Source organism: Zootoca vivipara, chromosome 14 (genome assembly GCF_963506605.1).
Source record: "Zootoca vivipara chromosome 14, rZooViv1.1, whole genome shotgun sequence".
Taxonomy (NCBI): domain Eukaryota; kingdom Metazoa; phylum Chordata; class Lepidosauria; order Squamata; family Lacertidae; genus Zootoca; species Zootoca vivipara.
The window spans coordinates 48,131,081-48,598,506 of record NC_083289.1 but is presented as its reverse complement, the minus strand read 5'-3'; the positions used below and the strand labels follow the sequence as shown (position 1 = coordinate 48,598,506).

The following is a 467,426-nucleotide window of genomic DNA, read 5'->3' as shown; positions in this document are numbered from 1 at the left end:
AGTAATGGAAAGTGGATTAATCCGTTCCAGACGGGTCCGTGGAGTACTTAAACTGAAAGTATTCAAACCGAGGCGTACTTAAACCGAGGTATGACTGTACAAAGAAGGTACCCGGTGGGCCTCTGTGAGACAGTGTTTCATAACCCAGAGTGCCAGCTCCAACAAGGCTGACACTATTTTTATTTCTTTGATGAGAAATTTGGTATCACATCAGAAGACCCACGGCCAATCATTTTAAAGTGGAGGGAGGTCTTGGAGCACCCACATAATTACTTTTGTGGGCCAGATATAGGCCATGGATCAGCCACCCCCTGCTCTGATCACTACACCACACTGTCCCACAGCTTCTTTGGTGACCAAATCTATTTGTTCCCACGAAGGCCTGAAGAGGAATTGCCTTGAGGGTGAAGCACGACTCAGGAGACTCTTGAGCTTCGTTAGGAAGTAACTTATCGCACCTTCCAAGCTCGCAAGCGGATGAAGATGCAGAGGAGGAAAGTGAGAGATGTTACCTTCTTGATGCTTCATTTCATCTGAACATGAGGCGAGTCATGTGAGACAAACAGAAGCCTCTTAATTAAGGCCACCTTCCTATTTGCAAGGAGATGGTATTAATAGCCTCTGAGGAGCCAACAAGAAGGAATCACCCAGAAATTGCTGCGTTTATCAGTGAGATTGGCCACCCCACTTACCCTTGGTGAAATTCACACCTAAGTCCTCCTAACCGGAGAGTCGTTGTCACAAACTTTCTCTTTCAGAGCGGCTCTTTGTAATTCAGGACTGATAAACAGGTGCCTTTTGTCTGGGCCGGGAATGTTCAGGGGCATTATTCTCTTACAAGTATTTTGTTTTTTGTTTTTTGCATTATACGTGTAAGGGAGAGACTGTATAGAGAACCTCCCCCTTGCATCAGAAGCAGCTCCTCCCCTAGCAGCGATGGCGCTGAGGAAACCAGTCAGGAAGTGGAGAGAGAGGTCCAGGGCTCTGGCAGCACGGGAGAGCCCTGGCTACACAGGAGGGAGGAGAAGAGAGAGGGGGAAAGGGGGGAGAAGGAAAACATGGAGCGTAGACCCTTTCCTCCGGTTCCGGAATTACGCAGGAGAAGGAGGGGAAGGAGGTTTGCTGTCCCAAGACTCTTATGTTGGAGGAAGTCACGGGGCGGTTCAGTGCCGGATTCTGCATCGGACTGAGCAGACATGTTTTACACACCTGTCTCACTGTAAATAGACTGCACTGAATAAAACTGCTAAAAGACAAGCATGCGGAGCGTCGTTACTCTAGAGTAGTCGCAAGAACCTCTGGCAATACGGTGGGGTAGTTTCTGCATAAACTCACACACACCCCTCTCACCAGCCAAACAAGACAGCGTGCAAGCTTCCGTGTTCTGCAGAAGTCTTCACCAGGCTGATGAGCACCAGAGCCCTGGAAAGGAACATGTGCCACTCCTGACACCCCAATTTTGCGGACGAAAATACTGGAGGGTATGTAACCCGTAGGAAAACACTGCATTGGAAAACCGAATTAAATAGCGGTGGCTATCTTTGCATGCCATTAAATAGCGGTGGCTATCTTTGCATGCCCAACACATTTCTCTGCCAGGCCCCTTGATCATTGGTGTCCTGCATCGCACCTCTAACACGACGCTGTCAGTTCCCCCAATGAAGCTATCGTCGCCAGCCGTGGGCCTAATTTTAGCAGCCTCTGATGAGGCACAAAGGGCCCTTCCACCTCGCAGCGTTACAGCTTTGCCTGCGTTAACAAGGCCCTTCAGAGGGCAACTCATTGCCTGTTCTGCTCACACAGCGGGCTGCTGGGATTCTGAAGAATGCACAGATGTGGAAAGATGAGAAGGCATTTCCCCCCCATTGTGATGAAGAGGTCGAATCATTCTGTTTGTGTAAACCCGCCAGGATTCTGCAGATGGGGACTGCTTGGTCAATGCCCCTCCAGAGCACAGCTGGCTCTCTCTGCATGTTGAGAGGCAAAGAGTTGTTTTTCTTGGAAGCGAGTGTTGTCTCTAATTAGGGACCCGTACATCTTGCCATCTGGGGCACATTATTCCCCTCTCTGGGCAAGAGGATCCCTGCAAGAAGGGAACGGAGCATTCCTAGAAACCCAGCATCTCAAGGAGGCCCATGAAAAGTACACACCTCCCTTTCTCAGAGTCTTGAGTTTTTAATATCGGACAGGGAACAACTGGCGGTTCCTATGGCGATGGTTCAAACAGGGGCATAGCGAGGTGCCGCGACACCCAGAGCGGCAAATTGCCATGCACCCGGGTGGGCGCGCCGCCGCTATGTAACGACGCATGCGTCACTACGTAACGACGCATGCGCCATTACGTGGCGGGGTATCGCCGCCCCCCTGCGCCTCCAAAGCCGCGCGCCTCCAGCTACAAAACTCCAGGTAAAAAGCCCGCTCAGCGCAGTGCACCCACTGCGCTGAGCAGGCTTTTTACCTGGAGTTTGTAGCTGGAGCAAGGTGCGCGGTTTTGGAGGCACCGATCACAGGGCGGGGGCGCGGCCCCAAGTGACACCCCCTCCAGGGCGGTGCCTGGGGCGTACCGCCCCCCACCCCCGCTTGCTCCACTGCTGGGTGCAAATGTGCCTGGAGAGAGGGAGGGGCAATCAGCCCACAACCAATCACCTCTCCTGGAAAGGTCACATGGACTGGGAAGCTTACCTTCCAAGTCCCGGACTGCAGAATCCGGGACCGGCAGCCATGTGACACCGGAAGTTGCGTCGACGTAACTTCCGGTGTCGCTTTGCCCTTCTATGGGCACCAAAAATGGCTGCTGCCGGCTTCAAAAGTCGCTTGTACGCATGTCAGGAAGTGCGTCGACGCAACTTCCGGTGTCGCTCCGCCCATCTATGGGCACCAAAAATGGCCACCGCCGACACCGGAAGTCGTGTCTATGCACTTCCGGACATGCGTAGATGCGACTTTTGAAGCCGGTGACGGCCATTTTTGGTGCCCATAGAAGGGCAAATTGGAAATATAGAAAATGGCCGCCGGCAGGAGAAAATAACGGAGAAAAATGGGAGATGAAGTGATACGGGGGACCACCGGGAAAAGGTAAGTAAAATCGGGTTTTCCCGGAGAAAACGGGGTACTTGGCAGCTAGGCTGGGAAGTCGGCTGCATTTTGGATGTGGTGCAGCATCTTCTCTTGGGGCTGTTTGCTTAGACCCAATGCTCACCCTGCAGAGGAGGAAAAAGTAGTCAGAGAAAAGGTTCTCTCCCTCTCTCGTAACACTGGAAAATACCCTGAGAATCTGGAAGCAGCCTCCACCCCTTCATTCCCCCACCATCAGTGGCATTCCAACCAGCACCAGGCAGTTGTATCTGAGGGCTGCCATTTTAATTTCCCACAATGCCCCAGGGCAATGCTAAGTCGAGGGCATTGTGGGAAATTAGAATGGCGTTCTCTGAACTGCCGTTTGGCTCGGATTGGAGCGGTGTTGCTGCTCAGCACTGTAGTTAGGACTAGAATAATAGAGCTCTAGAGTTAAAATCCGGAAAGATGTCAACAGTGTCATTTTTTCCATTTCCCTCAAAAAGAGCAAAACTGTCCATTTTGGCTCAATAACTTTGGGCAAAACTAAAAATAAAAAGCACAAAAAACTCAACAACTTCGTAACTTTTCTGTCCGGATTTTCACTTTTTGAAATACAGCAACCCTAGTTGAAAGGCACCCTCAGGGGTCATCTAGTCCAACCCCCTGCCATGCAGGAATTGCAGCTTATTGGCAGAAGAAGGAACCTGCTTTGCCAGTGGCACTTGGTGGTGATCAGGGCTTCCAATGCTGCTTGCAACTGCTATAGATTCAGGGCAGGTGTATTGCTTGGTTTTCCATCAGTACATGGGCTACAGTTTCCTGCTGAAACCCTGTAACTTTTCATATCACAAACATTTGGGCTGTGTGTTTTGGGCTCTTTCCCTCCACTGTGGTGCCAGAATGTCTCTCCAGATGCCAGCAATACAGCAACACTGCAGAAACATCGCTGGACCACTCCTAAAGCAAAACATTGTGTGGACGGTCCAGCGTGAATCCATCGCTAATGCCCTGTCGTTGGTTCGATGGCATGTTACGGAATACTCCTGCAATAATAACAACAACAACCTTAAAAACCAGCCTGGAGGGGGCCTGGATCAAACAAATTGGTCGCCTTTGCAGTCAATAACTCCAGTGGAGATGGACTCGGTGGTGCCTATTTAAAGACCTCACACCAGGAGCCCTCAGGTGGTAGAGCTGGGGGTGAAGGAAAGGCAGCTGGGCCTAATACCCTCTCCTGGCTGCAGGGAGCCTTCTCTGCTTCTGAGAGAGATGCCTCCAGCTGGGCAAAGGCAAGCAAGGGAGCAGCAGGAGGAAAGTGTGGGTAACATTTGGCTTGGTGCTGCTGCTACTGCAGAGGGAGAGCTGTGATGGCCTTCGGCTCTTGCAGCAGCCAGTCAGGAGGTTTGGGGGAAATAAGGGGTCATCCAGGGCCAGATGAACTACATCCAAGAGTATTAAAAGAACTGGCAGAGGTGATTTCAGAACCACTGGCAGTAATCTTTGAGAATTCCTGGAGAACAGGCAACAAAAAGGGCTTTTATGGGTATGTCCGTAGCAAAAAGAAGAACAAGGAAACAGTGGGGTCACTTAGAGGAGAAGATGGTGAAATGCGAACAGGGGACAGAGAAAGGGCAGAACTCCTCAATGCCTTCTTTGCCTCAGTCTTCTCCCAAAAAGAAAATAATGCCCGACCTGAAGAATATGGAGCAGATGATTCAGCAAGGGAAACACAGCTCAGAATAAGTAAGGAGGTAGTACAAGAATACTTGGCTAGTTTGGATGTATTCAAGTCTCCAGGGCCAGATGAACTACAGTACATCCAAGAGTATTAAAAGAACTGGCAGAGATGATTTCAGAACCACTGGCAGTAATCTTTGAGAATTCCTGGAGAACAGGCAAAGTCCCAGCAGACTGGAGGAAGGCAAATGTTGTCCCTATTTTCAAAAGGGGGGAAAGAGAGGACCCAAATAATTACCGCCCAGTCAGCCTGACATCAATACCAGGAAAGATTCTAGAGCAGATCATTAAGCAAACGGTCTGTGAGCACCTAGAAAGGAATGCTGTGGTCGCTAAAAGTCAGCGTGGGTATCTGAAAAATAAGTCATGTCAGACTAATCTGATCTCATTTTTTGACAGAATTGCAAGCCTGGTAGATGAAGGGAACGCTGTGGATGTAGCCTATCTTGATTTCAGCAAGGCCTTTGACAAGGTGCCCCATGCTATTCTTGTAAAGAAGCTGGTAAAATGTGGGCTAGACAATGCTACCATTCAGTGGATTTGTAGCTGGCTTACTGACCGAACCCAAAGGGTGCTCATCAATGGCTCCTCCTCATCCTGGAGAGTAGTGACTAGTGGGGTGCCACAGGGTTCTGTCTTGGGCCCAGTCTTGTTCAACATCTTTATCAATGACTTGGATGATGGGCTTGAGGGCATCCTGAGCAAGTTTGCAGATGACACCAAATTGGGAGGGGTGGCTAATACCCCAGAGGACAGGATCACACTTCAAAATGACCTTAACAGATTAGACAACTGGGCCAAAGCAAACAAGATGAATTTTAAATGTAAAGTACTACACTTGGGCAAAAAAATAATAATGAAAGGCACGAATACAGGATGGGTGACACCTGACTTGAGAGCAGTACATGTGAAAAGGATCTAGGAGTCTTGGTAGACCACAAACTTGACATGAGTCAGCGCTGTGTTGCAGCAGCTAAAAAAGCCAATGCAATTCTGGGTTGCATCAATAGGAGTATAGCATCTAGATCAAGGGAAGTAATAGTACCACTGTCTTCTGCTCTGGTCAGACCTCACCTGGAGTACTGTGTCCAGTTCTGGGCGCCACAATTCAAGAAGGATACTGACAAGCTGGAACGTGTCCAGAAGAGGGCAACGAAAATGGTCAAAGGCCATATGAAAGGATGTCATATGGAGGAGGGAGAAAGATTGTTTTCTGCTGCTCCAGAGAAGTGGACACGGAGCAATGGATTCAAACTACAAGAAAGAAGATTCCACCTAAACATTAGAAAGAACTTCCTGACAGTAAGAGCTGTTAGGCAGTGGAATTTGCTACCAAGGAGTGTGGTGGAGTCTCCTTCTTTGGAGGTCTTTAAGCAGAGGCTTGACAGGCATATGTCAATAATGCTTTGATGGTGTTTCCTGCTCAGCAGGGGGTTGGACTGTGGTCTCTTCCAACTCTACGATTCTATGATTCTAAATGCGGTCCCTCTTAAACAACACATGCTCTCTCTCTTTTTCTTTACCAGCAACAGAAGACAACTGTGCCTGGGAAATCAGTGCCCCCCAATTGTTCGATTTTAATTTTCCAGATTGCCTTTGGGGAATATCTTCCTACATTTTGTTCATGTGAAATCCTCAAACGGACATTTTTTAGGTCCTGTGGGATGCTCTCCCCAGCGAGGTCCACCTGGTGCCTTTGCTGACATCCTTTGGGTGCCAGGCATGAGAAATTTACCACCCCACCCGCAAGGTCTTTGATAGACTGAGCTGAGTTTGTTTTATTTCTGGCGTGCTTTCAAAACTTCCTATCGCTGTGGACGGAGGCTGCTTATAGGTTTGTATGTTGTTTAGTCGTTTAGTCGTGTCCGACTCTTCGTGACCCCATGGACCATAGCACGCCAGGCACTCCTGTCTTGCACTGCTTCCCGCAGTTTGGTCAAACTCATGTTCGTAGCTTCGAGAACACTGTCCAACCATCTCGTCCTCTGTCGTCCCCTTCTCCTAGTGCCCTCCATCTTTCCCAGCATCAGGGTCTTTTCCAAGGATTCTTCTCTTCTCATGAGGTGGCCAAAGTATTGGAGCCTCAGCTTCACGATCTGTCCTTCCAGTGAGCACTCAGGGCTGATTTCCTTCAGAATGGATACGTTTGATCTTCTTGCAGTCCATGGGACTCTCAAGAGTCTCCTCCAGCACCATAATTCAAAAGCATGAATTCTTCGGCGATCAGCCTTCTTGATGGTCCAGCTCTCACTTCCATACATCACTACTGGGAAAACCATAGCTTTAACTATAGGTTTGTATATAGCGCACGAAATGTAAACGTTTCATATGTCGTCGGCCCCCAACATACCTGTATTTATGAATATGTTTGTAAATGCAAGTCCCTTGGACATTTTAAAAGCTACATTAGAAAATAAATAAGTTAGTAATTTTTAAAACAATTACACTAAAATCTCATATTAAGATTGCTAGGATTTACTGCCTTGCTGGAACAAAAGTGGTGTCAGGAGGCGCCGAAAACAGTATGAAAGGCACAAATACAGGGTGGGTGACACCTGGCTTGAGAGCAGTACATGTGAAAAGGATCTAGGAGTCTTGGTAGACCACAAACTTGAAATGAAGCAGCTAAAAAAGCCAATGCAATTCTGGGCTGCATCAATAGGAGTATAGCATCTAGATCAAGGGAAGTAATAGTACCACTGTATTCTGCTCTGGTCAGACCTCACCTGGAATACTGTGTCCAGTTCTGGGCACCACAGTTCAAGAAGGATACTGGCAAGCTGGAACGTGTCCAGAAGAGGGCAACCAAAATGGTCAAAGGCCTGGAAACGATGCCTTATGAGGAACGGCTTAGGGAGCTGGCTATGTTTAGCCTGGAGAAGAGAAGGTTAAGGGGTGATATGATAGCCATGTTCAAATATATAAAAGGATGTCATATAAAGGAGGGAGAAAGGTTGTTTTCTGCTGCTCCAGAGAAGCGGACACGGAGCAATGGATTCAAACTACAAGAAAGAAAATTCCACCTAAACATTAGGAAGAACTTCCTGACAGTAAGAGCTGTTCGGCAGTGGAATTTGCTGCCAAGGAGTGTGGTGGAGTCTCCTTCTTTGGAGGTCTTTAAGCAGAGGCTTGACGGCCATATGTCAGGAATGCTTTGATGGTGTTTCCTGCTTGGCAGGGGGTTGGACTGGATGGCCCTTGTGGTCTCTTCCAACTCTATGATTCTATGATTCTATGATTCTATGATTCTATGAAAACAGTATGGTGGAAGTCCCTGCCTGGGAGTTCCAAAGCGAAGGTGCTGCCATACTAATAGAATCATAGAATCGTATAGTTGGGCAAGACCAAGAGGGTCTTCTAATCCCACCCCCTGCAGCACAGGAATCCTTTGCACAATGTGGGGCTCGAACCCACAACCTTGAGATTAAGAGTCTCCTGCTCTACCAACTGAGCTCTTATTTATTGCAAGTGTGGAGTGAACATTACGTGACACTTGTAAAAGTGTCATATTTGCAGATCTAAGGGGCCAAGCGGGAACCTATGGGGTGCAATGATCCTCGAAGTGAACTGTTCCCAAACCTTCGAGGACTATGTGCTATATGGCAATAGTAACATATGCATATAATAGAAACATTCCAGGCATTCTGGAAACTAAGCCTTATGAGGAGCGGCTGAAGGAGCTGGGTGTGTTTAGCCTGGATAAGAGGAGACTGAGATGAGATATGACAGCCATCTTCAAATACCTCAAGGGCTGTTCCATGGAAGATGCACAAGCTTGTTGTTCCTGCTCCGGAGGGTAGAACCTGAATCAATGGCTTCAAGTTACAAGAAAGGAGATTCTGGCTAAGCATCAGGGAAAAAAAACCTTTCTGACAGTAATAGCTGTTCGACTGTGAAACAGTCTCCCTCAGGAGGTGGTGGACTCTCCTTCCTTGGAGGTGTTTAAGCAAAAGTTGGGTGGCCATCTGTCATGGATTCTCTAGCTGAGATTCCTGCATTGCAGCGGGGTGGGCTAGATGACTCTCAGGGTCCCTTCCAGCTCTACGATTCTATAATTCCATGAATTTGGCCTGGCAACATCTCCTGAATATTACTTGCTGGGATTCCCAAGTGAGCTGTTGCACTGAGCTTCTGCATCCAGGCTTCCCATAGGAGCATCTGGTTGGCCCTTGTGGGAACAGGGTGCTGTACTCATCGGCACACTGGCCTGACCCAGCAACGCTCAACTCACATTTTCTCCCAACCTTTCCCCCCCCCTCTACCCCTTTGATGCACAGCAATGATAAGAGGCACCTCCTAACCCTCCTTGTCTTCTGCCTGGGGCAGGTGATGCCTTTTGTGAACTCTGAAGCCGCCATCCTGCTCGGTCACTAGGCTGCTGTGGCCTTACCTTGACTTTTTCGAAGCCATCTACAGCCACAAAGAATAGCCTGTTCTTCGACTCCCTCAAGGCCAGAGTACTCATAGCTTTGCATTCTTTCTGCTGCTATGGCTGCGCTGCGAAAAGCTAGGCATTACAGAAAGAAAAGAATCTGAAGCTCGGGAGCCCCAACAAGCCGCGAGAGCTTCAAGGGCAGATGGATGGAAACTTTCAAAGAGCTCCCTGCAATATTCAATTGTACTCACTTACTCCCTTTGGATAGGGGCAGTATTGTTGTTGCGACTTCCATTAGATCTGAATACCAGCTGCTGGTGGGTCCCGACCCACAGCTGAAGACCAGTGCGCTAGGCCCCTGCTGCTCTTCATGGTGGCCCACAGATTGGTGTCAGTCCATGAGGCATCGGTTGCTGGTGAGCGGCGACTGCGTCACAGCCAAGGTTGGGTACCATTCCCCGGCACATTGGTGAAGTGGGTAGGAATTGCCAGTCCACAACATCAAACAGTTTGAGAAACTCTGTTCTATGCTACATTGTGAAGCTCTGGCAGCTTTGTGAAAGTGAAAAACAAAAGAGTCCACCCCATCCCTCAGCCAGAGAAACTTCTTCCCCATCCATCTCGGAAGCAACTCTGCCAGCTGAGCTGTGGCCAGTGGATATGAGAGAAAGGACCCTTCTTGCAGAGCGGCTCCCTCCCCAGAGAGACCCGCCTGGCCCCTTCTGTAACATCTTCTACACACCAACTAAAATACCCTTTTCTTTCATTTCCCTCCTGGTATTTTAAACTGGGGAGATGGAGCAAACTTGTTTTCTCCTGCTCCAGCGTGTAGGACCCGTACCAACGGATTCAAGTTACAAGAAAGGTGATTCAAACTAAACATCAGGAAGAACTTTCTGACAGTAAGAGCTGTTCAACTGTGGAACAGACTCCTACGAGAGGTGGTGGGCTCTCCTTCCTTGGAGGTATTTAAACAGAGGTTGGATGGTCATCTGTCATGGATGTTTTGGTTGAGGTTCCTGCATTGCAGGGGGTTGGACTAGATGACCCTCGGGATCCTTTCCAACTCTACAATTTTAATAGTAGTTTTAATAGATTTTAATACTGTTTAGCTCTGTGGATTTTATCCTACTGCTCTTGGTTTTAAATGGATTGAGCTCCACACTTTTATTCCTTTAGTCTGTTGCTTTGAATCGACTGTTTTTGACTGTTGTTGTTGCAGGGTTTCTTCGCCTCCTTGCTGTTGAAATGTTACTTTGTTTTATGGTGCAAGCTGCACGGGGAACATTTGTTATGGAGAGCACTTTTTTATGAAAGAAAAAGGAAAAAGAAAGAACTGCAAGTGAATAAATGCCTATTGCAAATTCACTTCCGGCATTCTCATAATGGTTTCCCTCTTAAATCTTTCCCTTACACACCACACCACACACACACACACACACACACACACACACACACACACCCCTTGTGCAGGTCCTGGTACAGCATTGCCACATGGAGGTGGCAACCATAACAGAGGCTGGAAGCAGACTCAGGGCTGCCCAGGCAAGATTTGTGCTACATGAAGGTCAGGACCATGGACAACAACCACAGCATTTCAGGACCTTGGACAGCAATTCTGCAGGTAAGGGGGACTAAGTTGCCTCAGCACTGGCAGACCTTTATAAGGTAGCCTGCAGCATTTGGTCTGCAGCTGGTGAGTCAGGAGTCGGGACCCACTCCTAGCTTGATGTAAGATGAGTCACAAGAGTAGCAGCTCTGCCGTACAAATTTAAGGTAAAGAAATAAGAAGTGGGTCCCCAGTTGCATGTTTGGGTGAAAGATTAGTCCCAGGTTTCAAGAAACAGGTAGGTAGCCGTGTTGGTCTGAGTCGAAGCAAAATAAAAAAATTCCTTCAGTAGCACCTTAAAGACCAACTAAGTTTTTATTTTGGTATGAGCTTTCGTGTGCATGCACACTTCTTCAGATACACTTCAGATACACTTCAGATTACTGGGCTAGAGGATCTAGAAGGGAACTAAACAGGAAGGCTTCAGGCTTTTTTAAAAATGTAAATGTAAAGATTGTTTTAAGCTCGTTATAAACCATATCCTGGTATTTTGGGGCGTGTTTGCACCTTCCTACTGGGCATAATTGGCGATGAGATTCTCAGGAAGGCACACAACTTGTTTCTCTATGCAACAGCTACGGTCAGAATAGTACACGCTGGAAAGAAAGCGAAATCCCAGCTAAGGAACAATGGCTATACATAAATTGATAGAATTTGGAGAAGTTGCCAGCATGACAGCCAAAATAAGAAATTTGGATGGAATTCCGATGAAAGGACTAATGGGAAAGCTTTGGGAAGTACTTTATATATATATATATATACTAGAATTAATCTACAAGTAGGGGTAATCACATGAGCAGCAGTCAACTATAATTAAGGAATAAAATGGACGAAAGAAAGGTGGATAAATAAAAGGACATGCAGCAAACTTTGGGCTTATTATGAATGTCGTGGAATACTAGGTTGGGAAGTTTGTAAATAAATTTTCTAGGTGGAGGAAACATGATGCGTAAATGGAAAAATGAAAAACGTATAATTAATTAAATAATAATAATAGAAGGGGGCTAAAAAACTTCACAGAGGATATATCTATCAATGACCATTAGCCATGGTAACCATACGAAACCTTCACGTTTAAGGGGCAGTATATTTCCAACAGTAGTGGACCTTGTGGTCTCAAATATCGGTGGCACCCTGTGCCTCCCAATTTGCCTCCCAAGACTCTGCGCTCAGGGTGACTGAACCAGTCGTGCTCCACCTCTGCTTCCAGGTACCAGTTTTTTAGGCAACCACAGTGGAAGAGAGAAATTGCCTTCATGCCAGCACCTGAACATCCATGGGGGATTTCCTGAGGGTGGGCGATATATCATTTTAACTGATGCCATGAGCCAGTTTGGGGATGCCCAAGAGGAGCAGAAAGGCAAGATATAAATATTTTTGTAATTACATTTTGTCCAGCCATTGTGGGATATCAGGTGACGCTCTGTAGTCATACAAAAGCCACAGCTTTCTACAGACCTTCCCCCCCCTTCCCACCTCTCTCTCTCTCTCTATCCAAGCAAGCAAAAGGCAAGAGCACAGCTCAAAGGGCTGCGATCCTGAAGAGCAAAAACACTTGAGGAGGGCACAGGGTGGAGCTGGGGAGGGCATGTGGCCTGGGAAGAGACCCTCAGGAGAAATGGAGAAGCATGGAAGCCAAACTTGGCCCATGAGCCATGAGTTCCCTTCCCCGGGAAAAGAGCGATCCTTAAAGAGTTCACCTTTTTTTCGGACTCGCAAAAGTCAGGAAGTAGATGGGACCACATATGGATTACAAAGGACTTGTGTCCAAAAGTGATGAAAAGCGAGATATGCCCCAGAACTTATTCAGACCACAACGCTGTATTAATGGAGTTAAAGCAATATCTGCAAGGTTCGTTTAGGTGGAGAATGAATGATGCTCTGTTGAGAAATGAACAAATAAATAATAAGGCCCAGAAGACATTGAAGGACTATTTTGAATTAAATCTAAATAAAGGATCGGATATACGAGTAGTTTGGGATGCTAGTAAAGCGGTAATGAGAGGATTCCTGATTCAACAGAACGCAATTTGGAAAAAGGAAAGGAATGAGAAAAAGGAAAATATACTGGTAAAATTGAAAGAGAAAGAAAAAAAACTGAGATCAAATCCTAAAAGTCAGGAAACCCAAAAAGAGATAAAAGCTTTGCAAGTACAGTATTCCCAACTAATAAATGAAGAAATTGAATGGAAAATTAAAAGAATGAGACAAAGATCATTTGAATCAGCCAATAAATGTGGGAAATTGTTAGCCTGGCAATTGAAGAAAAGGCAAAAAGAGAGCACAATTATAAAGATTATAGAGGAAGGAAGAAATATAGAGAACCCTGCAGAGATAAGAAAATGCTTCACAAAATACTATAAACAACTTTATAAAAGAGATAAAGAAGATAAAGAGGATATAGAGAAATTTATAAACAAAAATGGACTACAAAAGATTCCAGAACAAAAAAAAAATCTACTGAATCAATTGATTTCTAGACAAGAGGTTGAAACAGCAATTCAAGAGCTGAAAAATGATAAGGCCCCGGGACCGGATGGATTGACCTCCAAATATTATAAAACATTAAAAAACTGGTTGATACAGCCACTAATGGAGGTCGCAAATGAGATTCTGGGGGGGGGGGCACCAGAGACATGGAAAGATGCATTTATCTCTCTGATACCTAAACCAGATGTGGAGAGAACTCAGGTAAAGAATTATAGACCAATCTCATTATTAAATGTGGACTACAAAATATATGCCAGCATTTTGGCAGCAAGATTGAAAAGGGTGTTGAAAGACTTTATACATAAGGACCAGGCAGGATTCCTGCCTGGGAGACATATGAAGGACAATATAAGGAATATAATAGACATTCTGGAGAGATTGGAAATGAAAATAAATACTAAAGCACTGTTAATTTTTGTCGATGCAGAGAAAGCCTTTGATAACATCTCTTGGACTTTTATGAAACAAAATTTAGTCAAAATGGAGGTTGGCCAGAACTTTGTGAATGGCATTAATGGTATTTATTCTGAGCAAAAAGCAAAAATTATTGTAAATAATGTGGTATCAGAAGAGATAAGAATTGAAAAAGGAACAAGGCAAGGGTGCCCACTATCCCCCCTCTTATTCATCTCTGTTTTAGAGGTCCTACTGAATATGATAAGGAGCGACGAAGGTGTTAAAGGTATTACAGTAGGTACAAAGCAATGTAAGTTAAAAGCCTTTGCAGACGATTTAGTATTAACTGTCCAGTACCCTGAGTATAGTGCAGTAAAAGCACTGCAGATAATACAAGAGTTTGGCAAGGTGGCAGGTTTCAAGTTAAATAAAGAAAAAACTAAGGTTTTGGAAAAAAATCTGACGACGCAAGAAAGACAAATGGTTGAGGACTGTACAGGACTGAAATGTGTGAAAAAGGTGAAATACTTGGGAGTAAATATGACTGCAAGAAATCTGAACTTGTTCAAAGATAATTATGAGAAGTTATGGAACGAAATTAAAAGAGATTTAGAGATATGGTCAAGGTTGAAATTGTCCTTAATGGGCCGAATAGCAACTGTTAAAATGAATGTACTGCCAAGAATGTTGTTTCTATTTCAGGCCCTTCCGATTGTAGATAAGTTGAAATCTTTTCAGGAGTGGCAAAAGACATTGTCTAAATTTGTCTGGCAGGGGAAGAAGCCCAGAATTAAATACAAACTTTTGACAGATGTAAAAGAAAGAGGAGGATTCTCACTGCCAGACTTAAAGATTTATTTCGAAGCAGCAGCCTTTTGCTGGTTGAAGGAATGGTTCTTACTAGACAATGATAATGTGCTGGATTTGGAGGGTCATGATAATGCATTTGGTTGGCATGCATATTTATGGTATGATAAGGTAAAGGCACACAAAGGCTTCAAAAATCATATAATTAGGAAATCATTGTTTAATGTTTGGATCAGATATAAAGACTTGTTGGAAAAGAAAACTCCTAGGTGGATTTCGCCGCTTGAGGCGAAGAAACCTAAAAGGACAAATATGGATGAGAATAGGCTGAAGTATAAAGACATTCTGATCGAAGTGGAAAATCAATTTAAGTTAAAGCCATATGAGCAATTGAAGGACAAGTTAAGTGATTGGTTTCAGTATGTACAGATAAATGAAGCATATAAAATAGATAAAAAAATAGGATTTCAAGCAGAAAAATCGAAATTAGAAACAGAATTAATATAGGCAAACAGTAAGAATTTGTCCAGGATGTACAATCTACTGTTAGAGTGGCATCTGAAAGATGAGCAAACAAAATCGGTTATGATTGATTGGACCAAAGATTTGGGCCATAATGTTATGATGTCAGATTGGGAAAATCTGTGGAAGAAGGGTATGAAATTTACGGCATGCACTGTTTTGAAAGAGAACCTAATGAAAATGATGTACAGATGGTATTTGACTCCGGTAAAACTAGCGAAAATGTATCATAAAGGTGATAACAAATGCTGGAAATGTAAAGAGGAAGTAGGCTCATTCTATCATATGTGGTGGACATGCCCTAAGATAAAAGGCTTCTGGGAAATGATTTATAATGAAATGAAAAAGATATACAAAAATACATTTTTGAAAAAACCAGAGGCCTTTTTACTTGGAATAGTGGGGGAAGAAATCCCCAAAAAAGATGTTAACTTGTTTATGTATGCCACCACAGCTGCGAGGATTTTAATTGCCAAATATTGGAAAAAAGAGGAACTGCCCTCTCTACAGGAATGGCAAATGAAAATGTTGGACTTTATGGAACTGGCAGAATTAACAGGAAGACTCCGAGACCAAGCAGAGGAAAGGATGGAGGAGGATTGGAGGAAATTTAAATTATATTTAGGGAATTATTTTTGAGAGTTGAAAGTTTGAATATCTAGGGAAATACAGAAGTTAAGGCAATAGGGAGAAAAGTGGAGAGTAAAAAAAAATTAAGAAAAATACAGGATGATGAAAATTAAAAGTAAGGAAATAGAAACTGTTATAGCTGAATTTAAAAGGAAAATCAGATAGAGGGGAGTTGGGGAAGCAAAAGAGACAATGAGTTAAAAAGATAATATAAGATGATGTATGTGTTTTTTTTTCTTTTTCTGTTTGTATTGTTGTGTTTTTGTTTTCTATAAAAAGCTTTTTAATAAAAAATATTTATAAAAAAGGAAAGAAAAGAGCGATCCTCTTCACCTTTCATAGTTCTGGAACCAACCAGGGCCAGTGCGTCCATTTAGGCTAACTAGGCAGTTGCCTAGGGTGCGAAAATGGAGGGGGCGCTGGCCAGCCTGCCCCACAAAACCCCCGCACCACCACCGCTCTCCCACGGCGTGCGCTCGTGCTCCTCCCGCCTATGGAGGGGACGCTGTGAGCTCCTCAGCAGCTGCAGCGAGCGAGCGGTGGCGGTGGTAGCGCCCGTAGCTGAAGCCTTCAGCTATGGACGTTGCTGCTGCCTCCACCACTCACTCGCTGCAGCAACTGAGGAGCTCACAGCATCCCCTCCATAGGCAGGAGGAGCACGAGCCAAAAGGACACAGGGGCGTCAGCGGCGTTGTGTGTGCGTCATGACGCATGCATCATAATGCATGTGCCCGGGGGGACGCCAGAAGGTGATTTTGCCTAGGGCGCAAAAAGCCCTAGCACTGGCCCTGGAACCAACCCTCAACTCCAGCCTAAAGCGCATACTCCAGTTTTAAGAATTCAGTACACTTCTCCTTTTCTCTCTCCTTCCATCTTCATTTTTCTCAGGGGCGTGGTGGATAGAGCATCTTGGAGTCAGAGATCCCGGCAGTAGGACAAACCAGAGCCAATGACGGATCCAACTAATTCCAGTTTGGTCCGTCTCTCTTCCTCCCTGCTGAATTTTACAAGGGGCAACACAGAGACTCGGGAAGAGGAAGCTGGCAGCCAGGGTCACCTCCTGACCTGGTTGCAGGCGCGTAGCAAGGGAGGGGTGAAGGGGGCGGGCCCCCGGCCCCTGCCCCTCGCCTCCTCCGCCCGAGCAGGAAGAAGCAGAGCGCCGGCCGAGCAGAGCAGCAGCGCCAACCCGGACAGACTGCGCATGTGCTGTTCTGGCTCGTCCTGGCGCACGCATCGTGATGTCAGGATGCACGCACGCTGCGGAGCAACACCCTGCCCCCAGGGGGTGCCGACCCGGGCAGCCAAGCGGCACTGTTCGCCACTGCCTGGTTGCAAGCATACAGGCGGGGTGGGGGGGGGGCTGGCTGGCTGGCTGGCTGAGGACAGACTGAGCTTGGAGGCCCACTTGTCCAAAATGGACCCGCCTCCTCTGACTGCAACTAGTTTAACAGTCAGTTTGTCTCCCTAAAGCAGGCATCCCCAAACTGCGGCCCTCCAGATGTTTTGGCCTACAACTCCCATGATCCCTAGCTAACAGGACCAGTGGTCGGGGAAGATGGGAATTGTAGTCCAAAACATCTGGAGGGCCGAAGTTTGGGGATGCCTGCCCTAAAGAAACCCTGAGAATTGCAGTTGCATTTGTACAGTTGGCAGAGGGATTGTGTATCCTTTAACTGTCATGGCACTGTGAGGAATTAACTCTATATTATGAAAAGTACACTTACAAGTTACAGGAAGGCATGTCCACCAGTCCTGTGTCTCTCAGCTATTCCCAGGTGTGCACCTGATGGACGAGGCAGTTGCCACAACAGAGGCTCTATTCCCCCCCCCCTTTTAAAAAAGTTTTTATTTATACTTTTCAAGTTTATACATTTCATTAGTTTTACAATCCATTTAACATTTAAAAATTTGACTTCCTTCCCCCTCCTTTCTGTGGTTCCTTAAATTTATTTATTTCTATTATCTTCTGCATATCCAAATTCATTTAATTTGCTCATTTAATTTGCTCATTTAATCATTTAATTATATACTCTTGTGAAACTGCAGGTTATTACATTAATCCTGCCACTGTTATTATCTGTTTAAATTCATCTGTAAATATTCAACAAAATATTCAACAAACAAAATATCCATTCTTTTATATATCTAAAAAAGTTTGTTATCTTGATTTCTTATTCTTCTGGTAAGTTTCTCCATTTCTGCATATTCCGTAAGTTTTTGTATCCATTCTTCCTTTGCTGGGACTTCTGCTTTCTCCCCACGTTTGGGCAAGTAGAATTCTTGCTGCTGCAGCAGCATACATAAATAAAATTTCTCTACAATTTAGGTAGTTCTGTCCCTAAAATTCCCAAAAGAAAAGCTTCGGGGTTGGTTTTTTAAAAAAATAAAAATAATTTTGAACATCCTTTTCAATTCATTGTATATCATTTCCCAGTAAGCTTTAACCTTACTACAAGACCACCACATATGATAAAAAGAAGAGAGGCTCTATCCCTTCCCCACCTGAGCTGCACGCAAGCAAGCAAAGACTATGCCTGAGTGCAACCTGCTTCTGCTCCTCCCTCTTCAATCCTCTCCTGGTCCTGGGAGATAGTGGACCCGGAGAGGTGCGACAGGAGGAGGAGGAGGTGTGGAAGTCCTTGACTCTCCACCTGCCTGACCACACTCTCCCTCCTCCTGCTCCTGGACTTCAATCCTGCAGCTTCTCCTGCCTCTGACTCTCGTCTCCTGGCTGTTATAGGTTCCCCCAGGTCTCTGATGCCGTCTCCCAAATCTGTTTCCAACTCCCCTTCTCCCAGTGCCCACTCCTCAGTTTCCAGCCACCACTCCTCCATGTCCAGCCCAGAGGTGGAGCTAGCTGCTCCGACACTTGGATCGGGGTCGGGGCCATGGGGGTGGGGCAAGCATCCCAGGGTGGCACCGCCCGCGGTGAGTGTCCCGGGGGCAAGACACCCATGGAGGTGGGGCAAGCCACCCATGGCAGGCTGCTTCCTGGGCAGGGGTGGGAGGGAGCCATGCCCTTTTGCCAGCACCCTTCCTCCCTTCCCTCTTCCTTTAGACAGCTCAGGGGAGGCTCCTCCCTAGAAGCAGCCTGGGAGCGAGGGGCAACGGTGCGCCAAGCCTCCCCCGAGCTGTCAAGACAAAGGGGGAAGGGGGGAAGGCCTCTGGCAAGGTGGCGCAGCTCTGCCCCTTCCCCCGATGGTTCATGGGAGGGCTGCGCACCGAATGTCACCCCCCTCAGTGATGACACCCGGGGCGGCCCACCCCCACTGGCCCCTTCCTCCGCCCCTGGTCCAGCCAGCCCCTGACATTAACATAATTTTGAACATATCCACATTAAACTACAATTCCTGGAATTTTTTTTAAAAAACTGAGCGCACAGCTGCAAGGGTATAAGACCTCATTAAAACAGTTCAGAAGGAGAAGAGCCTTATGACGGGTGCATTTATATTGTCATGCGCTGTTCCAAAAATCTCTGAAAGGTTACCAAACTCCAGATTCGGTTGCATAATCATTCTTCCCCAGTGAACAGGAACGTATTATCTCAATTTATTCATATCCATGATGTCCCAGGTCTTAATCAGCCATTGCAATTCTACCACAACGTGTTTTGTCTTCCAGCTCCTTGCTAACCCTTTCTTGGGTGCTGTCAGAAGGTTCAGAATCGAAGCCTTGCCTTCAGTCGAGGCAGGCGAATCCCTTTTAATGTGGAGTAAGGGACCCAGGTGGCGCTGTGGTCAAACCACTGAGCCTAGGGCTTGCTGATCAGAAGGTCGGCGGTTCGAATCCCTGTGACGGGGTGAGCTCCCGTTGTTTGGTCCCAGCTCCTGCCCACCTAGCAGTTCGAAAGCACGTCAAAATGCAAGTAGATAAATAGGAACCGCTATAGCGGGAAGGTAAACGGCGTTTCCATGTGCTGCTCTGGTTCGCCAGAAGCGGCTTTGTCATGCTGGCCACATGACCTGGAAGCTATACGCCGGCTCCCTCGGCCAATAACGCGAGATGAGCGCGCAACCCCAGAGTCGGTCACGACTGGAACTAATGGTCAGGGGTCCCTTTACCTTTACCTTTAAGGGGGGTGCAGTGCCGGATTTATATATAAGCTAGACAAGCTATAGCTTAGGGCCCCACTCTCTTGGGGACCCCCCAAAAAATTAAAGGAAAAAAATGCATGTACATTTCCAAAATATAAGATAAAAACCAAATAAAATAAAACCTACATACAGCAACAGTGTTTTGTGTTGTGTAGGCTCCTTGGATATAAGTACTGGGCCCTGCCTGCTAACTTGCTCCCTAGTTTGCTCATTTCTATATATAGGGTGCCTACATTCTGCATGGACTGGTTGCAGGGCAACATGTGCAAATGGCTTTAGATGCCTATTAGGTCCGTCAATTACTATATAGCATATATTCGACACAAAAAACAGCGGCAATTGGTTGTTGACAAAGGACAGCTGGACATATACAGGGCCCCATTACCTTCAGTAGCTCAGGGCCTCATCAAACCGAAATCCAGCTCTGGCTGCTGCACAATCCTATACAGGGGTAACAGCCAGGCTTTGTGTTTTAAAAGATATGGAGCAGCTGCTGCTTTTTTGTTCCAGAACCCCAAACCCTCCAAGTGTCTCTTTTCCCCAGGCACGTCCCTTCAGAGGCAGAGCTACTTACCCTGGCCTCTGGAGTGGTCTGGAGCGGGGCTAGCCGGCCCACATTGCGGGGCTAGCCGCTAGCTGACCGCCGCCCATGGGGCGAGCGTTGGGGGGGGTGCTGCTAGCCACCCATGGTAGCATCGTCCCTAGTGGTCTGCCGCCTACACAGCAAGTGTGGGGGTGGCGGCACGGCAATGTCACCCGCCCTCAAGGCCGATACCTGGTGTGGACCGCACCCCCCGCACCCCCCTTCCCCCGCCAATGCATCCCTTATTTGGAGAAACCGTCCTGGTTTCTGATTTGATCCCGGAATGTCTCACTTTTCCTTAGGATGTCCCTATTTTCATTGGAGAAATGTGGGAGGGTATGGCGTTATCCAACCCGCAGGCCGCCTGAAGGCAATCCCGTATAGGGAAGTTGTTGTTGTTGTTTTTAAAATGTTTAATGTTTTATTATGTTTTTATATATGTTGGAAGCCGTTCCGAGTGGCTGGGGCAATGCAGCGAGAGATGTGGGGTATAAAAAGTAAAATTATTATGGAATGGGACGTCCCTACAGTATTTTCATCGGAGAAATGTCGGAGGGTATGACAGCCCAGGTGTGTCACCGGTTCCCTGCAGCGCTTCTGGGGAACATATTCAGCCTCCAACATCTTAGAATCGAGTCTGCAAGCTATTTGTGACTACAACATCCAGGTTTGTTTTTATCTTCTTTTTGTTGTCCTTTATTTTTCCTCCAGCCCTGTCACTGAGCTCTGGAACAAAGGAATCTGCCTTGTACTTACTGATAGTCAGACCGTAGCAACATCTAGCTTAGTATTGCCTGCACTGGCCTGCAGCAGCTCTCTGGGGTTTCAAATTTCAGACATGGAGATGTCAGGGCTTAACCTGGGACCTTTTGCATGCAAAGCACATGTTCTACGCCTGAGCTGTGGCCCTGCCATAGAAGATCAGTGGCCACGCTCCATGCTTCCTCTACTCTTCACCTCTTACAGAGAAGACCCATCAGAGAGCGCTTAACTGGAGGTTTCTTGGGGGAAACGTTTACGGAACTGAAAGTGGGGGGAAAGAAGGAAATACAACGGAAGATTTTACAAATCAGGTTGGGTTGGTGGAGAGATGGACCCAGGAGAATGGAACATTATTCCAATAGCTTGCCATGTGTTCGGTCTTATGCTGAATCATCTCTCGGTTGGCACACGGTTCTGGCATGTGAAGGATAGGGAAACGAAGAGACAAAGGTGTGTATTTATTGTTTCTGCAGGGAATAACACCAATCAGTGTTCGCCAGGGTGGCTGAGCCGGAGCTGGAACGCCTCCGGAAAGCCTTCCTGAGTTGGAACATGAGAAGCTTCCCAGCAACCTTTCCCAGAAGCCTTTGCAAGAGAATCCGCTTCGAGGCTGAAGGCTGAGAGCTTCAGGCCAGTAGAGAAATTCTGCAAGCACCACGTGGGCCGCCGCCACGCATGCTGTTTCTTTGATTAAAAAATGCATTTGGCAAGGATCTGCATTTGGCGGAGGAGCAAACAAATTCATAACTCAGCGGCCTTGCAGAAACTCTGCTGTGAAAGCAGAAAAATTTGGAGCACAATTCCTGTCCGCCCCCGCCGCTTAAAAAACACACACTTACCTGGGGTTTAACATTGGCAAGATTTCCTACTCCAAGGGGAATTTTAGCCGGATCAGATTCTCCTTCCAGTGTAACACTATTGTGGGGATAAAATTGATATAATAGACTGAGCAACTGTATCAGGAGTGGCAAGCAGCGTTCTTCTTTAATTCCGTAAATAGGGGACGCTGTCCCTAATAGAGATCAATGTACTTCAAAGTTCTGCACTGGTCACCTCAAAGAGGGTATTGTAGAGTTGGAAAAGGTTCAGAGAAAGGCAACCAAAATGATCTAGGGGGTGTAGCAATTCCCCTGCCTCGGCCCAGTATACCTGAAGGAGCGTCTCCACCCCCATCGTTCAGCCCGGACACTGAGGTCCAGCTTCGAGGGCCTTCTGGCGGTTCCCTCCCTGCGATAAGCGAGGTTACAGGGAACCAGGCAGAGGGCCTTCTCGGTGGTGGCGCCTGCCCAGTGGAACGCCCTCCAATCAGATGTCAAGGAAATAAACAACTGTCTGACTTTTAGAAGACATCTGAAGGCAGCCCTGTTTAGGGAAGTTTTTAATGTTTGATGTTCTATTGTGCTTTTAATTCTGTTCTGTGCTTTTAATTCTAATTCTGATGTTCTATTGTGCTTTTAATTATTCTGTGAGGTCAGCTCCCTTTACAAATCACAGTTCCCTGGGATTCTTTGGAAGAAACCATGGCTGTTAAAGTACTATGGGAATGGTGCGGATGTGGGTAGAATCAAAATGTACTGAATTTGCAGCTGTAAGTTGGAGTGATGGCCACAAGTTTATTGGATACCCTTTTAAAATATGGAGGAAAGGCTATCGGGCACCTTAGCTTAATTAAGCAGAACCTCAATGTTCAGAGGAAGCAGTATATCACAAAATATTAGCTGATAAAGAGGATTGCAATGCAGAGAGGATTGTTGGTTTCCTGGAGGTAGCTGACTGACCCCTGTCGTGTTGGAAACAAGCAGGTTGCTGGACCAGGTGGATACAACTTCCATCAGCCTCTGCTAGCGTAGGCAATGACCAGGGATGATGGGAGTTGTAGTAGTCCAACAATTATAACAACCTGTGGTGGTCTTATAGTAAGGTTAAAGCTTACTGGGGAATGATATACAATGAATTGAAAAGGATGTTCAAAATAACTTTTTGAAAAGGAGAGCAAGAGACAACACAACAGAGCAGTACAAATTTTTGTGTGGCATGGAGAAAGCAGATAGAGAAGTGTTTTTCTCTTCCTTTCCATAACAGCAGAACTTCCGGACATCCAATGAAATGGAAATGAAATGGAATGTTGGAATATTCGTGGCAGAGGAAAGGAAACCGTTCTGCATGCAGCGGCTTGCAGGTTTCTGACAGGCACCTGGTTGGCCAGTGTGAGAACAGGATGCTACGCTAGCTGGGCTGTTGGCCTGAGCCGGCTACAGGCTCTTCTAACCAGAGCAGCACACGGAAACGCCGTTTACCTTCCCGCCGTTTACCTTCCCGCCGTGCTACCTTGACGTGCTTTCGAACTGCTAGGTGGGCGGGAGCTGGGACCGAGCAACGGGAGCTCACCCCGTCGCGGGGATTCGAACCGCCGACCTTCTGATCGGCAAGCCCTAGGCTCTGTGGTTTAACCCACAGCGCCACCCGCAACTTGGTAGGCTTGCCTAAACAAGTGTGTTTTTTCACAGGCGCAGGGAAAAAAGAGAGTACAATGAAGACACCCTCTTGATCTCAATGGTCGGGGAGTTCCGAAGTGCAGACGCCGATCGAGTTCTTACGAATGCGGAATGAGCGTTACGTGGCGCCAAAAGAATAGTGCCAATTCCGCCAATCAAAATGGTCTGCTGTAAAGCAATGGTTATGTTCCCTGCCAGGACCCAACTGAATTTTCCAGGCAGTGAATGCAAAGGAATAAGACAGGACACCACCTATATTTGGGGAGCAAGAGTGGGGCTCCCATTTTGCAGTATATTCTTCGCTTGCCCCTTCGTCCTGCTGGTGTGGAAACTACAAGCCGTGGCATAGGAAGGGGCGTGCGGTGGGTGCGGGTCACCCTGGGTGTCATCACTGTGGGGGGCTGTGACAAAATGGGGAAAATACGTGTTTTTAAAATAAATTTAAAAATTGGGCTCACAGCACTTTTGGGGGGGATAAACTAACTCCCAGACCCACCGCACCCCCCCTCCTATGCCACTGACTACGAGCGAGGACTGTGTGTGCAAGTCTTTAACCTTGTTGATCTCTGTCTGGAACAGCCCTTCAAAGCTCTTTAATTCAAGAGGACTGAAAGTGAGGCACATTATGTTCAGGCAACCAGACTCGGCGGAGGGTCAGAGCACCCAGAAATGACCTGAGAACTGATCACCCTCTGTCTGCTTCAAAAGCCTGTAGCTATTTATGTATCTGGTGCCGAAGGACGGCCAAGTGCTCCCTCTAGTGGCTGATGTCTTAAACAGCTCATTGACGCCGGCATATCTTTCTTGCTGTATTTGCTACGCCTGTGATGGAGCTGAGTGATAACAGGTGGGCAGAGAGCAGAAAGCAGAACACCAAGGTGCCATGACTCTGGATGAAGATGTGAGGGGGGGGGGGGACATGCAAAATGTACCAATGGCGGAGGGAGCGGTTGCAAAACAATGTCTTTTCCAAGGAGGCTGTGAGGTGCGAGCAGAGCTTCAGTCTCTGCCACAGGCTGCACAGAGCCACACTGAGGTCCTTGTTAGCCCCAGAGCACCACTTTGTAGGTAGCGCCACCTAGAGGATGTGCTGTGGAGACCAGAACATGCTGCAGAGACAAACCTCAGCAGTCCCCTAGACTTGACGCTGCCAACGAGGGATGGATGAATCTGCTCTCGGCCGCAGAAAATGGCTTATGAGGAGACTTCACCCGTTGCAATCACATGGAGAAAGATGCTTGCAGAGTAAGAAAAGAAGATGTTTATTGCAGGAAGTACATAACCTGGAGAGAACAGTTTCCATTTCTAACTTCACTAACTAATCTAGGCAAGACAAAAGCAGCCTTTTTTGCTCCTGTCTTCTCAGAAGATAGATTCTCTTATCTTGAGGCCTAAGAGCAAAGTGTGATAGCTTGCAGTCAAACATAACTATGCATGAGTTCTAGCTAGTGCATGAAGGGGTTAAAGCCAGAGAGGTCTGTTCCTAGACTCAGCTAGGTCAAGCCCTCTCTTCTCCGATGAGGGAGGAAGTGGAGCCTTGTCTTCCTGTCCCCCCTCTCTCTGGGCCATGTAACCCGCCAGGGAAGACATGTCTAAGCTCTGCTCCAAGCTTAGAGCACATGTTTGAAGCCATCTTTCCGTATTTTCAACCCAAGAATATTCTGCCTGTGTTCTCCTTGCTGCTGCTTCGATAAATGCACCAATCTGACCTTTGGATTTGTAAGTAAAGCATTTTCTTAACTTACTTAGCTGTGTGTGGTCTCTTCGTTGCAAGACGGGTAGAAAGAAGTGAAAGCTTTATGCAACTAAATGGGATAAAAGGGTCTGACAACCTATACCTGTATTCTTAATGCTATAACGCTGCTTGACTTTTGTGATGTCTAACTCTGGTACTGGGGGCTCTTTCCTGCTGGAGGGGGAGTCTATCCCCAAGGTTTAAATCCGGGCACCCAGACAATTCTTTTGTTATTCATCCCTCATATGTGGGTCACAGGGGTTCAGATTTTCCTCCCCCTCGAAGTGGGAGGAGGAGGAGGAGGAAGAAGAAGAAGTTGCAAACATGGTGCAATCTGAGGCATATCAGTCTAAACCAGGCATAGGCAAACTCGGCCCTCCAGATATGGATGATTTCGTGGATGATTTGTTTTTAATCTTTGAATCATCGGAAAGCATAACCGGATTTTTTTCGTGGTGCAACACGATACACTCTAGCATTAAATATACTACACATTTTCACACACAACAAATAACTTTCCTTGATACTATTGTATTCAGGGATAGTGTGAATAAGTTAGCTGTAAGATCCTTTAAAAACCCCACGGATAAACCTTCATATGTACATTATAAGTCATATCACCCGATGAGTTTGAAACAGAACTTACCATATGGCCAATTTCTAAGAATTAAACGAAACTCTACTTTCTCACATGACTACCACAGAGATAGCAATAACATGGCGCAAGATTTTCTATCCAGGGGATATCCACAGAAAATAGTCAAATCGGCACAATCTAGAGCATTCTATAAACCTAGAAACAGTCTGTTTGAGAAACATACAAGACAGGAAAACCAGCCGATTGCATATGCACTGGATTTCACTCCTTTGGCTTATTCCATCAGTAGAATCATTAAAAAACATTTGCATTTGGTAAAAGATCTACCGGGATGTGCCAGAATTCCACAGATAGGCTATCGTAGAACGAGGAATCTTAAAGATATGTTGGTACACATGGCCATTTCCGATGCGCGCCAGACCCAGAGCAGTATACGGGGCCACTTTAAATGTGGAAGGTGTGCCGCCTGTGAATTAACGCAAGAAATTAAGGAATTTACAATACCTGGTTCTTGCAAACCTGTCCGGTTGGAGTCTTTTACTAATTGTAACTCTCGAGGAGTTATGTATGCCCTACAATGGAATTGTAAATTATGGTACATAGGGAGTACTATTAGACCGGTGAAGGCGAGAATCTTGGAGCATAAAAATCGAATCCTTAATAGAGTTTTGGAGGCGCCACTTATGTCCCATTTTATTGAGCAAAACCATAGAGCTACGGACTTTAAATGGTTTGTTATTTATAAGCACAAACACTCTGGAATAAATGCTGAGGTTTTGGAAAGGAAACTACACCAAAAAGAGGCATTCTGGATACATAGATTCGGATCATTAGCACCCGCGGGGTTAAATCTCCAAGCAGAATTCAGTGCCTTTCTATAAATGAGGAATTTCAAGGATTTGGTGGGGAACTTTTTTATCCTATTCATGAGATTATTAACAGTTGTATATCTTTAAGAGTTGCTGGTGTTGTACTTCTAGCAAGGAGTGGTTGATTTGAAATGATTTACTGATCGAACCTTGTATTTAACCTTGGAAGTAACTGTTGCATTTTCATCAATCTTTGAGGATTGTGAGCTTCGGTAGTCTTGTTAAGCATTTGCACATGAACCTTTGGTGAGTATTTTAAACATTTCTGTACAATGTTTTAAAAAAATGTATAAGTATGTATGGTGCATCATATAAATTTATACAAATTTATTACTTAAGAAAGAGTCCGCCCCCTGAGGAAACCATTCCTGTGAAACGGGAAAGAAGCTGGCCACCCGTCGGATGAGATAAGAACGCATGGGAAGAGATAAGAACGCATGATACATCATAGCACTTTACTATCGGACTTGATTATTGCACTTTATACTGGACCTTTAAGACCTCGAGCGTGAGATTTTGTACACATTTTTGAAACTTCTTGTATATGTGAAGGTTGTTGGTGCATATACATTATGACATCTGAAGCATGCCTCCCAGGGACAAAAACCGCCTTTACAGTATAGTTTTGTTCCCTCCATCAGCGGCCCCTCTGCCCAGGCAGCGTGGGAGTGTGCTGTTGTCTTGGTACCACATGTTTGCTCTCGTTTCTTTAATCTTTCAGGAATGTTGTGTCACCATCTAATACTTCTCTCTTGAGGTGGAGAACAGCGGTGCTGCTCACTCAGCAGATAAATAACCTCACACATTGCCAGGATCCCAAAAAGCAGATGGAACCAGGGGGCAAGGTGACGTCAGGCTCTGCCGTGTGATCGGATGGGCAAGAGGGCAGCAGCTGGCGCAGGTGGATGCATAATCATTTGGGAAAGAGGAGGGAGAAGCAGCTTCCCCGTTATTAATAATTTGCAGAGTCTGAGAATGGTTTAGCAGGAGGCTGGACTGGCGAAGCTTCACTAGAGCAAAGTCAAAATGGGAAGGGAGGAAAGGAAGACGTAAATAATATCTGTACTGCATGGTATTTGTCTGTGTATGACGCAAGCATATTTTCAAAAGATTAATGTGTTGTTTTGGGGTGTGGGGGTGTTAAGGGAGGGGTAGTACCTCTGGTGGGGGTCATGTCCTGCGCCTTCTTGCCAACTTTGGTCCCAACCCTGCACTCAGCTCATCATTTTCAAGATTCTTCTTCTTCGGCGATCACTCGTAGCCGAGAAAGATTGTCTTCCATAAACACAGTTTTAACTACGCGTCCGTAAGTGACTGTGGAGGCCAATTCTGGATCCACATGTCCTTCCACAGTGGGGACATTGGTTTCCGGGTGGGGGTTGATCACGGTGTGGATTTGCCAAGCGTGCCTTCCTCTTAGCACGTTTCTCCCTTGCGTGCTGAGATCGAGTTTCTTCAAAGCCCATTACACCTTTGGTAAATGCTGTTCTCCAACTGGAGCCCTCGCAGGTCAGTGTTTCCCAGTTGTTGGTGTTTATACTACTTTTTTTTTATTTGCCTTGAGACAGTCTTGAAACCTCTTTTGTAGACCACCAGCATTAAGCTTTCCATTTTTAAGTTCGGAATAGAGTAGTTGCTTTGGAAGACGATCATCAGGCATCCGTACAACATGACCAGTCCAACGAAGTTGATGTTGAAGAATCATTGCTTCAACACTGGTGATCTTTGCTCCTTCCAGCACACTGATATTAGTTTGCTTGTCTTCACAAGTGATGTGTAAAATTTTTCGGAGACACCGTTGATGGAATCTTACGAGGAGTTGGAGATGGCGTTTATAAGTGATCCATGTTTCACAGGCATATAGTAAGGTTGGCACTACAATAGCTTTGTAAACAAGCACTTTGGTTTCCCTGCAGATGTTCCAGTCCTCAAACACTCTACACTTCAATCAGGAGAAAGCTGCCCTTGCAGAGCTCAGGCGATGCTGGATTTCGGCATCAAAGTTGGCCCTTGTGGAAAGGAAACTGCCTAGGTAGGAGAAGTGATCAACATTTTCCAATGTTACATCACTGAGTTGGATTTGTGGCGCTGCAGAGGGGTTATTTTGTACTTGTTGGTGCAGCACTTTGGTTTTTTGGATGTTGAGTGATAGGCCAAGCTTTTCGTAAGCTTCTGCAAAGATATTTAGGATGGTTTGGAGCTCATCCTCTGAGCGTGCACACACTACGTTGTCATCAGCATACTGAAGCTCTAAGATGGATGTTACGGTAACCTTACTTTTTGCTTTCAGCCTGTTCAGATTGAAGAGCTTTCCATCTGTTCGATATATGATTTCTACTCCTGTGGGGAGTTTCCCTTTGACAAAGTGTAGGATCATGCCAATGGAAATAATGAATAGAGTTGGGGCAATAACACAACCCTGTTTAACACCTGATCCCACTGTGAATGGTTCACTTTGAGAGCCATTGTTATCTGCGACTGTTGCTGTCATATTGTCATGGAGGAGCTGAATGATGTTTACAAATTTATCTGGGCAGCCAATTTTCAGAAGGACAGTTTTCAAGATAACCCTCATTCCAAGTCTGGCAAGTCTGGGATTATAATCGGCAATCAGATAATGTTAATATTTGTTACTTGGACTTTGTTTATTTAACCCATGTACTCATTCTATGTGTCTTCTTTAAAGCTTCATCTTTTAATTTTTTGTCTGTTGTTGAAACCCTTCTCTCTGTTTTCTTTAAAAACTTTACCAAGAAAAGCGAGATGCTACCCACAACAACAGATTGGCAAATACAGATGTTAAATTATATAAGATTGGCAAAACTGACCGATTCAATAAGAGACATACCTGTGCAAAAAGTTACAAAAGAGTGGAGTGTGTACAAAAAATATCTTAAAATATACTATCCAAATAACTCTCTACTCATGGATATCAAATGATGTTTGAGAAAATTAGAAATGATTGGAATGGATAAGAAAAGGAAAAAAGGATACTGTTAGTAAGAACCTGTGAAAGACAAGATAGATAAAAATGTATAACAAAAGTGATGGGAAGTATCTGTGTACAAAGGTAATGAGTGTATATATTCTGTATCTTTTCTTTTTTTCCTAGAGGACAGACTTGGTTTGAATGTTTTTTTAGATAAGGCTTTATAGCTTTTTTCTTCTTTTTCTTTTTTTTCCTTTTCTTTTTTTCTGAATTTGTAACTTTGTGTATTCTTATTATGTATATTTGTGTTTTTATTCATCGTGCTTTTAAACAATAAAATTAAACTTTCTATTGAAAAATAAAAACTTTACCAAGAAACCCCACACTTTTACCCTCTTTGGCGTTGTCCTGCCATTGACCTGCTCCTGCTGCTCTCTTAGAAGAGGCCAATATGTCGTAATCCTTGTTGAAATTAACAGCCGGGCTATTCTGGTAGGAGATGCTCCAGATGACATTTACGGGTCCTTTGCTGACAAAGGTCTCGGCACGCCGTGTTCCAGTGATTCTCTGAAAAGCTGCCTATGGCAGGAGGGAACAGCTGCTGCAACCCACTCAAAGATCTCTTCGCCCAGGTACAGCTTCTCCTCCGAGACAGAGGCTGCGCTCCATGCTCATTGTCCCACAGCCCCAGCGCACATTCCTGACAGCGGAGGCTTGTGGCCGTCTTGCGGGCTCTGCAATTGCCTGATGGGGTCAGAATGTTCCAAAGGGGCAAAGTGTGCTGCAGAAAAGAGCCACACACTGGACTCTGCTTTCCATGGAGTTGCCTCAAATGATTAATTTATTTCCCTCTTACTCATCAAGCTCCCCTTAAGTTCTGTGAAAAAGCTAAGAATCTGGAGGGCACCTTAACTTCCTGAATTCCCCACCCACCTCTGGAAGTTCTCCCGACCTGAGATACTTTCCAGGCTCAATTGGGCAGGATGATTGAATTGGCTGAAAGTACTGAATCCCCGCAACGGGGCGAGCTCCCGTTGCTCGGCCCCAGCTCCTGCCAACCTAGCAGTTCGAAAGCACGTCAAAGTGCAAGTAGATAAGTAGGTACTGCTCCGGCGGGAAGGCAAACGGCGTTTCTGTGTGCTGCTCTGGTTCGCCAGAAACGGCTTTGTCATGCTGGCCACATGACCCGGAAGCTGTCTGCGGACAAACGCCGGCTCCCTCGGCCTATAGAGCAAGATGAGCGCCACAACCCCAGAGTCGTCCGCGACTGGACCTAATGGTCAGAGGTACCTTTACCTTACTGAAACTTTGGTATGCAGATAATGGCTTGTGAATGTGCTCAGGGAGTAGACTTTACCTGTTGCAAACACACACATGAGAGAGGAGAGAGAGAGAGAGAGAGAGAGAGAGAGAGAGAGAGAGAGAGAGAGAGAGAGAGAGAGAGAGAGAGATGTGCAGATCCCCCAACTGTCCCACTTTAAACGGGACATCCCAGATCGCAGAAGCCAATCCTGGCTTCTGTTTCGATCATGGAATTTCCCGTTTTGTGGTCCAGCACTAAGACTCTCACTCTGGTGATTATTAGCAGGACATTCACTGCCTTCCCTGGTTCTGATTTAAAGGAGAGGTAGAGCTGGGTATCATCAGCATACTGGTGAACACTCAGCCCAAACCCCCTGATGATTTATCCCAGTGGCTTCATATAGATGATAAAAAAGTGTGGGGGAGAGGATGGAGCCCTGAGCCTCCTCACAAGTGAGCACCCAGGGGTCCAAACCCTTATCCCCCAATGCCACTTTCTGGACACAGCCCAAGAGGAAGGAGTGGAACCACTGCATAACAGGGACTCCCAGTTCCCCCAACCCCCCCGAGATGGTCCAGAATGATACCGTGGTTAATGGTATCAAAAGCAGCTGAGAGATGCAGCAGAACCAGGAAACAGCTTCTACCTCTGTCCCTAGCCCATGGGAGATCATCAGCTAGCATGACCAAGGCGGTTTCACTGAGCTAGGACCCTTCCCGCTTAAGGAAGGCTATCAGCCATCTCCTGGTATTGCTGCTCGCTGGAATTGACAAATACTGGGCGTTTTTCTCCCAGAAAAAATGGAATACAAATTTCAGCACTAAGCTTTGGCAAAAGCTAGAGAGAGCTTCATCCGTCACATGACTCATTCCAGAGTCAGCAAAGCCTCTGCTGTCTCCGGCGCAATGAGCTTCTGGAGTTATTTTTAGCGAGCACCTGATCCTCAATATAGACATAAACCCTTCTAAAAATAGCCTCATTAAGGGAGTGAGAAACGGAGTTTAGTCCCTCCCCCTCCTGCAACCCCCCCCAACACTTGGGCACCGTTGGTGCCCCCCCTTAATTTAGGACCCATAAACCGGCTTCGGACAGCAGACAGGCCTAGAGATCCTCTGGATCATGACAAACGGATCAACATTACCAAACAGGTTGGACAGTTTTGTAGCTGAAGTCAATGGAGAAGAGTGAAAACTGAACTTAAGCATTTCATTCCTGGGTGCAGAAGTGGAAGGAAGCACGAACATGGGACACTTCTAAGCCTTATGGACCTGTCAGACGGGGGGAATCCAAGAGGTCCCCCATCCAACTTTTGTCCTTAAACCAGGCCAACGCAGGACATTTTGTTTCCAGAACGTAAGGCCTGTGCTAGGGACGCAGGTGGCGCTGTGGTCTAAACCGCTGAGCCTAGGGCTTACCGATCAGAAGGTCGGCGGTTCGAATCCTCGTGACAGGGTGAGCTCCTGTTGCTCTGCCCCAGCTCCTGCCAACCCAGCAGTTCGAAAGCAAGTAGATAAATAGTACCTGCTGCGGTGGGAAGGTAAACAGCGTTTCTGTGTGCTCTCGTTTCCGTTGCGCCAGAAATGGTTTAGTCATGCTGGCCACATGACCTGGAAAGCTGTCTGTGGACAAATGCCAGCTCCCTTGGCCTGAAAGCGAGATGAGCGCCGCAACCCTACAACTGGATTTAACCGTCCAGGGGTCCTTTGCTGTTGTTGTTTAGTCGTTTAGTTGCGTCCGACTCTTCGTGACCCCATGGACCATAGCACGCCAGGCACTCCTGTCTTCTACTGCCTCCCGCAGTTTGGTCAGACGTATGTTGGTAGCTTCGAGAACACTGTCCAACCATCTTATCCTCTGCCGTCCCCTTCTCCTAGTGCCCTCAATCTTTCCCAACATCAGGGTCTTTTCCAGGGAGTCTTCTCTTCTCATGAGGTGGCCAAAGTATTGGAGCCTCAGCTTCAGCATCTGTCCTTCCAGTGAGCACTCAGGGCTGATTTCCTTCAGAATTGATAGGTTTGATCTTCTTGCAGTCCATGGGACTCTCAAGAGTCTCCTCCAGCACCATAATTCAAAAGCATAAATTCTTCGGTGATCAGCCTTCTTGATGGTCCAGCTCTCACTTCCATACATCACTACTGGGAAAACCATAGCTTTAACTATACGGACCTTTGTCAGCAAGGTCCTTTACCTTGTCCTTTTTCTTATTCTTTTTTTTTTCTCTTTTCTTTTTGCAGCACTGGAGTCTCGCTTTCTTCTCTGCCTTCTTCTTCCAAGCACAGTTTTCTAAAAACACTCTTGCCACCTCTCTCACACACCTATGCCACAGCACTTGGCTTAGTTTTAATTAACCAAACCTTGCTTCCTGAATTCATGAGTTTGCTCCTATTCCAGCTCTTCACTGACTGGAGATTATGGTGAACCTTTCAAAAATGGAAGGACGACAAGATACCAACAAAGGAAGAATGGCAAGTTAAAGCAGTCTTTTAATGTTTAATCAATTATTTTATTTTATTTTTCTGTTGGAAGCCACCCAGAGTAGCTGGGGAAACCCAGCCAGATGGGCGGGGTATAAATAATAAATTATTATTATTATTATTATTATTATTATTATTATTATCTTATGGAATATGCAGAATATGCAGGAAGACTTCAGAGACAGTGACAACAGAGACTTTAAAAAGAACTGGGAACTGTGTATGTTGTATATACAGAAATTGTAAAGAATTGGACTCATGAGCAGGGTTTGAGTAAACGCTAACAATTAAGAAAACAAAGTAAAGGCTAAGAAACAACAATACGGAAAATAATTAAGTGCAAGATGCAATTTGAAAGAAAATTTGGTATAAAAATGATAAGAATATAAGAGCATTTAGTAAAAAGATCATGAAAAGTAAGATAAAAATTTAGCAGAAAGCAGGTAAAGGTAAAGGGACCCCTGACCGTTAGGTCCAGTCACAAACGACTCTGGGATTGTGTCGCTCATCTTGCTTTACCGGTGAGGGAGCTGGCGTACAGCTTCCGGGTCATGTGGCCAGCATGACTAAGCTGCTTCTGGCTAACCAGAGCAGCGCAAGGAAATGCCGTTTACCTTCCTGCCGGAGCGGTACCTATTTATCTACTTGCACTTTGACATGCTTTGGAACTGCTAGGTTGGCAGGAGCAGGGACCAAGCTCCCGTCGCGGGGATTCGAACCGCCAACCTTCTGATTGGCAAGCCCCTAGGCTCTGTGGTTTAGACCACAGCGCCACCCGCGTCCTAAGCAGAAAGTAGCATGTACTTAAAGAACCAGAAGTGGAAGTTGAGGGAAGTCATGGCGTTGGGGGGGGAGCCTCACTTTCTTTCATTTTGTCTTTTTTATATAATAAATGTGTTGAATATTAAACTGTAAAATCTAATAAAAATTATTTTTAAAAAGGAGATTATGCGAGCCTGCCCCTTTGCAAAATTCATAACAATATTACAAATCAAAATCTTTGCTTGTGAGCTGCAATGGACCATTGGCAAAATGGGATGTTCTGCGCACCCTCGACACCTGCCATTGGCTCCCACCCAAGGGCCAATCGGCGAGGCTATATGCCACATCAGCCCCTCCCTCCTAAAGCGCCCCATGGAACACCTAACTCTAGGGAGAAGAGCAGGCAGCTGTCGGCAGCTGACAAGATCCTACCTTGGGTAAGGGCTTGGCCTGGGAACAGCACAAATGACGCCTTGGATCGCTGACAAAACACCAGATCCGCAAACTGGCTTTTAATCTCGCCCAGCAGAGGATGGATATGTCACACACACCCCAAAATGAAATAATACACAGCTCTGTTTTGGACACGATGAGCTGTGAAAAAGCTTCTCTGCACCAGCTGTTGCCTCTGTGGCTCCAGCAAGGATGGCCAAATCTGTCAAGAGTGGTTACTCTCGGTTTCTCATTTTTCCAGTCTAAAGTTCTGTTCTCTGCATTTCTACATCAGTCTGTGATTAAAAGAACAGAACAGAAGCCACCAGCATCGTCTGAAGAATTTCTCCTAATGTAGGCATTTATTTATTATTTTGCAAAGCAATTTCCCTTATTATGAGGCATTTTTGCACGACAGTTTCACTAATATGCACATTTTCTTTGCATTTCACCTTAATACGTGCTTCTTCTTCTTTTTTACTCATTACCTGCGTGGAGAACTGCACTGCAGAATTTGAAGGAAGGCTGCATTTTGTTTTGTAAGTCACTTCAAAATGTCCGGATTAGGCAGGTTGACCTCTGCACGTGAACCAAATAAAATCTCTGCCCTCACCCCCGTCATCCTTTGCCATTGCACAACTTGCAATGTTTTTTTGGATTCTGAATCTTCAGCCACACTTGCCACCCTCTCATCTCACACCAGTATGGAGCGCCACACCCAGTGAGAACCACAGACTTAGAGGCTCGCCTTTCCTTTATTTTTAATGAACGCAGAAAACTCAAGGGGAGCCTCTGAAACACCACCTTATTCCTGCCCTCAGTTCCCTGCTTTCCGTTGGACACAATGCCAAACCCTGATCTATACTGCCACCTAATGCATCCAAGTGCCTATGGCACCCTTAAGGTGAGTTTAACATTGAACTGATGCTATCCTTTCCCCATCGCTACAGTCTTGTGACCAAGCTATTTCCGTGCTCGGTTTGCAGGATGCAGAACAAAGGCTAGCGGTCAGGAAAGTGGAAAGGGCACATGGAAAAGGGCACGTGGTCTGGATCTGTGCCCGGGCTCAGGCCCCTCTTCACAAGCACTGCAAGCTGGAAATGGTTCAGAATATTCATTTATGTTGTTGATTGATTGCATTTCTAAACGACCTTTTTCCGCAAGGAGATAAGGTGGCACGCACGATTCCTCGTGCCAGTACCTTCATTTAATCCTTGCAGCAACCCTATAAGGTCAGTGAGGCTGAGAGGCAGTGATTGACCCCCAAGGTCACCCAGTGAGCCTCATGGCTGAGAGGGGACTAGGAGCCCCTACACGGCCAGGGCCGGCCCTACGGCCAGGCTGGGTGGCGCAGGGCACCATGGTGCCGGCCCGCCAGGAGGGCGCCGCGAGCTGCGCCCACCCGCTGGCCGGCCGGTCCGCCGGTTCGCCGCGCAGCTGCGCCCACAGCCCACAGCCCACAGCCCACAGCCTGTGCCTGCCCGCCCGCCGTGCAGCAGTGCCTGTAGCAGCCGCGCTGCGTGCTGCGCCCACCCACCCACTGCGCTGGGAAATGGGGTGGGGGGCGCCGGAGGGATCCGTCGCTCCACGGCGCCAGGGGCGCTTAAGACGGTCCTGTACACGGCACTGACTCTCTCTACATACGTGGATAAAGGTAAAGTGACCCCGACCACTAGGTCCAGTCATGACTGACTCTGGGGTTGCGGCGCTCATCTCGCTTTATTGGCCGAGGGAGCCGACATACAGCTTCCGGGTCATGTGGCCAGCATGACTAAGCTGCTTCTGGCCAACCAGAGCAGCACACAGAAACGCCGTTTACCTTCCCGCCAGAGCGGTCCCTATTTATCTACTTGCACTTTGACGTGCTTTCGAACTGCTAGGTTGGCAGGAGCTGGGACCGAGCAACGGGAGCTCACCCGGTTGCAGGGATTCGAACCGCTGACCTTCTGATTGGCAAGCCCTAGGCTCTGTGGCTTAACCCACAGCGCCACCCGTTTCCCTTCATACATGGATGGCTCCTGCTTAATCACAGTGGCCACCTCCAAATCAGGGATGGGAGAAATTCGATGCAGTCCGTATTTAAAGGCGAACCTGCAGATTCTGCAACTTGCGAAACAATCTGTGAAACCAAAGCCATAGGCATCCTCCAAAGTTCGCAGTTCTCCAGATCTGACAGTGTAGTTCTCCAGCCAAGTAGCATGCGCCAAATGTGCACATACAAGGGTAAAATACATCCTATCAGGGGAAATTGCTTTGCAAAAAATGTGTGTATTCGTGTGCATTAGAAGAAAATTACTGGTAAATTTTCATGATGGCTTTAAAAATAATTTTAAAAGTTTAAAAGTACCTTTCCAAAAAAAAAAAAAAACCCATCCGAGTCCTTTTTGTTGGGGATAATTCAGAGGGAAATTCCCAGGTGTCACAAAAGACTATTTATGTATGCTACTACTGTGGCCCAAAATGGAAAAGGAGCGAGAAGGAAGAATGGCAAGTCAAACTGATGGAATATGTGCAGCTCACAGATTTAACTTATAGAATAAGAGAACAAGAAGAATGTACGTTTAAAGAAGACTGGAAAGTGTTTACTGAATATATGGGTGAAAACTGTGTTTATTTAGAAACGCTGGTAGCATTAAGATGAATTCAACAGTGCAAATAAGTTTTATGTAACAGTGGGTTTACTGAATGGTTTAGTTCATGTAAAATATGCAGGGATGGGTGGTATGCAAAATGAACCACAGAAAGAGAAGAAGGGAAGTCATTGATTTAAGGTTAGGGTTAGGGTTAGGGTTAGGGTTATTGGAGCTGAGGCTCCAATACTTTGGCCACCTCATGAGACGAGAAGACTCGCTGGAAAAGACCCTGATGCTGGGAAAGATTGAGGGCACTAGGAGAAGGGGACGACAGAGGACGAGATGGTTGGACAGTGTCCTCAAAGCTACTAAACTGCGGGAGGCAGTGGAAGACAGGAGTGCCTGGCGTGCTCTGATCCATGGGGTCACGAAGAGTCGGGCATGACTAAACAACTAAACAACAACAACAACATATATATATGGAGGACGAGATGGTTGGACAGTGTCCTCAAAGCTACTAAACTGCGGGAGGCAGTGGAAGACAGGAGTGCCTGGCATGCTCTGATCCATGGGGTCACGAAGAGTCGGGCATGACTAAACGACTAAACAACAACAACAACAACATATATATGTTGTTGTTGTTGTTGTTGTTGTTGTTGTTGTTGTTGTTGTTGTTGTTTAGTCGTTTAGTCGTGTCCGACTCTTCGTGACGCCATGGACCATAGCACGCCAGGCACTCCTGTCTTGCACTGCCTCCCGTAGTTTGGTCAAACTCATGTTCGTAGCTTCGAGAACACTGTCCAACCATCTTGTCCTCTGACGTCCCCTTCTCCTAGTGCCCTCAATCTTTCCCAACATCAGGGTCTTTTCCAAGGATTCTTCTCTTCTCATGAGGTGGCCAAAGTATTGGAGCCTCAGCTTCACGATCTGTCCTTCCAGGGAGCACTCAGGGCTGATTTCCTTAAGAATGGATAGGTTTGATCTTCTTGCAGTCCATGGGACTCTCAAGAGTCTCCTCCAGCACCATAATTCAAAAGCATCAATTCTTCGGCAATCAGCCTTCTTTATGGTCCAGCTCTCACTTCCATACATCACTACTGGGAAAACTATAGCTTTAACTATACGGACCTTTGTCGGCAAGGTGATGACTCTGCTTTTTAAGATGCTGTCTAGGTTTGTCATTGCTTTTCTCCCAAGAAGCAGGCGTCTTTTAATTTCGTGACTGCTGTCACCATCTGCAGTGATCAAGGAGCCCAAGAAGGTAAAATCTCTCACTGCCTCCATTTCTTCCCCTTCTATTTGCCAGGAGGTGATGGGACCACTGGCCATGATCTTGGTTTTTTTGATGTTGAGCTTCAGACCATATTTTGCGCTCTCCTCTTTCACCCTCATTAAAAGGTTCTTTAATTCCCCCTCGCTTTCTGCCATCAAGGTTGTGTCATCTGCATATCTGAGGTTGTTGATATTTCTTCCAGCAATCTTAATTCCGGCTTGGGATTCATCTAGTCCAGCCTTTCGCGTGATGAATTCTGCATATAAGTTAAATAAGCAGGGAGACAATATACAACCTTGTCGTACTCCTTTCCCAATTTTGAACCAATCAGTTGTTCCATATCCAGTTCTAACTGTAGCTTCTTGTCCCACATAGAGATTTCTCAGGAGACAGATGAGGTGATCAGGCACTCCCATTTCTTTAAGAACTTGCCATAGTTTGCTGTGGTCGACACAGTCAAAGGCTTTTGCATAGTCAATGAAGCAGAAGTAGGCGTTTTTCTGGAACTCTCTAGCTTTCTCCATAATCCAGCGCATGTTTGCTATTTGGTCTCTGGTTCCTCTGCCCTTTCGAAATCCAGCTTGCACTTCTGGGAGTTCTCGGTCCACATACTGCCTAAGCCTGCCTTGTAGAATTTTGAGCATAACCTTGCTAGCGTGTGAAATGAGCGCAATTGTGCGGTAGTTGGAGCATTCTTTGGCACTGCCCTTCTTTGGAATTGGGATGTAGACTGATCTTCTCCAATCCTCTGGCCATTGCTGAGTTTTCCAAACATGCTGGCATATTGGGTGTAGCACCTTAATATATATATATATATATATATATATATATATATATATATATATAACCAGGGAGGGGGGTGAGAAACTGAACTTGTTTGATTCACCTGTAGACCCTGCTGAACTGCAAGTCCCTTCAGCCCCTGTCAACCTGGTCAAGAGCCAGGAAAGATGAGAGTTGTAGTCCAACAACACCTAGTGGACCAGAGGCATCAATGAGTCTTAACTTCCAACATCCACATGGAAGAGAAATGGTGCACATTTGCATAATTGACCCCGATTGCAGAACCCGCCTTTTCTTGGTGCGGAATGTTTCTAAAATTTAGAGCAGCGTGCACTGGGCTCAGTGCAGTGGCGGAGCTACATGCCTCTGGCGCCAGGAGCGGAGAACAGGTGGGGGCGGGGCTGGCGCACATCCCGGGGCCATGGCATGGTGCACCGCCCGCAGGGGTGTGGCGTGTGTCCCGGGGGCATGACACACGTCCTGGAGGGTGTGTGGTGCACAGCGTGTGTCCTGACGGGCACCCCGCCAGGGATGGCACCTGGGGCAGACTGCTCCCCCTGCCCCCCCTTCGTCCACCAGTGGCTCAGTGATGTGAAATATAAACACCCGAGTGATCTGAACAGCACAGTCGTGTCATTTCAGGCAGGGACAAGGAAGCCAGGCCCCTCCAGGTGTCACTAGGCTACAGCTCCCATCCCCTATGACCATTGTCAGTGCTGGTTGGGGTTGATGGGATTTGGAGTCTGGAGCACACAGGTGCCCCCCCCCCCGGTGCTCTAGCAGTGCCAACTGTGTCCTGAGCAGTGAGCCAGTGTGGTGTAGTGGTTAAGAGCGGTAGACTCGTAATCTGGGGAACCGGGTTCGCTTCCCTGCTCCTCCACATGCAGCTGCTGGGTGACCTTGGGCTAGTCACGCTTCTCTGAAGTCTCTCAGCCCCACTCACCTCACAGAGGGTTTGTTGTGGGGGAGGAAGGGAAAGGAGAATGTTAGCTGCTTTGAGACTTCTTCGGGTAGTGATAAAGCAGGATATCAAATCCAAACTCTTCTTCTTCTTCTTCTTCTTCTTCTTCTTCTTCTTCTTCTTCTTCTTCTTCTTCTTCTTCTTCTTCTTCTTCTTCGCACACCCAGCTCAAGGAGGACAAACAGCCAGAAGTTTAATTTAATTCTTTATTGACAAAGCACATGCTTATAGCAGTAAGTTCTGACGACCAAGCAGCTGGCACATCTCCTCCCTAGGATTGTACTCTGAGCTGGACTGTTGGATCAACAGCATAGCCCTGCCTCCACCCAGCAGTGAGTAAGACTGTACAAATTGGAATTTACTCTTTATTTGCAAAAGTAGGATTGACACAGGAGTGCCAGGCCTAAAGAGCGCAGCAACTCATCTCTAGCAGGTCTTGCCCCCATGAAGCAGTTGCTGAGACTAAAGGTCCCTGCCTCCCCACAGCTGCCTAAGTCCCCTCCTCTCCAGGGGTTCCCCCCCCCCCAGCAAATGGATACTGTGTCTGAGTGTAGGCAACCTCTCCTCCATCCTTTTCATGTCTCTTCTGGTTCTGGGAGACCAGAGGGAAGGGGAGCTTGTCTCAGCAGGAGGGGGAGACACCCTGACTTCTTCACCATCCAGACTCCTGCCTGTATCTTGGCCTCCCTCCTCTCCTGCTTCAGCTTCTGCCTCTGATTCTGGACTTCTCTCTGCCACAGACTCTCCCCGCTCACTTAGCCCTGTTACCTCTTCAGCTTCTGACAACTCCTCCTCCCCGTCTTCACCCTCGGATCACTCATCATTGTCCCACCACCACTCCCTGGGCACTGAACCTTCTTCCCGTGGAGATCCCCCAGCTGGTTCCTCCCAGCCCAAGGAGAACAGACGACCAGTAGTCTAATTCTTTATTGACAAAGCATTGACTTATGGTAGCTTCTGAGGTGTGCAGAACATGCACACATGGCACACACGCCGGGTTCCACTCAACCTTGGGGGGGTGGCTGTTGTAGCCGCAGGAAGGCCCAGCGGGGCCTGCTACGGCTGCATGTAGGCACCACAAGGCCCGTCGTGGCCACAGGTAGGCCCAGTGGGGCTCGTTGCAGCTGTGGGAATGCCCAACAGGGCCCACTGCAGGCTGCAGATGGCGCCTGGCACAAGTTTCTGGTGACTACGTAGCTGGCATCCCCTCCTGAGAATTGTGCTCTGGACTGTTGGACTGTTGAAGCAACAGCGTGGTCACATCTATGCCCAAACTTAAGTCCCCTCCTCTGATGGGGTAAAAGGTAAAGGTAAAGGGACCCCTAACCATTAGGTCCAGTCGTGACCGACTCTGGGGTTGCGCGCTCATGATTGACCGAGGGAGCCGGCGTACAGCTTCCGGGTCATGTGGCCAGCATGACAAAGCCGCTTCTGACAAACCAGAGCAGCACATGGAAACGCCGTTTACCTTCCCGCTGTAGCGGTTCCTATTTATCTACTTGCATTTTGACATGCTTTCGAACTGCTAGGTTGGCAGGAGCTGGGACCAAGCAACGGGAGCTCACCCCGTCACAGGGATTCGAACCACCGACCTTCTGATCAGCAAGCTCTAGGCTCAGTGGTTTAACCCACAGCGCCACCTGGGTCCCATTCTGATGGGGTACACAGAAGCAACTGGCGTCTTCCCCTACACCGACGTTGTTGCTGTGCCTGCTTCTTCAAACCCCTCCTGGTCCTCGGAAACAGCGGAGGACAAGATGGAGGGTTTTCTATTGCCCCCCTGCTCAGGCACTGTCTCTTTCTCCACTCCTGGTGCACCCTTCCCTTCCTCCTGCCTTGCAGGCGGCACAAAACCCCATAAATTGCCGCCCACCTCCCTGAATCAGCCTCTTGGCCCCGCTGCCTCTGCCACACACCTTGGAGCCCTGGCGGTCCCTGACAGTCTGTGACTTCGGAGAGGATGAAGCTCACCTGCAGCAGACATGCCCATCCATTCATCCATGCGAACTCTGAAGAACAATGTGGTTCCCACAGCCTGTCATTTCTCGCAGCCAGGGAGGTTGGTTGCGACCTGCCGATAATGTAGCTCAGGACCAGAGGGTCCATTTTATTTTCTAACCTGAACAAACGCAAGCAGCTTTTTAAATCGTCGCGGAGCGATTTTATTGCAGAATCCACAGGCTCCCCACCTCTGCTTTTCAGAAGCTCGGAAGCTCAGGGAGGCATGCTGTGATAGACAGCACTTCCCCATCTCTGTTGAGCTTGCGGGGAGCGGGGAATTCAGCTCAGAGTCAGGGAGACGCTGGCTTTAACTCGGCGACAGTGGGCAGTGTCAGAAATAGCTCTGGCTTTCATCAAATGGAGCCTTTTGTGGAGATGGAAGGAACCCACATCCTGAGTTTGGTGCAGTTCCCAGCTCTGTTAGGGCATCGTTTCCGAAGCAAACTCCTGGGCCCCGAAGCCTCTGTCCTGCGTTTGCGTGGGTGGGTGGGAGGGAGCCTTGCTGGCAAAGTGGGTGACATTCAACAAGGACTAGCCGCAATTTGCTGACTGGTTCAGCGCCACTCCAACCCAGGACCTCGGGCAGAGATGCTATTAAAATGCAAATCTGGTTTTTCAAACAATCCAATACCTTATGCTAATTCAAGCGCATTATCCTAGACCTGCTTCACTTTGGGTCTTTTCAAATGGACTTAAAACGGCAGTTGACAACTCTCTCTAGTTTCTGCCGCCCCTGCTATTATCTGAGTGCTTAAATTACCAGCCAGGCGAGAGGAGATACCCATATGGGGCTTCTCACCTTTCCCTGGAGGACCCTTACCTACAATTTTTTTAAAAAGGCATGGTTTGCTACTCCCTTAAGCTCCCTCCCTAAAACGGGGAGGGGGTTGAATCAGGGAGTAGGGCTTGCAGATTTCGTTAGAGACCTTTGTCTCCCTGTTCCCAGCCCCATTGTTCCCTCCTCCTCTGTTTGGTAGGGCTGAGCCCTGCGTGGGAACCAGCAGCGCTTAGACAAAGGGTGCATTCAGACATGGGGGGATTTTTGAGCTAGTTTCCCCAGTTATACTGCTAGTCTTTCTGCAGGGGCGCCCCTCCCTTTGCCCCAGTGTGTAACTACCGGTATATTCCATCCTGCACACCTTGGATTTCTGGTTATGGGCTGGCACACTGCACAGATGGTGCTGGAACCTGACCCACCCCTTCCCATGGAGAAAGCAGGATCAGAACACAAACCCAAAGCTGTGCCAGTGACCTGTGGGGCCACAGGAGAGCATCAAACCGTGCCTCATAGTCTCCACGTGGCAGGCATCCGCTGGCTGCCTCATTAGGCGCAATTGCAGCGCCAAATAACTTTGCTGCACATACCCTACATCGCTGCCGATCCCTGTGCTGTGTTAAAAGCACAAGGCCAAGTGAAGCACCAGCACTCAGGAATCTGGCCTGGCCTGGATCCAGACAGCTCTGCCATCTGCAGAGGCCTTTGTGCCAGTCCAGCTACAGAGGCTGGATGATGCAGTGAGCTGCGAGGCCTACAGCAGATTGGCCCGGATGCCAAGGAACCTGGGTGCCAGCCCTCTGCTTTTCCAGCTCCTACTGCAACGCGCAGGGCCAGCTGTTCCCCAAGGAGAGCAGGAATTCCCTGCCGGATAGAGGTGGCGCAGCACTGGAAGTCACCGTCAGGATTTGCGGTCAAGGGGTAGTTTAGCCAAGTTCGGAAAACGGCTTCTCTGAGAGATTAACTCAGCCTTTGCCAAGCTGGCGCCGTCCGGATATTTTGGGCTGCAACTGCCATCAGCCCCAGGCTGGCTTAACTCACCATAGGAGCCTGCTTAGGGGTAATGTCAAATACGCTAACTTCATTGAAACTTGGCTCCCCATTGTTGAGATTGTCGATAAAGGAGGGGCGGGCCTCAAGTCTCCTGGCACCCACAGATCTAAGGCTGACAGATCCCCAGGTCTGACCTGAACTCTGCAGGTTTGCCTTGCCCCTCCAATGGGAGGGCTTGAGCAGGGGTAGGCAACCTAAGGGCCAGGGGCCGGATGCGCCCAATCGCCTTCTCAATCCAGCCTGCGAACGGTCCGGGAATCAGCCTGTTTTTACATGAGTAGAATATGTTGTTTTATTTAAAATGCATCTCTGGGTTATTTGTGGGGCCTGCCTGGTGTTTTTACATGATTAGAATGTGTGCTTTTATTTAAAAAGCATCTCTGGGTTATTTGTGGGGCATAGGAATTCGTTCATTTTTGTTTCCAAAATATAGTCTGGCCCCCCACATGGTCTGAGGGACGGTGGACTGGCCCACGGCTGGAAAAGGTTGCTGACCCCTGGGCTTGAGTCTCCAGGTGGACGAGAGTGTCGTGTGTGTGTGTGTGTGCGTGCGCGCACGGAAAGAAAATGAAACTGAACGTATACAGAATTGACTGGCAATTGCACCATTAACACTGGCCGTTCACAAGAGCAATTCACAACAAGCATGGCAACAAGATAGATAGATAGATAGATAGATAGATAGATAGATAGATAGATAGATAGATAGATAGATGATAGATGATAGATGATAGATAGATAGATAGATAGATGATAGATAGATAGATAGATGCTTTATTGTCATTGTACATAGTACAACAAAATTGAATGCCATCCCATAAAAAACAAAACAAAAACACAATTACAGCCACACACACACACACATACATACACACACACCCATCACAATTCCCCAAGATCATATTATTTAGTTACAGCATTTAAGATGGTTATAGCTCTTGGATAGAAACTGTTTTTTAATCTATTCATTCTTGATTTAATTGTTCTGTATCTCTTGCCCAAAGGCAAACCCGTGCAGAAAGACTATATCCAGGATGAGATGAACCTTGTAAAATATTATTTGCTTTTTTAAGGCAACGGGAATTGTATCATTCTTCCAGAGATGGGAGAGGATGACCGATAATCTTTTGGGCTGTAGTTATGACCTTCTGGAGCACTTTCCTTTCCATGACTGTGCAGCTGGAAAACCAAGCACAGATACAGTATGTAGGAATGCTCTCTATGGCGCCTCGGTAGAAGCACACCAGAAGAAGTCTCTCACTCAGCTTGTTCTTTTTTTAAAAGTCTGAGGAAATATATTCTCTGCTGGGCCTTCTTCACCAGAGCAGTGGTATTTGCACTCCAGGTCATACCCTGCTCGATGGTAACACCCAAGAACTTAAATACAGCCACCCTCTCCACCCGGTCCCCACCAATATACAGGGGCTGAATGTCCGTCTTTTTCTTCCTGTAGTCCACCACCAGTTCCTTGGTCTTGACAGTATTAAGGACCAGATTATTATCTCCACACCAAACACCGAGCTGCTCCACCTCAACTGCCTTGAGCGAAGGTTTCTATCTTAATTTCCAACCAGTGAGTGACGCATTTGCTCATTTGTTAGAATTCTTGTTGCTTTTATTTGAATGGCATGCTTCCAGCAGCTGGAATTAATGTTTAATGCACCACACTGCCCTATGACATCAGTGGGGGTGCCCCTCGGTCTCAGGTTTGGGCCCTGGAACCTCAGGGCCTGGGGTGCTCCTATCCTGGCAACCCTAGTCATGCATTCAGCCAGAAGAGTGGGCGCTGCGCAGTGGCAAGGTAAGTTGGACCAAAAAAATGTGTGTCTTTCGGTCCAGTGCTCGGGGCATCCGGGATTGAGATCAGAAACCAATGCGGCTTCTGTCAATCCAGGATGACCTGCTTAAAAGGGACAATATCTTCTTATGCCCATATGTCTGGTGCATGTGCTGCCCAGGTGGGCTACATAGTGTGACCCCCCCAAAAAAACAATGACCCCTCCCCAAGCATTATTTCAATGTATATCATTGTCTAGGTAAAGTCCTCAACCCGAACAGGAAGCCTTTGTAGTCTTTCTGGTTGAAAAGAGCAATGAACACCTTGCAGGGGCATATGCTCTCCAGTGCCCTCTAGTGTACAGGTGTGGGACCTGCAACCCCAGTTTTAGGGTTTCCATGCCTTCCAGAGAGGGCTGATGCTTCCATAGCTGGGGTTGATGTTTTATGGTGTTTTTATATTTTGCTGGGAGCCGCCCAGAATGGCTGAGGCAACCCAGTCAGATGGGAAGGGTTGTTGTGTTGTTGTTGTTGAGGATGAGGATGATGATGATGATGATGATGATGATGATGATGATGATGTTACAAGCTCACCTGACAGCAGGGGTGGGTTAAGGGCAGCAGTACTGCAGACTTTCAGTGATCTGAACAGTAGATCTCATTCTGCCACTGGTCATATGCCTGCAGGCCACACTGACTGGAGACCAGTTTTTGGTTATGGGTTTGCTTTCGTTTTATTATTTATTTAGTGTTCACATTTCGTATTTTTGTGCTGTGATCTTTGGATGAAGGGCAGTATACAAATTTAATTAATAATGCTGCTGTAGATGGTGATACAGTGGAACCTCAGTTTATGAATTTTCGGTTTATGAACGCTGCGGACCCATCTGGAACGGATTAATTCATTTTCCATTACTTTCAATGGGAAAGTTCGCTTCAGTTTATGAACGCTTCAGTTTATGAACAGACTTCCGGAACCAATTACACCCATGCTTCAGTTTATGAACATTTCAGTTTAAGTACTCCGCGGACCCGTCTGGAATGGATTAATCCACTTTCCATTACTTTCAATGGGAATGTTTGCTTCAGTTTATGAACGCTTCAGTTTAAGTACTCCGTGGACTGTCTGGAACGGATTAATCCACTTTCCATTACTTTCAATGGGAAAGTTCGCTTCAGTTTATGAACACTTCAGTTTATGAACAGACTTCCAGAACCAATTGTGTTCATAAACCGAGGTACCACTGTAGTAAAGAATTGCTGTTATAAATAAAAAAATTCCTTCAGTAGCACCTTTAAGACCAACTAAGTTTTTATTTTGGTATGATAAAAACTTAGTTGGTCTTTAAGGTGCTACTGAAGGAATTTTTTTATTTTACTTCGACTCAGACCAACACGGCTACCTACCTGTTATAAAGAATGGTTGTTCTAAGAATCAGTCCCCACCCACACCCACCCCGCTGCCCCTTGATTTCATATACCGTCTTTCCCCCTTTTTAAGACGTAGGCATAATATAAGCCATAGCAGGATTTCTAAGCAATTGCGCGATACAAGCCATACCCCGAAAATAAGACATACTGATAGACCCTTCACCCACTAGCAATAACCCCCCTCCCGCCAGCCAACTCCCCCCCCTAAAAATCTCTCCCCATTTTGCTGTCGTTCCACAGACACGTATTTCCTTTAAAAGCTTGTAAAAATGCACCGAACAGCCGTAGCTGCTGGCTGCCAAAGCCTCGTGATTTCCCTTTCCCGTTTCTGAGAGCATTTTTTTAAATAAAAGGATCCAAAAATATTTTTTTAGCCAAGCTGTGTAAGCTCTACTTGGTGAAGGGGAGAAAAGTGGGGTGGGGAGGAGATGAAGGCACGAGGAAGAAAAGAGGGGCGATTGAAGAATGCAAAGGCTGTTTTCCCTTTTAGGGAGAGACCTCCGTGCGCGCGTCTGTCTCTCTCTCTCCCCCCCCCCGTCTCTCTCTCTCTCTCTCTCTCTCTCTCTCTCTCTCTCACACACACACACACACACACACACACACACAGCCCACCTCTCGCTTCCCCCCACCTTTCCCTAAATTCCCTTCCATTCAATGCATGTTGATTTCCTCTTAACGGGAATCTCCCATGTCTGATTGTTGTTTCCTTGCTTTTACCGAAGGCATAAGGCAGCCTTTTAAAAAGCCTGCTGCAGTTTTCTTTCTACCTTATGCTGCTTGGTTGTCTGTGGAGCTGCCCCTTTAAGGATTTGTAAGTAGTTTGGATCGCAGTCCTTGCCTTGGGGACTTTTTTTTATTTATTAAGGACTTTTTCCTTTGCTGTTTGCGAGCTGCTAAACGGAGGCTGCTCTACACAAAAGTTAAACTGCCGGTCCTAACAACACGTGCTTCCTCACCTCGCTGGCTCAATTGCTTCTCAATTGCTACCATTTACCAAGTCAGCAATCTTAATTGCTGCTTAGCTGGCTTCTTTGTTCTCAGCAGGTAGCTTCTTTGCTATCAGTGATAGCACTACAAAGTTCTGGTTACAGGTAGGTAGCCGTGTTGGTCTGGGTCTAAGTAAAATAAAAAAATTCCTTCAGTAGCACCTTAAAGACTCATACCAAAATAAAACTTAGTTGGTCTTTAAGGTGCTACTGAAGGATTTTTTTTATTTTAGCACTACAAAGTGTTACATTGTTGGAACTTAAGTCTTGGGCAGCTGGCTAGTAGAGATCCTTATTTGCTTTACTATAGGCTACTGCTAGGACTGTATCACACAGATAGATTCCATTATACTGGTTTAGATTTAAGAAGCTCCAGTGTAGCAGATTGCTATTAAGTGAGTCCCCACATCAGAGGAGAGAGAGAGCAGCCCTTTGCGAACATCCCAGGGCTGGGGAGAGAGGGCTGGGCCAGGGACGCACACCTCCCTTCCCTCAGACTCATAATAAAAATACGAGTAAGACATCCCACCAAAAATAAGCCACCCTGTGGTTTTTTGAGAAAAAAAAGTAATAAGACGGTGTCTTAAAAAGGGGGAAACACGGTATGCCACCTGATTGGGGACCAGTTCTTGTTCCTTTAACGTTTCTAGTCCATAAGGAAGAATACTCGTTTCAGGATTTCATGGCAGATAAGGGGCTCTGCATGTGGTTCAAAGAAGATGAAAGGAGCTCCGTCATACGAATGGAAACCTAAAGCCATTTGTGCCGAGGGGGCCTCTCTATTATTAGAGATGTCTTTTTGTAATTCTGTACATCACAGACAGGAGGGAAAAGAAAGTCTGCGAGATCAGGACAGGACGCCTTTGTGGTTATTGCTCCTGGGGCTTGCATCTACCCCCCAAGTCCAGGGGGGGTATCTGGGGGGGGCATGTTAATCTGAGATATTCTCCTCCCCACCATCGCACTAGATACAGCTCCCTGCTTTCCCCTCGGTTTCGCTTTGCCTGGCTTATCAGCTGTGACTTTCCCAACAGCAATTGATGGAAAACATTTTATCGTCTTCCCAGGCAACAGGATCCTTGAAGTGGTTCTGATTTCTGTTACTATGGTGACACGGCTGGGGCTTATTAGAGACGACTTTGTTGTTTGTTTGTTGCTTCGTGTTGTTGTCGAGATGCTAAACAAAATTAGCAAGCGACGAGAAACACTAGCCCGGTGGCTAGCAGGGGAAGGGATTCTTGACGCCTTTTGCTAGCCGCGTCTAGCTCATGGGCTGCTCTGCAATAAAAGGCTCAGAGCCCTCCTGAAACCCCACCACCAGACATCTCTCTCTCTCCCCCCCCCATTGGAGAAAGGGGATCAGAGGGGGCAAGAAGAGGTTGACAGCAGCTGGCAGCATCAAATTGCTGTGGGACTCTTTTCCTGAACTGGAAGCAATTGTGTTTAAGGCAAGGGTAGAATCAAAGAGTTGGAAGAGACCACAAGGGCCATCCAGTCCAACCCCCAGTCAAGCAGGAAACACCATCAAAGCATTCCTGACAGATGGCTGTCAAGCCTTTGCTTAAAGACCTCCAAAGAAGGAGACTCCACCACACTCCTTGGTAGCAAATTCCACTGCCGAACAGCTCTTACTGTCAGGAAGTTCTTCCTAATGTTAAGGTGGAATCTTCTTTCTTGTAGTTTGAATCCATTGCTCCGTGTCCGCTTCTCTGGAGCAGCAGAAAACAACCTTTCTCCCTCCTCTATATGACATCATTTTATATATTTGAACATGGCTATCATATCACCCCTCAACCTTCTCTTCTCCAGGCTAAACATACCCAGCTCCCTAAGCCGTTCCTCATAAGGCATTGTTTCCAGGCCTTTGACCATTTTGGTTGCCCTCTTCTGGACATGTTCCAGAACCCTGTGGCACCCCACTAGTCACTACTCTCCAGGATGAAGAGGAGCCATTGATGAGCACCCTTTGGGTTCAGTCAGTCAGCCAGTTACAAATCCACTGAATGGTAGCATTGTCTAGCCCACATTTTACCAGCTTCTTTACAAGAATATCATGGGGCACCTTGTCAAAGGCCTTGCTGAAATCAAGATAGGCTACATCCACAGCATTCCCTTCATCTACCAGGCTTGTAATTCTGTCAAAAAATGAGATCAGATTAGTCTGACATGACTTATTTTTCAGGAACCCATGCTGACTTTTAGTGATCACAGCGTTCCTTTCTAGGTGCTCACAGACCATTTACTTAATGATCTGCTCTAGAATCTTTCCTGGTATTGATGTCAGGCTGACTGGGCAGTAATTGTTTGGGTCCTCTCTTTTCCCCTTTTTGAAAATAGGGACAACATTTGCCCTCCTCCAGTCAGCTGGAACTTCGACTGTTCTCCAGAAATTTTCAAAAATTGTTGCCAGTGGTTCTGAAATCACCTCTGCCAGTTCTTTTAATACTCTTGGATGTAGTTCATCTGGCCCTGGAGACTTGAATACATCCAAACTAGCCAAGTATTCTTGTACTACCTCCTTACTTATACTGGACTGTGTTTCCCCTGCTGAATCGTCTGCTCCATATTCTTCAGGTCGGGTGTTGTTTTCTTTTTTGGAGAAGACTGAGGCAAAGAAGGCATTGAGGAGTTCTGCCTTTTCTCTGTCCCCAGTTCGCATTTCACCATCTTCTCCTCTAAGTGACCCCACTGTTTCCTTGTTCTTCTTTTTGCTACGGACATACCCGTAAAAGCCCTTTTTGTTGCTTTTAACCTCTCTAGCTAGCCTGACAACCCCTTGGCCTGGCAGTAGACAACCCCTTGGTCTGGCAGTCTGGGCAGATGAGACCATGGGGCCAAGGGTTAGCTACTTCTGCCGTAGGGATGCAGGTGGCACTGTGGTCTAAACCACTGAGCCTCTTGGGCTTGCTGATCAGAAGGTTGGCAGTTCTAATCCCTGCGGTGGGGTGAGCTCCTGTTGCTCTGCCCCAGCTCCTGCCAACCTAGTAGTTTGAAAGCACACCAGTGCAAGTAGATAAATAGGTACCGCTGTGACGGGAAGGTAAACGCCGTTTCCGTGTGCTCTGGTTTCCGTCACGGTATCCCGTTGTGCCAGAAGCGGTTTAGTCATGCTGGCCACATGACCCGGAAAGCTGTCTGTGGACAAACGCCGGCTCCCTCGGCCTGAAAGCAGAGATGAGCGCCGCAACCCCATAGTTGCCTTTGACTGGACTTAACCGTCCAGGGGTGCTCTAACTTTACCTTTTTTACTCCTGCAGTCTCATCTCGCCACCTGCCTTGCACACACACCCCAGCTGTCACGGTCCGGTCGGCGGGCGTCAGGACCAGAGGCAAGATGGTGGTGAAGAAGCAGGGTCGAAGGCAGAGGCGAAGGTCCACGGGGCACGAAGCAAGGCGAAGGCAAAGCGAGGGTCCAGGAGCAAGAAGCAAGGCGAAGGTCCACGGGGCACGAAGCAGGGCGAAGGCAAAGCGAGGGTCCAGGAACAAGAAGCAAGGCGAAGGTCCACGGGGCAAGAGCAAGGCGAAGCAAGAGTCCAAGGAGCAAGGAGCAAGGTGAAGGATCCAGGAACAAGAAGCAAGGCGAAGGTCCACGGGGCAGGAGCAAGGCGAAGGCGAAGCAATGGTCCAAGGAGCAAGGAGCAAGACGAAGGATCCAGGAACAAGAAGCAAGGCGAAGGTCCACGGGGCAGGAGCAAGGCGAAGGCGAAGCGATGGTCCAAGGAGCAAGGAGCAAGGCGAAGGATCCAGGAACGAGAAGCAAGGCAAAGGTCCACGGGGCAGGAGCAAGGCGAAGGCGAGGCAGGGGTCCAAGAAGCACGGCAGCAACAAGGCAAGGGTCCAAGGAACAGGAGGCCAGATGCAACCAGGCAGGGATAGCGTTGCTGTGGCAAAAAGCTGAAGGGAAATGCTGGGCTTTTATCCCTCCCAGCTCCTGCCACCAGGTGCAGTGAGATCTCAAGTGGCCTCACCTGGGTGATTACTCCTTGCCTCTCTAGCACAAGCTGAGGACTTCACCTGTGTGGCCATGCCTTGCTTCTCCAGCACAAGTTGAGGCATGCCCCAGTCCTGCAAAGCACTACAGGCCCCAGAGCCTGACTCCTGCCCATACTCCTGACACCAGCAAATTGTTCTGGCAGGATCAAGGAAGGCAGAATAGAACTAGACACAAACAGAATCAGCATAACTGCATTGGTTGCCGATTAGTTTCTGGGCCCAATTCAAAGTGCTATAAAGGCTCAAGACCTCAAGACCTTAAGGACCACCTCTCCCTATATGAACCGACCCGGACCCTGTGCCCTCTACGTCCCCAAGAGGTTTGGAGGGTGGCAACAAGAGCACAGGCCTTTTCTGTGGTGGTTCCCTGACTGTGGAGTGCTCTCCCCACTGAGGCTCACCTAGAGCCAGTGTGGTGTAGTGGTTAAGAGCGGTAGACTTGTAATCTGGGGAACTGGGTTCACGTCTCTGCTCCTCCACCTGCAGCTGCTGGGTGACCTTGGGCTAGTCACACTTCTTTGAAGTCTCTCAGCCCCACCCACCTCACAGGGTGTCTGTTGTGGGGGAGGAGGGGAAAGGAGATTGTTAGCCGCTTTGAGACTCCTTCGGGTAGTGATAAAGCGGGATATCAAATCCAAACTCTCCTTCTTCTTCTTCTTCTTCTTCTTCTTCTTCTTCTTCTTCTTCTTCTTCTTCTTCTTCTTCTTCTTCTTCTTCTTCTTCTTCTTCTTCTTCTTCTTCTGTGTCTTTAGACACTAGGCAAAAAACATCCATCTTTACCCAGGTCCATGGCTATTAGATAATCTACAGTCTGTGAAAGTGTGGGGTAGAGGGCTGTTTTTATTATGAATATTTTACTATTAGGCTGTCTGTCGGAATGCTTTTTACTACGTGTTAGCACTGATGTTTTGTAATGTGTCTCTAACATTGTTTATCGCCCTGAGGTCTTTAGATAAAGGGTGCTTCATCATCATCATCGATTGAGGACTATTGTGGGGGAGGCTTTTCAGCCTAGCACCTCGATGAAGATGCTAATTGTCCCTCCCACCCTACCAACGGACAGGTCATTTGATGAGCAGGGGGAGGGGTGATGACCGAGCTGAACATTTGAGGAACAGGGAGCCAGAATATTTTGCAATACAGAAAATGCACCCTACCCCCGTCTCCTGCTCCTCTTCAGTCTGCCCACCTCCACCTCGCAAGCCTGCCCTAGTGAGTGGGGTAAAAGGAGGCTGGTGAGGAGCAGGGGGTGGAGGGTGCCCAGCAGAGGAGGAGGCAACTATCTGGAGCCTGCAACTGCCTCACCTGGACTTACTGTTGTGCTGGCCCTGCAAGGTTGTATATGCCATTGCATACACAGCAGGTTTAAAATTGCCTTGTCACCTTCCCCAGCAGCCAACGAATCTCAGTCCCAGCCACTGGCTGAACTTCTGTGATGTCACGGAACTTCGCGGAAAAACCAACAAACAAGCTGCAAACGTTTGGGGCCATTGACAAACGGTCCGTTCTTCATCCGTAAACTGCATCTGCAAGCCACGCTTCCTCTTGACCTTCTAAGAGTGTCCCATTATTAACTTTTTTAATAGTAGCTGATCTATCCTGGATCTATCCTGGATAATGAAACCTTTTGATTAGATTATAAAACACCTTTCTAATGCTTTTGTGTGCCTTGGCATGAATTATGCACTTACAAAACTTATCATCTGCTGATACTGTAGGTTATTATACGACTTGCCCTTTCCTAATTCTTCGGTTACTATGGACTATGAATCAGTGTCCTGATTAATAACAAAAAACGCCTTTATTGCTCAAATCATTCCTTGAGTAGAAATTGCTTGTCTGCGGGTCCCCCCCCCTTAAACAGATTTTGAACGGCATAGTACCAACATCCAAGGTGAAAACAGTCAGCTGCCTTTTATTTTTATCCCGGCAATCCAACCGCATCATCATAATTATATTATCTTTTATTCTTCTAGACCTGTCCTCCTTCTCAAGCCATTTAAAACAGGGGTGAGGAACCTCAGGTGCAGCTTTCCGGGGCCTGCCTTCCAGGGGGTGTCTGGGACCAGAGGCAAAAAGTGAACATAGCAATGGATGGGATGTTAAGCCAGGGTGGCGTAGTGGTTAAGAGCAGTAGACTCCTAATCTGGGAAACCGGGTTCGCGTCTCCGCTCCTCCACATGCAGCTGCTGGGTGACCTTGGGCTAGTCACACTTCTCTGAAGTCTCTCAGCCCCACTCACCTCACAGAGTGTTTGTTGTGGGGGAGGAAGGAAAAGGAGAATGTTAGCCGCTTTGAGACTCCTTCCGGTAGTGATAAAGCGGGATATCAAATCCAAACTACTACTACTCCTTCTCCTCCTCCTCCTCCTCCTCCTCTTCTTCTTCTTCTTCTTCTTCTTCTTCTTCTTCTTCTTCTTCTTCTTCTTCTTCTTCTTCTTCTTCCAATGGGCTATGCTCCAGCCAGCCTGGGAAGGAGGTGTGGCCTGTGGGCAAGCCAGAGGCATACCTTCCAACTGTCTCAATTGGTCAGACCACACCTGGAACACTCCATCCAATATTCTGGGCATGAGCAATTTAAGAAGGATGTAGACAAGCTGGAACATGTTGCAGAGGAGGGCAACCAAGATGATCAAGGGTCTGGGAACTAAGCCATGAGGAGCGGTTGAAGGAGCTGGATATGTTTAGCCTGGAAAAGAGGAGACTGGGAGGAGATATGATAGTCCAACTATCTCACAGGGAACAAGCTTCTTTTATCCTGCTCTGGAGGGTACCAATGGCTTCAGGTTACAAGAATGGAGAGTCCGAGATGTTTGACAGTGGAACAGACAGTCTCCCTTGGGAGGTTGTAGGGTCTCTTCCTTGGAGGTTTCTAAGCAGAGGTTGGGTGGCCATCTGTCGTGGATGCTTTAGTTGAGATTCCTGCAATGCGGATGGTTGGAATCGATGGCCCTTGGGGGCCTTTCCAACTCTACTATTTTCTAGGGACAGTTCCAGAATTACGAAAGCCATCGCAGCTTCTGATTTGATCCTGGAATGTCCTATTTCCCTGGCCGATGCCAACGCCACCAAGCTTGGGGAGGAGAATGAGCCACCTGTTCCATTCTGTGAATTCTCGTTTGGAACTAAGGCTGTCTCACGCACTACCCAACCACTACCCAAAAGCAGCGCTGGAATAATTCAACCTTCACTTGTTGTGAAAGTGGAGGCCTTGTGTCCTTCTCTGGAGGGAGGCTGCTCTAGAGTATGGTTACCAGATTTTTTTCAATGAATCCGGGGACACTTTTTCTTCTTTTCTTTTTTTTGAAGCTGAGTAGCAACAGGGAGTCAGAAGTGAGGATGGAGAGGCAAAAGACCCGGGGCCCAAGCACACTTGCATATTCTGAGCCTTCCCTGATGATCTGCCCCCTTCCCCCCCTTTTTTTAAAAAATAATTTTTATTAAAATTTTCCAAGAAAACAAACGAGCAAAAGAAAAAAGTAAGTTTTCCAAGTAAAAAAAACCACCTAATTACATTTCATTTTGAGTAACAGGTAGGTAGCCGTGTTGGTCTGAGTCGAAGCAAAATAAAAAAAATTCCTTCAGTAGCACCTTAAAGACCAACTAAGTTTATATTTTGGTAGGAGCTTTCGTGTGCATGTATCTGAAGAAGTGTGCATGCACACGAAAGCTCATACCAAAATATAAACTTAGTTGGTCTTTAAGGTGCTACTGAGGGAATTTTTTTATTTTATTTCATTTTGAGTTTACAAAGCCCATCTCACAACAAAAACATAACAAGAACATAAACAAATATCCCGAATTCCACTTCTTAGGGATATCTTTCTGAATTAGAATGTATTCGGTCTTTGTTCCACCGAACTCGGCTTCCCCTTCCCCCTACTTTGGTTTTATTTATCAAATTCTTACATCTCGCGCTCTTCTAAATCCAAACTTAATTTGTTTAAATATGATTTGTCAACATCCAAATAATCTCTATTATTACTGATGCAGGTCTTACCACATTCCTGTGAGTGGTTTTAAAGTTTTACAATGCGTATTAAGATATTCCGAGAATTTACTCCATTCCTTTTGGGTTTTCTGGTCTTTTTGTTCTCTTAAAGGTAAAGGGACCCCTGACCATTAGGTCCAGTCGTGACCGACTCTGGGGTTGCGCGCTCATCTCGCATTATTGGCCGAGGGAGCCGGCGTATAGCTTCCAGGTCATGTGGCCAGCATGACAAAGCCGCTTCTGGCAAACCAGAGCAGCACATGGAAACACTGTTTACCTTCCCGCTGTAGCGGTTCCTATTTATCTACTTGCATTTTGACGTGCTTTCGAACTGCTAGGTTGGCAGGAGCTGGGACCGAGGAACGGGAGCTCACCCCGTCGCAGGGATTCGAACCGCCGACCTTCTGATCAGCAAGCCCTAGGCTCAGTGGTTTAACCACAGCGCCACCTGGGTCCCTTACATTTGTTCTCTTACCCTTCCAGTTAACTTAGCCAAATCTATATACTCTATCATTTTGCATCTCCAATCTTCAACTGATGGAATCTCTGGTGTCTTCCATTGCCGTGCCAGTAACATTCTGGCCGCTGTGGTGGCATACATAAATATTCTTATATCATCCTTTTTTATTTCATTTCCAATTAAACTCAACAAGAATAGCTCTGGCTTCTTCGGGAATGTATATTTTAACAGCTTTTTCAATTCGTTAAAAATTAACTCCCAAAATGGTTTAACTTTCCTACAGAGCCCCCTTCCCCCTTTGTTTTGACAGATCAGGGGAGGCTCGGGAGTCACGGCCGGGCGTTGCCCAGGAGGAGCGCAAGGCGCACGGTTTCTCTGCAGGCAAGGTGCAAAGCCCTTCTTTCGCACCCTGTGAAGCATAAATGTGCAGAGTTGTTTTTAAAAAACTGGGCAATGGCCAGTTTTTCCCAGGATGCTAGGCATACAGTCTAGGGCATAGGGAGGGAGGAGACACCATTTCCCCAACGTGTTCTTTCCTCTCTGTTCCCACACCCCCTGGTTTTTGTTTTAGGAGGGGGGGGAACCACAGCAGGTTGAATGACCTTCAGACAGATGTAGAACTCTGCTGCTGACATGTCTCCTGTTCACAGGCATCAGAGGCGATCAACACGGCCGTTGCTCCCAGGACCAGGCCTACTCATCTTCCTGCCTGTGGCAAAAGAGTGGACACACCCCAGGGCATTTTGGGAAATGGGGCAGTGCCCCACCAAGCTCAGACTGTCCGCACCTGCCTGCCTTCTGACTTCCAACCAGTTCAGGGGGTGGCCATGCCTGTTAGCTTCCTTCTCCGTCCCAGGACTCAGCCTTAAAGGACTCAGCAAGGAAGAGGAGGACGGGGAGAACAACACTAGAATCAGTTGGTTCTCTCCGTCGTTGCCTCTGGCGACCCCTATTGCTGGCCTCCCCACCTTCTGCCCTATCCATCCCAATGGGCACTGAGTCTGGATAGCTCAGTTCGTTAGAGTGTGGTGTTGATAATGCCAAGGTTGCAGGTTTGATCCCTGCATGTTCCTGCGTTGCAGGGGGTTGGACTAGATGATCCCTGGGGTCCCTTCCAGCTCTACAGTTATATGATTCTAGGGTGCCGGAAAAGATGGGAAACCGGTCTGACCCAGCAGCAGTCTCCTAATGTTCTCAACTCTGCAACGCGAAGGCCGTCATCCCGAGGGTGCTTCTTTGAACACAGTCGGATTTACTTCTGAGTAGACACACGCAGTATCCGTCTGCGGGTCTCAGCGGGAGGCGCCTCGTATCTGACTTGCTTCTAACAGCTGTGCTCGCTCGGGGTTCTCATTCATCTTTCCTTTTTTTGAAGCCAGACAGGAAAGCAGATGGCGGCTGATGGCAGGGAGGTACCTGCTGGTGTCTCGACTTGACTCGCCCGATGAAGCTGACAGCTAGAGATGGCAGGAAAATGTTAGCAGTGCCTAAGGAAAACGCTTGGGCAGAGTGAGGAGCCCGTCCTGGTGGCCTGATCCTGACCTTGTGGGAACTGCGTTGGAGCCTTATCTCCAGAGGAATCGCTCACACACTTTGTGGAATCGTGGACTTCCCAGGTTTTTAAGCATGTGTTCCAACTTACCCCAAGCAGGGCAAACGTGGTCATTCAGCAAGGAGAAAAATTCAAGGTCAATCGTGACATCTCTCTTTAGGTAGGGTTGGGGATGCCACCAGCCTAAAACCCTGGAGAGCTGCTGCCAGTCAGTGCCAGAGATGGAGCAACGGTGTGACTCAGTATAAAGTAGCTTTGTATGGGCTCTTCTCACCTGACGTGGTCCTGATCTCCTGACCCCAAATGTGTCCCAGTTTTGCCCTTAGAGGGATGATGTTATGAAGATGCCCTCACTAGAGTTGGGATTCTGAAGAGCTCGGCTTCCTCGCATTTCTTCGAACAGGGGGTGGGAAGACTTCAAGCTTCCAAGATCTTTGTTGTCTCTCTGCAACCAGAACCCCTGTGTCTAACAGCTGGAGTCAACGATCCACAGTCAAAGTCGGCGTGCTTCTGAACAGGTAAAGGTAAAAGGTAAAGGGCCCCTGGACGGTTAAGTCCAGTCAAAGGCACCTAAGGGGTTGCAGCGCTCATCTCGCTTTCAGGCCGAGGGAGCCAGCGTTTGTCCACAGACAGCTTTCTGGGTCATGTGGCCAGCGTGACTAAACCGCTTCTGGCGCAACAGGACACAGTGACGTTTACCTTCCTGCCGCAGCGGTACCTATTTATCTACTGGCTTTCGAACTGCTAGGTTGGCAGGAGCTGGGACAGAGCAACGGGAACTGACCACCATCGCGGGGATTCGAACCGCCGACCTTCTGATTGGCAAGCCTAAGAGGCTCAGTGGTTTAGACCACAGCACCACACGTGTCCCGGTTGCTGGAAAACAAAGGAGGGGATCCCCTCCGGATTGCGGGCAGCATGCAGCGGAGAGGATTCACCTCGGAGGATGACTGGCTCCGGCATGGATTTTCCGGCGACTGGTGATGACCTTCAGATGTCTTCTAAAAGTCTGGTAGTTGTTTTTCTCTTTGACATCTGGTGGGAGGGCGTTCCACAGGGCAGGTGCCACTACCAAGAAGGCCCTCGGCCTGTTTCCCTGTAACTTGGCCTCTCGCAGTGAGGGAACCACCAGAAGGCCCTCAGTCCTGGACCTCAGTGTCCAGGCAGAAAGATGTGTGTGTGTGTGTGTGGAGACACTCCTTCAGGTATACTGGACCGAGATCTTTTAGGGCAGGCACCCCCAAACTGAGGCCCTCCAGATGGCCTACAACTCCCATGATCCCTAGCTAACAGGACCAGTGGTCGGGGAAGTAGGAATTGTAGTCCAAAACATCTGGAGGGCTGAAGTTTGGGGATGCCTGTTTTAGGGCTTTAAAGGTCAGCATTAACACTTTGAATTGTGCTTGGAAACATACTGGGAGCCAATTTAGGTCTTTCAAGACCGGTGTTATGTGGTCTCGGTGGCCTCTCCCAGTCACCAGTCTAGCTGCCACATTCTGGATTAGTTGTCGTTTCTGGGTCACCTTCAAAGGTAGCCCCACATAGAGCGCATTGCAGTAGACCAAGCGAGAGATAACTAGAGCATGCACCACTCTGGCGAGACAGTCCGCGGGCAGATAGGGTCTCAGCCTGCGTACCAGATGGAGCTGGTAGACAGCTGCCCTGGACACATAATTGACAGCTGTGTGTCCAAAATGACTCCCCGGCTGCGCACCTGGTCCTTCAGGGCACAGTCACCCCATCCAGGACCAGGGAGTCCTCCACACCTGCCCGCCTCCTGTCTTGTCAGGATTCAACATCAATCTGTTAGCCGCCTTCCATGCTCCAAACGCCTCCAGACACTCACACAGGACCTTCACCGCCTTCACTGGTTCTGATTTGAAAGAGAGGTAGAGCTGGTTATCATTCGCATATCTCCTCTAAGTCTCCACTTACATACCCAGCTCCTTCAACCGCTCCTCATCAGGCTTGGAAACCTGCCCTGAACTCAAAACGCCGCAACCTTTCTCCGGAGGGGAGTCTGAGCAACCTTTTCCCTGCCCCCACACATAGGGGGCGGGGAGCAGAGAAGCGCCGCGAGCCCCCCAGCAGGTGGCACTGTTGCCCTTGGCAAGGCCACCTGGCTCTCCCCACCACCCCCACCAACCCCCACCCCGGGGGGAAATTGGAGCGTGCGTTTCCGACAGCATCCAGTTATGCCTCTGAACTTTCTTCTCTCCCCCCCGCCAGCCCCCTCCCTCCCTCTTTCTCCCTCGGTCTCTTCCTGTGCAGTGTGGGATTTCACTTCCCCGCCGCGCTATGGCAAGGACGGGCTCTGCTGAAGAAGCAGCAGCAGCAGGCAGAGCCGCCGAGGATCAGGGCCCGGCCCGGGGGCGCAGCCTCCGCCGCTGCGCTTAAGCTGGCGAGCTGACGGGGCTGCACCGGACTCGCCTTCCCCGTTCGCACGACCCCCCACGCACCCACTCACCCCGCAAAAACCCCTCGCACCCCATCCCCACCTTTCAGCCTTCCCCGTTGCTCCTCGATTTCTCTTGCGCACCCGAGCCTCCGGATCGCGGGCAGCGCGCAGCGGACGGGATCCGCCTCGGAGGGATGGCTGGCTCCGGCACGGATTTCCCCGGCGACTGGCGGCGGAGGCGGCAGCAGGAGCAGGCGGGTCCCTGCGCGCACTGAGGGCGGCGGGGAAGGCGACGCGAGGTAAGAGCCGCGGTGCCCGCGACCCACGTCTTGTCCTCCGGGGCTCGTCCTCCTGCTGGACCCGTTTGCTGCGCGCGTTTGGAGGATCGCGCGGTGCAAAGGGAGAGGGGAAATCAGCCTTCCGGGGTCAGGAGGTGCAGACACGCACGCATAGACCCGCAGACCCAGACATACGCGCGCATTTTTCGCATTCTTGCTTGCAACGCGTGCTTGCGCGGGGAGTGGCGTTTGCGCGTTACGGAGCGCGGGGATCGGGGAGGTCGGAGGCGGGTTTGCGGTGTGTGAGGGGGGGCCGCGCTGGAACGATGGACGCGGAAGGGAACGAGGCGGTCGTGGGAACGCGTACACGGAGCGGAATGAAGAGAGGGAGATGCGGGGAGGATGGCTTGGCCTGCCTTGGCTTTTCTCTCGCATTCCCCCAACCCACAAAGTACCCAGTGAAAGATCCGTTCAGGATCCAGTGTAGGGCCAAATCGCGTGGGTTAGGACGGAAATAAAATAACCGCACCTCTTTTTGCACTAGCGTGGCCCACCTACGCTGGTGGGCTGCAACCTAGGTGGTCGCAGGAGGAGGGGTGTGTGTGTTGTAACATATGGTGGGATTATTCTTGGTGGTACGTGCCCTATTTGAATTACGCTGGAGTTGGACTCTCAAGAGTCCGGGACACCCTCCTCAAGTCCTGCACCTTAAGAGCACAGGAATCTGCCTCAGACTCCCTTAGCTTTGTTGACACTGGCTGGCAGGGGCTTCCCCTTGGCCAGGGGTTGAACCCGGGACCTTTTCCTGCCAGGCCTGTCTTCTGGTGGTCCCCAAGCGTAGAAGAGGGCCCTTCCCCCAGAGAGCAGCCGCTGCTGGGGAGAGGGCAGAAAAGGAATGCAGAAAAGCGAAAATATCATCAGGGGCTGGGCCTAGCAGCAGCCCAGAGGCTTGGTGAGTGTGCTGCTTTGTTTTGCTTCCCCTCCAGGAAGAGAAAAAGCTGTTTTTTGCAGAAGGAAGAAAACCTCCAAGTGGAGAGGGAGAGAAAGGAAGGAAGGAAGGGGGAGTCCAGACAAGCAGCTGGTTTCTTGGCTTTGTGTGTTTGCGTGGGGTGCCAAGGGCTTTCCGTCCCAGATCGTCCTCTGCTGCAGATGAGTCCGGGGACCCAGGAGCCAACCAGTGCCAGGGGGGACGTGGCTCGCTCCCTGGGCACTGGCTGGGGTCCTAGCCGAAACGCCATCCCTTCAGAGGGGGTGCCCCCAGAGGCCTTGGCTCCCTTGCCCTTGGCTGCCCAGGTCGATGGGGCCGGGTGGGAACGGTGTTCGGTTTCTCAGGCAGGGCTTTGTGAGCAAGAGGAGGCTGGAAAGGAAGCTTGCTTTCCCAATCGCAAAAAAACCAACCCCACAAACCCGCTCAGGGGCCTAAGGAGGAAGAGGGGCCTCTCGGAATGACAGGCGAGATGTGATTTCGGACTTGCGGGTGAGGCCTGCAGCTGGAGAGCCTTGTTTTGAAAGAGGCTTCGCAGACTTCCTTGCAACGGTGCAATCGGAAGGGCGCCCCATGGCTCGGCCTGGGCCCCGGAAGGTGTTTCCCGAATCCGTTGCTCTGCCCCAGAATGGGGGCGGATGGCGTCAGCGGTGTTGTGGTCTGGGGAGCACAGTGCCCCACTAGGCAGGCTGTTGTGCAGATGCTGAAAGCTTCTGTTTATTTATTTATTCCCCTTTCCCAGAAGGATGAGTTCACTCCCAGGCAGCGTTTGATTATGGTTTCTTTTTAATTTTAATTTTAGGAACTGTTTTTAACGTTGCTGCCTAGTGCTATGGCATTGTGGTGAGCCTCAGCGATTTATAAACATCCATCATCGTCACGGCAAGCGAGGAAATAGCGATGATAAAGATAGCACGTCTTATGTATTTTATTTTTCAGTATTTCTGTACCACCAGCTAACCAAAAGCTCTCTGGATGGCTTAGCAGCGCGCAAAAAAAAGTTAATGCCATAATTTTTTAAAATAAAATTTAACATGCATATAGTGTTTAGGGAAGAAGCTCAAAATAGCTTCCCATTATCTAACTGCTCACAACAGTCCTGTAAGGTAGATCAGATTATCCTCACATGGCAGATAAGGGTGGGGATGTTGCCTCAGGCTTCCCTGAGTTCTCAGATGAGGCAAGATTTTTGAAGAGAGGATAGTATGACGGATTTGAACTCGGAGCAACAGAAGGAATGAGAGATCATTGTATTTTTGTCACGGGATTAGAGATAGAAGATTGGGTGCAGCAAAGGGAGAAATAAAAAACACTGGAAAACAGGATGGGAAGTTGGCAAAACAAAAGAAAAAATAATATGTTTTGGGAGTGTATATGTGAAACTTTGAAAATTTAACAAAATATAACTGGAAAAAGAGATTTTTTAAAGAGGGGATGCCCCAATTCACATAGTTTAGCATACAACTGCCTTTTGTTCCTCTGGTGATAAACTGCCCTGTGTCTTCTGAGCACATGCAAAGTGTAGTTGCTTCAGCCCTGTGGGGGCCGCTGTGCATCTTCCCTTTGTGAAAAGCCCATGTGTCATGATTGCACATGCATACGCTTCAGTGTGGGTGTGCATGAACTGCAAAGATACTGGCTATGTATATGCAACTCCTGCGTTGCGACAAATCTACGTGCTTATTTTGAAAGTTGCATTTGACCTGGCCATGCTTCCTGCGTAGGAAATATATCTCCCATTAAGTGAAAGCAGGTAAACGCGGTCCACACCCACTGGCCTCGAGTCAGGACTACTTTGGGTCAAGGTCCACCCAAACCTGCTTTCCTCTGCCAGTGCAAGACCAGGCAGTCAGATGCTTCTGGGAACTTGTAGGTGAGCCCAACAAGTGAGCCTGTTCCCCTGTATCTTTTACTCTGAGGTATACTGCTTCTGGACCTGGAGGTTCCTTAATTAGCCGGGCAAATAGGCACGACATAGGCTTCTCCCTCTCCATGTAACTGACTGGTTCTTATTTAAAGTCATCTCGCTAGACCAAGGGTAGGAAACTTGTTGCCTTGTGAAGTGGTTAGGCTGCAATTCCCGCCATCCCCGAACATTGGCCGGGCTGGCTGGGGCGCAGTGTTCGAAATTAGCCAGGCGCCAGGCGCATTTTGCACCTGGATTTCGACCACTTGCGATGCCTGGACGGCGCCTGACACCTCTACCATCTGGACATGCATGCCTGGCCTTGGGTCTGGACTGTTTTCACACACTAACACCCCATCCTGTAGAATTCTATCGGTTATATTTTATCTGCACAATCGGAACGAATTTCAAGAACCAAAATGCTTTTTCCGTGCAGCCTGGGCAAGAGCAGGCGCCATTAAGAAAGAGAGGTAGGAATAGTCCAATTTATATGCAAGGCGGTCCCTGGATCAAGTGACTTTTCTTCTTTAGGCTCTCAAAGTTTTTGCTAGGCGAAAGCTCCCTGGATAGCTCAGTTGGTCGGAGCGTCGTGCTGATAATGCCAGGGTTGCAGGTTCCATACCTGAATGGGATAGCGGCATATTCCCGCATTGCAGGGGGTTGGACCAGAGGAGCCTCGGAGTCCAACTATGCAATTCTATTAAGTCCTATTCCTGACCATTGTCATTGCTGGCTGGGGCAGATGGGAGCTGAAGTCTGGAGCGCCCCAGGTTTGCCATCCCTGCGCCGGCAGTGGCACCTGCATGTGTGGCGAGGCCTCAGTTCCCCTCTAGTGGACGTGCGCATAACTTCATGTGCGCGAGCCCCAAAGAGCAATGTGCTGTACGCAGCCTGTCATTTCTCACCCTGCAGCCGGGAAGGTCGATTTCAATCTGCCGATAACGAAGCATGGGACAAGAACATTCATTTTTTGGTGTACCTTTTAACCCAAAGAAAGAGGAGCCGCTTTGAAAATCAGTGCAGGACAGTGTTATTGCAGAGCAGAGTCCATGAATACGGCCTGCCATGGTTGGAGGAGAGCCTTTGGGAAAGCGCAGCAGAGAGGCCCTGGGTATGAGAAGAGCGACGCTACAAGGCTATCCCTGTTTTATCTTGGGAATGCAGTCCTGAACTTGGAATTGCTGAGCCAGGGGATAATTATGTGTCGCAACAAACGTGAGCAGTGTTTATTCTTAAAGTGGAAAGCCACGTGGGGAGGTGGAATTTGAAGCGAGAAGCAGTTGTGTATGAGTGCCTGTGCTTAATCCTTCCCCACCTGCCATTTCTCCGTTCCAAATCACCAGGGGCATCGAAAGATGCCGGGTATGGGCCAAGGGGACAAAAAAAATTGCTTCCCATCTGCCAGTCAGTGCCATTTTCTGTGTACAGACGCAGGTTTAGAACTTGAATGGTGGCACAAGGCGAGTCTTCTAATTTCCGATCTGTATTGCCCCAGATAAGCGCAATTAATCTGCCCTCCCACCCCAAATCATCCCAGATCAGTTCCTACTCAATTCATTTGTCCCCAATTAATTTCCCAACAGATCCTGCTCCAAATCAATTCAATTCCTTTTCAATTAGTCCCATTCATTAAGCCCAAATCATCTCTAGATAAAGTCCTCTTAAATTAATTTATTCCCCCAACTTAATGTCCTACCCAGAAACTGAGATCATCCTCGCTTTTTGGTTTCCTCTGAATTCATTGCACACCAAGAAACATTTGGGGCACACACACACACAAAAATTCTGGTGCCCATGGACGTACCCCTAGCAACGCCCACTTAATCAACTTCCCCAAATCATGTTTTCGCCTAGTCGCCTTCCTTAAGGAGGGGTTGTAGGTCAGTGCAAGGGGTCAAACAGCAGGGGATGGGGAAGACCCTTCTCTGCCTGAGACACTAGGAAGCTGCTGCCAGTCAGGGTAGATGGTACAGGGCTAGACGCGGGTGGTGCTGTTGCCTAAACCACCATGCCTCTTGGGCTTGCCGATCAGAAGGTCAGCGGTTCGAATCCCCATGACGGTGGTGTGTTCCCGTTGTTCTGTCCCAGCTCCTGCCAAATAGCAGTTCAAAAGCAAATAGATAAATAGGTACCACTGTGGCGGGAAGGTAAACGGTGTTTCCATGCGCTGTGGTTTCCGCCACAGTGTCCCATTATGCCAGAAGCGGTTTAGTCATGTTGGCCACATCACCCAGAAAGCTGTGGACAAACGCCGGCTCCCTCGGCCTGAAAGCAAGATGAGTGCCGCAACCCCATAGTTGCTTTGACTGGACTTAACCGTCCAGGGGTCCTTGACATTGACCTTACAGGGCAAGATGAACAAATAGTTTCACCTGTTCCAGCCCCCTAATGGTCCACCTACACTGTGGAACTCCCTGGCCCTTGATATTAAGCAAGCACCTTCACTGCCTGCTGAAAACATTTTTCTTTAGACAAACCTACCCAGATATCTAGAACTGACCTGTGCTCGGATCTGTGTTTAGCTTATCACTGATTCTGAATGCTTTAAAAAAGTTGCTTAAAAGCTTTCTGAGAGTAAGAGCTGTTCAACCGTAGAACAGTCTCCCTCGGGGGGAGGTGGTGGACTCCCCTTCCTGCAGAGGTTGGGTGGCCTTCCTGCAGAGGTTTCCAAGCAGAGGTTGGGTGGCAGTCTGTCATGGATGCTTTAGTTGAGACTCCGGCATTGCAGGGGGTTGGACTAGATGACATTTGGGGGTCCCTTCCAACTCTACGATTCTATGAACTGTTTTTGCTGGTAACCTTACCACTTTATTTTTTCCAGTAAACCTCTTTGAGGCTTTGTTTTTGTTTTTTGTTTTGCTTGCAAATTGCAATGAAGCAATTGCCTCCGATGGCGCTGTTCATTCCAGGTCCCTTCTGTCTGCCGCTCACTGCCCTCGTCCTCCCTTTCAGGTTGCCTGACCTATGTAGGCAGGCTGCACCAGCGGGGAGAGAGAGGAGGTCACCAGACATCTTCCCTCTCCCTGCAGGCGCTGCGCACCCTGCATGCAAGCAGCAAGGCATCGGGTTCTCTCAGCAGGGCACGACAGAGCAGCCTGATCTTGCTCCGGAAGAGACCTAGAAGTGCCAGGCTGCATCGCAAAAGGTGGCGAGGCGGAGAGCGGGCAGGCTTTTAGCACCGTCTATGCAACGCACAATAACAGCGCTGATGCTGCCGTTGAAAAGCAATAAGACGGCGGACCATCACTCGGTTGTCATCATACATGCTTCCCATACAGAGGGTCCCAGATTCAGCCCTGAGCATCTGTAATTAAAAAATATCCAGGGCTAGGAGAGCTGCTGGCACGTTCGTGAAAGCCATTGCCAATTAAGAGTAGGGAATTCTGGGCTTGGCGGAATAAAGATCTGATTCAATATACGGTTGCAATAACATAACATAACATAACATAACATAAAACATAAGAACATAACATAACATAACTCACCCAAACGTGCAGCAGCAGGGTATTTCATCATGCAATATACAAATCAAACAAAAAAAAATACACAGTTGTACCTTGGAAGTCGAACGAAATCCGTTCCGGAAGTCCGTTCTACTTCCAAAATGTTCGGAAGCCAAAGCGCGGCTTCTGATTGGCTGCAGGAAGCTCCTGCAGCCAATCGGAAGCCGCAGAATCCCCGTAAGACATTTGGCTTCCAAAGAACGTTCACAAACCGAAACAGTCACTTCCGGGTATGCGGGGAGACAAAACGTTCGAGAACTAAGCTGTTCGAAAACCAAGGTACGACTGTATAGAATAAGAGACAGAAATGATGCGCCGATATAAATCGAGACATTTGTATTACCCGTGCTGGCGTGGATGGTGAATACTGAGCAACTTAAGTGCAAACTAGCCTAGGAAATAAAAATCCTACTAGGTGATGTAAAAGTGTTTCGGGTCCTCCAGCCTCCTGGAGACACTCACCAGCCTTAGCGGTGGTGACTCTTAATCTCAGGATCCTGGGTTCAAGCCCCACGTTGGGCAGAAGATTCCTGCCCAGATGACCCTTGTGCTTCCCTTCCAACTCTCTGATTCTAGGACTGGTGGAGCCCATGCCATTCAGAGCTCTGGAGCCCACAGATTCTAGCTTGGCCCCCTTCCTGCTTGCTGCTGAGTTCTGCAAGGGGCAATGCCAGAACAAGGAAAAGGGGGGGGGAGCTGGCAGTCAGTGCTACCCCCTAGACTGGATGCAATTCAGAAAGCAACAGTGTGATGCAGTGTGCATCAGTGTGATGCAGTGTGAAGTCAACAGTGTGATGCGGCAGCTAAAAAAGCCAATGCAATTCTGGGCTGCATCAATAGGAGTATAGCATCTAGATCAAGGGAAGTAATAGTACCACTGTATTCTGCTCTGGTCAGACCTCACCTGGAGTACTGTGTCCAGTTCTGGGCACCACAGTTCAAGAAGGATACAGACAAGCTGGAACGTGTCCAGAAGAGGGCAACCAAAATGGTCAAAGGCCTGGAAACGATGCCTCATGAGGAACGGCTTAGGGAGCTGGGTATGTTTAGCCTGGAGAAGAGAAGGTTAAGGGGTGATATGATAGCCATGTTCAAATATATTAAAGGATGTCATATAGAGGAGGGAGAAAGGTGGTTTTCTGCTGCTCCAGAGAAGCGGACACGGAGCAATGGATTCAAACTTCAAGAAAGAAGATTCCACCTAAACATTAGGAAGAACTTCCTGACAGTAAGAGCTGTTCGACAGTGGAATTTGCTACCAAGGAGTGTGGTAGAGTCTCCTTCCTTGGAGGTCTTTAAGCAGAGGCTTGACAGGCATATGTCAAGAATGCTTTGATGGTGTTTCCTGCTTGGCAGGGGGTTGGACTGGATGGCCCTTGTGGTCTCTTCCAACTCTATGATTCTATGATTCAAAGCAGGAAAGTGGCTGAAGGCCAGGCTGAGATTGGCTGGGCTGTCTTTGCCCTCATAGATCACCCTTCCGCAGCCTAGTGTCCTCCTCCAGATCTTGTTGAACTCCCAACTCCCATCACTCCTGATCCCTTGGCCATCTTAGGAGCTGGAATCCAGCAACATCGCAGGGGTACCATGTTGGCTATTCCTTTCCACCCTGGGTGGGAAGCATGCGAGCAGATGTCTGGCCTTCTTTAATGCCCTACTAAGGTTCCTTGCAGACATGAGCGTCTTATCTCAAGAAAGAAAGCACTTAGATCCTATCTGATTATACCCACGTGTTGCCAGACCTAGATGTCCTCAAGAGCTCCCATTCTAGAGTTGCCATTTTGCATTGCTAAGCATTGCCTTGTTTTCTTACTTCCCCCTACTCTGTTGAGCTCACATTGATGTCTTCGGCCTGAGTTTTACAGAAGGTCCACCCATGTGTAGCACAGGCAGTTGCAACAAGGCCAAGGTACCTGCCTAAGGGTCTTCGCTTGGTGGTCTTCATTGATTACATAGCTGGTTTAATTGCTTTGAGAATCATGGAGTCTGCCTGGCAAACTCTTCCCGGGGAGGGCAGGTGGTGGTGGAGGTAGAAAGGCAGTTGATGGCTGCAGAAAATCTCTTGCCCAATTTTAATTCCTGCTGGTTGTGTCTGTGCGCCTGTTTCTCCTGTGTTTTCTAAGTTGATGACTTCTGCAGATTTCCGTTTGGCTGGTTCCCGCAGGGTGTCTGGTTTTACCTTGTTTTCAGCTATTTGCGTTAACTCAAGGCCCTGGATGTTTCTCCGCATGTTCTTTCACTTGCAGGTCTGTGCATCATAGGGTTTGTAGCCTTACTAAGCGCAGTCGTCCTTGTTATGCTTCCTAGCTGGCTGTCGCGCTGCATGATGGGTTTTGCAGTATAGAAGTCACACTGTCATTTTACTGTTCTCAGCTATGCGTATCTTTTGTTCTCGTTTGCACCCTGTATTGTAGGACTTGAGATGGCAAGAACTGGCTAAAGAAAACACTGGGGACATGTAGATGGATAGGAATAAGACTGTGAAAACGCTGCTAAATGATAATAATAATAATAATAATAATAATAATAATAATAATAATAATAATAATAAAAACAATAATGCAGATTTTTGTGAGAATATCCAGTGCCTCTCAACATGACAACAATGAACATTTCCTAGCCTGCTGTGGTTGTTTTCAACAGATTTTTCTCTTTTTTAAGCTGACTGTGTTACAACTGCCAGATTCAGCAGGATTCAGCAAGGCAGGAATCATGATACTCAACCTTAATTCTGCACTTTGCTAATTGAAATCCACGTCTAATTGTGAAATTCCTTGTTCGCCTAATGCAGCAATTTTCAAACTCTATACCTTTGGCAAACCCCTTCCCACGCTTGTGTTCGCTTTACTGGTGGTTTGTTCATCATCCTATATATGATTCTATATTTGCGATGGCTCTATTGTTTGAAAGCCGCTTTGCGATTCATTTGAAGGGAAAGCGGCAAAGAAATATAATAAATCAACTCAAAACCATGTCAACATCTCTGCTGAGGAGACGTCTCCCTTTCATGCCCCCCCCCTCATGCTTTCTAAGCTGCATTTATTTGTTTGGGAGATCTATACTCCGTCTTTCGATCAAAGGATCTCCAAGGTGGCTTGCAGAAGATTCGAACGTGACATAGGTCTGGAGGAAGCTATTGTGTGGGTGGGACAGTGGATGTTTTAATAGAACCTTATCCCAGGGGCAAAGAACCAACCCCACCCCTCAGTCCTAACCAGCCCTCCCTGGTGGCTATTTTTCTTTTAATGTCTATGCTAATTGCTTCCATGCAATTACTCTCTGGCCTCGAGAGTGCACCCTGGCATGCGCCTCCTCCAGTGCAAGGGTGGATCAATAGCTGTGGACCGGCTACCTGCGATGGAAGCAAGCCTGCCGTTGTTGACCTTGCTCTGGAGGAGCAGATTTCAAGGAATCCTAAGGTCCCCGGAACACAGCTGAAAAAACGCTCAAGCCAAGCGAGTGTGTCTGTTTTCCAGCTTTCAGATGTTAGGCTGTACGACTCCTTCGGCATCCTTAAACGAAAGAGACAAGCCGTTCTCCAGATATCTCCTGGTGAAAATCAATTGCCAGCTGAAACAACACCAGTGAATCTCTTCTTTTAATTGCTTTTGTCGACGTCGAAACAAGCCAACCGGCTAAGTTTAAGGCCCCGATCGGACCCTGCCAGTCAGCCATTTTGTTTGCACGGAAGCAGACCCATTTCGATGTGGGGAGGCCCCGACTCTCGGAGACTGCAAGTCCCAGCAGGCCATGTGCCATCTTGATTTCGGCAGCTGCTGAAGCTGCTCAAATCAAGATGGCACATGGCCTGCTGGGAGTTGTAGTCTACGCAGCCCAGGCCGACCCACGTTAGCAGCCACCACCGTCATGAAACGGCTTTCCGTCGGGCGGGCTGGGTTGTTTTCTGCCGGAAGACATTGCTTTTGTCGGTGCAGAGGCCTCTTCGGTTTGTGCCACTTTGCCAAATAGGCCAGGGCCTGTGACCTGGACTGCATCCATTTCAGGTTCAGCTCTCCAAGGCTTGGGCTCTGAGAGCTCTTGCTCAGAGCAGAAGTGGTTCCCAGAGCCTTTATGACACCTGTACCCTTCTTTTTTTTGAAGGGGGAAAAAACCCCACACATCTCTGCACAGCAAAACACGGCAGATTGCAGAATATCAGACAGACTGGGGCGAAGGGGAGGCTTTTAAAAAGTAAAAGTAAAAAGGCCAAGCCGGGTTTTATTCTCCCTTTGAGACAAGCTGAGGAAATCTATACCAAAGGCATGAAAGGGCAATAAAGACAGACTCCCCCCCCCTGCTTTTGCTCTCCCCACACACCCCGAGCAAAATTAATTGACTGGATCTCGCCCTTCGTTTGGAAGCCGGTGAGCAGGAACTTGGTGCCATGCTCCAGAGCTAAAGGAGAGAGCTGCTTTTCCTCCACTTCCGAGGGCTGGAGAATTAATGCAAAACCCAGCCAGTCCGCAGGAAGGATCTTTCTGCCAAATGAGAAATCCCGTTGGTTCTTGTGCCTTCGGTGTGAGAGCAGCTGCGTTGCATGCAGAAAGTTGCAGGTTCAAGCCCCTACTCCAAGTTGTTGTTGTTTAGTCGTTTAGCCGTGTCCGACTCTTCGTGACCCCAGGGACCAGAGCACGCCAGGCACTCCTGTCTTGCACTGCCTCCCACAGTTTGGTCAAACTCATGTTCGTAGCTTCGAGAACACTGTCCAACCATCTCGTCCTCTGTCGTCCCCTTCTCCTTGTGCCCTCCATCTTTCCCAACATCAGGGTCTTTTCCAGGGAGTCTTCTCTTCTCATGAGGTGGCCAAAGTATTGGAGCCTCAGCTTCACGATCGGTCCTTCCAGTGAGCACTCAGGGCTGATTTCCTTCAGAATGGATAGGTTTGATCTTCTTGCAGTCCATGGGACTCTCAAGAGTCTCCTCCAGCACCATAATTCAAAAGCATGAATTCTTTGGCGATCAGCCTTCTTGATGGTCCAGCTCTCACTTCCATACATCACTACTGGGAAAACCATAGCTTTAACTATATGGACCTTTGTCTGCAAGGTGATGTCTCTGCTTTTAAAGATGCTGTCTAGGTTTGTCATTGCTTTTCTCCCAAGAAGCCGGCGTCTTTTAATTTCATGACTGCTGTCACCATCTGCAGTGATCATGGAACCCAAGAAAGTAAAATCTCTGCCTCCATTTCTTCCCCTTCTATTTGCCAGGAGGTGATGGGACCAGTGGCCATGATCTTAGTTTTTTTGATGTTGAGCTTCAGGCCATATTTTGCGCTCTCCTTTTTCACCCTCATTAAAAGGTTCTTTAATTCCTCCTCACTTTCTGCCATCAAGGTTGTGTCATCTGCATATCTGAGGTTGTTGATATTTCTTCCGGCAATCTTAATTCCGGCTTGGGATTCATCTAGTCCAGCCTTTCGCACGATGTATTCTGCATATAAGTTAAATAAGCAGGGAGACAATATACAACCTTGTCGTACTCCTTTCCCAATTTTGAACCAGTCAGTTGTTCCATATCCAGTTCTAACTGTAGCTTCTTGTCCCACTCCAAGTAGGATCGCATAAAAGCCTTGTTACCCCTTCATCTTCTGACACCTCCTCTTCTCCCCCTCCACTCTCTGACCTCTCATTGTTGTCCCACCACCACTCCCCGGACTCTGTCTTCTCCCCTTGGGGGGTGTGTGTGTTCCCAGCTGGTTCCTCCCACCATTCCTGTGCGTCCAGCCAGTCTACGGCAGTGGGCATCATTGCCTCCTGGTGCAGTGAGTTCCAAAGATTCACTGCATTTTGGGAATGGGCTGCTTTCTTTTATCTGTCCTTTTATCTTCCAACATTCAGCTTCCAGGAGTTCTAGTGCGATGAGAGAGGAGCCTTCCCCCAGGTCCTGATCCCCTCCCACTCCTCCGGGTCTCCTCCCCTGGGTTGGGCTCCTCCAGTTCCCCAGTCTTTTCCCACCCCTCCTTCCCCTCTGGCTTTCCCCTCCTGCCAGGACGTTTCCATGGGACCCATGGCAAACTGGACTGGGAGGAAAGGGTCTCAAGGTGCCACACTCATGTGAATTGCCAGTTGGTCATGGTTAGGGCTTCCAGGAATGGTTAGTTAACTTCCTGATAACTTCGGAAGTTGTGTTGCATTTGTCCCTCTAGACCAGGCATCCCCAAACTTCGGCCCTCCAGATGTTTTGGACTACAATTCCCATCATCCCTGGCCACTGGTCCTGTTAGCTAGGGATCATGGGAGTTGTAGGCCAAAACATCTGGAGGGCCACAGTTTGGGGGTGCCTGCTCTAGACTCTCCAACTCTAGAGTTCTGATTCTAGGAAGTCTTTCCCATGACCTGCTACCTTGACCCTTCCAACTGGGGATGCCAGGATTGACCCTGAGAATTTTAGCATAACAAGGATGTGCCCCTTCCACCAAGTTATGGACCTTCCTGAAGGTATGGCAGATGGGGGCAAGGGCACCCAGTTACCATGAGCAGAGTGGCAAAGAGATGCGCTCATTGGAGTCTCGTTGGTGCTCCTGGATTTGGCATTTGAGCGTATGGAACTGCGTTGCCCTGAGTCAGGCTGCTGCTTCATCTAGCTCAGTCTTCTTCTTTGCAATCACTCGTAACCGAGTAAGATTGTCTTCCATAAGCACAGTTTTAACAGTAGGTCCGTAAGTGACTTTGGCGGCCAATTCTGGATCCACACGATCTTCCACAGTGGGGACATAGGTTTCTGGGCGGGAGTTGATCATGGTGAGGGTTTGCCAAGCATGCCTTCCTCTTAGCACGTCTCTCCCTTGTGTCCTGAGTTTGAGCGTCTTCAAACCCCAGGACACCTTTGGTAAAGGCTGTTCTCCAATAAGAGCACTCGCAGGCCAGTGTTTCCCAATTGTTGGTGTTTATACTACATTTTTTAAGATTTGCCTTGAGACAGTCTTGAAACCTCTTTTGTCAACCACCAGCATTACGCTTTCCATTTTTAAGTTTGTGATGGAGTAGTTGCTTTGGAAGGCAATAATCCAGCATCCGCACAACATGACCATTCCAACGAAGTTGATGTTGAAGATCATTGCTTCGACACTGGTGATCTTTGCTTCTTCCAGTACACTGGCAGTAGATCACCTGACTTGCCAAATGATGTGTAGAATTTTTCGGAGACACCGTTGATGGAATCTTTCGAGGAGCTGGAGGTGGCGTTTATAAGTGGTCCATGTTTCACAAGCATACAGTAGCGTTCACACTAAGGATCCAGCCACACTTCTGGTTGCCCAGTGCCTTAAAAAACCACAGGTCTGAGAAGCTTTCTGCTTGTCTCACGCTTTTGGGGCGCTGGTCCGAGTGATTTTCCATTTCCCCCTGCTTTTCACCTTCAAATTGGAGCAGGCATCAATTCCCAGCAAACCCAACTGATGTTCCAGCATTGGGAGCAGGTATTCCCATGGGGAAACGGCGGGGCAAGCCCCTAACTGGCAATGGCTTTCCAGGGTTTCGAATGGGTGGGTGGGTGCCTCTCCCAGCCCTACGCCGAGAATTGAACCTGCAGCATTCTGCAGAGCTGCGACGCTTCCCCAGAGATGAGGAACCTGTCTTATGACAAACATGGGCCATTGGTCCACTGATTGGCAGAAGTTCTCAGGGACCGAGGTCTTTCCCCAGCCCTACCTGGGAATGTGGGCGGATTGAACCTGGTACCTAATACAGGCTCTGCCTTCTTCTCTTCGCTTTCATTCCTGCCTCACGATTCTGCCTTCAAGTGTTCCTTTGGTCTATGAAAGGAGGAAAGGGGAGGGAGGGAGGGAGGGGGGAAGAGGTACCAGGGGGCCGAGGCGATGTCAGAAGGACTCCTCTCTCCGGGCAGCTGGTGCGAAGAGAAGGATGCGACAGAGCCCTCCCGGGGCCCAGAGGGAGAGATGGGGATTAAATAGCAAGAGAGCTGTGAGGCTAAAGTAGCTCAAGGCAAAAGATCAGGATGGAGCGAAGGAAGGCAGGGAAGCGGGAGGGGGAGAGACGGAGGGAAGCCACCAAACACACAATTCCTTGCTTTTCGACATCTCTCCAAGATGCAGCTAAGCTATACAAATCTAGCCAGCGTTGAGCCCTTATCTTCCAGGAGCAGAAACAATTGGCCTGCAGGAAGGAGAAGGGGAAGGCATTGGAGGAAGTGGGAGAGAGAGAGAGAGAGAGAGAGAAGCAATCTGTTTGATTGACAAACAAAACGGGGGAGGGGGTTGGAAACACCCCCACACACAAACAAGAAGGAAGAAAGGAGGAGGAGGCAGCAGCTGTCTGGCTGCCACTTTGGCGTCGACACCTCCCTCCCGCTCGCTGCTCCTGCTGCCAGTGAGATGTTCTGACTGGCTGAGTTCAATGTCAGCCGCTCGGCAGCAAATGCCATTGACAAACCTTCTGCCTCCAGCTGCGGCGGAGCTGGAACGAGCCCCAGATTATACCGCAAAGCCACCGGGGGAGAGCTGGGGCAGCAAATGCAGCATCTCGGCGCTGCCTGAGCTCTCTCTCTCTCTCCCCATCTCCAATCTTTAGGGTTCTGCCTCTCCCCCCAGGCTTCTGCTCTTAATTTGGAGACTCGGTTGTATCCCTTAAGCGTTTCCTCTTCCCACCCAACTGGCCTGGCCAAGCCGGGAAGGAGGTGGCTGCGCACGCCTGCTGATCTCGTGATCTGGACAAATGTTCCACCTGCCAACGGTAGGGCCGGGGCAAAATGCCGGGAAGGATGTTTTCTTTCCGTGACATTCTGCCCCGTTTTGCCCCGGGTGGACTGCAAGCCCGGCTAATGATGTCCCTCCTTCTACTACCAGCTTTCTCCCCGTGTCTACTCATGGGCTGTTCTTGCAATTGGGGTACAAACCTTGCCTCTGCCACAAATTCACCCCATCAATCTACTCCAGCCGGGTGCCCACTCCGCCCGGGTGTTTTGGGCCACAGCTCCCATGTGCCCTGAACAGTGCAGCCTTCCAAGGGAGACAGCAGGGTGGGAGGGCAACTGTGTGGAGGGACCTTGTCAGAGCTGCCAAGTACCCCGTTTTCCCCGGGAAACCCCTGTATTTTCTTATTGTTTTCCGCTGGTCTCCCGAATGGATTTATATCCCGTAAATCCCCTGGAAAGCAGCTCCTGCCGGCGGCCATGTTTCTGGTGCCGCTCTGCCCAGGTATGGGCACCGGAAATCAGGCAGCGCCGGCATCGGAAGTCGCTTCTACGCATGGTGCCGCTCTGCCCATTTCCAAAATGGCAGCGGCACCAGAAGTCACTTCTACGCATGTCCGGAAGCCGCGTAGAAGCGACTTCCGGTGCAGCGCCGCTGCTGGTCCCGGATTTTTCAATCTGGAACTTGGCAGCTATGGACCTTGTGCAACCCATCTCTTCGTCCCTCTTCTGCCTGCAACATGGGGAACCGTCCCCTTAGCCTACCTCGCAGGCTTGTTGTAAGAGTTACCGAGATGACATCATGCAGTGACATCATGTGCTGGGCACTCAGAAGTGCTAATTTCAATAAGTCATATTATGGCACCACCAGCCCCGCATGGAGGCCCTCAGTGCAATACTGGCTGCTTCATCTTGCCTTTCAGAGCTGCCAGTTCCAGCCTGCAGAGCACACTGCTCTCCTCAGCCTCTTGCACAGCCCCTTTTATATGCTCTGCCTCTGCCACAGTGGTGCAGTTTTCCCAGGGTCCTAGCTTCCCCCCTCCTCCCATTCTATCTTGCTAACTCTTGTAAGAACGGGTCTCGTTCCAAGCCTAGCCCTGAGGTCATTTGGTAGAGTTCACACCGCACATTGAAAGCGCCCTGAAACTGCTTTAAACAGTCATGGCTCCCCACCCACCCAACAAGAGCTGTGGTTTGTAAGGGTGCGAAGATTTGTCAGGAGGCTCCCCTGCTCCCAACACAGAGCTGCAAATCCCAGAGTTCCCTGGGAAGAAGGATTGCACATTAAACCGCTTGTGGGGAGCAGGAGAGACATGAATAAGAGATTCCCATTCCCGTCGCAGAGCTACAGTCTCCAGAGTGGTGACCTAAATGTTATTATCTGCCTGACCAGGGTTGGTAACAGGATGCTAGACTTGATGGAAACCTTTGTTCTGATTCTACTTATTTTGCAAGAAGCTATCTTTAGTTGAGGGCTCATCCGGGTTTCATTTTGTGCTATATGAGTCGAGAGTGAATTCCATGCTCTTTATTCAGATTGTAGTAGCAAAAGAAGAAGGGCTCTTTCCCCAAAACGTCTGCTATATATACATTATTTACACAATGGGCCTTGCGTGATTGGCTACATCAGGGCTGCTCCTGTAGGCCAATCAGGTTGCTGATTCACTTCCACCTGGAGCTGGATTGGGTGGCTCCTGTGGAACAATCAGACTGCTGCATTCTGGATCCTATTGTTCTAGGATTCAGCTCAGTACATAACAATTTACATGCTTTGAAGCTAAGTGCCTGGGTGCTTTTTTTTTTTTTTGCATGTGCTTTCCCCTGCAAAATACCCAATCTTTACCACTGAATTGGAGCAAACAGCAGTCCATGGAAAGCCCAATTACTGTTTGTTCCGATTCCGCGTTAAAGAGCATCTTTTCCCGGGAAAGACGAATGTGGGGGAGCACTCAGATATGGAGCTTGAAAGCATGGAGATGCCTAGAACGTCTGGGGCAAGAAAACCCCCAGAGTGCCATTCTTCTCCCTCACATAACACCAGAACTTGTGGACATCTGATGAAACTGAATATTGGAAGATTCGGGGCAGATAAAAGGCAGTACTTGGTCACACAGCACTGTTAAACTGTGGAACTCACTCCCACAAGAGGAGTAAAGGCCACCAACTGGGATGGCTTTAGAATTGGATTGGACAATTCTAGACATAGTCCAGAGTTTTTCTTCAGGTCCTATCATCTTTCGCCTTTTTAGAATTGGATTGGACAAATTAATGGAGGAGAAGGCTTTCTAGTAGCCGTGATTGCTGTGCTCTGCTTCCACAGTTGGGGGCAGTACTAATAATAATAATAATAATAATAATAATAATAATAATAATAATAATAATAATAATAATTGTACCCCGCTCAACTGACTGGGTTGCCCCAGCCACTCTGGGTGGCTTCCAAGAAATATAAAAGCATAATAAAGCATCAAACATTAAAAACTTCCCTATACTGTATAGGGAAGTAGGGCTTCTGAGTAGCAGTTGCTGGAAAGCCCAGGTGGGGAGAATGCTCTTGTTATGCTCAGGTATAGAATTGTTGAAGGGACCCTGAGGGCCAACTAGTCCAACCCCCTGCAATGCAGGGATCTCAACACACGGTCTCCCATCCAATTTGGAACCATACCGAACCCTGCTTAGCTTTGCAAATGTGCTAGCAGTTTTATCGCAGCACCACCGGGAGGCCCTGTTTGCAGGTTTCCTGCAGTATCAGGTCGGCCTCTGCAAGAACAGGGTGATGGACCAGATGATCTTATATACAAGGCCCTCCCAAGTGTCCCCATTTTCCAGGGACAGTCCCAGATTTACAGAAGCCGCCCCAGTTTCTGATTTGATCCCAGAATGACCCGCTTGTCCTTTGGACGTCCCTATTTTCATCAGAGAAATGTTGGAGAGTATGGAGTTATGTGACCCCTGAGCCAAGGAGAGAAGCAACTATACAGCCTTTAGAAGACATTTGAAGGCAGCCCTGTATAGGGAAGTTTTTAAATGTTTAATGTTTTATTATGTTTTTATATATGTTGGAAGCTGCTCAGAGTGGCTGGGGCAACCCAGTCAGATGGGCAGGGTATAAATAATGTTGTTGTTGTTGTTGTATAAATAATAAAGTTGTTGTTGTTGTTGTTGTTGTTAAATAGGATGTCCCTGTTTTCATTGGAGAAATGTTGGAGGGTATGATAAACAAAACAGCCGAGTATGCATTGCTACATCCTCTGCTAAACAACCTGGATCCAGAGGGATTTTTCCAAGATGGAGTCTTGTCTTCCTCCCTTCCCCACTTGCCGGTTTTGCCTCCCGTATCAAAGCCAGGAGAGGGGAGGGCGGCCCCTCCAGAATTCCTTCATTGCCCCTTTTTGTTGACCTCTTGTCCTCCCCCTGCCCTCTCTCAGTTCCCATCAAGGAAATGGTGGCTGGTTGCCTGGTGGTGCTTAGCCAAGCCAATCGGAGAAAGGCCACTGCTGGCCTTTTCATCCTTTGTGGAGCACCATCGCCATCCGACAGGGAGGCTCGCTGCGAGCTGTATAATGAGTGAACTTTAAAGGCAACCTTGTCCAGAACGGACAACCCCTGTCAGTTAAAAGGGGGCTGCTTAACCAACCCGCCTTGGAACTGAGTTCCCAAGAGCGACAACTCCAAATGAGTGGCTTTGGAGGAAAGCAGAGACCACCACTCTCTGCCACACACACACACACCCGGGGTCGGAAGAAAGAGCTGTGGAAGGAGGCGGCTGCGAAAAGCAAGGAGACATAAAAAGAAGAGGAGGAGAAGCAAACACTCGGCTGGCATATACTGGTAAACATTTCGCAGATAGAACTTGGGGCAAATCTTCTAAGAAGAGATGCTGGGGATTTCAAGGTCTGCAAATCCAGAGACCGCCTAACTTAACCCAACCCAACCACTTCTGTCCAGATAAGAACTTCACTCTGCACTGGATTTTGCCTTTCCCAAAGGTTATGTCTCTTAGCAATTTATAAACACCTCCAAAATACAGCGGCACCTCGAGTTACAAACACCTCGGGTTACAAACACTTCGGGTTACAGACTCCGCTAACCCAGAAGGATGAGAACAGAAATCGTGCGCCGGTGGCGGCAGCGGCAGCGGAAGGCCCCATTAGGTAAAGTGGTCCCTCAGATTAAGAACGGTTTCAGGTTAAGAATGGACCTCTGGAATGAATTAAGTTCGTAACCAGAGGTACCACTGTATATTTTAAAAGGTGCGTTTGAGAGAGAAATATAACAACAACAATTAACAGAGCCCCCCCCCCCAAATGTGGAAGTCATTGCCATTATAAGAGAACAAGGGAGGCGTTCATGGTGAATTCCAGCACCTCTTTTTCTACAAAAATCGCACTCACTATTTATTATTTTATTATTTGTACCCCGCCCATCTGACTAGGTTGCCCCAGCCACTCTGGACAGCTTCCAACATATAGAAAAACACAATTAAACATGAAACATTGAAAAACCTCCCTGTACAGGGCTGCCTTCAGATGTCTTTTGAAGGTTTTATAGTTACTTATTTCCTTGACATCAGCTGGGAGGGCGTTCTACAGGGCAGGTGCCACTACCGAGAAGGCCCTCTGCCTGGTTCCCTGTAGCTTCACTTATCACAGTGAGGGATCTGCCAGAAGGCCCTCGGAGGTGGACTTCAGTGTCAGGACTGGACAATGGTGGCCAAGGCCATTTACACTGTACTGTATTTTTAAAAATACAGTGCGAATAATAGTGTAGAATTGGGACAGGGTGGACTTGGTTGATGATTGCATAGGAATGCGATATTGACTGGAAGCAGACCAGCCTTAAATTTGTCTTGTCCCATCCTTTTCACCAAGGAGGTCCAGGTAGCAGACATGGTTCTCCCTATCCTCATTTAATCACCACAACAACCCTGTGAGGTAGGTTAGGCTGAGAGGAAGTGACTGGCTTCCACAGTCACCCAGTGAGCTTTGTCGCCGAGTGAGGGATTTGAACCCAGGTCTCCCGGGTCCTAGTCTGATGCTTTAATACTAATTTATAATAATAATAATAATTTATTATTTATACCCCGTTCTTCTGGCTGGGTTTCCCCAGCCACTCTAGGCGGCTTCCAACAAAATATTGACCAGTGTTCAGGGATTATGGGAATTGTAGTCTCAAAACATCTGGAGGGCCAAGGTTGAGGAAGCCTGCGTCAGATGGTTGTTCCACAGGGCAGGTGCCACTGCCGAGAGGGCCCTCTGCCTAGTTCCCTGTAACTTTGCTTCTCGCTGTGAGGGAACCACCAGAAGGCCCTCGGAGCTGGACCTCAGTGCCCAGGCTGAACGATGGGGGTGGAGATGCTCCTTCAGGTATACTGGGCTGAGGCCGTTTAGGGCTGTAAAGGTCAGCACCAACACTACAAATTGTGCTTGGAAACATACTGGGAGCCAATGTAGGTCTTTCAAGACTGATGTTATGTGGTCTCGGCGCCTCTCCCAGTCACCAGTCTGGCTGTCACATTCTGGATTAATTGTAGTTTCCGGGTCACCTTCGAAGGTAGCCCCATGTAGAGTGCATTGGAGTAGTCTAAGCGGGAGATAACCAGAGCATGCACCACTCTGGCGAGACGGTCCGTGGGCACCTCTACACCACACTCACCTTTCCCAACCTAGCTGAGGCCGATGGAGATTGTAGTTCAAAACATCTGGAAGGCATTGAGGAAGGTTGGGAAAGGCTGGTTTGTCCAGATGTGTTTTTGTTGTTTATTCATTTAGTCGTGTCCGACTCTTCGTGACCCCATGGACCAGAGCACGCCAGGCACTCCTGTCTTCCACTGCTTCCCACAGATTGGTCAGACTCGTGTTCGTAGCTTCGAGAACACTGTCCAACCATCTTGTCCTCTGTCGCCCCCTTTTCCTTGTGCCCTTCATCTTTCCCAACCCAACACCAGGGTCTTTTCCAGGGAGTCTTCTCTTCTCATGAGGTGGCCAAAGTATTGGAGCCTCAGCTTCAGGATCTGTCCTTCCAGTGAGCATTCAGGGCTGATTCCCTGTGTTTTTAACACCCTCCAATTTTCCAAGCTCATCTCCATGACATGGCTGATGACTCTTTGTTGTGTGGCTCTGTGCTGGGGTGGCCCATTTTGGGTGTTGTGGACTACATCTCCCATCATCCAGGACGGTTCTGACTGGGGCTGATGGGAGCTGGAGTCCAACGCAACTAGGAAGGCAGCATGTCGAGCTCAAGACAACAACCTGGTTGTATCCAAGGGAGGCAGGAACTAGGTGGTCTCTAGGGCTCCCTTGCTTTTTCTTATATTTATTCTCTCTCCTATCCCATCTAAAAGCCTGACCTACAGTGGAAGGAGCTGCACCAAACCAAACCAAAGCTCTTCTAAGGTCTTTGCTGTCTGGTCTTAGTTGAGTACACAGCTGGTTTAATGGCATTCTGAATAGTCATACCTCATGTTACGTCCGCTGCGGGTTACGTCTTTTCGGGTTGCTCTCCGTGCTGCACCCGGAAGTATCAGAACGGGTTACTTCTGGGTTCGGCATGTGCGCATGCACAGAAGCGCTAAATCATGCTTTGCGCATGCGCGGAAGCGCTGGATCACAACCCGCACGTGCGCAGACGCGGATTGCAAACACTGCAGGTTGCAAATGTGCATCCCGCACAGATCACGTTCGCAACCCAAGCGTCCACTATAGTGGGGTGAGATTGGCAGAATCTCGCAGGTGATGGTTGGTGGTAGAAGAAGACAAGCAGTAGACTGCCGTAGGAAATCTCTTACCCAGTTTTGATTTCTGCCGGCTCTGGTTGTACTTCTCTTTCTCCCATGTTTTTGTCGGTTAATGGCTTTAGCATATTTCTGTTTCGAAATTTGTCTGGTTCCCACTGTGCGCCTGTTCTCCCCATGTTTTCCGTCGTTGGCCTTAAACCAAGAATGTCTTTTGTGCATGCTCTTTCGCTTGCAGGGGAATGCATCATAGGACTTGTAGTCTTACTGAGCACAGCCATTCTCGTTACGCTTTCTCGCTGGCTTGTCACCTGCATCGTGGCTTTTGCAGTATTAAAACAGCACAAACACCAGCTTTAATTTCTTCTGGTTCTGGTTGTAAGTCTGTTTCTCCTGTGTTTTCTCAACTGATGACCTTAGCAGATTTCTGTTTTAAAATTCAGCTCGTTCCCGCTGTGTGTCTGGTTCCCCTTGCTTTCAGTTACTTGTCTTAAGCCCCTGGATGTTTTTTTGTCTGTGATCTTTAACTTTCAGGCCAATGCATCATAGGATTTGCAGAACAGTCATTCTTCTCATGCTTTATCACTGGCTGTCACACTGCATCATGGGTTTTGTGGTATTAAAACTGCGCAGACAATAATTCCCGCTGGTTCTGGTTGTTCCTCTGTTCCTTCCGTGTTTCCTCAGTTGCTGGCTTCAGCAGATTTCTGTTTTGAAATCCTTCCAGTTCCCACTGTCTGCTGTATTCATAGGTAGCATCCCAGGCAGAGGTCCTTCCCGCTACCTTCCGCTACCTTCCACTTGAACTTTGGACCTGGAAGTGTCAAAATTTGAACTCAGGACCCTCTGCCTGCAAGACAGGTGCTCTGCCACTGATCTACAGCTCCCTCCCTGATTCGTTTATTCTGTGATGGGCTTTCCTTCAGCAATTTCACATCCAGGACGACAAACGTTCTTTGGGTTAAAAGTATGTTTGAAAATTGTAATTGGCCTGTGATGCGTTGCCAGCAGTTCAAAATTCACCTCGGCAGCTGCAAGAGGATTTGAAATGGCAGGCTGCGTACTGAACGGCTCCTTCTTGTCCGTGCACATGCATTTAGCAATGTGCGTGCTAGGGAGAGAAGATGCATCCCTTCCCCCCCATGGAAATTTAACTTCCCTGGAGTAGAATCTGGACAACACTAAACAACTCTCCCTAACAACTCATGCATCCCCTAAAAGGAAGGAAGAAAACAGAAACATGGGCCATGATATGCCAGGCTGGGGAACCAGAAAGCCAGGAATTCCTTGCAAATAGAAACAGGCAGAGGTCATGTGGCGACTCTTGCAACAGGAGAAAATGGGACATGAGTTTAGGGGTCAAAGTGCATACCGGTAGTTAAACTGTGGAACTCCCTGCCACAGGAGGCAGTGATGGCCACCTACTTGGATGGCTTTAAAAGAGGATTGGACAGATTCATGGAAGAGAGGGCTGTTGATGGGTACCACCAGCCACAGGAAGGGAGAGCGCTCTCGTGTTCCAGCGGAGAAAGCTGTCGATCCTCTTGAAGCCTTGTTCTTGCTGCGAAATGGGAAGGGCTATTGTTTCGTATGGTATTACACAATTCATAGATGATTCATAGAATTGTAGAGCTGGAAGGGGCCCGGAGGATCGTAATCCAGGCATCCCCAAACTGCGGCCCTCCAGATGTTTTGGCCTACAACTCCCATGATCCCTAGCTAACAGGACCAGTGGTCGGGGAAGATGGGAATTGTAGTCCAAAACACCTGGAGGGCCGAAGTTTGGGGATGCCTGGTCTAGTCCAAACACACACACACACACTGCAGGAATATATGGGGATCAAACCTGCGACCTTGATGTGCTCAGCACTATGCACCAACCAACTGAGCCACACTGGGTATTGCGTTAATGTATTTTTATGCTGTAAACAGCCCTGGGACCCTGGGAGAAAGGCTGGTCTATAAATTTGATATAAATAAATAAATAAACGGTGAGATTGCAGGCAGCTGCCATGATTAAATTCCGCTTGTTTTACGGGTGAAACTTGGAAAATAAGAATATCGCCGAAAAGTGCATTTATTTCAGTGACGCAGCTTAAAAGGTGAAACCGATATATGAGATAGATGCATGACATGCAAAGCAAGATATGTCAAGCCTTGATTTGTTGCAATTGTAATTATTTGTCGTTCGGCGGGTCAATTACAAATGGAATGTAATTAATGAAATGTAATAGCGGTGTTTATTTTTGTTTAGTTTGTATTATTGAAAACTATTTGTTTTATCGCTGTGGGATTTCCAAAAGAAAGCATTTGTAAAAATTTAAATTAAAAATAATAATAAGTTGCATTGCTGAAATAAATGCACTTTTTTCGACGATATTCTAAATTTCCGAGTTTCACCTGTATTGGTATGTGGATAGTTGTTTCAAGTTGTTCTAGGTACACCCCTTAGGTATTACTTGATAAAGCTGTCTATAAATTCTTCTAAAATATAAAATAAATATCCGGTCAGACCATTCATTGGCCCGTCTTCCTCAGGGTTGTCGGCGCTAAGGATGGGTTTGGAAAAGGAATTTGAAGCCAGAAAGTGTTTGGTTGTCCCCAAGATTGCTATGGGATGGTCATACATATTCCAACTTCTGAGAGGGGAAGTTGCCGATCAACACTGCCATTGCGAAGGGAAGTGGAGGATAATGTGAGAGGAAAGAGGGAGGGTAGTATTTCAGTGGTGAAAGATCAGCTTTGCTTGCAGAAGGTTGCAGGTTCGAGCCCTGGAATTTCCAGGAAGGACTGTGTGGGAGCCCCCCCCCCCGGTCTGAATCTCTGGAGACCCACTGTCATCAATACAGACAAATACTGACCTAGACGGAACAATGGTCAGCCTTTGTATAAGGCAGCTTCCTTCCAAAGTTCCTACGTTTGGGTGATAAAAAACCCAATATTATTAAAAAACCCAATATTTTGTGGGATGTTTTGTGAAACTTTCTGATTTCGTTCATTGTCCTAGCTGTCAATGTTCTATCGATCAATCCTCTCTGCTGCACGCAATGAGTTTGCATTTCGAAGATTGTTTACAGTGTGTGTCTGTGAGTGTGGATCTCCCATAGCAGAAAAGAGAGCGCAATTTGTTCCCCAATTGCAAGGGAAAGCTGAGAAGTACCTATATGGGCACCATTGTTTAAAGAAACATAGATCAATTGGGAAAGACTTGGGGTAATGGAATGGCTTGCAATCTGTTGTGTTTTTTGTGCTCCGGATAGTTTTAAGTTTGTTCCGTTTTCCCTCTCACCAAGGAAGAATGCGGACCAGACACCATGGGAGAATTTAGATGCGAAGAACATCTAGAATTGGCAGTGTGGGTATTTGCGAAGGCAAGGCAGAGGAGAGCTGTTTATGAACTCTTAAGAAAGGCTTCCTTCAAATATAAGCTTGCTTTGGAGCGACACAATGCACATTCACACAGACATAACATCATGTTATGACTTGCATGTGTGGATGAGCAATCCCACTCAAACCCCATGGAGATCTTTCAAATGGCATTATCATCTCATCAGGGAGCACAGTTCAGTTATACCTCATACCAGCAAGTCGCCTAGCAATGGCTTTCCGGGGTTTGAGGTAGAAAACAGGCCTTCCCGCCACCTGTTAACTGATCTTCCTAATTGGATATTCTGGGGATTGATCCTGAGACCTTTTGCATGCAGAACATGTGCTCTGCTGCCAAGCTACAGCCCCTTGCACCATACCAGAACACTTACGAGTTCAAACGTATTTTATCCTGAAACACACATTTTGTGTGTGTGTGAAGAAATCAATTGCACAATTCGGAGAAGTGTAAAACCTGAAAGATAATTATGTTCCGATCCATGTTTTCATCTGAGAGGCGTGAATTAGGGCCACATTCCCACTATACGTTTAAAGCAGGATCATTACCACTTTGAACAGAAAGAATCTGGGAAGTGCCGTTTGTTAAGGGAGCTGAGGTTTATTAGGAGGCCCCCTATTGCCCTCACAAAATTTACGGTTCCCAGAGTTCCTTGGCAAGAAAGGTTGGTGGTTAAGCCACTCGGGGAATTGTAGCTCTTTGATGGAAATAGGGGTCTCCTAACATCTCTGAGCAAGGGACCCAGGTGGCGCTGTGGTTAAACCACTGAGCCTAGGGCTTGCTGATCAGAAGGTCGGCGGTTCGAATCCCTGTGACGGGGTGAGCTCCCGTTGCTACGGTCCCAACTCCTGCCAACCTTGCAGTTCGAAAGCATGTCAAAATGCAAGTAGATAAATAGGAACCGCTACAGCGGGAAGGTAAACGGCGTTTCCATGTGCTGCTCTGGTTCGGCAGAAGCGGCTTTGTCATGCTGGCCACATGACCTGGAAGCTATACGCCGGCTCCCTCGGCCAATAATGCGAGATGAGCGCGCAACCCCAGAGTCGGTCACGACTGGACCTAATGGTCAGGGGTCCCTTTACCTTTAACATCTCTGAGCACCCTTCCCAAACTACAGCTCCCAGAATTCTTTGGGGGAAGCCATGTCAGTTTAAAGTGGTACAACAGTAGGTGCCGATGTGGCCTAGCTCAGTTTCCTTAAATATGTGCACCTAGCACAATTCTCCTCCGTCCTCGCATAGGTATCGCTTCTGCCTGCGGCAAGGAGCAACGCAGCCTCGTGCAAAACATAAATGCCTCTGCCACCAATTGACGTGCCAAACTTTTCACAATCTCCAGCTGATGCTCAGTGCGCCTCCTTCGACGCGCTTCTTCCTCGAGCGATTCCGCTGCCAGCTTCCTTGGCTGCGGTTCAAGTGCCTCTAGAAAGGCTCGTGCATTCAGCTACCCTGCTGAGGGCTCTGGCACATAAACTCTGGCGGTTCTGGGAAAGGGAGGGCAGCGGTGGAAGCCTCAGGCAGAGCCCGGCTTGCTTTCTCCTGTCTCCCCCAGCTACCGGGCCCTGGCAGTTCAGATGGGCATCCTGTTGGCCAGCCAGGACACCGGACAATCGGCGCAGCTGTTGAGGCCTCTGGCGGGTGGGCAAAGCCAGGGAGATGCCTTCCCTCTGAACCGCCGGGCACTGGAAGCTCGGACAGAAATCCCGCTGTCTGTGCTTGGGAGGCAAAGTGGTAGCAGAGTAAATATGGAAGTTGTCGCTTCCCTTAGCCACTGGCAAGCTGGCACCTCCTGCCTGTTATGCAATTTCCTCTGCTGTGTGGTCTCCTTCCCACATTGCAAAAGGGGGAGAAAGAAGAAGACGACAAAGGCCTCTTCTCTCTTTCCCCTTTACGCCTCCTCCCCGCCCCCCGCAATAACATAAACTCGCCCGGCACGTTTACGACTCCTGAGCAAAAAGGGACATGGTTAGAATTCCCATCTCCCTCCATGCGCGGCCCATGGAATGATTCTCTTCCCCCTGAAAAAATAAGCCGGCTTCCTCCCCCGCCCGATGCCGCCCACCTCCACCGAAAGGTGCAGCAGGGACGCTTTAAATGCCGAGCAGAGGCAGGCCGTTAATCATATCCCCTTAACAGGTTTATTTGCTCATTAAACATTTAAGACTTGTTTCGCTTTATCAATAGCGCGGAGGCGTGAAGGCCCCGGTGCAAAGATTTATGCCGGGCACAATAGGATTGGTTGGGTGTCGTCGTCCCCCCCCCTTGTCTTCTCAAACTGCCGGCCTAAGAGAGATCATTTAGAATTTTCCTCTCCGACAGAAACTGGAGAGATTTCGCCTTCCCCCGTCTTTGCAGCCCCCTCTGTGCCCAGCTACAGTTCCCTTCTCCAGCGCATGAATTAAGGGCTGGGATCTTTCCAAGCTGGAGCTGAGGATTCAAAGCCCTCGTTTGCTCAAGCTTTCTGGCACGGGGAGAGCATCTGCCAGCCCTCCTGTTTCCAACCACCCTCTTGCCTTCCTGCAGGTGTTAAGAGCGCGAGGAAGCCTCTTCTGCCAATCGCAGAGCAGGCCGCAGGCTGGTGGAGGTCTCTCTCTCTCCGCGAGGCGGCCTCCCCTTTAACAGCCTGCCAAAGCCGACGGGGGCGACAAGCCCCGGCATGTGGCGCTCCGCCGGGATCCCTCCTCAGATGGAGAAAAAAATTAAAAGGAGAGTCTCGTGTCGGGACCTGCCGTCAACCAAGCTCCCGCTTGGCATCCAACGGCTGCCGCAGCCTGCTCTTCGTTTGACGGGTGGCTCTTGAGTGCCAGCGGAGCTGCAAGGTGGAGGCTTATTTCTCTCAAACAGAGGGCGAGGCGGGGTGAAACAGCCCTGCGTGCTGGATCAGGCCCAAAGAGTAGTAATTTTATTCTTTTTATGCCGCCCAACACATATAAAAATATAATGAAACCTCAGACATTAAAAACCTCCCTGTACAGGGCTGCCTTCAGATATCTTCTAAAAGTCAGGTATTTGTTTATTTCCTTGACATCTGACAGGAGGGCGTTCCACAGGGTGGGTGCCGCCACTGAGAAGGCCCTCTGTCCAGACTGTGTCCAGACTGAACGATGGGGGTGGAGACGCTCCTTCAGGTATTTTGGGCCGAAGACATATTGTCCTAAAGTAGGGAACATCAAGTCTGCGGACCAGAGGTCTGTCTCGCCCTCGGATCTCTTCCCAGGACACTCTTCTCAACGGATATCAGGGGACCACCGGGTGCCAGCGCGGAGCCCAGCGGAGCGACGCCGGGTCTCCAGGAGGCGGGTGGGTCAGAAGGTGGTGTTGAGGCTCCTGAGGTGGAGAGGGGCTCTGGGGATGCTGACAGCTCACAGGAGCACTGGGGAAGGTCAGAAGTGTCGGACCTGAGTGCTGTGGAAGGGGAGGCATCAGAGGCCAGGGAACCTGCTCGACAGTTCAGTTCAGGGGGAGAAGGGAATGTTCCCGCCCCTTCACCCCAGGAGCGAAGGGGGGACAAGTGCAGGGAACAGAGGCGGAGACTAATGGCTCCTATGTTGGCGCCAATCTAGACATGCACCACTTCCGGATTCTGACTCAGACTGAACGGTCATGGGCATAATTGCTCTGCTTTGTACATAAATAAAACTCTGTAAAAACCAGTTACGGAGTTTGGAGCCTCTTACTCGTGAGAAGTCATTCAGCGCCCTTACAGCAGCCCAGGTCTTTCACTGTTTCCGCCACACTGGAGCAAGTCCTTGAATTCTGATGGTGACTCTTGCTTGCCTGAGTGGAAGACAGTTAGGGCTGTGTGAGTGTGTGTCAAAAGCAGCCTACTGTACGTCCATTTTGTCAGCATATTTTGTCCCTTGGCCTGGCCTCCATCGGCACGTGGCCCTCAGAAGGTCGCTTCGAAGGGAATGCGGCCCCGAGGCTGCAAAAGGTTCCTTGCTCCTGGTCTAGCCCAACACAATGCCAAACCATACGACTCCAGGAAGCTCACAAGCAGGCTGGAAGGCAGTAGCGCTCTCCTGCTGTTTCAACAACAACAACAACAACAACAACAACATCTCGATTTCCACTGGCAATTGCCTTTGAACCTGGACGCTCTACAGAGCCCATTATGGCTCTGGGCTGCAACACCGCTTACTGTAGATGGAGCTGTGTGAAGGAACTCTCCTCCAATAAAATAAAAAAGCCTGAGATAGAGTAGACCTCTGAGCCACTTATGAACAAAGCTGCTGCTGTCAAAGGCCAGACTAGGACAAGGGAGATGGCAGATCCCAACCTAGTTAGAATTTGATCGGGAAACGGAGGGCCCCATTTCTACCATGACTTTTGGAACCCGGAAGATTCCGGCTCCGTTCCAAAATCTGCACATGAGCTAAGGCCTAGTGCGGCCTGCACATGGGTCTCCAGCAGAGGCTAGGCCTGGCCAAGGACGAGGTTGATAGCAGCCCTGATTCTGCATTTTTTTTCCAAGTCGAGGCTGTGTGCGTCCCAAGGACAAGCCCCGGCCATGCTGGGTGGGCTTCTCTGAAATACCTAGTGTGGATTGCTGAAATCCATTGCGGAACCTGTAGCCCGTTCTTCGTAGAAGCATGCATGGTGCAGAGAAAATGGATAAGGAAAAGCTTTTCTCCTCTCGTTACGCTAGAACCCGTGGACACCCTACGAAGCTGAATGCTGGAAGATTCAGGGCAAACAAAATAACGTACTTCTTTACGCAGTGCATGGTTAAACTATGGAACTCCCTCCCACAGTAGGAAGTGATGGCCACCAACTTGGGTGGCTGTGGAAGACGACAGGACAAATAGATGAAGGATGTGGCTATGAATAGCTTCTATGGCTATGCTTTGCCTCTACGGTTTGAGCCACTAATGGTTATTGTAAGGGGGAGAAAGTACAGAGAACCTCCCCCTTGCATCAGAAGTAGCTCCTCCCCAAGCAGCGATGGAAGCGAGGGCTCGGAGGAGGCTAGTCAGGAAGTGGAGAGAGAGGGCCAGGGCTCCAGCAACACGAGAGAGCCCCGGCTACACAGGAGGGAGGAAAGAGAAGGGGAGAAGGGAGAAAATGAAAGCATGGAGCGTAGACCCTTTCCTCCGGTTCCGGAATTACGCAGGAGAAAGAAAGGGAGGAGATTCACTGTCCCGAGACTCCTATGTTGGAGAAGATCACGTGGGGGGGGGGCAGTGCCGGATTCTGCATCGGAATGAGCAGACATGTTTTACACACCTGTCTCACTGTAAATAGACTGCACTAATAAAAACTGTTTAAAGACAAGCATGCGGAGTGTCGTTACTCTAGAGTAGTCGCAAGAACCTCTGACAGTTATGAATGCCAGTTGCTGGAAAACACAGTGTGTGGGGAGTGTTCTTGTGCTCAAATCCTGCTTCTGGGTTTCCTACAAGCATCTATCTGGTTGGTAGGATTGCTACCGTGTTTCTCCGAAAATAAGCCATACCCTGAAAATAAGCCATACCCCAAAAATAAGCCATAGTGATAGGCAGTTTACCCTTGTAGGTTAAACTGTACCATACTTAATAAAAAGAATAAGACATCCCCTGAAAATAAGCCACCGTGTGTTTTTTTGAGGAAAAATAAATATAAGACGGTGTCTTATTTTGGGAGTAACACGGTAGACCTTCAGGTCTGATCTGAAGTCTCCAGGTTTGCCTGTCGCCTTTATTTTTAAAAAAGCATTAAGAAGACTGTGCATGCGGGTTGCAGGTTTCAGCAGGAGCAGGCTGAGCATTACAGCACTGACACCCTGGGGGGATTTCCCCTCCATCAGTCGCCTCTCCCAATTAACTTCCGTCTCCAGGGCCTGCGCCCATGATATCGCATGGGGCTGCTTCTAGGTCTCAGGTTTGTGCCCTGAAATCTCAGGGTCTGGGGTGCTCCTGAGCTGGCAACCCTGCTGGTTGGCCACCGTGAGAACAGGACGCTGGGCTAGACGAGCTGTTGGCCTGATCCGGCAGGGTTCTTACTGGATCCTTCCAATACCTTTTTGCCCTGAGCAGCCTGAAACTCTAGTGTGCCTGCCTCTCGCCTTTGCAAGAGAAGACAAAAAACAACAACAACAGCAACAACAACCAGTTACCTAGCTCCCTGCCACTTTTTAGCAAAGCGGCTCTGCCAAAGTGGCAGTGCGGGCTGGGGGAGAGAGAGAGAGAGAGAGAGAGAGAGAGAGAGAGAGAGAGAGAGAGAGAGAGAGGCGGGGAGGAAGAGAAAGCAGTAATCTCTCTGCACCGGGAGAGCTGGCTGCTACCTCTGCGATCTCGGCCAATAATGACAAAGAAGCCCGGCTGGTGCCAGAGATAGAGAGAGAGCCGAGCCCCCCAAGCGCTACGGCAAAGTCACAGCTATGGGGTAAGCGATGCCGCGGGAGGGATACTGCCTTCCAAGAACCTGAGTGATAGCAACAAGGAGTCATTGATTGCCTTCGAAACCTCCTCTCCACCTCTCACTCTTTGGCGTGCAATCTCTCTCTTCTTCTTCTTCTCTCTCTCTCTCCCTCTCTCTCCCTCTCCCAAGGCTGTATTTCATCTTCCCCCCACCCACCCCTTTCCCTTCCTCCCTCTCTCCGCCTCTCCTCCGTCCTTCCCCCTTCGTTTGCCATTGAAACGGCTTACAATAAAACCCCAGTGCCTGAAGGAACGTGTCTGCTCAGATGTTCTCGACAGCACAATAGGCAGAGACCTGCAAATGCTACAAGCTGCTAGCCGGCCTTTCAGAAAAGCAACGGAGGAAGCCTCCCCCTCCCTTAGCTGCTGGCTTTCCTGTTGCCCACCCCTGCTGCTCTCCTGGCTAATTGTAATTGCAGGTCTCTCCCCACCCCCACCCCCTGTTAAAAAGAAAGAAACAAGAGCAAATTGAAAGGAGCAGGCCGCTGCAAGCCCACCAACCCCTGGCCAGTGTCCATCCTTCTCCCAGGATACAGGTGGGGAGATGCTGGCTTGGTCCTCCAGGTCTCCCAGTTTTTAGAAACCCAGGTGTTGGTTCTTTAAAGAACACAAACACATAACGAGTGCACTTTTACGTAGGTATGCAATACCCCAGAGCTTCCATGTTCATCTCATTTGCATTTTACAGATGTTATTTTGTGGGGGGGGGATAACTGGGTGCAGGCAAGAGAGGTCGTGTCCCAGCACCAGGCTCTGCCCTGGCCTTCACAGGTTCCTTTTCTGCATCTGAAATGGCTCTTAAGCATTTGCAGAGTTGCAAGGTCAAGGCTCCCGGCTGCACAGATAGGGCCCTGAAAGCACACACACACAGGCTGGTTTCCTACGTTGAAAACAAACGCATAAGGAAGGGGGTGGGGAATTTGATTCAGTACACATTAAAGGTGGAGCCTGCCTGGTTCGTAATTTCCGAAACGGTGCATGAACTGAAACACGGTGCGCCCCCCCCTTCCGAAATTTGTACTTCTCCGAATTTTGCAGCATGAAATTCTTCAGCCAAACGACGGGTAGGAAATGGGTACAGGGTGAAATGTGCATTGAAATGCACCTGCAGAGAGAAAATGAGATAGGAAAAATGCATAGTATTGGGGAAAATTGCTATGCAGAAGAAGAAGAAGTGTATGTCTGGGAAAATTCACGCTAAAAGGTTGGTGAATTTTCATGGCGGAGGGGGGAAGATTAGCAAACTGATGCAAAGATTTGGAGAACTGGGCTTAAGACTGGGGGGAAATGAGAAGACAAAATGGATAGATTTGCCCATTCCTAGTCGTGTGATTGACGCCAGTAAAGAGCTCATACTGCTGCATCCTGTTTATTATGAAAAGGTGAAGGATAGCATTCATCAACCCTCTTTAGAACTTCCTGGGAGTGCATTTGTTCCTGAGCCCCGCAGTCAAAAACGACTAACTGCCCAAAGGTTTGTGCTCCATACTGTGAAGCCTTGACTATGTGGTCAACTTTACTTAAATAACTGGACAGCTGTTAAGAACGACAGCCAGCTTCCTCCACCCTCCCTGCTATGCTGGCGGCCTGAAGAGCGGAGTGGCCATCCCAGCCATGGTTTGCCCATCCTGACCGATGAAGCAGCGGCCATTTTGATTTCCAAGGGCATTGGTGCAACTGTCTCGAACTCTTCTTGCACAGCGCCTCCGCATCTGAGCGAAGCTAATTCCTGGAGGAATGTGGCACGCCGCTTTTGCGGAGAGAGCTTAGCGCGCAAAGGCACACCCGTAAACTTCGTGATGTGGCTGAGTTTGACAATGTGGGAAGTTCTTTGTCAGAGGTGCCATTTGTTTCACCTTTCTCGTGCCGTGCTCTCGGAGTTGAGCATGTCGAAAGGGACGCAGAAGCCCATAATATTCTGCGAGTTGGTTAACAGTTGCCCATATTCCTTGAATATTGGGGAAATCTAGGGAGCCCAACCCTCATGTGCAGATGAAGAAAGGCAAAGGTGGCGTTTTCTGCTCTGGAGAGGCTGCCGAATTGTCTGTTTGACCTCATCAGGAGGTTTGGGGGCCGGATCCTTTGCCTTGTACATCTCTCTCTCTCTCTCTCTCTCTCTCTCTCTCTCTCTCTCTCTCTCTCTCTCTCTCTCCTACAGGGGTTTCCCCCAGCATCAAAGCTCCCTTCCAGTTCTTATGCTAATGAGGTGCATTAATGCTTAATGACTGTGAACAGGGTTGGTTAATTGCACCTATCTGTGCAGGAGGCACATTGACGTGGAAGAGGGAACGGCCGGGCGAAGCAGCTGCGTGCCCTCCTGGACAGTCTTAATTACACGGGAAACTAATGTGATCTAAACTGCCAGGACGGCGATTAGCTGAATGAGGCAGGTGGCGTACCGGGCTGAAGACTCGGGAGCACGGGGGGGGGGGGGCAGGGGGCGTCGGGGGGGGGAGGGAGAGGGAGGTGAAGCCAGATTCCCAAGCTTGCCAGCCAAGAGGAGAAAGTGGCAATCTCCACTCGCCCACAGCTTTCTCGTCGGGTGGGGACAGGCACAGCACAGCAGATTAATTTAATTAATTTATTGCAGTTAGTTTGGCAAAGGCATTATCCGCCGTCTGGAGCAGAATACTGAACAGCCCCATTAATGCGCCGCCAGTAAATCCTTTGCGGGAAGAAGAAGCGAGACACAAGGCTTCCTCTCCCCCCCCCCACTTTTGCGGTGTTATCTCTCCAGCGCCGTTTGAAAACGCGGCTGATTGTCTGAGCTACAAAGGGCTCTTTCGCCTGCCCCCCTCCCTTTCCCTGACTGCCTCCCCTCTGTTGTGCTAATGCAAAACCATCCCGGCTTGGCATTCGTCTGCCATTAATGCCTCTACATGCGCTGCCCCAAGTTGCAAAACTGGAACGTGCGGCGGAGGCTGCCCCCCCCCCCGTTCAGCCGGCAAAAAGCCAGCTCTGCAACCGGGAGACCCTCCGAGCGCAAGTCTGTTAAGTAGGGGGATGCAACACGCAGGTATGGTGCTACCTGTCATCGCTTGCCATCTGCCGCTAATTAATGACGCTCGCTAGCTTGCGGTTATTTGTTTGGCTTTGATGCGCTGGAAAGGGAAGGTGGCTCTCTTGTCACTAAAAAAAAATTGGTTTTTTTGGGAAGCCAGCACCTTTTGTGGCAGGAATGAAGGGGTACCTGCAACCAGGTACTCCTGGGTCATCGGCTGATGTCTGGGCTTGACAAGATTACCGTATTGGCCCAAATATAAGTCGCACCTGCAAATAAGCCCCATCTTTAAAATTGAAGGGGCAAAAGAAAAAAAGACGACACCCGGGCTGCTTCCTGGGAGGGGGGGCCCTTCCCCCTTCTCCCCTTCTTTCTGGTGGCTAGGGGGAGGCTTGGGAGCGGCCGGCGGGCTGCACATCGTTGCCCTGCGCTCCCGGGCTGCTCTCTGGGGAGGGGGAGCTGCGGCGTAAGGTCTTGAATGTAAGCCACACTTTAACTTTTCAGGGTCTGAATTTTTTTTTGGGGGGGAGTGCTGCTTATATTCGGGCCAGTATGGTACTAAAACATGAAGCAAAGGCAGGTGAACAGAGAGTGCAGTGCCCTCGAAAAGCATTAGGGACTAGATGCACCAAATAGTACTAGCCTCTAATTCCAGTACGTTTCCAAGCACAATTCATAGTGTTGGTACTGACCTTTAAAGCCCTAAACGGCCTCGGTCCAGTATACCTGAAGGAGTGTCTCCAACCCCATCATTCAGCCCGGACACTGAGGTCCAGCACATAGGGCCTTCTGGCGGTTCCCTCCCTGCGAGAAGCAAAGTTACAGGGAACCAGACAGAGGGCCTTCTTGGTAGTGGCACCCGCCATGTGGAACATCCTCCCATCAGATGTCACGGAAATAAACAACTATCTAACTTTTAGAAGACATCTGAAGGCAGCCCTGTTTAGGGAAGTTTTTAATGTCTGAGATTTTAATGTATTTTTAATCTTTTGTTGGAAGCCGCCCAGAGTGGCTGGGGAAACCCAGCCAGATGGGTGGGGTACAAATAAATTATTATTATTATTATTATTATTATTATTATTATTATTATTATTCCAATCGCCGACTTGCACCTTGAATGAGGTTGGCATAAGGACATAAGAAGAGGCTGTTGGATCAGGCCAGTGGCCCATCTAGTCCTGCATCCTGTTCTCACAGTGGCCAACCAAATGCCTATGGGAAACCAGCGAGCAGGATTTGAGCACAAGAGCAACTCTCCCCTCCTGTGGTTTCCAAAAACTTGGATCCAGAAGCCTGCCTCCTGGGGGGGGAGGGGGTTCCATAGTTTCACTATGCGCTGTGTGAAAAAAGACTTCCTCTAAGCATCAGTCAGGTTCCAGGTTCGAAGCGAGTCGTTTGTATGCCGAAGATTCAAAGGCGCAAGTTATAGGTGTATAGTTAAAAACGGGCAGGGACCAGGACGAACACTTAGCCAGCAGTTCCTAAGGCAGTGGTTCCCAACAGGTGGGGGTCCGCGAGCTATGCCAGAGGGGTCCGCAAGATGCTATTAGAATAAAAAATATATTAAATATATTTCGTATGATAACAGATTTTTTGTTTTGGCCGCTTCCTGCATGAGCAGAGTCTAGCGCAAAACTAGAATTAGATAGAGGCAGTAGTTCTGCTGTATGCCGTTAGGTGGCGCTTTACAAACACTACTGTTTTGCAAAGAGGCAGCGCACGCATTCTACTAACGCTCACCTCCCCAAGATGCTTTGCACGCGTCGGCTTCATTTGTGCGCTACTGTGCAGGTACCCTGTCTTCTCCATTCCCCTCCCTCCTCCCTGGCGTGTGCTGCCTCTTTGCAAAACAGTAGTGTTTGTAAACAAAGCGTTGTTTTTCACGGAAGCTACAGTTCGCGTAGTTAAAAATGAACCGTTGGTTAAAAAGTGGTTCGTTAAAACGACAAAGGCCTACAGATGAAGAGGAAGATAATGCATTTGATGTTCAAGCAAGTAAGTCAGTGACTCTCGAACCGATCTTGTCAGTGTCCATTGAACCTAAATCGTAACTGTAAAAAACGTATAAATATAAAATATAAAAAGACTCTTAATTTGGCTCTCACTTTTTAATTTTAGGATTAGGAATTAATGGGGGCCCTTGTCACAATAGCGGCTCGATGAGGGGTCCTCGAGAAAAATTTGTTGGGAACCCCTGTCCTAAGGCATTGTCTCCGCACCAGATTCAAGTTACTCTTGCTAAGGGGAAAGCTCTGAGGTTGGGGCCTTATCACAGAATCATAGAATTGCAGAGCTGGAAAGGGGTCACAGGGGTCATCTAGTTCAACACCCCTGCAAGGCAGGAATCTTTTCCCCAATGTGGCTTCTTGATCCTCAGTGCCTTGCTTATGCCTTCACTTCCTCCCAGATACTAGGACAAGCACTAAGTCAAGGTGAATAGATGCAACCGAAGACAGCAGGGCCCTTGCAAATTAAGCAGTGGAGTGGAAGAGTTTGCCAGGTGGGCTGAGATGCTCTTCTGCGCAAATTTTCCTCTTCCGCATTGCCGTTACAGGCCCAGTTCTTCCTCTGCCAACCAGTTAACCATGAATGTAACTTGTTTCATCATCTTCCTTACTCCATCCTATCCATCCTTTCTTTTTCCCGAAGCACCCTCTCTATCCCAAATCTTGCCCCGGTTAAAACAACAGTACGATAAATTGAAACATGGAACAGCCACAGGATTTCTATCAGAAGAGGTGGCTGAAAAATCAGATTCAGGAATGGGTGAATCCTCAGGTTTGGCTAGTGATTGATAAAACTACTAAACCCCAGTCCCAGAGCAGGAGGGAAAAAAGCTTGTTCCCTCTTTCACTTGACAGCCCTTGAGATATTTGAAGACAGCTATCATATCTCCTCTCAGTCTCCTCTTTTCCAGGCTAAACATCTCCAGCTCCTTCAACCACTCCTCATAAGGCTTGGTTTCTTGACCTTTGATCCTCTTGGTCACCCTCCTCTGCCCGCCTTCCAGCTTGTCAACATCCTTCTTAAATTGTGGTGCCCAGAACTGGACGCAGTGCCCCAGGTGTGGTCTGACCAAGGCAGAACAGAGCAGAACTATTGCTTCCCTTGGTCCGGGCACTATACTTCTGCTGATGCAGCCTAGAATAGCTGTAGCTTATCTAGAGAAAGGGGAGAAATATCTGAGAAAGTAAAAAAGCACAGAGGGGAAGGGGAGGGGCCAAGGGTGCAGAAGGAGAGTGGTTTGAGCAGGGGGCGAGGACCCTCCTGGCACCTCATGCCCAAGGCCCCCCCAGAAACCTGTAGATGCTAAGCTCTCAGCCAGCATCAGGACCACAGCAGTCAGCCCAGATGCCCAAGAGATGCAGAGGCAGCCAGTAACAATCAATTACAGATGTATCGATCAGATGTCAAGGTTAACAGAAAGCAGTGCTGACAATCTGCTTAAAAGTGTTTCTTGCAGCGAGCCAATGGGAAGCTGCCTTTTCGGTTGTTGTCGTGGGCCATGTGACCCTGCAGGGTGACCTCTCCTTGCCCTTACTCTGCATCAACTGGACGGGAGGGCCAGAGCTTACAAAACCCGGTTCTGGCTTTTGCAATCCAAGAGCATTTTTATTACAGCGTCTGGGAAGTTTTGAGAGGCTGCTGCAGCGACGGCCACACACGTGGAAGTGGTAAACATTAGTTATCGCTGCAGAAGCAGGATATTTGACTCTGCTTTTTTTTAAAAAAAAAGGGGTCAGGGTGGGGAATCCACCCAAATCCTATCTATCTAGTGCTAAAGCTTGTCGCTATTCACCATTGGCTCCTCTCTCTCAGTAACTTAATTCCTTTTAAAAAAATAAATAATAATTTTTATTAGAATTTTTTAACACAACAAGAAAACACTACAATAACAACAATAAAAAAGAAGAAAAACAACAATGACAACATTAAAAGAAAAATAAACACACAAATTCAAATTACTTATTCCTTTTTCCTTCACATTATATATGAGGACACCCTCGGGTTCCCGTCCACTGCGGTTCTTTGGCCAGTTAAACTTTTTCGCAATTTCTAAACCATTTTATTCACTTTTTCTAGCCTTATTTTACTCCTTTGCACTTAACATATTCATACAACCCACAGTTTCTTTTTAACCTAAATCTAATCTTGAAATGTTACTTTTACATATTTTTTTAAATATAGCCTAAAATCTTTCCATTCTTCTTCTGTCGCTTCTTCTCCCCGGTTGCGGATTCTTCCGGTCCTCTCAGCCAGTTCCATAAACTCCATCATCTTCATCTGCCAGTCATCGACTGTTGGTAGTCAGTAACTCAATTCCGTCACATCCTAGTGTGACCAAGAGACAGAACACAAGGCTGTCTGAAGAGGCAGGGCTGTGCCACCGGAGCAGGCATTTGTCTATGGCCAGGGCACCAGTGTCAAGAGTTTAGGCCTGGTGCCTATCAATAGCGACGCATCCCTTTCTCCTATATAAAACCAGCTATTGCTGTCGACACCCAAGGAGAAAAATAAACTGCCATATTTGTGGGGGCATGTAGTAGTGAGAACAAAGCACCACCCCTCCTTCTCCTCCTCCATGCCCAACTCTGAAGTCTTACCGCCGACAAACATTTCCTCGGGTACGCCACCACGGAGCCAAATACTTTTTTCTGTCTAATGTCACATTTATTAGCCAGAACATCGGCTGCAAATGACGGGTGTTAATCATATTCAGGATTTGGAGATCAAGTTGAAAGGAGCTTGAGGGATCTTTTTAAAAAAGGAAGAGGAGAAAAACAGTAAAACTGTCAGTAAATAGCTGGGTTGTCTTGAGACTGAGGAAGTTGGTGAGGGGGTTTATCTGCCCATACTTGAAAATTATTTCTTCTCCCCCTCTCTCTTTTCTTCTTCCTTTCAAAAAGAAAAGCATCCAGTAACCTTCCTTTTCCTTGCTTGGTATTCTTGGTAGCTCTGCCAAGCCCCAAAACCGCACGAATCGAGAGGCAGGCTCTGAAGGTTTTTTTATAATTAAATTAATTCCTTCCCTTCCCTATCTCTGCCTCATCTCCCCGCCCATCCTTCTCTCCCTGCCAGCCGTCCCCGGCCTCTTGTCTCTCGCTAGCTGCGTCCCCAGCTAATGACTTCTAAGCACAGTGACGCTTCCACACGGACCGCTTATAACTGGAGCAGATTACATGCCACTACATAAATTGGCCACGAAGGCTGGCGGATCCCCACAAGTCGGCCTTCCCATCGGATGTCACCCTCCCTAGGTGCTGCCTCCGCCGCTTCCTTTAATGGTGCTCTAATGGGCTACGGATTCATTACGGCTCTTCTGAGATGGTTGCTTTTATTCTTCCAACGCCGCCGCTTAGCGGATCCTCTTACCTGCTCATTTCCAGCTCCAGTCTGCAGCTATTAGCTGGGAGGGTGTGCTGTCCTGCATGCCTCTCCTGCTCGCCTGCAAACATAGCAAGGGCTCCCCTTGGGTGGGGGGTGGGGAGGAGGACCCCCCCCCAGGTCACCAGATTTCCTGCCCTGTTCCTCCTCCGTGCGGTTTATGACTTTTACACATGCCCTTAATCTCCCCTTTGAGCGGCCATTTGGACTAGAGTTGTGCGCAAATGACCTCTCAGTTCTCTGCCTTGTTTGTGGGCTGAGAAATTGCGGAAATTTCACTGAATTTCTCCAGGGGGAGGAAAACTTTTCCAGGAGGAGGAGGACGATCCCAGGTTCTTCCTACGTCCATAGCAGCGCCAGCTTTGTTGACCTCCTGGCGCCCGCCTTGCATCCTTTACAGTGACCCTGGGCGGATCAAGTCAGAGCCAAAAAATGAGGCTTGCTGTTGACCTGTGGTGGCCTGGGACTCGGGCTCAGAGCCAGAGGAATCGCAGCCTGCACCGAACCCTCCACCTGGGACATCGGCTGAACCAAGTTTGGGGCCTGTCTCCTGAGGAGCCTCCGTCCGCTCAACCTCCTCTGCAACAAGCATCAGCTGAGCTGAGTCTGGGACCTGAGCCTGCCTTGGTTCCAGATGCAGAGGATACCTCCTTGCCATCAGCCGGGTCGTCACCAGCAGCTGGCCCACTGCCGGCTGGGGCTGAGGCGGCTCCTGTGTCCAGTAACTCACTGCATAGCTGCCAAGTTATCCCTTTTTTAAGGGAAATCCCCTTATGCTGAATAGGCTTCCTCGTGAGAAAAGGGAAAACTTGGCAGCTATGACTCACTGGCATCTCCCTAGCTGCAGAGACTCAGGGCTGATAGAAGGAGAGACTTGAGTACTCGCAGGAGGAGTGCTCGCCTCCAGGCGAGGCGAGGGAGTGAGTCGCCAGGGGATCGGGGCCGTCCGTTACCCCGTTCAAGATAAAAGGCGGCCAAACCCCGCCCCGGGTTGCGGGAGCAACATTGTTGGGTGCTAGACCCTGCCAGTGTTCCTGCCTTTGACCTGCCTTGCTTTCCTGCCTCATTTCCCTGCCTGTGATTGGGGTTGCCAGACTCAATAGTGAACAGGACTTCTGTGCCTTTAATAGCCCATCTCTCTTTTGAGTCTGGAAACCTTAAAGAGAAAGCAGCAGACCCTTTGTTTAATGTCCAAGCAAAGGGTCTGCTGGTTTCTCTTTAAAGTTTCCAGACTCAAAAGAGAGCAGGGCAATTAAAGGCACAGAAGTCCTGTCCACTATTGAGTCTGGCAACCCTACCTGTGATCCTGACCTGCTTTAGTTCCTGGCCTATATCCCTGTTCCTGACCTCACCTGATGCCCTGCCCTGCCCTGCTCCCAGCTTCGGCTTCTTCAGACTGTCTTTACCCTGAGCCTACGAACCACAAACCAGTCTTGGACTTCCCCTCTTGGGTAACCCCTGAGACCAGCACATAACCCTAAATTTAAACTTAAATTCTAAAGGGGTGCACGGGTTTTGCGGCACGGGATTAGCACAACCCTCTTTGACCATTTAAAAATAACAGGGTTGGACTAGATGACCCTTGGGGCCCTTCCAACTCTACGATTCTATGTTTTGTTGGCTTTTGTTTGCTTCTGGGCCCAGTTCAAGGTGCTGGTACGTACTGTTAAAGCCCCAGATGGCTCGGGGACCCCAAAAACTCAAGGAGTAGCCCTTCCCCCTTTCAACCTGGCCTTGCTTTTAAGATAGTCTCCAGCTGCCTCCTTTGGTAGGCTCACAAAAGGGTAGTGCACAATTGTGTCAAATACATAGTGATAATATGATAATTTTGCAGCCCCCCCCCTTTAAGCTTCATTCTGTGTCTTCATTGCAGCTGTTCAGATGCTGGTTGTTGGCATTTAATCCTGCAGCACTTGCCAAAGTTATTCCTCATTGGGTGGGGTCCCAACAAATGTTACCGGCCACCCCGGTGCCTTCAGAACTGTGCGTGGGATTCCAGGGGTCTTGGACCCTCAACCAGTCTCTCTGCTCCTTTGGAGAACTGAGCATGCGACAGAGACTGCCATAGCTTTAAGAAATGTGGTTTACTCACATATTTACGGGCGCAGCCATTTTAGGTGTGTCCAATATGTGTGCGACCGTGACTGCATGCATCACGCCGAAGCTGGGAGTGACCCGAAAATGTCACAAAAAGGGGGTGGAACGGCGGGGTGTTCGCAGGCTTTTTCAATGGTGTTTCAAATACACATGATTTCACTTAAGCATGTGTTGCCTCGGAATGTGACCCCCGCATGAATGGGGAATTGACTGTACGCCTTCAGTTTGCACGGAGGGAGTCCGGATCTTACAACATGGTCATCTCAAGAAGGGCTTGATCCCCACAGCATGGCAGCCATGGAGTCCGAGGCAACTCTCCCAGGCCAGGCTTCAGCCAGCCTGCCCAAGGTGGAGCTCAATCTTTGTTCACCCTTCTTCTTTCCAGCAAACCTTGCTCAAGGCACTCTTTTCCTGACACGTCTCTCTCACACACCCCATCACCTTGGCAACTTCTGTCTGCGCAGGCCCACGATTGCTCTTGGACAGGCCATCAACACCTTTTCTCATGTTAACGCCTCTATCTCAGGTAAGGCTCTGGCTTGGAAAGGAAGCTTAGTGTGATTTTTTTCTACTGGCCTGCAATCTTCCCTTCAGCTCTCCAAATAATCACAGTCGTACAATTGGTTAATTTCTAGGGTCTAGGGCAGTTCCCCCCCAAAAAAAATCACAACAATAATTTTTCAGATTCTCTCCCCACTCCTCCAGGCTTCTTTCTGTGTCTTCCTTGAAGCTGTTCAGATGCCTGTTGTTGGCGTTTAATCCATCAGCACTTAGAATCACAGCATCATAGAATCTTAGAGTTGGAAGGGACCCAAGGGTCATCTAGTCCAACCCCCTGCAATGCAGGAATCTCAGCTAGAGCATCCATGACAGATGGATGGAGGTTTAAAAACCTCCAAGGAAGGAGAGTACACCACCTCTCGTGGGAGTCTGTTCCACTGCCGAACATTTCTTGCTGTCAGAAAGTTTTTCCGAATGCGTAGGTGGGATCTCCTTTCTTGCAACTTGAAGCCATGGGTTCGAGTCCTACACTCCAGAGCAGGAGAAAACAAGCTTGTTCCCTCTTTCACTTGACAGCCCTTGAGATATTTAAAGATGGCTATCCTATCTCCTCTCTGTCTCCTCTTTTCCAGGCTAAACACACCCAGCTTCTTCAAGCGCTTCTCATAAGGCTTAGTTTCCAGACCCTTGATCATCTTGGTTGCCTTCCTCTGCACCCATTCCAGCTTGTCAACATCCTCCTTAAATTGCGGTGCCCAGAATCGGACTCAGTATTCCAAGTGTGATCTGACTAAGGCAGAACAGACTGGTAGTATTACTTCTCTTGATCTGGACACTAGACTTCTGTTGATGCAGCCTAGAATAGCGTTAGGTTTTTTTGCTGCTGCATCACACTGTGGACTCATGTTCAGCTTGTGGTCCACCAAGAGCCCTAGATTCTTTCCACATGTACTGCTAATAAGCCAGGTGTCCCCCATCCTATATTTGTGCATCTGGTTCTTCCTGCCTAAATGCTGAACCTTATATTTGTCCCTATTGAAATGCATTTTGTTAGTTTGCACCCAGCTCTCCAATTTGTTAAGGTCATATTGAATCCCAATTCTGTCTTCTGTAGCATTAGCTACCCCTGCCAGTTTGGTGTCATCTGCAAATTTGATGAGCATCCCCTCAAGTCCTTCATCCAAGTCATTTGATCCAAGAACAACAATGGGCCCAGGACAGAACCCTGTGGCACCCCACTTGTCACTTTTTTCCGGGATGACGAGGAACCATTAAGGAGTACTCTTTGCGTTCGGTCAGTCAACCAGCTACAAATCCACCTCGCAGTTACCTCCTTCAACCCACATTTTACCAGCTTCCTCGCGAGAATATCATGGGAGACTCTATTAAAAGCCTTACTGAAATCAAGATACACTTATGTCCACAGCATTTCCCTGATCCACCAAGTCTGTAATTCCATCAGAAAAAGAAATCAGATTGGTCTGGCATGACTACTTTTTAAGAAACCCATGCTGGGTCTTAGTAATCACAGCATCCTTTTCTAAATGCTCACAGACCGACTGTTGAATTATCTGTTCTAGGACCTTCTCTGGTATCAAATGCCAAGTAGTTACCTGGGTCTTCTTCCCCCCCCCCCTCTTTTTGAAGATAGGGACAAACTTTGCCTGCCTCCAGTCTGTAGGAACCTCACCTGTTCTCCAACAATTCTCAAAGAGACAAAGGCTCTGAAATTACATCCACAAGCTCCTTTGGTACCCTTGGGTGCAGCACATCAGGTCCTGGAGATTTGAATTCATTTAAAGTAGCTAGGTGTTCCCTTCCTGCCTCTTTTCCTAAATTGGGTTGCAGCTCCCTCTTTACATCATTTATTGAATTGGACTTGCGTCTGTCGTAAAAGGTGCCTGGCAAATTTCTAACACTGCAGAGGATTTTTGCCAGCTGTACATGGATTGGATGCCCATCAGTCATGGATGCTTTAGTTTAGATTCCTGCATTGCAGAGGGTCAGACTGGATGACGCTTGGTGGGTCCCTTCCAACTCTACACATCGGTGATTTGAGGATTGAATCTGGGGCCTTCTGCATGCAGCTGCTCCACTGCTGAGCTTAGGAGTGCTAGCTTGGCCCCGCAGCCGCGGGGGCCCGGGTCCTGGGTGCCATGCAGCGTCCATGGCCCTGGCACTGAAATTTGTGGGTGCCCTTCGTGGGGAATTTTGTGGGTGCTGGGGTACCCAGGGCTCAAGGGAGTTGACACCTACAGCTGAGCATATGGCCCTTCCGTTAAGACCTCGGACGGTACCTTCCTCCCAAGACCGTGTCCCCTCCCCATGCCCCGGCGCCCCGCCCAGTCTCCACTCTGCAAATTGAGTCAGTTTCTCTTCCCTTGGGGGTGGGGGTGTCCAGGCGGGCAGACCTGCTTGAGCGCCACTAATAAATGCTCCTGGAAATTTAAACACACACGAGTCCCACGTGACATTTAGGCTGTCTGAACGGCAGCGGTTGCGCATCAAAGACTCTTCTGAAGAGAGAGGCAGGGACAGGGAGAAAAGGAACATTTGCTGTATTATTATTTTTTCTTCTTTGTTACCAAGCAACAAAGGGCTTTGGGGAGAGACCCGGCCTCTACGTAGGGTCAGTGCTTCCAACCAAGGGGGCATGCATTGAAAGAGAGGCAGCCTTTTTCCTGCATAAATGTCTTTGTCGCCCAGTCTGTGAAAATACAGCAGCTGAGAGTTGTCCTTCCCCTCTCCTTCTTTGGAAAGATGAAGAGGGTTGTTGTTGTTGTTAGTACAATTACCGTATTTTTCCGTGTATTAGACTCCCCAATGTATAAGACAACCCCTTATTTTAAACTTCAAAAATTTAGGGGAAAATATAGTCTTATACATGGAAAATACGGCAATTTATTAATCACCTGCTAAACCACTGTCTCAAGGCGATTCACATGTAAGCTTACGCTGTACGCTGGCTTTCTCGGCCTGTAAAGCGAGATGAGTGCCGCAACCCCAGAGTCGTCCGCAACTGGACCTAACGGTCAGGGGTCCCTTTACCCTTTACCTTTAGGAACACATTGAACTTGGCTTGGTAGCATACCTGCCAAGTTCCTGCCGGAAAAATAAGGGATCGGACTGGATGTAGCAGACCGGAAGTAGCGCTGCCGCCATTTTGGAACTGGACGGAGCATGCTCAGAAGCGACTTTTGATGCTGCTCTGCCCAGTTCCAAAATGGCCACCGCGCCAAGAGTCTAGCTGCAGCCATTTTGGAAATGGGCAGAGCAGCATCAAAAGTCGCTTCTGAGCATGTTCCGCCCAGTTCCAAAATGGCCGTCGCGCCAGAAAACGTTTCTGCGCATGTCCAGAGACTCCAGACATGCACAGAAGGAGCCTCCCCCGGGCATTAAGTAAACCGGGGGGAAAAAAATCATTTTTTTTTCCAGCTGGGAACAGCTGGAAAAACGGGGGTTAACCGGGGAATACGGGAGACTTGGCAGCTATGCTTGGTAGCCCGTGCGAATGTGGGTGCCCCTGTAGCAAAAGTTTCACACCTGACTTCCTAATTGCACCCGTGGAGGACCCACAGATAAGTTTTCCAATGCAGTTTTATCTTGGAGGAGAGGGATCTCGGCTATGCTCTTCCTCCACAGCTAAATACTTTGATGCTTCTGAATGCCAGTTACCAGAGAGGAGAGTTCTGTTGTGCCCGGGTATCTGGTTGGGCACTATGAGAAAAGAATGCTGGACTGAGTGTGCCGCTAGCCTGATACAGGGCATTTCTTATGTCCTTATCCACCCAAAAGGACCAGTATTTGCTGTTGTTGCTGCTTGCATTTGTGTTGTGTTTCCTTCTGCACTGAGATGAGGAACACAACCACAACAACGTAAATCGAGCAATTTACAAAACGACGTACATTTCTCAAGCCGCGCAATTTCGCCGCAGCAGACAGCAAAGCGAATAACTCGAGCTTTTTTGGAGGAAGACGAACCGCAGGAGTGCGGAAACAGCGCAGCATGGGCGCAAAGGAAAATGGTGGTTTTTTCCCGGGAACCGTTGAAGGTTTGGCCTCTGCCACGGCGGCTCGATTTCTGAAAAACCAACCGACCCAGAGATGCTTAGTCACGTTTGGGGGAGGCGATGTCCGCGACCGAGCCTCGGCAGGGGAAAAGAGCTTTCAGCCCTCAACCCCTTGCACAAATTGAGCGTGACGGGCGAGATCCAGCGCTGTGCACAGAGGCTCGTCCTCCTGCAAGGTCGCTGCTAATACGGGAAGGTTTTTGGGGGGGAGAGAAAAGCCCGGAAGATGCAGAACGGTCCCCGAGGTACATCTGCCGGGAGGCTAGGGGTCGGTGGGTTCTTTTCTTTTGTTAAAAAGAAATTATTGGCTGGCTCCTTGATGAGGTTGGAAACGAGAGGAGGAAGGATCTATGCTTGGACGCCTGGGGCCATTTAGCTTCAGTACATCACGCTAAAGAGAAGGTGGCTTCTGCCAGGAGATTGCTCTGCCGCTGGAGTTTTATTGCTGTCATTGCTGGTGTGTATCCTTCAGCACCTCTCCAATCGCTTCTCTCCCTCTCTCCTCCCTCCCTCCTTAAAAAACTCCCCAATAGGCCTTCCTCCTTCCTTTGATGGATCCGGTCCTGTCTGCCGTGTGCTTGAATTTGCAGCGCCTTCCTAATTGCTCAGCGCACCGTGTGTGGAATAAAATAGGCAGATCCCTTGCATCTCCCCTTCTGCTGCAAGGAGCGGGGACACAGTCCTCCTTTCGACTGAGACCAGAATGGCTTTGAAAAACAGGGGCGCGATTGGGGCCAGATCTGTCGTCCCTCGTTGCTCCCTTTCCCCCCCCCCTCAATGTGTTTTTTCATACATACACCCACAATTGTCTGTTAACAGTCTTTTAAAATGAGCTTTCGGGGTGTCGCTTTTGCTAAGATGTTCTTCACTGGATGCAGAGAGCTCAGGTTTCCCTTCCTGATGCAGCTTTTTTTCTTTTGCAAAAGCAATTTTTTTGGTGAAGGGGAACTGTAGTTTTTGTGTGTGTTTTTTCATTTCTTGCCATATCTTGCATCTGTGGACTTCGGAGTGCTTTGCAGTTTTTGTTTTTTTAAAAAATTATAACAGCAATGTGTTAACCTCCTAAACCACCACCACCCCAGCCCCCCAGCCAAAAAACAATCAGAACCCCAACAGCAAAACAAGGAAGATCACATTTGAAACAGTACACAAATCTGGCGGCTTAGGCTGCAATCCTAAATATCTACACTTTCTTGGGAGACTTAGAATCATAGAATCGTAGAGTTGGAAGAGACCACAAGGGCCATCCAGTCCAACCCCCTGCCAAGCAGGAAACACCATCAACGCATTCTTGACATACGCCTGTCAAGCCTCTGCTTAAAGACCTCCAAAGAAGGAGACTCCACCACACTCCTTGGTAACAAATTCCACTGTCGAACAGCTCTTACTGTCAGGAAGTTCTTCCTAATGTTTAGGTGGAATCTTCTTTTAACTTAACTAGGCTTTATTGTGAGTACCGGTAGACACATACAGGTTGGCATTGTTAAAGGCCTAGATAGAAGAAGACACATTTGGCTGGTGTCCAAATGGCCTCACTCTCAGTGCCAGGTGAGATTCTCTAGAATAGGGGTTGGGAAACCTTTAATAGTCCGAGGGGTGCCTTGCCTTGCGGGTAATGTTCAGAGGGAAGGGCCACAAGGCAGGAGGAGGCGGATGGGGCCAGAGGCAAAAAGAAGGAATGGGAAGAGATGCTGTCCTGACATCAAGGCCATCGGTTACAGTCCAGCCATGCAAAAAAAAAAAAAAAAGGGTACGGTACTTTTATACATCCAAACTCACATCTTTCTTTCCAGGCAAGGAAGAGGCATCATCATAGCTCAGCTAGACAATGGGAGAACAAGAAAAGGCCTGTGAAGGACATCCCGTGGCTGGTGGGGAATAATAGACTCAAAGAATTGTAGAGTTGGAAGGGACACTGAGGGTCATCTAGTCCAACCCCATGCAATGCTTTATTTTTATTTTAACCAATGCGCCGCTCGAACCTACAACCCAGATAATAATAATAATAATAATAATAATAATAATAATAATAATAATGCCCTATTTATTTATACCCTGCCCACCTGGCTGGGCCTCCCCAGCCAATCTGGGCGGCTTCCAACAGAACATTAAAATACAGTAATCTATTAAACTTTAAAAGCTTCCCTAAACCAGTGTTTCTCAACCTTTTTTGGGCCACGGCACACTATGTTCTATGAAAAAAATCACGCGGCACACCAACTCTGTGCCGCCCTATATTTAGTTTAGTTTGTCTATAGCCCCTACTTTTTACCCAAACGGGCCCCATCCACCACCCAGCTGAAGTTCCCAAGCTGCTTGAAACCCACAAACGTTACAATCCGTCCCTAGTCTAACATTTACTCGCAAGTAAACCTCGCGCTCAGTTCGGTGGGCCTCAGTCCCCGCCGCCCAAGCAAGCATCAGCATTCAACCTGGCGACGCAAAGCTAGGCATTTCTACTCGGAAGGAAGCGCCGCTGAGTTTTAGTGGGGCTTGCTACCTGGCTAGTGGCTGCAACCGGATTGCAGTTTAAATCGGATTTGCGTGTGCAAGCCGGTTCCGCGGAGGCCATTGGGACGTTTCTTCTCAAATAATTGGGATTCGGCACATCTTAGGACACATTTACACGGGAGGAAGAAAATCCCAAGGGAAGCTGGCGTGACCTCAGCCTGTAATTTGCCGCGACGTGCGGCGACGAGAAGGGCGGTTTGCATTGTCACGTGCGGGCGCTCGCCTCGTGTCGTGACCCGGCCGGCTTCCTTTCCGGCGGGTCGGCGACGTGACAATGCAAATCGCCCTTCTCGTCGTGGCACACCAGCCAGCGTCTCGCGGCACACTGGTTGAGAAACGCTGCCCTAAACAGTGAGAGCTGGACCATAAAGAAGGCTGATCGCCGAAGGATTGATGCTTTGGAATTTTGGTGCTGGAGGAGACTCTTGAGAGTCCCATGGACTGCAAGAAGATCAAACCTATCCATTCTGAAGGAAATCAGCCCTGAGTGCTCACTGGAAGGACAGATCCTGAAGCTGAGGCTCCAAGACTTTGGCCACCTCATGAGAAGAGAAGACTCCCTGGAAAAGACCCTGATGCTGGGAAAGATGGGGGGTACTAGGAGAAGGGGACGACAGACTATGAGATGGTTGGACAGTGTTCTCGAAGCTGCGAACATGAGTTTGACCAAACTGCGGGAGGCAGGGGAAGACAGGAGTGCCTGGCATGGTCTGGTCCATGGGGTCACGAAGAGTCAGACATGACTAAACGACTAAACAACAACAGGCCTGCCTTCAGATTTCTCCTAAAAGTCTGGTAGTTGTTTTTCTCTTTGACATCTCGTGAGAGGGCGTTCCACAGGGTGGGTGCCACTACCGAGAAGGCCCTCTGCCAGGTTCCCTGTAACTTGGCTTCTCGCAGTGGGACGGAGGTGTCAGGGCTCAATGATGTGGGAGAGCCCTTGCACCGCCTTGACCAAGAGGTGGAGGGGAACAAGCAGCCCCTTCTGGCGCCCGAATTAAGGTGCGCCACTAAACATAAGGTCAGGAGGAGGCGTTTCGGGGTGCCCAAGCTCTTATGCTGGTCACGCAACAGGAAACGTCCACTCCCGGATTCTGCGAGTGACTGAGAGGTCATGTTTTCTGCTATCTCTGCACTGTAAATACTATGCACAATAAAACTTTCAAAGACAGAGCGGACATGGGCGTCTTTACTCGAGAGTAGCTGCAACAGCACCCTTACAGCTCCCTAGATCATCCCATGGGCTCGCTATATAATCCCATGGGAATGTCACCGTGTCATGATGTTCTGTTGTTCCCTGGGCATTCTGGGTAATAATAATAATAATAATAATAATTTATTATTTATACCCCGCCCATCTGGCTGGTTTTCCCCAGCCACTCTGGGTGGTTCCCTTATTAAACAGAATAAAACTTCAAACATTAAAAACTTCCCTAAACAGGGCCGCCTTCGGTTGTCTTCTAAAAGTAAAATAGTTGCTTATTGCCTTGACATCTGCTGGGAGGGCGTTCCACAGGGCGGCTGCCACTACCGATAAGGCCCTCTGCCTGGTTTCCTGTAACCTCACTTCTTGCAGTGAGGGAACCGCCAGAAGGCCCTCGGTGCTGGATCTCAGTGTCCGGGGAGAACGATGGGGGTGGAGACGCTCCTTCAGGTATACAGGACCGAGGCCGTTTAGGGCTTTAAAGGTCAGTACCAACACTTTGAATTGTGCTCGGAAACGTACTGGGAGCCACTGTAGATCTCCTAGGACCGGTGTTATGTGGTCCCGGCGGCCACTCCCAGTCACTAGTCTAGCTGCCGCATTCTGGATTAATTGCAGTTTCCGGGTCACCTTCAAACGTAGCCCCACATAGAGCACATTCCAGTAGCCAAGCGGGAGATAACTAGAGCGTGCACCACTCTGGCCAGACAGTCTGCGGGCAGGTAGGGTCTCAGCCTGCGTACCAGATGGGTTGGCAAAGATGGCCGCTCCCATGCGCCCCATTGACGTGCGTGGGCTTTCAGACTGTGAGCAAGAACTTTAAGGCCCTGTGCGGCACACGGTTTTGTCATTTTGCACTCTTCAGCTGAATGACCCATCGCTAACATGGTGTATGGCAGCCTTCCCCAACTCGGTACCCTCCAATGTCTGGAGCTGCAACATCCCATGTGACACTGAAGGCCTGATTCTGACATGGTGTGCTAGGGTTGTATCTGCAGGGTGCCCTCCTCTCCTGCAGAGCACACAGTGGTTGGTGTGGAAGTATCTGCCATCTGCAGCCAAACCACAAAGGCATGATTGCTAGACAAGCAGGAGCAATGGCACCATGGAGTTTCAGAACCAGTATAGAGGGGACTCTTTGATGTCTAGGGTTGCCCTATTCCCAAAAGTTTCTTTTTTCTTTTTTCTTTTTCTCAAGGATATAAAGTTGTTGAGCTTTTCTTGGAACATCTCCCCTCAAAATCTAAGCTTTGGCCTTTATTCAAAATTTTAAATGTTAAATATTAACTCTCCCCCACCCCCATGCCATACGATTGGGTTCCCCCCGGACATTTTGCCAATTTGCCGAAAATCCACCTGGATGCCATTTTCCGGCTAAAAACCCGGACATATGGCAGCCCTATGGATGTCATATCCCAGACCCTCCAAGCACCCCTATTTTCCAGGGACAGCCCCAAATTCACAGAAGCGGTTTCTGGTTTGATCCCAGCATCTCCTTAGGACACCCCTATTTTTATCAGAGATATGTTGGAGGGTGTGGAGTTACGCGACCCTCAAGCCAAGGAGATAAGTAACTACAGTATACAACCTTTAGAAGACATCTGAAGGCAGCCTTGTATAGGGAAGTTTTTAAAATGTTTTATTATGTTTTTATATATGTTGGAAGCCGCCCAGAGTGGCTGGGGAAATCCAGTCAGATGAGCAGGGTATAAATAATAAGATTTATTATTATTATTATTATTATTATTATTATTATTATTATTATTTCTCCTGTCACTGCATACTCTTCTTCCTACCTGCAATGGGGCAGGATGCCTGTAAGCTCTCATCCAAAATGGCTGCTGTTCTTTCTCTCTCTCTCAAGAAAAAAATGGGGTGTCCCGTTTTTTCCAGGGCACTTGCAAGGTATGGTGGGACATGCCACCCCCCCCCTTTGAGAACCACTGGGCTAGTCAGCGAACGCAATACTGAGCCAGATGGGCTAATGGGCTAACTCAGTACCCCTATGCTCCTGCAGGTTGGTGGGGGCGGCGGGTAGGCAAAGAATAAAAATAACTATTAAAAGTCGGTTTTCAGGTAGGAGGAATGGGTTTAAAGGCATGTCCCAAATCTGTCAGAAATGCAAGGGATGCAGCTTCAGCCGAGGTCCTAATAATGTTCTGGCCTTGGCAAGTAGCCAGAGAGGTGTCCAAGCCGGGCCGAGGCTAATGCCCGTCACATCTCTGCCGATGCCCAAGCCGGAACAGATGGCAGAGAGAAGAGCAACAGGCCTGTTGTCATGGCAAAAGTACTCAGATAGGAGAGAGAGGTCGAGGGGAGGAGGAGGAGGGTGGCTTAGTGGCTGGCTGTGACTCGGACGCCGGAGAGAGCGTTCTGCTTCTCCCTCCCAGGGGCCTACGAATACATTGCCGCCAACGTCCCCGGTACAACGGCAAGCAATCCTGTGCCTGCCTCCCTTGGGGCTGTTGGGGATCAGCGGGTGTCTCCGAAGGCTGTGAGGTGGGGCTGCAGAACGAAGAACAGATGTGATTCCTTTTGCGGAGCGATTTGCTTGTGGTGAGCCATTTCGCTCTTGCCGCTTAAGCCGGTAGAGGAGGCGCCCAGGGGCAGAGAGTTGTTGCCAGAATCCATCCGAGGGTTGTTGTTGTTTAGTCGTTTAGTCGTGTCCGACTCTTAGTGACCCCATGGACCAGAGCACGCCAGGCACTCCTGTCTTGCACTGCCTCCCGCAGTTGGGTCAAACTCATGTTCGTAGCTTCGAGAACACTGTCCAACCATCTCGTCCTCTGTTGTCCCCTTCTCCTAGTGCCCTCCATCTTTCTCAACATCAGGGTCTTTTCCAAGGATTCTTCTCTTCTCATGAGGTGGCCAAAGTATTGGAGCCTCAGCTTCAGGATCTGTCCTTCCAGTGAGCACTCAGGGCTGATTTCCTTCAGAATGGATAGGTTTGATCTTCTTGCAGTCCATGGGACTCTCAAGAGTCTCCTCCAGCACCATAATTCAAAAGCATCAATTCTTCGGTGATCAGCCTTCTTTATGGTCCAGCTCTCACTTCCATACATCACTACTGGGAAAACCATAGCTTTAACTATACGGACCTTTGTAGGCAAGGTGAATTTGCACACGTGAATTCTTTCAAACGCATTCAGAATGGCCTAGCACCGGAGAATGCGCTCTCTATGCCTTGCCCCGAAAGATCATTATCTCCTTATATGAACCTGCCCAGGTGCAGAGATCCTCAGCTGAACACCTTCTCTCGCTCCCATCACTATCAGAGGCGCAGTTGGCGGTGACATGAGAGAGAGCCTTCTCCGTGGCTGCCCCCAGATTGCGGGATTCCCTCCCAAGAGAGGCTAGACTGGCCTCCTCCTTGTTGTCCTTCTGCCTTTACTAGTTCCTCTGTCTTCAGAGGCTCAGGGTGGGTGGCCTAGTAGAGGGTCTTCTCTGTGGTGGCTCCTAAGCTGTGGAACTCCATTCCTAGAGAGGGCGTGCATTGGACCTTCATTGTACAGCTTCTGGCGAGTGCTGAACACGCACCTTTTTGCCCTGGCTTTTAAGGACCTGTCTTCTTTTGGTGGTTGTCGGTTGCGTCACACTGTTCTTAGTATTGCATTTTGATGTTGTGATCTGCCCTGGGACCTAAGGGTGAAGCGGGGTTAATCAATGATCATGATGATGCCATACCCTCCAACATGCTGGGTCCCCAAACCGGGATGCGCATCTTCCCGGCTGTGCTCCTATGCGAGTCACATGACCCATGTGAGATCACGGAGCCCCGAAGGTGCAAGCACAGCACCCAAAAACATGTATTTTGGGGTGCCTCGCAAAATCGCGCCCCCCCCAAAAAGCGCTTTGCACAAACTCAAAATGCTATCATTTAGGTCATCCACATTCAGAGTACATTTAAGGCCAATTTCTTATCCCAATGAACTTTCAGGAATGTATAATTCATTAAGGGTGCTGAGAACTTTAGTTCTGCAAAGGGCAAACTACAGTTCCCACGATTCTTTGGTGGAATCCACGAAGTGGTTGTGACCTACAAGATCCCCCCCCCCCCCCGAAGTAAGTAGGTAAATAGATACCGGTATGGGGAAAGCAAAACGTTACTTGGAAAAGGATCTGAAATATTTTCCTGGAACCTTGATTTTTGTTGTTGTTGTTGTTCTGGATTTGATGCTTTAAAGTGTTGTAAACCGCTCTGAGATCGCCACCCCCACCCCCGCCTTTAAAATATGCATAAAGCGGTATAGAAGCCCTCCAGAAAACAGAGGCAGCCCTGGTAAACAGAGGACAGTTGGTTCATGAATGCAAAGCGATTCCTGGTCGCATGGAGTGGCCGTGATGTGCAAGAGGCGAAAGCACCCTCCCTTCCCCCCCCCATGAACCGAGCATGCACCCCGCTGCGCTCCCCAGAACCTCCTGCAATGCGCAGCAGCCTCGTGACGTATGCGCCTTGGCAAAGAAATTGACGTGCCAAGGGTTCCCCAGAGGGGCAGGGTTTGAAAGCCACTACATGAGATCTGGCAGGGGCCGCTCGGAGACGTTTGGGGGGGGGGGCTTTTGCATGGATCTTTGTCAGCTCTTCCTAGCAGTGAGAGCTGCGAGGCTCTCCAGCGAGAGAGACCTTCGTAAGTCAGGGAGAGGGAGAAATGGGGGAAAGGTGCTTCAGAGGGGTCTGGTGGGCGTATTGAACCAGAATGAGGAAGCTGCGAGTGGAGAGGCGCTGTGTTTTAGTCAAATGCAAAATGCATTTATTAGGAAGCATAGCCGTTGCCGAAAAGAATGAGCTTTAGAGATCTCGGGAAAGAGGGGAAATGAAATAGATTTAGATGGTTGGTCCAACAGAGAGGCCAGGTCATTCCCCCCCAAACTCTGATCCTACTTTTTCATGCACCCCTAATGCTGGGGAACCTCTTCCCAGAGCCCCATCTTTCTCCGTTGATAGATTCTAGGCCAGGCATAGGTAACCTTGGCTCTCCAGATGTTTTGGAACTACAACTCCCATGATCCCTAGCTAACAGGGCCAGTGGTCAGGGATCATGGGAGTTGTAGTCCCAAAACACCTGGAGAGCCAAGGTTGCCTATGCCTGCTCTAGGCTTTCTCCCATGCTCTCCCGTTCTCCCATCCCTGTGGAAATCCTTCCTCCCATCTTTTCCACAAAGCTTTTAATAGAATTGTAGAGTTGGAAGGGACCCCGAGGATCATCTAGCCCAACCCCCACACTAAAGCCAGATTCTCTTAGAAAATCCAAAGAAAGAACTCTGGTCATCTTAAAACCACATCTACATGTGGTGTGTGGACGTTTTCTGTCTGTCCCGGTGCCCCCTCCGATGTGTGGAAAGTCAGTCTGTGAGGGTTGGAGGCTGGCAGTGCTGGAAAGAGCGAATTATGGAAAACCCGAGGATCGATGCAGAAACCTCACATTTTAAAAACCGTATGCCAAAGATTCCCTCTTTCATAACACTGGAATCCGTGGGGATCCAATGAAGCAGAATGCTGGAAGAATCGGGGACAGGTAAAAAAGCACAGTGTTAATCTACGGAACTCACTGCCACTGGAGGCAACGACGGCCACCGACTTAGATGGCCTTGAAGTGGGTTAGACAAATTCATGGAAGAGAGGGCTGTTGAAGGCAACTAGCCCTAGCAGTTACTTTCTCTCCTGAATACCAGTTGCTGGAAACTCCAGGAAGGAAGAATGATCTTTGGGCTCAGAGCCTGCTTGTGGGTTTCCCACGGGCATCTGTTTGGCCACTGTGAGAACAGGAAGCTGGACTAGATGGGCCACTGGCCTGATCCAACAAGCTTGTCTTAGTTTTTAGGCATGGACTTCAAAGTGACAAGCCAATTGCAGAAACTCTGGATTTTGTAGGCAAGCATGGACGGCCCCTCACTGTGTGGTAGGCGTGCATTTTGTCGTTCATGAAGCAAGCCATGTTCTTGGCTGAGGGAGGAGGCAGTGAGGTGTTGGAAGGCCAGTGAGCAAGCCACGAGAGGGGAAGGAGGTTTCCGCTGCTCCTGGCTCGGGAACGTTCCTGGCTGGCCTCTCCCAACATCTTTTTAAAATAAAGGCTGGTTTTCATCTGCAAGCTTCATGATGGCTTCTGAGAGAAAAAGCAGGGTGGGACGAGGTTTAGGTGGGAAGGAGCAGCAACCTGCATGGGAATATGTTTTTCGGTAATACGCAACCCCAACACCTCAATTGCCCCCCCCCCCGTCTTCCTCGAGCAGGGAGGTGCAAATCCCCCCCCCCCGCCCCATTCCCCTGGTTCCATTAGGCCCACATCTAAAGCCTTTCCCTTCGCTTGGCTGCGGAATAAAAGGAATTCTAATAGACGGCCGGGAAGGATCCGCCATTAACCCTTTCCATGGAAACAAGGGGACGAGGGCTGCACTCGAGATTCGCCCAGGTCACCACAGGAGGGCTGGGGAAGAAAAGGGAGGCTTTTTTGTTGTTGCAGAAATGAGAAACCTTTGGGAAAGAGGGGTGGAGGAAAGGACAATTGCTTTCCTTTCTCTTCCTCTCCTGCCTGCGGAGGAGCAGAGGTGTTGGGGGGGGGGTCCGTCCTCCTGCAGAACAGGAGGCTGGCCTGAGTGGAAGGGCCATCATCCGTGGTGGTGCAGGTGTGCGTAGAGCCACCTAATAATAATAATAATAATTTATAGCCCGCCCATCTGGCTGGTTTTCCCCAGCCACTCTGGGCGGTTCCCAACAGAATATTAAACAAAATAAAACTTCAAAAATTAAAAACTTCCCTAAACAGGGCTGCCTTCAGATGTCTTCTAAAAGTCAGATAGTTGTTTATTTCCTTGACATCTGATGGGAGGGTGTTCCACAGAGCAGGTGCCACCACCGAGAAGGCCCTCCGCCTGGTTCCCTGTAACCTCACTTCTCGCAGTGAGGGAACCGCCAGAAGGCCCTCAGCACTGGACCTCAGTGTCTGGGCTAAACGATTGTGCTCGGAAACGTACTGGGAGCCAATGTAGGTCTTTCAGATGGGGGCCTGCGTTTGCCTCCCGCCATGTAGTGCTTTTCTCATGAGCAAGGCCGCATCTGCACTATAATTTTGAAGCACTAACAGGCTAACAGTCATGGCTCCCCGCCACCCACCCAAAGGATTCTGGGAACTGTCGCTTCGTTAAGGGTGTTGGGAGTTGTAACGACACCCCTGCTCCCTTCACGGAGCTACAATTCCCAGAGTTCCCTGGGAAGAAGGAACGGCGGTGGCGGCTGTTGTTGTTTCCTAAACAGATTCGGGTATTGGCAAATTACTTATAATGGCATTTATGACGGCAACGTGCTCCAGCTTCCGCCTGTCCAAAATGGCCGCTGGAATGGTTGCTAAACGTTGGGAATTGCGGCTCTGTGGAGCGGCGAGGGGTCAGCACTAAGCACCCTCAACGAGCGACAGTTCCCAGGAATCTTTGGGAGAAGACATGACTGCTCAAAGCGGTTTCGTAGGGCTTTAAATGTATAGTGCAGACGTGGCTGTACAGTGGTACCTCTACTTACGAATTTAATGTGTTCCGATCACACATTTGTAAGTCGAAAAAATGTGTAAGTCGAATCCCATAGGAATGCATTGGGAGAAAAAAATTGTAAGTCGAAGCAACCCTATCTAAAAATTCGTAAGTAGAAAAAATCCTATCTAAACCGCATCCAAGATGGCGGACGTAGCTCCGTTCGTAAGTAGAAAATTTCGTAAGTAGAGTTATTTGTAAGTAGAGGTACCACTGTACTTCATTTTTTGCTTCCTCCCATTCCGGGTCAAGGTGCCTATAACCCAAAGCCAGCCAAGTAATTTGAACAGCTGAGGCAGGTATCTCATGAGTTCCTCGCCTCCTCTCCAGCAGTAAAAAAAAAATGCCCCAATAATAAATTAAGTAGTCAGCAATTTGCTGCCCTTTCGTGGCAGCCAAAATCAGTTGCCTGAGGCGCCTGCCTCAGTTTGCCTAATGGTAGAGCCGGCCCTGGCCAGATCCCATCTTTCCTTAGCCTGCCTGCAACCATTTTTAATTTTTTAAAAACATTGGGCTGCATTTGCCTCTACTTTCCTCTGGGAAGCTTAAGGCAGCCTTGGGATTTATATGAAGGGCGGGGTATAAATAAACGACAGTAAAACCGAAGTCCTTCTCTCTGTAACCCCTTGTAATCCTTGCAAGAGCCCTGTGAGGGAGGAGGGGGGGAAAACATAGGCCACCCAGTGAGCTGTGTGGCTGAATGGAGATTTGAACTCGGGACTCCTCAGCGCTAGCCTGACACTTCAACCAGTACTCCATGCTCCTTGAGGACCATACCCCTCGACATTCCACACAGAAGGAGATCTGGGGCATGTTTGTAACACACCCCTCAGCCAAGGATTGCGGCCCAGCCTTTGCCCAACTTGTTCCTTATAGCTGAAGGCTTTCTTCCAAGCATTCTCTGCTGTGATAATTTCCCCTCTGTGGCCCAACCCTCCCACCATTGATTTGAAAAGCCCAGAGAGCTGCAACCCTTCGGTTAACGACCTGCTTGAAAAAACGTAATTGTCTTGCAGTCAGAATCTACTTCAGCAGCTGCGGCGGGTGTGAATGGCAGGTTGCTCTAGGCATGGCATTTAAGGGTTTATGGATCATGTGTTTACCTGCATGTGCAGCAGACGCAAGGCCGATCCATTGCAATGCACACCCCGTCAGAAGGAGGGCTCAATTTCAATGGTGGAACGCAACAGCGTCCAACTTCAATTCCCAGCATCTTCAGGTAGGACTAGGATTTGCAAGTACAGTGGTGCCTCACTAGACGAAATTAATTCGTTCCACGGGTCTTTTCATATAGCGAAAAATTCGTCTAGCGAATCCCATAGGAATGCCTTGAATTTTTTTGAATTTTTTTTTGCCCATAGGAACGCATTACTTGAATTTCAATGCATTCCTATGGGAAACCGCGATTCGCTAGACGAATTTTCCATAAAACACATTCATCAAGCGAGGCAACCTCCGCTTGAAAAATCCTTTCGTTAAGCGGAAATTTCGTTAAGCAGGGCATTTGTTAAGCGAGGCACCACTGTAAGTGTTTTTGTTGGTCAGAAAACGTTGTTTGGCAGTCATGCAAATGTTATAGATTATTTCTGCATTGCAGGGGGTTGGACTAGATGATCCTCAGGATCCCTTCCAACTCTACAGTTCTATGATTCTATGAAACCCTATGCCAATCAATGCAAACAATGATGTGCCAGCTGAAACAATGGGCTGACTTGCTAGGCTAGGCTCCATTTAATTTACTCCTTTATTCGTAACAATGAGGACTGGTGTCTTACTTTAGTTTTAGGCATGGAGCCACAACTCCATGGCATACATCATGCTTTGCCTGCAGAGTGTCCCAGGTTCAATCCCCGACATATCCAAACAGGGCTTGAAAAGACTGTCTGGAACCTGGGACAGCTGCTGCCAGTCAGGGGTGGCAACACTGAATTAGATCCGTGGCCTGACTCAGTAGAAGGCAGCTTCTTAAGTTCTGAGATTTGCCCTGGAGAGAGTTGGGTGTTGAAGAATGGCTGCAAGGCAGTAGAAACGAGGAAGCTAACCAAGGACAAAGCAGTTCCCACAGGAGGCAAAATCGGGGTGGAGATTTGCCTGGGGCTGGTTAATACAGCAGCATAAACAGGAAAAGTCATGAGTTGTCCAGACTCCCAACTTCCATCAGCTCCTGCCAGCATGGCCAATAATCAGGAATAATGGGAGTTGTATTCCAGCCAGATCCAGCCACAGGGTCCCCGATCTTTGGTAGAAACTTATCTTTGGAACAAATGCAACTGCATTGGGGGTGGGGTGGGGGGTCACCACTTAACTGGCTTCTGAAGTCTCCAGTCAGCTGCTGAAAAGGGCGTGAGAAAGTTTCCCTTTCCACGTACACAGGTGGTACACCCAACTGTCTTCTCCCGTAGCTGACTGTTGTCCCACTGTGAGTCTATAAGTGGCCGCTGTAGAAATCCAGGCGGTTGGACTTCCCCTTTGAGATGTCAGTATACCGTTTGGTGTAGAAGAAGTAGTGCTTATTCCCTTAGAGCAGTGTTTCTCAACCTTGGGTCCCCAGCTGTTGCTGGTCTACAATTCCCATCATCCCTAGCTAGCAAGACCAGTAGTCAAGAGTGATGGGAGATGTAGGTCCAACAACAGCTGGGGACGCAAGGTTGAGAAACACTGCCTTAGGGCAATTTTCTTCTAGGCCAAGAGTGGGGAACTTTGGGCTCCCCAGAATGGTCAGTGTTGATGGGAGTTGCAAGTCAGCAACATCTGGGTTGGCCAAAGCATCCCAGCTCTAGGCCAAAGTTGTCCACTCCCTACTAGTGGACCTCCAGATCTCACTGGACTCCAAACTCCCACCTGCGTCAGGTAGCACTGCCAGTGGCAGAGATTATTGTAGTCCAGGAACACCAGGCCAGAGAAGTCTGGTGTCCTCTTGATCCTGGAATTCCTTCCTTCCTTCCTTCCTTCCTTCCTTCCTTCCTTCCTTCCTTCCTTCCTTCCTTCCTTCCTTCCTTCCTTCCTTCCTTCCTCCCTCCCTCCCTCCCTCCCTCCCTCCCTCCCTCCCTCCCTCCCTCCCTTCCTTCCTCCCTTCCTTCCACTAAAACTCAGGCAAGCTGGGCTCCAATGTTGTTCAAAACAGCGGTGCTGGGAGAAGGGGGTCTAAACCTTCCTGCCATGGCATTTCCATGATCGGACTCCCACCCACCCAAACTGCTAGGACCCCAAGCAGAAAAAGGTGCCGATATTGTGCCTACAAACCCCCACCTCCGCTGCTGATAGTGGCAGGAGCTCACAGCAGCTTCAGCGGGTGGGTGGGTGAGTGATTCTGATCGGAAAGTCAGCGCAGGGAGATAGTATCAACCCATCACCAGCAACCACTTTTCTCATTGAGACTGGAGCCTCCCCTGACTGCTTTTTGATTGTATGCATGTGGGGAGGAGAAGGTGGGGGGACCACCAGTGCCAGGAGATCCAATAAGGAATCTCCTGTATCTCATCTATCTGAACCAGGGATGGGGAATCTCAGGCCTGATGGCTGATTGTAGCCCTCCGCCCTCCCTTCTCTCCTGCCCTTGGGGTTCTGCCAAGACCACATCTTTCGCCAGCCTTTCTCAAGGGCTTTTGTCTGGCTGGGCTGTGTCAAAATAATGCGTCCTGATTGCCTGGATGGGGGATGCAGAGGTGTATGTGTGGATATATAGAAACTTAGGGCCTTTGGATAGCAGCTAGCCAGCTGTTCCATTTGTTGCTTCACCCACTTTTGCCTGTAGCCACACTTATTTTTGTATTTGGCCCCGACCACAACTGGTATGTCCCCCCCCCCCTCCACGCCCCCGGCAAGCTGGAAAAGTGGCCTCACCTGTGAGCTTAAGATATTAGGTCCCTTTCCTTCCTCTCCCTTGAGTTCTAAATCTGGCTGGCTCCAAGTTTTGCAGAACATTTTGCAGTCCTCACCATCACCTCTCTGGGGTGCACCCGACTTGCCGCACGACTACTGTAGGAAGCGGGATTGGTTGCCTTTGACCACGAGGGGAAGTAGGAAGACTCTGGGTTCATAGACTCATAGAATTGTAAAGCTGGAAGGGACCTGAGGATCATCTAATCCAACCCCCTGCAGTGCAGGAATATGCAGCTGTCCCATACAGGGACCGAATCTGCGACCTTGGCATCATCAGCACCATGTTCTAACCAACAGAGCTTTTGCACCTAAGCTTGATGGTTTTGCTGTTCTCCTGTTTTGAAACCTGACACTGCTCCTGTTTCCATGTTCTCAGCCCACATGGCTCATGTGCCAGACATCTGATGGCTGAGATCTCCAGTTCCTATAGAACTGGAATCGGGATACCTGCAGCAGCCCACCCGCCCACCCCCTGCTTTCATTCCTTGGTTTCTTTGTTTGGATTGTAGTCTCTTGTCCCACGGATTGCATCATTTTTATTTGCGTTACTCTGAAAAGCACCTCGTGCTTTGTTGCTGTAGCAAACCATCATTATTACATTAAATCATTAGAGTCGTGTGGTATAGTGACTATAGAGGCCACTTGCGCTCGGGTGACCACATGTTTGGGTGATTGCAATGCGCTCAGCCTTTGAAAACAGCCTGCAGCTAGGGCAGAATTGTAGCAACCATCATGTTGCCTGAAGGTCCTGCACTGGCAACATGAACTACTAGCTTGCAGATTCGAGGATCTGGTAATAATTGATAAAGCCCAAAATGGCTCAGGGACCAACTATCCACAGGAGGTAAAAGTAAAGGGACCCCCGACCATTAGGTCCAGTCGTGACCGACTCTGGGGTTGCGGCGCTCATCTCGCATTATTGGCGGAGGGAGCCAGCGTACAGCTTCCAGGTCATGTGGCCAGCATGACTAAGCCGCTTCTGGCAAACCAGAGCAGTGCACGGAAACGGATTCGAACCGCCGACCTTCTGATCGGCAAGCCCTAGGCTTAGTGGTTTAACCCACAGCGCCAACTCCCACCCAAAACCAGCTGACCCATTCCATAAGATGATGATAATATTTTTTTATTTATATGCTGCCTATCTGAGTAGGTTGCCCCAATCACTCTGGGCGGCTTCCAGCAAAATATAAAAAAACACACGATAAAACATCAAACATTAAAAACTTCCCTTCAGATTTCTTCTAAAAGTCAGATAGCTGTTTATATGCTTGACATCTGACGGGAGGGCGTTCCACAAGGCAGGCACCACTACCGAGAAGGCCCTCTGCCTCATTCCCTGTAACTTCACTTCTTGCAGTGATGGGACCGCCAGAAGGCCTTCAGAGCTGGACCTCAGTGACCAGAACAAGAAGGGATGCTCTGCTCATGATTCTCTCAAGCAGAGCCAGCCCACTGATGAGGTGGGGTGAAGCACCTGCCTCAGGCGGCGGAAGTTCAAGAGGCAGTGCCCTGCCGCTGCCGGAACACCACCTCCTCACCAGCGGGAAGAAGGCTTTCCCGTGCTCAACATTGCTGGTCATCACCCCTGGGGCAGAGGAGATGAGTGGCAATGCCTTGTGGAACACCCTGGCTCTCAACTAAGTTTGGCGAGGGCGGGCATGCCAGTGGTGGCAGAAGTGGGGGTACAGGGTGTGGGGGCAGGAGGGGACAGGGAGTGGAACATTCCTTGCCTCAGGAGTCGAAACAGGCCATGCCACCCGTGCTCTCAAGGATCACTGCGACTTGCATTTTCCGTGGTCTCCGCCTCAAGTTGACATCTGTCCCTTTTGCTGTTGGGATTTAGACATCAGTTGAATATATTTTCGTTTACCCAGGGAGGCACCGATTTGTCTATTCCGTTTTCTCTCGCTTTCTTTCCAATCTTCTTCTGGAGAGCCAGTGTGGTGTAGTGGTTAAGAGTGGTAGACTCGTAATCTGGGGAACCGGGTTCGCGTCTCCACTCCTCCACATGCAGCTGCTGGGTGACCTTGGGCTAGTCACACTTCTCTGAAGTCTCTCAGCCTCACTCACCTCACAGAGTGTTTGTTGTGGGGGAGGAAGGGAAAGGAGAATGTTAGCTGCTTTGAGACTCCTTCGGGTAGTGATAAAGCGGGGTATCAAATCCAAACTCTTCTTCTTCTTCTTCTTCATCACAATTCCACACCAACTTGTGATTTTTGTTCAAAAGCCCTCGCAAAAATATTGTCAGTATTTGAGTTTATATTTATCCCGATATACACATTTGGTATTCAATTTTGCCTACCATGCACATTTCCCGCAAGCTGTGCTCCTTAATATCATGCGTTTTTGCATAATATTGCCACAATGCACCTTAAAAACTTCCCAGAACAGGGCTGCCTTCGAATGTCTTCAAAAAGTTGCGTAGTTATTTATCTCCTTGACATCTGATGTGAGGGCATTCCACAGGGCGGGTGTGCCACTACCGAGAAGGCCTTGTGCCTGGTTCCCTGTAACCTCACTTCTTGCAGTGAGGGAAAAACCAGAAGGCCCTTGGAGCTGGACCTCAGTGTCTGGGCTGAACAATGGGGGTGAAGGCTCTCCTTCGGGTACATGGGACCATGTATGGTTGAGGAACTGCAAATGAGGCCGGCTTGTCTTAAAATGCAAAGTGAATTTGAGAGCTGATGGGTTTCAGTGGCTAGAGATTTGGGCTAGGTCCTCTAAAACCTGGGTTTAAATCCCCACTCATTTATTAAGCTCGCTGGGTGATCCTGGGCCAGTTGCTGTCTCGTAGCCTAACCTACCTCATGGGGTTGGGGAGAGGGAATAAAAAGTCTGCTTGAGATCCTTGAGATCCTTGGAGTAAAGCCAGCTTGGATGGCTTTAAATTAGGACAAGAAAAACTCACAGAGGATAATGCTATCAATGGCTACTAGTAGTGATGGCTAAGCTTTGCCTCCACAGTCAGAGGCAGAAATGCTTCTGGATGCCAGTTGCTGGAAGCCATAGGGGGAGAGAGTGTTGCTCTTGTGCTTGAATCCTGCTTGCGCATTTCCCACAGGCATCACTTTGGCCACTGTGAGAACAGGATGCTGTCCTATATAGGCTACTGGTCTGATTCAGCACACTCTTCTTATGCTGTTGGATGGGACAGAACTCAAATAAATGGATAAATTTTAGTGATTGTTATTTTATAAATACAGTACTGTGATTTTGCATGTGTGCTTATTTACCGGACATTTTGCTGTTTATCTCGAGCTGTACGCACCCTGTGCTCCTAGGAGGACGGGTGATTAATAAATGTAAAAAACAAACAGAAGGGCTGATGAGGGTTGGAGAGAGAGCCGGGTTCCAATTCCTTCTCACCAGGGGTGTAGCTAGCCGCTCTGGCACCCAGATCCGGCCATGAGGGCAATGCTACCCCCAGGGACGTGGCATGCATTCTGGGGGCGCGGCACGCGTTTGGAGGGTTGGGCGTGCATTTTGGGGTCGGAATGGGCAGCCGCGATGGCCCCCCTGGGATTGCGCTGCCCGGGGCACCCCGCCCCCACCGCCCCTATCTTCCTACGCTACTGCATGGGGGTGGAGGGAGATCCGCAGGGGGGAGCGTGGGAGATCCACACACAGGGGCAGCGGGGCGACCCGCGGGCGGCAAGGCGATCTGCCCAGGGGGGCAGTGCAGTGAGCTGCCCACGGAGTCCGCCTGGCGGATGCAAGCCCCACACTGCCGTTTTGGGCAGCCCAGGCCCCCGACCCACTGCGTCACTCCCAGGAGAGAAGCGTGGCTCGGGCGTGCTGCAGGCCAGGCCCTGCGGTAAGTGCCCCTGCTTCTTACTCAGTGACCATGTGCCAAGCACTTTCTCTCACCCTATTGCAGCCTTCCCCAGCCTGGTACACTCTGGATGTTTTTGGACTACAACTCCCACCTCTCCAACACAGAACACCTATGTTCCGGCTGTGGCTGATGGGATTTGTAGTCTTTCAAATGTCTGGCTAGGGTGCCAGGTTGGGGAAAGCCTGCCTTGAGGTACCTCGCAGTGTTGTTGTACGACTAGAAACAGGAAGGTGGGATCATCAGTTTCTTTGCAGGAAGGCTAAGGCTCAGAAACAATTACTTTGATTGTTGCACAAAAGTTAGAAGCCGGGCAGATTTTGTGGGAGGCTGGTGGGAAAGCTGGGTGCACTGCCAGTGAACAGACGGACCCTGTTCTGGCAGCTGCCACTTACTTTTTGGGGCGCCAGAGAGAACTGGGCACCTGGGTTTCTGTACTCTGGATCACCCCCCCCCCGTAAAAAAACGATGTGAGGAGGGCACTCCCCTCTGCTCTGTGTGGTTCATGGTAGAAAATGGCAGGAATGGTTGAAGGCTATTCCTTCTCGGTCGGTAGAGCATGAGACTCTTAGGGTTCGAGCCCCACACTGGACCAAAGATTCCTGCATTGCGGGGGGGGGGGGGGTTGCGCACGAGATGGCCCCGGGGGTCCCTTCCAGCTCTATGCTTTTAACCTCTGTCGTTCAATCCTTCCTGATGCCCAGCAGCCACCCAAGGGAAATCAGGTGCCCTCGGCTCTCATTTGCCAGCGGGCTGCGCGCATGACTTCACCACCACCACGCAGGGACACCCCCCCCAAAAAAAGCTCCCCTCTCCTCCGCCTGCTGTGTCAATCTCTGCCTGGGCTGCAGCTGCGCGCAGTTAGGAGAGTCTCCCGGTGTGGAGGGACGAGGAATCCTCCCTCTCTCCCCCCCCCAGGCCCCTTCCCTCCCCCGTTTTGGTCCTCCCTCTCTCCCCCATAGCAACCCCCCTCCCCGACGCACACTCCCACGCAGCTCCCACCTCCCTAAGCCAGACCTCTCTCATTCAAGCTTTCACACACCGCTCTGCTCATTCAACCGCCGTGGCTTTGTTGTGCATGCGTGGGATTACATTTCAGGAGGAGGGATGGCTGTGGCCAAATTAGACTGATGGAGGGCAACCCCCCCCCCCAAAAAAACCCCCACCTTCCTCCTCCTCTTTCTTTTCCTTTTGCCTCCCTTTCCTTACTGCGGAGGGTGTTTCTCTCTCTCTCTTTCTCTCTCCCATTTCATATTTTAAATCTGTAGCTTTTCTTGACCCTGCGTGATGGCGCTTTTATGCTTCGTAGGCTGCCTCTGTTTCTGATTGCTATTCCTGGCACACACACACGCGCGCGCGCGCACACACGCACACGGATCACAAACATCACACACCGGCGACAAGGCTGCCACCCACCCACAACAGAAAACAAGAAGGTGGGGGGGGGGGAGAGAGAGAGAGAGAGAGAGAGAGAGAGAGAGAGAGAGAGAGAGAGAGAGAGAGAGAGAGAGAGAGAGAGAGAGAGAGAGAGAGAGAGAGAGAGAATCTTCTACCGCTGGTCCCTCAATCTCCTTGGACATCCTGATGTCTTTATAGTGCCACCGAGAGCGAGAGAACCTGAAACCACTCCCTCCGTATCCTCTCCCCTCCTTCCCCCCCACCTCTCCCTCATCTCCATCAGCACAACCTCCCCCCACCCTTTTAGCAGCCTGCAGCCAACCAATCAGCCCCCCCCCCCGACACACACACACATACACACAGCCGTGCGTGCCCTCCCTCCCTCTTCCACACACATGTTCACCATTCCTACCCCTGACATTAAATTTTCAAACTGCAGGCTACGGGGGCCGTTCCTAATTACCTCCTATCCCCTAGTGGTCTATGAATAATGACTACTGAAGGAGCTCAAAGAGGTTGCTAAGAAGAGAGAGAGAGAGAGAAAGGGGGAACAAAAAAATAAAAACAACAAAAAAGAATTGTGCTATATACATATTTTTCTCCCCATATTTTTCCCCTCCTCCTTAAGGATCTAAATCTGTGACCACTCTGCTCTGGGAGGACGGCAAGGGAAAAGAGCGAGGGAGCGCCAAAGAGGAGACGGAAGAGAAGAGGAGAGCTTGCAGGTAGGGCGAAAGGAGATCTCTCTTTGGGGTGCTTTCATGTCTCCTTGGTGGGGGGGCTGCTGCACGCTGGTCTCTCATTCATCAGCTCCCTTCGCCTTCTTTCCCACCCAGCCCCTGCCCCCTGCCCTCCCTCTCTCCTTGGTTTTATGTTTCTTGCTTACGCCATTTGCGCTTTGGAGATATTGGGGGGGGGGGGCGGGGGAGCGCTTCAGAGACAGCCGCGTTGGTCTTTCGGCTTTGGCAGAGTTGGTGAGTGTGTATATTGTCTCCCTTCCAAGTGGATTGTTTGAAAAGGGCTTCTGGATTTCCTTGCAGAATTCCGAGCAAGCTGCATTCCTTCCTTCCTTCCTTCTTTCCTTTCATGTGTTCGTTTGTTCTTTCTAAATCTGGTTGGACGCACAAGTGCAGGTGTGGAAAAGAAGTTTGGTTTTTTTGGGAGGGGATGCTGCTTCTTTTTTATGCAGGGGTGGGGGAGATGTTTGGTGTCTCTGGAGAGTGGCATTTAAAAAAAAAAAAAAAGTTCAAAGAATGCTAAATTGGTGGCAAGGCTGAGATTGAAGGTTATTTTGGATGATGCCTTCGTAGGTCTCGGTAAAGTTGTCGGATGGAGACCCAGCATCCCATTATCTCTCGCCAGTGTTTCCATGCGCGGCTTTGATCGATGTGTTTCCCCATTGGTTCCTTTTCCCAGAGAATCGGTCTCTCCTCTGAGTCCTCTGAGCTAGGAAGACCATAAATTGTAGCTAGCATTTGTACTGTACAGCTGTGATGGTTCATTTGGAAATCCCCCCAGGGCCGGGGGGGGGGCATGCTGAGAGAGAGAGAGAGAGAGAGAGAGAGAGATTTTCTAGAGGTCTCCCTGGGGTTCTCTTTTTCCCATGACAAATGTCTTGCCCCCTCCCGACACAAACCGCCCACTGACACGATTATTATTATTTAATAAATAAATGGGCTCTCCAGAGCCTCAAGGAAGCGTCGCCAACCTACAAAAGAGCCTCTGTGATCTTCCCGTCCTTTTTCTTTTTCTGCTGCTGTTGCTGTTGCAGAAAATGAAAAGGAAGAAACTGGGAATGTATGCAGAGTGTTGAAGTATTGTTGCAGAAGGAGAGCTGGGAATCGGCTACAGCCAAACTGCCAGCCAGCCTATGACTTAGCAGCAGGATGCCGTCCTCCACCCCCTGCCATTGAAGAGCTACTCAGAGCAGGCAATTGTGTGCGTTTGGCGCAGGTGTGGTGGCCGAGATCCACAAAAAGCCTCGACTCCAGAGCAACCCCATTAAAACCAACAAAGCGAGGCGACCCGGATGGGAGCAGATAGGTTCGTTGCACCTGTGTCACTGTGTGTGCAGATGGGCACATCAGTGCGCTTGGAATTCGCCGTGCAAATATTGAACCTTTTGAAAAACAAAAACAAAGAAAGCACAAATGTAAATCCATCTATGGAAAGGCATAGAAAACGCACCGTTCAGAGAGGCAGCACGGATAAGGTGTGGGGCGAAACTTTGTGGCATGCACAAATCGTCGCAATGGTGGGTTTGTGACAAAGGAGGCAGGTGGGCAGGTTTCAAAATGAGGAGAGGAAGGCAAAGCTGCAGTGTTTGGCGTAGTGGACAGACTGCTGTTTGTAGGCCGGCTGTGTGCAGTTAGGTGGGGGGGAAGAGGCTCTTTGCTCTAGGTTTAGCCCAACAACAGCCTCTTTTTAATAGCAGTCAGAGAGATGCCTCCAGGAAGCCCACAAGGCAGGGAACTCACAAGTGGCCTTTCTTGGTTGTTTTGACCCCAGTCCCTGGGGTTCAGAGATAGACTGCCTCTGAACATGGCAGTTCTATCTCTTGCTATCAAGGTTAATAGCTGCCTCCTGCTCTTGTGTTTCAGATTGCATGTGGTTATTCTTCAGGGAGTATATAATTTCTGAGTGCTGCAAGGCATGGAAAAAGTAAAGTCCACAAACGCTCTGTTTGTTTTTGGTTTGTTTGAGGGGTGGGTTTGTTTTCGTCTTTTGCAATTTAATTGTGGATATACTGGCCTTTGGACCTTAAAATTGAACCTACCCTTTCTCATACACTTAAACCCAAAACAGCCTCTGACTTTAGACCAGGGGCCGAAAAGATGCAAATCTATCTCTTGCTAAATCCCTGCCAAGCCACAAAACAGGATGTCACAATATTTAATATTATACAGTTAGATAGGTTTAAAAATCTTGCTGATATCTCTTACTTCAGGAAGCTCATGGTTAATGTACTTACATACTGGGTCAGTCCATGTTTAGCTTCACAACGACCCTGTGAGGTAGGTTAGGCTGAAAGAGCAAGAAACAGACAGGCCCAAGGCTACCCAACGGAGTTTCACGGAGTGGGGGATCTGAACCCAAGGAGCGCATTCGGTTTGCTATGGCTGCTACAATGGCTTTGGCAAAAAAAGAAGAAAACCTTTTTGTAGCCCTACCTAGAGCAGCTAGAGGATCGAACCTGTGACCTTCCGCATGCAAGAAACATGCTCTACCACTGAGCTACAGCCATTCCCTGACGTATTGTAACTGCATATGTTGATGGTGTTCGTCATCCATAGCTCTGCGAGGCTGTTGAGCATTACAGGCTCCCGATTCCACCCTTGTAGCTAAACCGGAATCATCAAATGGGCCTCCCATGTTGCTGTTTCCTCAAACTGCCCTGAACTTGGGGTCCATTTGACCCCCAATACCTGATGAGTAAAAAGCTGCTCGGGGAGGGTTCCCCCCCCAACCCGCTCTCCCCGTTTATTTATTTTAATGACGTTGTTTGTTGTTGTTTCTTAGGGAAGCATAAGTCCAGAACGGCAGGGGAGGCGGGGAGAGGACTGTGGGGGCGGAGAGTCAATTTAAATTGGGCTTAATGGATTCCCAAGGCAGCTTTTCGAGATGAAAGTCAAAATAAGACCGAATCTCAGCAGACCCGTCTCTTGCATTAAAGATGCGTCTTAGCTCCTCTTCCCTCCCCCTTCCTCCTTTTCTTCTTTTTAAAGGGGGAAGAGGGAGGGGGGAAGATTTCTGTGTTATGTGCACAGACGACAGAGTGGAGTTTTCTAGTCTTATAATGAGGACCCTAATTGAAGAGCGTAACCCTCGTGGGATCTGCGTTCACTGACGGCTGTGGCTTTCTGTCTGGGGCGGAGCAGGCCAGTGGTCAGTGTGCAAGATTCAAAAGGTATGAGGGTTTAAACAGTGCTATCTCTATTGCTGTTATTTAACGCACATCTATCCCGGCTCTCTCCCAAACTGGGATTCAAGGCAGCTGGTTTAAAATTTAAAAATGCAAGCTAACGGAAACAGGCTAGTGAACAAACCATAATTCAAAGGCATCAGAGCACATTTAAAACCCAGTTTGCCCTGACAGCAGGACAGCGAGTCTGCACCTTAGTTTCCAAAGGCATATCTGAACGGGAGAGTCTTAGGTGGCTGGTGGAAGGATCGCAGAGAGGGAACTGGTCTAGCATCTCTTGGGAGGGAATCCCACCTTCTGGGGGCAGCCAAAAAAAAGCTGTCACCACCAAGCATGCCTCTCATGTTGATGAGACTTAGAAAAGGCCTTAAATGGCAGTACCTGAAGGACCACCTCTACCCATATAAACCGACCCAGACTCTGTGTTCATCACCTGAGGCCCTTCTTCATGGGCCTCCTCCCCGTGAAGTCTGGAGGGCGGCAACACAAGGACGGGGACTTCTGTGCAGTGGCTCCCCGTTTGTGGAATGCTGCCCCCAGGGAGGCTCGCCTGGTCATAGCTGCCAAGTTATCCCTTTTTTTAAGGGATTTTCCCTTATGCTGAATAGGCTTCCTCGCGAGAAAAGGGGAAACTTGGCAGCTATGCGCCTGGTGCCTTCCATATGGGCAGGTTTGTGTAGGGAGTTACGATCTTTCAGGTAGTCTTAGTGCCCTTAGTGTCCTTTTGGCACTAGGGATATATCTCAGACACATTATGAAATGATGCAGGCAGGCAAGAAACAACAACAACAACAAGTGTGCTCTGCATATGCAGACCAGAAATTGCTTGCTTTGCCTTAACAATGTAAGAAGCCCCCTCTGGCCTCTCAGTCCTCCACTTCATAGCCTCTCTTTTGATACACACCCAGTTCTGCTGGATCGGTGAGATCCTGCAGGAGGCATTTGGTTCCTCGGGGGGGGGGGGGCTGGCAGCTTCCTCTGGAAGGTGGGACCGGGGCTCAGGAGGAGATGCAAACCCTTAGGGATGTTGGGGAGATGGGAGCCCCAGAGGGAGAGTTGCAGAGGGTGGACCCAAGCACTCAAGAGGAGGAGGCTCCAAGAGCCACAGCGCCGGTCCCTCAACTGAGCAGCTCTAGCGGAGAGGGTGCGCCACCAGCACCCTCACCCCAACAGAGGAGGGGGGGAAAGAGGAGGGACCAACGGAGGAGGTTCAGGGTACCCTGGGGGTTATGCTGGCGGAAATCACAAAAGGAGGCGCTTCCGGATTCTGAATTGGATTAGGACGGTCATGCTTTTTGATGCTCTGTCTTGTACATATGTATATAAGAAAACCCTGTAAAAACCAAGCACAGGGTTTGGAGCTGCTTACTCGTGAGGAAGCTATCTACATCATTACAGAAGGTGCCTGTGAGGGTCCTGGGTCTGGCTGTACAGGAGATTTCTTTGGGGTCTCCTGTCCGTTAGTCTCAGTGGTCTCTCCAGTCCTCAGCAGCAGGTGCAGAGTCCTGAATCTGTCCCTGCTCCTTGTCCCTGCTCCTTAGGTGGTAACTCTGTACCCCCCCCCCACTCCATGTCTGGATTGCTGCTGGATTCTGGGGTCACAACATCCAAGTTGGGGGAGCCCGCTTTAGCATTAAGACTAAAACCTGGTTGTTATTTTGGGGTGGGGACATCTGGAAAGGCCCTTGTGTGACCAGATAGCTGCCGTATCTATTCCCTGAGAAGAGACGGGGCAATTCCCGGGGCAATTACCAACCCCTCTTTTTCCAATAAGGCAGAGAAGAATCCCAGCATCCAGTGGGTTCACAATTCTCTGAAATGTCTTATTGAAAACGTTTGTACCCTGCCTTTTCGGCATGCGGGCCTAGCGGAGGCAGCCCACAACAAAACAATAATTGAAATTCAGAAGGAAACACAGATGAAAAACGTAACCAAACAGATAGCATCGGAACCAGGCAGCCGGGAAAGGACAAAAACAAGGAGATACACAATAAATAGCCAGGCAGTGGAAACAACAACCCAGGAACGACATAAGCAGCCTCCAGCCCCCCCCCCCCCCGCCCCCCCAACCTCGGACATAACAAGAGGCCTCAAAAGGTGCTCTGGAAAAGAATCACCTTTAAAAAACAGCTTGGGTGGCCTGTTCCCAGGCAACCGTTAGCTGTAACCCAGACAGCAGGGGAGATCAGAGAAGGACTCTGGAAAATGTTGAAGCAGGTAATGCCAGTAAACATGAGCCAGTGGTGTGATGTAGCAGTTAAAAAAGCCAACGCACTCTGGACTTGCATTAACGGGAGTGTAACTACTACTACTACTACTTATTTATACTCCGCCCATCTGGCTGGGTTTCCCTAGCCACATTAAAAGCTTCCCTGTACAGGGCTGCCTTCAGATGTCTTCTAAAAGTTGTATAGTTCTTTATCTTCTTGACATCTTATGTGAGGGTGTTCCACAGGGCTGGTGCCACCACCAAGAAGGCCCTCTGCCTGGTTCCCTGTAACCTCACTTCTCGCAGCGAGGGAACCGCCAGAAGGCCCTCGGAGCTGGACCTCCGTGTCCGGGCTGAGTGATGGGGGTGGAGACGCTCCTTCAGGTACCGGTACTATTGATACATTACATTCACAGGTAGGGCTGGATGATACCGGTATATCAATATTGTACACAAGTACTGTATACTGGACCAAGGCCGTTTAGGGCTTTAAAGGTCAGCACCAACACTTTGAATTGTGCTCAGAAACAAAGTGGTAGCTGCACTCTGCTCTGTGCTGTTCCGACCACAACTGGAGTGCTGTGCCTAGTTCAGGGCGCTACATTTTTAGAAGGACGCTGGCAAACTGGAGCACCGTCCGGAGGAGGAACATTCTGTAAACCAAATCCTACAAGGGATGGTTGTAAGAGCTGGGTGTGCTTAGCCTGGGGAAGAGAAGATTATGGAGAAGACTATGGAGGGTAGCAGAAGACGGGCAGCGAGGGGTGCTGTAGCGCAGTCTCATTTTACCTTGCAGAACCTCAGGGATTGGAGTCGATGGCCTTCGAGGTCCCTTCCACTTCTGTGGCCCAATGATTTTATACGGGAGAAGGCAGTTGTTGAGGCACCCTGGGCTCTGGCGGATTGCAGGGTAGCCGGAGAACGAGAACAGACGCTCCGATTCCTCACTGTTTACCAGCAACAGTCCCTATTTTCGGAGCCCTGTACTCTATTTTTGCCTTTGTAAGAAGGCCTTGTTAACACTGTGTTGTACTCATTAGAGTGAGTTGCTAGAGCTCTCATTCTTCGAGATTCAGCACCCTCCCCAGGGTTACGTTTCGGAAGAGAGGGGTGTTTCTTGAACTTGGTGCGTGTCCCCCAAGAGATCTGAAGAAGCCAGGAAAATTAAGAAGTGGCTCAGAGGTCCAGTCTGCATGCAGCATACAACTCAACGCTTTGAAACCAAAATCCGGGACGCCATCTTCCCAGACGCCATCTTCCTGGTTTTTTTATCGCGATGGCACAGTGGCCATTTTAGTTGCTGTGATCTTGCACGATTTCACGCTGCGCTTTCCCCCATAAACCCTATTTTGGGGGGGCACAGCGCCCCAAAACGTGCATTTTGGAGTGGCACGTGAGATTGTGCCCCCCAATGTTTTCTGAGGGGGGAATTGTTTCACGAAATTTTGCGAAATCGCAGCAGCCCAAATGGCCGCTGTTCTCTCGCAATAAAAAAGGGATGTCTCAGTTTTTTCGTGATACTTGTAGGGTATGCATGTGGAGGGCCTCAGATTGCACCCCTGTCAGCATCTCCAGGTACAGGATAGGGAAGGCCCTTGCTTGACAGTTTGGAGAGCTGCTGCCAGTCAGAGTAGACGGCACTGAGCTAGATGGACTGCTGTGGTAAAAGGCAGCTTCTTTAAAAGCAACTCTTCATTCAGGACCCGTGGCCAGTTAGTGAAGACAGTATTGAGCTAGATGTGCTGCTGACTTTGGTGTAAAGCAGCTCCCTGTGTTCCTATTTGCATCCGGAGGAAGTTCCATGCTTATGGTGCCACCACTGAAAAGGCCCCGTCTCTTGTATGATCGGTGGAGAGAGCAGGACCTCCGAGGCCACTGTTAATCAACAACAGGTTTGTAAAGGAGAAGACAGCTTCTGAGAACTTCTTTCTTCCACTCCGTCTTCTTGTGGCAATGCAGGGTGGCTGGTCAGATTTTGCTTGTCCAGCAGGGTTGTGTGGATGCTGAGATTATGTCAGTGCAAAGAAAAAGCAATGATGGTCCTGGGTACAGAGATCATCTACCTTCTTGATAACCACAGCCCTCCTCCTCCTCCTCCTCCTCCTTTTTTAAAGCACAAGTTTCTAGCCCACATGGATGGCTGGGACGATACGTGGACAAAACCAGCTGAAACTTTGAAACCTCGAGTAAGGCCTGGAAAAGATTTGTTGACAAGAGCAACTCCAGCACCGTTCCCCCTTTTTTGTGAGGGGCAAAACTGGAATGAACTATGTGAAATAAGCAACAATGGAAATGTATCGTGTTTGCATCCTTTCTACAAATTGCAGAAATGGGTTTTCCTGGGTCTGAGCAATTGTGTCGTTTTAATGCAGAGCTCTAGCTGTGACCTTTCCAAGTTGAGACCGTCTCCCTGTCCCTCCCCTCCCATCCCCTCGCCTGCTGTAATTAAAACTTGGCCAAGAAGACCCTTAGCCATCCTATGAGGCAGAGGACTTTGCAGGACTTTGAGGATTAATTTGGATAAGGCACCATCCATCAGTCCCCTTAAATAAGAAGGGGCAGGGGGGGTTAGATGCAAAAAGCGAGGGACTGCCCCAGAATCCTTTGGTGAGATCACTCATGCAAGTGAGTCAAGCTGCATTATTTATTGATTTGGTCAGGCTATTGACCACTTAATATTATAATAAAACATTTGAAAGCAGTTTATAATAAGGGGTTGCCATCCTCTGCTAACACCTTCTCAGAGCAGTACCATTGAAGTTAATGGTCACAGCTGATTTAATTTAATTAATTACCCTGAATAGGACAATTCCTTTCATGGAGCTTGTGGGAACACTGCAAGATAGCTCAGTTGGCTAGAGCGTTGTGCTGACAACACCAAGGTTGCAGGTTTGATCCCCGTATGGGACAGCTGCATATTCCTGCATTGCAGGGGGTTGGACGAGATGATTATCAGGGTCCTTTCCAACTCTGTGATCCTATGAAATAAAGGTTGAATCTAGACACTTGGAATGCCAGGTGAAGGGTAGGCGGCTGAGAGGAGAATTGTTCGAAACTAGCCAGGTGCGTTTTGCTACTAGCGCGGGTCCTATTGCAACTTCATGGATATTTCCAGGCGTCTTAAAACCTCTTCCTTAGTCCGTAAAGGTAAAGGGGCCCCTGATCATCAGGTCCAGTTGCGGCGCTCATCTCGCTCTATAGGCCGAGGGAGCCGGCATTTGTCCGCAGACAGCTTCCGGGTCACGTGGCCAGCATGACAAAGCCGCTTCTGGCGAACCAGAGCAGCGCACGGAAATGCCGTTTACCTTCCCGCCGGAGCGGTCCCTATTTATCTACTTGCACTTTGATGTGCTTTCGAACTGCTAGGTGGGCAGGAGCGGGGATCAAACAACGGGAGCTCACCCCGTTGCAGGGATTCGAACCGCCGACCTTCTGATCAGCAAGCCCTAGACTCTGTGGTTTAACCCACAGCGCCACCTGGGTCCTTAGTCCATAGTTAATACCATTTCCATTTTCCTTGTCTGTGTTCCTCCTTCTTGCATACTGGGACGGGCATGCTGTTGTAACAGCAACCTGCAGGCAAGCAATGTAGTTGAGAACGTAGCGTCATGGAATCTGTTGGAAGGAACAATCATTCCGTTGTGGTGACCTTCCGTAACCCAGGTGCCATTTGGCGCCCAGCTTATATACCTGAGTTTCTAACCCTGGAGAGGAGGGGAGAGATACCAGCAATGAGCCGTGACTCTGTACTGGGCCCATAAGACGCAGGGTACAGAGGCACCAGCTTATGGGCAGGGATTCCTCCTCCACTGGCCACAACCACCAACCAGGGGCTACTTTCCCTCTCCTTCCCCTTCGCAGCAGAACGGGATGGAGCCGGCCACTGAAGTCAATACACTCTTGTATGGGGGACACCTGCCTTGAGAGCAGTGCATGTGAAAAGGATCTAGGAGTCTTGGTAGACCACAAACTTGACATGAGTCAACAGTGTGATGCAGCAGCTAAAAAAGCCAATGCAATTCTGGGCTGCATCAATAGGAGTATAGCATCTAGATCATGGGAAGTAATAGTGCCACTGTCTTCTGCTCTGGTCAGACCTCACCTGGAGTACTGTGTCCAGTTCTGGGCAGCACAGTTCAAGAAGGATACTGACAAGTTGGAACGTGTCCAGAAGAGGGCAACCAAAATGGTCAAAGGCCTGGAAACGATGCCTTATGAGGAACGGCTTAGGGAGCTGGGTATGTTTAGCCTGGAGAAGAGAAGGTTAAGGGGTGATATGATAGCCATGTTCAAATATATAAAAGGATGTAATATAGAGGAGGGAGAAAGGTTGTTTTCTGCTGCTCCGGAGAAGCAGACACGGAGCAATGGATTCAAACCACAAGAAAGAAGATTCCACCTAAACATTAGGAAGAACTTCCTGACAGTAAGAGCTGTTCAGCAATGGAATTTGCTGCCAAGGCATGTGGTGGAGTCTCCTTCTTTGGAGGTCTTTAAGCGGAGGCTTGACGGCCATATGTCAGGAATGCTTTGATGGTGTTTCCTGCTTGGCAGGGGGTTGGACTGGATGGCCCTTGTGGCCTCTTCCAACTCTATGATTCTAACTTGTCTCTGCACTCAGCCTCCTCTGCCGCTTTTGAACATTGGGGGAACCCTCCCCCAAAATATGGGGGGGCGGGCGAAAGGGCTCGGCCCCTAGGAGATGGTGCCCCTGGCCAAGTGTTGGCTCTGATCCGGCTAAGAAAGAAAAAAAGGAAAGGAAAGGACTAGCCTGTGATCCGAGCCTTTTACCGCCCCTTTAGAGGAATGTGTACTGACAATGACAATGAAGGTACAGGCTGCATGTGATTGATTCTCCCGCCCCCAAACCATTACAAGGCATCAGGAGAACCTACAGTGGTAGAGAGGGGTTTAATTTCAGGCTCCGCTGCACTGCATAAGAATGGGGCTTGGCGCCTTTCATCCGGAGATCCCAGGATGTGGCAGGACCTGATCCATGCAGAGCCTATCGGCAGAGCTGGCCATTCTGTAGGGGGACAAGGGGCTTGCTCCAAGCCAGCTGTTTTGAGGAAGGAGGCCACATCATGGGGGGAAAGACCTGCTCAAGGGGGTCTCCTTGCCTTCCTTCCCAGTAACCTGTCCTCCCCACCCCTCCCAGGAAAAGTCACCCCTATGAAATAGCCCTGTACCGTCAGCCTCCAAAGCAATCCATTGATTGAATTTACAGGCAGGTGCCTTTTCGAAATATCGGAACCATTGTCACTTAAAATCTAATAGCCACAAAGCCTCCCTTTAGGAAGAGCTGTAGCTGAGTGCACCCAGAAGGCGACAGATTCGATCCCTGGTTTGGCCAGTTAGGACTGAGAATGTCGCTTGTCCTGGAGAGCCTCTGCCAGTCCGTGTGGACAACATAGGCTTGGTATAAGGCCCCCATCTGCACTAGGCATTTAAAACATACTTCCAACATGTTGGGTCCCAAAACCTGGACATGCGTCTTCCCATCCAAGACCATGGAGCTCAAAAGAAACACTTTTAGGGGGGCAGGGGGAACAAGATCACAGCACCCAAAATGGTGACGCTACAAGGTATAATTTTAAAGCAGTAACATGCCACTTTAAACAGTCCTATTTCCCACCCCAAAGAATCCTGGGAAGTGTAGTTTGCTAAGGGTGCTGAGAGTTTCTTGGAGACCCCGACTCCCCTCATCACAGAGCTGCGGTTCCCATAGTGGCGTAACAGTCGCTCCCCAGGGAACTCTGGGAATTGTAGCTGTTTGAGGGGGCCATAGCCAACCGCGGCCTCCAGGGCTTAGGCCAGGCATCCCCAATCTGCGGCCCTCCAGATGTTTTGACCTACAACTCCCATGATCCTTAGCTAGCAGGACCAGTGGTTGGGGAAGATGGGAATTGTAGTCCAAAACATCTGGAGGGCCGAAGTTTGGGGATGCCTGGCTTAGGCGGTGAGGTGTCTTTCCCAGCCCTCTTATCCTACCTGAAATCCTTTTAACTGAGGTGCCGCTGGCTGAACATAGAACTGCAGAGTTGGGAGAGACCCCCAAGGGTCATCTAGTCCAACCCCCTGCAATGCTGGAATGACAGCTAAAGAATTCCCGTCAGGTGGCCCACTCAACCTCCACTTGAAAACTTCCGATGAATCTCCCCCTTTTTTGCCATTTGAATCTACTGGTTTGGGCCCTGCCCTGCAGAGCCGCTGAAAACAAGCTTGCTCCATCTTCCATGTGGCAGCCCTCTTGACGGCTATCACATCACAGGAGAGCTTTCTGCATGCAGAGCTGGTCTCTGCCACTTAGCTAGTCTCCCTCCCCTGTCAGGGAGTGATGGCCAGCCTTTCCCCTCTATTCTAGGAGGGGGGGGAACCCCTCCAATTCCCCTGTAAATGATCATCATTAAAATCCTCCTGCCTCCGATTTATTTTGCTTTCCATCTGGCTCGGCCTCTTCCAGAAGCAAGCAGGACGAGGAGAGGGAGAGAGAGACACAGACACAGGCGCTATCTATCTCTTTCTGCTGCACACCAAAGGGAAATGAGCGAGGGCAAGGAAGAGGGGGAGGGTTTTTTCCCGCGGCAGGCAATCCATCAATCCTCGGTTGTCAGACAGGGGCCTTTGGAGTTCTCTGCGCCAGGGAAAAAAGAGGTCGAGAGAGGGAGGCTGGGCTTCTGCTTTACGGCATACTTGAACTTCTTGCAGGCCAGCCTTTCAGAGCGCCGCTGGGTTTTGGCAGCCAGAGCTGCCTGGGAAACGTCAGCCCAACTGTGTGGTTATTAGTAGGGCCAGCATTTCCAGAGAGGACCCCTTTCCCCAATGCTCAGGATGTGGGCGAAGTTTGGAAACAGCAACAACATCACCATCCTCTTGCTGTTTTAAAAAAAACAAGGAGCTTTTAACTCAACGTGCACATGGACCCTCCACCTGGTTTCTCATCCCAGCCCCTGAATAGTTATCGTCCTGGCTGTGCCAGCAGAAGCCGTACCACTCCATTTCCTCATTACACAGGCAGCTTTCAACTCACCTTGCGCTCCAACTGCCTGCCCTGTTTCTGGTCCCTGTCCCTGAATAATCACTGTCCTGATGGGAGCCTTTGGGAGATACCCTGTTAAAATCTTGCTAGTGTGCATTGCTCACACTGTTGTTCTCTGGGGCTCAGCTCCCTTGCTAGGGTCAGTTCCATCTCAGAATGGGGGACCAACTCACCTTGCTGTGTTAAAAATTGTGACTTAAATGGGCTACCTCTGACCCCATTATTAGATTAATAAAGTGCGTTTTGCAAGTGTTGGATGGCTAAACGGTTTCTGGATAGCATATTCCAGTAAATATAATGCATGGGAGGCACTTAAAAACCCTGGCAGTGCATGGTATTTGTTTCTGCATTTATATCTCTTGTTAGCTAGCTCTCTATCTATCTAATCTACAGTATCTATCAATCATATATCTATCTATCTATCTATCTATCTGGGATGGATGGATGATGGGGAACCTGTGGCACTTCATTTGATGTTGGACTACATTTCCCAGCAACCACAGCAAGTCTGGCCAATGGTCAGAGATAATGGGAGATGGAGTCCACCACATCTGAAGGGTCGCAGGTATTCAATACGTGTGTGTGTGTGTGTGTGTGTGTGTGTGTGTGTGTGTGTGTGTTACTTTTCAGGGGCTGCTAAAAACGTTATTGTACCGGAACTCTATCCAAATACGTATTTTAGTTTATTCTACTGGTATTTTCTTTATTAAAAGACCAGTTTTTAACTTGGTATTTTATTGACAATCTGAATGCTTGTTTTGATTTTAAAAGACTGCTTAGAGGTTCTGGATGTACATTACAAGCAGCATATCAGTTTTGTTAAGTGAAACAAAAATGTGTGTGTGTATGCACGATGGGGAATATCTGCCCCTAAATATATTGTGTGTGCGTGTGTGCATGTATGTATAGAAAGTATAGGTAAAGGTAAAGGGACCCGTGACCATTAGGTCCAGTCGTGACCGACTCTGGGGTTGCGCGCTCATCTCGCATTATTGGCCGAGGGAGCCGGCGTATAGCTTCCAGGTCATGTGGGCAGCATGACAAAGCCGCTTCTGGCAAACCAGAGCAGCACATGGAAACGCCGTTTACCTTCCCGCTGTAGCGGTTCCTATTTATCTACTTGCATTTTGATGTGCTTTCGAACTGCTAGGTTGGCAGGAGCTAGGACCAAGCAACGGGAGCTCACCCCGTCACAGGGATTCGAACCGCTGACCTTCTGATCAGCAAGCCCTAGGCTCAGTGGTTTAACCCACAGTGCCACCTGGGTCCCTATAGAAAGTATATGTTTGTGCATATATAGTATGGTATTTATATATAGTGCGTGTAAAATATATATTATACAAACAGACACACACACACACACACACACACACACACACACACACACACATATGATATCTCCATCCCAGTGTTCTAGTGTGACTGACATGAGTATACCCAAATTATCAGCTCACCCCCTGCATGTAACATACTGTTTTAGCTGACAAGTGCAGCTGTTCCTGTAACCTTTCAATATAATGACAAAGAGGTATTTTTTTGGGGGGGGGTCCCAGGAGAAAAGTGCCCCCCCCCTACCCACACAAGCACCATAATTTGGTCTGTGTGGAACTATGGAATGCCAATATTCTTTGCTGTGAAAGCAGTGGTGTCCGTTTATAGATCTCTGTGCCTGTAGCCTTCCTCGTCTGCCCTCCGTCCTCCCGTGAGCCTCTCTGGGTTGCTCAGTTTAAGGTTGCCAGTTGTCAGCCTAGAGATGCTTCCGGTCCTCCGAAGTCTAAGAACGTAAGGAAAAGCCTGAGGGATCTCACCAAAGGTCTGTCTTGCCCGACGTCCTGTTCCCCAGTTGTCTTCTGCCCATTCCTCCATGCCTCGTCGCCAATGCTCTTTGCCCTATCACCAGGAGGTGAATAGTAGGCCTGTTTGCTAACAGTGAGAAGGGGTGCAGGGGGCAGGAGGAATGAGTTCATGCAGGGCTGGAGCATAGAGAGGCCCGCAAAGCACCCTTTCCCCCCTTCTGTGTGATTTGTGCTGCTGCTGATAGTCAGGATGGCGTCTGTGCTAGCCTGCTTTCAATACCCTTTGGGCCTGCTAGTTCCTGGGAAGCACAGGAGGGGAGAACATCACAGGAGGCAGGGACGGCCACCAACTTTGGGTGGCTTTTAAAGAGGAGTAGACAAATCCGTGCAGGAGAGGGCTGACAATTCCTACTAGCCACAGGAAGTGAGAGCGCTCTTGTGCTCGGATCCTGCTTGCAGGCTGAAATATACTCGGAGTCGAGAGTGAATTTCATGCTCTTTATTCAGCTTGTAGTCGCAAAGGAGACGAAGAGAAGAATGGCTCTTTCCCCAAAACGTCTGCTTATATACATTATCTACACAATGGGCCTTGCATGATTGGCTACTTCAGGGCTGCTCCTGGTTGGCCAATCAGGTTGCGGGTTGACTTCTGCCAGCAGCCTGATTGGCTGCTCCTGCAGACCAATCAGGTTGCTGATTCACTTCCACCTGGAGCTGGATTGGGTGGCTCCTGCGGACCAATCAGCAGCAGTACATAACACAGGTTTTCCATAGGCATCTGGTTGGCCACTGTGAGGACAGGGTGCTGGGCTAAATGAGAGCTGTCAGAACAGGACCCAGTTCACCCAGAAAGTGTGGTAAAACGGGAACTGATATTTTCTCTGCACACTGGAGCTTGCCATCTACTGTGTGTGTGTCCGTCTCATCTGGTCTGTGTTGCTGAGCATGTGTAGAGAACCTCATATGCATACACAGAAAATTACCTTTTAAAAAATTACCTTTTTTTAAAGGGTTTGACAAATTCTTCACAGAGGATAGGTCTACCTATAGACATATTATTAAAAAATGAATATTTAACGTCAAAAAATTGAGTTTGCTTCTCCACCTCTTTCCTCGCATCTCCTTTTCCTTTTGTATTGCGTGTTTTAGATTGTCAGCCTGCTGATAGGGACAGTCTTGTTTTAACCAATTGCATGTAAGCCGGACTGGGAGACTGCCCAGCTGTTTCTGGCATACAAATACTCGAAACAAATAAATATTAACCATGACAGCTAAATAGAATAAATAGATCCTCCATCTCCAGAGGCAGTATACCTTTGAGCACGGATGCTAGGAAGTATCAACAGAGGAAGGCCATCAGCGTTGTGCTTCTTGCCTGTGAGCTGCCCAGAGGGGGGACATCTAGCTGGTCACTGTAGTGTAGGAGAAGCAGGTCATTGGAGTCGATGGGCCTTTGGTTTGCATCCCCCGAGCCTACCTTTTTATTCGTGATAAAAAAATTCCTTCAGTAGCACCTTAAAGACCAATTAAGTTTTAATTTTGGTATGAGCTTTCGTGTGCATGCACACTTCTTCAGGTGTTGTGTTGCTGGGAATTGTCTCTGGTTTTCTAGCTCCTTTCCTTCCTTGTTGGTAGAGGACCTTTAAAAATAGGCAGGCCAGCACATAACCCTGATTACAGTGGTACCTCGGTTTAAGTACACAATTGGTTCCAGAAGTCTGTACTTAACATGAAGCGAACTTTCCCATTGAAAGTAATGGAAAGTGGATTAATCCGTTCCAGACGGGTCCACGGAGTACTTAAACTGAGAGTACTCAAACCGAAGTGTACTTAAACTGACATATGACTATAGGATTCATGTTTTGGGATGGGTAGTAGCGGCTGTAGCAAACAAGTCCAAGCTGAAATCAAAGCCTGGCCGTGATGATGGCAGTTCTGTTACCTATTTTAGGTGCAAAGGGGATGTTGGATTGTGGGACCAGATTGCAGGATGCATTGCGCTCTTGGCTCTGGTGGGAACCAGCAAATGCAGTCTGGTACATTCTTAGAGAAGGGGAAGTTGAGATGCATTGTAGGTGTGTGGGGAGTGAGGGGCTGTATCTCAATGTACAGTCGTACCTTGGATCTCAAACAAATCGGCTCCCAAACAATCGAAACCCAGAAGTGACTGTTCCGGTTTTCGAACAATTTTCGGAAGCCAAACGTCCAGCGTGGTTTCCGATTGGCTGCAGGATGCTTCTGTGGCCATTCGGAAGCCATGCCTTGGTTTTCGAACGGCTATAGGAGTCGAATAGACTCCTGGCACACATTCTGTTCGAGAACCAAGGTACGACTGTATGTGGAACAAGATTGGAGAGTTGTGCCTTCCTGTATCACCTGGAAACAAACACAACTTCTGGGGGGAAAACTGTGGCCCCTGGCTTAGCACCACGTCCAAACACAACCAATAGCCGCCAGCTTCATACGTCCGTGATTCTCAAATTGTGTTTATGCACAATTTTGAAACATGACCCACCATGTTGGATGTGTCCACTGCTCGCTGCTTCTTGGGGCGGCATTGATTTCCCACCCCCATGCTCAAAATATGAGCAGCAGAATCACAAGGGGAGAAAGGTGTACTCAGGTTTAGCAAAAGGGAAACCTGACGATTTTGATTTCTCTCAGGGCTCATCCACGCTTCCTCTCGTGCCCCTGCTTTCCCCTGAGGAAAACCGCTCTTTGGCGCTCAGTTGGAACCCATGAAGAGAGCCCAGCCCACTAAACAAAACTCCAGCCCAAGGTCTGTTCAGCTGCCTCAGCTTTTGAAGCTGGAGTCAGTCCGGGCCCCACTGTCCCAGGCCAGGTGGGAAAAGGCCAGCAAGGCACAGAGAAGGTCTTCTAGGACTCACAGCCAAGATGGCAGGCTGGTGCCTTGACATTTAGAATCACAGAATTGTAGAGTTGGAAGGGACCCCGGGGGTCATCTAATCCAACCCCCTGCAATGCAGGAATCTCAGCTAGAGCATCCATGGCAGATGGCCATCCAATCACTGCTTGAAAACCTCCAAGGAAGGAGAGCCCACAACCTCCCAAGGGAATCCGTTCTATTGTCAAACAGCTCTTGCCGTCCAAAATTTCTTCCTGATATTTAGTCGGAATTTCCTTTCTGGTAACTTGAAGCCATTGGTTCACGTCCTGCCCTCTGGAGCAGGAGAAAACAAGCTTGCTCCCTCTTCCATGTGGCACCCCTTGAGATATTTGAATTTAGTGTCTAAAACCAAGAGTTTGCATCGAGCCCAGAAACACATTGGCACCACTTAATATGCGAAGGTGGCATAATATGGACCAGGGTTAGCAAATGTTGTGCCCTCCAGTGTTGCTGGGTGCGTCTACAACTAACCCTGGTCCCAGCCACCATGACTAGTGGTGGGGAAGATGAGCGTTGTAGTCCAGCAACATATGGGCATTGCCAAATTGGCTCCCCCTAGTATCATGGAATTGTAGAGTTGGAAGGACCCCCAAGGGTCATCTAGTCCAACCCCTTGCTCCTGGTGTCAATCAGTTATCAGTGTTTCTGGATTGTCTTCAAGAGAGCCCCGTGCAGAGTGCATTGCTGTAGCCCAGACGTGAGGTGACCCTCCCCCTAAGTATCAGAAATCTGGGGGGCTGTAGCTTAAGAGAAATCGGAGATGTGATCCAGTCAAAGGCTGGATCCTCATAGCTTGGCTGGCAGGGGCTGGGAGATTGCGCAAATGCAACACTTCATGTCCTCTGGGAGCAGGAACAAATGAAACCCTGGATAGATATCATTATTCCTCTCTCCCTCTCTCTCTCTCTCTCTCTCTCTCTCTCTCTCTCTCTCTCTCTCTCTCTCTCTCTCTCTCTCTCTCTCTCCTTCTCTGTTGGCAAGGCAAAGATGTTGCAGAGGCATTGCCAGCTGTGGGAGGCGTAGACAAGAAGATGATGAGAGAGGAGGGGTGGGGAGGGAAGATGGTTCAAGGCAAGAAGGAACCAGGGGTATCGGGAGGAACAGAGAGATTGATGAGGAGGTGAGGACTCTGGAGCAAGAGAACCCTCCAGTCGGCAAGGGAGATAAGGCTTGCAGAGTCATCCACAGCCGTGAGAACCTGTAGGGTATGCTTGCTTTTCCAAGAGGGGTGGCAAATCTCTGCAGCAATTGAGGGTGGGGGGGGAGTGAGCTCCGATGGCATTGAGCCCCCCTCTCCATCTTCTTCTCTTCCCCCTCCCCCTTCTGAGTCTGAGCCCAGACATTGGCGCTATGAGGACCAAGGATCATTAGCTGGAAATGAGCAGATGAGCCGCTTTCTTAAAAGGATTGTCTGATTCCTCTATTGATCCGCTTGATTTAGAAGGTGGAGCAGGTCAGAGGGTCATAAATTATCATTTGGAAGCAAGGGGGGTGGCAGCCAGCGGCAAGGAGGAAAGGAAGGCGGTGCCTGCGATTTAGCTGCAGGGGTGAGGGATCCATCTGGGAAGTTCGGAGGCAGCGGCTTTGTCCAATTCAAGCCTGACAGGGACTGGGAAACCTAGAATCATAGAATAGAATCATAGAATCATAGAGTTGGAAGAGACCACGAGGGCCATCCAGTCTAACCCCCTGCCAAGCAGGAAACACCATCAAAGCATTCTTGACATATGCCTGTCAAGCCTCTGCTTAAAGACCTCCAAAGAAGGAGACTCCACCACACTTCTTGGCAGCAAATTCCACTGTCGAACAGCTCTTACTGTCAGGAAGTTCTTCCTAATGTTTAGGTGGAATCTTCTTTCTTGTAGTTTGAATCCATTGCTCCGTGTCCGTTTCTCTGGAGCAGCAGAAAACAACCTTTCACCCTCCTCTATATGACATCCTTTTATATATTTGAACATGGCTATCATATCACCCCTTAACCTTTTATTCTTCAGGCTAAACATACCCAGCTCCCTAAGCCGTTCCTCATAAGGCATCGTTTCCAGGCCTTTGACCATTTTGGTTGCCCTCTTCTGGACACGTTCCAGCTTGTCAGTATCCTTCTTGAACTGTGGTGCCCAGAACTGGACACAGTACTCCAGGTGAGGTCTGACCAGAGCAGAATACAGTGGTACTATTACTTCCCTTGATCTAGATGCTACACTCCTATTGATGCAGCCCAGAATTGCATTGGCTTTTTTAGCTGCTGCATCACACTGTTGACTCATGTCTAGTTTGTGGTCTACCAGGACTCCTAGATCCTTTTCACATGTAGCTCGGCAAAGTTATCCCCATGGGAGCCAAAGAAAGCTTTGCTGGGCTAGGCAGACAGTGCTGGGCTAGGCAGACAAAGATTTGGACCCGCTATGGGATTATATACCAGGTCAGATTAACAAGATACCCATCATCAAATCTCTGAAGGCCTTTCATATAGATCAAGGGTGGGGAACTCAGATGTGGCCCTCCAAGTCCTTCTATCTGGCCTTCAGAATCCTCCCCGGGCAATAGACCCCAGTAGCCCCACCTCCTGCCCTCCTTGAGAGTTTTTGCCTGGCTAGAAGGTGCCTCTTGCTTGTCTGGATGGAGAATAGAGAGACATGTGTAGAAACTAGCCCACCATAGAGAGGTTATATTTACATGTTGCTCCTCCCACTTTTGCCACTTTTGCAAATCGCCCTTCTCGTCGCCGCACGTCACGGCACACCAGCCAGCGTCTCGCGGCACATTAGTGTGCCGCGGAACAGCGGTTGAGAAACGCTGATTTAAAGTGTTGGTGCTTACCTTTAAAGCCCTAAATGGCCTCGGTCCAGTATACCTGAAGGAGCGTCTCCACCCCCATCATTCTGCCCAGACACTGAGGTCCAGCACCGAGGGCCTTCTGGCAGTTCCCTCGTTGCGAGAAGCCAAGTTGCAGGGAACTAGGCAGAGGGCCTTCTCGGTGGTGGCGCCTGCCCTGTGGAACGCCCTCCCAACAGATGTCAAAGAGGAAAACAACTACCAGACTTTTAGAAGACATCTGAAGGCAGCCCTGTTCAGGGAGGCTTTTAATGTTTAATAGATTACTGTGTTTTATTTTTCTGTTGGAAGCTGCCCAGAGTGGCTGGGGAAACCCAGCCAGATGGGGCGGGGTATAAATAATAAATTATTATTATTAGTCAGACATTTTCAAACAGAAGCTGCACAGCTGCCTCTAAGGGATGTGGCCGCAGTCAATTTCCTGCACTGGCATGGGGTTTGGCTAAACCAGTGTTTTTCTCAAACTCAGGTCTCCAACTGCTGTTGGACTACAACTCCCATCATCTCTAGCTAGCAGGACCAGTGGACAGGGATCATGGGAGATGTAGTCCACCCAAGTTTGAGACACACTGGACTAGACGATGACTGCGGTCCTTCCAGCTCTATGATTCCATGTTTCAATGTATGCTCAATACAAAAGGTCTCTAAGGCAAAGGTGGGGGAACCAGTGGCTCTCTAGATATTGTTTGACTCCAACTCCCATCAGCCCCAGCTAGCCTGGGCAATCAGAGACAATGGGAGTTGTAGTCTAGCACTACCTGCAAGAGACATTTGTGTGCACTTTCTTGTGCAGTTTGTCTCTGGGCAGCCCAGGACCAAAGCCTTCTGAGCAGCAGTTGACATGATAAACATTATCGAAGGCACCATCCCTCAGGATTCCCCCTGGATGATTTTAGCACATCAGCCACAGCGACCCTCTGGAACGCCCCCTCCGGAGACATTTTGCAGCTTGCGAAGCGGGGAGGGGTGCATTTTTGCCCCCTTTCCCCATCCCGTCTCGAAACCTGGAGCCCTGCCTGCAATTATTTCTCTCCCTTAATTGAAAATTTTGGCCTCCGTGATTTGCTGGAGCTGGCAAGGGATGGGCGCGAACGAACGAACGAACGTGACACCATCGGAGCACCGTGTAATGGGCCAAGAGGGAGCCACGATTTATGGATTCCACAGGTTGGCAAATGATCTCATAACTCACGCGAGGGCACAGCCGCAGCGGGATCAGTCAGCAGACGCTTTCCCCCACTGCCACCGCCCGCCTGCTGCTTCGAGGCTATGGGGGGCGGGGGCGGGAGAGAGCCGGGGCGGGGTAGGATTTCCTCCCCTGCCGGCGCTGATGGCTTCTTGACATGCCATCCTTTCATGAGAATTATTACTCTTATTACAAACGCGCCCTCTTCAAAACGTTTCGGAGCAGGTTCTATATATCTGTGCCTATCTACCCTTGGCAAGGAGGGCCAATTAAGTAGAATTACAATCAGGAGTGGGCTCACGACGCCACCTTTGAGGCATCCCGCAGTCAGCCCGTCTCTGGGAAGGACTGATAAGGTGCAATCAAGACATATAAATGAGGTGCTGGCGTTGGAGAAGGGGGCGCCCACCACGGCAGCCACCGGTGGGTCTGCTTGCTGCCTGCTGAAAGGCCACGGGTTCCCAGGGGTAGCATCCATGCAGTGTGGCTGCAGGACATAGTCTCTCCCAGGAAGTAGCGGGGAGAAACCAAGTGGCTGGCATCGTTGCCAAGGCCCCCACTGGAACTCTCCAGTCATGTCATTCATAATGGCAGTCATGCTTGGTCAGTGCCCATCTTTAATCAAACGCTTGACACTTGGGATGAGAAGGAAAATATGCCCGAGGCAAAACAGGGGAGGCTGACCCACCCGGTTTCCAGTGACATGAAAATACATCAAATTGGAGAGTTGGAAGGGACCACGAGGGTCATCCAGTCCAGCCCCCCTGCAATGCAGGAATCTTGCCCAATGTGGGGCTCGAACCCACAACTCTCAGATTCAGAGCCTCGTGCTCTTCTGACTGAGCTATCCCAGGTCCACAGCAGTTTCCTGGCAGGATCAGAGCAAGGTCCATGTGTACACTAGCACCCCTCTTTCTGTTGCAGGGGTGGGGGAACCTGCCGCCCTCTTCCAGGAGTGTTATTGGCACTCCAGTCTCTATCGAACCTTGCCAGAATGGGTGATAAACAGAGGTGGGTGGCAGCTAGAGGGCCACAGCTCCCTGGTCTAATAGCCTTTATTTGGGAATCATAGAATCATAGAGTTGGAAGAGACCTCCAAAGAAGGAGACTCCACCACACTCCTTGGTAGCAAATTCCACTGTCGAACAGCTCTTACTGTCAGGAAGTTCTTCCTAATGTTTAGGTGGAATCTTCTTTCTTGAAGTTTGAATCCATTGCTCTGTGTCCGCTTGCAAGCAGGACATGCCTGGCAGCCCCCCTCCACTCTGCCATCTGTCCCAGCATCTTATACTCAAAGGTACTATGCTACTGGACATTCATGGTAGTTCGGGGGGGGGCAGACTGCAGGAGATATTCTGCTTATCAGTAGATCCCCGGAATATATTAACTGAAACCAGTTGAAAGGGTCTCTCCAGATGCTTTTTTAAATGCATATCTGTTGTGCAGCATGCCATTGATGCATTTTTTTAATTTCATAAATTTATATACCACTTCATTGTTTAAATAAACAACAACAACACTCAGAGCGGCTTACAAATGATTCGTGCTGGGTTTATACTGAACCGTCCACACATCCTCCTCCTTCACCAGTTGTTCTGCAATGCTTCCCCAATGTTGCTGCATCACTGCTGTCTTTTGGGGTGCGGGGCACCCCCCTGGGACGGTGCAGGAGAAAGCCGACCTGGACCTGGAATATTTGTGATACAAAAAGCTGCAGGATTTCAGCAGCCCGTTACAGGACGTGGAAACAGAGCTGCATGTCCACCATGGGATTTTTTCAAGCGCAAACAGGACAACCTACAACTACCCTGATACCGTTGCTCACACAAAGGATCACGACTGCAGTCGACCATCTGGTTTGGCCTTGAGCGAGGCCCACCCATTGGGCAGGGAAAGGCAAGACATTTCCATTTTCCATCCATGGCCAGATGATCACTGGGAGACAGAGACAGAGGTCGTTGCGATGCTGGACACCTCAAACCCCACTGCAGACGGTTGGGATGTGCAGGAAGAACCAAATAAGCTCCTCCTCCTCCTCTTCTTCTTCTTCTTCTTCTTCTTCTTCTTCTTCTTCTTCTTCTTCTTCTTCTTCTTCTTCTTCTTCTTCTTCTTCCTCTTCCTCCTCCTCCTCCTCCTCCTCCTCCTCCTCCTCCTCCTCCTCCTCCTCCTCCTCCTCCTCCTCCCCTTCTTCTTCTTCTTCTTCTTCTTCTTCTTCTTCTTCTTCTTCTTCTTCTTCTTCTTCTTCCAACTTCATCAGCATTTCCTGTCTCACAGCGGAAGAGCCGCGTATGGCAAAGGCGGCAGGCTAAAAATAGGCTCGGCAAACTCATAGCTGTGTCGCCAGCTGCAAAGGTGAAGTCAGCACATCCCAGTACGACAGAGGGGGAACCTTTTTCCAGAGCGAGGGCCGAGGGCCAAGTTCCTTTCTGAGCAGCCTTCTGAGGGCCGCATGCTCGTAGAGGCAGGGACCAGAGGCAAACGTGGGCAGAGCAATGGGTGTAAATTTTACCTGAGTACAGAAAGGTTATTTCTACAAACACACACACAAACATCCCTCTGCAAAGCGCCTCTCAGCCTAAGCTACCTCATTGCAGGGTTGTTGTGGGGGATTAAATGAGGAAGAGGAAGGGAGGGTGTGATGTTTTTGTTGTTCTTGTTTCAATTTATATACCACCTTTTATCAAAAAATCCCAGGGCGGTGTACAACATTCAGAACACATTTAACAGAGCATCATAATAAATAGCATGCAATAAAATAATCATAATAACAGTCACCGTCGTTCCCCCACAGCTTTAATAGGCCATAGATTATTTAATGGCCAACAGCCTGGGTAAAGGGGAGGGTTTTTTCGCTGGCACCTGAAGGCATGTAAGGATTGCACCAGGAAAGCCTTTCTGGGTATAAAAGCAATAAACAAATTGCAACTCTCTGAGGGGGGATTAGGGCTTTCCTGACAATTCTCAGCGCCCTTTCCGAACTACAGTTTCCACAATTGTATTTTTTTGGGGGGGAGAGCCATGACTGTTTAAAGTGGCATGGTACTGCTTTAAATGTATGTTGCACTGAGCTCCACAGCCGCGTGTGGGGATTTGAACTCTGGTCTCTCCCAGCTCCTAGTCCGACGCTCCAATCACTGTGCCACCCTGGCTCTCTGGAGCCTGAGGCCATAGCCAAGGAGAGAGCACCCAGCCACAAACTGGTGCCGGCCGGCCGGGGTGGTAGCAAGAGTGGCCTTCCTGGACTGGCAGCTGGAAGGAGCTTCTCCCCGGCCGCCTCTCAGGAAGGCATTAAGATCAGGAGCACGTACGGCACGACTCTTGTCTAACGGCACTGTGAGCGGACGCTGATTTGTAGCGGGGCCGAGGAGTGGGGAGGTGGCGTGGGGAGGGGGAAGGAGGAGTCGAAGCAGCAGTGGCGAGGAGGGGGCAGGACCGAACAGGTCAGCTTCGGGGGTGCCACAGAAAGGGAGATTGGGTGCAAATGAAAACCCGGTATCTCATTTGCACTACATTTGCTTAGTGTGTGGCATCAAGGGATGCCGGGAGGGCTAAGGTTCATTTACATTGTCCAGGCAAGCCGAGGGGAGAGGATTATAGTGGGGGGGGGGGCTAGGGTTGAAGAGGGAAGTGCATAGGAAGGAATGAGGCCTTTTGATCCCCCCATCAAACATGAGTCCAAAGGAACACTGTTCTCACATACACCTCAGCACCATGCAATTGAAGCACTGCGGTACCACTTTAAACAGTCATTGGTTCCCCCCAAAAAAGAGAATTATGGGAAGTGCGGTTTGTTAAGAGTGCTAAGAGGTGTTAGGACAGAGGTCAGCAACCTAAGGCTCGTAGGCCAGTGAGCTTCCTGGAACTCGCCCGCGGCCATTCCTTGGATCAGTGTGGGGATTCCATGCTTTTTTCCCCCCGGTGCCATTTCTTTTCTCGCCACAGAGACCGACTTCTGGGTCAGAAGAGCTTCTTCCCGCCAGAAATAGCTCGAGCACATGCACGGGTGGGCACGCTCCGGCCCACCGAGAGGTCTGCCGAGGAGTGGACCGGACCGGCCTCAAAAAACGTTGCCGACCCCTGTGTTAGGAGATCCCTCTTTAGAAATTGGGAAGAGCCACAGAGCACCTGCTTTTCTCTGGCTCAGTCCCTGTTTTCTCCACTCTGGGCAGGGAATGTCCCCTGCCTGAATTGCTGCTGCCAGTCAGTGCGGGCAATACTGAGCCAGGTGGATCCATGGTCCGACTCAGTATAAGACTCCATTTGCACATGGCGTTTAAAGTAGCTGCCCAGAGTGGCTCGGGCAACCCAGCCAGCTAGGCGGGGTATAAACAATAAAATAATTATAATTATAATTATAATTACTATCACTTGTTAGCATCCATCTGTCTTGAGAGACAATTAAGTTGTGCCTCCAGGGGTGAAGTAAACTGCTGTGTTAGCGGCACCCAAATGACCTCCCTGGGGCACAAGCTTGTGTCTCCAGTGTGTCTGGAGGTCAGGGCCGGCTCTAGGTAGACCCCCGGTGGCGCGGTGCGTCAGGGCGCCGCACGGAAACCATGCTGCGCCCTGCGAGGGTAGGGGCGCCGGAGCGATCTCCGCCCCTCAGCGCCAGGGCGGCCGACCTGCCCGAGACTGCCCTGCTGGAGGTCATACGTTGCCCAGAGGAAAAGACCCCCCCCCCTCAAAGGCCTCGCTGATGGAAAGGAAAGGAAAGCAGATCAAGGTGATTGGCACCAGCTGGGCCGCAGGTGTTGCCGGGAGGAGGCGTACAAGGCACCACCCAACAGTCTTAGGGACTCCACTCCAGATTTGTGTAGCATTACCAAACCACTTTCAACAGCCATGAATCCTGGGAGTTGTAGTTTGTTAAGGGTGCTGAGAGTCGTTAGGAGGCCTCCCAGACCTACAGTGGTTTAATAGTCAGTCCCTCTTCACAGGGAACTCCATGAACTGCGAATAGGGGCCGCAAAACAGCGCTCAGCACCCTTCACAAATGACATCACCCAGAATTAGTTGGGGGAAGCCACGACTGTTGAAAGTGGCATCGTGGTGCTTTTGACGACGTAGGGCAGGCACCCCCAAACTTTGGCCCTCCAGATGTTTTGGACTACAATTCCCATCTCCCCCAACCACTGGTCCTGTTAGCTAGGGATCATGGGAGTTGTAGGCCAAAACATCTGGAGGGCCGCAGTTTGGGGGTGCCTGACGTAGGGCTTGGATGTGGCCACAGCTCCTTCCAATTCCCCACGTGGGCAGGGCAAATAGGTCTGCAGCGGGGAGCCTGCTGTCCACCGCTGGCTCCTTGCTCGACTCAGAATCCTGTGAAGGAAGTTGACAGAGGCCTTCCCACTGCAGATGTTTTTTCCTAAAATATGAGAAACTAGAAACAGCCACACGGCAACAGGAGCAGGGCTTAAGATGTTGCTCTTTTGTGCTTGCATTGCCCCTTTGCTGACTGAATAGGGCTTTATTTATTTGTAAATACATTTGCCACTTTACCGTTTGTTGGAATACTGGAAAAAATGGCATTTTAGTATAAACCACTTTTAAAAAACGCATACCTCAGTTGATTAGAGTGTCGTACTGATAATGCCAAGGTTGTGGGTTTGAGTCCCGTACAGATGCATATTCCTGCATTGTAATAATAATAATTTATTATTTATACCCCGCCCATTTGGCTGGGTTTCCCCAGCCACTCCGGGCGGCTTCCAACAGAAGAATAAAATAACCGATTAAAGATTAAAAGCCTCTCTAAACAGGGCTGCCTTCAGATGTCTTCTAAAAATCTGGTAGCTGTTTTTCTCTTTGACATCTGATGGGAGGACGTTCCACAGGGCAGGTGCCACTACCGAGAAGGCCCTCTGCCTGGTTCCCTGTAGCTTTGCTTCTCGCAGTGAGGGAACCGCCAGAAGGCCCTCGGCGCTGGACCTCAGTGTCCGGGCAGAATGATGGGGGTGGAGACACTCCTTCAGGTATACTGGACCGAGGCCGTTTAGTGGCGCCCGTCCTGTGGAACGCCCTCCCATCGGAGGTCAAGGCGATAAACAACTACCGGACATTTAGAAAACACCTAAAGGCAGCCCTATTTATGGAAGTTTTTAATCTGTGATATTTTAATGTATTTTGGTATTGTTGGAAGCCGCCCAGAGTGGCGGGGGAAACCCAGCCAGATGGACGGGGTAATAATAATAATAATAATAATAATAATAATAATAATAATAATAATAAAGGTCAGCACCAACACTTTGAATTGTGCTCGGAAACGTACTGGGAGCCAATATAGATCTTATGTGGTCTCGGTGGCTGCTCCCAGTCACCAGTCTAGCTGCCGCATTCTGGATTAGTTGTAGTTTCTGGGTCACCTTCAAAGGTAGCCCCACGTAGAGCGCATTGCAGTAGTCCAAGTGGGAGAGAACCAGAGCATATACCACTCTGGCGAGACAGTCCGTGGGCAGGTGGGGTCTCAGCCTGCATACCAGATGGAGCTGATAAACAGCTGCCCTGGGCACAGAATTGACCTGCGCCTCCATGGACAGCTGTGAGTCCAAAATGACTCCCAGGCTGCGCACCTGGTCCTTCAGGGGCACATTTACCCCATTCAGGACCAGGGAACCCTCCACACCTGCCCGCCTCCTGTCCCCCACAAACAGTACTTCTGCCCTGTCAGGATTCAACCTCCATCCATCCTCCATCCATCCTCCATCCTCCTTGTGGGTTGGACAAGATGGTTCTCGGTGTCCCTTCCAACTCTATAATACTGTGATTTTCAGGGTGACATATAAGGGGCGTTACTCCTTTTTATCCATGCAGGAACCCTGTGAGTTTGGTCAGGTTGAAGAAACGTGGCTGGCTCAGTCTGCCTTCACACGGCAATTTATCCCATTTCCCTGTTAATTTCCCTGCCATATCTGAGCTTTCACACGACGTAAAAAAAACCCGCTTCTGGAAAACTAATGGATTGCCGTGCATGTTCATCACTCACTTCTGTTTTATTTGATTCCAGGTGTGTGTGTTTTTTTTGGGGGGGGGTCAGTTTGCAGCCTCCTTAACCCGGAAAATCATGGGAATAAAGTGATGAGATTTGGGGTGATGCACCAGCATGCGGTTCTTTCCTGCTGTTTTTATGGGGGGAACTTGGATTACAGCTCCCATCATCCTTGACTTTTGGCCATTCTGGCAGGGGTTGATCAGAGTTTGGGTCAAAACCATCTGGAGGGCACCAAGTTTACGGGGGGGGATCCCTCTTCTAGACTCTACTGTAAGCTATGAGATAAAGGTAAAGGGACTCCTGACCAGTAGGTCCAGTCGCGGACAACTCTGGGGTTGCGGCGTTCATCTCGCTTTACTGGCCAAGGCAGCCGGCGTACAGCTTCCGGGTCATGTGGCCAGCATGACTAAGCCGCTTCTGGCAAACCAGAGCAGTGCACGGAAACGCCTTCCCGCCAGAGCAGTACCTATTTATCTACTTGCACTGGCATGCTTTTGAACTGCTAGGTTGGCAGGAGCTGGGACCGAACAACGGGAGCTCACCCCATCGTGGGGATTCGAACCGCTGACCTTCTGATTGGCAAGCCCTAGGCTCTGTGGTTTAGACCACAGCGCCACCCGCATCCCTAAACTAGGAGATAAGAATCCTCAAAAATAGCATTGGGGAAGCTTTTGCCTCCCAGACTCCCAACACCCACCACCCCCAACTGGCATGACCAAACCAATGGCCAGGGATGATGGGAGTTAGAGTCCAACAACACCTGTATGGCCACAGCTCCCCCAGCTCTGCTGTAAAAGCAGAGTCAGTTCACTTTTCTCCTCCTCCTCCCTCTTCAGCACTGCTGTTTTTAACTCAGAATCAATGAATCAAAACTCGTACGATGAATTAACAGAGTTTTTGCTAATCAGGTGGCAGCCCCCAATATTCAATCCACTCCATTGACTTCTCCCATCCAAAGCCCTTTAGAAAGAAATACACATTTGCAGAAATCCATCAGCCGCAGGATGTTCAGGCCCAGTTTCTTTCCTTCCAGTCCTGATATTGAAAGGGATCTTTTTCTCTCTCCTCGTATCCTCCTGGGTCCCACAACTTTCTGAGGTGGAAAGAATTTGACTGCTTCAGGTTTTTGTTCTCCAACCCTTTCGTTCCCAGAATCAAAGCAGAGGTGGTTGGCGATTCTGCTATTCCTGTCCTGTTCACAGCTCTGCAGATTCTGGAGGGGAGGTCCACAGCAGAGACCTCTTACTTGTTTTAAACTAATTTAGAGTTCACCAATGTGGCACACATGGGCTCAGCGGGACCCTAGTAACTAGGGCCATCTAGTCCAACCCCCTGCAATTCAGGAGTCGCAGCTAAAGAATCACTGACAGATGACCATCCAACCTCTGTTTAAAAACCTCTAAGGAAGGAGAACTTCCAAGGGAGTCCATTCCACCGTCGAACGGCTTTTACCATCAAAAAGTTCTTCCTAATGTTTAGTTGGAACCTCCTTTCTTGAACCCACTGGTTAGCATCATGCATTCCACATTTTACCCACTTCTCCACAAGCATTTCATGGGGAACTACGTCAAAAGCCTAACTGGAATCAAGATATACTACATCCACAGCATTCCCCTGATCCACCAGACTTGTAACTCAATCAAAAAAGAAAGAAAGAAGATTAGACCTGTTCTTGGGAAACCCATGCTGGCTTTTAGTAACTGCAGCATCCTTATCTAATGCTATCTCTAATTTCCCCTTATATCGCCATATGCCAGAGGTGTCTAAATTGTGGCCCCCCAGAAAGAGGTGGATTTAGGCCACAGGGCACCACAACTATAACTAAGTGCACACGTAGAAGGGAAGGTGAGAGGCGGGGGGAGGGGGGATGAAAGTTTGGCCTTGCAAAGGGTGCTGCTGAATTTGAAAGACCAAAGTCCCTCTCGGCTGCCAATCTCAATACAGTGGTACCTCGCCTTACAAACGACTCGACAACCGGATTTTTTGACTTACGAATGGGGGTAATGGCCGCACGCTTACCAATGTCTTGACACCCCCCCAAAAAAAAAAACTGCGGCGGTTTTAGATAGGGATTTTTCGACTTACGAATTTTTCCATTTTCAATGCATTCCTATGGGAAATCGAGTTTCCAATGGCGTTTTTCGACTTACGGATTTTTCAACTTACGAAGGTGCCTTCAGAATGGATTAAATTCGTAAGTTGAGGCACCACTGTATTGCTCTCCCAACTCTCATCATCCCAGGCCAACAAGGTCAATGGTCGGGGGGGTGGGGTGGGGTGGCGGCATTGAAGAACAACAGGGAAGCCACAGATTTCACCACCTCTGCTCTAGGTAAAAGAACTGGAGATGTATACCGGAAGGAAGGAGGATTTTGGAGGAAAAATCTAGAACAGCCCAGAGGGTCCCAGCTCCCCCTTTGCCACCCTCTGCCCTTGCTTGGAGGCCTTGCTTTTGTCGCAGGCACGAGGGAGCCTGCGATGTGTGGCGTGCATCAAAGCTCACCGATTGTTTCTTTGCGCGGGGATTGTGCATGAGTCCCATTAAGCCCTGCCGATACATAGAGGGAGAGAGTGTGGCACTGTTATTACCGAGAGCAGAGAAAAGAACAAGCTTTTAGACGCATCTTTCCAAACCTGAGAGGCTGAGGCTGATGGTTGCCAAGAAAGAGACAGACATTAAAGGGAAGGAGGGAAATTAGATTCCTCGGGTTACCTTAGTTACCCACTTTCTAATGACTCCAGCTTCTGGGCCCCATCACCTCACGCGTATAAGGATTCTCTGGAGATTGCCCCCTTAATAAGAGAGAGTCCCTTGTTCGCGGTTTTTCGGAGGAGGAGGATGAAGCTGCCTCCTTGGAGGAGGTGGGGTGGGGGGGGACGCTCCAGGAGTCTTTTTAATACTCTCTTTTTGTGCGACGGCTGGGGGGTAATCTATATCTCTCTGTCAGTAATTGCCTCTCCTTATACCTGTCTTTCTTCCGGTAATTGCCTGCGCAGGCCTTGCGAAGGTTTCGGGGTGATATTTCGGAGGAGATGCTGTCAGCGTTTACCTGGAAACCAACAATTATGGAGAGCAACGAGGAAGGCGTTGCCCTTCGGGGTTGTAAAGCAAAGATTGTTTGAAGGAACAGGGTAGGGTGGGGGGAATCGCTTAATGGGAGCAGCCTGTGGCAAGCTCATTGATTCCCCACTTCTCCTAGTTTGCCATTTGCTCGCCTGCGTGAAGGATGTTCTCCATAGAGGAGGGCAGGAGCTAAGAGTAGGGGGGGGGTCTCTCCTGTTCCCTTAGTACAGTGTTTCCCAACCAGTGTGCCTCCAAATGTTTTGGGACTACAACTCCCATCATTCCTGACCACTGGTCTTGCTAGCTAGGGATGATGGGAGTTGTAGTCCCAAAACATCTGGAGGCACACTGGTTGGGAAACACTGCCTTAGTATCTCACTAGTTCACTGCCCACAACCCCAGTTTTCTCTTGAGATTCGTGTTAGAACTGGACTGTGCGCAATTTCACTGCACATCCCCCTAGTCAACATATTTATTTATGTTTAAAAGAGGCAATGGGGGAAAGAAAGAAAGAATTCCCACTTCATCCAAAAATGAATTTTATTCTTGTGTTTATTTCATGAGCCACTGAGCCTAGGGCTTGCCGATCAAAAGGTCGGCGGTTCGAATCCCCACGACGGGGTGAGCTCCCGTTTCTCGGACCCAGCTTCTGTCAACCTAGCAGTTCGAAAGCATGTCGAAGTGCAAGTAGATAAATAGGTACCGCTCCAGCGGGAAGGTAAACGCCGCTGCTCTGGTTCACACGAAGTGGCTTAGTCATGCTGGCTACATGACCTGGAAGCTGTGTGCCGGCTCCCTCGGCCAGTAGAGCGAGATGAGCGCCAGAGTCGTTTGCGACTGGACCTAACGGTCAGGGGTCCCTTTACCTTTTTATATACCTGAGCCCCTTCATGGATCAATGCCTTGTCGTGGCGAAGGGGCTTGAATAACTCAGAGAAGCTATGAGCTATGCCATGCAGGGCCACCCAAGATGGACAGGTCATAGTGGAGAGTTTTGACTAAACGTGATCCACCTGGAGAAGGAACTGGCAAGCCACTCCAGTATCCCTGCCAAGAAAACTCCATGGACAAAGACAACAGGCATATAAAAGTTATGACGCTGGAAGATGAGCCCCTCAGGTCGGAAGGCGTCCAACATGCTACTGAGGAAGAGCGGAGGACAAGTACAAGTAGATTCAGAGCTGATGAAGCGGCTGGGCCAAAGCCGAAAGGACGCTCAGTTGCGGATATGCCTGGAAGCGAAAGGAAAGTCCGATGCTGTAAAGAAAAATATTGCATAGGAACCTGGAATGTAAGAACCATGAGTGGAGGTAAGCTGGATGTGGTCAAAAATGAGATGACAAGAATAAATATCGACATCCTGGGCATCAGTGAACTAAAATGGAAGGGAATGGGCGAATTCAGTTCGGGTGACTATCATATCTACTACTGTGGGCAAGAATCCTGTAGCAGAAATGGAGTGGCCCTCATAGTCAACAAAAGAGTGGCAAAAGCTGTAATGGGATGCAATCTCAAAAATGACAGAATGATCTCGATACGAATCCAAGGCAGACCTTTTAACATCACAGTAATCCAAGTTTATGCACCAACTACCGGTGCTGAAGAAAGTGAAATTGACCAATTCTATGAAGACCTACAACAACTTCTAGAAATGACACCAAAGAAGGATGTTCTTCTCATTACAGGGGATTGGAATGCTAAAGTAGGGAATCAAGAGATAAAAGGAACAACTGGCAAGTTTGGCCTTGGAGTTCAAAATGAAGCAGGGCAAAGGCTAATAGAGTTCTGTCAAGAGAACAAGCTGGTCATCACAAACACTCTCTTCCAACAACACAAGAGACGACTCTACACATGGATATCACCAAATGGGCAGCATCGAAATCAGATTGATTATATTCTCTGCAGCCAAAGATGGAGAAGCTCTATACAGTCAGCAAAAACAAGACCTGGAGCTGACTGTAACTCAGATCATCAGCTTCTTATAGCAAAATTCCAGCTTAAACTGAAGAAAGTAGGAAAAACCACTGGGCCAGTAAGATACAATCTGAATCAAATCCCTTATGAATACACAGTGGAAGTGAGGAACAGGTTTAAGGATTTAGATTTGGTGGACAGAGTGCCTGAAGAACTATGGATGGAGGCTCGTAACATTATACAGGAGGCAGCAACGAAAACCATCCCAAGGAAAAGGAAATGCAAGAAAGCAAAATGGCTATCCAACGAGGCCTTACAAATAGCGGAGGAGAGGAGGCAAGCAAAATGCAAGGGAGATAGGGAAAGATACAGGAAACTGAATGCAGATTTCCAAAAAACAGCAAGGAGAGACAAGAGGGTCTTCTTAAATGAGCAATGCAAAGAAATAGAGGAAAACAATAGAATGGGGAAAACCAGAGATCTGTTCAAGAAAATTGGAGATATGAAAGGAACATTTCGTACAAAGATTACCATAATCAAGGACAAAAGTGGTAAGGACCTAACAGAAGCAGAAGACATCAAGAAGAGGTGGCAAGAATACACAGAGGAATTATACCAGAAAGATATGGAGGTCTCATACACCCCAGGTAGTGTGGTTGCTGACCTTGAGCCAGACATCTTGGAGAGTGAAGTCAAATGGGCCTTAGAAAGCATTGCTAATAACAAGGCCAGTGGAAGTGATGATATTCCAGCTGAACTATTTAAAATTTTAAAAGATGATGCTGTTAAGGTGCTACACCCAATATGCCAGCAAGTTTGGAAAACTCAGCAATGGCCAGAGGATTGGAAAAGATCAGTCTACATCCCAATTCCAAAGAAGGGCAGTGCCAAAGAATGCTCTAACTACCGCACAATTGCGCTCATTTCACACGCTAGCAAGGTTATGCTTAAAATTCTACAAGGCAGGCTTAGGCAGTATGTGGACCGAGAACTCCCAGAAGTGCAAGCTGGATTTCGAAAGGGCAGAGGAACCAGAGACCAAATAGCAAACATGCGCTGGATTATGGAGAAAGCTAGAGAGTTCCAGAAAAACGTCTACTTCTGCTTCATTGACTATGCAAAAGCCTTTGACTGTGTCGACCACAGCAAACTATGGCAAGTTCTTAAAGAAATGGGAGTGCCTGATCACCTCATCTGTCTCCTGAGAAATCTCTATGTGGGACAAGAAGCTACAGTTAGAACTGGATATGGAACAACTGATTGGTTCAAAATTGGGAAAGGAGTACGACAAGGTTGTATATTGTCTCCCTGCTTATTTAACTTATATGCAGAATTCATCATGCGAAAGGCTGGACTAGATGAATCCCAAGCCGGAATTAAGATTGCCGGAAGAAATATCAACAACCTCAGATATGCAGATGACACAACCTTGATGGCAGAAAGCGAGGAGGAATTAAAGAACCTTTTAATGAGGGTGAAAGAGGAGAGCGCAAAATATGGTCTGAAGCTCAACATCAAAAAAACCAAGATCATGGCCACTGGTCCCATCACCTCCTGGCAAATAGAAGGGGAAGAAATGGAGGCAGTGAGAGATTTTACTTTCTTGGGCTCCTTGATCACTGCAGATGGTGACAGCAGTCATGAAATTAAAAGACGCCTGCTTCTTGGGAGAAAAGCAATGACAAACCTAGACAGCATCTTAAAAAGCAGAGACATCACTTTGCCGACAAAGGTCCGTATAGTTAAAGCTATGGTTTTCCCAGTAGTGATGTATGGAAGTGAGAGCTGGACCATAAAGAAGGCTGATCGTCGAAGAATTGATGCTTTTGAATTATGGTGCTGGAGAAGACTCTTGAGAGTCCCATGGACTGCTAGAAGATCAAACCTATCCATTCTTAAGGAAATCAGCCCTGAGTGCTCCCTGGAAGGACAGATCGTGAAGCTGAGGCTCCAATACTTTGGCCACCTCATGAGAAGAGAAGAATCCTTGGAAAAGACCCTGATGTTGGGAAAGATTGAGGGCACTAGGAGAAGGGGATGACAGAGGACAAGATGGTTGGACAGTGTTCTCGAAGCTACGAACATGAGTTTGACCAAACTGCGGGAGGCAGTGCAAGACAGGAGTGCCTGGCGTGCTATGGTCCATGGGGTCACGAAGAGTCGGACACGACTAAACGACTAAACAACAACAACAACATACCTGAAAAGCAGTTTACAAAAAGAAAGACGAAACAAATAATCGGGGTGGGGTGGGGTTGACGTTCAAAAAGCAATTCTGAAAAAAAATTTAATTTTTTTTTTTATAAAAATCAGTGGTAAGATGAAATCCAGATTCAAATAAGATGAAATCCAGATTCAACCACAGGTCTGCATTCTGCATGTCTGGGTAGGCTTGTCAAAACAAAAACGTTTTTAGCAGGCTCTGAAAAGAGTACAGCGAAGGTGCCTGTGTTCAGTCCATGTTTCCTGATAAATCACTGCCCATGTTTCTGTGCATGCGGGCATGGAAAGAGAAGGGGGTTTTGTGTGTGTGTTTTTCCACTTTAGCGCACCAAAAAAACAAAAAACAAATATCCATCAACGTAAGGCAAAAAGAGCATTAACACATCAAATAATAATCTCAAAACCTTAAAATAAAAATGGTCTTTCTCTATAGACTTGACTTCCCATCTACAATACTCCTTACTTCACTTTCTCATCTGTTGTACACTGCCATCACATAACAAGTTAAATTAAAGTTTCATAAACTTTAGTCTATCTTAAGTTTTACATCATACTTAGAGCTGCTACTGAAGTTATTTGAATGCTGCAAATGACTTTAAGCTACTATTATTATATTCCAGATAAATTTTGAAGACTTCCCATTTTGATATAAATACCTGTTTTGGTTTATTTTATTTTTCTGACAAGCTATCTAATTCCCCATATTCAGCCAGTTTTTGTATCCATTCTAATCTTGATGGAACTTTATCACTCTTCCAATTTGCCACAATGAACACCCTTGCTGCGACCATACCCTATAGGAAAATCCCTCTTACCTTTTTGGGGGCATGGAAAGATAAGTTTGCCCGCTGTGATTTAAATCTGTGGAATTGTTGAGTTGTAGAGTCGGAAGGGAACCCGAGGATCATCTAGTCCAACCCTCTTGCAATGCAGGAATCTTTTGCGCAATGTGGGGTTCGAAACCACGACCCTGAGATTAAGAGTCTCACCTTGGTGCTGAATAGGAGAGAAATGTGAAAGGATTGGTACCATAGGAACCTGCTTTACCCCATTTTGGTGATCTGTCCTTCTAGCGGCTAGCCCAATACAGTCTGCTCTGACTGGCAGTGCCTCCCCAAGGTCCCCCTTCCTCCGCTGGCTGATCCTGTTTTGACTGGAGATGTCGGGGATTGAACCGGGGACCTTCTGCACGCACAGCAGGCTCTCTACCACCTGAGCCATGGTATGCCACCCTCATCTCTGCCTCCTCTCTAGCACAGGTGCATTGAAATGTGCGCCCATGAGATACTGAATCCCCCTGCTGTGCCCACCCTGTGGCTGACAGAACTTCATCCTGAGCTGCTGATAATGTGTAATAGGACAATTAAAGTGTCCTTTCGTAGTATATCTTTAACCAGAGAAACCAGAGCTCTCTTTGCTTTTAAATCAGGGCAGGAGAGGCTACTGCAGATGAAGAATGCAAAAAGTGTAGCAAGGAGGAAGGAGACAGGGGGAGGCGTGGAGGTGCTCAGGAAGCCCCGGGGTGCTACAAGCACCCCTCTTTTCACAGCTGCTAAATATCCGAGTCATATGCTTAGGAGAGTAGTATAGTATTGCACAGGGATCACAGGTAAGCTGCCACAGGTAAGCCACCACAAGTTCTACCCCTGTTTCTCCAAAAATAAGCCATACCCCCAAAATAAGCCATAGTGATAGGCAGTTTAACCTTGTAGGGTAAACTGTACCATACTTAATTAAAAAAAATAAGACATCCCCTGAAAATAAGCCACCGTGTTTGTTTTTTTATAGGAAAAATAAATATAAGACGGTGTTTTATTTTTGGAGAAACACGGCATAACCCGAATGTTGCAAGGAGCAGAAGTGATGCAAACACTGTCTTAAGCCCCTGGGTTTATGGCAGGGGTAGTGTCTAATCCAGCCCCCCTAAAGCAGTGGTTCTCGATCATTTTCGGGCCACCGCTTCCTTAGTTCTATAAACTCATCCCCTACCCTACCCTGTAAAAAGCATGATTCAGAACATCGGTTTGCACAACCCACCAAGGAAGACAATCGCATTCAAAACGGGAAGCAATTAATTCAAATTTCAATTAAAACTATTTAGTTTAATTAACTCAACAAAACTGAGGAACTTGATCCAGTCTGACAGTCATTTATACTTCTTGCCACCCGCTTGACTCTTGGCATCCCTAGGTAAAGCCACCCACCACCCACCCCCCTGGGGATAGTGCCGCCCACTTTGTGATCCACTGGCCTGAGGCAGGCCTTTCTTCCCTTCTCCAAGCAAGGCGCAGGTGATTTTTGTGGTGGTGGTGGCAGCAAGAAGGAATACTTTTTTAAAAAAATAAAGCTAAATGGCAGCCCTTGCCCAGTGCCCTGACAGGGATAAAGGGCTCATCAGGGCTGGGGAATAATTTCCTCTCCTCGGCTGACCTGGATGAGGGAGTTTGTGCATAAGAGACCCACTTGCCTGCAAGTCACCTGGGGTAGCCACCTGCATGCAAGCCTCCAAAGGCTTGGCCAAGGATGAATGTGGCCTGAAAGCATTAGCCATTAAGCCCACTGTATTTAATTCAAGGAGATAAGGAGAAGTTCTCAAGTCAGGCCAACGATTCCACCTTGCCCCGCTTTCTCCTTATGCGAGGCAGCTGGCCAGATGCTGCCAGGGAGCTGGAAGGGTGACGATGAAGGTGACAGCCTGTGGCTGTCAGTGTGGTGTAGTGGTTAAGAGCGGTAGACTCGTAATCTGGGGGACCGGGTTCGCTTCCCCGCTCCTCCACATGCAGCCCCACTCACCTCACAGAGTGTTTGTTGTGGGGGAGGAAGGGAAAGGAGAATGTTAGCCGCTTTGAGACTCCTTCGGGTAGTGATGAAGCAGGATACCTCCTCCTCCTCCTCCTCCTCCTCCTCCTCCTCCTCCTCCTCCTCCTCTTCTTTGTGCCTGGTGTTCTGAGATAGACTGCCTCTAGCCATGAAGGTTCCAGTTGGGTATCTTGGCCTGCTCCATGGAAATATTGGGGGGTGGGGGTGGTACGCTGAGCCAGAGGGTTGGCCCAATGCTGTCTGCTCTAGGGATGGGGAACCAAGGACCAAATGCAGCCCTGTGGACTTCCTTTATTTGTCCCCTGGGTCTCCTCAGGCCACATGCCCTCCTGAGCCTCGTCCCTGACCGGCCTTGCTTCACACCCTTCTTGGGTGTTTGTGCCCTGCTGGAAAGCGTCACTGAACTCTGATCACGCTTCTCTCTCGCCCGGATGAAGGGTAGGAATGGGAGGGAGTGTGTGTTTTACAAAGGTAAAACGCACCCTAGTTGCTCCATCCACTTTTGCCTTTGGAGCGTGTCCAGCTCCAGGGAGAGGCATGGTCTGGCATAGGCCCAGGCCCAAAGTCTGCCAGAGGGACCCAGCACCCCAACAATAGGTAATAAGGTAAAGGACCCCTGGATGATTAAGTCCAGTCAAATTCAACTATGGGGTGCAGTGCTCATCTCCGCTTTCAGGCCGAGGGAGCCGGCGTTTGTCCACAGACAGCTTTTCTGGGTTTGTGGCCAGCATGACTAAACCGCTTCTGGTGCAAAGGAACACCGTGGCGAGTGCCAGAGTGCACGGAAACACTGTTTACCTTCCTGCTCCAGCAGTACCTATTTGCTCGCGCTGGTGTGCTTTCGAACTGCTAGGTTGGCAGGAGCTGGGCAGAGCAATGGGAGCTCACCCCGTCACGTACTATTGTTGGGGACACCACCCGCGTCCCCAACAACAACACCCCTATTCTCAGTATTAATGGGAGCAGATCTGAAGTAGTGCAAGAGACTTCTTCTCGCATGCCCAGCCTCACCAGCATACCAATCAGGTCCCACACACTGAAGAGGCACATTTTAAGAACCTAGGATGGCTGGATCAAGCCAATGGCCCATCTAGTCCAGGCGTCCTTGTTCTCCCAGTGCCCACCCAGATGCCTGTGGAAAACCAGGAAGCAGGATCTGAGCACAAGAGCACTCTTCCTTCTCGTGGCTTCCAGCAACTGACATTCAGAAGCTTTATGGCATCTGACCTTCGAAGCAGGGCAGAGCCTTCTCAGTGGGCTTCTCCTCCATGAATTTTTTCAGTCCTCTGTTAAAGCCATCCGAGTCGGTGGCCATCACTAACCTCCTGCAGGATTGGGTTTCCATAGATCAACTATGGGCTGCGGGAAGAAGTCCTTTAGTTAACCTGCCCTGAATCTTCCAATGTTCAGCTTCATTGGGCATCCATGAAATCTGGGTGATTCATGCAACTTACAGTCTGCAGACGCAGAGCATGCATGATGTTCCAGTTGTTGTTGTTTATCCAACAAAACGCTGCATCTTTCTTTCTCCGCAGTGTGAAACATCCCTTGCAAGGGGGTTGGTGCAGCAGTCCCAAGCCTTAGGTCTTTTGAACTGGGCACCAGATCTCCTCTATCCCTTCCATCATCATCATTTATTACAGGGCTGCTCTGTGCCAACTGCAGTTACAGAGACACAGCCGCCACCCACCACCTTAATTTGCTCAGGGACCCAGATTTCCACTTACACATATAATTTAGCACGTGCAAATCTTATGGAAATGTGTGCCCCGAGTCTTTTTAAGCACCCACCAGTACCCCCAAGCCCACCTCATCCATGCCTCGCAGACTCGGCGTGGCTTTTTCAGCGGTTGTGGTCTTTGTTCCTTCTAGCAAGGCATCCTATCGCAGTGACCTATCGCGGAGCGTTTAATAAGGACGGGTAATCAGTTTGGGAACAGCTCCCCTGGGAGCCCAAAACCTGTCTATCCAAACTAATTAGCAAACAACTCTCCGCCAGCCAATGGGTTTGCGGAAATTAGAATCTGGGGGGGGGGGAGGTGGCTAAATGGCGCAGTAATTTATTCCCCTGCGAATAATTTGGCCGGCGTTGCTTGAAACCCCCCCCTGGCCATTTTTATTTTTATTTTATTTTTTGAGCGTAAGCCTGTTTTCCAGCCCACGTTTCTTCCCATCCCTCCCACTCACCTTCGCCTCCTTGGAGATGGGAGGGAAAGCGATTGTAGCCAGAAGCCTTTCCAGCTTTCTGAAGGTGGTAGGGTTTAGAAGTCGTCAGGTTTTTTTATATATATATTTTTAAAAAAACAAAACCTGTGCAATTGAACTTCTAGCTAATACCTTTCATTCCTAGGAGCAGAAATAAGAGGGGAGCTTGCAAACAAAATTAATACATTTTCTAATTTCTCTTCTCTTCCCCCCCCCCTTCTCTTCTTCATAGTCTACTTCCCAGAGATTTAGCATTTTCAAAGTGTTCCGTCAAGGTAAAAAAAAAAACAACCCCACGTATGACAATGGGGAAGTGCTGCCTTTCTAGCCCACGGCCAGTGCAGTTTTAAAATGAGGTCCCAGGTAGTCATGGTTACCTTTCCTCTTTGGGGAGAGAGATGGAGATGGCTCCCCCCCCCCCCCCGGTCTTCAGCCTTTGCCTTTGTGTTATCAGACAGTTCAGACAGAACAGTAATCGGTGTTCACACATGCAGCCAGGGATGCAGTAGAAGAGGGAGACCAGCCAAGGCGAGAAGCAGGGTGCAGCCCCCCCCCCCCCGGGATTCCACGCAGCTCCTGGGTTGAACACAGAGAGCAAAGGTTTTTAAAGAGAGTCTGAAGTGGATCGCCGGGAGCATCGCTTCGGGGCGTGTTAAGCCCAGAGGTAGCCAGGGTAGTGCTCTTGGGATGTTGCTAGACCCCCATCGATCCCAGCCTTACGAAGAGGCTGCTGAATCAGGCCACTGGGCTACCTAGCCCCGCATCCTAGCTCACAGGGGCCAACCAGATGCCTGTGGGAAACCCGCAAGCAGGATCCGAGCACAAGAGCAACTCTCCCCATCTGTGGTCTCCAGCAGCTGGCACTCAGAAGCCTTTCAGCCTCCAACTGTGGAAGCAGAGCAGAGCCATTGTGACTGGGAGCCATTGATAGCCGTTATCCTCCATGGATTTGCCTTATCCTGTTTTTAAACCTTCTAAGTGGGCGGCAGAGGCACCATCTTCTCGAGATGATAGAGGGGGCCTGACATCGCACAAGTGTGACATCACAAGGAGCTATGGGGCAGAGTCAAACTTCCTCTGAATATTGAAGGGGCTCATCCGCTAAAAAAAACATGGGGGGGGGACTGTATAAGAGCTGGCACATATGGCTGGTGGTAGTTGGAGGGTTTATTTTGCCCATATTTTGCCCCTGCTTCTGTTTTATTTCAGAACAGCACACAAATTTGCCAGACCTGTTTACAGGAAGGCAAAGTCAGGATAAGCGTAAAGCGGCTCAGACTGTGATCGCTCATTTAAACTGCTATCCGTGCTGTTTCTCCCCAATCGTCAGCCTCGTTTCCCTCCTCTGAAAAGGGCATAACTAGGTGATCCTGTCCTACAGCAATTGTCTGGCATGCAGGAATAAATCCAAGCTCAGATCGAACTCAGACTGGTGGAAGCTCAGAGGTTCCTACCATGCCATTGTCATGTATTTGCAAGGATCTGTTTCCTGCAGACATACAGGTTGATCGGGTATTGAGACAAGGAGGCAGGCATGAGGGCAGAAGTAACACTAGCCTTATCCTTCTAGATAAACACTCTTTGCCAAACCCCCAAAACTCTCCCTTTGTGGTACAACCTTTTCCCATCGATCGGACGAGTCGTAACCTCCGGCTTGCAGTGTGGCTTTGTTAGGGGGTGGCTCTGGGCTTGTGTGTGTCTTTAGTCCTGGGTCTTTTGCTCTGCGGCCCAGATCTCCTCCTTTTCCACCCCAGCTGCCTTTTTGCTCTGCTTACGGGTTGGCTGGGTGCATTACAAACCGTGGTGCCAGAAAAACCCAGCCAACTGCCATCTTAATTTGCCCGGAGGCCCGTGTGGCCCAGTCTCTTAATTACCTGCTGCCCTGCCGATGGGCATGACTCAAGCTACATTCCAAAGCAGCTTCAAACAAAGAGGGGCCTAATTTGCCCATCGGGGTCTGTTGCCATAGAAACATACGCACACAGGAGGACCATTGGCCCATCTGGCTTCAGTCACTGGCAGTAGAAGCTCTCCAAGGTTCCAGACAAAGGTCTTTTACCTTGTGCTTTTTTTCAGCCGGAGAGCGCCGGAGCAGCTCTCAGGTGGGTGCCATTGCGGGCTAGTGCGCCCCCTCCACCTGCTTCTTGCCTTTTACATACTTTTGAGAAGCCCCAAATGAACATTTCAAGTCAAAACAGAAGCTAGCCAGCGTCTGCGAGACCACTTTTTTTTTAAGATCTATGGCTCCACCTAACTCCTAGCCACTCCTAACCGTGACTGGTCCAGCTATGGGGCGGGGCCAATTCATATGTCCTTTTCTTCAATCCATCTCCCATGTAGCGGCAGTGGGCTTTTAGCTTTCCAGCCAGGCCTCTACCATTGCGCATGTGCGCACAGGGGCCCTTCCGAGCTGCCCTAACCATCCGCCTGAATCTAAGAATCTTTGCAGATGACACCAAATTGGGAGCGGTGGCTAATACCCCAGAGGACAGGATCACACTTCAAAATGACCTTAACAGATTAGACAACTGGGCCAAAGCAAACAAGATGAATTTTAACAAGGAGAAATGTAAGGTACTACACTTGGGCAAAAAAAATGAAAGGCACAAATACAGGATGGGTAGTGGAGCCTCCATCTTTGGAGGTCTTTAAGCAGAGGCTTGACAGGCATATGTCAAGAATGCTTTGATGGTGTTTCCTGCTTGGCAGGGGGTTGGACTGGATGGCCCTTGTGGTCTCTTCCAACTCTATGATTCTATGATTCCAGCACCTGAAGGGCACGGCGTTGGCGATCCCTGCTTTTCACACTGACCTGAGAGTGGGTGCCACTGATTTCAGCAGGCTTTTCTCCTGGAGTAGGCAAGCATTAAGATCACGCTGTAAAAACTAGCCGTTGCACTCCCCTCCTGTTGAGATCAGTGGGAGCTAAGCCTGATCCGGCAGAGGCTCTTTCGCAAGTCGGTATCCCGCAAGTCTGCAGCACTAAGCAGTACAGCGCCATTTCGCCCAGGATCCAATTACGGGGAGGAAATAAAAACGTTTCAACGACAGAGAGCTCGAGATTCCTGCGGGAAAGCTTTGCTGCGTTGGCACAGAGACCCCCCCCCCCCGCTCTAGCTTGCTGTCCCCTCTCCTCGCGCCCCCATTTCATAACAAAACAAAAAGACTCGGAGGTGGAGTGAGGGGGGGGACTGGAGGATGCAATCCTTCCTTCCCTCCCACGTCTGCTCATTCCATAAGCAGTGATCCTCCAGGAAAAGAGCTTTTGATCTTTCATCAATCACAGTCCAAATGCAGAGACATGCGCACGACGCAACACCAGACCTTGAGGTGCCTTGTTATTTCTTTTCTTTTCTTTCTTTTTTAATTTCAAGAGGCTTAAAGCCACCTGGTGGAACTTGTTTGGTCTCTGGGAGGAAAGGGGGGGGGGAAGAAAAATCTTTTATGGCTCTCTGCATAGGGGCTGTATGGAGAGAAAAACAAACAGAAGCTGGAATCTACATTTCTGCTGCCCTGTAGGACTGGCCGACTGTTGCAGGCTGCAAAACGCCCCTGGAATTTCTACGGCCGTACCTTGGATCTCGAATGCCTTGGCTCCCGAACAAATCGACTCCCGAACTATTGAAACCCAGAAGTGAGCGTTCTGGTTTTTGAACGGGTTTTGGAAGCCAAATGTCCGACGGGGCTTCTGCAGCTTCCGATTGGCTGCAGGAGCATCCTTCCAGCCAATCGGAAGCCGCGCTTTGGTCTTTGAACGTTTTGGAAGTCGAACAGACTTCCGGAACGGATTCCGTTCAACTTCCAAGGTATGACTGTACAGTACTGCTCTTCTGAGCCATGGTTCAGGCCGCTATGATAAACCGGATGTCCTTTTCGGATCGGCCTGCTCTGGTCGCCGAGGGATTGGGGGAGCAGGGATCTGAAACCCAGAGGAGGCACTGCCAGTCCGTGTAGGCAATACTGAATTAGATGGACCAATGGACTGACTCGGTATAAGGGAGCTTGAGGAGGGATGTAGCTCAGTGGCAGTGCATCGACTTAGCATGCAGAGGGTTCCAGTCTCTATCCCCAGCATCTCCAAGTATAAGGTGGGAAAGACCAGTGCTTTTCTCTCTCTCTCGAAATATAGGTGCCAAAACTCACCATGAAGTTGCTACAGTGACTCGGGGCAGCCCTCAACAAATGCCGGTTTAACAAGAGCTGCATTCAATGCCCGCGGAAGTGCTAAAAACTATGGCAAGCTGTCTTGTGAGCTGGTTTGGGGGTTGCCCTCAGTTCTGGTGGAGGTCAAATAAATGCGCCCCACCTCCCTCGTTCTCTTAGAATCATAGAACCTTAGAGTTGGAAGAGACCACAAGGGCCATCCAGTCCAACCCCCTGCCAAGCAGGAAACACCATCAAAGCATTCTTGACATATGCCTGTCAAGCCTCTGCTTAAAGGCCTCCAAAGAAGGAGAGTCCACCACACTCCTTGGTAGCAAATTCCACTGCCGAACAGCTCTTACTGTCAGGAAGTTCTTCCTAATGTTTAGGTGGAATCTTCTTTCTTGAAGTTTGAATCCATTACTCCGTGTCTGCTTCTCTGGAGCAGCAGAAAACAACCTTTCTCCCTCCTCTATATGACATCCTTTTATATATTTGAACATGGCTATCATATCACCCCTTAACCTTCTCTTCTCCAGGCTAAACATACCCAGCTCCCTAAGCAGTTCCTCATAAGGCATCGTTTCCAGGCCTTTGACCATTTTGGTTGCCCTCTTCTGGACACGTTCCAGCATGTCAGTATCCTTCTTGAACTGTGGTGCCCAGAACTGGACACAGTATTCCAGGTGAGGTCTGACCAGAGCAGAATACAGTGGTACTATTACTTCCCGTGATCTAGATGCTATACTCCTATTGGTGCAGCCCAGAATTGCATTGGCTTTTTTAGCTGCTGCATCACACTGTTGACTCATGTCAAGTTTGTGGTCTACCAAGACTCCTAGATTCTTTTCACATGTACTGCTCTCAAGCCAGGTGTCAACTGCCAGCGACTGACATTTGAAGGGCAGCTGGTACGGTATATAGGATTGCAAACTTAGCCTGGATCTAACCCACCATGTGGAGAATAATGACCATAGACCACTAAATTCAGAACCTGCGATCAAGTGATAAGTACAAGTTTCATTTAAAAAAAAAATTAAAAAGAGGCAAGTTGCTAGTTCTTATGGAGGGAGGGCTTGTGGGCACCCCCCTCCCCTCCACACACAGAAACACAAACCACTTCCTTGCCCTTTGAGATATATTTCCTTCTGCCCTCTCTTTCATCCCTTCTCTGCACAAGCGGTAGAATTCAATTCAAAATTCTTTGCAGGAGCCAAAGAAACAAATACTCAGGAGAGGGGGGGATGGGAATCCCAAAAATGAGTGAAATGCGAATGCCCACATTGCGTTTGCAGAATTCAATCTGATTCCTGAGAGGCAGTGTGTCATAGTAGTCAGAGCGTCCGACTAGGACCTGGGAGAGACCAGGGTTCGAATCCCCACTCAGCCAGGAAACTCACTGGGTGTGGCCTTGAGCCAGTTCCCTGCCGCTGAGCCTAAAAACTACCTCACAGGGTTGTTGTGAGGATTAAATGGGGCCGCAGCAGAGAAGTCTTTGAGCTCCTTGGGAGGGAAAGGTGGGAGACAAAGGCAATAAACAGAATTCGAGAAACGTGCTTGTGTGCTTTTTGCACCTGCCTTTATTTTAAATGCAGGATTCTGGTGCCCCGTCACTCCTGGGAGGTCTCCACATGCCCCTGGCACCGCAGGATAGGAAATAAAAAGAACATCAATAATATTATTAATCCCCCTGCCTTTAAAGTCTGCTCGAGACCTGCTGCCTGGTAGCGCTCTTTCTCTCTCTCTCTTTCTCACTCCCTCTTTCTCTCTGTCTCTCTCCCGTCAGCGTGATAAGCAGCTCCAAACAATTACTGCCTTGTAACGGGAGCACCAGACGGGGCTGCCTTTCCTCAGCCAGCACAAAATAATTTGCAAAATTAAGCGGATGACTGGAGAAGACAGCTCTTGCTGAGCGAGGATGGGCTCTTAGCCGCAATGGCTCCCGAATCTGCAGCTCCCCAGAGCTGCCCATTGCAGCGTGTCAGGAAGCTGCTGCACGTTGAGCTTTCTGCACCTGGCTTTCCGTTTACATTTTTCGCCAGGGCTGGGCTCAGCGGTAGGACTTTGTAGAGAAAAAGAAATTGCTGCTTTATTGACTCTCCTGAGCAGGGGCTGCAAACAGCTGTCCAGGTGTGGGGAGCCAGAGGGAGGTCAGTTGAAGGAGGGGGCGGGGAGAGATTCCTTTCAAATGAAACCCAGAAGGTGGCATTTAGAATCGTAGAGTTGGAAAGGGACCTTGGGGGACATCTGAAGGCAGCCCTGTATTGGGATGCTTTTAATGTGTGGTGTGCTGTTGTTGTTGGTTATTGTGTATTTGTATATTATGTTGGAAGCTGCCAAGAGTGACTGGGGCAACCCAGTCAGTGGAGATGGGTACAAAACAACAACAACAACAACAACAACAACAACAACAACAACAACAACAACAACAACAATAATTTATTTATTATTTATTATTTATACCCCGCCCATCTGGCTGGGTTTTCCCAGCCACTCTGGGCGGCTTCCAACAGAAAAATAAAATACAATAATCTATTAAACATTAAAAGCCTCCCTAAACAGGGCTGCCTTCAGATGTCCTCTAAAAGTCTGGTAGTTGTTTTTCTTTTTGACAGCTGTTGGGAGGGCGTTCCACAGGGTGGGTGCCACAACCGAGAAGGCCCTCTGCCTAGTTCCCTGCAACTTGGCTTCTCGCAATGAGGGAACCGCCAGAAGGCCCTCGGTGCTGGACCTCAGTGTCCGGGCAGAACGATGGAGGTGGAGACGCTCCTTCAGGTATACTGGACCGAGGCCGTTGAGGGCTTTAAAGGTCAGCACCAACACTTTGAATTGTGCTCGGAAACGTACTGGGAGCCAATGTAGGTCTTTCAAGACCAGTGTTACGTGGTCTTGGCGGCCACTCCCAGTCACCAGTCTAGCTGCCGCATTCTGGATTACTTGTAGTTTCCGAGTCACCTTCAATATTACGGTGGTATTATTATTATTATTATTATTATTATTATTATTATTATTATTATTATTATCCTACCCCCTGCAATGCAGGAATCTCAAAGATCATCCATAACAGATGGCCATCTAACATCTGCTTCAAAAACATTCAATGAAGAAGAGTCAGGTGCCACCTACACAGGGCCGTGGGGGTCCGAGCATCCACACATTTTCAATGAAGGGATTGGGTCGCCCCAAAGTTCTACTCCATGTCGCCTGCCCGATGTGTGAGTGATGTCACCACACCGTGGGTGCATGCTGCAGGGTGTGCCGACACGCAGGGGCGTAGGAAGAGGGGGGCGATGGGAGCGTGCCACCCTCGGTGGTACGATCCCGGTAGGGTGCCATCGTGGCTGTCCCACCCCCCAGAACGCGTGCCCCACCCCTGCAGGCAGCACGCCACGCCTCCAGAATGCATGCCACACCCATGCGGACGGCACACTCCGCCCCTGGGACGCACACCAGCCCCGGCCCCGCCTGCTCTCCGCCCCCGGTGCCGGAGCATGAAGAAGAAGAAAAATAAGAGTTTGGATTTGATATCCCGCTTTATCACTACCCTAAGGAGTCTCAAAGCGGCCAACATTCTCCTTTTCCTTCCTCCCCCACAACAAACACTCTGTGAGGCTGAGAGACGTCAGAGAAGTGTGACTAGCCCAAGGTCACCCAGCAGCTGCATGTGGAGGAGCAGAGACGAGAACCCGGTTCCCCAGATTACGAGTCTACCACTCTTAACCACTACACCACACTGGCTCTCAAGCTCCACCACATGAAGCTCCAACACTGCCGACACGTCACCCTCCGACCACCCTCTGTCATAGGGGCAAGGCAACGAGCCTGAGTGGGGGTCTGTTCTTGTGTTGAACCGCTCTTACTGTCAGAAAGTTCTTCCTGATCTGGAGTCGGAATTTCCTTAAGGCTGAAGAGCTGTGCAAATAAAAATGGGCGTGGGGTAGTGGTGGCAAGCACAGTCATTAGGGAGCTGCCGTAAAATAGGTGTGGTTATTTGCCCGTCTTTTATGTCTGTCCTACCTGCACCCATCTTCACCAGCCTGGGTGCAGAAGTTTGGGGCTACGATTCTCATCGTGGAGTGGCCTCAAACGAGGCAGATAGCACCAGTCTGGGGGAGGCGAGTCTACATCAGTGGTTCCCAATTCTTTTCAGGGCACCACCCCCTTGATTCCATAAGCTCATCGCTAGCGCCCCCTACCCTGTAAAAAGCGTGGCTCAGAATAGCGCTCTGCACAACCCACCAAAGGAAGGTAATAACACAATAAAATTCAAAACAGTAACCATTAATTGCATGTTTATTCAAAATCCAATTAAAACTATTCAGTTGAATTAATTTGATGAAAGGTTTGAACTCGATCCAACACTACGCTACCCGCTTTTCAAAGTCTGATTGTCATTTACACCTCCAGTGGCCCCCCCTTGCCTCTTAGCGCCCCTCCCTAGGTAATCCACCGCCCCTCCCCAGGGGGTTGTATCAAACACTCTGGGTACCACTGATCTACACTCAGGATGGACAAATCTGACCAATTTGGTTTCTCCCAGTTAATCACCCCACTCCCACCCCCGGTCCTAAATTAGTTCATTCTGTTTCCGCATCCGGCTGCGATTTTTAAAAATAGCAATCCACTCGCATCTTCATGTACCTTTCTCCTGATACACGCAACTTTATACAGCTAGACTGCGGCAGCTAGACTGGTGACTGGGAGCGGCCGCCGAGACCACATAACACCGGTCTTGAAAGATCTACATTGGCTCCCAGTACGTTTCTGAGCACAATTTAAAGTGTTGGTGCTTACCTTTAAAGCCCTAAATGGCCTCAGTCCAGTATACCTGAAGGAGCGTCTCCACCTCCATCATTCTGCCCGGACACTGAGGTCCAGCACCGAGGGCCTTCTGGCGGTCCCCTCGTTGCGAGAAGCTAAGTTGCAGGGAACTAGGCAGAGGGCCTTCTCGGTGGTGGCGCCTACCCTGTGGAACGCCCTCCCAACAGATGTCAAAAAGGAAAACAACTACCAGACTTTTAGAAGACATCTGAAGGCAGCCCTGTTCAGGGAGGCTTTTAATGTTTAATAGATTATTGTGTTTTATTTTTCTGTTGGAAGCCGCCCAGAGTGGCTGGGGAAACCCAGCCAGATGGGTGGGGTATGAATAATAAATTATTATGATTATTATAGTTTTGAGACACACACTTTCTATCTCTCTGTATCTCTGTGTGTGGTCCGGACTGGTCCGGAGGAGTGGGCAGAGAAGTGATCAGAAGGACTGGCGCCCCCAGTGCTCTCTCAAAAGCCAAGTGTTCCTGGGAAAGTTTGGCTGCCCCCGTTGAAAGTAGCGCTTTCCCTGCACATTCTGAAAACTCGCGCAGCTGGGATATGGCCGCAATTGCACATCCTTGCACTGTGATGCTGGTGGCCAGATGTGGACGACACCCCCCTCCGCTGCCTCCAAACAAACACCTCGACTCTGCAACCTCCGTAAAGTCCCGCAAAGCTTCCAGGGCCTTCCCCTGCTGTGCCTCCCAACCATGCATCACATCCTCCCCTCCAGCTATTCCCACGCTCCAAGGAATGCAATTGGTCTCTATTCGGACAGATGCTCGCGTGCATTTGAAACCTATGGACAGGGAAAGTCAGAAGCATCTCCAGGAGCTAAAGGCCCATTGCTGCCCCACATCCTACATTTCCCCCAGTTTAAATTACAGCAGTAGCTACAGTAGCCAGAAATCTCACCCAGTAATATCTGATTTATTCCTCCAATGGGCTATTGGAGTTTCAAGGATTTGTGTTTAGTAATATGATGCAGGTTGCCGCAGCATCACTGCTATGGTCCAAATCTAAGCCCTGCTTTTTAGTCCAGATCAAAACTTTGGGATGTCTGGTGGTGAACCTTCTGTATTCCAGTTGGTTTGGACCAGAATTGGTCTCTTCTGCTTCTTCTTCCTAGAATCATAGAGGCATAGAGTTGGAAGAGACTACAAAGTCCAACCCCCTGCCAAGCAGGAAACACCATCAAAGCATTCCTGACAGATGGCTGTCAAGCCTCTGCTTAAATACCTCCAAAGAAGGAGACTCCACCACACTCCTTGGCAGCAAGTTCCACTGTTGAACAGCTCTTACTGTCAGGAAGTTCTTCCTAATGTTTAGGTGGAATCTTCTTTCTTGTAGTTTGAATCCATTGCTCTGTGTCCGCTTCTCTGGAGCAGCAGAAAACAACCTTTCACCCTCTTCTATATGACATCCTTTTATATATTTGAACATGGCCTCTTCTTCTTCCTCTTCTTCTTCTGATAGCCACCTTAAAATATCTAAAGGGCTGTCACATGGAGGATGTAGCAAGCTTGTTTTCTCCTCCGGAGGGTAGGACCGGAACCAATGGCTTCAAGTTACAAGGAAGGAAATTCCGACTAAACATCAGGAAGAACTTTCTAACAGTAAGAGCTGTTTGACAGGGGAACGGTCTGCCTCGGAAGGTGGTGGACTCTCCTTCCTTTTAAAGCAGAGGTTGGATGGCCATCTGTCATGGATGCTTTAGCTGAGATTCCTGCATTGCAGGGGGTTGGACTTGATGACTCTTGGGGTCCAACTCTACAATTCTTGATTCTTGTTATTACATTTATATCCCACCTTTCCTCCAAGGAGCTCCAGTTCTGATCCTCCCCATGTTATCTTCATAACAACCCTGTGAAGTAGGTTGGGGTGAGAGATGATTCCACTGTAGTTCGACTTCCAGGGCAGGTGTGTTTGGCTTCTTTATTCATCTAGTTGTCCATAACTCACCAAATTTACACAATTAAATATGTAAATTACGTTGTGGTTAGTAGGTTATTCCGCTTCATTCATTGAAGTGCCAAAAAAACACAATGCAAGAGGAGGGAGGACAATCGTGTTATCAATGCCGGTCGTATTTGCCGGACTTATTTTTGTTCTGGACATGGGCCGAATGAATGGAAACTGGCAATTTTTTGCTCCTGTGAATTCTGACTCAGCCCCGGTTGCTGTTCACACTGGGGGAAACGGGAAAGGTGGCTTAAAGAGCCCTTGACTAGTTTCTTGGCTTCTGCTGGAGAAAAGAGGCAGTGGTCTAACGAGTCCTTTGCCCCTGCTTGGGAGCAAGGGGAGACACAGTTTAATAAAGATGCCTTTGCTTATATGTCGGCTTGCATTAAGAAGCCCTTTCCCCGTCTTGCAGCTCAAGCGGCTTAAAGGAGGCACTGGCTTAAAGAGCCCTTTGCCTACGAATTGGTTTACATGGGAGAAAGGGGACAGAGTCCCAAAGAACCTTTTGCCTCTGTCTCATCTTGTGTCGGAGAAAGATGGTGGTAGCTTACAGAGCCCTTTGTCTGTGTCTCAGTTTGGGGAAAGGAGGGTCACGTGACTTAAAGAGCCCTTTTGCCTGTGTCTCAGCTTTTGTGGGAGAACGATAGTGGTGGTTTAAGGAGGTTTTTTGTTTTTGTTTTTTAAAGGGACGCGGGTGGCGCTGTGGGTTAAACCACAGAGCCTAGGGCTTGCCGATCAGAAGGCCGGCGGTTCGAATCCCCGCGACGGGGTGAGCTCCCATTTCTCGGTCCCAGCTCCTGCCAACCTAGCAGTTCGAAAGCACGTCCAAGTGCAAGTAGATAAATAGGTACCGCTCCAAGTGGGAAGGTAAACGGCGTTTCCGTGCACTGCTCTGGTTTGCCAGAAGTGGCTTTGTCATGACCTGGAAGCTGTACGCTGGCTCCCTCGGCCAATAACACGAGATGAGCACCGCAACCCCAGAGTCGGTCACGACTGGACCTAATGGTCAGGGGTCCCTTTACCTTTAAAGAGTTCTTTGCCTGTGTCTTGAGTGTCTTGCAAGAAAGGGGGACAGTGGCTCCCAGAGCCCTTTGCCTGTGTCTTAGCAAGTGTGGGAGAATTGGGGCAGCTGCTGATGTGTTTACTTCATCTAGAAACTTCTGTACTCCACTTCTCCACAACCTATAGGCTTCTCAGAGCCCTTTAACCTCTACACTGACTTGCATGGGAGCAAGAGGTTGCTTTGACGTGCTCTTGGCATTTTGGCTTGCATGGAATAAGGCAAGCGATGACTTCGGAGCCTCTTTGGGATCCAGGGGGCCAAGTGGCGATCCTCTGGGGGCCAGGGTTTGGACAGCCGATTTGATGCTGAAACGGCGCAGCGGAGAGTCACGGAGGGAGCTTTCTGCCAGATTGCTCCTATGCAGAACCCATAAAGGGAGCTATTAATGGCAGGCTGCGCATGAGCCGCCCCGCGGGTGTGATGGGAACTTTCCAAAGCTGCAGGTAACTAAACAGCCGTTGAGCCAGCCAGCCAGCCAACCAGCCAGCTTGTGTCTGTATGTTTGCGCCTGTGAGAGGCAGGGAGAGGAGGGGAGGAGAAGGAATGTCAGCTCTAGTAGCCCCTTGCTGGGAGCATCATGGATTCTGACACATTCCACCCACAGAGGCAGAAGCCAGCAACAAGCTCCCCCCCCCCCCCCGCAATACCTCCTCCTCCCTGGGTTTCACGCATCCAATTTACCTGGCTTCCCAGAGCCTCCCTGGAGTGTCAGCTTGCTGCGTACTTACAGCAGCTGACAGGGGCGGGGCGGACAGGCAGGGGACCTGCTTTGGCGGGAGGCAGCAGGCAGCTGTGCCTGGCTGCTGAATGAGCAGCCCTAAGCAGTCGTGATGGAAGTGCCAGCTCAGGCGAAAGAAGCTGGAGGAAAGAGGGCTGGCGGGGAAGGGAGGTGGGGGAGGGCAGATCTGGGGGGTCTGGGCTGGCCCATTAGGGCAAATGGGGCACAGCCCCAGCGAGGGGTGTACATAGGGGCTGCCAAGTTTGGCCCCTGCCAAGGGCGCAGGCCATGGGCGGCTCAAAAACCCTTTCTCCATACTGTGGCCCATCCACTTGCACCCTGGGCAGTTCCTCTGCCGTTCTGGGCAGCTGGGCGAGGCAGGGAGATGGATCTGGTCACCGGCGTGGGCTGTTGAAGCAGCCTTGCGGGGCTCCCTACCCAGCCGACAAAAAGCAAACTTTTTGAGATTCTGGTCCATGGTCTCTCCTGGCTTTGGAAATGCCGATACATCTCCTTGCCAAGGGTGCAAGGAAGCTGGCCCCACCAAGCTCAGCCTCAGTCTCATCATCATCACCATCATCTCACCGTCTGTTTATTTGTATGCCGCTTTTTAACTAAATTGTGCCCAGAGTGGCTCACAGCACATCCAGTGGACAAGTATAACGCTGCTTGGTCCCAGCTCCTGCCAACCTAGCAGTTCGAAAGCACATCAGAGTGCAAGTAGATAAATAGGTACCGCTACAGCGGGAAGGTAAACGGTGTTTCCGTGCGCTGCTCTGGTTTGCCAGAAGCGGCTTTGTCATGCTGGCCACATGACCTGGAAGCTGTACGCCGGCTCCCTTGGCCAATAATGCGAGATGAGCGCGCAACCCCAGAGTCGGTCACGACTGGACCTAATGGTCAGGGGTCCCTTTACCTTTGCCTTTATATACATGTGCAGGTGTGCTGGGTCCCATCCCACATTGGGGGCGCCCGACCTGTGTGTGGCGCTATGCACGTCGTGCGCACGACATCGCACAGCTTAACAGGCTCCGTTGCGCACTCCCGCAGCTGCGACGAGCTCCGTTGGGCCTCTGTGCGTTGTGTGACATCACACATACAACGCAATTCGTCGCCTGGCCGGGCACACACAGTGACAATTTTGTGGGTGCCTCAGCACCCAGGGCCCACTAGAGATGGCACTTATGTATGTGGTGTGTGTGTGTGTGTGTGTGTGTTAGAAACAATTAGAAATAATATCATCAATAAATAAATACCCCCAACCCCAAGTTTATTAAAAAACTAAAAATAAACCAACCTAATTTTAGCAGCTTAAAACTAAACAGGAGAGAGAGTCATAGAATTGTAGAGCTGGAAGGGACCCCAAGGGTCATCTAGTCCAGCCGCCTACAATGTAGGAATCACGGCTAAAAGAATCCTCGGCAGGCAGCCACCCAACCTCTGCTTGAAAGCCTCCCATGAAGGAGAGTCCTATTGCCTCTCATGGAAGTCCATTCCACTGTTGAACAGCTCTTACTGTCAGAAAATTCTTCCTGATGCTGAGTTAGAATGCCTAACACAGAAACAAAAATAGTAGCATACAAAATGTCCGGGTCTGGGGTCCTCACCCTGGGCTGTGCTTGCTTGGCTCTGGCCTGTGCCTGTCCTTTCAGCGGGGGGCAGGATGGCAGCCCCCCTCTCCCCAATATTTTATTGAAGTTGGCACCACAGGATCGAAGTGTGGCTCTTTTAAAATAAAAAGAAGTCTGGGGCAGGTGGATGAAACAGTTTTGCTGGTGTGTGAGCTTTCATCACCTGCAGATTATGGAGCTTGGAAGAAGCAGGTGACTTTGTGCTGCAGGTGAAGAAACCGCTAGGATATCCTTTTTCTATATACTGCATCTGCCTTCACTCGATAATTCAGCTACACATTGCAGAAGGGGTAGGGAATCTTAGGACAGGAGGGGGAATGTGGCCCCCAGGGCCTCTCTGTCTGGCCCTTGGTCTCCTTCATGCTCTTGCCAGGCTGGGATGTGCCTTTGAACTCTGGTCCTGCCAGGAAGGAGAGAAGTGTGTGAGCTCCTGCAGATACTGGTCTGCACACAGGTAAAAATCAGCACTTGCGGCTCTGCTCACTTTTGCCTCTGGCCCTGCCTTTTACTGGCATGCGGCCCCCAGAAGATTACCCTGAAAAAAGTTTGCCAGCCTTCTTCCCCTGCATCTCAGATTTCCCTGAGCGTTGCCCGCCTGCTTCAGAGCCAGCCAACCTTCACAGCCGTAGGAAAGGCTCAGAAGCTTGCTTTTTAAAAGCCAAGCACTAGCTCAGTCGGTAGAACATGAGATTCTTAATCTCAAGATTGTGGGTTCGAGCCCCACGTTGGGCAAACGATTCCTGCATTGCAGGGGGTTGGACTAGATGACCGTCGTGGTCCCTTCCAACTCTATGATTCTATGAAACTCTAGAAGCCTGGCTGTTTTCAACGTTCGTGCAGAAAGACCATTGAGAAGGCCAGCAAACTCAGGTCTCTGTAGCAGAGTCTGCATGGCCATGTGATCCCTCGGTTTAATATCTGCTGTGTCCATCTTCCCCAAAATCCTGGAATGTGGTTGGGGTGGGAGTGAATCCTCTCTGCTTGAGAACAACAGGCAACTAGCTGCTCTATCCTGGTCCAAACCCCTGGTCCATCTAGTTCAGGATTGTTGGCCCTGCCTGGCAGTGGGCTCTCCTAGGTTTCGAGCAGAGGACGCTTGTGGACATCCCATGAAGCTGAACACTGGAAGGTTCAGGACAGATAAAAGAAAGTCCTTCATGCAGCGCATAGTTAACCTGCGGAACTCACACCCACAGGAGGCACCAATGTAGATGACTTTAAAAGAAGCTTGCAGGCAGGGACTGTTTCGCATGTGATGCACAGCTGCTGGCGCACGGGTCCTTTTGGACCCAGAAGAGGGCAAAATGGAGGCGGGGTTCAGGGAGGGTTTATGCACACTCCACAGATGGGGGGGGGACAAGAACGGAACTCCCATGCAAGAGGGTCACCACCTGTAGACAGATTCGTGGAAGAGAAAGCTGTTGTTGGCTACTGCTACAGTTGGAGCTAGTAATGCTTCTGAATACAAGTTGCTGGAAAACCTAGGAGGGGAGAGTTGCTCTTGTGTTAGAATCCCGCCTGCTGGCTTCCCTACAAGCATCTGCTTGGCCGGCCTCTGTTGAGAACAGGATGCTGAACAAGAAGGGCCAGTGGCTTAATCCAGCTGTAGCCTCTCCTTAGGTTCTTTCCCGGACGCCCCTGAGATTGGACGCAGCACCACATGTTCTCTGCCTCTGACCTTGTGGCTCATTCCTTAAATGTAGGAGCCTGGTCTTCTATGGGAACATTAGACAGCCACCAAGTTGCAATGGATTCAAACTACAAGAAAGAAGATTCCACCTAAACATTAGGAAGAACTTCCTGACAGTAAGAGCTGTTCGGCAGTGGAATTTGCTACCAAGGAGTGTGGTGGAGTCTCCTTCTTTGGAGGTCTTTAAGCAGAGGCTTGACAGGCATATGTCAAGAATGCTTTGATGGTGTTTCCTGCTTGGCAGGGGGTTGGACTGGATGGCCCTTGTGGTCTCTTCCAACTCTATGATTCTATGATTCTAAGTTGCTGAGCTATTGCCCCTCCTCAAACTGCTAGATCTCCCTAACATAGCTGCCAAGTTTTCCCTTTTCTCGCGAGGAAGCCTATTCAGCATGAGGGAATTTCCCTTTAAAAAAGGGAGAACTTGGCAGCTATGCTCCCTAACCGCCACAACGCACGGAAACGCCGTAATTTTGAGTGTAGGAAAAGTTAACAGCAGATCTCTTGCACCAAATAATGTAGCCATGGTATTTGGGGGGCGGGGAGCATCACATGGACTTCTGTTGTGCTTGTGGCAATCTGGCCTAAACAGGCTGCGTGGTGTAGTGGTTAGAGTGCCAGGGTAGAGCCTGGGAGGCCAGGGTTCAAATCCTGGGTGACCTTGGAAGTCGGCCACCGTCTCTCTCAGCCTAGCCTACCTGAGCCAGGTTGTTGTGAGGATGGAAATGGAGAGGGGTGTGTGGAGAACCTTGTAGGCTACCTTGAGATGCTTGGAGGAAAATGCTTGGAGATGCTTGGAGGAAATGTCATCAAGAGGCGTAGTAGATGTAGTAACAATGAATAAGATTGCAGACGCTCGCCCCCTTACCCGGAGGAACACTTCTGCTTGGCCACAGCACCTTTTTCCCCCTGCCCCCCCCCCGCCCCACATCCTTTGCAGAGCTTTTGCGATTTCAAAAGAGGCTTGGCCCTCTTGATAAACAAAGGCAGGGGGTAGGGGGGGCTGGCATGCTAATGCACTCCTGCCCCCCCTCCAGCCCACCCGCCCGTCCCGCCACCACCATCTCCCCTCCCTCTGGGAAAGGCCTTTGCGGATATAAGCAAACCTTGATTAAAAGCGGACTGACAGCCAGCGGCAGGCGTTGGAGCAGCCGCCACGCAGCTCTTCAAGTCTAAAGGGAGCCAATCCCGCCTCTGCCTCTGCTCTCAGATGTCCCTGATCCTTTAATCAATCACAGCCGAGGAAGGGAAGAGCAAACACCGAGCCCTCGGTGGAAGGGAGAGAGGTATGTGCCCGCATTCATTGCCACTGCTGCAAAGCAGAAGCAGAGGCGATAAGAGGGAGGGGCCCACATTCCCTTGGAAGAAGCAGCTGGGCGGGTGGGGAAGGCTGTGGTCAGGCATTGTGCCAACCGGGGGGGCCCCGCTTCCCTCCCCCCGCCCATCCAGTTCTCGGCACACCTTGGGCGCATCTGCACCGTGCGCATCAAAAGCACAATCAGTGCGCCTTTCAAGCATGTGGCTTTTCCCGGAGGATCCTGGGAGCTGTCGTTTGTTCAGGGCGCTGGGAAATTACGGCTCCGCAAGGGGGAAGCGACAGCTCCCAAGGTTATTTAGGGAAGTCGTGTGATTTAAAGGTGTGTTGAACATCCTTTGGGGGGGGAGGCTGCCCCCGGCAACCTGCGTACAATGTGACTCTGGTCTGGGGCTCTCTCTCACACGCACCCCGCTGTGTTAGAATCGGGAAGCACAAGTGCGATTCCGCGATCGACGTGTGGGTGCGGAATCTCTGGTCAAGTGCGGAATGGGCCAGTCCACCTGCCAAGGTAGCCATGGGGTACCTGGAAAATGCGTTAGGGAGTTTCTCAGAGAGAGTGTCCAGAGGTGACGTGGGGTGGGTGTTTCCGGGTTCCACATAGCGCCTTGTCCCTTCCCTAAAAGACAAGCGTAAGATTTTCAGAGAAAAACCATCAAAGGTTTTGCAAGTGATCCCAGGAAGTGAAAGCCTGCCTTGGCAACTCGCGTTATGTTCCAGCAAGTTGTATACCTCCAATTGGTTCATTTGCAATTTATAACCATCTACCTACCTACCTACCTACCTACCTACATGGGTCAGCAAACTTTTTCAGTAGGGGGCCGGTCCACTGTCCCTCAGACCTTGTGGGGGGCCGAACTATATTTTTTTTGGGGGGGGGGATATGAACGAATTTCTATGCCCCACAAATAACCCAGAGGTGCATTTAAAATGTTGTTGTTGTTGTTTAGTCGTTTAGTCGTGTCCGACTCTTCGTGACCCCATGGACCAGAGCACGCCAGGCACTCCTGTCTTGCACTGCCTCCCGCAGTTTGGTCAAACTCATGTTGGTAGCTTCGAGAGCACTGTCCAACCATCTCATCTTCTGTCGTCCCCTTCTCCTTGTGCCCTCAATCTTTCCCAACATCAGGGTCTTTTCCAGGGAGTCTTCTCTTCTCATGATGTGGCCAAAGTATTGGAGCCTCAGCTTCACGATCTGTCCTTCCAGTGAGCACTCAGGGCTGATTTCCTTCAGAATGGATAGATTTGATCTTCTCGCAGTCCATGGGACTCTCAAGAGTCTCCTCCAGCACCATAATTCAAAAGCATGAATTCTTTGGCGATCAGCCTTCTTTATGGTCCAGCTCTCACTTCCATACATCACTACTGGGAAAACCATAGCTTTAACTATACGGACCTTTGTAGGCAAGGTGATGTCTCTGCTTTTTAAGATGCTGTCTAGGTTTGTCATTGCTTTTCTCCCAAGAAGCAGGCGTCTTTTAATTTCGTGACTGCTGTTACCATCTGCAGTGATCAAGGAGCCCAAGAAAGTAAAATCTCTCACTGCCTCCATTATGTAAAAACACACTGATTCCCGGACCGTCCGTGGGCCGGATTGAGAAGGCGATTGGGCCTTAGGTTGCCTACCCCTGCTATAATAGATGTTTATTTTTTTAGGGGGGGAAAGGGGGGGAGTTTTGTTTTGACATGGTCTTTAGCTTGCTAGGCTGGTTGGACAACTTTGAGGAAACCAGCCAGAGGAGGTCAGCGGGGAATGTACACAGATCATGTTGGGAGTTGGAGGCACTGCTGCTGGGCTGGCCCCAGGGAGGCAAGGGGGGAGCTCAGGAAACAGTGGCAGGATTGGGCTCCCTCCCAGATGAGGCAAAGGTCAAAGGGGCTGTTGAGCAGCCGAAAGACCCATGAGGAAGGAAAGAGCCAGACAGGCAATGGGCCCGCAGGGAAATTGTCCAGAAATCGTGGACATCCCGAGAAGCTGAATGTTGGGAGATTCCAGATAGGTAAAAGAAAGCACTTCTTCACTCAGAGTTAAACTGTGGAACTCCCTCCCACAGGAGGCAGGAATGGCCACCAACTTGGGCAGCTTTAAAAGAGGACTGGACAAATGCAGGGAGGAGAGGGCCATCAATGGCTACTATACATCATGGCTATGCTCTGGCATTTCCAGGGAAATATTCCCTGCCTAAAATCCTGGCGATCCGCTGCCGGTTAGTGTAGACGACACTAAGCTAGGTGAAAAAAGGGTCTTAATGTTTCAGCACAGGCTTCTAGAACTGTCATTCTTAAAGGGTTCTGCTCCCTCGCCAGGATCTCTGATAGTACATCTTGAAGCGGGAAGCCATCTGTAGTGTCAAACAATGCGTGCGCATGGGCACATAGGGGCCGTGCAGTGTGCGACCTGCTACTTCACACATCCGGCGGCTGCTCTGAGGCATGTTTTGAACTGTCAGTGACCTATTTTAAGATTCCTTCCCCCCCACCCCCCACAAACCCTTGTATATGTTTAACCAAACGAGCTTTTAAATAGGTGGGTGGAAGGAAGGAAGGAAGGATCATAGGAAATTGCCTTCTACTGATTCAGACTGTTGTATCCATTCTAGGCCAAACTTGGGTCTCCAGCTGTTGTTGGACTACAACTCCCATCATCCTTAGCTAGCAGGACCCAGTGGTCAGGGATGATGGGAGTTGGTAGTCCAAAAGCAGCTGGAGACCCAAGTTGGGAAAACCCTGACTGGCAATGACTCTCCAGAGACTTCAGAGATTGAAACCAGGACCTTCTACATGCAAAGCAGATGTCCTACCACTGAGCTTTGGTCTTCCCCAAAGCTTGGTCCATAATTTTAGGACCATCAGAAGCTGTCTTATATCCAAGTGGCACCACTGGTTTATCTAGCTCAGTACTGCCTACACCAGGCATCCCCAAACTGTGGCCCTCCAGATGTTTTGGCCTACAACTCCCATGATCCCTAGCTAACAGGACCAGTGGTCAGGGATGATGGGAATTGTAGTCCAAAACATCTGAAGGGCCGAAGTTTGGGGATGCCTGGCCTACACTGAATGGCAGCGACTCTCCAACTATCCCACCTTCTACCTGGAGATGCCAGAGTTTGAATCTGGGGCCTTCGGCAAACCAAGCAGATGCTCTTTCACTGAGCCACAGGTGTGTTGTGAGCAGAAAGGAGGTCAGGAAGTGATTTGGGAAGGAGAATTGTGCTGTTTCCAGCATGCCCCTGTTTTGGTCTACAAAGAGCTAGCAATTCATTTTCGTTATTGTGAGGGACAAGGGATACAGGGAAGTCCCTCCCATCTTAAGTTCCAGCCCATCCCCAAGCGCTGGAGAGAGCAAGGAGAGCTCTGCCTCCAGCGGAGAGTCAGGAAGTAGTGTCCGAGGCTCAGGCAAGGTTGCGGAGCCCATGCCCCAGGTGGGACAGGAAGATGGGAGCAGGGGGGGAAGGCCAATTCCCCCAACTCCGGAATTGCGACGCAAACGTAGGGGGAAGAGGTTGGGTCTTCCAAAGCTTCTATGCTGGAGGAAAACGCGCCAATCGCCATTCGGAGGTTCTGACACCTCACCTTAAGGATGTATATTAACCGCTCTGACCACTGTAAATAATCAGCACTTAATAAAAGCCAAAAAGACCATGCTGGAGTCGTTACTCTAGAGTAGCCACATCAGGCCCTCTGACAGTTGTTAATTATGTTTTATTAAATTTTCAAAAGTTTAACATAGGCACTTCAATACATGGTAATTTTTAATTTTGTTTTGTTGACATCCCGTCCCCTTTTCCGTGGTGTTTTTATTTCTCCCCCTCTGCTGCTACTTATCTTCTATCTCTCATACCATAAAACAATACTGTATGGTGGAACCTTGGTTCTCGAACTTAATCCATTCTGGGAGTCCGTTCGACTCCTGAAACCGTTCGAAAACCAAGACGTGGCTTCCGATTGGCTGCAGGAGCTTCCTGCACTTAATTGGAAGCTGTGTCGGATGTTCGGCTTCCGAAAAATGTTTGCAAACCGGAACACTCACTTCCAGGTTTTGCGGCATCCGGGAGCCAATTTGTTTGGGAGCCAAGCCGTTTGGATACCAAGGTCTCGAATTCCTTCTGTTGCTCATAGTTCAAATCCTGCTCGCAAGTTTCATCCATTTTGCCAATGCAACATACTCAATCACCTTGGTTGTCCATTCTCCTTTGGCGGGAACTTCTTCTTCTGAGCTGGCAATTCTTTAGGTTTCTGGCCTTCTGAGTTGCCCCCCTTTCCGTCGTCCCCCCCTTTCCGTTCGTAGGATGTCAAAAGCAGGGCTGGGACATCTTTGCAAATGAATTTCTCATTAGATCACCCGCCTTCCCCAAGACTGACAGGGTGCCTTGCAAATGGAGCTGCTGTCAAGAACTGGCGTTCTCTGCAGATTAGAGTTCAGAAAGCCTGCTGTGGGAGTGTTTTGGTTGCTGGCCACCCTCTGTGGGGGGACAGATGGCCAGGTCAAATGACACCCTTTATCAGATTTAATAGCAGTTGCTGAAGGGGTGGCGGGCGGGACAGCAGGGGAGGGCAGGAGCTTAGTCACATGCTTGGAATGCAGAAGGTACCACGTTGAGTCCACAAAATCTCCAGGTAGGACTGGGGCTCCAGGTGGACTCCTTGCAAAATGTTGGAGAGCTGTTGCCAGGTATTGAACTCAGCTAGTCTGGCTCAACAGTAGGAATGGGTGGGTTCCTTTCTCTCAGTTCCTCGTTTTAAGTGTACATCATTTCTATATACAACTGTAAAAAATTTTTGGGGAGAACCCTCTGTGAACATTCTTGCAGCTTTTTTCCTGCGCATTTCTCCTGTTGAACGCATTTTCGTACACATTTTCACGTGTGCAGTTTGGCAAGCAAGTTGCCAAATGCACAGAATGCATTTTAATCTCTTTGGTTCACTGAGATATGCAATCATTTGCATGCATTCTGTGCGCATGGTTGCCAAACTGCACCCCTCACAAAATTCAGAAAGCGCAAATTTCAAAGGAGAGCTGTGTTTCAGTTTGTGGGTTGGGGCAAGAAGTGCAAATTTTTAAAGCTTGTGTGGAAATGTGAACCAAGCACATTTCTTCTCCATCCCCAAAGGCAACTTCCTATGTTCCTGTTTAATTTGGTCCCCATATTCGGCACCTGGAATCCTGAGGACTAGAATCTTACTTTTTAGAGAGGGCAGCAAAGATTCAAATGTGGCATCTGCCGGTCAGTGCTTACAAAATTAAGTTATGTGCCTGCCTATATTGCTTTCATTCTCTGCTTGTAGGCTTCCCAGAGACTGTGGGATGGTGGATTAGGTGGAACCATATATCTATATCCATATCTATCTTTGGTAGGGTAGTTCTATAGATGTGGTTAGCCATGTTAATCCAAAATGGAGCTTCAATGTTCAGGAGAAGTCTACCAGATACCCAGGACAGACTATTGCATTTGTGCCCAGCTTCCTGGAGGCATCTGTTCCGCTGTTGTGGGATGCTAAACCAGGTGGGACTTGGTGTGATCTACCAGGTTCCTTCTTATATTCAAGTTTGTAGGCCTCATCATTCTCACAACCAGCAGGTAAGCCGGCCAGCTGCAGACCGATGCTCCATAGGGGAAAACAATCCCCTGCACATAGAAAGCTAGGTATTAGCAAGAGGGGTTCCCAAGAAACTAGTTTTCTGCATTCACAAGCTTCTTTTACTCTCCCAGCCAAGGAATCTTCTTCGCCCATTGCCTTTCAGAATCAGGTTAATGTCTAGTCTGAGATTTGAGCAGCTTCTGTGGAGATCTGCCTTTCTTTGTTATGCTTGTTTCAGGTTGTGTGTTGCAAAGGGAGAGTTGAATGACAGGGAAGAGGGCTCTCAGGTTTTGCCAACAGGGTCGTAAAAACAAATCTGGCCCTGATCCTGCGACACTGCAAGCAACCTGGTATTATGATGCAGAATCCAAGCTTTTGTGTGTTCTTTTTAAAAGAGTAATTCCTAATCCTCATTGCTGCGAAAGGAAGGTTGGAACTTTGCGGGCAACATCTGTCGAAGATTCGGGGCAGATTACAAGTGTACACCTAAATATATAAAATATATGTGTGTGAGTAGATAGGCACATAGACCAGGGGTCCCCAAACTAAGGGCCGGATGCGGCCCAATCGCCTTCTAAATCCGGCCTGCGGACGGTCCAGGAACCAGCATGTTTTCACATGGGTAGAATGTGTCCTTTTATTTAAAATGCATCTCTGGGTTATTTGTGGGGCATAGGAATTTGTTCATATTTTTTCCCCAAAAATATAGTCCGGCCCCCCACAAGGTCTGAGGGACAGTGGACTGGCCCCCTGCTGAAAAAGTTTGCTGACCACTGACATAGACAGACAGACAGACAGACAGACAGGCAGAGTGCCTATATGTATGGGACCAACTCCATAGCCAATACAGTTGTACCTCGACTTACGAACGACTCGACAACCAAATTTTTCGACTTACGAATGGGGGTAATGGTCGCACGCTTACGAATGTCTCGACATCCGGAAAAAAACCGTGGCGGTTTTAGATAGGGATTTTTCAACTTACGAATTTTTAGATAGGGTTGCTTCGACTTACAATTTTTTTCGTTTTCAATGCATTCCTATGGGAAATCGCATTTCCAATTGCTTTTTTCGACTTATGAATTTTTTGACTTACGAAGATGCCTTCGGAACGGATTAAATTCTTACGTCGAGGCACCACTGTATAGAGAGGGTGGCCAGGATGGTGAGGGGGTGTGTAAAGCCACACCCTATGAATAAAGGTTGAAGTAGCCGGGTCTGTTTAGCCTGGAGAAGGGAGGATTAAGGAGGAGACACAATAGCTGCCTTCAGTATCTGGAGGGCTACCAAGCAGATGATGGAACGGACTTCTCCGTTCCTCTGGAGGGGAGACTTATAATCAATGGGTGGAAATGCACTATGGTCAATGATGGAAATAAATCGATTCATTCATTCATTCAATGGGTGGAAATTTTAGGGAAGCAGATTCCAATTACACATTAGGATGGACTTCCTAACCGTTAAAGCTTCATTCACTTGGAAGGATTTAAGCAGAGCCTAGGCAGCAATCTGTCCTAGGGATGCTGTCATATCAACTCTGTAATTCACTGGCCAGACAGAATTGGTTCCAGATTCGCATGGAGTCTAAATGCCCTGCTTCTGCCCAACTAACACAGACGGGTTCTTACTGATAAGGAAGAAAGAGATCTTTATTTACACAAGCTCAGCAGCAGATGCAAAGCTCAGGAGTCATGATTCAGGAGTTGAGTAAAAAAGTAAGAAGTTCAGAATTGGGCTCCAAGTCCTCGTGAAAATTCACCAGTATTTTTTGTGCAAATTTCGCTTTAAAGACACATTTCCGTGTGCGATTTCGCCTGTGACATGTGCGATTTTGCACAGCAACTTCCCCTTAATATATAAGATTTTTCGCATGCTATTCTCAGCAGCATATGCATTTTAATGCAAAAAGTTGCTAGAGTGCACTCATTTCTGGGCTTCCTATTTGACCTCCAAGGTCAAAGTGCGAGAAGTGAGGTTACAGGGAACCAGTGGCAGTGGCACCCGTCCTGTGGAACACCCTCCCTTCAGATGTCAAGGACATAAAGAACTACACAACTTTTAGAAGACATCTGAAGGCAGACCTGTATTGGGAGGTTTTTAATGTTTGCCGTTTTATGATGTTTTAGATTTTGCTAGAAGCCTCCCAGAGTGGCTGGGGGATCCCAGCCAGATGGGCGGGGTATAAATAATAAAATTACTATTATTCTTATTCTTATTCTATATTGCAAAATTCGGAGGCATGGAAATTTCAGAGGATAGCTGTGTTCTGCTTTGTGAATTGCTTTGCAGCGTGATTTGGTAAGATCGGCCTTTAGATGGAAACTGAAACCCGTCCCTAACCAGGCACCATCCATTGTACCATACGGTTTCCAGGGGCACGGGAGCATTGCCAGGAAGTCTTTGCACTGAGCATTTCCTGAAAAACAGCAGCATTTGCCTTTGCGGCGTCCATGGTTAGCATTCGCCTCCATTTCCACGCTAAGCTTAGCCCGCTCTGCAGGCTGGCACCTGGTGTGCCATTAGCCCTGCCACACGCACCAAAATCCTCTGATTAATTGGCGGAGAGGCGGCTCTGCTCCCGCTAAAGCTGCCTGGGAGCCATGAAGGAAACAAAGGAGGCCGGAAAGGGATTCCCCACATGGAACTCAACCCTCTTCCACTCCCAAGGCATCGCACCAGCAACTGTCCAGTCACGCTGTGGCAGGGATATTAATTGCAAGGTGCATTTGCACAGGGACGCCTTGGGTTGCTCAGTGACACAGTGGCCCTTTTCGGACATTAACGCATGCGTGTGAGTGGGTGGGCTGAATTGCATAGCAGGCTCGATCTCCTGGGTTACGTGCACACCAGATCATTTAAGCACACCCTCCACCCTGGCCTGCAAAAATCCTGGGAGCTCTAGTTTCTTAAGGGTGCTGGGAATTGTAGGTCCTGGAAGGGTCCACTGCAGTTACCAAAATTCTTTGGTGCTTCAATTCTGCTTTAAGGGCCCAGTGTGTATGCAGCACGTGAGTCGTAATACAAGGGAGGGGTTACCAACACAGCGCCCGTGGGCACGATGGTGCCATCAGACTTTTTCCTCAGCTCCTGCCAAGGCCCCCTGGCCCTCCCTTTTTATTTTTAACTAGCTGGCCCGGCCACGCGTTGCTGTGGGTTTTTGTGTTAAATGAACCCTTTTCTGTTAAATGGACCTTCAGAGTCTCCCTTTAGCATCCCCTGACCTGCCCTGTCCCAACCCTGACTCCTCTACTGTAAGTTTCAAAAATAAGACTCCCCCCCACGCGTGTTCCTGAAAATGTCCCCACCCCCACTGCTTTGGCTGACTCAGGGTCCTACCTTCCCCCCCATGGCTATGTGTTTTCCCCCTCCCTTTGTTGTGCCACATCCCTGTGAGCCCCCTCCCCCCTTGTTGTGCCTCATCCCTGTGATTCCCCCACCCTGTGAAAGGCCCATATTCTGTTTGTTTTTGCCTGTGGCCTACTGGGCAATGTTGCGGCCTACTCAGTTTTCCCTGTCCCAACCCCCCCCCCCCGCTTTGGCTGACTCAGGGTTCTTCCTCCCCCCCCATGGCTATGTGTTCCCCCCTCGCTTTGTTGTGCCTCATCCGTGTGACCCCACCCCCATTGTGAAAGCCCCATATTCTGTTTGTTTTTGCCTGTGGCCTACTGGGCAATGGCGAGGCCTACTCATTTTTCCCTGCTGGGCAATGCTGCAGCCTACTCAGTTTTCCCTGTTCCAACCCACCCCCCACCCCACCCCCGCTTTGGCTGACTCAGGGTTCTTCCTTCCCCCCCCCATGGCTATGTGTTCCCCCCTCGCTTTGTTGTGCCTCATCCCTGTGCCCCCCCCCATTGTGAAAGCCCCATATTCTGTTTGTTTTTGCCTGTGGCCTACTGAATGGTGCAGCCTACTCAGTTTTCTCTGCTTGGCAATGCTGCGGCCTATTGAAAAAGCTGAGCCTTGTTGCTGCAAAAGGACTGTTTTCAGTTAGTTGGTGTGGAATTTTGTGGTGTCATCTGGCGGCGCAGCTTTGGAGGCAGCAGCGTGCAATCTGCCTTTCTATTGGATGCTGCTGGAGTCTTCAGAGCTTCTGGTGGTGGTGTCTAATTTGGGCGCCACTTTTTGTGTTAAATCATTATTTTAGGTGTGAAAGGTATGGTTTTTTGGGAAAACAATTATGCCAGATCCCTCCCTGATGGGCATGGAACGTTGTGGCCAAATTTGTTACATTACGGTTCAGCAGTTATGGAGAAAGGCTGAGACCTCTGTGTGCACAATGCCTACATTTATATATTGGCATTTGGGGGCTTTGAGTTAGAGGTGTTTGGTTGGAAGTTTGCTTGGGGTGGGACGTTCTCGCCTGCTGGAAGCCACAGGAGAGGAGAGGGCTCTTGTGTTCGAATCCTGCTTGCAGGTTTCCCCAAAGAAGCATCTGTTTGGCCACTGGGAGAAGAGGATACTGGACTAGATGGGCCCTCGGCCTGATTCAGCAGGCTCTTATGGTCTTACGGTCTCTTCTCAGCAATAAATAAATAAATGGGGCAGTCTTATTCCTTTGAACCAGTTTGCATGGGCTGCCTGTGCCTCCTTCCACCTCCTCTCTTAGCATCCTCCACCAATTTATTTGAACAAGGGTGGAAGGGGATGCATGGGGGGGGGTGGACTCGATGGCCTATGGGATCCTTCCCAGCTCCACAGTTCTACGATAACAGCTGCAAGAGTGACAACGGCCACAGTCAGTGGAGGCTGGTGGCCCTGCCCCACCAACTTCAGCCAGCCCCCACCTTCTTATAGGCCAGTGGGCAGCCTTGCATGCCAGCATCCTCCTCCTCTTCCTTAATCTCTGGGTTGCCTTTGTAGAACTCATCAGGGAGGAGGATGGGGGCAGAAGCATAATGAGTTGGTTCCACCTGTCGCCGGGTCTGGCACCACCTACTGTTCAACTCCTTGCTTTCTGCTCTACCAGCTGCGATGGGTGCACAGGAGCTAACTCCTAGGGGCTGAGGTCTCTTCGCCTCCCTCCAAAAAATTTTTTTTGGGGGGGCCAGACTCCCACAAAGCTGATGGGCATTGCCATTCAAACGGTGTGCTGCATCTTGGCATCAGTTATGCTTATCAACACGCCTGCCCCCCCAAAAAAAACCTTTATTTAAGTTGGCACTCACTTAGGTGCCCTGATGGTGAGGCTGCTGCTGTGAGACAGGGGTGCCAACTTGAATAAAATCTGGGGGGGGCAGGTAAGCTCCGCCCCACATAAGCGATCACATGATGCAGTGCACAGACACCATTTGAATGGCCAAGTCTGTCAACTTGAGGGGGGAGGGCCTCAGGTATTTCATTTGGGGGGCTGGAGGAACCTTGGCTCCTATGCTGTGAGATAGGATAATATCACAAACCGCTGTGAGCATCACTCTATGGGGAGGACCCCTGCTTTTTGAAAATGAGGGTAACAAGAGCAAGGGAAGGCATCGCAAAGGCTATACAGTGGTGCCCCGACTTACAAATTTAATCCGTTCCAAAGGCACCTTTGTAAGTCGAAAAATTCGTAAGTCGAAAAACGCCATTGGAAACGCAATTTCCCATAGGAATGCATTGAAAACGGAAAAATTCGTAAGTCGAAGCAACCCTATCTAGAAATTCGTAAGTCGAAAAATCCCTATCTAAAACTGCCGTGGTTTTTTTCCGGATGTCGAGACATTTGTAAGCACGCGGCCATTACCCCATTCGTAAGTTGAAAAATTCAGTTGTCGATTCGTTCGTAAGTCGAGGTACCACTGTATGTATTGTACTTAATGAGTGATTCAGCAAAAAGGAGCAAACCAACTCCTTGTGTGTAATAATAATAATAATAATTTATTATTTATACCCCGCCCATCTGGCCGGGTTCCCCCAGCCACTCTGGGCGGCTTCCAACAAAACAGAAATTCTAAAATACAGAAATCCATCAAACATTAAAAGTGTAGACTTGGGTCCATATGCATCTAAGTATCCCAACGTATCCAGGGCAGTTGTCTACCAGCTCCATCTGGTATGCAGGCTGCCCGCTACCTGCCGCAGACTGTCTCGCCAGAACGGCGCATGCTCTGGTTATCTCCCGCTTAGACTACTGCAGTGCGCTCTACGTAGGACTACCTTTGAAGGTGCCTCAGAAACTACAACTAATCCAGAATGCGGCAGCTAGACTTGTGACTGGGAGCGGCCGCCGAGACCATAAAACACTGGTCCTGAAAGACCTACATTGGCTCCCAGTACGTTTCCAAGCACAATTCAAAGTGTTGGTGCTGACCTTGAAAGCCCTAAATGGCCTCGGCCCAGTATACCTGAAGGAGCGTCTCCACCCCCCATCGTTCTGCCCGGTCACGGAGGTCCAGCGGCAAGGGCCTTCTGGCAGTTCCCTCACTGCGAGAAGCCAAGTTAGAGGGCCTTCTTGGTAGTGGTGCCTGCCCTGTGGAACGCCCTCCCAGCAGATGTCAAAGAGATAAACAACTACCTGACATTTAGAAAACATCTGAAGGCAGCCCTGTTAAGGGAAATTTTCGATACGTGACATTTTAATGTATTTTAATCTTTGTTGGAAGCCGCCCAGGTGCCAGCCTGCAGATGGGCGGGGTATAAATAATAAATTATTATTATTATTATTATTATTATTATTATTATTATTAACCAGGGTGAAGAGCTGCGCCTTCCTCATTCACCAGAATCTGTATAGTAAAGGTGCCAGACACACCTCTGAGGGGAGGGAGTTAAACAACTTAGGGGCCACCTCAGAGAAGGCCATCTCCTGGGCTTCTGAGCTTCCTCTGGCATCCTCTGAACTTCTGAGGGTGGTGCCTCGTTCTCCCTTTAGAACAGGCATCCCCAAACTTTGGCCCTCCAGATGTTTTGGACTACAATTCCCATCTCCCCCGACCACTGGTCCTGTTAGCTAGGGATCATGGGAGTTGTAGGCCAAAACATCTGGAGGGCCAAAGTTTGGGGGTGCCTGCTTTAGAACATAAGAAGAGGCTGCTGGATCAGGCCGAGGGCCCATCTAGTCCAGCATCCTGTTCTCACAGTGGCCAACCAGATGCCTCTTTGGGGAAACCTGCAATCAGGATCCGAGCACAAGAGGAAGTCTTCCCTCCTGTGGTTTTCAGCACCTGGTACAGTGGAACCTCGGTTTATGAACACCTCGGTTTACGAATTTTCGGTTTACGAGCGCCGCGTTCCCATCTGGAACAGATTAATTCATTTCCCATTACTTTCAATGGGAAAGTTCACTTCAGTTTATGAACACTTCAGTTTAAGTACTCCGCGGACCGTCTGGAACGGATTAATCCACTTTCCATTACTTGCTTTCTTTTTTAAAAGCAGTTTATTAAGTTTTCCAAACAAACACATTAAAGACCATAAACAAAACAAACATTCAACAACAAATACAACACACACAATTATCTTTTTAACAATTCTTACCAAATCTCTCATTCCCAATGCTCTGCCGAGCTTGACTTCCCTCCCTCCCCTCATTTGGTTTTCTTTTCAACTCTTATCTCGCAGTTCCTTTATTCCAACCATTTAAAGTCAATTCGTAGGATTTATTTCAGTCCTGCAAGTGTCTTTAAACTTCTACAGTTCTTTTCCATAGAGTCCACAAATTTACTCCAGTCTCTTTGGAACCTTGTTTCCCCCTGTTTCCGGATCCTGCTAGTCAGTCTTGCTAATTCCGCATAGTCTATCATTTTTGTCTGCCACTCTTCAATCGTCGGTAAATCCTGAGTTTTCCATTTTTGGGCTAACAAAGTCCTAGCCGCGGTTGTCGCATACAAAACACTTTCCATTACTTTCAATGGGAAAGTTCGCTTCAGTTTATGAACGCTTCAGTTTATGAGCAGACTTCCGGAACCAATTGTATTCATAAACCGAGGTACCACTGTATTCAGAAGCATGGCTGCCTCTAAGCCACCATGGCTGGTAGCCACCAATAGCCCTCTCCTCCATGAATTCATTGAATCCTCTTTTAAAGGCATCCGAGTTGCAACTTGAGGACAATGGGGCTGATCTTTCTTCACTGGGTGGGGTTGCGAGGGTTGCCAGATAGTGCATCTCTTAAAGCATCGTAAAAAACAACCCTGTTTGTTCCTTCAAAATCCGGCAGGAAGGGAGCCCCATGCTTTGATGGCACCAAAGGTGGTGGTGGGGGGAGAGGATTAATGTTCTTGGCAGTGCAAAACGGGGTGTTAGCTGCTGTTATTCCATTAGGCTGCATCTTGGGGAATGGAGGGGTGGGGGGACTAGGATAAGGCAGTCTGAAAACGCCAAAGAATCTGAAACTGTGCGCACACACAAAAAGGGGATGACAAATGGAAACAAGGGAACGTTAAGGGAGGGCGTCGCGCGAGCGTTAATTGAATTGGAGATGGCGACTAGGAGCAGCCAAATAATCAAGTTGGTTTGGGTTTATGGTTTGCGGCATCCCGTCCCCAGCCGTACCGAAGGCTATTAGCAAAGGATTTTTTTCCTCCTTTGCAGAATATCCTCCTCATTAATGCAAGAGAAGCATTTGTCACTTGTGGGCAAAGATTCCCGTAGAAGTCCCCTTGGACGCACGCCACCCACCACGGCCTGTGCATATGCAGATCAGGCACGGCTCAGGATACTTTCCCTAATTAAGACATCACGAGGTCCGTCCGTCCGTTCGTTCAGCCTGGTGCACCTGGGGGATTTCAAATTTTGGCACTTAGAAAGAGGAATGGTGGGTGGAAATGTCCTTAGGAGCCCAGGAGGAGAGCGTGGGTCACTCGTTCTCCAGAGATGTTCTCTCCTTCCTCCATGGAGGTCTCACAAGACTTCCCAGATGCTTTCTTTTAGCAGCGACTAACCTTCTCGTCTTTATTTTATACATTTAAGGCATTTATAGTCCGCCCTTTTAGCCAAATAAGCTCTTCGGAGCAGCTTACAAAAGAACGGATCTTGAAAGCACAAGGTCCAGATTCAGGATTTATTCATTGTTGTGGGTGAGCAAGGAGGGTCTTGCATGGGTAAACAGTAGCAGGCGCAGAAAGGGATGAGTTCCCTCCTCGATAGCTGACTTCAGGGATGGATTCCCGCGGCCCAAAGCTCGGCCTGAAAAGGAACAGGGCTTTTTGAGAGCACCAACCCAGCACCTTAAAAGCCTTGTGGGGCATTTTGCTTGGGTGGCCATACATGCTACTTCATTGAGGACAGTCCTCTCTCTGAAGGAGTCCTCTTTTGGAAAGACCGTCAAAGCTAGTTTGGAGTCTTAGTTGCCGACCATTGTGATCATAAGAGCCCTTCCACCTCTGCCACATTCACACCTTCCATTTGAAGTGCTGTGATACCACTTTAAACAGTCATGGCTTCCACCAAAGCATTCTGGGAGCTGTAATTTGTTACGGGTGCCGAGAATGGTGTCCCCTATTTTCCTCGCAGGGCTACAATTCCCAGAGTTCCCTGGGAAGAGGGATTGTTAAACCACTCTGGGAATTGTAGCTCGCAAGGGGGATAGGGGTCTCCTAACAACCCTCAGCACCATTAAGAAACTACATATCCCAGAATTCTTTGTGGGACGCCAGGACAGTTTAAAGTGGCCTCATAGTGCTTTAAATACATGATGTGAAGAATGTGGCCATACTCTCATGCTACAATGCCGGTTCTCCTCCTTTGCCCCCCATGCTTTTAGATTCTCTCCTCTTCCTTCTCCTCCTCGTCTTCATCTCCTTTTGGAAGGCTACGAATCATATCGCTTAAAATGTAAAAGCATCAGAAATCCCTAAACCTTCACCTGTCATTAAGCATGACAGTCAGCCCTACCTTGGAATGTTTTGCATAGCAACTGTTTCCAAGACACCCCACACCTGCAAGTGTGACATTCCCAACAGATTGCCATCTTACCCAGCATGTTCACTGGATGATGGAGACTTAGGCAAAGCCCGGCGAGAGCAGCACCTGGGTACCAGATTGTGGAGTGGGGGAACAGTCGCAGGAACTCGGTGGAGGGTGAGCCAAAGTAGCCCGGATAGCTTTGTTGTTGTTGTTGTTTAGTCGTTTAGTCGTGTCCGACTCTTCATGACCCCATGGACCATAGCACGCCAGGCACTCCTGTCTTGCACTGCCTCCTGCAGTTTGGTCAAACTCATGTTGGTAGCTTCGAGAACACCGGATAGCTTATTCCGGTACAATTGAGCACTCTGAAGGCTCAACCAGGGTCCTCATTGCCAAGTGAGCTGGCCAGTTGGTGGTGTGTGCTTTCAATCCTTCAAACCCTGTAGCATAGTGGAAAGAAATATGCCCTGCAGGCACATCTTCTGGTCCATGTTCTATCCCTGGAACAAGAATTCAGGAGCACTAGCTGGTTTCATGCTGTTTTTCTGTTGTGTGGGGAGGCCCTCTTTCAGATGTGGCCATTAGAGGCCCTGGCTTGGTCTGTCAGGTGGAGGCGTAGCACACCAATGTGGTTTCTTTCCTTGCCTGACGCCTGTTGCATCTTGGCGATTCTCTGGGGTGGATTGTCCACAGAAACCATGGTTAGGCAAAGCTTTAGACATCATGCTGCAGTTAAAACAAGACAGCAACCAACCATGGCTTTGCAGCATGGTTTGTTGCCAGAAAACAAACCATGAGCCGCTTCTTTTGTTGTTGTTGTTTAGTCGTTTAGTCATGTCCTACTCTTCGTGACCCCATGGACGAGAGCACGCCAGGCACTCCTGTCTTCCACTGCCTCCCGCAGTTTGGTCAAACTCATGTTCGTAGCTTCGAGAACACTGTCCAACCATCTCATCCTCTGCTGTCCCCTTCTCCTAGCGCCCTCCATCTTTCCCAACATCAGGGTCTTTTCCAAGGATTCTTCTCTTCTCATGAGGTGGCCAAAGTATTGGAGCCTCAGCTTCACGATCTGTCCTTCCAGTGAGCACTCAGGGCTGATTTCCTTCAGAATGGAGAGGTTTTGATGGATAGGTAGCCGCTTCTTAGGCTGGGCCAAAAAACATGACGTAGTGTTTTATGCAAACCAGGCTGACATAAAGACTGATAGATTATTTGTGGCAGAACCTGGAGTTTACCAGCTTTTCCGGAACATGAATTTGCTGGCTGGCAATCGTGCAGAAAATCTGCAAGTCTCCTGGCATCGACTTCCTGCTAAGCTCCCATTACTCCGAGAGGGGAGGGGGGGATTCGATCTCTTCCCCCATCGTGGCCACGGCTTATCTCTTGTAAAAGCCTGCTGGGCACCAGGCACCCCTCCCCACACAATTCTCTCCCCCCCCCCCCGCCCAACAGCATCTGGCATTTGACACATGCCATGACCACGACCCGTCAAGGTCGGGAGGTCAGAGGAGTTCAGCTCAAATCCCATCACTGCGCTCTTGTGTTCGATTGGCAGAATGAGGAAGCCATGCTGGAAGCAGTGGGGTGGAGGGGGGTGTTCTGGAGTCTCCCTTCCTCACCCGCTGTGCCCACGGCCACCACTGCCTCCACTCGAAAGACATCTCCAAGCAGCCTTGATTTATCCCTTCATAAGGGAAACAGCAGCACAGCTTATTGTGTTCATTGGAGAGCCTTGCCCGCCTGCGCCTCTTTATCTTCTCTCCCCCCCCCCCGCCCCAACATCCTTTCCTTCCACTCCTCTAGGGATCGGCAGCAATTTTTCCTCCTCTGAAGAAGCTTGCAAGAGGATGAGTCTGGGAAGCCAATCTAATTGGCAGCCGAGTAATGTCCCCGGGGAGACGTGTACTTTGGTCATATCTAAGTACATTCTAGCCCGGCATTTAAAGGCACAACTGGATCTCAGGCTTGGCCAGGGAAAATGAAATACCGGAGTCTTTAAGCTCCTTATCTATTACTAGCAGATTAACTCCTTAAATCGTCCTTTTTGGAAGTCCCCCTGTTCCGAAATTATCACCCGGTCTCGTCTGGTGCCTCTCCTCCTTTTGACTTTCTCTTTAGGACAAAAGCAAGGGGGGAAAGGAGTCCTATATACATAGCGGACCAGAAGTGGCTGAGGAGAAGCCATGGGGCAGGGGCGTGAGGCCCATGATTTGAGTGGGAAAGGACCTGCTTTTCAGCCTTCCCCACCTCCTAAGCATCTGCAGTGTGGAGGACTCAGCTGGGCTGGGAGGAGACCTCGGAGGCCGGTCGCAGCGTTGAGGGGAAAGCACAGCTGAGCTAAATGTGACTTGGTCTAAGGCAGCTTATTATGATTAGCACCAGCAATAGGAGACGTGGCGCAACTCGAAATATGAAAAGGATTCTCATCGTTCCCCCACTGCCTGAGCCAAGAAATGGGGAGGGGGTGGCGGCCAGGTGCAGGGCCTATTCAGTTGTGCCACTCCTCCTCTGAAATCCCCTCCCTCTGCAAAGTTTGCCTGGCACCGTATTTGTGATATTTTTCACCACTAGTAGAAAAGCTTTAATTTGCCCAGGACTTTGAGCCAGGGTGTTGCTAGGGCACGGCTCAGGGAGGCTGAGCCCCTGTTCGTTTTTGGACAGGCTCCCAGATCTCCTGCCCCATCCCACCCACTCTCTGTTGAAGAGCATTAGCTCAGTGCTAGAGCACCTGGTTTGCATGCAGAAGGTCCCCGGTTCCATCCCCAATGGCATATCCAAGTAGGGTTGGGCATTTCCCCTGCCTGAAGCCCTGGAGAGCTGCTGCCAGTCAGTGTAGACCAGGCATAGGCAGCCTTGGCTCTCCAGATGTTTTGGAACTACAACTCCCATGATCCCTGACCACTGGCCCTGTTACCTAGGGATCGTGGAGTTGTAGTTCCAAAACATCTGGAGAGCCAAGGCTGCCTATGCCTGGTGTAGACAGTACTGAGCTGGGTGGACCAATGGTCTGATTTGGTAATATATTTTTACTTTGCTTACAGGGTGGCTGCAGTAGCGGCCAGTGATTTGGCAGCATACCTCCCGCAACCAGCATCTCTGCAGTTTACCTGGGCAGGGCTGGCAAGGTTGAGACTGCATGGAGAAGCAATGTGGTGTAGTGGTTAGAGCAGGCATCCCCAAACTGTGGCCCTCCAGATTTTTTTGGCCTACAACTCCCATGATCCCTAACTAACAGGACCAGTGGTCAGGGATGATGGGAATTGTAGTCCAAAACATCTGGAGGGTCGAAGTTTGGGGATGCCTGGGTTAGAGTGTTGGACTAGGACCTGGGAGACCAGGGTTAAGCTCCCCACTCAGCCACGGAACATAGTTGTTAGGAGTGTGAGCAGTGAGCCATCAGGTCTTCTGTTCTAATTTCTCTTTGGGTACAATCACACGGTGTCCTGCCTGGGCTCTGCTCTTCAAGCCTCAGGTCTTCCTGCCTCTTCTTGAATAAGGATGCACGCCAAGTGAGGGATATAACTGTCCTTGTTCAGGCCATGTTCACACCACACCTTTAAAACCCTGTGAGGCCCCCTTGAACAGTCATGGCTTCCTCCAAAGAATCCTGGGAGTTATAGTTCATGAAGGGTGCTGAGAGTTGTTAGGAGGACCCGCTTATTCCCCTCCCAGAGCTACGGTTCCCAGAGTTCCCTAGTAAGAGGGGCTGGCTGTTAAATCGGCCCCCATTTCTCATGTGATTTTGGTGCTTCACCTCGGGAGCTTCCGTAGCCTGAGGTGGTGGCTTCACCTCACCAAATGGCTGGACCGGCCCTGCTAACAACTCTCTGCAACCTTGACAAACTACTGCTCCCATAATCCTTTGGGAGGAAGCCATGACCGTTTCAAGTGGTATCATAGTTCTTCAAACATATAGGCAATATGATCAGACATCAGCCGCAAGACTTCGCAGCAGCAATTCTCCCAAATCCCCAAACTCCCACCCAGTCGCCCATGAAAACGTTTCTCTCCCTCGCAACCCGCTTTCAATTAATCCATCTTCTGAAGGGAGGGAGGGGGCTGCCCTTTGCAGGGTGGGGACGACGGCAGGGAGCAGCAACTATGGCGCACCCCCATCCCCATGGGCTGGGCTGTCATTTATGGCTCCCTCATGGAGTTAATTTGCTTGCTCCGCAAGCGGAGGCTGGAACTGGAGCGCCGCAGCGGAATAAGTGGCTCCCCCACTGGGCCTGTTAGCGTGAAAGAGGTGCGGGCAGCGCTCCCCGCGGATCCCGACAAGTGTTCCCTTGGAGCTGCTGTGCCACCTCGCCCCATGACGAGCTGGAGGAGATGGCAACGTGTCCCTCACACCAAGGGCTCATGAAGGGAGATGCTCTGCGACGGTGGCTTCCGCCGGTGGCTAGGCCTCCGCTCGCCTTCTCCCCTTGCCCTCCTCTCTTTTTTGCTGCGTCTGGTTTCCCCCACTTCCTATTTTTCCACGCAGGAGTTCTCTTGAGTCACTTTTGACCGAGGGCCCCCCGCGGTTGCTGCGTAACGTGAAATGCATCTCTACGGCAGGGTGGATTTAGCGTTTTGAGTTTTTGTTTTCTGTTTCCTCCCCGGTGGGCGAACGTGTGTGACTTTCTCGGCGGCAGGACGAGGGCCTGCGTCGCAGAGGCTGAAACCGCTTCTTGAAATGTGTGGGTGTGCTTTCATTTTGCCTCTCCCCATCTCCTGAAAGGGGGGCAAAGGAGGCTGTGGGAAGCAGCGGAGGCTCGGCTGGTGCTGGGCAGCATTGTTCCCGGGAGCGCCGGAGCATTACGCTTCATTACTGGGCTTTCTGCTCCTCTCGGAGAGACGAGGGCTCTCCTTGGCAGCGGTACAGATGGATATACCTCTGGCACACAGGCCTGTCTGTAGGCCGTCCGTCGCCAGAGCTCAACCTCTAAGCTGGCAAGGAGAATGGGGGCGGGGAGAGGAGGAGGTGGAGACAAGTCTGCAAAGGCAGGAAGAGGATTTCTGCAGGAGATTATTAAAAAGGGGGGGGCGTCTCTGGAATGCAAAGACCCAGCAAAACACACTAGGAGCAGCTGGCAATCAGTCATACATCCCAGCTGTTCATATCTGGTTTTTTGGTCCTGGTTCCTGGCAGTTTGTCCCTTTGGGCAATGCTTGCTAAAATTTTGCTAGCACTTGGATCCTTCAGGGTCCAGCTTCCTCCATAGATCCTCTGGAATAGGCATCTTCGAACTTTTCAGGACCCACTTTCATCCTGAACATGCATTTGGGGACGCAAAACTTTTTTATGTGCTTTTTTCTGAGGTGGGCACCATTGCAGGCCGGTGCTCCCCTCCATCCGCTTCTTGCCTTTACGTCCGTCTGAGAAGCCCCAAACAAACATTTCAAGTGTAAACAGAAGCTGGCCAGCATGCGTGAGTCTACACTTTTTTAAAAATCTATGACTCCACCTTGTTCCTAGCCATGATTGGTCCAGCTACAGGGCGGGGCCAATTCGTATTTCCTTTTCTTCAATCCATCTCCCGTGTAATGGTGGCGGACTTTAAGCTTTCCAGCCAGGCCTCTACTGTTATATACATACTGTTATGTACTGAGCTGAATCCTAGAACAATAGGATTCAGAATCAGCGGGAGCTACCCAATCCAACTCCAGGTGGAAGTGAATCCGCAACCTGATTGGCCTGCTGGAGCAGCCAATCAGGCGGCTGGCAGAAGTGAATCTGCTACCTGATTGGCCTGTAGGAGCAGCCAATCAGGCTGCAGGCAGAAGTCAATCCACAATATAATTGGCCCACAGGTGTAGCCCTGAAGTAGCCAATCACGCAAGGCCCATTGTGTAAATAATGTATATAAGCAGATGGTTTGGGGAAAAGAGCCATTCGTCTTCTCTTCTCCTCCTTGATGACTATGAGCTGAATAAAGAGCATGAAATTCACTCTTGACTCCGAGTATATTTCACTGGCGACGAAGGTGGGATCCTGCTGAGCTGACCGCCACCACGCACTGCACCGCAGCACCGCCACCTGCTGCACCGCTGCATCACACCGTGCATCCAGGCTTCAGCTCCAGGACCCAAGGAACCCAGAATGGCAACCGACAGCAGCTTCTCGCCATTCAAACCAGCATCAGGAGACTGGGAAGGGTACGCCGCCCGTTTCAACTTCCTCCTGCAAGCGAAAGAAGTCACCAACGATGCCATGAAGAGGGCAACATTCTTCAGCGTCTGTGGAGAGGAGACGTTTGAAATCGCCCGGGCTCTCCTTGCACCTAGAGATGTCGCTACCGTCTCTTACAAAACAATAATGGAACGGCTGAAGGAGCACTTCTCACCACAGCCCTCGGTGGTAGCTTGCCGAAATGCCTTCTACGCAAAGCGGCAAGCCCCGGGGGAAACCATAACTGGGTTTGTGACCTCCCTCCGCCAAGCCGCCCGGTTATGCAACTTCTCAGAATTGGAGAACATGCTTCGTGACCGCCTCGTCGGTGGCCTGAGGGACGAGATGTTGCAACGACGCCTCTACGCCAAAAAAGACCTCACGTTCCAGAGTGCTCTGGAGGAAGCCCTGGCAACCGAAGCCGCCGAGAGGTCAACGCAAGACCTCACCGACGAATCCGAATCTGACAGGGAGGAAGTACACCGAGTACAGCGGCGCACTCAAGCAGCACACACACCACAGCAGCCTCGACGAGAAGGAGGGAACTGTGCAAGCTGCGGGGAGAACCACGAGAGGAGGACCTGTCGTTTCCGCAACGCAGAGTGCAGGCAGTGCAGAAAATTGGGACACATCGCCCGGGTGTGTCGGGCTCGACTCACCCGTCGACAAGCATCAGATGACCGACCCAGGAGCCCCAGGTCACACGGCACCATGCACCAAGGCAACTCGACGGAGATCACGGACTACCAGGTATTCCAGTTGCCCCATCCCAGCACAGAGAAAATTTATATAGAGGTACAGATAGAGGGAGCCCCATGCCGCATGGAGCTGGACACGGGTTCAACTCTATCCATAATCTCGGCCCGAACATTAAGGGAACTGTGCCCTAATGGGGGTCCCAAACTAAGGCCGGCCCCATTCACCCTCCGGGACTTCCAGAAACGTAAGGTCCCTACTATGGGGGTGGGGACCTTCAGGGTGCAATATCGAGGGCGAAAGCAACAATTGGACTTGCTGGTAGTTAAGGGCCCCTACGTTAGCTTACTGGGACTGGCATGGTTTGGACCTCTGGGGCTAGCCGTTACCGGGGTGAACCGCACTAGCTTACAAGTGGACGTGGACGCCATATGCAAAGAGTTTCCAGGGGTTTTCGATGGGGCATTGGGACGATATACAGGACCCCCCATTGCCCTACAGCTAGACCCCGCTGTACGACCCATCAGGCACAAGGCCCGCCGGGTCCCGTTCGCCCTGAAACCCCGCATAGACGAGGAATTGGACCGGCTCGTGGAGCAAGGAGTGCTGGAGCCGGTGCCCAACGCCCCCTGGGAAACTCCAATTGTCACACCCGTCAAGCCTAACGGTTCGGTCCGCATCTGTGCAGACTACAAATGCACCATAAACAAGGCTCTCACGGCCCATGCATACCCAGTGCCAGTGGTCAGCCATGTCCTCGCCACCCTGGCTGGGTCAAAAATCTTTGGCAAACTGGACTTGGCCCAAGCGTATCAACAGTTGCCTGTGGACGAAGCCACAGCAGAGGCTCAGACGATTGTGACGCACAGAGGGGCATTCAGAGTTAAGCGGCTGCAATTTGGCGTTAGCGTGGCACCAGGCATATTCCAGAATCTAATGGACTCTCTCCTTAAAGGGATTCCTGGCGTCACCCCCTTCTTCGATGATGTACTGATCGCCGGGCCCACACCAGAGGAATTTGAGGACCGCCTCCGCTCCGTCCTGCACCGTTTCCAGACGGCGGGCCTCAAGGTGAAGCGGGAAAAGTGTTTACTGGGAGTGCCGCAGGTGGACTTTCTGGGATTTAAGGTGGACGCAGAAGGGGTCCATCCAACCGGTGACAAGGTACGGGCCATTTGTGAGGCCCCAGCGCCCAAGAGCAAGCCCGAACTTCAGTCATTCTTGGGACTATTGAACTTTTACCATGCCTTCCTTCCCCATAAGGCAGCGGTAGCGGAGCCCCTACACAGACTCCTAGATAAAAGGGCCCCTTGGGTGTGGGGCCAGCGACAAAGGGCCGCATTCCAGGCAGTCAAGGACTTGCTCGTCTCGAACTCGGTCTTAGCACACTTCGACGAGAGGCTGCCAGTGGTGCTGGCATGCGACGCCTCTCCCTATGGCATCGGCGCTGTCCTGGGACACCAACTCCCGGATGGAAGAGAGGTGCCGGTGGCATACTTCTCCCAGACGCTTGCTGCAGCCGAACGAAACTACTCACAGATTGACAAGGAGGGTCTGGCAATCGTGAAGGGCGTAAAAAAATTCCATGATTTCTTGTACGGGCGGCCCTTTACCATAGTGACTGACCACAAGCCGTTGCTTGGCCTGTTTGCCCCTGAGAAGCAGACCCCCCAAGTGTTGTCTCCACGTGTCCTCAGGTGGTCAATTTTCCTTGCCGGCTACCAGTATGCACTAATCCACCGCCCTGGGAAGGCGATGGGCCACGCAGATGCCCTCAGCAGGCTACCACTACCAGAAACAGGCCCCGACCCAGCGCCTGCGCAAGAGGTTATGACCCTGGAGCTGCTTCCCGACCGACCCATTCAGGCACAAGAAGTTGCGCACCATTCCACAAAAGATAGGGTCATCTCCCGGGTCCTGGACTGGGTGTGGCGAGGATGGCCCAGCAGCAGCCCCGGGCCAGAATTCGCTGGCTACACAAACCGCAAACATGAACTGTCGGCCCACAAGGGGTGCCTGTTATGGGGAAGCAGGGTTGTTGTTCCCCAGCCCCTCCGCAAAAGGGTCCTCACAGCCCTACACGAGACACACCCAGGGGTAGTGAGGATGAAGGCCCTTGCCAGGAGTTATGTGTGGTGGCCGGGGATTGACAGAGAGATAGAGGCCTGGGTCCAACACTGCCAGACCTGCCAAGAATCCCGCCCGGATCCCCCAAGGGCCCCAGTCCAGCCCTGGGAGTCCGCCCGACATCCATGGTCACGCTTGCACGTGGACTTCGCTGGCCCCTTCCAGGGAAAAACATTCTTCATAGTGGTGGATTCCTACACCAAATGGCTGGAGGTCGCACTGGTACCATCCACTTCTACGGCGGCAGCCATCCGGGTACTCCGTAAGCTGTTTGCGACCCACGGGCTCCCTGACACCCTCGTCTCGGACAATGGAACCGCATTCACGTCAGAGGAGTTCCAGACCTTCACAGCGCAGAACGCCATCCGCCACATCCGCTCAGCACCATTCCACCCTGCCACCAATGGCCAAGCGGAGCGCATGGTGCGGACCACCAAGGACAGCCTCCACCGCATGACACAAGGGGACTGGGAATACCGCCTTGCCGCATTTCTTCTAGCACAGCACAGCACCCCAAGCACAACGACGGGCCGGAGCCCAGCTGAATTACTAATGGGCCGGCGCCTTGCAACTAGACTGGACCGACTTCACCCCGACAGAGCTCAGGATGAGGTAGTGGTGGGGAAAGGCAGGAACCCCCGGACATTTGTGGCCCAGGACCCAGTGTATGCAAAGAATTTTGGGGCAGGCCCAGCATGGGTACCCGCCACAGTCACCAAGGTGACCGGTCCCGTGTCGTACGAGGTACTAACGGAAGGGGGGCAATGTTGGCGCCGCCACTGTGACCAGCTACGGCGACGATTCCCAGGAGGAACCCGGGAGGAGAGCGGGACAGAGGGGTCCCAAGGGGACAGCAGGGCAGTGAGGCCTGTAGAGCGAGAGGGGTGGGCAGGGGAAGCAGAAGCAGTAGGCACAGAGGGGCGCCCCGAGGCTGGAAGGACACCGGAACCAGAGCTACAACCTAGTGGTTCAGTGGCGCCAGACCAGACAGCCCTGGCACAGCCAGCAGCCTCGGAACACGAGCCAGAACCAGAACCCCTGTCCAAGGAACACCCCAGGCCACAACGCACACGGAGGCGGCCAGCAGACCTTGGGGACTACGAATGCAACTTCCCAGGCAGGACTGGAACTTAGAGGGGAGGGGTGTTATGTACTGAGCTGAATCCTAGAACAATAGGATTCAGAATCAGCGGGAGCTACCCAATCCAACTCCAGGTGGAAGTGAATCCGCAACCTGATTGGCCTGCTGGAGCAGCCAATCAGGCGGCTGGCAGAAGTGAATCTGCTACCTGATTGGCCTGTAGGAGCAGCCAATCAGGCTGCAGGCAGAAGTCAATCCACAATATAATTGGCCCACAGGTGTAGCCCTGAAGTAGCCAATCACGCAAGGCCCATTGTGTAAATAATGTATATAAGCAGATGGTTTGGGGAAAAGAGCCATTCGTCTTCTCTTCTCCTCCTTGATGACTATGAGCTGAATAAAGAGCATGAAATTCACTCTTGACTCCGAGTATATTTCACATACGTATTTGCATGAGGGCCCTTCTGAGCTGCCCTGGCCATCCCTCTGAATCTAAAAGAATGAGGGAGGCAGGGTGCATTTAGTTGACCTGAACCAGAACCAAGGACAACCCCCCCCCCCAACAACAAAAACCAGCTATGGAGATAGCTTGCCGTAATTTTTAGCACCTCTGCAGGTGGTGAAAGCGGCTGTTGTCAAACCAGCAACTGTTCAGGGCTGCCCCAAGTCCTTCGGCGACTTAATTGTCACAACTTCATGGTGAGTTCTGTTGCCTATTTTTCTTGGGGGGGGGGAAACCCACTGCTTTTACCATATATTTGCACGGTGTTAGTGCTCCTGTTGTGGCCCACCTTGGACAAGGCCCCGACCCACCAACTGAAGTCCAGTGCTCTAGAACAGGGTTTCCCAAACTTGGGTTTCCAGCTGTTTCTGGACTACAACTCCCATCATCCCTAGCTAGCAGGACCAGTGGTCAGGGATGATGGGAATTGTAGTCCAAAAACAGCTGGAAACCCAAGCTTGGGAAACCCTGCTCTAGAACAACCTCCCCAAACTTGACAGCCTCCCGATATTCCTGGACTCCATCAACCCCAGCCAGCGTTTCCAGTGATCAGCGATGACGGGGGCTTTATTTCAGCAACAATTGTAGGACGCTGCATTTATTTTATTCTGACAATTTATATACCACTTAATTGCAATTGTCTCTAAGTACTGGGAGGAGTTGGGGAACTGGTCTGAACTGGAGGTGATGGACCTTGGGGTCATAGTAGAGAGCTCAATGAAGATGTCGTCCCAGTGCTTGATGGCCATGAAAAAGGCAATTCCCATGCTGGTGTTCATTAGGAAAGGAATTTAAATAAAACTGGCAATATCATACTGCCATTGTAAAAATATTTGGTGCGACCCAGTGGCGTAGCATGGGGGGCCCACAAGGACACTTGCTCCAGGCGCAAAATTGTTAGGGTTGCAATATTTCAGCGCCTGGTGCTGTCTCAATATAGCTGTGTGGCTTCCATTGCTGGGCTCCATGGAAAACAGCTTCTCCATGAGAACCAGGAAGTGACCTCTCCAGACAACAAAACGACCCTTCTTCTTTTTATCTCTGTGGCTGTGATCTCTTGGGTGAAACAGGCACTGTTAGGCAATTGAATTCACATGCATACTCCGTCTGTTTCCCTCCCTCCCACTACCCCCTCCATGCGGCCCCGGGCACTGGCAACCCACGTTATGCCACTGGTGCAACCGCATTTGGAGAGTACTGTGTGCAGTTCTGCTCATCTCCCCTCAGAAAGGATGTTGTAGGGATGGAAAGGGTTCCGGAAAAGGGCCACCAAAATGATCCCAGGGGCTGGAGCTATGAAGGAAGGCTGTTGCGTTCGGGACTTTTTAGTTTAGAGAAAAGGAGAGAGGAGGTGATGTGCTGACGTTTATAAAATCATTCATGGCATGGAGAAAGCAGATAGAGAAAAGCTTTTCTTCCTCTCGCATAACCCTAGAACTTGTGGGCATCTGCATGTTGGAAGATTCTGGACAGATAAAAGGAAAAGTTATTCTTTACGCAGTGCATAGTCAGACTTTGAAACTTGCTCCTCTGGGAGACAGTGACGGCCACCAACTTGGTGGCCTTAAAAGAGGCTCAGACAGATTCTCGGAAAGGGCTATCAATGGCTACTGGCCATGAAGGCTATGCTTTGCCTCCACAGTTGCCTCTGTTGTTGGAGAGCAAAGGGGGGAGGGGGGAGCTCTTGTGCTCAAGTCCTGCTGGCTTGTTTCGCACAGGCATCTGGTTGGCCACTGTGAGAACGTGATGCTGGACTGGATGGGCCACTGGCCTGATCCAGTGGGCTGTTTGTACATTCTTATGGGACAACTGGTTTTAAATTTAAAATCCTATGTGTATGTGTGTGTGCAAAACAGGATGCACCATAAATGCACAAACACCATACATTCCAGTGTGGTCCAAGGGCTGCGTGCGACCCTCGAAGTCTTTTTTCACAGCCCTTGGGAAAATTTGATGCCCCCCAGCCCTCACGCTGCCTTCCCAAAGCTGGGTGAGTAATATAATAATAATAATAATAATAATAATAATAATAATAATAATAATAATAATAATAATTTATTATTTATACCCCAACCATATACCTGGGTTTCCCCAGCCACTCTGGGCGGCTCCCAACAGAATACAGTATTAAAAATGCGACCAGACATTTAAAACCTTCCCTAAGCAGGGCTGCCTTCAGATGTCTTCTAAAAGTCAGATAGTTGTTTATTTCCTTGACATCTGGTGGGAGGGCGTTCCACAGGGCAGGTGCCACCACCGAGAAGGCCCTCTGCCTGGTTCCCTGTAGGAATAGGACATTTGCCCCTCCCCTCGAAGAATCCCGAGGACTGCTATTTACCCCTTACAGAACTACAGTTCCTTAAACCCTTAACAAACTACCATTCCCAGAACGCTGCAGGGTATGTCTGTGTGCTTTAAATGTCTGGCGGATACCCAGCCCTCGTCTTTTGCGCACATGTATATAAATGCAAACACTTGGACACTAAGGAGCAGCACTGTGCGCAGCCTGACATATCGCACAGCTGCAGAGGTCTGTTTCTGAACCACTGGCTACAGATTGTGGGAGAATTATATTTTACCAGTATACCTTTGCGCTTCTGAGCAAGCCACCTTCTCGGCTCTTAGCTAAGCCAGCGAAGGAACTGGCTGCTGCAGAGAGGAAGAGGATAAAGCAGGCAGAGTCAAACCATCAGCCGTGTATAACCGTGGGATGAGGTTTGGGCTCTAAGCCCCGTGGGATGAGGAAAGGGCTATTAGGAGGCACATCCCTGTATGCGATTGGGTTGACGTGTCTTAGAGCAGGGTTGGGCCCCTTCTTTCCATCAAGGGCCACATTCCCTCTGTGGTAATCTGTTGGGGGCTACATAAAAATGGTGGGTGGAGCCAGAACTGCAGGTGAGCTCATCTACCCCTTTTTCTCCATCTTTCTGCCATCTCTCTCTCTCTCTCTCTCTCTCTCTCTCTCTCTCTCTCTCTTTCTGCCACTCATCTCCCTCCCTCTTTCTCCCAACAGCCTAATTTGGTGTGCAGAGGGAGGGCTGCTGTGGAACAATCTGGTGCCACAAAATGCCATGAGGTTCTGGAACTGGGATTCAAATAAACCCTCTAGGTACCAATCGGCTGCAAATAACTATAGGCACTACAGCACCCTTAGACCCCCCTCTCTGTGTGTGCATACCGACCCCTCCTGATTTTTTGAAGTTGAGTACTTTTTTACTTTTTACTTTGCTTGGGAGACATTGTTGTTTTGGAAGTTATAGCCGGCCTTTTTGTCTCTGTTTTATTAGTTTGTATAGCTGTTTATCCTGTTTTGGAAGTGGGAGTCCTGAACGCCGCCCATTTTTCATCTTTGAATGGGTATTTTGTGGTGCCTACTGGAATTTCTTACATTTCCAAATGTAACCCTGGGCCACAAAAGATTGGATGACCTCGCTCTGTTCCATCTGCTTGGCCTGCCTATAAAGTTGAGATATTTTGAAACGATGACACCAAGATGCTGCGTTGAGCTAGGCTGGAATTAAGGACAGCCCTTTTAAAAGGAGCACGCCATGTGCTTGAGAACAGAAGTGGAACCATAGAATTGCAGAGTTGGAAGGGACCCCGAGGGTCGAGTCCAACCGCCTGCAGTGCAGGAATCGTTTGGCCAACATGGGGCTTGAACCTGCAACCCTGAGGTTAAGAGCCTCATGCTCTTCTGTTTTCAGATGTTATTCTCTGAGAAAGGGCTGCAGCTCGCAGTCACACTTTGCGAGCCAGTGTGGTGTAGTGGTTAAGAGCGGTAGACTCGTAATCTGGTGAACCATCTCCGCTCCTCCACCTGCAGCTGCTGGGTGACCTTGGGCGAGTCACACTTCTCTGAAGTCTCTCAGCCTCACTCACCTCACAGAGTGTTTGTTGTGGGGGAGGAAGGGAAAGGAGAATGTTAGCCGCTTTGAGACTCCTTCGGGTAGTGATAAAGCAGGATATCAAATCCAAACTCCTCCCCCTCCTCTTCTTTGCATTCAGATGGTTCCCGGTTACATCCATGGCATCTCCAGGTGGGGCAGGAATATCCCCTAGAAAGCCTCTGGCAATCAATGTTGGCAATGCTGAACTAGATGTACCAGTATACAGTGTACTCAGTATAAGGCTGCTGCCGATGTTATTCTTTCCCCAGATACTACTACTACTACTACTACTACTAATAATAATAATAATAATTTATTTGTACCCCGCCCATCTGGTGGGCCTCCTCAGCCATGCCGGGCAGCTCCCAACAGAATTAAAAACACAATAAAACATCAAACATTAGAAACTTCCCTAAACAGGGCAGCCTTCAGGTGTCTTCTAAAAGTCAGATAGTTGTTTATTTCCTTGACATCTGATGGGAGAGCACCACCACCGAGAAGGCCCTCTGCCTGGTTCCCTGTAACCTCACTTCTCACAGTGAGGGAACTGCCAGAAGGCCCTCGGAGCTGGACCTCAGTGTCCGGGCAGAATAATGGGGGTGGAGACGCTCCTTCAGGTATACTGGACCGAGGCCATTTAGGGCTTTAAAGGTCAGCAGCAACACTTTGAATTGTGCTTGGAAACATACTGGGAGCCAATGTAGGTCTTTCAGGACCGGTGTTTTATGGTCTCGGCGGCCGCTCCCAGTCACAAGTCTAGCTGCCGCATTCTGGATTAGTTGTAGTTTCTGGGTCACCTTCAAAGGTAGCCCCATGTAGAGCGCATTGGAGTAGTCTAAGCGGGAGATAACCAGAGAATGCACCGCTCTGCCGAGACAGTCTGCGGGCAGGTAGCAGGCAGCCTGCATACCAGATGGAGCTGGTAGACAGCTGCCTTGGATACAGAATTGACCTGCGCCTCCATGGACAGCTGTGAGTCCAAAATGACTCCTAGGCTGCGTACCCAGTTCTTCAGGGGCACAGTTACCCCATTCAGGACCAGGGAGTTCCCCACACCAGCCCGCCCCTGCCCCCCTAAACAGTGCTTCTGTCTTGTCAGGATTCAACCTCAATCTGTTAGCCACCATCCACCCTCCAACCGCCTCCAGACACTCACGCCTCCAAACACTCACTCGCCCGAAGTGAGCTCATTGCAGCAGAGCACTCCTGGGGAAATGGCATTCAGATCACAACCTAGACACTTGGATTCCTGTCCTCTTGCCTGAGTCTAAGCAAAGTTGCTCAGAGTTTCTCAAGGGAGATTTTGCCTGGGGGGGGGGGGGAGTTCAGCTCCATAACATTGACCAACATCCTGTTACTGCAATCTCTGAATGGAGAGGAGAAAAAGGAGCCTAAGGTTCAGGATTGTGCTTCCTGAGCATCTCAATTGCCAGGATTTTTTTTGTTTAAGGATCAAGTGCATAGCCCTCAGGGCTGCCAAGATCTGCTCAGTTTTCCGCTCGTCGGGAGCAATTCTTCAGCAAAATCATTCGAAAAGCAGAATAAATTGCTCTTCCCTGTGACCAGCAGAAGCACAATAAATTGTGCAAAATAAGAGAAATCATTCACATGTGCACAATTTGCATAATTTACATAGGGTGGAGAATACAGCTTTGCATCGTGCAGAGCTTTAGTTCCGTGTGATATCTTTTTGAGCACGGTGTACACCCAAGCCTTGCATTATCCGGAGAAGATTTAAAGGCTGCTGCTTTGGCAATCACACCTGGCCTCCCTTCTCCATTTGTCTGAGCTACGGGTATGTCTTTGGCAGCTGCTGTTCCATTCACAGAAGAGGTGAAACGTCTCTTGATGAAATGGTTGCAGAGTGTTGGAGCGGGTGGAGGCGGGAACAGGGTAGGGGCCAGCCCCCGGAGCGATGTGTTGGAGAAGAATGCTTTGCGATGGATTAAATCATCTGGAACTTGGATCGATCTCACAAATACAGTGTGGGTTAAGTCGCCCACAGATGTTTTACAGGGTTGTGTATTGTTCTCTTCTCTCTCTTTTTCCCCCATTTGAAAAATGTACCCACAAAGAGAGGAGATTAAGAAAGGAATGAGGGAAGAGGCGAGCCCTTTGTGGCTTTGAAAAATCTCTGCTATGAACATGCACACCCTTCCAACCAAATTGCACAGCACAAAACAAAGCAAGCTCCCCCCCCCCCCCTCGGAACATGCATTTCTCTCAAGCAACACTCAGACTGACAGATGCATGGCGCTGCTTTTATACATTTCTGGTGACAGAAGAGTGTGTGCGTTAATTTCTTTCCCGATTTATAACCCAGCCCTCTAGTTTAGGGTGAAGTGAAGCCAGGCAGAGCGGAGGGGCAAGTTTTAAAGCAATTTCTTCACATTTGGGAGAATTTTTTTCTTTTCCTCTCCATGGGGTTCTGCGGGTACACACCAAAAGCTATCTGCAGAAATTGCTGAATGGTTAGCCCCTATAACACCACTTGCATTTTTTGGGAAATGTTCCTGCTAGTGTGTGTGTGTGTGTGTGTGTGTGTGTGTGTGTGTGTGTGGCAAAGTGCCAATTATCTGGTGCCTTTGATGTCACCAAGAAACCAAGAAATCTCGTATCCCTGGAGAAGTTTGCCTACTGTTCTTTTTAAAATGTTTTAAAATGTTTGTGTTTAGATGCCGCTAGTAGCCAATGACTGCTAATAAGCTACCAGACTAAGTTCAAGGTGCTGGTTTTGGTTCATAAAGCCCTATGCAGCTTGGGACCAGGATACCTGAAAGATTGTCTCACGCTTTATATACTCAACCTATCAGTGCACTCTGCAGGTGAGAACATCCTGCAGATGCCACCTTATCAGGAGATCTGTTCCTCCTATTGTAGGAACTGTGTCTTTAGTGTGGTGGAACCTGTCCTTTGGAATCCCATCCCCTTGATAGGCACCTTCTCTTAAGCCCTCGCTGAGGACCTTCCTCTTTTCAACAAGCCTTTTAAGTTGAGCTCTTTGCATCCGCATTGGAATTGTTGTTAATTGTCGTTAAGATGTGTTGTTTGCTGCCCTGAGCTCCTTTGGGAGAAAGGGTGGGATATAAATTTAATTAATAAATGCATAAAACAAGAAACTGCCTTATACTGATTCAGACCATAGATCCATTTATTTCAGTGTCATCTACACTGGTCGGCACATTTCTCTCCAGGGAGTTCCCAGCCCTCCCTGGAGTTGCCAGAGACTGAACCTGGAGCCTTTTGCATGCAAAAGAGATGCTGAAATATTGACCTACAAAAAAGGATGAATGTGTTGATTTATTTATTTTTAAGCAAAAGACCTTGTCTGAATACTCCTGTGTGTGTGTGTGTGAATATGGGGTGGGTTTGGGACTTGGAGAGTAACATCGATGGTTGACATGGCATTCGACCCGCTAGAATGTGCATCCACCATGCAAATTGTGAAACTAGGAGGAAGAGCTCCTTGTGGCGTCTCGTTAAATCTTACGTCTGCCTGGGCTTGATTAGTGGCTTCACACTTTCTGCTGTAGCCACGTCTGCTGTGGATACCCTGGTGTTTTTGCCAGTGTTCCCTGCGACAAATCCTCAAAGCATGAATGATGGACACGCAGCCATAAGTACCCGTGTGTGGTCATCGGGGAGTCGTAGATCTGAGAAAAAGACACAGCAGCAGTGGCAACAGGAAGCGAAACATCCAGAGCTCATTTTCACCACTGGGAGAGCAGAGCTCCGGGAGCACGCAAGCTTCACATTGGAGGCAGGCAAAATCAGAAAATGGTGAGGCATTGTGGCGGGATGGGGGCAGGGAGTGGGGAAGCCTCACTGTCAATCACTCTGTTTGGTTCATGCTAAATATAATGCTAACTATCGTGGCTTTCAAACAGAAAACAATCTTCTCTGAATGTGCCCTATGAGGAACGGCTTAGGGAGCTGGGTATGTTTAGCCTGGAGAAGAGAAGGTTAAGGGGTGATATGATAGCCATGTTCAAATATATGAAAGGATGTCATATGGACGAGGGAGAAAGATTGTTTTCTGCTGCTCCAGAGAAGCAGACACGGAGCAATGGATTCAAACTACAAGAAAGAAGATTCCACCTAAACATTAGGAAGAACTTCCTGACAGTAAGAGCTGTTCGACAGTGGAATTTGCTGCCAAGGAATGTGGTGGAGTCTCCTTCTTTGGAGGTCTTTAAGCAGAGGCTTGACAGGCATATGTCAGGAATGCTTTGATGGTGTTTCCTGCTTGGCAGGGGGTTGGACTGGATGGCCCTTGTGGTCTCTTCCAACTATGATTCTATGATTCTGTGTGATGTTACTCAAATTCAGAGAGAGAGAGAGAGAGAGAGAGAGAGAGGCATTTGTGTGTGTTTGCCTATGTGGTTTGAGACTGAGCCCAAAGTTTGTGCCGTTGGTATTTAAAACAAATAAAAAATGCTCAGCTTGTTTGGGCAGGACTAGATGCACAGCCACACACAGCTTGCTGCTGACAACGGTCGCTCTGGGTCCAGTTCTGACTCCTCTCCCCACGTATGTGATTTACTGGGTCCCACTCTTCTCGTGATGGGTTGAAAGATCAATAGTAGGTAGAAGCCTGAGCCAATGAATTCTAGTTTTGTCCCCTTCCTCCTCTTCCTCCTCCCTGGTAGCCACGGGCAGCCCTTGGACTGAATGTAAATAAGAAGGCAGCAGGTGGGAGATGGCAGAGGGCAGGCTGAGGTCGGTGGGACAGTGCCCCATCTGTCCTCATGGACCATCCTCCATTACCTGAAACATCTGATTTGATGCCACGAGGTTGAGACTTTTCCATGTCTCCGATTGCGTCATGTTGCACATTTCAGGAGCTAAAGTTCTGAGGAGACAAGGGGTAAGTGGTTTGCCATTTTGGATGGTGCACTACACTTTGGGTGGAAGGACCAGAATCCTGTAACTGAGCCACATGCTTTATTGGCAGAGGGTTCCAGGTTCTATCTCTGGCACCTCCAGTTAAAGAAGATCAGGTATCAGGTCGTGGCAGGATTTACTGAGCAGTTCCATCACCATACAGCTGAGTTTGCTGGGGGTGACGGCAGTTGTAGTACAAAACATTTGGAGAACACTATCCGTATATTCCGGCGTATAAAACAACTGGGCATATAAGCCGACCGCCCCAACTTTTCCAGTTAAAATATAGAGTTTGGGATATACTCGCCGTATAAGAAATACGACCGGCGTATAAGACGACCCCCGACTTTAGAGAAGATTTTCCTGGGTTAAAAAGTAGTCTTATACGCAGGAATATACAGTAGGTTGGCGAAGGCAGGAGTAGACAACACTGGGCTGCATGTACAAAGAGTCTGATCTGATATTGTGTATCTTCCTCTAGCCTTTTTGGGTCCAGGCCCAGTTCTGACCTTTGGTGTTTAGCCCAAGGATAGCCAATTGCTGTTGGTAGACTGTAACGTCCACCCAACCAGAATGACCAATGGGTCACTGGTATAGATGTGTGAATCTGTCCATTTCAGTTTTTCTTTTTCTCTTTTTCTTTTTTCGCAATCTTAAATTCATTTCCCCACTAGTTTGCGACTTTTTAAAATAGAAAACAAGTCCTCACGAAGATTCAGCAGCATTTGAAGCACATTTCTCTTAATAGGCAAATCTTCATATGCAATTTTGCCTGACAAATGTGGTTTTGCAAAGCAATTTGCCCTGCTATAATGCATATTCTGTCTGCTATTTTCAACTCATTTGTGCACTTACAAGCTCGCTTTAACTCCGGTCTATGCATTTTTGCACACATTCCTTGTCCGGAGAACCCCCATTGCAAAATTCAGAGAAGTGTGAAGTTTGAAGGATGGCCGCGTTTCGATTTGCAAATTGTTTTGGGAAGTGCAGATTGGGTAGGATCACCTAGAAATGGAAAGCGAACCCAATTTCTCCTCCATCCCTAGTCAGAGATGGTGGGAGGTTGGAGGCTAACATCTGGCGGTCACAATGCTCGCCTCTCCTGGTTTAGAGTATAATCTAATGGAGCTGGGGGAGGCGATATGATTGGAGTAAATCGACTGAATGGAGGAGCAAAAGATGGAGGAACGGAGGCGTGAGGCAGAGTGGGGTTAGACTGAATGGAGGCTTTGAGCCCGTGTCGGTCTGAGTCCCACTGGTGTAAAATCAGGAGCTAAGCCTCTCTGTTCCATGAGCTCGCCTAATGATACACCCATGTGATAGATGGCAGCGTCAGCCCTCTTTTGAATTCCAGCAGGGGCCCATTTTGAAAGCGCGGCGAGACGTGTTGGGCGAAATTGATTGAAATAAAGTAAAAAGGACGCAGAGGGGAAATGGAGAATGTTCAGAGGTAAATCCATTTATGCCCAGAGGGGTTACGGTCTGAGCGCTATGTTATAAATACACTCCGGGGTGGTCCGCTCGCCCCACGGATACGTGGAGGAGGGGGGTGTCAAAGGTGGAGGAGGTTATTCAGGTGATATTTAATAACGCTGTTGGGAATTATGGACATAAATCACGGGGCACAGCTGTGAAGAGGGGGGCGGGAGGGAGGAGCTCCCCCCACCGCACACTGGCACGGTTTGTGTGGAGTGGGGGCTAACAAGGGAGCGGAAAATAATCAGGGGCTTGACAGGAGATACGAAACACCAGGCCGAGAGCAGGAGCCGGGTGACAGGCGGAAATTAAGAGAGTGAAATGGCGATAAGGCGTAAACATGGGGGTTGGAGGTCTTGGTGCCGTCGTCGTCCCCCCTTCTCGTACCGTGATCCTCAGGATCAAGAGGGCTGGGGGGAGCTTTTCATTTCAGAGAGGGCAATTTATTGAGGGGGGGCGGAGATGGGAACAGGGACAGGAAACACAGCCGCTGCACTCCAGACCTCCCTGGCGTTGGAAGAATTCCTTGCTTCCTGCTCCGGAAAGGAAAACATTCACACACCAGTGTTTGAAAAGCAGGACGCAGGGGTGGAAGAGAGCAAGGAAAGAGGGATGGATGGATGCACACTGAGACACTTAGAGGGAGGGAGAGCTTGCAACACGCTTTCTTTTTCATTATCCCCCGTGAAGAGGGATTGAGCGATAAAGCACTCTGGGAATCATAGCTCTGCGAAGGAAACAGGGTTCTCCTGACAACTCTCGACACCCTTAGCAAACTACAGCTCCCAGGGTCCTTTGGGGGAAGCCATGGCTGTTCAAAGTGGCATTGTAGCATTGTAAATGTATGGTGTGACTTTGGCCTGAGTGCGTGGAGTGTCCTCACGCAGGCGAGGACCAGGCAACCATCTAATGTATACAATCCTCTCTTGCCGCCGCCTTTGTGGCCTTATTTCACACACCAGGCTTGGCCGATGCTGTCTTATCGGTTCCTTTGCCTCTGCTCCCACTGCTCCCAAATAACAAGGCTGTGTTTTTGTTTGTGTGGTTCCAACAAGGCGACTGGCCTTGCCCTGGTTGGCAGTAGTACTAGGAAAATGCTATTTCAGAACCCCCTTAGCTGCCTCTGCCCAGGAGCAAGGGGAGGGGGCTCTGATCATTTGCGTAAGAACGAAGTGGCTGTTCTCTCAAGCAATCAGGGTGGCATTTGCCGGTATTAGCTAACTGAGAAAAAAGCACTTTGGATCTCACCAACCTATGTCTGATATTGGAGGAGCACTTTATGAAAAGGTCTTCAGCACCTTTGTGTTCTAAATATCTTGAAAACCTTTTGCAAGCGTTGTATGAATTTGGAGGCTGCCTCTGTTTAGGCAACTATTGCAAAGCCTCCGTTTTGTATCTCGGCAAACTGTGCTGCTGAATAAACTTTGCAGATGAAACGTTCAGCCCCAGATGGATCCAATTGGCAGGGTCGGCTGTGGTCTGGGTTCGATTGTGTGCTGACACGTGAGTGCATTTGAAACTTGAGGAAGAAGGTGAGCCAGTGGCTCTGTTGGTCTTGGAAATCCTGTTGTGCTGAAAGCCTTTCATTGATCCATTTGAAATACGCAGGCTTGTGCGTTTCCTAATTATTAAAAGGGCCCATATGTCTGTGGTCCTAGCTGCAAAGAGTATCTGGCTGGTTGCTTCCAAGGGACAAATACAGCAGCTTGGGCTGCTGGCAGGGTCACTGGAACTGGGCTTTGCAGGATCAGGTCTTGGGCATCGCAAGGTAGGAAGGGGCCTGTACAGGTGAAGCTGGCCAAAGCAAGAGGCACCGCACCGTTATCATAAATAGGAGGTTATAAAAAAATAGTGCTGATTTGCATAAAAATTGCATTTGGCTATTTCTTTGTATGCACGCATACCCTCCAAGTGTCCCGCCTTTCCAGGGACAGTCCCGGAATCACGAAAGCCACCCCAGCTTCTGATTTGATCCTGGAATGCCGGTATTTCCCCTGCCAGTGTTGCCGCCACCTAGCTTGGGGATGAGCATGAGTTGGTGCTTGTCTTGAGCGGTGGCAGCGGCAGTGGCGACTCTGAGGGACCACCCTGCAACCTCTCCATGGCCTCTCCATGACCACTGCTGCTGGCCTCCTCCCTTGGGCAGCTCTTAGCGCCTGCTGGAGAGCAGGTGAGGAGGGGGAGATGCTGCCACCACCAAGGCCCAGCCCTGCATGGCACATAGGCTCTGAGGGGCAGGCAGGGGGCAGGGCCTCCCTGGGCGGGAAGAAAGGGGGGGAGCAGAGGAGTCTTGGGTTTTTTTTTATGCTTTGTGCATCTGCGTCTAATCTTGCCCCTTTCTAAAACTTATTTATTGGTGTGTGTTTTCATTTTGGTCGATCTACCAAAGAATAACATATAATAAAATAAAATAGGGATTAAGGGGTTTTCTCAGGCCGGCAGAGGACAAGTTTTCTGTATGGTTTTGCTGTAGTGGTCGTGGGACTTGCCCTTCTTTTGATAGGAAATGCTCTGCGGAGGAGACGGGGCAAACAATGGGGGGGGGGTGTTGAGGAGGATCCGTTGTGGGGTGTGTGAGCAATGTCCCTGTTTCCATCTAAGGAATGTTGGAGGGTATAACTCAGGCATCGGCAACGTTTTCTGCCCGTGGGCCAGAGGATTCCCATGGACTATCGTCCGTGGGCCGGACATGGGTCGCACAGGCGCAGAAGCGATTTCCGGTGCCCATGTCCCAAACACTGGAAATGGCTTCTGCGCATGTCCGCGGCTGCGCAGAAGCGATTTCTGGCGCTGCGGACATTTTGGAAATGGGCAACCAGCACCGGAAATCGCTTCTGCGCAGACATGCACAGAAGCGATTTCCGGTGCTGGCTGCCCATTTCCAAAATGTCCGCAGCGCCAGAAATCGCTTCTGCTGATGCGTAGACGCGATTTCCGGTGCCACTCAGCGAGTCCCTGCGCCGCGCTGCGCCGGTTTACCACAGTGTGCTGGGAACTTGCCGAGCGGGCGGCTCGGTTCACGGGCCTCTATGGGCTGTATCCGGCCCATGGGCCGGAGGTTGCCGATGCCTGGTATATCACATGCAGATTTAGGAAAAAGCACACTCTTAAACAGGTGGGTTACAGCTGTTGCCAGGTGCTGTGGATGGGCAAGTTCAGTGCCTTTGTCCCTGTCGTTTTTCATCTTTAAACTGAACTGTCCTCTGATGGTTCTTCAGACGTGGAAGGCTGTCCTCTGTCAAGTAGGGCTGCCCAGAGAGAGGCGAGGAATGCAACATGGGCAGGACTGCAGAGGAGCAGGAAGGAAAGCCACATCAGATCCAGACAGGAAGTAAGGCACGCTCCAGGTCAGAGCAGGAAGGGGTCACAGGAAGTGGAAGTCTGGCAGCCTTAGAAGGGCAGGCAAGCAGAGGGGGCTTGTGGGAAGTGAGCCCCCTTGAACTGGGTGGCATGGAAGGATTAACGAGCAGGGCTGTGGAAGCCGGAGAGTAAGAACTCTCTTTGTTAGAGAACTAAATAAGCATGCTTCAGTCCCTCATGAGGACATAGGGAGAGCCTGCCGGATCAGGCCGGTGGCCCACCATCCTGTCCTCATGGTGGCCAACTAGATGCCTGCGGGAAACCCACAAGCAGGATCCGAGCACAAAGAGCCCTCTCACTTCCTCCGGCTTCCAGCCACTGGTATCCAGAAGCACACAATCTCCAGCCATGCATTTATTGATCCTTCATCAATCAAAATAATTGTGTAGTGTAACCTTAAGGGGGGGGGGAAGCACATGCACACAATTTCAAACTGGTTTTGTTTTTTGGTTTTTGCTAGCTGAATTGAAATGTACCGGTAAGGATACGCAGGAAGGCTTTCCATCCTAGGAACAGCATGGCTTGGGCCGAAACGATGTCCCTCTCCTCTGACAGCTCTCCCAGGAGCACCTCTGCCCATATGGACTTTTGGGAACACTAGTAGCTGTCTTCATAGAATCTTAGAATTGTAGAGTTGGAAGGGACCCTGAGGGTCATCGCGTCCAACCCGCTGCAATGCAGGGATCTCAACACACCGTCCCCCATCCAATTCGAAACCATTCCAGACTCTGCTTGGCTTTGCAAATGTGCTGGCAGTTTTATTGCTGTTGAGTTGGGACCATTGGTTCCTCTAGCTCAGTATTGTGAGCACTGGCAGCAGCTCTCCAGGGGTTTGTTGAGTCTCACCTGAAGAGGCCAGGGATTGAAATTGAGGCCTCCTGACTGCAAAGCAGACCTTCTACCACTGAGCTACGTCTCTTCCCATGCTGTAAGATCAGACTCTGGAGGCCCTGTTCGCTGCCCTAGAAGGTAGGGGCTAGGGCTGGCTGATATATATCGCTATGTCATCCAAAACCGGTTTGAAGTCCATATCGTGATATCGGTTTCATAATTTTTGACCTGGCAAAAGTTGTGTGTGTGTGCGCTATGCAAAAATCACGATGCGGGAAAAACTGTGAAGCCAGCCAATGCCTCTACATAGCTCCATCCTTATTTCAGACATTGTAATATAACAGTATACAGTGGTGCCTCGCTAGACAAAATTAATTCGTTCCACGGGTCTTTTCTTATAGCGAAAAATTCGTCTAGCGAATCCCATAGGAATGCATTGAATTTTTTTTTATTTATTTTTTTGCCCATAGGAACGCATTAATTGAATTTCAATGCATTCCTATGGGAAACCGCGATTCGCTAGACGAAGTTTTCGTAAAACGCATTCGTCTAGCGAGGCAAGCTCCGCACAAAAAATCCTTTCGTTAAGCGGAAATTTCGTTAAGCAGAGCATTCGTTAAGCGAGGCACCACTGTAATATAACAGTATATTGTAATGTTTAGCTGGTGATATATCATGATGTTGAAAATATTACCCAACCTGAGTAGGAAAGATGGCGGTCTACTTCCTTCCCCACTTTTAAGTAGGTCCTAGAGCAGGCATCCCCAAACTTTGGCCCTCCAGATGTTTGGGACTACAATTCCCATCATCCCTGACCACTGGTCCTGTTAGCTAGGGATCATGGGAGTTGTAGGCCAAAACATCTGGAGTGCCACAGTTTGGGGATGCCTGTCCTAGAGACTTGACCATCTCATAAGGATAACCGGGAATAATACGTGCTACTTCTCACAGGTCTTGCTCTGTTTCTTGATGTTTCGAAACTGCTTTGTAATATTTTATTACTGATTTATGGGGCTGGAGGACTTGACATGCTAGGAAACCTTCCCTCTTTAAATGTGGGGTATGTATGTGGTACCTATATAACACAACCTTGCCTCCAGACTCGGTTTTCTAAAAACCACTCTTGTTCTTTTCCTATGAAGAGCTTGGCTTCTGGGTCAGGCCAATGACCCATCTAGTCCAGCATCCTGTTCTCACAGTGGCCAACCAGATGTCCGTAGGCAGCCCGTAAGCAGGATCTGAGCACAACAGCCACTCTCCCCATAGGTGGTTCCCAGCAACTAGAATGCATAGCCATGGCTGGTATCCATTTGGGGTGCAATGGAGCCAATCCTGGCTACAATTCTTGTCCTCCATGAATGTGTCTAATCCTCTTTGGAAGCCTTTCATAAACTTGGGGAGGGGAGTTTCCTGTTTGTTTGTTTTTGGGGGGGAAGGAGCTGAAAGGTCTTGTGTAGCCTGGAAATCGGCAGCCAAGGCGAGCCTACCTTATCAGATGTCCTTGCATCTGGCTGTCCGCATTGCTCTTGGGACCTCCCAGTGTAATCTCAGTCCCATTTCCTGTCTCCTGACCCTCCCTCTGTCTCTCCACTGCACACCTCACCTCCACAGAGGTTGGCAATGATTCAAAGAAGAAGGGAGGCAGAGAGCAATCACAGGAGCCATCACAGGCGGGACTTCCCTTTGTTGAAGATGTTGCTGTTCGTTCCACACTTGTTTAAAACCACCACCACCCCAAAAAAAACCAACCCTCGCCCAGTTCTGTGGTTTGTTGGCCGAGTCTGACCAAATCTGTTGGTCAGATTTCCTTTTAACATTCCCCCCCTGTTAATTTCTCAGTTCGTAGATACAGTTCAGCTCTGTGAAAATGTTGAGACAAGAATACGAGAACTTAAGATGAACATAGCTGGTTCAGGCAAGAGTCCGGCACCTTGTTCTACCCATGGCCAACCAGATGCCTGTGAGAAACTCACAAGCAGGATCAGAGCACATCAGCAAATTCCCCTAATGGCGATCGCCAGCAGCTAATATCGGAGCCATGCCACATTCAAAACCGGATGTAGTACACAGGTGTTACAAGTAGTAGCCATTGATAGCATTAATAATAATAATAATAATAATAATAATAATAATAATAATAATGGAAAACCAAAGGGTGGACGTAGTAATTGCACATTTAAAAAGTTGTGCACCAGAGTACAAGGTGTTCTGGTATGGCTTTCAAGCTGACCGATCAACCACAGAAACACTGGATTTTTGGGGCAAGTGTGGATGGGGCCTAACTGGCAGCGGTTTCCCGGGGTCTCCAGCATCTGTCTCTCCCATTCCCTCCTGTCGAATGCTTTTTCTTTGGAGATGCCAGGGGCTGAACTTGGGTGCTTTTGCATGCCCCGCACTGGGTCCATGTAGCTACCATTGAACTGCGACCCCTTCTCATCAGGAGGAAATACCAGCCAGCATGTCCTTGCAATGACATGGTTCCGCTTGGTACCAAATTGGTGGCTTCTTCCGAACGACTCCTGCCCCTTTGCCAGCTACAATGTGGGTAAGCACCTTTCCTTTCCAGCCCTGGACCTTTTTAACCCCCCCCCCCCACAATGAGACATAGGATCATTGCTCCTCACACCTTGAAAAGTCCCCCCCCCCTGCTTTTGAGTCGCTTGGGAAGATGGAGGGTGATAACTGGGAAGGTGGAGATCAGAACAGCCAGTTATGAACTTCCGAATCGAAATATCACTTTCCGTCTCTCTCTCTCTCTCTCTCTCTTCCATAGTTCGCAGTGATTTCAGCTCAATAATTCCCTCTTGAAAGCACATTGTCCTTTTAACCTCCCTCCCCACCCCCATTAAAAAAGAAGGAAGAAGAAGAAGAAAAGGCAGCCCAGGAATAAATATTTCACTGAGGGCTGCTGCTGAATGAGGCAAGCCCCCCCCCCTCCGCCCGCCCCTTGCCTTTTTCCCGGAGAGAGCTGTGAAAGGCCGCCTGGGTGAACTCCTGCTACAACCTCACCCCGGCCTCCTTCCCAGACAGCCGCCCCTCACAGCCCGGCAGGCAGAGGGGGAAGGGAGGGAGCGGAGGGGCCATTATTTACAATGGCTAATGGCTTGGAGACGTGAGGAGGAGGAGGGACTCCGCGGGGACCAAAGTGGGGGGGACTTCAAAGATGGAGTTGGAGGAGGCATGAGAAAAGACAGCACAGCGAGACACAATAGATTGGCCTTCGCTCCCCGTGGCCAAGGCCTCCTGCCTGCTCCGGAGAGAAAATTGCAAGAGAGTGGCATCTTACATTATACTTTTATGTTTTCCATTTTCTTTTTTTAAAAACCCTGGCTTTCCACGAAAGAGCTAAAGGCACTGCAAATGTTTCCCTTACTTTATCCTCAGCACCAGGCTTGGGAGGTCGGTAAGGCTGCGAAAGAGCAACTGGTCCAAGGTCACACAATGAGCTTCCTAGGAAGCTGCATCTGTCTCTCTCAGGTGTGAAACTGTAGCTCGGGAGTGGGCAGCCTTTATTCTGCCCAGTAATGGCCCTAACGGTAGGGCCGGCCCAGTCTCATCCGATTGGGGCATTCCATTTTCTCCTACTTTGTGCCTTAGCTGCCCCCTTCTCATGTCTTTTCCCCACCAAGCTTGACAGAATCTCTCCCGGCTCTAAACGTGGTAGTTCCCGCACTGAATTGTGCTGGTTGCAGAAATATTCACAACTTAATCAGAAGCAGCATCTCTTTCCAGGTCAAGCCACTTTGGAATGAAAGTCTTCTCCGCTGGGTGTTCAGCGATGTTGATCTGTGGCTTAAGAAAGCAATAGCTGGTGCGTTCTGACTCGAGATTTCCTTTGCAGTCTGCACTTCTCCCTCTGCATCCCCATTTGCAAGAGTAAAGTCGGGACCAGCGGAGGCTGACCCATATGGGCAAATGTGGTGCTCCCCCACCAACCTCTATCTGCCCTGAGTGAGCCCCCACCTGCCTACCTTCTGACTTAGATTCAGCCAGGGTGTGGCTCTGCTTGTCATTGGCTTTGGCGCCACCTCCTGTTGACCTCCCTGCCTTTCACCCTACCAGTTCTGATGGTCACTGGCTGGTGTGGGGCCATAGCTGCCAAGTTTTCCCTTTTCTCGCGAGGAAGCCTATTCAGCATAAGGGAAAATCCCTTTAAAAAGGGGATAACTTGGCAGCTATGTGTGGGGCTGGCGGTAATACGGCCAAAATCAAAAGGTGTCTGGAGTGAGTGGAACTCTGCCTCTGTGGATTGGGTTCCGTTGTCAGTCACAAGTTCATCTGGAGTGCTGAAGCAGACCATCACGTCCTTCAGTTGTGCAACAACACCGTGGGAATTAATGGTTAGGAAAGAGGAGTATCTCAGTATAACGGGGCAAAATAAAAAAAATTCCTTCAGTAGCACCTTAAAGACCAACTAAGTTTTATTTTGGTATGAGCTTTCGTGTGCATGCACACTTCTTCAGAAGTCAGACCCTTATGTATATACAGAGGGTGGGAGGGGTGGGAATGGGTGATGGGCTGATGGGAGTGGTAAACCTGTAGATGGCTGTTAACGACTGCTGATGACTGCAATTGGTCCTGCGGGGGGGGGAGCAAGGGCTGAGGCGCTAAAGAAAGCTTGATCATGCATAATGAGATAAGAATCCAATGTCTTTGTTCATCCCAGGTGGCTCCATGGTTTTGAGCTTGGTAATGAGTTCCAATTCAGCAACTTCTCTTTCCAGTCTGTTCCTGAAATTCTTCTGTAATAAAACAGCTGCTTTGAGATCTATAACGGGGTTGACCTCCCAATTCATACAGATCAGCTGCTAGCCTTTCCCAAGGTTTATTAGGTACGGGTGTTGTGCTTCATCTTGATTTGGCCTACGTCTTCTGCGGCATTCTTAGAATCTGGCTACTGGGCTGTTTAAGATGCTGGTTTTGGTTTACAAAGCCCTATACAACTTGGGATCAGGGATACCTGAAAGATCGTCTCACCCTTTCTATATCTGATTGATATTTGTATCTGCCTCCTGCAGATACCATCATATCAGGAGGGCTGCTCTGCACAACACAGAAATCAGGCCTTTTACTTTATTGCATTGAATGTGTCACATTTTAATGCATTTATATCTCAGCTCTCCTCCAAAGAGCTCAGTGGTATACATAATTCTCCTCCCCGTTTTCTCCTCACAACAACCCTGTTAGGTAGGTAAGGCTGAGAGTGACTGACTGGCCCAAGATCACTCAGTGAGCTTGATGGCTACCCACCCCTGTTATCTTTTCAGTGTTTGCTGAGGACCTTCCACTTCCGACAAGCCTTTTAAGTTCAGATCTTTCCTAGTCTGCTTCTGTTCTAGAATGGTTCTAAGAAGTTTTAAAATACTTTTTTCGCTTTTTTCTCACTTGTTGTTTGCCTTCCTTTGGAGGGAAGGGCAGATTATACATTCAATGAAATTAATAATAATCAATAATTATTAGAAAACTTCCCTATACAGGGCTGCCCTCAGATGTCTTCTGAAGGTTGTATAGTTACTTATCTCTTTGGCTCGGGGGGGTCGCATAACTCCATCCCTTCCAACATTCCAGGATCAAATCAGAAACGGGGACGTCCTCTGTAAATCTGGGACTCTCCCTGGAAAATAGGGACACTTGGAGCGTCTGAGGTAGGCCTTTATTGTCTAGAATCCTAAGCACCAAATCTCTTGTTAAGGTGCTCCTCTTTTATAACAACAGGCTCTCGAATAAGATGCTATCGAATAACCTCAGTTTATGCGGGCTTCTGAGATCTTTTGGGTAGATCCAGGCCTTTTTGTAAACCACATTCCTCCTGGGGCTGAAATGAGCATCACACTTGGCCAGAAGACTATTGCAGAGTTGTGCTTGTTGCCATGGTCCTCTTCAGAGGAGGTAAAGGTTTTAGAAACATTACTGGCTTCATTCCCCGTGGCATGAAGGAGAGAACCTTCTTGCAGGATTCCTTCCTCTTCACTGAGCCTCGTAGTCAGGTGAAAAAGCAAGCAGATTTTTTCTTTCCATTCAAACCTTGCTGCAGGATGATTAAAGCTGAAGTAGGGAGAGGGGGGAATTTCAGATCAGCTCACATTTAAAGGTGACTTTGTAGAGTTTGCACTTTCCGAAACAGTGAATGGGAACCAAAACGTTGAAATCCGTACATCTCCGAATTTTACAATGCAGCTCTCCAGCCCAGCAATGTGTACAAAAATGTGTATACTCCTGCAGAGTGTGCATAGAAATTGATATCCTAGTGAAAAAAAGAATGTGGGTGGGGGGATACCATAATCTTTTCAGTGCTTTCGTCTTCTTGGGGTCTCATTCTGGCCCTGGACTCTTACCTTGGCAACTAGAAGACCACATTCCAACCTCACCAACGCCAGAGGTTTCTAAACATAAGTATCTCTCCATTCTCCAAAGGAAGCAGGAGGCAGGATGGCAGTTGACAGACACATTCCAAATGCACCTCGGGGAGGACATGGGACATGGGGAGGGGGCATGACTAAGGCAGAGTCCTGGTGTGGAGATTCCCCTTGCCTGTTAGAGATAGAGAGAATCATTTGATTATTTAACATGTGAGCAAGCAAGGGTGGGCATGCAGGTGGCCAGCCCGAGGGGGCCATTAGGGCTGATAGCTTTTCAAACCATTGCCCTCCCCACCCCCTCTCTGCATATATCCCAAAAGGCCTCCTCTTGCCCTTTTACACTACCTGGCGCTGTGGGTTAAACCACAGAACCTAGGGCTTGCCGATCAGGTGGGCGGTTCGAATCCCCGCGACGGGGTGAGCTCCCGTTGCTCAGTCCCTGCTCCTGCCCACCTAGCAGTTCAAAAGCACGTCAAAGTGCAAGTAGATAATTAGGTACCGCTACAGCGGGAAGGTAAACGCCGTTTTCATGCACTACTCCGGTTCGCCAGAAGCGGCTTAGTCATGCTGGCCACATGACCTGGAAGCTGTACACCGGCTCCCTCGGCCAGTAAAGCGAGATGAGCGCCGCAACCCCAGAATCGTTTGCGACTGGACCTAATGATCAGGGGTCTCTTTACCTTTACCTTACCATTACAACACAGGGCTAAGGGGGAAACCCGACAAATTTGAAGAGGAGTCCCTATGATGGTTGAGTGGCGCCTTGTACTGTTGCAGCCAAGCTAGTGCCAAACGTCTTGGTCTGCTTTCCTTTGGACCACATCGCCAAAGCCGGTGGCAACAAAGTCTTGTCGTCTGGGCAGCCCAGGACCTCCGTACACACTGCTCAGGCTTGCACCCGGGGGAGGTCGCTTTTGTGTTGCAATTTGACTTCACCCCCAGAGGTGCACTCCATTGTCCCTCGAGACAGACGGGGTGCCAGCAATGGGTGGGAATCTTTGGGAATTCCTCCTTTCCTCTCTCTCCCCCCCCCCCCCCGCCCGTATACCCTGGGAGCACACAGAAAAGCTTCAGCCAAACCCAGCAGGGATCCCCGCTCTGCCCATCCCTCTTGCTCACCCCGTCCGCCTTTGCGCGCGCACCGTTTTGGCGCCACCCCAGCTCCATTTATCATCATCTGTGGTCAAGTGAAGTGTGCAAGGAACAGCTGCTGCACTCTGCTGATTTCCGAGGGAGCGTGTGCAGCTGGGAGGGGCGATGGGGGAAGATGAATGAGGAGGGCCGAGAGAGGGAAAACGACTCTGCCAGCTCCTCCTTTTTTCTCCTGCAAGAGGTGGAGGAGAAAAAAGAGTCGGAGAGAAACAGAGAATTCAAATGCAGCCACTGACTCCCCCCTCCCCTTTTCATTCCCCCCAGGTCCCTGTGCACGTCAGGCCTGACTGTTGTGTACACTGTCTGTACACTGCAGTGCTGGAATCTTTTTTTTTTTTACCAGATCCCGATTCTCTCTCTGTGTCTCCTTCCTCCTTTCCCTCTTTTAATTCCCCTGGTGCTAATAAATTCTAATTGGGGGGGGGTCTGGAAAGGGTGGGAAGTGACATGCCCCACAAGTATTGCTGCACATGGTTGGAGAGCCAGCGATGTGGGAAGAGAGAGAGGCTTTGTTGCTGGCTAACACAATAGCCACCTCTGCAGCAGAACCACCAATGGGTATGTAGGCAGAAAGGGGAGAGACAGATAATCGGGAAGAGGGAGGGGGCGAATCATTTCGATTTCGATTTCTCTTCCTTTCTCATTCCCCCCGCCCCAATCTTTTATGTTCAGTTGTCCACATTTCTGCATCAATTGGAGATTCTTCAAAATAAAATAAAAAAGTCATCTTGAAAATTCACCAGGATTTTAGCGTTAATTCTCCCAGTGTTTTGTGTATGCAGTTTGGCCAGACATTATGCACTTCTGCATGTGATGTTCAGCAGTAGCTGCATTTTTCAGCACATGTTACCCTAACAGATGTGTGGTCGTACGCGTTGCTTGGCTGGAGAGCTGCATTGCAAAATTCATAGCGTTTCATTGTTGTTTTGCAAAGTGGAAATTAAGTTCTCCTTTAAATGCAACTTTATTGTTGTTATTATTATTTATTAAATTTATTAGTCACTTGCTTTGCCATAGCAGCTCAAAGCAACATACAGTATTTTAAGCAAAAAAGAGAGAGAGAGAGAGAGGAATACATACAGATATACTATGCATATATATCACCATTTATATAAATAAATACTTTGGCCTTTAAAATGTGTTTGTGGGAGGAGGGGGTTATTGGTTTGTTTTTATTATGTATTTTGCATTCTCAATTTGTGTTTTAATGTTGCGAACATGTCCTGCGATCTTTGGATGAAGGGCTGCACACAAATCTAATAATAAAATATATTTAAACCAGCATTCTTTTTTAAAAAAACCAATCTAAAATATGGGGTGTTTTTTGTTTGTTTGTTTGTTTGTTTAAACTAGATTAAAACATCCCACCCTCTCAAAAAGGCCATAGATAGTTAAATGCCAAAGACCTGATACAGTGGTACCTCGATTTACGAACGACTCGACAACCGAATTTTTCGACTTACGAATGGGGGAAATGGCCGTGCGCTTACTATTTTTTCGACATCCGAACGGAAACCGCAGCGGTTTTAGATAGGGTTTATTCAACTTACGAATTTTTAGATGGGGTTGCTTCGACTTACGAATTTTTCCGTTCCCAGTGCATTCCTATGGGAAATCGCGTTTCCAATGGCACTTTTCGACTTACGAATTTTTCGACCTACGAAGGTGCCTTCGGAATGGATTAAATTCGTAGGTCGAGGCACCACTGTAGTTAAAAGCCAAAGACCGGGTCACTTCATATGGAGAGAGGTGGTATTGTGGCCCTGAGCCGTTTACAGCAAAGGTTTTCAACCTTTCCGAGTCCATGGCTCCCTTAATCAACTACATTCTTCCTGTGGCACCCCTGTGGGGCTCAGTTATGTCACCCCTTGCCTGCAGAGCTGGCGGCCCCTCACCCTTTTTCGAACACCCTCCCTTGTGGAGTGCTCCCTCAGCCTCCTCTCCTCTCTCCTCTTCTTGGGAGTCCTCTGGGCATCCCGTCTCTGAACTGCCCCCCACCACCACCCCAAAGAAAGGTGCTTCCTAGAGCAGGGGTAGGCAACCTAAGGCCCGTGGGCCGGATGCGGCCCAATCGCCTTCTCAATCCAGCCTGCGGACGGTCCGGGAATCAGCGTGTTTTTACATGAGTAGAATGTGTCCTTTTATTTAAAATGCATCTCTGGGTTATTTGTGGGGCATAGGAATTCATTCATTCCCCCACCAAAAAATATATATAGTCCGGCCCACCACATGGTCTGAGAGAGAGAGTGGACCGGCCCACAACTGAAAAAGGTTGCTGACCCTTGTCCTAGAGCAGGCACGTCCAACAGGTAGATTGTGATCTACCAGTAGATCACTGGATGTCTGTGGTAGATCACTGCTAGATCACTGGCACCCCTAAAAAAAGCTCACCCAAAATTTTCCTCCTCCCTAAAAAAAAAGCTGAACTATGGCCTAAAGCCCTAAACAAAAATGGGCCTCCCTCCCTCCTAAAAGAAGCTCAACAAGTTTGACCTAACCCCCCCAAAACAGGGCTTCCCTTCCTTAAAAAAAACTCAACAGCTTTGACCTGAACCCCCCAAAAGGGGGTAGATCACTCCCAGTTTTTAACTTTGTGAGTAGATCAGAGTCTCTTAGGAGTTAGCCACCCTTGTCCTAGAGACACCATTCCTGCAGAGCTTGTAACCAGGGCTGCTGCAATAAACAGCTATTCAAGCCTTTGGGAGGCAGAGATGCAAGAGGGCATCAGAGGATGGAGGGAAGGAAAGAGAGACAGAGGCCAGTATTGCCTGCGGCATCCCTGACCATCTTTCAAGGCACCCAAGGGTGCCATGGCAGACTGGTTGAAAACCAGTGGTTTAAGGCTTTCTACGTCAGAACTTTGAATTAAGCCCAGAAACTGGTGGGTAGCCATTGCAGTCAAGCCAGCAACTCCGATTTTTCCTCCGTCCTTAATTGTGGCAGTGTGTGCCCTCCATCCTCTGCCCCGCCACCTCAAGTGCTTTGACCTGGCTGGAATGTCTTCCTGAACAATGATAATTCTTGCCTGCCCAGAGGATGGAGAGAGAAGAGCCCAGCTGATGGATCAGACCAGTGGCCCAGCTAGTCCAGCATCCTGCTCTCAGAGTTAAGGGGTGATATGATAGCCATGTTCAAATATATGAAAAGATGTCATATGGAGGAGGGAGAAAGATTGTTTTCTGCTGCTCCAGAGAAGCGGACACGGAGCAATGGATTCAAATTTCAAGAAAGAAGATTCCACCTAAACATTAGGAAGAACTTCCTGACAGTAAGAGCTGTTCAGCAGTGGAATTTGCTACCAAGGAGTGTGGTGGAGTCTCCTTCTCTGGAGGTCTTTAAGCAGAGGCTTGACAGGCATATGTCAAGAATGCTTCGATGGTGTTTCCTGCTTGGCAGGGGGTTGGACTGGATGGCCCTTGTGGTTTCTTCCAACTCTACGATTCTATGATTCTATGAGTGGGCATCCACAAGGGGTGCCTGAGCTGTGTTCGAAACTCCCATTGTTCTAGGCGCATTTTGCGACAGGGTATTTCATTAGAGCGAGCTGTTTCTGAGCTTCGGATTATAACTGCAGAGTGGAAGGAAAGGAGGACCTTTTTCTTTTCCCCCACTTCCAGCTGCTCTTTGAAGACCCTCTTAAGAATATTAGGGGGGTGGGCATCAGAAGGACTAGATAGAACATGTGAAATAGGAACATAATATTTTAACTGCAGTTCATTCATTTTCAGCTTTGTATTCTTGTTATATTAAAAAATGTACGTTGTTGCGCCCATAACCTAGGTTTAAGGCACCGTTTAGCTCCTAGCTTTCATGTCTCAGTTTCTAACCCTGCGCCTGAGCCCTCTCCCCTCCTGCATTTTCCAGCAACTGGTATTCAGAAGCATTACTGACTGTGGAGGCTGAGCAGAACCATCACGGCTAGTAGGCATTGATAGAGGTTTGTGCTCCTGTGTGCCGGAAGCTCTTGCTTTTTCCTGGCTGGAATGTAGATTACAGCACCAAAGTTCAGAGTCGTTTTTAAGCAGAGGTTGGGTAGCCATCCGTCATGGATGCTTTAGCTAAGATTCCTGCATTGCAGGGGGTTGGACTCGATGACCCTTGGGGTGACTTCCAGTTCTACGATCCTCGCTCCGCCCACTTCTGCCTCTGGCCCTACCCACCTCTGGCATGTGCCTCTCCCCCAGAAGGTTGCTGACAGGGGGACGTGGCTCCTGGACTAACCCATTTCTCTCGCCCCTGATTCAGAGACGTTCTGTAATCCCTGGACGTATGCAGCATGCTTCTGAATCACTTTTAAAGCCCCCTTCCCTAGAATCCTGAGAACTTACCTCACAGAGTGTTTGTTGTAGGGGAGGAAGGGAAAGGAGAATGTTAGCTGCTTTGAGACACCTCAAAGTGATAAAGCAGGATATCAAATCCAAATCCAAAAACTGTAGTTAGTGAAGGGCGCTGGGAACTGTAGCTCTGCAAGGGGAGAACTACAGTTCCTGGGTGCCTTTGCAAGGGAAACTTACTTTAAATGTTCTAGTTCTAGTTACAGGTAGGTAGCCGTGTTGGTCTGATGTAGTCGAAACAAAACAAAAAAAATTCCTTCCAGTAGCACCTTAGTACCAACTAAGTTTGTCATTGGTATGAGCTTTCGTGTGCATGCAAAAGCTCATACCAATGACAAACTTAGTTGGTCTCTAAGGTGCTACTGGAAGGAATTTTTTTTATTTTGTTACTTTAAATGTGTGCAACCATAGTCGATGCACTCAACCCGGTCTCAGAGCCATTTTCTGGGGCGTTGGGGGGTTGTTGTGGTTTTCCCCCTTGCCAACCCCTCCTTTCTGGCTCCCCATATCTTCGCCTCCCACCACACCCTTGCATCTCCCCCATCCCCAGCCTTCCCCCTTCCTAATGATAAAATCATATGAAGCCGTTTGCAGCGTGGCAGTCGGCCAGAGAGGGTTTCTTTAAACTCCAGGAGCTCACAATTAGGCACCACCACAGCTGACACGCTGACAGGCTCACGCTCTCAGAGTCGGTGGTGTGGGGAGGGTGGGGGGGGGAAGAGCAGAGCACAGAGGAGGAAGAGGTGGAGGTGGCAGGCAGCCTCTGCCATATTCTCACGTCCCCCACCCGCTCCCCAGTCGAAGCACTGTTTGGAATTTAATTTAGGAATGAGTGCGAAATCTGGCTGATGCGTCAGGGAAGGAGAAGTCTGCCTCCCTCCCTCCCTCCGCCTGGCCTGCCTCTTGCACTTGTTAGCAGACATCTGTACACAAAGCGTTTCCGTGACTGGGGCCAGAAGCATGCTCCCCCCCCCCAGGAAGGCATCCTCTGTTAATGTTTCCCTGCGCACAGTCGCAAGCGGTTTTAAGAACATAGGAACGTGACACGCTGGCAGAGTCAGACCATTGGTGCATAGAATCACAGTTGGAAGGGACCCCAGGCACCCTGGGGTGCCTGGAATGGTAGCCAGGTGCGCCATGGGCAGCACCGGCCCCAACCCGCCCTCCTTCCTCTGATGCCCTCTCATGTCTCCGCGTCCAGAGACATGAGCAGCTGTTCGTTTCAGCAGCCCTGGCTACAGGTTCTCCAGGCAAATGGTGTCTCTGGGCCTGGCCAAGGGGAGTGCTGGTTGGCTGGAGCTGAAGCAAGCGGTCGAGGATTCCTGAGGAGAGGGGGCAGGAGAGGAGGCCCAGGGAATCCTCCGCAAGGCCCAGGGTGTTCAAAGAAGGGGTGAGGGGCTGCCGGCTCTGCAGGCAAGGAGTGACCTAACCGAGCTCCTGAGACTCGGAGCACATTTCCCCACAGGGGAGCCACAGAAAGGATGTAGTTGGTCAAGGGAGCCGTGGGCTCAAAAAGGTTGAAAGCCTCTGCCATACGGGGATCAGAAGCAGCCCAGTAGTGCCCACACTGACTGGCAGCAGCTCTCCATGATTCCAGGCAGGAATCTTATCCCAGCCCTACCTGGAAGTGCCAGGGATTGAACCGGGAACCTTCTGCACACAAAGCAGATGCTCTGCCACTGAGCTACAGCCTGTCCCCTAATGGAAGGCTATTATGGGCTCCACATATAGCAGCCCAGGCTGTCTCTCAGTCTAGGCCAGTATTGTCTGCTCTGACTGGCAGCTGCTCTCCAGGGTCTCAGTAGGGGTGAAAGGATATGTCCATTTCTGCTTCTCTTGGTTCTTTCCTTTTTCCAGTTCTCTGCATTTTGCAGCGACCCTCATTTTTAAAATTTCAATCCTCCTGAAAACTTGTCAGCCTCGCACCCCACTGTGTTGCATCAGTTTGGCCCTTGGATTTCACCCTTGCTGAGGACAGGGACCTGTCTTCTCTTTGCGTCTACTGTCCTGTTAGAGTACCTTGCGCTGCACCTTTACAGAAAGGGTGAGACTCCTGGGATAGCTCAGTTGGTAGAGCACGAGGCTTTTAATCTTGGGGTCGTGGGTTCGAGCCCCACGTTGGGCAAAAGATTCCTGCATTGCAGGGGGTTGCACTAAATGACCCGGGGGGGGGTCCCCTTCCAACTCTACAATGCTGTGATTCTACCATTGGTCCATCTGGCTCAGTATTGCCTGCACTGGCTGGCAGCAGCTCTCCAGGGTTTCCGGCAGGGGCTTCTTCCCTGCAGATGCCACATTGGATTGGACCTGGGGTGCAAAGCAGGTGTTCTAACGCTGGGCTGCAGCCCTTCCCCGTCAGAAGAGCAGTGTTGAGGGGGAAAGCCTGAGCTGTGTTGGTGGTAGAAGCTGCCGTAACCTGGTTTCAGGGTGGTCAGAGGCTGGAATGCTGGCAGGGGTGGATGGCGTGTGGATGGCTTTGCAGCTGGCACATCAGAGCGGCCTGTGGTTAGCAAGAGCTTTGCATTCTGGAGCAGCATCTTTGGAGAGAGGGAGACACACACACACACACACACACAGAGAGGGAGAGAGAGAGAGAGGGAGAGGGAGAGAGAGAGAGAGAGAACTGATTGCGGAGGGATGGCTCTGGCGCCACTGTATTAACGGTGAGATCTCCAGGCAGATCACTGGCAGCCAATGGCACATATTATTTTTAGTTTACAAGGCCCTGTTGAAATCCCATCCGAAAGAGCAGCAAGCAGCTGGAGAAAAGACAGCAAGATTGCCAATTTGCAGGATGGCGGTTTGTTGGTGCTGTCGGGTTCCGCTTCTCGTTTCTTTGCTGTTGCAAATCTCGACACCTGGGAGAGCATCTTCAAAGCTCAATTGCTAAAGCTGGAGCAGTCGGACAGTAACCTGGTTTCTCTGTGTGGCCTCCCTTGTCCAAAAGGAGGTGGGAAGTCCAGATTAAAGGGGAGGAAACGCAATCTGGGTGCAGCTAACGCACCTCCAAAATCAGGAGCCATTCACCCGAAGTTCATTCAGGGCATCGCTCAGAAAAGAGAGGTCCCGTATTTTTTTCATGACCCAGCGTTGAAGCTGGAGTGTGTGGCGAGGTGGCAGGGGCATAAGCAGGTTGAATGCAGAAGCTCATGAGCCCATAACTAGATGGTTGCCCAGGCAAAAGATCCAAGTATTTTAAAGCAGGCCAAGTAACAAAGAACCAATAGGCTACCTGGAAGCAGAGCCATGCTTGGAAACCTACAGCTCCATGTTCCTTGGCAGGAAACAGCATCTGGGGAGCATGGGATTTGAATTCCCCTGCCTCCCGACTCAGTTCAGGAGGCATGGGAAGCCACACATCCCATGCTCCCCAGCAGGAAATGCCACCCTTGAGCATTAAAAAAGGTAAAGGGGCCCCTGACCATCAGGTCCAGTCGTGTCTGACTCTGGGGTTGCGGCGCTCATCTCGCTCTATAGGCCAAGGGAGCCAGCGTTTGTCCGCAGACAGCTTCCGGGTCATGTGGCCAGCATGACAAAGCCGCTTCTGGCGAACCAGAGCAGCGCGCGGAAACGCTGTTTACCTTCCTGCCGGAGCGATACCTATTTATCTACTTGCACTTTTTTGATGTGCTTTTGAACTGCTAGGTGGGCAGGAGCTGGGACCGAGCAACAGGAGCTCATCCCGTTGCAGGGATTCGAACCGCCGACCTTCTGATCAGCAAGCCCTAGGCTCAGTGGTTTAACCCACAGTGCCGCATTACTTCTGATTAAGGAGAAGCTTTATCCCATCCCTAGTAAACCCTTCCCATTGCGAATTACCCCCTCCCCACTTTGCAAAGGTGAGATTTGTATGTTTTATTATTATTATTTATTCATTCATTTATTTATTACTTATACCCCACCCATCTGGCTGGGTTTCCCCAACCACTCTGGGCAGCTTCCAACAGGAGATTAAAAATACATTAAAACATTAGCCATTAAAGAAAAAACTTCCCTAAACAGGGCTGCCTTCAGATGTCTTCTAAACATCTTCTTATTCCTTTGACATCTGATGGGAGGGCTTTCCACAGGGCGGGAGCCACTACCGAGAAGGCCCTCTGCCTGGTTCCCTGTAACATTGCTACTCGCAGTGAGGGAGCCGCCAGAAGGCCCTCGGAGCTGGACCTCAATGTCCAGAGAGAACAGCGGGGGTGGAGACGCTCCTTCAGGTCTACTGGGCCGAGGCCATTTAGGGCTTTAAAGGTCAGCACCAACACTTTGAATTGTGCTCGGAAACGTACTGGGAGCCAATGTTTGGGCAGTGTGTGTGTGTGTGTGTTTGGTAACAGGGAAGGAAGGCTGGCTAACAGTGGTTGGCAAATCCCATTTCAAACTGGGCCCAAATTTGGCCAAGTTTGCGCCTAGCACAAAATGGAAGTGAAGTTCTTCAAACTCGGGTGGGAGTTGGAAACAGCCATGCTTCTGAATACCAGTTGCTTGAAACCACAAGGAGTGGAGAGGGCTCTTGTGCTCAGATCCTGCTTGTGGGCTTTCCACAGACATCAAGTTGGCCACTGTGAGAATGGGATGCTGGACTAGATGGGCCATTGGCCTGATCCATTGGCGGGCTCTTCTCTTGTCCTTCTTTTGGATCTGTGACATCATCTCCTCCGTAGAGGCATCTTCTTGAGCAACGAGATACCCACTGAGTGACATGGCATGTACATCCATGGCTGATCTGAAATTCAGCCCCGCATGTTTCGGGTCATGGGCGGATTCAGAACACATGTTGTCATGCAACCCCTGAAGAAAGGCCTCTCGGTCGTTAAGATTTACTTGTCAGGAAGGTTGGGGAAAGGAAAGGGCAGCATATACAGCACAGAGATCTCTTTTCCTCTGCCACAAGTAGCAGCCCTGTGGCTGAAAGCTGAGATGTGTGTGTCTCACCCCAGAACTTTTTTAATTTTAAACCCACATGTTTTCTGCCTTGCATTAAAGCTGAATGCCTGTGCTAACATTTCTGAAAGATGCTCTCTCCTCCTCCTGGGCAATCGGCTCCAAGACAGGAGCTGGGGGGGGAGGGGCAGCCCCTGGGATTTTTCTTTTCTATTCCAGGTGGCCAAGCAGCTCTAGGGCTCAATTCCCTCCCCCCCCCAAAAAAAATAATGTCCCCCTTCAGCCAAACTCACTTGTGAGCCAGGAAACGCAGGACCCCTAAAGGAAGTCCTAGCAGGCCTTTGAATCCGCCTCTGGAGTTGAAACTTTGAGAAACGTTTCCATAACCCCTGGTAATTATTTGAAGGCATTCTCCAGCCAGCCAAGCTGCGAAGCCAGCTGGGGAAAGACCTGGCAAGGTTCAGCAGACTAACTGCCGTCATTAACTACAGTGGTACCTCGCAAGACGAATGCCCTGCAAGACGAATTTTCCGCAAGACGAATGTGTCTTGCGATCTGATGGTGACTTGCAAGACGAATTCGTTTTGCGAAAAATTCATCTTGCGAATCGCGCTTTCCCATAGGAATGCACTGAAATTTAATTAATGCGTTCCTATGGGCAAAAAAAGAAATTTCGATGCATTCCTATGGGAAACCGTGATTCGCGAGACTAATTTTTCTCAAAAACGAATTGACTCGCAGAACGAATTAACTTCGTCTTGCGAGGCACCTCTGTACAGGGGGGGGGGGTTGGACCATAGGTAGGAAGTTGGGAACCTCATGTTCAGGAGCCAGTAGACCTCCAGGCTTCTGCACCCGACTTTCAGGGCTCAAACCATCACCCTAGGCCATGCTACTCACCGTTCCTTTACTCCCCAAAGCTCGGAGGGAGCCCTGGGAGTTTGCTTTCCCTCCCTCTGAAAGTTGGCCTGAATTTTCATGGACACACAACAAATTAGCATATGCAAATGGTACGCCAATCTGTGGCATGGGCCTGCACCCAAGGGCCTTTTTAAGAGCCCAGCACCCGCTCTCCACATTTCTTATTCTCTTTCTGTCTCTCTCCTGTCGGCCAGTCTTCAGACTCCATAAGAGAGCAGGGCTATCGATTTCCGTTGCGAATGCAATCGGGAGATAGGCTAGCAATTTCCCGGTAATTGTGGGAGTGGAGAGAGAGATGAGCTGCAGGAAGGAGCTTGTGCCTGGGGTGGGGGTGGGGGTGGCGGCAGTAGCAGCAGCAGTCGGCTTTCGTGCGCAAATCAACTGGAGCCCGAGGGCTTCCCACCTCTGGAGGAAAGATTTTAACCTCTCTGCCATAGACAGTTGACTTGGTGCTGTTAAAAGATTGGCTAGGGAGCAGCCGAAAGGTAAGCACGTCTGCTCAGGACCCAGCTGCGGCAAGGCCAAGGACTGAGCCACAGGGCCAGTAGGAGGCAGGGGGAGGGAGGGAAACATCTGAACAGGATACTTGCTGCAGACGAGCCTCAGGGGATGACCTTCTGGACCCCAACCAGTGATGGGGGGGGGGTCAGGCAGCTCATGTGAAAGCAGGGATGAGAGATAGAATCATAGAGTTTGAAGAGACCACAAGGGCCATCCAGTCCAACCCCCTGCCAAGCAGGATACCATCCCCTGTCCGGCTCCTTTCTTTTGCGCATCTCTCTGTCTTCTGTTCTTCTTGAATTCTGGTTTGGCAAAGAGAATTCTGTGCCGGAACGGGAGCATGGCTGTATCTGCCATAACTCTGGGTTGTTTTGCATCTGTTCCCTGTCACGTCACTGATCCATATACAGTGGTACCTCGGTTTTCGAACGTAATCCGTTCCAGAAGACCGTTTGTGTTCCAAAACGTTCAAAACCCGAAAATTCAATACGGAAGCCTCAATACGGAAGCCGCGTGGCATGTTCTACTTCCGAGGCGTGCTCGAAAACTGAAGCGTTTACGTCCAGGTTTGCGGCGTTCGAAAACCAAAATGTTCAAAAACGGAGACGTCCGAAAACCGAGGTATCACTGTATGTGCATTGCTAAAACGTTGCAAAAGCAATAAATGTGCATCATCTCATTGAGATTCCTCCCCGTGCAGAGCAGGTCCGCCTGTGCGCTCCTTTGCCTGGGTTCAGAAAAAATGCAATCTGGGTTTTTCAATGGTGTGTTACCATCACATCAAGTCGTATGCATCGTCACCCTGACATTCCTCTTCAGGCAGTGTTTCGCTGGTGTGCCCTTGCGCATGGGTGGAATGGCACAGAAAAAGCATCTTGGCTGAAATGGTTCGTACAGTCACGCTGAACAACAAGACTCTACTGCACCCCCACATCGCAAGTTTGTTCTGGGGTCACAGGGCATGCTGTGTTTCATGCAGAGCTCTGTCCTCCAATCGAGGGGGAGGAACAGCCAGGGGCTGCCTCCCTTCCGCCTCAGGTGGTTGCCTCACCTTGCCTAACAGTAGAGCCGGGTCTTGCCTCTTATCTCCTTTCACCCTGTACCAATTTCACCAAAAAGCCTCTGAACGCCTGTTTTTAATCCACTGTGCCCCTAGTCTCTTCAGTGTGGAATAAATTCAGCAGCTTTATGTATGCATTAGGGTCCCCCCCCCCTTTTCATCACTGAGCTTTTTCCTTGCTTCGGATTTTACCATTGGATTTTTGTTATTCTTTGTGGATTATATATTGATTTGTGAGTGGGGACTTGAGCCCTGGTCTCTCCTAGGGGACCAAAGCTCTGGTGGATTGCGTGGATGAGACCAACTTCTCTCTTAGGTCCTGTCTTAGCTACAGGGCTGAGCTTCATAGCTCAGTTGGTTAGAGTGTGCTGCTGATAATGCCAAGGTTGCAGGTTTGATCTCTGAACAGGACAGGTGCATTTCCCTGCATTGCGGGGGGGGGGGGTTGGACTAGATGATCCTTAGGGTCCCTTCCAACTCTACGATTCTATGATTCTATCCTACGGCACTCTGATAAGCAGTAGTTGTACGCACACAGGGAGAATGCAAGCGGCGCCGTCTCGAGAGTGTATAAACAGGGCGTGCTTGCCTCGAAAAACAGACAGCATGTGACTGTCAGAAATGGCATGCTAATTCCTACCCAGAGGCAGAAGCATCACGTATGACTTGGCAAAATTGTGCTCCGGGTTGACGGGTCCCCCCCAGTTCCCTGCCGCTCTGCCCTTTACCTCCAAGGGTTAGTTGCTCTCCCAGGTGGGGAAAGAGGAGGGTTGCTGGTTGCCTGGCAACTGCCTCACATGCTCCCTGACCCAAAAGTGATGCTCAGCATGGAAGTGACATAATGCACAAGGGGAGGAGGATGCTGCCTGCCTCAAACTCCCCTGCCAAGACAGCTTTCAAAGGAATCGGGCCTTCTAAACTGTGGTCTCTTAGCGAGCTATGTCAGGCTTGGCCTTTCTCCCAGAAGAATCTGGGGTGGGGTGGGGGAAATCCCCCGTGGTTCTTTCACGCTCCTCCACTCCCAGTTATTTTATTTGGGGTTGTTTCTTCTTCTTCTTCTTCTTCTTCTTCTTCTTCTTCTTCTTCTTCTTCTTCTTCTTCTTCTTCTTCTTCTTCTTCTTCTTCTTCTTCTTCTTCCTTTCCGAGAAAGGCAAGATTGGATGGAGAACAATGCTCTCGTCTCCACTCCGCAAGAGCCTGGGTGACGGTAAAGCAGGGATGCCGTGTGAACTTCCGAGGCATTGCCGTCTTTGAAAAGTTGCCCTGGCCCCCGTCAACAAAGCCCGGGAGAGGCTGGACACTGGCAGAATAGCATCAAGCGACCCCCACGCTGACAGAGAGAGAAAGAGAGAGACTGGTCTTCCCATCCAGTGGCCAGAGGCCATCTCCATGGTGACGGCTGTGGTTATCTCTAGATGAGTTGCGGGAGGGCAGAAGGCCTGCACTGTTTTCCAGCTAGCCCAGGCTGCAGCAATTGTATCCTCTCTTGCCCTGCAGCCGCCCAAACTCCCTGCGTCTTCCCAGTCTCCCGAATCCCAGTGCCGGGTTCACACATCACAAGAAGCCAGGGCTACAGGCCAGCTTGAAACCGTGGCTTCCAGATAAATCGCAACAAGCCAGCAGCCCTGACCTATTGCAACGGGCAAACAAGGCCATTGCAACGAGACCAGATTTCAGAATGCTCCTGGATCAACCGCAGCTTTGCAGATTGTGTCTCAGGCAGACTGGATCCAGTTCTACGGAGACATGAATCCACTGGATTTTTTATTTCTCTTTAAGCGGCATCTAGAGCCACAGCTCAGCGAACTTACTCAGATAGTGGTAAATTAGGCAGGCCTGGTGTCAGCAGCTGGCATCCGAGGGCAACCGTCGAGACCCCAAGGCCACAGCAGGGCACATCATCACTGACGCCCACCCTGCTGGGTCTGCGGGCCGCCACTGTAATTTCCCAGAATGCCCCGAGGCAACACTACGTTGGGCATGCTGGGGCATTGTGGGAAATTAAAATGGCAGTTCCCGGCCATGCCCAGGTCTTCGTCAAAGTTGGGACCTTCCCTCTTTGGTAGACTCCAGATTCTAACATGTTGATTCCTGATTTACACAGAATCTTAATTTAGAGGTTTATTTTGGGCTTTACACAAGAAGATCTTTCATGGGATTCCCTCCACATATATACACCCACTTTGCACATTTCAGAATTTGACCAGATAGAGACGCCTGGAATACTGTTTTTGGCTCCCAGGGTTGAAGTTCCTCACACCTGTTCCTGGGAGCTATAGTTTCTTAAGGGTGCTGAGAGCAGTTTGAAGACCCTTATTCCCCTCCCACAGATGCAGTTCTCAGAGTGGTTTATCAATCCCTCTGGGATTTGTAGCTCTGCGAGGGGAATAGGGGGAACAGGGGGTCTCCTAACAACTCTCAACTCCCTTAAGAAACTGCAACTCCCAGGGGAACTTTGGGGGAAGCCATAGCTGTTTAAAGAGATATTGCAGTGATTTAAATGTTGTTATTATTATTAATCATAATTAAAGTTAATAGTAACTTTATATTGTGATTTACAACCAAACACACAGACCAAAAAAACCCACATAGATACATTAAAACCAAGAAGAAAAAGAAATACATTCACAGAATAGTAGAGTTGAAAGGGACCGCGAGGGTCATCTAGTCCCTATGCAGGAATCTCAACTAAAGCAACTAAAGCATCTATTACAGATGGCCATCCAACCTCTGCTTAAAAACCTACATGGAAGGAGAGTCTGTTCCGCTATCAAACGGCTCTTACTGTTCGAAAGTTATTCTTGATGTTTTAGTCAGAAACTCCTTTCTTGTAACTTGAAGCCATTGGTTCAGGTCCTGCCCTCCGATATAAGGGGTGGGGGGGACAAGCTTGCTCCATCTTCCATGTGACATTACAAAGGCCACAGACTTTTAAGGCCAAAAGCCTGGTTATAGAGCAGTGATGGGCAACCTTTTGAGCTTAGTGTGTCAAAATTCGCCAAAAAACCGAGCATAACTCGGGTGGTGTGTCACTTTGAGAAAAAAAACCATGATTTCGCGATATTTGTAGTTTAAATAACAAAAATGTATAATTGTAATATATAACTGTATTTAATAAACCAAAAAATAATTATTTAACTAAACCAAACCAAAAACCCCTTATTTATCACAAAGTGCCCAGAGTTGTTGAGCTTCTTGGGGGGAGCTGCTGACCAAAGTTTTGGAGGGTTTTTTTTGGGGGGGGTGCAAAAGTTGCTTTGCTTTTTCTGGGCGGTGCCCCAAAGCTGCTGCACTTTTTTGGGAGGAAAGAGAACAGAAATAAATGACGAATAATACCTTCGCTGGAACTAATATGCAGCACCGACATAGTCTGCCAAAGCGCCAAAAAACCAGCACAGAACGGGTTAAAAACGAACGCTGTTACACCCAATCATAGTCTACCAAAGCGCCAGAAAAAAACAGCACAGAAAGGGTTAAAAAACCAATCTCTCTGACTACCAGCAACAACAACAACAAAGGATCCAGGTTTTAACGGGCGGAGACAAGTTGTAGCGGAGACAAGCTGTAGGAGGAGCGGGAGAACAAATGGGGGGGGGGAAACCAACAACAACAGCACGAATGGGCCGATAGGGCGCGTGCAAGCAGTGAGGGCTCTGCGTGTCACGTCTGACACGCATGTCATAGGTTCGCCATCACTGTTATAGAGGAAAGTTTTTGCCTGGCTCCTAAAATATATATAATGATGGTGCCAGGTGAGCCTTCCTGGGGAGTGTGTTCTACAAATGGGGAGCCACTGCAGAAAAGGCATTCTCATGTTGCCACCCTCTAGACCTTCCGTGAAGGGGGTACATGCAGAAGGGCCATAGATGCTGGCCGCAGGGTTCATATGGGGAGACGCAATCCTTGAGGTACTGGGGTCCTGAGCCTAAATATATGGTGTGAATGTTGCCACTGTCCCTTTTGAGCTCGCTTCTCGAATGTGGAGCACCAGCCAATGAGAAAAATATGCTTGTGAGTAAAAGCTTGAAAGGATGGGCAGGTTGCCTCCGATCGATAGGTAAAGCTGAGCCTTGCCTCCACATAAGCACCTCTCGCTGCTTCTTGGGCCTCAACAGCTCCTTAGGATTGACAGGTCATGATGTTGCAGCGGCCGCACAAGCCACAACTAATGGAATCTTCTTTCTACACAACTCCTAAAGATGTCACAGCCCTGCCAAGATGCATAGCAACCCTGTTCCCCCTTGGCTTCCTGGCCCACACCCTCCAAACATTTTCCAGCTTCCTCCCACCTCTCCCTGTCCCTATATCGGGTCTGAGCCTTATCGTATCTCCCTAAACCTTTACAGTATTTCCTTTCTTCCCGGGACCATTTCTCAGTGCTCTGCCTTACTAGGTAGGGCCTGTGTGAGCTTTTGATCCCAGCCAACTTCCCCTTCCCCCATAGTAGCAAATACTCTAATGGCTTTGTTCCCTAAGTAGCTGGAGAGTGTTCATGAATGACTTTCTGTAACGTGACACCAGCTCAACCAATCGGTGTCTGAGACTTTGCCACAAAAAGCACAATGGGATGCAGATAAAAAAGCAAGTTGCAGGTTTAGGCTGCTCTGGAGCACCTCAACAAAATGACAAATTGTCCGCTGGCCTCCACATCTCTTCCCCCTCTGAATATGTTTATGGAGACTCAATAGCAGTAGCTCCCCGCTTGTGGAATGCTCTTCCCACGGAGACTCGCCTGGCGCCTTCATTATACACCTTTAGGTGCCAGGCAAAAACGTTCCTCTTTAACCATGTGTTGGGGAGGCAAGGATTGTTTTTATTATGTATTCTGTGTTTTTATGTTGTGAATGGCCCTAAAACCAGCAGTTATAAGGCGGTAGAATCATAGAATCATAGAGTTGGAAGAGACCACAAGGGCCATCCAGTCCAACCCCCTGCCAAGCAGGAAACACCATCAAAGCAATCTTGACATATGCCTGTCAAGCCTCTGCTTAAAGACCTCCAAAGAAGGAGACTTCACCACACTCCTTGGCAGCAAATTCCACTGCCGAACAGCTCTTACTGTCAGAAAGTTCTTCCTAATGTTTAGGTGGAATCTTCTTTCTTGAAGTTTGAATCCATTGCTCCGTGCCCGCTTCTCTGGAGCAGCAGAAAACAATCTTTCTCCCTCCTCCATATGACATCCTTTCATATATTTGAACATGGCTATCATATCACCCCTTAACCTTCTCTTCTCCAGGCTAAACATACCCAGCTCCCTAAGCCGTTCCTCATAAGGCATCGTTTCCAGGCCTTTGACCATTTTGGTTGCCCTTTTCTGGGCACGTTCCAGCTTGTCAGTATCCTTCTTGAACTGTGGTGCCCAGAACTGGACACAGTACTCCAGGTGAGGTCTGACCAGAGCAGGTATACAAATTGAATTGTAAAATAATAATAATAATAATAATAATAATAATAGGGGGAGAGAGGGGCAGAGAGGAGTGCGCTTTCTCCCAAAGAGCCCAGTGTGACAGCTGCAACAAAGCAAAAACTATGGTTCCTCTTAGCAAACTGTCCCCACCTCAACCCTCCTTTGCTCATTCACCTCCATCTGTTCCATCGCTCCTCGGCCATGATTGGTCCAGCTCTTTGAAAAAGCGGGGAGAGGCGAAATGTGGGGCTCTTTAAAGCGAGCCCCGTCACGTCCTTCCCTCACACTGCACGGGCCACAGGGCCCCACTACCCCCCTCCTTGTGCTGAGCTTTGGGGCTCTCCTCTCCGAGAGGGTCTGCCTTTGATTTCATAGCCCGCCTTTGTTCCCCGAGCCTCTTTTCGCACGCACATCCTTTCCTCCGCCCTCCCGACTCTCGGCTGGGACACGGAGCGTGGAGGAAGGGCTTTCTTCCCCCTCCCGTGCCAGGTTGCTGGCTTGCGAGGCTCTGCTGTATTTTTAATTGAACTGTCTTTCCGGGGAGATACATGCCTGACTCCGCGTTCCAACCGCTTGGTGTGTGTTGGGAGATCCAGCTGTAAGGCAGGGTTTGCAGCTCGGAGGAGGAGAGGGAGGCTGGGAACTGATGGATGGACCAGAGGAATAGGGTGTGTGTGTGTGTGTGTGTGTAGGTTTCGATTATCTGTGCTACTTCCATTGCAGTTATAAGGATAACTCCAGAGAGGCTGCCTTGTTTTAAGGCTGTCGTCGCAACACCAAACAGCAGCACCGTGGCACTTTCAGAGGGGAGCAGATTTATTGCAGCATAGCGCACATCATCAGGGAGCTTATGCCATAATAAACGTGCCAGTTCCACAAAGTGCCACAGCACTCTGGCTTGTTCAGATTTCTAGCTTTCCTTCCTTCCTTCCTTCCTTCCTTCCTTCCTTCCCTCCCTTTTGCAAATAAATAAGGAAACGGATGTCAAAATACCAATGATCACCATAGGACACTCGACAGGAAGGGAAAGCAATCTGGGACTAATAAAGGAAGAAAACCTAATTTCTGCAGATATGCAGGCCAGGCAGGGGGAAAGTGCAGCTGGCCCCCTCCTAGACCCATGGCAAAGTTTTGCACCTGCCGGGCTTTTGGCAACAGGCCAGCAGTAGCAACCCCCCCCTCCTCCCAAAAAAGGACCAAAAACACCCTTTGGGAAAGGCCCCCAGCTCGGTAGCAGAGTACAGGCTTTCCATGCAAAAGGTCCCAGGTTCTGTGTCCAGGTAGGGGAGAGTACTGCTTCCTCGGAACATACAAAGATTGTTCTGGATCAGGACCAATCCAGTCCAGCATCCTGTTCTCACATTGGCCAACCAGATGTCATAATGGGAAACCCACAAGCCAGGACCCAAGCCCTCTCCTCTCCTCTGGTTCCTGGCAGCCAATATTCAGAAGCATTTGCTGCCTCCAGCCGTAGAGACAGAGGACATCCATCATGGCTAGTAGTGATTGACAGCCTTCTCCTCTGTAAATTTGCCAGCGCTTTTGCGGCCATCCAAGTTGGCAGCCACCACCTCTTCCTGCAGGAGTGAGTTCCATAGTTTAACGACGCGCTGCATGAAGAAGTCTTTACTTTTATCTGTCCTGAATCTTTCTACATTCAACTTCGCTGGCTGTCCATGAGTTTGAGGGAGAGAGAACAACCCTGTGTGTGATACCCCGGAAAGCTGCTGCCTGTCCGTGCCAACAGTACAGACCTAGATGGACCAGTGGCCTGATTCGGTATATGGCAGCCTCTTGAGTTCTTAGGCAGCAGGCAAAAGGGCATCACAGCCTTTCCTAAGGAGATGCGGATTTTTATCTATGAGTGCAGTCAGCAGTTCTTAGGCAATGGCAAATTTTGTGGGGGTTGAGCTGCTTTGTGGGTGAATGTACACTTGTGGTCTGTGTTGACAGCAATGAGGCTGTGTGTGGGCTACAAGCCCTGGCAAGCAGCCATACAATCCAGGAGTGTGTGTTTACACGTCTGTGTCATGGAGAGCACGTATAGTGAAGCGTTCCTGTGTGTGCAAGCAGAGAGGGTGTTTGCATCCTGGCTCCCACCCAGACCACGATGACAGAGGCCCTTGCTTGAAAGTAAGGGAGGATCACAGAGTTGGAAGGAACCCTGAGTGTCATCTAGTCCAACCCCCCGCAATGCAAGAATCTCAGCGAAAGCATGATGGTTAGCCACACAACCTCTGTTTAGAGGTATTTACTGGGGGGGGGGGAGACTCAGCAGCAGCTGGTGATTTCCTGCAGATGCTCTACTCAGGCTAGAGGCCAGGGAAGGTGAGGCCAGCCAGGCGAGAAGCAGAGGTCCAAGTCTTAAGGAGTCAATGTGCAATTCATTGGAGGTTTTTAAGCAGATGTTGGAGGGCCAACCTGTCATGGGTGCTTTAGTTGAGATTCCTGCATCGCAGGCCGTTGGGCTAGATGACCCTCGGGGTCCCTTCCCACTCTAAAATTCTGTTATTCTATGAATCCCAAGATCGGGGCAAGGAGATCCGAACTTCACAGTGGCAACAACATTGTCCCAATGGGATGGCACACCCACCCACCAAGCTTTTAAAGACTGGGCAAAGCACATTCTTTTCCAAGACTCTCTTGCCGGGCAGGATTGTAGATGTACCTGTTTCTTCTGACAGGAGTGCCTCTGGGCCCTGGGCCACCTTCCTTTTCTGACTCTGCTTGGTCTATCCCTAGCGGTGGGCTGACACCCTTCCCAGATTCTGTTGCTGCTCTCCTTTCCCCAGGAGGGAAGGAGCGTCCTGCTTCTTCAACCAAGGCAGCCAGATCCTGGCAGGGAGCCTACGGTATAGCTGCCTCCTCCAGCCTCTATTCCCCAGCCTCAGCTCCTCCTCCACACCAACCTCCTCTTCCCTCCTGTTCGTCCATCCCTGCGATACCTCAGGACTCGCAGCATTTTGCATGTCAGTGCTCAATTGGCTGCTGCCCATCTGCTCCACAGTCTGGGTGTCAAGGGCGACATACCTGTGTGCTGTGTGCAAATGTTCGTGCAGGTGCGGGCACATCTTTTGCGGCAGGCGGGCGTCGCTCGCATCTAGCCTGCGGGCTTCAGCAAAGCTAGAGAATGACTGGTCGGATTCCAACCCAGCCAGCTACGTTCTCTTCCCCCAGTCAGGGTGTGCGTGTGCATATGGAAAAGAAAAGAAAATATTCCGAGAAGTGGCAAGGAAAAAGGGTGGGAGCATCATTATAATGTGTGATTTTAAAAATGTTTTTATATATGTTGGTGGGACCCAGGTGGCGCTGTGGTTAAACCACTGAGCCTAGGGCTTGCTGATCAGAAGGTCGGCGGTTCGAATCCCTGTGACGGGGTGAGCTCCCGTTGCTTGGTCCCAGCTCCTGCCCACCTAGCAGTTCGAAAGCACGTCAAAATGCAAGTAGATAAATAGGAACCACTACAGCGGGAAGGTAAACGGCGTTTCCATGTGCTGCTCTGGTTCGCCAGAAGCGGCTTTGTCATGCTGGCCACATGACCTGGAAGCTATACGCCGGCTCCCTCGGCCAATAATGCGAGATGAGCGCGCAACCCCAGAGTCGGTCACGACTGGACCTAATGGTCAGGGGTCCCTTTACCTTTACCTTTATATATGTTGGAAGCCACCCAGAGTGGCTGGGGCAAGCCAGCCAGACGGGTGGGGTACAAATAATAAAATTGCTGCAATTATTATTATTATTATTATTATTATTATTATTATTATTATTATTAAAAAATAAGAAGAGCCTGCTGGATCAGGCCAATGGCCCATCTACTCCAGCTTCCTCTTCTCACAATAACCAACCAGATGCTTGCGGGAAGCCTGCAAGCAGGATCTGAGCCCAAGAACAACCTCCTTCGCTGTAATTCCCGGCAGCTGAGATTCAGGAACATTGCTGCCTCTGACCAATGAAGCAGAGCCGAGCCATTGTAGCTCACAGCCACTGAGAGCCTTATCGTCCATGAATTTGCTTAATCCTCTTCTGAAGCCACGTAGGTTGGTGGCCACCACTGCCTCTTGCGGCAGCGAGTTCCAAAGTTTAACTATGTGTCACATAATGAAGTACTTCCTTTTCTTTCCCATGGATCTTCCAACCCTTCAGCTTCATTGGATATCCTCGAGTTCTCATGTTTTGGAGAAAGGGAGAAGGATTTTTCTCTGCCCACTTTCTCCATGCCATGTATAATTTTACAAACCTATATCTGTGCTGCCTCTTACTCAGCTTTTCTCTAAACTTGTTGTTGTTTAGTCGTTTAGTCGTGTCCGACTCTTCGTGACCCCATGGACCATAGCACGCCAGGCACTCCTGTCTTCCACTGCCTCCCGCAGTTTGGTCAGACTCATGTTAGTAGCTTCGAGAACACTGTCCAACCATCTTGTCCTCTGTCGTCCCCTTCTCCTAGTGCCCTCCATCTTTCCCAACATCAGGGTCTTTTCCAGGGAGTCTTCTCATGAGGTGGCCAAAGTATTGGAGCCTCAGCTTCACGATCTATCCTTCCAGTGAGCACTCAGGGCTGATTTCCTTAAGAATGGATAGGATTGATCTTCTTGCAGTCCATGGGACTCTCAAGAGTCTCCTCCAGCACCATAATTCAAAGGCATCAATTCTTCGTCGATCAGCCTTCTTTATGGTCCAGCTCTCACTTCCATACGTCACTACTGTGAAAACCATAGCTTTAACTATACGGACCTTTGTCGGCAAGGTAATGTCTCTGCTTTTTAAGATGCTGTTTAGGTTTGTCATTGCTTTTCTCCCAAGAAGCAGGCGTCTTTTAATTTCGTGACTGCTGTCACCATCTGCAGTGATCAAGGAGCCCAAGAAACTAAAGAGTCCCAAATGCTGCAAGCTTTCTTCATGGGAGAGTCACTCCATCCCCTTGACTGTTTTGGTCGCCCTTCTCTGAACTGTGGATCTCTGACACATGAACAAGGCCACTGGCCATGCAGATCTGCTTTGGGCGTGTGTGCGGGGGCAGCGCAGGGGTGCAATCTAACCGCCTCCCACCTTAAAATATTCCCCCTCAAAAGTCAAACACCTGAAGCGGCTAATAAAAAAAGCAATTAAAATACATTAAAAAACCAGCAACGGCTACACAAAGAAGCACAGCCACACCGAAGGATAGCTCAAGTCTGTAGAGCATGAGATTCTTAATTTCAGGATCATGGGTTCAAGCCCCACATTGGGTGAAAGATTCTCGTATTGCTGGGCGTTAAACTAGGTATCCTTGTGGCCCCTTCCAATTTTATGATTCTGTGATCAGTTTTTTGGGGGGGTGGGGTGGATACCAGCATCGTTGCAACAGCAGAACAGACCAGCCCTCTTAATTCTTCCCAACCATGCAAAAGAAAAAGACAAAAAAAAATGTTTCAGTAGTGCCTCAAAAGGTCAATAGCAAGGAGGTCAAGAGAAAACCCCAGGGGGGGGAGAGCGTTTGAAAGCCAGAGTGCAAAGGTCAGGAAGGATCTGTTCTGTGCACTTTCTTCCCACCCCTTGAAGGTGTGGGGACACAGAGCAGGCCTTCCCGTGTGCAGGCAGGTTTTTACGGGAGGAGACAATCTGCACATGCTCAAACCATCAGGCATGCACAGAATTGCCCTGTGTATGTTGTCTGTGCGCCGGTACGGACATGACTTCCAGCAGATTGCAATGGAGCACAGGGGAGGAGGAAGAACAGTGACGCGGTTCAGATTGTGTTGGGGGGAGGTATTAAATATAGCCCACTGGCCGGGTTATAACAGCATCTTTGGGTGATGTAGCAAAGCGAGCAGAATCGAGTCGCCTTGGATCTGTAGAGTTGGTGGGAGAAGACCACGTCTCACTCCTGAGCCAAGACGTGCTCAATGCAAAACCTGCATCTTGTCAACATCCCCAGCTGAAAACACACAAAAGCAGGTGCTCTCGCTGTTCGGCGGCGCAGCGCAGAACTGCAGAAACCCAGGATGGTTTTATCACTGCTGTTCTCCGCTGCCTTCCTAATAGACGTCAGTTGTAAAGAGCAGACAGATTCCAGATGGGAGCTGCAGCAATTGCAGAGCGGTGCTTGGGAGATATTGTGTCCGTGCGCCGGGGGGGGGGGAGTAGGGGGAAGGGTGAGGAGGAGCATCCAAGCCAGAGAGCTGAGGAACTGCAGGATTGAAGGGGCAGATCCTGGGCCTTGCGACCAGATTATAGGAGCCAGAAATATCAGAATATAATCTCTCTGCTGTTTTAACAACAAAAATGTTTGGAGCAGGGATGCAAAAATACAGCTACCCAAACTAAGGATGGATGAATCTGTCAATTCCGTCTTCTCCTTTTTCCAATCTGATAAGCACATTTTTGTAAGAAATTCCCCCACATTTTTTGTATGCTTTTTTCCCACTAAAATATGCATTTTTATGGGCAATTCCCCCTACCAGGAGCAATTTTGGCCACTTTAGTTGGAGAGGTGCACAATTTGAAGGATAGTTGCGTTTCGATTCACATAGTGGGTTCAAGAAGTGCAAATTAGGCTGTGTCTCATCGAAATGCAAACAACAACAAATTTCTCCCCCCATCCGCCCACCCCCGCCATCCGTAGCCAGGGCACCACTGCCGACTTCGACCGACCCTACTGTGCTTGCTGGTGCATGCAAAGCCTAGTTGCATCTTCTCTTTACCAACCTCAGCTGTGCCGCTGAAAATAATTCCGGTGCGCTAGCCTGGGACTTGGGGAGGGATCTAGATAATTGGCTTCCTCTAGGCACACCTGAAGCTGGGTGGCTGCTCCCCTCCCAATCGCCTTGCCCAGGTCCTCGAACGGACTGCGTCACTTCTAAGTGGAGTGTCTCAAATGTTCCCTGTGCACGAAATGGTCCCTGCTACGAGAAAATCAGCTCAGCGTGCAGGCGGTGGCCTTTGTCCCTGATGTGCTATGCTTGTTCCTTCGGGGTGTTTGCTTTTTATAACCGGGGGAGCATTCAGGAAAGGGGTGTAGCATGAAATGGTATGGATTGTTCCACCACCTCCTGCTGTTGTGAGTCCACACACACACACACACAAACATTCTTTTGAGGCTGACCGCTTTACATTTTGCCAAATTTTCTCCCCGGTTTTTTGCGGAGTGGGTTACAAGAGAGACTCCATTCTCTCCTCATCCCTTCTTTAAAGTCAGAACGTTGCACCCAGACCGGAATAATGTTTTTTACAGCGGCGAAAGAACAGTTGTTTGTTGTTGTTGTTGTTGTTTACTATCTATCCATCTAGCTATCTGTAGAGGTTACTGGATACTGTCTATCCATTATGTATGTACACACCCACGTACATATATAATTTTAAGCATTCGCCTCATGTGTTTGTTTGTTTGTTTAGTTGCTTTTAAAGCACAGCCAACAGGGGGAGACGGGCTGGGGGAGATACAAGGTGGAAAGGTGGAAAGCAGGGAAGAAGAAAATCCATTTGTTTGAATCCCCCTTGTCTCTCTCTCTCTCTCTCCCCGCTCTGCACAGATAACAAGGCCCAGCCATGCAGTCCTTCCGCGAAAGGTGTGGTTTCCATGGCAACCAGCAGAACTACCAGCCGGCATCTTCACAAGATTCATCACGCCTGGAGAATTACAGGCATCAAAGCCAGGCCGGGCCGCACTGCGAGCGTCAGAGGATGGTGGCAAAGGAGTACTACGGCCAGCAGCAGCAGCCGCCACCGCCACCGCCGCAGCCCCCCCTGCCTTACCAGGGGTACGGGGAGAACAGCACCGTGGAGAAATACCACCGGGGGAATAAGCAGCTACGCAGCCAGCAACTCCCAGGCCGGCCGGCGTCCTTCCCAAATTACGCTGTCCAAGAGAACAGTCCCTATCCGGCCCGTTATTCCGGAGAGGAAAGCCTGCAGGCCTGGGGGTCACCGCAGCAACAGCCACCTCCACCCCCACAACCCTTGCCAGGAGGGGTGGCTAAATATGAGGAGAACTTGTTGAAAAAGACAGCCGCCTCCTCTAGCAGCAGGCAGTACCACGAGCAGGCCCCTCAGCTCCCGTTCCGAACTCATTCCCTGCACCTCCAGCAGCAGCAGCAGCAGCAGCAACAGCAGCAACAGCAGCCGCCCACCTTGACCTACCCCAAGCTCCCGAGGCAGAAAATCCAGAATGACGTGGCCTCCCCCATGCCCTTCCCGCAGGGCGCCCACTTCAGCCAGCATTCCCAGTCGTTCCCGGCCTCCTCGACGTACACGTCCGTCCAGAGCGGGAGCCAGGCCGCACATTCCTACAAAAGCTGCAACGCTCCCTCGGCGGCACCGCAGCATGAAAGGACTCTGGGCAACGTCTCCAGCCTGCCCTCTGGGCAGCGGGTCCAGGGCCTACATGGCTACCAGCCTAACCGAATCAGCTACGACCAGCAGCAGCAGCAACAACAACAACAGCAGCAGCAGTCCATGCAAGGAAGACACCATGCCCAGGAAGCCCTTCACTATCAGAACCTCGCAAAATACCAACATTATAACCAGCCGGGACAGAGCTACTGCCAAGCCGACGCCCCTGTGCGGACTCCAGACCAGTATTACCAAACTTTCAGCCCCAGTTCCAGCCATTCCCCAGCTCGTTCGGTTGGTAGGTCTCCCTCGTACAGTTCGACGCCTTCCCCGTTGATGCCCAACTTGGAGAACTTCCAATACAGCCAGCAGTCTCTGAGCGCGGGGAGCTTCCCAGCCAGCCTCGCCGACCACAGCCATTTTATGCCTTTGTTGAACCCTTCGCCCACCGACGGGGCGAGCCCAGATGCTCAGCCGCCCGCAAACTGCAAGAGCATGCCGAAGGAGAAGATCCCCGAGAACCTCTTGTCGGATCTCAGCCTGCAGAGCCTCACGGCGCTCACCTCCCAAGTCGAAAACATTTCCAACACCGTCCAGCAGCTTCTCCTCTCCAAGTCCACGGGGATGCCCCAGAAGAAAGGCCTAAAGAACCCGCCGAGGACCCCGGAGCAGCTCAAGGGCCAGCACTGCAGCCCCGAAGGCAACAATTACTCCGCCGAGCAGGCGGGGACTCCCCTTTCAGACCCCCTGAGCACCCCGCAGTCGGTCCACGCTGAAACCCAGGATGGGGATTACCTGAGTGGATCTGAGGAGCAGCTGGAAAGGAGCTTCCTCTATTGCAACCAGAGCCGCAGCCCGGCTCGCGTCAACAGCAACTCCAAGGCAAAGCCTGAGTCCGTATCCACGTGCTCGGTGACTTCCCCGGACGACATGTCCACCAAGTCAGACGACTCATTCCAAAGCATCCACACCAGCTTGCCGCTGGAGAGCTTCACCAAGTTTGTGACCAACGAGAGGGACTGCCCGAGACTGCTCCTCAGCGCCCTTTCTCAGGAGGAGCTCGCCTCTGAGATCATCGGTTTGCAAGATGCTATCAACGAGAAAGCAGACAAAGGCTGGGCCAGCCCCCCTGCTCCAAACAAAGACCCCGACAAATCCCCTTTCCACTTAGAGAACCACAGAACCTGCCTGGATTCCATAGTCAAAAGTCCATGGTCCAACCAGGGGGACTCAAATGCCCTCGCCGAGCCCTTGAAGTTGGACAAAGCTCTGGGGGGGAATAACGGGAAGAATTTCACCGAGGAAGTCTACAACAACTCCCAGGTGGCGTTTACAACAGCAGAGACGAAAAATACCCTGAAAACGACCAGCTCTGTGGGCTACAATTCCAAACCCAACATCTCGGCTGCCACTTCCAGCTCCGAGGCCACGAGCTTCAGCTGCTACTCAAATGCCACGGCCAATTCGGTGGGTTCTGAAAACGCCATGGAGAACTTCGATTGGCCGGACGAAAACCTCAGCGACACGTGGAAAGAGCTGGGGTCGAGCCTCCAAGGGTCAGACATTTCCAAGAGTTTGTTCTCCGGCAAACTGAGCGAGACGTCTGAGGAGAAAAAAACTGCTTGCTGCCTGAGTCTCTGCGATGCTGAGCAGGCGCCCCAACAAGCAGAGGGCTTCGATCAGCCGCAGGAGGCAAGCAAGGGAGAGAATCTGACTTACGACGAGGCCACCAGAGCAGACAGTGAGCGATGGCTGGAAGACACCACTAGGCAGTCCTGCTCAGGAGGAGACTTCAGTGAACTTCCCATGATGTCCTCTCCAGACCTGAAAGAATCCGATTTGGAACCGGAAGAGTACTCCTCTTTGTGTGAACTAGCGGCTTCCGAACAAAAGTCTTTGACCTATGATGCTTTTACACCTAAGGCAGCGGAGAACGCCCCGGCCCTCTCCCTGCAAGACACGCCAGGTTCAGCAGAAGAAATGGCAAACGCGGCCGAGAAAGAGAACGCCACTCCTCCTTCGCACTTATCTGATCAATCTGTTATCCTCTTGGGCCCGGCTGTTGGCACGGAGACAAAAGTGAAAAGTTGGTTCGAATCTTCCCTGCACCACTTGAAGCCTGAGGAGGAGGAGGTGGTGGGGAGTGAAAACGCCTTTCCAGATGATAAGGCAGAGACGCTGGCAGCTTCGCTAGTGACTAACCAAGCCTCTCTTGAGCAGGTGCCAATAACCTCAGAGCCAACATCTAGGGGCAAGAGCCTCCGCAGTAAGAAGGTCCACTGCAGGCTGTCGGGAGGCGAGGAACCCGTCCAACCCATGTCAAGCCCATGCACGGGCAACCAGGCAGCTGGCATGGTGGCCAGCAAATGCCCAGGTCCAAACAACCTGATTGAAATGCCAAGTAAGAGTGCCCATGGCCAAACTCCCCGGTTTCCAGCAGAAGGCTTGCCAGCAAGGATGTGTACCCGCTCGTTCACCGCCTTGACTGAACCCAGGGTGCCAGATCCTTTGGAAGGTGCAAAGGCCTCGACCCCTCAAGAGAAGTCGGGCAAGAAGACGGCGTGCGTCCTGAAACAGAGAGCCGCTTTCAAAGCTAGGAAGGCCAATGGCAAACCCAGCAACGCTGCTTCCCCACCGGTCCCAAATTTGGCGCAGAGCGAAGACTCTGATCACAAGGCGAAAGAAGCCGATGGTGTTGAAATGGAAGCGAAAGATCAGCAGTCCATGATCCTTCGTTCCAGGACCAGGACCCAGGAGGTCTTCTACAGCAAGCGGAGGAGAGAGAAGAGCGCCATGGATGCGGGGCTCAAGGAGGGCAAGCCACCCAAGAAGGTCCTTCCAAACAACCATTTCCCCGGTTCCTTCAAGGTCAGTCCCCAAAGCAGGTCTGAAAGGGAGAGGAAAAGGCTGGCACTCCCGAAAGCCAGGCCTGGAATGGGTGGCAAGATGTCCGAGCAGCCGCTTCACAGCCTGAAGAGGAAGTCCGCCTTCATCCCACCGGTTCCTGCGAAAAAGAGGAACTTGGTCCTGAGGAGCAACAGTCACAGCGGCAGCAACGGGAAGGATGAGAAGCCGGGAGCTTCCGCCGGCCTGTTCAAGAGGATGCCGCTGGCCAAAAAGGCGAAAGCTAAGCTGTCCCCTAAGAACTCCTGCGAAGTGGTGCTCAAGTCCCCTCAGGTGAAGGAGAACCCTGACGTCTGCATCAAGATCACCTCTCGGGCCGCCTTCCAGGGAGCGATGAAGACGAAAGTGCTTCCCCCAAGGAAAGGCCGGGGCCTGAAGCTGGAAGCCATCGTCCAGAAGATCACCTCTCCCAACCTGAAAAAGTTTGCCTGCCGAACAGCCACCGTCTCCTTCACCGTCCCTGCCGCCACCTCCCACAGTAATCCCCTCAGCCCGTCCCTGCCACCGGAGAGAGAGCAGGCCTCAAAGAATGCAGGCGCAGCCCCAGCGGCGGGGGAAGCCAGGCCATTAAACCAGGCCTTGTCACAAAAGGCTCCCGCCGCTCCAGCAGCCGAGCAATTATGCAGAAGCCCGAACAACAGATCCTTCAGAGGAAAACTAATGAACAGTAAGAAACTGTCCTCCAACTGTTTCAAGGGTGAGGCCTATTCATCTCCCGAGACGTTGCAGCACAGCGGTGACGGCATGGCTGCCAGCGGCACCGGCCTGCTGCCCAAGAAGAGGAACCGAAAAGGGAAAGTGGCGGCCTTCCGAACGGCCAAAAATAGCCTGGAGAAGTGCCCTCACCTGAGCCCTGCTCTGCTTTTTGCATCCAGAGAAAAGGCGGTGGCTGCAGCGGCGGCGGCAGCAGGGAAAGGCGAGGAGGGACAAAGGGAGGCGAAGAAGCCAAAGGCCGAGGACAAAGGCTTCAGCAGCGCCGAGAGCTCCGAGGGGAGGTCCTCGCAGGCCCAGACCAGGGCCCAGAAGCAGCGGGCCAACCATTCCAACTACAATGGCTACACCAAGAGACAAAGGAAGCGGCTCAGCCACCGCAAGGCCCCCAGCGTGCCCTCGAGGTGCAAGAGCAGGGCCAAGAGGCGGCACCCGCAACAGGCTCCCCTGCTGAGCCCGGCCGAGCCCGAAATCCGGCTCAAGTACGTGTCGTGCAAGCGGCTGCGGTCGGACAGCCGGGCGCCCCCCTTCTCGCCATACGTCCGGGTGGAGAAGCAGGATGAGTTCGTCACCACCTGCACTGTCGTCAACTCTCCCGCCGAAGAGGCCCGGCTGCACAATAGCGAGCGCTCCTCCTCATCTCCGTCTGCCCAGGCCGGGCTTTCGGGGGCCGCATCCCTCCAGCAGCTGCGAGCCGCCCTGCCTCTGTCGTCCGCCATGCACCTCGGCCCGGTGGTATCCAAGGCCCTCAACGCCACCTGCCTGGTCTGCTGCCTGTGCCGGAACCCGGCCAACTACAAGGACCAGGGGGACCTCTGCGGGCCGTACTACCCCGAGGACTGCCTTCCGAAGAAGAAGTCGCGGCTGAAAGAGAAGATCAAAGTGGAGGGGCTGGGTGAGGAGCCTCCGTCTCCGGCGGAAAGGCTGCTCAAAGCGACAGATAATAATTGTGCAACTAGTACGCCGGGTGGAAAGCCGCCAAGGTTGGACAGTGGCGCTGACTCAGCAAAACAGAGTGCTCTCCGCTCCAGTTCGAGGGGGATGTTTAGGAAACTACAAAGCTGTTACTGCTGCGATGAGAGGACAGAGGGAGAGGAGGCGGCGGCGGTGGCGGCAGCCGCCGAGAAGCCCAGGAGGCACGAATGCGGCAAAGCGGAGCCGCCACCTCCGGACCCTGCCGGGGACACGCAGGAGCACTGGGTCCATGAGGCCTGCGCTGTGTGGACAGCTGGGGTTTACCTGGTGGCGGGAAAGCTCTATGGACTGCAGGAGGCAATAAAGATGGCTGCTGACGTGGTAAGAGTCCGCCCCTTAGCGTAAAGCTCCGCTTGGAGCAGGCCACGGGCGCAGGCGCCAACAGAACCGCCTGCCGTACGCCAAAAGCCAAGACCGCTTTGCAAAAGCAGGAATGACAAGGTTTGGGGTTGCGGGGCTCTGGGGAGGTGAGCATGGCAGCCTAACTAAGAGGCCAAAGCTGTATAATTTGGATGTGTTTGGTTGGGCATTGGGTTCCTACTTGGAAGTTACGGGGAAACCTTTCCTGGAAGAAGCAAAGTAGCCCAGTCGACAGTCTGATCTGTCTCACCCCAATGCTGGCTCTTGGCCAACTCTAAAATTGGTCCTAGAGGGTTGGGGGGGGGGCTTGGCTGCTTTTGCCATTCAGTCTACTTTCAGTCAGGTTTATTTTCATGCCTGGGTAAGGAGAATGCTCCTTCATCAGACCAAATGCCAGGGGTCTCCCCATTTGCCTTGGGTAGTTCCCCCATCTTTTCCCAGCAGACAATGGGGCCTGGGTTTCTTGCTACCTGCAGAGTAGATGTGCCCCTTTGGATACCCATTGCTTAGCGAGAGCAGCATACTGGGGAGGAACAGGGTCCGTGTGTTTGCAGCAAGCGATTCCCCACCAACCCTTGATGCGAATATTGCGCCCCAGCATAAGATGGAGCCTGGCGCCATTTTGAGCGGAGCAATCTATGCCTCCCTGTGTTGCTGTTTGTGTTTAAGAAATATGGTTACTCCGACCATGACACCCTTGGAGGCTTTCCCTGGATTCAGTTTCTAGTTGCCGCCAGTGATGATCCAGTTATTGTATTTATGGGCTGCTGCCCAAAGACCTTTGCAGCGGCTAATGCACCTGGGAAGCACAAACGTGGGCCTTAAAAACAATCGCCTTCTCTGTGCCGCTTCTCCCCAGCATTTGGTATACAGGGGTATACTTCCCTTGTACATGGAAGTTCCATTAGCCAGCATGGTTACCAGCTCTTGGCAGCTCTACGTTCTATGCATTCCTTTCATTCATACAAAAGCCACCCAGGCTAGCTTGGGTCAGTGAAATCTGTGCGCCAATTATCCATTGTACAACAGGGCCACCCTCATTTTCCTAGCATCCAAACAGTGATATGTTGCTGCTGATGCTGCTGGGAAGATGCCATTTGGAGTTTTTGCTGCGCGGCCTCATCCCCTTCCTGCCTTCCTCTACTTATGAAAGCCAAATGAGATGTTCTGAGGGATTTGTGGTTGGTATCCAGAGCAGCACCCCTGTGTCTGATGGTAAGAGGCAACAGGACGCAATGTCACCACACTCCAAAGTCCTCTGTCTCCAGGAGAGCAGAAGGCAAAGGAGTGGGAAGAAGGACCAGGTTACATGGTGCCATACACCTTTGTTTACTGGGGAGAAGAGGACATGAGGTCCCTTGCCATCCACAGCAGCCATGCATCTCTTAATCCCTGGGTTGTGGGTTCGAACCCCATGTTGGTCAAAAGCTTCCTGCATTGCAGGGGGTTGGACTAGATGGCCCTTGTGATACCTTCCAGTTCTGTGATCTGTGATCTCTCTTAAGAGTTGACCCTTGACCAGGCCATTTGGCTGGATAATCTCCCAGCCTTTCAATCAGGAACCTTGGATATCTTATTCCCTCGCCATTTCACCCACCACCGGCCAACATTGCGTTGCGGTCCAGCACATCCCCAGAAGCACTTTGGCTTGCGTTGTCATTCTGTGCATGCACCGTACATTTGAAGTGCATGGCTTTCCCCGCAGGATCCTGGCAACTATCATTTCCCCCTTACAGAGCTGCAATTCCCTTTCTTGGGCAGAAGTCATGCGCTTGAAATGTTTGGTGCGCACGCAGCCTCAGCCTGCATTCCATCTGCTGCTAGCCTCTGTTCCCAGGCACATGCTCACATAGTATTTGCTCCTCCCACCTGTCCCTGCTTGCCAGCCACCAAACCAATTTTGCACGAGGTCGAGGACCCACCTCCTGAGCATTGCAGCTGTACCGCTCAACTCGTTGTGAAAAGGCTGGCGAGCAGAATCTGAGAAAAATCAGACAGTCTTTACAACAGGCTGCGGCTCAGGAAATTAAGAAGGACAAGTGGGGCCTTCAACAACACAGGCTGCAGTGTGAAGTGTCCCTGCTCAGGATACTCCATTCCATCCCCCTTTTGCCCAGTCGTCCCTTTCCTTCCTCTCCCAGCAGCCCTTCAACATTCTGTGCCCACTGCGTTTTGTTCCCTTGGGCTGGCAATGACCTGTCCTTGCAGCCTTCATTTGGTTTCCACTTGATTCAAATGGTTTCATCTTCAAGGACTGAGTTCACACATGGTGCTGGTAAGGCATGCAGTGGACGATAACGATGATTTAAATGTATTTATATCCTGGCTTTCTCCCAAGGTGGGATTCAAGGAGGCTTGCAGCATCTAAAAACATCATTGTAGAGTACAACGTAATAAACACAAACTAGATAAAAGCAATTGTTAAAACACATTGAAATCCAGCCTGACTTGACAGCAGCCCAGCAATCGGCATCACCTGCACCTAAGTTTTCAAAGACCTGTCTGAACAGGAGGCTCTTGGGCTGCCGGCAGATAGATAATCGAGAGGGAGCTAGTCTAACTTCTCATGGGAGAGAATATGGGCTCGCTTATTCTGCAGCCTGCCACTCCAGCGTTCCACTCCAGGTTTAGTGGATTATAGATAATGAGCCTTACGGTTCTAACACCAGGATGTTTCATGGCTACTCTTAAATGGGAGGTGTAGCCTCCCAGTATGAGAACATAAGGACACAAGGCTTGTCTCTTTTAGTTCAAGCTAAAGTTCCATCAGAGGGACCCAGGTGGCGCTGTGGTTAAACCACTGAGCCTAGGGCTTGCTGATCAGAAGGTCGGCGGTTCGAATCCCTGTGACAGGGTGAGCTCCCGTTGCTTGGTCCCAGCTCCTGCCAACCTAGCAGTTCGAAAGCACGTCAAAATGCAAGTAGATAAATAGGAACCGCTACAGCGGTAAGGCAAATGGCGGAGTCGGTCATGACTGGACCTAATGGTCAGGGGTCCCTATACCTTTAAAGTTCCATCAAGCCCCACATTCTGTCCCAAGTTGAATGGAAACCCAGAAAGCTTGCCTTCCCCCCTTCTAGATCTGGTTCTTGATCTGACATCCTGTTCTACTACTTCTTTTTGGTTGATTGATTTGATTTTTCAAATTAAAATTTTACAGAGATATATCAAACATAAATCGTAAAAACAAGATTCCAAGGAATCTCCTGGACTTCCATCCTCCCCTTTGTGGGTCCTATTATTAATCATTTCCTCCCGCATCTTTTATGATGATCCAAATCTTTTACATCTCCATTGTAACCAAAATTCACCCTCAGACTACAAGTGATATTCCAATCCTACTAACAATTATAACTGTTTACAATGGTCTTTAAGATAAGATATATCTTTCCCCTATTCCTTGTTAAAATTTTGGTCTTCCTGATTTCTGACTCTTCCGGAAGAAGTCTGCTTCTAACCCCACAAATGAGCACTCCACCTTGTCAGGTAGAAACTCTTGTGACACCTCAGGTGCTTCTTGAACCTCAAGGTCACGTGGCCTTCAAAAGACTGGGATAGCTTAGGAGCAGAGGACAGAGGTTACTTCTCCAAGGCAAACTTTTCATACAACCAGGCAGAAGGGCCTCCCTGGTAGTGGTGCCCACCCTTTGGAACACCCTCCCATCGGATGTCAAGGAGATAAGTAACTATACAACTTTTAAAAGACATCTGAAGGCAGCCCTATACAGTGGTACCTCAAGGTTGCGGACCCAATCTGTTCTGGGGTGCTGTTCACACCCCAAAAAGTCCACAACCTGAGCGGCAATAGAGCACATGCGCAAAAGCACGATGGAGTGCTTCTGCGCATGTGCGAAGCGCGCAGAATGCTTCTGCGCATGCGCGTGTGGCGGAACCTGAAAGTAAACACTTCCAGGTCCGCCGCGTTCACAACCCAGAAAAACGCAACCCGAGGTATGACTGTATAGGGAAGCTTTTTAATGTTTTATCATGTTTTTATATATGTTGGAAGCCGCCCAGAGTGGCTGGGGCAACCCAGGCAGATGGGCGGGGTACAAATAAATTATTATTATTATTATTATTATTATTATTATTATTATTATTATTATTATCTCAAAAAGCACTTCCTAGTCCTGCATGCATACATTTAGAAAAGCCAAAGCATTACCGCAACCCACAGAGGAATCTAAAGCAATGGCCAAAGTGAAAAAGTCATCAGCAAGACCAGGGTCTTCCCTGCTATTAGGTGGGCTAAGGCAGCTGCCTCAAGGAGGCACACGTTGCGGGGCAGAGCAGCAGCAGTGAGATACTAGAGATGGCATAGACCCTCCATCCCTACCAACAGTGCTGAAGCACATGGACACCATACATTTAAAATGCATGGCTCCCCCAGAGAATTCTGGGAACTGTAGTTGTTCTCCCCAGCATCCTTAAACTACAGCTCCCAGAATTCTTTGGAGGAAGCCAAGCTGTTTAAATCGATTATGCAGATGTGACCTACGTTCATAAGGAACTTGAATGACCTGTGAGTGAGTCAAACAAGCGGTTCTAGCTGAAACATGTGGCATTATCTTCTTTTCAGGAAGATTATTAAAGGCACGTCGAGGTTTGGGTCTTCTTTGTAAGCCCCAAATCTCTGCCCCTTCCCCCATTGCTTTTTAAATAAACTTTAAAAAAAAACTTTTTTCTTTGCTTACTGGGTAGCTGAGCCTGCTGCAAAGTGCAGAGCCAACAAGGCCCCAGCCAGCCTCCATCTTCATTTGCCCACAGGCACTGCACACACTTTATGTGTTGTAGGCCTGTGGGCCCTCCCAGGTCCTATGTACCTTGCAGTGCCCCTGCTTGCTTGCACACATGGAAGTTTGCTTATTCCAAGGCAACAAACCCCTTAGATGTTTTCGCCTTCTTCCCGTCAGGCATGCAATGTGAATGCAGTAGGACTTGCAATGGCCAGAATTTTTTTTTTTAAGGAATCAGAGCTGTTTACAACAATTGTACATAAAACCCTGCAATAAATGCCATTAAAAAAAACAATTTACAACTGCAAAACAGCTGTTATGGAAAGATGAATTCTTCGTTGCCTGCATAGGAGTGATGGAATAGAAAAGTTTTCAGCAGTTCTCTACTGAAAGTAGAAACAGAAGGTGCCTGCTGAACCTCTCTTGATGGAGCATTATTCCACAAGACTCGTCCAAGGACACTGAAGGACACTTTCAAATGAGCCTTACCTGCCTGGAGGACGACCAACGATGCTCCTGCAGTGATGGAGCTGGGATACAACAGTTCAGGCGGCCTTAGAGGTTCCCTAGACCTGAGCTGTTCAGGGCTTTGTAGCGTGATACGAGGACCTTGAACCTGGCTCTGCAGTAGCATATGAGAATGCTCACACGCGTTACAGAATCCTCTCTGCTGTGCAAACGATGGTCAGGCACCCATGAAACTCACCGTAAGCCCAGTAGGAGAAGAGTATGTGATCTTAACCTCCGATTCTCGTGACCAAGAGCTCTGTGCCTGCACAAATTTGACAGAGACAGAATTTATTTCAATGGGGAGGTTTATGCATAGAGGCTGGGCTGAATGTTCATTATCTATCATCGCTAGGCCGCAAGGTGAAGTGACCTGTGGGGGGAATAGATGAAGGCAGGAACTGGGACCTGAATGATACATTGAGGTGGCTGGCTGGGCACCAACTGGTCTGCATTCCAGGTTGCAAAATGTGTTATTGGGCTGTGTTGCTTCTGTGCTGGCTGGCATCATCTGCTTGTTTTGTTCCCAGGTCTGGGGCTGTTTCTCAGTTACCGTTTCCCACCTTCTGATTCTCTGCGGTGAGCCATGTAAACTTTGATTCTGAGTGTGTATGACATCATCGCATAGCTGCCAAGTATCCCGTTTCCGCCAGGAAAACCCCTTTTTTCCTACCGTTTCCCGGCGGTCTCCCGTTTAGGTTTTTATCCCGATATTCTCCCTTAAATCTGCTTCTGCCGGCGGCCATTTTTCTGGTGCCGCTTTGCCCTTCTATGGGCACCAGAAAATGGCGCTGGCGGTGCCGGAAGTCACTTCCACGCATGACCGGAAACACGTAAAAGCGACTTCCGGTGGCGCTTTGCCCTTCTATGGGCATCAGAAAATGGCGGCACCGGCGCTGGAAGTCGCTTTTACGTGTTTCTGGTCATGCGTGGAAGCGACTTCCGGCGCTGGCACCGCCATTTTCTGGTGCCCATAGAAGGGCAAAGCGCCACCAGAAGTTGCGTCTACGCAACTTCCGGTGTCGCGGGCTGCCAATCCCGGATCTTTCCGTCCAGGACTTGGCAGGTATGCATCATCGTGCAACTTGATCAGCAAAAAACAACAGCATATATTACATCCATCATAGAATTGTAGAGTTGTAGGAGATCCTCCAGGATCATCGAGTAGGCAGCCTTCCTATGCAGGGATCGAACCTGCACCCTTGGCATGACCAGCACCATGCTCTAACCCAGGCATAGGCAAACTCGGCCCTCCAGATGTTTTGGGACTACAACACCCATCATCCCGAGCTAACAGGACCAGTGGTCAGGGATGATGGGAGTTGCAGTCCCAAAACATCTGGAGGGCCGAGTTCGCCTATGCCTGCTCCAACCAACTGAGCTTTCCAAATCAAAACAAACAGCAGAAGGAAAGGGGGTCAGACAATGATGCAACACACATGGAATTGTGGCATTGGTGTTGGGATAAGTGCTGCTGTCGTTCATACGGGGGCTAACCGCCTCCGACAGGCTAGGGCTGCGTAATAAAATGCACGCCTTCTGTCCCACAGCGGCAGGGTGAGAAGCAGCGCTCCCTCTTGAGAGAATATAGAAATGTGATTGGGGCGGGGAGAACTATCTGGGGGCACAACTAACAAGCTCCACCTTCCCTCAAGCAACAGGGAAGCGGGTGGGCTAAGGATGACCTTCCTGCCGAAACGGAAGTTGCTAACTAAAGCTGCCTTTGCGAAAACAAACAGCCATGATGCTAGATCTCATGGCGTCCTCTTTTTCCCCTTTCTTTTTCTTCCCCTCGCCTGCTGACCGCAGAGGTGCTCCAGTTGTCAGCAAGTAGGAGCAACCATTGGCTGCTGCCATAAGGGGTGTGCCCAAACCTTTCACTACATATGTGCCATTGATACAGGTAAGATTCCCACTGGGGGCAACTGATTTTGCATCACATGTCAGGTCCTGGGGCAGGGGATGGTGGAGGATGGAAGTACTTCACCTTTTGTCTACTATAGAACACACTCGCAGCTAAGGAAACTTCTTCATTTAGAAAAAAATACAGACGTACCCTGGAAGTCGGAACGGCATCCATTCCGGAAGTCCTTCGACTTCCAAAATGTTTGACTTTCAAGGCGCGGCTTCTGATTGGCTGGAGCATCCTGCAGCCAATCGGAAGCTGCAGAGGTCGCACCGGACATTCGGCTTCCGAAAATCATTCAAATGCCGGAACAATCGCTTCTGGTTTTCAATCGTTCGGGAGCCGAAACAGTTGAGTTTACAGGTGCTCAGCTAACGAGGCTCCATTGTACCTGACACACACACCCCTTTTTCCAGTGCAAACAGCAACTTGAAGAGGAGGAAATTCAGGAAAATACAGTCAGCCCCAACCCACAACTCCTATTCATATTTTTTTTTAAAAAATGCTGGAGAAATCCTGACCTCAGACCTCCAACATCACGTGTCAACATCTGAATCTGCAACATGTGATGCATTTTTTAAAAAATTGGCCGACTTTGCCTCTTACTCTCCTTGATCTGGTTTGGTTGAGTCTATCTCAGCTATAAATGAGCCTTGCAGGTGTGGCTGCAGCAAACAAACTCTTCAATTAACTACGGTTTCCCATTGCACCCAAATCAAGAAACTCCAGTTAATGGCTTTGGAACAAGTCCCAGGATATCATGGCATCTTCAAAGCACAGATTCACATCTTGGCTTGTTCCAAACCCATTCACCATAGTTTCCTGTTTCAAACAAAATGGGGGGGGGGGAACTGTAGTTCAGGTGTAGCCAATATGGGGCCCTCCAGAGACTGCTGGACTACAACTCCCATCATCCCTGACCATTGGGCATGCTGGCTGGGACTGATGGGAACTAGCCTCTACCACATCCTGAAGGCAGCACGTTAGTGACCCCTGCTATAGGTAATGGAAGAATTCCCCGTGTGTTTCTTGACTTGCACAAACGGGTGGTGGGGATTGCATACACCCCACAATGCTAATTCACATCTGGGCATACTACACCAAGATACGGTTATCTGAATTCTCTCCTTTCTTTTAAAAAAAGACAACAATCCCTTTTATTAAAAAAGGACATTGAAAATTGGAGAGGTGCCCCTGGTGCGACCTGTCGCAGGCTGGCCTGTGCCCCAGATGTTGCTCCCAAACCAGCTGTTGGCCGCTGCTGTTCTGCAGGATGTCGTCTATCTGCTCCTGGCCACCACTCTTGGGTTTGCCAAGGGAGAGAATGCAGCCATTTATCTTCACAATAGAAAGATGGCTGAAACCCAACGAGGGTTCGGTAACAAAACGGATTGGAGCAGGGAGAAATTGCAATCCCGGCCCTACCCTTTTTGCTTGAAGGGGCCTGGTTTTTAGGGCTGCAAAGCATGCTTTTAAGAGTTGCGCAGGAGAGGCCACATTAGCAGAGAAGGTTGGGAGGGAAGGTAAAACGGGGGAAGAAACTCTGGCCCATAACGGATGTGATGGGTTTCGAGTGCAAGACGGGGATCCCCATTCACTGCTGCTCCTCTGCTCTATTTGCAGGTTGTTTGTTAAGTGAAGAGACCTTCTTGCTGAACTGCCCTAGACATAAGGTAGGTGAGCGGACCTTCAGGAACAAGGGGAAATCTCTGGGGGTTTGTTGCTCTCTGCACTCTCTCCTGGCTGTGGCCATCAGGAGCTGCCTTGCACTAAATCAGACCAGCGTAAGTCGACAAAACTGATGGTGGTCAACTGACTGGCAGAGGCTCTCTGGCAACGATGCCTTCTCAATTCCAAGCTTTTTAGAAACAGATACACCCGGAATTTGAATCTGACGTTTTCTGTGTGCAAATCAGGTTCTCTGTCCCTGTTCCTGTGGCCCAGGGGGTGAGTTTCTGCGCTTGAGATTCTGCACAAAGTTGTACTAGATGCAGAAATCAACAACCTCTTAGGTGCTCAGATTGCTTACTTTTCTTCTCCCCTGCCCTGCGCTTCCCTTTTTTATTTTTATTTTAAAAAGCAAGTTTCTAGTCCTTAAATTTGCAAAGATTCCCTTGGGGAAACTCTGTAGGCATTGCCAGTTGAAATCCCAGAAGTCAGAGACAAGGTTGAGCAGAATTTCCATGATGTCATTTCTCTGCCCCTCTCTGTTCAAATTCACAATCCTGTACAAGTCTACACAGTAATAAGTTCCATTGAGTAGCGCATTGAACAGCTCAGTGATAAAGCTGCTGTTTTATATGCAGAAGGTCTCAGGTTCAAGCCCAGAATTTCCAGGTATGGCTGGGAGAGATTCCTGTCTGCCGCTAGTCTGAGTCTGCGTAGTATAGGGATGGGGTGGGAAAAAAGATTCAGTTCACCATTTAAAGGTGAAACTACTTTTTGCTCCTCCCAAACGATACACAAACCGAACCAAGACAGAGCCGCCTTTGGAATTCGCGCTTCTCCAAATTTTGCATTGCTGTTCTCCAGCCAAGTAACGTACAAAAATGAACATAGTAAAATAGTAAGGAAAAGTGTGCATAGAAAATGCTCGTGAAAAAAAAAAACCTTACAAAAATACATTATAGTGGGAGAAATTGCCTACTAGTGTGTACACTAGGGAAAAACTGCCTACGAAAAAAAATGTTTTGTTTATGATACTGCCTTGCAAGACTGCGAGTTATTTCTCAGTTTTTATTATTATTCATTAAATCTGTATACCGCCCTCCATCTGTAGATCTCAGGAGGTTCACAACACAGAAATACAAGATTTTAAAAAAACCCACAAAATACATAATAAAAACAAGAAAAACAACAAACCAATAAACCCACTCCCATTTTTGTGTGTGTAAACTTGGGGAAATTTCAATTTAAAAAAAGTGTTAGGAGTAATTCACACTTAAACCCTGCTGACCTTTCATGAGGTTTCGTTTTTTAAATTTTTTTAAAAAATGGCAAATTGGTGTGGAAATGTGGAGAACTGAACATAAGATTGGGAAAACGAGAAACCGAAGTTCGCCCATCCCTAGTGTAGAGTTTGGATTTGATATCCCGCTTTATCACTACCCAAAGGAGTCTCAAAGCGGCTAACAATCTCCTTTCCCCTCCTCCTCCCCCACAACAGACACCCTGTGAGGTGGTTGGGGCTGAGAGACTCCAGAGAAGTGTCCAGGCATAGGCAACCTTTGGCTCCCAGATGTTTTGGAACTACAACTCCCATGATCCCTGACCACTGGCCCTGTTAGCTAGGGATCATGGGAGTTGTAGTTCCAAAACATCTGGGAGCCAAAGGTTGCCTATGCCTGGTAGCCCAAGGTCACCCAGCAGCTGCATGTGGAGGAGCGGAGACGCGAACCCAGTCCCCCAGATTACGAGTCTACCGCTCTTAACCACTACAGTCAGTGTTTCTCAACCTTTTTTGGGCCACGGCACACTTGTTCCGTGAAAAAAATCACGAGGCACACCACCATTAAAAAAGTTTAAAAATTTAACTCTGTGCCGCCCTATATTATAATTATGACTGTAAGAAACACTTGCCAAATATTGCTTTCTGGTGGGTCATTGCTGGCTATTGGCGGCCGCCAGGCACGTGACAATGCAAATCGCCCTTCTCGTCGCCGCACGTCGCAGCACACCAGCCAGCGTCTCGCGGCACACAGTGGTTGAGAAACGCTGCACTACACCACACTGGCTCTCCGTCAGGTGTAGACGGTGCCTGTTCCAAATGCGCCTTCCTCCCAGGAATGCAGGGAATAAGTTGGCAGTGTTTTGCTTTCCTTTGCACAGAAAGGGTTACGTTGGCAGAGGATTCGGATGTGTCTCTCTCTGGGTGCTTTATATGCACGGACACACATGCATAGCAGGAGGGGCCGTGCTGCTATCTTCCCTATCCAGGCAATTGGAGCTGCCACCTGGGCCAGAGCACCTGGCATCTCCTGGCAGAAGCCAGGATCCCAGCACCCTGGCAGGTCCCATGGCTGATGCCTGCCCTGGGTTTTCCTTAATTTATTCTATTCCCTCCCCCCCTTCCCGGCTAATCACTCCAAACAGCCGCAGGCAGCTGGGCCTGGCTACCCATTTAATTCCCTACAGTGCCTCCAACCTAAAATCGCTCTGGGGTGTTGTGATAAATTAAACAGCTGGCAAACCGCTTCCTGGAGCACAGCCACTGCCCCTGGGTGAGCCTTCCAGAGCCCCCAGAAGGAAGGGGTGCCCCACATGACACATTGCCCAGGGCTTTCTTCTCAAACTCTCCGCATGACCTGAGAAGATCAGGCTGGCTTGACCACAATTTCATCCTCCTGGCCGGCTGCCAGAACAGAAGGATGTAAAAATGTGTGTGTCCGGGCTGTGTGGGGTTGCATGTTAACATTTGCAATTGTTTTTCCACTCTCCCTAAGATTTTGGGGGTTTTTTTAAGTTGGAAGAGGGGAGCACTTTGCATGTGCTCAAAGCGCTCCTGTCCTTGAAACCGATGTGTTTTGGAAACTGCTTCCTCTCGGGAAAGGAAGGCACTGTGCAGTGTCTCTGCCCTTAGACGCTTTAAAATAACACAACACACTCTGCTTTGTTCTGCTCAGGGCAAAGGAAATGCGAATGGTTCTTCAGCATTAGGACAAAGGTCCTTCTAACTCCAGCTTCCAGGGGTGGTCAACCAGAAGCCTCTGGGAAGCCCTCGAGCAGAGAATGAAAGTACAGTGGTGCCTCGCTAGACGAATTTAATTCGTTCTGTGAGTCAATTCGTTTTGCGAAAAATTCGTCTAGCGAATCCCATAGGAATGGATTGAATTTTTTATTTTATTTTTTGCCCATAGGAACGCATTAATTGAATTTCAATGCATTCCTATGGGAAACTGTGATTCGCTAGACGAATTTTTCACAAAATGAATTCGTCTAGCGAGGCAACCTCTGCTCGAAAAATCTCTTCGTTAAGTGAAAAATTTGTCTTACAGGGCATTCGTCTAGCGAGGCACCACTGTAATATCTTCCAACTGTTGCAGCCTAGAAACTGGTTTTCGAGGATATACCTCTGACTATGGGGGCTCTGTATTAGCAACATGACTAAGCCTGCATACGCACTATATCTTTAAAGCACCTGCAAAGCACATTTTTGCCCCTCTAAAGAATTCTGTGCGCTGTAGTTTGAGGTTGATGGGAATTCTGTGTGAGGGGTAAACTACGGCACCCAGAATTCCTTGAGGGAAATAATGTGCTCTAAAGGTACCTTGTGTATGCAGATTGATAAATCTGTCCCAATTTTTTTAAATCTCCTCCTCCTCCTCCTCCTCCTCCTCCTCCTCCTCCACAAATTTGTCTAATCCCCTTTCTAAACCTGTCTAAGCCAGTCCACATCCTGTTATGGCAAACGCCGTGACTTAATCATGCCTCGCGGAAAGACCTCCTTTCTTTCATCCGCCCTGAATCTACTTCCCATCAACTTCGCTCAGTGATTCAGAGTTCTAGTATTAAGGTTACGGGGTGGAAACAAGCAGCAGCAACCCTCTGGGCGAAAGGTAGCTCTCTCTGGCACCTCTCAGCTCCGAAGGGTGCCTTCCTCCTTGGCATGAGGCTGCCTGCCTGCCTGCCTGCCTGCCATCAGGATTAGGCCTCCATGGCGCTCATGCCAGCACCCAGAAGTCTTTGGGTGACTGTTACCCACATCACAGCCAGCTCCCCAAACATGCCTGCCTGCCTCTCAGGAGCAGGTTTGCATGCCCGAAGCCAGCGTTTGTAGTATTCCTTTCTGCAGCTAGTGTTTGCAAGCAACACCCCCTCTACCTCCCATCCCTGTCAGGACGGAGAGCAAGCTGGCCACGGCTGTGGGGAGGCGGAGGCCATTCCTTCACACCGCTGCCTGCTACAGTTCCTGCCACGTCCTATTCCTTCTCCTCCTCCTTCCCCACCGCCAAGGAAACAGGAGACAGCCTTTTGGAGCAAAGGCCTTTTGTCTTGCCTTAGTAACCGCTGACCAGGCCTCTGACATAATTTAATCACCATGGCGAGGGCTTCCTGCCTTCTCCCCCTCCTTCCCACCCTCCAACACCACGCAAAGGGTTGCACCTGGTTATCTGCAATTTAAAGCAGCGGTGCTGTGGGAGAAGGAGGAGAGAGAGATCCAGATGGGAATCTGGGGAGGCAGGCTGTCAGGCATTCCTAAGACAGAAAATCGAGATCCTGAGGGGTGTCTCTCTCTTGCCAGCTCAGGCAGGAAAGAAGTCCAGCAGCCGACCAGCATAGGCCTCACCTTGACCCCCCCACCCCACGACAGCCATTAAGAGCCTGACACAGGGTCCCCTACACACAAACACACTCCCCTCTGAAAATCTGACAAAAGCTACAGTCCACCTGGAATTCCGCCGACTTCCACAAAGGCATGGGCCTCTAAGCTTTCTTCTTCTTCTTCTTCAAAAAATACTTTTAAAACAAGGATAATAAGAAAGCCCTTTTTTCTTTGCTTTCCCTTCCCAGTGAACGTGCGGTGTTGTGTTTTGCAAACTGAACCCATTAATTCGGAGAAGAGGCTTAATGAAATCCGCAAGCCCCTCTGCCAATTCTTTCCCCTCCCATTTTAACCAAGCCAGCACACACCCACCCCAAAAAAACTTTTTAAAAGAGTAGTTGAAAGTAAGGGCGGTGGCACCCGCAGCGCCCCTCCCCACAATGTTATTCAAGCATGGAGTAAGACTATTCTGTCTGTCATAAATTTCCCCTTCAGATTAATTTGTGTCTGTGTGCAGCTTCTGGGAAGACTCAAGTGCCTTTTTCCATGTGTTTTGTTGTTGCTTTAAAAAGTTAAACAAGCCGGACATGGAATAGCCAGCCCCACAAAGCCTCTGCCGGGAGTTGCTCCTCACAGGACTGTGCTGCTTAAATCTCTACACACCCTTTTGTCTTCTTTCCATTTCTCGCCCTTGTGATGCCTACGTTATAATATTTTGTATTTGCACAGCACTTTTTCTAAGCGTTCAAAGCACTACATAAACCTTATCCCACATGCAACCCTTACAACCAACCTATAAGGTAGGATAGTATTACTCATCAGCTGGGATAGCTCAAGTCAGTGGAGCATAAGGCTCTTGACGCGAAAGATTCCTGCCTTGCAGGGGGTTGGACTAGATGACCCTTGTGGCCTCTTCCAACTCTACGATTCTGTGATTCTATTCTCCCACACCGCCTCCTTGTATGCAAGCAGATTGTGGAGGGGGCAGGCTGGAGTTCAGAGATAGGGAGCCTCCCTTGTTTCTCCATAGCTGGGATGAATTTTCAGTCAAGGACACAGCAGCTCACATGGGCCAATTCACATAGTGCAGTTTTTTAAGTGTACAGTTAAGATGTTTGCGGTATACACTGGAAAAAGTAAATTGGAACAAACTTGTGTTCCATGCGGCCCTCAGAACTCTCCCCAAGCCAACCCTTTACCAGCCCTGCTCCTCGGGTGGTTTTGCCTGGCCAAAATGTGTCCTTGGGCATTGACAATGCCTCTTGCTTGCCTGGCCAGAGGTTGGCAAGGCAGGCATTGCTGGAAACACAGCCAATTGCATGAAACACAGCCAATTGCCCAAAGGGAAGAGCCACAGGCAGCTCCACCCCTTTCCCCCTCTGGCCCTGCCCTCCACCAGCATGCAGCAGAAGGATGCCTGCCGGCCTGCCTGGAGATGCAGGCCTTTGGCGCCCCTTCCATACTATATGAGGCATCCCCCAAGCGTGCCACTGCTGCAATGTGCAAAAATGCCCCTGATTTCCATTAGCGGCTACGCAACATTGCCTTCTTGGCTGCAACATCCATTCTATTTTTACTTTAAAAAGGAGGGGAGGGGGGACTCCAAACCCCTTTCCTGCTTTCTGCCCGTTTCCCATTTTGGCCGTGTGCATTTTTATGTCTGCACACAAATAGCACACGGGAGGCTGCAAAGCGCTTGCGGTGTCAAGAGTGGGGGGTGGGCGGGGTGATAAGTCGTGGGCGTCTGGCAGGCCCGGGGGCCTCGCGGTACCAATTAATGCAGGCCAAACGGAAGGAGGCGAGGGCAGGGGGGAAAGGGGGGAGTTAGGAATAAGACACCCGGGAACTCGCCCGGAGAGAAGCTGGCAACGCAAGTGCTATTGTGAGCTCGGCTCCACAGCAGCCAGCTTGCGCGAGAGATGGATGCGTTTTTTGCTGCCCCCTCGCGATGCGTAAAAACCACCAGACTGGATTCCTTAAAAAAAGAAAGGAAGGAGGGAGGGAGGGAGGAAAGTCAGGGGAGGAGGGGGCCGTAAATACACCTCTGCAGACTGTCAAGGGCTGTGCTTTTATTTATTTATTTTATCCGGGGCTGCGGGAGGCGCACGGCGAGCCTTAGCAACATGAATTATTCCCCATGAATGAACCAAGGGAGTCCTCTAGCTGTCAGCCACCAGCCCGGGCTGCGTCAAGACCACCGGGCTGCCCCCGCCCGCCAGCCAATCGGCGGCCACAAAAGCCCGGACTGGAATTCTGGGGTGGGGGGGCCTGGTGTGGGGGGGGAGTGCTGCTTGTATGGACTTATTATATTACAGTATATATATGCCTTTGGAGGTGCAGAAAGGGGCCAGCTGAGCAAAGGATAAACCCACCTTTCGTTCTCTTTATTTTGCTTTTATTTTTTGCAGAAGCAGCCGTTGTAATGCGGAGCAGGGAGACCCATCGCCTCCACCCGGTCGCCGGCCTCGGGCAGCGGCTGCAGCCAAGATGAACTCTGCAGGGGAGAGGCAAAGCGAATGTATTTCGACCCTCCAGCCCCCCCGGCCCATCCGCCCTTCCTTTGCAATAGTACTCTAGGATGGGGACCCTCCCCCCCCCCGGTCGCCGCACGGAAGAGGCCCCTCGCTCCAGCTCGCTCAGGTGCCTGCAGTTTCTCACCGAGCCGACACCCCACCCCCAAAAGGCACAGGACTCCAGCCCAACTCCTAAGCATCTCCCAGGAAGCCCCATTCAGCGGGGGGAGGGCACAAGACCTCGGCTCCAGTTCCCGATCTCCTCCTCCTCCTCTGGCATTCTTCCAAAAGCCTCTCCAGGTTGGCACCGAAACCAAAACCCACTTCCAGATTGTGCTCCTCGCTCCTTCTCTTGAAAGCAGCCCAGAGCCGGTTCAGGAGAGAAGAGAAACTCCGGCTCCACGTTTTCATTCCTCCTTCGCCGCCTCCCCCGGTTCCCCTACTTAGGAGCTGTAACCAATACAGTACTGATAAGCTAACATCTTCCACCTGGGACACGGCTGCTGACAAAACCTGGCTTGGAGCTTTGTTAGGGGGTGGGTTTCTTTTTCTTTCCTCCCCCTTCCTTTTTTTGCGTTTCTCCTCCTCGCAGTGAACCTCGAGGCTCTTACTTGCGCACCACCCTTTGGAACTTGCAATCCTTCGGCCAGATTTCATCGGAAATCTGAAATCCCAACAGCACCGGTCCGAGTTCACCTTTCCAGACTTTCTCCGCACGGGAAAGGTGCGGGAGAGGGGGGAGGCCAGCCGGGGAGAGAGGCGCCTGCAAAGCCTTGCCTTTCTCCCCAAACGCCGGACTCTCCGAGCCCGCCTCGTCCTCCTCCTCCGTCTCTTTTTTCTGATCTGATCTATTTTTGCCTTCAAACCTCATGGTGTGTGTGCGTGTGCGTGTGCGTGTTTGTATATATCTGTGATCAGCTTGTAAAAAGAAGCGCCCCGATGTTTTTTGAAACAATGCCGCGTTGCTTTGGTTTCGTTTGCTCCTTCGTTTGGCTTTTGTCCCCCGTCCTCCCCCTCGCCGCCCCTCCCTCCGACCCCATTTGCAGTCTGCCCGCACCCCCATCTGGGGCCGACCCACATCTCGGCCCTCCTGCCCAGCGCGGAAAAGGCGGCTCAGACATCCAGGAAGGCCGTCTTGGTTGGCCCTGCAAGGAGAAAAATAGCTCAGTTCGATTTGGATTCGCCCCGCCCCCAAAAACCGCTATTCACCAGCAGCGAAACTCGGGAGGCAGCTTGCAGACTCTGCGGAATTTCAAGGGGAGGGGAAACGAGTTTCGCGGAATACTAGAGAAGTTCGATCGGGGTGGGAGGGAGAGTTTCGCACGCCTCTGCTGGCCTGGGCAGGGGTTTCACCACACTTTCCAAGCAGATTCCTGATGGGTTTCACCGACTCCCAAACGTACATTGGCGCTTCTTTGGAATGGGAATATTTTTCTGTTCCTCTGGGTGGTTTCCGGGAACAGGGCACATACAGAGACGGATGGGCACACTCGCTTTTGCCAAGCCCAATGCCTATCACCTTCCATTGGAATTTGTGGCAGGAGTGTACAGAATTTGAGCAGATCCTGGCTCAGCTCAGGCCCAAGGCATTTCCCTTCCTGGCCCAGATTTGGGGGGGGGCCTATGCACTGCACCCTACTTGGCAAGGACCCTGTTGCTCCCTTCCCAAACCTGTTAAATGATTCCAACCCAGAGCCGCCTTGCCTCCTTTTTAGCACCTGAAGCTTTTCCTGGTGAAGTGGGGAGGTGGGGGGAACCTTCCACCCTACACCCCCATTTCACCCCAGCTCCTGCTAAAGGGAGTCTGGCATGCCTGTGGCAGTCAGCATGCCTAAAGGGGAAGCAGCTCTCTCTGGACCTCACCGTGTGCCACCAGAACCATGGTTTGAGCCACCCCCAAAGGACCAGCAAGCCACCCCTCCACACGCCTGAGGATAAGAGTTAGATCAGAGCCATGGTTTGCAGAGGGCTGTGAAAACTCATGTAGCATAAAGATAATCTCTTGGGAAGTAAGGGTGTCACCTGAGGTGGCACCAACTTCCTTGGAGATGGCCTCTTGCCTTTGTCCCACCCTGCAAACGCCACAGACCTCTTCTTCGCAGCTGGGCCCAGTCCAAGGCCTTCCGTCAATGGGCTTGCACACCAACACACATCTCCCTTTTGTGCCATCTCATAAGCAGGTTCTTGCTGGACCATGTCCCATGTGTCCTTTGAACAGCACTTTCAAGGATGTCCACAGGGCAGCTTCCCACATCTTTGGTCCAGGACTTTGATGAGAGACCAAAAATGTGGACAGCAATGCCTAAAAAGGCAGTGGGGGAGGAGTGGGAGAGAGACTTCTAGCGTAAGTTTAAGCACTTATTTCCTTTGCACAGATTATGCTCACCCTACAGTCCCCCGCAGTCTGGGGAAAACCCCAGGTTTTTTTCTGTGCATACATGCAAGCGTAGCCAATGCGGCACCTTCCAAATGCTGCTAGCTACAACTTCCATCATCCCCGACTGTTGGCTGGGGTTGGTGGGAATTGAAAGTCCAGCAACTTATGGAGAGTTCCCACATTAGTTACTCTGTCCCCCGAACAGAAGGGATCTTAGAGGGCTCTTTCTACTTAGCTATGAAATCAGAACACCCGACTACACAGCTTCAGGGTGGAAAGTCAGCCTGGAGGGGAGCGTTGGTTCAGTATTCTGGTTGCAGACGCCCATGGAACAGCTGTGTCATCTTCCCGCTTATTAACAGGACCCAGAAATTAACAGGTACCGAATATGCTCAAGGACCGTGAATGTGTTGCTATGTTTCGAAATTCCATATTGGTGTTGCCCAGTCCAGAAAGAGAAGCGCCTCTGGGCCCCCCTCTGCTCCCATGAAGCTCTCATGTCTACCCATCCAATGGGATCAATAACAGCATCCTGTTGAGTTCCTTTGCCCTGTTAAGAGAGACCACGCAGATTCACGCTTGTAACTTGTCTGTTTCATGGTACCCTGTGCTCTCTGCCGTCGCCATTGCTACGCTCACAGCTTGCCTCGCAAGGTTTGGCTGGCCTGTTTCAGAAGCACACCTTATGAGGGCAGGCTGGGAAAATCCCTGTCCCCCCACCCCATGCCCCACCCACCCACCCACCACCACACGGCATCGTGACCCCGACGATCTTGGCTGTCTTTGAATAGCATCCTGTACATAATGACTGTAAAATGGCGAATCGTGTGTATTATATATTGCCTCATTCTATAGTGTATATATATGTATACATATACATATATATAATATATATGAAAGACTGTAAATGTTAAAACTAGTGTTCTTATTTAGTATATTGCTTCACACTGAAGATTGTGTGTAACAAGCTGTTTCTAAAAGAAGTTTATTTTCCTTAAGAGTTAAAAAAAGAGAGAGAAAAAAAAATCAGGTCATTGCATTCAAAAACATCAATAAAGATTCAATAATTGTTTTGGATGTTTGCAGAGTCCCCTAGTAAACTATTTTTCTGCCACCCCCCAATCCATTGAGGGAGTAAGGATAGATTAGCCAGGTGCTCTAAACACCAAATTCAGTAGGTGCCCAATAAACTTGAGCCAATCCAATCAATTCAGGCATCCCTCAGTTCGAGGTAGCATACTAGGCTCCCCTAGAAAATCCCCACACCTGAGACCCACAGTGGGAAGCCATCAATCGGAGGAAAGTGGCTCTTTCCAGGCAGAGGAAGATTTGAAGCAGCAGCAGCAGCGTAAACCAGTACGAGGACTGCAGTGCAGATTTCAAGGTCAGGATGGGAATGAGAGAGGCAACCTGTGCAATGACATGTTGGGGGGGGGGTGCATGAACATATACAGAAACCCGCCAGAGGAAGAACAATGCTATATGCATGGTCCACACTGGTACCCGAATAATTGACCGCCAAGGAACCTCGCCAGCATCTCTGCTTTGAGGAAGGAGAAGATACCCAGGCAACAGCAATCACATCCACCGTTTTAACTAAGGGATGTGGAACCCCTTGCCTCCTAGTTGCTGGACTACAACCCCCATCGCCCCTGACCTTGGGTTCATGCTGGCTGGGGCTGATGGGAATCACAGTCCACAGTAACTGGAAGACCAGAAGCTCCACACCCACATGGAAGGTGCGTTCACACCTCTTCGCCACTCAACAACTATACTACCAAGGGAATGTTTGCACAGACTATTAGGTCATTGCAGATGGCGTCTCAAAGTTCCAACCCTTTCATGGGAGTCAATTTGCACAATCTAGTCCTATGTGGGTGCAAATAGGGGTCTTTATAGGAAAAGAAGGTTTGCCTGTTTGGGCAGCACAAAGTCGGTTTGGCCACACATAGCCTTGCTGGATCAAACAGAAGCTGCATGCAATCTAATAATAATAATAATAATAATAATAATAATAATAATTTATTATTTATACCCTCCCCATCTGGCCAGGTTCCCCCAGCCACTCTGGGCGGCTTCCAACAAAACATTAAAATACAGAAATCCATCAAACATTAAAAGCTTCCCTAAACAGGGCTGCCTTAAGATGCCTTCTAAAGCAGTGTTTCTCAACCTTTTCTGGGCCACAGCACACTTGTTCCGTGAAAAAAATCACGAGGCACACCACCATTAAAAAAGTTAAAAAATTTAACTCTGTGCCGCCCTATATTATAATTATGACTGTAAGAAACACTTGCCAAATATTGCTTTCTGGCGGGTCAGTGTTGCACATTGGCGGCCGCCAGGCTCGTTTGCACTGAGCTTTGGGAAAGAGGAGAAATATTGCTTTCCGGCGGGCCAGCGCTGTCTATTGGCGGCTGGCAGGCACATGACAATGCAAATCGCCCTTCTCATCGCAGCACGTCGCGGCACACCAGCCAGCGTCTCTAGTGTGCCGCGGAACAGTGGTTGAGAAACACTGTTCTAAAGGTCTGGTAATTGTTCTCTTTGACCTCTGGTGGGAGGGCATTCCACAGGGTGGGTGCCACTACCGAGAAGGCCCTCTGCCTGGTTCCCTGCAACTTAGCTTCTCGTAGCGAGGGAACCACCAGAAGACCCTTGGCACTGGACCTCTTGCACTCAGTGGCCAGCCAGACGCCTTCAGGTAAGGCATCAAAGCAAGACTCCTTCCCCCCTGGCGCTCCTGAGCACCTGAGCCTTCAATAGAGCACCGCCTCTCTGAACCTGGAGACTCCATACAAACCACCGTAGTGAACCGCCATTGACAAACTTGTCTTTGGTCCACCCATGGATTTGAACGGAGGCACGTGGGTCTCAAATGGCAGGTGGTCTCTTGTCCCACTCCTCCTCTCCGTGACCTGCTGAGCCCCACTCAAACATACTCCATTCCTTCTTTCCCGCTCCTTCAATAAAGCGTCACAGACAAAAGAGGTATAAATAAGTAGGTCTTTTTATTTTATCATCTGTACAAAAAACCCTCACGCTATGAAAATAACTTTTGAATGGAAGAGGCGTGGCTGAGCGATGCAGATTGAAGAGGGGTGGGGGTGCCCTAGTATCTCTCTCACACACACAGAAACACACCTGAAATGCTCCTGCGACAGAAGCCCTGCGGAGGGCACAGTTCATATTCCCACCATGATTAGGCCGGACCTTTCTGCCTCTCCCATCACACCTGCAAGAGGGAATTTCTCCATAGCAACAGCATCCTTAACCCAGGCAGTGTGATGGAACCAACACGGAGCGGTGCTTGCTGCTAGGACCAAAAATCTATTTTGGGGGATAGAAAATGAAGCAGCCTGCCCCGCTGACCTTTCGTCGTTTCCCTTCCCATACACACGTAAAACAAAATAAAAAAACCCCCAGAGAGAATCGCCTGCTTTTTCTTAAATGGGCTGTCCACCTTTTCTAGCAGGACTCCGGTGCCTTTTAACAGCTGATCAGCAGGCAGAAATTCAACCGTCAAAGTGCACACAGCCAGCAGCTCCAATAATTGGGGGCAGTGACGTGTGTTTGCGTGTGAATTCTACTTCAGGGAAAGCCTGCCATAAAAGGGGTGGGCGGAATATACATGTGGCAAAACGTTCTTAGAAATCCTTGCACACACATGCCCTGCGGCGTGGTAAGAAGGCAGTGACTGAATCCTAGCATGGGGATGGGGTGGGGGGGCGGAACACCCAAGCCAGAAATCCACAACCCCCAGCCCACCAAAATATAGCCAAATCATTCACAGGGAGCCACTACAAAGGGTGGAGAGGAGGAGGAGAACTTTCTTCTGTAACCAAAGCACAAAGTTTCTCCTGGAGGCAATTACACCACGTGAATATCGAAGGGGACGGTTGCCTCGGGGAAACCCATGGCCCGCCTCCAGAACAACCCAGGCCCTTAGCACTCTGCCCCTTGAGAGGAGTCCTCATCTGCCCTCAGAGGTTGGAGGAGGAGCGAAGCGGGAGGCGTCTGACAGCAGAGACCGCTCTGGGGAAATGGGAGCTCGCATCTGAGCTGTTCACATCTGGCCAGAGAGATGGAGGGGCATCCTGCAGTGTCGGTGGTTTGCCACCAGGGGTCCCCGTTGCCTTGTCATGAGCTGCTGGCAGGAAGTAGGGGGAGACTATCTGGGGAGGTGGGGGGTGAGAGAGAGGAACAAAGGCCAGCCAATGGGAAACCGGGCAATTGCAAAGCCACCAGCCCCGCCCCCCCATAATAGGGGTGCTACAATGGAAGTGCAATGAACCACCACAAGCCATGTGTGCAAGGGTGTGTGTGTGTGTGTGTGTGTGTCTCAAAACGCAGAATCCGGTTGCAGGAAACGGAACAAAATGCACTTGCACCCCACCCAGAATGGCTCTAAAAAGCAGGTTATCTCCAACCTTTTCAGGCCCAGGACATACTTCCGACCCATGCATGCATTTGGGGACCCATTTCTTAACCTTTCCTTGTTTATTTGCATGGCCGAAAAACCAGTGCTGTCAATTCCAACGCTGCCTCAACAGCAATCAATCTCCCTTCTCCCCAATTTTGACAGCAGGAGAAGCACACAGCCAGGAGATGCTTCTTGGAAAACACCACTTGCTTGCCTGCGCTCCCCCACCCCCCAAGTCACATAGGTCTGCTCAGCACACACAGCCACAAGGAAAGGGGCTCCCCACACAGAACTTAGGGGGAGATGAGAGAGTAGCCCTGCAGAGTAATGATTACCTAGAGAGAGAGAGAAAGAGGGGGGAGAGTCGGGCTTCCGCAGGCCACGCCAGATCCTATGCCTCGCCTGCCGGAGTCCAGGAGAACACACTGTGCCATGTGCTTAGAGGGGTCGCCTTCCCGCTCTGCCCTCTTCCTGCTCCCCACAAGTCCTCCTCGGTGCCCCCTCTCTCTAGCTGGAGGTGACAGTGGACCCGCTTCCGAGCCGGATGATCATCTGCTGGCACTCGTAGAGTGTCCTTTTGTCGCCCAACTTCTCCAGGGAGCGGGCCGCCTCGGCCAACATGCCCATCCTCTGACTGGGACCCAGAAGGAAGGCGGGGGGCAGGTAAGAGCAGGCCAGGAGGAGGGCCTCTGCCTGCTCTCGCGCCGTCGGCTGGCTCTCGCGTTCGCTGGCTGGAAAGGAAAACACCGTCAGAAGCTCAGCGGAATGAGGCACAGAAGCAAGAGGTGGCCCTGTACGAAAGCAAAAGGCCATCCCCAGGGACGGATTGAGGTTTGATGAGGCCCTAAGCTACTGACGGTAATGGGACCCTTTATATGTCCAGCTGTCCTGTGTCAACAAAAAATTGTTGCTGTTTCTTGTGTTGAATATATGCTGTATGGTAATTTATGGTATCTAAAGCCATTTTCACGTAACAAAATATGTATTTTATCAAAGTAATTGTTGAACTGAAATACAATTAAGAAGTATATTAATAGTGAAATACAATTAAGAGGAAGTATATTTATAGTGAAATAATTATTAAGCTCTAACTGTATGTAGGTTTTATTTTATTTTTCATCTTATATTTTGGAAATGTACATCCATTCTTTTTCTTTTAATTTTTTTGGGGGGTCCCAAAAGAGTGGGGCCCTAAGCTATAGCTTGTTTAGCTTATATGTAAATCCGGCACTGGCCATCCCCCCTGATGGCAGCGTGGTGCAATGGTTAGTGTGTTGGAGAGAGACCAGGGTTTGAATCCCCCACATGGCCATGAAGCTCACCGGGGGACCTTGGGAGCCAGTCACTGCCTCTCTCAACCCAACCTACCTTACAGGGTGGTTTGGGGGATTAAATAGGAGGGGAAGAACCATGGGCAAATGGGGCATGTACTCAGCTAGCCCCCCACCTCTCTGCCTTCTTACAGGTGGTCCAGAGAGGAGGCAAGCAAGGCCCCAAGCCCCAAGGCGGAAGAGGCATTCAGGTGTGAGAAGCAAGATAGCTCACTTGGTAGAGCATGAGACTCTTAATCAGAGGGTTGTGGGTTGGAGCCCCACGTTGGGCGAAAGATTCCTGCATCACAGGGGGTTGGACTAGATGGCCCTTGGAGTCCCTTCCAACTCTATGATTCTATGAAATCACCTGCATTCGGAGGGAAGGGGTTGTAGCTCAGTTGCAGAGCACCTGCCTTGCATGCAGAAGGTCCCAGGTTCAATCCCCAAAAGCATATCCAGTTGGGGCTGGGAATCTCCCCAAAGAGCCGCTGCCAATCAGTGGAGACAGTATTGAGCTGGATATGAATTGGAGTAAGGCAGCTTATTACGGTGGTTCTTGCATGGACCAAGCACACACCCCTGTCACTCACCTCCTTTGATGCTCGAGGCAACTCTCCTGCGCAGGCTGCGGTCCAGCAGCTGGTGGGTCCGGGTGGGGCTGGCTCGGGCCATCAGCCGGGCCGTCGCCTCATGGAGGAAAACCTGTGGGGGGCAGGCCAGAGAGTCAAGAACCACCACACTCCCCCCAGCACCACCCACCGTTGCCTCCCACCAGAACCACCACAAAAACCAGCGCTGTGTCGAGAGATCTCTCCCAGTGTCTCTAAAGTTTCTGTCCTCTGCAAAAGAGGTTTCAGGTTTCCTGCCTCGTTCTCAGAGCGCTTGAGAATTTATTTAGAAAATTGTCAGAATTCTGCTGGCCAAAGGCTTTCGAGCTGACTTCCCCGTTGCAAGGCAGCCAACTCTCACATGCATGTATGCTTTTCTTTACAGGAAAGATTTCTCCAGCGCTTTGCAGCCTCCCCAGCTGCCTGCATTTCCCGATCTGGTTTAATTGATGGTTGGGCACCCAGGGAGGCTGCAGAGCACAGAGCACCAGCGAGATGAACTGCAGAATGAAAGAAGGGACGCTCACAGCAAACGCCCCTTGGCAAGGTCAAAAGGAGGGCAAGCATGACACAAACCCTGCAACTGTGAGGATTTTGGCAAAAATTTGAAACTTAGCATCCTTAACAAACTACAGCCCCCAGGATCGGGGAGGACGACCTCATCTTTTATCATGGTATACGATGCAGATGTGACCTCGGAGCCTCACAACATGCAGAGGGCTGTGGATTCTACACATCAAGCCCTTAACAGCTTGGGACCAGTTTAATTAGAAGATCTGCTCATTTGAAACAGCACTGTTAAAGGTGCCACATAATTCCATAGCTGTCAAATTCTCCCTTTTTTTAAGGGAAATTCCCTTATGCTGAATAGGCTTCCTTGCGAGAAAAGGGAAAACTTGACAGCTATGTAATACCCATTCCACATTTGTAAGAACCCGATATTTTAGTGTGGCAGCACCTCCACTTTGGAACTCCCTGCCTATTGATAGCAAGCAGGTGCCTTCGAGTGTAATCACCAATTTTTGCACAGACAAGTCTATTCGGATGCTTAGAAAGCAGATGAGAGTTCTGACCACTTTCTAGTCCGTTGCTACGTTAACTTTTTGAAAGCTTTAAATTATTGTTGATTTCATGGTATTATCTTTCTGGTAAACCCAAGGGTTTCTTTTAATTAACCAAAACAACAATTGAGCCGTATATAAATTTTACGGAACAAATAAAATAAACAGACTGGAGAAGTCTCTGAGTCGGCATGAGACAGCTTCATAGGGTTACCAAAAACCAGCGCTCTCGACAGTGACGGCCGCATTGCGGAGCCAAGGAGGAGCTTACAGGAGCAGAGGAGCCCAGCACCCAACTCACCCTGTGCATGGCAGCCTTGTCCGCTTGCGCCAGGCGCCGGAGGCTGCTGAGATCCTGCTGGAAGCCACGGAGTTCAAGGGTGGAGGCTTGGTAGGGAGCGCCATGCGGCTGCCCTGCTTGCATCTGCTGCTGCCAGAGCCGGGTGCGGGTGATGAGCAGGAGGTCACACAAGAGGAACTGCACAGCCTGCGAAAGAGAGAGAATGCAAGACAGTAAGAAGAGGCTTCCTGGATCAGGCCAATGGCCCACCTAGTCCAGCATCCTGGGAGAGCGGATTAAAGAGCTTTCCATCTGTTCGATATATGATTTCTACTCCGGTGGAGAGTTTCCCTTGAACAAAGTGCAGGATCACGGCAATGAAAATAATGAATAGAGATGGGGCAATAGCACAACGCCGTTTAACACCTGATCCCACTGTGAATGGTTCACTTTGAGAGCCGTTATCATCTGCGATTGTTGCTGTCATATTATCATGGAGGAGCCGAACGATATTCACAAATTGATCTGGGCAGCCAATTTTCAGAAGGACAGTTCACAGGGCATTGCTATTTACAGTGTCGAAAGCCTTAGTCAAGTCAATAAATGCCATATACAGGGGTTGGTTTTGCTCTCTGTGTTTTTCTTAAAGCGGTCGAGCGGTGAAAATCATGTCCACTGTCCCCCTAGAAGGCCGAAAACCATTTTGGGATTCAGGAAGGGTCACCTTGGATATTGATAAGAGACTATTTGCTAAGATCCTTGCAAGAATTTTGCCAGCCGCAGCTAATACGGGCTTTGAAGACACTTGAACTCAGGACACAAAGGAGAAACATGCTAAGAGGAAGGCACGCTTGGCAAATCCACACCGTGATCAACTCCCACCTGGAAACCAATGTCCCCACTGTGGGAGGATGTGTGGATCCAAAATTGGCCTCCACAGTCACTTACAGACTCATTGTTAAAACCATGGAAGACAATCTTACTCGGCTACGATGGATCGCCAAAGAAGAAGAGTCACCGAGAGTCAGGAAGGGCTGACAGTTAGTGGGTGGAGGGTGTTGGGCTGACGACAGGTGCGAGCCAGCAATAAATCACACTGTGCAAGTTGGAGTTGATTCTTTGTTAGCAAAAACACGACTTGCACAGAAGTGCCAGGCCTCACGAGCAGAGCACCTCATCTCCGGTAGGCCTTGCCCCCATGAAGCAGTTGCTGAGACTGAAGGTCTCTGTCTCCCCACAGCTGCCTACGCCCCCTCCTCTCCAGGGTTACCCCCAAGCAATCTGAGACTTTGCCTGCATGACCCTAATTTCTCTTCTTCCCTTTTCATGCCTCTTCTGGTTCTGGGAGACAAGTGGGGAAGGGAGCTTGTCACATGAAAGGGAGGCACCCATGACTCTTCAGCAGCCTGACTCCTCTCTACCTCTTGACCTCTCCTCCTTCAGCTTCTACCTCTCATTCTGGACTTCTCCCTGCCACAGACTCACTAAGTCCCGTTACCTCTTGATACCTCCTCTTCCCAGTCTTCTCCATCTGACTACTCATTGAAGTCCCACCACCAATCCCCGGGCTCTGAGCCTTCTTCCCTTGTGGGTTCCCCAGCTGGTTCCTCCCACTGCTCCTCTGCGTCCAACCAGTCCGTGACAGCCGAAGGACTTCCCCGATCAATCTCCTGCCTCTTCTCGCAAGCCCTGGGCTGCTGCCACGACCCTCCGCCGGGAGAAGCGGCCTCAGGGCTGCACTGGAGGGGCATTGCACACTTTGGCTGCACATGCAATGCAACTACAATGCACCCCCGACACCACCACAACGCCCGCCCCCCCTGCCTCTGCACAGCCTCCCGGTTTCCGCAGCCGCCAGAGGTGGGGAAAGGTTGTCCTCAGAAACAACGAGACCAGGATGTTTGGAGAGAAAGAGAGAGGTGGGGAACTTCAGGACCAGGGGCCATATGTGGCCCTTTGAAGCTTGCTCTCCAGCCCTTGGACCCTCCACAGAACACATGCCCTTGCTGAGACCCTCAGAAACCCTCATTGACCTTGATTGACCTGGCTGGCACAAGTCCCTGAGCTGTGCTAACAGCTCCTTGCTTGCTGGGATGGAAAGAGATGAGCAAATAGAATTTTGTGTGTGGCTGGAATGCAGTCTATGGGTACAAAGGTACTGTACTTTTCGGGGGAGATTGCCCAGAATTGTTGTTGAGCTTTTTTGGGGGGGCAGGAAGATTGCCAATGGTTTTTGAGCTTTTTTTAGGGAGGATTGCCCAGAGTTTATTTTCAGAGGGGGCTGAGCAGAGGAAGAGGAGTGGTGGAGACCGCCTCCCCCCCTGACCCTCCCAGAGAGGAGGAAGAGGAAGATAGTATAGATTCACAGCAGGGGTTTGAGGGAGGTCGCAGCTCAGAGGCAGATGAGGGGAAAAGCTGGGAAATCATGGGAGAGCCAGAGCAACACCCGGCTGACACATTGTCATTAGAAACCATTCCAGACCCTCCGTCTCTCAGAACCCGGCGAGCCTTGAAAGTAGGAGAGCAAAGAGCTCAAAGGCAGAGGGGCACGTAGCAGCACCCATAGAGGAGGTGATGAGAATGAAGAATGAGGAAGTGGGAGAGACAGGGGTGGAGATTCACTTGGGACGACGCCATTGTCCAAGAGGCTGGGTTATAGAGCCTCTCTCTGTAAAGATTGAAATAAAAAAGGACTGTAATAAACTTTTCCCTGTCCTTTCACTTTCCTGGGCAACTAGCCGGAAGCCGATGACACAACTCCATTCAGAGCACTTTATCTCCAGGGCCAATCAGTAGCTCCAGGCCAGGCATCCCCAAACTTGGCCCTCCAGATGTTTTGGGACTACAACTCCCATCATCTTAGCTAACAGGACCAGTGGTCAGGGATGATGGAAATTGTAGTCGCAAAACATCTGGAGGGCTGAGTCAAACTAAACTCCACCCCCTCCAATCCCAGCCTCTGGATCTGGGCAGTTACACACACACCCCGCCGCCCCTGTACAGTAACAGGCTCCGCCTCCAGGGGCAGGTAATTACACATTGGCCCCGCCCCCTTACGCACCACCCCGTCCTCCCGCTTGGCCCCACCCAGACCTCCAGGCTCCGCCCCCACCGCAACTCACTCTGTCAATGGCACTGGGGGGCGTGTTCCCCGCCAAGCTCTCTCGCAAGTAGTCGCCGGCTCTGTCGCACTGGCCCAGGCTGCAATCGAGCTTGCCCATCAGCACCCGCGCAGCCTTGAAGGTATGCAGTGCCGCGCGAGGAAGAGGATTCCTGCAGTGAGGAAAGGAGAAGCAGGGCTGAATTGCCAACCCATCATTTCAGGGGAGGGGGGAAACCGCCCTCCACCCATATCAGCAGAGTTCTGTGTGGGCTTAAGAGCTCTGGGAAAGCTGCAAGGTCTGCCTTTGGCCACAGAATCCAGTTTACTTTTTTTTTTTAAAAAAAAAGAAAAAGCTCAGGGTTTCTTTGCTTAAATTCAGGTTCCTAGCCCCTAGGACTGTGGAGCAATGCATTCTGAAAATGACTGAAATGAGAGAAGTTAGCTGAGCAAGCTCCAAGACGGAGCTTAAGAACGTCAGAGCAGCAACCGGTACTTAAAGGTAGACTTCCCCTGAACTTGGAGGTTCTCTATAGCCAATGGAGGCAGTGCACAGCCACTGTGACAAGAAACCATTAATAGCTCCACCCTTTAGTGCTGCAGGTGGCTCCTTCTTCCTTCCCCAGCAGAATAAATGGTGCAGCGTAAGAGAAACTTGGAGAAGCATGTGTGGAGTCGCGGAGGGTTACAAAAGCCAGCTTTGCACAATTTTGATTCTTCTTCGTTTGTTTTAGGAGATGACACTCAGCCCCCTGCTGATGTCGCTGCCATCACACTCCTTAAACTGCAGGATTTTCCTGTCTTTTGCCAGTCTGGCACAGTGGTTAGGGTGTCAGCCTGGGGCCTGGGAGGCCAGGGTTCAAATCCCCACTTGGCCACAAATTAAGAAGGATATTGACAAGCTGGAATGTGTGCAGAGGAGAGCAACCAACATGACCAAGGGTCTGGAAACCAAGCCTTACGTCTGAGGTAATTGGGTATGTTCGGCCTAGAAAAGAGGAGACTTGGAGGAAATATGATCTTAAAATATCTAAAGGGCTGTCACATGGAAGAGGAAGCAAGCTTGTGTTCTCCTTCTCCGGAGGGTAGGACCAGAACCAATGGCTTCAAGTTACAAAGAAGGAGATTCCAACTAAATATCAGGAAGAACTTTCTGACAGCAAGAGCTGTTTGACAGGGGAACGGTCTGCCTCAGAAGGTGGTGGACTTTCCTTCCTTGGAGGTTTTTAAGCAGAGGTTGGATGGCCATCTGTCATGGATGCTTTAGTTGAGATTCCTGCATTGCAGGGGGCTGGACTGGATGACCCTCAGGGGTCCCTTCCTACTCTCTGTGTGATTGTATGATGTTGACCAGGTTTCCCTCTCCCTCCCTCCCTCCCTCCCTCCCTCCCTCCCTCCCTCCCTCCCTCCCTCACAGGGGTTGCTGCTAGGACAAAATGGGGACAAGGAAACCTCTGAGCCACCCTAAGCTCCGTGGAGAAAAAGGTAGGATATAAACAGCAACACGTTAATATATTTCCCCACCCCACTTACTCAGAGGCCTGGAGGGCCCTTGGCATCGATTCCACCAGCGGGTACAGGCGCTCCATAGCCTCGTCATCCCCTTGCAGACCATGGATCGCCATGGCAACCACAGATGCCCACCAGTGAGCAATGGGGTCGGTGCCTTGAGGGGGGAAGAGGGAAATGGTGTCAGGCAGATCCTGCCTCTTATGGCAAGGTGGGGGTGCGGGGTCTGAGGGCCAGATCCTTAGCTCCCCCCCCCCAACCCCTTGGACGGGAGGGGCAGAGATACCCAGCTACCAATCACCTGACATCTCCAATTCTCCTTTGCTGCGTGGCTTGAACTCCCAACAAAGATTCAGTGCGATGTAACATTGAGGCCACATCCACACCAAGCATTTAAAACGCTACGATTCCACTTTAAAAAGAATCCTGGGAGCTGTAGTTTGTTAAGTGTGCTGAGAGTCACTAGGAGGTCCCTATTCCCCTCCCAGAGCTACGGTTCCCAGCTCCCTGGGAAGAAGTTTTGATTGATTAAGCCAGCCTGAGAATTGTAGCTCTCAGATGGGAAAGAGGGCTCCTCCTAGCACTCTTAGCAAACTACAACTCCCAGGATTCTTTGCAGGGGTGCAGTATCACAGTACCATGGTCAGTGTGTTTTATTTCTGCCCTGGTCAAATATTTCACTTCTGGTGAATTGGGAGGGGGGGAAATTAAAATGGGGTACTTCTACAAGCTTTGCTTACTGAATACCTAACTAGAATATGCACACTAAATTTGATCCGTCTCTGGAGCAGCTGGCCCTCAGCCCTCTCCCCAAGACACGCCCATTGCTGGCCCCATTCGCACCCCACAATTTTTTGCCTGGCTGGGGCCTTGAACCTGCCTCTTATTGTCCAGACGTATAGAGAGGGGAGTTAAGTACGGTAAGTGTGTGTGTGGAAACAAGCCTGCTGCACAAAATAAAAATAAAAATGCATTCATTGCTCTGCCCACTTTAGCCCCTGGCGGAAGAGTGGCCCTTGCTCTGGGAGAGGCTGCCCACCTGTGCCCCAGGAAATCAGAAAATGTTCTGATGCAAATCACCCGCTGCAGAATACCTGGATTTGCACAGAAAGACCATATCCCTGGCAACAGCAAAAGCCTCTATTTAACTCCATAAACCTCTGGTTTCCTTCTCTTCCCTTCCAGGCCCATCCTGCCTAGGGAAACTCTTGGCTTGTTGATCCCCACCTGTTGCAGCATCCAGACTGGTGCTGAGAGACGGCGTTGGGCTGGGAACGGCATCTGCACAGCTGTTGAGGAAATGCAGGTACTCCAGGGCGTCGGAAAATTCCCTGCAGCGAAACGGAGGAAACCAGGGCGAGTGTTGGTACGAAGGCTGGTGCCAGAGCTCCGATTTCCAGCAATTTAACCTGGTTTGGGCTTCTAGCTGGGGAAGGGGCAGCCAAAAGGAAGTCCCCCCCTCCCCAATGCCCCAATCCTGGGCTCCCAAGGGCCCAAAGCGAGACACAAAACAATTGATGCGAATGAATGACTTTAAAAAACCAACAACATTAAATTGAAAGCTTGCCCAACCACCAGACCCTCTTCAAGGCCCCATCTCAATCCAGTTTGGACCTTACACCAGACCAGTTTCTCCCATTTCCTCCAGAAACCCATTCACACAAGTCCTGATTGCATGAATGGTGTGTCCAGTAGAATTTGGCCCTAAATATTCCTTTAGAGTCTGGGGCCTGTGTAATTTAGGAGGCGGGTGGGATTTTCCCCTGCACATTTTGTCTGCAAGAAGCTTTTGCATCACAATGCAGCACTGTTCCAGGAGCAGAAGAAAATTAAGTTCCCCTTGACATTTTTTGCAAATGCCAATTTGTCTTGAAATTAGCTGAAAGCACCCCAAACACACCACCCAGTTCTGGGGTTTCCCCATCGACAACAAACCCTTCCAACCCTTGAGTTGCAAAATTGAACTCACCAGATATTCTCCATCCATGTCTCTTCCACCCACACATCTGCAAGCACCCACAGCCCCCTTTTCCAAGTGGGGGGGGGAAATAACCCAAGGTCACCTTGGGAAACCAGCTGCAAATGGCAGAAAGCAGGCAGGATCCCACTTGACCTCTGCTTAGTGCAGGCATGTCAAACCTGCGGCCCTCCAGATGTTTTGGACTACAATTCCCATCTTCCCCAACCACTGGTCCTGCTAGCTAGGGATCATGGGAGTTGTAGGCCAAAACATCTGGAGGGCCGTAGGTTTGACATGCCTGGCTTAGTGGAAGATAAGGCTCTCTACAAGCCACAAGAACTATGTTCTCCCTCCCCTGTTGGAGGCAGTATGCTGGGAATCGCAGCTGGGAAGAGTACTGTCGCAGACCTTGCCTATCGTTTCTCGGTGGGGATTATAAAACCTGTCAGCATGCCCTACGACCCAGTGGGAAATTATGGGCGCAGCTGCCCTTAGGAAAGGGCTGTGGCTCAGGGCAGAAAAGGTTCTCGCTTCAATGTCTGGCATCTCCGAGACTGGGCTGGGAAAAGACTGAAACCCTTCAAAGCTGCTGCCAGTCGGTGCGGGCAAATACTGGGTGGTCTGGTGGTCCGATTCAGAATAAGGCAGCTCCCTGCGTTCCAAGGGGATAGGAAGAGATAATCTGGGAGCAAGTGAGGTGGGTGGGAATCCCCTCTCCAGGACAGTTTGAAGGGAGATTGGGCCAAATCTGCAACAAGGATAATCAGTACAAACACACAGAGACACCATTTAAATGTTCTCACTCGGCATCTATAAATTTGGGGGATACCAGAACTGGTTGGAGCCAAGGCGGGAGAGCACAACATGTATAGGGGCTTCAAGGCCCGAAATCCGGTCCTCTCTTACCCCTCGTCGTGGCTGGCAGGCGCCTCGCTCTCCAGCCTAGAGACACAGGAAAGGGCTTTCTCCAGCAAATGCTCGCGGAAAAGCTGGGTCACTTGAGCCAGGGGGTCCGCTGCGAAGGGGAGAGAGGGGGAAAGAACATCCTTTTCTGATGGGGTCGACAGCCTTCACCTGCCTCAGCTGCAACAAAACATGTCTCTTCCCTGTATCAATCTCTACAGCCGCAGCAGGCGCTGTGACTCTCCTACAGCTTGACTTCATTCACAAGGGTGAACTCCTCCATCGTCTCCCAAGGCAGAGGGATGCCAGCCAAACACCTGACAGCACACTACAAAATACCCTCTTGGGGTAACGAATGGGGGAAATGAATAGATTGAAGGACAACCCTTTCCCATGAAGCCCTTGGCCAACATGGCACCCTCTGGAAGTTGTTGGACTACAACTCCCATCAGGGTCAGGCAGCACAGCCAATGGTTAGGGCTGACAGGAGTTGGGGAGTCCATCTGGAAGGAACTGGAGACAGGTTGTGAAGCACGCGGATTACTATCGATCAGAACTACAATTCTGGCTAAACAATCAATCCGTCTTCCTTATAGGGAACTCTAGGAGTTGTAGCTCTGCAAGAGGAATAGGGGCCTCCTAACAACTCTCAGCACCCTTAAGAAACTACAGCTCCCAGGATTCTTTGGGGGAAGCTTGGCTGATTAAATGGCACTGCTTCAAATTTATACTGCAGATGGGTCATTGGGCATAGCTGAGATTTCTGCATTGCTGGGGGTTCGACTAGATGGCAAAAATCATAGAATCATAGAATCGTAGAGTTGGAAGAGACCACAAGGGCCATCCAATCCAACCCCCTGCCGAGCAGGAAACACTATCAAAGCATTCTTGACATATGCCTGTCAAGCCTCTACTTAAAGACCTCCAAAGAAGGAGACTCCACCACACTCCTTGGCAGCAAAATAGAAGCCCTTGGAGTCTTTTCCAACTCTATGACTCCATGATTCCTGTCTTTCATGGGCTGCTGCCCATTTGATCCTCACAACAACCTTGTTGTGAGGAAGGTTAGGCTGAGAGAAAGTCACCTGTGAGCTTCTCAGCAAAGCAGGGATTTGAACCCAGGTTCCCCCGCTGCTCCCCAAGTCCAGGGCCCCACCCTCTCGCATCACACCAGCCGACTTCTCAATACCTGGATTACTGGTGGAGCTGTAGATGCTCTCCCGGGGGCAGCTCTTCACGGCCCAGTCTCCGTCCACGAAGAAACGGTGACCCACAGGATGGCACAGCCACTGGAGCGCAGGCGGGACAGTCCCACTGTGGGACAGCAGCACCTGCCGGGCGCTGCTGAGGAAGAAGCGCTGCGCCACGAAAGGGAAAGGAAAGCCAATCAGGGAAGCCCTGGGGGTGACAATGTCAGGATGTTCTACTCGCAAGTAGAACCTTGGCAGAGACACATGCCCGACTGGCATGTTCCTTCCCTCCTGGTCGATCGTTTGGGAGCGACTGGTGCCAGAAGACACTAGCACACTTTAGGGATCCGCAGAGGTTTGCGCAGTTGCTAAGAGGGCTCAGACAAAAGTAAATACTGGGAAATGGAACCCAGAAACTGACAGCTCCTTCTCCAAGGATGGGGGCCAATGTAGGAAGATACCAGGGGTAGGGGCCAACACTCCCCAGGGTCAACAGAGGGCTCAGACAGAAGTGCATGCTGGGAAATAAAACCCAGAACCTAACAGTTCCTTCTCCAAGGGTGGGGGCCAAGGTATGGAGATACATGGGGGAGGGGCCAACACTCCCCAGGGACAACAGAGGAAAGGGTATCCTACTGAAACACAGGGATGAGCCGGGGCGGAGGGAGGAGGGGCAGGATACGCCATGGATTGGGACAGGGTGGGGTGGGAATCACAGGAAAGAACCACAGCAACGCGTGGCCGGGTCAGCTAGTTTACATATAAACACACACGGAGCACTGTAACATGGCTCCCTCTCTCCAGGGCAGGCACTAAGGCAAGCCCAGGTGGCGCAGGGCGCCAGGGGGTGCTGCTTGCTGCGCCCGCCCACCGCGGTCAGAAAGGGGGCGGGGGGCAGAGCGATCATCGCACCATGGCGCCCGGGCGCCCGATATGCTTAAGGCGGCCCTGCCTCTCTCTAGCGTCAGACAGCAAAAAAAAAAGAACAACAGTCCCACTTAGGAACATGGTAAGACACAACATCCTGTCACTTCCCACTCTGTGGAAGTCATGTGATAAGACGACAAACCCATGACTGACTGCACACGGGGAATGAATCTCCCAACAGACCCTGTACACAGGGGTGCCCAAAGTTTTTTCAAAGAGGGCCAGATTTGATGAAGTGAACATGCGTGGGGGCCGACCGAAGTTGTTGAGCTTTTCTTAGGATTGAAGTTATTGAACTTTTTTTTTTTTACAATTTTACCCCAAAGTTGTTGAGCTTATTTTAGGATTGAAGTTGCTGGGCTTTTTTAAAGGATTTAACCACAGGACATATACTGCCACGGGGGCCGGATTAAATCGACCGACGGGCTGGATTAGGCCCCCGAAGCGAACTTTGGACATGCCTGCCGTAGGACAACACCAGCATTCTTTGCTTACCACTTGCAAGGTGGCCAATGGCTACTTGCAAGCCTTATTTTTTTAAAAAATTAAAATATTCCCCCATAAAATTTATATGCCACCTGACCGTTAAAAAAAAAAAACACCCTCAAAGTGGTTTGCGAAAAGAACCAAACAATAACGTATTTTGAATACAGGGGTACCTCGGGTTAAGAACTTAATTCGTTCTGGAGGTCCGTTCTTACCCTGAGGTACCACTTTAGCTAATGGGGCCTCCCGCTGCTACTGCGCGATTTCTGTTCTCATCCTGAAGCAAAGTTCTTAACCCGAGGTACTATTTCTGGGTTAGTGGAGTCTGTAACCTGAAGCGTCTGTAACCTGAAGTGTCTGTAACCCGAGGTACCAGTGGATTTGCTGTACGCTGCTTTGGGCACAGCTGGTTGTGGAAAAGTTGCATCCAAGTAAATTCGATCAATCAATATTTTGAGGCCCTTCTTCATGGGCCTCCTCTATGAGAAGTCGGGATGGTGGCAACACAAGAGAACAGGCCTTTTCTGCAGCGGCTCCCCGTTTGTGGAATGCTCACCCTAGGGAGGTTCGCCTGGTGCCTTCATTATATATTTTTAGTAGCCAGGAGAAAACATTCCTCTTCAACCAAGCCTCTGGCTGATTAATATTCTACAGCCTTTTAAATGTGCCTGTTGTTTTGGTTTTAATTATTTGCTTGTGTTTTTATCTTGTATTTTATTCTGCGGACCACCCTGATATCTCGCGATGAAGGACTGTATATAAATTTAATATAATAATAATAATAATACAGTGGTGCCTCGCTTAACGAACGCCCTGCTTAACGAAATTTCCGCTTAACGAAAGGATTTTTCGAGCGGAGGTTGCCTCGCTAGACGAATGCGTTTTCGTCTAGCGAATCGCGGTTTCCCATAGGAATGCATTGAAATTCAATTAATGCGTTCCTATGGGCAAAAAACAATTCGGAAAAAATTCAATGCATTCCTATGGGACTCGCTAGACGAATTTTTTCGTTATAAGAAAAGACCCGTGGAACGAATTAAATTCGTCTAGCGAGGCACCACTGTAATAGGGCTTTTTCAGCTGGAACTTGCTTGAACTCAATTCTGGCACCTCTCAGGTTAGTGCCATTACCATTCAAAGAGAATGCGGTAAGTTTTTTATTTTCTAGAAAAATAGCAATTATTATTATTATTATTATTATTATTATTATTATTTGGCCCTACAGGTGCTGCTGGACTACAGTTCCCCTCACCCTCAGAAAGCATGGTGAATGGGCAGCCATGACGGGAGCTGTGGTTCGGCGACATCTGGAGAGCCCAAAGTTCCCTACACACGATGGTGAGCTTAGCCCAAATGGTAGAGCTGAGGTAATATCCTGCACCCCACATCGCACGGCCTTACCGCCAGGAAGTGACAACAGCGATGGAGGCTGGTCTTCACACGCAGCGCCGCTGCCACGTAGACCTCGGCCAGCGTCGCCACAGAGATGGTGTTGCCTGCACACTCGGCCAGGTTCACAGCACTCAGCGCCATGTTGATTGCCGAGAGGTGACCGGCCACGTGCTTCCCTGTGGGAAGAGGAGATGGCGAAACCCTTAGTCAAAGATGTCATGCTTTTATTTATTTTTAATTTTTTAATTTTTTTTATTCATTTTCAGACAAATAACAATCCAACAAAACTACACAATGCACATAAAAGAAAAAGAAAAAACCAAAACTAAAACATAAAAAGATTATTATTTCTCTTTCCTTTAACAATGTTAAATAACTTCCCTCAATCTCTTCCTCCTGAGTTTCACTTTATATCATCTTTGGCAGTTTAATTTCTGATCTTATCTTCCACCATACAATAATATTTACCATTAAACTAATACCTTCCTTTAATAAACAAAAAAATCTCCATTCTAAACTAAAATCTAAATTAATACTGATAGCCAATAACTCCTCCTCTAGGAATTCCTTATTTCTATATATTACAATACTTTTTAAAATAAACTTTAAATTTCTTCCAATCTTCCTCCACTGTTTGTTCTTTCTGGTCGCGAAGTCTCCCCGTCAGTTCAGCAAGTTCCATATAGTCCAGCATCTTCATTTGCTATTCAGCTATTGCAGCTTCCAATTCTTGGCAAGTAGTATTCTGGCAGCCATTGTGGCATACATAAAAAAATGTTCTTTTGGGGGAATCCCCCCCCCCCACTATTCCAAGTAAAAAGGCTTCTGGTTTTTTGACAAATGTGTTTTTCAACACCTTTTTAAATTAATTATACAGTGGTGCCTTGCTAGACGAATTTAATTCGTGCTACGGGTCTTTTCTCATAACGAAAAATTCGTCTGGCGAATCCCATAGGAATGCATTGAATTTTTTTTGAAAATTTTTTTTGCCCATAGGAACGCATTAATTGAATTTCAATGCATTCCTATGGGAAACCACGATTCGCTAGACGAATTTTTCGTAAAACGAATTCGTCTAGCGAGGCAACCTCCACTAGAAAAAACCTTTCGTTAAGCGGAAATTTCGTTAAGCAGGGCATTCGTTAAGCGAGGCACCACTGTATATCAAAGATGTCATGGTTTTAAACCAAGGAGGCGTGGACTCAAAAAGGTTGAAGACCTCTGCTTGAAGCCTACCTGTCATGTGCAGTTGATGCAGTTTGTGGTACACTAGGGCCGCGTCGCAGGCGCTTTTCTGCATGTCAGCCTTGAGCTCCCGGTCGCGGAAGAAGCCGCCAGCCCTTCCCGCCAGCCAACGCCCCACCCAGAGCCGCTGAAGGATGTGGCGGATCAAGTTCCATAAAAGGCTGCAGGTCAGGTCCAGGTTGGAGGTCGGGAGTGGGCGGCCGAGGGCTTTCAGTGCCGTCCATAAGTTCTGGGAGGCCTGAGCAAAATCTCCCTGAAAAAGAAATGAGGGAGAGAATGGACAAGCCTTATAAAGGATGGAGCACAAAGAGGCTACGAGGGCATGGGGGAGCAGCTGCTTTGCATCTAGAAGGCCCCAGGGTGAGCAACTCGGCGTGCTGCCTGAGACAGGGTCTTCTTAGCAGTGGCTCCCAGTTTATGGAATGCCCTTCCCTGGTGAGGTGCGCCTGTCTCTCTTATCAACAACTTTGGACCAATTCACCTCTGAAACGGACTGATCTTCGCATGAACCTGCCTTGCCTCTGAACTTGGGACTGCTTCTATACTGTGCTAAGTATAGAAGCAGATGTGTCACGTAGGATTAGTTTTGAGGATCTGAACAAGGACTTTGCAATTAGAAAAAGTAGGCGATAAATAAAGTGGAAGTATACAAAAATAAACATTATTTTCCATCTTACTGCAGGTTTCATTTCACGACGAAAAATACAATGTTATTTTACTGTTTATTAGAGTTTATATTTTGAATTAGATAAAATATTTTGGTGCCCCCATATATTTAAGTGCTTAGGTCTTAATCCAGCCCTGAGCCTAGCCCAGACACAAAACACAGAGTGCCCCTTTGGTCTGGTCAGCCGTAGCTACAACCCATCATGGTAGCAACAAGGTTGTCGCAACCCGCCTGGTATAGCCTCGTGACCCACCCCTTCAAGACCTATGACCTAAAGCAGGGTTTCCTGAACTTGGGCTCCAGCTGTTTTTGGACTACAACCCCCATCATCCTTAGCAAGCAGGGCCAGTGGTCTGGGATGATGGGAATCATAGTCCAACCACAGCAGGAGACCCATGTTTGGGAGACCTATGCCCTAAGGCAGTCACCCCCAAACTTCGGCCCTCCAGATGTTTTGGACTACAATTCTCATCATCCCTGACCCCTGGTCCTCTTAGCTAGGGATCATGGGAGTTGTAGACCAAAACATCTGGAGGGCCGCAGTTTGGGGATGCCTGACCTAAGGAAACTAAGCTGAACAAGGGTCAACAGCAAGTCTGGCCAACGCCCCAGATTACTTGAACATTTGTCCCCGGTACCACAACCCAACCACAACCAACACTGCTTTACAGAATGGGCCTCCCTTGGAAGTTCCATCATGGGACCTTTGATAAGACAATGCAGGAAGCTATAAACCAAGAAAATCGCTGAAAATCACAGATGCACACACTCACCCGTGCCAGGTCGAGATCCGCCTGCTTGCGGTGCCTCCAGAAAAGGATGGAAGCTTCTGAATGAGGGCGTGTGATGGGCTCGCCGTAAATGAACAGCCGGACAAAGGCTCCCAAAACAACCAGCATGTTGATCAGCCAGAAGACCAAGGTGGGGAGAAGCCACTGGGACCAGGCGATAGGGGTGTCTGTGGATGAAGATATGAGGCACTATGGTTTAACAATCCGTCTCTCTTCCTCACAAAAGAGAACTCTGGGAATTGTAGCTCAGTGAGGGAAATAGGGCCCCCCTAACAACTCTCAGCATCTTCAACAAACTACAGCTCCCAGAATTCCTTGAGCGGAGCCATGGCTGTTTGAAGTGGCACCGTACCGCTCTAAACGTTTCCTGTGAACGTGGCCTAACACACACACACTAACGTTTCTTTGATGAAAATAGAGTTGTCCCCTCCAACATTTATCCCATGGAAATAGAGACATCCCAAGGAAAAGTGGGACATTCTGGGATCAAATCAGAAACCGGGACGGTTTCCCTGGGGAAAAAAAAGGGGGCACTTGGGAGGGTCTCCACATCCAGGCATCAAACAGACAGGGCTGATTTGGAAGCCGAAATATGGCGCTGTAGGGGAAAGGAGGCTGCAGGCTGGATAGAGAAGCTTCACAAGACATGCCAGCCCCACAGGCCTGTGGGTCCTCACCCCTGGCCAAGACCCTGCCGCACACTCACCTGCGGCCTCGTTCCGGCTCTTAATGGTGCGCCCGGAGTGGCTGGAGCCATCGATATCCGAAGGGCTGGCCGAGTGAGACCCCGCCAAGAGGGAGGAGAGGGGGTTGAAGGAGAGGCAGAGGAAGACGAAGGCACACAGGGCCACGCGAGAGCGATCCAGCATCCCCAGGCTGCCTGGCGAGAGCGCCTGATGCTCTTGCTTCACCTGAAACAGCCACAGACAACAGCAGCTGAGTTTGGGGGCTGCGTGGAGGGAGGGCCAAGTTGACGCCTTCTCAGCCAGGTGGATTCCAGCTGCTTTAGAGCTAGGTATTTTTGGAGTGTATATGCTAAATATTTTGAAATTTTGATACACATGTAATTGTCAGATGGAGATTCTATCCCCTTAAGAGTCATAGAAGGAAGGAACCTTGTGGATCATGTAGTCCAACACATTGCAATGCAGGAATACGCACCTGTCCCATATTACAGGGATCCGATCCGCAACCAGTTCTTCATTTTGTTTGCTTTATGCAAAGAGGTGGTGAATGAAAGAGGGGCATGAACACAGAAGATGATGGAGGGGGTCCCCTCGGATTTCCAGGAACAGCGATAGTTCTTGTGCAAAGACCCTAACACAATATTTTGCAATCAAGGGACTCGGAAGAGGGAAAGGCTCTGGGACAGCTGCTACCAATCAGAGGAAGCAATATTGGCCTAGATCAGGCATCCCCAAACTTCGGCCCTCCAGATGTTTTGGACTACAATTCCCATCATCCCTGACCACTGCTCCTGTTAGCTAGGGACCATGGGAGTTGTAGGCCAAAACATCTGGAGGGCTGCAGTTTGGGGGTGCCTGGCCTAGATCAAGGGCACAAAGCTGATTCACGGAACTCATATCGGGAATCCTTGTTGGAGATGAACTTTTGGGTTTTTGCATAGTTCCACTGAGTTACGCCCCAGCCCCTGGTCTCTTCCCAGCCGTTCCCCCTTCCCCCGCCTCTTGCTCCCATTCGGGGTCGCACCTTGGCCTCCTCGTAGAAGGGGCTGTCTGGCTCAGAGTCGCTCCCACTGGTGCCACTGAGCGAGAGGGGGCTGCCGCTGCCACGCAACGGGGAGCCTGCGTCCGACGGGGGTGGCGTCAGGGTGTCCACCAGCTTGATCCCTTCCGTCGAGTCCTGGGCGTTGCCACCACATGTGGCTACCAGGTCCTTCAGGGACTCTGCAGAAGCAGAACAGGCGGCAAGAGCAAGAGAAGAATCCATGGTCACCACAGAGAGAGATGCGCTTCGCCCAAAAGCAAGTTCAGGTCGGGGGGGGGCCCTTTTGACGGTTCCCTCACTGTAAGATGTGAGGTTACAGGGAACCAGGCAGAGGGCCTTCTTGGTAGTGGCACCCACCCTGTGGAACGCCCTCCCATCAGATGTCAAGGAAATAAACAACTATCTGACATTTAGAAGACATATGAGGGCAGCTGCTTGCATTTCTCCCCCAGGGCAAACATGCTACTGCTCCTCTCAACAGTTACAGAATTATGGAATTGCAGCGTTGGGTGGGAACCCCAAGGGTCATCTAGCCCAACCTTGCTGCAATGCAGAAATCACAGCAAAAAAATCCCTGGCAGATGGCCATCCAACCTCTGTTTAAAAACCACCAATGAATGAGAGACCACCACCTGCATCCTTGCATTGCTAGGACCCAGCATGTGAGGTGGGGGTCCCTCGCAAATTGTTCTCTCTCCTCCCTTCCCCAGTCCAAACTTTTGCAGTTTCCAATCTGCAAAAAGGGACAAAGGCTGCGAAACTCACTGTTGTTCTGGTTCGCCATTTTGAGGGCCATGTTCTCGGCCTTCAGCTTCTGGTTGGCCTGCTTCAGGAATCGGATGTGGTCGATTGCTTTGCGCAAAATGGCCGACTTGTTCAGCTGCCAACGGACAGAAAAGGTTGGCACAGTTAGAGGGTGAGTGGAGGGAAATGACAGGCTCGGAGGGGTTCCTTTTTGACCCATCCTCTAGAAAAGGTAGAGGCCAACAATACTAATATCGATATTTCTAAGATATTAAAACACCACCTTTCAAAGATATACAAAGAGGTTAAAAGCACTTCCTAAAAGCAGGCTTGTTTAACCATGCTTACCCAGCTGGGTACAATATTGACATGTGTTTTAATTTGTCTTCAGCTCATCGTCAATTTTTTATTTTAATGTTGTAAATAGCCGTTTCTTAACTTTTCATAACTTTTGTAACCCACTTGGAGATTTATTATTTTTCTTACAGTCAAGCAGTATAGGTTGTGAACCACCCTGTGATCTTAGGATGAAGGGCTGTATACAAATATTATTATTATTATTATTATTATTATTATTATTATTATTTTATGAAGAATTATTTTTAAGCACATTTGCCCAGACGGTGCCAAACCAAAGCCACAAATGCAGGTGTTCGGTGGGCTTCTCTAGAAAGCGACCTTCTCAACCGGGGGACAGGTGAGCACCCGAAAGAAGGGTCCCCCGAAGGCGTACCTTGGCTTCCGACCCCACCACCAGGTCCTTGAGCTCGGAGATCTTGTCATTGATGGAGGAGCGATACCGTTTCTCAATGGCGTTGTGGGCTGTGCGCTTCTCGCCCTTGCCGTGGCTTCCCAGTGGCTTCCCGGCCGTCAGGCGGTTGATGGGCAGCTTGTCTGTATCCATCATCAGAGGAACCGTTGCCAGGATGGTGCCCCCACTCATCAGTGTCTGCAAGGGGGGAGGAGGAGGGAGAAGGAGCAATCGCAGGGGGGGGGGTCACTTCCTTTCTTCGAATCAGGCAAAGCCACTCCTCCAATACAACACATTCTTCTTACTACTGTTTTAATAATAATAATAATAATAATTTATTTATTATTTATACCCCGCCCATCTGGCTGGGTTTTCCCAGCCACTCTGGGCAGCTTCCAGCAAAATATTAAAATACAATAATTCATCAAATATTTAAAAACTTCCCTAAACAGGTCTGCCTTCAGATGTTTTCTAAAAGTCAGAGAGTAGTTTATTTCCTTGACATCTGATGGGAGGGCGTTCCACAGGGTGGGTGCCACTACCAAGAAGGCCCTCTGCCTGGTTTCCTTTAACCTCACTTCTCGCAGTGAAGGAGCCGCCAGAAGGCCCTCGGAGCTGGACCTCAGTGTCCGGGCTGAACGATGGGGGTGGAGACGCTCCTTCAGGTATACTGGGCCAAGGCTTTAAAGGTCAGCACCAACACTTTGAATTGTGCCCGGAAAAATACTGGGAGCCAATGTAGGTCTTTCAGGACCGGTGTTATGTGGTCTTAGCAGCCACTCCCAGTCACCAGTCTAGCTGCCGCAACAGGTTTCAAAAATTTCAAAAGGATTTTAAAAGTATTTTTTAAAAAAACAAATAAATAAATAATATTTCCTTAAAACAAAAACAAATAGATACAGAAGGCTCAGGGCTTGCACGAGCAACTACACTGCAGAACTCTCTGCCTCTTGAGGTCAAACAGGGGCCTCCACTGTACACTTTTCAGCACCTGCTAACAACCTTTCTCGTCTAGACAAGCCTGCACAGATGCTTAAAAAGCCGAGGCAATTATAATCCGTTTCACTATTTTAACTTTTGTAATGTTTCAAAATACAGTTGTACCGGACAAGGGTTGGAGTGGGGTGAAAAATAAAATGAATCTTAGACAGGGGATGCTTTAAATGGTTAGAAAACGGATTGTTAAAAGAAGCTGGCCGAGGTTTGCAGGGAATTGCCAATCATGGGAAGGAGGGGGGTGTTTAAAAATGGCTAAAGGAAAAAAATTAATTAACAGTGAATTTATGAAATAAAAAATTGGGAATATTTTTTAGGGAAACTATAGGCTAAGGGGTTTAGTTTAGATATTTGATTGAATATGTTTCGAGGGAATTTCATAAAAGGTGAATATAATTGATTATGTAATAATATAGACTATGATATAAGAGTAATTTGTTAAATGAGAAAACTGCTGAAGTTGGGTTTAAAATGGACTCGGGGAGGGAGGGGTCGGGAAGTCAAAGTTATGAAAAGTAATATTAGATAAGATTTTAAAAAATGTTCTTTTTTCTTTTTGCTGTTTTTATTTATATATTTTCTCTCTTTCTTTTTTGTGTCCTTTTTAAAAAAATCTTTTTGCTTTAAGGATAATTGTCTATGTTATGATGATATGAAAAATGTTTAAATTGAAAACCTTTAATAAAAATTATTTTAAAAAACAAAATACAGTTGTACCTTGGATCCCTACGCCTTGGCTCCCGAACAAATCAGCTCCCGAACGATCGAAACTTGGAAGTGAGTGTTCCGGTCTTTGAACGATTTTTGGAAGCCAAACGTCTGGCAAGGCTTCTGCAGTTTCCGATTGGTAGCAGGAGCTTCCTGCAGCCAATCAGAAGCCGCGCTTTGGTTTCCGAACATTCAGGAAGTCGAACAGAGTTCCGGAACGGATTCTGTTCGTCTTCCAAGGTACGACTGTACGGTAAATCATAGAATCATAGAATTGTCTAGTTGGAAAGGACCCTGTGGTTCATTTAAGCCCAGGGCTTCCAAAACTTGGGTCCCCAGCTGCTTTTGGACTACAAGTCCCATCATCCTTAGCAAGCAGGGCCAGTGGTCTGGGATGATGGGAATCGTAGTCCAACCACAGCAGGAGACCCATGTTTGGGAGACCTATGACCTAAGGCAGGCATACCCAAACTTTGGCCCTCCAGATGTTTTGGACTACAATTCCCATCATCCCTGACCACTGGTCCTCTTAGCTAGGGATCATGGGAGTTGTAGACCAAAACATCTGGAGGGCCGCAGTTTGGGCAACTCTTGATTTTATGGTTTTATCTTTTTGTGTTGAGGTGGTGGTTGTTGTTTACCATCAAGTGGTGCACACATATTATGAGACGAAACAATTAATTAACTAATTACCGGCATCTGTAGTGATGTTGACTGGACGGCTGTCGTGGTCCCCAGAGAGGTGATGCCAGGGGTCTGGGCTCCCGAGACGGTTGTCAGAAGCAGAGAGTCGGCCTTGATGAAGTGAGGCTGCAGAAGGACCTGCGGGAAGAGGGGAAGGGTCAACGCGAAGCTTATGCTGACGAGAAGACCAACAGATCTGGGCCCCCGCAGCCCCTGCTCACCGGCACTTGCTGGATCTGGCGTTGGACGACTTGGGATCCACCGTGGGGAGTCAGAAGCTGTTGGGGAGCGATGTTCTGGAGTTGGGTTTGCATTGCCACTGGCGGGTTCTGCTGCGACGTGGCTTGGGGGTTTGGAGGGGGCTGAGAATGCCCTCCTGGCTGGGGAGCTGAGAGAGAAACGTATTTATTTCTAAAATCCATTCATATTCCATCCTCTTCTCCAAGCAGCTCAAGGTCCCCCCCCTTCCTTTAATCCCCACAACAACCCTGTGAGGTAGGTTAGGCCGCAGGCAAAGGACTGGCCCCCCAACATCACCCAGTGAGAGCTCCATGGCCCACTGGCGATTTGAACCCTGGTCTCCTAGCTCTAACCACTGCACCACAGTAGAGCAGCCCTGCTGAAGCCGAAACCCTCTGTTTCTCCCACCAGCCTGTGAAATACTTCCAGGAAGACTCCAAGGAGGGTGTGGCAGCAAAAGCCCCCCTCCTGCTGTTGCTCCCTGGCAAGTGGTACTCACAGGTAGACCACCACTGAACAGGGAGCTTTCGTGCAATTATCATGACCAGTGGCCATGAACAGAACGAGACAGAAAGCATTTGCACATTTGAAACCCCGAGCGCCCATTTTGGTTCCCAAAGTAGATTCTGATGCCCTCCGAGATCCCTTTCTATCCTCCAGATCAGATGAATGCTCTGTTTATCATTGGCAACTGCAACAAAATGGTGCAGTCTTGAGTGCTTCCAGCCACCCTGCTTCCCACCCAACCACTCACGATTCTCTTGTCTGTCCTCCAACAAATGGTCAGTCTCTTTTGGCTGTTTTGCCTCCCCCTCCAAATAATTCTAATTCTGAAATCTTTAGGCCACAGTTTCCTAATCCCTAATTTATATATGGGGCCGATTACAAGCACTTGTAGACGGTCATCCACTGACTTCTACGGAGCTCTGCAGCATCAAATCACTTCTAGGGCAGCCAACTTTTCAACAGGCCCCTGTAGCTGTGCCTTTAACAGCTGCCTGGCGGGTCAATACGAGCAGGGAAAGACACATGTCTCCTCGGTGTAAAAAACTTTGCCTGTTAGTTCCTGCAGGTGTGGCAGCTGGTAAGGGCACAGGAGCACACCCGGCTGCTGCTTTTTGGCAAGTTGGCAAGCCCAGCCCCCTCTTATTGTATTATTATTATTAGCATTTATCAATCTGCCCAGCTCTATGCACAACTAAAATCAAGAAATCCTACCCCCAAAGGGCACACACTCCAAAACAACAAATAGAAACAATACGCTAAAACAAAATCAATAGTTTAATTTTTGAAATCAATTAAGCCTGGGGGGGGCGCCCTCCTCACCGGAAACACTGCTCTGATTCAGGAATCCCACCATAGGTTGTGCTGAGAATTGGGTCTGGGGTGCCGGGACGAAACTCTGAGCTACCATCCTGGCCGGCGGAGGCCGAGATGCCGGCTGGGTGGCCGCCGACGGGACAGGCTCCTCCTTGATGTCCATCGGAGTGGGCTCTGTGTTCGAGTTTGCTGCCATCACTGGTTGGAAGCTTGGTGGGGGTGGAGCTGGGACCTGGAACAAGCTGGAGGAAGGTGCGTTAGTGGCTTCCAGGTAGCCGCTGAACAAACTGGGCCCATGTGGATTGGGCTCCGGGGTGACATTGGTGCCGAACGATGCCTCAAACAGACCAGGGAAGTCTCCATCTTCAGTGTTGATCAGCTGAAGCATGTCTGCAAAACATACAGAAGGAAGGTAGCCTTGAGAAGGGGTTTGCTTTGTACAAAGGAGCGTGGGGTCTGTGCGAATTCCCTTACGAACGGGTCAAATGGGGACACAGGCCAGACTAGGGCTGTAACTGCACCGTACACTTTTATAGCACAGTGATACCCCTCCATTAAAAAATAAAAATAAAACAATTATTGATACTTTTCCACATAAAGGTAAAGGGACCCCTGACCATTAGGTCCAGTCGTGACAGACTCTGGGGTTGCGCGCTCATCTCGCATTATTGGCCGAGGGAGCTGGCGTACAGCTTCCAGGTCATGTGGCCAGCATGACAAAGCTGCTTCTGGTGAACCAGAGCAGCACACGGAAACACTGTTTACCTTCCCGCTGTAGCGGTACCTATTTATCTACTTGCACTTTGACATGCTTTCGAATTGCTAGGTTGGCAGGAGCTGGGACCGAGCAATGGGAGCTCACCCTGTCACGGGGATTCGAACCGCCGACCTTCTGATCAGCAAGCCCTAGGCTCTGTGGTTTAACCCACAGCGCCACCCACACCCCACATACTTTTCCACGTACAGTACAATAAAAAAACAAACTAAGCTCCCACGGCTTGAGATACCTATTAGGTCCATCAATTACCATATTATAGCATATAAAGGTAAAGGGACTCCTGACTATTAGGTCCAGTCGTGACCGACTCTGGGGTTGCGGTGCTCATCTCGCATTATTGCCCGAGGGAGCCGGCGTATAGCTTCCAGGTCATGTGGCCAGCATGGCAAAGCCGCTTCTGGCGAACCAGAGCAGCACACGGAAACACCGTTTACCTTCCCGCTGTAGCGGTACCTATTTATCTACTTGCACTTTGACATGCTTTCGAACTGCTAGGTTGGCAGGAGCTGGGACCGAGCAACGGGAGCTCACCCTGTCGCGGGGATTCAAACCGCCAAACTTCTGATCGGCAAGCCCTAGGCTCTGTGGTTTAACCCAAAAGCGCCACCCACATCCCACATACTTTTCCACGTACAGTACAATAAAAAAACAAACTAAGCTAAATAAAGATGATATGGAAAAGAAGAAACAAAAGAAAACAAATTGAGAAAGAGGAAAGAGAGGGAGAGAAAATCACAAAGAACTCTATCAGAGGTAGGTCTTAACCCTTGTCTCACACAAAAGGGGGTGGACCCTCCCAGCTCCCACCAGTATGATACCAGTTCAAACAGAATTCAGAAAGCTCCTTGGCTATGTGACAGTACTCTTTATATTCGGACAATAGAGAACTTTGCCACCTCTTTCTAGGATGCCCGCCTCCTGGGCTGTTACCGAGTTTCACAACCCATGTTCAGCAGATCACATGGCAAACAGATGCCCGTCTGGGCTGAAGCTCACTGTGTGAGCCAAGGCTTGGCAAGATCATCCCCAAGACACAGCATTGTGGGCCTATCAGGAGTGGCTGGATCCGTTCTCTCAACCATCACAGCTATGGAGTAGGAACTCCTGTCGCCAACTACCATCTGTGCCAACCTCCAGCAATGCAGCCGCAGCACAATTCTGCCAGCCTTTGGTCACATCACCAACTACTCCACATTCAAGATCAGTATCCTGCACCAATAGCTCTTTGCATCTCCCATGCCCAGCAGCACAGGGGCTGGAGGTTTGTGATAAGGCAGCCCTGTTTAAGCCAAGCAGGTCTGGGTCAAGCCAGAACCGGGATTGCAGACAACGTGAAAAGGACTATATTTGGAATGTCGGGGGGGGGGAGAGACTTTTGGCATTGCAGTAAGGTACCCATTGGAGCAGAACAAAACAGATGGCTGCTGGATCAGGCCAATGGTGCAACTAGTTCCAGAATCCTGACCTCATGCATGCAGGATTCAGCCACAAGAGTCCTCCCCCCACACACACACACTGAGGTTTCCAGCAACTGCTATTCAGAAGATTGTGGCAGAGCATAACCATTATGGCTAGTAGCCATCAAAAACCTTATTCTCCCCCGTGAATTTTGTCTAATCCTCTTTGCAAGCCATCCAAGCTGGTGGCCTTCACTGCCTCCTGTGGCAGGGAGTTCCACAGTTTAACTATGCACTGTGTGGAAAGAAAGAAAAATAATGCCATGTATAATTTCACCAACTATCACATTACTTCTTAGGCATCTTTTATCTGAACTAAAAAGCCCCAAATGCTGCATTTTTTTCCTTCATAGGGGAGTCGCTCCACTCCCTGACCATCTTGCTTGCGCTTTTCTGAACCTTTTCCAGCTCCGCAATATCCCATTTGAGGTGAGGCGATCAGAAATCCACACAATATTCCAAATGCTGTCATGTCATAGATTTGTACAATATTGGTGGTTTTGTTTTAAACTCATTTCCTAATGATCCCTACCATGGACATTTCCTAATGATCCCTACCATGGAATTTGCCTTTTTCACACCTGCTGCTGCTGCTGCACACTGGGTCAACATCTTTATTGAGCAACCCATCAGAGTTGACAAATAGCCTGGCCTGGTATAATGCGGCTTTTTATGCCACACACAACACCTTGATGAAAGTAACTCACAACACAAGACAGCCCTCAGGAAACTGTGCTTGTTTCAATCTGTCTTCAATGCACTGCCCTTGAAATTTAATTTCAGGAACTTCAGCAAACCTCTCAAAAGGAGCCCATGCTTTTTCTTGACCGATATGTTGAATGCATTGCATATCGAGTAATTCCCTTGGGACCAGGAGCTTTTCTCATTGCTCAGCGGCTGTGCTTTGCAAAAAAACAACAACCTGATCGTACCTTGCTAAAACGGAAAATCCACAGTGAGGTGTTGCTTTACCAAGCTTCAGTTAAGCGGGTAAAATTGGGTTTAGGCAAGGAAAAGCTGCAGAACAACAAGGAAAGCTCTCAGACCCAGGGGAATTGACTGGTACACGACTGAAACGCGGATAAAGTGAAAGTGTGGATGGACACAAAGTCAGCTCAGCGCTGCTCCAAAATAAAAATCCAGGAAGGTTCTGCAAAGATGCAGGATGGGAATCAAGCATTCTGCAGATCTGAGCATCCTAAGGCTGAAGAATTATGTGCAACAGAATAGTCCATTTTGCAAGGCTCGGTTATCCAAATCTACCTAGCACTAAACTAAGGCACATGCTCCACATAAGTGCTATCAGAGAGTGACAGCACACAGAGAGCCCCATCCCATCTTCAGATTAAAGGGTTGGTCCCGCTCTCCACCCTTCTGAAAAGCAGAAGCAAGTTTGATTTCTTATTTATTTCATAAAATTGATGCAATGCTGGAAAACCTAAAAGCAGTTTGCTAAATGATGGAAACAAGAAAACCAAGGGAAAACCACAACTTTAAAACCTACGAAAAGGTAAAATGCTAAAGCAGATTAAAATCTAGCAAAAAGCCTGCAGTTGTTGGTTTTTTTAAAGATCTTATAGCCCAGCCTGCAAACAATTGCAGGAAAACAATTGTTTCCTAAAAACATTTTTAAAAAAATGTGTTTTCATTCACTCTCAGGGGTTAAACGGGGAGGGAAGTTTCCAAAAATGCTGACAACTTTGGAGGGCGAAATGGTTTCAAACGCCTTCGCCTCCCTTGGCATCTTTACGCCTTCGCCTCCCTTGGCATCTTTACCCTTACCCAAATCTGGAAAGTTCCTAATTCAGATGGAAACTCCTTGGCCTGCCCCCTCCGTACACCTGGAAAGGAAAGTTGTACCTTCTAAAGTGCAATCCATCCTTTCTGGCTGGTCCCAAGGCAGCCCTCCCCTGACCCCCTTCCAAACCTTGGGGGGAAACGTGCAGACAATGCCCTGGTCTGGCAGCCTCGCTGTGCAAAAAGTACAACTCTGGGAACTGCTAGCTCTTTTTTTTTAAACCCAGCTCTCTCTTCCCTCCTCCTCCCTCCTCTTTTTCTCGCCAGCCTCTTCCCCGCCCCTCCTCCTCCTCCTCCTCTTCCCTCCTCCCCGCCTCCCTGGCTTGGAATGAGAGGGTGGAATTGTGAATCACGGATTTAGCATGAGGTGATCCTGCTTGGCCAATCAGGGCCGGCCCGGCTGCCAACCACCCAGGCGCTGGGTCTTTCAGCCCTGCTGCAGACTCCAAGGTGAATGGCACCCGGGGTTACTGCCGGGCATGGCAGATTAACACTTTCCCTGCCGGCCGGAGGGGGTTACTCTAGGTCAGCTGCGCAGCCTTAACCCTCCTGGAGCCGGACCCTTTTTTCAAGAGGAATCTAAGAGTTGGAAGGGACCCCCCCCCCAAAAAAAGGGTCATCTATCATAGTCCAACCCTCTGCAATGCAGGGAACCTCTTTTCCCCAACGTGGAACTCGAACCCTTGACCCTGAGATTAAAAAGTCTCACGCTCAACCGACTGAGCTATGCGCGCAGACACACGCTCAGGCCACGTCCACGTCATATATTTCAAGTGTTGTCATAGCACTTGGAGCAGTCCTGACTTCCCCCAGAGAATCCGGGGAACTGTAGTTTGTTAAGGGTGCAGAGAGATGTTAGGACCCTATTCCCCTCATTTTTGCTTTTTGAATTATGGTGCTGGAGGAGACTCTTGAGAGTCCCATGGACTGTGAAATATACTCGGAGTCAAGAGTGAATTTCATGCTCTTTATTCAGCTCATAGTCATCAAGGAGGAGAAGAGAAGACGAATGGCTCTTTTCCCCAAACCATCTGCTTATATACATTATTTACACAATGGGCCTTGCGTGATTGGCTACTTCAGGGCTACACCTGTGGGCCAATTATATTATGGATTGACTTCTGCCTGCAGCCTGATTGGCTGCTCCTACAGGCCAATCAGGTAGCAGATTCACTTCTGCCAGCCGCCTGATTGGCTGCTCCAGCAGGCCAATCAGGTTGCGGATTCACTTCCACCTGGAGTTGGATTGGGTAGCTCCCGCTGATTCTGAATCCTATTGTTCTAGGATTCAGCTCAGTACATAACACCCCTCCCCTCTAAGTTCCAGTCCTGCCCGGGAAGTTGCATTCGTAGTCCCCAAGGTCTGCTGGCCGCCTCCATGTGCGTTGTGGCCTGGGGTGTTCCTTGGTCAGGGGTTCTGGTTCTGGCTCGTGTTCCGAGGCTGCTGGCTGTGCCAGGGCTGTCTGGTCTGGCGCCACTGAACCACTAGGTTGTAGCTCTGGTTCCGGTGTCCTTCCAGCCTCGGGGCGCCCCTCTGTGCCTACTGCTTCTGCTTCCCCTGCCCACCCCTCTCGCTCTACAGGCCTCACTGCCCTGCTGTCCCCTTGGGACCACTCTGTCCCGCTCTCCTCCCGGGTTCCTCCTGGGAATCGTCGCCGTAGCTGGTCGCAGTGGCGGCGCCAACATTGCCCCCCTTCCGTTAGTACCTCGTACGACACGGGACCGGTCACCTTGGTGACTGTGGCGGGTACCCATGCTGGGCCTGCCCCAAAATTCTTTGCATACACTGGGTCCTGGGCCACAAATGTCCGGGGGTACCTGCCTTTCCCCACCACTACCTCATCCTGAGCTCTGTCGGGGTGAAGTCGGTCCAGTCTAGTTGCAAGGCGCCGGCCCATTAGTAATTCAGCTGGGCTCCGGCCCGTCGTTGTGCTTGGGGTGCTGTGCTGTGCTAGAAGAAATGCGGCAAGGCGGTATTCCCAGTCCCCTTGTGTCATGCGGCGGAGGCTGTCCTTGGTGGTCCGCACCATGCGCTCCGCTTGGCCATTGGTGGCAGGGTGGAATGGTGCTGAGCGGATGTGGCGGATGGCGTTCTGCGCTGTGAAGGTCTGGAACTCCTCTGACGTGAATGTGGTTCCATTGTCCGAGACGAGGGTGTCAGGGAGCCCGTGGGTCGCAAACAGCTTACGTAGTACCCGGATGGCTGCCACCGTAGAAGTGGATGGTACCAGTGCGACCTCCAGCCATTTGGTGTAGGAATCCACCACTATGAAGAATGTTTTTCCCTGGAAGGGGCCAGCGAAGTCCACGTGCAAGCGTGACCATGGATGTCGGGCGGACTCCCAGGGCTGGACTGGGGCCCTTGGGGGATCCGGGCGGGATTCTTGGCAGGTCTGGCAGTGTTGGACCCAGGCCTCTATCTCTCTGTCAATCCCCGGCCACCACACATAACTCCTGGCAAGGGCCTTCATCCTCACTACCCCTGGGTGTGTCTCGTGTAGGGCTGTGAGGACCCTTTTGCGGAGGGGCTGGGGAACAACGACCCTGCTTCCCCATAACAGGCACCCCTTGTGGGCCGACAGTTCATGTTTGCGGTTTGTGTAGCCAGCGAATTCTGGCCCGGGGCTGCTGCTGGGCCATCCTCGCCACACCCAGTCCAGGACCCGGGAGATGACCCTATCTTTTGTGGAATGGTGCGCAACTTCTTGTGCCTGAATGGGTCGGTCGGGAAGCAGCTCCAGGGTCATAACCTCTTGCGCAGGCGCTGGGTCGGGGCCTGTTTCTGGTAGTGGTAGCCTGCTGAGGGCGTCTGCGTGGCCCATCGCCTTCCCAGGGCGGTGGATTAGTGCATACTGGTAGCCGGCAAGGAAAATTGACCACCTGAGGACACGTGGAGACAACACTTGGGGGGTCTGCTTCTCAGGGGCAAACAGGCCAAGCAACGGCTTGTGGTCAGTCACTATGGTAAAGGGCCGCCCGTACAAGAAATCATGGAATTTTTTTACGCCCTTCACGATTGCCAGACCCTCCTTGTCAATCTGTGAGTAGTTTCGTTCGGCTGCAGCAAGCGTCTGGGAGAAGTATGCCACCGGCACCTCTCTTCCATCCGGGAGTTGGTGTCCCAGGACAGCGCCGATGCCATAGGGAGAGGCGTCGCATGCCAGCACCACTGGCAGCCTCTCGTCGAAGTGTGCTAAGACCGAGTTCGAGACGAGCAAGTCCTTGACTGCCTGGAATGCGGCCCTTTGTCGCTGGCCCCACACCCAAGGGGCCCTTTTATCTAGGAGTCTGTGTAGGGGCTCCGCTACCGCTGCCTTATGGGGAAGGAAGGCATGGTAAAAGTTCAATAGTCCCAAGAATGACTGAAGTTCGGGCTTGCTCTTGGGTGCTGGGGCCTCACAAATGGCCCGTACCTTGTCACCGGTTGGATGGACCCCTTCTGCGTCCACCTTAAATCCCAGAAAGTCCACCTGCGGCACTCCCAGTAAACACTTTTCCCGCTTCACCTTGAGGCCCGCCGTCTGGAAACGGTGCAGGACGGAGCGGAGGCGGTCCTCAAATTCCTCTGGTGTGGGCCCGGCGATCAGTACATCATCGAAGAAGGGGGTGACGCCAGGAATCCCTTTAAGGAGAGAGTCCATTAGATTCTGGAATATGCCTGGTGCCACGCTAACGCCAAATTGCAGCCGCTTAACTCTGAATGCCCCTCTGTGCGTCACAATCGTCTGAGCCTCTGCTGTGGCTTCGTCCACAGGCAACTGTTGATACGCTTGGGCCAAGTCCAGTTTGCCAAAGATTTTTGACCCAGCCAGGGTGGCGAGGACATGGCTGACCACTGGCACTGGGTATGCATGGGCCGTGAGAGCCTTGTTTATGGTGCATTTGTAGTCTGCACAGATGCGGACCGAACCGTTAGGCTTGACGGGTGTGACAATTGGAGTTTCCCAGGGGGCGTTGGGCACCGGCTCCAGCACTCCTTGCTCCACGAGCCGGTCCAATTCCTCGTCTATGCGGGGTTTCAGGGCGAACGGGACCCGGCGGGCCTTGTGCCTGATGGGTTGTACAGCGGGGTCCAGCTGTAGGGCAATGGGGGGTCCTGTATATCGTCCCAATGCCCCATCGAAAACCCCTGGAAACTCTTTGCATATGGCATCCACGTCCACTTGTAAGCTAGTGCGGTTCACCCCGGTAACGGCTAGCCCCAGAGGTCCAAACCATGCCAGTCCCAGTAAGCTAACGTAGGGGCCCTTAACTACCAGCAAGTCCAATTGTTGCTTTCGCCCTCGATATTGCACCCTGAAGGTCCCCACCCCCATAGTAGGGACCTTACGTTTCTGGAAGTCCCGGAGGGTGAATGGGGCCGGCCTTAGTTTGGGACCCCCATTAGGGCACAGTTCCCTTAATGTTCGGGCCGAGATTATGGATAGAGTTGAACCCGTGTCCAGCTCCATGCGGCATGGGGCTCCCTCTATCTGTACCTCTATATAAATTTTCTCTGTGCTGGGATGGGGCAACTGGAATACCTGGTAGTCCGTGATCTCCGTCGAGTTGCCTTGGTGCATGGTGCCGTGTGACCTGGGGCTCCTGGGTCGGTCATCTGATGCTTGTCGACGGGTGAGTCGAGCCCGACACACCCGGGCGATGTGTCCCAATTTTCTGCACTGCCTGCACTCTGCGTTGCGGAAACGACAGGTCCTCCTCTCGTGGTTCTCCCCGCAGCTTGCACAGTTCCCTCCTTCTCGTCGAGGCTGCTGTGGTGTGTGTGCTGCTTGAGTGCGCCGCTGTACTCGGTGTACTTCCTCCCTGTCAGATTCGGATTCGTCGGTGAGGTCTTCGTGGTAGACCCTCGGTTGGGATGGCGGGGCCGGTCGTGCCTCTTGCGTTGACCTCTCGGCGGCTTCGGTTGCCAGGGCTTCCTCCAGGGCAATCTGGAACGTGAGGTCTTTTTTGGCGTAGAGGCGTCGTTGCAACATCTCGTCCCTCAGGCCACCGACGAGGCGGTCACGAAGCATGTTCTCCAATTCTGAGAAGTTGCATAACCGGGCGGCTTGGCGGAGGGAGGTCACAAACCCAGTTATGGTTTCCCCCGGGGCTTGCCGCTTTGCGTAGAAGGCATTTCGGCAAGCTACCACCGAGGGCTGTGGTGAGAAGTGCTCCTTCAGCCGTTCCATTATTGTTTTGTAAGAGACGGTAGCGACATCTCTAGGTGCAAGGAGAGCCCGGGCGATTTCAAACGTCTCCTCTCCACAGACGCTGAAGAATGTCGCCCTCTTCATGGCATCGTTGGTGACTTCTTTCGCTTGCAGGAGGAAGTTGAAACGGGCGGCGTACCCTTCCCAGTCTCCTGATGCTGGTTTGAATGGCGAGAAGCTGCTGTCGGTTGCCATTCTGGGTTCCTTGGGTCCTGGAGCTGAAGCCTGGATGCACGGTGCGATGCAGCGGTGCAGCAGGTGGCGATGCTGCGGTGCAGTGCGTGGTGGCGGTCAGCTCAGCAGGATCCCATCCTCGTCGCCAGTGAAATATACTCGGAGTCAAGAGTGAATTTCATGCTCTTTATTCAGCTCATAGTCATCAAGGAGGAGAAGAGAAGACGAATGGCTCTTTTCCCCAAACCATCTGCTTATATACATTATTTACACAATGGGCCTTGCGTGATTGGCTACTTCAGGGCTACACCTGTGGGCCAATTATATTATGGATTGACTTCTGCCTGCAGCCTGATTGGCTGCTCCTACAGGCCAATCAGGTAGCAGATTCACTTCTGCCAGCCGCCTGATTGGCTGCTCCAGCAGGCCAATCAGGTTGCGGATTCACTTCCACCTGGAGTTGGATTGGGTAGCTCCCGCTGATTCTGAATCCTATTGTTCTAGGATTCAGCTCAGTACATAACAGACTGCAAGAAGATCAAACCTATCCATTCTGAAGGAAATCAGCCCTGAGTGCTCACTGGAAGGGCAGATCCTGAAGCTGAGGCTCCATACTTTGGCCACCTCGTGAGATGAGAAGACTCCCTGGAAAAGACCCTAATGTTGGGAAAGATGGAGGGCACTAGGAAAAGGGGACGAAAGAGGACGAGATGGTTGGACAGTGTTCTCAAAGCTGCTAACATGAGTCTGACCAAACTGCGGGAGGCAGTGGAAGACAGGAGTGCCTGGCGTGCTATGGTCCATGGGGTCACAAAGAGTCGGACACAACTAAACAACAACAACAACAACAAATTTCCCTCACAGAGCTACAGTTTGCAGAAGGGACAGCCCACCCATGAGGCAAGGGGAGGCAGCTGGATCCTCAGCGGCAACAGATCCCAATGTAGATCTTTATTCTGCCCCACTCTCCCTTGTTCCTGATGTAGATCTTAACTCATCCCTTCTTTTCTGGCAAAAACACCATTTTGGGGTCTGCCCTGGGTGTCAAAATATATTGACCTGGCCTTGATTCCCTGAGTCATAAAATTATAAAGTTGGAAGGGACCCCGAGGGTCATTTAGTCCAACCCCGGCAATGCAGGAATCCTGCCCACAGCTCTGCCCCTGGGTGGGCTCGAACCACCAACCTTCTGCTTAACAGCAAGTCACACTGACCCATTGTGAAGCCTTCAGATGGAGCTCTGGGAATTGTAGCTCTGGTAAAGGAATAAGGGGTCTCCTTAACAACTCCCAGCATCTTTAACGAACTACATTTCCCATTATTCTTTGGGGGAAGCCATGACTGCTTAAAGAGGCATAATAGTGCTTCAAATGTATGGTCCAGAAGGGACCTTTAATCCAGTTCCTGGCTTGCTCTTGTCGCTTTTAACAGCTTTTAACAGTACAACAAAACTTTGTACAATGCCCTTCCTTCTGTCTTGCATAAAGTTGTGACATGGCCACAAAGACACCCACTCCGGCTTATTCCTGTGTCCTCAGTGTCTTACGAAGAAAACCAGTGGAAGAAGCTTTCCTTCTCCCACGACTTTGAGCCAGCCTCTGCAAATTAAGCTGCTGTTAAAGGCACAGGAGCTGGGGTGGTTAAAAAAAGCTGGCAACCCCTGCAAACCTCAAGCCACTTGAGCCATCGCTGCACCAAGTACTGCAATAAAAGAAGGAACCATTTTTACTGTTACGGACCTAAAGGTTGCCAAACAAATGTTGCCTCCATGAGTCTCTGTCACAACACTGACTCTGCCATCATAGAATCATAGAACTGTAGAGCTGGGAGGGACGCCAGGGGTCATCTAGTCCAACCCCCTGCAACGCACAAATCTCAACTAAAGCATCCATGACTTAACTCTTGACAACAATTTTCATAGCCGAAATCCTGCAGTTATGATTGCCCTTGATCGTGTGTTGTATGAAGTAATACTTTCCTTGCTTTGTGACCGATCAATTTCTGAACAGCCTCAGGTTCTAATACAGTACAATCTTTCCACCTCTTCAAGGATGTTGCAAACACTGATCAATCCCACTAGCACCAGCATGTCATCTCTCTGCTCACCTGCCCCAAATGATCAGCTTATCCAACATAAGCCGATTAGATCATTTCAATCTCCTAAAAGAGCCAAGAAATGTCTATTCTGCCTTTGGCGTTGCAGCGTCTGTACTTTGGAACTCCCTGATGATTGACACTGGGCAGGTGCCATAACTATTCTTTCTTTGCCTATATAGACACAAGGTTGGCTGTTGTTGTTTATTAAATTTGTATATCTGAAGGTCTCGGGGCAGTCCACAGCATAAAAATACAAAAAAACCCCACAAAAGATATAATAAAAACAAAAACAAAGCAAATCAACTCCCCATGTCGACAAAAAAAAGGACATTTAAAAGGACATTGAATATTAATCAGCCCAAGGCCTGGTTGAAGAGGAATGTTTTCGCTTGGTGTCTAAAGATGTACAATGAAGGCACCTGGGGTAAGCCTCCTTGGCTAGAGCATTCCACAAGTGGGGAGCCACCACAGAAAAGGCCCTGTTCTTAAGTTGCCACCTTTGGGGGATGCATACCAAGAAGGGCCTCAGAGAATGATCACAGGGTCCAGGGCACTTCAAATGGGGAGAGGCAGTCCTTGAGGTTACATGATTTATTGTGTTTCCTTGTTTTCATATGTTTTTAACCACTTGAAAATGTTTTGTTTTTAACTGTATTTTTTATTACAGATATGTTTGCCACCCTGGGATCCTTTGGGAGGAAAGATGGAAGATCAACATTTTCATTATAGGGAGAGTACTGCCAGAATCAAAGAGCTGGAATAGTCCTCCAAAATCATCTCATTCAACTCTCTCTGCTGGTACAGGAAATCCAGCTGGGCTACAGTTTAGGGTGGAGGTTTATTCATAGACGGGTTAAAACTGACCAATGAAAATTGAGGAAAGCAAGGTCCAGTGGCAAAAGGATCTGTATTTTACTAACGTATGGGAAGAAGTATCTGAAGAAGTATGCATGCACATGAAAGCTCATACCAATAACAAACTTACCGGTAGTTGGTCTCTAAGGTGCTACTGGAAGGATTTTTTTTTTATTTTGTGTGGGAAGAAGAGAGTTTGAACAGACTGAAAGGCTGGGAATCCACTATTTATTTATTCATTCATTCATTCATTCATTTACTTACTTACTTACAGTGGTGCCTCACTTAACGAATGCCCTGCTTAACGGAATTTCCACTTAATGAAAGGATTTTTCGAGCGGAGGTTGCCTCGCTAGACAAATTCATTTTATGAAAAATTCGTCTAGTGAATCGCAGTTTCCCATAGGAATGCATTGAAATTCAATTAATGCGTTCCTATGGGCAAAAAAAAATTCAAAAAATTTCCAATGCATTCCTATGGGATTCGCTAGACGAATTTTTCGTTATAAGAAAAGACCCGTGGAACGAATTAAATTCGTCTAGCGAGGCACCACTGTACTTACTTACTTGCTTGCTTGCTTACTTACTGTACTTATTTTGTTGAAATGGACCTCTTGTGTTGTTTAGGATGGGCAAAGGAGATGCATAAAAGGAGGAGACTGGGGTGTGTGTGGAAAGGAACAAGAAGAATCATCTGTCTAAAGGGGATGCGGAAAATAAGAACGCAAACATGAACTTAGGCACAGACAGCAGCAGCAGCAGCACCCAAACACACCATCCTGCCAGAGGCAGCCTCCCCAGACACTCTCTGCCCTACTTCCAAAAATGGGACCTGCCCTTTGTCCCGTGTCAAAGTCCGCCCCCTGAAGAGCTGATGACTCCAGGTAACCTCCTGAGAACACAGAGGTGTGTTTGGCTTTTCCCAACAGCTGATTAGCAATACAAGCTTGCCAACAGGGACAACCTCCTCTGTTGTCAGGGATTGGTACCAGATGCACGTTCGACTACAACTCCCATAATTCCTGGGTATTGGCCAAGATAGCCTGGGGTTGACGGCAGCTGGAGCCCAACGGCATATCACTACTCTTGCCGGGAGGTTGGAGTCTGGACAGATGAACAGTTCAACTTCGGATTGCAGGTGGACAGATTCCTTTTTAAACGTTCCCTCTCACTAAATATAATAATAATAATAATAATAATAATAATAATAATAATAATAATAATAATGTAAAAACCTCCCTGGGTGTAGTAAGCTAGTAATAATAATAATAATTAATAATAATAATAATTTATTATTTATACCCCGACCATCTGGCTGGGTTTCCCCAGCCACTCTGGGCGGCTTCCGACAGAAATATTAGAATACACTAATTTCTTAAACATTAAAAGCTTCCCTAAACAGGGCTGCCTTCAGATGTCTTCTAAAAGTCTGGTAGTTGTTTTTCTCTTTGACATCTGGTGGAAGGGCATTCCACAGGGCAGGTGCCACTACTGAGAAGGCCCTCTGCCTGGTTCCCTGTAACGGCTTCTCGCAGCGAGGGAACCGCCAGAAGGCCCTCAGCGCTGGACCTCAGTGTCCAGGCAGAGCGATGGAGGTGAGCTGCATCCCTGATGCGCTAATTTTCTACCTGCAGATAAGATAGATTTAACAATTTTTAAAGTTTCATTTAATATACTGCAAGGGAAAACCCCTCTAAGCGGTTCTCAACAATATTCAGTCATTGAAATCATCTGCTAAGAAACAGTGAACAACAGGTATTAAAGTAATTAAAAGATTAAAATCAGCACTAGCTAAAAGGCAAGAGAACACACACAACTTCTACAGGTCTGAAAAGTATTGCCTAAGCAAAACCATTTAAAGGGGAAGCCAAAAGGAGTTCGGCGATGGTGCCTGCCTGGTGTCACTAGGCAGGGAGTTCCAAAGTATAGCTATTAAACATGAGAAGGTTGATTTATTACAACTGTGGAATATTATGGGGCACCCATAACAAGCCGTGCTTGTTCTGTCCATGTCTATGTGTTTATATTTAGGATATTGTTCTAAAATGGAGTCTAAAGTACTACAGTTCTACTTTGTCAGGACTGAAACAACCATTCTTCCAACCAAGCTTCAAGCCTACTTGATTAGCACCCAATCCATCCAACACACACAGAGAGAGACTGGGTCAAATTGGACACTCCCTCTCATGCGCCTAATTCTCACTGTGTCCTGTAACATTCAGCGTTGCTCTTAGATGCAGCTTGCAAAAGAGCCCTCCCAAATTACTGAGGGAGCATTAAAGACAGATTTGTTATATTTCGCAAGGGCGGGCAGATGAACCACTCTGGGAATCGTAGTTCTGTGATGGGAAACAGTCAAGCCCTCTTCCCAAGGAACTCGGTGAATTGTAGCTCTGTGGGATGATCTGGGCTCTCCTATCAACTTTCAGCACCGTTGGCAAACAACAGCTCCCAGGATTCTTTGGGGGAAATCATGGCAGCTTATAGTGCTTAATATATGTATAGGTGGGGCCAAGGATAGAAGAGCAGGCTGAGGTTCCCAGATCTGTATTTTTCCCAGATCTGGCCAATCCGGAGGCTTTTTACTGCCCACCAATTGGAGTGGCTGCCTGGTGCTACACTGCTTGGCTGCATAGGCTCCAAACAACCTTATTTTGCTTCGAGGAGAGACGCTGCGTTGGGGTGTGGCTATTTTGACTCTTGAACAATCTGCGTGTATTTTTATTTAAGTGTTTCACTTTTACTCTGCCCTTCCTCCAAGCAGCTTGAGGTGGCATGCATGCCTCTCCTCCCTTTTAATCTTCAAAACAACCCGACCAAGACACAAATTCATGTCTGAATTTGAACCCGGGTCTCCCTGGTCCTAGCCTGACATTCTAACCATATAACCATTATCAACCCCTGTACCCGCTATCATTTCCCAAATCATGGAAAGGCAGGGGACTACAAGGTAGTTGTTGGACTACAACTCCCATCATCCCTGGCCATGTTGCCAGGGGAGATGGGATTTGTAGTCCAACGTCCCATGGGTTCCCCACCCCTGCATTACAATGGTACCTCGGTTTAAGTACACAATGGGTTCTGGAAGTCTGTACTTAACCTGAAGCGTACTTAACCTGAAGCGAACTTTCCCATTGAAAGTAATGGAAAGTGGATTAAACCGTTCCAGACGGGTCCGCGGAGTACTTAAACTGAAAATACTCAAACCGAGGTGTACTTAAACTGAGGTATGACTGTATAGCCATGCTGGCTCTCATGTGGATGCAGATGCACAGACCCAAAGAGTTTCTCTGGTATCCTAACCTACCCAGTAACCATTTATTCAGGCAGTGAATGTTTATTTCCTTACTTATTGCATTTCTATCCCAGCTTTTCCTCCAAGGACCTCAAGGTGGCGTACAAAGTTCTCCCCCTCTCCATTCAGTCTCCACGACAACCCTGTGAGGTAGGTTAAGGCGAGAGGCAGTGACTTTCCCAAGGTCACCCAAGTGAGTTTCATGGCTGAGTGGGGGATGTGAACCCTCGTCTCCCAAGTCCAAGCCTGATGTACTCTAAGGCAGAACCCCTATGAGTCCCTCAGTATTAAAAGAAGTGCGATCAGATCTACGGTGACAAGAGATATCCTATTCCAGCGTTCTGACATTTTTTAAAGGGGACTGGTGGTATAAGCAGCGTGGCATAAAGACTGAGCAAGGGTTGGGATCCAGATCTACGTAATGAAAGTCGAATCAGAACACTGATTTCCAAAATGAAATGAAATTTGTCAGGAATTTACCTGCATGGCAAGTGCGAATTTTCTGTTGTGGAACCATTTGGGGGGGGTGGTGTATTTCTGGTAGGAATTGTTTTATTTTCCTTGGAGTACTTTCTCTCTCTACTCTTTTCTCTCACTTATTGTGTATTTTGTGTTTTTATTTTGTATTTTAATGCTGTGAACTGCCGTGAGATTTTTGGGTGAAGGGCAGTATAATAATAATAATAATAATAATAATAATAATAATAATAATAGCAGCAGCAGCAGCAGGGCAACAGTAAAGGACCACCAGGAATGCCTAAGGGCTGAGAGAGAGTGACCCTTAGGCAGTGACCATTTGCTGTATCAATAGCAGAACTGGATTTAGGTTTGATGTACTGAAGGTAATGGGGCCCTTTATATGTCCAGCTGTCCTTTGTCAACAACAAATGATCGCTGGTTTTTTGTTGTTGAATATATGCTATATAGGGACGTGGGTGGCGCTGTGGGTTAAACCACAGAGCCTAGGGCTTGCCGGTCAGAAGGTCGGTGGTTCGAATCCCTGCAACGGGGTGAGCTCCCATTGTTCGGTCCCAGCTCCTGCCAACCTAGCAGTTCAAAAGCACATCAAAGTGCAAGTAGATAAATAGGTACCGCTACAGTGGGAAGGTAAATGGCATTTCCGTGTGCTGCTCTGGTTCGCCAGAAGCGGCTTAGTCATGCTGGCCACATGACCCGGAAGCTGTATGCCGGCTCCCTCAACAATAATGCGAGATGAGCGCCACAACCCCAGAGTCGGTCACGACTGGACCTAATGGTCAGGGGTCCCTTTACCTTTATATGTTATATGGTAATTGATGGACCTAATGGGTATCTAAAGCCATTTGCCCATGTTGCCCTGCAAGCAGTCCATGCAGAATGGAGGCACCCTATATATAGAAATGAGCAAAGCAATGATATTTTAGGGAGCAGGCTAGCAGACGGGGCCCATGACTTACATCATAGGAGCCTACACAACACAAAACGCTGTTGCTGTATGTGGGTTTTATTTTATTTGTTTTTTATCTTATATTTTGGAAATGTACATCCAGGTGTTTTTTTCCTTTAATTTTTTTTTGGGGGGGGCCAAGAAAGCGGGGCCCTAAGCTATAGCTTCTTTAGCTTATACGTAAATCCGGCACTGATCAATAGGGACATTATATTATTCTACCCTTGTTCTCACCTGGGAAGGTCTGGACTCAGGGGTCAGCAAACTTTTTCAGCAGGGGGTCGGTCCACTGTACCTCAGACCTTGTGGGGGGGCCGGACAAAAAAATGTACAATTCCTATGCCCCACAAATAACCCAGAGATGCATTTTAAATAAAAGGACACATTCTACTCATGTAAAAACATGCTGATTCCTGGACCGTCCGAGGGCCGGATTTAGGAGGTGATTGGGCCACATCTGGTCCCCGGGCCTTAGTTTGGGGACCCGGGTCTGGAGGCAGGATGACCACTAGACATCGCCAAAAAAAAAAAGATGGCAAAAAGACAACAGAAAGTGGCATAAAATTTGCACGTGGTAATTTATGAGCATAAATCATGGAATCATAGAATTGTAAAGTTGGAAGGGAATCTGAGGATCATCGAGTCCAAACCCCTGCAATGCAGGAATATATGGGGATCAAACCTCCAGCTTTGGTGTAATCAACACTATGCTCTAACTGAGCTATCCATTTAGATGCCCATTTAGAAATAGTTGCACCTCAGCACAGTGGGGAAGCCCCTGCTGAGTCTGCTATCCAGGCGCTTTCTGTGGGAGCAATGGAATCCATTTATTTGTTGCCATTCCTGCTCCTTTGCAAAATATTTGCACAATCTGCCCAGAGATTCTGGGACAGGCCAGTCTCAGAGCACTACAACTCCCATTGTGCTCGGCCACTGGCCACGCTGGCAGAGGCTGATAGGAGTTCAACAACAGCTGGGGGGCACAGCATCTGCGTGCCACCCCCATGCATGGGAACAGCTGGCTGTCATACTTTCCCATAGGACAGTGTTTCTCAAACATGGGTCTCCAGCTGTTTTCGGACTACAACTCCCGTCATCCCCGGCTAGCAAGAGATTATGGAAATCGCAGTCAGAAAAGAAGCTGGGGACCCAAGTTTGGGAAATACTGGACTACAACTTCCATCATCCATAACCACTGGTCCTGCAAGGTAGGGATGATGGGAGTAATAGTCCAACAGCAGCTGGAGGACCAAAGTTGGAGAAACACTGTCATGGGACCTGTGGTGGTGTGGCCTGCGGATTGGGTGGGTTGGGAGACTCCCAGCAGCTAGTTACAGGTAGGTAGCCGTGTTGGTCTGACACAGTCGAAACAAAAAATAAAAAAATTCCTTCCAGTAGACCTTAGAGACCAGCTAAGTTTGTCATATGTATGAGCTTCTGTGTGCATGCACAGTTCTCAGTGTATCTGAAGAAGTGTGCATGCACACGAAAGCTCATACCTATGACAAACTTAGTTGGTCTCTAAGGTGCTACTGGAAGGAATTTTTTTATTTGCCAACAGCTAGTTAGAGGTCTGAAGGGCCCCAGTTGGCCCCTGGACATGAGATTCCACATCCCTGTTACACAAGCACAGCCTTTCATGCATTAGGACAGGGGTCAGCAACCTTTTTCAGCTATGAGAGCCAGTGTGGTGTAGTGGTTAAGAGCGGTAGACTTGTAATCTGGGGAACCGGGTTCGCGTCTCCGCTCCTCCACATGCAGCTGCTGGGTGACCTTGGGCTAGTCACACTTTTCTGAAGTCTCTCAGCCCCACCTACCTCACAGGGTGTCTGTTATGGGGGAGGAAGGGAAAGGAGAATGTTAGCCGCTCTGAGACTCCTTCGGGTAGTAATAAAGCGGGATATCAAATCCAAACTCTTCTTCTTCTTCTTCCACCATCCCTCAGACCAAGTGGTGGGCCAGACTATATTTTGGGGAGGGAAATGAACGAATTCCTATGCCCCACAAATAACCCAGAGGTGATTTTTAAATAAAAGCCATAGCTGCCAAGTTATCCCTTTTATTAAGGGATTTTCCCTTATGCTGAATAGGCTTCCTCGCGAGAAAAGGGAAAACTTGGCAGCTATGATAAAAGCACACATTCTACTCATATAAAAACACCAGGCAGGCCCCACAAATAACCCAGAGATGCATTTTAAATAAAAGGACACATTCTACTCATGTGAAAACACGCTGGATCCTGGACCGTGTGCAGGCCGGATTGAGAAGGCGATTGGGCCGCATCCGGTCCCCCGGGCCGTAGGTTGCCTACCCCTGCATTAGAAAATGGTAAGTATGTCTTTTGCCAAGGCAGTAATATCAGAGCTGGCCCACCCATGAGGCAGGTTGAAGCACCGGCCTCAGGCGGCAGGTGTGCAAGACTGCTTCTGGCATGCAGCACTGCCACCCATCTTCTGGAACACCCTGCTTCTTGCCGAGTTCTGCAAGAGGGGAGGGAGCATTCTGGTAGCCCCAGAAGTGGTGGTGGGGCAGCAGTAGGGGGGCAAAGGGGGGCAGTTCTGTGTTTTGCCTCAGGTGGCGAAATGGGATGGGCCCTGCCCCTGACTGCAACTATATCCTAACTCCAAAGCACGGAATAATGTGCCCCTTAAGCTCTCAGAGCACAAAAGCACTCTTGCCTCTTATGCAATGAGTCACAGCCTTCGGTATTGTTCCCTGATCCGTGATCCTTAGGAACTATTACAACAACCGTGCGCACTGGACCAGTGTTGCTACTTTCACAGTATATTTTATGTATTTAGGTGATTTTCTTTTTACCACCCTTTGCACAAGTTACAAGGCGGATTGCAACAGAGTCCAATCAGATTAAAAAAATGGATCCATAAGATTAAAGGTAAAGGGACCCCTGACCATGAGGTCCAGTCGTGACTAACTCTGGGGTTGCGGCGCTCATCTCGCGTTATTGGCAGAGGGAGCTGGCGTACAGCTTCCAGGTCATGTGGCCAGCATGACAAAGGCGCTTCTGGCGAACCAGAGCAGCACACGGAAACGTCGCAGGGATTCAAACTGCCGACCTTCTGATCGGATCGGCAAGCCCTAGGCTCTGTGGTTTAACCCACAGTGCATTACGCAGCCCTTAAAACACAGGAAATCGTTAGCAATCATTTATCTCATCAGGTCTTTCCTCCTCCAAACCCCTGCCCCCAAAAGGTGCGTCTCAACCAGGTACCTAAAACCATAAATAGATGGTGCTAGGTGTACCTCAGGAGGGAAGGAGTTCCACATGTGAGGAGCCACCACTGAAAAGGCCCCAGCACCTTGTACTTCATTCTCAGTTGGTTCAACAGTCAATCGCTCTTCACAGGGAACTCTGGGAATCGTAGTTCTGCGAGAGGGAAATGGGGCTCCTAACAGCCTGCAGGACCCTTCAATAAGCTACAGCTCCCAGAATTCTTTGGAAAGCCATGACTGTTTGAGGTGGTGTCATAGTGCTTTAAATGTACAGTGGTACCTCAGTTTACAAACACAATTGGTTCCGGAAGTCTGTACTTAACCTGAAGCGTACTTAACCAGAAGCAAACTTTCCCAATTGAAAGTAATGGAAAGTGGATTAATCCGTTCCAGACGGTCCACGGAGTACTTAAATTGAAAGTAATGGAAAGTGGATTAATCCGTTCCAGACGGTCCGCGGAGTACTTAAACTGAAAGTACTCGACCCGAAGCGTACTTAAACCAAGGTATGACTGTATTCCATGTTAAGTGTTAAGTTAATGTGTTTAATTAGAGAAAAATCATTATTGACATTTATTAAGGGTTAGAAACTTCTTATGGACTTTTCTGCTTGCAAGAGAAAATATACTTGTAATATCTGGATCTGAATATTGAAAAAATATTGGCTTATAGAAAATATAATAGTTGGAGGTCAATGAGTGAATACTATCTTTAGCTGAAGGATGGAGAACCAGAAGCCTTTTTATCTTTTCCCATTTTCTCTCTTTTGCTTCTGTTCTTTTTTAGAATAGATTTTTAAAGTATTCCTTTTCCTCAGGTGTATTATGAAAAGATGCTTTGTATTGGGTAGGAACTTTTGTGTCTCTTTAGGTAAGTTATCAATAAAAGTGGACCTAAAACAAAAAAAAAACTGTATATGCCTCCAGGTCGGCATATACAGTGCCCTCTTTCACTTTATAACGCAATATTAAAAGCACCATAGCATTACTAAGAGACGCATATACAACTGCACACACAAGAGGTGTGCTTTGCACTAAAACCCACCAAGGCTGGCCCGGGACGGTTTTGCAGAGAAGGGGTGGCGTGCAAGACGGTGAAGTGCAATCATAGGAGACAACTCCTAGGGCTAAGGTCCCTTCGCGCCCCCCAATAAAATATTTGAGGGGACCGAGGCATCCCGCAAGTTGATGTGCAGTGCCATTGTGCGCACCGCGTCTTATGATCCATTATTGGGGGGGGGGGCGAGGCATGCCTGGGCCTCCCCAATATTTTATTCAAGTTGGCACCCTTGGGTGCAAGCCAAGCCAAGGCGCTGCGTGCGTCCCTTCCAACAGTACAGTTCTATGAAAGCGCAGGAGCCGCGGAGCGTCGCCCCAGCGCGCAAACCTCGGTGCCTCGCGAAAGGCGCGCTGAACTTTCTTCCGAAAGAGGGAATGACCGACAGTAACCCGAGGCGTGACGTCAGCCTCCCCCCCTCTCTCTCTCACACACACATAGACGGGGAGTGGGAGTGGGCGGGGCGTTTAGCCCCAGAAGCTCAGCAGCTGGCTACCCGCCAGGGACACGAGCAGGCGGTGGATTTCTGGATATTTTATTTGCACAGGCTCGTTTTGACTCCCTTCTGCAAAGCCAGCGGTCCTCCGTCCTCCCACGGATACACCCGCCGGCGTGATGGTCAAAAGGTGGCGTTTTGTTTTGTTTCCAGATGCTGGTGGTAAACGGGGTACAAAAAGCACATGGCTAGCGAAGGCAGGGTGGGGGATCCGCTCAAGGGATCCCGTCACCCAAGGAGAAACAGATCCCTCGGTGGGAAAGAAGCAGGCTCGTCCCTACACACACGCTCCCAAAACTCTCACTTCTCAGGCACACACGCTCAGGACGCGCTCGCTTCATCAAAACTGGTTAGGAAAAAGGATTTGAGAAATATTGCACACAGAGGCTGCCGGCAATCCAGGCTCTAATTTGGAACTTCGCTCTTGCTGAAATCACAGGCTGGCTGGCTGGATATTTATATATCTTGGCAAAAGGGCACTTTTGGAAATAATAATAATTAAAAAAAACCCAATAGCACTCCCTTTGCACAGAAATGAGGACCCTCGTCCCAAACCACAGATCCCTACTTTTAACTCAAGCAAGAAAGGGTTTCTCCAGAGAACTCCCAGCCCTTTGGACATCCCTCCCCCTTCCACCATGATGCAAGACCCCATTTTTTTTGCAGGTACCAAGTGGGCAAAAGCGGCTTCCCTTCTCCCCAGTTGGCACCGTGAGAAACAACCCCCCCCCCGCGCTCCGCTCCCCCTACCCTGTACCCACCGTCAATGTCGCTCAGCAGAGCCGTGTCAATCTCGCTGGATTCATGGAGAGTCAGCGAAGGATGCAAGCTCTCCAAAGAAGCCTCTTCGAAGGCGAGGTTGTTCATCTCGGCCACGGCGCGCACAAACCCCTCCCTAGAGAAACCCCCTCCACACACGCACCCCTACCCACCCTGGGGGGCAGGCCAAAAAGAAGTTAATTTTTTTAAAAAAAAATATGTGTAATTGACTAATCTGGAGGAGCCTGGGTGGGAGGATGGGAGGGGGAAGCGCCTTCCTTAGGCTGCCGGGGACTCTGCGCAAAGAGAAGCCATCCGCGCATCAGGAAGCAAAGCAGCCCGGCGTTTATAGGCTGGTGGCTCCTAGCTGCCTGCTGCTGGCTGCCATCCTCACGTCCATGGCAGGCAAGAGTTGCGAGGTGGAGCTCAAACCTGCTACTGGGAGGGAGAGCAGGGGGAGGAGCCAACGCTTTGGGGCCCGCCCCTTGGCTCTCTTGATTGGCAGTTCCCGGGAAGTGAACTGGCTGGCCGGCCCGCCTCCTCATATGGACGGGAGGGGTGTGCGGGACACAACAACACCGGGAAGCTGGGGCGGCGGCAAGAGTCCCAGGCTCCGCTTACATAGCAGGAAATCTGCCCCGCTTTGATTGGGGATCACTTCCCAGCAAATGTTTACCCGGTTGCAGGATCAATGTGGAGGAAGAGGAAGGCCGTGGAGCAGCTGGAAAGGGAAATTCTACACGTCGTGTCCTCGCCCCCACCCCCACCATGCATGCCCAGAAAGTTGCACCTGTTGAATTTCTGCCTGTTCCGCACAGAGAAGGAAAGGGGGTTAGGAGAGGGACATGAGGATGGTCTGATCAAAGGGACCCCAGAAGGCTCAAGAACTCAATGATTTGCAACTTGGAAAGGGTGTGTGTGTGTTTGACACCACATCACATCATTTTGCAAGAATAATAATTATTATTACTGTACATTTATATCCCCGTGACACACGTGATTCTCTGCTTTATGCACTTCATCATTGCAACAACCCTGTAGTGTAGGTTAGGCTAAGAAGCAGCAACTGGCCCAATGTCATACCCAGTGGGCTTCATGGCTGAGTTGGAAGCTGAATTCTGTTCTCCTGGTCTGACACTGAACTGCTCAACCACACTGTTGGTAACAGTAGGAATTTCAAGACAACTGGGATTTTTTAATATAAAGGAAGCAATGCATGAGGTTATTTATTTTAAAGGATTTGTTTATGCAATACCCGTGCAATTTTAAAAACATACTAATAACGAGCTGTGTTTCTCGCATTGCAGGGGTTCCTTTGAACTACAATTCTGCTATTCCATGAACTAAAGAAAAACAATCAATGAAACTGGACATCGTTTAACCAACCATTGCTTAAAGTAGAAAGAGTTGGATCCAGACTTTAGTCATTATTAGGGTAGACCCATTGGGTAATTTACCCAACTAAGTCATATTCAGAATGGATCTTCTCTGAGTATGATTAACCCTAGATATTCACCACTGAAATTAAGGGAGCTTAATAAAAAAATACATCCCATTTATTACAAAGGGTCTGCGCTAAGAATGGCAAACAAACAGCGTAATTCTCACCCTGTCCACTCAGAAGTCCCATTGAAATCTGGTATCTGAAGAAGTGTGCATGCGCACAAAAGCTCATACCAATGTCATGAAACTTAGTTGGTCTCTAAGATGCTACTGGAAGGATTTTTTTTGTTTTGTTTCCACTGAAATCAAGTGAGGCTCGCATGCAAGAGAGGCTAGGATTCCAGCCTAAATCTGTGCCCCAGCAGAAATCTCTACATGTGCAGGGCAATGCAAGTTTTAATTCCTGGAATAATCCTACATATTCTTGGAAGAGACTTGCAAGAGCCCTGTTTGATTGCAAAATAAAATGGGGGAGAAACAGAACTTGTGGAGGGGGTGCCCCCCTTTTCACCTTCCCCACCTCTGTATCCCATCATGCAAGGAAAACAAAACACATACAACCTAGATCCACAGGTAACTTTGTGGTGTGTGTGAATAAAGCACTGCCCCTTTCCTCAACCCAAAATAGGTGTTCAAAATAATAAATTTGGGGCCTCCCATCTATTTTTAGGCGAGACTCTTCCCTCTTCCCTTGATCCAATATGTCAGAGCCACCCCTCGGCTTACCTAGGTTGCCAGATGTTTAGCCAATGTCAAATCTGCTAAAAGTGGCTGTTTCACCACAATTAAGGTCGTTCCTTTATCCTCTTCGCAGGGTAGGTGGCAAAATTAGTCAGGGCTCCTGCAGCATTGATAATTGTGCAGAAGAGGGAATTTCAGCACAGGATACACCTGCAGAAACTGTACCTTCTATGCATCTGTTTAAAGGTACAAGAGCACAGAAGAGGTGGAATATAAATGCAATAAACAAACAAATATTGGAAAGAAAGAAAGAAAGAAAGAAAGAAAGAAAGAAAGAAAGAAAGAAAGAAAGAAAGAAAGAAATTCCATCAATTCATCTCTACAATTCTTTTCTATAAAAATAAATAGTTAAACTGCACCCAAAGCTTTTAAAAAAAGAAAACAAGCAAGCAAATAAAGCAGAAATTAACTTATGGAACTCACTGCTGGAGGATGTAGCTATAGATGACTTTATAGGGGGACAAAGGGAAACCAGCAATAAAACGTTGCAATGTCCCTCCTCAAGGAGTCAAATAAGCATGCCTGCTTTTAGCATATTCCATTTCACTGCTTTATAGTCCCAGCACCTGCTATTCAGAGGTAGACTGCCTCTGAACATGATGCTCTGCTACAAGGGTGGGGAAAACTCTTTCATCTCCATGGCCACATTCTCTTCTGGGCAACATTGGCTTGGGGGGGGGGTCAGTTACCTGCCAGTGGTGGGCGGGGCCAGAGGCAACAGGTGGGTTTTGCTTTGATAGTGTCAGCTAGTTTTATGCTTCACTGACACGCACTTCTTCACAGAGAAAGAGGAGTTTTCAGTCACTGGGTCTTATTTATTATATTTAGATAGCATCTTATTCAGAGGCCGTCTACCTGAAGAGTAGTTGTTGAGGACAAAGAGCAGCAGAAAGGAATTTGCCTTTATGGCCTCAATTTGGCCTAGATGGGATTTTCAACTCGTGTGCAGATAGGATCTAACTTGATTGAATGCTCATTTAAATCATCATCATCATCAACAACAACAATCTGTGCTCATAGAAGATTAGCTGCTCAAGGAGAAGAACATCTTCCTGTCTTGCTACTTTTCTATGTGCAGGGATTTCTTTTAAGGTGGAAGCCTGCAGTCATTCAAACCTCAGCTTGCAGTCTTAAGTGGTAAGACCCAGACTAACAAGTCTCAGTGAGAAGTTTGCCACATTCAGAACATGTAAGTCGTGGAAGGCCTTCCCCTACTTTCTGCCCACAATGCCTGAAATTCACAGGTAGACTGCATTAGGTCATGCAGGTTCCATTTAGTTGTCATAAACAACAGGCCACATCCTTCTCCCCTAATTAATTTGTCCGGGTTTTTTTAAACCAACCAGACTAATCGTTACTTCCTTGCAGGGCTGTTTGTCGTTACACGCACAAACGTGCCTTCTGCGATCAGGCTCTCCCGGGGAGCAAACAAACAGGCAGGGAAAGAGTTAAAGCCTGTTCCGCTCGTGTGGGCGGGGCCGTGCTGAGACCTCAGCCAATCGGCTGCGGCCAAGGCAGGAATGCCCCCGCGGGAAAGCTTAGTTGAGCAAGCGGGGAAACACCTCCAGTAGTGCCAGTCGGCTCAGCCAATGGCAGCGCGGATCCGCAGTGGAGTGATTTCGCGTCACAGCCCAGGCTCTAGGATTACATCATGGGGGCGGGGATTCCCCTCCTCCACGTGGAGAGGAAGGCGAAGAGCTGCCAAAGTCAGAGCCGACGTGGAAGGCGGGGTTAAGGAGTTAAAGGAGCCGTTCAGGTTCGGTTCCCCGTTGTTTGTGGACGGAAACGGGAGCTTTGCGTTAAATATCCTGCAGGGCAGGGACTTAACCAGGATGGGGGGGCGGCCAGATGTAAAAGGGGGGAAACAGGAAAACGGAAAAAATAGAAAACAGGAAAAAAATAGAAATTTATTCTATTAGGGAAAGAATATTACTAATAAAATACTATTATTTTATGAAATAATATTAAATGTGCAGCAACACTCCTCGTTTCATATCTGCCTGCCGCCGCCAAGCATAAAACTCCGGGCCTTTACATATTTTTTTACTTTAAGGGGTCTTTCCAGGCACGCAATAATTCCTCTGCACATGAGCAGAAAGCTTTTCCTTCTCGTATGCACACTGGGCGGGAGTGGGGTGCCAACTTCAGCACTCTTTCCTTAGCTGCATGGAGCAGAATAAGCCTGTAGGTGAGGAGTGTGCATGCACACGAAAACTCATACCAATGGCAAACTTAGTTGGTCTCTAAGGTGCTACTGGAAGGAATTTTTTTTATCCTGTAGGTGAGGGTTTCCCCTCACTGTTGCAGCTGCGTGCTAGGAAAAGCAGCACCTGTTGGATTACAGTACTGTTTTGCAGAGGGGTGAAGTCAAACTGCTGCACTGGCCGCACCAAAGTGACCTCTCCAGGGGCGCAAGCCTGGGCAGGGGGTATGGAAGTCTTGGGCCACCCAGACGACAAGACACCCCCCCCTCAGCCTCGCTGGTGTGGTCCAAAGGAAAGGAAAGCAAGACATTTGGTACCAGCTGGGCTGTAGGAGTTGGGAGAAGGAGTACAAGGCGCCATTCAACTGCCTTAGGGACTCCACTTTGGATTTGTTTATTTTACTCATTTTCTTATCCTGAAGATATCCCACAAGGAAGCGGGAAGGTTTAGGATCGTTGTCTTTCTCCTAAATGGGCTACTTTCCCAGGTGGAATCCACTGGAACCTGTCTTCGCATGCAGGGCAAGTCTCTAACTCACCGAGGGTTAGAGACCCATCGGCTACCGTCACCTGTTTGAGCTGACCAGTCAAAGCCATTCCCAGTGTGTGGCTGCTGTCGCCTGCTGACAGCTTCTGGGAGCCACAGGGGTAGATTCTCAACAGTTGGTTTTATTTATATTTTGAATTTCTTTTTAGATTAATTTTAATTCATTGACTTTTAGGGATAACCGTAAATGCATAGTTTATGTAAACCACTGAAAGCAGCAGCTAAAATTGAGCTGTTTTGCAAGTTTCAGTGGAAACTAGCTAGTGCTATTGGAGCAGTCAGGAATGATGTTGCCGTTCCCAAGCGCCTGCCAACCAGCTAGCTGCTGGGTCCTTGGGAACTGCTGCACAATGGTCTTTGACAAGTGGATAGGAGGACCTACCTGGCAATCACCTGATGTTATGACATCTGATTACTGACAGGTAGGTTCTCCACCCCAGCTGTAGATTGCAGGCTCCTTGGGGCAGGGGCCTACCCACACCTTCTTTGTAAATCTGTTATGTACATGGGTGGCACTACTGCCATCAATTGCTTTGTTCTTGTGTGAAATTTGCAACACTCATGTTCCTTTCCACAGTTTTCTGCTCTGTCAGAGCGAGAGCCAGCGTTTCCTCCCAAACAGAAGCTGGCACTGTATTTTACTAGAATGTTGTGGCAGACAAAAGGCCGCAGGAGGCACATGATGCGCTGGAAGGAACAGCAGTAAACAAGGCTACAAAGCCAATAGACAGAAGCCACTGGGCCGGGCAGTCACATTGCAGCTGGTGCTCCTGCAGACCAAGGACATCTTCACACCATCCATTTAAAGCACTGCAGCTCCACATTGAGTGGTCTTGGTTTTCCCTAAAGAACTCTAAGAGCTGTAGTTTCTTAAGGGTGCAGAGAGTTGTTAGGAGGCCATTATTCATCTCACGAGGGACGCGGGTGGCACTGTGGTGTAAACCACAGAGCCCTAGGGCTTGCCGATCAGAAGGTCGGCAGTTCAAATCCCTGCCAACCAAGCAGTTCAAAAGCACGTCAAAAGTGCAAGTAGATAAATAGGTACTGCTCCGGCGGGAAGGTAAACAGTGGATTTGTAACTGGCTGACTGACCGAACCCAAAGGGTGCTCATCAATGGCTCCTTCTCATCCTGGAGAGTAGTGACTAGTGGGGTGCCACAGGGTTCTGTCTTGGGCCCAATCTTATTCAACATCTTTATCAATGACTTGGATGATGGGCTTGAGGGCATCCTGAGCAAGTTTGCAGATGACACCAAATTGAGAGGGGTGGCTAATACCCCAGAGGACAGGATCACACTTCAAAATGACCTTAACAGATTAGACAACTGGGCTAAAGCAAACAAGACAAATTTCAACAAGGAGAAATGTTAAGTACTACACTTGGGCAAAAAAAAAAATGAAAGGCACAAATACAGGATGGGTGACACCTGGCTTGAGAGCAGTACATGTGAAAAGGATCTAGGAGTCTTGGTAGACCACAAACTTGACATGAGTCAGCAGTGTGATGCAGCAGCTAAAAAAGCCAATGCAATTCTGGGCTGTATCAATAGGAGTATAGCATCTAGATCAAGGGAAGTAATAGTACCACTGTATTCTGCTCTGGTCAGACCTCACCTGGAGTACTGTGTCCAGTTCTGGGCACCACAGTTCAAGAAGGATACAGACAAGCTGGAACGTGTCCAGAGGAGGGCAACCAAAATGGTCAAAGGCCTGGAAACGATGCCTTATGAGGAACGGCTTAGGGAGCTGGGTATGTTTAGCCTGGAGAAGAGAAGTTTAAGGGGTGATATGATAGCCATGTTCAAATATATAAAAGGATGTCATATAGAGGAGGGAGAAAGGTTGTTTTCTGTTGCTCCAGAGAAGCGGACACGGAGCAATGGATTCAAACTACAAGAAAGAAGATTCCACCTAAACATTAGGAAGAACTTCCTGACAGTAAGAGCTGTTTGACAGTGGAATTTGCTACCAAGGAGTGTGGTCGAGTCTCCTTCTTTGGAGGTCTTTAAGCAGAGGCTTGACAGGCATATGTCAAGAATGCTTTGATGGTGTTTCCTGCTCAGCAGGGGGTTGGACTGGATGGCCCTTGTGGTCTCTTCCAACTCTACGATTCTATGATTCTATAAACGGCATTTCCGGGCGCTGCTCTGGTTTTGGTGTTCTGTTGCACCAGAAGGGCTTAGTCATGCTGGCCACATTACCCAGAAAAACTGAGGACAAACACCGGCTCTCTCGGCCTGTAAAGCAAAATGAGCACTGCAACCCCAGAGTGGTCTGCAACTAGACTTAACAGTCAGGGGTCCTTTACCTTTTTTATTCCTCTTACAGAGCTACAACTCCCAGAGTTCCCTGTGAAAAGGGTTTGTTAAACCACACTGGGAAATGTAACTATAATTGAGACATGGAGGGGGGGCATATATTTAAAGCAGGCATCCCCAAACTTTGGCCCTCCAGATGTTTTGGACTACAATTCCCATCTTCCCCAACCACTGGTCCTGTTAGCTAGGGATCATGGGAGTTGTAGGCCAAAACATCTGGAGGGCCGCAGTTTGGGGATGCCTGATATAAAGCATTATACCCCCTTACACAGCCATGGCCTTCTTCCCAAAGAATTATGGGAGCTGTAGTTTGTTAAGGATGCTGAGAGTTGTTAAGAGACTCCCGATTCCCATCACAGAGCCAGTGCTTTTCTTTCTGGGGGCACTCAAGGGCACGCAGTACCGGCACTTCTTTTTCTAGAAGGAAAGCACAGCAAAGAACTACAATTCTCAGAGTCTCATAGGAAGAGGGACTTCTTTTCATGGGAGAAATACATGAATAGCAGGTTCCGATTCCTCTCCCAGAGCTACAATTCCCAGAGCGGCTTAACAGTCAGTCCCTCTTGATAGGAAACTCTGGGATTATTTTTTTTCCAATAAATGCTTTAAATGTTAGCAGCTTTCATTCAGCTGCTTAACACCAATGAAAAAAATGGCAGCAGAGCAGGCCGTTTGCAATTTAATCGGACATATTTTTCTGCACCGCCTGCGTTAGGTAACGCTCCTGTTTGCAATACTCCTGCCTTCATTCCAACGATAATTCTTTGAGTACTTCGAAGTGGGAGGGGAGAAATGACCTGGAACCTGCTTGCTTGAGAAAGTGCCTGATTAATTCCTCCTTCCACTACCTCCGCCACCCAATTTCTTAGCCTGAATCTCTCCCCCAAACCATGTCCCACTCTGTCCAGCTGCGAGTTTGGCCAGTCATGAAAAACTAAACCAGTTCTCAACCAAAACCAGCATCCTGGCCCAATTCAGGGTGGGTGCATGGATTTAATTTTATATAGGAAAATGTATTTTGGATTTTAGTTTAAAGACACCTATCTGGAGGGGGAAGAATGTCATCATGATGAGAGGGTTGTAAATTTTTGCGTAGTGTGGAAGAGGTATGGAAGAGGATTTTTTTCTCACTCCCCCCCCCCATACTTTTTTAAAACTGTGTCATCCAGTAAATACTGCTGGTATTTAGGAACACACTCATGTCCGTGGTGGGGACTTGCCAGAAGCATCTGGTTTACCAATGGGAGAAAAGAACAGTGAGCTAGATGTGTCTTTGGTCTGTTCCATCGAGTTCCTTTTTGTGTTCAAAGCCAATGGTCTCCAACTTGTGGGTTGAGAACCACTTGTGGGTCACACAGCCTGATCCAAAATAGGTCGCAACAGCACTGCCACCAGGCAAACATGCAGCAGGAGATTAAGAATTCGACCCCCCAAAGCATGTTGGGGTTTAAAAGTGGGTGCTGGGTCTGAAAAGGTTAAAGATACCTGTTCAAAGCGACCCACCCGACAGGTTCTCAACGGGAGTAGGTGATTTAGATCCTTTTGCCTTAAATCCCACAAAATCCTGGGGTGCAGAATGGGCAATACATTCAATCCGTCACCACACGGCCAACATTCACGTCTAGTCATTATAGCTGTACAGGTTTGCACTAACGGTATTTTATTGGGAGTATTTCACATGCAAGAATGAAAGGAGAGAAAAAAAATGTACAGAGACCGATGGACAGACAAGAGTTAAGTGACGGCAGGTTAATTAATACATCCTGGTGCAAAAACCGTTTAGCAGGTTTTTGCTCACACAAAGAACACCATCACTAAAAGAGAGAGAGAGAGAGAGAGAGAGAGAGAGAGAGAGAGAGAGAGAGAGAGAGAGAGAGAGAAGCCAGGATAGTTTTAAAGGCATTTAAAGAATTAATTTTTACATAGATGTCTTTACATTTTTTTAAAAAACAATTAATTCCCTTTCCCTGCCCACCAACCTTCTCCCCCAAACAGACAAACAAACAAACAAAACAAATATTTTCAGTAAATAAATATTATCCACTTTTAATCTGGACACGCCTAGAGCTTTAAAAAAAATATACAGATGGAGACACTATGACACAGGTTACGGTGGTCTGATGCTATTGCAACAGTTAGCAGACGTGGGGGTGGGGGTGGGAAGCTCATACTAATTTTCTCAGAGGGCAGAGGGAACCTCACTAAATAAGGATGTTCCTTAGAAGCATTTGCTTGCCATGGAGAAATAAGAGCAGGAAACAAGAGTGTGGGGTTATATGAGGAACCAGGACCATGAAAGGCCAGGATTGGTGTTTTGCTTGTTTTAAAATCCAAATAGTTAACAGGTTCAGTCACTGCATGCCTAAGGTTCAAAAGGACTGTACAGAAGATTTGGAAATTTCTAAGCAAGCCACTTCCTGTGGGATTATAAAAGGGTGTTGTGGGATCACAAATTCAGGTGTGGTCCACGCTTCTGTAGGTATCAAAGCAGGGTGGAGGTTAAAAGGAGGCCAAGTGTTCACGCCAGATGCTGGATAATAAAAAGGGCCCGATTCTCTTGACCGCTATCCTGCAGCTGCCATTCATCCAAAGCGACCCTGTGTTGATGCTTCTATGGCTGCAGCTATTAACTTTAAAGTCAGCATTCAACACCAGAGGGTTGAGCAAAGAATTGGGTCCATACTTCCTCCATACCTTCTGTGCTCTCCTGAAGGGTCATGAGACCATGTTAAGCTTGTTTCCCAGGCTAAGCCTGAAAAGACAAGTTCCTCACTTCTATTTAAGAATCGGGAACCTGTGGCAACTTCAGGCATTGCTGGGACTCCCAACAACTTCAGCCAGCATGGCCAATGGTCAGGGATGATGGGAGTTGTGGTTTAGTGGCAGGCTCACCTATCCACATGAGACATTTTAAACTGGATTGAAACTGCTTCAAACTACAAAAAATCATCATTTATGATCTGCACCCCCTTCTGCAAAAAAACTGTTGCATTGGGCGAGTGCCATGAATTGTGCTAAATGCATCTCACCTCTTTGCAGACAGGCATTTCCCGGAGATCATTTGGGCGGGAGACACGCAGAGAAAACAGAGCCAAAGGTTTAAAGTTTGTGGGGTCAATAGGCCATTAACCAGGGGGATCCCATGCCCTGTATCAGTCCTTCATATCCTGGCAGTAAATACCAGTAGGAGATGCTTTCGCCTCTCTTTGATCCTCACAGGGACTGAATCAGACTTCCCCCAGTTTTAGATGACAACTTCCATCAGCCCCAGCCGGTTGGGGGCAATGTACCAGTTTGAAACTGGAAGGTAACGGGTTGGGAAATGCTAAACCGAACGAAGGTTCAATGCACGCTAGACTGCCAGAAGTGAGCGCTGAGGCAGCTCTGGCGTTCTTTTGTCTGTGCAGGGGGAAAGTGCAATGAAAAGGTTTAAAATATCCTCCTCTCCTGTGTTGGGGGACGCTTTCTTTACTGATCTGCCAGCCAACACCCAGATGAAGGGCTGGCAGCCAACTAGTACCCCAGCAACCTTATTTTACAAAGGAAAAAGTGCTTCTTCTGTAGCAAGAGAGGCTGGCACTTCAGACCTCCCCACCCCTGGACCCCTCTTGTTCCTCCTCTGCCTGTCCTCACAGGACAGGGATGGGGAGTGACAGGAAAAGGCCAGGCACAGCTCCTCCTCCTGCAACAGCAGCAATGTCAACGGGACAGCTATCTTCTTATCCAGATCACCAAGATGCAGCAACTACAGAGAGCCATTTTGCTGGCACAACCAGTTCCAGGCTGTGGACAGCAGGCTCCAGGATGCAGGTCTCCGATGAGGGAATGGGAAAGAACGTGGCCTTCTTGCTAAGGCTGGAAGCTGCCTTGCCCCCCCCCCCCATGGAAAGAGGCCCGTTTCATTCTTTCCCCATTCTTCCTGAAAGCTGGAAGGTTTCACTGTCTTCCCCAAAGGCTACAGCCCCACCCACACTATTCATTTAAATCACAGTCATTCCACTTTAAACAGTCATGGATTCCCCCGAAGAATCCTGGGTACTGCAGTTTGTTAAGGGTGCTGAGAGGTGTTAGGAGACCCCTGTTCCCCTCACGAAGCTGCAATTCCCAGTTTGGTTGAACAACCCTTCCTTCTTCCCAGAGAACTCTGGGAATCATAGCTCTGTAAGAATAGGGGCCTCCTCTCAGCACCCTGGAGAAATGACACTTCCCATATTCTTTGAGGGGAGCCATGACTGTTTAAAGTGATATGATATGGCTTTAAATGTATAATGCAGATGGGGACAGATGCTGGAAGCCAGTCTTTGGAAACTTTGTGTGCTCCAGATGTTTTGGACCAAAACTTCCATCAGACCCAGCCGGGTGGTGGGAGTAGCAGTACAAAACATCTGGAAGGCACCAGAATGGTGACAACCGCACAGCTGTATGGTCAGGACAATGGCCAAATGGTCACCTTCCATTTCTAAGATACTTCGTTATAATTTAAAGGTGCTTTCTCCTCCCCGGCACACACATGGTTATTTAACCATTTCTTCATAGCCCAAGAATTTGTAACAGGTTTTGCTATTGCACCAGTCTTATACAGATTTGAATTCTACACATAACATTTTTAAAAAAGGGGGTTGGTGGTAGAGAAAGAACATGCTATGCACCTCCTCACAAATGGAATATATTTTAAACGGAAACAATTCGTTTTCTTCGTTCTGACACCTCAGAACACAGAGGTGTTAATAAAGATGCTGTAGGAGATGAATTTCTTAAAAAAGGGGGGGGGAACAGGTGAAGGGAGGTAACAATTAAGGTCCCAATCCAGCAGGAGTTTCTCTTGCACAAGTTCTCGCTCACTTCAGTGGAGATGGTGCCAATAAACTTTCAAAAACTTCCTACCGGATCAGGCCAAAAATAAATAACCGAAGCCTAACTGATTGGCCTCATTAGTGTTTGAGCAAGGATCCCAACAATAATTTAGTGTCATTTAGTGATTCCTAACACAGATAAGGGATTTTTTTTTTAATGGATAGTCCCACATTGTTGTGGATTATGCCACTTGGGGTCATAACCTTCCCTCGCTTTTGGCCTCTAATACAATAGACGACCCCTTCTCTCTTCACCCCTATGAATACGGTAATAGTGAAGATGGTTGGAGGGCAAGGAAGTAAAACTGAGGGCAGAAAGGCCTGTGGAAATAAGGACAAAGGGATGAAATATATTTAAATTTCAACTTCCGAGTTTGAGTGTCACAAGGAAGCAATGGAAAGTCAATGTGATATGGGACGCTAGGGAAACTCCATAAAAAGCTCTGGCAGGAGTTCGGTGAGTGTTGCAGACCAACCTGTTGCCCCTCCAGATGCTCTGGGAGCTGCCGCCCAAAACATCTGGAAGGCACCAGGTTGTGGGAAGGCTGTGCTAGGACATAGCCAGAAACCTAAGTTCACATGCTCCGAGGGCTTCTAGTCGCAGGTGAAAGAACTGGGTTGTCGCGGGAACATCCAAGGGCTCTCGAGCCAAGGGACCTTCCTCCAGCAGCAAGGAAGCATCTATGCAGGGTGGAAGCAAAAATGTCCACTTCTATCTGACACTAATAAGTCATTTCATTTCTCACCAAGACTAGACTGGGTGAGATTCTTCTCCACTTTGCCAAAACTGCCGGCAATGGCTGCCTGCTTTTCTCCTCCTTGGCGTAGTATCTTGCAACAAATCCACTTCTAAAGGGATCTCAACACTGCTGGAACAGGGATGGGGAACCTGTGGTCATTCGAGCTGTTGCTGGGAAGCCAACTGCCATAAGTCCCAGCCCTCACAGTCAATGATCAGGGATAATGGGAGCTCTAGTTCAGTCACATCTGGAGGGTCACAGGCTCCCCAATGCTGAGCTACTACAAAGCAATGGAATGGACACAACCGGTTTCTGCTCTGGGTGATGTGCTAGAGACAGAGCCGTGTGCTAGAGACCTGGTCCTCTCTCTTAAAGTAGTCAGGAAGCCAGATCACAGCCTCAGAAGGTCAACATTCAACACACACACACACACACGTTACCCAAACATTCTTGCTTAGTAGTGCCACAATATCCACACAGGCAGGTGAAGAAACCACCCGACAACTGGACTAGACATGGGGTCAGGCAACGCATGGAACAGCCACGTCCAAAACACAGCTTCCAGTTGCATGAGCTTTTAAAAGCATACATCCACTGAGCGGACGGCGCAAGAGGCAGCAGAAAGGGGCAATGTCATTTCAGACTGCGGCTGTTAGAGGGCCCCTTTTGAATACTCCTCCTTGTAAACATTCATAGCAAATAGAGACCTAACACTGTAAGAAGAAAGATTCCAGCTCACTCCTTTGCCTGCTGCGCTGGCTTTTGATTTGTACGGAATATTTAAAACAAGGAAGTGGTGCAGCCCACTCAACTACCATAGGTCTCTACCACATCACTCTGCTGCACGGGGGTGGACCAAGTCAAACATCAAAACTAGGACCTGTTATCAAAACAGCAGAACTAACCGCAAGGCAGGAAGTCGATCCATATATGACAGACAAGTTCCACCACAAAGCAGAATGCAACTCCCGTGGTTTGATTTAATCCTGCACAAATATGTGACGTGTTCCCAGGGAGGGGGCAGTTGCTACTTTCCTCCTGGGTGGACCCTACATTATACCCTTGGACAGGTTGAAACCACACACCAAACTGTCAGTGGATCGCGTGGGGTGCTCCCAATCTCAGAGCACCTCTCTCCGCTATGCAAAACACCCATACAGGTTCATCACCCAGAGTTACCAGTCGTATGGAGGCCCAGGTACCAGGAAGTGGCAGTCGCGCTGGACCAGCAAAGCAACAGCAAGCAAGACCAAGTCCTATCCTAAAAGGGTCACTTCTGCCTTCTCTAACTCCACTTGGCGGGGGATTTGTTGGAAGGCCTGAGAAGCCAAAGGCCAGTACGCTGTCGAGAATTTGGCACAGCCTGGAAATCCTGACAGCAACTTCAGGGGTTCAGCGTTGCTAGCGGAGGCAGAGGAGCACAGAGACAAGACGGAAAAAGCCATCACTTAGAACGCAGCAGCCGAGGTGCCAACAAGGGGCGTCCCCGTCCCCCCAGCATTCCAGATTATGCACCACACTGTCTCTTGCTTCTCATTGAAGCTTTAAAGTACACCTTCCTTGCAATGCACACAGCTGCCCAGCTGTGGCCGGATCGTACTCCCAGGATTCTCAGCGACACCTCTGCTTTCTGAAGCTCTGTGGCAAGGGCAGAGAATCTATTCTAAATCCCTTTCCACGTGTGCGCACGTCTCACATGCACCTATGCAAAGCAGGCCCATGGTATGTGTGTGCCAGGAGTCCACCTGCCAAACACGGACACTACTTTAAAGACTGCCCATTTTGGGGGGGGGGCAAAGCTTCTTCTCCCTTCCTTGTAGAGACAGTGTACCTGCTAAGAAACACAGCCTACCTATCAGAGCCAGGTCACAATCCTCACTGCAGTTGACCACCTTAGGGCAGAAAGCCGAACAAACATCCCATGAAAAAGACGTTTAAGATCCAAAACCTAGCTGGGGAGGGGGAACAGGCAATGCATGGCACCAAATTCTGGAACTGGAGCAAGACGATAAATTTCTTTTGTGTTCAACCTATGGGAAGGCTGCGCCGGTTCTTGAGAAAACAGGCACCTAAACACACTTAACTGCTATCAGAGATGTACCAAGCATGTTGCACTTTGGACTGGCTTGTGGGAGAAAGGAGGTTTTGGCTTAAATCAAAGACAGGACTGCCCTCTGCACAACTCTGTTCTGGATCTGCCGGGAATGCGGGTCGGTGAGATGAGAAAGAATTCATGCATTATTATTATTTTAAAAAAAGAGAGAGGGTCTTGGTATTGACCTGGGTGGGTGGGTTCGAGAAAGAAGGAGCTTAGCGAGTGGGCGAGGACAGCCACAGGAGTGACAAGGCTGGATGTAAATACTCTGTGAAATGTTAGCTTATTCGGGCTGGATCGCTTCCAAGAGGTACAAGAGGCCATCTATGGAACCCAGGAGTGGCAAAGGGAGCTCGTCGTGAGCTGGAGAGCATGAGGAGGCCGCTGGACTGCGCGGTTGCCTTCCTCCACACACGCACACGAGGAAGAGGAGCCGAGGAAGGAGCATCACAGGGCAAAGAGGGCATCTTCCGAGCGCTCCGGCTTCTTTTTGCTTGGGGGGTTTGCCGTCGCCGGTGGCGTGGGCTCCTCCTGAGGTGGCGAGGGCAGGTTGGGGATCCTTTCAGCAGCTTTGGCGCGCTCCTCTAGGAATTTGTCAAACTCTGCAGGGTTTTAAAACATAATAAAGGGTTTATGTTGCGATTTAGGGCTATGGCACAAGGATGCCTGCGGGGGCTATGCAGCTCTGCAAAACTTCCCCCCTTGCAAAAGGGCCTCCTGTGGCAGATGCCCTAAAACAGAAATGGAGAACCTCAGGCCTTGGGGGGGGGGCCAAAGGTTCTCTATCTGGCCCTCAGAACTCTCCCTGACCTCCCAAGCCTCAGCCATGATTCCTTGAATTCTGATTATGCTTCCTGCTTGCCTGAATGGAGGATAGAAAGGGGTGAGCATGTGTGTATGAAATTAATCTACTGGAAAAAGGTAACTTTCACATTCATTGCTCCACCCACTTTTACCTCTGCCCACGGCCATCGCTGCTAAGAAGTATTTGTTCTTTTAAAGGCCATCCTGCCTGCCACATTCTGAACTTTTTTCCTGCACTCCCAAGGTACCAAAACACACAGAGTCCTGCAGGTGGCTTTGTGCCTTACAATAACTTTACTTGAGTTTGTGTGTGTTTTTCCCCAAAGCTTGCTTGTTTACCTTCACTCGTCACTCCTTCCTCCAGTTCGTCTCCTTTCTGCAGTTGGAATGAAAGTGGGGGGTGGGGAAGAGAAAAGAAATATCAGCACATGTTTAAAAAGTCTCTGCATACGGTAGCTCATACCAGTCTAAGGTGCTTCTAGCACTGGAACGGAGCAATCAAAATAACCAGCTGCACCATTAAATTCAGTTGATGGCATGTACACAGCTAGTGTGATGTACACACCTTAAAACTAGACCAATATTCCTTCTCTGAAAGAAACAAGTACAATTGTGCCACGGGCAGTGGCTATCTCCACTATCTTGTCCTTTCCATCGGAGGAGGCGGAGAACAGGCTTTTCCAACCCAAGTCAGGGGCCCCAAATAACCATTTTTCTTACACCTCAGTTAAAAAGGGGGCCATGGACGGACTACTAAGGGAATGCAAGCAAGTTCTTCGTCACACGGGCAAGCCAAGAAGTCGCTAAGAAACATTTGCTGGAGAGGTGACTCCCCAACCCTACACACACACACCCCGCCACCCCAGCCTGAGGTCTGGAATAAAACTCAATTATAGGGAAAATGACCGGATGTAAAATGTTGGAATAGAAGTTCACAGTGCGCCCCTGAGCAGTGGGTTGAAAACCTTCATGCACAAAACGGCAAGCAGTTTCACAAGCAAAATCAAAGGCTGGAGCAGCTGTTGGTCTTCTGTTCTCTCTTGAATTTATCAGGCATGTTATCTGCAGGGAGAGTCCTCCTGATCATACTGTGGTCTACCGAAGTTTGGTTTTCCCATTTTCTGGAAGAGCTTCCTATGTAGATTAGGCAAGCCTCGGTGATGGGATACTTTTGCAGACAGCTAAAGACCTTGATGTTTGCCCTGGAATTTCCTGACTGCTGACACTGAGGATTTTGCTTTATTTGTTGTTGTTTTTTACACAGCTACTGTGTTTGCTGTAATTATGTGTAATGACTATTTGGATGGCTTAATTGTTGTTATTTGTTGATTTAAAGGGTTTTCATGTAAAGATTGTGAACTGCTTTATAAATGAAAAGCGGTATAGAAGGGATTTAAAAAATAAATAAGTTCTTCTCATCTATTTTTAAAAGCTGCATCTTCATTTCCTGCATCCCCCCCAGCCCCCACCCCAAAGGAGACTGCTCCAGGGATTTGGGTGAGGGGGAGAGGGATACCATAGGGTCCATCCACACCGTGGCTTAATATGGCTTGTGAATCCCTGGTTCCTCTCTTAATTTCCCCTCGTCCATGTGGTGTTCTCCAACTACTGCTGTCCCAAACTTTCTCCTCCCTCGATCTGGAGATTCCTGATGCTTCGAACATCCAAATAGGAGAGGTACATCTTGAGGGCTGGCTCAAGACATTTTGCTGCCTGAGCTGAGGGACAGGATGGTGCCCTCCCACAAGGAACACACAGAAGCCAATTGGGCTGGTAGCTGAATCTTACTCCAGTGCTGATGAAAGAATAGTGTCTTCCATGGCACTTGAGGGCAGCAAGCTAGCCTAGAGGTGTACAGGGCAGCTGATGCAGCTGCCTCACTCTGCCTCACCGTAGGGCCGGCCCTGCACGATCATTTGGATCAAGAGCACAGTGGACCTACTGTCTGGTGGTGTCTCAGCAGCGGCCAGGCCAGTCCCACCTCCAGCTCCAGCATTTTGGCCCACGTGCAATAACTCAGGAGCACCTCCCTGCCTTTCTTTGGTCAGCTCAGGAATCTACATTCAGAGCAACCACTGCCAATATGGTAGTAGCAATTCAATGGGCTGGGGCATTAGGCATATGTGCCGCAGCCCTTATACATTAAAAAGAAAGCCGGGGGGGGGGGGAGAAGATGTTTATAACATTGCTATCATTATGGTGAGCGACAGGCAAAACGTTACTACAACAAACGCTTTAAGGCAGAGATTTCTATTTTCATTTCTTTATTATTTCTATGTTTCTGCTACTTTTTCTTTCCCATCTTTGCTTTGCTCTTGCTTCTGGTTTTATTTTTTTTATGTCCTCTACTCTGAGTCGATGAAGGAAATGTATTCAGATGATGGTGATGGCTGGCTGGCAAAGAAGGCTGTGTGAGAGGCACGGAAGGGAAGACCTCCCACTGTGGTGGGGCTGGGGGAAGAAAGGGGAGCTCCCAGGTGAGAGCTGGGAGGGTCCAACTCTTTCTTTGTGAGACAAGGGTTAAGATCCACCTGGGAGAGAGGACTTTGCATTCTTCTTCCTCTTCCTGTTTTTGTTTAGATTAGTAGGTTTTGTTTATTGTATTGTATGGCAAAAAGCCTTAATAAAATATTACAAATAAATAAATAAAAACACATAGAAAGCCATTGCTTTTGCCCTCTAGATGTTCTGGGTGACAACTCCCATCATCCCTGACTATTGGCTATGGGAGCTGGGGCTGAAGGTACCGGTAGTTGTAGCCCAAAACATCTGGGAGGAACCATATTTTGTTCTGTTTATTGTTCAAAATAAGTCTCCCATTTATTTATTTATTTATACCCCGCCCATCTGGCTGGGTTTCCCCCACCACTCTGGGCGGCTTCCAGCAAATACCAAAATACATTAAAATATCACAGATTAAAAACTTCCCTAAACATATATGCAGATATGCAGATTTAAATATATACCGCCCACCACACACACACTCGAATTAGAGAGCCATTCTACGAATTAAACAGGTGGGCAGAGGAGGTTAAGCAGATTCTGGGATGTACCACTTGAGAGAGGGGGGTGCATGAGCAAGAGAGAGAGAGAGAGTTCTCATTAGGTAAAATAGTACGTTTGGGAGAGGGCTAAGTTAAAATCCCTCCCCTCCCTCATGATGGGCTACTTTACTTACATGCATAGCAGTGGGGAGGAAGGGAGCGGATGAATAAATGCAAGCCAGCCAGCCATGCCCTTTTCCAGAACACTCCATTCCATGTCCTCCCCCTCTGCCTGCTTTCCCCTTCGCCTCCCCATCAGCAGCCAGCCATCATTCCTGTGTTCTATCCAAATAAACCCATGGAAATGAAAGAAGCTGTTAGTAGAGTCCATTATTTTCAACAGGTCTACTCGGAGTAGGACTAGCAATGGATATAACCCTTAGTCGTCATGGGTTTACATGCATCCTGCCTTTTTAGGTATATCCTATTGATTCTCTCCCCCCCCCCCGCGCGCCCATATTTCTGCAAATCTTTAGGTTTCCCAAGCTTGCTAACGCCTCCATCTTGCATGTGGATGAAGCCTGAAGGAGGGGCACTTGAAGAACTCTCTCTCTCTCTCTCTCTCTCTCTCTCTCTCTCTCTCTCTCTGTGTGTGTGTGTGTGTGTGTGTGTGTGTGTGTTATGTAAAGAATGCTATGTTCTAATCTAAGTAGAAAAACAGCACACCAGGAACCGGGCTGGCTGAGCTAGAACTGTGTGTGTGAGAAAGATACACACAAATGTTTGGGGGGAAGCATTCAACAGTGGCATTCCCTCGCAATCTGAGGGTGTGTCCATACCTGGCTTAATGTGGACTGTGAACTGCTAATTTAATTCCTCCTCTTCCACATGGGCTTTCTCCTGCAACTACTGCTGTCCCACCCACACTTTCTCCTCCCTAAATCTCGAGATTCCCTATGCTTTGAAAATACAAATTGGGAGAGCCACATCAATTTAAGGAGAAGTGTGGGGCAGCGGCAGTTGGAGGAGAAGGCCTGCACAGACGAGGAGGAATTAAAGGAGGCACCAGGGGTTCACAAGCCACATGAAGCTGAGGGGTGGATGGCATACCCTCCAATATTTCTCCCATGAAAATAGGGACATCCTATTCCATAACAATAATAATAAGAATTTTATTAATTATACCCCCCTCCACACACACACACAATCTGACAGGGTTGCCCCAGCCATTCTAGGTGGCTTCCAAATTTTATAAAAACATAATAAAACATGAAACATTAAAAAACCTATACAGGGCTGCCTTCAGATGTCTTTCTAAAGGTTGCATAGTTACTTATCTCCTTGGATCGCGGGTCGCATAATTCCATGCTCTCCAACATTTATCTGATGAAAATAGGGACATCCTAAAGGAAAGCGGGACATTCCGAGATCGAATCAGAAACCGGGTTGGCTTCTGTAAATCCGGGACTGTTCCTGGAAAACAGGGGCACTTGGATGGGCCGTGGAATAGAATCCCTCAGTGCTAATATGGCCACAGCTGCTCAGACAGCATTGGTTTTTCTCACTGAGAGGAGGGGTGTGCGCAGCCTCTTATGCAGAAACATATCAAAGGAATTTTTTTAAAAGTAGCAAAACAAAAGAAGAGAGTCTTACCACGTCGGTACTGAGCCATTCCTCAATGTCATCCATGACAGAGGACTGTGTGACGGGAATCTAGGGAGTGCAGCAAAGAGATAGAGCGAGGCAGGCAAAAAATAAAACAAGGACACGACACATCCGCAATCATGGCCACAGAATGAGAGGGAAAGAGGAAAGGAAAAAAAGAGGGTTGGGGGTTGGAGAAAAAAACAAAACATACGCTGTGTGAAATGTATCACCGCTGTGAAGAATTGCAATACAACAACAACAACAACAACACACAGATAAAGCAACGAGCGAAGCAAGAAAACATCTCGGCAAACAAAAAAGGTTGCAATGAGTGAAATGGCCGGAGTCTGGCTGTGCTCTGAGGGGAAGGGCCAGCATGGCTCTGCGTTTGAAGGACCTGGTTCTCTTAAGGCTGGAATATTAGATACGGCTGGAAAGGAGGTGAAATCCAAAACATAAAAGAAAGGGGTATCCATGACAGGAGGTGCCGGATCTGCAGGTGCAAGACTTGGGTCTGGTTCAGAAGCAACTTAGCATTATGGGGGTGAGGTTTGCACACTCCTTCCTCCGTGCATGGAAGGAGGCGGCCAGCAATTTCTTCTGCAGAACTAAGCCTCCGTTCATTGCTGAGAATTTGCCTTGCATGCAGAAGGTTGCAGGTTCAGTACCTAGCATTTCCAGGTAGGGCTAGGAAAGACTCCTGCCTGAAACCCTAGAGAGCTGCTGCCGGTCAATGTTGACATCACTGGGCTAGATAAACCAATGGGTGTGACAGTATAGGCCAGTTCCCATGTTCAAACTAAAGTTAATAAACCAGGATGCTGAACCATGTTTTGATTGTCGTTGGTTTTAACCATAGCTAGGACGCGGGTGGCGCTATGGTCTAAACCACAGAGCCTAGGGCTTGCTGACTGAAAGGTCAGCGGTTCGAATCCCAGCGATGGGGTGAGCTCCCGTCAACCTAGCTCCTGCCAACCTAGCAGTTCGAAAGCATGTCAAAGTGCAAGTAGATAAATAGGTACCGCTCTGGTGGGAAGGTAAATGCCGTTTCCATGCGCTGCTCTGGTTTCGCCAGAAGTGGCTTAGACATGCTGGCCACATGACCCGGAAAAACTGTCTGTGGACTAACGTCGGCTCCCTCGGCCAGTAAAGCGAGATGAGTGCCACAACCCCAGAGTTGTTCGCGACTGGACTTAACAGTCAGGGGTCCTTTACCTTCAGGACGATACTGCAGTTCACATATAGAAGCCATGTGGAATTGTTCTATAGTGGAAGCTTCTGATCTCCTTCAGCAATGTGCAAGCTCGGGACTTGTGCAGGATTATTCCCGTAAGCTAAACCAGCCTTTCCAAAAGTGGTGCCTTCTAGGTCCATCAGCCACAGCCAGTGTAGCTGATGCATTTGTGTTGCTTCCAGACAACCTGTTCATTGACCATTCATCCAGATTTATTTGTGGGGAGGGTATATGACACTGCATCAAGCAACTGGCTGCTATTTTCAGGTGGGATTTGATAACACACCAGCAAATTCAGCTTAGTGCAATTAAAGTTGATTTTGTGCTCTGGCACAACGAATCAGCTTCCCCCCCCCAAAATTGGATTTTTTTAAAAAAAAAAATTGTAATAAGGAAAATGAGGGGGAAATGATTGCACGCTCTCCCCACAAAGAAATGTGGATGGATGCGGTATACTCAGCTGTTGTCCAACCTCCCCGCAATCTTTGTCAAACAAATCTAGATGAATGTTCATTAAACAAGTCATTAAACAAGTCCCCAAATTAGGAAAGGCAGGTTCAAAGTTACAGGTGGGCAGATAGGCTAGTATCTTAATAGAAATGTGTTTTGTTTAAAAGGCTGGGATAAGAGGGGAAATGGCAAATTTGCAGGTCTTCCAAAATTTCCAAATCGGGGATAATCATTGATAGATCTCTTTAGAAACGAATGCCTGGGGCATCATTGGCAAGATGGACCAGCTGAGGAAGGGGCACAGGGTGAGGAGAGGGGAGACAAGTATAGCAATAGGACACCCCCCCCTTTTGAAATGCATTAGGTCTAATATTCAAGCCTTAAAGAGACAGGCATTATAGGAATCCCTTATGAATCTCGGTGGGGTTTTTTACAGGAGAAGCAGGCATGAGGTGAGGAACTAAAATAGATGGCGGAATCCACCAACATTTCTTAGCTCAGCTGAGCCTTTAGTTAACACTGTCCTTTAGTTGGATTTTTTTTAAAAATGCTACTAAACATAACTATGGCTCCAAGAGTTTTTGTGGTATTCATATTGCTGAAGTAGTATTTTTCTGCATAAGCAAAGGCTCCTAGTACTACCTATATTGCACTAGGATGGAAAGCTAGAACCAAAAGCTATGGGGATGTCTCTGCTAGTCATCGTGTCCATGTTTGCAAATGTCCCAGAGGGTTGCAATCCCACACCAAATGATCTGGAAGTAAGCCCCATCGAATTCAATGGGGCTTACTTCTGAGTCAACATGGGCAGGACTGCAGGCACCAGTGTCACACTTCCTGGTGCTATCCCTAACCTGCAATGGTGGAGAGTTGACTGCCATTTTCTCACTGGGGCCGCCATTAGACATTGGGCGGCTGGGATTTCTTCCAGCTCTGTTTTGGAGAGGAATAAACCACTTAGAAACCAGTTTGGCATATAAGCAGCTTAATAATGATGCTAACAATATCATGTGATGTGAATTGAGTAAATCCAGAGAGAATAATATCAGATTTTTCTTAAAAGTATCCAAAGGGGTTCTTTTAGACAAGTGGAACTTCCAACTTTGCACCTTTTCCACGGAAAAGGCTATAACTCTGTGGCAGAGAGCATATGTTCAATCCTTGCATCTCTAGTAGGGCTGAGAATGCTCCCTGCTTGAGACCCTGAGAGCCACTGCCACTCATAGTAAACAATGCTGAGCTAGACTGGTGAAGTCCATGTTCTATGCAGACAAGAAACCTCTGCATGTCTCTCACAGAACATCCGTGGGCTACAAAGAATTCTGGGGGTCCTATGTTCCAGGGTGAATAGGCAGCTCAAACAGAACAGTGCTCAGGCCTCTGGAGTGTCCTGCTCACCCTGTAGGACCCTCACAAGTATTTGCCAAAATCTACTCAAAACTCTCATGTGGCTGAAAATTGCAGGGAAAATTGGAGAAGCTGGTATTTAGGAGCAGTGGGGATCCAAAAAAACAACAACAACCCCACAGCTTTGAAAACAGCTGCTTGAGATCACCAGAGTCAGACTGGATAAGCTGTCAGCTTCATCATGGACCCAATGAACCCCAGAGGAGATGATGGATAACTCCCAAACATGTAAGGGCCATGGGTTTCCTGCATTTCCGCTGCAGATCAGCCGTCCTCTTCACTGTAACACTTGAAAGGCACTTTAGTTTCAAAATATGCGGTAGCCGAGCATGTGATGTTTGATCCTGCAGCCCAACACTTCTCTTTAAGAGAACCATGAAACAGGGCTCTGTGAATTCCACCACTCAGGAGCAGAACCGTGGCCATTTAAAAAGTAAAGCAAGCAAGCTTCTAGTCCTTGAGAATAAAGAGAAGATACCATAGAGCTCTGGTGAAATTTCCTGGGCTGGGGAGTGGAAATGTGCTCTGCCAGGTGGAATTTGCTTCCGTAAGATGCAGCAAGGGCTGCTAATGTAAGATGGCTTTGGAAAAGAAGGACAGGGCTGTGGCTATGTTCTACCTCAACTGTCGGAGGAGGGATGCCTCTGAAAACCATTTGCTAGGAATCACAAGTGGGGAGAGTGCTGACGTGCTCAGGTCCTGCTAAGGTGCTTGCCAGAGGCATCTGCAAGAGCAGGATGCAGGACTAGATGGGTTATTGGTGTGATCCAGCCGGGCTTTTCTTAGGCTATTAGCCCCTTTGACTAGCAGCAGCAGAGCTACATAAAATATGGCAAGTAACCAAAATTAATTTTGTCTGTTTGCACAATTCACCCAGGTTGCCCGGATCCAGCTTTTCCTGGTGCACTTCAAAAAGCAGCATCTTCAGTTGGCTCTGACAACTGGCATGACCTGAAGAGGGAAACTCTAGAAAGCATTGCACTGATATGCTGATATTGACCTACATTGGGCCAGCAAGCAACAGCTCATAAGACAGTGCCAGCGTCACCTTAAGGCTATGCAAAAACTCACCAAGTGGGTATAAGTAGGAGAAAAGGGGATTGTAAGCCCAGGTTCTCCCAGCTTGCAGAATATTAATAACATGCATACATAGCAGTGATTCTAACACTGATTTGGTCACAAGCCTGGCACTCTCCTCATCCTTCCAACAGGCTGTATCATTCCCTTTAAATTTTTAGTTTTTTAAAAACATTCATTCACTGTCATTTTAATCGGCAGCTACTTTAAAGGAATTCCAAATCTGGTCCAGGTATAGGGAGGTGGGTATAAGACACCACAGGTGCCAGCTACTCAGCGCTGTGCAGTTGGCTTACATTACGAACTCACAGGACTGGCTTTTCTCCAAGCTCAACCCTGGAAAGGGAACAATTTGTCTCAAACGAAATGTGGCAAGGGCACTCCTAACACTTCCAATAATGCTATTGTTCTGTGCAGATCTGGGACTGCAGAACTGGGTCAAGATGCAGTAACAGACACTTGCTGGTTGTAACCGTGGCTTGCCAATTCAGACATCATGCCGAGCCATTGTTGACACAATGGTTTTGGATTCTGGCTCCATGGCCAAGTGTAAGCCATGGTGTGCTAGTTCAGATCTCACAGCAAACTACACTTAAGCTTCCCAACATCTGGTTTGCGTTGAGGTCTACAATGAACCACCATACGGGATAAAACCAGGGACGTGAATTCTAGTATAGTTTGGTGGAATGAAATGGCACCAAAAACTGAAGTTTACAAAGGTGAGGGAAATGCATTCTTTTTAAATTTTTTGGCGAAGTCTGATTTCAGAAGAGGGTATTTTGAGCAACATTTCTTTTCCAAGAGACAACATTCAGCAGGGCGTCCCTCTGGTCCTCTAGCCCCTTTCAGGTGACACTGACAGAAGGCAGCATTAAAATAAAAACTTTTTTGCTTTACCTCAGTAGAAAACAATGCCATACCTGAGTAGAACCATCTGTACTAGGCAACTTGTGACTCCTGCAGTGTGTCAGTTCTGTTACGTACTCTATTAATGGACACGGTTAAGAGCTACCGCTAATTCAGACGGAAAACTGGGTTACGGATTAGTTAGATTCTAAAGGGATGCCTATTACATCCGTATTAAAAACAAACAATGTTAAAATGCCCTGTAAGGGGGAATAAACCAGTCCCCTACAGTAGTTATGGCCGACACAAAGGCCGCAGTATCCTTTTCCCCAAAAGTGAACCAACACAAGCCAGCAGCAAATATGGGCAGGGCAGGAGGAAGAGTTTTGTACTCCCCCCATCAATTTTAAATAGCAGCAGAGAAAGCGAGAAAAACATACTCTGGGCTTCTCTGACACTTGGGAACAGCACCCAAGCAGAACCAAATTGTAGGATGAGTGACAATAGGGGAGAGTTGGAAAACAAGACTCCCTAAACACACCTGATGTTTGTAAGAGAAGGAAGGAGGCAGGGATTTGCTCTCTGCTTCCTTCTTCTGCATTTTCCCACCCACCTACCTCTCTGGACAGGAAAAGGTAGGCGCTGTTGCCTTTTGAGAATAGAAGAGAATCGAATCCTAGAATTGGAAGAATCACAACCTGCAATGCAGGAATCTTTGGCCCAATGTGGAGCTTGAACCCACAACCCTTGGTTTAAGAGTCTCCTGCTCTACTGCAGGCATCCCCAAACTTCGGCCCTCCAGATGTTTTGGCCTACAACTCCCATGATCCCTAGCTAAGAGGACCAGTGGTCAGGGATGATGGGAATTGTAGTCCAAAACATCTGGAGGGCCGAAGTTTGGGGATGTCTGCTCTACTGACTGAGCTATCCCAGAGACATCAGGATACAGAGGGTTGCACATACCCTCTTTGTTTGAATGGCTGAGTTGGTCAATTTTTGTTTCACTCAGTTTATCATTTTTAAGATCTTAAGTCCAGTTCTCCACGTTACCACATCAGTTTGCAATTTGTTAAAAGCCCTAATTGGAATTCATCAGCTTGTTTGCGCAAACATCTCCTGGAGCTCACATTTATTTTTTGCAAAGCACTGTTGCCTAATATAATGCAGGTTTTTTTGCATGTTATTATGACAAATACATCCATTTTTTAATGGACACTCTACCACAGCAGCTGCATTTTTGTACACATTACCTGGCTGGAGAACTACGTTGCAAAATTTGGAAAAGTGCAAATTTGGAAGGATGGCTACGTTTTGCTTTGTGTATTTGTTTTGAAAAGTATAAATTCAGCCTTGCCTTTAAATGCTAACTGAATCTAGATTCTCCCCTCATTCCTACGTTGCACACCAACAGTGATTGTTCTCCTCTCCTTGGGGAGGCAGCAGAAGCTTCTGGAACACTGTGCTACTCTGTTTTGCCTCTCAGTTGGGTGCATTCCCGTGCCCTCAACCCTACTCAGCCCCACGTTTGATCTCTTGCAAGGCAGCTGAAACTCTAAAGCAGAGATGAAGACCCCATGGCTCTCTAGATGTTGCAGGAATACAAATCCCTGACCACTCGCTGCGCTGCTTGGGACTGATGGGAGCTGTAGTCCAAACACCCTCCCCGCACTCTAGAGTTTGCTTCTTGCTCCTCAGTTCAGGGCACATTAAACATGAGTGAGGGTGCAAGGTCCTTCAACGCTTTTCCTGCTTGGCTCCCATTGTGGCACCGGGATTGCAGAGTTGAAGGAAAACACACATTTGGCCTCTGCCAGGATGGTCAAGGGCGCTGTCTTCACTATATAAAACTGTCCCCCTGCTTGGATACTTTGCTCCCAGGACGCCATGTTTTCCGAGGAGCTAACTAAGGGGGATTATGGAAGTATATTCCAAGTCCCCATGGACGTAAGGCATTCTGCCTAAAGACTACATTTAGCCTTAGCTAGTAACACGATTTCAACAAAAGAAAAAATCACCCAAGTGGTATATCTACACTAGAATGGCTATATAAGACATGACTCCACCCCATCACAGCCCAAGAACTCTGGGAATTGTAGTGCAGCAAGGGTGCTGGGGCTCAGAGCTCTTAAGTCCCCCTCAGAAAACTACAGTTCCCAAGATTCCATGGGGAGAGGAAATGGCTCAACAATCAGTTCCCAGATATAGCACAGCATAGAAGCTCTGCTCTCTGCTCTTCAATGAGGCCTTTGGGTGATTAATATTCTACAGACTTTTAAATGAGTTTTTTTGGGGGGGGGCTATTGTTTTGTTGTTTTAACTATTTATTTGTGTTTTTATCTTGTGAACCGCCCTGAGATCTTTTGATGACAGGTGGCATATATATCTAATAAATTTAAAAAATAAGAAGAGGATGCCCCAACAACAGATTTGCGTTTATGTCCAGCCACATTTAGTCCAGCAGATTCACTCCCTGTTTTGCAGGAAACCTGCTTGGAAGCCTCTTGCAAAACAATACACTCTTGCAAAACAATACCGAGAGAAAATTCAGGGACGCGTTGAACAGCGCAATATGATCTGAGCTTCTGGTCATGGTGCTTAGTTCTGCAGGGGCAGGCGATTAAACTTTTTTTATTTTAGTTTTCGCAAAACAAACACAAACCCTCCCCATTTTAATGAGCAGAACTTGTGTTTTTGGAGGAAATTTGGATACTGCACATACATATTTCTCTCTTTTTTAAATTGGAACAGTGAAAGGAACTGAAGAGGTCCATGTGAGTTTTGGAAACAAACATGGTAACATACATGTTTCTCAGCTGCCACGCATCCCTGTTGAAAAATATCTATCCCCAGGTCTCCTAGCCTTGGTCAGTGGTCCCACTTCCCCACCCCTCCACAGGTGGGGACCCACCTCCTTGCACTGTCCAATTTGCATTCTTTCAACAGGATGAGTGACAGGTAAACAGAGGATGGTTATGCTATTTAGAGGAGGAGATGGGGGTGAGGACAACAAGGGGGTGGGGCGTCACTCGACTGGCAAAATCCTCCTCACCATTCCTTGCGTCATTAGCCACTTGTCTATGGGCTCCATGTCTGAACTGCCACTTTTACCTCTCCTCTGTGTTGAGAACAGAAATTCCCATTAAAAAGTCAAAAGGTGTGTTGGGGGGGGGGGGGGACACAGGGAGACGGCAAAGCAACAGCAAGGTGGAGAGATTACAACATTTCCTAAAGATGAGCCCATGACCTCCAGGCTTCAGATACCGCTTCACCCACCCCAGGTCTGTAAATTATTACTCACCTGTGGCAAGTAAAAACAAAAATGAGCAAACCAAACCAAACCAACTTTCAGATCTTCAAGCGGAAAATTTCTTGGAAGGAAAGGTAGATCATTTCTGAAACACACCTTGCTTTCTGATAGGTGAAGGCATAGAAGCTGGCAAAATGTGTTTGTGTGTGTGTGTGGATTTGATTTGCAAGGGAGTCTCATCCTCCTCCCAAGTGACAATCTCATTTTTCTGGCCAGCAAACTACTGTGAACTGAGAGTACCAGAGAATTTCGAGGGCTTTTTCCTCCTCAGGTGCACACCGCCTCAGGAAGTGGCAGCTTGTGGCTGCCTGAGTTACCCACCTGGGACCCTCTGTCCAAGGCAGGTACCCTTTTCAGTCAAATAAATGAGTTTCTGGTCAGGTAAACACTACTTGTCAAGTTGCCCTTATATGAAGATACATTAATATTACTAAATTCATGCCTTTTGGCCTGGAGTCATGCCCTCACCGCGACTTACAATATAAAAGCAGTAAGATAGCAGTAAGACTGCTGTTCTAAGGTCTCCACCAATTAATAACGTATGACCCTGCTTAGTTCTAAAATCTCCTGAGATCAAGCTTGTTCAGGGAGGTACAGTAAGGTGCTATGCACTGCCTTAAGCGACCAGAACCGAGGCTCCTCAGGAGTAAGTCCCACTAAATTCAATGGGACATTTAGGCTGTGATCCCATATGAAAGGATAGAAAAACAACATGCCAGAAGAAAATCATTTTAGGCCTCCACACTCCACAGGCCTGCCAATTAATGAACAGGTCAGCATACATGTTTTAAATGACTCTGCGTGTGGTTGATTTCTAGAAAAGTCAGGAAGCAGATCCTCCTTGCAACCCTATCCAAACCAACAGGCAATGTAAACTCCCTGCACCGGCTTCAATTATTCTTCTGAAATGCATTTTCTCTCATCTGTTAGGGATCCCCCTGAATATCCCAACAAACGCAGCATGACCACTGATGACGGAAAATGCGCTACTACTCACACAGTGAGCTACAGTTCACCAACACTTTGAGAACACGCTGGAGAGCAAAATCGTCAGATGACACCTTGGCAGGAGGGTGAAGTCTGAAAACATGCACGTCTTCGCACACTTTGACCCTGTTAGGATAACTCAGAGGAGCCCTTTGAACTGACAACACTGTAGGCTGGTAACAGCTACATTGATGGGGGAAAGACAAGCAGCCCTGGGATCCGAAGCATGAATCAAACAGGAGCGCAGGTGAATAGAGAAGGGTGCTCATCCAGCTGCAAGGTGCGAGCTTTCCCAGAATTATTATTTATTACATTTCTAGCCTGTCTTTCCTCCCAAAGGAGCCCGACATCGAAGCCTTATGGCAATGCAATTTGAATCAAAGCAAAAACAAACTTAAAATGCTTAAAAACCATTAATAAACCGTTTAAAAGCCCTCCCATCATAGTACGGCTGATTTCAAGGTTGCCATAGCCAGTATATTTCAACCACCAAATTTGCTGGGTAAGCAGGAAGGTTCTTAAATCTTTCCTGAAAGTCAATAAGGAAAGAGACAGACACACCTCACTAGGGAAGGCATTCCAGAAATGGGGAGCTGCCTCTGAGAAGGCCTTGTTCACAGGTCAATGACAGAGGTGGCACCAGCAACAGAGGCCTCCCCTGATGATCACAGGGCCCGAGATGGTTGATACTGGGGGAGTTGCTCATTTAGGTTCTTGCCAGTACGAACACCTTGAATTGGGCATGGTAATCCACCAGCATTTAGCACAGAGCTGTCAGGACTGGTGACACATGGGGCCCATCAGGCTGCACTACTTACCAACCTGGCAGCCACATTCAGCACTAGCGGCAACCTCCAGACTGTCTTCAAGGGAAGCCCCACAAATAAGAGCATTGCAGCAGTCTAAGCAGGACATTACTAGAGCGTGGGCAACTGGGGCCAGGCTATCCTGGTCTGAGAATGGCCATAGCTGGTGACCAGCATAAGTTGAGCTTAAGTACTCCTGGCTCCAGAAGCCACCTGAGGCCCCAGTGACAAGTCAGAATCCAGAAGTACTCCCAGACTACGAACCTATTCCATCAAGGGCAGTGCAACCCCTCCCGAAACAGTTCGTACAACTAATTCCCAGACACAGGAATTGCCCATCACCTCTGTCTTATCAGGATTCAGCCTAGTTTTGGCCCCCACCCAGCCTTTCACTGCTTCCAGAAATTTATAAACTGCTTGATCACAAAGCTCCCCGGGTGGTGTACAAATAAAAATAAACGGTTGAAGAACACTGACTACTACATTCCAGAATATGCTTTGGCCATGCCAGTCAGAAATGCTTCCAGACTCCACCTGTCTACTATTCATTCATTGATTTGATAGAATAATTTGTACCCCGCCTTTCAGGATACATATCCTTCCAAGGATGCCTGCAAGAAACATGAAGCTGATACAAAAACCCGAAAACATATTTTACTGGAGTGTGAGAATACAAGATGAAGTAAACCCTTATATGATACTGGAGGAAATATAAATGGAACAATTTCTGAAAAAAGTCTTATGCTTATTATTTCTATATGTATGCTAGTAGTGATATTCATATCTATACATTGTATTCTTATAGGTTATTTATCTAAATAAAAAACCCTAAACCCCAGGCCACTTACGGCAGTATCAAAAGCATCTCTATGTGGTGTCGCAGGGATCCTTGGCACAGAGCAGTTGGTGGCAAAATGGGCCTGGGGTGGGCAGGAGTGAGAAAATATATCTTGAACATCCTGTGAGATGTTCTTCACCTGCCTCTCTCTCCTCTTGGGATCCTTCCCATGGGACCCCCTGTTGCTGTGGTGAGGTGGTGAAATTGGTGAGAAGTCCAGTTTCTGCCAGTCTCACCTCTATTTTTCCATAGCAGCTTCCCTCCATTTATCATCATGCCCCACAGCTCTTCCCTCTCCTACACACACTCAAGACTTCAGGAGCCCTCCAGGAAGGCCATGCCCCCACCCCACCCGGTGTGCAAGGAAACCCCTGGAGAAGGCCAGGTTGAATGCTGCTGCAATGTATGTGCTCTCTTGTGCCCCCAAGAGGACAGAACACTAAAGATGAGAAGGTGAGTTCAAAGGACAAATGTTGCCACCCAAAGGATGGGAAGGCAAATGGGATGAAATCCACAGAGAGATCGGGATTCCTTATCCAGAGAGGTGAATGGGGAGAGAATCACTGCCCCGACCAAAAAGAAAAATAGAGGGTTGTCTTCAGTGAAGACCATTCATGAACCCAGTTCAGATCACTGGAAAGAATCAGGTTTTAGAAACCGGCCACAAGTTCTAATTTATATTTATCCATACAAAGCCAGAGAATCTTAAGAGTTGGGCTTGCTTTCTGAGTCAGCATGCTGCTAACACACGTAACTGGGGGGGAAACAGTCAATCTTCTCAAGAAACAGGTAGGTAGCTGCGTTGGTCTGTCGTAGTCGAAACAAAATTTTAAAAATCCTTCCACTAGCACCTTAGAGACCAACTAAGTTTGTCATTGGTATGAGCTTTCGTGTGCATGCACACTTCTTCAGGTACACTGAAGACTTCTGTTTCAGTGTATCTGAAGAAGTGTGCATGCACACAAAAGCTCATACCTATGACAAACTTAATTGGTCTCTAAGGTGCTACTGGAAGGAATTTTTTTATTTTGTTTCTCAAGAAACGTCAGGCGCTAGATACCTGTCAGTTCTCTCCAGAAATTAGCATGAAGTATTCAAACCTTAGACAGTGCTAGGAAAACACAATTTAGCACCACTGACCGCATGTGCTTCACAGCTCTTTTCTGCAATTTGAAGCTGGACGCACGCAAAATTCTCAGGATAGGACAGAAGGAAACACATGAGTTGCATTCAACGCTCTCAGCAAAGCTTGAGAGCAACCCCCTTTCGCCTGCAATGCAATAGGGCAGAGAAGTGACTTACCCCTCCTGCGTTGTGTTTCCGAACATCCAGGGCAGATGCCAGTCCTTTAACAGCCTGGGGGTCTTCGTACGTTACGCTGAAACAGAAGAGGGGCAATGAGCATTGCAAATACCCAGGCAGCAGCAAATGCAAGAGTAAGAACGGAAGACATTGGGAACGTCATCTATAAATTGAAGTCCCAAGAGTGTTGCCAGGTGCCGCCATATAAGAGTTGCACACCGAGGAGCAAAATATTCTCCTTGTCAGGCCCAAACTAAGCCCCAAGCACAGGCATTTATACGTTTCTCTTGTTATTTGTTCTTTTCAAAAACAAACAGTAGCCTCAGGCTTGAGCAGCTGGTCCTACGTTTTCAAGCATTGGCTGTTTTTAAGGGTTTTTTAAAAAAATAAAAATAAAAAAGTGGTTACCCTCTAGAGTCCCCTTCCCTTTCCCTCTGTAGCTAGTAGCCTTTTTCCACTGAAGAAATTGCGGGCAAAAAATCAACAAAGCAGGTCTTTCCTCCTAGGTGGAGAGAGAGTTCTAAAACAGGCTTTGCCCAAGCTCCTCACTGTCAAATTCTGCAATTCTAAATGTAAATGCAATGAAATCATCACTGAGGCCCTTCCATGAGAGGCCTGGAGGGTAGCAACACGAGAATGGATCTTTTTTGCAGTGGCTCCCTGTTTGTGGAATGCTGACCCCGGGGAGACTCACCTGGCACCTTCACTACATATTTTAGGCACCAGGCAAAAATATTCCTCTTCTCCCAGGCCTTTGGCTAATTCCGCAATCTATGGGCTTTTAAACTGTGAAGGTAGCTACTGCTTTTGTTTATTACTATGTTATGTACGTTTGTGTTTTTATATTGTTACCCTCCCATGAAGAGTGGTACATAAATTTAATATATAAAACAAATAACAGATAAAAACATCACGAGTGGGGAAACCTTTGTCCTTGCAGGTGCTGTGAACTGCAACTCCCATCAGCACTAGCAAGCATGGCCAGTGGCCAGGGATAATGTAGTGCAGCAACCTCTGGAAGCACAAAGGTTCCTCACACCAGATTTAAGGGTCAATACCAGTGCCTGGAAACCAACAGGTAACCAATGAAGATGGCATGAGTTGTATGTGCTGGTCCCTGAGCCCCAGCCCAAACCCTGGCAGTTGCATTTTGGACTGGTTGAAGTTTCCAGGGCAGCTTTGGGGCAGCCTAATATACGAGAGCATTACAGTTATTTAACCTAGGATAAAATTAGAGCAGGAGGTTTAACGCAGGAAGCATAGGAAACAAGGTAGAAAACAAGGAGTGTGGTGGAGTCTCCTTCTTTGGAGGTCTTTAAGCAGAGGCTTGACAGGCATATGTCAAGAATGCTTTGATGGTGTTTCCTGCTTGGCAGGGGGTTGGACTGGATGGCCCTTGTGGTCTCTTCCAACTCTATGATTCTTTGATTCTATGAAAACAGCTTTACACCAGATCTGGCCACATTTGCTCATCTGGTTCAGTATTGTTTACGGGGACTGGCAATGGCTCTCTGTAGAGTTTCAGACACAGGTCTCTCCCAGTTCTCCCTGGAGATTGAGCTTGGGACTTTCTGCACATAAAACATAGGCTCTATGACTAAGTCATGGCCCACCCCTATGGTTTCCAAAGCCAGGTCAGATTGTGCTAGAAGAGACGGCTGCTGGTGGTCCAGCCAAAGCTGGTCAAAAGTGATCCTGGCCACCACCTGCCTAGAAGAAGTATCGGATCCAGGAAGAGGATGAGGAAGAGTTTGGATTTGATAGTCTCAAAGCAGCTAACATTCTCCTTTCCCTTCCTCCCCCACAACAAACACTCTGTGAGGTGAGTGGGGCTGAGAGACTTCAAGGAAGTGTGACTAACCCAAGGTCACCCAGCAGCTGCATGTGGAGGAGTGGAGACGCGAACCCAGTTCACCAGATTACGAGTCTACCGCTCTTAACCACTACACCACACTGGCGCAGGAGTAATCCCAAGCTGAAAACCTGGTCGAGAGTCCAATCTTATCTCGTGCAGGTAGCAAAACTAGCCACTGACCACCACCGAAGGGTCCTGCAGCCCAACAGCTTAGCGCGCACACATACACACAAAGTTAAACTGAAGCAGCATCGCAAATGGTTGTTCTCTTGTCATTAATTTCAACTCCACTCCTGAATTCGGAAATTGGAGCAGGGAGGGGAAACGGTTGAAAGATTTCACAGAACCCAGGATCTACGTGGAGATCTGCCCATTAGTAAGCCACTGGGTGGAGCTAAAGGACCAAGGACAATAACTCATCTCCTCCCTGGTGCCTGAATACCAGGGCATCCCTGGTAGGTAGGCCTTTGGAGGGCAGGATTCAGACAGACAGCCTTCAGGGTAGCGGTGACAGCACACTAACTGTGCCTTCCAAAATAATGGGTTGGTGAGGGAGAGATGCTGCATTCAATTCCACATGGAAAAGCTCTCTCTCTCTCTCTCTCACACACACACACACACACACACACACACACACACACACACACACGGACTCTGGATGGTCCACGATAGGGCAAGAATTGTAAATCAATGCAACCGGGAATTCTGCAGCTAACACATGGTTGACCCTTTCTGGGCCCTTGAGGTGGGCTGCAGAATGCATGCATTGAAGGAATGAATACATGAGCTTAGCGGTTGAAAGACTGATCTGTGGAACGGGGAGCCTCTGGTCCGAATCTCACTTTGGCCATGATGCCACTGTCCTCTTGGCCTTAACTTCTGCCTCCAAAGGAGCCTGGCTCAGAGCAGCGAGCCTGTGCCCTGCAGGGGAACAGCAGGCCTACAAGAGCCAGTTCTGAGGGCTTAAGGGAACCGCCCAAGTCCCCCACACCTCCCCCCTTCAGGCCCAACATACGTCTTGCGCTGATCAGCCAGCGAACTGCCTCTCGTCTGTGCGAACATGTCGAAGTCATCCCGGGGGTTGGGGTGCTGGAGGGAGCTGAGCGTTCCGCTCACATTGTTTGAGCCTATATCTGCAGACAAAGGAAACGATACGGCTTAGGATAGGAGTGGACAACCCTTTTAAACCCATTTACTTTAGAGCAACTTTTTTGGAGGCGGGAGTGTCACATGCTGGTGGTGGGTGAGGCAAGAGGCAAAAGTGGGCAAAGCAATAAATAAGAATTTTACATTTGCATAAAGCAGGCTACTTCCTACACCCAACCCCCTTCTAGCCTCCATTCAGGCAAGAAAGAGTCATTATTAGAGTGCAAGGACACATGCCAAGCAGAAACACTCAAGAAAGCTTCGAAACAGGGCTGGCAAGGGGTGCAGCCTATGAGAGTCCCAGGGGCCAGATAAGAGGTGCCTCGGGCCCTCAGGCTTGAGATTCCCCATCCTTGCTGCAGGAGAAAGCCAGAGTCGCCACATGAGCCAGCCAGGCAGAAGGAGGCACATTTTTGCTTTGAACATTTTGCTCTGTCCCAAAGACTGGTTCCAAGCACACCTGCAGCACCCTCTCCCAACCACCGAGTCTAGAGTTGGACATACAGCTCCCCATCTCCAGTGGATGGAAGCGTCAGACTGAACATGGAAGCACAGCTTTGTGAAACGTTAGCTCCTTGGCTACTTAGGTCTCCATTGCTATACATTCTCTGGAGGGGAAGATGTGAAGCACAGAAGCTGCGGGAGGGGAGGGGATGCTTCCTCCACCAGCTACTTTGCCCTTGAAACTCACTCTCCACCTCCCCACCGAATCCCAACATCTAGGCTTGCGTGGCAAGCATAGATCTGAAGCCCTTTTTTCTGCAAGCGAGGGTGGGGGACAACACATTTCCCTAAAGGAAAGGGAGTTGGTGGAGGGGGAAGGGTTAAGCACCCCATTCTTCCTCACCCCTCTGATGTCCAAGGGCGCTTTGCAACAGAGGTTACACCCACCCACATCATACATTTAAAGCACATGGATTCACCCAGACTCCTGGGAACTATAGTTTGTTAAAGATGCTAGAAACTGTAGTCCTGTGATGGGTAAACTACAATTCCCAATATTCTTTTTTGGGGGGGGGAGCCAAGTGCCTTAACTGTATGATGCAGATGCAGTGGGGGGGGGTAGCCTAACTCAGCACTCAGTGTATCGTGACCTGCAATTTGGCTCAGACAGTCCCATTTATGCAGGATTGCAAAAAGAGGAGACTCCACTCTGTTTATATGACGGGCAGATTTGGACATCATAAGCTTTCAGGACAAGATGGGACGCCACCCTTAACTGCAAGTACTACTTGTGAGAGCCATGTGACCTTCTTCGGGAACCTGCAACATGGAAGAATCTCCAGGGAAATGTGCTGTGGGCTAGCCCCATACTACTCCAGTTCCCAGCACACCTGGAAAGGCAGAACACATACCAAGCCCAGCGAGTTGGGTTGAAAGTGTGGATGCCGGCGCCGTGTTTCCAACCATGGGGCTGACCACTGCCGGGGAGCCAGGCCCCAGGTCTATTAAGTTGTCTTCGGTCACCTCGCTGAGAACCTGTTGAGCCAATCAGGACACAAGAAGCGGTCACATAAGGTAGTTGCATTGCATGGGACAGCGCTAGTCAGAGCCTTTCTTGAACACGGCTACGATTCAGGAAGCCCTAAGCCAGCCTTCCCCAGCCTGCTGCCCTCCAGCTGTGGCTGGATAACAACCCCCATCATCGGGAACCATTGGACATGGTGGCTTGAGCTGGCAGAAGCACAACAATATCTGGAGGGCACCAGTTCGGTGAAGGCTGCTCTATTTAAGCACAGAGAAAGCTATGGGGATCTGTCTCTCCCCCCCCCCCTACTCTTTGTCTCCAACACCAGGTATGGAATTTGGTTTCTTGAATTTCTAGTCCAACATTTACTTCATTTGTATAATTTATTCTGACAGTATATCAGGAAAGCTGTCAAATTTTTAATACTATACAGGATGGTGTTTTCTTCTTTTCTTTTACTAAGTATACAAACCCTCATACTCTAAACCCATTTTTTTATTCCTTGCCAATCATATTGCAGCTAAAGAGGTCACAGTTCTCCAAAATCCTTTCCTTGTCCAAACATACTTGAGTTTTCTGCTTATGGAATTTGGGTGCAGTCTGGTGGTGAAAAAAAAGAAGCAGTGGGGAGGAAAGGGGAAAGAGGGGGAGCAAAAAAATGGGCAGACTTTGTGAAATGTGTTTCATTAATCCCATTAAGATGGGATTAATGAAACACATTTGATAGCATTTGAGTTAAATGTCAGTCTTTTGCCCACACAGATAATCTTCAACAAACCATTGTTTCCAAACTGGGAAACTATGGATACCAGCTTCGGAACAAGTCAGGATATTAAAACACGGTTTGAAGTTGGTAAACCATGATTTCGCTGTTTGGATGGAACAAGAAACTATTATTAATTAGAGGCTTCCTGGTTTAATTGCAGCTCATGCAAAGGGAAAACACCAATTCCTATCTCAGCTTATTTTCAAGATATAACCCTTTAACCCATCTCAAGAGCTTGATATCTGGATCATTATATCCCATTCAGCTCAGCTTGCTCCTGTCTTTGTAACCTGCAAGCAAACTACCTCATATTTACCTACTTAAATGCAATTGATTTAAGAGCAAAGAGGCTCCAAACTTCATCACAAATATCAGAAACTGTTCTGGCAAGAAAGACTTTGCAGCAGTGGCACCACCTCACTTTCAAGGATGAGTTTTGCCAAGCCCAACATTAGCAATTTTGCACTGGACAAACCTGTCTTATTAGAGAAGCCCAGCAGGAGGACTCACCCCATTGCTTGCGTTCTGTGCAGACCGACCCAACCTATATCGCTCAAATCTACAGCAGACAAAAAAAAAAGGAGAGATAAAAAATTAATGGCATGTAGCAATTTTGAAAGGTACAAGTATTATGATAAAACCCAGGATGCACAAGGAAGGATCTGTCTTTTTCCGGCTGGGGTGGTGGGAAGCCGACTGTAGCCACAGAGACCAGCATATGATCACAAGGGCTGTTGCACTGTCACACCTCTAGGAATGGCTGGAAGAAACCCCATCCAACTCTCTCACCCCAAAACCTGTCATTACAATGCTGAAGGCCAGCCTTCTTCAACCTGGTGCCCTCCAGATGTTTGGGACTCCAGCTCCCATCAGTCTGAGCCAGGAATGACAAGAGTTGCAGTCCAAAGTATCTGCAAGTATATTATGGGTTACAAAAGGCTGCTGATGTAGGTCAGGGATGGGTAACCTGCAGCCAGAGCCCCACAAGTGACATTGGCAGCAGGTGTTTCCAGCTCTCTTAGCTAGAATGGATCAAAGGGGGCTTCTCACTCCATCGACAGCATGGAATCAGGACGATTGATTTGAAAGAAATATCTAACTAATGAGTAAGTGAACTAAATTAATGAATCAAAATAGATGAATAAATAAATAATGATCAGGAGCTTTAAACTAAATCCTGAGGGGGAGGAAGACAATATTACAGATAACAGGAGAACACCTGGTACTGGAGTTAATAGCTCCAGAAACGTGCTAAAGGGCAGGTAACTACAAGAAAGAAGCAGTTGGAAGAATGACTCACAGTTTCAGTTGTCTCTATACTAATGCACAGAGTATGGGAAACAAGCAAGATGAATTCTTAATACAAGCAAGACGAGCTCTTAATACAGGATACACTCTGGACGTTAAAAAGGCTGATTTTCAAAAAGATTAGGAACTACTCGGTGAGGGAGGAAAAGCCACACTTAAGGGTAAGCCAGCAACTATCTGAGCTTCAGAGGAAAAGCAAGCCACCTCTCGTATCGGAGGAAAACGTTGTTCAGATCGTCGTTTACATGAAGCAGCTCTTCTGTGACTTCTTCGTTGGACACCCTCGAGATGAGCTCCACGATCCTCTGCTGCATGGCTCGACAGGTGCGGTTCAGCTCCTGGGAGAAATGAATCATTGCAACTTCAAGGGAAAGAAATGATGTCCAAGAGGACACAGGGGAGCTTCAGTCGTCAGAGCCCAGATATAGTAGGCCTGCTCACGCAATCCAACTACATCATGCCATGCGGGGGCAGCCCTTGCCAAAAAGGTGCCCAATCACAAGTAAGGCTAACAGTGCTATTCCACAATGTAGTTGTGGTGGGGGTACGGGTAAAGGTGGGTCCATTTTCAGCAGAGACTACTCCCTTCCCAGTGTTGTAAGGTGGCAGAAAAGAAGGGCAGAATGCTCATTTGCCAGATGATCAGAACAATCAAGAACTCCATATATTTAATTCTGGTTATAAAGCCTGTGTTATTATCTGTCAAGATATCTAGCGTAAGGCTCCAGGGCCAGGGCGACAAAGCTTCCGCATAAACACTCAGGTCAGGGTGTAATACTGAGCTCAAAAGTTCAAGTTCTTAAACATTTTAGCAATTCTTTAAAAATTAAATTTCTAGTCCTTATGGCTGCAGCTATAACTTCATGGGGAACAGGATCTTAAGGGTTGACAGTGGTGGCAAAAGACTTCCTGTGGTCTGGGCATCAGTGCCGTGAGAAGCTCTTTGCAACTCCAGGTGACCAACTAAAGGACGATAAATTAAGCTAAAATACATGCAAATTTGCATAAGGTAAATAATACCATGGAATGCAGCCTTTTAGCAGCGTAGAATTCTGAACCACCGCAAAATACAGCCAAGCCTCAATAGCCAAGCCCTACCTGGCAGTGTTTCCCAATGCTGCCACTTTTAGAAGCCCTGGCCTTCAATACAAGAATTAGCCTCCTCCCTCTTTGCATTCCTCCCCCTTCAGAGTGGAAATTCAGGATTAAGGACAGCCATGCAAAGATACATATTTTAAATCCATTTAATTAGTATATTGATTGTTAAATTCCACTTTGACCGTTTTAATGTTTATGTAAAAATTATGCTGAAATTCTAGTTTTACTATGCTGGCTGTTTAGCCATAATAGTACACATTCATTCATTGAAGGGCAGCCATGCTGCTGGTGGTATCAGCACCCCCACCCCTGAGAAGAAAAGCAAGCCTGGTTGACCTGGCATCTCATGGTCTGACGTTCTGCACTTGGACAAGAGTCACCTCATGCTTCCTGCAGCTGCTTTCACAGCGTGAGGGCTGAGTTTACAGCATGTCAGCTTTGATCCCATCAGTTCAGAGCCAGATTGTGACATTTCAGAAGGTTGGATTCAGATGGAGAAGAGAGGGCTGGCGGGGCCTGTCTGTCTCTATTCTGCTACAGCGCCTGGTTGCATGCCATTAAAACCTTTCCTTTTTATTTAGCTGCTTATTGGGTTTCTGATGGGTAACAACTAACAACCAGGGCTCTTTTTCAGCCGGAACTCAGTTCTGGCACCTATCAGATTGGCACCACTGGAATTCTAAGACGAAGCTGTTCATGGGGAGTTCCAGCACCTCTTTTTCTAGAAAAATAGCACTGCTAACCACAAACCGTCTTGCTACCCCGATCCCCAAGCTGCCCCTTCCTTTTCCAGGTAAGCTTATAAAACAGAACTGATAGCTCAGTCAGTACAGCACGATACTCTTAATCTCAGGGTCGTGGGTTCAAGCCCCATGTTGGGAAAAGATTCCTGCATTACAGGGGGTTGGACTAAATGGTCCCTTCTAACTCTACATTGGCTCCCAGTACGTTTCCAAGCACAATTCAAAGAGTTAGTGTTGACCTTTAAAGCCTTAAATGGCTTCAGCCTAGTAGACTTGCAGGAGCGTCTCCACCCTCATCGTTCTGACATTTTAATGTATTTTTAATCTTTTGTTGGAAGCTGTCCAGAGTGGCTGGGAAAACCCAGCCAGATGGGCGGGGTACAAATAATAAATTATTATTATCATCATTATTGTTGTTGTTACTATGATTCTAATAGGCAGGGAGTTGGAACACAAAATATCAGAGGAGCCCTGCTGGATCAGAACGGAGACTGCTAGTGAATTTTTATCTTGCTTTTGCTCTCTGAGGAGCCCAGAGCAGTGAACAGATACACAATTCAAAAACCAGAACAAAGCAACAATATTCTAAAACAGTTTAAACATTATGAAAATGACTGCAATTAAAAAGCAGCTACAGTTAAAAACGATTCTTCCATCCAGTGATTTTGAGGTCGCCACCGGGAACAGTATTCTTCAGCCACGACATCCAGTCTTAGTCCTCATTAATAGCCATGGCTTCTCCCAAAGAATCCTGGGCAATGTAGTTTGTAAAGGGTGCTGAGAGTTGTTGATAGACCCTTGAACACCCTACAGTTCCCAGGTTTCATTGCGAAAAACCACGGTGGTTAATGTAGCATAAGAGTGCTTTAAAAGTATGGTGTGGCTGTGACTGAAAATCCAATGAGTTCAGCATTCTGCCTCCTATAGCGGAGCTTTCTGGAAAGTCTGCTAGCAGGACATGAAGGAAACACCCCACCCTTTCTCATGACCCCCCAATCCCCAGTAACTGGTATTCAGAGAACATTGAGGCTTTGTTTAGCCATCAGGGCCAATGGCCACCTGCAAACCTCTTCTACACGTCTAAACTCATAGAATCATAGAGTTGGAAGAGACCACAAGGGCCATCCAGTCCAACCCCCTGCCAAGCAGAAAACACCATCAAAGCATTCTTGACATATGCCTGTCAAAGCTCTGCTTAAAGACCTCCAAAGAAGGAGACTCCATCACACTCCTTGGTAGCAAATTCCACTGCCAAACAGCTCTTACTGTCAGGAAGTTCTTCCTAATGTTTAGGTGGAATCTTCTTTCTTGAAGTTTGAATCCATTGCTCCTCGAAAGGCTTCTCAGCTAGTAGCCATCATCATACCTTGTGGCGGCAAACAGATGGGGGTGGGGAACCTTTCTCCTGCCCTGAATCTACTATGTTAAGGCGTTGGTTGCAACCTGCAGTACCTGCAGTAACTCAAGGTCTGATGAATCTTCTTGCCCAGGGACCATTTCTGTGAGCATTTCAGACATCACTTTGGTGTTTCCACGAACAACGTCTAGTTCACTTCGCAGTCGTGCAATCTATTTTTTAAAAGGGGGGGGGGAGAGAGAAATGCAACCTTTTACAGAAGCTGCATGCATTTCACGGTCTGATATTTAAAAGGTTCTGGAGGCGGGAATGCCTTTCTACAGTACCTGCTCAGACAATACCTGCTCTGTATTTGCTGTGATGGGGCCGGTCACATTCAAAGCTGGGGCCTGAGGAGCAGAGTACGCCGTTGGAGGAGGAGATGAGTAGGAACTGGAGTTCATCCTTTGCTGAGACTGGGACCTGGGCATGCTGGCAGCTGGGTCAACTTCAGGAACGCTCTAGCAGAGAACAATGTGCAAACACTCAGATATATAGTATTCACCGAAAGATTGTGCTGCTGTCGTTATCATGCTCTTTAGCCAAAAGGGAAGGGAAGGCAGAAGGCAGGGATCCTCTCAATTGTTTCTCCTCCTCTACAAAAAAAAAGAGGAAGAAAAGCAGACAACACTGCCCACTTACTCTCTGAGGTGTGTGTATTGGAGACAGAGCATCCAGATCAGCCATTGGAAACTCAATCCCTTTTCTTTTGAGTTCTTCATAAATGTGGACCACCCCAGTTAGATCAGGGCTGCTTCGAAAGGCATCAGCCCAGGCCTGCAAAAGAAACAGAGAATGTCACAAGGAACTCAATCCAGTTCCCTTCTATTGTGGAACTTGGTCTGTTATTTCTACTCTGAAGGAGACCGCATTTCTTGTGAGTATATAGTACAGTGGTACCTTGCAAGAAGAATGCCTCGCGCAACAAAAAACCCGCAAGACAAAAGCGTTTTGCGATGTTTTTGGTGACTCGCAAGACGAAGTTTTCTATGGCCGTGCTTCGCAAGATGATTTTTTGCGGGTTTTTTTTGTTTTTGTCTTTTTGCCACGGCAAACCGCGCTTCGCAAGACAAAATTATCGCAAGACGCAGTGACTCGCGGAACGAATTAATTTCGTCTTGCGAGGCATCACTGTACCTTGGAGCCTTGCAACTCAAATATTTTGTCTCCCGAACGCCACAAACCCAGAGTGTTCCGATTTGTGAATGTTCTTTGGAATCCAAACATCCGACACGGATTCCACGGATTCCAATTGCGTGCAGGAAGCTCCTGCAGCCAGTCGGAAGCCGCGCCTTGGTTGTCAAACATTTTCGGAAGTCCGACGGACTTCCGGAAGAGATTCCATTCAACAAGCAAGGCATGACTGTCCAGACGTGAACAATATTTCTTCCATCACAGTGTCTTAGGGCTGTATGGTAACTGTGGGAGGGGTTAAAGCCTGAGGAAAGCCCCAAGGGTTTCTAATAAGGCCACATAGGGTCAACTGGAAGTTCAAGGGTGCCACATGAAGGACATTTACTAAACGCAGTAAGTAAATGTAATTATGTACTGAATTTATATCCTGCCCCAAGGAGCCCAGAGCAGCAAACAGATACACAATGTAAAAACAAGAAGAAAGCAAGAACATTCTAAAAACCATAGCAATTAGAACATCTAAAAGCAGTTAAGAGTTAAAAACATTCTGAATGTATCAACGGTAAGGAAACAAAGTTGTGAACGAAATAAGAAGTATGCGATTCATTAATTTCATAAAATTTACAGTATATGCCACTTGAGTGCAGAAAAAGGAAAACCCTCACGGATCAGTGTCTCAGGAAGCACACAAATAAAGCCTTGCTGTGTGAGCGCATCATTTCTTGTGTTCTTACAGCTCCATCTTCCAATAAGGTTAATTAAAGACATCAATTCTCCGCCACAAGGGTGTTGCCAGCCAATCCCACTTGAGCAGAGGGAGCTTGATCTTTGATTGGCAAGATCCGCCCGTGTTGGCCAAGCCAGTTTCCAAGGAATCTTCCCTGAATTACAACAGAAGGCATCCTTCCTGCAGAAGCAATTCTCACTCCCTTGGAGAGTTGTGCCATTTTTTATTTACAAGAGAAAGGCCAGAAAAAGTACACGTTAATGACGGCACAGCAGCATTTTGGGCTGCTTCCAGACACGGACAATTTAGCAGCAGCCAGTAATTGCTGTTCTGCTTCAGGCTGTAAGCAAAAATAGCAACTCTGCTGCTCTCAGACTTCTAGAAGCCAAATGACATTCTGGAGCCAACTGGTCAGTCCCCCCTGCCCTGGTCCCAAATGCTGGAGGATGCTGGGGAGGAGAGAAAGGATTTTCATTGGGAGCATGGTGCAGGAGGGAAAGGATTAAAAGTGTCCCTTCTCTACCCATCACTCCACTCCTGATAAGGATACCCTGGGGATAAACAGCCGGATCTCTCATCATCCCCTCTCTCTCCAAATCAATTCCCCAAAGCATGTCCTTACACAAAGCGGGGGATGAAGAAACACACACACCCAATATCATAGCCATCTCATAGCCATGAGGTAGACTCAGTTTCAAGTTCCCCTCACGCTCTGATCGGCTTTAACATCAACAGGCCTCTCCACGTCCCTCGCTGGCGCAGGAGACCCGCAGCACCCATGGACAAGGGTGCAGCCCGCCTCCAGAACAGACCGTTCCCCATCCCTCACCGGTTCCACACCACACCCGCCCCACAGATTACACCACCAACATGGACCATCCCACCCCGGGAGACAGCTGCATCCAAGATCCAACCCACCCCTGGAACGGGAGACAGGCCGGATCCCGGATCCAGGCCTCCCCTACAGCCAGACCGCCCAGGGAGACAGACTAGATTCCACACTTCCATTCCACGGAACCATGTCCAGATAAGATACAACAACCCACCCTCAACAACTTCCTACAACCCCACCTTCACACTACCCTCCAAACACGCCCCCCAAACGTCCCACCTCATAAAACCTGACCGCCTCCATCTACACCACCCACCTTCAAAAAATTAATAACATTCCACCTTCCCAATTACCCCTCCAATCCACAAAAGACTACCCACAAAAGGTAAGGTAAGAGTATGGTACATGGCTTGGCTGATAAACTTACATAACACAGTAGAGGGATGCAAGGAAGAATTTTAAAGAGATACTTTCAGTGCTGATTGATTTATGTTTATTTTATTAACTGCCCTCTGGAGGAACCTAGACCCCTGTAACTCACACATCTTTTTGACTTGGTTATTTAACTTAACATGTTGCTATTATTTTCTGCCTTATACACATCTGTATTCTGCTTTGTATCTGGCGACCAATAAACTATTATTTGTTGTTTGTATTGTTTCAATAATAAAAAAACTAATATATATATATATAGAGAGAGAGAGAGTGTGTGTGTCTACTTTTGACTAATATTGCTTATCACTCAGAAGGCAGAAACAAAAGCCCAATGGCAGACCTGAATTAGTGCAAGTACTTTATCCTGGACAATGGTGGGCGGGTTGTTCTTGGGAGAGATGATTTTCACCAGGACACCATCTATGAAGTCACGGTTTGCTACTAGGACATGAAAGCGATGGCCACAGTTCTTCACACATGTTTCCAGGACCTGTGGGGGGGGGGAACCCATCATTACTGGTGGAGCAAAGAAAGCTGGTGAACACATGCAAGGAAGAAATTCATTGCCTTGGACAGGTAGGTAGCCGTGTTGGTCTGATGTAGTTGAAACAAAATTTAAAAAATTCCTTCCAGTAGCACCTTAGAGACCAACTAAGTTTGTCATTGGTATGAGCTTTCGTGGTATCTGAAGAAGTGTGCATGCACACGAAAGCTCATACCAATGACAAACTTAGTTGGTCTCTAAGGTGCTACTGGAAGGAATTTTTTTATATTGCCTTGGACAGGAGCTAATGTCCAGGGGTGTGGGGACACTTTGAGAAAGGAGCAGCCCAAGGTGGTAGTCCAGGGGATTAATCATTTCACTCACCATGGCCAGTGTTCTGCCATTTTCTAGGGAGCCTGGTGAGCCCCTGGCCTTCCTCCCAGCTCGGTATGGGGGACATCCCCAAATGGGATAAAAATTATGGTTTCTTTGGGCCCTATGTTTCAAAAGTGCTCTGTGCAGTAAATGCAGAAGAACAAGCTTGATCCTGGAGAGGGGAGGTGGGGAATTGCCCCACAATCACACAAGGCTTCTGATTACCTCCAAAGCTCAGTGTTGTGAAGGGAACAATCCTTACTGCTTTTCTCCAAGTGCATCCACTGCACTTCTGAAATGCTTGGAGCACTGCAGCAACGACTGCCCACCCCTCCTTCCATGTGTGTGGATTGTCTCCCGGGTGAATGGGGAATTGCTCCTGATGTCACTTGTGTTTTGGAGACACAGAATCCTGGTGCCCACAGAATCCTGGTGCCCAACCTGTTTTGGCTGTCCACCAAAGGCCAGTCAAAATTTGTGGAACAAAAACACATGAGCCCTGGCAATCACAGAAAATATTATTCCTAATTTGAATGTCTCTAGTGGATCAGAGGCACCAGAGAACTTTTATGCCACATGACGGGGCTTTACTTCTTATACTTTTGGAACGGTGGTTTAGACCTCTTGGGCTTGCTGATCGGAAGGTCGGCGGTTCGAATCTGCGTGATGGTGGTGAGCTCCTGTTGCTCTGTCCCAGCTCCTGCCAACCTAGCAGTTTGAAAGCACACCAGTGCAAGTAGATAAATAGGTACTGCTGCGATGCAAAGTTAAATGGCATTTCTATGCGCTCTGGCTTCCGTCACGGTGTTCTGTTTCACCAGAAGCGGTTTAGTCATGTTGGCCACATGACCCAGAAAGCTGTCTGCAGACAAACGTCGGCTCCCTCGGCCTGAGGCAAGATGAGCGTCGCAACCCCGTAATCGCCTTTGATTGGACTTAACTGTCCAGGGGTCCTTTACCTTTTTACTTTTAGTTCTGGAACTGGTGCACAAAATTCCCTATCTGCACTGATGGGTAAAATTTGGTTATCCTAATGAAAACTCTAATATACAAGTGGATTTCATATTGATGAACTGCTCCAGTCAGGGAGGCAACTTGAATAAAATATTGTGGGGGCCCAGGTTAAGCCCTGGCCCACATAATCTATCACATGACACAGTGCACACACACCATTTGTGTGCCCTCACAAATATTTTATTGTGGGGGGTCAAAGCCCCCAAAGGACCCTAGAGTTGGCTCCAGGAGCCTAATAAAAAGTAGAATAATAATAATCATTTGTGGACCACTGGCCTAAAATATTCCTCCTTCAATGTGACTACAGATGCCTGTTAGTATTTCATGCCGTCCGATGCTGCAAATGAGATTGTTATAAATCACATGCCTGTCTGAGAAGACTGCCACTTTCTGCACACCTTTCCTTGTTCCAAGTTGGTAAGGGGAAGAGAGGGAGGGCAGATTTGTTTTGGAGGTCTCCCAAACGCTGACCCCCGAATCACACCCACTTGCACACGCTACTCACCGTTAGAGCTAGCATTACTTCCCTGTAGTTTTTGTTTCCATTCAACCTCTTCTTAAGCGCTCGGATGGCATCCTTTGGGCTGATGGGGAAAACACAGGGCCACAGATAAGTGACAGCTACAAGTAACTGCACTTCTCACAGTAAAGGCAATACTGCAGTTCTAATGTTAGCTCAAGTGCACATTATTTGAACCCTCAGGGTTTGGAGACAGAAACTGTACTTGCACATCACCCGAGACCATGCTCAAGTGCAATATGCACACACAAAAATTAGCTGCAGCAATCCTCCAGCCCTTGTGCTTAACAGGCCCTTCTTTGGCTTCTCAGCAGCACAGTACAAGGAGTTTGGAGGCCTCTGCTCCTCATTAACTACAGCTTAACAAGTAATCTAAACTGGGAACTTTGGTTTCAAAAAGTCAGCTTTGTAAACCATGGTTTGAAGTTGGCTTGTCTCAAACAACCAAAGTTAGCTGCTCTGGTCAGCAAGTCAAACTGTGGTTGAGTGAGAGGGAAAGTTTATGAATACCTCCTTCCAGACATGTGGGAGGGTGGTAGGGGAGACTCCTAGGCTGCAGGTCAGTGTGCTTAGCTACAGTAAAGTTCTCAAAAAAAACCTTGGACTATACCTTTCACACAGCTTTTGAACCTCTTCAAATGTAATGAAAAACAAGTGAGTTTGTTCTGGGCCAGGCAGATGCAACCAGACTAGTATTGTAGCAGAGATGCAAACAATGTTATGAGAAGTTACAGGTAGGTAGCCGTGTTGGTCTGAGTCGAAGCAAAATAAAAAAATTCCTTCAGTAGCACCTTAAAGACCAACTAAGTTTATATTTTGGTATGAGCTTTCGTGTGCATGCACACTTCTTCAGATACACTAGAAACAGAAGTGTCAAACCCTATATATATATACAGAGGGTGGTGGGGGTGGGTGGGAATGGGAGATGGGCTGATGGGAGTGGTAAACCTGTAGATGGCTGTTAATGGCTGCTGATGGCTGCAATTAGTCCTGGGCTGAGGTGCTAAAGAAAGCTTGATCATGCATAATGAGATAAGAATCCGATGTCTCTATTCATCCCAGGTGCTTCCATGGTTTTAAGCTTGGTAATGATTTCCAATTCAGCAACTTCCCTTTCCAGTCTGTTCCTGAAATTTCTCTGTAATAAAACAGCTGCTTTGAGATCTTGTATAGAATGTCCTGGGAGATTGAAGTGTTCTCCTACTGGTTTTTCAGTCTTATGGTTCCTGATGTCAGATTTATGTCCATTTATCCTTTGGCGTAGGGTTTGGCCTGTTTGTCCAATATAGAGAGCTGAAGGGCACCGTTGGCATTTGATGGCATACACAATGTTAGAAGATGAGCAATTAAATAGTCCTGAGATGGTATGTTGGATGTTGTTGGGGCCAGTAATGATGTTGTCCGGGTGTATGTGGCAGCAAAGTTGGCATCTGGGTTTATTGCAGGCTCTGGTACCAGTGTCCATGTTAAGTCTGGTGGTTGTATTATTGTGGGTGAGGAGTTGTTTAAGATTGGGTGGCTGTCTGTAGGCAATGAAAGGTCTTCCTCCCAGAGCTTGAGAAAGGGAGCTGTCATTGTCCAGGAGAGGCTGTAGATCTCTGATGATGCGTTGTACTGTTTTAACTTGGGAGCTGTATGTGATGACTAGTGGTGTTCTGTTATTTTCTTTTTTGGGTCTGTCTTGCAGCAGGTTCTCCCTAGGTATCAGTCTGGCTCTGTTGATCTGTTGTTTAACTTCATCAGGTGGATATTTTAGTTCTAAAAAGGTTTGCTGTAGATCTCTTAGGTGAGATTCTCTGTCTGTAGAGTTGGAACAGATACGGTTGTAACGTAGGGCCTGGCTGTATACGATGGATTGTTTGGTATGTTTGGGATGGTAGCTAGAAGCATGTAGATATGTTTGTCGGTCAGTTGGTTTTCTGTATAAGGTGGTGTCTATATGTCCATCCTGTATTTTTATAGTAGTGTCCAAAAAATGTATTTCTTGCATAGATTGGTTCATTGTTAGGTTGATGGTGGGGTGAAAGTCATTGAATGTCTGGTGGAAGGTTTCCAGGGTCTGTTGTCCATGTGTCCAGATAATAAAAATATCGTCAATGTATCGTAGGTACAAGAGAGGTTTGAGTGGGTAGGAGTCTAGGAAATGATGTTCTAAATCTGCCATGAAGATGTTGGCATACTGTGGGGCCATGCGGGTGCCCATGGCTGTGCCGCTGATCTGGAGGAACAGGTCATCACCAAATTTGAAGTGGTTGTGGGTAAGGACAAAGTGGCAGAGTTTGGTAGCAAAGTCCGCTGTGGTTTTATCTGAAATGGTGTTCCTTATGGCTTGTAAACCATCATTGTGTGGGATGTTGGTGTATAGAGATTCCACATCCATAGTGGCTAGTATAGTATTGTTAGGAAGATTGTTCAAAGGTTGTATTTTCCTCAGAAAATCTGTGGTGTCACGTACGTAGCTGGGAGCACTGATAGCATATGGTTTCAGAACAGAGTCCATATAGCCGGAAACACCCACTGTAATGGTGCCAATACCTGAGATGATGGGGCGTCCTGGATTTCCTGGTTTGTGTATTTTAGGTAGAAGGTAGAAAGTTCCTGGTCGAGGTTCCGCTGGTGTGTTTGTGAGGACCTGTTCTTGGATGTGTAGGGGTAGCTCCTTGACAATCTTGTTCAGTTCTTTTTTGTATGCTTGTGTGGGGTCTGAGTCCAATTTCATGTAAAAGGCAGTATTGGAAAGTTGTCTGTGGGCCTCTTGGATGTAATCAGTTTTGTTCATGATGACGACAGCTCCACCCTTGTCTGCCTCTTTAATTATAATGTCTGGGTTGTTCCTGAGATTTTCTATGGCTCTCCTTTCAGCATGGTTTAGATTTTGTTGTAAGTGATGGTGTTTTCTGGTCACATCCGTTTGGATTCTGTGGCGGAAGCAGTCGATGTACAGATCTAGTGTGGTATTGCGTCCATCAGGAGGGGTCCACGTGGAGTCCCTTTTTGTGTAACATCTTTTCGGTGGTGGTTGGTGGTCGATGTTCTGTTCATTAATGCGTTTGGAGGGTGATGGTTGTTCCCCAGTAAGTTGAGAGGTGTTGTGTTGTGGGGATGTAGTTTGTTCTACTTTGTCTAGTTCTTGTTTGTGATGAAAATACTCCTTCAGGCATAAACGGCGGAAAAATGCTTCCAGGTCCCCGCAGAACTGAATCATGTGTGGGGATTTAGCAGGGCAGAATGATAGACCCCGTGAGAGGACGGATTCCTCAGCTGGGCTGAGTGTTTGCTGTGAAAGATTGACAATGTTGTTGATCTTGTTTTGATTAGTGGCTTGTAGGTTGGAAAGGTTGCAGAGTTTTTTATTTTTCCGGTTCTTCAGTAACTCCAGTTGAGAGTGGTAAATGGTTTGTTTTTGCTTGTGGAACTCCTGCCAGGCTGGGTGATTCCTGATAGAGTTGTCCAGTGCAGAGAGTTCCTCCTTTATAAGCTTCTGTTTTGAATAAAGAACGCCGATAAGATGTTTGAGTAGCTTCTTGGATAAAGTGTGGCAAAGTTTCCTGGCATATTCTGTGGGATACGTTGATTGAAGGGGGTTCTTAATTCTAAGACCCTTAGGAACAATATCCAGGTTCTTGCATCTGGTCAGAAATATTATGTCAGTTTGTACCTGTGCAAGTTTCTTGGTGAGGTTGATGGACTTCCATTTCATGCGGCTCAATGTGGTGCCTTCCATAGTTCTAGTTACAGGTAGGTAGCCGTGTTGGTCTGAGTCGAAGCAAAATAAAAAAATTCCTTTAGTAGCACCTTAAAGACCAACTAAGTTTATATTTTGGTATGAGCTTTCGTGTGCATGCACACTTCTTCAGATACACTAGAAACAGAAGTGTCAAACCCTATATATATATACAGAGGGTGGTGGGGGTGGGTGGGAATGGGAGATGGGCTGATGGGAGTGGTAAACCTGTAGATGGCTGTTAATGGCTGCTGATGGCTGCAATTAGTCCTGGGCTGAGGTGCTAAAGAAAGCTTGATCATGCATAATGAGATAAGAATCCGATGTTATGAGAAGAAAAGGATTGTTCTGCTGACCGTGGCACCATCAATGTGCTCAGAACCATCTGTGACAAGCAGTAGATGCCAAGCTATGCTTTGTCAATAATTGCTTGGCATTTCCTTAACATGCAGTCTTTATAATTTCCCTGGAGTGCTCAGGTGAACATATTGTCCCCTCATGTGGGGAAGAGAAAGACGAGACAATGGTAACATGAGAAGAGCCTGCTGGATCAGGCCAATAGCCCACCTAGTCCAGCATCCTGTTCCCGCAGTGGTAAAACAGGTGCCTGTGGTAAACCCTCAAGCAGGACCCAAGCAGAAGAGCCCTCTGCCCTCCTGCATCTTCCAGTTAGTAAGATGTACCTGGAATTTATGGAAATCAAACCTCACAAATAATGCGTTCTACAAATGAACTATAACACCGCATGGGGTGGGGGGTGGGATGGATGTTTAGTCGGGTGTGCGAATTTGTTTAATTTTGGTGTGTTTGTAACTTTTAGTGTTTTTGGTTTTTATTATTTTATTTTTTTGTATGGGTTTTAATTTGATTTTAATGGGATGGGTCAGGGCTGCCTGGGAGTGGGTTCCAGCCAACAAAATGGCCGGGGCAGGTTCCACGGGGCAGGGGGGATGCGCTGGGACAACCAATCTCAGTGGTCACGGGTAGGAGGAGGAGTTACGCTAAGACCAGACCACATCATTACCGAGGAGGCAGGCTTAGTTGTTGTTTGAGGACTATCCCTGCCTCCAGGTCTGGTCTTGACCGGATGGATAGTGCAATCAGCAAGGTGCTGCCTTACAATGCCAGGTCAATGATCCATAAGACCACTGCTATCCATGACTTGATCGTGGATGGAGGACTTGACCTGGCATGTGTAACAGACTTGGTTGGATGAAGCAGATGGGCCTGTCCTTGCTGCTGCTTGTCCTCCAGGCCTTGAGGGAAGGGCTGCAGTGATTTTTAGGAAGTCATTAGTTTGCACCAGGCGTCCTATTGGGAAGACCCAGTTCTCCGAGTGCATGTTCTGGAAGTTGGGCAATAGGGGCAGTACAGGATTCCTTTTGGTGTACCGACCTCCCCGCTGCACCAAGGATTCCCTGTCCAAGCTGCTTCAGGTTGTGGCAGATGTTCTCCTGGAGACACCTAGTTTGGTTGTCCTAGGGGATTTTAACATCCATGGTGACACGACCTTACAAGGGGCCGCTTGGGACTTCATGGAAAGCATGGCCTCCATGGGTCTGTCCCTGAATAAGTCTGGCCCAACTCATAGCTGCAGACATGCCTTGGACCTGGTGTTCACCTCTATGGATGTTGGACATTAAGTAAAAGCAAAACTAAAGAAGTGCCATGGTCAGATCACTTCTCCGTGACCCTTCTCCTCTGCAGGGAGGTGGGACCGATTCGGATGGTCCGCCCCCGCCACTTAATGGATCCAAATGGTTTCCAGAGAGTGATAGGGGATGTTTTATCCCATGTTGATGGCCTTTCAGCTGATTCCCTGGTGGCCCACTGGAATGTGGAGTTAACCAGGGCTATTGACTATTTGGCTCCGAAGCGCCCTCTCCGATTGCATGGAGCCTGAACAGCCCTGTGGTTTCCACGGATCTGAGGGCAATGAAACAATCGCTGAGACGGCTAGAGCGCCGGTGGCGGATAACTCATTCTGAATCTGACTGGCCACAGGTTAGATGGGCAGGGTATAAATAATATATTATTATTATTATTATTATTATTATTATTATTATTATTATTTAAACACCTTCTGGAGAACAGGAATGCCTAATGTAAGCCAGCTCAGTAACACACAGCTGATTAAAAACAACAACAACACTCACACCAGCACACAGCAAGCAATTCTGCTTTTTGCCCTGTGCTATCCATAGTCACAGACAGACAAAGACAGACATACCCTTCTTCTGTCTCATTGATGATGTCACATATCTCCATGTTAAGTGTCCAGTCTTCACTCTGTAGAGAGCCATCTGTAGCCTTTTCTATTTAAAACAAAACAAAACAGAGCAAGCAAAATATTTGTTCACTTTTTTCCAGATTAAAAGTCAAGCTTCAGAAAAAGATTTGCACCAGGTGGTCAATGGCCACACGCCCACGGTCATGTAAGAACTACCTCCAGGTAACCAGAAAAAGGAAGTTCTAACAGTACTTCTCCTCTGAAGTGCTGTCAGGCCAATGGTGTACCACAGTTTATTTATTTTCTAGAGCACCACTCATGTACATCTTGTTTTACAAAGAATGAGGGAACAGTTCCCTACTCCACAGAGTTTACAATCCAGAAACTGGGATAAGGGAGTCAACAAAGGAAGGACATGGAAATCGAGGTGGGGCAAAAAGGTGCATGATTATTACAATCTTGCATGCCCTGGGTGCTTCCAGAATGTCAGCATTTTCGGGTGACAGTTGATCACATACCAGCAAATCCAGGTTGCACAATTAAAGTTGATGTACTGCCCTTGTCCAACAAGCCCACTTCCTTCCCCAAATTGGAACATTTTGCAATAAGGGAAGTGATGGGGAAATGCACTGGGTAACAGTCAATTGATGCCATGTTGCATAACCTCTCCTCTCCACAATAAATCAGGAATTAAGGCTAAAAATAATAATAACCAATGTTGTCAAACCTGCCAGCAAACTAGGTACAAACAAAGCAGGGTGTATCTCAACAAACAGGCCATCTAAAAATCAACTTGGATATGGTAGGCTACAAATGTTAAGTGCAACAAAATGTTGCCAGGCACGGTGCTCCTGCTCAGGGTTCCAGCCAGTCAACCATAACTTCTTAAAGCAGTGTTTCTCAACCTTTTTTGGGCCACGGCACACTTGTTCCGTGAAAAAATTCACGTGGCACACCACCATTAAAAAAGTTAAAAAAATTAACTCTGTGCCGCCCTATATGAGCGCTCGGCAGCTTTCGATTGGGTGCGGAAGACCATAGACAACTACCGTAAGTCAAAGGGACGCTCGAGGAGGAACCATTGAGATAAAAGAGAGAGCAGAGAGTGGTGGTGGTGCGGGCGGGGCAGGAAGGCGGGTTACTTATGACAGGAATCGCCACCATCTTGTGAAGGGCGCGCTCAAACGCAGCCATGCTGAGAAGGTTCTCCGCTCCGTACGGTAGTTCTGCAAATCGCCCTTCTCGTCGCTGCACGCTGCGGCACACCAGCCAGCGTCTCGCGGCACAGTAGTGTGCCGCGGAACAGCGGTTGAGAAACGCTGTCTTAAAGGATACTCCATTATACACACACACTTTCCTTTTTCTTCCAATTGTCTGTAGCCACTAGGTATGCTCAGTCATCTTAGGGCATTTCTGGCTTTCTAAAAACCATGTCTTCAAAGACGTCCCCTGAAGAAAAATCCCAGTAAAATAGAGACACTGATTTGCCCAGCGAAAAATAATTGGAAACTAGGGAGTCAGAGCATGAGTCCAACTAGCCAAGTATTGTTTATTCTGACTGGCAGCAGACTGTCAGGCACAGACAGGTTTTCCCCATCACTTTGTACCTCATGAAAGGTAAGGCTATGGATGGCTACCTCCATTGCCTAAGGCAGAATGCCTCGGTATGGCTGTGGCTGGGAATCACAAGTGCTTTGGCACCTGGATCTCCCCGTGTGATCTTCACCTAGACATTCTGTTGGCCACAGTAAGAGAATCCCAGACAATGGCAGGCCTTTGGCCTGATCCAGCAGGTCTGCTCATCTAACCCTTTGAGCAGAAGGTGCCATGGATTTGATGCAGGCTATTCTGCACACACAACAGGTGCTCTTCCATTGAGCTGTGCGCCTTCTCCATGATTTCTGCATAGAATCATAGAGTTGGAAGAGACCACAAGGGCCATCCAGTCCAACCCCCTGCCAAGCAGGAAACACCATCAAAGCATTCCTGACAGATGGCTGTCAAGCCTCTGCTTAAAGACCTCCAAAGAAGGAGACTGCAGTTATGACTTACTTTGAAAGAAATAAACTATTTCAAATATGGCAGCTGCTTGGCAGGAATCTGTTGACGGTCCTCAAATTTTAAGAGGGTGGGTAGGTATTACACACACACACACACACACACACACACACACACACACACACCACAACTAAAACATCTACCTTACTCAACTATGTGGCCTGAAAAATCCAAAAAACGCAATCAGATTTACAAATTAATTCCAGCTTTAAACGCATCATATTAACTGGAGATACAATACTGAGCAGCCAGCTTCCTTTCAAATGTATGCAACCCAAAGCCACCCAATCCATTATTTGACAAAGATTTAATTTGCAATTCACAAGGATTTCCTCTGTAGCATAATCCATTATCACGAAATGAAAGCTGATCTGAAAAAAGCTTAAACAACTTAAAGCACTTTACGATCAAGGCACATTTTGGGTACGCTTATAATAACAGCCTACAAGAATATTAGGAAGCCAAGTTTTGAGCATAAATCGTGTCCCAAACGTAATGTCACTTAAGTGCATTACAACAGAACAACATTGCCTTATTCACTGCAGAAACGCAAGCTAATCTCCGTGTAGATTAGGCAACCCTGGTTCTGTAAATCATACAGCAACAATGAAAATTCCAGCTTCCCAATCGGAAATATAAAAAGCTCTCCAATGATTATTTCATTGTGGTAGCTGTACCATAGGGAGCGACAGGATATTAATGTAACATGGGGTGAGGAACCTCTGGCCCAGGGGTTCCCAACAAAATTTTCTCGAGGACCCCTCATCGAGCCGCTATTGTGACAAGGACCCCCATTAATTCCTAATCCTAAAATTAAAAAGTGAGAGCCAAATTAAGAGTCTTTTTATATTTTATATTTTTAACCAACGGTCCATTTTTAACTACGCGAACTGTAGCTTTGTTTACAAACACTACTATTTTGCAAAGAGGCAGCGCACGCCAGGGAGGAGGGAGGGGAATGGAGAAGACAGGGTACCTGCGCAGTAGCGCACAAATGAAGCCGACGCGCGCAAAGCATCTTGGGGAGGTGAGCGTTAGTAGAATGCGTGCGCTGCCTCTTTGCAAAACAGTAGTGTTTCTAAAGCGCCACCTAACGGCATACAGCAGAACTACTGCCTCTATCTAATTCTAGTTTTGTGCTAGACTCTGCTCATGCAGGAAGCGGCCAAAACAAAAAATCTGTTATCATACGAAATATATTTAATATATGTTTTATTCTAATAGCATCTTGCGGACCCCTCTGGCATAGCTCGCGGACCCCTGGGGGTCCGCGGACCACCTGTTGGGAACCACTGCTCTGGCCCACAGGCCTAATCCACACCACCATTGGGCCCACCAGACTGTTTGGGCAAGGTATATCCATCCACCTGCCCTACTTCTGATGCAATATCCTTGACCAGTGGCCATCCTGGCTAGAGCTGATGGGACTTGGAATCCCTCTACATCTGGAAAGGCAGGTTCCACAACCTTCCTTTATTTCCAGAACAGCTGAAGAAGAATATTTGCCTTTACGTAACCCCACATATTTTAAGAGCTGCTGAGGATGACTTACGACTGCTCTTACCAGCTAAATCCCAGCAAACAGTTACCAAGGAGAGGGGTTTCTCAGTGGTGGTATCATCATTGTGACCAGCAGGGCAAGGGGGGGGGAATCCCACACAAATGAGGCCCCCCTGCGAACTCCCTCCTTTTCAGGAATTTTATCAGATCTTTTTTGTTCAAAATCTTGCAAGAGCAGAATTTTGTCATCACTGATGTGAACTTGTCAGAGACTGTTGTGTTAAGTGATTTTATATTAAGTATTTTAATTGTTAACTGATCCTCATAGAATTTTTTAATTGCTTTCTATTAGACACTGCAAAAACCTGTGAGTGGGAGGGCATTTCAGAAATAAAAATAAATGAGTGTCATATGCCTCAGCTCTTCCTAAACACTTCTCTAAAAGGGTTTTGCAGGCCTCACATTTACCTAAAGTCGTCGTGTACATCCAATTAAATCTTCCTGTGAACCAGTGCCATTTCCTGGCAGAGAAACTACAATGCTGATGCATTTGCAGCCCTGAATATATATATTTCAAATTATGGGAGGCCACAGGAGTTTGACTGCAGAGACCAAAGCTGAGACCAATGCAATATGCTCAAATGAAACTATTCTCTCTGTTTTGCAGCATCAAAAGAGCCACCAATGAATGCAACAGCCAAATAATTGTGCCTCACACACTCAGGCAGGAAGAACCATGGAAACATCAGACAAGCAAAGCACTGTGAAGCCAGACAGACTTCAGCTGAGGTTTTCCTCCAGAAAAACACTACTGGCAATTATAAAACAGGCGGCAACTTTGCTTCTTCTAAGGAGCCGCCTGCTTAACTGTCATCACCGAGCCCCAGAATTAGGCCAAAAATTTTAAGATACAATCCCTTCTCTTTGAGGCCATTAGCATCTTTGCCACTAGAGATAAACATCCAATTTATTATGTACAACTCACTTGAAACTCCACTATCAAAATGTCTCATAATAAATATAAGGGGCACCCGCTGGCTGCTTGCAGCAAATGGGGAGCAAAAAAAAGGTGGAGTGTAGTTAATATATAAAACCTTTAAAGTCTTAGCAACAGTAGGATCAAGCATCATTTGCCCCACTCAAGTTGCAAGACATAGCGATTTGAGGGTTGAGCCTGAACAGGTTGAAATTCCTCTTCATTGGATGCACTTGGCAACAAAACAGGTCAACGAAACTGCTCTTTGGTACTTGGGTATTGTTAATAAATACAGAACCATGTCTTCCTTGGCCTTTCATGCTGGGGGTAAGCTGGAGGAACAGAACCTTGCAATGATGTCTCCCACTACCCCCTTCCTTGAACCACCTGTATTTCCACCACTGGTACAAATTTTAACAATTTGATAAACAATAAGGACAATGACTTCATTGAATTAATATACGACCAGTGCAGAAATAAAGATAAACTTGGAAATATTGAATGGATGGATGGATGAATGAATGAACACAACACTTTGTATCCATGTCTAGAATAAAAGCAACAAGTAACTGGACCATCAAGAAGAACTGAACATTTTATTCAACAACAACAACAACAAACATTTACAGGCACAAGTTTATTATCTGAACTTTAGAAAACAATGATTTTGCTTCATCTCCTACAAAGAAAAGGCATGTCTGGAGTCCACCCACCATACACACACTTCCTTGGAAAAATATTTTGGGCTGAACAATCTTTTACCAACATTTATTGAAAAAGATATAACAAATGGGGCAATCCTTTATTTATGTTATGCTATTGAACTGATGAACAATTCATTCTTAGGACACAAAGCAGAATGTATGCTCTGTTTTTCTTACTGCTTTTGTTTGATGAATATGTGCAAAACTGAAACAGAAATAAGAGTGGCATACAACTCATTTTTACTCAGAGGAGACCTATCAAAATTCAAGAGCAGTTAGGTCTGTTAATGTCAGCAGGACTACTCAAAAATTAGTTGATTCCACATGAAGCATTTAAAAAACACAGCCTGATGATTTGGTTGGAATTGGTTCTTACTAACGAAATAGGAATTAACAACAACCACATAGCAGTGGTTTTCAATCTGAGTTTCCAGGAACTCTGGACTTCCTTGAAATCTCAAGGGCAAAAACATTAAGGGCACACAAGCTTCTCTGGAAGATGACTTACACAACCACAATTGCAAAATTCTACTCTATTGCATTATTGACAGCAAGCAGCTACAAGGAACTGTTGGGTGTGCTCCCATAGGTTAACAGAGAGAACAATCAAGTCTGCCCATTGAAAAGAGCATGTACCCAAGAACATGCCTAGGGAGTCCTTGGAAGACGATTGATGTTGAAAGTGTATCCTGAAGACAGAAAGTTTGAAAAGAAAAGAAAAGCTACCTAGAGAACCACTTCTGAACTTTTATCTAGGCTTAGCACTGTGCAGAGATTTTCAGTTTTCTGCTCAGTTTTTCGCAAGCTGGCCTTGGGACTTTCAACTGAGCACAGAACACCCCACAACTTTTAACAGTACTTGTACTGTAACAAAAACTCCTCAAAGCCATGGGAACGTCTCAGTTTAAATAGATGGATGCTCATAGCCCCTTCTTCAAGGTCACAGGAAAGGTCAGCACCAGAGCCAGGATGGAAACTGAAATTCCTGCCATTGAACAGCATGCTCACTTAAGTCCTTGCCCCCGCTGCACAGCAATTTTCCACTAAACAAAGTGTAGCAGTTTACCAGAGGCGAGTCTAAGGCTATTTGGACCCCGATGACAAAATGACTGTTCCTTTATTAGGCTGTCACGTATGGAAAAGAATCTGCTATTTGTTTCCCAAGCAACTGAGGGGGCTACATTGCCCCATGGACAATCAGCTCCCCACAACAAAACCTAGTATGAGAAAAGGCACAGCTCAGGAACAGGGCCCCCAATAATCACATTATTGCACAATGATGCTTTAGGCCAAGCATTGCCATTACAACCAGAACACAAAAGTGGCCAGTATCTTATTCTCATGGTACGGAGGGGAGCCTTTGCCACAAGACTCAGGCCTCATCTCTGGGCCCACCTGGATGCTGTTGCAGAAGCCCGATCGTGTTCACTTTCCTTGAGCCGAACACAGAATATCTCAGATTCAGTCACCGGTATCTCCAGGAAGGGCTAAGAATGTCTCTGCTGAAACCCTGGAAAGTCACTGTAGTCACTGAGCTAAACAGACCGGTGGCCTGACTTGCTGCAAGGTGGCTTCCTCTGTTCATATATTCCTCAGACCTGCTCTTGTCTCCCAACTTCCTCCACCTCATCCCCCCCACTTGGTTATGAGAGTCAAACAGTCCTCTCCCCCCACCCCAGTCCAATAGGATGGTTCAAGGATGCTGAGGGATCGAGATCCATTTCAATCAGAGTTTAGGCTCAGTTTTGGCAAAGAACTGCTTAGGCCCCCCTGCATGATTACCTCTGTTGGGAGAGAGACAGGTGAAAAGTGAATCCTCAAATTCCTGTTAATTCTCCTCAAATTCTTGGCAGCTTCAATACCATTGACCATGGTATCCTTCTTGCAGTTCCCCCTCCACAAGAAGTCCAGAAGGTGGCAACATGAGAACGGGCCTTTCCTGTAGTGGTTACCTGTTTGTGGAATGCTCTCTAAAGGGAGGTTCACCTGCCACCATCATTATATATCTTTAAGAGTCAGGCAAAACCTTTCCCCTATAACCATGCCTTTGGCCCTTAGCTATCTGTGGTCTTTCAGAAGAGGTTTATTGTCTATTTGTTTGGTTGTAAGTTGCTTTAGGTTACCTGGGCAAGATAAAGTGACTGAATATTTTTTTATTTGATTGATTGATTGATTTGTCAGTCTTTCAACCACATAGGAACAGAAGAAGCTTACATTCTAATAAACAAACAGACAGATTAATAACTTTGGGTAAATGGACAAGGAAGATAGAGGAAAATAAACTTCAAAACTCAGTATTCAGTATTGTCTACAATGGCTGGCAGAAGCTCTCCAGAGTTTCAGACAGAGGTCTCCCCAGTCCTACCTGGAGATCTTGGGGACTGAAATTGGGACTTTCTGCATCATGCAGATACTCTACCATTCAGCTACAGCTCTTCCCTATCCCCAAACCACCATCTTTCGCCCATTCATTCCAGATTTTCCTCAAAATAAAACTACTGCCTTGCCTGGCATCCTCTTTCCAACAACAACAAACCAGACACTTCCAGGGTGTCCACAACCAGAACGGACACAGCGTCATAGCTTTTCCCGATTGTTTGACCTGGAAGTCACAGGTACAGAACCTCTGAACATGGAGGTTCTACAATGGGTAAAAGCCACTGGCAGGCAATATTACCTACCATTTGCTAAATTCTTTGGTTCTTTAAAGCCATCTTTAAATTGTCAACCTCAAACCCCCCCCCCCCAAAAAAATCCTATGGTAACCAGTTTTGTAAGGTAAAAATCTGCATTATGAAAACAATACTTCCCTTAAAAAAAAATATCAACCACATATTGCAAATCAATGTCACCAGTCAGGTTCTTGTGTTTTGACACAAGGCTTCTTTATTGCAATCATAGTTATATACTTCCACTTAGTCATTGCTTTTAAAAGCCAAGAAAACCTCAGCCTCTCCTCAAGTGTGTCTCAGTCAGGAAGTCATTATTAACTTCTCTGATCATTTTAGACATCCTTTTCAGTGTACTTCCTAAGTGATCTTATTCGAGATGATTAGGTGATAAAAACTACACACACACCTGAGATTCCTCCATGTCAGGTTGACCTGACTCCACCCCACCTTTCCTCCCAGTTTCATTCTTTGACTCAGCCCACCTCAGAGCACCCTAGGCTTTCCCAGTTCCTCTTTTGCTCCCCAATACCCTCCAACATTTCACAGCTAAAAATCGGGCCTTGAACATAACATCCCAGCTTAAGGTTTTTAACTGCCTGAGGCAAAGGATGAGATGGTTCCCCTGTCCTAGTTCTGCATATGGAAACCTCTCAGACTGGCAATTGAATCTTACTTTAATGCTGGTGACAGAACAGTGCCTTTTAGCAAAATGGATAGCAGTAGGCTTCCTTTAAAGGAGTAGTTAAAAAAACAAACCCTATGGAACTCTCATTGACTTGTGCCTTGCCCCATGTGTATAACCATTTACACAAGCAATGAAGAACTTTGTGTTTAATGCAACTTTTAACTGAGATCCTAATTGGGTTTTACAGAACAGCTTCTTAAAGCATGCTGTATGTTTGATCATGTATCTATTATATCTTTATATCCTGCCTTGCTCTTGTTTGTATGTTGCATTGTGATAGAATCGCCCTAAACGGCTAATAAAAATACAAATGTATATATACAGGGCAGGATTCCTTGTACACACAGCTCTATCCTCCCAACCTCACTGCCACTCTTCCAACCCCAAACATTTGCTGCCTGAATTGGGTGTGTTTGCTCTTTAAGTTGAAGATATACTAGAAAAGCAGATATACAAGAAAAACAAAAGTCCTCCTGTAACCTGTTATCAACAGTTCAAACAAATGCCAGCAGTTTCAAGGTATGTAATGACAGATTGTGCACAGTATGGCACACTTTACTGTGCACACACATAAATTTATGTTCATGAGGACAAGATGCATCTTCCCATCAACTTTTATAGACCAGGGAAGAGGGCTGGATCATGAATAATAGAGAGTCAGTGTGGCAGCATAGTTAGTGATGAACCAGGAAATCAGGGCTCAAATCCCCAATGAGCCATGAAGCTCACTGGTTGACCTTGAGTGAGTGAGTGAGTCAGTCAGTCAGTCAGTCAGTCACTCTCAGCTTAACCTACTGCACAGGATTGTTGTGAGAATAGGATGTGGAAGGAGAGAACCATGTAAAAAACAAATACAACATATTTAGTGACAACTCCAGATAACTAGGGTTTTAACTAGCTACAAGATGTTTTCAACAGTACTCTGTTGGTATGATTAGGTCTGCTATGGTGGGTAGTTTTACAGTTTCATTTTTTGAGATCGCATGATGATTTCCTAAGAGGCATATTGCTGTTATTTATTATTTAAATACTGTACAGAAGCTGTGTTGAAATGGTACTTGGCCTAAAAAGATGGCATATAAATATTTTAAACAAAACTAACAACCTCAGGCTAATAACATTTTGGCAAGACATCCTCAAAGTGCAAACACGGAGAAAATAAGCACAGTGATGGGACACAGGCCAGAAAATAGGGACAGCTAGAGGATACAGTATGGCCTGGCCTATATTCATTAGAACCCACAAAGCAACCCATTTATTGTAGTTCTAACTACGTATATCAATCTATTCATCTCAAATCCACAGTCAAAAGATCAAAATTGGGCCAATGCTTTACCAAGAGGAAAAGAACCAGCGATGACAGATAATAATAATAATAGTAAATTTTTATTTATACCTCGCCCTCTCCAGCCAATACTGGGCTCAGGGCGGCTAACACCAGTAAAATTACAATAAAACATAAAAGAAAGAAAAAGAAAACAATTAATTAAAATATGGGTTAAAATACAGTTTAAATTTTAAAATACAGCCTCATTTTAAAGTAGATAGTGGTTCTGAATGCACCTTTTAGGACACACTGTCATCACAGAGTGACTTACAAGGCTCCTAGGTAAAGGTAAAGGGACCCCTGACCATTAGGTCCAGTTACGGACAACTCTGGGGTTGCAGCGCTCATCTCGCTTTACTGGCTGAGGGAGCTGGTGTACAGCTTCCGAGGTCATGTGGCCCTCATGACTAAGCCGCTTCTGGCGAACCAGAGCAGCACACAGAAACACTGTTTACCTTCCAGCCGGAGCAGTACCCATTTATCTACTTGCACTTCATGCTTTCAAACTGCTAGGTGGGCAGGAGCAGGGACCAAGCAACGGGTGTTCACCCTGTTGCAGGGATTCGAACCGCTGAACTTCTGATCAGCAAGCCCTAGGCTCTGTGGTTTAACCCACAGCGCCATCTGCGTCCTAGTATGCATTAAAATGTCTGTATTTGTGTTTTGATTAAAATATTGCATGTCACTTTTGAGCTGCTGCAGCAAAAAAAAAGAGAGACTGATTATTTAAAAACCACTAATAATACAATTACCATCCACAAAAACTAAACTTGAGGCATATGACATGGCTATATAAATAATAATAATAAGAAGAATATTTATGGGACACACACAGAGAGAGCCATCAGGGACAAACTTAGCAGACTGACAGGCTGGGAAGAAGAACAGAGGCAATGATTCACCAAGGGCAGCAATTAAAATAAAATTGCACAGCCTACAGGGACGGCTGGAGAGGAAAGACTTTCACCTCCTAGCTCCATCCCTGGTTCACGGTTGGCCGTGACACGACGCCAAGCAGGCCCGGGGCTCCCTTCGGGGGTCAAGAGGGGGCCAAGAGGGGGCGGGCCGTGAAGCCAGTTCAGGTGCATCTCCCTGCCATCCCAGGAGGGAGAAGCTGCGCCTGCCCAAATTCCCCCCTGGCCCGCTGACAGGGGCCTTTGCGGCTTCTCCCCCCCCGTCTCCCCACCCCCCCGGTCCCCTCAGGCCTGCTCCCCTTGCCCCGCTCCCCTCGGCCGCCCCCTCTCTTACCGAGGCTCTGCCCCACCGGGGTGCTGAACGGGTTGCCCAACAGAAACTCCATCTTGGGATGACAACAAACCCGACCGGCCTCCCCGCCCGCTCCACCTCTCGGAGCCTCCTCTCCTCATCCCCTCCCCTCCCAAACCTCCTCAGCCCCGCCTCCGGCTCGTGACTGACAGGCCTCGCCGGCCAAGCAGAACCTCCGCTTCCCCACAGCAGAGCCCGCCCCGCCGTGTTGTCGCCCGGGCTCCGATCCCGAAGGCCGAGCGCTCATTAGCGAGCGCGAGCGCCAATCACTTGTCAGGCCAGGCTGCCCGGCCTTGATGCTGGCGGGCGTCGGGGAAGCAGGAGGAGAGGTGGGAGCAAGGGTAGGGGGTAAATCCCGCCTCCAGAGACAGCCCATTGGACAAAGCCTTCTCAAAAAATAAAATAAACCTTGCGGCCTATTGGATAACCTTCGCCGAAGGCTCGGATCGAGTAGCCAATCGTGATAGGGGAATGGCTGTTTATGCGCCCTGTCATTGGTTGGGCGAGTCGGTTCGCGTTGGTTTCTTCACTCTCGCGCCCCAACACACAAACACGCGAACGCGAGTCGAGGTTGCTTGCCGCTGTCGCCGGCCGAACTGCGTCACACGTGACGACGGAAGCCCGGTGGGCCGGCGCCAGCGCGAGACCTGCCCTTAGCAACGACCGCGGCATCCCTAGCAACGAGGCCTAACCCGGGCTTTTAACCTTCGGGGAGGCTGGAGGAAGGCGGCTGTGGGTTCAGTGTGAGCTGGTCAAGTGACGCTCTGGTAACCTACTAAGCAATCCGGGGCTGGGTGGGGTTTCGGTGGCTCTGGAAGTGAGAGCGGGCATGGGATGTTCTGGGATAGGATGTCTAGATATGACACGTGTTGTTGTTGTTGTTGTTTGTTTGCTGCCCTACATCTTTCATATTTGTATGACAGGCTGAAGTTCTGTCGGTGCAGCTGTAAGAATGGCCGGCCGAAGTTCCACTTTGGATTCAACCTCTCTGTGAGCCAAGCCAGCATCTTGCTTCCAACAGCGCCCAACTTGGGGGGGGGAGCAGAGCCATTGCAGCTGCAGACTGCCAGGTGGGAGGGTGTCTGAAGTGGACCTCCTCCCTTAGTAGGTCCTTAGTAGGGAAGGACTGTGGCAGCGTGTTTGCCTTGCAAGCAGAAGGGCCCACATTCAGTCCCCAACGGCATCTCCAGGTAGCCTTGCTACCTTTGTTCTGGCAAAATATGGGTCGGGGTGATTTTATTTTATTTTAATCTGATGCTGATGTGACTTCAAAGCAATCTATTGCACTCTATTGCAGCCTAACAGGATGGCCCCTCTGGAATTTGCCACAAGCACATGCAGATACACATGAATTTGTAAATCTCTCTGTGCTTGGCCACCCAGAGCTCAAATACATGACCTGTCACACACCCTTTCAAACACATGCATTTGGAGAGGATCCCTAACTTGGCAGAGAGAGAGAGAGAAGACCTAAAATACAGGACAAAAAAACCAGTATCAATACAGTGAAATACGGGACAATCCTGTACTATACAGGACAGGTGGCAACCCTAGCTAGGTAAGGCTGAGAGAGACTCCTGGCTGAAATTCTTAAGAGCCGCTGCCAGTCAGTGTAGACAGTATTGAGCTAGACGGACTTCTCCTCCATTGGAGATTTTAAAGCAGAGGTTGGTTCGCCATCTACCATGGATTCTTTAGCTGAGATTCCTGTGTTCTTTGATTCTATGACTTGGTGTAAAGCTAACTGTGTCCTTCAAAACTGCCTCAGCTCAACAACAAGGATATTGTTGAGCCCCTGGGAAAGGTTCAGGAAAGGCCCACCAAAATGATCAAGGGGATGGAGAAACTCCCCAATGAGGAAAGGTTGTCGTACTTGGACTTCTTAGTTCAGAGAAAAGGTGAGTAAGATAGTAGTTTATTATGCATGGCATGGAGAAAGTAGACGGAAGAAAGTTTTTCTGCCTCTCTCATGACCCTAGAACTCATGGATATCCAATCAAGCTCAATGTTGGAAGATTCAGGACAGGAAAGAGAAAGTGCTTCTTCACACGGTGCATAGTTAAACTATGGAATTCGCTCCCGCTGGAGGCAGTGATGGCCAACAGCCTAGATGGCTTTAAAGGACAAATTCATGAAGGCGAAGGCTATCAATGGTTACGAGCCACAATGGCTACTCTCTGCCTCCACGGTTGGAGGCAATAATGTATTTGAATAAGCAGTTGCTGGAAACAACAGGACAAGAGAATGCTCTTGTGCTCAGTTCCTTCTTGCTGGTTTCCCACAGGCATCTGAATGGCCACTGTGCAAACAGGATGCTGGACTAGATGAGCCATTGGCCTGATCCAGCAAGCTCTTCTTAGGTTCTTGCTGCTGCCACCACTGCTTGTTAACTTGCTGTCACCCTTTGGGCTCAACCCGCACTACCACCCAAAGCGAGAGAGCAAAGTGTGCAGAGGCTGCTAGTCGTCCTTGGTCTTGTCACCATTCATACACTTTGAAAGGGAATCAGCATAAACTGCAAAGAGCTGGAGTAGCAGGGACGGGGTCAGCTCCCCCACTGAATTGGCACTAGGATGCCAACTCTTGACAGAAGCTGTGAAGTTCAAAGGGCAGGCCTGGAAGCAGTAGCCTTTCTTCATTGCTTGTCCGCAGTGCCTTATTTTTAGTGGTAGAGTGCTGCTGAATATGGAGGTTCTGTTCACTTGCCATCAAAGAAATAAACAACCATCCGATGTTTAGAAGACATCTGAAGGCAGCCCTGTTTAGGGAAGTTTTTAATGACTGATGTTTTAATGTATTTTTCATCTTTTGTTGGAAGCCGCCCAGAGTGGCTGGGGAAACCCAGCCAAATGGGCGGGGTAATTATATATATATATATATATATATATATATATATATATATAATTGACAGCCATGTCCTCCATGATTTATCCCTTTCTTCACACAAAGCTGCCTGTACCATCTCCATATATAAGAAAAATGAGGCACCAGCTGGGGATATGTGTAGATGAGTGGATAGTTTGGTGGACTGTATGTTGGCGGGGTAGGTGGGCATTATGTGGACGGTGTGGACAGCTCCCAGAAGCTCCTACTATGTGAATGAGGCATTATGTGTCATTCTATTTCAGTGTCTGCAACAGGCCAGGGCAATCCATTTGAGTTCTAATCTTGGGGGCCACTTCTTCTGCTCAAGATGAGTCGAATGTATGATAGCATAGAGCCCAATGTAATCGATGAAGAGATGCTGCAGAAGGCCGTTGAGGAGCAAGGACCTAAAGATGAAGCAGGCATCCTGGCCAAAAACGAGGGCATCAATTTCAAAGATGTCTTGGCACTGCAGCTTGATTTTAGAAGTAAGGATCAGAATACAAAACAAGGAATTTTTTTTAAGGGAAAAATCAAGGCTCTTTTACTACAAAGTCCTTACAACATGGAGATTTGCCATGTGGACAGTCAGTGGTTGAAAATCTGCTTTTAGGCAGGATTGTGAAGATACTTGAACTAATCTCTGCTTCTCCAGCTTCATCACCCTCTGCCGTCTGATAGTCTCCTGCTCTCCCAAAGCTCTCCCTTTTCTCTGCTGCTCCCACTTATGCCAAGGGATGGACAAATCCATGAATTCCAGTGTCTCAGGTTTCATATATTAAGTTTAGGTTGCCCCATTTCCACATCAGGTAGTATGGTGCTGATCTTTTTTTAAATAAAGGAAGTCTGCACAAAACACTGTTGTTGTGTGCATTCCTCCTCTTGGTACACAGTTTTCCCTAATGTAATGCATTTTTTGTGGGTATTCTTTCCTAATTTACACTTTTTTGGTATGCATTTTTTGGTTTGAGACCTGCATTGCAAAACTGGGAGAAGTGCAAGATTCATAGGATAAACAGATTTTGGTTCACATATTGGTTTGGGAAGTGTGAATTAGGTAGGTTAGCTTTAAAAGGAAAGCCGAATAAATTTCTTCCCCATCTCTACATATGGTGGCAACTGCCTCCCAGAACACCTGCATGATTCTACTTCTCTCTTCCTGTGGCTTCAGATATCCTGAAGATTGACAACCTCTGGCAGTTCAAGAACCTGACAAAATTGCAGTTGGACAACAACATCATTGAGAAGATCGAGGCACTGGATACTCTGGTTCATCTGGTCTGGCTGGGTAAGGTGGTTGCATTCAGGGCCACAACAAATGCTGTGAAATTCCTGTGCAGGAATTAAGAGCAAACTTCACTTCATTCCAGCTGGTGGTTGCACCCTGGTGTATTTTGGAAGTGATTTCCGTGTTGGAATTGTATCAAGTGTGAAGCAGCCCTGAAATTAATGAACATAACTAAATTAGGTCAGTTAATTCCAATAGGTCCACACTGAGTAAAGCCCTAGTTGAATAGAACCTGTAAACTCTGAAGATAATAATTCCATATCGGCCCTCAAATGGCAACTAGAATGAAGATGGCATTTGAGATTCCCAGGGTAGCACTTTGTGGCTGTCTTCTTTCTAGGGTTGCGCCTGATGAGAGACTGTTTTTGTTCCCAGCCAAACTGACCTCCACTTTGTTTCCACTCCAGCCCCTTGAAAAGGCAGAATGATCTCATCAATTTGCCTTTTGTTAGAAGAAGGCCGAACAACATTCTCTTCGGAGTCTTCCCTCTTTCTCATATTTGCTAGATATATGATTTCCTGTTTGGGGGGGGGGAAACAGAACCAGGATAGAAAATAATGTTTTTTTCTGAAACCTATATGCATTCGAAACATTCTAGTTAGAACAGTGGTTCTCAAAATGTAGGACAGGACCCCTTGGAGAAGAGGCACATATGATACTTAAAAGGGGACAAGAAGTTCCAGGGAGAGCTAAGTCACCTCCTACCTATTGATTCCAACAGAGAGAAAACAACTGATTCTGTGAACAGGAAAGAGTTCCCTAAGAGGATTTGAATGGTTTTCTTCTCAGAGCTCTTGCCTCCCACGTTCTTTTTCTGCTCCCCCAGATTTGTCCTTCAACAATATTGAAGTCATTGAAGGCTTAGATGCGCTCGTTAAATTGCAAGATCTTAGTCTGTACAACAACAGGATTTCTAAGATCGAGAATCTGGACACGCTCCAAGAACTTCAAGTCTTCTCTATAGGAAATAATAACATACAAACTCTGGAAAATGTAAGAGTTTAATTAATAAAGCCGTATAAAGTCTCTAGTGGCAATGCTGTGTACTCTTGCTTGGTAGCTACTCTCTTCTGAACTCAGTGGTGCTTACTTCTAAGTAGACATACGGAGGCTGAAGGTGCTACTTTTCTCTGTCCTCCAACACCTCTCTGGCAGAGATAGTCACTTCCATTTCATGGCCGAGGATCTGAAGCTTAGAGAGTGACATGCCTATGGCCATCTAGTGAGTCACTGTTGGAACAGGATTTTTTTCTACATCTAAATCTCCTTTTATAATCACTAGAATACATCGGTGCTCAGTGTGCAATCAGAGCGAACTCATTCACCCAGTGCAAGTATTTATGTTGCCAAAACAGCACCATCTACACCCAAGCATGGAAGGAACCCCTCTGCAGCAGGACAAAAAAGGGTGGTTAGAAAGATAAACCCTGAAGGGGGTGGATGTGTGCAAAACAGCTCAGTAAAGACTGATCGTGCTCATTGGCCACAGAATGGTGATAAAGATGGATAGAAAACAGGGTGGTTATGGAATAGAGTATCCAGAGAAAGGGCTTGGCTGGCATGAATTCTGAATTCTGTGCTTCAGCACTTCTTGCAATAGCCACGTTTATATATAGTGTTTTACAGTATTCAACATTGCTGTCAGTAGGCTAACATTTTATCCCCTTGTTGCAGACTGAGAAAAGGCTGGGTATCAGTATTTTAAATGAATATAACTCTCCTGTGTGGACTGAAATCATGCCCCTAGGGCACACCCAATGCTTCTTTGTAGCTGCATATTTACAAGGAGAGCAAAATCAGCCATGGGGGTGTTCAGTCTGTCTTCAAAGCTCTTGCCTTGACATTTAGGAGCCCTCCATAATCATCTTCAGAACTCAGGTTGAAAACTACTAGCCTAACAAATTAAATTCCAGTAGCTTCACTAGGCCCAAATAACATCTGGTGTCAGTAGGGAGGTGCCCACCTCCCTATTGCTTCTTAGGTACCCTGTTCTAATCATAACACTGCACTAAAGAGGAAGAAGTAATTAAAGAATGCAACAAAGGAGAAGGGGCGAAAAGGATTTGTAGGCAACTGTCTGCCAGTAAACAGGGATTGGAGGGGGTGAGAATGGGCTTTGAGAGGCTAAAATTTGTGAAGGTGAACCAAGTCTCCTTCCTTTTTCTTCTTTAAAAGTACCCCACTGTTTTTCTTCATATCACACAATGCATGGTGCCTTAACAGGGTTACATAAGCAACGTAAAACACAGACAAATCTTCTCTCCTACCCACCTCATAACTTATTATTGTTATTATTATTTATTAAATTTCTATGCCACCCTTCATCTGAAGATCATATGGCATTTAAGAGTCTAAAAACACAAACTACAATAACAAACAAAAACAATAGCCCCTACTCACAGCTTAAAAGGCCATAGGAGAAGAGGAATGATTTTTCCCTGGCACCTAAAGACAGGTGCCAGGCAAATCTCCCTGGAGGGAGCATTCCACAAGCGGGGAGCCACCACAGAAAAGGCCCGCTCTTGTGTTGCAGCACTAAGGACTTCTCATGGACAGAGAACGGCCTCAGATGATGACTGCAGGGTCCAGGTAGGCTCATATGGTGAGAGGTGATCTAAAATAGAAATTGTAGCAGTAGATAGGGAGAGGGAAAGACAGTCAAGAGCAGAGAGACAGCATTGTGGGCAGCTGTTATTACACATACTAATCACTTGGTTACAGTTGGGAATGAGGATTTTATTGATGGGTGGGTGGGTTCCATTTATATCCCACTTTTTTCCCACCAAGGAGCTCAAAGTGGCACAGATGGTTCTTCCCCCCTCCTTGTTTTATCCCCCACAACATCCCTGCGAGGTAGGTTAGGCTGAGAGGCAGTGCCTGGCCCAAGGGAGTCACCCAGTGAGTTTCATGGCTGAGGGGGGATTTGAACCCTGGCCTGCTGGGTCCAACTCTCTAACCACGACACCACACTGTCTCTCCAAGGGGTTGAAGGAGTTGACCGTAACCCCCAGTGAACACCTGTGATGATGATCTTCCTCCCCAACCCCTGTGAAGCATGTGTGTAGCCGGGGCGGCGGGGTGTGTTTGTATTTTGAACCAGGGGGCCACCAACTACAAGAGACACCTCAGCAGGATCTCATTCTCATTTGGTAAAAAAAAGAGTCTGCAAATGTTTAATGCAGCCACCCCCAAACTCGGCCAGATGTTTTGGGACTACAATTCCCATCATCCCTAACCACTGGTCCTGTTAGCTAGGGGTGATGGGAGTTGTAGTCCCAAAAAATCTGGCGGGCCGAGCTTGGGGGTGCCTAGTTTAATGACTCCAAGTTTGACATTTTCTGACAAAGACCACCCCCTTTCCTCCTGTGAGAATCTCAAGTATTTCCATAAATATTTTGTCCTCATGGCTCTCTGTATCTCTCTGTCGCCTTGCCACAGGTGATCTATCTCAGGAAGTTCAAAAACCTCCGCACGTTGAATCTCACCGGGAACCCAGTGTGCGAAAACGAAGTGTATACCACATTCATCGCCGCTTATCTCCCTGACCTTGTGTACCTGGATTTTAGACTGGTAGATGACAACACGGTAAGGATGGAAAAGTTCAGCCCTATATCTCTTGCCATTTTAGCTTTCCTATCTACCCCATGTGCCAGAAAGCTGGTGAGGCTGCCTCCCCACTCCTCTCCCCACAGGTGCCTGCCTTGGGCTTTGACTGCCCTTATTCTAGGCGTAGGAAGAGGGGTGCGGCGGATGCGGGCCGCCCTGGGTGTCATCCCTGAGTGGGGTGACAAAATGGCAAAAGTTTTTTTTTTTAAAAAAATGGGCTCACGGAACTTTTTTGGGCTCACAACAAGCGCAACGAAATGGTGCTGGCACTGGGCACCACACCGTGGAGGCTGGCACTTATCGCGGGGCCTGCAGCGTGCCCAAGCCACGCGTCCCTCCTGGGAGTGACATGGTGGCTTGGGCGCCTGCAGGCTCCGCGCTACCTAAAACAGCAGTGTGTGGCTTGCGTTTGCCCATCGCCTCTCCCTCAGCCGCCCTACAGCTGAGGTGGAGGCAGCGGTGGGGCTTTGCGCAGTGCGCCCTGCACTGGCTCCCCCCACCCCCGTGGGCGGCTCACTCCACCCCCAGGTGCAGGGTGTGTGCGCTGCCCTGGGCACCCGAGTGGCTAGCTACGCCATTGATTCTAAGCCTCCTGTCCCCGTTTTCTTTTCCCAGCGAGAGATGGCCCTGATAAAATACCAGTATTCCATCGAGGAGATGAGACATGGGGAAACTCTGGCCTCGGCCAAGCAGCAGGTTCTGGATGCCCAACAGAAACAGGTGGAATATCACAAGGTATGTCCCTTTGGGCCATCTGTAGAACCATAGAATTGGAGAGCTGGAAGGGATTCCCAAGGGTCGTCTGGCCCAACCCCCTGCAATGCAGGAATGTAGATCACAGGGATGTTGAGAGAACCCAACAGATACTGGATTCTCTTTCAGCTTCCTGAATAGGTGTTGTTCTCTGAACACTGATATATGAAAAAAGAACCAGTAAGAAAACAGTTGTGGCTTCAGCAGACACAGAGCAGAAAGCTAAACAAAACAGTTCATACAAAACAGTTTGTACACGAGAACTGGCCTACTCTGCAGTGGCTCCCCATCTGTGGAATGCTCTCCCCAGGGAAGTTCGCCGGGCACCTTCATTATACACCTTTAGGCGCCAGGCAAAAATGTTCCTTTTTAACCTGGCCTTTCGTTGACCTGATCGACATCCTATACCCTTTTAAAATGCGGCTCTTTTTTGGAGGGGGGCATGTTATGGGGTTATTGTTTTTATTTTGATTTTATACATTGTGATCTTTTCTGTGAACCACCCTGAGACCTCCGGGTATAGGACAGTATATAAATTCAATGAAAGGAAGAAAGAAAGGCTTGAAAGAGGTTATCTCCTGAGAGCTAACCAAAGTGAGGGAAAGGTTCTGTAGTTTGGGAGCCGTTCTCAATAGGGTTCAGCTCCTTGCTGTTAATATTGCCAGTTTCTACCTTGTTGGCAAGACTTCATTTGGCAAGAGGGAATCGTGCGGAGATTTACAGATGTCTGGATGTCTTGACTCCCACCTGGGCAGGAGTTTAGAAGAGGAAGCTTCTAGAGGGGAGATGGAAGAGACTGGTTGTACGGTTCACATCAGCCTGAATTTAAGGCATAAGATTCTCCCCATTTCCTTTGGGCAACTATCTCCTTCTGATTCCCTGTCATTGACTGGTTGGATGCAGAGGAATGGTGGGAGGAACCAGTTGGGGGATCCCAAAGGGTAGAAGGCTCAGAGCCCAGGGAGTGGTGGTGGGACAAGGTTGAGTGGTCAAGGGGAGAAGACAGGGAGTAGGAGGTGTCGGAAGCTGAAGAGGTAATAGGGCTTAGTGAGCAGGGAGAGTCTGTGACAGAGAGCAGTCCAGAAGCAGAAGCTGAAGCTGAAGCAGGAGAGGAGAGAGACCAAGAGGCAGGGATGAGCCAGGCTGGTGAAGAGTCACGGGTGTCTCCCTCTTCTGCTGTGACAAGCTCCCCTCCCAGAACCAGAAGAGGCATGAAAAGGGTGGAGGAGATGTTGCCTTCATGCATGTGCAGTCTCCAATTGCTGAGGGAAATCCCTGGAGAGAAGGGAACCTAGATGGTTGTGAGGAGATGGGGACCTTTAGTCTTGGCAACCGCTTCATGGGGGCAAGATCTGAGTTGCTGCGCTCATTAGGCCTGACACGCCTGTACTAATAAAGAGTTAACTCTGGCTTGCTTGGTGCGATTGACTGCCAGCTCACTCCTATTATTTCCCTTCTGCCTCCTTGCTTCTCTCTCCAGCTCGCTTACGTGGAGTATCTGAATGGAAGCTTCCTCTTTGACAGCATGTTTGCAGACGATCCCGAAGCACCCAAACTGCTCTACCTCCCTGGAGTGCCAGAGCTACTGGAGATATATCCTTTAAAACACACACACACACACACACACACACACACACACACACACACACACACCGCTTTTATTTTTGAAATTTTAACAGGTTTTATATACACATCGTACAGTATCCATCACCCATCTCTTTTCCTAAGACTTCCCAGTCCATCTCTCTGTGGCACGCTAGGGGAATCTTGATCTGCTGCATATCCTGATATTTCACCCATTATCATTTCAAGTCTTCCCTTTTTGATGTTATCTGCTGCTCATATGTTAACCCCTACTTGTAGGTTAAATTGTATATCGAACCCTCTAAGATAATCTCCCAAACACCTCCACTCTTCTCTTATCTTTAACTAATCCTTATTCCTTAGTTTCGTGATCATGGTTACTAATTCTATGTATTCTATCAATTTGTTCTGCCAAATTTCCTTCGTGAGTATCTCTTCTTCTTTTGCATATACTATTCTATCTGAAGCGGTTGTATACAGAAAAATATTGAGTGCCTTTTTTGGAATGGCATCACCTATTATCCCTAATAGAAAGGCCTCTGGTCTTTTGGGAAATGTGAGTTTTAGAATCTTTTTTAAATTCTGTGTGGAACATTTCCCAATACTCTCTAGTGTATTTACACGACTTCCACATATGAATCGGGGTTCCCTCCACCTCGTGGCATTTCCAGCATAAATTAGACCCTTTTAAATACATTTTCACTAATGTGCTGGCCGTCTTCATCTTTTGTAGGTTTTCCTTAATAAGATAACAGGCAGTGGAATTCGTGGTTTCGGCCCATAATTTTTCTCATGCAGACAATTCTATGTTGTAACCAATATCTATGCCCCGTTTTGTCATTGTCACCTTTGCCATCTCATCTTTGGTCTCCCACTCCAGTAACAAGTTTTAAATTTTTTTGAGAAACATCCTTTCTGCTTTGGGACAGAACTGGTGATAAACCTTGAGAATGGGGTGCTCTCTGGAGTGGGGTTTCTTGCTTGTTATGAGGGCTACTGTGAGTCATAGTGATCTCCAACAACAGGAGGCAACAGCCCAAACAAGGCAGCGGAAGCAGACACAAGCCTTTTACTTTCCTTTTCAAACACAACTCAGTTCTCTCCTTGACTCCGACTTCACATACAAGACTAAATTTGTGGCCATTTGCGAGAACCTGTTTGAGTATGGCCTGAAGCAATACGAGAAGCGAGAGGCTGAGGTCGCCCTCTTCTACGAGTGCCTCAACGAAGCCCTGGAAGAGAACCATCAGCTGTGTTCCAAATACCTGCACGACTTTGAAGAGAAGAATCATGGGGTACATGAGGGACCTTGGGTGAGGGATGGGGGAAACGTAGTTGGACTCGCAACTCCCATCAGCACCAGTGAGTCCCACAGCCTCCGGAGGACCATAGGTTTGCCACCTTAAGTGATTACAAAACCGAGCCATCTTTGATGAAAACCGGGATCGCTCTACCGCAGCCATTTATTCTGCTTTTTTTACAGGTCAATACTGTAGCAAGGGCTTAAACCTCTCAGGCAGGCAAAGCGACTGGGGAGTCAGCCCCCGAGTCTGATGAGGAAGCTACATCCTCGAGATGACATGTTACTTCTTAATCCTTCTCGCTATGCTTGACCTACCTCACAGGATTGTTATGAGAATTTAATGGGGGGTCATGTATACCATCCTGAACTGCTGGGGGACAGGATGGGGGAGGCAGGATAGAATGTCATTAGTAACCGTTCCCCGTGACTGTGCAAAGGATCACATCCTGAAAGTACCATCAGGTGCTGACTTAAACCAAGGCAACAAACTTTAAATCAGGCATCCCCAAACTTCGGCCCTCCAGATGTTTTGGACTACAATTCCCATCTTCCCCAACCACTGGTCCTGTTAGCTAGGGATCATGGGAGTTGTAGGCCAAAACATCTGGAGGGCCGCAGTTTGGGGATGCCTGCTTTAAATTGATGTATTTTGTTTTCAGTTGACTTGCACCTAATCTGAAGAAGTGTGCATGCACACGAAAGCTCATACCAATGACAAACTTAGTTGGTCTCTAAGGTGCTACTGGAAGGAATTTTTTTTATTTTGTTTCGACTACGGCAGACCAACACGGCTACCTACCTGTAACTAGAACTTTTAGCTACATTTAAGTCTGTCAAAGCACACTATACCCTAAGGGCCATGTTCCGGACCCCCGCAAACATAAGTGAAATGTACGCTAAGTGGGAGCCTGCAGAGGCCTCGTGGCTCATGCAGAGACCCTTCCCAAGACCATGGCCACATTAAGGAACTTTTTATAAGCTTCGGAAGGAACATCAGGCTTTCACAGAATACAGTTTGAAAATCCCTGTGGGAACTTAGTCACTGCTTCACATTCCCATTGTGTGCTCCAGAGTACCCCCCCCCCTACAGACACCAATAATGAATAAAATGAATTATTTCTGCCACGGGGCAACAGCTGCTAACCTTCTGTCTCTTGCTGAGCACACAGGTGATAGATATGATTCAGAACCTCAGCGACAACCAAGTTATAGAGATGAAACTGGCTGAATACAACTTTGAAATCACAAAGCTCTCGGACGTGCTCATGACTGAGGAGATGCTGCTGGTCGATCAGCTGGAGGTATGAACTGGCAGAGTTGGACGTTCGGGTGTTGGGGACTCCAAGGCTGGATTACTGCACCGCACTCTGTGTGGGGCCTCCCTGTGCTGGATCAGAAGCTGCAGTTAGCGTGGTTGCTGGCAGGAGTGAGACCTGCCCTGGTTTTGCCCATTTGATGCCAGCCCAAGTTCAAGGTGTTGCTGTTAGTGCAAAAAGCCCTTAATAGCGTGGGAGCAGTTTACTGGCAGGATCACTTTCCCCCATATGTACCTGCTCAACCACTTGGATCTGCGGAACTGGCGCTGCTAAAGGTGTCACATAATACCTGCTCCACACTTGTAAGAAATCGATGTTTTGGGCTGGTGGCAGTGTTGGAACTTCCTGCTGGTTGACATCAGGCAGGTGCCTTCACCATATTCTTTTTGGAGCCTGCTTTAAACATTTTTGTTTAAGTGAGCCTGTCTGGACATGTGGAAGTTACATGTGTTTATTAGATTGGCCAATTGTCTAATTGGCAATTATCAATAACACAGCTTTGTGAGGCAATAGATAGCAGAGAAATCTATCTGCCTACGAAACAATTCTAGCTGCGTAGCAGACAATGTCCGGCCCGCTTTCGCTCGAGCCTCTGTTCAAAAGTCCAGAAACTTTTCCTCCCAAATGCAGATAACAGCTTGTAGCAGCAGTTAGCGTTATCCGACTTTTCCGCCTGTGAAATAAATCACGTTGACTTCTTAGCTCATTAAACAAAGATTTATTGTTTAAGGCAGCTCTCAGCCGGGAGAGTTCAACTCCATCTCAGCTGTGGACTGCGAGAAAACAGACAGAATAATAACATACTGTTTCATATAACAGAAAGTTACAACAGCAACAGGTACTACTTCCTGTTTATATGAGAACAAGCCCCGTGACACAAGGACGATATGCTGAGCTATTAACCCTCTCAGCTCACAGTGTTTTATGTCTTTTTAGCTACAGCTGATTTTAACTATCTTTTGAATGTTTTAAAATGCCTGCTGCAACCTGGTTTTTACTGAGAATCTTAATGTTTCGTTTTCTATTTTTGTAAACCGCTGTGAAGTTTTCTTACATTAAAGCATTATTATCTATGTATATTTGGTTAACTAAAATAATATAAATAAATAAATAAAATAGTCCGCAAAAATGACAGGAAGGTAGATTCTCCTGTGTGTTTCAGGCCCGATTTCCAAAACATGTGGGAGTCAAACTGTTTTGAGTCAAACTCAGTTTCGCCATCTAATTTCCCACCCCTTTTCTTTTCTTGCTAAGGAAGTGATAAAGGATTTCGAAAGGAACATCGCTGACCTGGTGTCGAACTTTATAGAAAACGAACAAGGAATATATCCTTTTGCTGTTGCTTGCACAGAGCTGCAAGTTGTGGCGAGCGCTTTGCTTCGGTTCAACAGAGCTGGCTTGTCCACACTGTACGGCATTCAATTGCTTCTCATTACTGTGCGGTAGGGCCAGGATTGATTTCAGTTTTGGAAGCATTTCTCAGGCCCCTAAGAACCGCAGGGCTTTCCTCTCCATTCACTCTTTGTGCCAAGACCTGTCTGAAGAGCTGCTGCGGTATAATACTCCATGTAATAGTGGCATTTCCACCTAAAATCCTGGGCTAGCATTTTAGCTTTCCTGGAGGACAACCCAGAGAAGCAAAGCGGGCGGTGAGCCTCTACACGTCCACCCTATAAAGGAAGTTCTGTTGCCATGGGACCACTCCTGCCAACCAGAAGTACAAGAAGCTTGGAAACTGGGGCTGGGGTCTCCAAGCAGCATCCCTGGGGAGTTTTTTGGGCCATGAAGGGCTGAGTCCTTGTCACAATGAACACAAACACGGGCTGGGTCCACATTCCCATGTCCTCCACATCCAGTGTGCTCCCACCACTGGTTTGGGAATCAGTGCACTCACGACGTCAGTCATAATCCATGTCTCTCGTGGACCTACCCTGTCGCATCTTACGAAATACTGAGCGGATCTACACTCATGGTTTTCAACGGTAAAAATGAGTTTTAAAATGGCTCTGATAACCATATAGCCACTTGATGTTCTTCTTAAACGTTAATAATGCAATATTAAAATGCCATTGAGTGCTGCAGAGCTCTCCCCTTCCAGAAACTGGGTAGACCTTGTGGAAAAGGAAGCAGTGGAGAAACCAAATATCTTGCCGTTTTAGAACGTGTTTAATATCGTTCTAATGACGTTTAAAAAGTGAGTGTAGATCCAGCCACTGTGCTTTGATTTATTCTTCCCCCAAACCAGCTTAGATCCAAATTGAGAGAACTGTTTTTTTAAGCTGGCAATGTGTGCACGGCCTTAGTTTCCATCCTCTTGGCCAGCCTTCCCTGCCTCCTTTTGTTCAAACTCTGGGCAGTAGGAAAGGGTTGCTGAGAGACATCCCTGTTCTTTGCTTCTTAACCTTTTCTCCTACGATGGCTCAGTGCCGGGATCTAGAGAACCAGCACCACGAGAAGCTCCTGGAGATATCCGTCAACACACTGGAGAAAATAGTGAAGAGCGAGTTTGATGAGGAGATACCGGATGACGTCCGTATGGTGAGATCCTCTTCCTCCCCTTTCGCCATTAAGGCCAGAACAGGCAAAACACTCTTGGCATGACTCATTAGTAAGAGATGACCCTTCATGGGACGGTGGTTTGTCTACAGCCAAAAAAAAAAAAAAAAGGCCCTCCTCTCACCTGGTTTCCTTCCTAGCTTTTCGTGGACAAGGACACCATTGTCAACGCCGTCAACGCCTCTCACGACATTCACCTCCTGAAGATTGACAACCGAGAAGATGAAATTATCACCAAAGCCAATAACTGGGTTTCCACACTGGTTGAGAAGGTAAGTGAAGAGTCCCATTGTCCCTCTGCCGGAGGGCTTCTCACAGAAGGAAATAACCAGCATTAAGGACATAAGCACTTCCATCTTATTCTTAACAAGGTAGCTGGTGGCAGTGGCATAGTGGGGAGGGGGGTCGGGGCAGTTGCCCCGGGTGCAAAATTGTTAGGGGCACAAAATTTCAACACCCAGTGCTGCCTGCTTCCGTCACTGAGCTCTGTTGAAAATGGCTTCTCTATACAAACCAGGAAGTGACCTCTCCAGACAACAACTCTTTTTTTCTTATCCCTGAGGTTGCAATCTTCTGGATGATGGGGACGTTGTTAAGCCAATTGAATGTGCATGCATACTCAGTCCATTTCCTTCCCTCCCAGCCCTCTGTGTGGCCCTAGGCACTGGTAACCCATGCTATGCCACTGGCGGTTGGGATTGGCTGCAGTGGTGCAGCTAGGACTGGACCTCAGGGCCTATGTCTAGGGTCCTGCAACTCAGGCCACCCTCCCAAAAAAAGGATCACTCAAAGACTGGCAGGTGATGGGGGCAGTGGCAAACAGGCCTGGCATGGACAGATTGGGCCTTACCAGGGATTGCCTTGGGGATCCTTTCAATCTTACTACAGAAAATGTTGCAATTCAGTGGCCAACTGGTCACCGGGCATGTGCATGGTTTCAGATTCTCATTTTATTATTTAAAAATACTTTACATTCTGCACCGAAATGGTGCTTTTATTCCCAAATAGTTGTCTTTCATATTAGGGCAGTGGAAGTAAACCCCATTTTATTCCTTTAGGCATGGTGAGGCTATGATTTAAGTTTTAAATGCAAAGCAACTGTGTTCTTAAATCCGGGTTGGAAACTTAAAAATAACTACACCACATAGCAGGAATGTAGCAGCAGTTGTAAAGCGTGAAGGGAGGGAGTAGGAAGAGAAATGGCAACAGCAGAAATAATACACTTGGCCATCTAAAGCAAGGGAGTGGGTGGGCAGCACTGTACGTCCATTAAATTTCGGGCCTAAAAGTACGTAGCTATACCACTGATTGGCTACCCACCGGGAGGAACTAAGGTAGAGAGGGAATTCACATCTTGACTTGGCTCTTCAGGTTTCAAGCATTTGCCTTGAATGCACAAGCAGTGAAATCCCCTTCGAGGTCCTGCACACAATCTGGTTCACAAAGAGTAGAATGCTAGGCCATGGCTTATTAAACCTTGCCCAGCAGCTAAACTATAGTTAGTTTACTGCCGACAAACCATGTTATGAAAACCCTGGTTTTCGTTGGCTTATGAACCTAGGTTCATTTTAACCATGGCTTGGCGTTACGTGCAAACCCAACACCCTTCCTTAACCATGGTTTGTTTTACCACCCCCCACAGGCACTCAGCAAGCTACCAAGGCATGAGGCAAGCACAGCTGGGGGGGGGGACGGACACTTTGCAGAAACAAGCCATGATTTGTTTGGCCGTCTGTGGGGCAATCTATGGCTAACTCGTGGTCTGTTAAACAAACCACAGCTTGGCACTAAGTGTGAACCAGACCACTGTTTCAATCCCTGCAGGTTCACAAGACTGAAATTCAAAGAAACCGAAGTCGTGTGATGGAAATTAACCAATACGTTGACCATCTCCGCAGCGAGCTGGACAACATGGACATTTTGGAGACGTAGCTGGCTTTTGACACTGAGCTGCCCCTGCCCCCCATTTGGGGATCTGTGTCTATCTGCTTGGGAAGTGAATCCACCCGGAAAAGACACCCTAAAAATATTGCCTCTAAAAAGAGACGCCCTACCGGAAGGAATCCTCTGCCCCTCCAACGTTTGACGATCAAAACAAGTAGACTAAAGCAGACAGTAAGACATTGAAAAGCAAAAGGAGTTGACTTAAGTTGGTGCCTTTTAGTTATAAAGGAATTATACAGGAAGTGGGTCAGTTCCATCTTTTGCATTAATTTCAATTACATAGGTTGAACCTACAAAAATTGTAGGCTAATGAACAAATTAAAACCCTGATTAGAGGACCCAATTAGCATTGGTGTGCTGTCTAAAACTTGGTTAGCTCTGACATTGATTGGACCCTCATTTCACAGCATAAATGGAACTGGCCAGTGGTGAAAGGCCCAATGAGGGGAGAGGGTCTACGCAGGGAGGGCAGAACATCTGCACTGCGCAGAGGAGCCTCTCCCCAGGGCAGAACATTTCCAGATATGGTTCTTGGGCTTATGTGGGGGCCTGCGCTAGCCCACTGAGCCTTACTGGCGAACACATTGACACTCCTTTGGCAGCTGGGCATCTCAGGGGAAAACCAGGATTAGCATGCATGCTATGGTTTAGGAAGCATGTTCAATGTATTCTTGCATAATGTATACAAAGGGAGAGCCTTCCTGTACTGGGGCTTCAAGCCCATCCCTGAGCAGAATCTCACTCCATAACACGCTCAGCTGTTGAATGAAAGTGGGACCAGGTTCTCCAAATCTAGGCTCCTACAAAGGACATTCTCCACTTTCAGAAGGCAGATAATCAGCAGACAAAATAGGTAGTAAGACCAGGAAACAATGTGAAGGAGGCTGCTTCAGGTGGCCAAAGTTCCCCTCCGTGAACAGAGAAAACGGATATGTCAGGCTACTGGCCGAGACTTCTCCTTGACATGCTAGCTTTCTGTGTGCAAGGAAGTTTGTTTCAAGATGGAGGATCCCTCGGGAGAATGAGGGATCTAGGATAAGGTACCACACATGGCCCCCACAAAACAGCTCACATCTTAAAACCAAGTCCAAGGAATTGCCAGAGATGGTTTAGTACTCTTGTTAGTTAAGGTTTGTTCCTATTTAAATTTCCCAGCCTTGCACCTGTGCCATGATTGTAAAAGGCAAAGAATCACAATTTTCCTTTCCACACCAACCAAGGAAATAAAGGGTGGCTGCAGCTATTTTTAACCCAGGCCAATTTGTAGGGGTGTGGAGTGCTTCTAACTTTGCATGTGGTTGACAGCCAACAAGGGGTACCGTTGTATTTCCTGAAAAGCTCAGAATTCCCTCCCCAATGAAGTAGCAGACTGCAGAACAGCTGGACAGAATCACAGCCCCAGTTTTTTAGGGGGGATCTTGGACCTGCTCCTTTAAAATTGTATCATCCTCGTAGCCATGTGCTTGGACTTTGCCATTTTTCTGTAAAACTCCCATTCCTGTTTTCCTAAAGGCAGGTGCATCCATCAACCAGTGGACAAAGCTGTTAACCCCCAGGTCTGAGAACGGCCAGAGCCTACAGGGTCTTGACCACAGCAGTGATGCTAGACTGCCTTGGCTGGCCCCCTCCACATAGCCCTGTTGCCCCAGTACATTCTCTTATAGGTCAACCTAAGCCTAAAAATCAGGTTCAGACCAGTTTTGCCTAGAATGGTCTTTACCCAGATTAGCTCTCCAGGGATCCAGCTCTGCAACCCAAAATCTTTTCGCTTTAGCTGAACCTGGAGCAGCTTCAAAGCAAATGTTTGGGCCAGAGAGCTCTGGCACTGAAACAAACTCATTTTAAACAAACACACACACACAAAAAAAATCCATATTGCATGTAGAGGCACCAAACAGGAATATTTAATCAAAGTGTAAGGGAGGGGAGAAGAATGCATTTTTCTCTGCTGGGTACACAAAGGGGTAAAAACAACCGCCATGGCAGGCTATGGCTTCCTTGGAGACACAGACGCCTGCTAAGAAACTATGGGAGGACATGGAATGGTTAAGCGGATATAGGGAGACATAACTGGATCTGGCCTAGGTTCTGGCCCCCTCCAACTGCAGGGCTCCAGAGTACCCCAGTAGCAGATGGCAGGGTGGTGTGGAGGTACCTCCCAGGAGACAACTTGCTGCTAAAGCTTACTGGGAGGAGGGGGAGGCAGCAGCGAGGAGGGCAGGCCAGTGCAAATGCACCAGATTAGCATCATACCACCTTTGCTATAAAAGCAGCCATGATTCACCTGCCGAGAGGTCAAATAGGTGCCTACGCCCTTCCATGCTATCCAAAGTATCCAGCAGCAGTTTTGCATCTTCGCCCCTTGTGCAATGGAGGCTGCCAACGCCCCACTTAATTCCAAACGGTGGAGCACTGATGCCCACAAATTCTCGTTTGAAGAAGCAAAGGGATTGCCTGCTCTCTCTTGATTTGCCAGGAGCCCTTAGTGAGCCACCACCTTGGGTAAGAGGTGAGGCTGTGCCACACTGCCCACCACGGACTGGTCCAGATTCCAATTAAGTTGGGTGGTGGTCAGCATCAGCCCAGCCAAAATGAGCACCTGCAGCAGCTGTGCCTCGAGTGGCTTGCCTCCCCATGGAGGCCCCGAAAAACTCAAACTGGGCTGCTGCTGGTAAGCCAGGGAATCAAGGGGAATAGGGGCCACAATGGTACAAAATAGCCGCAGCTGGACGGTGCCTGTCACTTCCAGGAATGAACGGATTTCCTCCTGGCAATTCAAAACTTGGGGGCATCCAAGGGTCAGAAGGCCAGGACTCTCAGCCAGGAGGACAGGGGGTGTAGTACGAGGAAGGGAAGTCTGCTTGGATGTGCCAAGGGCTAGGTTCAGGATGAACAGAAGGAAACGGATGCCAGGCATTCCTGCCCCCTCGTTCAGGGAGAATTGCAACCCCCAGTCAGTCTAAGGCTCCAAGGCCCATCAGCATCACCGCTATCACCAGGTCAGCCTTGGACGAGTAGTGCGATTCCATCACCCCACCTTCTCCACCTGCCACTCAGTCGGTCCTGGATGTTCTACAGTTCTGCCCAGTGCCACCGGTGCCCGTTCCTTGTCCGCTCCAGAGTCTCAGTCCTGCAGCAGCTTGTGCTTGACTGTGGAATTCTCTAAGCAAAGCTGAACAAAAAGGGCAGCAGCGGCCGTGCGGGCCCGAAGTTCGTACATGTCATAGTCGTGGGCCCACTCAATGTTCCCCCAGTGCTGGATCTGAAGGAAGATGAGAAGAATGATCAGACCCTCCTTGCAAATAGTTCACAACACCATAGCTGGAAGCAAAGCAGAGCTTAGATTTGCCACACTTTTCTCTCTTTTTTTCCCCTTTTCTCTCTCTCTCTCTCTGATTTTATTTAAATAAAAAAAATTCCTTCCAGCAGCACCTTGGAGACCAACTAGGTTTGTCATAGGTATGAGCTTTCATGTGCATGCACACTTCTTTAGATACACTGAAGCAGAAGTGTATCTGAAGAAGTGTGCATGCACACGTCATACCTATGATAAACTTAGTTGGTCTCTAAGGTGCTGCTGAAAGGAATTTTTTTATTTGTTTCGACTACGTCAGACCAACACAGCTACCTACCTGTGATTTTATTTAGATTAGTTTCTTTTATTTTACTGTATTATGAAAAAGCTTTAATAAAACCTTGTTGTTGTTTGAAAAAAAGATTTGCCATGCTCTTGAGCAAACCCCAAATACCTTGATTTATTATGTCACTGCTGCTGTTTTTAGCCTCTGGGATCTATTGCTGTGCTCAGTTGTGTTGCAACACTGATTTTATTGGAGGGAGGGCCTTTATTAAATTAGGTATTTATTTTTGGAAAAGTCACCTTAGCTGTTTCTGTTAAAAGGTGGGATCTAGAAATGAATCCAGCAGTGCCATAAACCTTTTTTCAGAGCCACAGGCAGGTCTTAGCTGGCAGGCAAGCTCATAATGGGAGCAGACGGTCCCTAAATTAACTTGGCCCCAAAGCCCCAGATCTCTGTCACAACGAAGTTTACCTGGAATTCTTCCTCTAGACGAGATAGTAGGACAGCTTGCTCAACCGTGAGGTGTTTGTCGAGCAGGCTCATCGAGAGAACCAGAGACTTCAGCTGGGTGATCATGTATTCTATGCCTAGCAGGAGGGGGAAACACCCCAAACCAGAAAGAAAGAGGGAAGGAAACCTGTCATTTTCTTGTGCAAATCAATCTTGGGAGACAAGAAGAGCAGTCAAGAAAAGGTGAGGAGACACCTAATGCCCTGCCCTGATTATTCCTGCGTAAGAAAATAGGACCTATTAGGCTGTAGCATTTTATTGGAGACCATGCAGGAAAACAAAGGTGGCTCAAAGGGGCACAGCAGACAATTCGTTAACATGCTGTACTACCTGAAGAAAGATTTCTCCCCCCTGCTTCCCTCGTAATAAAATCGAGGGCTGTAGATTCAGGACCAGGCAAGAGAAAGTTTATTCACGGGACACATAATTTAAGCTATGGAATTTGCCTCCACAAAACATGCTGAGGGCCACTGCTGCTTTAAAAGGGACCCCTGACCATTAGGTCCAGTCGTGACCGACTCTGGGGTTGCGGCGCTCATCTCGCGTTATTGGCTGAGGGAGCTGGCGTACAGTTTCCAGGTCATGTGGCCAGCATGACTAAGCCGCTTCTGGCGAACCAGAGCAGCACACGGAAACGCTGCTTACCTTCCCACTTGGAGCGGCACCTATTTATCTACTTGCACTTTGATGTGGTTTCAAACTGCTAGGTTGGCGGGAGCTGGGACCGAGCAATGGGAGCTCATCCCGTCACAGGGATTCGAACCGCCAACCTTCTGATCAGCAAGCCCTAGGCTCTGTGGTTTAACCCACAGCACCACCTGCACCCCACTGCGTTTAAGCACCACTGCTGCTTAAACAGCTTCAAAATAACAGATTACTTTGTTTAGATTTGTATCCCGCTTTTTAAAACTGTTGTACTCACATCAGATTGGACAAGGAGAAGGAAGACGAGGCCTGTCCACAGCCATCTAAATGCAACTTCCATATTCAGAGGCAGTCTATCCCTGAATACTCATTGCTGGGGATAGACAGGAGGGGGTTGTTGTCTCTACATCAGGTATAGGCAAACTTGGCCCTCCAGATGTTTTTGGCTTACAACTCCCATGATCCCTAGCTAGCAGGACCAGTGGTCAGGGATGATGGGAATTGAAGTCCTAAAACATCTGGCGGGCCGAGTTTGCCTATGCCTGCTCTACATCCTGCTTGTGGGCTTCTCAGAGGCCACTAATTGGCCACTGTGGGAAGCAGGATGCTGAACCAGATCCTGCAGGGCTCTTCTTTTAAAAAAAATTAAGTCTCTCTCTTAAAAATGCAGAAAGGTCCCCCAGTGTGCCTCCCCTGCTTGATCTCCTATGGTGGGATAGCAACCAAAGAATTCTGAACCTCAAAATACATTTCTAGCTAAAGCAGAAAATGGGCAGGTGCAGGGTATGACGTATGACTGACAGCAGACACATTCCCAGGACACAGCCATCCTTTTACCTTGAAGGGCCCAGCTGTTATACGATGCCAGGTGGCTGACAAAGGTGTCCTTCGTGCTTTGCGGGATGCTGGGACCCATGATGCTTGTTGATGAGCCAATCACAACATTGTACCTGCAAGCAGAGCAGAGCTTAGATAACGCCACACTCTTAAGCAAACCCAGAATGTCTTCATTGAGAAAGTATCTCTGGCTGTTTTTTAGTCTCTGGGTTTCTGGTCAATTTTGTTGCAATGCTGATTTTTTAAATTTATTTGGATGGGGCTCTGTATTTCTGTAAAAAGCTGGGATAGATATAAAAAGGAATCCTGTCACATCAGCGAACCTCAAAAACATCCTTCCAAAAACCACATGCAGCCTATGGAAAGTCTCTGTGTGCATGTAGATTTTTTGTGAGCGCTCAAGATTAGGTGCTCATACAGGAAACTTGGGGATGGGTAGAAACGAACGCTCTAAAAATTAAGCCTCTTGCCATTTTAAGAGCAAATGTACCTCCAGTTTTAATCTAGGACACACACAAAAACAATACGTATCTAGCTAACAGAAGTTTAGAAAGTGATAGTCCTTCAACATACCTTTGGAGGGGGCAGTTGGCAGCCAAGAGTCTCCTCTCCATCTGTCTTCCCTAGGAAGGCTCAGAAATGGGCCTAAGAAATCTAAATGGCTCAGCAACCAACACAGTTAAACTTTCATGCCCTGAGCCAAAAGTATCCTCTGGGGACAAGGGCGTGTCTGTACATCAGCAGCACTTCCCTGGCACTGACTTCTTGCTAGCACTTACCTTTTCTCTGCCCACTCGATTATGGGATCCCACTCATTCTTTTGCAGTTCCACCAAGGCAGGCGGCTCTTCTACCCGGTAGCTGGAATGCCATGGAAGCAAAGCAAAAGAAAGTACCATCAAGCACAACAGAATTAGGTTCCACGCAGCTAAGCTTGCACCTGTGCCTAGCACAGGTATCCCCAAACTGCGGCCCTCCAGATGTTTTGGACTACAATTCCCATCATCCCCGACCACTGGTCCTCTTAGCTAGGGATCATGGGAGTTGTAGGCCAAAACATCTGGAGGGCCGCAGTTTGGGGACGCCTGGCCTAGCACCTCCCAAGATTCAATCCTGCTTTTCCAATTCCTGACAAAAAAAGCTGTGAATCCCAATTTTATCACGCACACAAATGCCCTCTAAAATTTTCAAGTTGACTATGCTGTCCCAGCTGTGGCATGGTACTGTTACTCGTGGTCCTTCACGAGTAAAAGCAAGTGTGGGGGGTGTCTCTCAAGTTCTCCAATAATTCCCCTCCCCCCCTGCCAGCCAAGCCAAGGTGATGGTGGGTAGCAACATCGTGGGGCTCGGCTGATGAACAGCAACCTTCCTGGCCAGCCCAGCTTTGTGATGGATAAGATAAGTCACTATCTGCTCTACAGACTGATCATTTGAAGGACAGAGAGTACAATTTTCCACCTCATGATGGGGAGAAAAGAAACCGTTCTGCTTCTCTGCTGCTCTACATGGCTCAGCTGAGTAAAAATAATCATTTATTATTTCTACCCTGCCCATCTGGCTGGGTTTCCCCAGCCACTCTGGACGGCTTCCAACAGAAGGTTAAAAATGCATTAAAACATCAGTCATTAAAAACTTCCCTAAACAGGGCTGCCTTCAGATGTCTTCTAAATGTCATATAATTGTTTATTTCTTTGATATCTGATGGGAGGGCGTTCCACAGGGTGGGCGCCACTACCAAAAAGGCCCTCTGCCTGCTCCCCTTTAACCTCACTTCTTGCAATGAGGGAACCGCCAGAAGGCCCTCGGAGCTGGACCTCAGCTGAGCGATGGGGGTGGAGATGCTCCGTCAGGCATACAGGACCAAGGCTGTTTAGGGCTTTAAAGGTCAGCACCAACACTTTGAATTGTGCTTGGAAATGTACTGGGAGCCAATGCAGATCTCTCAGGACCGGTGTTATATGGTCTCAGCGACCACTCCCAGTCACCAGTCGAGCTCCCACATTTTGGATTAGTTGCAGTTTCCGGGTCACCTTCGAAGGTAGCCCCACGTAGAGTGCATTGCAGTAGTCCAAATGGGAGATAACTGAGGAGAGCGGATCCCTTCTGGTGTGCTTGCACACTTGCGCATGTGAACATGCCACTGCTGGGGTGATCACATCTGGGATGCAATGGGGTGATGAGGCCCCTCGGCCTAAAATGGTCAGCCAATCTTGTGATAAGGAGATTGAGGTAGAATTCAATAAATGAGGACTTATCTGCACTAGGAGAGGTACTTCTGTTTCTACTTCAATGTGGCAGTGGATTTTTCATTCATACCCACTACACAGTGACTGCAGAAACACTGGTTTTCTCATCCCCTGATCAGATAATTTTTTAAGATCCAGCTTCTAAGGGAGCCCCTTCCCAGAATGCATTTCTACCAAACTGTGTCTGTCTCCAAGAATTTCACAGCTGCCTTGATGAGCTGATCTTTGCTTCGCTGCGCCGGGTTGTCCAAAGCTGTGTTGCACAAGGTTGTCTGAAAGGCAAGAAAGAAGCTACAGAAATAGAGAGCTAGACTAGCAGAGTAACACAGCTGAAGCAATGAGCCGGCCAATTCCCAGTTTAAGTCTCCCCACAAGCTCTGAAGTTGTAAAACAGCTTGTATCAATATCGTCATACTCCCTGTACAAAAGTCCTTGCAACAGCCGCCTTCTCCAACCTGGTGTCTTTCTGTTTTGGACCACAATTCCCATTAGCTCCAGCCAGCACAACAATTTTGGTAGAGGCTGATGAAAGCTATACAGTGGTACCTCAGTTTACGAACTTAATCTGTTCTGGTAGTCCGTTCTTAAACCGAAACCATTCTTAAACCAAGGTGCGCTTTCCCTAATGAGGCCTCCCGCTACCAGTGCCCTTCCACCATTTGGATTTTCTTCTTAGACCAAGGTAAAGTTCGCAAACCAGGACACTACTTCCGGTTTTGGGGAGTTCATAAACCGAATAGTTCTTAAACAGGGCTGTTCTTAAACTGAAGTACCACTGTAGCTTAAAATATCTGGAGGGCACCAGGTTGCAAAAGGTGAAGCGCAGAAAAAGAGCACAATATGGAGCTGGATGGGCCAGCTATCCTGACATGCCACTTTGTTTTACTTGTAGGGTCTTAAGAAACACAAAGCACAACATGCATACATAGTTGAGTAGAGTATCTCCCACCTGCAATCTGATTTATACAGTCCAGTCGAACATTAGCCTACATTAGCTACCAAGTGCACATCCTTGCTCTGCCTAACTCAAGGAGAACAGATTGGCTGCAATCTCAACCCTCCATTTGTTTGTTCACATGCCCCACCCACTCCTTCACGCACCAGGTGCATTGCGTAGAGCTTGATGGTGTCCTGCTGAGAGTCCCATTCAGTCGCCACAGCCAGAGCCAGAGTCTCGCTTGGCACCACGAAGAGCTTGGCCTGGGGGGTTTTCAGTTTTCGGTGGTCCAAGTTGATTTCAAAGCCACCTGAAGAATAAAGGTTAAGAAAAACCCACTAAGCCTGCAGCTTTGGAGATTCTGCTGGACACTATCTCCAGTCACTCTTTGCAGTTTTAAGGACCAGCGGCTTGTGATGGGTTTCATTTATTTGAAAAGTTGAGAGTCTCACAATGACAAATTCTGCATCCAATATTAAATTCTTGAATGGTGCCATGATGGAAGTTCCCACTCCAGTGTTTCTCAAACTTGGATCCCCAGCTGTTGTTAGACTACAACTCCCATCATCCCAGACCACTGGTCATGCTAGCTAGGGATGATGGGAGTTTTAGTCCAACAACAGTTGGGGACGCAAGTTTGAAAAACACTGTCCTACTCATACCCTATCACTGAAAACCAACAAACAGCTTTCTTAACAATAACTAAACACTTCATTTATTGATTTAATCCCCCCCTTCAATTTCAGCAAAAAATATCAAGGTGGTCCAAAACAAACATAAGAAAAACAAAATGTTTCAATAAAACAAAGTCAAAGAGTGACAGCAAAATTATATGAATGATCAGAGAAATACCAGTGTAAACGTGTGCTTTCAACTGCAGCAAAAGCATCCTGACATTGGTGTCAAATATGAAGGTATCAAAATAAGTTTTCTACAGCTGCCTCACAAACAGGACTCTCTTCCACCAAAGATTTGCCAAAGCCTGAGTAATACTTTTCCTGGATGTGTTGCAATATCCCTCTTCTAGGTGCATTAGAATCTTTTGCAACACACAGGAGCCAGCGTGGAAGGCGTGGCTCCACCTGTTCCACTACAAAGCTCACCTTGGCAAAGTCTCTGCCTTTCACCATAACATAACCTTGAGCTAGGATGGAGAAGAAGTCCAGATGAGCCTGTTCCAAACATCTGCACGACAGACAAACTACAGTACACAGAGGTGCTCACCTTCACCTTGGGAGATGCTGACATTCTGGTAGAACCTTTTCCTTTCTGCAAGAAAAATACATATCTCTGTTTAAGAAATAAATAAAATATGCACATATCTGATGTTCATCGCCGAAGAATTGATGCTTTTGAATTATGGTGCTGGAGGAGACTCTTGAGAGTCCCATGGACTGCAAGAAGATCAAACCTATCCATTCTTAAGGAAATCAGCCCTGAGCGCTCCCTGGAAGGACAGATTGTGAAGCTGAGGCTCCAATACTTTGGCCACCTCATGAGAAGAGAAGAATCCTTGGAAAAGACCCTGATGTTGGGAAAGATGGAGGGCACAAGGAGAAGGGGACGACAGAGGACAAGATGGTTGGACAGTGTTCTCGAAGCTACGAACATGAGTTTGACCAAACTGCGGGAGGCAGTGCAAGACAGGAGTGCCTGGCGTGCTATGGTCCATAGGGTCACGAAGAGTCGGACACGACTAAACGACTAAACAACAAATCTGATGTTCACAACCCAGGCAAATGTAGATATGTCTAGGTCCATTGAAATCAATAAGGCCCGGAGGTAGGAATGTTTCTAAATACCAGCTGCTTGAGAACATAGGAGGAAAGAGTGCTCTTTGGATCAGATGATGCTTGAGGGTTTTCCATAGGCATCTGGTTGGCCACTGTGAGAACAGGATGCTGGACTATATGGGCTGTTGGCCTGATCCAGCACATTCTTCTTATGTTCTTTCTTTACATTGTACTGGTTTCTTTCCCCACTCCTGCAATTACTGAATCAATATGAATCTTTCTGTTCAAAGATACTCAACAGTCAGCCTTCTGGAACGCTTGTCCCTCCCTTCCCCCATGGTTTTCAGCTATCTATGATGATCTTTACACAGTTAGGTTTTTATTCTCTTCATCCATTGCTTAACTGCTAGCAATCTAATTTTCAATATGCATTTATGTGTGCCAGTATATGCTTTGCAGAGGCAGTGAAGTACCAAAGATGAAAAAGGGGAGTGCAGGAAGCTCAAGAACCACCAATTTTAAATGTATCTCTTAGAAAACATCCTTTGGGATAAGATACTGTAATTATGGTGCTGGAAGAGACTCTTGAGAGTCCCATGGACTGCAAGAAGATCAAACCTATCCATTCTTAAGGAAATCAGCCCTGAGCGCTCCCTGGAAGGACAGATTGTGAAGCTGAGGCTCCAATACTTTGGCCACCTTATGAGAAGAGAAGACTCCCTGGAAAAGACCCTGATGTTGGGAAAGATGGAGGGCACAAGAAGAAGGGGACGACAGAGGACGAGATGGTTGGACAGTGTTCTCGAAGCTACCAACATGAGTCTGACCAAACTACGGGAGGCAGTGGAAGACATGAGTGCCTGACGTGCTCTGGTCCATGGGGTCACAAAGAGTCGGACACGACTAAACGACTAAACAACAACTGTAACAAATGGTCAATGTATTTTACATTCAGTACATGGTGTAGCTCAGTGTCTAGAATGTAAGTGAGTGGAGACAAGTACCCTAGAGGAGCTGCCACTCTATCCATTGACTTTCTGCCTATCAGCTGCCAACCAACATTATTTTAAAGGCTTTGTCCAGCCCATTTTCTCAGTGAATTACATCTCCCAGAATGCACTGCCTGTAGATGTTAGATGCCATCTAGCTGCAAAAGAAAAAAAGAACTTCTGCATCTCAAACCATGCAGGTAGTAAGCAGTTGTTCCTTGTTTGTAGAAAGCACAAGCTGAGTTCTAAAGACATCTTTTGTTAGTTTTAAGCCCTCTCAAAACAGAGAAACCAAACTTATAAGTCGCATGGCTCTGTCCCAATGATCAATACAGCAGGATAATTGCCATCAGTGTAAAGGGAGATCAGACAACCATCCAGGTCCTAAGAGTTTATCAACTCTTAAGGTTCCGTGAGAGGCTTAAAACCAGATCAGATCACACACTCAACCCACTGCACACCCAGCTTTATCACAACAGATACGTCTATCAATGGATATGCGTAGAATGTGTGGTGCCAGAATGAAATCTGAAGGTTCTAAGGCAACATGGTGAATGGTAGCAGTTAAAACAGCAACAGTGAGGGAAGCCTGTTATCTTTATAACTTATTTTATGACCAACTTGTGGGCAACCTAGAGGCATTCTGTTTGTTACTGTGAGAAAATGACACCTGAAAACTATAACATACACTTTTTTCAGGGTGTGGAGAATTTTTTTAAAGGCTGGGGTAGCTAAATCCCAATCTGAGGTTCGGTTGCAGCCCCCCAGCAAAATTTTCTCCCTCACCTATCTTCAGTAGCAGTGACAAGAAAAAAGAATTAAAATAGGCATGGCACATAAAGTAGACATCTGCATGGGTCAGCAGTTTGTTTGCATGCAACCTCTTCTGGTCACCCCTACTTCTGGCATACAGGTCTGAGGGATTTGACCAAGGAGACCATGCAGCCCTTGGCCCCCAAAAATTTACCTGTTCCTAATTTAAGAAAGGCTATAGCTCCAAGGTAGAACACATGCCATACTTTAGATGCAAAATCTCATTTCATTGTGAATTCCCAGCAACTCCAGGTAAAACTACGAAAGACCCAACTGAAATACTTTATAGTTAGCAGCTGCCAGGCACCATAAATGGCACTGAGCTACATGAAAGAATGCTCTGTCTCAGTGCTGCGTTCCTGCATTCCAATCCTAGCTATGAAAAAGCATGAACCCCCAACCACAGCAAACCCAGGATCAGCCTGCAACCTTAATTCTTACCTGCCTGTGGTGTGTACAACCGTCTTGACTCCACTTGCAATAATGCTGGACCATGAACGAAGACAGATGGCCAGAGACGCCCAACCGCAAGGGAGCATCTTGATGACAGGCGCTGTAAACCACCCCACCACATTCTGGTACAGTATTTGGTAAATTTAATAAATAATAATTTGGGGCAATGAGGGCAAAGAAAGGGACCAAGTAACCATGAGCGATTCTTCAGAAGTAGCTCCGCCTTTCCTTATGTGTTACGGATACAGGTATCATCATAAAAAGCTGACCTACGTTTATAAACTTATATTTTAAGGACACAGCAAACTAGAGCAAGCCTCTCTAAACATGGGAAGAGGCCTGGTGGGTATTGTGGGGGGGGGGTTAAAATGGGGGGGATAAAAGGAGGTCTCGGCAGCAGGCTGCCCTGGGGGAAATCTATGTCGTGGGACCCAAGGACAGCCCCCAAAGCAGACCCTCTCTTGGCCCCAAAGGAATTATAGTGAATTTCCCTAGGCAATACAAATGAGAAGTCCCCGAAGCCAACTCAATAAAGCTTATAATAACAATAATTTTAAAACCCTCTTCCTTACCACCCTCAAAATCTTCCTTTTTTTGCTCGCCCGCCCCTTATTCACCCACGCTCATGGGCGCCGCCATCTTGCTACGTCAGGGGGGAGCGTGGGGGAGGAGCTGCCAGACGTGGCCAATCAGCATCACAAACGCGTTTTGTCCCCTGCGCCGCGCCGTCTCCCTGCGACGCGGCGGAGCGAGCGAGGAGCGACTGAGGGAGTGGAAAGAGAAAAGCCCGGCGGCTTCTTGCCTTCCTTAAAAAAAAAAAAAAAAAAACCTTTCCCTCCCCCGCCCTCCTAACCTCACGTGACGCTGGACACCCAATGGGGTTCGAGCGCCGCCGCACGGCGGGCCAATCATGAGCCGCGGGAGGAAGAGGAGGCGGCGGCGACGCCGCTGAGGGGGAGGAAAGGGCTCTGAGGGGAAACCAGAAAGAGGCCGAGTCAGGCCGAGCCGCTTCGGAGGCAAGCCGGCCGGGCGAGAGGAGGAAGGCGAGGACGGTGCTCGCTGCCCGCTGCCCGCGCCGCGCTGGCGCCGGGGGACCCGCCCGAGATGCCGGTGCGGAGCGCCTGCCGCTGCCCTCCGGAGGCCCCGGGAGGAGCCTCGTCCGCCGCCCGCCTTGAGCCGCCGCCGCCCATCAACACGGCGCAGCCCGGCGTCAGCACCAGCCGCCTCTACAGCGGCGCCAAATTCCGCGGGCAGCAGCGCTCCAAGGGCAACGCCTACGAGGTGGAGGTGGTCGTCCAGGTCAGCACCGCGACCGGAGAGAGGCAGGCAGGCAGGCAGCGCCGCCCCAACCCAACCCCACATACCTCTCTCTCCCCCCCCACTAGGAGTGGAACTACGGAACTCCCTGCCTCAGGAGGCAGCGGCAGCCAGCAGGCCGAAGACGGGGCTCGCTTAGCCAGCCCTGTGTGGTTGTTTGAGGAGAATGCCTAGGTGGCCGAGGTCCCTTCGCCCCCCCCCCAATGAAATAGTTGACGGAGCTATCCCCCCCCCGAAATTCATTCAAATGATGTGTGTGATATGGGGCAACGCTTATTTCCCCCCCCCCCATTTATTTATTTTTTCAAGTTGACAGCCCTGCTGTAGTAGTATCGCCCCCTGCACCTGCTTCCCTTCTCTGGCTTCTAAAGAGGGTCAGGCAGATTCACAGAGGAGAGGGACCATCGGTGGCTAGCTACAAATGCTCGCCAATACCAGCTGCTGGAAGCTTCAGGAGGGGCTCTTGCGCTGGGGTCCTGCTTGCGGTCTTCCCTGTAATGGGCATCTAGTTGGCCCACAGGATGCTGAAGACCTGGTTTACCTCTGGCTCTTCTTCTGTACGAGGACAGGGCGCTGAGGACTAGATGCACTGCAGGCTCTTCTTGGCGTTCTTAGGACTCGGCAACCGGCTTCTTCAAATGGAGTTTTGTTGGCTTGTGGCAGATAGGAGGAAGGGTTTCTTCATGCAGCAGGAGCAGCAGAGTTTAACCAGTTGAACTCACTGCCACTGGTTGCCATGACAGCTGCCAGCCTGGGTGGCGTTTGAAAAGAGGCATTTGAAAAGAGGCTAGGTGCACTTAGGAAGGAGGATAAGGCTTGTCAATGGGCATTGTCCAAAATGTTCTGCCTCTGCTGTTGGAGGCAGTGTGTCTCCGTACGAGCGGCTGGGAATCGCCGATGGGGAGAGTGCTGTGGCATTTAGGCCCTCCTTGCAGGCTTCTTATAGACTTCTGCCGAGCTACTGCGAGAATACCGGTAGGATGCTGGACTAGATGGGCCACTTGCCTGATGCATCTGGGTTTTGAGATTTTCTCCCTTTTTGTCACTTTGCATGGCTTGCATTTTATCGAGCTTGGCTGCCTCTAACAGATTTCTTCATGTGCAGCTTTTCTGCTCTCACTGCCTGGCATAGCTTCTTCACAGCTTCTTCACAGAGGCAGAAGCAAAGCTGAGTGCTAAATAGAAATAGGTTTCTCTCGTGTTGTTGGGACTGTCAAACGGGATGTTTGAAGATTCAGGACAGATGAAAGAAAGGACTTGTTCACACAGCACATAGTTAGACTAGGATCTGCTCCCACAAGATGTAGTGATTGCCACTAAATTGCATGGTTTAGGCTTGGATAAGTTGGTGGAGGTTAAGGCTGTCAGTGGCTATTGCTTATGACTGTGTACTATCTCCGGTATCAGAAGAGATGTGTCATTAAGTTCAGAGTGCTGAGGAACATGATTGGGGAGAGTGTACTCATTCTTGTGGGCTTCCCAGAGGCATCTAGTTGGTCACTGTGAGAAACAGGAGCCAGATACAATGCAACTTTGGTCTGATTCAAGAGGGCTGCTCACATGTCACTAGCGCAGCTGTGATGCACCTACTGCCCTCTGCCACATCAGAAAGAATGAAACCTCCCTCTCACCCAGCAGCTCTGCTGGTGTGGTGGTGGTTTATTTTTCAGTTTTATTAAAGTATTTTATAATTTAGCTTCATATGCTAGCAATAACAGTGTGCTCCCAAATGAATTGCAGTTCAGTTTGCCTATAATGCTCCCAGTTAACTTCCATTCAGGGTGGCTTGCAACATGTTATGATTTTGTTTTTTAAAAATCTCCCCAAAGACTGGGTCAACAGTTTTAAAAATCCTAAAGCTTCATCAAATAAAATCCTGTCAGAATAAAAATGTCTTCAGTGGCTGACAAAAACAGGAAAGGAGGGCGGACACACTTTGCAAGTGAATTGCCCCATAATTTGGGTGTAGCCACTGAAGGACCCTTCTTCTGGCCCCACCCAGCTGTACTCTCTCCTGCCCTCGCTGCATGAGATACAGAGCCTCTCCCTCTTACCTTAGGGGGTGGGCTGCCATCCTTCACAGACAGCCTTGCCCAGGAGCATTGTCCCAGCGGGAGTGCTTGTTCCCAAGCATACAGTTGTAGACTAGGTTATTAAAGAAAGATGTGTCAGCCCTTTGTCTTCCTTCTGGAAATTCTACAGTATTTTGCTGCTATTAGGATGGGTAGAGGGGCAGTCTTCTCCCTCCCTCCCTCACACTGAAATTGAGATTTTAATTACCGAAGTCAGGGAGCTTGAAAAGGTCTTTGTCACTTGGTACTGCAAGAGGTAAAATGGCTGAGGAAGCACAGTAGTTGAAAGAGTAATGGGGCTGGAAGTGATACTAGGGTACCCGTTACACATTTAACTCGGGATATCTAGAGCACCGCCCAATAAATGCATTCTTCAAGGAAGCCACTGCTAATAGTCCTCCGTGGCTTGGAGTTTTTATGGTTAAATTTATCTCTGTTCTGTTCTCTCTATTTTTGGTAACCTTGTACATCACCTGGAGATCTTGGTATTAAGCAATATATAAATTGTTGAAATAAAATAAATAAGCTCTCTGTTTCTTTAGTGACAAGATGTGTGAATAGCCCTTACCCATTCTCACTTTAGGCTATACCCACTGGCACGCGGCTCTGGTCACTCACCCACATGTCACCTTTGGGTTCCAATGAAGTCAGTGGAACTTAACTTCTGAATAGACGTGTACTGTATAAGACTACATACACTGTGAGGTACAAATCTTTTGCCTTGCATCTCGTTCTTGCTATATGCTCACTAGGTGGTGGTAAGCGAGAACTGGTTCTCTCTTAGCCTGCAGCTAAGCGGTAGGGCACATGTTCTATCTATGTGTAAAGGCACCCAGATTCGATACCCAGCATCTCTAGGTAGGGCTGTGAAAAACCCCTGTCTGAAATTCTGGAGAGCCACAACCAATCAGTGCAGATATTGCTGAACTCGGTGGATGTGGAGATATCTCCATGGGAAGCCTGAAAGCAGGAGCTGAGTGTAACATCCCTGTCCCTGCCTGTGATTCCTAACAACTGGTATTCAGAGAAATACTGCCTTCAACAGTGAAGGCAAAACCCAGCCATTGTGTCTAGCACCACTGATAGCCTTATGCTTCATTAATTTGTCTAATCCTCTTTTAAAACCATCCACATTGTGTCCCTCACTGCCTCTTGTGTGAGTGAATTCCATAGTTTACTATGTGCTATGTGGAAAAATTACTTCCCTTTGTCTGTCCTGAATCTCCCAACATTCGGCTTTCTTGGATATTCCTGGGTGTTAGTATTACCTCCATCCATTTTCTCAATGCCATGCATAATTTTATACACTTCTGTCATGTCTCTTCTTAATCACCTTTTCTCAAAACTAAAGATCCCCTAGTGTTGGAACCATTCCTCAGAAGGGAATCACTCCATCCCCTTGATCATTTTGGTTGTCCATTTCTAAACCTTTTCCAGTTCTACAATATCCTCCTTGAGGTGAGATGACCAGAACTGTACACAGTATTCCAAGTATGGCTGCATCATCATATATTTGCATAGCGGCACTGGCATTATATGTCAAATGAAGGGATTTTTGCTCCAATTTGCTTTTTTTACATGGAATTGCTTTTACTGTTTTACTGCCCATTCACTCAGTTTGGAAATATCTTATTGGTGTTATCTGCAATTCCTTCTTGTTTTAACCACCATGGACAATTTGGTATCATCTGCAAATTCATTTCTAACTCTAGATTTTTTTTCCTGAACAAGTTAAAAATCACAGGTCCCAATAGCAATCCTTGAGGGACCTCCACGTTATATATACTCCATTAGGAGATCCATCCATTTATTCCTACTCTTATTCCTACTCTCTGATTCCTATTTCTTAACCAGTTACTGATCCTCAAGAAGACCTCTTCTCTTCTAATTCAGTGCCTGCCAAGCTTATTCGAGAATCTTTGGTGAAGTACTTTGTCAAAAGCTTTTTGAAAGTATGCAGTGTCAATTGGATCATCTCTGTGTGCTTGTTGACACTCTTAAAGAACTCTAAAAGGTTAGTGAGACATGACTTAACCCTTGTAGAAGACATACTTGCTCATCTTGAATCAGAGGCATCTAGCATTATCTTATGAACACTTACATGTGCTCCTCAAATTCTTTCCTTTTACTGTACATCCCTTATTATCTGCTTGTATTTATTTTGCCAAAGTTTATATTCCTTTCTATTCTCTTCATTTGGACAAAACTTCCATGTTCTAAAGGATGCATTCCTGCCTCCATAGCTTTTTTAGCAGTGCTCGTTAAGCACGCAGGCATTCTCTTGGCCCTGGGTGATACATTTCTAGATTTGTGGTATAGAGGAGCTTCTAATATTGTGGTCTTAAACAACTCCCAAACATTTGGAGGTAATTTGACCCTCTTGACTTTCCCATTCAATTTCTTTTTTACCAATCCCCTCATTTTGGGGAAGTTTCCTCTTTTGATGTTGAATGATCAAGGGGACAGTAGCATGTTGCCAGGACAAAATTACTCTTAGGGCCTGGTATTGCCACCCACAATGATTCTGTGGAGGAATCTACTTTGGCCTTTCTGAATTGCTGTCACATTTCCACCACTCCACACAGTTCATGTCTCAGTACAAGCCACCAGACTCAAACTGGGGATGGCCAAACCCTGCTTGTGAGTTTCCTAGAGTTCTCTGGCTTGCCACAGTTAAAGATGGAATGCTAGGACTAGTGATCCTTTGGTCTGATACAGCAGATTCAGTTCTTCTGTTATTAGATTACACATGTGCTGTTCTCTTCCTCCAAAGGGTTTGAAGTATGACTGTATGTGTCTCATGTGCAGTGCTTAGATCCAGACAAACAATACAGTACTATTGTTTCAGTTAGAGAGCTGTGGTAGTGTGACTTCAGACTGCTCTCAGGGTGGGGTGGGGTGGGGGGCTAAGCAGAGTCACAGTCTTAAGGTCAGGCGCCGCGAATAGCACTCACTGGCCATTGTTTTTCATTGCAACCAGTGCTATATTTGTCAACAGGTCAAATTATGTTTTTATGTTCAGTACTTTCCAGTTCTGTTGCTTCTATGGCTTATTGATTAAAAAAATTTATAAACTGCCCTCTCATATAAAATCAAGGTGATGTACAACAACATATACAGGCAAAGTAAAACATAAAATACTGTAAAAACAATACAATATGATTCATCATCTTGAAAACAATTAAGCTGAATAGACCTCTCAGCATAAAAGATGCCCGAAATGTCACAGCAATGATCCTTACTCCTGTATCATGTCCCCCCAAACTTTTTTTCTAAACTAAACAGCCCCAAATATTGTAATATTTCATCACAGGAGGTCTGTTCCAGCCCCCTGTCCATTTTGAGAGGCAGAGACAAGGAGCAAAAATCTGAATGGAAGGGTCAAGTTAATAGGCATCTTCTAAGGCAAGGAGAACTTGTAAGTTGCAAGACTGAGTGGAGAGGACAGAAAGTGTCTCCTGTTGCCTTGACTCATCCTTTTCCTGAGCCATCTCAGTGAGTCTGTGTGTAGTCAGTGTGGCAGCCTGTAAATCAGTAGAATGAGTCAGTTTCCTAGCTCTGCTGCCACTTCCTTGGAAGCCAAAGAACTGTCCTCTACCCCATTCTCCATTTCCAGAGTAATGAAAGCCATGGGGAAGCAGGATAACTTGTTTTAGTGCTGTGGCATCTCCAAGGAGGACTGGAAATTTCATGGGTATCTAGAAAGCTGATGCTCATATCCAGAACACTTGGTATCCCTGTCCTTGTAGGGATGGTTCCCAAGCAAATGAAAATGGATCCAAACCTGCTGTTGCTTGGAAACAAGTAGTATTGTTCAAAAATTGCCTTTAAAAAGCTGGCTGAGAGGCTTCACTGTTCTCTCATTCTGAAGGGTTTCTTTGAGTGGGGGATCCCAGTGGTTCTGTAGGAGCAGCAAGCAACTTGTATCCTATCACCCAAATTTGAATTAGGTACATGCTTGGAATTAGATGTATTCATAGATGTGGGACCAGAGTGTGCCGCTCTGGTTCGCCAGAAGCGGCTTTGTCATGCTGGCCACATGACCCGGAAGCTGTCTGCGGACAAACGCTGGCTCCCTCGGCCTATAGAGCGAGATGAGCGCTGCAACCCCAGAGTCGGACACGACTGGACCTGATGGTCAGGGGCCCCTTTACCTTTACCTGGAATTAGATGTATTCATAGATGTGGGACATGAGAGCTGTGCAGGGGCAGGATACCTCTGAATACCAGCTGATGGAGAGTAACAATGGAAGAGGGATGTTGTCTGCAAGTTCTGTTTGTGGGCTTTCTGGAGATGGCCACTGTGGGAAATAGGATGCATAGATTAAAGAAACTCCTAGTGCCTTCCCTCAGTTCACATTGAGACACTAGGAACAGCAAGTGGTGCATTAGTACCACTTGAGTTTGTTGGTGTGCTGGTTGTTCTTTAACTGGGCACAAAGTCATGGGCGGTTTTCTACTTTGTCTTCCAGCACGTGGACATGGAGAACTCCTATCTCTGTGGATACTTGAAGATTAAAGGCCTTACGGAGGTATGTGCTTGAGGCAGAGTACTTTAGGCCAAAACCGATGTTCTGTGTGTTTCTTTCCTTAGAAGTTTACAAAGCCCTCTCCTAACGTCCTTGCTAAGGTAAGGAAACTTGCCTGGGAGGGTTGTATGTGCTCATCATGTTCTTGCTTTGTTCACTTGCAGGAATATCCAACCCTTACGACTTTCTTTGAAGGGGAAATAATTAGTAAAAAGCACCCGTTTTTAACGCGGAAGTGGGACGCAGATGAAGATGTGGATCGTAAACATTGGGTGAGTTCCTTGGCCTACCTATGTGCCTGGGCTGTGCCACTTCAGGCCGCAGGTGCAGGCTCACATAGTCAGATGGCAAATTCCCTCCATCTAAGTACTGGAAAGAAGGGTTCTTATTTAGTCTTCTCCCTAATTTGTTCCCTTTCTACAAGAAGGAATGTGTTTTAAGGATAGAGGAAGAGTCCCTGGCAGTTTGAGGTGGTATGCTTCTCACCAGCTCAGTGAGAACTACACCCCTCTGGACAGTGTTGGGCCTTAGTTTGGCTGAATTAGGACTTCAACTGAGCGACTTCTCTTGGTGATCTTGGTTGGTGGTTTGTTTGGTGTTTTTTTCCTCCGGTCTCTAGGGTAGAAATTGGCAGCAGGTTCTGGACAACTTCTGACCAGATGTGTCTGCACTAGCTAAAGACAGAAGGAAATTGACAAAGAGCAACTCTTAAAAGAAATGACACATAATTGCATAGCTCTAATTTTAGTGTTATTTTTTGTTCTTACTGCCCGCCTTTTTGAGGAAGGCTGTGATGTCGCTGCATCCCAGCTGTTTGGCGTGACTGAGGCTGAGTTTGTAGCTGCACGCAGAAGGCTGGGTTTTGTGGCAAAGATTGCAATTCTGCCATGATCAGCAAATAGAGAGGGTGGATCAGGGAACTTTGGCATCCTTCTCTGGAAATTGATTCCTTTAGCGGGTGGTATCCAGGGTCTGGCTGGTGGTGATTAGCTTGGCAGGTCTTTGAACTTGTCTGGAGTCATGCAGCACACATCTTTCCTCCGGAATTGTAAGCACTGTGTGTCCCTTTTGCTTCTAGGGGAAGTTCCCAGCCTTTTACCAGTACGCAAAAACATTTAACTCTGATGACTTTGATTATGAGGATCTGAAGAACGATGACTTTGTCTTTATGAGGTGGAAGGTAAGTTCTTCGTGTGCATTCACATAGGGTGTGTTGCTAGAGGGCCTGTGTGACAGTCTAACTCAGGCTTCCTCAACCTTGGCCCTCCAGATGTTTTGAGACTACAATTCCCATAATCCCTGACCACTGGTCTTGCTAGCTGGGGATCATGGGAGTTGTAGGCCAAAAACATCTGGAGGGCTGAGGTTGAGGAAGCCTGGTCTAACTCACTTAGCGCAGGCACACCCCTAGGAGGCGTAGGGTAATCTATCTTATTTGGTCTTGCTGCCTAATTGGGTTGCTGCAGGCAGGATGGAAGGATAACACAAGGTTTCCTTCCTCCTCCACATCCAGCAGGGAGAGCAAACATCTCTGAAATTCCTCAGTATATTGTGCAGTGGCAGCATGCACTATAGAATTATAGAGTTGGGAGGGGGAGGATCATCCAATCCAACCCTCTGCAGTACAGGAATCAGCTTGTATTACACAGTCAGGCTTTCTGCACAGGACCCTACAAGGAAGGAAGAAGCCCCCCGCACCTCCAGTGTAGTCCTTGTTCTCTCTTGGCCCCAAGTCCAGAGCATTGCAGAGAACAAGAGCAGAACAGCAGCACTCTTATGTCCCCTTTGATGCAGTCAGGCTGCAGGGTTGTAGTGCCCCGTGAAGAAAATTTGTGGAGTTTGACCCTGAAATTTCCCCAGAATTTTTCCCTACAAAAATACTTTGTGCTTTCACTTGCTGTACCAATATCTCAATTTTTTGTTCATAGTTAAAAGTAGATGAACAGAAATATTTGATGAAAAGATTATAGTAAAGTAATACTTAACGTGTGTTAAGTGCCATTTACTTTGAAATTATTTATATTGGAATATTTATGAATATCTTCATCACTGGCAGCTCAGTTGCATTCAGTTCCCTTGCGCTGTTTAAATTTCAAAGAGAAGAAAAAGAAAGCATGTTTGAATGTATTAGCTTTAGTAAACCCAGTGTGAGCTGTGCTGTATGTGCAGGCAAACACATAACTAGGGGCTGGTGCCTAATGAACGCTATAACAGACCAGTGTGGGGTTTTTTTGGGGGGGGGTGTTCTATTTTTCTGTAGAAAAATCTCCAACAGACATTTGCTACAGTGAAAAAAACTATCCCAGCTCCCTTCTAGCTTTTCAAAATTTTGTTAACTCTTGTGCAGGAACAGTTCCTGGTCCCTGATCACACCATCAAAGACATCAGCGGCGCTTCCTTTGCTGGGTTCTATTACATATGCTTCCAGAAATCTGCAGCATCTATAGAAGGCTATTACTATCACAGGAGTTCAGAATGGTAAGGGGCTGCCTCTGTGGAGCACTGGCTGGAGGACTTTCTTTTATTCTTCAGGACAAGAGAAAAGGGCACGAAGCTCAATAACTTTATTGTGGTAGCCGAAGGCCATGACACAAACAATATAAAATACAATACAAAACCTTTGCTTAAACAACTAGAATCATGTATTGCACGTGAGCCTATAAATGAGGAGCTTTCACAACCACATACAGTGCATTTCAATTTAGACCTCTGAATATTCCTTACAATTTACTGCTATTTTGTCCAATCCCTCCTTCTAAACTTTCTTGCTGCTAATGCAAAAAGAGTCACTTTATGCGACACCTAAGCATTAGACAACGGCCACTGAACCGTCTCCACCAAGGAGAGACTGCTTTCTTGAACAAACATGGGAGTTAGAAACATCTCCTAGGTTCTGTGTATAACAGGCAATAGAATAAAGAATAAAGAATGTCTTCTACTTGTGGTTGCCCACATACAGAGTCTATCTGCATATGGGGTCTGGCTATAATGCCCTCCAGCAGAGCTGAGGGCATTCCTTGGAAACACAGCTCAATAAAGGCAGGTCTTAATGAAACAGGCAAGAGGAGAAAAGGGCACCAGATTCTACCAGTGCTGGAAATGAAGAATTGGGAGTGCACCCAATTCTTCCTCTTCAATTTGGCCCTGTGGGTTTACCTCTCCAGTGGTTTGAGCCAAATGGGGAGGCCTGGCATGCTTAATAGGGGCTCAGTAGCTGAAGGTTGCTCACTGCAACTTTACTGCTTGGCTCAGCTGAACTGGGACTGCTTAAGACACTGTGCCAAGGCAATCTACATGTTGGTCATGTTCAGACAATCTCATACAGTATTGGCCTAATAAGCGGAGATATGAATGAGCCTCTTGCCTGCACATGGTGCTCCTTCCTTCATGGTGCAAGCAATGAAACCAGGAACCCATGGTTACCATCTTCTGAATAAGCCAGTATGTCAAAACTAGGCAAGAGTGCTGTTGCAGTGTGGCAGCAAGTTCCCGGGTGTTACGGTTTGAAAACTGTTGCCCTCATCAAGCAGAATAAGGGGTAGACTATAGGACCCAGGTGGCGCTGTGGTTAAACCACAGAGCCTAGGGCTTGCTGATCAGAAGGTCGGCGGTTCGAATCCCTGTGACGGGGTGAGCTCCCGTTGCTTGGTCCCAGCTCCTGCCAACCTAGCAGTTCGAAAGCACGTCAAAATGCAAGTAGATAAATAGGAACCGCTATAGCGGGAAGGTAAACGGCGTTTCCATGTGCTGCTCTGGTTTGCCAGAAGCGGCTTTGTCATGCTGGCCACATGACCTGGAAGCTATACGCCGGCTCCCTCGGCCAATAATGCGAGATGAGCGCGCAACCCCAGAGTCGGTCACGACTGGACCTAATGGTCAGGGGTCCCTTTACCTTTATATCATTAAAATCCTCTTTGCTTGTCTCCTCAGGTATCAGTCTCTGAATTTGACTCATGTCCCAGAGTACAGCGCACCCATTTATGAATTCCGGTGACAGCGATACCAAGAGTGGCGCCCAGAGATGGCCAGTGGGGCCAGGGGGAGAGAGAGAGAGAGAGAGAGAGCTTGCTCTGTTAAGACAACTGCGATGTCCCTGTCAGGACAGGAGACTCCAGGCTCTTCTCCTGTCGGGCTACCGGACTGGTGTGAGAGCGTGAATGTGAAGCCTGAGGCTGCCGGAGCCTGACCCTTCCTCCAGCTGCGTGGCAAACTTGATACTTTAATCTGGTTTTAAAGCTACCATTCAATGCACTTTTCTTATTGCACAGCTAGTCTCTTTACCACTGAAAACTCTCCTGCCCCTTTCGGAGGAGGAAATGGCTGCGCCCAGCTGGATTTCCTTAGAGGAAAACGTAAGCTGCTGCCGGCTTATGTCTCTCCGCACTTTGCTGTAGCTCATGGGTTCTACTTAAGAGCAAGTCATCCACAGATGCCCTTTCCTTTCGAGCCTCAGCATTGCATGAGGCTCCTGTCTGCATCACACCCAGCTGTGGCATCCACTACGGGAAGCAGTTGGCCAAGAGGAGGAGGGCCTAGCAAATCGCCCGTTCCTGTTGGCTAGCAAGGCTGCATCTCTCAGGAGCGCTAGCCAGTCACAGAGGCGTAAGCCGTTGTCTTGGATTGCACCGAGGGGGGAATGGCTCAACAGGCCATAGTAGTGGGAAGCGTAATGATGCTTATGCAAAGTCTCAGATCTTAAAGGAAAAAACTTTAAGGACTTCATACAAAAAAAGAGAGACAGAGCTATTTTTATGGCCACCCCCCCTCCCCCCAAAGACTCAACGGTATATGCAAATTGTCTCTCATTACATTTTTACCATGGCTGCTTTCCCTGAACCCCCTCATGGTGAAAGCAGTGAAAAGTCAGTGTTGGTTGATGGTGGTGATCTCTCTGTGCAACAATCCAGCAGTGTTGACACCCGCTCATCCCAGCGTAATCGCTTAGCGGTGGTGTGAATATTCAGCTCCATGCACATGCTCCCATTTCTCATGCTACAGGAAACATTTGGTGTTTGCTATGATTTCTATCAGGGAAAAACCTCCTAACTCTCCATTAAAATAAACTGCTCTCCAAGGACTTGAAAATGTTCAGAAACATAAGGCTTGTGTGCCAAATTTTGTGTGGGGCTTGTGTGTCTGGTGCGCTAACATGTGTGTGTGTGTGTGAGAGAGAGAGAGAGAGAGAGAGAGAGCGCGCAAGTCTAAAAGTTGCTGGCCTGCTTAACATGGCACTCATCCGCAGAGGGTTTTCCCAGAATCTTCTTGATTATATGTACCATTGGCTGGCCCAGGAGATGGAGGCCACTACCCTGCCACTTGGTAGGTCAAGACTGTTGTGCAGCTGAGCCTTTTGCAGAAAAATGTCCAGCTCTCTTCGATTTTTCCTTATGCCTTTGTAGGCACTTGTAGGATTTACAAGGCAGCTTAAAGCAGGTATGTGTGCAAGGAAGGTACTGGTACTTTCCCTGGGGGGTCTGCCCAAAGTTAAGGCTTACAATGGCTGCCCCATTTGGGATCTGCTCTTGTGGCACTGCTGTCATTCATAGTGGCTTGGATTTCATAAAATAGTCATGGCACTTGGGGCTGAGAGATAATTTCTCTCCTCTTTACGTGCAGGGCTCTGTGTGCACTGCAATAATGAGGGAGCGCAGGAGAAAGTGCAGATTGTTGTAAGCCATGTGGAAGTCAACCTTCAGTAATTCAAGAGCAAATTTCTAGCCCCTGTTGCTTTGATATGTTTGAAAGTGTGGGCAATGCCTAGGGACAGTTTGGAAGACAGAGTTGTACAAGGTTTCAGTGGTTGAGAGGAGGAGGGGGTGGATTTAGGGTAGGACTAGTGGTGGGGTAGTGCTATGTGTAGTTCCTTATTTCCTCCTCGGCCAGCAAAGGCAGAATATATTGTGCAAAAGAAAAGAAATGGTGTGCATGCTTGCTCAATTGCCATCTGCTGTGCAGACTGCAGAACCTTGTCTATCTTGGTGCAGAATTTAGATTGCCAAGATGCGGAGTTCTAATACTTTTAGAGCAGTGTACACATAGCCCTGCCTGTCCTGCATCTTCTCAAACAAGTTATTGAGCCATTTAAAGAGTATTTTTTGCATACAATGTACGGGAGAGAAAGCAAAGCCCCTTAATGGATTAGGGTTGAATCATTTTTTCTTCTTCTTAGTTCAGGCTTGCTCTTTCCCCCCCTAACCATGTACTGTACATTGCAGTGGCAGATTTTCTAACTCAAGCCTTAACAGGAGTGTGTGGGAGTGCTCAAATTAACCACGCAGGACACCCTTTCATGGAGACAAACGTGGCAAAGAGGCCAATTTTCTCCTTCCCTCCCCTGCAAATCAGAGCAGGCTTAAGAAGCTGCCTGCTATTTTCAGGGGGATGGGAGAGATATGAAGAGCTTGAGGAAATGTGGCAATTGGGCTTTGGCTGGCACTGATCCTGTAGACTGAGGTTGGAAATGTATTCCAATGGATCTGAATGGCAGTGGGGGTTTTCCTCTTCACTTTCAAAGGAGACGGATCTGAAATGCTTTGCATGGTCACAGTGCGTAATATACATCCAGATACGTCTGTTAGCCTGATACAAGCTTGGGAGCTGATAGGGAAGTGGATGGGGAGAGTATGGCTGGGTTTGTGAGCCTCTTCACTGCTTTACCACCCTACCCCCTCCCTCCAGTTTTGATCCACAAGTTGACTGTCTATGCACAATAATGGAGGTTTTTTGAGTGCTTTGGGGCAAATATCCAAGGCTGTACTAACAGCTGCTCCTTCCCTTAGGCTTCTCTCTCATCTTATGCCTAAGAAGATATCACACTTGGAGACTAGGAATTAACTCTGCCTTTGCTTTGCTTTAAGATAAGGGGGCACAACTTGCTTGGGAAAAGCAGTCCTTTCCTCAGTCTATTTCAGGAGGAAATTAAGAGTCTCCAGAAGTAACTCCAGGCCAATTGAAACCACCTTGTGTGTTAACAAAGCAGGAAGGGAAGGCATCTCCGGCATAGCCCACAAAGGGAGTGAAGGAGACAGTCTCCTGACAGCAAAGCACCATGGTCACTTCACTTTTGCGAAGCTTTGCATGCAAGAAGCACAGTGCAAGGCCAATACTAGCATTTTAATTCTGTCATGATGCACAAAGCCAACCTCAGTCACTGTTGGAACATCCACTCCAACTGGCCAGGATCCAGCACATGAAATTGCCAGTTCCACATTCCCAGGAGGGCTTTGGGCCTATATATCTATATCAGTACAGTATAGATCTATAGGACAGGAGCCCTCTGTGCTGCATAGCAAAGTGGTCTTAAGTTGAAGGCAAATGCAGTTTAGGCTAATAGCACAAAACGGGAGAGGGATGGCTTGGAGTCCAAAATCCATAAAAGGGGAGGGGGTGAAGCACAGGTTCTCATCAGCTGGCAGACAGCTCGATTAATTGCGAGCCCATTACCTTTTAAATACAAACATATTTATTCAGAGATGGACAGAAGAATTACCTGCTGTAATTCACCCTTCCAAAAACAGCATTTCAAAATAATCATTTCAGAATAATAATCTACTGTAGTCCATGTTGTGTCAACAGTTTCTGCATTTGTGTTATGCAAATTTGGCATTTCATAGAAAACAGCCTTTAATTTGATATTTGGAAAGGGCTGCATTCGTTCTGAGGACTACTCTTAATTTGGCAAATGCTTCTGTGCAAGACCACCTACAAGTACAACTCCCTTCATGCTTTATCACTGGCTTTGCTGGCTGGGGTTGATGGGAGTTTGAATCCAGTAAAATCTGGAGGGCCACAGGTACCACAGGCATCTTAAAATGACATGGGAAGGAACAGGCATTTTAGAAATTGCTTTATTGTTTAGCACATAACCGCCCCCCCCCTAGGTTGGCTTGACTTGCATTCTCCACACACACAAACGCACAACACACATTTCCCTTATAAACTGTCAGATTCTAAAAGAAATGAGAGTATGAAGCATGGTTGCATTGTGCTTGTGGAGAAGACTAACAGGCTGGGGCTTGTCTCAGGCAGCGTGGCTTCCGAGGGTGGAATCTTCCAAGTCTTATTGAAAAGGTTTTATAAAGCTATCTTGTAAATCAGAGTATTAAAGAGTATTTATAGACAAATTGCAGAAAGGGGAGTTTTTTCCAGAGTTATCAGTGTCCAAATTAAAAACATGAATTTAACAAGGATGTGTTGTGTGTTGTTTCTCACTGTCCTCTCTTTGCTGCTGCTGCTGCTGCTGCTGCTGCAAGGGAACAATGGCAGGGCAGGGGTGTGGGGGTTGTGTGCTTTTTTAAGAAAGGCAAAAACTGCCCAAGGAAAGCTAGAACCTGTATCTGCAGTTCTTGTGTAATTCTAATTCTGTAGGCAGGGAAGTATGTTGGACCAAATCCAACATTCAGAGGCAATCGGAAGTATGTTGGACACTGAAGCCTGTGATCATTTGCTCCTTAACTGCACGCTGCTCTTCCCCTGCCCATTTGTTGCATAGGTCTGTATCACAACTAAATTAGGTCACAGATCAACATGGGTTCCTCAGAGGTTTTGCCTTTTGACCTATAGACATCTGCCAGGCCCTATCATGCCCTATATTGATGAGGCTTTTAAACGTAATACCGTAGTTATGTTGCTAGCCTTAACTGATGTACAGTTGCTCTGGCCACAAACAAGCCCTTTGGTGACTGCTTCATTCTCACCAGTTTCCTGGCTGCCCATAAAGGACTCCATCAGTGTTTATGGCCAACATGCCAAACTAGGGGAGGATGGTGGGTTTCTTTGAAGCGGTGGAGGTGTAAAGGTCTTGCAGGTGCTTCTTGGGTTAGAAAGGGATAAATCCTATGTAACTTACCTATGCCGCAGGTAAAGAGAGGTGAGCCTGAGAGGGTGGGCTGGTTGTCTTACAACAGCCCAGGCCCTCCAAGTGTCCCTATTTTCCAGGGACGTCCCTAATTTAGAGAAGCCATCCTGGTTTCTTATTTGATCCCAGAATGCCCCGCTTTTCTGTAGGGTGTCCCTATTTTCATTGGAGAAATTTTAGACCGTATGGAGTTACCTGACCCCTGAGCCGTCTGAAGGCAATCCTGTATAGGGAAGGGTTTTTTAATGATGTTTTTAATGTATGTTGGAAGCCGCCCAGAGTGGCTGGGACAACAGTAAGATGTGTAGGGTATAAATAGTAAAACTATCATTATGGAATGGGACGTCCCTATTTTCATTGGAGAAATGTTGGAGGGTATGACAGCCCCGGTCGGTGCTTTCTCTTTATTTGCCAGGGGGGTGGCGGGGAGCTGATAATTGTACCCCAGAATTGTAGAGTTGGAAGACACCACGAGGGTCATCTAGTCCAATCCGCCGCAATACAGGAATCTCTTGCCCAGCGTGAACCTCCAAACCATACCTTGAGATTAAGAGTCTGATCCTCTACCGCAGCTTAATTATAAGTTTTTGACACCCTCTTAACCCAGACTTGTTTCCCGAAGGTTTGGGAAAGTTTTCCGCGAAGTCTCTCTCTGGTGGGTGGGGAGATAGGATCCTTCACCCACCCGGCCCTTTCGCCTAGCCCAGGGTGAGGGAGAGGGCCCACAGCAGCCCTGAGGCGCAGAGCAAGACCAGCTGAGGGAGAGGGAGAGGCAGCTAACAGCAGCCCTGCAAGGTACTCCAGTCTCGGGCTCCGCAGCTCCATCCACGCAGATACGGCGCCCTTCTCAGTTCCTGTAAACCAGTGTTTCCCCAACCTTGGGTCTCCAGCTGTTTTTGGACTACAACTCCCATCATCCCTAGCCAGCAAGACCAGTGGTCAGGGATGATGGGAATTGTAGTCCGAAAACAGCTGGAGACCCAAGGTTGGGAAGCGCACGGAACGGAAAAGCCGCCGGCTTCGGTTGGCGCAGGGGACAAAAAGGCGCGTCGCACCGCTCCGGGATCACTTCCTGTGGGAGCGGCGACTGACCGCAACCACTTCCGGGTTAGCGCTTCTCCTCTGCTTTCCCTGGCCAGCTGCGCTTCCCGTCCCGGAGTGCCACGATGGGGATCCTGGAGAAGATCGCGGAGATCGAGAAGGAGATCGCCCGGACCCAGAAGAACAAAGGTTTGGCTCCTCCTTAGGACGCGCCGGTTGAATCGAGGAGGCTACCCGTTGACTGTTGCCTTTTAAGCGCCTGCTCGGCAGGCAGAAGTTCAGCAGGTGCGGCTTTTCTCGGTTGAAAAGCTTCGCCTGCTGAGCTTTTGCCCCGAGGGTGTTAAAAAGAATAATAGGAGCTCTAAGGCCCTGGGCTGGGCAATGGCAGAGGGTTGAGGTTGTTTTTGTGGGGTCAGCAGGATGTGGATTTATTTTATTTATTTTATTTATTAAGGGAGGGAATGAACTGCAGAGTTGGGGGAGAGCGGCTCTTCAGATGGGCTCCTACAGGACCGGCATGCGAAGTTTGTGTACCAAGTGTGTCGCATTTGTTTGCCCAGGATGTGTCTTTTCGTTATTGCTATTTAGCTTAAGCACTTTATGTGTCCCTCTTCCATATAAATACATTTGGGGAAGCAAAACAAGTGCGGTTGCAAGGTAGCTAGGGGACTTTAAAAAGCGGGGGAATAGGACGGTGCATGGAGATTCGTAACACTGAATTTTTTTGTTATTGATTTATTAGATTTGTATACTGTACCACCTGTCATCTGAAGATCTCAGGTTGGTTCACAATATAAAAACACAGAATAATAACACAAAATACATAATAAAACAAACAAACCAGAAACTATCACAGGGTAGCAGTTAAAAGCCGGAAGCTCTTCGTTTTCTTAAAGTTCATACCTAGGGTGTGGTGGAATCTGGCTCCTTATCCCTTTCCCCAGCCCAGCTGAGTAACTGACAGAAATACAGCCAGAGGTGCTTTTCGCCTTTAGAGAGGGGAAACGGTAGCTCTGGTTGACCAGGTTGGAGAGCTAGGCAAGAGGAACAGAGAGGGAGCCATTAGGAGAGTACAGGTGTGCTAACTCATTGGTCGCTGATTTTGTTTCCGAGTCGTGTATGTGTGCGTTACTTTTTCTATTTCTGCTCTAGCCACCGAGTACCATCTTGGCTTGCTGAAGGCAAAGCTTGCAAAGTACAGAGCTCAGCTTTTGGAGCCTTCCAAATCGGCTGCGGGCAAAGGCGAAGGCTTCGATGTGATGAAATCTGGAGACGCCCGGGTGGCGCTGATTGGTTTCCCCTCTGTGGGTAAGGTCAGTGACACTTGGAGAATTCCTATTCCCATGTCTGTTACTTCGTGTGCTTCCTTTTAAAGCAGGTATGGGGAACCTGTGACTCTCCAGATGTTGCTGGACCGCACTTCCCATCAACCCCAGCCAGCATGGCCAGGATTCAGAAATGATGGGTGTGTGTAGTCTGGAGGGCCACCGGCTCCCCACCCCTGCTTTAAATGAAGTCTCACCCCTAAGTTTATAATTCAGGGGTCGGGAAACTTTGTCCAGGGGCCAAATCTGTCCCTGCAGACATTTCTGTCTAGCATTTGGAACTCTCCCCAGCAGGGTTAGAAACTCAGATATATAAGCTAGGCACCACATGGCTCCTTAAACCAAGGTTATAGTCACCAAAACGGAATGTTTAGTTGCCATTTTGGGGCAGGACAGCTCTAAAGTCTTACTTTTCAAAGGATGGACGGACTATGATTGATTTTCAGTTAAACATCTGACTGGATTAAGAGCTTTGAGAAATTAAGGAAGAAAAATCACTTGATCCAGGGTCAGTTCACGTATATATATTGGCCTATTCTGACCTCTGTTTCTTTATGGCGACATTCATAACGTAAGAATATTCTCCACAACTGAGAAGGGAAGGGGTGGGGTAAATGAAGACAAGCTACAACAATTGGCTATAATGTTGTTCACTACTCCTCATCAGGCTGCACAGAAAAAGTACCGTATTTGGGTTTCTGAAATTCATTCTGATTAGGCAAATAAAATATAACAGAATTCTACAGGATGGGGTATTAGCGTGTGAAAACAGTCGGGATCCAAGGATCCCCAGGCATGCACCTCCAGATGGTGGAGATGTCAGGCACCATCCTTGCGCCCAAGCACCTTCACTTGGTCACAAATGGTCAAAAGCCAGGTTCAAAATGCGCCTGGCCAATTTCGAATACTGATCATTGCCTCTCAGACTATCCTCCCTTGCAGGGCCATGGTGGGGATTAAATGGGAGAACCAAGTACACCGCCTTGAGTTCTTTGGAGGAAAGCCTGGGATGTAAATGCAAACAAACAAGCAAACGAACAAACAAATAATACAATAAAATAAAATATGTTTTTACATGGAAAATTCACATCAGCATGGTCGCTGATTTGTCACAAGTGGGTGGCTATCCTCTGCCACTGCTAACACACTCATCCTCCCTTTCAGTCCACCTTTCTGAGTCTGATGACTTCAACGGCGAGTGAGGCGGCTTCCTACGAATTCACCACATTGACATGTATTCCTGGAGTCATAGAGGTTAGCGCAGTTCCATTGGATTGCCATCTGCTGGGGCAGGAATTAAACTGCACTGGAGGTGCTCTGTATCATTATAACCACCCCCTCCCTCCATGTGCCACTTCCCAATCTTCTCTTTTGTCTTTTGCCAGTACAAAGGTGCCAACATCCAGCTTCTCGATCTGCCTGGGATCATCGAAGGAGCTGCTCAAGGTGGGTGGGGATTGGCGTCTGGGTCTCATTCTGCCCAGAGCAGCGTTGACGTTCCCAGGGCAGTAGCACTTTTGCACAGTGACAAGGGACCTTTTCTTCAGCACATTAGCTCCTGGGTAGCCTTCCAGAGGCTGTTCCCCCATGGTGTGTGGGGACCAGAGGCAAAAGTGAGCAAAGCAACACATCCTCGTTCTATTTGTATGGCACCTTTCTGCAGTTAAGCCATGCCCAAGGTGGCTTAACAGCATCAAAATATCTGAAGAAGTGTGCATGCACACGAAAGCTCATACCAAAATAAAAACTTAGTTGGTCTTTAAGGTGCTACTGAAGGAATTTTTTTATTTAGCATCAAAATATGTACATAGTTTATTCTGACAGTTGCAAAATTGCTGCAGAATATAAATATCCCTGAACTCTAAGCTATTGGAAGCATCTCAGTAAGCCTTCAGAAAAATTAAGGAGACCCCTTTGTAAAAATACAAAGAACAGCAACAATAATCCCACCTCTTGGGAATCACATCCCTTCGGTGTCTGTGGGCATAGTATGGGCTGGTTGGGACTAGAACGGGAGTTTAAAAACCCTATTTGATCTTGCAGTGCTGCCAGCTCCACCTGCTTTTGGCCCTGACTCTGTGCACCATCATCGCTTCGTATTAAAAAGGGTTCCTCCCACCTTGATTGGCAGTCAGGTTAATCATGCAGCTGGGCCTGCCTCCTCCCTCCCTGTCCTTGGACAGTGAAAAGTCTCGTGGTCCTTGGGGGATGCTCCTGGAAGAAGGATGCAGCCAAGCAACGGGCTGCTGAATTGCAGGCATTTTCAGCATGGGGAAAGGTGGGGGGAATAGTTGTCTAATGAGAACTGGCCTGGGGAGGGTGAGGGGAAGACGCTACCCGAGCACTGCCATCTGTTTGGAGGATTTGGGAGCAGCACTAATGGAGCGGTATTTTTTTTAAATAAGCCTCCTTGGGAAGCCTTCTGCATCAAAAGCAACTCCTTGTTTGCATGATGCAAACAAGCAGAGATTCATTTGTAGCTTCTGAGCAGCTGCTCCTGCCACACAACTTCTTGCTGTCCTGCTGTCACGGCAAGTAACTCCCATTTTCTCCTTTCCTTTGCAGGAAAAGGCCGCGGGCGCCAAGTGATTGCCGTAGCCCGGACTTCTGACGTCGTTATCATGATGCTGGACGCCACAAAGGGGGAAGTGCAGAGGTTAGCACCTAGAGGGCAAAGCACCCACGCGTGGGTTGAATTATGTGCAGATCCGATTGAGGATTTGGCACTATCCTGGACTGGAAGGAAAAGCGTCGTGGCTCGGTGGTTGAGTCTCTACTTTTCATGCAGAAGGTCCTGGGTCAGGGGTGCGGCCCACGAAGATCGTTTTACTGGCCCCCGAGTCGCCCCTGAACCGAGCAGCCCGCTCAATGAGTCCCCCACGCACTCGCCGAGCGGCGCCAGAAATTGCACCTGTGCACGCGCAGATACTGGGAATCGCATCTGCGCATGTCCAGACACTAAAAAACGCTTCTGCGCAGACCCAATTTCTGGCGTCTGGGCATGCACAGACACAATTTCCAGCATTGTGCTGAGCCAGTCTGGCCCACGGACGATCTCCGTGGGAGTGATCCGGGTAAACCTTGCTGACCCCTGTCCTAGGTGCAACCCCTGGCATTTTTGGGTAGGACTGTGTATGTCCCTGGAAGAGGGTTTTGACTCTCATTTTACTGGGTTTATTTGGGTAATGCCTTGGCGGCTCTTTGTGACCACATCCTCCCTCCCTCCCTCCTGCAGAGCTCTGTTAGAAAAGGAACTGGAAACAGTAGGAATCCGGCTGAACAAAATCAAGCCCAACATCTACTTCAAGGTGAGGCACTGCAGGTGGGCGAATCGTAGGGCTGACAGCTCCTCCCGTACAAAACACATAAATACAGCAATCGCCAGCTTGGTGCCCTCCAGGTATTGCTGGGGTCCCCAAACCCATCAGCTGCATCCGGGTTGCCTGTGGTCAGAGATGACGGAGCTGTGGTCCAAGAACATTTGGGCACCGAGTTGACTTATTTGTGTCTCAATAAACCCCACACATGGGAGACAGAACAGACTTGTAGGGAAGGCTAGCCTCCCACTCTTCTTCACCTTCCACCCCACCGGAAATGCTCCTCGGCTGTGTGTAGGAAGTATCCAGCCTTGTGAGATCACCCCCAGCTTCTCAAAATCGGCTCCTCAAATGGGGTTGGGTCTGTCACTTGAAATGCGGTGGTGAAGGGGGTTGGGGGAAGCGTTTGCCGGAGAGCTGCAAAGGTTTTTGCTTAAAATAAAGATGCTTTGGCTTATTTAAGTGTATTGCTGCTTAAGTGAGCAGTTGGGTCAGATTATGCCCATGTGCTTCTCATCGTTTCTCTGCAAGGAGAAAGGACTAGAATAGGGTTGGTGGGGAACTTCAGGGCCAGCGGCCAACTGTGACCTTCCAGGACTCTTTACATGGCCCTCAGGTTTGTCCCCAGCCCATGCCCCTCACCAGTCCTGCTCTGCACCTCCTTGAGTGGTTTTGCCTGGCTAGGATATGTCTTTGAGCTCTGATGATGCCTCTTGCTCAGAGGGGTGTGAGAGAAGAAGAAGCCACTAACATATTTGCATGGCTGGAATTTACACTAGGACTGTACAAAGGTAAGAGTCTCACACTTGGCTCTTCTCACTTTCACATCTGGTCCTGCCCATCACTGGCATGCAGCCCCTGGAAGGTTGCATATGAGAGAATAAGGCCCTTAGGCTAAAAAAAACACAAAAAACGGTTCTCCTTCCCTTTTAGAAATTAATAGTAAATAAAATGAAAGCTGGACCCAGCCTCCTTCGGGAGGAAGGGCAGGATAGAACTTAAATAAATCAGTATCTTGAAGCAGTCCAGGCCTCCTGCAAGCCACTCTGACCGCTGCTCTGAGTTGGGTTTGAACCCAGAAGAATCGTGTGCCAGTCTAGTGATTCGCACATGCTGTCTTAAAGCAGTCTGCCCCACCTGCCCCCATTTGGTCACGTAGTGTAAAGGTCACCAAACCTTTTGGGCCCATGAGCATATTTGCAAATTGTCAGAACTGTTGAAGTCGCCACAAGGGCTTGCACTTTCGCTGCCCAGCCATTAATCTCATTATTATTATTATTATTATTATTATTATTAATAGTGCTACTACTCTTACTAACACTACAGGAATGTAGTTTTAAAGTACGTGAACATTGCAGATGTCAAAGGATTTAGCCCGTGCAAAATTGATGTGAGTGACCACTTTAGATTAGACCAAGATTTTTGGGCCCGTGAGCCTATTTGCAAACTGTTATATTATTGGTATATTTCAAACTGTTATAATATTGGAATATTATGGGCTATACCAAAGAGGCATTCTCAGCATTTCACCTTTCAGGTCTGTTTGCAGTGTCCAGTATACTCAAAATATAATTTTTTGCTGATTCAGCCTCGTTGAGGGCCATCTTGACAAAGCCTCTTTTCTGTCTTCCAGCCCAAAAAGGGAGGGGGCATCTCCTTCAATTCAATGGTGACGCTAACTCAGTGCTCCGAGAAACTGGTGCAGCTCATCCTCCACGAGTACAGTATCCTTTTCCACGGAGATTCTTGGTGGCTACATTTCTCAGCAAAGCGATTCAGGGCACCAGCTGTAAAGGTGCCTTGCAGTGTCATTGGTAACGCCCTGAGCAGTTGAGGGTGGGTGGTTTGGACCCAGGCGACCTGAAATATCCTATCTCCATGCCTGGGTGCTGAGATTCTCGGGTGAGCACCTTCTCTTGGTCCTATCAACATCAGAAGAACTGTTGGTTGTGACGCAGGAGAGCCTTTTCTGTGGCTGCTCCCAAGTTACAAAATTCCCTCCCAAGAAAGCTTCGCCTGGCTCCTTCCTTGTTATTCTTCTGCTGGCAGGCTAAGACCTTCCTGCCCAGACAGGCATTTGGAAACTGAGATGCAGATGCTGCTGCTGTCATAGCAAATTGTGCTGTAATTGCTGGTTCTAAATGTGTTTTGATGTATTTGAATTAGTTTGTTTCTATTACAGTGGTACCTTGACTTACGAATGACTCAACCTACGAATGTTTTGAGTTACGAACAGAGTTCCGTCCCACCATTTTGGATGTGGTTTAGATAGGATTTTTTTGACTTACAAATTTTTAGATAGGATTTTTTTTACTTACAATTTTTTTTAAAAAAAATCCCCATTGGCTTCGACTTACGAAGGTCCGTTCGGAACGGATTAAATTCATAAGTCGAGGTACCACTGTATTCTGCATTTTATAATTTTGCAAATGTTGTAAGCTGCCTTGAATCCCAACTCGGGAGAAAAGCGGGATAGAAATATATTTAATCATCGTCATAATGTCTTGGTCCTGAGACATCGCTGGGCTCAGGAGCGGAGCAGTAGGCTCAGACCGAGGATGAGGGCGACCCTGGAGAGGCACTGCCAATCAGTGTTGACAATACTGGACTATCAGGCGTATTTTCTCCTCGCAGCAACCCTTCAGGGTAGGTTTGGCTGCAAGATTGTGACTGGCCTATGATTACCTGGCCAGCTTTGTTGCCAAAGGGGGATTTGCCCTTGAGTTTCACCAACCCAAGCTGGATGCTCGTAACAGCACAACACACCGACTTTCTTAGCAAACACAAAAGTGTTTAACCTTGACTCTGCTCACCTAAGAAATATTTAATGCGGAGGTTCTGTTCCGGGAAGACTGCACACCTGACGAGTTCATTGACGTGATTGTTGGCAACCGGGTCTACATGCCCTGCCTTTATGTGAGTACCTTGTGAGAAGTTTTGTACTTTTAAGAGAATGGGATGGAGGGGGTGTATTTCGCCATAAGCAAGGGTTTCTTTTCAGGGAAAAAGTTTCTGAGGAACACAGGTGGCAGTGGGGGAGAGCGATTGCCTTCCTGCCCTGCTTGTGAGCTTCCCATGGCCATCTGCTTAACCACTATGGGAACAGAATGCTGGTCTAGATAGACCTTTGGTCTGACTCTCCAGGCTTTTCTTAAGTTCTCAAACACCCCTTCTACCTATAAGAGCTCTCATCTAGGTATTCTGAGTGAATTATGCATTGATTTGAATAAGCTTAATATCCAGATCTTTGGCATTCTAAGACAGAATCCCATATCCAGAAAGCATCCTTTCCTCATGCAGTTAAGCCTGTTTGTTTGTGGTATTTGTACTCCACCCTTTAGTCCAGGCATCCCCAAACTGCGGCCCTCCAGATGTTTTGGACTACAATTCCCATCATCCCTGACCACTGGTCCTCTTAGCTAGGGATCATGGGAGTTGTAGGCCAAAACATCTGGAGGGCCGCAGTTTGGGGATGCCTGCTTTAGTCAGATATGCTCTCAGAGGGTCACACAAAGATCAGTATTCAGATGATCCCTCCTCTCCAGTCCACAATCAAAGCAAACTTGATGCAAAAGGTGAAAAGGGGATAGGAAAGTTGAGGAGGAAGCAAGCACAATATGCCTGCAGTCTGTACTTTTGTGCAGTCTGCAGTTCCATGCAATTGTCAGTTAACCTAAGAATAAAGTTCATTCAAAAAATTGAGCCAATCCAAGTTCATAGCCCCTATGGTCGTGGAGACATGGTGCAGACAGAGCCTTCTCTCTCTGAAAAGGGTGGCCAAAAAAGAAAGGCACCCTTCTTGGGGGAAAGGGCTGTAAAGCTTTAGAAGCACCAGACTGTTTTCCAAAACAAATAAACAAACCACCAGTTGCCTTCACTGCCTTTTTGGATACTGGATTGGAGACGGATCTCTTACTTATATAAACTTTTGCGGCGGAAATAAAATCGCCGGAAAGCTACAAAGGATAGCTGCTGCATACAGGTGTTTTTTTTATGAATCCTGTTACTGTTTAATGTAGCACCATCAGGCATATCCCTGCTCCAAGAGGCTTACACTCCAAATGGGGCTTCCCCAACCTGGTGTCCTCCAGCTGTTTCAAACTACAACTCCCGTTTGCACCAGACATCAATTTAGCTGAACAGAGAAGGGGAAAACTGACTCCTTGCACCATTAGAATAGAATAGAATAGAATAGAATAGAATAGAATAGAATAGAATAGAATAGAATAATTTATTGGCCAAGTATCAACCATACTTGGAATTTTGCTTCGACTACATTGCAATGTAAAGAAAACGTACCTCATACTAACACTATGCCCCTCACAATACAACCACACAGCGGAAAAAAACCCCATGCCACCAACTGGCCCCCCTTTCGCCCACAACTACAGATTCAACAGTTTGATGGCAGAAGGATAAAAGCTATTCCTGTGCCTAGATGTTTTTGTATATAGAGTCCTGTACCAACCTCCGGATGGGAGTAAATCAAACAGGTGATGACCAGGATGCGAAGGGTCTACAGCAATTCTCTCTGCTCTCTTCCTGACTCGAGCGGCATAAAGTGTCTCTATGGGAGGCAAACTAACACCAATTACCCTCTCTGCAGTTCTTACTGCTCACTGGAGCCTCTTCTTATCCATTAATATTCCTTTCTCCTCCACCACCTTTTGGATTAGGTTTATAACAAAGTCGATCAGATCTCCATGGAGGAGGTAGATCGCCTGGCTCGGAAACCCCACAGCGTAGTGATCAGGTAAGGTGACCCTGCCCAGACCTGTTTCTTTGTGGCCAGCATGTGGTTGGCTTAATCTCCAGAGCACGTGGTACGATGAGCCCTTTGGAAGAAGAGTCTTCATTGGCATCTGTTCTCCCTGTATACCTTTTGTTATTAATACTTACTAGATTTATTCTCGCTAGAAGCTGAAGCCTCTGGGCCAGTGCATCTCAAATTATCCGATGGGATGAACCAGTGTCGTCCCCCCCCCCCCGGCCCAATGTGCTAGGAATCACTACCATGCTTAGTCCCTGAACCATCCCACCGACATCTTGCAGACAGACACCAGTCCACCGACCACCACTTTGAGCAGCACCATTCTAGAAAATGTGCACATTTTTTAAAAATCTCAGCATGAACAATACAACTATTTGAGGCAAGCCAAACAGGCTGAATATCTTCTCCCACCCCACCCCCAGTCTCCAAGAAAATGATCCCCATTTGATTAACAGAGAAACGGGAACCAAAATAGAAAAAAAAGATGTTTAAAATGATGTAAAAGGTTTTAAAGGCCTGGGAGAGAGGAGAAAGTTATTTCCCTGGTTTTGAAATGACATTAAGGTGCCAGGCGAGCCTCTTTGAGGAGGAGATTCCACTGCCAAAGTCTTTTCTGTGTCCTTATCGCCCTGCCACCCACTTTGTGTGTTTCCACCTCTCTCTAGCTGCGGCATGAAATTGAACTTGGACTACCTGCTGGAGATGCTGTGGGAATATCTGGCCCTTACCTGCATCTACACCAAGAAAAGAGGCCGTGAGTACCACAAGCAGGCCAGCGGGATTGGATGGAACTAGATCTGAAAATGAGTACGAACTTAAGGGGAGGAGGGAGGATCCAAAATTCTCGTGCCTTAGTGACCTTGCTATTTTTTCTCTCTTTTTTCGGTCCCGGACAGAGAGACCAGACTTCTCAGATGCCATCATCGTACGGAAAGGGGCATCCGTGGAGCATGTGGTAAGCATTGAATTTTTGGCTGCAGAAGCACCCCCTCCCCCCGGCGATTTTCCCCACACACTCTGCACTGCCAGCTCTTCCCAGGCTGAAACCATCCAGCCAGAGATTCAGTCGTCTTCTTTGAAAACACACTAGGGCAGGGGTGGCTAACCTGTGGCCCCCTGGATCAGCCCCCTGCCCTTTGACTGTACCGCCTGGGGTTTCATGGGAGATTGAGTCCAGGAAGATTGCACTGCCTTAGCTACCCTCTGCCTTTTGGCTACAGCTCTGCTTCAGGAGCAATTGTTGCCTTAATTGCATCAATGTCCTGAGCTAGGAAATATGGTAGCCATTGCCCGGTGGTGCCTTCAGGTTTGGGGACTGTGGGGAAGAGATCTACCTGGGGGGGGGGGGCAGGGGGAAGCTGTTCTGCAGTCATCTGTGAGTGTGAAGTCGCCACTTTGGCCAGGAGGAGTTGGGTATGTAATGCCAGGCTCATTTTTAAGAGGCAGCTCCACTTCAGAATGACACGACTTTGGAAAGGGATAAGGGGCGTCCTCTGCAAGGAGTACATTAAGTAAAACTTAGGGAGCTGAGATTGCAAGGCCTCACCTGGTACATCTGAACCTTTTTCTCCCATCAGTGCCATCGAATTCACCGGACATTAGCCAGCCAGTTCAAGTATGCGTTGGTTTGGGTAAGTGTGCTATGACTAGAAAGTGGGGTGGAGTAGAGGGCTCGGGTGTCTTTGCCAAGTAATAGTGATATAGACAGGAAACGTGGGAGAAGCTTTTAGTGGCTTTTTAAAAAGGAGATTTGACAAATGCACTAAAAGGGATGGGTTGAGCTATTAACAGCAGCTCTGTAGAACCTCCATGTACAGAGTTAGAATATCTCACGGCCAGCGAGGACTGTTTCTTTTATGCTTCACTGGTGGGCTTCCCACAGGTATTGTCAAATAATAATAATTTATTTGTACTCCACTAAGCTGACTGGGTTTCCCCAGCTACTCTGGGTGGCTTCCAGTATATACGAAAATGCAATAAAATATTAAACATTAAAAAACTTCCCTACAGGGCTTCCTTCAGATATCATATTGCCCTCCAGGTAGTGTTGGACTTCAATTCCCATCAGCCCCTGCCAGCATGGCCAGGGATGATGGGATTTGTGGTCCAGCAGCATCTAGAAGGCTCCCACGGGCTACCAAACTAGTAGCTGGATCTTGTTGGCTCTGTAGCCTCCTCCAGATGGGGTGTTCTTGCGTAGCCAGATTGGGGCTGACCTTCTCGCAACAGGTAAAGAACTGAGGTGAGGATGAATGCATGGAAAGATAAGGTGGCAGCCCCAAGGGGCAAGCTGGGGTGTCCCATCGCAGCACCCCATAGCTCACAGGGGGACAACCTTCAGCCCCAGGCCCCCGCACATCCCCCAGCTCAATTTCATGTGTCACAAAGAGTCGGTCTTCTCCACCTTCTCCCCTCAACAGGGAGAAGAAGGCTCACCCCTGCTGCAGCTGTTGAATCCATTAGGCCAGGGATAGAGAACCCATAGCCCTCCAGTTATTGCTGGACTCAAGCTCCCATCACCGCTGACCCTTGGCCATGCTGGCTGGGGCTGATGGAAGTTGGAGTCCCACAGCATCAGGAGGGCCATGGGTTTGTTTTTCCTGCCCATCCCGGGGGCGGGAGTGCTCGGAAGGGACCCCTTTCTTGGAGACATTGGCAATCCATTGGCAAGTGGCATTGGGGAGTGGTAGGGGCACCTCCCTCTCTTCTTGCCAGAGAGACCCCCAAACCGGTGAAACTCTGTTGTTTTTTGGCTTTCAAGGGAACCAGCACCAAGTACAGCCCCCAACGAGTAGGACTCAGCCACTTGATGGAACATGAAGACGTCATCCAGGTAGTCAAGAAATAAGCCTCGTCGCCGGTCCCTCGCCCTGCTCTGCTCCGCAGTATTTTCAACGCGACTCAGCAGAAAACTGTCTAAAAGCCAAAAAGAAGAAGAAAAGCCTCTGTGTGTAATGGGAGGGTTTTCCTTCAGCTCCTCATAAGCTTCCATGAAGCTTCCACGGAGGATAAGAGACTTCTGTGGAACTTCTTGCAGGTTAGGGACGTGGAGAAGAGAGCTTCTTGTCTTACACACTGACATGCTTAAGGGGCACCTTTCAATAGCATGGTCTTGGGTGCCTTTAAGATGCTCGGAGCGGGTTTGGTTGTGACTTGACAGCTTGCCCAGAAAAGTGGCCTTGGATTCATGAGCCGAAAAACACAGGGAGAGAACCATCCACCCTCCTCCTGTTCTTCCTCCCTTCCTCCCGTGTGTGTTGGTTCACGAGCAGAACAAACAGCCCTGTTCAAAAACCAGCACTTACAGTTGGACAAAAACGATTCCGGGCAACGCAAGGATTTGTTTACAGGTGGATCGCTTTGTCACGTTCACAGAGTGCCCTTTGGAAGTTCATTTCCACCCACTTTCTGGCTAAGAGGGGTGGTGTTGGTAACTTCCATTGGGGTTAACGGAAACGAGGCCGCCTCCTCCCTCCTGGCATCCAAGAAACAGCACACCTGCTGCTCCTGCAGCTCTGCTCGATAAATTTACTCCAGACCCATCAGAAGCCATTTGTCCTTCAACTGAAATAAATAATGGTTCTCATTTCTCTTTGGCACTCCCATAATGTCAAAGTTGTGAAGTATCATTTTCTAACTGCTGTGAAATATTTCCAGTGGTTCTTTTTCTGCTCTTGTTCCTGAGGCTGCCGCTTTTCTTTTCCTCCACTGTAGGGCTGGTCCTGCCCGCTTTTAACAGCTTTTTTTTGAACTTCTGTTTAGCTTTTCTTCTTAACAGTACGTTTTTACAATTTGGAAATCTGCCAGGGTTTAGATGGTACTCTGGCTGCTCCTGTTCAGCCCAGGGTTCTCTTATGCGTGGCTGGGCTCACATGGCAGAGAGAAAAACTGTTGCATTAAGAGAGAGAGTTTATATTTCAAAACTTCCATGGCCTATATTTGTAGAATGTATTTGTAGGATATTGAAGAGTCAGAAGAGGTTCAGAAAAAGGCAACCAAAATGATCAAAGGGATGGAGAAACTCCCGTCTTAGAAGAGGTTGCGGCATTTGGGACTTTTTAGATACCGGTCCAGCGGGAAGGTAAACGGCATTTCTGTGCCCTGCTCTGGTTCGCCAGAAGCAACTTAGTCATGCTGGCCACATGACCCGGAAGTTGTACGCTGGCTCCCTCAGCCTATAGAGCGAGATGAGCACCGTGACTGGACCTAATGGTCAGGGGTCCCTTTACCTTTTTAGATGAGAGAGAAGTTGAGTAGGTGGTGACATGGTAGAGGTATGGTATAGGCATCCTCTACAACCACAATAACAATGTATACCAATAACAATGTGTACCAACAATGTATACCAAGGAAGCCACAGATAATTAATGGCCAAAGGCCTGGCAAAAAGGAAATGTTTGTGGCTGGTGCTGAAAGCTATGTAATGAGGACAAGAGGTGAGCCTCCCTGGGGAGAGCATTCCACAAGCAAGGGGCCACCACCAAAAAGGTCTGTTCTCATGTTTCCACCCTCTAGGTCTCCCGTGTAGGGGGCATACCGAGAAGGGCCTCAGATGATGATTGCAGGGTTTGGGTAGGATCATACGGGAGTAAGTTTCTGCCAATCGGGTTCCCTCCAGAACCCGTTGGCAAGGCTTCTGTAGCTGCAAGATTCTGACGCCAAGTAGGTGCCCGGACTAGACCTCAAAAAAGCTTGCAGCTGTCTTGTTGCAGTCAACCTTTTCAGTGGTAAGTGGGAATTTGTTCAGACTGTGAAGTCTAGCATGCCCAGGTTTATTTTTCTTTACGTTTATTACATTTCATATCACAAGTTTCCTCCAGAAAGCTCCAGCTGGTGTGTGTGACTTTCTCCCTCCGTTCTATCCTCCTGACAACCCTGCGAGGTGGGCTAGCCTGAGAGCTAGTGACTGGCAGGCTCAGCCAGCTTTGCTGTCTTTGATTTTCATGCAGAAAGATGCTACGCCTTCTCTTGCAGAAGTCTGAGACGACTTCTGTGTACACACACACACTACTTCTTCCTGAGTTGCTGATAGCTTGCAAATAATCCCCGGCCCCCTGTAGAAGAGAGCCGTTTCTTCCCCTCCCAAGCGCAGGTGAGAAGAATAGCACTCATCAAATATGCATGGGCCCACTGTAGCCGGCAAGAGCCTCGCAGCAAACATGGCGCTGTAGGCTCAGGAGAGGCATCTCCTTGCTGTCAGCAGGCGCCAGCTGGAAGCTCAGCTTCCCCCAGGTTTTGGGGGACAGCGAGGGCGTCCCTGCTGCAAAGGATGTCTCCAGGGTGCAGTTGCAGTACGAGTGGAGCTGCTGCCGTTCCGGCCCAGGTGAGCAAATCAAGGGGGTTATTAAATTGTATCACCCAATCCGTTTTTCACAGCAATGGGTCACTTTGCTAATGGAGGTTGCGCTCCCATCTTCTCGTTCACTCCCATCTTCTTCGTTCGCTCCAGGGCTTATGTTTAATTTTTGTTCTATTTCTAGTGTTCAAGCTAGCTAGCCTTTCCTCTGAGAAGCTCAAAGCAGTTTGCAAGTCCTTCAAACTTGCCCTTGTTTTAGCTATGCACCAACTCTGTGCGGGAGGTTGAGAGAGCAGGGGTCAGAGTGAGGATTTGGAGCTGTGGCTGGGTACAGTGTACCGCTTACTCCAGTTTCAGTGAAGCTCCCGCAGCTCGTGTTTGAAGCGGGATGCACGTGACTTCAGCCACAATCCGCAAGTTCCCTGTACTTGCTTCCGAAATACTCCTGGGCGATGCATTTTTTCCTCAAAGCATTTAGTTTTAAAATGTAAGCCACAGCATAGGTATTCCTCACCCACTTTGACCTGTGCAACAACCCTGCTTGGTAGCTTAGGCCGAGAGGATGTGACCAGCCCGAGATGAATGAGGATTTGAACCTGGGTCTCTGGGGTCAAAGTCCATAACTTTAATTGCTACACCACACTGGCTTGTAGCAAAAGCGTATCTGTTTCTCCAGAGTTTTCTGCAGAGATCTGTAGATGCCCTGAGCCCAGGCAGTTCCCAAAATAGCCTGACCTGGCAGTTGCTCTTGGAGCTCAGGTGTCACCGTAACAAGTAGAAGATCCTGCTGAATTGTGTGCTTCTTTCCAGTGTGATCTACACAGGGTTCTGGGATCCATAGATCTTCCTCAGTAGGATACCTCCTAAGTGCAACTAGCTCATCACAAAAGGGCATGGCCAATCTTATCTCAAAAACTATTGCGAGATCAGAGGCTGATATGTGGCCTTCTGGACTCTTACTATCAATTTTTCCATTTTTTTTTACTAGCTCTTTCCTGAAGAATTTCAGAATAGAATCGGAATTGTAGATCTGATGTTGAGCTGGAATCTCCTTTCTTGTAACTTGAAGCTACTGGATTGGGTCCTAACTCCCGAGCGCGACAAAACAAACTTGTTCCCTCTTCCGTGTGACAGCCCTTGAGATATTTGGAGGTGGCTTTGCTTATTTTTGAAAAAAGTCCCACTGAGTTCAATGAGTCCTAATGAGTCCTAACGAGTTCAGTGGGGCTTTTATTACCTAGGGCAGCTTTTCTTAAATAATACATTCCTGGAGCTGGTTCAAATTGAGGGGGTGGGGGGAGAGACACACCACATGGACATACGAGCAAGGAGGAAACTTTAAATTAAAAGATACAAAAGCCTTGCAAAAAAAAAAAGTCTCAATAGTTCTTTGCCAGTCTGCACTGAACAAAGCGGTACTGGTGTTGCATTTTACTGCCCCCAAAAATAAGATAAAAATTAACGGCATAAATTCACCACTAATTGGGCCTCCAGAAAGACGGGAGGAAACAAAGATTTGGCAACAGTTAAAAAGCGAGTGAGCAAAAAGATGGCCATTCCAGAGAAAGGGCCATGGCTGACACTACATTGGGGTGCTAAATCACCACCTCCTTCCTCAGTTTATGGGGACTGTTGTCTCCAGCCTAGATGTCGTCCGGATGTGAAGTTCCATTATGAAGCCAAGCAATTTGGCAACTCAATCTATATTTCTTAACCTACTAGAGCAGCAGTGGGGGCATCTCCCAGGCCCTGGGGGCCAAATGTGGCCCTCCGGGGATCTCTATCTGGTCCTCAGAACTGCCCCCAGCCGCTACCCCTCACCGGCCCAGTTTAACACCCTAAGTGGTTTTTGCCTGGCTGGAATGTGTCCTTGAACTCAAGAGAACGGCCTTTGCAGAGCATGGTCTGTTGTCCCGGTATATATACACTGTTTCTCCGAAAATAAGCCATTGCCATAAAATAAGCCGTAGCAGGATTTTTAAGCATTCAAGGAATATAAGCCATAACCCAGAAAATAAGACATAGTGATAGGTGCACCAGCAATGAAGGCTGCGGCAGGAGAAAGAGGGGGAAAATAAGACATCCCCTGAAAATAAGCCATAGTGTGTGTGTTTTTTTGAGGGAAAATAAATATAAGACGGTGTCTTAATTTTGGAGAAACACGGTGGAAACTAAAAAGATAAAAGAGTTCACATTCATTGCTCCCCGCCCCCCACACTTTTGCCTCTGGTTCTGCTCCGGCATGTGGCCCCCAGATGGTCCCCCTGAAGGGAATGTGGCCCTCAATATGGAAAAAAGGTCCCCCACCCCTGTAACTTGAGGACTCGGGCAAGTCAGCTTCGGCAGGTTCTGTGGGTGGGGGACATGGCAGGTCACGGTGGGCTTGTTTGGCCAAAACCATACTGATTTGTGGGGCAGTAGGGATATCGAAAGGACGAGCAGTTGTCCAAAGACTATGCTTGGTATCTGCTTGGGAGCTTCATCCCTGTCACTAGGTGTGGCGGCCAGTCCCTTATCGCGCACAATGCCTATTCTGAGGAGAGAAAAAACCATGGCAACGGGCCTAGTCAGCCTGGCTTGCGTCAGTCGGTATCCATGGTGTGTGCCGAGATATTCGCTTGCAACTTTTCTCTCTCTTGAATTTCGATATAAAATGAAGAAATAAAACAATTTAACACGAGGGCAGCAAACCCCTCTCAAAGGGGCCGGGTAATGTTTTGGGTGCAGCTCAACCATTCTTCGAGCTATTACGTTTTATCCTGCCTTTTCTCTTAAGGTGGGAAGACGATACTGCTCTTTTAGTTGGTTGGTTGTAAGACTCTTTGGGTCGCCTTGGGCAAAATTAAAGCTGTTACAATAAATTAGTGTTGCCGTGTTTTGAAGAGCGAGAAAGAGAACGCATTTGCCGGCTTCTGCTTTTAACTATGGATCGCTTTGATGACTCGACCCGTGAAAAAGAGGGCATGTGGCGATGCTGAAATAAATCATATTAAAACTGGTTTAAAAACAACCTATTATAAGGAGGGCCCTAAAAGCAGACACCTCAAGTGTCCAAATCCAGGGCAAAGAAGGTGTGCCATCGGTATTCGCTAGAAGCTGCATAGCAAAAGTGCCAGGCCTCTGTGGGGACTTAAACTGCTTAGGGGCCACCACAGAGAAGGCCCTTTCCTGGACCACCACAGGTGAGCCTCTGAGGTGGAGGAACTGCCAAGAGGGGCCCCCCCCGTTGACCTCAGCACCTGAGGGGTCTGTGGGGAAGGAGGTTGAATTTTGGGTATTTCAAGCCAGATCTCTGGCAATCCGAACTCGGTGGCAATAAGCGATGATGCCAAAGAGGACCGAGAAGGATTTCTTCCAGAGCACCAACCCTGTCAGGCTGCCTCATTGTCTCTCATTATTTACTGCTTGAGAGCTGGCACTGGCTGCAGGGATTGAAAGGGAAGCAACAGTTGTCAAGAGAGCCTCGGAGAGCGGCCATTGTTTTTCCTGGTGGGCCGGTAGGCAACATCGGAAGTCTTTAGCTCTCCCACCACTCCCTGCTCAGCTCAGGCAGGGGACTCAAGATGCTTAATGCAAGCTGCAATTTCTCCACCTGCCGACTCCGGGCTGGCGACCGGGTGGCATCAGCTCACCAGGAGATGCCACGTTTCTTGGGCTTTTGAGGCTTCGACTCCCAGATTTTCGGTTGTGTGCGGATGGCAGGCTTTCCAAAAGGTAAGCCATGCAAGGAGGACGGTCCCACGCCCCCTGCTGCATATTTCTATCAGTCTCTCTCTCTCTCTCTCTCTCTCTCTCTCTCTCTCTCACACACACACACACACACACACTGCTTTTTTCTAAAAAAATATTTAGGGGTACTCTCATTTTGATGCAAGAAAACCACCATTTTATAGTTCAAATCTGGAAAAATAAATACAACAAATAGACAATAAGTGTGAAGATTCGCAAAATGTTTTGGGGTATGCGTACCCCCAGAGAGAGAAAAGCACCGTCGGTGTGTAACACATTTCAGTGAGTGGTATTCAACTGAGGTTTCCACAGACCAAGACCCACTGAAATTAATGAACATGTTAAGCCTATTGATTTCAGTAGGTTTACTCTGTGGAAACCTCAGTTGAATACCGCTCAATATATTATAACCAACAAGTATATAGCATTAGATGGATGAGCACAAGTTCTACCAAGTCAGACCGCAAATCCATCTAGTTGAGTTTTGTTGACAATTGTTGGCGGCAGCAGCTTTCTGGGATTTTAGGCAGGATTCGCTCCCAGTCCCTGGACTGTTCTTTGAGTCTGAAAATGCCTCTGTTGGCACCTCTTCACCACCCTGTTTATTGCTACTGTATCAGGGGTGCCAACATGAATAAAATATTGGGGGGCCCAGATAAGCCCCGCCCTGCATTATGGGTCACATGATGCGGCACACACACACACACACACACACACACACACACACACACACGTTAAAACTGGAAGAGGGGAAACACAATTGCAAAAATAATAAAATAGTATATAATCTCATCTGCAAAACTGGATTTATTAGGTAGCACTGTGCAGAGATTGAGTTGTTTGGTCAGAAAATTTAAATCTCTGCAGTAGACAAACTAGAAAAGCTTTTTTTCAGCTGTGATCCTCCTCTCCCCACTATGTAATCATAAAGTCACAGAATCATAGAATTGTAGAGTTGGAAGAGTAAGGCAGGAATCTTTTTGTCCTATGAGGGACTTGAACTCACAGCCCTGAGATCAAGAGTCTCGTGTTCTTCCAGTTGAGCAATTGATCTCAGCTGCCTTGTTTTGGGATAGCCTATGTTTTATAGAATCATAGAATCATAGAATCATAGAGTTGGAAGAGACCACAAGGGCCATCCAGTCCAACCCCCTGCCAAGCAGGAAACACCATCAAAGCATTCCTGACAGATGGCTGTCAAGCCTCTGCTTAAAGACCTCCAAAGAAGGAGACTCCACCACACTCCTTGGCAGCAAATTCCACTGCCGAACAGCTCTTACTGTCAGGAAGTTCTTCCTAATGTTTAGGTGGAATTTTCTTTCTTGTAGTTTGAATCCGTTGCTCCGTGTCCGCTTCTCTGGAGCAGCAGAAAACAACCTTTCTCCCTCCTTTATATGACATCCTTTTATATATTTGAACATGGTTATCATATCACCCCTTAACCTTCTCTTCTCCAGGCTAAACATACCCAGCTCCCTAAGCCGTTCCTCATAAGGCATCGTTTCCAGGCCTTTGACCATTTTGGTTGCCCTCTTCTGGACACGTTCCAGCTTATCAGTATCCTTCTTGAACTGTGGTGCCCAGAACTGGACA

At 48.6% G+C, this 467,426-nt stretch overlaps 7 protein-coding genes and 1 non-coding gene across 19 annotated transcripts; 5 read left to right on the top strand and 3 right to left on the bottom strand.

The window, feature by feature from the left end:
- The first annotated feature begins 60,492 nt into the window (after positions 1-60,492).
- On the top strand, positions 60,493-283,647 carry RAI1 (retinoic acid induced 1). 5 transcript variants are annotated; one of them, XM_035132142.2, is made up of 6 exons: positions 60,493-60,963; positions 128,531-128,627; positions 258,860-264,569; positions 271,661-271,754; positions 273,381-273,430; positions 280,428-283,647. In XM_035132142.2, the coding sequence occupies exons 3-6, from the start codon at positions 258,876-258,878 to the stop codon at positions 280,440-280,442; spliced, it is 5,853 nt and encodes a 1,950-aa protein (XP_034988033.1). In that variant the 5' UTR covers positions 60,493-60,963; positions 128,531-128,627; positions 258,860-258,875; the 3' UTR covers positions 280,443-283,647. The 5 variants fall into 5 exon arrangements, 4 of the variants coding, with proteins under 4 accessions (XP_034988033.1, XP_034988029.1, XP_034988032.1 ...); XM_035132138.2 differs by lacking the exon at positions 280,428-283,647 and having other exon boundaries at positions 273,381-275,032; XM_035132139.2 differs by lacking the exons at positions 60,493-60,963; positions 280,428-283,647 and adding an exon at positions 110,528-111,753 and having other exon boundaries at positions 273,381-275,032.
- Positions 240,639-240,712, top strand: TRNAK-UUU (transfer RNA lysine (anticodon UUU)). Its single transcript has one exon. It is a non-coding gene; the product is annotated as a tRNA-Lys (tRNA).
- A 2,254-nt stretch (positions 283,648-285,901) lies between the features above and the next one.
- On the bottom strand, positions 285,902-334,994 carry SREBF1 (sterol regulatory element binding transcription factor 1). Of its 2 annotated transcripts, none has more exons than XM_035130971.2 (19): positions 334,551-334,994; positions 311,942-312,325; positions 310,597-310,763; positions 310,385-310,513; positions 307,970-308,185; positions 307,258-307,372; positions 306,475-306,671; positions 305,471-305,675; positions 304,747-304,931; positions 303,298-303,559; positions 302,071-302,237; positions 299,256-299,424; positions 298,070-298,178; positions 296,431-296,534; positions 295,228-295,360; positions 293,717-293,867; positions 290,616-290,801; positions 289,236-289,347; positions 285,902-288,063 (listed from the first exon to the last, which is right to left on the bottom strand). In XM_035130971.2, the coding sequence occupies exons 1-19, from the start codon at positions 334,654-334,656 to the stop codon at positions 287,840-287,842; spliced, it is 3,321 nt and encodes a 1,106-aa protein (XP_034986862.2). In that variant the 5' UTR covers positions 334,657-334,994; the 3' UTR covers positions 285,902-287,839. The 2 variants fall into 2 exon arrangements, with proteins under 2 accessions (XP_034986862.2, XP_060138422.1); XM_060282439.1 differs by lacking the exon at positions 334,551-334,994 and adding an exon at positions 316,031-316,214.
- A 9,953-nt stretch (positions 334,995-344,947) lies between these two features.
- Positions 344,948-399,728, bottom strand: TOM1L2 (target of myb1 like 2 membrane trafficking protein). 4 transcript variants are annotated; one of them, XM_060282430.1, is made up of 16 exons: positions 399,603-399,728; positions 388,433-388,517; positions 382,464-382,542; positions 380,426-380,575; positions 377,600-377,734; positions 377,260-377,418; positions 377,014-377,130; positions 373,925-374,058; positions 372,923-372,971; positions 371,534-371,657; positions 370,048-370,165; positions 367,176-367,253; positions 362,987-363,071; positions 354,930-354,989; positions 350,632-350,668; positions 344,948-350,090 (listed from the first exon to the last, which is right to left on the bottom strand). In XM_060282430.1, exons 1-16 carry the CDS (start codon positions 399,652-399,654, stop codon positions 349,936-349,938), a joined length of 1,617 nt encoding a protein of 538 aa, XP_060138413.1. In that variant the 5' UTR covers positions 399,655-399,728; the 3' UTR covers positions 344,948-349,935. The 4 variants fall into 4 exon arrangements, with proteins under 4 accessions (XP_060138413.1, XP_034986651.1, XP_034986652.1 ...); XM_035130760.2 differs by lacking the exon at positions 362,987-363,071 and having other exon boundaries at positions 367,178-367,253; XM_035130761.2 differs by lacking the exons at positions 354,930-354,989; positions 362,987-363,071 and having other exon boundaries at positions 367,178-367,253.
- Positions 399,729-400,171: 443 nt separating this feature from the next.
- Positions 400,172-418,733, top strand: DRC3 (dynein regulatory complex subunit 3). 3 transcript variants are annotated; one of them, XM_060282428.1, is made up of 14 exons: positions 400,172-400,387; positions 400,544-400,610; positions 402,749-402,973; positions 403,657-403,773; positions 404,601-404,767; positions 407,213-407,359; positions 407,996-408,115; positions 409,614-409,729; positions 410,841-411,012; positions 412,190-412,321; positions 413,591-413,661; positions 414,751-414,874; positions 415,033-415,164; positions 416,717-418,733. In XM_060282428.1, the coding sequence occupies exons 3-14, from the start codon at positions 402,814-402,816 to the stop codon at positions 416,822-416,824; spliced, it is 1,566 nt and encodes a 521-aa protein (XP_060138411.1). In that variant the 5' UTR covers positions 400,172-400,387; positions 400,544-400,610; positions 402,749-402,813; the 3' UTR covers positions 416,825-418,733. The 3 variants fall into 3 exon arrangements, with proteins under 3 accessions (XP_060138411.1, XP_060138410.1, XP_060138409.1); XM_060282427.1 differs by having other exon boundaries at positions 400,544-401,518; XM_060282426.1 differs by lacking the exon at positions 400,544-400,610.
- On the bottom strand, positions 418,722-430,491 carry ATPAF2 (ATP synthase mitochondrial F1 complex assembly factor 2). The gene is made up of 9 exons (XM_060282800.1): positions 430,452-430,491; positions 430,152-430,187; positions 426,816-426,860; positions 425,756-425,901; positions 424,829-424,926; positions 423,189-423,269; positions 422,410-422,522; positions 420,889-421,004; positions 418,722-420,098 (listed from the first exon to the last, which is right to left on the bottom strand). The coding sequence occupies exons 1-9, from the start codon at positions 430,489-430,491 to the stop codon at positions 419,961-419,963; spliced, it is 813 nt and encodes a 270-aa protein (XP_060138783.1). The 3' UTR covers positions 418,722-419,960.
- Positions 430,492-430,514: 23 nt separating this feature from the next.
- Positions 430,515-442,630, top strand: GID4 (GID complex subunit 4 homolog). The gene is made up of 6 exons (XM_035131043.2): positions 430,515-430,878; positions 437,441-437,500; positions 437,662-437,769; positions 438,576-438,677; positions 439,845-439,975; positions 441,428-442,630. Exons 1-6 carry the CDS (start codon positions 430,684-430,686, stop codon positions 441,489-441,491), a joined length of 660 nt encoding a protein of 219 aa, XP_034986934.1. The 5' UTR covers positions 430,515-430,683; the 3' UTR covers positions 441,492-442,630.
- A 4,814-nt stretch (positions 442,631-447,444) lies between these two features.
- On the top strand, positions 447,445-462,678 carry DRG2 (developmentally regulated GTP binding protein 2). 2 transcript variants are annotated; one of them, XM_035131903.2, is made up of 13 exons: positions 447,445-447,584; positions 448,548-448,708; positions 449,885-449,974; positions 450,106-450,166; positions 451,286-451,376; positions 451,956-452,028; positions 453,671-453,761; positions 454,856-454,953; positions 456,714-456,790; positions 457,474-457,562; positions 457,705-457,763; positions 458,386-458,439; positions 459,570-462,678. In XM_035131903.2, the coding sequence occupies exons 1-13, from the start codon at positions 447,521-447,523 to the stop codon at positions 459,654-459,656; spliced, it is 1,095 nt and encodes a 364-aa protein (XP_034987794.1). In that variant the 5' UTR covers positions 447,445-447,520; the 3' UTR covers positions 459,657-462,678. The 2 variants fall into 2 exon arrangements, with proteins under 2 accessions (XP_034987794.1, XP_034987795.1); XM_035131904.2 differs by lacking the exon at positions 447,445-447,584 and having other exon boundaries at positions 448,570-448,703.
- The last annotated feature ends 4,748 nt before the right edge of the window (positions 462,679-467,426 follow it).

Excerpts from the sequence above, each read along its gene's own strand:
- TOM1L2 (XM_060282430.1), bottom strand. The coding sequence starts at position 399,654 with ATGGAGTTTCTGTTGGGCAACCCGTTCAGCACCCCGGTGGGGCAGAGC. Across the intron at positions 363,072-367,175 it reads AAACACAACGCAGGAGGGGT|ATTTCTGTTCTCAACACAGA; the intron begins AAGTCACTTCTC and ends TTTTTAATGGGA. Across the intron at positions 350,669-354,929 it reads AATGGCTCAGTACCGACGTG|AAAGGAGACGAACTGGAGGA; the intron begins GTAAGACTCTCT and ends TTCCAACTGCAG.
- RAI1 (XM_035132141.2), top strand. The coding sequence starts at position 258,876 with ATGCAGTCCTTCCGCGAAAGGTGTGGTTTCCATGGCAACCAGCAGAAC. Across the intron at positions 264,570-271,660 it reads TAAAGATGGCTGCTGACGTG|AGGTGCTCCAGTTGTCAGCA; the intron begins GTAAGAGTCCGC and ends TGCTGACCGCAG. Across the intron at positions 271,755-273,380 it reads CATATGTGCCATTGATACAG|GTTGTTTGTTAAGTGAAGAG; the intron begins GTAAGATTCCCA and ends CTCTATTTGCAG.
- DRC3 (XM_060282426.1), top strand. The coding sequence starts at position 402,814 with ATGAGTCGAATGTATGATAGCATAGAGCCCAATGTAATCGATGAAGAG. Across the intron at positions 403,774-404,600 it reads GGTTCATCTGGTCTGGCTGG|ATTTGTCCTTCAACAATATT; the intron begins GTAAGGTGGTTG and ends CTGCTCCCCCAG. Across the intron at positions 412,322-413,590 it reads TGCTGGTCGATCAGCTGGAG|GAAGTGATAAAGGATTTCGA; the intron begins GTATGAACTGGC and ends TTTCTTGCTAAG.
- DRG2 (XM_035131903.2), top strand. The coding sequence starts at position 447,521 with ATGGGGATCCTGGAGAAGATCGCGGAGATCGAGAAGGAGATCGCCCGG. Across the intron at positions 450,167-451,285 it reads CATCGAAGGAGCTGCTCAAG|GAAAAGGCCGCGGGCGCCAA; the intron begins GTGGGTGGGGAT and ends TTTCCTTTGCAG. Across the intron at positions 457,563-457,704 it reads CTACACCAAGAAAAGAGGCC|AGAGACCAGACTTCTCAGAT; the intron begins GTGAGTACCACA and ends GGTCCCGGACAG.
- ATPAF2 (XM_060282800.1), bottom strand. The coding sequence starts at position 430,491 with ATGATTGGCCCGCCGTGCGGCGGCGCTCGAACCCCATTGG. Across the intron at positions 426,861-430,151 it reads AAAGGAAGATTTTGAGGGTG|AAAGGAAAAGGTTCTACCAG; the intron begins GTAAGGAAGAGG and ends TTTTTCTTGCAG. Across the intron at positions 423,270-424,828 it reads TTGGAGACAGACACAGTTTG|CTACCGGGTAGAAGAGCCGC; the intron begins GTAGAAATGCAT and ends ATGGCATTCCAG.
- GID4 (XM_035131043.2), top strand. The coding sequence starts at position 430,684 with ATGCCGGTGCGGAGCGCCTGCCGCTGCCCTCCGGAGGCCCCGGGAGGA. Across the intron at positions 437,501-437,661 it reads AGATTAAAGGCCTTACGGAG|GAATATCCAACCCTTACGAC; the intron begins GTATGTGCTTGA and ends GTTCACTTGCAG. Across the intron at positions 437,770-438,575 it reads ATGTGGATCGTAAACATTGG|GGGAAGTTCCCAGCCTTTTA; the intron begins GTGAGTTCCTTG and ends TTTTGCTTCTAG.
- SREBF1 (XM_035130971.2), bottom strand. The coding sequence starts at position 334,656 with ATGAACAACCTCGCCTTCGAAGAGGCTTCTTTGGAGAGCTTGCATCCT. Across the intron at positions 310,514-310,596 it reads GCCAGATCCAGCAAGTGCCG|GTCCTTCTGCAGCCTCACTT; the intron begins GTGAGCAGGGGC and ends CTCTTCCCGCAG. Across the intron at positions 304,932-305,470 it reads GAGCCGGAACGAGGCCGCAG|ACACCCCTATCGCCTGGTCC; the intron begins GTGAGTGTGCGG and ends CTTCATCCACAG.